The 453912-nt window shown below is 38.1% G+C and overlaps 3 protein-coding genes and 2 long non-coding RNA genes across 27 annotated transcripts; 4 read left to right on the top strand and 1 right to left on the bottom strand.

Moving 5' to 3' along the window:
• The first annotated feature begins 23038 nt into the window (after positions 1-23038).
• LOC104911529 (uncharacterized) lies at positions 23039-58075 on the top strand. 3 transcript variants are annotated; one of them, XR_014883950.1, is made up of 5 exons: positions 23039-23128; positions 23668-23760; positions 26944-27528; positions 55495-55575; positions 57943-58075. It is a non-coding gene; the product is annotated as an uncharacterized LOC104911529 (long non-coding RNA). The 3 variants fall into 3 exon arrangements; XR_014883949.1 differs by lacking the exon at positions 23039-23128 and having other exon boundaries at positions 23541-23760; XR_793972.4 differs by lacking the exons at positions 23039-23128; positions 26944-27528 and having other exon boundaries at positions 23581-23760.
• Positions 58076-67607: 9532 nt separating this feature from the next.
• On the top strand, positions 67608-151139 carry SLC4A7 (solute carrier family 4 member 7). 5 transcript variants are annotated; one of them, XM_085226376.1, is made up of 26 exons: positions 67611-67940; positions 100656-100737; positions 111746-111889; positions 112630-112765; positions 113746-113906; positions 115855-116004; positions 118573-118914; positions 123096-123211; positions 124598-124755; positions 126241-126328; positions 127795-127941; positions 129159-129262; positions 130793-130967; positions 133429-133562; positions 134110-134355; positions 136138-136243; positions 138046-138207; positions 139196-139309; positions 139760-139921; positions 140181-140432; positions 142492-142560; positions 142986-143159; positions 143490-143621; positions 144275-144375; positions 146101-146208; positions 146775-151139. In XM_085226376.1, exons 1-26 carry the CDS (start codon positions 67893-67895, stop codon positions 146854-146856), a joined length of 3693 nt encoding a protein of 1230 aa, XP_085082502.1. In that variant the 5' UTR covers positions 67611-67892; the 3' UTR covers positions 146857-151139. The 5 variants fall into 5 exon arrangements, with proteins under 5 accessions (XP_085082503.1, XP_085082502.1, XP_085082501.1 ...); XM_085226375.1 differs by having other exon boundaries at positions 67612-67940; positions 115855-116043; XM_010712878.4 differs by lacking the exon at positions 67611-67940 and adding an exon at positions 92028-92172 and having other exon boundaries at positions 115855-116043.
• A 133-nt stretch (positions 151140-151272) lies between these two features.
• NEK10 (NIMA related kinase 10) lies at positions 151273-245415 on the top strand. 16 transcript variants are annotated; one of them, XM_085226383.1, is made up of 38 exons: positions 151273-151384; positions 152145-152349; positions 157672-157786; positions 158105-158165; positions 159342-159472; positions 159973-160071; positions 162077-162161; positions 162945-162986; positions 164625-164700; positions 165088-165155; positions 166116-166195; positions 167335-167421; positions 168107-168331; positions 168594-168733; positions 169592-169653; positions 170862-170939; positions 171895-171959; positions 173347-173449; positions 173561-173689; positions 174267-174404; positions 175130-175175; positions 176039-176160; positions 176360-176462; positions 184162-184237; positions 198826-198955; positions 199568-199638; positions 204098-204311; positions 212310-212493; positions 212581-212667; positions 219335-219380; positions 221453-221490; positions 223057-223110; positions 224466-224581; positions 227180-227290; positions 229120-229228; positions 230648-230700; positions 230784-230839; positions 239221-245415. In XM_085226383.1, exons 3-38 carry the CDS (start codon positions 157713-157715, stop codon positions 239270-239272), a joined length of 3411 nt encoding a protein of 1136 aa, XP_085082509.1. In that variant the 5' UTR covers positions 151273-151384; positions 152145-152349; positions 157672-157712; the 3' UTR covers positions 239273-245415. The 16 variants fall into 16 exon arrangements, 10 of the variants coding, with proteins under 10 accessions (XP_085082509.1, XP_085082508.1, XP_085082507.1 ...); XM_085226382.1 differs by lacking the exon at positions 239221-245415 and adding an exon at positions 233062-236667; XR_014883944.1 differs by lacking the exon at positions 230784-230839 and having other exon boundaries at positions 229169-229228; positions 239221-239235.
• Positions 245416-332250: 86835 nt separating this feature from the next.
• LOC104911526 (uncharacterized) lies at positions 332251-360746 on the top strand. The gene is made up of 3 exons (XR_793966.4): positions 332251-332327; positions 332705-332802; positions 358059-360746. It is a non-coding gene; the product is annotated as an uncharacterized LOC104911526 (long non-coding RNA).
• Positions 360747-363058: 2312 nt separating this feature from the next.
• On the bottom strand, positions 363059-407363 carry LRRC3B (leucine rich repeat containing 3B). 2 transcript variants are annotated; one of them, XM_085226374.1, is made up of 3 exons: positions 407048-407363; positions 406533-406736; positions 363059-364310 (listed from the first exon to the last, which is right to left on the bottom strand). In XM_085226374.1, the coding sequence occupies exon 3, from the start codon at positions 364145-364147 to the stop codon at positions 363368-363370; it is 780 nt and encodes a 259-aa protein (XP_085082500.1). In that variant the 5' UTR covers positions 364148-364310; positions 406533-406736; positions 407048-407363; the 3' UTR covers positions 363059-363367. The 2 variants fall into 2 exon arrangements, with proteins under 2 accessions (XP_085082500.1, XP_085082499.1); XM_085226373.1 differs by lacking the exon at positions 406533-406736.
• Positions 407364-453912: the final 46549 nt, after the last annotated feature.

The raw sequence follows: 453912 nt of genomic DNA, 5'->3' as shown, positions 1-453912 counted from the left end.
ACAATGCAAAGACTCGGGCTGGAGGAGTTGGCGCAATCGGGGGGGGGCTTTTGCAGCGGGCTCCTCGCTGGGGGAGCGGAACGTCTCCCCGAAGAGATTTTAGCGGCGGGTTCGGTGCACTTCCAGCGAGGCGTATTGCCGATTCGGGACGGGAAGAGTCTTGTCGAATGTCTTTCGGCGGCGGCGGAAAGAGCTTTTTCTTAAGTTTTTTTTTCTTTTTTTTTTTTTTTTTTTCCCTCTCCTTTCAGTGGGGATAAACCCGTTCCTCACTCCCCACTTTCATTCCCATGCACAACGCACCGCAGTCGAGGAGAGCCGGTCCTTCGCTGTGTGGCTTTGGCTGAGGGCTGTACGTATAAGTTTGCAACTCGCGATTAAAAAAAAAAAAGAGAGAAAAGAAAAAAACTTGTGAAAAGTCCTCACACTATTTAATAGAAACATAAGTGCCTGGCTGGCCCCAATTAACACCTTGTGATTATAATGCATTCCTAAAACGGGGTGTCAGACGCCAAATTGTGAATAAAGGCTGCTAATTAATCTTCATAGGATGACACCGATAAACAACTCAATATTTAAATAAAGATCAAGGAGCCGGACGCCTATTTGTTTATGTTAGCGGAAGATAAAGTTAACTACCTTTGCGCTTTGCTTCGTAACGCCATTTACTGCGGCAAACAGCAGAGAGCCTCGACCCCGGGCTGCGGGCTCCTTATTGCGGGGGGGGAGGAGGCAGGACGGTCCCCTCATACGGGCTGGCAGCGCTGCGGGGACGCCCGGCCATCGGGAGAGGGGCTGGGGGAGATGAGCGCGGCGCCGGGGGTCCCCTCCTCCCTTTCCCCACCCCTGAAGCACACTACTAACGATTTGAGGCCGTTTGTTGCGATTTAACGATTATTTCACATATTTGTCCGTCATTCGAATGGAGATGCTTCAGCTCGGTGTTTATATTTATTTTAACAGCGTAGGCGAGCAGCGGTAGATCAGAGAGGTTCTTCCCAGGGCTGAGCAGGATGGAGACCTCTTCTCGGTGAAGAATTTGGGGATTTTTCGTTAAAACAGCCCCGCTCCTGCTCTTGGCTCGCTTTCCCAACGAAACTTCGCCTCTCGCTGCCCATCCCACACTTCACCACCGACATTTCGCACCCATCGGGGAAAACCAAACGACCCCAAACCCCACCTTTTCCGACGGCTCTTCCCCTCGTTGGGAGAAGGGCCGCCCTACCCGGGAGGAAGGAGCAAGATTTGTGTTGTTGTTTTCTCTTCGAGTACGTGACAGAGGTTTTACTTTCAGTCTGAATTTCTTCCACCCTGCCCCATCCCCAACGCCGGGTTTTCACAGCCCGCTCGCTGCTTTTTGCCTCCTCTTTGCTGCTTTACGAAGCTTCCTCAGCCGCTGCCGCTCTCTTCTCAGAGCCGTCTCAGCGCGGCTTGGCCCTGAGAAGAGAGCGGCGTTGGAGGCCGAGGAGGGGATTCACCCTCTGTAGTATTCCTCGGAAATTCTCCATCCCGGCTCTGGGTGCAGGGAAAGCCGGCAGTGAGCGGTTGGGGCAGCCCCACTCTATGGAGAAAAAGGCGCTGAGGTGATGGAGCGGGGCCTGGCAGCACCTCCCCTGTGCCATCCATCCCACGGAGCTGGGTTTGCCACCGTCGATGCTGTTTTTCTTTCTTTCTTTTCTCCTTTTTTTCGTTCATTTTCTTGTTTTCTCTTCATCCCCCCCCTCTTTTTTCTATTTTTTCTTTTTGGACCTTTTCCCCTCTGCTGAAGTATCCAAAGCTTGTTCCCCACCTTCCAAAACAGCCACAACCCTCCTTGTAATAATAATATCTCTAATATAAATGTTGATTTAATCCTTATAGGAAGGATTTTAGTGCTTGCTGGGTATCGCAAATAAGTAATCCGGGGGCGAATGCCATTAGGCTGAAAGTGTGGAGTGCAAAATATGATTTGAATAAAGTGATAGGGTGGTATCTAATATTTCCTTTAGGGAGTACTATACTCCGAGCTGTCACAACCAATTGTGTGAATAGACGAGACTGAGGGATGTGATCCTAATCATATTGATGAAACATTCATCTGAAAGACTGAGCGCAACCAGAAGGGACTCACTTGGAATACAATTAAATCCTAATCTGGGGAGGAGGAATCCTCTGCAGGCTTCCCTCTAACCTGCCGCCTTCTCCCTCCTTTTCATTTTGGAGTCAAATAAGAGACAGAGAGAGAGAGAGGAAATAAAGACACAGAGTGCTGGGCCGTTTGCCTGCTTGAATGACTGAACTGATGCAGGGAGTGCTGGATGGGAAGGAGGTCGATCTGCAGACCTGACCCTGTGGGGATCAGTAAATAAAGGCCTGATTTTGCTCACATGAGTAGCTACTTACCTGCTGAGGGTTTCCACATGTGAGTGGTGTTATTTGGCTGCAGAAGGCATGCGTGCTAGGAGAAGTCCCTCTCTGACCACCAGTTCAGTCATGGGCTTGCAAGTAAAGTTGTTGTACGCTGTTTAGTTTTCATCCACAGCAAGTAGATGATTTATTGCTGATTGACAGTATTTAGTAGCAAAGGGGTAGTTTTCTTGTCTCGACCATTTTGTTTCTGCAGGGCCCTTCTTATCACAGTCTCAGACTGCCTTCCAGGGTTGTACAGCACGCAGGGTGAAATGACAATAGTCTCCCAGCCCTCTGCATACTTGGTGATATCCCATTGGATCATGATAGAGACTCTTGAAGTTAATGCTATAAGAAGAACAACCTATTTTGATCATTACTTTCTCAGATCTTACTCTGAGAAAGTGGATGGTATCTGTAACAGTTCAAAAGCCAGACTGACTGCTTTTTATCACCTACTGCTCTTGGGGAAGGTGCTGATCAGGTGCACTTTCCTAATGCATACCACCTTTTGGCTTAGACCATTAAAACTATGAATGCCTGAATTCACACAGTGATATTTTAAACTGGAAAAGCAGTCCTTGTTCTTCCTTCTGCTACTTCACGAAGTCAGGCTTCCTTCGAGTTTTTAAAATCTGAATCTGTTCTGATATTTTTAGAACTTTTTCAAAACCAGGTGCTCTTTTATCAGCAAGACCAAGGTGAGTTCTTTCAGCGTGGAGTGTTCTCCATGCAAGGACAATATTCAGCTCTCTTTTAATGGGATGTGATATCTGCAAATGAGGAAAGGATGCATACGTGGAGTAGGAAGACAGCTAACAAATCTGCAGCGGGAGCTCTGAACTGGCCATGTCAGTCCACTCCCTTCTACTGAGGTATGAGTTCTGCAGACTTACGGTTTATGGAAAGATGTTTACTGTTGAAGTAGGCTTTACTACAGTGTTTGTAAAGTACAGAAGTATCATTTTAGCAGGTTTGTGAATGGACTTCATGTTAGAACTCATTTACACTTTGTCTATATATACTGAGCACAGGGGATCCAGTTCTGTTATGATTTGTTCTTGTTTTCTTACATTGGGGTAAGGATTTTATAGTCTACATTGGGCATTAATTGTTAAACTTCATGGAACTGTTATGATCACTTTTGTTTACAGAGCAATACAGTATGTGAAAATTTCTTGACATAACTGCAAAATTCCTTTGGGGATGAAAACAATCCACTTTTATTTTAAACCTGGATTATTTGTTTGTATGCTCAAGAATAGCGAGCAGACTGATTATAGGGACTTATCTTTGTCTTCACAGAAATGTTTGTAATATTCTCCTATTTTTCTGGGGAGAAGTACTCTTCAGAAACTGACCTACTTGTGATGTGCTAGCACTTCCTTCTTCTTGATAAATTCCCTGTGGCTGAAATATTATTACTTTAAGTACTCTCTTTCCCCTATCAAATCCTCTCTTTGCTTCCTATAATGAGTAAGAATATGTGACAATGATATTCTTATTATGACTGAAGTTCAAAATTTAGGCAAGCAGAGCTCTTAAGCTGTTTCTTCAGAGGATGTGTCAACACACAGATGAATTTTCAGCAGCTCTTCACAGTAGCAGGGAAACTTTATCCTCTCTCATACTCCAAATAAGACAGACAAAACCCCACCTGTGTAGTCTCATTTCCACTGATACACAAAAAGTATCTTATTTTTCAGTAGCTTTGTTTTTTTAGGTCTCAAGATTATTGTTCAGCAAAACATTTATATGTTTTATATACACTATTATCCCATTTCTTGTTACTTCTTTCTGTGAAGGAAGGATTTTGTCTTGCTGCTTTTATATTGCAATTCCTTCTTAGGATCATTTGAGGGTAACAACTGGATGATTTTTATTTTCGTCAGTTTTTGTTGTTTTCTGTTTCTTTGGGGGGGGGGGGGGGGAGGGGGGGGAAATATCTTTGATCCAGAAGAATTATGGCTCAGTCTATGCTTTTTGTTTTACTTGCAATGTTCCTAAATTTTGTGCCAGTGGCGATCTGAATAGCAGATAAATCCACCCTGTAAAGGCCAGTTTGAAATCTGCAATTCATTTCTTTATCCAATCTGCTTAAATTATGTGTCTCTAACACATATCTTGGAATGCTTGCTGGCACTGGCCACCCTTACGTATTTGCCTGAATGGGCCAATATGTAAGGATTATGGCTTGGAAACTAAGGATGTGGTTATTTTTCAGAGAAACCAGTTTCCTAATAGAGTTCACTGTGCAGCAGCAGCAGTGTTTGTCTCGGCACTGAGCAGAAAGAAGAAACAGCAGAGTTAGAATGAAAACCAAATATCCTTATTCCTGCAAGGGGATGCTGGTGACATCTTTCATCTGTTTAAACAGCAACGCTTGTGACAATTATTTTTTATTGCTTTCCCCTCACAATAACAGTGCATGACAGGTAATGTTTGAATGGGGAAGTCAGTACCCAAAGTAGTGATCAGTTTAGCTGTCAGTCCGTGAAAGCTTTTGAGGAGCTTTGTATAAGTTCTCTGACTGGAAATCGATGTGAGAGGACTTTCTGGTCCAATAGAGAATCCACAGTGGTACAATCAGAGTAATTCTGTAGCTCTGAGAGTATCATAGAGTCATAGACTGGCCTGGATTGAAAAGGACGTTAAGATCATCTAGTTTCAATCCCCCTGCTGTGGGCAGGGTTGCCAACCATTAGACCAGGGTGCCCAGAGTGCAGTGAAGCACAGATTAACAGCACCTCTTAATACTCCACAGTGCATTTAGTTCCCTTTCATCAGGAGGACAGCTGGCTCCTCAGAGGATGTGCTGTGAGTCCGCTCTTTTCTGTTGCGTTTCTTATGTATTTACATCTTCAAAAACTGTGTGAGGGACAAATGTGCAAGTACTTCAGATGGATATAAAAATAGTCTTCTACCTCTACCAAGGAGTCCTGTTTTCAACTATGGGAAAAGAAAGCCACTCTCATAGGTATGAGAGAACACAGTTTTGTTGTTGTTATTGTTTAGTTGTTATTTTTGTGTTTTGTTTTGTCTGTGCTACAAAATGTATTAATCAACATCTAGAGTAACTCTGTAGTAATCCGAATGTGGTTTTAGTTCTTACGATATATGATGATGATGTGGGTTCAATTCGTTCTTCTGATATTTCTGTGCAGTGAGAGTCATTAGGGAACTATGTCTCTCCCTAGAAATGATCTGAAATTTTGGGGGTTTCAGGGCAATGTCTTTGATTAGCAGCTGCAGGTGGGATGCTCTCTTAAAAAACACTCTTTCACATTTGGAATGAAGAGTTTGTTTGACTCTAATACATTATAATACACAATAAATGAAAAAAAAAAAAAAAAAAAAAAACACTGGGGTATTTCACCAGAGAGTTTAAACAAACCCCCACAATCATTGATGAGATTGCTCTGATTAGCATGATGACTGATTTCTGCTAGACCAGACTGTGGGGCTTTTGTTTGCTTGGTTGTTTGTTTTGTTTTGTTTTTCGTGCTAGGTAGCTGAGGTAATGGGCCTTGTGTCCTGCATTGAGTGTCAGTCAGTCTTTAGAGATGCACGGGGAATTCAACATGAGAGGCAATGACTTTCTGGAATTTATCAATATTCCCAGGAAATGGAGACTAAAAAATAAGAAAACAACTTGGATCTCTTATCTCAGTGGGGGATTCACCAAACCACGTAGCTCAGGGAGAGCCAAAGCAGCAGCAAACATGGCAACTTACATTTCTCCACTCTATTCACTTTCATTAGATTTGATCTGTGTAATTCTCCAACCTGCTATTAATATTGTTATGCTGAGAAGTGCTAATGGTCACCCATAATACTTAAAGGTCATCGAAATATATAATGAAAACACACTATAGAAAGACTTGAAGACTGGCCATAACCACACCTAAAAATAATCCTGATGGAGACTGAGTGGATTAACTCTCTTTTGTCTAACAGCTAAAGCTTTCAGTCTCGTCTATGATAACAGCTACAGGAGTTAATAGCTAGGCCAAAGCATCTCGAGTCTTATGGTGCCTCTTTTCTGAAGGGGAAGAGTGAAGCATTTGGAAGGCATTTGAGCTGACTAAAGTTCCACCAGCTACCAAGAAAAGAGAGAGATTTTTACTGGTCCTCAGTCTTTCTTTTTAGGCTTGGTTTGTGGGTTCACTCCTTATGTTGTACCGAAGTCTTGTCAGTCACTTGTATCAAGAAATCAACAGAGGCCAGAAATTTGGGTTTCTTGTGCTCAGCAATGTTATTCCATCTGCAGATGTCGGAGTGGTTCTAGTTCCTATTGGGTACCAGGGCCAAAGATTATGAAGCTTGTTTCAGCTTTTGAGTGAAGTCTTCTACTTCCCCCTTTTGATCAGGAAGCTTGCAGCAGGCACCTAGCATGACATAACCCATTTCAGACTTCTCTGATTCTTACCCATAAGATCTTGACTGCTTTGTCACTTTTTCCAAGCAAAACTGTGTGCTGCAGACAGCTCTTCACATAGATTGAAGCCCATGTTCACCTATTTCTCAGCCTGGCTTTCCTCAAGAGCCTGCATCCATCCATTGCAGCACTCCAGCCACATGACCCGTCCCACTGTGAAGTTGTAAATCCCTTTGAGATACCATCAAACATTCTCTGTTCTATGGTTGGTTTCAGACCCCAGATACCTGCTTTAGGTTCCAAAGAGTGCAGAGTGAGTGATGCTTGTTGGAGCAGTGCCTTCTCAATATTTCTTTACCTCTCTGAATGCCCACTCTTTTTTCAGAGGTTTGTTCCTTTTTCTTGTCTCCTTCATCATGTAAAAAGTAGCACTAAATACACTTCAGTTTCTCATTACACTAGTTATGTTGTAACATAGGAGTGGGAGATTCTAGCAGCCCCTGGGTATCTTACAGCCTCGAGCCTTACAGAAGACCTGCCTCAGTTGTTCTAAGGCTGGAGTGGTGCTAAGGCTCAGCACCACTTCAAGAGCTCATGCTGAGATGCTAACTTTGTGAATGCAGTGGTAGATGTTGCTGGCCCTTGCATTGCTTGGCAGTAGGGTCTTGCATGAATGCTCTCTAATCTGGGGGTTGATATTCCCAAGGATATTTCTGCAGTCATGACTGAGTCTGATAAGCAAGTATGGTGCAGCTTCTCTGAGCACAAGATTGCACAAGGACATGGACTGAATTGAAAGGTTTTATATCAGTGGAATGTTTCAGGAGCAGAAAACTAAAGTCCTGATTACTATTGATGTGCATGGGAAAGAGAAAACTCAGATGCCTGTAACAGCATTAACATATTCTCTTGGGACATCAGACATTGTGATTATTGAGCACTGGCGAGAGAAAGGGCACCAGAAAGGTACTGAGTAAAGAATTATTGTAGAATAATAGAATGCCCTGAGTTGAAAAGGATCACAAAGATCATGTAGTTTGAACCCCCCTATTATGTGCAGGATTGCCAGCCACTAGACCAGGCTGCCCAGAGCCAAATCCAGCCTGGCCTTGAATGCCTCCAGGTATGGGGCATTCACAACCTGCTTGGGCAACCTGTTCCAATGTGTCACCAACCTCTGAGTGAAGACCAATCCAACTGAGGAAGGTCAGCTGCAGAGCAGTTTGAAGATGATACCCATCAAACAAAACCTGCTGAAGGAATGTTAATTTTCAGGACGTGTACTGAAGAGCTTTGGTCAAGCAAAATAACTTAATGGAAATTTGATGTTTAATGCCAGGTGCTTCCAGCACCTTTTTTTAATCCAATGTCCAGTTCTACAAAACCAGGCTTTTCATTTTATGAAATTATGGCTATGAGCACCATATTTCCATTTTAGAGGAGAGGTATTGGTAATTGTCGGGAAGTCATGCTCAATCCTCATTCTCAGAATTATCAGTGTCACGATGTGTGTTTGATATACGATGAATTCTGAGTGCTATTATTATTTTGAACACGCAAATACACCTTGAATTTATATTTCTCCACTGCACAGATAGCTTGTGGAATGCTGTAAAGTTTATAAATCATTGTACTCACACACTCCATGTATTATGCTATATTATATAGAAAACTAGTACGAAGAAAACTTTATTCAAACCACTACTTTACATTTCTGTGGGGAAAAAAGTTAAAGCTGGAACAAAAGATGCCAGATGCCACTGGGTTTTATTTATTTATTTATTTCACCTGTCATATTATCTTTTCTGAAAAGGCCACTGAAATTCCTACAGAAATGTAGTAGCCTCCTGTAGGATTTGCTACAAAATTATGAGTTGTGGAACTGAAACATCCTGATATCATGTCTGAGAATGACTGTGCTGTTGGGATTAAGTGGGCTGGGTCCCAGGCAATAGGTCTTCACTCTGTGCTTTTTTCAAAAGTACCAAAAATGTTTGAGACCAAATGAATGTTTCGTACAACTTTATTATTATTATTATTATTTTTATGGCTAAGATTTGGATTTTATCACCTCATAATGTTAAAAGTGTATTTAACTTCCTGCTGTACGGTTGTGCTCATGAACAAATAGTATCCAGGGTTCTTTGCTAGTGATTGGAAGGGTCTTTAAGTCAAAAGTTCCACTGTAACAGGTCAATAGGAGCAGACTCTCTGATTCTTATGTCAGTTTTCCACCATGCTTTCCGTGTTATATTAAGACACTTCTGTACGTCCTTATTCCAAATGAGAAATGTTCACTTCATTTCTAGTGCAGTCCTGGAGGTCTGCTGCCTTTTCCTGCCTTTTCATTGACCTGCTCTATTCTGAAGGCCATTCATGACTTTCTCAAAGGTGGTTCTGAGTAGGTCAGGTACCTTCTCTGCCTGTGTTTCTGATAAAAATATTTGACATCAGTCCCTAAGGCAGAGCCTGGGTCTGCAGAGGGTGCTGGGTACAGAGTGTTGAAAAAAAGAACTGACTGCAGCAAAAATCAAGTGGTCAGCAGTTCCTGAGGACAGGCCCTTGAGCTCTACCATTTAAATACCAAATCAGATCTTTTCTCTTGTTGTTTCCACAAAAAGGGGTCCAATTCTGAAGAACAAAGCACAACATAGAATTACACCAGGAGGAAGCATGAAGGCTTTGTATATGGATCCTCTTTGCTAGAGCAGGGTCTTGGTTTCTGTTAAGTACTATTTGTGTATGTCTGTTCTGAACACATTTCTTTCAATGCTTGAGCTTCCAGATCCATCAGGAGTCACTACATCTGTATACAGCATTTCTTACTGCTGAGGATGATCTTGCTTGCATCATAAATTCTGCTCTATAACCTGTTGATACCGATTTCTAAATTGTGTAGCTTTTTTTAACTTGTGGCAAGATCTACAGTGTCACTTAACATGGGACATCCTTATGAACAATTCTAGCTGATCTAGAAGGTTTCAGGTCTTTTATAAGCAGGTAGCCTCAGCTTCCAGCTTCTCTATAGAATCATATCATAGAATCATAGAGTGGCCTGGGCTGAAAAGGATCACAATGATCATTTAGTTTCAACCCCCCTGCTGTGTGCAGAGTTGTCAACCACCAGACCAGGCTGCCCACAGTCACATCAAGCCTGGCCTTGAATGCTTCCAAGGATGGGGCATCCACAACTTTCTTGGGCAACCTGTTGCAGTGTGTCACCACCCTCTGTGTGAAAAACTTCCTCCTAATATCTAACCTAAACCTCCCCTGTCTCAGTTTAAAATCATTCCCCCTTGTCACTATCCACCCTTGTAAACAGTCGTACCCCTCCTGTTTATATGTTTCCTTCAAATATTGGAAGGCCACAATGAGGTCTCCCTGGAGCCTTCTCTTCTCCAAGCTAAACAAGTCCAGTTCCCTCAGCCTTTCCTCATAGGAGAGGTGCTCCAGCCCTCTGATCATCTTAGTGGCCCTCCTCTGGACCCGCTCCAAGAGATCCACGTCGTTCTTGTGCTGGGAGCCCCAGACCTGGACTCAGTATTCAAGATGGGGCCTCACAAGAGCTGAGTAGAGGGAGACAATCACCTCCCTCTCCCTGCTGGCCACCCCTTTTTTAATGCAGCCCAGAACACAGTTGGCCTTCTGGGCTGCAAGCATACACTGATGGCTCATGTCCAGCTTCTTGTTCACCAGGATCCCCAAGTCACTGCAGGGCTGCTCTCAAGGGGTTCTTCTCCCAGTTTGTACAAATATCTGGGATATATATATAGATCTATATTTATATTCCTATATATATGTATATACACATATATATAAATACTACAGCTTCTCTGTTTTCTGGGCTTGCAATTTGAGCACTTCTGATTGCAAATGTAACACTTCAGGTATACCTCAATCAGTGTAGTAATGGTTAGGGACCAGCTAACATTTTCCTAAGCAAGCAAAAGCACACAGCCCACAGTCTTTCCTATCCAATCTGGAAAAGGCAAAAATAAGGAGGTTTGGGTAGAAGAAGGATATAAATACTATGAAGACACAGGTTGGGGAACTTTCCCTATAGAAGTAGGATACTGGTTAGAACTGGAGATTTTCCAAAGCCAGGGTGCCTTCTGGCTAGGCAAAATAGACACTGTCACAAAGGGCCAGGTGTTGCCATCTGCACACTGAATAGCCTTTGCTATTATAAGGAGTCTCACTGAATGCCATTTACTCATGTATCCCTATTGAAATTAGTCACTGAAATTAATCTGAGTAGAATATGTTGAACTAGGCCGTAGGATTAGTCACATAAAATTGTTGCTCTTTAAAATGGATTTAAACACAGACATATAGACCAATGCAATGCTGGTCCTGAGAGCTCATTGTTTTGAGGGGACTTGGGATTTTTGCGTTGACTGGTTTTTGTTGTTTGTTTGTTTGTTTGTTTTTTGTTTCAGGAGGTGTGGGTGAATGAGAGAGGAATTGTCAGGGGAAGAACAAGATGATTATTTTTCTTTCAGTTCTAATGAGAAAAGAAATGGCTTAGAAAAGGAGAAGGTTTTCCCCTCTTAGATGCTGCCTTATTCCAGAGATTTCATGTGTATATGTGTTATAGCCCCCCAAAAAGATGCATATCTTTTGCCTGGGGTGAGCTACTCTTGAGATTTCTGAAGTCAGGTTAGTACATTAACACCTTAGATTTAGGTAGCACACGGCTACAAGCAAATGTCTTTGGATGATAGAAGCAAATCAGACACTGCTTTTGTATGTCACAGGAGATTATTCTATTTTAGTGCTATGCCCTTTGGCTTTGCAAATGCACCTGTAGTGCTCTTGTTGTTATTGCAAAGAATCTTGGTAGAATTAATTTACTGTAGTTGTTTTGTCTTTATGAATAGCAAATATTAGACAAGGTTGTACCCAAACAGCTCTTCATACCTTACATGTACTGTTGCAGCAGCAGTTCATGGATAGGAAAGGCTTCTGTTCTGTAATGCCAGCACTGAATTCATCAAAGTGGTTTTTCATTCACAACAGAAAATTTATGGAAGGAGGAACTGATGTCTGTATCTGGTCATATGGAAGATGAATTGTAGGAAGTCTGAAGATTGTTCACATTTCAGCTGCGTGAATCTGAAAAACAAACAAAACAAAAACCAAACAGCTGATCTGATTTCATGTCTCTGATGTATTATTTCTGTTAGAATAAACATCTCAGAAAGCTCATGGTGCTTCCATGACATTGCTATCACACTGTGGCAAGCTATTAACCATTATCTGCTGTTTCAGGAACAGGGACATTGGTCTATCAAGTACTATGGCAAATAATTGTCACTTGGAGTCTTTTGAAGGGTAAAAAGGAGATACATATATTTGAACTCTAAAAGTTTCAACTTTACAAATAACTCATATCTCCCTTTTATTATCTACAGAATTGATTTCTAAACATTTTTTTCCTTAGTTTTGACAGTTTTTAATTATTATTTTTTATATGGCATTAATGATGGTATCATGCATCCTGATTATAGCTGCAGTATGCTGTAACACTCACTGTGCCTGATGTAGTCCAATTCTGCTTCACAGGAACAACAGGAAACAAGATAACATAACTGCAAATTAAGAAAGAATAGAAAATAGGAAGGCTGAGATCTATGATTAGAGTAGTTGGCCTTCTAATAATCTTACCATTACAGAAAAGCAAGTCAATCATATGAATTTATTAGGTGTTCTGTGATCTGGCAAACTTCAATCAATGCCAGCTGCTTAGGTTGTAGGTTTTTGGCTTTCTTTTTCTTTCTTTTTTTTATTTTTAATCGGAGTGTTCTTGGAGCATTGCATAGAACAGCATTATTTAAGCCAGAATTTTTTAATGGTGTAGTTAGTGGAAAGGGTGAGGTAGAGAAATAAAAAGTGGAAATAAAAGAAAGGTGTTCAGAGCAGGAAAATACTAGGAAGTTTTGTACTATAATGGTGCTAGTATTTGGATACAGTTGGTAAGGAAGCAGCCTGAAGACCTGGTTTGGTTTGTCTCATCATCGCTCAGGATTAGTAATGTTATGGGTTCTGTTGTGTCAAGGTAGATCATAGGAATGTGGCATTAGGCCAAGAATCCATCTTGTCCAGCACGTTATCTCTCAAGCAGCTAATGGCAGAGTATAGGCTAGTTTATAGATTGATATTTCTCCTGAGAGCTTCCAGCAATCAGCATTAAGGATTTCTCCAGCTGTTACTGAACTGTTGTGCTTAACGCTTCCTTGATGTGGTTTAATCCCATAAGTGAAACTCATTTCCCATAGGAGCCCCTTTAAGTTCTGCAGCACAGTGTTGCACTAGTTTGGTTGCAGATGCCCCACCAGGGATGGGCAGGAAGTGTGTTCTTGAGATTCACTGTTTTCAAGCCATTTTTATTAACCATCAGTGACAAATGAAAAATGCAAAAAGGGATTTGCTTATTGTCTTATTACTTGTTTTTTACCAGGAGCGGCCTCATACGTAACAGATAAATATGATTTTTATATACAGATTTTTTTTTTTTCCCCCCACATTCCATACTCTTTGCTAAATAGCCTTCCTGTGCACCATGTACTTGAGTCATCTCAGAGTGTATTTGCAGGTAACAGGCTTCTCTTACTTTATTCCTTGAGCTGCATACCTCAATTACTTTGGTGCACTGGGACAGGACATAGCATCTCACATTTTTATATTTTACATCCATTATTATAAATACAATTGAAAATTTTAGGTGGGGAGCCTAAAGTCAGGTAAATCAGGCAGGTATTTGGTGTTAGTGATGGCCTGTGGTATATGGGTACACTGTGAATACAGTACCATGATTTCTACTCCTGTCTGAATTAATGGGACTTGCAAATGCTGTGATTCTGAAGACAAGGCATTCATGGGGAAAGCAGAAACGCACCTGAAGGCTGACAAGTGGACAGACACATAGATAAAGTTTTAATGCCCTTCAGATTAAGATCAATAGTCTTGTGAATAGTCAGGAGGCTTTTGTTTGCCACTATAATCAAAATATTCACATTCCTACAAGCACTGGCTGTTTTTTGGTTGTTTCTCTCTCATTTTTTTTTTTTTTTCCTTTAATCAGCATGAACTGGATTTATCTATTTGTTTATTTATTAAAAAGGTTGTGATAGCCTCCCTGATTTCAGCTCCCTGGGCATGCACGCAGGTAAACCACAACTGTCAAATTTTATCCAAGTTTCTAACAGGAACGAACTCTGCAATGCATATTTTACCTCGGAGCAATTCAGCTGTGCAAGGTGTACCAGCACTACGCGTCAGCACAGATTGCTGCGCTCGCTGCCAGCCTGGATGAGAAGATGAGGACTCTCAAAGCCCGGCTCTGCAGGAAAACAGCGTTGAGGCGCTTCCCTGATGCGTGTGGCTGCAGTGCCCTCTTGTGCGAGTGAGCGCTGACGAGCAGAGGCTGATTGGAAAGGTTTCCAAAGCTCCGCACCTGGCTGCCAACGAAGGAGGGAAACCGCAGACAAAATCCTCTTCCTGCTGTGGCTATTTGCGGCTGTGTTTTAGTCACCGATCTGTTGGGTTGCGGAGTTGTTTTGTTCGGTTTCTCTGATGTGATATGATATGATATGAGGATAACCCTCGGGCTTTTACAGCTTAAGATGTGCTTTGCATTCTGCAAGTATTTTGGCATTAGCTGGAAAATGTACACTTAGTATTTCTGTTGTGGTGGTGCCCATGAGAACTGCTATGGACAGGTGCTCCCGGCTGTGGTCAGTGCTGTCTCTGAGTTATGGCCCTTGCGGTGCTGTGAAGCTCTAATTGTGCAGCAAAAAAATCAGTAGCCAATTCAGGTTGATATTTTGCAGGAATGAGAAGGCAGATTTCCTCCTCCCTCTACCCCAATTTGTCAGCTGCACTTCATCTGTCTCTGAAATTAAATTAGTTAAATTAGTATGTCTTGATGGGTCAAAAAGAAGAAAACTTCCAGGGAAAAAAAAGGGCACAGTGATCAGAACTAAGTGAGCAGGACAGACCCAGGAGGGTTTTGACACATTATCATTTGAAAATGGCAAAGCGAAAATCTGCTGTGACTGCAGTGTTTCCAGACTGCTATAAGCCCAGAAAAATACCTGCTTGTGCAAATAAGTTCAACCGTGACATACAAAATTCAGGGGGATCTGTGCCAGTCCTTTGATCAAAGGAATGTTGATTATCTAAAATTATAGCCATCCTTTTGCGGATATAATTCATGACAAAACTGTTGGGAGCGTTAGTGGCAGGGAAGCGAATTGTTACTTTATGACCAAAGCAAGTATGAAAGCAAGAATGTCATAACATTAGCAAAAAGAAAAATCCAAACTTAGTTCCTTGATACAGATCATTTAAATGTATAGACCTAAAAAGAGAAAATCAAAATAGATTAGGAGAAGAAAAAGTGTGGTACTCAAAGGACTTGGCATGGGCTTTTTAGCCTTAAGTACTTTGATTTCCATTGAAATCCAGACAAAAAATGCAGCATCTCTGCAGTCAGTGAAAAGGCAAACTGTTTTATTTTTTTTTCTACCATGTTCTTCTATAATCAACATGAAGGTTCAGAAACCTACTTTGCCTTATTTTAAACATTATATTCTAAACATTTTCTTCAGATGTTATAAATTGTGCTGCTCCTCCCTGGCTCTGCTTACCTGCCAGTCTGCAGAGCGGAGGTTGGAGAGAGAGAGATGCAAAAATGAGGAAAGAGTTGCTAAGTTGAAATGCAAACTAGGCTGAGCTGTGCAGAAAGGAAGAGCTAAACAGGGTAAAGGAGGAAAGGGATGGTATTCTGACTAGAAAATAGATGTGGTATGCCAGAAGATGTGCATGAAAGTACCTAGGAGTAGAGCTTGGTCACCCCTATGCTGTCACCCTGCTCCCATTCTTCAGATCTGTTGGCTTGCCCTAACGCATTCTCCAGTCTGCCATTCCTGCTTCTTGTTGGTCCTTACATGGCATAAGGCTTCCACCTGCAAGAGCCATCACCAGCCCATAAGTGAGGGCATTTTGAGATCCAGCTGGATTGGTGTCTTCTCAACTTCCTGAGGCAAATAGTGCTCGTAAGCTAGGGCCCCATAACTGAAAGGAACTGTCAGTTTCATTGCTCAAGAATACGAGAATGTAAAAATGCATTTGTTACACTCTGTACTTACTGGATTCTATTTCTTCCATGCTAAGTACACTGATTATATATACACAAGGTATTGGCAAAGCCTCGGCCTGCCGGGCAAAGGCTCCCATGAGCCCTCAGCACTGCGACCTGAGAGATGGAGGCTGTCCAGCAGAAGTGGCCCTCCCCTTTGGTTCCCTCCTAGTGCTAGCGTTCTGCCAGCAAAGGCAGCCCAGTGGGAGGCAGAAGCCAACACACACTGACTTCCCTCACCGCCTATCCTTGCTCAGCCAGATGTCAGAAGTGGAGCAGGATATAAAATTAGGGACATGAGCTGCAAATGTCCAAGCTGTAACACACCACAACTGCCCTCCTCTGAGCTTCAAGAAGGCTATTAAGATGGGGAAGGTTCTAGAGGGAAAGACGCATGAGGAGCAGCTGAGGTCCCTTGGTTTGTTCAGCTCAGAGCAGAGGAGCTGAGGGGAGGCCTCATGGCCTGAGGAATGGCAGGGAGCTGTGACAGAGGAGAGTCAGGCTGGGTGTTAGGGAAACGTTCTTCACCAGAAGGTGATGGGCATGGAAAAGGCTCCCCAGGGCAGTGGTCGTGGCCCCAAATTGCCGGAATTCAAGAAGCATTTGGACACTGCTCTCAGATGTATGGTCTGGTTTTTGGGTGGTCCTGTGTAAAGCCAGGGGTTGGACTCAGTGATTCTTATAGATCCCTTCTAATTCAGGACATTCTGTGATTCTATGATTCAGGCTCTTCTGTCCTCTGTCTCCATGCGGGGGTGCCCTAGACCTGCCACTCTCTCTCTTGTGGTGGAGAAGATGGGGTGGCTGCCTGGGCCCCCCAGAGCATCTTCCCCCAACAAACAGAAGAGCAAGAGAAGTATGGCACCTGCAGCACTGCAGGGCTTGCTGAAGATGAACGAGGGCCTGGAGGGGAATGCTACTAGGACAGCTGACCCAGATTGACCAGATGGATATTCCATACCAAGTAACATCCTACTCCACAATATAAACTGCAAGGGAAGGGTGGGTGTAAAATTTTGCCAAGGCTGCTGCTGTTTCATGACTAGCTGGACCATGGCCTGCTTATGGTAAGAAAGTGCTTGTTTTATCACTAGTTTTTCTTTGTTTTGTTTTAACTTTTCCCACCTCTTTTATGTATTAAACTGTCTTACTCTCAACACATTGTTTTTCTCACTTTTGCCCTTCCGGTCCTCTCCCTAACCTTGCTGGTGGAGGGTTAGCAAGCATCTGTATTGTGCTCAGCTGCTTACTAGAGTCAAACTACAACACCTTTCAAGAAAGAAGGCTAACAGTATCCTGGGGTCATCAGTGCTTACATGAACATTGATTCTCAGCTGCTATTGAAATCAGAGCACAGCTGAGCACAGCAGCTGGAAGGCTTTGATTTTCACAAAGGCGAAATGATCAGCTAGGTTGTTCATTTTGTTCTTCTGACATCAGCTCCAGTTGGCAAAGGAAGGAGATCAGCAGCATCCAGGGCCCCCTGGCTCACAAAGGAGTAAAATACAGATCTGTTGCTCCCAGCAAGGTGATGGCTCTGTACTTTACTGAGCTGCCAGGGGTGCTGTGGACTGAACTGTCTTGCAGCTCTATGCAGCGTGTAGAGCTCCAGAGGAGGCCAGCCTCTGTCTATGAGGAAGGCTGGTGCCAGAATGTGTAAAAGCATGGCTAAATAATGGCACAACAGCAAGTGCTTCCCGGAGAAGAGAGCTAGCTGTGCTGAGAGAGTTTGCAGAGGCTAAATATTCTGTGAAATTGTGGAGGTGACTAAAGGCTTGCTTGATCTCCTTAGTCCCACCTACCCTATAGGAGTACCATGTTGGGGGAACAAATTTATGAGAAAATATCTATACATTGTTGAAGACATATTTGCAGATTCTGAGAAATGCACAGTGATAACCTTATGTTTTGCTGCTAAATTCTTTCAACTCTACCTTTTGAAGGAACACCTGGAAACAATTATTTACTGGCAGAAAGTCCCAGAAGGATCAGGAGCCACAATAGAAGTTAGCCTAGAGTTCATCTCTTGGCACAAATGTCTCTTTGAGCTCATGCTGTTAATAACTTCTGCTAGCAACATGCCCAGGTTGAAATTTTCATGGGACAAGTTGCACTACCTATAGTTATAAATTTTTATTATTATTTTATTATTAATAATTTTAAGTAAGTGCTATATGTTAGCTCTAAGGTGAAGGCAGATGGCTTCTGAAAGAAGGGTTTTTTTTTTTTTTTCTAGTAAGCAAGCAGTACCTGCAAATAGTACATGTAACATTGCTTAATTTCAAAATGTCACAGGGCAAGGACTGGTCACTCTCTTTTATTTGGACTTTTATTTGAATAAGACTGAGTTTTAGCAAGGTTATTCTATTCAAATGACAAGTGAGAGTTTCGTGGCAGACTTAAGGGTATTTAGTTAATACATGTTGATGTCTGTTTGTGTGGATACATGCATACAGCTAGTGGTGACATTCATGGGGAAAGGAAGGCACAGGTAGTTTTATCAGGCCAGTGCTTCCTGCAGATTCTCAACTGTACCAGCATTTGCATTTTTACATTTTAGGCTTGGGTCTACGCAGGATCAATAATGTTCCTTTGGTAAATATTTGGGCATTATTCACTGAGTTATTCAGAATATGAAAAAGGAGTTCACTGATATCAAAGGAAAGAGAACGTATGAAGTCAAGAAGCAGTGCTTGTGTATAGCAAAGCCAAAAAAATATCAAAGACAAGTTTTTCAAAACGGGATACTTGATTGTATTTACTATTTTCTTGTTTTGCCAGCAGAGGGCAGGTTTGTGTCATGAAATCTCTTTGCTCATTTTGTCACGTATGAACATAATAAAAAAGTCTCTTCTGGTGGTAGAACCCCTTGAAAATTTTATCATATATATACTTATTAGTACAGAATAATAAAAACCAGATGTAATCCTGCAGGTAACCTTGAAGCTTGCTAAAAATCTAGCCCCAAAATATGTTCTTGTTTTCTAAAATCGTGAAATCGTTACTGATTCATTTATCCTAATGCATTTCTTCTCTGCTTCTATCATATTAAAATATCTAAGATGTTTTCAACATCAGATTCTTGTGAAGACAACCAAGTAGTGCACTCACTGTTTCTGTGACCTGAAAGGTGATGTTCTATTAATGCTATTTTATATCTATTAATATTCTACATATTCTAGTAAATTAAGTTTTACCAGTAAAAAGCAAATATAATAAAGACTCTTAGGCTAAAGATGTTTTAAAAATCATACACATATAATCCTGGCATGCAAAACACTAAGGAAAAAAACAAGTTGTTACATCACGGTAACAAGTCCCAGCAGGGTTAACCGCATGCCAATGTTTGTATAATTCTTCTCAATGCCATTTTGGTTTCAAAGTGACATGTTGTGGCATTACCAGAACGGGACGTTCTGAAGCAAAGCAAGGCAATTGCTTTTCTAACTCGTGTGTCAACCCCAGGAGTCATGATCTTTCTGCTGCAACTATTTCATGTTGTGTTGCTTATGCATGCATCAACAGGACAGTTTAAACTCAACAGAGGATGCAGTAGTTTATGCATCTGATTTTTGCATCCCATCTCTTCTGCATTTGTCAAACATGTGGTTTTCAGCCTTGGATTTTATATTTGTTTCAGTTGTGATTTTGCATCTGGTGCCCTCAAATAACATAGTACTGAAAATACACATTTTTGCAGTCATTTATACCTATTGGCTGCTGTTACTGTTCTGTACACTTCACACACTAGCACTCTTGCTGGTTTAGAGTTGCATTGCTTTCTATGCAATATGTTTTAGTTTTCCATAATTTTTGACAAGTAAGGACTAACACAGTAGTACTGTGCTTAAATCAGTGTAATCTAACATTTGAACAAGCACCATGGAACATGACAAGTATAGACCACTGCCAACAAGCCATGCAACACTGTGTAAGGAGTTTTCACCTAGCAGCGTTATCCAGGATAGGACAGTTATCAAACTGACTCTGTAGTTTCACATCATCTCTTCCTAAGGGAATGACAGAACTTGGCTTTGCATTTGGACATTAGCTCTCACTCCCTCCAAGTCAGACTTATTATGAAGTTTACTGTCTGGATGATTCAGTAGTGTCTAAGGAGAAAGCGAACTTCATCAAGTCAGGAAGTATAGCCCCCAGTTAGCTGATGAAATGTTAACGAAGGCTATAAATAGCCTCCAGCATATAACTGGCGTGGCCAATATTGAACCCAGGTCTCTAGAGGTGGAAGACTAGAAAAACCAGCCCTGGGGACAAATACCTTTTCTAACTCCCATCACATTTCTAATAGTTACTAGGGCAGAATAATGTTTTGTGACCTTTGGGTTGTCCCATTACCACAACATAATCTAGCTTTGCAAGCTTTGCAAAGGTCACTGTAAAAATAAAAATATTTCCTGCTGTGATCCATACCCTCAAACTCAAAGAAAAGGAAATATCTTAATAAATGTAGTGACATTTGCACTATAGGGCACAGTGCAAAGATCATGAACCATTATTCTGCACTAGTAATAATGTCACAATTTTATTCTTGCCCAGTGGTTATTGTATGACATTTGTGCTCACAGGGAAACTCCTGTGAATATCAGTAACTTAAAATTTATTGCCTCAGGGTCCCGTTGATCTGCCATTAAAGTCGATGGAAGCTTTGCCATTTGTTTACCAGTAAGCGGGAAAAGGATTGACCTAGCATATCTCATGATATATTATATCATTGATATTATTTTAAACAATTATTTTTCTTTTACTTCACTAAAAAGTGGATATTTGTCAATGGTTTTATGTCCAGATGGAAGCCAGTTATGACTAGTGTCCATTAGGAGTCTGTCTTGGGACCAGTGCCCTTCAACTTTATGAACAACACAGACAGAGGCACTGAAAGTACCCTTAGCAAGTTTGCTGATGACACCAAGCTGAGTGGTGCAGTTGACAAAATAGAAGGAAGGGATGCAATGCAAAGGGGTCTGGACAGGCTTGAAAAGTGGGTGCATGAGAGATTTAACAAGGTCAAGTGCATAGTGTTGTACTTGGGTTGGGACAATCCCAAATATGAGTATAGACTGGGAGGAGAACCCCTGAAAGCAATCCTGTGGAGACAGATTTGGGGGTTCTGGTAGATGAAAGGCTGAGCATGAGCCAGCAGCATGCACTTTGCATCCCAAAAGGCCAACTGTATCTTGGGCCAGCAGGGAGTAGGAGGTGATTGTCCCCCTCTACTCTGCCCTCATGAGGCACAATCTGAAGTATGGCCTCCAGGCCTGGGGCCTGCAGTACAGGAAGGATGTGGAGCTGTTGGTGTGTGACTAGAAGATGATCAGAGTACTGGAGCTCCTCTCCTATGGAGAAAAGTTGAGAAAGTGGGGTTTGTTTAGCTTAAAGAAGAGAAATCTCAGGGGAGACTTCATTGCAGCCTTCCAGTACTTGAAGAGAGCATATAAACAGAAAGAAATTATTTAATCAAAGGGTGATGAGGTGTTGGAACTTGTTGCCCAGAGAAACAGTGGGTGCCCCATCCCTGGAAGTGTCCCCTGGATGGGATCCTGGGAGTCTGATCTAGTGAGTGGCAGCCCTGCCCATGGCAGTGGGGTTGGAACTCAGTCTTCAAGGTCCCTTCCAACCCGTGCCATCCTATGGCTCTGTGACTGACTCTATGAAAAAGCACCTGTTTATTAGATCCTCTATGAAATGCATATTTTAAAAGAACACAACTCATTATGCCCACGAGAGCTGCTGTGGTTATATTTGCTTAGGACAAATTATATGATGAGACTTTCTGAAAAAAAAAAAAAAAAAAAAAGTAAGTCATAAAACTTTTTGGTAGTTATGCAATTATTTGTGGCTTGGGAGACAGATGTTACCTAATATGTCTTCACTATGTTCTTATGTGATGGGTAAATAACTGTTCCCTCTGTTTCCTTAAACAGTGAAATAGACTAGTTCAGAAATTTCTGGTTGAGATGGGGTGATACAACAGAATCTATAGAATTCTTAATGATAGTAGTAACAATAAAGACTTGAGCTTCAGAAGTGTGGAAGTTCTTGGCTTTGTCTTATGACTCTGTTCTTATGCTAGTTATTTGCAAATGTCCTCGAGCAAATACTTTTTAAGCTAAATTATGTCAGCCTCGGTCAATCTCCATGAGATTATCACTGAGTTCTTGGAAGTGAAGGTGGAGGGTTTGTATGCAATTGCAATTCATGTTGGTATTGGCCCCCATCTAGAAACACACCTTAGGTGTACTGTAACTCTGACAATATTTACCAATCTGAGAAGAACCCCACCCCTCCTACTATGTTAAAGAGAAGCCTATCTGAAGTAAAGGAAGTATTTCCAAGCTCAGTTAATAGTAGGATCATTTTATTAATTGTTTTGGATTACACAGTGCTTGCCTCTGCTCTGGCGTCACTGTGTGGGAGATAAATGTTTTTTTCCTTCCATGGCTTCAGTATTTGTCTGCAGCAGAACAAAATGCAATGCCAGTTCTCAGGGAAGTACATGGCTGTTTGTTATTTCTTAAAAGATTCTGGTGGCTAAAATTATCCTCAGCTGCAGGGGATGGTTCACGTTTACAATTTGAGGAAGAAGGCAGCAATTGTATCGTTCTGCATGCCTCCTCCTAATCACTCCCCTGCTACAGCTGGGTTTGTGGTGTGAAAAGTCTTCTGGTGCAGTGGGATGTGGGTAGGAGAGTGTCCTGTGGAGATCAGCTGCACCTAGAATTCGAGCTTTGGTGAACTCAGCAGGTGGGATCTGATGTCAAAATTCTGCAGTCTCTTTGAGACCCACCGAGCCATCCTCAGCTGTCATGTCAGCCTGCTGCTCTCTGTTTGAAAGTGAAGTTCAGCCCCATCTTTGAACAAACAAAAGCTAGGAACCACTCCTATGAGTCAATGCATCCAGTGCATGAGACTGAGCAAGTTCAATAGATCAAGGAAAGACACGCTCTAGTTCTCAAAAGGGCTAGAGCTAAACAGCACAGCCTGACCCTGTATTTGTTTTTCTTCTCCTTGTCCCAGCCAGAAGCACAGACAGGCTTGCAAGTCTGTAAGCAGCTGAGTACAATTTTTCCTGTGGGTGGTAGTATTTAGAAAGTGTCCCGCCTTGCCTGCTTTTTTCAGATTGCTATCACCCTCCCTTGATGGGATTATGAGCTTGGCTTCTCAGAGGCACTGTCTGCTCCAGCTGGCTCAAACAGGGAGCAGTGGTGAGAAAACAGGATGGGGGGTGACTATAGCTGTGCTCACAATCTTCATCTGGGGGAGGGAAGTGAGAGAAAGATATGAGGATAGCACAAAAAAAGTCATAATTCTCATCCCCAGTGAAATTCCTTTAAATACATGAAGGAAATGACCAGGGAGCAGACAACAGTCATGCTTTTGTGACTCATTGTCATGTTTTCAGCCAGTACCCTTTCAGTTTCCTCACTGCCTGCTGTCCCTATCTGCTTCTGCAGATCACAAGAATTGGTCTCTTTAAAAGTGTAATTAAGGAATTAGCATTGCAACAGGTGAAGTTTGAAAACACACTAAAATCATTCAGAGAATTATCTTTCTTTTTGAAAAATAAAACCATCACTGAAGTTAATTAGGACTTGGACGATTGAGGTGCTTTCATGAGTGCTTTGGTCCTTTAAGATTTTGCCCCCGTCCTTCGAATGGTTCTTATCACAGGGTGCCTATAGAGGGGGGTAAAGTACAGTCTGATCCCACAATGCGTGGCTAACTGGCTTACTTCTCTTCCCAGTTCCTAAAGAAGGAAGACCTACAGAGGAGAAATGTTCTGAATGTCAGTGGGATCCTTAGAAGAGCAAGTATATCTGGAGAAGTGGCCCCTGAGGTACTATCCTGTCTTCGTTTTGGTGTGTTTTCTTCAATACCTCCTAGCTAACTTTGTTAGCAGCAAGCTGTTAGGGAGTTCTGAGGATACTGGCTTTGAAATTTATTACAGACAGTAGAGCCTGGAGGTGAAAGGCTGTGTAACTTTGTAGCATCCTCATGAAAAATGCTGTTAAAACTGATTCTGCTATGGGTACTTTTGAAAGCTTGACTTAGCATGTCTTCAGTTACAGCCATGAATGCCTTCAGCTCTGGGGCTGGAGTTTTACAGATCAGCTTAGTCAGCAAGGGAAAGTCAGTCTTCTAATTTGATAGCCTTTAATTATATACATATACATATACAAACACGTAGATTATCTGCTACCTCCTACTGCAGAAGTCTCACTGAAATTAATGGGTTATTCAGAGAGTAAACTATGAGTAATAATGAATAATGTTAATACTCAGCATGACTAATGGTGGTAGGAGGGAGAGTCTTAATGGCTTAGACAGGAGGGTCTGCTGGGAGCCAGCATCTGATCTGCACGAACGATGACTTTTCAGAGTGGTGGTGTTCACTTGTTATTAATCATTAAGTAGCAGCACCCATCTTATCAAAGACTTCTTGATCTCTGTCTTTGTGCCTTTCACAAGGCATCATTTACATATATGGCAGAAAATGAGTCATGTACAGGCAGTTGGTCTCCTAATCCCTTTTCTGTTTAGTTTTAGTGTGATCTACATCTTTTAAAGCAAAGTTTTATTTAGACATAATGTTTCAAAAAGTCTGTGGCAAAGCCCCTCACAAGAGGCTTTTTTCATTCAGTGTAGGAGAAAGCATGAGATGAGGAACTGATTGAGCAATAAGAAAAAAGCAGAATGAGATCATGTTTCAAAAGTGCTAACGGTTCCTTGTACAGTGCTGTAGAGTCAATCTGACTCTAAGCCATATTGTAACATATTGGTGCGCATGGAGGACTTAAAAAGCTGCTATACAATTAGCAACATCCAAGAAGAACAGAAGTTTTAGAAGAAGAATAAGACATGGATTTATTTGTCCTGATATGAGCTGTTGGACAGCCAGCTCTCCATAGATATGACTGAGTTTAAGTCACTGAAACAAACTGGTAGTGGAGTGGGGAGTGCTACTGTTGAGTGATTGACAGTAAAATGAAATCTGCTGACCTTCTGTGTTTCTGTAAGTGCAGTTTTTTTGGAGAGACCTGAAATGTAAGTTCTGTTGAGATGAGGAATGAGGGAATCAATATTCCTTTTACAATACAAAGAAGTCCTAACTCTTTTAAATGAATTCTAAAGAGATGTGTCCCCAGATTCAATTCAGTTCCTTTCTAGACCTTATTTCTAGTTCTTGTCACTACCTCTCCATCTATGGCAGCCTTCAGTTTTCTCCTGATGGATTTTTCAGTAGAGTATTATGCTTCTAATACAAAAATGTGGGAAACATTAAAAATTTAATACTCTGTAGAGGTCCTTTGGTAGATGGACCCTAGGAAAATGAGGTCAGGAGGTCTGGGAAAGAGACAAGGGTGTTTTTCAAGGACTTGGCCTGATGTGCCATTTAGATTCTAATATGCCATCTAATATTGACAGCAATAATAAGTCAAACCGAACAGGTATGTTAGATTGTGGATATTAAAAAACAGGTCATTTCAGGCTATCTAAATTGCATGTATTGTCTCAATGATTTATGATGAGACAGAGCAATGTTTAATAGTCTAATCTATTAAATGTCCCTGCTGGGTAAGAAAAAAATATATGGGCTAAGGTATGAAAAGGACTCTGTTGGATTCTACTACTGTGTAATTAAAGCTCACATCAGAGTAGATTCTCTGTTATGGCCACATCAAAAGCTAAGGTCAACATTTTCTCAGCAGTTCTGCAGTGTGAACAAACAACAGAGACTTTCTTGCAATCACTCAATCCATTCTCATTCTGTTTTTATATTTTATGTGAATTCAAGTTTTCAGATGCTGTAGGCTAATATAAAATAATACTTGTGCTGTCCATTCAAAAGGAGATGGAAGCTAGAAACTGGATCATAACTAGCTTCTCAGGGATGTAATTTTAAAATAATTCTTGCTTGTTCTCTTCTTATTGTGGCATTGGCTTAAAGTGGATCAGGTTAAATTTGGTTGTCAGAGTCCTGTCTGTCTGGTGACCACAATTTTGTCTGTTGTCTGGAGGGTAGCTAGAGGGTAACTGTTAAGGTGGTGTGGATTGCAGTATTGAGTTAGTTACCTCAACATGCTTCTTGCATGAATTTGACAAGCGTGGCGACTCCTTCTCTGTTTGACAGATTAGATGAATAGGCTACCAAGCAAGATACATTCTTCTAAGAAGAAAATGGAGCAGGTTGCCTGTTGTGGCAGCAAATGTCAGGCAGAGTGATGTTACAAAACTGATGCGTAATCTGGATTGATGGAACATTTATTCCTAGGCATGCAAGAATGGAAACCTTTTTTCTTTTTTTCTTCCTTTTTTTTTTTCTAAGAGCTAGCTAACAGCAGGCTTGCTAGAACAACAAGAATGTTCTTGTTGACTTAACTGGAAATTGCATTGTGTCTCTGGTATTAATAATGCATGATATAAATATGTAACATCTCAAAAAGTCAGCGGCTCTATTGAGCATTTGCATGTGTGAGCAAGGCCAATAGTGCATCAAAACTGCATCCAGATCTCTGGAATCCAAACTCTACATAGGCAGTGTCTTTTCTTGTATGGCAGAGATTCACTATGAACATTCACTGATATTACACTGACACAGTGAATGAATACTAAATACACTCTGATGTTCAAAAACAGTTTAGTTTACTTATGGCAAGTTACAGTTTGGTGTTTCTTCTGGAATCTTCTCTGAGCTTTAGAGCAAAGCCTGTGTGTGGTTATTTAGATACCATCTACTTGTCAGTCAGTGACAAATTAAATTATCTTCTAAACAAAGCTGAAACATCAATATGTTGAGGGGAGGGAAGATGTTCGTTTTTTATCTTACTTAATTGTTTACCTTGTTTTATCTTGCTAAACAATTGAAATGGAATCAAGAATCTCCATTGCAAAAGAAAAATGTGCAGTTAACTTTCATATATGTTAACTGCATCCTTCCCCCTTGTGATGGGGATCCCTCTGTATGATACAGATTTGTTGATATTTGCTAACTTGTCTCTTCATTGTATCCTCTAAGCAGAAGAGACCAATACTGCAAGTAAGAAAGACTACTGATACCTTTGGAATTATACATCCACTGCACTGGGAACAATGAAGAAATCTTTCTCACGGTGTATCCTTCTGCATCTTTTGGAAGGAACAAGCTGCTTTCAGCCTGCTTGAATCACCACCGAAGTCTTGAATAAGCAGCCTCTAGGAATTTTGCTCTTCATACAAGGCTTCCCATCTGATCCTGTAGTATTCAGCCTTATTTTTTACTTTCTAATGGAGTTAAATGAACATTTTGCAGATCTAGTGTTCTGTAGTTCTGGTAGTCTGGACAGCTGTTTAGAGTCTACCAACTGAATAAATACATTTGGAGAAATTGATGTGTTTACTCAGAACAGTTTTCTAATCATTCCAGTGCTTGCACAACATTAACTATAGTACAGCTTTCTTGCTCTGCCTGTCATCATGCTCTTCATACAACAGAGAAAAACAAATCATTCTAAAGAACTTGAGCTGCTGGCTGCAAAAAACCTGGAATGTACACCATGACTCAAAAGAAGACTATTAAGTGTTTGCTGACTCCAGTTGTTCATTGACAATGGACAGATTGGTTCAGGCAAGTACATCTTCTAAGGCTATGGCTAGGCAAGAACTGGAAATAAAACTTTTTTCAATTTAGGCTTCAAACATGTTTGTTATTTGTCCATTTTCTTTTTCATTTTTTGTCCACTTGTCTATTCTTGTTGTCAGCTTTTGAGTCTTGTTTGAGAGAGGAGTAGAAGTACCAAAATAATCTGGCAAGATATAGTGTTTCAGATGTGAATCAATCATCCCATCCAGTGAGGAGAATTCTAGTCTGCCTGGTGTGGTTATATGGGGATGGCTGTTTGTGCCTGAGAAAGACAATAACAGGGTGGGATCTTCTTAACCATTGCTGTGCATGAGATAAAAGTTTTCAAAATATGGCTTAAGGAAAAGCTCAGGACTGTGAGTTTTCTGGAAGCAGTGGTGGTTGGAGGAGAGGGTATGAAACACAGAGTGAACTGTGGCAGTCAGATATGTTAGATCTTGTTTTTGAGAATTTTGTTTTTAATGATTTTCTTTGTCAGTGGGGTCAACTGAAGTAGCTCCTGTTTCGTCTCTCCTCATGAGTCTGAATGAGAAACAATGAGACTGAAAATAGCTGTGTAGTGTGGCCCAGCATGGTTTGCTGTGCAGCTGCTACCAAACTTCTGTGCTACTGTGTCCAGAAAGCCATGACCCCAAGGTAGGTGGCTGTATTGCTTAGGGCTTTGCAGCAGTCAGCCCATGTGAAGTGCAGGAGCCTTGTAAAGAGGCAGAGATTCCATGTGTTTTTTTTTCAGCACCTACCTGCAAAATGGCAGTCTCTGTCTCATCAGTTCTGAATTCACCTGACAGGAGGAGGGAAGCACCTCCAACTTGTAGCCACTTGGCAGGGACAAAGGCATGTTGCTGTTGTCCTGTTTTTATCTTTGACCATCTGGATCAGGAATGATTCCATTTGACTCCCAAACTGGGCATGTGCTAGTGTAGATACACGGGCATTAATGGAGCAGCAGCTCTCTGTAGCAGAAGCAGTTCATTCTTAAGATAGTTGCTGTAGTCTTTTTAAGGTAAAATTTTTCTGGACATTGTGACTAAGAGAAATGAAAACAGTCATTACCTGTGGCTTGAGAGAAATACTTTTCTGGGTTCCTCACAATCCCTCAATCCAATCTTCAGTAGAACTTGAAACTTGCAAAACATTTCTTTTGCTAAAAGTAGACTGTTTTCCACCTTTTACTTTTTTTTAATTTTCAGAACTCTAAAAGGAAAAACAACAAACATATTTTTCTCCTTCCCTGCTTCCCCAACTTTTTATTCATTTCTGTTCTTTCAAGAGCGAGGATGGTTTGAAAGGGGAGTTTTAAGAACCTGACTTTTTTTTTTTTTATTCCAGGCATGGAAACTTTCTCTGAGATGTCAGAAAAAAATATCCAAGGGGATTGTAATGAGTACCATTAGATATCTAGTTAAATAATCCCATATATAGTTACAGAATCCCATTTATAGATATATAGTTCCATAGAATAATAATATAGTACATATATCTGAACTTGTTTAGGTTTTTTTTTTTTTTCCCTACCAAATTAGATAATCTATGCACTGAGTATGAATAAATAGCAAACTGTTTCCATAGTGATGAACAACAAACTGGAATCTGACTTGCTGGAGTGGAAGGCAATGTATATTTAATGATTGTCTATACAATTAATTTTGCTTACTGTAAAACTGATATTAAGGACAAAAAATGAAGAAAAAAAAAGCCTCTGACAATACACAATCTCAAGTGAAAATGTGAGGAAAGATAAAAAAGCAGGCTATGCCCGAACCTTTTGGCCTTTAGGCAACAGTGTTGAACTTTCTAGAAGGATCGCTATTTTAGAAGATAGGCATTCAGTGACAGTCATCTGCCTACTTGCTATTTTCCTTTTTGCTTGTGGAAACTTGCTGTTCAGAATCATCTGCATTACAAGTACACTTGCAGTAATTATGCCTCTGTAGGTCAGATGAGCCATTACCATTTTAGTATTCCATAAAAATGTTTTTAAAGTCTCTGTACCAGTATGATTAGTGAAAGTAAAGTGGATAATCACAGAAGGTGGAATTTTTGTTTCCATCAAAGGAACAGCTGGATTTGCTATAGCAAGTCAGATAACGCTTACTTCATTCTGGCTTTGCTGATGCTGTAAGTACAGGAACAACTATGAACACTGTGCAATTGACTAATGGCTTCACTGGAGTGATTAATGCCCATTATCTACTTTACTTCAGAGTTTGATATTTACTAAACTGATTTTAATACCTTGAAATATGCTGAAACCACCTCAATTTCTTGTAAAATTACATATTGTGAGCAGGGTGGTGATTAGTGCAGGCTGGAGCATGCAATAGGTGATAGTTTGCAATAGGGAGTGGGGCTGCAGATTGAAAAATAACATCTTTGGAAGCTAGTGTATGTTTAAGACACAGCATAATTTTGGAGCTAGCATCTCCCACACATAGAGCAATGCTGTCTTTTTTTTTTTTCCCCCAATACTTCACATGCTCTTCTGGACAGAAAAAATATGCAAACAATGGTCTCATTTGTTCCTCAGTAGAGACTCGTGCAAAGAGGTAGAATGTTACTAAATCTTAGATGTGTAAGTGCTATTAAAGCTGATGGGAATGAAGCGCCTGAATGTACTGGATGTTCAGAAGGTCTACATGGCCTGGTTCTACCTTGCTTCAAGATCTGTGCTGCTATAGGTGTTTTTTCAGTTCCAAATGTGTGCTATATTAAAGGTTATGATAGATAGTATGTTTGCCTTTGATGTTGTACTCCTTCTGTGTTACTGTTCTTGTTTCCTTACCTCATCTGACATATTTCTTTCTTCAGTCTGAGCTACTTGCACAACCTTTCCCGCTCCAAGAGCTCCACGTCCTTCCTGTGCTGGGGGCCCCAGGCCTGGATGCAGTACTGCAGATGGAGCCTCACAAGAGCTGAGTACAGGGGGACAATCACCTCCCTCTCCCTGCTGGCCACCCCTTTTTTAATGCAGCCCAGAACACAGTTGGCCTTCTGGGCTGCATGCACACACTGCTGGCTCATGTCCAGCTTCTCATCCACCAGGACCCCCAAGTCCTTTTCCATAGGGCTGCTCTCAAGGAGGTCTTTCTTCAGTTTATTTAAATACCTGGGATTGCCTCAATCCAAGTGTAGCACCCTGCACTTGGCCTTTTACAGAGACAGATGGTTATGGGACAAGAAAAATGGGTTTGAACTAAAAGAGGGGAAATTTAGGCTACATGTTAGGAAGAAATTATTCCGAGAGCGATGAGGCACTGGAACAGGTTGTATGGGGCCCTGGGCAGCCTGATCTAATGGTTGGTAACCCTGCCTATGGGAGGGAAGCAGAAACTATACAGTCTTGAAGGTTCCTTTCAACCCAAGCCATTCTATGATCTCCACCTGGGATCCTGTATGTTGGATCCTGTTTCTCATCAGTCCTCACTGGCACAGGACAACACTTAATGTGGCTATCTTCCACCCTCTGAAGTAGTTTATCTCAAAGCTGGTACAGTTATTTTGAAGCCCTTCTAAATTCTGCTGGTGTGTGCCTAGCTCTGCATACCAGTAGGGATGCTTTTGGTAAAAAGATAGTACTATTTCCATGTCATACATTGGTAGTTGAGGCACAGAATGCACCTTCTTCAGATCACTGAGAAAAATCTGTTGGTGAGCTGTGAATTTGACTGAATCTGAGTCCCAGCATCTGCCAAAGTATCCTTACAGACTGTTGTTTTCAACAGGGTGGTTTTCATAGAAGCGATAGGGATTTTGCTGCAGGTGTTCATCAAGCTCATTCTTCAAGCTTCAGCAGTTGGTATGGATAGCTTAGCCAGCTTCATTTAGAAGAAAAGTGATTGTAAGCATTGGTGGGAAAAGTCAAACTTTGTGGGTAGCCTGTCCTGACAATACTATGCAATCTTTTCATGCCCTTGAGGCTACAGGATTGGATTTTAGCATCTTTTCCTGTGGAAAAAAAAAATTCCTTTTAGAAATCCAATAGATTTTTAATGTGTGCTTTGGTAATGTGGAGAACTAGCATGTGCTTTTTTTCCCCCTTCATATCAGAGGAAGGCAAGCCTGCAGTGAGGCTGTGCTGTTCTGGAGATTCATAGCCAGTGAAATGTGGGATGTATGTGGCAAAATGCTCATGATATCAAGCCCTAAGATGTGGCCTGAATTACCTGTATATGTGCTTATGTGCTTGACAGCTATCTGTATGAATGTGGTGAGCTTGAGTCCTGTGGTCTTTGCTAGGAATCTGAGAGCCAAGTACAGTTTAAACAACATGAAGAATGTGTCTCTGCAAATTCTGGCATGTCTAGGCCTTTCTTCTTGTGCCAAACTGAGACTCCAATCATCTGCATGATGCTTCCAGCACAAATTCACCCTTTTAACCTCTTAACACACCTTGTATATGTGCGTGCATATCCTCACGCTCTAGGGTGAAGGGAGCCAAAAATGGCAAGCACTTTTGGAGAGGATGAGTAGATACAAGTCAAGTGGATCTCCAGGACTCGTAGGTGTCTAGTTCTTAAGCAGGCTAATGGAGAAAATGGAGGAGAGCAATACTTTAATACTCAACGAGTGAGCTATAGAAGTGTGAGGAATCTTCCTGTAACTTGCAGAAGTTAAAATCAGCACACTAAACTTCGTCTTTGTCAGGTTTCTAAGTCTGTAACAAAATAACAGTATTTATATAAGCTTTGATCTTATTTCTGGGGGAAATGGGAAGAAAAAACTTGGTATGGTCAAGAAACTTCTAATTTTGACTCTGATGTTAACCTGCTATGATTATCAACAAGTTTTTTTTTTTTTTTTTTCCTTCTTTCTTTTTTCTCCCCTTTTCTTTCTCTTTACCCTTCTGTTTTTTTTCCATTGAAAACTCAAACCTTCTCTGGGTCTCCTGGAAGGATTTAGGAACCTGCACTGACTTGTGTATTGTTACCAGGGATCGCCTGTTGGGAATCTCATCCATTTGGATGCAGCAATAATGTGAACTCTGCTTCTGGCAGCTTATGCTTGTGGAGTGTGAGGCTGGGCATATTTTGTGAGAGCAGTGCAGAGATACCTTTGGCCATTAGGTGACTGAGGCATCTCCTTATATGATATATAAAAGCAGATTGGTGGATTTATTTAGTGCATACCCACTGCAGACCTGATTCAGTATTAGACCCTAGGTTGTTTTCTCTCACTTCCTGGCTCACAGTTTGTATACTTGTCCCAGGTTCAGCCCATTTTACAATCTGACATTTTGCTTGGTTGCCAGGTGCATCAGAAGAGATCTTATCACAGAGTATAGGAGAGGGGTATTGCACTGGTAGTCATCGCCTCATACTGCATGTTAGGTGGGTGACTTATTTAGTAATTATAGCAGCTTAGAGGCTGCCTGCATGTTTGGAATTGACAAGGTGCTGTTCTATCATGTACTCGTGCAGAACTGAAAGCAGTGAAGTTTGGTTGTAGAAGTCAGTCTAGTGCAGGCTGTGATAACTGCTGTCCTTTGAGTGGCAACGGAGATGTAGTGGGGCTAGGCACAAGTGATTTTAGAAGGTGCTCTATAAAAAATGAATAATTTCCTTTGGAAATGACACATCTTTTGGCTTTAGGAGTTCCACAGAATGGACTACACAATGGAAACCTCGCTAAGGACTTCCGCAAAGGGGGAATTAGCCAAGTACTGCTCAGAGGACCGTATGTCTGTTCAAAAAATGTAGCAAGCGTCTACTATGCAGTGAGCTCTCCCTCAGCAGCCAGCAGTTACTAAGCCTTTGAAAAGCAATAATGCTTTCAGGCTTTGTGCACCTCCCATCTCCATCAAACACCCTATAATTTGCTGGGGTAGTTAGAAGAAAATGTTTGAAATAGCTCTTGATCTACCAGAGTGCTAATGGTTTCTTTGACAACTTGACTATAGCGTGAACTCCTGCATTTTTCTATGCCAATTTCACAAAGAGTGGTAGTTTTAGCTAATTCCCTCTTGGGAATGTAAGAGTTGGATATTATGTTTGTTTCCCTGTGGTGAATTCTGCATGAATGGTTCTCCAGGCACAAAGAATGCAGGGAAGGGAAGCTTAGAAAAAGCTCATGAAACAGAGGAAGGAGGAAAATAAAAGTGGAAGAATTAAAAAGGTTTTCAAATGGAGAATGGTGTAATTCTCTTACTAGGGATAACTTGAAATTTTCAGTTATTTGCCTTGTTTACAAAGGGGTGAATTATAATGGAAAGCCATTTTCAAAGAGTGAAGAACTGAAATGCAGTAAAACCTCAGTGGCTCACCGCTGGGCTCAGATTTTACTGCAGAGGTCACCATTATGTTCTTAGTTTTCAGAATCACATAAGCAACACTGCTAGAGCAGATGTTGCTCTGCAAACAGCTGTCCCCTTTAATCCTGGATTCTCGAGGACTGCTTCAACATCTGCGCTCTTTCCGAAGAATTTCACTGAGGACTTTATCATCAGGGAACAGTTCCAGGTGATTTAATGCCCAGCTCTTCCTAGCTGCTCCATCAAACAAATCTTCTCTGCTTTAATGGAGAGAGATTTACAAATGTGTGGAAGAACAAGAGGATGGACCTAAACTCGGGATTCTTACTTCATAGGAAGCTTTTATGCACGGAAATTAAAGTATTCCAACGGTTTTTTTTGCCAGTAGAGGGAGATGTTACACATGTGTAAGCCCTCTGCATGAGGGAGCAGTGCCTCCCTGAAGGGGGACGCCAAGCCCAGTCCAGCACACATAAACTGGGGGGTTTCTCTTCCCTCCTACGTGCCATACCCCTGGTTGTTTTAGAATGCCTTTCGAAGCTGCTTTCTTCTAGAAGCTGAAAATTCATTGTGGAAAATTCTGTAAAAATTACTACATACTAAACCTACACTGAAAGAAAAAGTAGTAATTCATTTATTCAACCAAATAAGTGGTCAGGCAAATAGGCATTTGAATGTTTTCAGGCACATGTTATACGACTATTAAGAACTGTTCTGATAGCACTGGAATTAGTTTTATGAGCTAATAATCAGTAGTGGTAGCAGTGAACTGCAGGGAGCGTACAGAACAGCTCCTGAGTGTTATAATATCAGTGCCTTGGAATGATGTGAGATTTGGGTCTGTAGCACTCCAGCAGTCTGGATCCCTGCACAGGTATACCAGCTGGGCAAATAGAAAATCAAAGGGTTTATTATGTGATGATTAGCCATTGTAGAAGAGAAAAAGGCTAGTGAGAGGAACAGTGGAAGAATACTGTAGGCCTAATAGTTCTTATCTTTATCAAGCTGAGACAGTGTGGAAAGAGAGCTGGCAAGGATGACAGCTGCTTTCCTCAGACATCTGTATGTAGGGACAGGGTGATACCGAACATACGCTATTTGTGGAAGAGAGAGCTGCTCTCCATCATACCTTTGGGAAATTTTCTTTTATCTGACCTTGTGTTGGGCAACAGGATTCCAGCTAGAGGGATGAGTTGGGTATTTCATCAAAGACTACACCCTTCTTCTTCCTTTATGCTGAATAAGATTTCTTGGGAAGTGGGTGAGCAGGGTTTGCTTCAATGTGCATTGTGTGTTAGTCCACTTTTAGCCACAAAATGAATTTGACAGGTTGGGAAGCCATCAGATCTGAATGGGAATGGCGGTGTTCATTTTAAATATGGCTGATGTAATGTCTGATTGGTTAAACTCCCTTTGGCCCATTTAGAGCAAGATTAGATTATACTATAGATCCAGGGATCTTTTGTCTTTGTTAGTGAAATTCATAGAGCTTCTTTGGGGCTGTATTTTGAAACATAGATACTATTCAGTTGCAGATGTGTTTGAGTTTGGCATGTCCTATAGCTCTGTTCTTGGGCAGCATCTTAACTAAAAGAGGAAGAAAAAAAAAAAGGAAAAAAGGTCAGATGGTGCCTCAGGCTTCACTTTAACAACCCCCTCCTATTGATGTGCCTGAAAAAAAAGCTGCAGGGTATGACCTTGATATCTTCTACTTTAAATGCCTGTATTGAAAGTATGAAGTGTTCTTTGTGTATAATTTTTTTTTCCTTGCTATTTTAAAGGCTTTCTTTTTGTTCTTTAGATTACATTGGTTGCTAACTCAGTACTGTAACATTCTCGTGGCAGGAAATGTCTGTATATGGAAAATTTGCAGCCCGACTTTGGTAATTCCCACAGACTGTCAGTTCTATGCAGTGGCTATGTATATTCTGGCCTCATGTTGGCAAGAGAATTCAATTGTGTTCCTACAATGGGATAGGATTTAAAGCTTTTAGCTGCTTTTGTTTCTTGTGGAAAAGATGGCTTCTGGCCATTCGAGCAGAGAGTGGCATGGCTTTCTACACGGGACTTGGAACGACCAAGCTTGATTTTAAACAAAAATTCCAACTTGATATGAAAGGCTCTAGGACATGATCTCTTCCCCTCCTGTTCCTTTCATCAGCTCCAACTCTAATGTACGCTTACAGAAATTAAGGGCATTAGTGGACACTGAATACAATGCCAGTACAGCCAGACTGATTAAATCGCTCTCTGACAGTCTCCCTGCCCCTCCCTGGCAGACAATGACCAAATATCCATGCAAGCCAATCCCTTAATATCCTGATAGTGCACTTCCAATGAGAAGTGTTACTTCTAGCGATTTATGAAGTTTCAAGTCAGTACTGGGGGGCAAATGAAGTTTAGACTTCCAGGAGTGGAACAGTCACTGCTGTTTCACATTACTCATGATTTGATTTAAAGGAAAGTTATAAAGATAACCAGAAAATGCATAGCCTGGTACGGCCGAAAGATCATTACCCATTACTGATTTTCCATGTGAGGGATGACGAAGCAGCTGCATGTAGTTCAAGGACCACCAAAAGGGACTTCAGAGCTTTAGGACATCTGTTGAAGGAATTGAGGGCATATGTCATCTTTTTCTTCTCTGCTTCCTGTAATGGGTAAAGGCACTAAAGAAATGGACTCTTATCTATTAATACTTGGCTTCACAGTTGGTGCCACTGCCAAAACTTTAGGTGGCCTATGTGGCAGCAGGCCTGCAGTCCAGTTGGGTTTTATCTCTCTCAGAGGGTGAAGAGGATTCTTGGGGTAAAATCTAGCAGAGCTCGTTGGCCAGGCTTTAAATGAGGTTTGAAGGGGGGGCGGGAGGGGAGGGGGCAATAGCAAGCTTGCCCATGATAAGACGTGGGGTGGCATAGCTATGTTACAGGGCGAAGGTGCTGTTGGGGGCCTGAACCTGCTGCCCAACACTGCAGCATACTTGAAATCTTATGACAATGAGCTAGGGACCACTCAGGCAATAGGAGAAGGCAACAGGTTTAGGGATATGCTTCAGAGGGATTAAGGAGTTATCCCCCAAAAAGGCAACAAATCCAGCTACTGAAGTGCCTGTAGACCTACACAGGCAGCATGGAAAACAAACAGGAGGAGTTGGATGCTGCTGTGCTGCTAGAAAACCATTACATAGTTGCCATCACTGAAACCTCGTCCAATGATTCCCAGGACTGGAATTTGGCTGTTGATGGCTGTTCACAGAGACAGGCAAGGAAGGAGGTGAGGAGGCACTGCCCTCTACATCAAGAAAAGAATAAAGTATGGAGAGCTATCCTTGAAAAATGGCCAGGAGCCAATTGAAAGTCTATGAGTGAGAGTTAGAGACTGAGATAAAAAAAAAGAGCCTTGTGGTTGGTGTCTGCTATGGACCACCTGATGAAACAGAGCCTTTTGATGAAGCCTTTTTTCTATAGCTACAGGAGGTGTGACAGTCATGGGTTCATGTGCTGCTGGAGGATTCCAACCACCATGACATTTGCTGGAGAGGTAGTATGGTGAGCTGTAGACTCCTGGAATTCATCAAGGATAGCTTCTTGAGCCAAATGATTCTCTTTAACATAATCTGATGTGATATGACGAGGGGAAATCATTTCAAACTGAAAGAGAGGATCTGAATATAAGGAAAGTTTTTTAATGATTAGGGTAGAGAAGCCCTGGAACAAGAGAGGTGGTGGATGCTGCGTTCCTGAAGACATTCAAGGAGTCTGGACTCTGAGCAACCTGATCTAGCTGTCATGTTCCTGTTAATTGCATGGGAGTTGGATTAAATTTTAAAGCTCTCTTCCAACTCCAACAATTTGGATTCTATGATTCTGGAAAGGGTATGATCACTTTTTTGGCTGTGACATATTCGACCCTCCTGCCATCCATTCACAACTGTACTAGTGAAGTTCAAATCTATCCTGATATCATATTTCCAGGCTAATATCTTCTCACTCTTCATATGCTTCATCCACTGCTTACTCTTTCAGGGCTTTTTTGTTAATGGTTGTGCTTGGTCATATTTGCCCTGGGGATTCAATGGAAAGACTCTTACTAACATCAGTGAAACCAGAAACCAGATTAGACCCTTTCTATTTTCCTACTCATTTCTTTTTTTTTTTTTTTTTTCCCTTCACTCTATATGTCTGTGAGGAACACTGATAATTCTCATGCTGAAGTGAGGCACTTTTGTGTTTCTTCAGATTTAATTTCCCCTTTCTCTTTTTTTTTTTTTTTAATCTCTAGTGAATAAAATCAAGGATTTATTCAGAAAAACTGTCTGTCTATAAGTATCTCATCAGCTACTGATGCCAGCAATGCTTTGAGTTTTTTTTTTCCCCAGCTTTTCATTGTGTTTAATGTTTAAGCGTGTTTGATTACTAGATTATTGAAGCAGTGACCAGTTTGTTCTTATGACCCATGTAGAACTTATGATAATCTATAATTAATGCATCAAAAACCAGCAGAGCTGATATTTCCTTTGTTTACCTCTTAAGTCCAAAGATAACAGCAGTATGTGGGAGGATATCACTGTGCTAAGTTGCTGAGTTGTCTGATTTTAAAAAAAACAGCAAAATAATCTATTGTGTACTTTGACCACCTCGCCTGCATTTTCCCTTTTAATCTTGTTCTGGTTCAGTGTACTGCTTGCACAGATTCAGTTTTAGATACACATGACATTGGCCTTAACAATAGTATCTAGATAAGCTATTGTATATAATCTGAAAGGAGTAGGAATGCATTGGGGGAATAGTAGTTTGGACATCTGGTAACTGAGTCTGGATATGATTTAGTTGCAAAACATAGTATATATTAAAACCAAACAAAACAGCCCTCAGAACCCCCATTCTTTAGATCTCCAACTGCCTTCTTCTGGCCATGTGTGATACCTCTTGTTTTTAGCCATGGTCCATTTCACTGTCCCCCACTGAAAGTCAATAAAACTGGGGTAACTGACCTACTCTATTAATGTTATTAGCAGGACCAGAAGCAGGAGTAGAGTCTGTCTTGTATCACCTTGACACAAGTCCCAGGACTTGATGTATTTTTGGGTTTGTTTCAGCAAGGCAGTTCCTCTTCCATGGCAGCAGTCAGTACAGGATGCTTCAGGGGGAGGCACATGTAGTACACGTGAGGTAATCTTCTCCTCAATGGAGTCTCCTCCTTGTCTATCTACATACTGTGTCCTGGAACATGTAGTTAGCTATCCTTCCTATTTGAAAAAATGCGGCGACTGTAACTCACTCCTCATCCTGGCCTACATTGTCACCTGGGCCTTCTTGATGCAGACCCTCACTGCTCTCCTGCAGTGTAAGCTGTTGCCAGCTGTCTGCTGAGCTGCAGCAACTGACCATGTCATGCGCTTGTCCAAATTTCAAAGAAAACCTGTTGGATTAAATCCACGAAAACAGATTTTAGCAGCATAATGTCCAGTCCTTGCTTTCTTAAAAAAGCGTGTAATTCTCTAGGGTTTAACATTTGTTGGTATTTGATTTAGTTCATTTAAAAACAATGAATCTGTCCCTTCACACACCTTGTGGAGTCGTGAGCACACTGGTAAAGGATGTGGGAGCTGCCAGATAACTACAGTACTGGCTGCTAACAAAAGGAGCTGAACGTTATGGATGAAGATGATTCCTCAGGGAAGAGCTGGGCCTGGTGGTTAAAGCTCTCTATTGATAGTTTCAGGGGTGCTGTTGCACACAAGTGATAATAATGCCTTCCACTGAATTGTGTTGCTACCCTTCTGTTGTAAACAAGAATTATATACCACTTCCCTCCTATTGTTGCAGCTGGAGCTGTTCTTTGGCTATCTTTAACGCTAATGCACTTTTCCATTCCTTAGATCTCTTTGTTTTCCAGTCTCCTTTTCTATATTCTGTATTTATTCTCTCCTCTCCTCTCATTTCAGTTTTTATTTGTTTCCCTGGGCCTGACACTCCAGGAACACCAGATAAACATGTGAGGGGATTGCTACTTGGGCAAGACAAAACTTTTGAGGCCAGGAAAAACATTTCTGCTGTATGAAACTGTTGTGGCTGAAACCTTAGAACAAACACGTGACATGGCAGTGAAGAAACCAAATGAATATTCTGCACAAATACTAGACACTAGGAAATACATGTATGTTATCTTTACTGTCTGTGTTCCTGCTTATGTGGCACCTCTGTTCTGCACTGGTGGACTACAGACTTTCTCTACAGCTCCAGGACTTCAGACTGCTGTGCGTGGTCATTTTGGAGTTTCAGTTTCTTATCCTCAGCTTTCTTGGTAATGCAGTCCCTATCATTTTGAACTGGGAGTCCAGTTCAGAGGTCGTTTCACCAACCAATCCCTGGAGATGCCTCTGCCCAGTGAAGCAGCCACTCCCATTCTGAGGATAACAAGCTACTGCCATTACCAACTCTGTTGCTCTGGGCAGCCTCTGCTCTCTACTGCTTCCTCTACTGGGATCTGTTTATCTCAGCAGCTGAAACAAGCCTGCTTTCTGAGTAGTGCAAGTGTCTTGGCACTGACTGGAAGAAAATCCACAGCCAGAAATACATGCCATGCCAGACACAGTTCATTTTGGTGAGCTTGTGGTCTAAGAACACTCCTACTTGCGGCCAGAAAGTTCAGGCGAGTTCTCCGATTATATTTTTCAGATTGATTTAGCTTGGTGTAGCAATACGAAGAATCAGAAGATAGACCCAACTTTTTTCTTTTTCAATCGTACACGGTTGTGATGACTTCCATTTGCCTTAAACCAACTGGAAGTGATCTGTGGAATGAAAACAAAGAATCTGTTTACATATCCTTATATCTACTCTTACCTCAGTACTATTCCGCAGCTTCTATCCATCCACCTGCTTAAATAGCCTCACTGGTATATTCTCTCTGAAATGCTCCCACCCATCAAATATTTAGAAATTCAAATCACTGAAATGCGTTCTGTTCAAGTGAGACTTGCAACGCAAATAGGACTGTTGTCACATGACAGTCTAAACTTAATGAACTGACAGGATATAACAGGGATATGTAGGTGTCTGTTCATGTAAGATTTCTTACTATTTGTTTACTAAGGAAGAAGGAGATAAAATTAATCCAGTTTTTTGTTCACAATAATTCTGATGAGATTTTTACCATTGGGCCTGTGACCAGGGCTTGTCACCCTTCTGCAGAAATAAAAAATATTAAGTAATCAGACAAGTTTGAGGTAAAATATAAACTGTGAATATTTCCCAGCATTTTTTTCATCAAAGTAAAAATCATGGAGCATTTTACTGCAGGCATAACCAGCGATGAAAAAAAGAATTAACTGGTTCTATAATGACTAACACCTCTGAATTTCTGTAGGTGGAAACAGCAGCAGGAAGTGAGGACCAGGTAGCACAATGATAGCTTGCCTCTTTGTCAGGCTCTGTATATGGAGATGGTACCCATGTCACTGTGTCATTGGGTTTCTTCAGCACAGTGTCCACTATGGCCACTGTTCACAGTAGCAAAGCTGCGCTGTAGCTCATGCAGCTTAGTCCAGCCCTTGTCAGCACCGTGAACTCTAGATGCAAACCTGAACTTCTGCCAGTGACGTCTGAACAGTGTATGGCTATGCCAGGAGGGATTAATGTAAATACATCATACATCATTTCAGGTTGTTCCCCCTTTGTTGTGCCACTGCCTTTGCAGTCAGCTCTGCACTGGTGCGCTGCTGCTCTCAGAGAAGGGAGTGGCAGTTGCATAAAGTGCTGCTGTCATCATCGCAGCCTCACGTGCTGTGTCCTGCTGCCCTGCTGTGCAGAATGGAGGGCAAACCTGGGTAACAGCCTCTCGGCCCATGCCTCCTGCTCTGCTGTGCCTCTTATTTGGAGGAACCGATGTGGTAGACAGCATCATGAGAACAGTGTGTACCACTTCCTTCTATGCAGTGCAGAAGTATCAATCTGAAAGTTGTGGTTGATATTATTTTCCCATGACAAAGTCAATGGTGTTCTGCTACAAAGCAGTTTGCTGGTGGGGCTATTTCAGTTCCAGTAGTTACATAGTACAAAGCCTTTAGGTTAACCCTGAAGGGGGTGGTATGCAGACTTGACTTTTGGAGCAAGGAAGCTCCAGAGAGGAAGGTTTAAGGAATAATGCACCATGTCCAGAACACCTTCCTCAATTTTCATTAAAGAATTCAGCCTTAGGACTTGAATTTCAGGTCCAGTTTTCAACTAGAAGCCTACAATTTCTTCCACTTCCTTTTGAAAATGTTGGTTACTGAGTAGGCAGCTCATGATGTATTCAAAAGGAAATCTGCTAGATTTCCAGAATGCAGAGCAAGCATCTGTAAGTGAAGTCTTTTTGGTTGGATATTGGTATTGTGAATCGCTGATGAAAATTCAGTCAAAGAATTTGAATAACGTGCTGAGAATCGTAGAACGGATTCATAGCAGCCTGAAAAAGGCCACATCTCCTAAATGTCAATCCTGTGTTTTGACCATAGGATCATCCCTTTTCTGTCTCAGTGGTTAAGTAATAAAATGTTACAACACACAGAATTAAGGCCTATTTTAAATCCACTGTTGATAACTCTTCTGTTGTTGTTGTTGCTGGCTTTAGTTACCTTATAGGATCCAGTGAATGGCATTATTCCTTAAAAAATCATTAAAAACCATTAAGCAAACCAAAAGTGAATCTGAATGACTTTTAGCAGAGACAGCAAAGAGGAGAGGCTTTGCAGTACAGGGCTGGTCCTTTCAGGGCTGTGGACGTATGTATTCACTTGGCTGGCAGCTTGGAAAATACCAGTGTGGTGAGGGCGAGGACGGTCTGTAAAAGCCTGTGTGATTTTATTCTTGGCTTGCATGCTTTCACTGTCAATGAAAATGCTGTGTGGGATTCAGTTCCTCTGAACTAAGTGAAAAGGCCACAGGTGCCAAATCTGATTGCTCTCAATGGCCATCTTAGACACAGAAGCACTACAGAGAGATTGTGTAGGTGGTGGGGCAGAAGCAGCAGTGCCTATGACTTGGGGGAGCTCCCCTCATCTGCTTGCCAGGAAGACCTGTGAGCGGTGTCTGTGGAGAGAAGAGCTGCAGGCTTGGGCAACAGGTCTGAGCAGATCTGCTGGACTGAAACTGCTCTGCAGCACAGGAAATGGCTGTCTTCCTCTTTTTGCTTTCACCCAGTGCTAAGCCCCCAAATCTGTGAGTGCTTATGCACGTACTTAACTTTACTACTGTAAATAATTCTGTTCAACTCAATAGGGCTATTCATAGTCAAGCTGAGCATGTGTGTTCAATGTTTGCAGGATCAGACGCGGCAGAAGCTGGCTGCTGTGCCATTTAGGGCTGGTAATTCCATCCCGTAGGCCCTGCTCTCCTTGTATGGAATGATTTCATTTTACACAGACTTTGCTTCATTTTCCACATGTCAGCCCTCAGTACGTGTGCTATTACTGCATACCAGTGCTGAATACTCTTGCCTTAGGTATCTCATGAAAAGGGAGCAACTTAAAAGTGAATGCAAATTTGAACTAAATTCCTGTCCAGTATGCTGCCCTGTTTTAAAATATTCAGAATGCTTTAAAATTGGCAAGAGCAATCTGCTGTTTTATGTTGATTTTTTCCTTTCTTTTAATCCACTTGTAACGTGTAAACTTCTAGAATCCACAGCAAAAGATTGGGAATTATTGTACAGGATAAGATGCAAGTAGAGTAAAAGGCAGCCCTCTGCTACCAAAGAGCTCGTAATCAAGCAACAAGCTGTGAGAGCCCGAGCGGAGGCACATAGTTATCTGGAATTGGCTGAAATGAATTGAATAAAAGCACAGTATGGGTAAGGAGAGGCTCTACAAAATGTCACATTAGGGGATTACAGCTTACAATTTGCATAAGGGTTCAATATGAAGAAAAATACAGTCATAAGGAATACAGCTGGAAGGAACCCAGAGCAGTTACTCACTACTGCCCCAATTGCTTTCAACTGTAATTTTCCAGAGCGCTCAGAGCTCCCTTCAGTTTGTCCATGCTTGCAGCTGTAGTCTCTTCCTGTATCCCACTCACAAATACATATATTGAATAGTTGGGCCCCCTAAAGCAGTGCCCTATGTCTCACAGGTTGACATACTTTCCAGTTTGACAATTTCTCACTGATAACTCGTCATTCTGGATATGATTTTTGCATGTTGCTTTGCATCTGCTTCCTGACGCTGCCCCAGCTTGCCTGTGGGAATGTTCCGTGTTGCAGTGTGAAAGCCTTAGCAAAGCAGCAGTGGAGAACACCTCCGCTGGGCTTTAGGCTTGTTTCTTGCCTTAAAGGAAGCAATCTCAGTCTGAAGGGACTTGTTAATGGCAAATCCCCACTGACGTGTCCTTATTTTTGAGGTGCTTACATAAGGGCTGACTGATTTGTTCTGGTGTCTTTCCAAGAACCAAAGTGTTAGGTTCAGAGCTGTGTCATTTCTAGGATCCTCCTTTCTCTCTAGTTTTGCAGATCGCTGCATTCACCCTTTGCTGTTCATGAAAAGCCTCATCTTTCCTTCACAGGTTCTCACAGATAATTACTAATAACTCTGAAATAGCTTCAGCATGGTCCTAGAATGTTCAAGGGCAAACTTCACCAGGCTGTTCTCTTTTTTTCCTTGCCTCCTGTCCATCTGCTCTGCAGGTTATATTCTGTCTGAGCGCAGGTGATTTAAGAGTGTCTGCTAAACAGGTTAGTGGCCTACTGACGAAGGGCTTATCTTTTTGCTGAGTACAGGCAGAAAAACAGCCATGTGCTGCATTGCTAGAAAGGCTGAGGAACTGTGGGAGAGCTCTGAGCCCAGAACAAGAAGAAACAGTGTCATGAGAAAGAAAGAAGAGACAGTGGAAGAGTTAAAAAGTGGAGGGTGTCACAGAGGAAGCATTTTGTTGAGGAAGTTATTCTGACAGTAGGGCAAAGACCACAGAATGGAAGATGACAGTGTCTGTATCTGTGCATATTAAAATGTTGATGTCTCTGAACACAGCGGTGTTTTAGAGAGTTTATTTGCTTTGAAAACAGAGGTAATGTCTTCAGTGTAGCCCGGTTGTAAGGACCTATGAAAAGGCAGCGCTACTAATGCCTTTGTGGACCTGAGGTTCTAGGGCCTGTTCACAAGAAACAGACTGGCTCCTACCTGTGTTCTGTATAGTGTAAGATAGCTCTGACCAGCTCATGTGTTTTGAGAGCTATTAAGCTCTGGCTATGCTGATATTTCAGTTTATTTTTTGTTTACTGTCTGTCCCAGCCTGAGTGAGAATGACAATGTATAGAACTATTGTTGTATACAGAATTGTTCTGCTTCCATCTTCTATCTGCTATTTTCCTTGGCGGAGGTGTGAAGCTCAGTCCTATAACTTCTTTTTGTGAATATTCAGACCTATATGGGAACCACTGAAAGAAAAGACTTGGATGGATCAGGTCTCTACTTCAAAGATGCTTATTTTTGAACATTTTTGCTTATTTACAGAATCTGCTTAGTTATGTGAAGCCTCATTTATTCTGTTTTTCTCCTTGTCAAGATGAACTTGACAAAAGTAACATCTTTATCTTCCTCTTGTTCTTTGTCTTTCTAAAGAGATCTAGCTACACCTTAATTAAAATATTTGTATCTGACCAACTAAAAAGAATAGTTAGTCTATGTTCTGTAGTCAGTTCTTGTGAAGATGGCTCAGAAAGCCAACACCCTTCAACAAAAATTGTCAGACACAACACTGAAATGCTGGTTTCAGTTATCTTGGATTATTTATGTCATCAGCTTTCTAAGAGTTAATTACAGTGCATGATCTTGTTACTGAGGACAATGAAACTGATTTGTCTATCTGCTAAACGAAGAGTTTTGTGGTCTCTTCTTGTTACTTTTGCAGCATTGCTTTTCATGGTTAGTGTGTGACTTGTTTTAATTTATTCCATTATCGCTTGCTATGCACGCTGCACTGCAGTGGTCATTTCTAACCAGAGGCATCTGAAAGACTCCACACTGCACCTCTGAGTAACCCAAAACATCACAGATACTAAGTAATTTGCAAAGCACATACACTTTTATTTTTATTCTTGAAAAATCAGAAATCGCTAACATGAATAAGTAATGACTGCAGTAATTTTCTTGTCTGTGGTCACTTCCTGCACAGTTGCAGTTTTCCATTCTAACAGTGGCACTTTATCAGTTGTTGGTATGGAGAGCTGTTTAATCAAAACATTGTTAAATGCCAAATACTGGAAAAAAATGAAAAATGTATTTGTGAAAAGGGAGGGGCAATCATTTCTTTTTTCTTCATTTTGCTACTAGACCAGCTATCTTGACTATAGCTGCGGTCAGTGGGTGAAAGGGTACTCGATTAGAGGAATGGCATATCCTTCTCACACGTTATTAAAAAAAAAATCAACAAATCCAAGCACCTCTCAGTGCTATGTGGTTTCCTTAGTCAGGTGAGCTGCAAAATCTGTGCATTTATAAATGATCTGTTTTCATAGAGCGCTGCTCCTGAATACATTTGCCACTGAGAAAATGCCTGTTTGTAAATGTTATAAACATAATTGCTTCTGAAATCACAGAATCATAGAATCTGTAGAGTTGGAAGGGACCCTTACAGGTCATCTAGTCCAGATCCCCTGCAGTGAATAGAGACAGTCACAGCTAGATCAGGTTGTTCAGAGTCTTGTCCAGCATGATCTTGAATATCTCCAGGGATGGGGTATCCACCTCTTTGGACAATCCATTCCTGTGCCTCACCACTCTTACTGTAAAATACTTTTTTCTTATATCCAGCCTAAATCTCTCTTCTTTGAATTTGAAACCATTTCTCCTTGTCCTATCATATCAGACTCTGCTAAAGAGTCTGTCCCTTCTTCGTCACAGCCCCCCTTTAGATACTGAAAGGCCACTCTCAGGTCTCCCCAAAGCCTTCTGGATCATTTTTGTGGCTCTCCTCTGGATGCACTCCAACAGGTCTGTGTCTCTCCTGTACTGAGGACATCTGGATGCAGTACTCCAGGTTAGGCTTCACCACCACAGAGCAGAACGGTAGAATCACTTTCCTTGCCCTGCAGCCCAGAAGCAGCTGGCTTTCTGGGCTGTGAGGGCACATTGCTGGCTCATGTCCAGCTTGCCATCCATCTACTGATAACTGAATACATTTTTCAAAAGATTGGTACAGTTCTTCAGACAGACAAAACAAGGAAAAAATGCTTAATCATTGTGTCAGCCATCAGTTAGGTAGAAATAGTCTTGACTCAAGGCTCAGAGGCTCTCAGATATATGATTTGAATTTTGGATGGTCCTGTGTGGAACCTGTAGTTGGATTCCATGATCTTTGCCTCTTTCAACTCAGCATATTCTGTGATTCAAGATGAGGCTCCTTCTGGAGTTGTGTTCTATGACTGTGCCCAACAAACCAGAGCCCCTGCTGCCAATTAAAACAGCAAGGGCTTGCTGAAATGCAGCTAGACACTGTGTCTCTGAGCAAGGCCTCATCACATCCAGGAGCTCCAATTAGATGGTTAAGCCAGCAGTCTACTTGTCTTGGGTCTCAGGAACACAGATTACAAGCCAGGATCTTGTCTCAGTGAATGAGGAAATATATGTCCTATGAGGATCTTTGTGATCCTAGGAAAAGGAAAAACAAATTAAAATTCCTGATTGCCATTTCTCAGATCAGTGTATATTTAGGATTCCTACTGAAATCTCAATGCATTTTGAAGCCACAATCAGCTAACCTGATACACATGGTTATCACATGGGATACACATGGGTGGTGTGACAGGAGATGCCTATAGTTTTCAATACTCATCATTTTGGTACCTGGTTTCTGCTTCCTTCTCCAGTAGTGAGTCTCTTCCAGGCAGGTATGATTGCCAGCTGAACTGCTTGCTGTCTGAACTTGTGTCCTGAGGCCTGGGCTCATGACTCGACTGCAGCAAATTGTTTCCACTTAGAGAAGCCCCAGACATCTCCCATTAGCTTACCAGCTCCCAGAGAGGAGCCACTTGATTATAAACTGCCACCTTCAAGCTGTTTGGAAGTGCCCATTGTTTGAAAGGCTGACTAATGCACTTTTTGGCTACAGGAAATTTTGGATGTGGATAGCAGATCAAGTATTGTGATTTGGTAAAGATGTATTTCTGGGTACGTTTCTTCCCATCCTCTATGTATATATGTTTAATGACTCAGGATGAATCATTTGACATTCAGTAAAGCTTAGGCTCAAATCCTCAGTTTAGGAATTAGGCACCTTAAAAGATATGGAGTAAAGATAACAATGCATTTCTGTCTGGCTGGCAGGCATGCAGGTGGAAGCTCACCAGGAGACTGGAATAGAAGTGGATACCACGTATACTTGTGTGAGATATTTCTGGCACTGCTGTAAATGGATCATGTTTTCACCTGCTCTCACTTATTTTAAAAGTATCGCTGGACTAGGCTATTTCTTTATTATTATTTGGCTTTGTTTTCCTGTGGGATCATAAATACGTGACATGGTGAAAGCATCCACTCCAAGTGCAGCTGGCTGCAGAGGCATTCTGCTGAAGTTATGCCAACACAAGATAGCTCTGTTTATGCCAACAGTGATACCCTGTACCAGGTTTTTGACAAAGAATTGCATCTTTTTTCTTTCCTAAAGAGTAGAATTGGGACAGAAAAGCATTCTGGCAGTACCTGGGTGTGCATGATGGAGGGAGGAAGAGTTTTTTAATCAAATATATTTAAAGAGAAGGATGAAACCGTTCTTTCTGCAAGTAGTACTAACTGTGAGAAAATTTTGCTAAGTGCAGTTTCCAGTTTTGATTTCATTTATTTGTCTTATGTAAATCTGAAATATGTACACTGAAGTCATTGAAGTTTCACTGACTTAAACAACTGCAGCATTTACATCAAATGGCCTTCCTAACAATTTGTGCTGCTGCAAGCAAATACAATTCATAATGGTACATGAGCTAATATGTGCATGGGGCATTCTTTTGTGGATAGTGTGAGATACACAGACTGCCAATCTAATTCTTAGAATGGAATTTTCTAGAGTAACATTGAAGTTAGCTAATTTCCCTTTAGTGGTACTGAAGAAACTTAGAGATGTCAGAAATTTACTTATTATGAAAAAAACAAACCTTTTTGTTCTTATGTATTTAGGTGATATTCCTATGATCTTTTTACACTTCTCAAGGCATAAAGCTGACAATTCTTTAAGCCATTTCTATCTGCTCAAAAAGGCCAAAGGCTAAGAGGCTCTGTTACTACAAAATTCGCTTTTCTCTTTCTGGTCCAAAGAACAGAAACAATATTTTATTTGGATTGTTCTTTCTCTAGGGAAATAATAACTTCTGCTTCCACCCTTTGAACCAGCTAGGGATTTGTTGTAACTTTCAGTGAAACTAACAGTGTTCGACTCAAAGCATTGGATTTACTGTGTCTAACATTAGATGTGTTTACTGCATCTAACAGTAATGTGATGTGTTCGATCAGAGAGCTTTCCTTAGGCAACAGCTAGACACAAAGCGAAATCAAATCAAAGCAGGAATCGAAGTATTTTATGGAAAGCCCTTAGCCTCTTTTCTCCCTCTCTTTCTGTAATTAATAGATTTTATTATTGTTCTAGTGGGTCTTCACTTGCTGAAAATAGCATTACCACATCGCCAAATATATACTTCCTAGAAAAAAAGCCGAAGTCCAAGCCTTCTATTTATTAATCGTTCTCCTTCATTAAAATATGTTATTTGTATCCAATTCTGATTCTTCAAGAGTGCTAAGTTCATGTATAGTAGTTCCTTGCACTTAAGATTCAAACTGTGTAATGCTTAGCATTTCCAACAGGCCTGTGCAGATGCCAGATAAATAATCTATTGTATAAAAACAATTATACTTTTTTAAATTGACACTTAATTATGATTACATTTAATCGTGAGGTAGGAGGAGGTATATTTTCCCAGTTACAAACGTATTTACCGATTAAGTTGGCAAATAGTTAAACTTGACTGACTACTTGCAGGAAAAGAAATACACTGTAAATGCTTTCATGGGTGTAGAAATAAACAGAAAGAAATCTGTGGTTAGTCAGATTCATATTTCGAAAATAATATCCTTTGCAAGAACAGCAGAAAGATAAAACCTGACCTGAAGCTTTGAATAGGGGTGGTTAAATGACTTCTATTTCTACAAAGCTGTTCCAATAAGATAACGTATGAAGTAAACATACGCACAGTAGTCAGTAACCAGCAAGTTGGCTTCAGTGTGGCACAAGGAGTTTTTATGACACAGGCTCACGTTGGCAACTCCAAGCCAAGAACTTTGGTGTAACACAGAACAGTGAACACAAGTCGACCTCTGCGAATATAACTACGGAGAGATACTATAGCACTTAGAATAATACTGAATAGAGAAACTCAGGCCAACTGTTCAATTTCTTTATGCCTGTCACTAGTCTTGGCCAAAGCTAGGCTGAAGCCAGGTCTGACATAAAAGCTAGAAACGCTAGACATTTGGCTGCTTGACTATTCTGTTTGTGGTTGGAATTTTAATGACATCATAGATATGAGAAACTACATACATAACGTACACAAAGCACTGTAAAGAGAATCCTAGAAGCATCCTTTTTTGGTTTGTAGGACCCTTTTACTGTGCTCCTTGTCCAACAGACACTATACTCAAGGTCAAGTTTCTGTTTTTTTTTTTCACTGCAAGAATATTTTTATATTCCAGAAATGTATTGGTATGTAAAAATAACCCATCGTTGCTTCTCAGTTTTGTCACCTTGTCGCCTTTCCATTTTAGGTGCTGTTGCATTTTTGTTTTAGGACAGCCTTTATTGGAGGAATAGATGCTTTTGGTTCTGTGTGAAAACAACATACTGCTAGGAAGAAGACCAGGTCCCATCTAGTGTAGCATCAAAACACAAGACTTGGAAGAGATAGTTCTTTGATACAATAAAAACTACATTGCAATCAAGCCCTGGAATTCTGGAAAGCTCTTGGTTAGTCACTGACATTCTGTGAATATCTGAGGAAGAAGGGGCTTCACCTAGGTGGAAGGCATATCCTTCCATTGAAAGAGGTTATTCTAGATTTTGTTCCAGAAATAAGAAGGGTTTGAGGGCTTTCAGAACAAATACTTTTCCCAGTGGGCTGGCAGAACTCAGTTATGCCTTCCTTTGCAGCATGTGAATTTGCCCCAGAGCATAGAAAGAGAGAGAACTTCACTGGTGTTGGATAGCTTTCTGGTGCTTTTTTTCTGAGCACTGAAGGAGAAAGCAAAGTATATTCAATTTTTAGAAGTGCAGATGTTTAAAAAACAAACAAAAAAAAAAAACCACCAAAAAAAAAAACCTATTCCTAAGACTGATATGCTTGTAATGCTACCATTACAGTGTCAGTAATAACTGCAAGAGCTTTGTCCTTTCAGCCTTCCTTGGCTCCCAGAGGCATGCGTTGAATAGGAGCAAGGACATATTTAACTGCTATCTGAACAGGCACAGGATGTTAATTTGGCAGCTTGACAGGCCTCCGATAGAAAGGGATTTTTTATTCCTGTTGTACGTGATCTTACTATACTTTGCACATATACAGGGAAATGTAGCAATGGGTGGAAGGGACAGAAGGTCAGGATATTAATTGGTAATGCTTAAACAGCCTTTGTAGTTGCAAGAATGCATTCAGCACTGTAAAACTGGGTGAGGCTGGGAAAGATAATTTAAACTATGTGGAATGGTATTATAATATGCTGATGTCTGTGAACCAGCTCAAATATTTGTTGAAGTCCATGTAGATATGGTGAAAAGATGCTAATTTGGCATGTGACATTTTGATTTCCTTGAACATATATTGATTTAATAACAAAAAAGTTTGATAGTAACAAGTAAAAAAGAGACTACATTAATAATAATACATTTCAAAAGCTATAAATTCTTACATATTAATTTATCTTAAAAATATATGCATAAAAATTAAAGAATATTTTCAGATATTGACTATATCTGTATTAGTAAGTTTGGTTTATGCACAGTACAGACAGATAAGGAGAGCAGTTACATGGTTCCATGAGTGCTGAGTTATCCATGGGCTGAGCAGCCACTGTTTTTGCAAGATGTCTGAATGCTGTCTAGTGAGCGCCTTGTCAAAACTCATTGATTGAGAAATGTGCTTGGGTATGGGCACATGCCAAGCTGCGTTACCAGAGCCTGTTGGCTGGACTGTGGCAACTGGTGATGTGTGTGCTCTCTGCTTATCCCAGCTGGGAATGGAAGGTATTAGCTGAAGCTGCTTGCTGCGGTGCACCCTGCAGATGGGCTGACAGGCTGTTGGGTGCTATGGCACAGGTCACTTTCAGTGATCTCTTAGCCTCCCGATGTGCTTCTCAGTGCAACTACTTGGCCCACTGCTACAGTCTGCTCTGTTGGGACTACCTTTGGATGAGGCTGATCTTTAAACTTCATATTATTTCATAGAATCATAGCATGGCTTAGTGTGGAAAGGATCTTGAAGGTCGTTGAACTCCAACCCCCTGCTATGGGCAAAGTTGTCCCCCACCAGCACAGGCTGCCCAGGGCTCCATCCAACCCACCTTTGAACTCTTCCAGGAATGGGGCATCCACATCTGGACAGTCTATGCCGGGGCCTCACCACTATTTATTCTCTAGCCACCTGTATATACCAGATGACTTTAAAAGAGCAGAAACGTAGATTTCAGACATGAGAAATGCATGTCATATAGTCACTTGAAACCTTTTCCTGCATCCCTTTCAGAGTCTGGGTTTAAGGTAAGAACACTGTTTCTTCTGTTGTACATGAAGTCTATATCCCCTTTGCAGTGTGTGTTTGCAACCCCTTAATCCCCCTCAGTGGGAACTGCTGACATTCCTTCTCCTTGGCCCTATGAAGTATGGGTGTCAACTCTGGAGGAGCATCACCACCTTGTTGAGCCCCTCTCTGCTCCAGACGAGAGCATAGACAGCATGTTAGTCAGGAACTTGCTGTGTTCTTGCTTAGCATGTTTCTCAGCAAAGCCCAGCTTTGCTCTCCCTTCTATGAGACTACGTAGATGTTTTCTATGGTGGGCTGTAAGAGGCAGTACAGGCCAACAGGCCTACGAAATCCAAAAGTCCTTCCCAGGCAGCAGTACAATGTTGAACTGGAGCTTTTGCATGGCAAGGCAGGCAGGAAATGGGTGCTGTAGGACAGAGTCAAGGCTCTGGTGGCTGGGATTTGCTCTTACCAGTTTGAGTCCTGTAGTACGTGTGCAATCTGCTGTCAGAGTATCTCCAGAGAGTACTTGGTTTCTGCTGTCTTATTTTACTGTCTTATTTTAGTAACACAGTCTAGACTTTGTTACCAGGAATCATGCTGGGGCCTGTTAACAAAGGTAATTTGGGTTGGCAGAGATTTAGAGTATGCATCTTGCTTGAGGACTGGAGCAAGGATAGAAGAAACGGCCTTTGACTTGCCCCAGACTTACTGCTTGAAAAAACCATGCTGCTAGTGCTGAGTCACCTTCTTTTCATTCTGAGAGCTTGGAGTTCACGAGGAATTTCTTGGGTTAGTTCTAAATTCATGTAGAAACAGAAATGGCATGGAAGGCACCAAGGCTCATGCCAGTAGCATGTGCAGGGCTGCCATCAAAGCTGGAAAACATGGACTTATTTTGTTAAGACCAGGGTTAAAGTGAGCTCAAGTTCAGAAACTGTCTGGGATAAGGAGAGTGGAAGAGAGGCTTTCTGTGGTGCTCAGGCAGCATGACAGGCAAAGCACAACACATCTCTTGTATAGCAAGGCCTGCTGGCTAGGGGCATGATGCTGCTGCTGAAAGCACTGGCAGCTGCAATGGCTAGAGTGCCTTTTCATCATGCAGCCCTTTTTCTCTTTGCTGAGCATCATGACAATCCATATGTTTCCCTCCTTCAGGCTAGACAATGAAAATCCAGACATAGTGAGCATATATAATGGCTAGTTTATATAGCAGTGTCCAGCCTACAGTAACACAACTGTTCTGTACTTCACAATTTTTTTTTTTTTTGCTATGAATCACTATAAGTATTGGCAATAGCAACAGGTATGGTCACTGAGGATATTGTTATTGATGTGCACAGCTCACTGTCTGAGAATGACTGCTTTTGCCCTTTACTGGGTCTAGGATATGTCATTTTTATTACATCACATCTCCAGCTTTGTTCTGTACTTGTACAAACTCTGAAGCACAGACACAGCTTGTGCTTCAGAGAGAACAGTCACATAAACAAGTCTTGAAAATGGGCAGGATAAGTAAACCCAAGGGATGCTTTTGATCCATGTTTATAGAAAATTGTCATGGCAGGTCAACAGTTTCACCCATGTTAATTGCAGGGAGACTGGAAGAAGAATACGATAGCTAAGGGAATGCTGATGGAAAGCTTCTGCTAAATGTGAGAAGCTGCAAGGGAAGAGCACAAGATTCTTGTTTGAAGATTTAATAGTGGGACAGAAGAGTCTGATGTGACGGTTGAACTAGAGATGAGACTAAAGGTTTATTTCTGCAACAGCTGATATACTGGGGGTGTGAGGTCCTCTCTATGAGGGACCAAGCCTGTGAAAACTTTACTTGGGCTGATTTTCAACTGCCTTAACTCCCTGAGCTAGTTCACTGTGCAACACAGAAGCAGCAGTGCTAGCACAAGAGAGGAAAATGATAGCATGCAGAGGGGAGCAGGATTGCAGCAGCCCAGATTCAGATAAAACTACCCAACGAGGGGACCACACAACAGCCTTCAGAGGCTAGGTGAGAAGTAATAGGTGCAAGGCAAGGAGTCTCACTACTTATGAGCGTATTGCTATGAGCTCTGCAAACAGTTGATATGATCTTGTTTTCTGGGACTAGTTTTGGACAGAGTATTTCAGTGGTGGAAATAAATTGTTGTGCATACTCCCATATACAGCAGAACTCAAAACCTGATTGTAGAAATAAGCAGCAGGATTGCAACTTGTCCCTGGCCTCAACATTTTGAGAGGGCAGTGATATAATAAGCTACTTGAGATATCTTGGGTGTAGCTTTTTAGAAGGAAAAATCTTTTCCCTCTGGTTATGTAGCAGCCAGAAGTGTTTGATCACTGTTGTTCCTGCTCTGAGACACTGATGGAATTTATCATCACTGTCACAAAGCTGTCTTTCCACAGGGTACTCTTCATTCACTCTATGGGACTTCTCCAGAAATACTATTGGCAAAATAATTTTATTTCAGCTGAAAAGAGAAGAAAGCCAGATATGTTCTCCAAAGCTAATCATTCTGGCTCTGGAAGGAATTGTTTTCTAAATAACATAAGTCCTTGCAGTCAGCTCTGAGCAGTGCCAGAGTTCTTCAGGGAGTTATTCTAAACTCTAGTCCTCAGCAAAGTAAGCTTTCCTACAGCCAAGTATTAGAGTTAACCTCCAGGCTTTATTTTTATCTACAGTTTTCTTGGCAAATCATGAAGATTATGTTTGGCATTTTATTTCTAGCTACAACCTTCTATCTTTGGTTTGTGTTACACTTTGCAGAGCTTAGAGTTTATACAGGGTTTTGAGTGTGTGATATAGATTCCAATAAGTTTCTATATGACCTACTTTAGAAGCTTGAACAAAGAAAGCCATATCCTGTGCTGGAAGATTTGAGCAGAGTTCTGCTGAACTGATGTTAGTATTGAATAAATGATGATTTTTAATATTGTTTTGTTTTTCTTTCAAATAGAACTGTAATAGAGAAGAAGGTGGAGAGCAAATTTATTATTGAAATGCAACGCACTAATAACACTGAAATATCTTGGAGAATGTAAGTACTAGGGGCCCTAACATTGTCATTATTGTATATATTTACTCTGAGAAATCAAATCCTAGAAACTTTGTTTATACAGTTTTAGTATGCTAGAGTTCTGGAATGTGTTTCTCTGTAGCTATCATAATAATTTTATATTACAAATAACAGTAAGTTTGCATAATGATAGCAAGACTTTATGTTCTTATTGCACCTTGCAATGAGGGAACATAAAGTATGTTACAGCTACTAGTTGTACTAAGTCAAAACTAAATGTGCAAATCTGATTTCTGCATCTGCTGATGTAAATGGATATTTTACTCACAACTTAAACAGCACTGATTATGAGTGAAATTATCAAAAGCACTCAAATTCACATCATAGAGCTGAAGATAAAAACAGTTGTCTCTGTGTGCTTTTGCTTTGCCAGAATAAAATAAATGAGAGGTTAAGACAAAAGCTAGTGGGGAGATAAAGTGTAATGCCAAACCAGTGATGGTGCCTGCTGCCTTTGAAGTTCAGCAAGGTAGTGGCAGTATTAAACTGGGAAGAGTCTCCTAAAGTTTGCTAAATAATTATATTTTAAATCCAGAAATTGGGAAGGAATGAAATAAGAACTGTTTCTTGGCTGTAAATGGTCATTTCCTTAAAATACAAAGAAGAGAGAGAAAACATTGCTAACTGTCTTAGGGTATGTCTATATGGACTGTTTCTCTGAGAAGTGATCAGAGCTATCAGAGTACCACGCTAGCACACCAACATGGTTCTCAGTTCAGAAAGGCCTCACAGATCAGCTCAGAGAGAAGGCAGAATATACTCTAATCTGTCTGAATTTGTCTATGTGAAGATATCAATTTTTTTGTTTGGTTGTTTTTCCTACTCTGTTCGTGTATGCTTCTGAGAGGATGTACTACTATTGCTTAGGATATAACATAGACATATTGATTCAGATGTAGTGAAGCCAGGATAGCCAAAATGATTTGTAAAGCTGCAAATCTTTAGTAAGGAAGACTTTTGCTCAGAGTATTTCTTGTCCGGGGAAGAATAAGAGAATGGTAGACACATTATCTGCCTTTTTCTATGCCTTCTACTTCCAGACCAAGGTGTTCTTCTCTTAGACATATTAAGTGCATGTCTTTATTTTCAAGTATATTTGAGTATTATAATTATGAATATGAAAATTAACAAAGAATACTTTCCAAGTTCAAATAAAACAGATGAACAGGCTGCACGATAATTAAGTGCTGTAAATAGGATCTTGAAAATGGATATACATTAAATACAAATGTAAATATGCATTCGAATAATGGGTAGAAATCATCAAAATCAACACTGTAAAAGTCACCTTAGTTTAGGATGTTTTAGGTAATAACTGCTGACATTTTATTTTTGTGGCAACATTCTTCTTTAAGTATCATAGAAACTTTCATTGTCCTAAAGATGACAATACCACTTGTTTCAAAAACTCTCTTATATCCATTCATGAAATGCTTAAACAAGGATAGTAGCAAACATTATTACATTCTGATAGAGAAGACAGAATCTGAAAATTTGTATCAAAATCAGAGGGACTGGAAATTCACCTCTACCAGTGAGTCTGCTGATGTAACTCAAGACACTGCTTGCAGTTAGTATCACTGATAGGGAAATAGTGACCATGTCACTTCGGGTAATCCTATGAAAAAATGACTCAGTGCTTAGTGGTGGGCAAAACAACTGGTGGAACATTAGAAATTATTGGGAAAAGAATAGCAAGCAAAAAGAAGATACAGCTGTGTAAGTATTAGAAACCCACAGTTTCAACACTGCACAGCTGTGCCTCAGAGTACAGCACAGCTGGAGGTGTAGGAATTGGTTCAGTGCTACAAATTGAATTCTGTGCAGAGGAGGGTTTCTAGTGGCCAAGTTCCATCAGTCACCCCTGTCCTCAGGAAAAGCTAATCACTTCATTGGAGGAATGAAATGACAGAGGTTTACAAGGTGAGGTGTGATATGTGGAAAGTTAACAAGAAATGAATACTGGCTGTTTCTTACAACTTAACAGGGAGCTCATACTTCTTCAGTCACAAGGCAATGAATTTAAAAACAAAAGGCAGTTGGCTCAGCAAAAATATCAATCAATTCAAATACAAGTCATGGTCAATTTGTATATTGGCAGTTCATGAGCAGGGAGGTCTGGAGACAGCCTTCAGAGTAAGAGATTCCTGCACTGGCTACTGAGAACTGGAAGGATGTGTCGGGGAAAGATTATACCAGAACTGTTTTATTTCCTACGTACATGTACCTTCAGTCTCTGCTTTGGGCTGGTGTACGAAGTGGAATATGGAACATAAAGATCCATGATTTGATCCAGCAGTTGTCACCATGGTACTTTTCTTCTTGCAGGTATCCTGAACAATGAGCCCAAACCAGGCACGTATAGTACATGATTTCATGGGTACCTGATGGAGGAGCACAGGTTTAATACTTCATGTTGGGAATACTTTAGGGAACACAGCTGTCAACAAAGCAAGCATGAGTTCGCTAAGAAAGCTGACTTGAAATGAGATCTTGAGTTAGTTTCAAGAAAGGTTCCTATTTTCATCCAAGTTTGACTATTTGAAGTCTAAATTCTTGCATATGTGCTGAGCAACGAACATAGATTTTCTTAAATTTTTTAGTATGTGCAGTAGCTCATTCAGCATACCTGTCAATCTGTTTACTAACGTAACATAGAGTTATAAAGTATTTCAGGTTTAAAAGGTTTACTTACTTACTTTAAACTTAAAAGGTTTAAAAAATTACTTACGTCAGTTTAAAAGATGTAAGTAATTACTGGTGCCTTGTAAATCTCTTCCTAATAATCCACTTCTCTATTCTGCTTGCTTCTAAGTATTTTTTCTTTCCTTATTTATTTCATAAGTTATCTAATATCTGATTTTAAGAAGTCACATCGGATGAATTCCTGAGTTAATATTTTGTATGAAGGCTTCTGGTATGGAAGGTGAACAGCACCATCACAAATGTTTTTTGTCTTTCAACAAATCTTTTTTACTATCAGACAGGAATTTGTCTAGCTATACCACACCTTTAAAAGAGACCATAGTAAAGAAGCAGTATCATGAAAAGTATAAAACATCATTTCAGCTGCACAAAGATAGTTTGGTATCTCCCATGTACTTGTTGAGCTGTGCAGAACAACTTTTTGCAATAAGAAGCAAACAAAAAATGAAACACAAATAGTACAAATAAAGGAATTTTGACAGCATCTGCTGTCAGCATCTGCTGTCAGTACAGCCAGATTTGATTCCAGAAGGAGACACCGGATAAAATCTTATCTTTTCTAAGTTTTCATATGGTTAGACTCCAACTTGCCTTCTCACTTCTTCTCCCACTAATATCAATCAATCAATTAAAAAAAAAAAAAAAAAAAGCACATCTGAGATAATATAGCCATATTTTACCAATGCTGAAAATCCAGGTGGTCACACTCAATAGTTTTAATTCTTTGCTGGACAAGGGCATGAAAAATAGCGAACTATTGCTGGACTTCTACACATTATTTTTTTCCAGATCCCTCTGTAATTTGACAGGCAAATTGTTTTGCAATAGCTGCTGAATTAAGGTGAAGTCCATAATTCAGATTTGAAAGTCTTAAACGCAACTTCTCCATAATTGGAAATTCAGTGCCTAGATGTCTGTCAGGGACACAGCTATTTGTATCTTGCCAAAAACAACTTGGTTCACAATCACAAGGGAAAACTTAGCTTCCCAGCTGGCTGATGTGATGTAATCTGACTCCTGCTCAGTTACCAGAGTGCTGCAGGAACATGTGTTCCATTTGTTGACAGAACAATTGTCCTGGATAGCATTTACTTACAGTTCAGTACTTCCATGAATATTACAAGAACTTAAGTCACATAGCACAGAAAGTGCAGGTAGCACTTTCCATTTTCAGTGTTCTTCTAAGCACACTGCCAGCTCACTCAGTAAATCTTCTAGATTTACTAGATATTTACTAATTGCACAGAGTACAGGCAGTTTAGGACTTGGACAGATCATGCTGTACCTCGCTTTCCTCAGCTGGCCACTCTCATTTCTTCTCACTCTAGCCCGCATAACTTCTTTGTCCAAAGTTGCCTCATGGTGGGATTTGTGCCATGGTGATTTCCTTAGTGAAAACAGAAGAAGCGTGGAAGAGGCCTTAGTGACAAGAAGGACAGTGAGTTGGATGATGGTTCAGGGAATTGCACACTTGTGATCTAATATTTATAGACTTTTTTGCAGACATCCCACCTTTTTGAACAATCTGATGAATGTTTTTCTCATTAAGAAAAAAATAAAAGAACAGATCACAAGGATCTGGAAAGTAGTAATTTGTTTATGTTACCTGTTGGCGATCTGTGAGGAGTTGTCTTTGCTCAGACAATAATCTCTGGATTTGTGTTGTAATCCCTTCATTTCCTGAATAACACAGTCAAATTTGCCATCAATTCTTTTTCTTTTCACTTGAAAATCTTATTATAAGAAGTTGTTGTGATACTTGCTATGTTCTTTAGAAACCTCAGATAAGAGTCTTGAACTTTATAGAAGTAGCATTTACATGAGGAACTTCAACAGCCATCCCCTCATGAGGAGGTTATAGCGTCTGTAAATCCTAATCTGATTTGCACAAGGGAATACATGCAGCTCATTAGCAACAGTGTCATCTTAAGGTTAATTACAACAAAACGAAATATGAGACATGAGTTTGCCTTGTAAATAAGTGTTCCCTTATATCCACACTGCACTATCAGAGCCGGAAAACCAGAGATAGTGGGGATGATAATAAATGCAGCTAGTCTATCTCTTTAAGTGAAGGAGGAAGCAAAGTAGGCCACCCACTTCCTCCTCCAAAATATCACAGAGCTGTGTCTAGTGGGACATGTAACACATTTGCATCAGTCACGTCCTTCGGCAACAAACACCTTTTTCACGATCCTTCCTATGCTCTGCAAGAAACAACATTCAAATCTGTTCTCTCTTGGGAGGACGGAAGTGAAACAGTTGCCTCCCTGTCTTACTGAAATCTTCTTGCTAACTCTTTGATCTTCTTGCTTAATTCCTCTTCTATAATAAATGTTTCCCAACTCTTAGGGAGAAAATAGAAACAGGTAGTGTTATCCCTGTATATATAACTTATGAGTTGGAAATGGCAAACTATAACAGATGCAATAGTATTCAGCATAACACTTAATTTTCAAGCTATAATTAGATAATATTTTATAATTTTATTTACTATGATAATTTATTTAAATATTAAAGGATTGTGATTCAATGTGTAGCTATTATCTGTCCTTATGTATCCAACTTCTCAAAAGCTGAGATACCTCAAATCTAGAAATATCTGAAGTTAGATATATATTCTGGCTTAGTTGCTGGTCAGAAAGCAAACACCATAACAGTGGTTTGAAAACTCTGTACACAGCAAAGATACTTCAGGAAGTATTCTGGAAACAAAAATTAACATATTGATAGTATGCTGAGTAAAGAATAGATCTACTGATAAAATGTTAAAAAAAATCTTCTTTATTTACGTTGATTATTGAAAGAAAGGAAAATGATGCTAATGGGTTTTTAAAGGTATATTTACCAAATCTTGAGTGAAGTCCTCATAATATGATGTTGTAAGGCAGAAGAGACAACTCTGAAGACATTTAGTATTTAAGTAATTGGCATGTAGTTAATTGGGCATTTTGAAACTGAGTCCAGAGGGTGTCCAAACTCATTTAGAATTTGGCTTTTCATCACAACAGCTATGATTAAACTCCCTGGGGTGATGGAAGAGAAATTGTGTGGGAAGAGCAGGATCATCTAAAGAGCCTTATGGGAAACGAGAGTTAGTGTCCCATATTGCACAATTTATCTTAACAGCTTGCAACCTAGGATACATAAATATCTTCTTTATTTATTTTTTATCATTCTTCTGTGCATGAGGGAAAAAAAGATATACATATATACATATATATAAAAGCTGACGAACCTTTAGTATTCTTCTTTGGCTGATGAAAAGGTTAGAAATTCAGTTTGGAACCTTAGGGTAGCTACTGCTGTAATAAAGGGTGCTAATTTTTTTGATGACTTGAAGGCCTGCATACATGAGGTTAAAATATTACATAGTGAACCTATACAGACAACAAATGCAGATGTGAAATGTGTTATACCACAGGATTTGAAAGAGCTTCTTGGAAGAGTTCTCTCCTACTACAGGCAACTACATGCTAATATTGTTAGGACTGCTTAGAGATCTGGCCTAAAAGGAGTAATTTCTTTCTTTCTCAAGATTGCCCCAGTTCTGTCTCAAAAGGGTTTCCTAGACTTTCATACTACCAGCGTCTAGAAACTTCATCTAGCCTAAGCTGTGCAAATGCTATCTTTTAAGTTAAACATCCATTCTTCTCTGTGTCCTACAGACGGATCAAAGATGATGGCTGCTGCAAGGCAGAACAACGTGAAGGTGGAATGTCATGAAGGCCTCTTCTGCTGGTAAGCTGGACATGGTGATGCTGAGCTGGTCACCTAAAACCAGGAACAACTAAACATATGATTAAGTCTGGGGATGTATTTCACTGCTGTTCTGTATAAGAGACTGAAATATCTTACATTTAGATATTGTACACAAGAAGGATAAGAGAAGAAATATAATTTTTTTTGTTAAAAATCAGTTGCATATTTTTTCCACACGTATAGAAATATAACTGAAAACTTTCTGTAAAACTTTCTGTTGCTATTGTTGATGGACAAAATCCTTATTTGTGATACCATCAGATATTTATGAGAAAAGCTAATACTAAAGAGGAATAAAAAAAAAAAGATGGACACACAGCAAGGATGTTTGGTAGTTTGTTGGAGACCTTTCATATAGTATGTGGCCATGAATTCTAAAATGTTTCTGTTCACCAAAGCAAGTAAAACTCCTATTGTCAGAACTCTGTAATGATTTCAGTGTTGTAACATACCTGAAAATGATTAAGCAGCAGATTTTTTTTTCCTTTTCTCTTCTGTTCTTTTTTTTTTAAAGATATACTGAAACTGAAACAAATTTCCCTACACTTAAAGTAGTTATTGAAAGGTATAACTCCTCAAACATAACAGTTTTAAAATGTGTATTTAACTTTATGTGGGAGAACAAAGAAACATAAGTATAATTGGTCTTTAAAGACAAGAGAAAGGAGGAGAGAAAATGAAGGGGAAGTGATTTTATTTCCTAAGAAACCTGTCTTGACTTGCTGTAAGCCTTTCAAATCTACTTTACTCATCTAAAGCTGTACTGATTGAACTGTAATAATGGTGACATCACTGTTTTGTTTACACTGAAATGTCTTTTGAGGGCATCACAACAGAGATGGTTTAAGGACAGGTATTGATTATGCCTCATCTTTGGAATTTGGTAATTATGATGGTGCACCTCAAACATGCTGCACTTGTCCTCTAGTCTGTTTTTTCCTGAGCTTTAGATTATAATCTCCTCAGGCCTGTGATTATTTCTTCATAAGCATTTAAAAACCACGTAGAACAATAAATCTCCAGCAAAGATACAAGAATAACTCTGCTCCTTGGCCATACTAATATACAATAAATATTTAGTCACCATTTTTGCAGGTTGCTATTGGTTTCTATTTGATCCTGTTGTTCATATGTCTTCTAAGATGGCATGGTATTCATCTTCACAGTTGCCTAAGTTTTTGTTTGTTTTGTTTAGTTACAACACCACTATTGCTGCATTCAACACACGCACAAGAGAGTTTTGATAAGAGCGTTGAGAGCTTCAATTAATTTCCATACCATATACAGTTTTAGACACCTTGAACTCTTAATTTTTTTGAGTGTTTAGTTCTTTATGACACAGATATTCAAAATGCAACATCCACTAGCTTTATTTGCAAGTGTATTTGCCTTTCCACAGTTCGGATCAGATAAACAGGCACCGGGAATGTAAAGAATGCACAACTTAGTTCACTATGTAAGAGAAAGTTTCATTTTTGAAATTGTGATGTAGGAATACGTTGGGAGGTGTCAATCTCAGTTTAAATGATCTTTCTTTTAACTTTCAGTCCTGAGACTCTTCAGTTTTTCTGCTACATTCCTCTCTCCCTAGACCCTTTTCTTTTTCATTCAGAGCATTTGGCCAAAATGTTACTTCCTACTTTTGTGTCTTTCTTGCCTCCTCCTCCTTAACATTCGGCTTTTACACTTCTAGTTCTCCAGAGATCAGCATCTTTATCAGCAGTGATTTGCTTGGTGCCAGGCTTCTCATACTGCCCAGGTATTTCTCCTGCACCTGTGACTCTTTGTACTAGTATTTGTGTCTGTCTTTGCCCTTATCTCTTTTGTCTGACTTTTGTTACTCCTTTTTCAATGTTTTTTTCCTAGTGCAGCTATAGGAACCAGCTATTTGAATACTGCATCCCTCTCCTCCTCTCCGAGTAGTTTCATTTCTTGAAATTGTACTTTTTTCTGCCACCAGCAGATGTTCCAACAAGAAGGGCTGATGTCTTACCTTGTTTTCCTTCCAGCACCTCTCTTCTTAATTCCCATTATCTTCAGTCTAAGGCATTGTTCTAGCCATGGAAATGATTTCTCCTTTCTGGATGGAAAGAGGGGACAGGAACTAGGGAATACTGACTCCTACAGCATTTTCTTTCTTCATCAACCTTAGGGCTTTTCTTAGGGGCACTACTCCTTCCAAAACAATGTATTGCAATTGTCTGCAACAGGCACTTCCCACTACTGTCAATGTTTTCATTAATGATATTTTGTTAGCCTGTGGAAACAGCCCTGACTAACAGACAAAAGCCCTGAGAAGGAACCTGCGTTGGCAGTGGTCACGGCTGTTGTAATGGCCCATCAGACATAGTCTTGTCATCCGGTTCATGAAGTCTGTGGTAAATTCCAGAGGTCATACTTGCCAGAGCAGCTGGTGATGGCAGTGAATGGGATGCTAATGTCAGAATGGGAGGAAGGTGCTTGTACTAGCACCTAACTTCCTTTCAGCCCTGCAGGTGCATGATGGTTGGCAAGAAATGCAAAAGCAGGAGTGTAAGGTGTGAAGCTGATGCTGATGGCTCTGCCCTAAGGAGACAGGTGGTTTCCTAATCAGAGATCCGGCTTATCCAACAACTTCTGCCTCTTCCATGCATGTCCAAGAATGTTTGTGGGGGTGGTGGGAGGGAAAGGAGGAAGAGGAGTGGAGGAAAAGTATCACCGTGACACTTTTTGTGGACAGGGTATGTCATGTCATATTAAAATACTGAGGATTCTCTTCCAGTGGTGTAATAGCCCTGTGCAGCTCCTTTTGGACATCATCCATGTATCAGTAACGGTTGCACTTACGTGCACAAAGCTGCTTTCTTTCTATTTCAATAGTGGGGTTTTTTGTTTTTGTTTTTGTTTTTGAAAAATGCAGGTTTTGGGCATTACCAAGTTCTGGTCAACTTCATGTGAGCAGAGGCATCACTTTCTTCACACTTGGGGCAGCGTGGTGTGGGGATAACAGGTTGGCCTTTTCTGCTATAGTTATACATACTGTGACCTGATGGAATGCAGTGAGCAAACAAGTTTTTCAGCTCAGGAAATGATTGAAGAGGGTGTTCACCTGGAGATGGTGTTCTCAGTACTGAGTGCCAAAGGAAGTATGGTGAATGAATGCTGGGTTTATTTTGTTCTGCAAATTGATCTATTTTTTTGGGTACTCTGATGCCATGGAGAAGAGTGTTAGAGCACCTGTTCTCTGCCAGAGGAAAAAGCCCTCTTAACAGATCAAGAGAAAAGGAGCATCCTCTAATGCCTAAACCTAACTGACATCCATGATAGTAGACTCCTTTTTGATGGACTAAACATTCTTCTGACTCTGGATGAGTTTTTTAGAAACTATTTTCTATGCCCTGAAGAGACTCATCAAACACTGAAGTTTGCTGCACACTACGGAAGTCCTTACTTTATTACTGTCCTCTGGGCTCATCCCTCAGAGAACCAAGTAATTCTGTGCTTGTGAAGATGGCTTGTACCAAAGAAAGACCTGTTTGATCCATCTCTCAAGACACTGATGATAGGGCTGACTTATGGGGTTACAGTTTATCCTCATGGTTTCTAGTGCAGAATCATTTTCAACAGTCTGAGCTGGAACTCTGCCAGCACACCTGTAACTGGAAGAGGAAAGGACAGAATGGGTCACAGAATAGGTCGCATACTGAAGGTGTGTTGTGGCACTTCACAGCATGGTCAGTATTTTTGTGGTGATTAGCAAAGTGCTTTACTTTTCTCTCTTATGCTATCTGTACTCTCTGAGTTCAAATTCAGCTGAGGCATAAACCAGGCTACAATCTTGAGAAGACTGAAGAGTGTGCTAAGGTTGTTGCCTGTTTAATCAGCTCTACACAGCTTGACTTCATTTATCTTGTCTGCACAACTGGACAGGTATAGTTGCTGGTAATTATATGTTTCTCAAACTACAGGTTATGGTGACCTGGTATAGGCCTATGCCAAATCATTCATCTGATAGCTTCCTCCAAGTTGTCTGCGTTGGGAGTTTCATCCTCATGCTAGGAGTCCTCCTTTGCCATCCAGTAGCATATACCTGCTGCTCCTTCCAAGCCATCCACAGGAATCATCAGCTGTTTTAGCTCAGGCTGATCTCTACTGGCACCTTTCTGAGAAGCTCTGAGGAGTGCTGCTGGTGTTCATGCTCAGGGCCATGTGCTCAACTGTGACTGCCCTCCAAAGTGTGTGGCCCTTGAGGTTGTGCAGTGCTTCGTGCTAGTGGCCAGCAGGGGCCTGGTGTGCCTCCGCAGCCAGGAGTACATTTCTATCTGCAGGCCCTGCGGGGCCTCCTTTTATAGTGCTCCCAGCCTGACATGGTGTTTGCTGATGTGGGCATTCCGTCCATTTGCTGTTTCCGAAACTCCTGCTAAGACCAGCAGCGCTCTCAGCTAGATCTGAGAGGGACTGTTTGAGACACAGGCTGCCTTCCCCTTGCTGTGATCTGCCTTGACCATAAGACATCAGTGTCAGCCTGCTGTCTTTCACACTGCATCCCCCCGATGACAGCGTGATCTCCATGCCTCTCAGTGATCCACTCAGACTTCAGAGCTTTCAGAAGACAAGCCTGGGACCAGGCTGGCAGTGAAAGTCACTGTTTTGTTCCTGAGATTTCCACATCATACAGAGTTCACATGCTGTAACAAATTAGTTCTAGGCTTACAGCATCCCTCAGGTGCTGCAGTATATGGGCTGCACTGTGGCTATGTAACACCTCTGCCCTCTTGGTGCATGCCAGCTTCTTGTGTTTATGGCAGTAGAGATCCATTCACACCTCAGTTCCAAAAGTCCTGTACCAACAGAGGCTGCCTCCTGCTAGGCAGGGCTTCAGGGTGGGAAAAGGGGCTCTATCTTACATCTGCTGTAAAAACTGTGGTAGTTGTAGTTACAGGGAGAAGCCCATGGTGATGTGAACACATTAACAAACACAGCAAGCATGAAAGGATGGTTCTTCTCCCGTGTGTGTTCAGTCCCACTAGCACCAGCTGGTTTAGAACTGAGAGCATTTGAGGAGGGTGTAATCTTACTGGGGCAGCAACGTGGAAGCTGTCCCTCTGAGGCAAGTGTAACCAGTCCTTTATGGACTTATACCAGAGTCAGTCTCTACAGAGACAGCCACAAGCACATCATCCCTGGCACCAACACCGTTACCAAGCTTTCAGAATGAAAGACTGCTGGAATATTTAGACAAGGGCAAGCAGTACTGTTTTTGGAAGTGACTAAATGATCTTGGCTACATTAAAAACAAACAAACAACAACAACAACAAACAAACAAATAAACAAAAACAACAAGAAGAAGGAGAAGAAATAAAAGATTCAGCCGGAGGCAAACACGTGGGGTGGAAAACGTCAGCTCTACCGGCAAAACGCCCCGAGGCGCGCCGGACAACCCTGAGGCGGCACTGCTGCGGCCACGCGGCTGCTGGCAGTCCGCCGCTCCGCTCCACTCCGCACCGCCCCCTCGCCCCGCCGCGCCCCGCTCCGCCCGGCCTCGCCCGGGCCGCAGAGCGCAGCCAGCCCCCGGGGGGCCGCGGCGGGCGGGGGCGCCTTCGCGCGAGGCGCTGCTCTCCCTGCCATTGGCTGGCGGCGCCGCCGGCCGCGCGGGGGGAGGGGGCGCGGCGAGGCGGCCTGGGCTCGGCCCCCGGCGCGGCGGAGCAGTCGCGGCCGTCCCGTCCCGAGGGCAGCAACGCCGCGTACCTCCGCCCGGCAGGCAGCGGCGCCCGGCTCCTGCCCGCCTTCCGCTTCTCGTCCCGCTGCCGGCGAGCTCGGCGGGGCCGCGATGGAAGAAGAGCGGGCCGGCGAGCAGATGAGACCGTTGCTCACCACGGTAACGTGGGGGAAGCGGGGGCGCGCACAAAGGGCCGCCGCGGGGCCGCGCGGGGTCGACTGCTGCGGGGAATGGGAGGGGGCGGCGGGGACCCCTCGTCTGCCTCCCGCCCCTCGGCGGACGAAGGCGGAAGCGGCGCCGCCGGTACCGGGCGTTCGGGACGCCCCTGGCCGCGGGGCGGGGGCCGCAGGTGTGCCGCCCGCCGGCCTCGTGCGCGGCGCCCTCCGCATCGCATCCCCTCCCGGGGCGGCGGGAGCCTTTGTTCCGCCGCGAGCGGCCCGGCCCCGGCCTTTGTGAGGCGCCCGCCGGGCTCGTGTCTCGCTCCTGCCGCCGGTGTTCCTGGCGGCGGGGTGCCCCTCTGCGTGCTCCGGGGCCGGGCCGGGCGCCGTCCCGGCGGGGCGCGGGCCTGGGGGGCTCGCGGGGGCGGATGGTGTGCCGCGGCTTGGGCTCCTTCCTTCCAGGACCGGTGGCGAGGCGAAGCAGACATTTGTTGCCTTACTTCCTGTGCTACTGAAAAAATACATGTGGTTCCCCAGTTGTAATTTCCCCTCCCTTCAGATGACTCAAGGTCTGGATTTTGTTAATGAGCCTCTGTGCCCTTGCTTTGATATCTTCCTTCGAGGCCCTTCCCAAAAAGGTGTTGCACAGCAGCGTCTTTTCGGTGCCTGAGGAGGACAGATGTGTGTTTGGTTACACAAAGAAGGCAGTGATGGGCAGAGAAATAGTGCACAGAACTGGCCGGTTTTCATCTGCCCACTGCTCTTCAAGGAGAGACTTGAGTCACGTTTGACAAAACCGGCACTCAAATGAAGTGCTGCCTTCCTGTGACATCAGTGTGCTCGATGCCTTTCCTTTGTTGTAATGGAGCTCTGGCAACTCCATCTCGCTGAGGTCCAGGGTGTGCGTCTTATCTGTGTTCTTATCAGCTTTGTGTGATGGCTTCAGAAATCAAAGTAATTGCACAGCTCTTAACACTTCAGTAAATCTATTCCGGACCGTTGCTCTGTCATCTCGTTGCTGCTGTCAGAATAGCATATTCCAAATTCGTGGCCACTTGTTTAGGGTAAATCCACAGTGAAAGCAAACAGCTGATGCTGTTAACCGTGTTAAAGCTACCTTGCCTCTCTGTAGGAGGTACTTCTCAGTTGGCAGTAGAGCACTCACTCCTGTCCAGTAGGGAGATATGAGGCTGTATGGAGCCAATATGGAGCCTTAGGGCTTCCGGTGCCTGAGATTATTTTAAGAGATGCTAATAGTTACCCTCAGGTGAATCCAAATGAAAAAAGGATTACAGACTTCATGAAAGTCAATGTGCCCCAGCACATCTTTGTCAGGCCCAGCAGGAGTCACTTAGTCTCTGTTGTACGAGAAATTAAGGAGGGGCTTTTGGGTCAGCCACATGAGCTGCTGTACTACTGCAGTTGCTTTTCATATAGACCTTGGGAACTGAGGTTCCCAAGAGGAGTGGTCCAGGATGGTTTCTGTGTATCAGCAGAGGCTAGGCAGGGGCTGGTCTGAGTGCAGAGGGGTGGGTATTTGGGAGGTGACTGCAACTGAGACTGAGTGAGATGGTCAGAAAGGTGGTGAGAGGAGGACAGAATGATTGGTAAGAGGTAGGAAGAAAAAGAATTTCGAGGGATGACTGATGAAGCATGTGGCTTAAGAAAAGGAACAGGACATATGTTGATCTTTTAGCAATTACATAGTGTAGCAGCACAGGATTTGTTATGAGGAGTTTATATAGAATCACTAAAGTTGGAAAAGGCCTCTAAGATCATCTAGTCCAACTGTCAACCCATCATCACCATGCATGCTAAACCATGTCCCTTATATGTATCTGGGAAGCTTTAGTACAACACTACTGAATCCCAAGTATGAGTGCTTTTGACAGTACAGCTTAGTTTTTCTAATCCTGTACCTGTTACTGCTGCTAGCAGAGCTTGCCGAAACTGCTTACACGTGCAAGGCTTTGTAAGGAATAAACATCTCTGGAAGGTGACAGAAACTCTGTAGGAAGTGTGAATCAAGTGCTGGGTCTTAGAAATGCAGAAGCGCAATCAAGCGAGTAGCTCCTTTCTTTTCTTTCCTCTTCCACTTTTTGATAAGTTAGATGGTTAGATAAAAAGCAACTTTGGTGTTTCTTGAGTGGAGAGCATCTCTGTCAATCAACTTCCACCCCTCCCATGGGACTTTTTCATCAGCAGTGTAAAACACCTTTTAACCTTGCTTATTTTATATTACAGGTCCAGTCCTAACGATGAGAATCACCATATCCATAGGATATTTTGAGGAGATGGCATGGTGGCAATGTGTATACAAGAGGTGGAGGCAAAAAAAATTCCTGCTGTAGTTACTATGACAAGAGAGAAACTGCTGGTCAGAATATCTGGTAGGAATAGGGAATCCAATAGGAAAAAGATAAGCAAATTAATAAATCCATGGTTCTTTCGTACCTTACATACTGTAAGCTGCTCTGCTCCCCTCTCCTTATTGTTCCTGGAAAAGATTCACCGAAGGGCAATAAGATATGAAATAGGTCTTAGATGAGAACTGACTGAACAGGCTAGGGCTTGTCAGCCTTGTAGAGATAACTTGGAGATGGGACAATGGTATGTTAAGGCTCTATAAAGTTACTGTGGAGAAAGCAGATGGAGGGGGAAGAGAGGCATGTGGTGTTAAATGAAGCCAACAGGAGCTAGGTTCAGAGCAAACAAAAGGAGGTGGTTCTTCACTCAGTGTAGGAATTTTATAGGTAAACTTGCTATAGGATTTGTATACAAGAAGATTTTGTGGACTGAAGGGCAGGTTAGACAGTAAACTTTTTTGACAGGGAACTTTTTGCTCAGGTGTTTGATTGTGACCCCTTTATGATATGCGTGGTGCACAGAGTGGTAGACCATGCATTATGGCTGAGTAATAGTAATAGATGCTGTGGTTGTGTTCTTTTTCCTTTTTTTTTTTTTTTTTTTTTTTTTTTTGGTGTAGCAAATCTGTTTTGATCACTAGTCTGCTGTATATTATGATAACACTGAAAGTGCCTCCTGTTGGAGAAAAAGCTTTTCTTGCTGGCTTTCCATGACATGATGACATGACAGAATGTAGTCTGCCAGATAGCACTAAAGATAGCTTTCACATTTCTCTGCTTTTCCTGAAGTGACTACATGAGTGACTACATGATTGTACCTTTACTTCTCAACAGCTCTATATGTGTTATTATTAAGTGGGTTTTTTTGACTTTACTGTTCAACAGTGATCATGTTTCAATGGCAGCTTCAGGCTTTTACTTTAGGCTTTGCTTGAGCACTTATGAGATATAGCTCACTTCACCAACATGCATAATCACTGTGGTGGAGTCTGTCCATTCCTTTATCCCAGTGCTTTTTTTTAAATGCAACTAGATAGTGTTTGGAACTCCAACTTTTCTCATCTGTGATAAAACCCTTGAAGGCTTACAGTAATAACAAAAATCAGAGCCTCTTAAAGCATAAACAAACAAAAAAATATACACAAAGTGATGAAAATTAGTCCTGTCAGAATCTGCTGTTAACTACAATTCTGCAGCTTAATAATAAACATACAAATTGCGTTTTCTTTCCAAGAAAAACCTTAGATACATTTATATTAATGTATTTTCGGGAGAACCAGGTGTTTGGTGGCAGCTGGATTGGAGGATGTGGCTTTGGAACCATGCTTTGGTGCAGTTACTGCATTTCAGATAGCCCAGTAACTTTGTCTTACTGGGTAGTAATGGAAACAGTTACTTTTAAAAAGTGTTTTAAGTTTCAATTTACCTAGGTGGTTCTTTATGCATAATAATGTGAATACCATCAGTACAGTAAAACCAACTTTGGTGGGATTGACTGCTTCATATCTTTACATATGTCTTGTACGACTGTTTTACAAATGAGCTGATGCAGAAGTTTCCTCTTGGTGCGATCGCATGTCTTCCCATTTGACATGTGGCTTTTGTGATGGTAAGTCAAATGACAGGTCTCTGGAGAATATTGTGCTGGTAGATTTACATTTTTTTTTCTTTTCATATTAACACAGCTGGATATGGTGCTTTCTCTTTATGGCTAGATGAGGCTAACTGAGGGCATGTCTGTGCTGCATAACTGAGCACAGTGCGGGGAACTCTCCTCCCTCGTGAGTCTGTGGCATCTGGTTGAACACATGCTCTCCACGAGTTAAACCAGTACAGTTACACTGGTGTGGTGATGTCCCTGCTAAAAGAATATTGTTGGCCTGATGACTTGGGTCTGTGACTTTGATAGACAGACTGCTTTTCTGTATTGTGCTGTTTGGGTATTCTGGGTTTGGTTAAGGTGTGTACAGCTTGCACTGTGTGGGCCTGTAGGCGATGCTTGTGATTCCTTCTGGATTAGGAGTGCTGTAAGCTGCTATTACCTATATATGCTGTCAGCCTTTTTGAGTTCTTAGAAAGTTACCTATGGCTGGCCCAGACTTGAGAGCTTTCATTAGGCTTAATTGCTGTAGATTTAATTTGTTGTCCAAGAGGAGCTGCAGAGTAGAGTAAATGTAATATCCATGTGATTGAGACATTGTCATGGGTTTGGTATAGCATATTCTGAAATGATGAAGTTTAGGAACGTTTACATTTCATGGTATTTACTAAAGTTAAGGTGGCTGACTAGCTAATATTTTGAAATAATGATATGAATGAATAGGGAGGTTCAAATAAAGGTTCTATAAATCAGCAGGTTGAGAAGTACACTACAAATTGTGCACCACCCTTTATATCAGTAGATGTCTGAATGCAAAGATGAATATTGATATTTTGACAGATGTTTTGAAATACGTATTTCTCAATTCACAGTTAGCAGGAAGTGAAATGATTAAAATACTATTTTTAAAGAGTGCAGCATTCGCATTTAAAACAAAAGAATTCAATCCTGACATCTTAGAATCACTTTTTTTTTTTTTTTTTTTTTTTGTTAGTGGCAATAAACATCAATTATGCAAGCATCCCAAATCTACCTTGTCAGCATATCTCAGTGGTTATTAGAAGGGATTATCTGTTCAAGAGTCTGTGTTAGTGCTTGGCACCCTCTGAGTTTGTGTTTCACTGGGAATTTGCTGCAGTTTCTGTGGCAAAGGAAATGTGTATTTTTAACCACTAGATGGAGTCATTTTATTTGCATAACAACATGCTTATTTACATAGTATTAAAAAACTTCTTTTTTTGAAGTCTCCTCAGTCATTTTGTATTTAGAGTATGGCCTGTGGTTATTTTATTATTTGGTTACAGGTAAGACCAAATATTTTGTTCTTCCAGTAGCAGTATTAGGATTACACAGCAGGAACACCATTCCGCTTTTATGGGGGTGTAGGAGAGAGGGAATGCTTGTGCTCTGAGAGCATTACATTTATCTTTGTAGATTACCCACTTTAACAAGAGTAGAGCTCTTATAGCTTTTGTATACCTTGTGATACCTGACGTAACATTTCAGAATACTGATGCATATTATTGTATCTCTCAGCCTGGATGCCTTTGTGACTTGAGATTTTGTTTTTCCTACTCGAGTGCTTTAACTATACTGACTCAATACTATGCAGTGGAATGGTTGTCCTATTTGGATATATTGGCACAAGTTGTCTTACTCATTTCGGCACTGATAGAGTGCTCCATAACCTTAAAACAAACAAACAAACAAACAAAAACAACAATAACCTTTGCTTATTAGTTCTAGCAAGTCTCATTTTAGCAGGAGCATTTCAAATGTTGTATTGTTGCCTTGCCTCTTATACTCTTTCAACAACCACTTTTCTAAAATGTATGGTTTTCTTAGGGTTTGATTCTTTGACCCTGTTGGTGAAGTAGCCAGTGTCTAACCTGCATTTATACTTAGCAGTGTTACCTGATAGGCCTTCAGTTTCCCCAGCTCTTTCAAGTCTTCTTTCTATTCTGGATGCTCTTCTTGGTGAATACAATTTTGAAGACTAGGGCCTTATTAACATCTTCATTTCAAATTCTCTTATTAGCTGGTATTTTGCGAGCTATAGGTATGTTTTCTTTTTCCCAGAATTCCTACTGTGAAGGATTTTGAAAGTTCTTCTAACTCAGTGTTGGTGATTTTGTGCTTGCTTTTTGTTCCATCCCTTTGAAAATTTGAATTTTCAACAAATGATGTAGAACAAGTACTAGTGTTTTTCGTAAGCTGTAGTTATGCTGAAAGGCATCTAGACTTGTCTTATTGGCAGTATGGCTAAAACCAATACTAAAATGTTTCTAAATTTCAAAACAGGCTTAAAGGTTTTTATTAGTGAATGAGAGTCTAAAGTAGAAGTTTCCAGACATCAAACCATTGCTCTGCTTTAACAGAATTCCTGGTACTTGCCTCCAAAGAAATTGGAGCTTACTGTGGGTAAGGCATGCAGACAGATAATAAAGAGAGGATGTGGGATTTACCTATGGAACTGCGTCTGATGTAGATTGAAATTCTACTGTTTAACCATGTATTCTACTTGCTCTTGCTACTTTTCTCTGGTATAGCTGTAATACTGGGGATCTATATCTGTATAGTTCTGCTTTAAGGCAGGAAGAACTGGAGGCTTGACTGAATGATTTAATTCATTTAATAATGAATTAAATCATTCAATCTGACAACCTGACTGAATGATTTAATTTTTTTTCCCCATCATCATTTTTCACTATGAGAGCATATGTGCACTAGGAGCATGTGCATGGGCAGTACGTTTTGGAAGGCTATGCTTCCCTAAAGTGAAAGGTACAGATTATTTTTTTTCCTAGTCATTTATATGCTGGGCTGATTCTTTTGTATTTTCCATGACTAATGTCTATTAAACATATGCTTGCTGTGTCTTGATTTGGATCTGTTTTTGGGTAAGGAGTTAGACTGTTAAGTGATTGCAAATACTTCGGTTATGGTAAAGATAATGTTATAAGTTTTGCCCTTCTAGAGAAAGCTGAGGTTTTGTTTCAACAAAAGTACTACTTCTCGATGCTACAACTGTTTCATAAGCAGAGTAGAGTTATCATGTGATGTGAGGATCCGTAATCAGGCTGTCTTGTGGTATATGTCTGTTACCAAAGAACAGAAAGAAGTTAAAGTAAACTTGTATTCAAGAGAAATTTCAGTGGGATCTCATTTGTTGTCTTATTTCTGGAGTGGGACAGCTTCCCAAACCAAAATTTCTGTTGCCTTGTGAAGGCCTTCAGGCTGTTGTGTTCTGGATCTCAAAAGTTATACTAAGCTGAAGCACGTGTGATTTTTTTTCTTGAAAATTTTTTTTTTCTTTCACACAAGGTTATGAGTGAGTGAGTACAGCTAATAAATTGTGTCTATTGCTAACTGATCAGACTCAGTTGACTTTTGAAAGTCCCAAATCTTTAGATATTCTTTTACATTTGTAAGAAAAGAATGTATTGCAGATGCTGATGGCCATAAAACTTTCCTGTATAGACTTATTTTCTGCTTCTGTTCTGTAACTTCAGTTAAAAAAAAAAAAATTCCTCCCTTACTGCCCTCCACATCTGTCGCTAGTTTCAACTTCTAAATAACAACTACTAGTTTCAGCTCTGCTTTGGCTTGTTTAATTCTACCCCTCCACAGCTGTGTGTCTGTGTATTCCTTCTATCTGTTTCCACCTTTCATGCTCTGTTTTCACATTTGAACTCTGTCATAAGTTGCCTTTTCTTGCATGCTGTCCCATTTTCAGGCCTTCACAACTTCCTTCAGGTTGAATTCTGCTCTCCTGTTCATCACCTTCCCAGCCTGGCCTCAAGAGCCTGCATCCATCTGTTGTTGCATTCCAGCTATGCTAGCTCTTCCAGTGTTACTCTGTAATTCCATTGAGGCTCTGACTTATAAGTCAGCCTATTACTTCCCATGCTGTGTGTGTTGGTGTGCAAGCACTTGAGTGGGCCCTCATCCATCACAGTGCATCCATCACAAAGTGAATGAGTGCCTTTTCTGTTAAGGGTTCTCCATGTCTTCACTGAAATCTGACAGCCTTTCTCTACCAAGCTCTAGTCACACGATTGGTGGCAAAGATGCTCTTGCCCCACTTCGACAGGTGGATCCTTGATCCTGAAGGTAAGCTGGCCATAGAAATAAAAGTCATGCTGGAAATCAGATGTTGACTATGTGGATGCATGCTGTCTACCCTGAGCCTTCTGCTTCTCTCTGGAAGGACTGAGAATGCCACATGGGCCTTGTCACCCTTGCCTGTGGAGTGCACTCTTTACTCTAGATTCACTCAACAATAATGATTTGTTTTTTGGAAGTATTGCTGGTGACTACATGGGTAAGTAGCAAAGGGTGGTATTTTGGGAGCTGGATAAGCATTGACAATCTTTCCAAAACATCCTAGATCCCAACATCCAGCAAGCAGCAGACCTGCCAGGACTTGCTGTTGATCTTTAACTATGTGCAGTGTGTCATCCCATCCTGCAGTTATTTCATCTCCTACAGATGAGGCTGCTGCTATACCAGCCCCTGGGGAGGAGCACCTGCTGTTCCTTGCAGTGCAGCATCTGAACAGTGACATTCTCCTGATGGAGTTCTTAGGATTTCTAAGAGAAATGTTTTCTGTGAGGAATGGTTGCTCCAGTTTATGGTAGGGATTTTGCCATGCAGTGAGTTTTAGGCTGCTTGGTGTCTATGCCACATGGACTGCTTTGACATCTGATAGCTACTTCTATTAACTCAACCCTGGGAGATGATCTGTGCTTGTGCTAATGTTTTTAAACTAATAAACTTCACCATCTATTTCTGTTCATGAATGTGTGTGGGTGTATGTGTATATATATATATATATATACACATACATACATACATACATATATATATATATATTTTTTTTTTGATTGGCTCATTGAGGGACAACCCAATAAAACTTCATTTTTTTTTCCAGGTCATGTATTTGTATTGATACGCATTTCTTTGCCTTACCTTGAAATATTTAGTGAGGTATTTGTTAAATGCTGTCATATAGGGGAAAGAGAATTTAGCTTTTTTCTTCTCCTCTGTAGCGTCTGTAGCTCTAATTTGTCATAGGTGGAAACTTTGGTACTGCTTTCGTCTCTAGAAAGAATGCTTAAAGTAATGAAGTCTTTTCTGGATATATTACCTTCTTGCTGTGTTGGTTGCAAGTATAACTTGTTTCATTTAATACCTCAAGCTCACTGGACAACTATCTATGTACGATCTGTTAGATTACTATGTTCCTGTTTGTAGATTCTACAGGGTAAGTGGAATAAAATTGGATCACAGTCATTTCAGTCCTCAAATAAGGAATATTTTGGTTTTTATGTTGCGTCAGACTAGGAAATTTTGAACCTGGGGCATGCTGGTTCAGTTGTTTGTATAGGAGTGTAGCAGTAAACATCTGTTTATGCTCATACAACATTTGGAAGTTTTATTTTTGCACATCTTATAGGTGTAATAATACTTGCTCAGAACTACCTACTTGTAAACTTACTGTTCATCCAGGAGAGCTGTGCTGTACTTGTAAACTTTTGTATTCTGACTTATCACTATTATCAAGTTATAATGCATGAAGTGCTCTGATAAGTGCATTGACTCCACTGTACATAGAATCACAGAATCATAAGGGTTGGAAGGGACCTCTGGAGTTCATCTAGCCCAACTCCCTTGCTAAAGCTGGTTCTTTGTAGCTTACTGTACAGGAAAGCTCCCAGGCAGGTTTTGAGCATCTCCAGAGGAGGAGACTCCACAGCCTCTTTGGGCAGGCTGTTCCACTTTGTCACCTTCACAATAAAGAAGTTTTTCTCTGTTTTCACAGAACTTCCTCAGTTCCAATTTATGCCCATTGTTCTGTCACTGGGCACTGATGCAAAAAGCCTGGCCCCATCCGCTTGACCCCCATCCATTGGGTATTTATAAGCAATGGTGAGATCCCCCCTCAGTCTCCTCTTCTCCTGGCTGAGCAGTGCCAGGTCTGACAGCGGTTCCTCATAACGGAGCTTCTTCAGGCCTCTCATCATCTTTGTGGTCCTGTATGTATGGGTTGAGTACATGTATGGTTTGAGACCTGGATGTTCCTTGGTTGTCATCTGAGAGCTCATTTAATTCTGTTAACAAGCTTCATATTCATTTATTGGTAAAAGGAAGTTAATGTTCTTTTTTCCAGAAGATCTGGGGGCTGCTGTGGTTGCTGATGTCTGTTGCAGGTGTTGTTGGGGCAAGTCACTTCCGTGCTTCAGCCTTCCTCGTTGAAAAGCTAGGAAGCTTAAAGTCTATAGAGTTTACAAACCTTGAAAACAAAGTAATGGAAGCATAATTAAGAATGCAGTAAGAAGTACTGTGAATTTGCAAAATAGAAAGTGGTGTTGTAAAATCAAGTGAAAGCTGTTCTGTATACCTGACTTGTGAAGCAATTGTGTCATTAGCCCTGTGAAGTTAAGGGCAGTTTGACAGGTTGAGGCATTTCAGGAGCTTCAGTTTCTCCATTGTGAGCCTGAATGGGAAAAAAAAACCTCATGGTTTCCTGTAGTAGCCTGATCTACTATGAACACTAATTTTCTGTCTTGATTATCTCTTCCATGCAGATTCCATAGCAGTCATTCTTGCTTCCATTACAGTTGAGAAGATACTGCTACTTTTAATCTTGATGTGTATTTGCTACTTATTGTGGCTACATTGTGGCTACATTGAAACTACTATCTCTATGATTCTTTGTATTTGCTTCACTTGGACACAACTGTAGCTTCTGAGAGCTGTTGACCTCCCCCTAATCTGTCATGCTCTGGTTTTCAGGTGTATTCTCTCAAAGGTTTCTTTTTTGTCTTTTCAGAGAGGTGGTATGCGTTTGCTTTGAGACTCGGATGGGATGTCTTTGTGTAATTTCCAAAGGCTATTAAAATAAGCTTAAGAAGAGCAGGAATGTATTTTGTTAATATGAAGATGATGAATATGTCCTGATGGAAGAAAGCTTTTGGACCACAGGGTTACAAATTACCTTCTCAGTGCTGCACTGGAACAAACCAAGAGTATATTACACATTTGTGTGTTCTTTGACTAAGTTGTGAAGTCAAAGAACTGATTGCATGTCTTTAATTAGCTTGCTAAACAATAAGGTGGGATTATTATTTAGACTATTGCTAGATTTATTACTTCTTTGTTTCTCTTAAAAAAAAAAAAAAGATTGAAAGATTATACTTAAACTGTTTGTTTTAGGGATAGTGTGTTTTGTATGCTTTTTTTCCTCTTTGGCTTGTAGCTCACTATTGTGAGGATATACTACTGTGAAAATGTGTTTATTTTGAGTGTAAGCATACATGTTTCTTTAACATGTCAAACATATTTTGAGACAGACCTAGTGTACGAAAAAGGAAGTGAGAAACTTTGTAGTGAATAGCTGCAGTTGGTGTTGCTGTTGATGGTAAATTTCTTCATTTTCTGTTTGTCAAATAACTACACTCCACCAGCCATGCATTTTAAAACTGTTTATATAAAAACAAACAGATAGCATCAGATGATTGTTATGACTCACTTAAGGAAGTGATAAAACACAAGAGCAGCAGCAGTCCTTTCCTTTTTCAACTTGATTTTATTAACATTGCTGGGCTTGCCTGTCATTGTCAGATACCAGAAAGGAATTTAAGCAGACATATATTTTTGTCATTAATATTTGGTTGATTTGCAAATAGTTACATAATGATAGGGTGGAGAGACATTTTTCAGCTTAAATTAAATGTTCATAAGAGTTACTGGAAAGCTACATTGTAAACACAAGGAAAATTATTAAAACTTCTCTGAATGGTTTTTTTTTTTTTGTGTGTGTGCAAATCCTTGAGCTTTCAAAACTGCTATTGTACACGTCAATAAACAAAGGAAGAATATCAGCAGCTTTTTTTCCTTGACATCAGTCTTGCCATCTAACTGCTGATGCTATGTAAAGAGATTGCAATTTAAATTCTTTAAAAATATAACCAGTTTCAATTTGATGTACTTATTTTGTAATGTACTCTGCTATATTAACTTTGCTTTTACTGTAACATACAACTGTATGTGTGCATATGAGAAGGATAAATGCTCTTGTCTTGCTTTATACTCAGCATGTCCATGTAGTGTTTCAGCTGAAGATCAGTTTATTCAAAAATTGAGAGTGCTTTTCATTAAAGTTACTAGGATGACCATTATTTTAAACTATGTGAAATTACAGATTCAAGCTTCAGAACAATGGACCCAAAAAAGTTTAAATAAACATCTGATCACCAAGAAAGAGCAAATTAAATATTGGTAGAGTGCTGCTTAAACTGTGTTTTTTTTTTTTTTTTTTTTTTTTAAGTGGGATAACACCATGCCCAAGTTATTCTCAACCATTTGTTTAGCATGCTTAAATGTACTTAAAATCAGGGATCCATTCATAGACAAATTTCATGGTTTTGTAACTCAACTTTTGTATCATGCATTCTTGCTTGGTAGGTAGACAGTTGGTTTGCAGAAATTGAGAAATAAGATGGCAATATTCTATTTGGTGTTAACAAATTGTGCTATTCTGAGATTTTTGATTCTTGAGCATGAGTAAGTTACTTCTGCTGTGAAGGAGTCCCAAGTGAAAGCGAAAATACAAATAAGAAGCTGAAGAAACTTCATGTGCCTCACACCAAAGAAAATATATACTACTTGTATGCTGAGTTTTGAATGCATACAATAGACTAAAAATTTGTTAGATATCTCAAATTGACTACTACTAATTCTACTTTTCCCTGTAGTTCTCTGACTGAAAGCAAGCCAAAACAAAATTTTCCCATCTACTCAATGAGAATAATGTGCCAATTTTCAGGATATCTTAATGAAGTGAATCCCATTTCCTAGTTACAAAGGCATAGTGAAGATGAAGAGCTTCAATTTGTAACAGAAAATAATTATCTGTAAATTATAGTCAGTTTGTGCTATTTCTAAATGTATTAATGTATAGTTAGTGATATCTGTGCTATAGTGCGGTTGTTTGTGGTTCTGTCAGTGAGTAGTAGCAAAATGGTTGAGCCACTTCTTGTTTTGCCTTGAGGTACGACTCAGTGCTGAACCCTCAGTCCAGTATTGGTAGCCTTGCTGGAAAGATACAGTTGTTAGTCTGGACGTTCTGAGGTCCCTTAGCTATGTGGATTGTTCTTTCTGTGTTAGCTAGACTGTATGTACCAGGCTATTTGTTACATATTCAGTTGAGCTGGGCCTACATCTGTACATCTTAAAATAAAGGAAAACAAGTTTCAGTGTACTTTTCTTGTTGGTGTCGGTGCAACTCATTATAATTTAGTTTGATTATGGAATGTTAGCTGACCTGAATACAGCAAATAATTTAGAATGTGCTGTCTTGCTAAATAGGGTGACTAATTTGTCTCTGTTACAGTCAGTGTTTCATTATATGACGAGATGTTTGCTTTGTTTGCGCTATGGTACCAGTGGCCCAGGCGTCTGAGTATGATGTACCAGTCCTGGAGACTACATAAGGTGAGAATTTGTACACTAACAGTAACTGTCAAACCAGGTGGACTTCTTCCAGATTATATTATTCTTCAGTGTGTACAAAGCATGGAGATTTGTCTGCTTGTCCATATGAAACAGCTCTGTGAGGGAGTTTCTTGTGGGGGAGAGGGAGGAGAATAGGTCAAGACTTCAAAATTATATAGTGACATTTAATGCATTCACAGGTAATTAATTTCCTGACAAGAAGCTTAATTTTTTTTTTTGCCAGTTACCCTTGGAAAAGGTCTGTAAGAGCTTGATAACCCCTGGTTAGGTGGTTCAGCTCAAGTGATTGGGGCTGCAGTCTGATCTGTTGCCGTAAGAGGCTACTGCAATTAGGGGAAAGTCACAAGTGCCACTTCCAGGTGCTGGGAGACCAGAACCAGAGTGAACTTGGTGGCTGCAGAGGCACCAGGAAACCAGGCAAACATGTACCTGTTTTCAGAAATGGCTGCTAGAGAAAGATGCCACTGTCTCTAGACATAAGTTTGTTTCAGATGCTGTAGAGGTGGCAAGAGATCTAACCAGTAGCAATACAGGTGTCAGAACAAGAGGTGCTGTGGATGCTGCTGGAAGCCTAAGCTGGGTTCTGGCTTGGGAAGGCAGTGGAACTGAGTGCACGGGGAAGTGACAGAAGGGATGTCTGCATTTGTATTCATGCTTGTTTCAAGAAGTGTGATGTATGCGTACAATGTGCATGAGTTTTCACTTAAGAATAAATAACACATACTTCTAAGATGAGATATTGGGTCTTGTGACTTTTGCATTGCTACTATTTGTTTTGAAGCCTTGAGGATCAAGATGATATGTGGTGATATGGCACAAGAATGTGAACATTAAGGCAACATTATGGTATGGAGAACCTGTTTCTTGCTTCAGTCGTTTGGCAGTATAAAAAGGACTTGAGGCAAAGACAGGATAAACTGCCTTTCTTGTCTCAAGTGTCACTACAGAAATATCAATTTTTTTTTTTATTGTGCAAGTCCACTGTTTTGCTTACAGATCATTGATTGCTGTGGGCTCCCCAGTGCAAAAAGGACAGGGAAAAGAGTCCAGCAGGAAGCCACGAAGATGATAAAGGGCCTGGAGTACCTCCCTTACGAGGAAAGGCTGAACAACCTGGGTGTGTTCAGCCTTGAGAAAAGAAGACTCAGAGGGGATCTGATCGGTGTCTATAAGTATCTCAGGTGTGGGAGGCAGATAGACGAGGTCGACTCTTCAGTGGTGTGTAGTGATATGACAAGGGGAGAAGGCCACAAACTGGAGCATAGGAAGTTCTGCAAAGATGTGCGTAAGAAGTTCTTCACAGTAAGGCTGGTGGAGAACTAGAACGGGTTACCCAGAGAGGTTGTGGAGTCTCCTTCCCTGGAGATATTCAAGTCTCTCCTGGATGCCTACCTGTGCAACCTGGTCTAGGGAGCCTGCTTTGGCAGGGGGGTTGGACTCAATGATCTCTAGAGGTGCCTTTCAGTCCCTGTGATAAACATCTTCTGAATCTGGTAGTATTCCTGAAGCAAAGTACAGGAGGGAATAGGAGGGAACAAATTGAGGAACTGTTTTCAATCTCCTGTTGCTTATATGGGAACCATTAAAATAAGATAATGATCAAGGAAGAGACTTGTGAAAAGTGATATCAGGTGATGGGGAGCTTGTGTGTGTGTCCTTCTGTGGCCCTTCATGAGAGTTCCATGGGAAATTCACATGTAACAGCTAGAAACAGAGGTAAGCTTTGGAGTATGCCTTGGCAAGGGATATTTTCTTACTTTCCTATTTGTTTTGGTTTCCAGCTTTGGCGTAAAATATCTAATGCTTTTCTTTCTTAGAAAAAACTTGGGCTTTTATCCATAACCTGATCTGTTAACAGATGGCTTCAAAGGAATTAGATTGTCACCAAGTGTACTGTTCTGTGTGAGCAGTGAGTCTGTACGCAGCGATGTGGGAAGAGTCCCATGGGATGTCTCCCCTAGAAAATGGTTTGGGACTCCAGAGAAGTTGGTGTTTTCTCCACATACCTGCAAGGATCGGCAGTGACTTGTGTTGCAGCAGTGGAGTTTGTGTTGGCGGCTGCAGACAAATGTTCCTGTGTTTAAGTTGGAAGGAGAGTGCTTGCAGCTCTACTTAAGTGTTGCATGCTGCTTTGTATATATCTGAACACTGAGTTCTTTCAAGCTACATAGCATTAATAGGTTACTCTGCTGGTTCACTTTCATGTGGGTTGCTAAGGTACTAGTGAAGTGCCTCCTTTATTTCTTTAGTAACTAGAAAGAGATTCACAGCAGCTTCCCAGTGGCCTGATGTTAAAGAGATGGAAATGAAAACTGAACTGTAAAGTGATCTCCTGGATCAGTAAATTTTTCTTCTTCAAAGTTTTGGTTTTCCCTGGTTTGTGCTGTCTGTATTACTGAAGAAAGTGTTTCTAAACCCCTTAGACTTCAATAAATCAGTTTTGTTAAGAGAAATACCAGAAAATTACGAAAACAGTCCCGTTTTCCCTTTGTCTTCAGTATGCATAGCAGTCACACATTGTGGCAGTTGGCAGTGGTGAAGTTCTAAACTTGCATCACCATCACCAGTGTGGACACGAATTCTGAAAAAGGCTCTGTGCTTTATATTGTACCCGATAGTTTAAATCAATCCAAGACATGGAAAATTTAAACCTGAAAATGGGCAGTTAGTTGGAAGTCCAACAAAAAGGTGCTCTCTAGAAGAGCTCATATCATGCTAAAGCAGCAAAGCTTTTGGTAATGTTAGTTATGGGACTCTACAAAATAGGAAAGCTGTTCTTTGTTAGTGTCTTCCACTGATTATGTAAGCAAACATATTAAACTTGCTAGTAGTGTGTAGTTTGATAGAAGTCTTATTAATGGAGAGAATGTTTCTTCAAAGTTGTTAATAGACTAGATATAATGAAGCAGTGCCAGATTTACTTGCTTTAAACTGAATAATTGGATGTGTTCCTGTAAGTAGGATCCAGCGTATAGCTACTGCAGATCTGAGAAGTCTGGAGCGTAGCACGATTTGTCTTCCCTTCCAGCTGAGGGTTGGTTTTAAATGCTAATTACTTAATTAATACTTTTTTTTTTTTTTTGAGTTTGTTACCGTAGAAGGGAGAGCCTGTACTTTAGGGCCTGCTCACAATGCGTTTGTAAAGTCGTCTCTAATTGACAAGTATAGAATGGGAGAGTTATGTTATGTTCTTCTTAGATTATCTGTTAGTATCATGCAGATACGAATTGTAACTCCTTTGATTGCTGCCCTCCTTCAGTGGCTTTTTCATGACCTTAGCGTTCAGCCTTCACGCTCCTTGATACAGAGATTCTGAATGCTTATGTGTCACAGTTTTATTTGTGACTAACAGAACTACATGTAAGTGGAGACTTCTGGATTTGATCTCTTTAGAAAATTCTGAGAATCAGCTGTGGATTTTGTTGTCTTTAAAAGTATTGATATAATTTTCTTCTGTAGTTTCCTAAAGTTCCAATAAAAAAACACTTCGGGAGAGCATACTTTGTGTTGCATCTTTGTTGCTTTTGGTCCATAAAATCTTGTGGACAAAGATAAGAATTGAGAAAGAGTATCTGAGTCACTGCTTTAGAATGGATATGAAAGGTTAAGAATACTTGATTTTTTGACAGTGTAAGCATAGATGTGTTTCCCGTATTTGTGTTTTCTATTAGATGCATAGTTTGATAGTGTCTTGATAAGTTTCTGAACTGGTGAGGTTAATTTGCAACATCTAGAAAATATTTGAGTGGTTAACTGGATTTTTTTGTTTCTTTGCTTGAGTAAGCTTTTCTGTGGAATATAATACTGCTTTAAAATGCCAATAAGGATGTAGGGCTATAAAAGCAGGCAAATGATTATTTAAAGAAAAAGGAAAGGGGTGAGTTCCAGGAAACTTCTGAACTCTCTTCCACCCTCTTCCTCCACCCTCTTTGTTATAAACAATCTGCGAGTGCTGCTAATGCCATCTTCTAAACCTTGTATCTATCTTTGTCTCCTAATGCTACTTAGTTCTTTCAGAGCTTTTAGCCATGCTGGCTTGCCTTCTGAATTCAAACTAAGACCCAGACTGGAGATGAAGCATGCTGACCTGGTGGTTCTCAGTGTCTGGCATTGTGGTACAGATAGCTCCATTGTCGAATGCATTAGTGAGGATGCTGATTAGGAGACCGTATGTGTGTATGAATGTGTATGAGCTGCTAATAACATTACATGCTATTTAAAAGAAAAAAGTCATACGGGGTCAGTCAGAAATTGAAATAAGCTTCGAATACGCATTATTATTCTTTATATTCCTTTTTTAGAAATACATCTGCTAGTATTGATTTTTTTTTTTTTTTTTTTTGATGCTCAAGGAAGGAAACAATGAAATTTCTAAGATCTTTTAGAAACTTGTTTTTGAGGAAATATAAATGGTTCCTAAAGTCAGAGTATGAAATCTACTGCTTTTATTTAAATGAATTGCAGCCCAGACAAGAGCTCTGAAAAGAACATTCACCAAAAGCTGTGATGTTGTCTTTCTCGAAATGTCTAATTTTCTTCAAGGGTGATTAAAATTTCAGTAAGAAGGTACTGTTTTCTCCTAAAGATGAGTGCCAAGTCGTTGGTACAACCTCATTTAATGATGGCTACTTAACCAACTTACAGCAACTTAGGCAACATAGCATTGTATAAAAAAAATATATATAGAGAGAGAGAGAGTAGGAAGTTGCTTGTAATATGGCTATAATCTATGCAAATAAAAACATTATCATTATAGACATGAGGATTTGCCCAGAGGACAGGAATATTCAATTTTTTTTTCTGTTTAAGTATTCCTTTACATGTTGATTTTGGCTTTAGATGGGAAGGTTTCAGTATTTCTACTTTTAACTATTGTTTCTCACATATCTAAAATTTCATATAACTCATTTAATAGAAGTGAAGATGTCTCTGTAAATACCCTTAATACCCCTCCTGCTCCCCCAACAAAAAAACAAAAAAACCTATCACCACTGTTAAACATTTACATTGATATTTGTGCATCTGTGATTAAGTTATCTGATGGCAGAAATTTGCTTGTTGCAGTGACATCCCCGTGGCTGTAAGCTGTAGTTAACCTTTTCTTTTATGTCATAGTAAAAGCAGGTGTTTGTTTCTGTGCAGATAGATGATTTCTCTATAGATGTGATAGTTCCGGAAATACGTTCTTGTTTTGGAGACTTGGTATCTAAGTTGTTAGAAAATGCCATGCAGTTTTTTTGTTTTATCTGCTCTTCCTTGTCTAACATCTGTAGAAATTTGACTTGGCTACGACATGCAGTTGCCATTGTGAGGTTAAACACTTGCATTTTTCCTGGTAATATTCAAAAATTCCATACTGGCTCTAAAATACTGAATTACAAATGTCTGGGCCAAAGTGCTTGAAGCCATTGAATACAGCATATTTGAGTCATATTGATGGAAGATGTTTTGTTTAGGTCTCCAGTCTGAATTATGTATTTGATTCATTTCTCTAATGTTTGATTTACTATGTATTTAAGTTAGCATTTTAGTTTTCTGACTTTTAATGGGATTGCTCATGTTCATAAGGACATCTTAAAACTTTTGAAATTCATTTCCAGTTTGGGAAGAGAATGCAGGAGGAGAGTATGTACCATGTAGTTTGATATATTGAAGCTTTGGGGTTCATTGGGCTAGATCAGAATTGCCATGGTTGCATCTCAGAAAGCATAGGCCTGGAGCAGGCTTGTTCTGAAAGTTCAAATTTGCTATATGAGAAAATTATGGTGGTAAATCACAAATGCAGAACTAGATAATAGCCTGTCTTCCAGAAGTCAGAATAAAAGCTTGTGTAAATTCTGTTCCATTTTCTGATTGTACTTGAAATCTGTGTTTTTGAAGCTCATATTTTTGCCACTGGGTGGTGGCACAGTGGTTAAGCTGCATGGTACTGTGATCTTACTGCTGTGTTAACAAGACAGATAACTTATATTGCTTATCCAAAATGATGAAAAACATTTCTGCATGGTTTGGGTAACTTTTTCAGAAAGCACCTTTTTTTGGTAGTAGGCTGGTTAGAACTCAGTTTAAATGGTAATGTTGTCTGAAGTAGAGAATTCCAAGTGTTTGTTAAATCAGATAACAAATAATTTGCCTGTTGGATGCATTAGACAGTTTTTATTAAACAGCCACTCACGTCATGAGTTTTTTCGGTAACAGTCCTACAGTGTTAATTTTTGCTCTTCAAAAGAGTGATGTGTGCATCTGTCTTGGAAGCACTACTGTGTGGATTCATCTACATGATTAGTCAAGAAAGAGAAAATAATATTGTAGTTAAGTATTAAAAAGTCTAGTTTTAATGATTACTCTTTAGATTACTCTTAGTGGTGTGGATTCAGAAGAGGTATGGGTTTTCTTTCCTAACTAATTTTTTAGATTTGTCAGATGTTTTCTCTTAAACATTGTCTGTTGAACTGTTGATTTTACCCAAACTAATCAAGAGCTGAGTTGATTTTACCCAATTTTAGGATAGGGCTCCTCTGCTGGGCATGTCATCTCAGCTGGAAATGCTCCCATGGTCCTGCTCTTTGCCACCTGGCCAGACTCCCTCCTGATGCCATCGGTGCCAACTTGGCAGCAGTGGCTTCACAGCTGAAGTGGCAAAATGTTATTAGGGCTGGCTTTCTGCTGAATACTCTGGCCTGGTATGTTGTTGACTCCCATGTTTGCCAGCACTATCACAAGAAAGGGAATTGCAGCGTTCTGTTACTGTCCTCTTTGCTAATAAGATGCACATGGATTTCTGGAACTGTTACCTCTTTCTTTATCAGAATCTCTAATCATTGCCTTACCTTCATGCTACAGCTTGCTGTACATTGATTTGTAGGTAATAATTGTTCTTCAGAGTAAGAGTAAATGTGTTGTCAGTGAATTATCACATAGATATTTGTTTGGGATGCAATTATATGAATAACAGAGAACTCAAGAGACAGGGAAAGCTGAAAGTGAAGAGTTAGGCCTCAGATTCATGGGAGCTGGTGAGACTCATGATCTACTTCTGTGTTAAGAGAAACGTGTAGGTGAATAATTAGTTCAATTTTTACAACATTCCTAGGGTAATGTTTTATGTGTTATCTGCTGATGTTTGATCTTGTACAGGAGCTGTTCTATGTGGGTGCACTTCGATTTGATAAAATTTGGAGAGTGTCATAACTGAATGCATGGATCCTTCCCTTGTTTTTTCTTTTCTTGCCTGAGAATTTACTGTCAGAATAAGAATTTGGTTTGCATGTACTTCAAATAATGTCAGTACAAACCAGTTAATTTTATCTGTCCCATATTATGTTGCTTCATATCTGGACTCATTAGTGTTCATTCTGTGCCATCCATTACTCTAGGGGATGAATGTTTCATGTTTGTACAAGTGACTATGGAACATAAATATGAGCTTGGTTAGATTGTCTTAATGGTGTTGAAACAGCTCTGGTTCATACTTCTTGTAGATTTAAGTGGCGATCTAAGACTACTTTAAGATAAGGAAAACTAGAATATCTGTCAAAAATGTTGCCAAAAGGCCTAGAGACAAACTTATGTAAAAGCAACTGTTGAGAGACGTGTTGTAGATGTATAGGGAGTAGCTTTGAATTTGGAAACCATCCTCCTGCCAGGAAAAAAAGAAATAAGAAAAATGCACTAGCTAGCTCAAAGCTATTTGCATGGTGACCACTTGTTCATACACGTGACAGCAAAATTCTTGACAGAGTTATGTTTGAACAGGAATTTCTTCTATCAATCTCTACAGGAGGATGTTTCTGAGTACAGAAGATACATACTCTTCAAATGTGGCATAATTTTTTTTTTTTTCAACTTCATGTGGTGTATCCGAATCAGAACTTCAGGATGAGTAACAAAGTAATCCATATGATGGAATACATAGTAATCTCACCGTTGATGTTTATTCAAACTACAACCTTCAGTATTGTCCTCTAGGTACTAGAATTGCAGCTCTCTCAACAGCGCGTGATTGTGTTACAAGAGTTCAGCTCACAGCCTGCCTGATGCTCTCAGTCCCAGTGGCTTACAGCAGCCTGAGAAATCCCAGAGTTCACCAGTAGGGCAGCACACCAGAGAGTATCAGCGTGGAACACTGCTGTGGTTTTGTAAACACGCAGATAGTGAGTACGTGCCTATACAAAGAAAAGCAAGCTGATGTGTGCTGTGTAGATGCACCTCCTGTGAACTAGGTTTGTGGAAGTTGTGTTCTAAAAAATTCTTGTATGCAGTCAAGCCCTTATTCTTATGGGTGATTTCATTTTGTTAAATGATGAGCCACTGCCTACCATGGATTCCGTTTTTCCTTGCTAAAAGAATTATGTCTACTAAGAGGAATAACGTATTTAATTGGTATTATAGAAAACTCTGCTTAGTATAGGTTAGTAGGTTCCCATATAATAAAGAAGCTGAACAAAACCATCTTTAGTGGTACTTGGTACAACTGAAAAGGGAGAGGTGATGCTCTTTTATGGATGGGCTGCATTCAAGAAGATTATAGAGTTGGCCTTGTATGACTGACTTCTACAGGGAAGGGCTGAGTTGGATGCAACTCAAAAATCCTATTTCTAAGGAAGGAATTTAAAGTATTGATACAAACCTTATCCTAGATCTACCAGTTCCTCAGTTTAGATGTGTGTATGTCACTGTGGCCTCCAGCAAGCTCTCAATTTCCTCGTGCCCATATCCATCTGCTAAGTGTGACAGTCATGTGTGAGTCTGTGCTGAGAGCACAGCCCTGGAGATGCTGCAGAAGCCCAGGAAAGCAGGTTGCTGGCACTGCATGACAGACTGGGCTGGTAACTGCTTTGACATCTCGAGCAAAATTTGGAGGTTAGAAAAGAAGAGTTTGTGGCTATAGTAATAGATGTGGCCTGCTGGTTGATGTATTAATGATAATATATGATGAGGGATATTTTGATAATTGATCCAGAAACTGATTGTAACGAGTGACATGAAATGCACCTTGAACAGGTCTGAAAGTGAAAATTAGGAGGAAAGACTGATGGACAAAATGTTTATGATAGCTACCAAGCCCTCATACACTTCATCAAGAATCATGTGGAACATCAAATATGTTGTTGAAAGGTTGTTGTAGCGCAAATAGTTTAGCTCTGAGTTCTCATGCTGTTGTCACTGACATGTTCAAGGACAGGATAGTTTTGAGTGTAGTTGGCTTCAGTTTGTTTCGGAACAGTTCTTTCTGTAGTTAAGCATGTTGAGGCAGTTGCAGTTGTGAATTAATGCATAACTTCCCATCTTAAGTAAAACTTTGGTATTTACTTCTAGGTGAGAGCAGACTTTTATCCACAAAGTATTTTGTTATGAGGCTTAAAAGATGAAAACTTGAGTCTGTTTGAAAAAGACTTGTTTAATCTTTACAGCATTGGGTTTTGAGCATGGCTCTACATGTATGTTGTTTTCTATTTCTTTTTTTTTTTTTTTTTTTTTTTCAAGGAAAAAATATTTGGAGTGTTTTTTTTATTTTGTTCCAAGATTGAGTGACTATTAACTGGGAACCATTTGACTGCAGACAAAAAAATAAAACAAAATTAAAAAAAAATCAGTAAACTGATGCAACAGTGTTCTTCTTCTTTTTCTTTTCTTTTCCTTTCTTTTCTTTTCTTTCTTTTTTTTTTTTTTTTAATTCCCAAACCAAATAAGTATTCTTCCTGTTTAACAAAATTCCAACAATAAAGGTGTGGCCCAACCCCTCTTCCGACCCAACCACTCCACCTCAAAAAAAAAAAAAAAAAGTATTCTGCCCCAAAGGAGTAGATGGCTTTTCACTCACCCAGAGGAAATCTACTTTGCATTCTTTGTGGAAATTAAAACAATTTTATTACAGGTTTTTGCTAAGGAAGGCTGCTTTAAAATATTACCCCAAAGTACAGTTCAGCATAGCCACGTCGCTAGCAGAGTAGCTGAAGGTTTATGTATGTCTGCACTGTGTATCCAGGACAGCATAGGTGTGGGTGGGGATGCTCAGCTGAGAAGACTTAACTAGGAGTGAGAATGTCTGCTCCCTGCATTACCTTTGTTCTTCCTATTAAATTGTTCAGTCATTTGTGTAGCAGCAAAGATGGCCTTCAGCAGCTTGGAGAAGAAAAGGCTTGCACACACACATACTTGTTAGTGAACATCTCTTTACTGGAATGGGAACAAACTGTATGAAGATTTTTTAGTAATCCCTAGTTCATTCTGCAGATTGAGAATATAAAGTTTATGTCAGGAAAAAAAAGCAACTGCTTTGGAATGAGTGCTCAGTGAAGGGTCGATGACATGGCTATAAACGCGCTTAGCAGATGTTTTGACTTCTAGGAACCAAGGTACATTTCATTTCATAGAGTTAATGAAGGCTTGGATTGGTGCAAAAGTATAACCTTGTAGCTGTCCTCAGCTGTGGCTGCTGCAGAAAATGCAAAGTCCCGAGCTCCATTTCAGCTCCTTTTTTGGTATTCTGTGAGCAGGAATCAGACACGCACCGCTGTGCTCCTTCTGCTGCCCTGCGACCCTCGGTGTCCTGGGAGATGGAAGGCTTGCGAGGTGTGATTGGCTGCGGGATGGGAGCCGTTTCCCTGGGCCCTCCCATGAATCCCAGACGCGCGGCAGTCCTGTACGTGCAGCTGTCTGTGCGCGGCCGCTGAGCTCCGGGAGCGCTGTGTGAGAGCACTGCGGGTAGCATGGAAGGAGCTCCGCCGGGGAAGAGAGCGCAACATGTATGTACATAGCAGCGCGTGGCTCCCGAAGGGTGTGAGTGGGTTTGGGTGCAGGGCTTTGCTCTCTCAGAGTGCTGTGCGCTATCCTGTTAGTGAAGGAAAGGCCTGATGGGGTAAGGCAGACTGGAAGCAGCGGTGCTTCTATGCTGTTGGAGAGATTTCTGTGTAATTAGAGTTGCTGAAGTGTAGTAACTGGCTTAATACTGAAAGAAGATTTGCCTGTACAAGTACTACCGGATTTTGAGAGTGGATTGTTTTGTGTGTGTTGTTTTGAGTCAACTTTCCTTAATCTGAAGGTTACCAACTGTGGCTCTGAGTAATTCTGTGCAAGGGTAGCAGGGGAGTTTCTATTCCTGAAATAGTGAATTAATTTTTCCTCTTCACGCCACCACTCCCACCCCTCCTCCCCCCCAAAAATGCCACGGCAGCGAATGCAATGAATTCTGTTACAAGTCAAATGTTCCTGGGTGTTTTCTTCTGACTTGAGCAGCGTGCTCATAAAAACGCATTTGTGGGGATTTCTGCAGTGAAGCAGTGAACATTAATGCCAGCGTTATGAACTTTGCTTTGTTCTCATATAGGCAGTCTTTATTGCTAATATTTACCTGCAGTGCAGCAGGTAATGGGGATTGCTGCTTTACAGTTCCCTGGAAAATAACATCTATGGCGTGGAATTTTCCAAAGCCGTAAACCTTTAAAAACCCTTCAATTATTTAGTGTAGGTTTTATGAGAAGACTGCTAAGTTTTCTATTTTCCTTTATGAACATAACAAGCATTTCATTTATGCGTGTCGGCATACATCTAATTGCGGTGCTTTCATGCAGCAATTGGTTTCTCATTTTCATTGTGGTGCTGCTTTGAACTCGACACAGGGCTGTCTCAGGCCTCCACGTGGTAGGGGCAGGCACTGTTTAAAGCTGATGGAAAGCTTGAGGGGTGTGCATACACCAGAATGATTGCGCTTTGGCATATTATTGGTATTTATGGATCCTTTCATTATTTGACTGTTGAGCTTTTTAAACTGTAATTTTAGAAATAATTGAACTGAAAGCCACGTATTTTTGAATGAAACCCACTGCTGTGATAGAATGCACTTTGTAAAACGAAGACTGGGCTGTTAAATATGCAACTTGACACCTTCTGTTGGAGTGGTGACATTATTTGCTAACTTCACACGCAGTAGTAAATTTCCAAGCTCACAGAGCGCCTGGGTTGAGTTCACTTTGTTTTGCCCTGTGATTAGTAAAAGGCCTTTTGGTTATAGTATAAAGACTACTGTGTGATTGGTCAGAGCCAAGGCTTCTCCTGCAGGTTATGGTGCTCAGCCAGACAGTGACCTGATTAATGTTAGCTGGAACCACTGAAATGATACTACTTTTAATGTTTATAAACAACTAGTTTATATGTTCAACTATGCAGGAGGGAAAAGATATTAAAATATTACTGTTTTCTAGAGCTGCTTTTAATTTTTCTTCCAAAAATGGTAGCTGTTTTTAGATTAGTATGTGTACATTTTTTTCCTTACTCTCTTCCATGTACAGTTTTGAAAAAGTGAAATACAGCATCTAGAGAATCAGCTGAATTCTGTTGATGTCTTTTGGTCTTATTTATCCAAACTGAAGACTTGTGTAGCTCCTGTGCTTGTGAGAATTCTAGAAGCGGGTCGGTCAGAGTTCAGTATTTAGTAGGATAATTAGTTAAGCAGTTAATTAGAGGATTAGTAGGCTAGAAAAACTTCTTTAAATATTGCTAACCTCTTTTGCTATAGCTGTGATCTTACTGAAATCTAAGTGTGCAGCTTCCCTGTGCGGCTCTGAATATTGCTTTGGGAGGGATTCCCATCGACTTGTGAGGATAGTTGTGTAACAGCAGTGGGATAACCACAGATAAAATCCGCAGGAAGGAGGAGGTGCGGGGACCCAAAGCCCTGGAGCTGTGTTGTGTCTTTCCTGTAGTGCTTGGGAAATAGCTACTGCTGTGATAGCGGGACAAGAAAATATCAGGAAAACAGCTGTTTCTCCAGCAAATGAGAACGTAACAAATAGGACCAAGGGAACCCATCAATACAGTATGATTTCTGTTTTAAAACTGGCAAGTATTCTGTTCGTGAACTTCTATTAGTTTTGTTCTTACCTATGTCTTCACTTACTACTGTTTAGAAAGAACTTTTGATTTTCACATTCTGCATGTCCTTCAAGGCGCCAACAACTGGAGATGCCTGCCTCCTCCCCACAGTCGTCTCATCTTACCTGTGATTTAAAGGGGAATCATTCTGACAGAAGTAAAACAATCTATTTAGAACTTCTCAAGTGCTGCTGTTACTGGTTCCTGCAGGGGAACCAGGTCAAAAGTCCTTTGCATAAGGCTGGTCAGTGCACTGTAAGGTAGTAGAGGAGAGCTGGGGCACAGACCTGGTGCTGGTGGCTGCCAGTTGATTGGTGTCGATCTCTTACGAGAAGTCACAGGCAGCATTATTTCTAAGGTTCCTAATCTTATGTACTTCCAGACTTGCTGTTGCTACTTGATTTGTTCTATAAAGTTAGGAAGTACTGGTTGTAACTGATTTTTATTTTTTATTTTTTTTTTTTTCCACTTAAGTATTACTGCTTATTAGTTTACAGTTCTGGGAAACAGAATGATTGGCTAAGAGGCTGTACATGTATTCTCTGAATTGGAGATGTATTTGAATGTCTGATTCTGTGGAGTATTATGTGTGCTTAGAATAGAAACATAGTCTTCTGAAATAAGCTGTTAGGAAATGCATTGTGAATTACTCTACCGGTTCTTAATTATTCTGAATGTTTTCAGTAACAGTGTTACAAAACAATGCATGTGTGCCTATCTATTAAAAGTCTTTTTTCTGTATTTTTACATGTATACACATTTGTATATGCATCTGGAAAATAGGTGCAGAATCAGTTTTTGTAGTCTCTTTTTAGTTATTTTTTGTGTGAGATGTATGCTCAAAATAGAGTTTTTCATTTCTTTATTTGGCTTAAGGCAGATCATCATTGGCACCTGTTCTGTATTTCATTTTATTTTTCTGATGCTGGAACCTTGATAGGTAGAATCTATTTTCTGAGTACAAGTCCAGCAAAAGGAGGCCTGACAATGTACTTCTGGGTTTCAGAGAGGGGTTGCCGTCAGTGCAGCATGTGGGTCCAATGTGATGATGTTGACAGCTGTGTAGGACAGCACCAAAATGAGGAGCTTTGTACTTGGGGCCAGGGACAGAGGGAAATGACATAACCATGCCCTCATGTCCCCTTAGCAAATGCATCTAGTTGAAATTCTGCAGTGGGGGTTCCTGGTAGCATGGAATTGTATGCCTGAGTTGACAAAAAGGCAAACAATCTCCAGAACTGCTGGGAATAATTTTTGTTGTCTTTGTGTGTGTGTGTGTGTATGTGTGTGTGTGTGTGTGTACACACATTTGTGTACTGCCTTCTATGCCCTTCTTCCCATAAACACCAGTGCTCTCTTCTGGTGCTGCAATTAATTAGTTGTGCTGTCTTGGAGAGCTTCAGTTGAAGGGATGTAAGTGGAGCAGATGAGCATTGTCTGAGTTCAACCATAACTTTGCTAAGACTATTCTGAGAGACATGGTCAGTGGGTATGGTGATGATGGGTTGGTGGTTGGAATAGGTGATCTCAGTGGTCTTTTCCAACCTTAATGATTCTCAACACAACTGGTTTATTACATTATTAGATTATTTACTTACATTTCAAAAGTTAATTGATCAGTCATCTGCATGATCATTGTTTATCACCAGAATATGAGTGAACTACAATGTAAGTACCTTAGAACCGATGCTTGTAAGCTGCATCTCGTGGATGCAGCTACTCAGCAGTGCTGTGTGCCCTCTGAAGCCTGTCCTATCTGTGTGAGTACAAGAGGGCAGGCGAGCTGTGTGGTGAAAAGAGCATGTGCAGATGGCAGTGGAAAGTTTCCTTTACATTTCATAGCCAGTACGTCATATTTTTGCTAGATAGTAACTGACACATGCTGCTGGAGGCTGACAGCTTAATCCTTGCAAACTGAAGTGTTTTCCTTCATGCTTTACGCAATGTAGGACTATGATATTGTAATGTTGACATTTGGATATGAAAGCGTACTGTACAAAATGAAGACAAGTGTTTGGGAAGGCAGGTGAGGAAGGCATGGGCAATTTTTGGGTACTGCAATAAAAGAGAGTTTAAGGTCGTCTTCTGTACTGAACAAAGATACCTGAAAACCAGAAGTGGCAAGGGGAATTCTAGTAGGGATCACCTAGAATCACCCACAGAAAAGAGAACTTGAAGGCTGTGTTTGATCTGCAGCATTAAAGTGGACTGATATTCATGCTGGGAAAAGCTGGGAGGCTGACTGGGATCTGCTTGTGCTACCCCTTCTCATCTCAGTTGTTCTGTCTCTTCAGTGGGAAGAGTTACACATGTTAGAAGTGAGTCTTCAGTTTTGCTTTTGCTTATCTTCATCAGCTGTCTCTGAGCAACTGTGGGATCACTGTACGTGAATTTTCTCATGGAATCGATGATGAACTGCAGAAGAATGCTTACTAAGATAATGTTGTTCTCTTTAGGTGCCTTAGAAGGGGAAGCTGACAAACTGTAAATGGTCCTACCTTTCTTTGTACTTTTTTACATACTGAGTAAAAGATCAACTGAAATGCATTTTGATTCACCAGCTGAAAGTTTTCTCTTGCTTGTGCCTTAAACTGACGTGGTAGATCTTCTATAATTACTGGAAACCTATGCCCTACAGACTTTATTTTTAGCAAGGAAAAGGCTGAAGCTTGGAATCGGTTTAAATTTTTCTTTTTTTGTTTGACCTGAGGCAAAAGTATCCTAGGACTTGCTACTGGCAACACAGTTCAATTAAAATGATTCTTTGTGCCTTTCTAAACAAAGGCTATAAATAATATACTTTTTCATGTATGATATTTGTGGTTGCTAATGGTTTATTCTTGGAAGAGTCTTTGCATATGTTGAGTACTTTCAGATAGTGATAGAATGGTTTGCAAGGGCATGCATGCCTTTTTGTAATCTAATCTCAAAAGACGTAGCTTTCACATGGTGTGGTTTTGAAGGCTGCATCTGTGTGTATAAAGTTGGCATCTTATTAAAAGAAAAGGATAAATATTAATATCACAGTATAAGAGATTCAACAAGTACAGTTTGAAAACATTGCTAGAAAATAAGTCTTTTCTCGCATGTGAATTTTCCAGTGTGTGTAGTTTTCTTTCAATATGCATTGGTCTGTGTAATGAGGTTGGGAAGAGTCTTGTCTTCCTGTGCTGCTAGAAAACTGCTTGGCAAGCTTCTGAGTGTCCTAAAAGAGAAATGGAGGAGGAAAAAAAGAGTTATGTATATGATATTTTAGTGGGTTCTATGGCTGCAAGCGTCTCAAATTTTAACAGACTGAAGTATTAGAGATCGCCTAAATTATCTTTATTTTCATCTCTAGCTTCAGAGTTTTCTGGTAATATGCTGGCTTTGCTTGTATATCAGGTTCGATGAAGTGATGTGTACTACAGACTTACAATTTTCTATTTCGTGTTACTGAGATAAACTAGAAAGTGGTTACACTTGACGCTTCCTGTGTAGCATTATGAACGTACCAGTGCAGTTAGATGTTTTGTCTGTATTTATTTGGTGCCCCAACAGATCGTTAACTTAAACATTTTAATGTTGCTGCTTGCTTCTAGAGCTCTTTTTGTTACTGGCTTTTTGTATGTTAATTTTTTCACCCCAGTTTTGTACTGGAAAATACATCTTCAGTAAAATCAAGAGCTAAGACCTCCTACTGGCACTGTTTCTCTCCTTCTTCCAGAGCTGTTACCAGAGATGGCAGAGATTGATTGCGTTATGGAGGCATCTCCTGAAGGGCTCTTTAATCCTGTTTTGATATGTAGGAGGCAGGAATGCCTTTCACCCCTGTGATCTTAATACTGTGACACTTTCTAAACTTCTACCGCTTCTTTTTTATTAATGAACTATTCCTGTCTTTGTAATAGTTCCACAGATTTGTGCATCAGACAAAACTTTGGTTTAATCACCTGAAATTTATTGTCTCTAGTGGTCTAGACTGTGAAGGAGTTTGATTTTTCTAACATACTTGCATATCTCTGCCATTTCAATAAAGCTGAAGTGACAAAAAGAAATTACTAATACCCTTCTTGACATCCTCAATCTCAGAATCCTCCTTTATTTAGCTTTCATGAGATTGTTCTTATGCTACTTCTTATTCTACATCTTCCTTATTTACATGGTGCCAGCTGCTTTCCTTTTTCATGTGGTCTAACTGCTTTTGTTACAGCCTTCCCAGAAATGGAAGGACACTTGTTATGGGGTCCATTAGAAATCTCATCTGAAAATTATTTTTACCTTTGTGTGCTGGGTCATTAGTTGTCTTTATATTCTTTATTCATTCTATTTCTTAATGGTTTGGATTTGTTTTTGTGTGGGTGACATGCTGTGATAGTACCTGCTCTAGAGGGACTGAGGAGTTGTGTGTTTGGTTGTTTCTGGGGGTGGTGAGTGGGGTGTTACAGCTTGTTTTGGCATACAGCTGCTTTACAGTGTGGTGATGTTCATTTTCAGTGCTTCCCTGTGAGAAAACAGACTTCTGTTACACCTACAGCACTGTGCTGTTGAGTAATTCAAAAGTTAAAATTTAGGTGAATATCAACACTGGGCTCCCAGTCCCTGTAAGACTCATGATTTGGCTTGCATTATTACAGCGTGAAACCAGAATCGCAGATCTTGCATTGAGCTATGTAAATGTGCCACTGGGCTGCTTCCAGGGATGAGGAGCAGCCCAGTGCCTTGTGGTGGATCAAGGTGTTTCATGTCCCCAACAGAAGTCAGTTTAGTGAGTTGGAAAATAGAGTCAGTTATTTAAAATAAATAAGTAAATAGTTCAACTCTTTATATTCAGTTTCATGACTGATAAATCTGGTTCTGGGGAAGGAAAGAAGTGTTTGCCCAGGGGAGTGGTAAGAGCAAGGGACAGCATTCTCCATTAGGTAGCCTTGTATTAGAGGTAGTGAGGTGCATGGCCAAACCCTGCCCTTAGGGCAGGCAGCTGGTTCTGCCAGCAGGCCTTGGATAGTGAGCTAGTATGAGTGAGTTGCTTTCTGCAAAATACAAACTGCTGGGAAAAAGGTGAATTTCAAATTGTTTAGATGTCAGTTCTGAGATGACGTTGAGATACCTATTGCTGTAACAGTTGTGTTAAGGTTTCTTTGCCAAATTGGGCCAAAAGCAGTGTGCAAAGGGCTGCATTAGGCATGTTCTCTCCAGTGCTGTGTGGGATTAGAGGAAGCATTCAGAGTATAACTTATTCTGGAGCCTGTATGTGTTTTAAATATCACACTTTTGTGTTATGGGTGGTAACATTTCAGTAGTAAAGGAACCTGAACAGAAGATACAACTGCTGTTGTCTAACTTTGTACATAAGCATGAATTGGGTAGAGTTGTAGCATATGAATGACCTGCTGAAAGCTGGGGAAAGGATTCGTTATTTGAATCCTTGGTCTAGAAGAGACGCTTGAGTTGTTTTACCCCCTCATATTACCTTTGGTTCATAAAAGCTCCTTATCTGAGCCAGAAAATCTCACATGAGATTAGTTCCCTAAACAAACAGGTTCAAGATCTCTGAATGTGAACTTCTTTAACTTTTAAAAATTTGCCAGCTGTTTTGATGAAGGAGATTTGCTACTGTTGAATGTAAAACTAAAAAAATATTCCACTCCTGGAATGCATGTCCTGATCCTTGATAAGAGGAAATCAACAGCCTTACAAAGGAAATGCATTGATATTTAGTGTATCTGTGGATTTATTCTCCTGTTTCCCAGCTTTGAATTCTGTTCTCTGGGTGTTGACTTAAATGGCTTTACATTTTTGTAGACAGCATTTGCTCTGAGGGTTCCTTTCTTTTTACTTTTTTTCTTGAGACTGTTCAGCTTTGTGTTGTGTCCCTCACCTCTTCTTTATCTTTACTGTGCTACTGGCTGGAATTTGATGTAAATTTTGTCCCATCTTTTTGCCTTTTGCCAAGGCATTCTAGTCTCTTCTTAAACTTGAAGGAACATTTCTTAAAGTACAGTAGCAATTGTTTTTGTAAAAGTAAATAATAGTCAAGAAGCTTTGAATTGTCCTCCCTTTTGTCTCTACACAAACAGCATGTTTTTCTTCATTATTTTATGACACGTGGTTTTGTAGCTTTAATCATACTGTTATTTTGATATTTTCTACCAACAGTGAAATGTTTTCCTTTAGTACAGAATAATATTTTCTAGAGGAATTGTATGAGTAGCTTTTCAGTTACATTTTCTTCCTCAGTTTCTAAGGGGTGAACTTTTATTATTTTAGATCACTTTGGCTATCAGGTTCAGAATTGAAGAGTGTATTTAGGAATTTAAAAGAAGTTAGTATTATTTGTATATTCTTAACTTAAGCTCATGGTTTTTTCCTTCTTCAGGGTCATGATGAAGAAGCCGTTGTGGATATGGGTAAAATCAGCTCTACTATCAATACAAACTTTGAGAAAGAAGAGCTAGAGAGTAAGTTTATGGGGGTTTTCTGCTTAATATATATATTTTTTGCCTCAAGATAAAATACCTATTTTCCTTCAAGTGCAACCAGTATTGCTAAAAGGAACCTGAATTTTATAGCTGGCACACAGTTCTAGGAGTAAAACCTGGAAACTGCAGATGACCTATGTTTTTTTTTTTAATCTCTGTGCATGCTAGTAAATCCTCAGCGTTCTTTGAATCTGTCACAGGAAAAAAATATTTTAAAAACATTCATGAAGTTTTCCAAGGGAAAGGTTTGCTCATGAGACTATCAATTAGAATGTTGCTTTGGATAAATGATTATTTTTGGGAGGTGGTTTCCCACCATGAATAATGTCAAAACTTAGAGGAGTTTTGAGGAAGATGTTTTGTTTTCTTATCTGGAAGTTTACTGTCTTTGTGACTGTGATCATACGCTTTTAAGCACTGTATCTGTTTAGGTGGTCAGTTTTTTAGTTCCATACTGAATTGTGCATTTGTCAGTCTGCAAACGTTAAAATATTATGGAATCCTATTTAATTTACTTTCCTTTTTTAATGCCAAATCTGCATTTAGGGCAAAAAGGAAGAAAATACATCAAGTCCATTTTATACTGAAAAGTGTAAAATTAAATACTTTTTCTAAGAATTAATTTCTTGATGGCTTGAAAAGGAAGTAGATTGGCATGAAAATTCATGCATGCCAGTTAGTGATGCAAGTAGAAAAAGCTAGAAGACATGCAGTGTTTTAAATCTTATTTAGTTATCTGTGCTCTGAAGCTTAATTAACACTTGTGAAATGCCAGAATGCTATCAGTAGTTACATTAAGTAGTATTTTGTGAGAGTAGTGACTTGCTGCTTCAGAGTACTGGACAGACATTATAGCAGCAGTTTCTAGTGGTTATAAGTTGATTTTAGGTTGCTGTCACATTTTCTTTTATTATGATTAAATGAGACAGTTTATAGTGATTGCGTGTGGCTACAGTCATATTGCTGTGTTTCCTTTCCTCTTTCTGCTTTCTGTCTTGAGCTGATACTTTCTGTCCAACTGTATAGTAAGCTTTGTTAAATATCTTAAGCCAGCAGAAAAAGAAACACACCTTACAAAAGAAAATCATGAGGAAGATCTCATCAGTTGAGTACCCTGAACCAATTTGCCCAGTCTGCCAATACTGAGAGAAGGAAGGAAGTGTGGTGTGAGAGGTACAGAGGTAGAGATGGCAACAATGCCACTTCATATAGAGTTAAGCTAGTGTGAAACCACTGTCATATAGTTAAATCTTCAGTGCAGATTTAAGCTGTCTCCTCCATCTCCTTCTCTTGTTTTTATCTGGGACAAGACCCAAAAAAAGTATGTGTGTGTTTTGCAGAGAGGCAGGGGTTAAGAGGAGGCAGACATTCAGCTGGAGCAGTTTGTCAGTACACCCAACAGCTGGAATGCCTCAGCAGAGAAATGGCATGGGAACAAACGAGCAACCAGATCACTTCCCCAGTCTCCTTGATAGCACAGGCACAGGAATTTTGCAGCCAGCAAAGTGCTGCAAGGGGTACAGGGCAGGGGTGGGGAGATGGGTTAAGGCTGCTCGAGGCAATTTCAGCATTTGCATTGCTGACTGTGAAAATATCCTTTGTTTCCTATGGCCAAAGAACAAATTAAGGTGAAACTAAGCTTGTGTTTCATGAGCACTTCAGTCAATAGCAATTGAAAGGAGAGATGAGGCGTTGCTCATAGCTGTGAAGCCTTGCCCTCTTTTTTTTGGCTATCTCACCCTATCTTTGGAGTGGCCCAGTATAATTTTCTGCACTGGCAGTGCAGAGATGAAGTAAGTAACTAATAAGGAGTGTCTGACAAGAAAAAAGTGTTCCAACAGAATTATCACAAAACTTCAGGTAGGTGCAGTATTCCCACTTCTGTATTAAGATACTTTTGGCAATTATATATATTTTGTGAGAAAATCAGACCCTTTTTTTTTTTTTAATGGTAGAGTGGGGAAGGGCAGAGATTGTGTACTTTTTGACTTCTGTCAGCGGTAACTGTTCAAAAGTAAGAGCAGTAAGTTTTTTCTTTTCATGTAAATACAGTCATTTGAGTAGTGTACTTCTCTGAGATTTAGTAAAAGAAGTTGCTTAGATTTAGAATGTTTTAGATGATAAATGTATGTGAACTTAGAGCTGTTTATTATGGGATCACTAATTGTAAGCTACGATGATGAGACTAGACATGAAGGTTTGGGGCTGCTTTGTTTCTAATTCTGGAATTAAAATCTGACAAGGAGAGAAATAGAATTATTGTCTGCAAGCAGTGGAAAACTCTGTATAGATTTATTTTTCATTACAAACTTGTGAAAATTTTCTTGCAGTCTTGGGAAGATCTATGGTAACATTAAGTAATGTGTTTCAAGACCTGAAGCTGTTTCAATCCAGTTCCCCCACTGACTTGAAAAGGAGTTCTAGGAATTTGGAACCTCTCCAGAAATGTGTGTTGATTCATTTTAAAGGAGGGACAGCAAAGTGTTATTTGTGTTCAGCTATGATGTGAAGCACCAAATCTTGAGATTTGAGAGTCAGCAATGACAGGGGATATTCAACAGCTTTAAAGCCACTGCAAAATGATGCTGATTGGTTTGATGCTACAGAAGGTATAACTTAGTACTAAAGCTGTATTTTTTGGTCCTGTCATTGTGGGATAATTATTTTCTGGTAATTTTGACATGAAATTTTAATGGAAAGAAGTCTAGTTGCTGAAAACAAAAATAAATCTTGGTGACTGGGTTCTGTACTCTATTTATGGTTGCGGGGAAAGTGTGGTACATATCCAGAGTGAAAGTATTTAGGTTAGAAAGGTTAAACATGGCTACTTGTTTCATAACTCTTCATGTAAAAGATAAATGGGTCAAAATGCTGAACTGCAATTATGGTTGGATTAAATCAATACTAAAATAAAGTAATACTTCCTACTCAAGCTGTATTTGTTGCTTTAGAAGAACTAGAAAGGACAAAAGCATTTTAAAACAGCATCTTTAAGGATCCTTAAGTTCTTAGCTTGATGTTAAACTCTTTTAGCTGCAAAGAATGAGTGTAATGAGAATAACAACAAAGTAAGGGCAGAAGGAAGTAAGGCAAGAATACTAGTGGCACAGGTCCTTCATGCTGTCTTTAAAAAAACAAATTAAAAAAAAAAAACAACCCAAAAACCCACAACCAAAACTACTCTATTAAGAGCCATATCTAAGGAAAACTCTCTTAAACCTGAGTTGCTATGTTTGGCTTGATATCATCAGGTCTCATCTTTTCAAATGTGTAGATGGTTTTTCAAGTAGATTTTTGGATGCGTAGACTAGATCTAGCTTAATGGAAAAGAGGTATCTGCTAAGAATAACAGAAGACAGGTTACAGGCATAGCAAAGATAAGGAGTTTACACAGAACAGAGGTTTTATTCCAGTAGAAAATCTGAGTTTGAGTGTCCGTCTCAGCAGAATAGTATTCTATGGCATAAATCCAAGAAGCAGCTTTCAAGAGTTAAGATGATTTACTAGCTACTCTAACACTATCCCGTGGCAGGTGTAAGTAGTGTTTACATTTGAAGTGACCCTGTTAGCTCTGATACCTTGATGACTTAAAGCCGTATTTTTCCTTTAAGAAAACAGCTGTGCTTTTCTGTTAATCTTAGTTGATAAGTAGATAAATAATTCCGCAGCTTTTCCTCCTTTAGAAGTGAACATTGTGTATCTAAGTGGAAAACTTTCTCTGCAAATGTTTTGCAGTTCAGTGTGTTGGGAACAGTTGGAAATTGTTTCAGTACTATAAAAAGGCTTACAGGAACTAAGAGAACTTATTCTGTAACTTGTAGTGGAATGTACTGCTATGTTGATGTGTTTTTTTTTAGTTTTTAATTTAGGTAGTAGGTTTAATATTCTAACTTTTAGATGCATCTTAATTGCAAGTATTCAAAAAGCCATTAGTGTTTCCCGTAAAATGTACCTGGTCTCCTGAAACAGGAGCAGGTGAATGTAAGATGTAATAGGAACATTGTCCTGTTCTGTAATAGCAGGGTGCACTAATTTAGACAGGCAGCACAGAACACATTTCTGCAGTCCTCAAACTACAGAGTAAACGTTTCAGCCTTTAAAAGACTTAAAAATGATTTGAAAAGAGCTCTATTTGATGGGGGGAGAGGGGCAGAGAGTTTTGAAATGCCGTTTTTTGTGAAGTCGTACTTTTTCATGTGATCATGTGTGTACAGTGCAGTGGCGTGAAACTACTTCTGAAAGCAAAAATTTAGGATGATCATTAATGGTTCTTGCAGACCACCTTTCATTCATCTTCTTCTGTGATATACTTGAATTTCAATGTTTAAATTTAACTGAAAGCAAGCAAAAAAAGATCTATTAAGTACAGTACCTGTCAGGAATGTTAGCCGTGTTCTGATTCATATGCAACATCAACCTAAAGTTGACTTGCACAGTAGTGCAACAACATAGAACATTCAGAGATAAATGTTACCTGTCTTTAGCTCTCTGTAAGTCAGAAAAGTCGAGGATATTTTCCTATTATGAGTTCTAATGCAGTCTTGATTAAATAAACGTTGGAGTTAGATTGCATCGCTACACCTTTGTCACAGGTGTATTGAAATCTACACTTACATTTTTTTTTCTGTGGGAATTCTGCATTTTACAGTCCACAGTCAAGTTTCACATAGCTTGTTTTACTGTTCATTTTACAGTACTCAGACTTGTATGCAGAGAGAATAATTTTCCTCAACTTTCTTAAAGCATAGTTACTTACAGTACTAATTACAGAGGTAAGTCCTTAACAAATGTCATCAAAACTATTTTCGGACTGCTTATTAAGAAGGAAATGTGGCAACTTTATTGTATAGATCTAAAACTCAATAGAGCACTCAAATTGACTAGACGCAGCTTTCAGTGTTTATGTTGTTGTTTCAGAAGGCAGAAAATTATTTCTAAATTTTAGAACAGTCTTTTAGGGAATCTGCTTCTGATTCTGCCAAAGTGAAAATTTTGGAATTTACTTGTGTGTCACTGGAGCTCTTGAAGTTGCCTGAGGCAATAAGGTTTATTTATTTATAAAAAACAACAAAAACATTATGAGGACTACTGATATTAGCTTAACAGGAAGTGAATGGAACAAGTATAAACTGCCTGACTCCAAAATTCATATTCCTGGCTAAATAACTGCTGCATAATCTCAAAACTCCCATGCAGATTTTAGCATTTCTTCTTGAAGCAGATTTAAGAAAGACGCCATTAAAAGCAAGCCAATGCCTTTTACATAGTATAAAGATTTAAAATAAATATATAATGTAAAATGCACCAAGATGAAAGCAATGCTATTTAAAAGTTTATGGCATAAGGTGTGTATTTATGTTTCTATTTGCAAACTTACTTTATCTGAGGGAGCATTTTGATACATCCAGTCAGAACACAAGTGTCACAGATTTTGTGAGAAGGTGGCAGCTTGGTAATCTGAAACATTTAAAAATGCTACTCGAGCATTAGAGCCGTGAGAGGGAAGTTTTATCTAACGGTACAATTGAAACTTAAAACTTTAAAATAAACTTGGTGAGTCAAAATTGCTCAAACAGAGATTTTTGAAATGAGGCAGAATATGCAGGAAACTATGCTATTCTGCAGCCTATTGTTTCTTGATGGCTTTTCATAATGTTTATTACTTTTAGTCCTTTTAAAATCGGTTGTTCTGAAAATTGGCTGAGCTTGTAGTTTGATGGATCTCAGAATTCCTGCTGAATGGATTTGGATCCATTCAAATGGATCCATTTGAAATTCCTTTAAAGTTAGTGTTTCTAACTAGTTGAAACATAAAAACATCACGCTTTACTAAGTTTGATTTCTGAATACTTATCTTGTAAAGCAGGTGTGAAAGCTTTTCCTAAGAATGTGTAATCCTTATTAGAGGGAATCCTGTCCCATATGTTTTTCTTACCTTGCAAAGATCAGGAAATAGATGCGCTTGGCGGGCAAGTTAATTCATTTAAAGACATTCTGCAGCATTTGTACAAGAGAGAAGAGTGTGCTCAGATCTGTAGCAAGAATGTATTTGTGACCATTAATGACATACAGAAACCTTTTTTGGCAAATGTTTCTTTTGAAGCCATTTACCAGAGCAGTGTGATGATTGAGTAAGCCAACATCCTTACAGAGCTTGGTATTCTTGGGAACTCCTGCCACTGTTCTTAATGAAACTTTTGCCTGAATTGTCTAGTTTCTGAGTTTTCTACCCTATATCCTTTTTCCTGAGTGTCACTACAGAGCTGGCCTGGAGGAGGTCCTTGAGCTCAGAGCATCACGCTCAGTTATGGCCTGGTTTGGATGTGTGGCGTGAGGGCAGGAAGTTCCCTCGGATACCCAGTGCTGGCTCTTTCCCCAGGCTACTGCAATGGGTGCTGGCTACAGGCCACAAAGCCTTGGGACAGACCTGCGGGCATATGGTGCCAGAATCTCTTTGTAGCTCTGTCAGCTGGCACTAGGCTTTCCCCATTACTGTTACTACCTGCACGTCTGATGTAATTGCTGACAGTGCCTTCTTGAGTACTGTTGATTGAGTCAAACAGAACTAAACATTCAGAGCATTTTTCTCTTCTGACTGCTTCACCAACTCATATTTGACTTTAAATCTGCAGAAGAAACCCACTTCTGTGCGTAATGAGAGTTGTGGAATTTATTGCTTCAGCATAATGTGATGCAGGCTTTCATTGTGTAGTGAGAAAACATTCTTTCTTACTGAGCTGCTTTACCATACGCTGTGCATACGAAAATTTTCAGTTATGCTTTTCAGTCTTATCTGCTCAGATATTTCAGTACAAAGACCATATTCTCAGATATGCTTAATTACTAGGAGCAACAGGAAATTTCAGAATAGGACCCACAAGGCTTAATAGATTCTAAAATATCTTCAACTGTGGCCTCTAGTAAAGCACATAATCCTTTGTGGAATAATTTATTTTATTCCTTTATATAAATCTGTTGAGAAAAAAAATTGATTTCAGATATTTTATTCTCAAGGGAAGTGATAATCTCTGTCAAATAATTCTTGTAACAAAACAAAAAAAAGTCACTTTTGTTATAATGAGACGTTTTTGTAGAAAATTGATGCTTGGAAAACCGAGGTGATCACATACAAACAGGCTTCTGTGTAAAATAAATGACCTTTCCAGTTTCTTATCTGAAGATTTTGAAAAATAGCAATTTCTGTTATGAAGTCTCTGTCATCAGGTGACTATGGGGAGCTTATAGAGAATATGGAGTCAGTCTCTTGCCAGAGGCGCACAGTGAAAGACGAGAGGGAATAGATGCAAACATGGGGGATAAGAAGTGCAGGTTGTGTGTCATGAAATTGTTTTCATAGGGGTTTTGTTTGTATGTTGGAATGGGTGGCCCAGAGAGACTGTAGAGTGTATCATTTCAAATACTCAAAACTTGACTGGTTGTCATCCTGAGCAACTTGATCATAAAGAAGCTTCAGTTTTGAAGTTGGTCCTGCTTTGAGAGTTAATAATAGCTAGCGAATCTTCATATGGCTCATACAACATTAACATCTCTGCAGTTAAGATTTCGAAGGATCAAGATTTGAGAATGTATCACATTCCTTTTCACATAGACAGAAACTTGGTTTTCTTTGGTAACATGGGAAGAATGTTCTCCTTTGTATGAAGCTTGAAAGGCATCTAGTTATCAGTGATGGTTAGAAAAAAGGAATTCCTGTACGGAATCATGTGTATACAGTTGCCACATCAAAGCATTCTGGATGTATGTTTTTGACTTTAGAAGTCTTCTATCACCATTTACGTAGAGTTCTGTGAAGAAATCAGGAAATTAAATACAGTGTTTTTTGTTTATAGGACTTTATATAAACTGACTTGCAGAGTAAGACCATCTAATGAGATGTGCAGCAAACTCCTAATATTTAAATTTGTTTTACAGGAATAAGGGCCTTAATAGTAAATACCCTTGATGGATTTGAACAGCTAAGCTTGGATAAAGTCATGTTAGATTAAAATGAACAATTATCTCTTGAGTTCTGTATCGCTAAATTTAGTATCAGGCAGTGTAATAGTTCTGTTGATGGTAGGTTTAATGTAATTCTTTAACAAGATTTGCTTGGGAGTGGTACTATGGTACAGATGTGTTTGTGTGAGTTAAGCTTTGAAGGTCAAGCAGTTGTACCTTTTAAGCTTTTAAAAATAATATTCAGATAAGAGGCTGTATTTCTTTTAAAGTAACATGGTTGCCAATAATATGGATTCTGGACTTTTAGACTTACCTGTCTTTATCTGATTTTTATTTTTTATTTTTTATTTTTTTTTAGGCCTGGGTGAAGGGAACTGTTAGCCACATTACCCAATTCATTGGGAATAAAGGAAAAAAATCTTGTTTATTACTGGAAATATTGCTAGTAACTGTATATGTTTATTTTCCAGCATTAATTACTGCTGTCTAAATAATGAAACCAAGGGAACATAGGCTGACTCAATACAACTGTCTTTATTTTCAGGGACTTTTTAGTGCTTTTCTTTGTGAAATTAGAATTAAGCTTAAATTTGTCTAATTCGTGGGCACTTTTGCCCTGCCCTTTGGTGTTAATGTACTTGGCAGCATTCAGTACAGCAGTTTTTTATTTCCTAGATAGTAGTAGAGCTTTCTTTGTTCACACATGTCCATGATTAAAAAAAAAACCAACCAAATAAATAAATAAATTGAGAGTCTTTTTTCACTGTTTCTTCTCTTTAAGTAACTGTGATAGAATCACATTGGATTGTGATGCGTTTTACTTAATTGCTGAAAGTCATCTGGCTTGTCTGTGTTTCCTGTTAGTCCTGAAATCCAGTGTGGATCTAGCTATTAGATCACGGTGCAAGTATAAAGCAGGTACAAAGGTAATTGGAGAAAGTATTCTTGTTTCGTGCTTGCCTGCCAAACAGTGTCTGTGTGAGCAAATAGCCATTCACACAAGTTGCTTATGGGCAGTGAGGGCTGAAGGGTAGTATAAACCATTGGAAGGTTCATTCAGAGTCGCTCTGGTACCCTGTAGGTAGAGTAATGAACATCAATGAACTGTTGACTTTTAACAGTATGTTTAATTAGAGCTTAATACATGCTACTTGACTCAATAAAATATAATGTGCCCTGACGGCGTACGGCAGTGGGGATGATTGGTGCAGTTGCTGCAAGTGGTGGTTGCAGTGGGCAGATCTGAGTGGGACCTGGTAAATACTGTTGGTCTCAAGCCTTGTCGGGTGTCCGTTTACTTAGGTACTGCATCGCTGTGGTATTAGTAATCCGACTGTTGTTAATGGTGCCATCTAGCCATATTGAATGCCAGGTTGATTGATTAACATTCAGGAGTCGCGTTGGTGATAATTGCTCTGAAATTACCTCTCACACAGTAGTTATGGAGGGTGAGGTTCAGCTTTTTGTAAGAAACTCATCAAAGATTCTCTGTCTATAAATAGGAGTAATAAATGCATCAACAATTTAATCAATTTTCCACTCTTAATGGAAACAAATTATTTTCAATATGCTTCATTTCACATTTGGTCATAGTCCCAGTCAGTCAGGTTTAATTAAAGCTCAGTGTTCAAATTGCATCAAGAATCAAGTCTCATAATTTGGAAAGCAATCTTCAACAGATGAAACAAACATTCAGTTTGTTCGTGGGTTTTTTTTTTTTTGTGTTAGTCTTCTCTCTTGTGCAGTACCATGAAAGTACTGTTTTAAAATGTATTATGAAAAAAGATTTATATTTTGAGGGGGCTTAAAGATTCTATTCTTGGAAGGCAAATTTGGCATACTAGCACATTATTTTTATTTTTCAAAGCTCTGTAATCTGACAGATTCTTCAATGTCCTCGTAATCTCTCTGTGTGTGTGTGTGTGTGTAGTCACAACTCCTGGGGACTTGCTTGACTTCTGTAAATTTGCTGAATTTACATTTCTCTAAGAGGTGAAAAACCACTTCCTTTTCCTTTTGCTAATGTCAGCCTTCTGTAATGACTCTTTTACAATATGAAATCAAGTATTCAGTGTTAACCTCTAGGCTTATTGTTAATGTGAGTCTTCCTGAGATTGTTGAAGAAGAAATTGAAAAGATTACTGTATATGCCAACTGTATTAGAATAAACATGGCAGTAGCTTGTTCAAAACAATTGGATTGGTTTCTTCTGCCAGGCTGTTGGTGCTAGTATTGCCTTAATGTGAAAGGCCAAAGAGAAATAAGATGTTTAAAGTAAATGTTGTAAAGAGCTGTTTGCACTAATTTGAGGGTGTGCTATTGAAATTTAGTGAAAGATTCTAGAATCAAAAGAGGAGAGGAAAAAAAAATCCACAAAAAACGTTTTATCAGTTGTGTGATATTTTAGGTATAAATTTGCTTGTGTAAGTTTCTGTTACCTTCCTCACTCATACTAAATTAATGGTATATTTGAACATCAGGTTTACATAGGTGTGTCACATGATATTTAGAAATATTGGCAGTTTGTTCAACTGTAGAAAACTACTTCTGACTTACAAGCTATGGGTAATTTCTTAATGAAGCTTGTATGATGATTTTCAGTAAACAAAAGGCATATGTTGTTATTTTTTCTACTGTGCTTCTGGTTCTCTGGTATTTATCAGGCAAGTGATAAACATAACATGTTTCACAGCAGAGTTCTTTAATTGGGCCACAATTTATTCTTACCCAGTTTACTTGGGAAATGAATATAACACCAGTTCCTTGACACTGGGTAAGGATAGAAGGCAAATGGCAGTAATTCAGTAAACATCATTTTGCCAAGTACTCTTGGATTTCTTTTTGACTTTGTCAAATTCCATGTCTTATAGAATCATAGAATCACTCAGGTTGGAAAAGACCTTAAAGATCATCAAGTTCAACTGCAGCCTAACCATGCTGTCTTTTTGACGGTGATGCTAAATTTTGGGCAGGAAGCCTTTTGCGTGTGTGTGTGTGTAATTGCTTTTCCTTTGAACTTTCTTGACAGGCCACAGAGCTGTGTATATTGGCGTTCATGTCCCATTTGGAAAGCAAGGTCGTCGACGGCATAGACATCGTGGGCATAGACATCACAGAAGAAAAAAAGAAAAAGAAACTGATAGAGAGGATGGCAGAGAATCTCCATCATATGGTAAGAAATTTGTCTGGAGTTCTTTGTGTCTCTTGAAAATAAGCTTATAATAATTACTTTGTGCTCAAGTGCTTATGCTGTTTCTTTTATTCTTACTGTAATTGTTTTTCTATCTTCAATCAGGCAAACGTTTTGTTGCGTTTTATATAGTCATGAAGTGTTGGGCTTCAGGTGTGTAAATGAATGTTCAGCAGCCTGCACTGAATTGGGCTGGGTTTATAATACTCTTTTAGCATAAAAATATTGGTTATCTGCATTAAACTCAATTTTGTGATCTTGTATTTTCTGCCACTCAATACTTCAAAAAATATGGATAGAGCTACAAAGCTGCATTTCCATGGTAACTTGATCCATGATCTTAAAATACTTACTTGAGTCTTCCAGTTGTCTGATAGTAAGGAATTGTACTGCCTCTTGAGATTTAGTTTTTTGGATTTCTTTGAATATATTGGATTTGGAACAGGAGCGATCTGCTGTATATCTTCATAGATAATAAATATTGTTTTCAGGAGCTTTTTTCAGAAATGGTTTATTGGATGATGAGAACATTGCAAAAGCAGAATTTAGTTCAGAGTTTATTAGTAATTCAGATCTTTCATCTGAATCTAAAAAATACTCTTGAAGATAATTTTGTGCTGCATGCTTCTTGCTGGGGCTGGAAAATGTAACTGTTACATTTTATTTCTTCTATAATAGAAATATGAGTTATTTTAGTTGTTGAGTTTCTCTTTTTCTTCAAGACACGCCATCCCAACGAGTGCAGTTTATCCTGGGTACTGAAGATGATGATGAGCACATTCCTCATGATCTCTTTACTGAAATGGATGAACTTTGCTTCAGGGATGGAGAAGAGTATGAGTGGAAAGAAACTGCAAGGTAAGCTAAAGGTAGATTGTTTCAAGGTGTATCTTCGAGTGATTTTATTTGAAAGAATTGCAAATTACATCTGAGTTGGAATTTTCTTGAACTGTAGAAGTTTTTCAATTCAGGCTCAGAAGACTGAAACTTCTACTATCATTGTCAAATTATGGAGAAATTTATATGGTTTCTGAAAAGACCCTGAATTTCACTACTGCAAGTTGTAGCTTTGTGAAAGCTACAATGTTTGTTTATTAATACATGTGCTTAACCATGTAGCGCAGAATTTACTGTCTCAGAAAACTTTGCTCTATTATTGTTGATAATAAACAGTGTCTTTTTTTACTCAAACCTAAATAATATTGGGTATTTACATATGTTGTTCTTAGGAGGTCTTTTAATTTTTTGTTTGTCCTGAAAGATTGTGTGTGTTCTTTGTAGGAGGTCACAGTTAATTTTTTTGCTTCTACATGTGTTGTAATATTTGCTCTTCCAGATGCAGTGCTTCCGATTACCTTATTGCATTCTGACTTTTGCAGAAGTTCAGCTTCTATTATACCTGTAAATTAGAATAAAAGCCAATTAATAGTTAAACATTAATGTTACTTAACTCTTGAATGTCTGACTTGGCATCCTAGAATCAACATTATATGCAATGCATTTCAGACAGTTTTTTAATCCTAAAATACAGATGAAACTAAGACATGCAAATCAAGTAACATAGCAGAATCCTACACTGTTCTTATGAATTTATGAATAGATAGGTATTGTTTAAACCTGATGAAACAAAATGGACTAGAACTAAAAGAGCTCAGCCTGGGCAAGGAGCTTAGATAAGGGTTCTAATTGTTAATCTGCTCAGCTTTCTGAGACAGGAAAGTCAGCATGTACTGATGTATCTCCCTCTTCGGTGTTGCTTAGAGCCACAGAGGAAAGGGCTTGCTAAGTTGTCTGTTTTCTAGGAGAAATATAAATATTTGTATGTGTATTCATTTCAGGTGGCTGAAATTCGAAGAGGATGTTGAAGATGGTGGTGATCGGTGGAGCAAGCCTTATGTAGCAACTCTGTCTCTGCACAGTCTCTTTGAACTACGAAGCTGTATTCTTAATGGGACGGTCATGTTGGACATGAGAGCAAACACACTAGATGAGATAGCAGGTTGCAGCAAAACTTTTTCTGAAATACTTTATTTCTAAATCTTAATCTCTATTTGAAATGCTTTTTTAAAATATTCTTGAAAACAAAGTATTGAAGAAATAGTTATGTACATCTGCAGTTTTCTTCATCTGGTTATAAAGAGCTGGTCGTTCACTTAAAAGGAGCTCTGCTGGTTGAGTAGCACCTCATTTATTTACATGTTTTTAGGATGAGGTCTAGGATCTACCTTTGTTCTAATTCCTGAATGTGTTTTTTTTTTTTTCTACAGATGAAATATAAATATCTTCCAGAGCATTTTAAGACTTATTTGTGCTCTTTAGTACCATAATTATTAATCATAACTTGACCTATGTTAACTTGATGCCATTAGTGCGGTTGAGTGTTGCACATCTATTATTTTTTTCACCTTTGTAATCACATGGTCATTTTAGGTTCTGTAAAATCATCTTGGAATGCTTTTTTTTAAATCAGAGTTATACTTGTTTAGCCTGAATGCCTTTGAACTAGCTTCACCTAATTTTCCTGGTATCTCTTGCTACAGGTGCCAGACAGTGGAATGCCTGCTCAGGAATCATGCTAGGCTTAGGGCTGCCCAACATGTTTGAGAAGGACAAGGTGTTTTGGCATTAAAAAGTTGGCATAGCTTGAATTTTTTTTTTAAGTTCTTCAAATTTTTCTTAGGAAAGGATCACAAATTTCCTATTTTCCTGACTTGCTAAGGAAAAGTGTACATGGTTTGTAAAGGCAATCGATCATTAATTGAGTTTTATTAAATGAATTGTAGAAGTAAGCTTAGTTTATAAGGAAGATAGTTTGCTTAATTCTGTGTAAACAGTGCTTTTGTTTTTTAATAGCAAATATTTTCAGTGGGTCTGTAACATATGAAGAGATTGCATACATTTGTTTTAAGTTAATTTTTGGTGCCATTATGAAAGTACACTCTGCCAAGAATTATTATTCTACTCAAGGCTTTAAATGTATTATCTCGGTTCCCTGAATAGGTGTTCATAGTTTTCCCTTAGACATGCCAGGAATTTCTTTTGAGAAGCCATAGCATAACACTGTGTGTTACCAGTGATTCCCAAAGGAGGTTGTACTGTACTGGCAAAGACTTTATGGCATTAATTTTGCTTGTAAAGCATTTTGAGCCATAACTTTTTTCATTATGAAAAGTGCTATGCGATTACGGCTTATCATTGCAGCTCATTGATGCACTTGTTAAGAATAGAAAAATACATTGAAAAGTTACGTGTCACATAGGGTAACGTTGGTTTGTGCAGGTGTGTGTTTCTAAATAAAAATAACTACATAATCACAGCGGACTTTCATCTGTGTCAGCATACTGATGAGATGCACCTTTGAAACTTGATACTGTTTGCCAGTTGATTCATCAGTTTTAGCTGATAAAACTAGCTTTCATTTTACATTTCCTTTTTAAAGTGTGTGGTGTGTGTGTCACAAGCCTCAGGAGCTCGAGTCATCTGAAAGTAACAGAAGTTATGGAATTCATCCCATTATCTTAAAACTTCCCTTCTAGTGTAGTGATATACTTTCAAACTAGGGAACACCAGGTTAAGGCTTTAAGATGTCTGTACTGCATTTTTTCTTTCTTTGTGTATTCACTTTTAGTTGAATACGCAGGTGTTTCTTTTTTGAAAGGAAGTTGCAATTGAAAGTAAACCATAAAATATTAAGTAGCTTATTTCTTAAAATGATACTACTAGTATTTTTGGATCTACATTCTCTGTTTTACTTATTTACTTGTTTAATGACATCTTTGAAAATTTCCTGTGGATTCTTGAAGATGGCATTGATATTGAAAAGGCACTTCTGTTTATCACATAGTTCATTTTTTTTCATATGATTTGTTGCAACTACAGTGTTTGGGTGTGTGGAAGAATAGCTACATGTATAAAAATTTCATTTTTCTGTTTTTACTGTTCTGTAGATATGGTCTTGGACAACATGATTGCTTCTGGCCAACTGGATGAATCCATAAGGGAGAATGTGAGAGTGGCACTTCTAAAAAGGCACCATCATCAGAATGAGAAAAAATTCAGCAATCGGATTCCCTTGGTTCGGTCTTTCGCAGATATAGGCAAGAAACATTCTGACCCTCACTTGCTTGAACGAAATGGTGAGATAAGTTGTAGTGTCCAGTTTGTTCTAACCTGTTACATAATGTTTTCACTGGGAGATGAAGGAAAATTCAGCTGATAATTGAAGATAAGTGTTTTCTTCTTGATAAGCAATGAACTAATAGTAACAATGTATGCCATGCATAGCTATGGATGATGTTTCTGTATATTTTTGAATTCACTCAAATGCTTCACTCCTGCTTGTATATGTAGCATGCATTATTATTTTGAAGTGTAGAAGTAGATGCCGTAATGCTTATTAGGGTACGCTTGAATAAAATATGTAATATCTGAGGAATTTCATCATTGTGGCAAAGTTTCATATGCTTGTCAGGTAGCTAGTGCTTGCTTATTTAGTTTATGCAAGAGAATTTGCTTTGTGATCATGTTGTGAGTTCAAGTGATGCTGCCGATTACTGACTTTTAATTCAGTGTTATTTATACATGGTGAGAGACCTCACTATTCTAATGGTGAAGAAATTACTTTTGTCCAGGACACAGTTCTTGCCATGTTTTCTGTAGAACAGTCTGTCTGGGGGGAGGAAAAAAATGCACGAGAAAGGTATATGCAATATTTTTAGAGACTTTAAACTGCAGAGCAGTTTACTTCTGTTTTTATGGCTTGTTTCCATCTCTGATTTTTTTTTTTTTTTTTTTTTACGCTTTGCATTAACTAAGCCATGTGAAATTTCAAGCTAAATTTATGAGTATAGTGAAAACTTAATACTGATTTCATGAGTCACTCCTTGCAACAGAGTTCCTTTCCAGTCTTTGGAAATGTCTCATACGCCCTGCTTAGTTAAGTGCTTTTTGTGTTGAGTCCAGGTTCTGTACGTCTGTGGAGTGTTCTCTAGCCCAAACTTTCTGATGCATGTTCTTAGCTAGTGAGTAAACGATGCATACTTTTCACTGAATCAGAATCAGTTTTTCCTAGAAAGGAAATGTGACTGATTAAAAGTACAATTTCTTCCATATAACTTCAGGCTCGTTCTTTTTTGTTTAGCGAATGTGAAAGTTTCAAATATAGACTTGGTTTTACCCATCCTTTAACAGCTGTATCCCCAGCGTTGATTTTTTTTTTTCCGCTTGTTAACTTTTCCTTTATCGTCATATAGTCACCCTCCATGAAACTGGTAAAACAAACACACATGTATAATAATTTTTAGGCACCTGGTACACATGTGCGTTTAGTTTTAGGACATCTGATGTTCATAACTCAGACATCCTTATAAGTCCAGTGCAGTTGTTATTCGTAGTGATTAATACAGATAAAATCAACCAATTGCTTTGTTGGCCCTCCTGACTTCACTGTACTGCCATTATAATTGCTCAACACTAAGACATCAGTTCTTATTTTAAATCGTTTGTATCTGTAGGACCCACTTTTCCATGCTGCAGGGGAATGTGTGTGACGTTTATCTAGGTATACTTTCTGTGCCTCTGTCTTGCAAGTTGTTCTGAAGTTGTCAAGTGTATTGGTCTCTGTAATAGTGCCTAGTACAAATGTCAGACTAAATATGTCTAGTTTGGTATTTTGGTTTTGCTTGATGGCATATTATGTGAAAATAGCATGGCTTTGATTTCATAGATTGTAGGAGAAGTAATTGTTTTTCTTCTCAAGGTGACTTTCATCCCAGGTGTTTTTCTCTCCTTTTTTTTTTTTGTTGTTGTTGTTGTGAATAGAACTAAACATTCTAATGGAAATATGAAGATACAGTCTCTGTTCCTGCTTTAGAAAGAACTAGAATCCATGACAAACTGAAACCTTGAAGGACCTATGACAAGAATATTCTCTTTAACATGAAATTAGTGGGGATGAATCCAGTGGAGACTGGATGGGGGAAGAAAAATCACAGTGAATTTTGGAGAGATGTGTTTGATTTTAGGCAGTTTGGAGGTATTTGGTAAGTTGCAGTAAAAAAGATGGAGAAGGAATCATGTAAATTCTTCTTTATGGTCTCTTTAAGACTATGTACTGAGATTACACATGGCTAGAAAACTTACAATTAAGCAAGACCTCTGTAGGAAGACAATAGCATGTAACATGATTCGATAGTTCAATCACGTTGTTTTTAAAAATATTTTCATAAAAAATATTAATTATATATAATGAATGGAATTGTGAACTCTTGTAATGTATTAACTACTAAAGATTTTTATGGTAGTTTTTCTTGATGGCATTAGAGGTAGCTGCTGTGTGATTTGGAAGAAGTTCTAGGAAATGTTGAGTTTGAAGAGATACCATTTTTTAGTTTTGTTCATATATTAAAAAAAAAAATTCTTGCTGATTTTAAAACAATATCTTCTCCCACATATCTTTGATGTTCTGATTAGTACTTTCGAGTAACTTCTGACTTCTCTAATATCTAAAATCAGATCTGCTCTTACCTTGTCTCACTTGCATGAGTATGACACTTTTGGCCCATAAAGCTTGCAATTTACTATGTAAATTGTTAATCCATATTTGTTTCTCTGATTTAGTATGTCCCTGTTGTAAGCCTCATGGTGTTTCATTTGTTTTATCTCAGGGGAAGGCCTTTCAGCCTCCCGCCACTCTTTGCGAAGAGGTCTCTCTGCCTCAAATATTTCCCTGAGAGGAGAAAACCGTTTGTCAGTTCTTCTCAATTACCTTCTTCCCTCTTCAAGAGCTGGAACCCCGGCAACCTCAAGGTGTACAACCCCTGTAACTACCCCTCAAAACACACCACCCTCCAGTCCTACCTGCAGCCACCCACCAACCACAAGTGCCCAGACAAGTCCACTTCAGGGCAAGGATATTCCTTCAGTAATTATCCACCCACCTGAGGAGGACTTAGAAGTGCAGGAAAGCCAGGAAGAGAAGACAGAGGAGAATGTTGGCAAAACACCAGGCAACTATCAAAATTTAAACTATCCACGTGTGATGCTTTGTGCATCAGGATCACTGCATTGTGATGTTTTTGGCACATAACTTGGGCACAAGGGATTGTGATAACGGTTACTTCTGCCTGCATGTTTTATTTCTTCTCACTTGTGACTGTTTTCTTGTTCTGCACTTCTAACTTCTTAGCTTTTTAACAAAAGCTTGCAAGAAAATTATTTATTTAACCTTCATTGGCATAGTTGAAAAGGAATAAGGTTTTAAAACATAATATGTAAGCAAAATGTCAAAAATGTTGGCCTTTTTCTATCACTCACTTACAGTCCATGCCAGGTTTTGTTTTTATTGTATTTTTGTCAGTGGATGAAGTAATGTTTTACACAAGTGATTGATATCCAGAGCTTAAGTCATAGTGAAGTATTAGAGAGGACTATGAAAAGAATTAGGAAGGGTGCAGTAGTCAATCTTATCTATAGATTAGTTTTATTATGAAGTTGTTGAGCACAGTTATTTTTGCTTTTGCGCTTTTAAAAAACAGGACCATTATAAAATGTAGCAGTTTGATGGAACTGGCAGATTCAGTGCATCTATACCTGCTTCCAGGTAGCTTTCAATTTGTGAAGTGTTTCAACATCAGACATTATTTTGTTGTTTGATATGCAGCAGTAAGGTAAGGTAGTTCAGAACATTCCTAGGTCAGAGCTCAGTAATTTATTAGCCGGCTTACTTACTGGATAAATCTTGTTCTTTAAAGGGATAATCTTGCTTTTTAGCCTTCAAGCTCCTGCTGCATTTATTTTTGCTTTCAGCCACAATCTAGCTTTTAGGTTTTTCTGCTTTGTATCTATGTGTATTTAAAACAAGCAACAAGAGAAGCTGATTTCACCCAAGTCTTTCATCAGGGAAGTTTTTCTTGCTTTCCTTCCTTTCTTATTTAGTAATTAGATTGAAAGATTACTGGAGTTTAGTTCCCTCTGAGCTGCTGCTGTGCACAGACTGAAAAATACAATTTGTTTTGTTGTTTGCATGTATTTAGTGTAAGTATCCTTTATTTATTTATTTATTTATTTATTACCCTTCCAACTCTATCTGTTCATCTCTTTACTAGTATTAGTTTCAAGGTAAAACAGAGCACACTGCTACATAGAGCAGTAAAAATAACCACAGCTAACAGAAGAGGCTGTGGTTATCTGTCTTTTCACATTTTGCAGCCAAGCTGCTTGAATGGAAAGAGTAGATTATTTTACAGACTATGATCTTGAGTTGATTAGAGACCTCCAACCTTACTTCAATTCAGAAAAGTGAACTAAAACCCCTCTCTGTCTCCATGTAGGAAAATAAAAAGAGAATTCACACGAAGACCAATCCCTCTTATGAATGACCTTTCTAAGATACTTAACTTCTGGTTTTTAATTAACAGCTGTAATTAGTTTTCAGTTGTCTTATTTTCTACTCGTCTGACAGGAATGCCAGACCCAAGATCTCAAGAACCCAACAGAAGGCAAAAAAATGATTGAATACCCAGTGCTATTACTATCACTATTAAAGCTTTCCATCAGAATCTCCCAAGTCACATTCAGATTACTTTTGTCCCTCAAGAGGTTGTTTCTCATAACTGAAAAATCTGAAAGGGATGATTCCCCAGTTAGTCCATAAGTAAATGTCTTTCCAGAGAAAGATGAACACCAATAATGATGGAATATATTTTTGTTTTCTGTTGGTTTTCTCCCCACCCCCAGTTTTTAATTTGAGGCATTGTCCGATCACAGAGAGACGTCTTCCTTTCAGATGCTTTTGAAGACATTGTCAGACTGTGATTTCTGGCCTGTAACTGAACTAATCTCTGTCTTGTGAGACAGAAAGAAACTCTGAAGCAGAAGTCATCTTTATTGTCAGAAAAACCCACTTGTCTGAGTTCATTCTGTTTAGGGATCGTGGTCTGTAATTCAGAATATTACAGCTTACATACTTTTTCCACATCTTGATGATTGAATTTGCCTTCTCTCAGTGAAGTGTTTTAATTTGCTAATAGATGGCTTTCTTCTTTTCAGCATTCTTCTGTCCTTGTGCTGTTCAGTTTTTGTTTTCTTACTCTTTTGTAAATAGCTGGAAGGATACTGAAACTGATGTGATTTACTGTAAAAGGCAGGAAGATGGGCATGCTCTCAAACTGCCACTTGATTTTTATCAACCAGTTTTCAGTTTATATAAAGTGAAGCAGGCGAAAGATACTCTTTAAATTCGATACTCTTTAAAATTCTTTTCTTTTGTCATCTCTCATGAACAGCTTTATTTTTTTTCAAACTTTGAAATGGTCGCATTATGAATTTCGTAGGATGAGCTAGGAGGGCAAACGTCTCAGAGCTAAAGATGAACACTTAAAAGTTTAATGATGTTAGTGAATTGTAATCCCTGTGAGTAACAGCTAAGGAGCTTGTTACATGAGATCTCTTAATTTACTACTGATTGTGTTATAAAGCTATATAAAATAATGTTCTGAACAACTTTTGTAAAGGTCTTCTAACTGAAAATAAGTCAGAAGACATATTTGATTTCTAGGAGTATGGTTTTTTTTTTTTTTTTTTTTTTTTCACCCACTGCATTTTAATTTAAAAAGAAAAAAACCTGAATATTTCTTCAAGGAGAAATGGGATGTAACTTTGTCTTTAAAACTTTTCTGTTTAATAACTGTTGTTTGTATGGACATAATTATGTTGGAGTAGTCATGCTTAGGTGTTGAGCTCAGAGTGGAAGGGTAGAAAGTGATTATTATTGGTTGAACTAACTGAGTACAGTATTTATGTTAACTCATTATTTGTGCATGGTTAGATTTCACAAAGGAAATTACAGCTTATTAACCTCATTTGCTTTTTTGCTTCAGGAAAAACTGACCGCACCACTTAAACTTATATAAGCTGTAGAATTGAAAATTAGTGCTTAAGGCTTGGACCTGCATGTTTTTGATTGATGATGGCACTTTGAAAGAGTTTTTTGGAAATAAATTTGGGGAACTAATAAAATGAATTCAGTTGTAATTTGAAATGTTAAATAATATCAAGTTGCTAAATAGTAAGCATGGAGGGAAGCAACTGTGCATTTCCAGCAGTAGTTAGAGTAGAACAGTAGCCAGAAGGTAGCCAGTGAGGACTTTGGTTTTATTTTGACTGGAGTGATGATTGATCTAAATACAAACTGTCTGCCTGAGGCTTTAGGCTTTGTTTAGTTGTTGCTTTGGAAGTGTGTTAAAGCAAGCTTAACACCACATCTGAAAGGTCTAGTTTAGACAGTTAATGCAAAATGCTCTTCTAATGCACATTAAACTGAACAAAGGAACAATCTGTAATAAAAATAAAAAAAAATAAATAAGATTTAGGTCTAGTTGTGCATCCTTAGACCAGTTTTAGTGCTACTTACATAGGGCTGACCATGGCGACGTGAAAGTCAGTGTATTAGAACACTTGGGTCACTTTATTTTTTGTACCCTTCACTGAACATGCAATTCTGTGTTAGCTTAGCAAGCCATGCAAAATTATTGTGTTTTGATGTAGATATCAGAGGGATGTTGTACATTTAACTTGAGTATCTTCACTGTACACGACTCTTCCGCTAATATGCTGAAGAGACGAGTTAGTACAGTAATCATCTGGTTGGATTAATAGTAAGAGCTTTGTTGTGCTGATTGAAGTCACGGTTTGTATGTAGTATGCTATTTGCTTGTACGGGTTTACTTTGCAACTAGGGTATTGCTTCTTACAGTTGTAGCCTGAGGCTTGCCAGTCTTTTTACAATACTTGCTACACAGCAAGGTTATAGTTAACAGGTGTTTGTTTGGTATTCAGGGTCTTCTAAATATAGTGAAGATGCTGTCTAACAACTACTGGGGTGGTTGCAGTTAAAATGTCAACATTTGTTAGATTTTTCTAGAATCAGAATCTTTCTTACTTTCTTATGACGGCTCTGCAAATGGCCATCATATTGCCTCAGGCAACATTTACTTTTTATTTATTTTAATCATATTGTTATTTTGAGAGCACAGTGAATTGTTAATGTTGCGTTTATGATACTAATGTAGAGCACTCTGAATAACTTGCACATTTGCTTTAAGTGAGCTGCCACATTAAGTTTTAATGTGTTGCATCCTTGGTTCACTTTCAATGCCATGTTGAACTTATCTCCTTTATTTGAACTTAGGGCTGTTAGCATCTCCTCAGTCAGCACCTGGGAATTTGGACAATGGGAAGAGTGGAGATGTTAAAGGTACTGGGACAGGTGGAAGCAGAGAAAACAGCACTGTTGATTTTAGTAAGGTAAGTCATATTAAATGCCTTTGTTTTTAGCACAAGAGCTATGTAGCAAAAATTACATTAGCTTTTACTGCAGACTTAGTTGCATACAAGTTGTGTGTAGTATCAGAATGTAGCATATGCTGTATATGCCAAATGTTCTGTAACTCCATAGGACTAAACTTTTAGTTTGGTGGTTGGTGAACTTTTTGATATTTTGGTAACTTAATAAGTGTAGCCTCTGTACTATCTCGTGTAGAAGGTGACGTTTTCAGGTCTGCCATAAAGGTGTATAAGATCAATTTTATAGATAATGAGGAAGTGTGTTCTCCTAGGTGCTTTTTATTTACATGGCTTTTAGAGGAATTCATCCTTTGTTTGTGTTTGCTATACAAAAGTTATCTTAAAAAAAAAAGTTCATCTTAAATTACTAGTTCATCTTAATTACTAGGAGTGTATAATATCACATTCTGAATCAAATCTTTTGTACTACTTTAAATTCATTCCATGCCTCTTTGATAATTAAAATTTGCTGGGTAAGTTGCGTTATGGCCATTACTGTAAAAGTCAGTCTGTAGTGTCATCTGCATTGTATAACACTAAGAAAATTGGTTTTCCACATTAAATAATCATGCTTAACAAAGGGAACTTGCACCGTAGTTCTCATATGATGATAGCAGGTGCCATTTATTCCCGCTTCTCTGTCACAGTTTTTGTGTTTTTGCTTGGCCTGTCCTTCTGTACACCTGCCTTGTCTCCTATTGGGCAGGAGTCAGTCTCCTGGCACTGTAGTTGTGGCACACTTGGTGTGGGACTCAAGAGGCCATCTGTAAGTTCTCTAGGTAGCAATGTAATTGGTGCTTGTGCATGTATGTGTGTGGACAAAGAGTTCATGTGCTTTTCTGAAATTATGTGCAGAAGTGAAAGCTTAGATCTCTCAACTGTCATTCTTCATGGATGAGATGTAAATATACAAATTCTTTTTCAAAATTACAACTTCCTAATATATTTGAAATACACAACTGTGAAATAACTAACTGCATTCCAGAAACCATGAGTAATTACATGAACTCTCCTTAGCTATTTATGCTTAATTTAAGTATGTCCTATTGCAGTATGTCTGTCTTGATAAGTAATCTTAGAGAGATGATTATGCAGTCTGGAGTCTTTTAGAATATAGAAGGAAGTAGTAATCATACCTTTCACAAAATAATTTATTGTTAGTGACTGGCAGGATGATATTTTATGCATATGTCTGTCTTTTCCGTGTTTTGGAGTACTTATTTTGCTTTTGTATTTTTCTTTGTAGCTTTTATTAGTATTAGTTATTAGTAAATAACTGATAAGCAAAAATTTTATGTTACAGAGTTTATGTTAACAAATGCACTTGTTTCATTTTCGCATGACTAGGTTGATATGAACTTCATGAGGAAAATTCCTTCAGGAGCAGAAGCATCAAATGTGTTAGTGGGAGAAGTAGATTTTTTAGAAAGACCTATTATTGCTTTTGTGAGGCTCTCTCCTGCTGTGCTTCTCTCAGGCCTCACAGAGGTTCCGGTGCCTACACGGTAAATAAATGCCTGGAAAGTCTGGCTTTACTTTTTATATAAGTGAACTTGTAGTATAAGTTAATAATATTTCAAATCTCAAGTAGAAGACATACAAAATCACCAATTGTCAGCTTTGAAAATCTAGACTTACATTTAACATTGTAACAGGTTGTTTGATCATACCCCAGCCCTAGAGGAGGTAACTTCATTTTCTGTACACATTGATGCATTGTTGCATGCAACAGTATGATGTTTGACTAAAGTCTGTAAATATGTGGATTTTATTTACTTATTTAAAAAATTGCCAAAGTGTATATTTGTCTTCATTGTTTTCAGCATATACTATAGCAGCAGGCAAAAATAATCTTGGCAGTGTTTTCTTCTACGTGTCAGAATTTTTGGATGGTAGTTACCAAAAGAGCTCACATTGTTTCTTGGGAAATTCAAACTAATTGTACTAATGGAGCTAAAATTTTCTTGTTTTAAATTTTTCAGAATGCTACAGACTGACATATATATGGAATAGCATATTTTATTCTGAAGATACAATCTCAGTTTTAGTTATTGTACTCAAGAAAAATAACCTTGAGCTTTTTGTGCTTTGAAATGAAAGTGCTACTTTTTTGACATGGGAACATTGTTTTCATGGAATATAGTAAAAACGTTTATTGAAGTTTACTGTTCATTTTATATCCTTTTGAACTTCTAAGTATTAGCGTTGTTTAAAAAAAAACAAAATCACAAAAAACAACTAGTAATTCTGCTAGTGATGTTCTGATTTTTGTGAATGAAAATGGAACTTATCTGGTAACATGTACTGTGTCTCACCCCCAGATTGAATTTCACTTCTAAAATGTCACTTTCATCTTTTTAAGTAAAAGAAGTCCAAAATGTAGAATCCCTTCCCTTCCACTGACGCAGGATATGACTATAAGTATGTCTGATGTGTTGGTTGAAATACATCTGTGTGTTTTATGATGCACCTTGTCAGAAATTGAAAGGGGTTTTACTCCCATTTAGGGGCGGTCATCACAAAACTATGGACAGGTCCTAAAGCTCTGAGGCCCTGACTGTGGGCTCTTTGCCAGTGAGAATGGCAGAAGAAATACTCATTGCATTGCAGCCTGTGGATTTTTACTTTTTTTTTTTTTTTTTAAGTGTGTATATATATATATATATATATATATATATATATATATATATTCAGCTTCTTACAATAAATATGTATATTCAACCTCATACAACGAATATATACTTATTATATATTTATTTATTTTTTGTAAGAAGTTGAAAAATTATATGTATTTAAGATTTCAAAGTAATTTTTGTTCTAGATTTGAGTTCCATTATTGACTTTGAAGTCTTTTCTTAGTTTTGTGGAAGTGTGTAAGATCTGAAATGGTAAAGAGGACCAGCAGATTTTCTTGAAACATTAGTTTGAAAGAAGCCTCTAAATATATTCACATGAGTAATCCTAAATCTTGTTGGCTGATTTCTCTGCAGGTTTTTGTTTTTATTGCTGGGACCAGCAGGAAAAGCTCCGCAGTATCATGAAATTGGAAGATCAATAGCAACACTTATGACAGATGATGTGGGTGATGTATTTTAAACATTTGTAGTTAAAGACTCAAAAACTGTATTTACTGACTTGTTAATAAATGTTTTAGGGAGTGGCATGCTAAAGAAAGGGAATTACACTGACTAAATGAAGAATAGTAAAAACTTTTCTTGTTAGTGAATTAAATGGTAGTAAAATGCTTTTTTTTCCTCCTGCTTTTCTTGTGGAACTGCCTAATGTATTTCAGAAAAGGTTTGGTTAAGGTATTTTATTTTCGTATTAGGAAATAAAGCTATTAAATAGAGCTGCATCTGGTAAGAGTGCTCTTATCAAAAAAGGTACCAAAATACATGAGTGTTAAAGATGAAATTTAAGAGTTCATTCATTTGAGTCATAACATTTTCTATCAGAGCATGTTTGTAGCCATATTCTTAGAGCCCTGATGGACAGTTTTAAAGTGCACAGTGACTCAACTATGGTCATTTTACTGATCAAAATTAGGAAGTTTTAATTCTCATCTTGTATCGAGCGCCATCTACTGAATTGAGAAATACTAAAGCTAAATATCCTAATAATTCTGCACTCTTGTAAGTTTGGAAATGTAAACCAGACTGGTCATTTTACAATGGGCAACTGATCCGTGGTATAGTGTTTGTTCAGCACGCTTTAGTTGCAGATTCTAATTTTTAGGTGGCCTGATCTTCAGGAGTATTGTAGATCACTGAAAAAATATTCAGTGGCTAAAAAAAGACATATAAAACCTAAACAGGCTTTAATTTATCTGATTTACTGTTGGAAATCTTAATGGTTAGGTCTTTGGAGATTAATAGTTCAGGCTTCAGTATGTGCAGATGCAATTTAAGATCATCTTCTGCAAGCGGTTTTTAATAGCAAAACTAGTTTTTTTTTTTCTTTTTTTTTCTTTTTTACATTTCCTGTAAAATGTAGAGTTTGTGTTGTAGTGGCCTGTGAAACAGTATAGCTTAGGTGGGGTTTGGTTATTATTTATTTATTTTTGAACAGTAAGAAGATTTGACTACTTGTGCCTCTTCAGAGGTTTTTAAGGTTGGATTGAGCAGGAGGAGGGACAAACAAAATTTCTCAAGAAAAAATTTTCTGTTTAAAGCTTGTTTACGGTTTTTCTGTTGTTAGTTTTTCTTGTTTGCGTTGTCCTCATTTAGCACATTATAGCATTGCAGTGACAGTAGGGCAAAATTTTAGAGCAATATGACACTAATTTGATTTACTGGATATTGAAGATTATAATTATAATAAATTTTAGAAGTTTTTGTTTTTGAAGATGAAACAACCCTATTTTATGATCCATAAAGGTTTGCATATGGGTTGTCTTTAATGTAAAAGTATGCAAGTCTTACTACTGAGGACCTTTTAGAAATTTCCCGTGCTATTTTAAAACAATCAAGTGTTCCTTATAATCATTTCCTCATTCAAAAATTTAAAGAAATAAAAAATGATTGTTGGGTGCTTTCTTTTTGTAGGTTTTCCATGATGTTGCCTATAAAGCTAAGGACAGAAATGATTTATTATCAGGAATTGATGAATTTTTAGACCAAGTGACAGTACTACCTCCAGGAGAATGGGATCCATCTATACGAATTGAACCACCAAAAAGTGTTCCTTCCCAGGTAAATAAGTGGAAAAAATCTAGCAGGAAGCCCCCATGTGTTTCCAAATGCAAGTTAATTGTTCACTGAGTATTAATGTCAGTAAAGTATCAAGAAGGCTGTCAACAATTTGTAAGAAAAAGTAGGTCATTTGATTCATTTATGAAAAAAGTATTGGATCAGTTTCCTGCTTTGTTTTTAAGAAAATTGTATTTAATCTATTTCCTTTTGAAATGAGATTCTGAGGTGAAAGAAGAGTTGTGACATTGTACCTGTGTTCATACTATAAATTTTATTATTAACCTAACAATATCAGTAAGAATATTGTAATTCTTATAAAAACTTTATTTGCGTGCACCATTGATTGAAAATAAATTTTAATGTATATTGGCTAACAAATAATGTTTACTGAATGTTTATGGTATAGATAAATGTAGGTCAAGAGTGATCCCTTGTGCCACAAGGCTTAAAATTGAGAGCAACAGAGAGGTGTTACATTATTGAGCTGTGGCTTCTTCCCTTTCTTATTGTCTACAACTGCTGCAGAGATCAAAAGTATAGCAGAAGACTGATGCTCTTAATCCAGAAGGCTGATGCTGGTGTTGAACTGCAATCTGAGGAGTCAGTGAAATGGAGCAGCAGTACAGTTTATTTCATGAGTAGTGCGAGCCTACCACTTGATGTGTTTCCAAAAAAATCCTCCAAAAACAAAACAAAAAATACAAAGGGTGATTTTTTTTTTTTTTTTTAATTGTCTTTTGGGAATGCAAGATTGGCTAAGAAACATGAGGAGCTTGCTGAACAGAAGAACGACTTCTCACTAAACACTGTGTTTGTTATAAACTGAGGTCAGTTTCTGATACTAGCTGGAGGCTACTGCTCTGGAAATGATTGAGGGAAAAACAACAACTTTGATTTCTAGGCCACATTGCTGAGATTTTACTGTGTTCTGGAAAAGGCGGACTTTGTTTCATCATGTCTCAGGGGAGGTAATTGTTGTAGAAAGGGAAGTTTTACACCATTGTGCAAGCCACTAATAAGATCTTTTTGGGAGCGTTGTACATCTTTGTTCATCTGTATTTAATAAATAACGGGTTTGGCAAATGAGAAACTGATGATCAGCAGGGGATATGGAAAAGGTTTGGAAGATGTGGAGTTTCTCAACACTCTACTTAAATTGTTTTTAGTTTAAAAGCAATCTTTTCAAAATGTGTTTGTGTTGGGTTTTGTTGTTGTAGGAAAAAAGGAAGATACCTAAGTTTCCAAATGGATCTACTCCTACAGGAGAAACTCTCAAAGAAGAAGGTCATCATGCTGGACCTGAACTTGAGAGAACTGGAAGGTGTGTTCTCTTCCCTAAATATTAGCTACTACAAAGAAATAGAAGTGATAAATCTTCATCGCTTTTAATGATGAGATTTGAACAGAAAAAAATACAGTATGCATCCATTCTCCTTTTCAAATGTTGGGTTCTTGCCTGTAAGTGGAAATCTGCTTGAAGTATTTTCAAGCCTGTGGCAATGTTTCTCAACACATTTGTGAAGGATTTTGTATAAGATGCTGCCTAATTTAACTGAATTTTAAGCATTGATTTTTAATTTAAAATTATCAAGAGCATGCAATTATTGTAATTATAGTAGGAATGTACAGTTTTCAATTTTGGGCTAGCTACTAAAAATTTCCATTAATGCAAACCTGTTTTATTGAACATATATGAAGCCAAACAACAAGGAATACAAAGTGGTGGGAAAAAAAAAAACCTGTTTTGGTTAGGTTTCTTTTAAATCTGAAGTAAAACAGAGGGAATTTTTTAGTTGAGTTGTATTATTGTCCTCTATTAGTTCTGCAGTACTACCCAAAAAACTCTCAAACACTGGAAATGTATCTTAAACAATAAACAATGGAAATATAAGACTTTGCCTCATGTCATATGAGTAATTATACTAACTGAAAAGACCTGGAAAAGATGTAGAAAGTTTTTATCTTCAAAATGATAAACGTCCAAGTGATTTGCACTTTTCTCATACCTTTGCAAGAGGAACCATTTTGGCTTCATTATACTCATTTCTTTCCTTTTTAATACAGTATATGGAGCTGAATGATTTCTACCCACAACGTTATCTCTAGTTAAAACTATTGTGTATTACAAAAGGCTTTTAAAAAAAAAAAAAAATTCCTACAACAATAAATACTGGTTTTTTTGTAGATACAGTTTTTACTTGATATTTTATTCTTGAAATTTAAAAAAAAAAAAAGAAGCAAAATGCGTTTTTGTTTCTTATTAATAACTTTCTCAGTTCAACTGATGGATATACATTTGTTTTCATATTTGTACCATTCAGAATTATCTCCATACCCCAAATTTTTCACTGTTAAATAAATTCAGGTTTATTATCTTTGTGGACTTAACCATAGTCTTATACAGAATTTGGATCAAAACCAGAGCTACAGCTACCAGTTGGAGTATTGATATTGAAACATAATTATCAATGTGGTGGTCTTGGTTGAGGTTTAGCGTATAACCCCTGTTTCTTGTTCTGAGTATCATAAGCCAGGTTTACCTTTAAACGTTACTTAGGTAAATGTATTTGTAAAAGTATCTTTTCAGTATCTAGCCCATTATATGCATACCTAGCCAGCTTTAATAAATGTGGATGATCTGTTCGATTATATTTTGGAAAAATACTGAAAATACTGAATCGGAATAGATAAGATTATCATGTATATTTAAACTGTGTTATGATTTAATCTGGATAATGAAATAGCTAATTTGTGCTGGCAGTAGGCACTGGCAGTTTTGTGTAGCCCATAGTTTTGAACTAGCTAGAATCCTTTAGTGTACAGTTTGACGAGTTTCATCTCACCTATTTAGGCTTTTTGGTGGTTTGATACTTGACATCCAAAGGAAAGCACCTTTTTTCTTGAGTGACTTCAAGGATGCATTAAGCCTGCAGTGCCTGGCCTCGATTCTTTTCCTATACTGTGCCTGTATGTCTCCTGTAATCACTTTTGGAGGGCTCCTGGGAGAAGCTACACAAGGCAGAATAGTGAGTACAAAAAAAATGGTAGTGGCCAGGCTTTTAGACCTTCAGAGGCAAGTCACTGTGTGCATTTGTCTCGTTTATTTATACTTGTATTTGAAGAATTTACCCACAGCACTTGATTAGCCTGCCCCAAAGCAGATCTTCCCCAAAAGGTAATTGCTGTGGAAAATGTGGGGAACCCATGTGAACAGGAGAAGATGCACAGTGGAGGTAAAAATAAAATAAAATTATAAAATTAAATTTAAAAATGTTCATCCTGCCTTATTGGAGAGTATCTTCATGAATTGAGAAAGGGCATTGCCTTCTTTTTGGCTACTTGGATAAAATGAATGAATTACAGTAAAGGTGCACCATCCCACTAGGCCTACTTTAGGCAAAGTAAGAGGCTCAAGGTGGATAGCCAAGAATATGTACTGGCCTTGAGTAGTAGGCCTATGAGGATGATAATGCCTACAGTGTTACGGGTAGCAGTCAATTCTGTGTATTTAAACAATGGAGAGGATGTGTGTTTACTTTCACCAGTGGTATGTTATCAATAAAAATAAAAAAAGAGATAAGTTTTTTAAAAGCCAAAAATACTCTTCACTGAAAGTAACTCGGATATTAACCATAAACTTCTGGTACTGCTACATTGGCAGTGTGTAACACCAACACTTTTTTAACCAAAAATGTTCGGTTGCACTTTAGGTTTTGGAGTGAGGAAGGAGTACTCCTATCAGCAACGTTAATAACTTATAGTTTGTGTTAAATGGCGTGTGAGTAAACTAGACTGAAGTGTATTTTCTGTTTCTAAATCTATTGCAAAGAAATAAGGCTCTGTCCTTTTGGGGAAAGGAAAGGGTAAATCCAGAAATGTCCCTTTACAAACTTAAAATTCTGGTCAAGTTTACAATACTATAAAATTCTTTGTGATATTTAGACCAAATTTTAAACATGTTCTCAATTAAAATTTAGTTAACCTTTATCAATTTCAAGTAATGTAGCTGACTTGAATATTTGTTTATTGATGTATTTCTTCAAGCTGATAGAGCACAGAAAAAAATGTGATTTACTTCTGCACTTGTTATTTCTGCCACTGTAAATGTAGGGATGGGTTTTCTTGTGATTATCTAAATGTTGATATAATTTATGAATGTACCCCATATAATTATGAAAATATTCTCCTTTTAAAGCTTGATTCTTAAATACCTTCTTTCTTTTAGCTATCTGGAATTGTTTGCGGGTTTGTTCCTGCCTTCAGATTCTTGGTGTGCATCATTGAATATAAAACTTAGTTACTGCACACACATGTTCAAGCACTGTAGCTGACACTGTAAGGTACACAGTTTGTGTTTGAAACTTTTCCTCACATTCCCAGAGGTCATCACCTCCACAGTATTCCTGTCCCTGCCACCTTGATTGACAGCCCCCAGGTTAATGCATTGACTGTGCCAAAAGCAGTAGTTGAAAGGCAATAGCTAAGTAAGAGATTGTATTTATATATATATATGTATTTTTCTAACATAATGAAAAAAGGAGCATGCTTTTTTATTTGTAATAACCCCAGTTCAGCAAACACCTTTGACCTATTTTAGATGTTTTTCTGAACTGGGCTCAAGTTTGCATAATTTTTATTTTCTTAAGCTCATGTTGTTACAAAGTAGCAAATGCATGAAAATTCCACAGCAAACCCCATAATTTGTGATGTATTAATTTTCATGGTTCTAAGTGGTATATTAGATATTTTACAAGAACATCATGTAAGGTTCTAGAAAGTCTCGTCTTTCTCTTGAGGTATATTATAACATTTCCTGCTAAAAATAATATTTATAGTAAAACATGCAAATCAAGAACTAAAATGTGTATCTTTCTTCAATTAAAAGAAATGCATTACCAGGTGGGACATTGGTTTACAGCTCATCTATTTATGGTGTCGTGTATACAAAAACGAGTATTGTTCAGTAACTTCCCCTGCACCACCTTGTCGATTTTTTGTTTTGTTTTGTTTTGTTTTGTTGTTTCATTTTGTAATGCTTGGCTGACTGATGCAAGCTTGATGCAGCACACTGTGCCATGTTTTAGTACAGGTGTGTTGTAATATGTATATATATTTAGATATATATATTTTTTTTTACAGGGAGAGAGAACTTTTTCTGTATACTACGTATTGAGTAATTTTGTTTTTCAATTGGTAGTAGTTGTTGGTATGTTTTTCCTCCTTAGTTAGCAGGACTAGTAACTTGTTCTCATGGTTTTGGATGGCTTTATATTTCTCGAGAGCAAAGCTTTCCAAACCTTTTGTCCTTGGTATTGTTACTGCAAAACAGTGCTAACAGTGTCTCAAACATTAATATTAATTGTAATATTTTTACATCTTGTCTTGTTTCCATGTAAATGCATTTTAAAAATGTATTTATGCAGATGTGATGCTATGTGCTAACCTGAAAGGCAGCATAGTCAAAGCGGTTTCTTTTCCCCTGAACAGAGTGCAATAGAATCCCTCTTTGGAGCCTCGTTAACTGGGATTGCCTATTCTCTCTTTGCTGGGCAACCTCTTACTATTTTGGGGAGTACCGGACCAGTTCTAGTATTTGAAAAAATATTATTTAAGTTTTGCAGGTAAGTAGTGACATTGGCATTACCCTGATGAACTGTGTAACTTAAGAGACTGTTAGATAACTGTAACTGAAAACATGTTTTGAAAGTAGATGACTGTGTAGATATCAAGGCAGCAGCAAGAAACTGAGGTGTGCATGTGGTTTGGCAAAGCTCTGAAGCACTTAGCTGGTGGGAAAGCCAGTGGTGAAGTGGGTGGGACTTAGTCAGAACTTACTTTTCTTCTTTTATGTGGGGATGCTGGCTTTGATTCTGCAGGGGTGGACAGGGATTGATCTGCCCTTGGGGAAGAACTATCCAAATTGTTCTGGACAGAACATCCTCATGATGCTTCCTGGTTAAGGCAGTAGCAGCCTCAGTCCTAGAGATACTTTGCAGTGTTGTTCAGCACCAGAGGAAGATAAAAGTTTCTGCTTTCTTCAAAACTAGAATCAGGGATGAGTAAAGCTGTGAACACCTGCAGAGCTTGGCCTCAGTATCCATTTTTAAATAGAATATGATAATAAATGATTTTAGACTCAATTACTTTATTTTAATTTCTTTTGTACAGGGATTATGGGCTTTCCTACCTCTCCCTACGAACTAGCATTGGTCTGTGGACTGCATTTTTATGCATAGTGCTTGTAGCAACAGATGCCAGCAGCCTTGTCTGTTACATCACTCGATTTACTGAGGAAGCTTTTGCAGCGCTTATATGCATCATATTTATTTATGAGGCATTGGAAAAGCTTTTTCATTTGGGAGAAGTGTATGCCTTCAATATGCACAATAATTTGGATAGACTGACTTTATATTCGTAAGTATCAAGTTAATATCTGTTAGTACAATACATAAGGGAAATGTGTATTGTATAATGGCATATCATTTATGAAACTGCAGTGTGTGCCTCTTAGTGGTAGGGCATGAGGAATGCTGGGGGTGGCAGGAGCATGAGAAATCTCTGAAAAATTCTATTCAGGGTGCTGTGGAATTGAAATTTCTATTAGCTATGTGTGGTTTAAAGAGATGAGGGGTTGTGACAATGCCTGATTTATCTGCAGCTTGATTAAAGGTCAGCTTACGTTCCATTAGCTGGACAGGGGTTTTGCCTTGCCACTTCAGGAAATCATGATGGCTTCCCTCACCTGGGTGGGGATTATTTCCAGGCAGCAGAGGCATAGAACTGTGCTAAAATGAGGAGTTAACGTATATAAACACTGTTGCTTTCTATTGCAATTATAAGGGATATTTGACTTTTTTAGAATTTCCTTTCCTATTTTTCTCTACTCTCTTATTAAAAAAAAAAATAAAAAATACAACCACTTTTAAAAAATATCTTGCCTTAGTAGAGTTACTGTTTCTTTTCATCTTAATAATTAGCAGTAAGACTATCAATTCATTTAAGGAATGCAGTAAGCAAGCTATTTAGATGTACCGTTTTTCATGTTTGATTGATGTGGAAGTTGTGCATCTTATCTACTTTTTAATGTATAGCTGTTCTGTTTCTGACTTAAAGTAGTTTGCTTACACCGTGAAATCAGCATTAAGTAACTGTCATACCATGTTCAGTGCTTTTTTATTTTTTGATGATCTGATGCTTTCTTTTGCACCTCAGTGTACATTTTGCAAGCTTAGGCTATGCTTTTATGAAATGCATTAAATTGAATCGAGAGCTTACACTTAACACAGAAGGAGAGTCTGCTAACCATTAATGGAGAAAAATCTGCACAGTTCACATAGTCCACCAAGCTGTTCTTGATTCATCTTCAATGCATAGTTAACTGTCAGATAATGGTATATTTTAGTCCCTAACTGTTATAAGGTGATATTTGAATTTTTGTCTTATTTCACATACTGCTTCACATGCAATGAATGAAATAAAATAAAAAATCCAAATGATAACAATTTCACAGTACGCGAATAAAGTTCGCTCACTTTGTTTTCAGGTGCTAGTCTGTTTTAACAACTCATCTGCTAGTTTTTAGTCAATATCTTATTTCTTCTAATTCTTTAAAAGATATATGTTTTTTGTCCCATCTGTAAAATCTCGTGTGGTCACATCTTTGTGACTCTCAGCATCTCTTTCCTCTTGTAATCATAGTTCATTTTATGCTAGGAGAAGACTTGTACTTTGCTTCTTTCATACAATACTGGGATAAACCCTGGCTACGAATGTATTTCTAGTTTATGTGCAGCACCAAATCCTCACCCTGCAGTGGGGCATGGGAAGTGTGGTGTACAGAAACCTCCATCCTCAGTGGCACTCTCAAGGGGCCCAAGGTCCTTCTGATTTCTTTCTTTTTCTTTCCCTCTCCTGCGTTGAAAACTTTCCATGTGATGTGATATGATAAGAGATATCCTTTTGGCCGTTTCCTCCCAGCTCCTCAGGTCCTCTGCTGTGAATGGCTTTGGCTCTGTACAACACTGCTTAGCAACAACTGTAAGCATTAGTGTGTCCTCAGTGTTGTTTTTCTCCTAGAACCAAAGCATAGCATCATACCAGGCACTCTGAATAAAAGAACTCTGTCCCAGCTGAAAAGAGACTGCACTTACAAGCGTATCATTTGGTTTGTTTTTTTCTTTCCTTCCATGCCCTCAGATGTGTATGTTCTGAGCCTCAGAACCCCAGCAATGAAACCTTGAAGGCTTGGGGGAGGATGAATAAATCTGTGGAAACTATCGCATGGAGTAACCTTACAGTAACTGTGAGTATCTAAAAGGCAGATATCTGTATCTGTCTCTTCGTTTTTATACATACATACACAAACAAAAACTAAATCTCGCAACACTTAATACTTGTGTTGATTAATATTTCTTATCTGGTTACTTTTTCATAGCATGGATTGTTTTATTTAAAACTGTATTTGCAGTTCTTTTATTGCACCTATAATGCTGAGCAGGCATTGTACTGCTTGGGATAATTGATTTTGTGACAGTAAATACTAGTGTCCTAAATGATTGCTTGAGATAGCCACGTGAATACTGGTGGCAGAGCAGTCTTCTTCCTGAAGTGCAGATGAATATGATGAGCAGAATAAACATTTTTTAATTTAGGAGATAATTTCCTTTTATTTCCTGGAAAGGGTGGATTTTTAAGAAAATGCAAAGGTAGAAATTAAAGTTAAAATGTGCTGGCAGGTACACATCTTCAGATCATGTTAGACATGGGTATAAATGTGTGTGAGAAGCTACTTAAAACTTGATTGGATGAAAATAATATTTTGGAAAATTGAAGGTTAAAAGAAAACATGTTTGCAAGAATAAGTGTGGAAGCAGTACTTTCTGAGGTGGATATTTTACAGCCATATCTGGTTAATCCCTTGGATGTGATCAGTCACCTAAACATAGATATACTAAGTGGCTGTAGTATATCCTAGCATCTGGTCTACACCTACGTTTAGTATAATTTGCATTGGCTGTAGATTTAGTGTTAAATTTGCTACCTGTATGTGCCTCCTTAAGCCTTCTCCAGATATTTAAAATGGCAGTAAATATCTGTGTATGGGCTCTGCTGGTGTCTGAATCTGGGGGCTTACACTGAAATTAGGATGTGTTTTGCACAGCAGGAATACTATTAAAAGCCTTAGTGTTATACTAGAATTTTAGATGTTCTGTTTTCTGCATGTCACCTGTCTATTCCTAGTCTATTGTGATTACCCAGAAAGGCAATGAATGTAGTATTTAAAACTTCTTTTATATTGTTATTTATTTTATGTAACTTTAGTTTCTAGAACAATTTTACTTTTCTCAGGCAAAACTGATCCAAATTTTGTAGTGCTTATAATCAAAATCAGTTCTTAATTGGGAGAATTTTTTATATAGATCTAACTTACTTATTTTCATAAACAAGCCTGTTTAAAAACTAGGCTGTCGAAGTATTACTTCCAGCTTTGTTGACTTCATCTTTCCTTGTGCTCTGTGTCTGCTTCTCTTTGCCTTTCAGTGAGCCTTTTAGATAAGGATGATTTTTCTTTTTTACTCAGTTCTGTTACTTAAAATATTTTTCCGCTACATTAGAATTTTTTTTTGTCATTTGGATTAATCTAATTTTCTAAGAATCCATTTTTCCTTTAATCGTATCAGTATAAAACTCCAGAATAGAGGTGAAACTGAGGACATCTCGTTTTTATGTTCAGCAAGTTGAAAGTTGATGATGAATAGTCTGCTTTTCCTGAACATAGATCTCAGCCTTAATTTACCTGTTCAGTCTTTTGATGCATTGAGAATAGAATAGAAATTAGGTGAATGTGATTTGGGGGAAAAAAAAAAAAAAAAAAAAGTTATTTGGGGCTTTTTGAGATCCTGAAAAAGATAAATAATTGCTACTGTGACTCTTCTGGAACAGACAGGTTTTTTTTGGCGTTTCAGGATGAGATACTGATGGAGGAAAGAATTGCCACAATCTCCAAAAGAAGGTTTTTATATGTATTTGCTATTGGTAGGTTACAAGTTTGAGTATATTAAATGACTAAAAATTTAGAAATTGAAGGAGTTTTCTCTTTTGCAGGAATGTTTAGAATTTCATGGTGTGTTTCGTGGATCTGCTTGTGGCCATCATGGACCATATATTCCAGATGTTCTCTTTTGGTCTGTCATATTATTCTTTACAACGTTTTTCCTCTCCTCTTTCCTTAAGCAGTTCAAGACCAAACGCTATTTCCCAACTAAGGTAATTACAATTAGCGATGACTGTTACTTTGTAGCAAATATATTAGTATAGAATAAATTAATATGGTTTAGTAGGGTTGAATTTGTTTATTTTGCTTCAGAACTTTGTTTTGAGAGTGTAACTTTAACTGTATTTCCTTTAAGATAGAAAAGGAAATGGTAAGCAACACTTCCTTTAAATTCAAAAAAATTAAGATATTAAAGAAATCAACTGCTGCAAATTTAATACTTAGTATTCTTTCTTGCCATTGTAACAAAATGTTTTGAATATGAATCTGAGCATGTCTGTGTTTCATACTAATGGCTGGTGGCATCTGGAGGGATTATTTTCCTGGTTCCCTTGTCTAGTAGTGTAGAATAATTGGCTGCTTTCTCCAATGTGATGATGTTGGAAGTGTGTTGAGTTGTTCCTGAGAGGGATTACTGTTTCTAATAGCAGACAGTATGATGATAGTCCTTGGGCTGATTTATACAATATATTTCTACTATGCAAAATAAAGTGGGTAGATCTTCTCTGGACCTCATCTTGTACCTACAGAGTGTTCCTAATTCTTAACGAAGTCACCTTTGATAACCTGAATTTGTTAGAAAATATCTTTCCCTTACAAATTGAACATCAAATGTATTATTATTGATTTCTGAACAATTTAGTGGTTTTACTAAATTATGCTCCAGGAGACTAGCTGTGATGACCCCTCCTCTCAACCAGGCTAAAAGGACAGAAAAATGAGGAAGAAGTTAATGTGAAGCAATCTGCTTTTTGTACTAAATAACTTTAAATGGGATTATCAGATGTACAGAATACTCAACTTCATGCTATGCTGGCAGGCAGCTTAAATTTAAAAATAAAAATAAAATGCATGTAATGTTCAGTGATGTAGTATAATATAAAGAGACTTCACTATCTGTAGGGAAGTAGATTCTTTTTTTGCTAATGTGAATTATAATGATGAAACAACAAGAGTTAACACAGGCTTTTTTCTTTATAGGTGCGTTCTACTATCAGTGACTTTGCAGTATTTCTGACGATTGTAATCATGGTTTTGATTGACTATCTAGTAGGAGTGCCATCTCCTAAGCTTCACGTTCCAGAGAAATTTGAAGTAAGAAATAAAGCCTTTTTTTAAAAAAAAAAAAGCCTCCTAAGTGCTTCCAGCTTCATAGACAGTACAATAGTAGTACTAAATAAAAACAGGAATTTAACTTTTTGACTTGAATTGGAGATTAAAGTAATCTCCCCTTTTTGTTCTGAATAGTGTCTCTCCTGACAAAACACTGCTTCGTGCAGTAGTATTAAGGAAAAGTATGTAGTCTTTACTGCAAACATGCAGAAATAAAGAAATGGAATGGATGTTCTATTTTTTTCCATATCACATTCATATTTAACAGTGAGTCAATCTTTAGGTCAAAGCCACTGGAGGGGTGAGGGGGAGAAATCAAAGCTCGTATTTAAGAGACTGTTTACATGAGACTGTTTACATGTTCTCTGCAGGTAGTATTTGTAGCAATGAAATCTTACTTTGTTTTAGTGAGTATTTGTTTATTTTTTCCAGCCCACACATAAGGACCGAGGATGGTTCATAGACCCTCTTGGAGGCAATCCTTGGTGGACACTCCTGGTAGCTGCTGTTCCTGCTTTACTCTGTACCATTCTCATTTTCATGGATCAGCAAATAACAGCTGTTATTATAAACAGAAAAGAGCATAAGCTGAAGGTGAAAGTCTATTCATTTTCACAAAACTGTAGTTTTGTATAAGTCATGTTTATTTTAAATCAGATCCAGTCTAGGTCTGCAAAATAAGTAGCTACTAAATAGATGGGTATATTGACTAATACGGAGTGACTATAATTTGGCAGGCACTTTAAAAATCTGTAACTTCCATATAAATGTTATTTACCGAGTAAGTTATAAATCTCGCGTCATATCAATAGAAAATTTTTTGAATGATAGATTTCTTTGCTTGGTTTCACAGAAAGGCTGTGGTTATCATCTTGATCTGTTCATGGTTGGCATTATGTTGGGAGTATGCTCCATAATGGGCTTACCGTGGTTTGTCGCAGCAACTGTCCTGTCTATAAGTCATGTTAACAGCCTGAAAGTTGAATCTGAGTGTTCTGCACCAGGAGAGCAACCAAAGTTTTTGGGAATCCGGGAGCAGCGAGTGACAGGATTGATGATTTTTGTCCTGATGGGGCTATCAGTGTTCATGACTTCTGTGTTAAAGGTAGGAGTTTTACCAAAACACTTGGATTTTCTTTGTTCTTTTGATTTTCTTATTGGGATATAATATTTGTAATGTTAGTGCATCTTATTAAGTAAAGTAATGCATGTTTAGATCCATTATCAAACTATGTTTTTGGTGTTGGTTGAATAGAAAAAGCCAGTGGAGAGAGCTGTTGGAAAACTGAACAGACTAAAAGTATAGTGAGTAGAGAAGAAAGCAACCTTTGTCTGTGTTGCATGATTTTCTTGCTAGTGTTTTTTTTTTTTTTAGATTCCCAAATCTGTTACCCAGAATAGTTATATATTCACATAAGAATTATAGAAATGGAGAGAGAAAAGGAGTGTGTTTATATTACTTCTGCACAAGTAACTTTATGTGGCCAGTGAAGCAGAAATCGAGTTCAAGAAGTGATAATCAGAAATGACATTGTCTTCTTTTCTTTCTTTTTTACCTTTTTAAGCTGCTTTTGAGGTCTAAAATGTAAAGATTATCTTTCAGAGTGTTGTGAAATGGCGGTGAAATAGAGATTTTGCGAGTCAAATTAGGGCCTCTAAATTTCACTTTCTCTAAATTTCTGTTAGTTCAGTGAGCTTCCATTGCATGAGCTCCAGCAGTTAGGAGAGAGAAATAAAAAAAAAAAAAAACCCAACCTAAAACTGACTTTTAAATTACAAAATAGCAGTTATGCCATAAAGTGCATAATTGCTAATATCTTTAAAGAACTTAAAAGTATCTTCAAAGACAGATCACATTTCAGTTCTAAGGTAGCTTCTAAGCTGTGCAAGAAAAAGTGGTGGTAGAAAATAAACCCGTGAACATACAGCCATAGTTTAGTAATTCTAATTACAAATTATTATTTGTAATTATATAAATATATAATATATTTATAAAATAGCTGGCCGTTTGTTAAAGGCGTTAGGGATTTAAAAATAATAAGGTGATGTTTATAAACAAATATTTAGATCAATCAATCTGTGGTAGAAAAGCCACCAGGAGCTTAGCTGTATAATAGACTATCAGAATCAAAATCAGGAATACTAAAATTTATTATTGCTCAAAAGCTGAAGGTGCTGATTGCTGAACCCTGGTGTTTATCCCTCTTTTTAGCAGCTGATTCTTGGAAAGCAAACCTGCGTTTGTTATGGGATCAAGGGTAATACGAATGGGATTACTATCATTCATTCTGTGAAATACTTTTGTTTTTCACTGTGAGTGACTGTTATTCAAAAGAAGAAAGGAGGACAATACCTTGAACTGCACACTCTGTGCTTTTGTTTTATGTGTGAATGTACGCTGACTTAATTCAGTAGAAGTTAATGCTAATGAAGTACTAGCAGAGAGTAATTAATCCCTAAGGCATAGTTTTATTCCACGCTATTTTAAGTTTCAGTGAAGGCTTTTGTTCAGGCTTGATGGCAGCAGTTTGTATTAAGATTTCTTTACTCAGAATTTCAATCAATTTGGTAGCAAAGTGGCTTCATTTGCTTTGTGTAGGCTGCACATGTTTGATGCAGGTGCCACCGGAATCAGTGGACAACTTCATTATCTTAATAAGTTTTAAATTGATTTTACTGGAAATTTAGCCCAGAAAAAATTAAGTTATGGTTTCATATGGTTTCATATGGTTTCATGTGCTCTGGAAATACTGTGTTAGTGAGGAAAAAAAATCAAACTTCATATGACATTTTCCACGAAGTTGCTTGTCCCAGTATAGTTCAAATAGCAACTTAAACCAACATTGTTAGCATTAATAGAAACACTGATTGCAACCTAGAAACTGTAGTCCACGGGCAGTCAAGACTGAACTACTTTTTTAATCCTGATGACAGCCATATTAGCTGTAGGGAGATGACACAGGTCCTTCTGCAGCTCGCAGCTATTTTTGCTTTTCAATGCTGCATTTATTCCTTCTATAAATAGAGCATTAACCTTTGTAGATTTTCACATAAGTAAAGTAGGAATTAAAATAATTTGGTTCAAGTCTTTCGGTAGTATGAACTGCTGAGTTGTATCATGTTGATTCTACAAGTAACTCCGTTGGTGTTGTTTTCCTCTGCAGTTTATTCCAATGCCAGTTTTGTATGGCGTCTTTCTTTACATGGGAGTGTCTTCATTAAAAGGCATTCAGGTAAAATCTGACTTTGTGGAACAACTTGCTTTTGTTTAAATGAAAAGGGAAATGTAAGGTGTTATTTTACATCAGAATCAATAAAGTTAACCTATGTTGTCTGAGTAGGATGTAGGATAATTTCTGCAGTATCACATTCAGTGTTTGTTCTTACCACTGTCTTCAGTTATGTTGCTTTTATTCCTTCAGTAGTGTAGCTGAATAATAAATTTTCTGAAATATTTTAAGAAGTTATACTAGTGTTGTTTGAAAGGAACACAAACAATAGAGATCCCAGCCCCTTGAATTTTCATGGATCTTTGCTAGTATTTTAATTAGGATTAATTTGTTTCTAGAGTTTCATAAAAATGTTGTTTTATTTAAATATTTCCTTCTGGGGAGGAAGAAAATCATTAACTGAAGGATGATTTTATATTTCACTGCAGTTTTTTGACCGTATAAAATTGTTTGGAATGCCTGCCAAGCATCAACCTGACCTGATATATCTGCGTTATGTACCACTCTGGAAGGTCCATATCTTTACAGTTATTCAGCTCACTTGTCTCGTTCTTTTGTGGGTGATTAAAGCCTCTGCAGCTGCTGTTGTTTTCCCTATGATGGTAAGTGATCTGTTCTACAAGTTAATCATTTGCCAAAAGTGTGTGCATCATCCAACATCTCTTCAGAATGTGTTTGCTACCTTATGAGGGAAGGGACTGAGAAAGACACAAACTTCAGAAGCTGTTCACTTCTGAACATGAGAACTCTGAAAGAAAGCAATTCAGCTGTGAAAAGCTACAAAAGGGGAAATGATCTGACTTGGCAGTAAGATAAAACTGGTACTAGGAGAAAAGGCTACAGTTAAAAACACTGAATGTACTGAAAGTGTAGTGTGATGGTATTTATTTCAATGGTTTAATATCAGTGATTCGTTTTATGGTTCTCTTAAGGTTTTAGCGTTAGTGTTCATTCGCAAGCTCATGGATTTATGTTTTACCAAAAGAGAGCTTAGCTGGCTCGACGATCTTATGCCAGAAAGTAAAAAGAAGAAAGAAGATGACAAAAAGAAAAAAGAGAAAGCAGTAAGTATAAAAATACTCTAACTGAACATGTTGTGAGTTAACAGAAAAACACTTAGTGACATTTTGAAATTCTTTTACCCAAACATACCTTTTGAAATCCTTTACTAATGAAACTTATTGATTGAGCAACAGTTACTTGCTGTGAAGGACATCTCACTATTTCAGTGATGTTACAAATTATGACTTCTTTGTGAAGTTAGCAAGCAAAGCAGAATGAAGTGGTTCTTAGTGCAGCATGTTGTTATCTCTGTCATTCATAACGTCCGAAGGTAGATATGAATGGATGGGAAAGAAAAACTGAAGTAGGAATCTTGACTCTGCTTAAAGTAGTAGAAAAACTTTACCATACAAAGGACCTTCTCCTTATGGGTGTATGCAGAATGATGGTTAAAACCAACTGCTAGTTGGTAATGATGTATAACTGAATAATAGTCGCGTAACTTCTCAATAAAAGAATCAACTGGCTGTACACCAACTAGCTGAATTTCTTAAACTTAAAAATGTTATGATCTTAGCTAGATGTTGTGCTTTCAGCTGCAGTACCTACAGAGAAGTGTTTTGCCCCATAACACTATTAAAATACTTTCAATGTGCAAACTTCTTGGTTTCTTCTGTATGAAAAATTTTATAAAATATATACTTAAAATTTACAGGAGGCAGAGAGAATGCTTCAGACAGAGGACAATGAGAGTGTACACCTTCAGTATGGAGAAGGAAATGTTTTGAATTTTCCTGTAAAGACTCTAAAATACAGGTATAATAGTATGTCGGTCTTCTTACTAAGAAATATTTCTATCAAATGCCATAATTTACTTCATATTCAGTTGGTCATGTATGAGCTTAATTTTTTTCCTCAAGCTAGTAACAGCCTTGATTAGCAAGTATTAAGGTATATCCCCTGGTGCTATGACAGTGTGGGGTTTTTTTGTTGTTTTTGGTTTTGGTTTTTCTTTTTTTGGTGGAAACATCTTTAATTATAAATTTACATGACCATCTTGAACAGATCTGATGACTCAATTTCGACCAGCTGTTCTCAAGGTGAAGAAACTTCCTTGGTCAGTTTTTGTGGAATATTTGTGTGCTACTGTGCATGAAAAATTGAGTATTAAGCAACTAATAGCATCAGTTGAGCCATGTGTTTACCAGCCACTTGGATTTTTCTAACTGCACTAAATGTGCAGTTCTTCAGTGGTTTATTTAAGGGAATGCTAATTTCTGTGATATAAAAATAAAATTGTTTTGCAGGCAGTGGTTTTGCTTAAGGAGGGTAATTTCAGAATGTACATTGAAGGGCAGCAGGGTTATCAGCTTTCTTCCAGAAAAGGAAGCGCTTCATTTTCACAGCACTGGAAGGCGTTTTGCCTCTGTGTGTGTTTTTTGTACTAGAGATGTATTCTGGTTAGTTGTCAGGTGTTTTACAACTGTTCAACACACCTGGAAGTTGTGACAAATGAATAGCATGCCAACTTTTTTGTCCAATACTAAAAATTCCTACATTAAAATTCAGGTGTTGGGTCTACCCTGATTCAATCATAGAATCACCAAGGTTGGAAAAGACCTCCAAAATGATCTAGTACAGCTGTCCACCTACCAATATTTTTCCACTAAACCACATCCTTTAGTATAACATCTAAATTGGCTTGGGAACAGGCAGGTTTTCAGTTTAGATGTGTATTCCTGCTCAATCCTATCGTCTACTCTAAGAGCAGGTTCAATCCAACTTCAACTGAAGACTACAAAAACATCTAATTTTTTTTTTTTTAATTGAGCAACTGCTATTCATCAATTGTCTGCATGTGTATTTACTATGTATTTCACTGTATTACAACTTGTGGGGATTCCCAGTGAAAAATAGCCTTTGAAGTGTTTCTGTGATACTTTGATGTAGTCTTATAAATCTAGAGTAGATTCTGAAGGTCAGGCATTGTCTGTAGGGATGTTTAAGTCTGCTTTACCTGTAAATGTGTGAAAGGCAAAGGTCAAAAACAGATTTTGAAAGCTTACTGCCTGTGAGACTGAACTTTAATAGGGGAAAAAAAAAGTCAAGACATACAAATTTCTGCTACTTCTTAATCTGAACTGAGTTACCACTTCCAGACTTTTATTAACATTTGGTTGTTTACTGGAAACAGCTTAAAATAATTCTGATGTATGCATGCCCTAACAGAACGGTATGATTCATTTTATTATTTATAAATATACAAAATAATTTTCTGAAGTTAGAGATAATTTAGAAATGAGATACCACTAACAGATTGTGACTATCTGTGACAAACTGTTGATGATATCATGAGATTAAGGTACCACTAGTGAATTAATACACTTTGAAATTTTCACTGAAGTACCGTGGTAAGTGATGAATTCAACTTGTGGCTGCATAAACGTTGAGAGAAGGCACAACTGATGTGATTTATGAGTGACAAGTATAACGTCTTTAAAGGGCATTGAATACTAACCAGAAAGTATGTTTGTTCTTTAGCATTGATCCCTCAGTTGTAAACATATCAGATGAAATGGCCAAAACTGCACAGTGGAAGGCTCTGTCCATGAGTACTGAGAATGCCAAAGTAACCAGAGCTAACCTGAGGTAGCTATAATTACTCACATGTTTTTCTAACTTTTGTCATGTCTTTGGTAGCTAATTACTGTACTCATATTTATTGAAGTATGTATCAGATGATAAGCATATGTGATTTACATATGGACTTTTCATTTGGGAGGAACTTGATTTTGAGTTAATTTTTGCTCTCTGCTCTGAGATCAAACAATGTCGAAGGATGTTGTTAAGTGCATTATTACTATTTTAATGCTACTTTTAATTTGCTTAATACAGTTGTATGCTACTCTGATGGGTTTAGGGAATCTAAAAGCTATATTAGAGTGTATATGAGCATGTTTGGTCCTGAATATTACAAATGCCAGAGAGAATAAAAGGTAAGTACAGCATTTTCACTGCTGCTTGGATCTTCCACTGGGTTGGTGGGTTTGGATATTTACGCAACCTAGTTTAGAGTTCTAAAAATTAAAATGGCTCAGATAGTATTTTTATTGGATATGAAATATATTTGAATGAAGTACTATCTTGACTCTTGAGTTTGACTAACTTTGAGAAAGAAGAACAATATCTTAAATGATTATCTTTGCTTTCAACAGCCCTGAGAAACCAGAAAGTGTGAAAATAAATGTAGAAGATTCACCTGTTGTGAAATACGTGGATGCTGAAACATCTTTATAGAACTGAACCAGGGGGAATTGTGTGTTTTTGTGTGTGTGTATATATATCATTGTAGGATATTATACCACTGAAGTGTGATTTCCAATTTAAGGAGTAATATGTATTTAATTCTGCCATTGTTTAGGGAACTGTAGATATGCTGACATGAGAAGATTTGCTTACAGATCAGTTGAGTGGTAATCACACTTCAGCTATTTATTTTATTGGGAATTTTATTTTCATTTTAAATAGGAATATTGTAATGAATGCATATTATTTTCAATAATCAGTATGTGCATAAAAGTTCAATCAGCTTTTGCTGATGATGACTGGTCCACATCGCTTAGAATTTCGCATTACCTCTGTTTATAACGTGTGCTACAGAAGTTTGTTTTCCATGCAGGAAGTTACTGCTTGTTTTTGCAGGGTATACTTTTTTTGTGATTTCATAGATCAGATATTAATGTACTGTTAACATGAACTACTGTGTTTTCTGTCTCCACTACATGCTAATGTGTTTCGGATTCTGTCACTCATATTTTACAGAGAAGTACTAGAGGCCAAAGTCAGATGGCTAAATAACCCTTGAAATACATGTAAATATCCTGTTCTGCTACTTTTAAATATACCCCTGATTTTTTTCATTTTCATCTAGTAGCCATATGATTTTAGTAACTGTAGTTACAGTCCCAAGTCAGTATTTGCCATTCTGAAATCTGTGTTTACTCAGTATAAATTGAACTTATAGGCAAGTTGTTCTGTAGGAAGTTATACTTGCTACAGTAGTGCTCTTGATTTCTTTACCTGTTTTTATTTACACTTTCCATTGACTTTGAAAAACTGATTTACTCATTTCTAAGACTGACACTTCAGAGTGTTTCATGTCCTCATCAAAATATCTTTCTTGGTCAATTCATTTTTAAAATTTATTATATATTTGATTAAATTAGCCACAGTTTAATTCTGTAGTAGGTTTATGATCAGTATTATTTTATGGATTACAAATTGCTTGTGGTATTTCTGTGTACAGTTCTGATTCTCTTCATTGTAAAGGGCATATATGATAGCACACCAACTTATTTTAAGCATTTTATTTATTTTAATTAGTATAAATTTTTATCGTGTTAGAAGAATTGAAAAAGTAAATATTCATTTATTGAAGTAAATGGGATTTTGGAGGTTCATTGATTAAAAATGCATTGATTTAAAAAGTGCATTTATTGTACTTACATTTTTGAGGTTTAGTGTTTAGCAGTGTAAAATCTGAGATGGTGAGAATTTTATATGTAAATGAAAAGCTTGATCAATTACCTGCTTCAGTTTCCATTACTAATATTTTTTTTTGCCTTATGCCTTTGTTTTTTGGCTTAAATTTCTGAAATGGTCTGTTTAGATTCTACCAACCCTTTCTGGATGTATTATAAAGGCTTTAATTAGCATCTGTGCACATTTCAAACTAGAACATACTGTTAGCTTAATTCTGTTTTGGTAGATTTGTGAGTTTTACTGTGGACTTCGTGGTAAAATTCTCAGTGAATGCAAAGGAGCAGATTTGGAGGAAGGCAGAGTTCATCTGGAAGTACCACCTGAGTTGGAATTCTGGTATTCTTCAGACAAGTAATAATGAGATGAAAGATAATTATATATTATGAAAATAAATCCATCAGTTGGAATAAGAAGAAATATTTGAAAATAATGCTGAAGTTATATGGGCTGTTAACCATTCCCATTACACACAATTTAATAGTTTATTTTTTTGTTTTCTCCATTTGACTGAATTGATAAGGCAGTTTACTGAAAATACATAATAGCATACAGCAGTATGAAAGATCCTACCCAAATTCTCATGACAAAGGCTCATGGAAAAGAAAGTGAGGTCTGCATTACTCTATAGGGTGGTGCCCATTTATCCTTAGATAATGGTGTAGCTTGTGCCTTAGCTTGAGTATTTGCTCTTTCAGGAAATAGCTATTTTCCCTCTATTGAAACTGAGATGCAATGAAAATATGGCAGATAGTTGCATTATTCAAAAGAAAAAAAAACCCACAACAAACCAACTCATCTGCTCATCAGTTACTGGCTATTAGCTGGCTACTGGTGAATCTAAGAAGGAAAATACTATTTTGAGCAGTTTACATAGTGTTATCCACAATAAGCTACTTTTGTACCACTCTTCTTAGTAGTATTTTATACATCATATTCAGAGCTCCATGATTGTTTCCAAGAGTCAGAAGATGATTATAAGCTTCTTACATTTTTTTTAACTCTTCAGTGCCAGAAATCAGGGTTCCCTGGTGCTATACAACTTTTATCTGGCTTCTGCTTTTGAAGAGTTAAAGAATGGCCAATACTGCAGGAAGCAGGCGTTTTTCTTGTGAAGATTATAAACAGCAAACCAACCACCAAAGCCCACAAGTCTAATTGCAGTATTTCTTTAATTCTAATTCTGTAGATGCTTCCATCAGTGCCAGAAATACCTTGACTTGCAAAGCAGTTTACAGTGACCTTTAGTTCCAGTGTTCTTTGTTAGTAGCGTGTCCTGCTTGCACTTTTTCCCCCATGTGAATAGAAGACAACCTGGTATTGAGTGCATAAAAACCCATGGATAACTTATGATTAAGTAACTTACTGCTCATTGTATACCACTTTTGCTTTAAATTTGTGCATAGTTGAAGTAAAGCTAAGATTATTGTGGACTGTATATAGATAAGTTTTGCCTTAAGGGGTGCAAAGGAGCAGTGATAATAACTGTGCACTGATTCTTTCATAGGGGCTAAGCCCTATAAAAATTAAGCCAATACATTTCCATTCCAGCAGTTAGAGGTAAATGAACAGTCCTGCACTTTTTTTTTTTTTTAGATGCCTTGGTTTCCCGGAATGGAGCTTAGTGCTACTGTGTATCTGGCTGCAGAGCCACCTCAGGAAGTCCCCAGTCTGCTTTTTTTTTTTTTTTTGGTTTGTTTTGTTTTCCCTTTTTTTAATTTATTTATAAATATGAATGTTTACATACAGTGTAGGTCTTAATTTTGACCGCTCCATTTAAATTATCATCTAAAATATTTCACTTAAAATACAGTCTTTTGTTTAAATTAAACTCTACAAAACTCCTTCTCAGTACTTCTCACGTATTACAATGACATGCTTTCATTCTGTTTACATATGCCCAAGTTAATTATACCTTCCTAGATGAATTTTGCAGCTACAACAGAATATGTTGTTGTTTAGAGAAATGTTCCAAATTGCCAAGTTAGTCGTGGTAAGGTTGCTAGGATAGAATTCTAACGCCCTGTTGGGGTTTTCAACCAAATGTACAGGCCATTTTTTTTTCTTCTGTATGTAAAGGAAGCTTTCCCGTAACTTTTCATTTGCTTCACTTGCATCTTTGTCTTTATGTGGTGGTTTCCTGCCTTGTGTCAGGCAGGTTCAGCTTCTGTAAAATACACCTGTGACAAACCTGTGGTGTCCTGTCACAGAGTCTGCACAATTTTAAAGGATTGTCTTGTACATACGTTCTGTAAATCTACGATAAATGACTCATGATTTTCAGTTCACAGTGTAGCCTCTTAGATGAGCATCACGATGATTTTAGGTTTCCTTTTGCTTTCTGTGATTAGTAATGTTTTAATTACTCATTTAGGTGAAATTTATTATAAAGTACAGTACGAATGTGTGAAATACTTTGTTTATACCAACTAATTTATTTTACAGCAAATTTTAAGACTAGAAGCACACAGCTTTGAGTCAGTGTAAGACTAGTGCTATGAATACAAAGCAAATTGCTTAGAATTTTAAGTCCGTTTTATTCTATAACTTTTTTTTTTTTAGGGAGAACTGATAGGAACTTCTTAGTTGGCATTGAACTTAATCTAAAAGACACTTTCATACTGGATTTAGTATAATGAGTTTGAAAACCAGTCCTTTTCTACGCCACCACGTTGGGGCGAGGCACACCCTTTGCAATACAGCCCCTGTGCTGCGGTGCTCCGCGCAGCGCTGTCTTCCGAGGTTCAGCACCCGCAGCTGAGCCGCGCTCTGACCTCAGTGCCGCTGGTCGGAGGCGCCATCACACGCCCTACGGTTCCACTTTTTATGACCGCTTTTCTAACGGCAGCGATGCTTTCGTACTTTGTAACGGAATCCCAAATGTAGAATCGATCTTCAGTTTGTATAGAGAACACCGATCTCAGACTTGTCTTCAATGTGAAAGATCCAGCCTTCGTTGTTTTTAATTACTGGTAGAATAAAATTATCTTTTGTAACGTTTCAGAAAGTTGGCAAAAGCAATAAAAATCTACTGGACAATATGTCGCCTTCTTGTATTTGTGCCGGAGAGCCGGGCTGCCGCTCCGGCCGGGCGTCCTCGTTTCCATGGCAACGGCGAGCGGCGTCGCCGTCGCTAGGGGATTATCGCGCCTCCCAGCACGGCGCCTTGCGATTGGCCGCCGCGTCGTCCGTTCCCGAAGAAGAGGAAGTGCGATTGGCCGCCGGCTGGGGCCGCTCTCCCGAGGACGGTGAAGCGGTGGCGGAGGCTGCGTGCGGGGTCTGCCGCGTGAGTGGGGCAGGGCAGGGGTGTCCCAATGACAGCCGCGTGGGGAGAGGCTGTTAGGCCGTGCCATGAGGGCCGGCTGCAGGCCCCTGTCTGGGAGAGAGCCGGCCCGCGGGGCGGGCGGGGGAACTCGGGGAGTCAGATGGTGCAGCCGTGGCGTGATTAAAGTCGCAGGGAGGTACGATGTAAAGATGTCAAAGGTGTAAAAAAAAAAAAAAAAAAAAAAAAAAAAAAAAACTGAAACGTGATGTTAACATTTGGGAATGCATGCAGATGTGCTACATGGTATAAAACACATTGAAGGTATCAAGTGCTGGGGCGAGTCTGCCTAGTCATAAGTAACGCATGGGAAGTGCGGGGAACCTGTTTGTGCTGTGTGCCATCCACCAGCCTGAGGTCACATCCAGCACTGGGTCTCCTCGGGAGCTAGAAGTAATGCCTCTTGGGTAAGGGCTGCTTTGTCCCCGCCCTAGAGTGATGGAATCACTGGAGTTGGAAGGGACCTTCAAAGGTCATCTAGTCCAACTCTTTGCAATGAACAGTTCAGGTTGTTCAGAGCTCTGTCCAGCCTGACCTTGAATTTCTTCAGGAATGGGACATCCACCACCTCTGTGGGCAACCTGTGCCAGTGCCTCATCATCCCTATTGTAAAGAACTCCTTCCTTATGTCTGATCTAAATCTCCTCTCCTTTAGTTTGAAGTAATTTCCTCTTGTCCAATTGCAACAAATTCTGTTAAACAATCTGTCCCTTCCTTCTTACAGCCCCCTTTAGATACTTGAAGGCTGCTCTCAGGTCTACCTGGAGCCTTCTCTTCTTGAGGCTGAACACCCCCAGCTCTCTCAACCTGTCCTTGTAGAGGAGATGTTCCATGCCTGGGATCATTTTTGTGGTCCTGCTCTGGACACACTCCAACAGTTCCACATCTCTCCTCTGCTGAGTACTCCACATCTGGATGTAGTACTCCAGGTAAGTCTTTACTAGTGCAGATTAGAGGGGCAGGATCACCTCCCTCTATTTGCTGGCCACACTTCTTTTGATGCAGCCCAGGGTATGATTGGCTTTCCGGGCTGTGAGGACACATTCCAGCTTGCCATCCAACAATACCCCTAAATGCTTTTTGACGGGATGCTGTGCTCTATCCTTTCATCTTTCAGCTTGTATTTGTAGTAAAGGTTGCCTTGACCCAGGTGCTAGATCTTGCACTAGGTTTCTCGAGCCTGTCCAGGTCTCTCTGGATGGTCTCTTTTCCATCCCTCAGGTGTGTCAACCACACCGCAAAGCTTGTTGTCATCTGCAAACTTACAGAGGATGCATTTGATCCTACTGTTGATGTTTCTGATGAAGATATTAAAGGGCAGTGGCCCCAGTACTGACCCCTGAGAGACACCGCTTGTCACTAATCTCCATCCAGACATTGAGCTATTGACCATTGGGTACGATCTTGCAGCCAGTTCCTTGTCCATCAGTCTACTTATCAGATCTCTATCTTTCAATTTGTAGAGAAGGGTGTTACTAGGGACTCTCCCACCTTCCTTCTAACAGTGTTGTCCCCAGCCTTGACCTTCACTAATCTGTGTGTTCAGAAGGTACTATAAACCCTTCCTCATAGTTCCTGGTGTCTCTAGTCCCCCAAAGGCTGCCTGATAAGCAGGGCAAACAGCATGAATTTCATACAGCTACATATGGTTCTTGCCTTGGTACAAGGCTGCTATCTACCCCTCAGAAATCTACTTTTCCTTCATCTATGAGCTGCAGATTGGCACTGTGGGCTTAGGCAGAAAATGCAGATACAAGATATGATCTGGAAAAAAGCCCAGAGTCTCACACTGTGTGTGCCCAAGAACGTGAAACAGGCCTGGCCTTTTATGGCTTCCCTGGAACTGGTTTGGTGCAGAGGGAAAAGCAGGGGACTGTGTTTCCATTTTTTGGGAAAATGGGAGCTTCATTTGGAATCCTAGTTTATCTTCAGAGAATCTTCTAAGAAGTGATTGAAAGAAATTCAAGAAGAAAATACATGCATATGGAAGTTTTCATATAAATGAAATGCAGATTTCCATATTGATTCAGCTGATACATCTTGTGAGAAGAACTTTTCAAATGTTGTCTGTACGTTTTCATGGGTTGGGAATTTTCTAGGCTTGTACTGCCCCATGGTGCGTCTTCTGACTACCATGCTGTCCAAGAATGAGAGGGATGCAGTCCAACCCTTTGCTTTCATGTGACTGGAGAAGTAAAAGTACATTTTGGGAACTTTTTAGTCTTCTTTGGTGCATCCTTAGCCAACATTTGACCGCATTTGAAATGCATTTCTAGTGTGCTGATGGTTACTCTTTTAAGGAGTGATTTTTCATCTGACCTCACACCGAGCTTATGTCATTAGATAAATTCCTATCTAACAACGACATCAAAAGTCTTCTACTCCTTCTTTATCCAGCTCAAGCCAGTTAAACTTCTGTATATAGTTATGTAGTGGAACTCAGCCACTAGAGTGATTAAGGAAGGAGTTTATGATCAATCAAGCAGCTAGTTAGATTATAAAGCTGTTTGTATCTGTTATCCACACCCAGTAGTTATTGCTAATATTATGAAGAACATAAGATATCTTTTTGTTCAAGAGTGTTTTTAAACATTACACTGTAGTTTATGGAAATCATTTATTCTCCAATATGTCTTTGTGGTTTTGTTTATTTGGGAATTTCTTTTCACCTTCTGAAGCTTTATGACCTTGTGTCATCTGAGACAGACTGGGCCACAGATCAAATCTGTTGTGGTGATTCCTTTGTCTCCTGTTTCTCATCATGTGCATTTTTTCTGACAGGGTTCTTGGAACGTTCCTTGTCCTATCCTGCGTACCAACACTATTAGAATGCATCTTTCTTCCTATGTAATTGAGTTATCATAGCTAATTAAATGTAATTATCACTATTTATAATAAATTAGTTAATATTTTTTTCATTTCATTGTTCTAAATGAAGTTGAATAAGGCTCTATCTGTGCTGTGAGGACATTTTCCTTAATGCATTTCTATTTTTGAAAGTTGTCCAGTCTCAATCTTTCTCTGGCACTACCTGAGTGAGATGCAAGTGTTGTTTTGTTTTGCATGCATTACTCATGAAGCCAGCTTACTAGCTAGTAAGATAGTTAATAGTCTGGCTCCATGGAAATTTCTTCTGGCACAAGTAAAGACAAAACACAGGGGTGGGAATGTATTCGATGGTTTCAAGAATGGCAGGTAACTGTGTGAATCAATAAAGACATTTTCCACATCTGTTTTCTCTCAGGGTTATGGCTGGTACATGGAAAACAAAGAGTTGTTTCCTGTGGTACCCATCAGTCAGGGTGTGGTGCTTGTGCACCCACATTTTAATGACTGGCTCCTGATGAAAGGATTTGCTGTGCTTCTCTTTTCATAGCTGTGCACTCCTGTCCCCCCCCCCCTTCCTTGCCAGCAGCTCATTGGGCTGCTGTAACAGTGACCTAAATTTGTAGAAAACTGACTGTACAAAGAGAAGCACGTGGCTCTTTGTCTGCTTAGTTGTCTAAACTCTCGGATTTGGACTAGATAAACTGAACAAGTGAAGGGGAGTGGCAGATTTTGGGAGAGGTCAGCAGCTGCCATTTTCACCAGCAGATGGTTGTTCCATCGGTTTAGCCCTGGAGGCAAATTGAAGGGCTCAAACGCTTTAAACCACAATGATAAATTCACTGTTCTGCATATTGTCCCTGCCCTTGTACAGCAACGGTACTTGGGGACAAGCTATAAGGTGATCAGGGTTAACACAGAGAAGATTAGTTGTAATCTGATTCAGCTTTCCCAGTCGAGCAGACGATGCAGCCTTGTGATGCTGTGCTGGCAGATGGAGGTTGTGCAGGGTCATTCAGCAGCGGTGGCACTGCCCACTTTTCATTCTAGTATTTAATGACTTGTGCACGTTCAGTGTCCTCTAGGAAGCAGAGAGACAGCTTCAGGATGAACCTTCTGCACTGGGTGAGGGCTGTGTCCCTGGGATGCTGCATTCCTTCTTTCTCAGACAACAGTGAATGAAATTTGGCTTCATGTTGAACATCTGCACCTATAACAGCAGTGAGCCTCTAAAATATTACTCAGGTGCTATTCTGTTTCTTCTCGACTAAGGCACCACCTTGTGGTGCAGATCAGTGGACTGGCAGCTCTAAAGCAAGGTTGAGTGCAATCTGTGGATGTAAGGTTTCACATTTGTGAGGTATTTCGTAGATAATCACGAAGACCTCACAATTTTGAATGTAACCGTGGCTGTACTGGAATCCTGCTGTTTTACATGTTAAATTTTCTAGAATTTATCTGTATTTACTCATGGTTGGTTTGTGTTGTTTGATGATTTGGTAATTGATTGAAATCTGTTCTTTGTATGTGTATATTCTTGAGCAAGTTGATAATTTGGGAGTGTCACTGTACTGGTGTGTAACTGTGAGGTGATGGTTGCATCATGCTGTGCTTCAGCAATGTGCCAAATGGATTGGGATACTGGGGAGAGGATAAGAAACAAAAATATTACTAAATCAAGTTGTGGAAATCCGTACTCATGAGGTTTCTTATACATGCCTAACAATGTACTTGACTTTTTGTAACTTTCACTGCTTTTGAAGCAAATTAAATGAATTAATTGAGCTGCCTTCATTTAATCTGAGATGAAGGGTTTTGTCTGCTTACTGGTAGAACTGATTCTATTTATATTTATTCCCTAGTAATAGCTGGTGCCACAGGAACGTTCTGAAGGTTTTTAATAATGCTTTTGAGGGGATGCATGGAGGAGAATAGTGGAATTTCTTGGGGATCAAGATCCATTGTTCTCTATGGGATTACCAGTGGTAGGATAAAGGCTTTTTTCATAGAACAGAAACAGATGAACTGGTCTTACAGAACACTTCCCAGAGTGAGTTAATACAATGCATGGATTCATGCTGTCAGCAGTTGCATTTTGATTAGTTTTGTGTCTAACATGAGAATGTATAATTGAGAAAACAACTCTGATTTTTCAGTAGGAAGCAGCATCTTCTGGTTTGCTTGTATTCCTTTTATTTCCATCCTGGTTGTCTTTGTTTCTTTGCCTTTATCAGGAGGAGGAATAACAATCAATAGTAGAACTCTACACTGCAAAAAGAGAAAAAAAACAACAGCAACAAAAAAAAGCTGTCAGATTTCATAGGGAAAGCCCTGGTAAAAGACACACAAAGGGAACACCCAATCTATGCATATTTAGTGAGTAGTAGAATGGACAGGAAGAGTCCTACAGTGGTGCTATATTTCCATTTTTTAAATCACGAGTGCTCTACCAATATGATTCAGCTGTATGTATTTCTCTGAGTAATTCTCCAACCTGCTTCTGACCATCTCCTTTTTTCCACTTGTACTAAATGAATAATAAACCATCATACTGCACCAACATAATTACCCTCATAGCAGGAGAAGGTTCCACTTGATTATTTTCTCTTTCTACAACTTTCTGAACAAATACATGCAGGCAACAAACCATGGTTGTTAGTGGGAAGTCAGACCTACTGAATGTGACACAAATAGACTGAATGTTTGTCTGCAGTGGATCTAATGTATGGTATTGACTCTCCTGAGGCCAGGCCATTACAGCTGTGTTCACCTATTGAAATAAACTTTCTGTCCTATTTTGCAAGAGAAGCTGAGTGCTATGGGTATAAGGCATTCAACTGAAATTCAGAAGACTCGAATTCCAACCTCTACAGAAAATTTATCTGATTGTTTTCTAGACAGGTAATACGTCAGTATGAGGTATTACTTTGCATATGATTGTCAGATGCCTCCTTTTTCTATCCTTGATTCATCTTTTGTAATTACATGGTAAAGGTGTTATCTCCTATGTTGTCTGAATAATACATTGTATGACACAAACTTAATGCCTATTTTAATATAAACAAGCCATTGTGAGAAATAATGGTAAAATTAAGCAAGAAGAGGAAAAATCCTAATAAAAGGGAAGCACAGTAGCAAGACAGCTAGTACTATTTACCCTCACCAAAAATTTGTTGGGAAAGTAAATGTTCTGTATTTTACATTTATAAATTTCTCGTTAATATCTGGAATTCCAAAAGGTATCCTCATTTAATGCCTAAGGTTTCATGTTGAAAAAATGCTAGAGCTGGTTTTTATTTTTTTTGTCTGTTTGTTTTGTTTCTGTTTTGTTTTGTTTTTTTCTTTTTCTTTTCATTTAGTTCTGTAGATAGGCATTTAGTGTTTAATGCTGCAATGATATAACTCTATATTTTTTATTTTTAAAGAAATGAGTGCTTTAGCCATGTGATGATGAGACTGATGCACAATGCCTGATCAGGACAAAAAGCTGAAGAGCACAGAAAAAGCAACAGACGAAAAACCTCATGGGATTTCTATGAGGTATAGTATCTGATGTCTTACTTTGTTTGAACTTCAGCAGAACCCGCGTGGAATTTGTACTAGCTGCCAAAGCAGAATGCTTTAATTTGAAATGCAGTATAAACATGACAACTGTTACTCTGGTCACAAAGTTTATTTACACCTCTGTTGATTTAAGGCATTCTGGTGAGGTTCTAAATTCTTTTCCATGCAAAATGAGGACAGTAGACAATTTTATTTTCTGTCAGTAGCATTGTTTATTGATTTTCTTTACTCTTAAGAAGTACTTTTATGTAACTATTAATATATTATATACTATGCTGTTGTGTTTTGTTCTAGGGACTATTCTGACCTTCAAAGACTTCAGTCTATCTTAAATGCTCCATCAAGTAAACAACAGGTATAATATATATATATTTAAATAATAATAAGTTATATAAACACAATTATATAATTATATACATAATATTTATATAATAATAGCTATTATTAAACATGCTGTATAACTGTATAATCACAAATACAGTTGACTATGGTTTGTAGCACATGCTTGTGATATTGTTGTGTTCCATTATGATTAATTGTGTTAGTAAAATCTTGTGTAGTGTATGTGGTGTCCTTTTTTTTTCCTTCCCCCTTGGCAATATTATAGCTTCTCTGTGAGATAAATCCTACTCAGAAAGTTTGGAAGAATGAAGCTGAGCCAATTCCTGTGCTATTCTGCCATAATCATTATTTAAACAGGAAAATTATTTGTTATAATCTCGAACACGTTGTATTCAGGTACTAACAGACGCAGTCAAGTAGCCTTGTGGATTAATTTTCTTCAATGCCCTTCCAAAATTTCTGTAGAAGGTAGGATTAGAGATTTATTAGTTACAATATATAATAAAGTAACATGTAATAAAGTAAGAGTAATAAGGAACAGAAAATTAAAAACCAGCATTTTAATCATAAGCAATTCGTCTTCAGAGAATAATAATTCAGCTAAAACTCTTCTGGGCATAAATATAAGTGCTTGAAACTTTTAGGATATTGTAAAATCTTCACCTCAAATCATTTGAAGCAATGAAAACCAACATGTGAAGATGAGTATGAGTCCTGGGAGTACCAAAGTACTTTATCTCTTTCTATTCTGTAACAAGAATATGACAAAAGTTAGGGAACTGTCCATGGAATACAGGAGCTATTCATTTCCTTTCCTGGGTAGAAGCATGAATTGCTTCTGAGCCGAAAGCTGAAACATCAATTTCTACGACCTAAAATATGGAGGCTGTGCACATAGATAATGTGTGTGTTGGAGATTCTCTTGAGCTTTGCTGTTATAAATTTTAGAAGGCAGCTTTCTTTACATTTCATGTATCTCCATGTATTTGTTTTCCAACCTTGCTTTGCATCAGTTTTCTACCACTTCAGTATCACGTGATGTATGTGTTTGTATTTTACAATGGCAGTTATAGATCAAAGGTTTAACAGCATCTATAGTTCAAGTGAGAAACTGAGAAAAGATGATTTTGCTTGTTAGCATTTTTGTAAAACTGTTTTGTCTCATCAGTGCCTCCTCTTTCCTCCTTAGCTTTCAGCTATACATTTTGAAAATGGTCAAATCAACATAACAAGATCTCTGCAAAATGTCAGAAGTGATGGACAAAAGCTCCATCGTCAATGGCAAGAGTCAACTGAAGCTGTTGAGCTTGAAAACTTTAGGTAAAAGAAAGAGTCAATATGATGACACTTTTGTGTCAGTATGATGTCATATTTCTGAACATCTTTTTGTGTCTTAGTCTTGTTGTGTAAATCATTTATATTTTGTGTCTCTTTGTGTTTCATGTTAACCTTCTGTGATGTTAATGATGCAATTTTATTTTTTCTAAACCTAACTGAATATTTTTGCATTGTAAGTTTGACGTGTTCTCCTATTCAGTAGAGTGAACTGTTGAAAGTTAATATGTTCAATTTAAATAAAGTAATGGTTTGTTTGGAAAGCTTTTATTATACCATTATAATAGATTCACATTATGAAAGTCAGACTGTTCTTCAAAATTATTACTGTATGGAAATCTGAAATTATGCTATTCTATTGCAAGTGCTTGTATGGCACTTCTTTATTTGTCTTATTAGTGTTAAGTTTTGACTTGTTAATACATAATTACCAGCTCAGCATTTTCCTTTTTTTTTTTCTTCCTTTTTTTTTTTTCTGCCATTAGTGTGACCTACAAGAATGAGAGAAATTTTAGCAAACATCCCAAACATAAGCTGTTTCAAGATATTTTTATTGCTTTAGTTAAGAACAGATTTAACTGCAGGTCAGTATATTAAACACATTCATTTCCAATGAGGAGACATCACTCTTTCTTGCTTTAATCAATGAACAAACGTGCATGGATAAGGCCTGATATGTATGTTTCATCAATAGATGTCTGTGTGGAAATTAGTAGCTTTATATTTTTACATAATCTGAGTTATAATTTTAAAATGATGATTTTGGTATTCGCTTTGAAGTCAAAATGCTTGGGTGGCTGGGAGTGAAGAAGGAAGGATGGAGTATTTTTTTGAAATTTGAACAGCCAAAGTTCTAACAACTGCTGTGTTTCCCTTGATAGTTTGTAATCTGTAGTTTGTTTTTCTAAATAATTTCATTCTTATTTTGATTTTTTAATTTGCATTTTATAGAAAAAGCCCTTTCTTAGACTGCTCTCACTTGGATGAGCAGGAAAATTTTGCAAGATCTTCAAAAACGGAGGAGTAAAGAACGTTTCCTGAAGAGAATCTCAGAATTTCAGAATTTGTATTAATATTTACCACTGCTATATGCTGTATTTTTCCTTTTTGAATATTTTATACTCTCTCTCTATATATAATATATAATATATAATATATTATACATTTTATGAAGAATTCTCAGCGCAAAAACTTGAAGGAGGAATCCTAGCATTTAATTCTGCTAATATGTGACAAAAAGATTTTACAGATGTACTTGAAAAATAGCACAAAATCTGCATAGTTTGCTTGGACCCCTTGGCAGAATTAAGTGAGGAACCATCTTATCTTTGATAATTTAAGTATGATTACAAAGGTGATTTAGTTGCCCTTTGTAAATATTTTATCATGGATGTGATGCCACTGCAGTGGTTCAGAATTGTAGAAGCTGTCACCCTGGCCTGCATTACACACTTTTGCAGGTGTAACTATGTTGATTGGAATGCCAAAAAAAATCCAGCACACTTACTTACCAACATCGCTGTGTTGGAAGAAGTTGGAGATGATTCTGTTGGCAAGAAAACTGTGAAAGTGCAATCAGCTTAGGTTAAGTTGTTTGGATATGAAGTTTAACGAAGCAGACAGAAAAAAATCCTGCTGGCATATGCTGAGTATTACACTAAGTTCTCTAGTAACATGGAATGTAAATGTAGCTATAGTAGAAGAGGTCTGCAGATGTCGACCAGGCTCAGAGAATTACTGTCTCTGCACAGAAATGTGACAAATTATTTGCTCCATTGAAGATATTAACTGTCAAGAGTCAAAATGTTTTGAAAGAATAACTTTGAAGAACCACCATTTAAAGTAAGCTGAAAATACTTTTCAAATCTGACACAATAACTTTTGCCTGCCAGTATATTGTTGCTGCCCATGAAAATTATGCACTTTTTTGAAGTGGCCGAGTATGGAAGCATAATGAAAAATACTATTATTTTGGGCAGAATGTTGGCATAGAAGGGGTGAGATTTTGCTAGTATCTGTTTGCAAAACATTTATTTTTATCAAAATATTTTTATCCATTGGCATCTTTCCCAACTGCAAATGATAAATTGAGAACTGCCATATCATGTAGACTTCTGTTCCTTGGAAACTTGCCCAGATACAGATTCTTTCCTCTCAGTTAAAACAACAAAAAAGTCCCTGAAGATATCTGAATTTAGGTTTATTTTAGATGGGAAAATGGTGATATATACCTTCAACAGACAATGGAAATAGTTATTCTGTTACTGGTATTTATACAGGGCTGCTGTCCCTGGATGCTTTGTACTTTCTTCCAAGTCTTGGTCTTGAACTGTATGCCGAAACAAAAAGGAGGAAATTCTATTAGGAAGTATAATCCTGTATTGAGAATATTTAAATTTATCAATTTGTCACTATGTTGGAATATAAATGGTAAAGAATTGCACAGAAAGGAATAGAATTCTGCGATGTTGTATATTGTTGTTACAGGCCAATAATCTTATAGTCATTTGCTTCCTGTATCAGAATCTTTTGTGTGTGTTTGTACCTCTTTATTGTATTTGCTTTATGTTTAGGATATTTATTTTACAGGGAATGGGTTAATCAAGCTCCATCCATCCATTTTCTTAGAGTATTAATCTGCCTGAGATTATTAATAAGAGATCCATGCTATCAGGTCTGTATGTCGAAGTATTTTTTTTCTTGCATAAGAGGATGCATTTACGCATCATGCTTATGGTTGTGTTGTTAAACACATATAAATCTGTACATTCTTGTGAATGCATACTTATTACGTGTATGTATGGATATACCTTTATTTCTATGTCTGATGATACAAGTGAGTTGCAAACAGGTTGCAAGTATGAACTCTCACTGCTATTGGATAACTTGCTCAATTTCTGGTATATATTTTGTCACTTCTGGTGTTGCTAACCCTAATAAATAATCTTTAAATTTCCATAACAGATGATTTGGCCATTGCCCAGAGCCCTAGACTACGTATTTACTTTACCTCTCTGTATAGATATGTAAAACTTCCATAATGTAGCAACTGAAGAAAACTGAAAGCTGCCTATTTTTTCTAGCAGCCCAGTTCTCTGAATTACAAACATACAGCTTTAAAACGTTTTTCTGACAATTATACTTGTTATTCATAAGACTAAACCTAGACATCTGATATTTGTTTTAATGTATGTCTTTTTAATGTGTACCAAAGATTATACTTAGTATTCTGGTTTTAGAACCTTTCAAATTTCATTCCTATAATTTATTTATTTACTTACTGTAAGTAATTCTAAACTCTGAAATTGCTAAGCATATCCAAAATTCATTGTCTTTGTTGCTAGAATTAACGTTTCTCAGCACTCATGACAATCAGGGTACTTATGTTCAAATATCTCTTACTGCAGTGTTTTCTGTATTTTGATCCTTTTTTGTTCATTTGTTTGTTTCCTTTTAGGAAATTCTCTACAGCTTGGGTGGGATTGAAAATCTAGCTCAGGTAAAATTCCTCATGGAAATGCTGTCTACAAAGTTGTATGCTGCTTTATTATGAGTGGAATGAAATACACTGTAAAAAGCAGTGTACGTATGCTCTTGTTTTTTGGAAAGAAGTGTATTCCTCTGCTTGCATATAAGCAGTTGATGTGCTTTTTCACTAGTTCATAAAGGATCTGCCCTTATAACTTAGCAGTATTTAACCCAAGGCTTTTCAATAGAAGTCTTAACAAAGGCCTCCTGAGCTAAGAATTACAGAAGTCAGCACAATTGATTCATTCAAAAGAAACTGTAGACTTTTGAAGGAAGATGTTTAAAAGCCCCCTCAAATTAAGCAAATGACTTCTCAAAGGTAAAAGCATAGCAATACACTGGTTAAACAGATGGAAATTTGTGAACATTATCACTAATCAACTGCTGATTGTTATTGCCCTAGGTTAGCATTTCTTTACTTCTGAATTTTAATACTTGCTCTTCAATAAGTGGGAGCTGCCCATGTATCAGTCAAATATGGCATATCTTAAATATGCTTGAAATTGAGACTGATTGTTGGGAGTTTGCATTCATGAAAAATCAGAATTTGTACATTTTGTTTAAACAAATGTATCTTTCTGGAATGCAACTATCATTCATTCATATTTACCGTGCCACGTGCTTATTTCAAATAAGTATTGGTGTGCTATAGCTCCTGCTGCAGACAGTCACCTGTCTGAAATGTTCTTAATGTTATGGGAGTCAAAGATTGTTTCTAATATAGTTTTCATTCAAGTAGTTTGATGATTTTTTGGTGATATGGTTTCACATAACTGTTTTCATTTTCAAGTGTTTTGAGGTATATTGGTAGAAAGCACTAATTAAATTATTATTACCGATGATACTTTACATAGTGTACTGCTACTGTAATTCTAGCCTTTCTGTACTATATGCTTGAAACCAATTTATATTACCTATGCAGTGTTTTGGAGACTGCAAAATACCACCACATTAAGGATTTCTCCAATATTGAAGGATTGTAAATATATAAAGACCAGTATGTAAAGACCAACATGTAAGTGATGCTGAGAATCTCATCGTGATTTTGTGTGCTAACAGACTTACATCCTTGTGATAATTTTCATTTCTTGGATGATTATGTTTCAGTAGGTAGCTATTAGGGAAATATAAAAAGGTGGACCATCATTTCCCACCTGTTGGATATGTTCAACCAACCCCACAGCTCCTGCTGGTCACCATTGTATATGTTGTGCAGAGTCTGAAGCTGTGGACTAGCTTTTCCAAACAGTGGCCAATAAGATGCTTATGAAAAGTATGAGAATGGGAACATCAAGTGATAATTCAGTTCTACAGAAAACTCTTTTCAAACTCACGTAGCTTGTAAAAAAGGAATTTTGGCCCTAGAAGTAATGTTTTTGTATTTACTGCTCTTTAACAGATTTTTCACGGGTGGAAATTTTTCATTTGATTTCGAATTCTTGTACTTCTAATACCTCTTCTGTACTTTGACAAGTTTTACAGCTAAATATGAGTCACGTTGAGAATGTGCGTTTTTATGAAACAGATGCACCATCTACCGGCTGTTACCACACATAACGCCCTGGGTCTATGAATTAATTATTTAATTAATTTGTTTCCCCTCTTGTAGTATATGGAAACAGTAGCAAATGGCTATCTAGATTGTGGAGAAGAGAAACATGTAGACAAGTTGGTCAACATGACATGTAAGTGATTCCGCTAACATAAATAGTTAATAAAGTTTTATTAAGATAATAGTTAATAAAAACATAATAAAATGCTCTAATGATATTTCTCTATGAGGTTAAAAAATGTTGAAAATACTTGAAATGCCTGTAATTAATATATTACTAGATTCATCGTAGGCATCATCATGAATGTATGAAGATACTGACATTTTTGTGGAACAGCATGTCTTGTTTTGATGCGCGTGTAATATATCTTAAGAAATTAATAGTTGTAAGAAATAAAATAACAGAGTAAAATGAGCTAGTCATGGCTCAAATAGCTTACGCTTCTTTTATTATGAAATTAATAAAATGAAAAATGCTATGTGTACAACTCCAAAAGATGGGACTGCCTTTGTTCCGTAGACATTCTTCAAAAGATTGCTGCTGTTAAAAATCAAAGAGAATGGGTTATAGCAAGTGGAGCACATAAAGTAAGTGCTTTATAAAATTACTTACCAAAACCAATTAGCTACTTAACTAAATGACTTATCCACTTCAGACTTAGTTAACGCTGAACTCCTAATAATGCTAAGTTGGCAGAGTAAGATAATCTAAATTCTGTTTTCTTGGTATGAGTTAGCATAATATACATTTTTTTCTTGTGTATGACTTAATTGATCTAATGCATGGTTATTAATTGTTCGAAGTAATTGAATCCTAAATGTTTCGAATAAACCAATTCCAGTAGTCGAGTTTACACTGTCCTGAACTGCATATTATTATGGCATAACTTGTTTTTAAATTTCTGCTAGGATTATTCACTTAGACAACACTGTGTGCCAACCTTGCTAGAGATTACAGTTAACATAAGGGTCTACACTTAATGTATTTTAATGCTGATTCCTGGCCAAACTCAGTAATGTTATAGATAAAATCAGTATAATTGGTGATTTGTCATTCTATTATGTTGAAGTTGGAGATTATGAATAAGTAGTATTTTTAGAAGATATAGAAAATATGATTTTTTTCTTTGATATACATCATTAACAAAATATATATGAGGTCTAAAATTATGTACTGCATAATTTAATTACAGGCTTAAAAATAGCTTTTTACATCAGACGGTCTTAATCTAGAGTTTTGAAGTGTTTTGCGTGGGAACAGTTCTTACAAAGTTACATTAAATTGGACAGACACTTGAACAGTCATGAGAGATACATCCTTAAATGTGAAACATCTTTGTTTGTCCTAAGTCTCTTTGTATTTGTATGTACCTGGAGCTTATTTTAAAAGTCCCTGAAACTTTTATTGTATTCTTTTAGACACTTGTATCTTAATTTTCAAAATTTATGACTTTTCAGTACATCTTTTTTTTTTTTTTTTTTTTTGAGTCATAGAAGAAAAATGTGAAATTTATATTCATTTATCTTGTTCCACATTTCATTTTCTAGACCTTAGTAAATTTGTTATCAGCCAGAGACAGCAATGTGCTTCTGGGTGCTCTCCTTGCCCTGATTAGCTTAGCAGAAAGGTAGGCTCAACTTCACATGCTGTTCAAAATAAGCGTCTTATTGTTTTGTCTTGATATAATATTAAAACTGCTGCTTGCGTGGAAGACTTCTTCAAAAAAAAAAAAAAAAGAAATCTTGTTCTAGGAAGTGTGTTTCATTTTACATTAAAACAGTAAGAAAGAGAAGTTAAAAAGACTTTACTAGCTTCTAAGTAATTTACACTTCTCACTTGTGTGGAGAAGTTTGCAAGGCAGGAGTCATGGGAATCCCTCTGTTATCCCTGTTCAGGATTCTGTAATTCTTACTGATTTACACCTGTATAAAAATATTTTATATTAAGCTCAATAGAACAGTAGTCCACAATAACCAAAACTAATACTCTTCAATGTAGTAAATTATCATATAATTGTTTGAGTTGAATGGGACCCATAAAGTTCATATAGTCCACTCCCCCTGCAATGAAGAGGGACACCTTCAGCTACATCAGAGTGCTCAGAACCTATGCATAATGAATACATACATCTATGTACATGTATCTTCTCTTTTCTAGTGACCATTTTAAATAAAGATGTTTTTTTTTTTCTCTTCTGTTGTGAGCAGGAATAGCGGAAGGAAAAAGGGAAGATACAACATCTTTCATTCCCAACAACTTAATGTATTCCAGACTTGTATAACAATTTTGTCATTTAAATGAAAAAAAAATGAGGAAAATTGTGAAATTGAAAAGAGTCAGCAAAAAGTTAACTACTAACATTTCTGTTTTTTTGTTTTGTTTTCCCCAAATGAATTTCATTCTATTTCTGTTTCAATTTATGGATTATTAAAATATACATAGATTTTAATAGTTGAAATAATATTTTAGTCTTGATGAACCCCATTTGCTTGATTTCTAGCAGGAAACAAATTAAATACACTTGCATCTTTACTTTTATGCATTCAGATGTTCACTTTTATGTTTTTTTTTCCTAAGAAAGTCAAAAACCATTGTAGTGACAGACTTGACATAACATATCTGTGGCTCTAAGTATTTGTGATATTATTAGATAAGATTGGAGGAAGAGATACTGGTCAAAACAGTGTTTAAGGAATGAGATTAAAGAGCATTGTGTTTTTGGTATACTTTAATTTGATATAAATGCCAAGAATAATCAATTTGCAGTCCAGAATGTAGGGAGAAGATAAGTGAGCTCACCATTGTTGAGAACTTGCTGGTGATATTACGTGAATACGATTTGCTTTCTAAAAGGTGAGAGTTCACTTATGGATTAATTATGTTGAAGTACTTTTGACTTTCTCATTTAGAGATATATTTATTTAGAGGAATTAGATAATGTGCCATTTTAATATTTTCAGGGTGAAGTTCTAAAACCTACGTATTTTTTTCGGTTACAGTAATGGTAAATAGTTGATATAGTGACGTATTTTCCAGTAATTCTGTTATAGACTCACTTTCTGATGATGTTCTACAGTGCAAATAAATTGTAATGTTACTATGAAGTGATAGAAAAATGATATATATTATTTATATATATCTCCTCTTAACTGCTGAAACCTGAACGGTTAGATGGAAAGCGTCTTGAGCTCAGTTCAGATGTTGAATATAAATTAGTAAAAAACTGCAATTCGGGTAGCTGCTGCAGTTTATGCCTTGTAACATTTTGTAAACATTTTATTCAAACCATACAGGTGAAGAATCCAGGTTCAGGTTATTCAGTTTCCACTGATGGACTTTACACTTGTACACATACTTTACACATGCAGTACTACTTGTTTTACTTGTAATGTCATTGACAAGAAGTTTTCTTTAAACTCTTCTTTTTTTTTTTTTTTTTTTCAATATGTGGTCTATTTTGTTTTTTAAACGTTTGCTGAATTTTCTCCTCTTTGCTGACAATACAAATTAACAATGAATCTCTTACTGAATTTTTTAGGCTTACAGCAGAGTTGTTACGTCTCCTCTGTGCTGAGTCACAAGTCAAAGAACAAGTTAAAATTTATGAAGGAATTCCAGTTTTGCTCAGTTTACTCCATTCTGATCACATCAAGCTTTTGTGGAGTGTAGTTTGGATTCTGGTACAGGTTTGTGAAGACCCTGAGACTAGCGTGGAAATCCGGATTTGGGGTGGAATCAAGCAGCTACTTCATATATTACAGGGGTAGGTTTTCTTTCCTGAGCATTTTGCCAATTATGTGAGAATGTATCATCTTTTGAGATACATTAGATCACTCTCATTTTATCTAATAGCACTGCATCTAATAGTCTTGCTCAGTTGTGTCTGATGTCAATAGAAATTAAAAAGCAATTTTAAATGTAATGAAAAGTCTGGATTTTTTTTTTTTTTCAACTGTACATATTTCATTGTTCTCTTACAGTGTTTTTCATGTTTTTAATTTAATTTTTTTTAATTATTTTTTCAGGGATATAAATCTTGTTTCTGATCGCTCTTCAGTTGGAAGTTTATCTAGTGCAAATGCAGCAGGGAGAATTCAACATCTTCATTTGTCAGACGATTTGAGTCTTGATGAGATACAAGAAAATACTTTCTCCCTTCAAGCAGGTTGGTTTACAAGGCATAGTTCTCTCTTATGTGTTCACTTACACCTTGTGCAAAGGGATTCAAACTATTTCAAAACTGAAATAAAAACATTTATACCTGCTAGTATTTGTACTCCCACCTGGCATAGTAGCACCAAATCAGCTCTGCTTTTTTCTAAATGTGCAATATCAGCACATATTTTTAAACACTGCTTTTTTTATTATTTTTTTTTTTTAAGAAAGAAACAAACGATATAATATTGAGCACACAGAAGTCATTATGTTTCCCCTCCCTGTATAAACATCTCTTATTTTTTTATTTAATTGTTTTTAGCCTGAGATTCATTTTATTTCATCATATTGTTCCCTCTGTTGAAAATTACTCTAGTATGTCAGTAATGAATTGATTATAGCAGAACAAATTCAGAGTGGTATTTGAAAGAGAGAAGTGAGGAACTGTTTACTGACTAAAACCCTCATGTATCATCCACCCTGTGCTTCTAGAGGGATGCAGTGTTAGAAGAGCTGAGCATGAAGATGATTGTGGGAAAAAAAAGGAGGAAGTAGAGTGAAAGTGTTTTTTTTTTTTTTTTTTTTAATCTCTATTACTCCCTATCTAAATATATTCTAACTGGTGATTCATTAAATTAATTTTCTTCAAATAATTGATTGTATTTTGCTTGTGATAATGTGACAATAACTGGTAAGCAATTTCCCAGTATCTTCACCCATGAGCTTTTCTATCCTATTTTCTCCTTCTCGTCTGTTGAGAAGGAGCAGTGAATGAGTGGTAGGGTGAGCATTTGGCCCTTCCCTGCTTTGCCATCAGAATATCTTTATGAATCTGGCCCTAAATATTACATCTGAATTTTTGTTCTAGCATGTTGTGCTGCAATTACTGAACTGGTGCTCAATGATACTAACGCTTACCAAGTAGTACAGGTAGGAAGACTTTATTCAGTTAAGTAAGGCATAATTGTTTAGGATTTGACTTATTTGTTCTTATTGGTCACCATAATTTAATTAACAAGCAGAATATGTTTAAATGTGATTGGACAATATTGCTCTGTATAACTTTCATATACATTTTCTATTATAGTATATTTTTTCATACATTTATTAACACATAGATATACACAAAGATATCAACATATGTATGTTTAGAATAATAATAGATATCTTTTCTTATGGATTATTTTGGTTGACATCTCCTGACATGATTGTGCTGCAATTTTGCTGCAGATTAGTAAGTGTCGTCATGGAATTATCTGAGAAATACAAACTCTTAGTTCCCAACTGTGCAGCAGAGTGTTGTGTTTTTTCACAGAAAAACTTCCGTTTTCCTCAGAGTCCTGTATTTCTGAGAAAACTTCCTGGCACTCCATCCCTAGAGGTGTGCTTCTGAACAGCATTTTAAAATGTAATATTTTAATCAGTTCAGGCTATGGTTCTTTAAATCGTTCTTTAAAATCTCTGGTATGTATTACATGCATTGCCAGACAAAAATATTTAGAACAGTAATTCCAGCTATAATCCATCACTTATATATTAGCTTAAAATCCAGATAGAGGTACTCCTAAAAGGAATTGAGAGAACAGAGAGTCCTGAATATTTTAGGTAAAGAAGTTCATGTATATGTCAAAAATATTGTTCAGGTAGAATGGAATGGAAGTAAGTCTAGAAAAAAATATTATCTATATATTTAAAACATTAAAATTGTTAGTAAACCATAAAATTACATTAACTTTAAAGCTTCACGTGTTTTAGGCTAGTCTGGTTTCATCAAAATAAAAATCTCTCTTATTTGAAGTTGTTACACTTTGAAAACATTGCAATTCTTGGGAATCCTACTGCAGACTCACTCAAGCTATCTTGTCTGGTGTCTCTGCAGCTTATGATACTGCTTCATTGTATGTTTGTAAGCTGTTTTGTAGTGTCTGTTTAAGTGTTAGGACAGTTTCATTCTTATATAAGTAAGAAATGAAGTAAACTTCATTTAAGTTATTTCAGGTTATAAATCCAGTATGGACTAGGAGGCTGAGATTTTGCAAATCAGTATTAGATTCTGATTTATCTAAAGTAACAGTGTTTTTTATTCATGGTTTCTGTGCAAAGGAATGCTATTGATGTTGGCCTTTCTCTGTTTCCAGGCAAATGGAGTATATATAATAGCAAAACTGGTTTTACCAGACAAAGAAAAGAATGCTGAAAAAGCTTATTTATTACAGGTAATTTCTTTTAGTATAACTACATGTTGAAATTCCAAAACAGTCCCTGAGATTTTTTTTTGTTGTTTTGTTGTTTAAAAGTTTATTCTAAAATGCAGAAGACCTCTTGCTTGAAGAGAAATTAGAACAAAATCAGTAATAACAAATAGTTCAAGAAGTAAAAACTCAATTGTAATTCAGTTTACGGTACTTTATTCTGATCTACTTTGTTTCTCACACTTTATATAGTGTGAAGGGAAATGAATTTTTTTCCTTTGATAGTCTCTCCCCTGCTTCTTCAGGCTTCTCAGCATTAGATCCTTTTCTTGTGTGCTTTGGTCTTCACTGACGTTCAGTGAAGTCTTGATATTGTACTAATATCTGCTTCTTTCTGGAGCATCCTACTGCAGCTGTTAAATACAGGAAAATTTCACATGAAATAGAGCAAATTTAAATGTAGAATAAATACATAGCAAGTAAGTGTAGAATGATTCTTATTTTTGAAAGAGATTAATTCTCAGTTAGAGGCATTTCCTTACTTCCACTGTTTCGGATGTCAGCATCTTATTTCCATTTAATCTACTTCACAATCATCTTTCTTTAGTCAGCCATGGTGTATAGCAAGTAAAGTAAATGATTCTTGATGCAGAGAATTCAGGATGCATTATATAAAATTGTATTTATTAACTACCTGTCAGTGGTTGTTTAACAAACAAACTTTCTTCAGTAGACATAATTGAGAAACTTTTCTCCATTCTTTTTTTTTTTTGTTCCCCCTAAATAATCTTGCCTATTTTTAAAGAATAGAATGTACTTAAAAAACTGTTTTTACTCATTTCATTATCATGCTAATGATGTAATCTACCTAGACATTTAAGGAAAGAGGTTATTGAACTGTTGGGAATCCCTTATGTTTATCGTTGTCTTTTTTATTTATGTATAGATTTGTCATTAATTTTAGCTTTTCCTACTGTAGTGCTATGCTTTCAGAGCCCTGAGATTTCTCTTCAGTATGGAAAGAAATAGACATATCTTCAGAAGGTATACTAATAAAATATTTTGTGAAACTCCTTTTCAACAGCTTTCAGAAGGTATCATTGCCATCAGAAAGATAATGTTTTTAAATGACAGTTATTTTCAGCAAAACTAGTAAGTTACAGACAACTTCTGTCCAGTCTGCAGACACAGATAGATTTTGCTGCTTTGTATTAGTGCCAGCCTACAGGATGTACACATTCAGTGTGGGGACTTCTATTTCTGTGCATGTCAGAGAACCTAGCTCTGTAGGTCCTCTTTCTTCTCCTGTGAAGCAAGGTTTAAAATATGTAGAGGACGTTTAAAACTGTTGGAGATAAACCGTAATTTCATCTGAAGATTATCAGATATAATCTACAGTCCTGGATAGTGACAAATAACTGGCAAAATTAATTTTTTTTGCTGCTTAGCCCTCCAGTCTTTCACATGGGAAGGATTTTACATCAAGACAGTTTACTTAAGAGTGTTAAAAAAAGACTTGGATCAATAAGTGGAAAATGTCTTTCATCAATTAGCCATTTTTTCTAATTAGCTTACGGTTTCACCAGGTAGATTACAAAGACTGTGTGAAATCTAACACTTTAGGGTAGTACTTATACTGCTTATGACAACTACGTGGCAGCAGTATTTTTGAATGATTTTATTCTATATTATATATTCCTAGAATTCTAAATAAAACATATATCTCATTTTTACTTAAAAAAAAAAAAAAAGAGTTTTTTTGTACTGAAAAAGGATCTCAGTCTGTAATCAGTATTGATGATGGCTGTCAAGTTTTTAAAGTGATAAAAACTTTATTTGTCTGCTTGTTTTTTTTTTTTCCCCAACCCCAAATGACTTACTTTTCCATATTTTCACTTCTTTTAGAATGTTAAATAGAAACTGACCTCCAGTTAAGCGTATCAGTAATCAAAATACTGTGTTGTATCTACTAGCTTACATGCCTTTCTTTTCATATTTTAGACTAGATTTCCTGGGACAAAAATTCTAAGATGCATATTGTGATTCTTTAAATGCAGAAAAATTTTAAACCTATCAAAGGTAGAAGGAGCTCAGATAAGTTAACTATGAGCATAGTGTAAAATACTACAAGAAAAAATACAAAAGTAACTGGAAGCTTGGGACTTGCATTGACTGTAAAGAGGCTTGTAGTGTTCGGAGAACTGGCATTTATAGCAATATCCAATCCATGGGCTGAAGTCTAGCTTTTAAAGGTTCTTCAGTTCCTATATGTGTGTGCTGAGTTAAAAGAGTTAATATCTGAATACATCATTTAAGAATAAGTGTATTATTTACAAGATTTCAAAGTAGGAAGTAATGATAAACACTTGCTGTAGATTAATTGCTATTGTGAACATTTTCTGAGGCACATAAAAATGTTAAATCTTTGTAGACTTTTTCCTACTGACTTGTTTGAAATCTTCATTGATATTGGACATTATGTGCGTGATATTAGTGCTTATGAAGAGCTGGTGTCAAAGCTGAATTTATTAAAGGTAAGTAAAGAGCTTTGTAGCTTTAAGAAGCTGTATTCTTTGCATATTCTTAGCACAAGAAAGACTTGAAATATTTTATACGTACTTATTTGTCATTTAATGTATAACCAGGAGGATGAATTGAAGCAAATTGCTGAAAGTATTGAGAGCGTCAACCAGAATAAAGCACCTACAAAACATATAGGCAATTATGCAATTTTAGAACACCTTGGCAGTGGAGCTTTTGGAAATGTATATAAGGTAAGCTTTCCTTTTGGTTCTGGTGTAGAGGTTGGAGAGGAACCTTCATGAAGAAGGTTTAATACCTGTTTTAAGCACAAATCTCCTTTGAACTTCAGTAGGAGAGTGTAGTTACCAGAAGGCTGTTATCCCTCCGAGCTTGTTGTTAACAGATGTCCATTTCTTTTAGTGTTTGCTGTGATTATGTTTGTCACCTCTTGTATTTATAGGATTGATCAGTATATTTCTTAGATTTACTAGTTTTACTTTGTATTGATTTCTCACTACAAAGAGTGCATCTGTCTATTGCTGTGTCTGAAACTGAGTTCAAGCATGTTTTATTTCAGAAAAAAACATCTGGTACTGGTAGCATTTCTTTAGACGTGATGACGAGTTCACCAGTTTACTCCTAACTTGCATTGTAAAGTTCTTTTGAGTGCTCCAGTTCTTTTGACTAATTGCATTATATGCAGAAAAGACTATGACTGTAGTATTTGTGAGATGGTTTTGCACTCAGATAACTGATATGATAGCTACAATTATATCCTATCTGCTCCCATCCTGTACCAACTTTACAAAGGTTTTATCTTTTTTGTAGGTTAGAAAACATAATGGGCAAAATCTTCTGGCAATGAAAGAAGTCAATTTACACAATCCAGCGTTTGGAAAAGACAAAAAAGACAGAGATAGCAGAGTACAGAACATTGTCTCTGAGTTAACCATCATCAAAGAGCAGGTAAGTATCATGGGCTCTAGATTCATGTACAGGCATTCTGTTAACATTATTCTTCTCTTGCAGAAGGGCCTCCACATACTGTAACTGTTTTCATCTGTTCAGTACAATGTTGATACTTTTTACCTAAATGTTGTCAAAATTACAAAAATTCTTGCTGCACTATTAGTAGGAGTGCAAGATGTTTGTTACAAATGATTCTTACTTTTTTGTTGGAAGTGCATGAAATTTTTCAGGAATACTGTAAACAAATTCTTGGATTTAAAAGATAGCTGTTTTCTGTAATTGTAAGTAAATATTAAAAGAAAACCACAACAATATAGACAAATCATTAATGTTTTTTAGCTACGAAGGAAAATACTTTGGTGCAGGTGTAATTGCCTTTAAACTTTCTTTACTCTGTTCCAGTTACTGACAGGAGTGTTGGTATGACTCTTTCTTGAGTAATTATACATGCATATATATATATATATATAATATTTATTATATATATTTATGTATAATATAGTATATAAAACTATATATATATTATATAAGTTATTATTGTAATTATTATTTTTTATAAAATCATGTTTGGGGATGGCTGCGAATGTCTACTGCACTGCAGTTTGTAAGCAAGGTTTTGGAATCCTTGTGGGATTCTTTCTTCCATTATGTAGTTAAACATTATAAATATCATTCCATCAGTTTAGCTATTCTAAACAACTGAATTTCTTTCCTCATTGTAGCTTTATCATCCAAATGTTGTACGTTATTATAGAACCTTCTTGGAAAGTAAGTATAAATGTAAATAATTACTATATTGTACATGATGAAGAAGTAGAAGTATACAATAGGAATACTTACCTTTTGGAAGAAGTGTATCAAATTTGAGCAGTAAAGTCCCTTCCAGCCCCTACATCTGTGATTCTGTGATTCTACACTTTGTACAGACTTATATTTCTTTAAAATTGAAAAAGGATGAGAAGTAATAATTGTGTTTATCTATTAGTAAATCTAAAGTGTAAACATGTAGAAAATGTTGTTCTCATCCTATAGAGCTAAAGATCCCCAATTTACAGTTGGAATATTGAGTAGGGTGAAAAGGTTTGGTGACTAGTGGAGTGAGTAGTAGCATGGCTTAGCTGTATTGTCTCCTTTTTCTTTTTAAGGAGTGTTCTACCTACACCTGCCCACTGAGTGATTATTACTGAGTGAGAAAGCATGAAGTTCCTTATATTTACTATGATATAAATGCTTCAGTTCTTGTAGTGCAGGAGGGAGGGACTGCACTCAGAGCTCTACTAGTGCTGAAGCTAGAAAAATGGCTTCTCAGAAGGGATGATGAGGCATTGGAACAGGCTGCCCAGGGAGGTGATGGAGCCACCATCCCTGGAGGTTTCTGAGAAATGTGTAGATGTGGCACATGGTTGGTAGGGATGGGTTGATGGTCAGAATATGATTTCAGAGGCATTTTTCAACCCTTATGATTCTATGATTTTGTGAAGAATTGGAAAAACATGGAATAGAACTGTAGTGTACAAAAAACTTAAAAATCAAAAAAGAACAGCTTTAAAAATGTATTTTAGCCTCAAATACTCCATTATCAAATGCCTTCTGTATAAATGTATTTTTTAATTGAAGTTTCTTTTGTGTAGATGACAGACTGTACATAGTCATGGAACTCATAGATGGGGTGCCATTGGGAGAACACTTTCATTCTTTGAAGGAAAAGCAACAAAAATTTACAGAAGAAAGAATATGGAATATATTTATCCAAGTAAGTAAGAGACACGCATTTTTTTTCCACCAAGACATGTCTACCTGTGGTTACTAATTCCATTTATGTTTGTTAGGCTAATAATAAACAAAATAATACTTATATCAGACAGTATTACCTGATATTAATGTAATTTGATGTGACTTATCTTAGATTGTCATTGAGAATCTTTGTAAGGCTCTTTCTGTTTGTTTGTAAGCTTTGCCTAGCTCTTCGTTATTTACATAAAGAGAAGAGGATTGTTCATCGAGATCTCACTCCAAACAACATCATGCTGGGGGATAAAGACAAAGTTAAAATTAGTAAGTAGAACTCCTTTACTTCAAGAGAACTTCCCATGATGAAAGTGAGTGGAATTTCTTTACTGAAATATTATACTGTAAAATATTTTCTATTGCAGCTTTTGTGCTGATGTGCTCATTGCCTCTAGGTGTTATCAGCTATGTTTTTTTTGCAGCTGTGTATATCAAATATGACCAAGGAGATGATTTAGTTCTAAAAAAAACCCCCAACCTTGTAGTTATATATGTCAAGATAACTAGATTATATAGCCAGTGCTAATGAGCATGCAGAGTAAAATGACCATCTGTCCTATTCCACTCTCACAACACGACTGTTAGTATCCATCAATTGTTCTGTGATCAGCTGCAGTGAGATTCTATTTCTGAGGCTATAGTAATGAATATTCCTGTGTATTTCTATAATCTCTGTGCTGTGGAGAAAGTGACTCAGAGATGTGTCAGGGTAGGATTTGAAAGCTGTAGGTGTGTGAGCAGTGCTCTGCTGTATGTCAAAATTTTACTCTTCGAATGAATTAATTCAACTAGGAATTTACATCAAGAATTACAAATGATTGAGATACTGTAGATTTTAATGGTCTCAAAGAATTCCTGCATGGTTTTTTAATGCTTATGACACAGAACCAAGTAAACAATTTGAACATTGAAGAGTTGTTATGAGAATTCTTGATGGAAATATTAATTTATCTCCTTTAAAATAATGGGGAAAAGTAGATATATGCACACACCAACCACAAAACTATGATTAATGATCTATAATAAGCCAATATATTTAGCAGCTGTCATTTTATAGTATTTATACCAGATGAATTACATATTTAAATTCATTTGTGATTAATTTGTATTGCTTCAAAGCTCTGAATCTTATAACTTTGAAATAAGGTAATTTAATGCAACATTTCTCCCTGAATGATAAAAATAAATAATCAAAATATTATATTAAAGTAAAATACTATGTTGTTGTATCTTATACCAAGACACTGCCACTGAGGGGCACTCTTGTCTTAGTTTAACACCTTTGCCATGAGTCTAGTCTGAACAAAATATATAAAAGCATAAATATATTTTTAAATTTAAGCCCAAAATTAACTTTGAAAAACTTTATATAGCTGTGAAAGATTTATAGATATTGAAGAAATGGGAAAACCTGAAACTTACTTTCTACAGTGATTGGTTCAAAACTATTATGCAATATTTAAATAACCATTTTATTTCATACTTGAATTAGTAACAGTTTTCATTGAATTTTCAGTGGGAGCTGAAGTCCTCTTATCTGTTTCTTCTGGTATTTTCTATTACTTACTGGTACCTCTTGCTTTACTGCCATAATGAAAGTAAGAAAAATTTCCTTTCCACTAATAGCAAATATATACGATATGTTGCTGTATTACATATAACAGATAAAGTTCAAAGACTGGGGCATTTATGTATTGCGTTTGTGTGCATTATCTGCGATTACTGATGATTTCAAGTGGCTCCAGATGAAACTGATATAATTGTCAAACAAAGATGGAAGCATGTGCTCAAATATTGCAGAATCTTAAATCTGCCTCTGCAGTGACTTCAACCTATTAGTTTTTATAAAATAAGAGGATTTTCTCCACAGATCTCCTCAGAACTGTAGTACCATTTTTACAAGCTGCAGAATCATCCTAAAAAATGACTTTGTTTTTCTGGAGCATTTCAAATCCTAAATCTGTCCCAAATTTGCATTGATCTTTCTAGAGTAATACCTGACTTTGTAATTATGGTACTGTTTGTGACAGTCCAAATTATTTTACTTCATAAAATAAGCTTGTGTGTCTCACAATGCTGCTGTTTTTTCATCCTCCTCAGTAAGTCTTTCTGGAAATAACATCACTTGTTAATCTTTTGCTTTGAGTACCACAAGGCTGACAATATAACAAAGGCATCTTATTCATTTCTAACTAAAATTCTTCAGATACATTGTTTTGTTTTTTAACAGTATGGTAGCTTAGCCTTAGTTTTGGACACCCGTGGTAGATTTTGTTTAAAGACAATAAAAGTATAAGAAAAAATAAAGTAAGTATTAAACTAGAGCAAAGTGCTACTGTCCACAGAGATTTTCATTCCATACTGTGGATGGCTATGCAACAACCCCAACCACAAAAGGTTTTAAAAAAGTAGTGGGACACACAGATATGTTTTTTTTTTTTTTTTTTTTTTTTAATATATGTGGGATCTGAGACACTCATGTTCCAAATTCTATGAAGGTGTCTTATACGGATTCTGAGTTTATTTTGGTTGCAAAAGAAAGGAGTGCATAGTTTTGGTGATGTTTCTACCATGCTGCTAGTGCATACAAAGAAAAAATCTGCTGATGAATTATGCTTGTGTGTCTTAAAAATCAAAGAGAAACTGCTGAGTAGGGGAGGTTCTTGTACAACATTCCATCATTACTTGGTAGGCAGGGACCTATAGTGAGAGAAATCTGAATGCTAGATCTTACACAGAGAACACTGCGGCCACTCTCACACTATATAAGATTAAGCTCTTTGAGTATCACTGCAACAGGTTTTTCAGCAATAAAAGACAGATTTTCTTCTATATGTTGGTGCAGCATTTGAATATAATTAACTGACCTACAAATACCACAAAAATATAAATGTTAACATTTAGATATGTCACTCTGAAAGTAGAGCCCCCTATTTATTACCATGGAAACTACAACAGATATGAAGAGCACAATAACACTATTTGATAGAGAAAATTCTCAGCTACAGAGTACTGTTTTTCAACACAGTCACCACCATTAGCCGTGCATTTTTGCCAGTGATGAACAAGTGCCTGTGTGCTGTTCTCATGAAAATCTGCACCAGTGGAGATGACCTGCTGTTTCACAGTTGCTATGATGGCATCATTGCTGAAGTGCACCACTGTGCTCATGTCCACCGTTTGGTCATATTCACATTCAGCAAGCATTGATGACTGTCAGTGAATGCAATTTTTTTTCTGCATGGAGAAATTCAGTGACACGCCTTTGCTTCATTTGTACTTCTATGTCATGTTACATTCTGTCAGACTGCCCCTCGACTGCCATTTGTCACATGGCAACAGCATGTAATGAAATATTGATGGAAAGTTCAACCTCTACTGCCATACCACCAACATCTGCCTCTAACGTTGTGGGCCAACTCAATTTAATAGGAGGAATTACTTGGAGCAGCCCTCATACTAACTTGTAACTTCATAAAACATATCATTCTAAATTGGTAGAAAAGTATTGCTGAAATTGTATTCCTCTCATCAGGTTGAATATCTGATTTATAGTTTGTAATTTAAAAAAATGCAACAAACATATCCAGAAGAATTTCAGGTGCAACCCGAACAAAAGTTATATTGTACATGTTTTGCAATGGATTTTAGATTGAACCCTTATTTACTGTGGCTCTCAGTTCAGTTTGCTCTGCTTTCTCTATTAATTTAGAGTTTTCTGAATTTAAAACGTGTATCTGTTTTTATTGCAGCTATATTAATGCAGCAATATTTTGTTTTTAGCACAGCATATTTCTGTTTAGAGCTCACTAGCTGTGTCTATAGGACAAAACAGAAGACCGCACTTTTCTTCAGTAGCATCTACTTTCAGTTAGATTTGGATCTTGGCGGTCCAAGGAGTCTGTGTGGAATCACTTTCACACCTTTCAGATCTGTTGCCTACCAGATTTGTGAAGGGTTCTGTATGCTCTTTTGAGTGGCATGCTCTTTTTGCTGTTTGCAGAAAGGATCTTTATGAAGCTGTTTGAAACCTATTATTATTATATAGCAGTGGAATACCAGCTTTGAGATAAATCATCTGTCTGATGTACTAGTTCTAGCATGCAGCCAGGATGTGTCAGAACAATTGAAAGTTCAGAAGTTCCACTAATGCCAGTTGTTGGAAGAGAGCTTCCTGTTAATTTTCTACTTCAGAATGCTTGGTTGTTGAATGCAATTTTTAAAAGACCTATAGTTTCCCGATTCTCTGCCATAAAGGTAGTATCCAAGAAATAAATGATACAACTAGAGTCTTTTGTGTTTGTCACTACTTTGTGGAAGTGCTTAAAACAATGCTAAATATTTTTGTAATTACATGACTCATTTAACCTCTCTTCATTAACAGAATTACTACTCTTCATACCATGATTCAAGGAAGTGCTTCTAGTACTTAGTTTTCAAAGCTTCCTTCATAACCTCAGTGAAATTATCAGTTTGTTTACATTTACACTATAAATCAAATGTTCTAAATGTCATTTATTGGTTGCATTAACAGCACAAACACATCGTTCTCCACAAGCCCCATTACTATGTGGGGAGCAATGCCAGTGTTACTAGTGCAGAAGTTACAGAATTCACAAAACTTGACAGTAGGCTGAGATTATGAAGCATTGACATTAACACAGAAAAGTGAATAGCCAGGAAGGTGGTTTTGAGAATGCTGAGAAATGAATTCTCTTCCCAATCTATTGATGGAGAAGAGTAGAATAAGTATGTACTACTGTTGATTAAATTTATCTTGACTGTAGGACATGCTTTTATGGAAAATAAAGTTCTGTCTTTATGTTACAGTGATCTGTAACATGGTAACTTAAACATAAAGCCAATTTATCTGGCTACATATTGGTTTCACTTTTGCCAATAATTCCTGTTAAGCACAAGATGTACCTATGTGATTAGTACTGTTGTAAATAATGACGCTATTTCTGCTAGCAAACACAGTTCTTGATAAGTAAAAATTTGAAGGACAAATAGCCATAATTATGAAGATCACTTCTGATCTTCAGTAAATAAGTACTTCAGTATATATTTTGTGTTATTAAAATTAGCAGCCTAACACCTGCTCAGGCTTTTGAAGAAAGAAGAAAGAGAAGATGAAAAACAAATACTATATTTTTAAGATATGGAGCTTGGATAACTTATTATTGTTTCTAGTAATGTAAGGATAGATCAGTGCACAAATAGAAAAGAAGCTCATTTGTCTTTCTAAGTTTCTAGAAATACTTATTCTATGACTTTTTCCCATGCAAATTAATATTTTCTGGAACAATTTTATTTAGAAGGCTTTAGTGTCAATTATTCTGTCACCCTAAAGACAACATAAATGTGCGAACACTAAAGAAGAGTGTTTCAGAATCAAAGAGATTGTGATTGCATAATTTTGTGTTTATTTTTCTTCCCACTTGAAGATTCTCTTGCATGGTTATTTGTCTATTTCCTATGACTTAAAAAAAAGAAATAAAATCACACTTGGTTTTCTTGATTCCTGATATGCATGCAAATAGAGGGGAAAAAATTGCCACTAGACTTAAGTTTTACAATCAGAATGAAAAGCTAGTCAAGTATAATAATACATTGGAGAGAAATGTCTCTATATGTATTGAATTGCTGGTGAAGTTGTATGTTTAATCATAATTTAAGATTTATCTAACAGTGAAAGTTTGTAAGTTTTCTATTGTCTTTGCAAATACTTAAAAATAATCTCCATTTTCAATGAAGAATGCCAAATTTCCAGGCATAAGAGAAATTAGTGGTAAAGGAATCAAATTATTTCATATTGCCTACTAAACAGAGCACTACAAACTATTACTGAAACAAAATTATTTTATGAAATTTAGCGTCTAGACTGATGTACCTACCAATCTCCATAGCTTACGAACTACGTACGTTGTACGTAGTTCATGTTGTATTAGGATGGCAAAATAAGTTGCAATGAATGTGGTTCACATGAATATGAGATATTTCAGGCGATACTTAAAATCAGAAATAGTGGCATTTTTCTAAAATATCATATGCCAATGAAAAGACATTGTTTTGCAGGAATAGACAGCTCCTCTTCTTGGGGCAGGTAGGTGGATCTTTCTACTGGTGGCATTAAAACTCCAAGGCCATGAAAATAAGTCCTCCAGTAACATTTTGGTTTTCTTATGACTGTTCTATAAGCCACTGTTTGGTTTATCTTTGGTGCAAGAGGGGTAATTTTCCCTTTCAGGAAGTTGGGACAATCTAATGGTCAAAATGAAGACTGTTAATTTTTGGTGACGAGGGAGAGGCCTTTCTAATTCCAAAGATACAGGGGGCAACAAGAATCCTCTGAACTGACAAATTCACTAATTTAATGTTTATGTTTATCATAAAGCAGATTGTTCTGTGCATTCCATTCTGTAGTTGTAGCAGCACCAATTGTATTTTGGAGCACTTAATGGTGTTAAAATAGTTTACTAATGTTTGGAAAAGATTATTACCCATGAAAGAGGTATCTTGCCTTCATTTCTGAGAACTTAAGCCCCTGCCTTTTTTTTTCAGATAAATAACCACTGATGCTGTATTAAGGTGCGGTAAATCTTGCAGAACTGAGAGATGTCCAACTCTCCCATTTTTTTTCCTAAATATTTCAAGCACCAGGACCTGAACTTATTGAATGCTCTAATGTCTTAATACTGTTTCGATGGAAAATTATGTGAAGGGTTCCAAAGATGGGGATTTAAAACAGTTTACTCAAAGTAATTGAGAGAAGTTTCAACATTGCAAACATGTTTGGTTCTATTGGGATTAATATCCCTTGGAGTGAAATATCCAAGATGTATCTAACTAGAGGGAAAAGAGAGATCTGTTGCTGATCCTGTTAATTCAGCATTCTTTCTGTTTACACTTGCTCAGCACCGCAGAGCCAGTCCTTTGAGCACTTTATTCAAATAAGAGTCATCTGTGGCCTGGGTACCTAGATATGGTTTTCTTTCTGAGTGGAAATATTCTGATTTAAAATCATTATTACCTATCTCACTATAAAAACAACTGGAATGGGAATGCAATGGATTCTGTCATAATTGTCTTAACATACTTTGAATCTATGTGGAAAAGGAGCCTTAAAATATTTTAAATGATATTATTTACCGTGCAAATCTTACCCATTCTAAAGTAGAATTGAAATGAAGGATTTATTATAAACTGTTGACAAGTACAATGATTTTCCTTTGCTGTTTGTGCTTGGATTTAGTAAAGTACATTGTATCTTACCTGCATCATTGCACAGAGACAATGGTATAGTACCAAACTGAAAAAAATAATCTACTTGCATGAAACTTAAAAGTATGATCTCTAAAGATAGTGTGGCAATTTTGTGAAAGAATAACTGATAATAGCCAGAAGACACTTATGTTAACATAACTGCATGATCATCTTACCTACAGCTTTTGGCATAAGGTAATGTTAAGATCCACCATTATTTCTTAACAAAAGCAGTCTTTTAATGAGAACTTTTAGATCCTCTATACTCCTTGGAAGTTGAATTTCTGAGAAAGTCTTTCCCAGCTATTTATCATAACTCAAAGGAAGGCCAAATCATTTCCATTGTCTTTATTTTTCCATTAATTTGGGCATTAGATCACTATGTTTTAGATACTACTTCCACTGTCATACAGTTGATTGGAACATGGAGTTGGCCATGTAGGTTGGATTGAAAAGATCAGAGGTGTGTTTATAACATTTTTAAAGGTGGTAGGCCTGAGCCAAGTAAGTGTTTCGTGGAGACAGGAAAACAGTCCAGTGCAATACTGTGAAATGTAAAAGATGAATGGAAGAAAAAAAAAATCAACTAATAATCTCCCGTCCACTGATAATCATTGATGTGTGAATATTTTCTTTTCCTTTCTTTCTTTTTTTTTTTCCTTTCTTTTTTTTTTTTTTTTCTTTCTTTTTTTTTTTTTAGCTGACTTTGGTCTTGCAAAGCAAAAGCAAGAAAACAGCAAACTTGCATCAGTAGTGGGAACCATTCTATACTCTTGGTAAGTACTACTGCATAAAACAACATTGTGGAATGAATTTCATTTTCAGGGTGTTTTGTTTTTGGGTTTTTTTTGTTGTTTTTCAGAGCAAACAGACAAGCTTGTGATAGAGTAAGGTAAAGGTGCAAGTTACCCACCTACAGATATTCTGCAGTAGTTGCTTGCCAGCCATTTTTTCTCTTGCTCCTTCCGGTGCATTGGCAGTAATGAGTTAAGTTGGAAGAAAAACTAAATGTCTCCTGTTCTGAGTAACTTATTCATCTACCTATAGCCTTAAGAATAAAGAAGTGAATTTTCAAGAAAAAAGAAAGGCAAGTAAAAATAAGATTTAATTTTAATGACTCTTAGTGTATTTGAGGCTTCAATATTCAGTTACATTATTCAGTTACATTGTACATGTGGACAACTTTCTGAAAAATATTTGAAGTTTTTTGTAGTGAGTTTGTTTTGGATCAGTAGGCATTTGGTTTTAATAATGAAATTAAAATATTTTTGCTGTTTCAAAATTTCAGAGTTGGGAAAGCAAAACACAGACACTGTTTGCAATTTACATTTAGTAAATGCATAAATGACTGCTCTCATGCTTTGCTTCAGGCAATGTGATGTGTTATTCAGTCTGCAGAATGAGCTGCAGTTCCCTTTGGCATCCCATCTGTGGGCAAGCCAATATGAGGAACCATATCATGTTAAAATGCATTACCAATGTAGCTACCTATGTTCCTACATGACTATTGCCTTGTGTTTTCTTCTCATGGAATAGATAGCATTTCCTGTCTGAAGGATTCACCTCAGTATGTCGTTAGTGTGTGTAACTGAGAGCATTAGATGCATATTGGATTCTCTCAAACACAGATAACAGTGAGCAGCACAGAGTTCTGTGTTATTTATATATGGATATATGCAATTTAACTGAGGATATGGTATTGCCAACAAAAGTGGAATCAAGGTAAAAATCTAACTAGTGGAAAGCACTAATCCCAGTATTCTTCTAATGACATTTGGTCTGTTCTGGGCATGTCATTTATGTTCAGAATTTCTGATGAGTGAAATTCTAACATCTGAAATTAATCAGGGAATTGCTAATTGGTATCATAGTTCAAGATCTCTCTTGTGTAAGATTATTGGTTAATCTTTGCCTCTCCTTACTAGTGTTTTATTTCAGAAATATGTCTATAGTGTGTTCAGCCAGAGCAGATAAAAATATTTCTCATTCCTACACCAGCTTGTTCCAGCTTCTTTGCAACACCTTTTTGCATACAGCTGCTGTTTCTTCAGTGACTTCCTGTTTCTTCTGCTCAGCATTTAGCTTTATCAAGTCAGAAGCTGACTTTCTTCTTCTTCTTCCAGGAAATTCCTGTTGCTCTTATTCCGTTTACTGTATTTTGCCACTTGAAGCTCCCAAAAAGTGGAGTTTATTTGACACAGGAATTTGAAAAAGCAAACTACAATCAATGACAGATAAACAAACCAGGAATACTGCACAGCATTCTATCTATAATCTATCTATCTAGTATATCTATAATATGTTTACTCTTTTTTACCAGAACTTTTCATTCACAAAGTATCTGCCAATTAGGAGAAAAACTTGATGCAACATAATATCTTAAGTAAAACTGGAAGTGGCTTCATTCTAAATCATTTCTGAGACCAGCACTGTGTCTGTGGCATTGACAGAAGTTAACAAGCCTTTTCCAATGTTGATCTTCAATTTTCTTTTCTGATAACCACATGTGATGGTTGTACACCTACCCAAATTCTTGGCTCATGTCCTCATAATAAGTTATTAAAAGTTCTGAGCTATTAGAGGGAATACTAGTGGTTCTTCTGAATTAGGAGGAAAGGTCAAGACCTCAGACTTCTACCATCTGAAAATAATTAATGTTGCCACTTTTGAGACTTTTTACTTGAGGTTTCCTAGAAGTCACTAACTCTTAAATGGCTCCAGAAATGAGCCCTTGCAATGTGTTAAGTATTTGAGTCTATACCTTAAAGACTAATGCATAACCTGAAACTGGGTAAGGCAATTGCAATGATGCATTAATTTGTTCCCCCTGAATTCTCTTGTAGTATAGCACAAATCATGAATGATGGTTTGAGTAGTTAAGAGTTGTAAAATTTTGGTGTGATTATCTCCTTATCATCTTTTTGTAGCTTCTTAATAAAATTGGTTTTTGTTCACTTTTCCCTGGGCAGCTGTTGATGGAAACCTAATGTGCTTTTTCAAACAAGTTATTTGCAAAGTGTTTGCAAGCTACAGCAATCTTTGGAAGTTTCAGGTTACAAATTTTCTTGTCCTGTCTACGTTCACTTCTTTTTTCTCCTATTCACTTCTGTGCAAAATGTAACTGATGTCTTTGGGTCTTTCTATGTTTTGTAGGAAATTACTCTTTGAGAGTAGCTCTGCAAATATCCTACAGATTTAAATATACACACATACAAATATCACGGAGGCAGTGATCTCTGCCTGCACACAACCAGAAGACAGAACAAGGACAGGCTGTGTATGTCTTTGTATTTAAAATGTATACTGGCGTGAAATTTAAAGTGATGGGTAAAGCACTAAAGTCTTTCTAATATCATGGCCATTTTAAAGATGTTAAAAAGGTTTTGCAAACAACTGAATGCATGGATTGCCACCTTTGATGTATTTGGCTGGTTCTGTGCATGACAGTTTTTTTTTTTTTTTTTTGAGATAGAAACCTGTTCACAAATAAGTGACAGTTTTTTTAACAGAAGCAATGAGACTGAAGGGCAAAAGTCAGAGTATAGACTTAATCAGTGCTTGAACTAGTTTTTTTTTTTTTTTTTTCTTTTCATTTGGATGATTTAAATTGAGGTGAATAGCTTTAAAGTAATCAAAATATTGGGATTACTTACCTTGCAAGAGCAGCAATATTAGTTCCTGCAGATAAAAAGGGAAGGATGAAGAGATGGAGCTATGTGACAAGATAGCATTGTCATTTTAGAGTAGCAGAAATTGGTTTCTTCTGAATTGACAGGAAAATGGTTCTGGGGAGTTTGAATTGCAACTTACCCTTCTTGGAAGAGTACAGAAACAAAATAATAAATGTCGAAATAAATAGTGGCTGATACTTATTTTTTAGACTTGGCTATATGTCATTATGCACGCTTAGATAAAAACATATCTCTCTGTGTACCAAACATGACCTGTAAAAAAAACTACTGAATCTATTTGTTAATCTATTTTATTGAAAACTAAGTCATCACAAATAACAGCAGACACGGTTTTATATTTAGAGATGAGCTTACAAATTATTTTTTGCAATTGTGATATTTTCAAATTCTACTTCATACTATCCTTATTCTAATATCACAGTAATTCAATTCTTTTTAATTGATTGTGTCCTTGAATTAAAAAATCCAACATGTCCATTTAGAATACAAAATACATCAGATGGATTTGTTTACACTTAATACATAAAAAATAGAGGAGATGACTGCTTTGGGGAATTGGTAATGAGTCCTGGAGTGATTTTTCGGCTCATAAATCATCGGAAACAATCTGTTCCAAGTTGATGGTGACAGAGTCTTTATTATCCAGCTGTCTTCAAGACCTACCCAAAAGAGGTTGCAAATTGTGCATTGTAAAAAAAAAAAAAAAAAAAAAAAAAAAGAGAGAGAGAGAACAATGGAACAATGTTTACTTTCATGTATACCCACCTCCCACCACTTATTTGTTTCACAAAGTGGATTGTAACTTGTGAAGAAGGTGTATCAAAAATGAGAGCTTATCTACCCTTATCAACTCTTTGAAAGGGTAGATAACTGCAGGACAAGGGGAAATGGTTTTAAGTTGAGGGAGGGAAGATTTAGGTTGGATGTCAGGGGGAAGTTCTTTACAGAGAGAGTGGTGAGGTGCTGGAACAGGCTGCCCAGAGAGGTTGTGGATGCCCCGTCCCTGTAAGTGTTCAAGGCCAGATTGGATGGGGCCGTGGGCAGCCTGGTGTAGTATTAAATGGGGAGGTTGGTGGCCCTGCCGGTGGCAGGGATGTTGGAGATTCATGATCCTTGAGGTCTCTTCCAACCCTGGCTATTCCGTGATGTGAAGAGATGTAAGTAAAGATTTGTTGAGTCATGTTTATGGTAACTGCTTTTATAATTATATAGGCATACAGAATTTTTTTAGAAAAAAATGTGGGAAAGATTGTAAATTTTGAGTTTGGTTGGCATGCAATTCCTTAAGAACTTGAATGATCTTGGAAAGCTGTTGAAAAACTGTAAAGAAGAGCAGACCTCTTAGATGTCATTAAGAAGCATTAAGAAGACAACATTCCCCACTAGTTGTGGTTTTTATATGATCTTTCTGAAACATCATTATTCTAAAAGAGAGCAGGTACTCAAAACAATACAAAAAGTTTTTTCCTCCTGGTGATTTGAGGAAAATTGTATTTCCTTTTAATTGGAGGTAATGTTGTATTTTTGTATTTTCCATTATTGTTGTGGCTGTGAAAAAGGATTCCTGGATCTTAATTTCTTTTTGTGGAGTACACAAGTCTGTAGGTAATATAACAGTCTGTATACTGTGTTATATTACCTAAGCTTCATTGAACAGCTGGCTCCTGGATAGGACATTTGGTTTGATTAAAAGAGTGACGGAAGTTGAATAATCCTTTCAGTATATGAATACTTCATTTTTATAAGAGGATCTTCGAAAAGGCAGTTAATAGAAGTATTTACTGTGATAATGAAACATAGCAGTGAAATGTAATTGTGATAGAGCAGCTTTAGTTTAGGCATTGGTTTATAATAAGATATGTCAACAAAAAGCTCTGTGCAATTTGAGGTGGGACATACCATTCCAAAAAAGGTAAACTAGATGAAACTTCAGGGAAGAACATTGAAAGTAATTGATAGTGACTGAGTTATGAAAAGAAACCTAAAATGTCTGAAGTTTATACAATTTTTATAAAGTAACTAAGTTTGACTAGATAACAACAGAAAGTTCACATTTGAAATGTAGACAACACCACATCCAGTCTTAAACAAACTTATACATGGGAGATGATGTAAAATATAGTAAGAAATCTTGAAAACCTCTGTTCTGACATCTGGAAAAATGTTTCAATAGAAATGATAGAAGTCCCTACCTAAAACATAATACTATACATGAGAGAATGGTACATTCTTGGACTGAAAGAAAGCCACTTTGGAAGTGACGTGAACTAGTTCATACAGATTTTTATTTATTTATTTATTTATTTTTTCTGTCTATAGATCCTAAGAGGGGAAGGGTTTTGCTCAGAAATGCTTTGAAGTATCTTACAAAGTGAAAGCATAGGTTTTCTTGATGAAAGTTCATGTGAAAACATATAGGTTAGTTTATACTTTTTTCTGACAAGTGAGTGCTGCTGATATGCTTCTAAAGAGTTACTTTAATACTTGAAAAAATATAAAAGAGTAGAGTAGACAGTGGTCTTATAAACTCAGTGATAGATTTAAACTGCTATCTGAAGGAATAAGTACTATTCTACCAAGATAATATATTGTAAACTAGCAATGTATTTCTTGGAAATAATTTGTTCTATGGGACTTGTATCACAGTTCTTTTAATATGTATATATTTGCCTCTTTTGACTAAATGATTTAAGATTCTGGGTTTATAATCACTTTGGAACAGGTAACTATGATTAATTCTTTATTATAATAATATTGGACTTTTCATCAAACTCATTTATGAGCTTATAAACATCTTCTAGTCCAATGCTACTGGTCTTTGTTTGCAAGAGTTATTTCTCTTTTATTTGTCTTTTAAGTAATGTCAAATAAGCTACATTGAGATGAGCAATATTACTCTGACATCTGAACTGCAGGACTTGAATAGCTTTGGAGGCTTTAATCATCTTAGGTTAAGCTGCCTTTAATTATAATTTTCATGGAGGCAGCTCAAATTTTCCATACGTAGAGTCCTCAAACACCTTGTTTGTAGGCAGCCATTCTTTACAGGAGCATCATAAAGAGGATGAATATTAATAATACCACATGATTTTAGACAGATGTATGTTTGTGTTTGAAAAATGTATCTGTTCTTAAGAAAGTTTCTTTTTCTTAGACTACAGATCAAATTCTAGGTTCTCCACTTATTCAGCTACATGAACAGAGGTCAATGATTCTATAACTAAAGAGGTAAATACAGTGTTATCCAGAGATGTAACAGTGAGTTTGCCATATGCCCTTGCTTGCAAACAAGCAATTGGTATAATTTTATAGAGGTCAAGATGCTCAGTTATTAAACTGAGAGATGTAACTTGAAAATGAGTTGCTAAAGGCTTAAGTTTATTCCTGGAAGGAATTTTAGTGAGAACGTAGAGAAGAAAAATGTGGAATTAAATACTTTTAACATCATAGGATCATGTGACAGTTCAGTTTACATCAGTTGTCCTGTTTTGTTTCTGGATACTTTCTCATGAACTTTAGGTTCCAGGAAATCCAAATACTTAAAGTTATCTAATTGATATGTTGCTGTCAGAAAGTAATCTTTATGTGACTGGATTTCATTTTGCTTCGATGTAGCCATCCAAAAACTAGACATCTAATTCAAGTCAAGCAGTTAGATGACTATGGAGAAAAAATTGTCATTTCCATAATGAATTTCATCCCATCTATCTTGAGCAGCTATTTTAGGGTGAGATGAATCAAACTCTCGATGTGCTTGTCTCTCTCCATTTGCGACAGAGGGAGCTGGAACACTAACTTATCATAAATCTAATTTTCAGGAATTTAATTTTAGGTGAAATTAACACCTTATGTGAAATTGGTTATTTGATATTTAAGTTTATTTTTGAGTTGTTATAAAATAGGACTTGCTACTGCTTGTAGTCATGTTCTTGCAGATAATTATTTTTTCATATCTCCCTTTCAGTTTTAAATATTCATGTGATTTCTTGTTAAGCTTGGCTGTCTTGTACAAAGTACACTGAATAGAATTTATTCTAGAAGGCATATAGCTCAATAAGCAAAATCATTTACCATTTTCAAGTGTTCAGGTTTGTCAAATTGAGAGAAGACAAAAGGCTTTTCCTTTTGTTGATCTGTTTGTAAAGTTACAGATTTGAGGCCATTCCCTAAAGCATTTTGTAGGAAATTGCTGTTGTAATTCGCTGGAAAATTTGTGTCTAGTTAGAAAGAATCAGTTCTGAAAACTATCTGTCATAGAATCATAGGATTGTAGAATCTTTTGAGCTGGAAGACACCTTTAAATGTCATCTAGTCCAACTCCCTTGCAGTCAACAGGGACACCTATAGCTGGAGCAGGGTGCTCAGAGCCCCATCTAGTCTGATCTTGAATTCTCCAGGGCGGGGGCATTCACCGCATCTCTGGGCAGGCTGTTCCAGTGCTTCACAATCCTTACTGCAATAACCTTTTTCTTATATTCTCTTTTTATCCTTTATATCCTCTCTTTTAGTTTGAAACCATTTCCCCTTGTCCTGTTACAGAAGACCCATGATGCACATTACCAACACCTTTTAGAATATGAATGTTTCAGTTTCTGTGTATATGGGTAGCACTTTCCCACAGCTTACAAATATAATTTATCTACAGCATTTCTCTTAAAACTGACAGCCTGACATTCTGCTAGTTATTTTTATATGCTTAAGAATACTAGATGTGTTGTCCATGAAACGATGCTCGCCTTCAGTAATATAAATAAAAAAGTACATTGAAAAGAGATTTTTATTTTTCAGGTTTCAGAATCTGACTTTTACCTCCTCTTGCTGTTTTAGGCTTTGTACCATGATGCATCTGAAGGAAAAGTCAGTATAAATTAGCACTTCAATGTGTTTTTCTGCTTTATGTCTCCCAGAAGCACTGTATGTAATACTGAAACACTAAACTATGTATGGATGGTACTGTGATTTTTTCTTGTATTTACTCATATGACGATCTTGAAAATTCAGAAGCATAAAACCACTTGAAACAATTATACAATTTTGAGCTTAATTAGATACTTTTTTTTTTTTTACTGTTAATGTGAAATTTGCTTCTTTATAACATATGTTAGTAATAGAAACATCACCTTTTCTGATAGAGCCTTTAAGGCTTTTAAAATTGTCTTGAAATAAGTTAAAAAAAAAAAAAACCAAAACACCTAGAAACATGTAGTAGTTTTACACATTGGCAGCAAACTTTTTTTCCAGATCAACAGATATAGTATATAAACAAGAAGGTCAAATTCAGACTTAATTGGATCATTAAAAAATATTTTGCCAATATATCCACACATTGTACTTGTGTCTGTATCCTGATGAGAGGAAATAAGATTGCAAATACATTTTAACATTTAAAAAGCTAATAGAAACCCCTCAGCTGGGTGCTGTTTCATGGGCTTTTATGTGCAGCTCCAATACTTCTGGTCAGTTTGTAAAAGGTTCTTAAATATTGATAACCTGGCCTTTGCACTGTGTTGAGAGTCTTTCTTTTTTTTTCCCAAGGTAGGTAAGTAGTACTGCAATCATTTCCCTACTAGATTTCTGAAATACAGTATGCACAGAATACTGTTCTGGCTGGAAAACTCTAGAAGCCCAGGATTTGTTTTTATGTAGAAGTATATATATATATGTACATAGATGCAAATATACATAGATCACTCAGAAAGTAATGCCTCCTACTTCTTTCCATGGAAACTACAATGGATACAAAAGCAATAACACTGCTTGATAGAGCAAATTCTCAGCTACAGAACACTATTTTTCAACATAGTCACCACTATTAACCAATTTGCACAGATGAGTAGACCAAGATGCTCTTTGTTTCGTGGAGTGACAGCTGTGCATGGCCAACCAGAACATGTCTTATCTTTCACATCACTGTCGCCACTGCTGAAATGCATCACCCATTACCTCATTGTGCTCACATCCTCTGTTTGGTTTCCAGAAACATTCAGCAAGAATTGAAAAATGTCAATGGGTGCAATTTTTTCAATGCGGAGGAATTCAGTTACGCCTCTTTGCTTCCTCTGCACTTCCATGTCAGACACCATTCTGTCAGACTGCCCCTCTGTTGCCATCTGGCAACAATATGTAACAGAATATTGGTGGGAAGGCTCAACCTTTACTGCTCTACCATCACCACCTGCCTCTGATGTTGTGGGCCAATATAATAAAATGGGAGGCAATACTTTCAGAGCTGTCCTTGTATAGATATGTACAAATATATACACACACACACATCTCGATGTATATAACAAGAAGTGTTTGTACGTGTAGAGATTTAATTCAGTTTAGACAGCATGAGGCAACAGAAACAGTGAACATCAGTGAGATTTATGCTTTCATTTTAAAGATACTTTAAAAATAAGTGCTTAAGCAATTAAGTGTTTATTTGCTACTGCTCTGTGAGATTCAGAAAGAACTCGCTTTCACTGGCAATGAAGGTTTATATGTGTAAAAGCAGTGAAAATATAAAGTTGCTAGAAAAAGATAAAAGATTCTATCAGGTAAATACATGAATCTTTCACTGTCAGGTATGTATACTCTTGTAGGACAAGTACAACTATGGTAGAACACATGGATGTACCTCCCTAGTCTACTTTTGAAGAAGAACGCAGAAGCCCTCAATGTAAAAGTCTTCTGCTCTGTTCAGCAGGTTTTTATATAGATTTTGTGCTCAGAAGAAATATTCTGAAGTTTTATACATATTTTATTAGTTTAGTTATATCTTGATTAACTATTCTTTTCTTACTTAGAAAAGTATTAAAAAAAAAAAAAAAGTTCCAACTGAACATTATGAACTAAGGCTAAACCTGACAGTTGTTTCAGTAGAAGCTATTTTTATTTCTATTACGGTAATGTCTTGGCAGTTGTGTTTATTATGTCCCCACCCTACAAAAAAAACAAAATAAAACAAAAAAAAAACCTGGGGCCTGTCAGCTTCAGTTGTTTTTTAAGACTGTGATACAAATTGCTGCAATGAAATTATTCAAGTCAAAAAATAACTGGAAAAATAAAATCAGCTATGCCACTCCTAGGTCAACACAAATGTGTAAATATGCATTGACGGACCAAATTAGAGAGCTTACTTGACTGGAAATAATTAATAATTATTAAACTAGCTTTCTTAATAAAGCAAAGTAATTCTTGCTCTAAAAAATTAAACTATTGAGATTATACTGAGGGGAGCAACAATACATGTGAAAGTTACCTCTCCTAGATGACTTCACCCATTTTGAAATTACATTCACATCTGGTGGCAGGAGGATTTAGTACACTGTAAAATGGCAAACCAAAGATAACAAGTTTCATCCCTGCCCCTATACATTTCAAAAATTGGTGGAAATGATTAATTTTCTGTAGTCAAAGAGGCTTAGAATGTTTGAAGGAGTGTGTTTTGTGAGGAAAAAGCACACATGTAGTAGCTGTGTGTAATAGTTTACAAATATAATTACTTAAGAATTTCTAATGAGAAAAATAAATACAAGTTGGTAGATAATGTAAGAAATTACTATAGAATTCTTTAGCAATAAATTTCAAAATAGAGAACTGTGAAGGCAAAAAAACTAGAGACTGAAAATGCTGTTCCAGCTTTGTCACTCCTGGGACAGACAGAATATACTGCCTCCAAAAGGCTGCTTCTTGTAGGTGAGAAAAGCAAATAGCTTTTAACAGTTTTCACAGAACCTCTTTTTTGAATTGTCAGTTGTATGGCTCCTGTTCCTTCTTTTGTTGCTATTCTAGTAATTATGAACCTACCATACATACTAAGCATGACCTATAGCTTACAGCAAAATATCCAGAGAAAAGATTATTATGAACAACTTTTTCATTTTTCACCTTTGGGAAGCTAGGATGAGTAGCTTTTCTCCCTCACCACCTACTCTTCTGTGATTCAGAGGAATGATTATAGAGAAGCTATGTTCTTTTCATACTGCTCTCCAAATACTCACAAAGCATTCTGCAGTAGTTTAGTGAAAAGCAGAATCTTTCATGTGAACTTACATTTAACATCCTTCTTCTATTTTGCTGTAATGAGTTCTACCAGCAACTAACAACTAAATAGGCAATCCACTACAAGCAAGTATTATTTTATAGATCTTATCTTAATAAAGATATCTGAATATCTGAAGCTAATAGAAGCTATAAATATTTTTTCATTATATGGGACAAAAAAAAAAAAAAAAAAAGTAAAGCAATCTTGTCTGTCATCTCTCTTCTTGTCCCATTTCCATCAGTGCCAGTTTGTATATCTCCATAGGGAAGGAAGAATGGGATAACCATATTTTGTACTCTTCTAGCCTCCAACTGTATATGGCTTGGGTAGCTTCCTGAACCACATATGGTGCCTATGAATATTTGTAGTACCACCAATATCTGCAGAAATGTCTATCAAAGTGTACAGAATGAATTGAAAGAATTATTATGATAAAAGCAATAATTATCATTCATTGTTAAAATCTTCTGCAGTTGTATTTGCTTCTATTTCTTTGAACTTTTTTTTTATATCATAATCACCTTTCTGGGAGGTTAGTCTTGAGGATTCACTCTTTAATTAATCCACAACTATCTAGTAGAAATTATGTCTTCTTTGAAGGTGTGCCTTGTATTATAGAGTCAAATACATGGACCTGTATTTACATCTGTCAGAAACACTGTTGGACTGAGCAGTGAACACTGTACCAAAACAACTCAAAATTGGCTTATTGAAGTTCTCTGCAGCATGGGAAATCTTTACCAGTTGTGTCTCATGTAAAGTCAGCCTGATAGTACTGAAAACATTTCTTACAAGCTTTAGAAGCTCTAGAAAGTTAATGCTGTTTTGAAAAAGTCATTCTTTCAGTTCCTTCCTCCCTTATTCTCCAAATTCAGGACTTCTTCCTTCATACTGGAATATCTATCCAACAAAAACTAATGTGACCATGAGCTTATCCTATGAGAACAGTCATATTTCATGTAGGTATGTGATAATATTAGTAGAGAATCCAGAATCTGCTTGTGAAGTTCAAAGTATTCTTCAGTAAATATCATGACAAAATAGCATCAGTGGCTAAAGTTATAAATGAAAGTTTGATTATAAAAATGTCTCCGAGGCTATATAGAGATGATTTCCTGAATTGGTACTGTTTTATAAATAGAACCAATATTGATAAGATTTAATTTTTATTTGCTTTTTACTCTAATCAAAAAAATGTGGGACAATATTAAATTAGCTTCTAAATTAGGTCTTTAATTTTGCAAAAATAATTCAGAAGATTAAACAGATAACTCTTTGGATTAATTGATGACATAATCAAGTTTGAGACTCATTTTAAGGCTGTTTGTGTAGACTGTCATTAAGTGTGGATATGATGAGCAAGCGTGAGCTTTCTGAGAAGCAATTATAAATCAGTCTATTCAAGGATACTGAGAATTTAGAGAATTATTCTGTGGATGTATTTCTGTGTCTCTGATTGAAAAGAATTTAGCCTTGCTTTTGCTGTGGACGTTCATTCAGTGAAGGACTCTCCTTGATACAATGCAGCAGAAGTAAGCTTCTTGGCATGAATATACAGTTTGGAAATGAGCGGTGACATGTAGACTTAGAAGAAAACTGCAGTGAATATTATGAATAAGTTAATTGCAGGCACAAAGTGACTAATTTTTAAAGTATCTGCTGCCTCTCTTGATATCTGATACTGTGGGTATCATAGAGTGTAGCATTTGCACTGCTACTTTGCAGCAGTATGATCAGCCCTTGAAGCAATGGTAATTCTTTATCAGCTCTCAGAGTTTCTCCCTTTAAGTATTTTATTTTTACACTGAATGCATTTTATGATGTGGACATCTGTTTGCTAAAAATTTAATTAGTGCCACTGTTCTATTTCATCCAATCCAGATCTCTTAATCTAAGAATTAAAGGCCTGCTTTTACAAGTAAACCAGAGACCATACCAATGTCACTCCCTTAAATCATTATTCTGTACTTTTTACTAAGACAGATTTTTTGGGGATTTTTATGGAATAAATGTCAGTCTGGTTTCACTCATTCTTTCTGGTCTTGACCAGGCTGTAAGAATTTATACACGGTTGTTACCTGAATTAGATAAATAGTATGTATTCCCACCATCCTCCTGTTTGTGGGCAGCAGAGCACAGGAACAGAACTGGGATTTTTCTGTTTGACATCCCTCAGTAGTGCAGATCCAAACGGTGCAGCTTGACTGCAAAACTGTTTTACTAGTCAACAAGTACTGTACCTCACCCACGTTTCTAACTAGCAGATGGTGAGGTTTGCCTTTAGAACATGGTGAGGAATTTCACTACTTCATCTCTTAAAAGTAAATAAATAATATTCAAAATTTTTATTTAGAATTCTAAAGTATTGAATTCATTAGTTATGAAAGCATAGTATCATATGCATTTAGGATTGTAGATCCTCTGTATCACTTTTGTGGTCACATTATGTAACTTTTACTTCAGTCATTTGCAGTATTTCTTAAGCATAAGACTGTATATACATTAAGGTGCTGGCCATCCTCATGTGCTAAATATCAGACTTTTGTTCTGGAAGAAATTATCAGGTAGTATTCCTCTGGAAGTCCTCCTTTTGATTAAAAAAAAAAAGAAGTATTAGATAGGTATTTAGAATGGGAAATTTTTCAGCATGAACAAACAGGCCAAATATTTTCAATAATTTCAATCAATTATTTGTTCTTGTGGAACCATCTTAAAACTACAACCTTCATAAACCTATCGGCACTGTATTTTTTTCTGTAATTTCCAAATCATGGTAGCAACAAATATGTTTTTGCTAGCCACCAACCCAATGGGCTGATGTTTACTCTGATAGTCAAACTAGGCTCTGCCTCGTACATTAATACAAGATTCTGCTGAGCAGGTCATGGTTGCTTCTGTATGTCTCGATTGCCTTTTGTCTTCAACATATTCTTTTGGTGACTGCTATGCAAAACCATGCTATCACCCTCTGTATGTTAAATTGCCGCACCGATCCTTACTCTAATAGATATATTTAATGTATCAAAATGAAAGTTCTTCAAGGCCCTCTGAAGAACTGGTATCACAGTGAGGAGTAATGACAGTCCAACTCTAGAGAACGTGTTATGTTTTAACATTACATTCAATACCCTTTATTCATCTCCATGGTTTTACAATAGCAGTAGCAAAATTAAAGGGAAGTACCTAATGACTTTCACACAGGAATCTTTATCTTGCTTGATGAATTTCATCAAAAATGCCTGACATGTAGACTACATCACTTCCCCACAATGACCTCCATTCTGAATTTATGTTCTATTAAGATCACTTAATATCTTTTCCACATAATAATTTATCTAAGAAACGGCGTCTAATTTGTTTTATAATTTATTTTTTGCATTTGTTTTGTACAAACTGGCAGCACACCTTCTAGCACCATATCCAGACTGCATCAGTAACTGAATTTGCACCTCTTAACTCCAATTATAATTTTGTACTTCCACTTAAAGAATTCTACTAGTAAAGGAAATGCAACCTTTTGAAAGTAACTGTATATGCTCTGGAGATATATTGCGGTGACTAGTGATTTTTTATTTTTATTTTTTAACTGGCTAAGTGAAAACTATTAATTAAATAATTGTGGTTTGCACTGCTTTTCACTTAGCCCTGAAGTTGTAAAGAATGAGCCATACGGAGAGAAAGCTGATGTCTGGGCTGCAGGATGTATCCTTTATCAGATGGCAACTCTGAACCCACCATTTTACAGCACCAATATGCTCTCCTTGGCAACTAAGGTATTCAGATTTGCCAGATCAACCCACCCATTATTTCTACATGTGATCACAAGGTCCACGAAAATTTGTGTTTAAGGCTGTAGAAGCACAAAATGCTCTCTGTTCTGATGTGTGAATGAGCAGGAGCATTCTTCACAGTATGAGTTACTGTTTTTCCATTCTACTTGCAAAAATTGCTTGCAAATATAAATATATTGTTACTTCTCAGACTGATATATTTTTATTGTTGCATTATGTGATAGGGTCTTTAGACATAAACATTCTTATTACTATAACATTGCGTTTTCTATAGGGTTGTGTATTACCCTGTAGAGTTGTGTGGACGTTTGGATATGATTAAAAGGAAAAATAAATCACTGTTTTTCGTAACTGTTTCCCTTATTCAGATATTGCAGATCCCTGATCTACAATGGTTGTGTACATTAATGTGGATACCTGATTAGAAGTGATATTTTGCATTACAAGATGTGTTCTAAGTTATTTTGCAAGTTAAAGCTGATGATATAATGCCTGCCCATCAGATTGTTTCAAGAAGTATTTATTGTATGAAATTTCTAAATAAAACATTGAATTTTTTTTTTTCAATTAACTATTAGATATTTTATTTTACAGATAGTAGGGGCTGTGTATGAACCTGTGCCGGACGGACTGTACTCTGAAAAAGTGTCATTTACCATTAAGAGGTAAATCTTGTTTTGTTCTTGCTGAAAATGTTTTATATATTTCCAATGGTGACTATGTGACACTGACTTTTGCTGACTTCAGCAACTGCTAGTATTTATCTCCGAATATGAAATGTCTACTGATTTAAAGGACTGTGCTAGTAACATATTCAGTATAGGTGAATCTAACAACTGCATGACAAGTGTAAGTCAGTGCATTTCAGAGAATCATAGAATGGCTTGGGTTGGAACAGACCTTAAAATCATTCACTTCCAACCCCTGCCATGGACAGGGCTGAGATCTACTGAAACAGGCTGCCCAGGGCCCTATCCATCCTGGCCTTGAACACCTCTAGGGATGGGGCATCCACAGCTGCTTGGGCAGCCTGTCCCAGGGCTTCACTAACCTATGAGTGAAGGCTTTCTTCCTACCATCTAACCTAAATCTCCCCTATTTTATTTTAAAGTTTAGTCCCCCTTGTCTTGTCATGGTCTGCCTACGTAAAAAGTAGATTTCCCTCCTGTTTATAAACTCCCTTCAAGTACTGGAAGCAATGTCTCTCCAGAGCCTTCTCTTCTCCAGGCTGAACAAGCTCAACTCCCTCAACCTTTCTTCATAAGAGAGATGCTCCAGTCTTCTGATCACCTTCATAGCCTTCCTCTGGACCAGCTCCAGTACCTCCACATCTTTCTTGTCTTGGGTCCCCAGACCGACCTGGATGCAGTACTCCAGATGGGCTTTACAAGGACAGAGTAGAGGGGGACAATCAGCTCCCTTGCCCTCCTAGCCACCCTTCTATTGAGCCATCTCAGGATACTGCTGGCCTTCTGGGCTGCAGGTACACACTGTTGGCTCAAGTCCAACTCTTTGCTCATCAGGACCTTCAAGTCCATCTCCACAGCACTGCTCTCAAGGTGTTCTTCTCTCAGTCTATACCCATATCTGGGATTGCCCTGACCCAAGTGGAACATCTTCCATTCGACTTGTGTAATTTCATTCGGTTCACAAGGGCCCACTTTTCAAGCCCTTTGGATGGTGTTCTTTCCTTTTTTTTTTGTATCAAGTGCATCATTCACCTTAGCATTGTCAGCAAACTTGCTAAGACTACACTCAATCCCACTGTCCAGGTCATTGACAGAGATATTGAAGAGCACTGGTCCCAGTAAGGGCCTCTGGGGGACACCACATTTAGCAAACTAGACTCAGTACTGAGGTTTAATACTGCCAGTGCTCTAGTTAATCCACTATACATCAGATTATTTTTTTCATAGAATTAGAGCATTTTAAGTAATGTTCAAGTACAGTTGTAGATCACTGTATGATGATTCATAGTTTTGTGACTGATAGTAATACATTTCCTGCTACCTTCTAATCCTGTTAATGAAGAGAGAACATAGTAGTGGAGGAAAAGAAGAACCTGTATTTGTTCCACTCACTCATCACATATTTTATTTAGTTACAATTACATGTTCCTGGTGTTAATGTAATATGTGAGGCAAATTGTGTGAGTACAGAAAGTGAATTGGTGAACTAAGAGATTCAGCTCCCTTGATTGCCCATTTTAGAAAAACTCCAAAAATAGCTTTAATAGCTTTCTATTTCAGTCAGATGTTGAATTCTACCTCCCAAAAGCACTTTACGGTGCAAAGAATGTAACATTTTTGTATTATATTTTCTGCACGAAAGGGTTTCTATTATTTAAGCACCCTGAGGATGAAGAACAACAAAGAGAGGATAGGAACTAGTAGAATGGAACTAAGATTTAAAAGGTCATGAAACATTTTGAATATTTACAAGTATTTGTAGTTGAAATAACTGGATTTACTGATTAATTGCTCACCATTTAAGAATAAAGTAGTAGCATTTAATGTTTCCAGAAAATACCTTCAAGTCAAGATACATATCAGTATTGATATGTATTACATTTTCATAAATTTTTATCACATCTTTATCAATGACTTAGATGTATGTGAGAATCTGGTCCCTCTATCTTCTCCTTTTCATTCTTGGTGATGACAAGAAACTCTATAGTGGAAATTTTTAAAGGTTTTTTTGAAGGTCAGCTATTGATTTACTCTTTATAATTATAGATACAGTACCTGTATTAAATAGGTCTACTCTAAGTCCATATAATTATGAGATTGGCTGATATGTTAATTATTTACTAAGATTAGCTGGTTTAAATAGATGATTAAATAGCTATCTGCATGTAAAATTAACATTATTTTTTTCTCCTGTAATGTAAGCATTTTCCAGCTTTTTTTAAAAGCAGTGGGAAGCATGAAAATTTTTTTTTTTTAAATTGTTTATTCTCTTACTATGGATCAATCCTTAAATGAGATGTTATGTTTAGCTTTTAATTTATTTTTGTGAGACAATTAGATAGAATAGAGAACATGAGAGAAATTCAGTAATAGGGAGTTCTTACTGATAGTACAGATGAGAAAACATTATCAGAAACAAAGAAGTTAATTTCTGAGTAACTCTAACACAGTACCTGTGAAAGATAAAAGGAATAAATCTTTTAAAAAAAAGTTATTTATAAGGATTTGAAAACACTGAAAACTTCATTTTATAACTGAAAAATTGCATTCAGTATTGTCATTATTCAGTATTATGGTCATTATTAAGATCCAATTTTATTGGATTAAGCTACTTTAAGAGTTTTTCTTTTTTTTTTTTTAGAAAGTAATATTTTAGAAATAATACTGTGACATCTGAAATCATTCTGTGACACTTTCTTTAAGAAGGAGTGTTGAGTCAATGTATGCTAACTGGTAAATATTACTCTGCATGCAAATAATAGAAAATTATCAGATCACTGGATTTATTAGATTTAAGACAGTTTATAGTACATGAAGACGTGTGTCTATCAGCTTACATGCCTTCTCTAAGTACAAAATATTCTGGGGATTTAAAAATTGACCTACTATGGTTACTAAACAGCTATCTGGAGTTCCTGACACATAAAGCATAGAACTGAAAATTAATTTAGATTGAAATGGACCCCAAGAGGTAATTTATTTAATTTTCTGAAAGTGGAGACTTTAGATACAGTAAGTCAATGTTTTGAATGTCTTGAAAGATGAAGATCCTCCAGCTTTCCTAGATCCTCTTCCAGTTCTTGTTCACCTTTTAGATTAGAAATAGTAATATATTCTCATATCTAGTTGGACTTTCCTGTTTTGCAGCTTGTGTATATTATCTCTTTCCCTATCACCTTTGAGAATTCATTTATTTAGTTTCTATACTATCCCATTAAATAAGTAGCAGTCAGCTCTCTGTATCTTGCCCAGGTCCCACTGATCAAGGTTTATTATTTCTCCCTGTATCAACTGCTCCCAGCAATTAAGTTTTCATAAGCTTTTTGAGAATTCATTCAGTTGTCTAGGTTATTAATAAAGATGTTAAACAGTACTGGCTCAAACCCAGTCCCTGAAGAATGCTACTTTCAGCCACTGTCTGGACTTTGCACTTCTGATAACACATCTTTGAGCCAATAATTTCAGGCAGTTATTTGCCTAACCTATAATCCTGTGGATACTGTGGAATATTATGTCAAAGGCCTTGCTGCAGTAAAGGTATCCACAGCATATACTGCTTTCCCATTGTCTACAGAGCAGCTCTCTCATCATAGAGAGCAGTCACACTAGTCAGATATGACTGGAACACAGTAAATCCATTCCAGCTGTTCCCGGTCACATACTTGTCTTTTGTGTTGGAGATATAACAAGTATTTAAATTAATGTTTGTCTATTCCTCTAATTCTTACCCATAAGCTCTAGACTATACCAAGCCAGCTGTTGACCGGCAGGCTGCTTCCTCCCTGATTCAACATTTTCCCCCTCATTGAAAGAATTGAGGAGATCACCACTTCAGCTCCCTGTCCTTCTCTCTTCCATCCCAGTGCTCTGAAGTCACATTTGATATTTTCAGAATTAGCTCTAGGGATAAATTGGTGTCTGTATGGATGAGCAGAAAGGGTAATGACCCAAGGGTCAGGTGAGTCTTGGTAGACTTTCCACAATAGCCTTTGGTTTGTCAACACCAAAGCTGCTCAGTGTCAGACTGTTCCCCATGGGCTTGAGCAGAGCTTCTGGGCCCCTATGTGCACCTGCTGGGCTATCTGTTGTGACAACTTCTACATCTCTGTTATCTTGCTGTATTTGTTGCAATCTCAAATGGGAAAATACTGCTTGATAAATTTCTCACTATGAAGACTTTTGAAATAACATTTTCATAAGCTAGCAGATGTTCTCTCTTCAGTCTTTTTGTGTAAAATTATTTATGCCTTTCTGAAGTGCATCCATTTTTAATTTTTGAGAATGTAAGAAATGAAAACTGTTCCCTTGCTAAATTTCTGTTTTGTCCCAAGTGCTGGCTGCCATGATTTGATAATTACCAATGGAGGAATGCAGTGGTAGCAGAGTTTTTAGAAGGAAGTAATTAGCTTTCATGAGAGAATGTTTCTTTTTATAGGTGCTTGACCCCTGATGCAGAGACACGTCCAGACATAGTGGAGGTCAGCTCGCTGCTGTCTGATGTGATGATGAAATATTTGGATGTTTTATCTACCTCCCATCTCATGTTGGAGAAGAAACTGGATCGGGAGAGAAGACGAACCCAGAGGTACTTTACAGAAGCTAACCGAAATGCAGCAGCCTGTCAACATCAGCTTTCTATTTCACCACAAGTAAGTACATGCATTAAGCTTTATTTTTGCTTATCACTGTTTGCCATATCTGAGAAAATAAGATAAAAAGAAAAAAGAAAAAAAAAATGAGGCAGAAAAAATAAATCAAACTGGAAAGACCAATTCTCTTAAAACATTTTCCATGCAGGATTTTTAATTTATTTTCAACTAGATATTCATTCACTGTTTTTTTGTGGGCATCCTCATACAGCAAAAATAACAGTACCTTAAAAAGTGCTTTCATTTCAATTGGAAAATGAAAATTGAATGGGAAATGATTATGGAGGTACTTCCAGTTTTGATAGAATCTGACAGTATTTAATTACTAAAAAATATTTAATTGCACTTGTGAATAAGATTCCACTGCAGTGGAACATTGATAATTTTGGGTATGATTCTCAAACAATGGAATCTAGAAAATGGAAAATACACACATAATTTCAAATTGCAGATTTAAAGTGCATTGATGCTGGTATTTGTTGATAATTTCTTACTGTCTGATACACTTCTGTGAATATACCTCTTAAAGTTCTTTTATTTGCTACAGGCTGTTTTAAGCACTCTTCATGAAGGAAATTAGTATTTTACACGATGAACCAAACTTCTATGTGATCCTGGAGAATTTACTTTAAAAATACAAGCACAATTTATTTGTGTAGTAAAACCTCACTGTGGTAATTATTGTTAAGGGCAGTTATAAAGTAAAATTATGATTTACACCACTGCTCTTGTCTGTCCAACTGTTGTATCACTGTTAGAAACACTGACTTCTTTAATCATGGGCCAGTAGTTTGCACTGAAGAATCTCTGTGTAATAAAAAGTTTTTCAGGAACATCTTGTCCCAGACTCATGGATTTTTTTGAATATTTTTTCTTCATATGTCTGATTGAGACTGTAGAAATTGTTATTAAAAGTACAAAATTTTTATTTGTATCATACCTTGTTTTCAATAAAATGTTGCCAGTAGCTTTTAGAGAAGAGTGCTCTATCCAGATACTTGTATGATATGACATGACTAATAACTTTACATTGAACTTAGCTTTGTATAAATACATAACAAAATAAATGAAAAAAAGATACACCTATGTACAAAAAGAGAAGGAAAGTCCCTCTGTATTCTAGGGTAAAATGGCTAGTCTTCTTAAGGAGGGAATGCATTAATTTTATTTCTACTCCAGTGGATACTTTATTTTGTATAATAAATGAAACAGACACAGCAGGAGAATCTGAGAAAGATCCAGAACTCCATGGAAACTGGGAGAATATGGCTCACTAATGATAAGTGGAAGACCTGGCTGTAAGTTCTTGTTTTAAATAAGACAGAATATATCAGGATGCGATTTTTCCAAAGATCTTAGGAGTGTTACAGGACTTAGAATTAGAAGGAGCAAAGTTGTTTCTTTGGTTTCAGCAATGAAGGGAAACTTTATGAAGTTGGAGGATTTCTAATAAAAAGAATAATTATTCCTGAAAATTTTTACTTACGAAAAGGGATAATATCCTGACTTCATTTATTAGGAAGAATTTCAAGCAGCTGATCCTTAAATAAAAACTGTGAGGTATGGACAGCCTAATTAATCTTAGTCAAGGCTCCAGCAAGTCCATAGCTAGGTAATTTGTCATTTTTCCGCGGTGTCAGAGAATTCAGTGTTTCTGCCATGTAGTTCAATGCTTTGTTGAAGCCAGCTACCTTATACTTTGTTCTCTCTCTACTGAAATGTACTTTTTGCCTCCTTTTTCATCCCAGTTGTGTCATGTTGCGAATGTTTCTGAAATAAAGAGCATGCTCTGTGTCCTTGCTTATGGAACTATACACCATATATCTTTTAAAGCCAGTGTAGAATCTCTTTCATACACAGCTTAAGTTCAGCATAGAAACTGATCAATAGGCAGTGTGATAGACTGATCAGCAGATGATGCTGAAGAAGCACAGAGACCTCACCTGACAAGTATGGCATAAAATCCATCCTTGAAAATAATCCTAAAAATAAACAATAATTATCAGCTTTCACTTATATATTTTTATTTTTCATTGTCTTCCATAGGCATTGTTGTTTATGTGATAATAGGTGCAGTTGAAGGATAAAGAGTGCTTAATATAATTAGTGTTTTCTGTTCTGAAAGGTGAAAATTTGCTGACATAACACAGGGTACAGAGGACCTAATACAGTAGTTGTAATAGTAGTAATTGTCTCTTGGATAGTACCTTTCATTTCAAGGTAGTCAATATTATATTTTTGCATCCTGGGTAGGAACAGGTGGAGAGGAAAAAGGTAGTTTGTGCAAGGTGATCAAATAGACTAGTGGTAAAGTTGAGTTTCCTGACATCCAAGTCAAATCTACACCCCAATAACTAATAATAGAAGTATATTTTTTATATTTTCTTTTAAAGATATAGAAGAGTAACAAAATATGATTTTGATAGCTTTTTTTGAGAATAAAAACCCTGTAAATTTTGTGATAGGAACTTGTAAACTATAATATATATAAGAAAATAAAAACAACACTTATTCCTCCTGCTACTCTCAGCAGCCAGGACTATCAAGTCTGATGATTTTTAACATATTTTTGGGGAGTAGCTTCCTTTTCTTCATTTCTGTAGTTCTGGTTTGTGCATCTGGCACACAAGGTCTATCACATTTTTTCTCTATAACAGGATTTTGTATTACATTGTTTGGGAAGCAAAGCTGACTTTTACTTGTATTAGCAATGTCACTTGAATACAGTTTTTATTTTAAAATCCATAGATACAAATTCATATACTCAGATAAGTTCTCAATTATGCACCAGTGGGATACCAACAATGAATAAGTATGTACAACTTTGGAGTTTTGAACATAGTGCAATCTATTGGGGTACATCCATATCCATTACATATTTACATATGTAAAAAATATGCAGAGGATCATTCATTAACTGTGTTTGGTCTAAGCTGGTCCATTTAGATTACTATTAGTTTAGTGCTTTGTCCTAAGGTTCAAATGCACAAGAATACTCATTAGCAACAGAAGTTTGCTTTTTGTTAATTTATTATTAATTTTCCTGGTTTCACACTTTAACTGATATGTCTTCGATAATCCAGTGTGCTAGACAGCATGGCATAGAGGCCCAAGATGAGTAATCTTATCTCTAGATAGAATTTTTGTCTTCAGGTAAGCACCAGTCCTTTCAGACCTAGATTTGCAGATATCACGGTTTTATATTTCTGGTAGACAAAGATGTCACTGCCTGGAAACATACTTTGATTATTCTACTAGCAGCAGCTTGATTCCAGGCTATACTAAGAATCCTGACTTATTCTCTTGCAGAAATTGTCTGTTTATTGTCTGGAAATAATGGAAGAAGCAATACAGCAGGACAGCTTTTAAATCAAAGAACCGATAATAGCTGAGGCAGTTTTCTGTCTTCCATGGCATGAGTAATCTACCTTCATTATCCAAATGTAGATAATTAGAATATTGTATTATGTTTTATTTTATAATATGTATTATTGTATTTTCAAGGCTGGTTTAGAAACACAAAGAGCATATCTAAAGTCTACAATTAAGTTGAGACTTTTCTGTATTTCACTTATATCAGAAAGACCACAGTGAAAATAACTGTGATGTATTTTGTAGGAATACCTCTAAATGCAGAACATGTTACTGCTCCCGTTTTTGTATAGCCACAGGAATCAATTCTCTTTATCCCAGTCTGTTTCTTCACTCATTGTAAAGTGATGTATGGCCAAAGGGGAAGAGTTAAGACTCATAGTTTACAAATCCATACAGTTGTAACCACTCTGCAGCCCACTAGCAACTCTTCAATCTATCCAACTTTTAAAACAGGAGGACTGGCTCACAGCTATTTGAAAGGCAAAGAAGATCAAAGTGATTCAGCCATTTTCATCTACTCATTTTCCTCCACACCCAAGTTCAGTTCTGCACTGTTGGCAGTTTGACCCTGCTAATAATAACGTTGGTAGTTTCTAAGCATCACCACATGCATTACAAAGTAGTACTTAATTAGCAGTTTAGTTTGAATTCCTCTATTTTTCTTGTCAGTGTAGATACAGAAACAAAAAATGGACCAATGTTCATTTTAGCCTCCTTTTTCTCTGGATGTATATTTTATTTGTTCAGTTCAGTCAGTCAGTGCTTATAGCTCTCCACAACTCCCTGAAAGGAGGTTGTGGCGAGGTGGAGATTGGCCTTTTATCCTGCAAAACTGGAGATAGGATGAGAGGGAATGGCCTCAAGATGCACCAAGGAAGATTTAGGTTGGATTTGAGGAAAAATTTCTACTCCAAAAGACTGATCAGGTGCTGGAACAGGCTGCCCAGGGAGGTGATTGAGTCACTGTCCCTGGGGGTGTTCAAGAAACTTTTAGATGTTATACTAAGGGACATAGTTTAGTGGAGAAGCTTTGGTAGTAGGTGGATGGTTGGACTGGATGATCTTGGAAGTCTTTTCCAACTTTGGTGATCCTATGAAAATGCATACTTTTAATTTTAATTTTTCTTAAAACAACTGTGCAAGAATATAGTGACTGTTTTTGTATTGGTTGAAGCAAAGAGAGGGATTGACTTTAGATCACCCAGAAAGTTACAGGTTATTGATGTTTCAGCAGTATGGCCTGATCATGGGTGAGGTCACAGGGATGTCATGGAAGCTTAGCAATCTACAAGTCTTTTCTTCATCCACCTTTCACTCCATTGATTTTGTTCTGCAGCTTTTTTGTTTGGAAATGTATGTAGCAGGCATCGGAAATAGGAATAGTTATTACTTTTAAGGACAATCCTGTTAAGGATGAACATGTTATATGTTTAATTCAGCTTCAATGTATATGTTAAAGTACTTCAATAGAATCCTGGAATTTGAGACAAGTCTGCAAGCCTTAGAGCTACCTGTCACTCTTGACAGGTGTTTCACCCTTCAGTCATAAAAATGTTTAGTGACAGAAAGTCTCTATCATGCCAAGGAGACTATTCTGGGTTAGGGAATAGTTTGGAACCAGAATTGAATGAATAGTAACTGCCTTTACTGTCAGTGATTGTATATCCCTCTCAATCTTTTATGCCATCCAAAGATAATGTGTGGAAAACTATGAACTGTCCTGAAGTAATTGGAAATCTTGGGCATGTCCATAGCACATCTACACATATGTTGAATCTGCAGTTTGTGTCTTTTTTTTTTTTCCTCAAGAAAATGTTAGGCTCACATTGTATGCTTGACACTTGCTATCTTTGTCTTGTTTCCAGGAGATATTAGATGGACATAAGCATGTGCATATATGGATGTATGATCCTGAAATTTCCAGATCCAATCTTAACTGTCATACAGTTGTTCTGAGAGCAGTAAGTTCAGCAAGTCCACAGAACATTAGATTTACAGAGCACATTCAAATCTATTACATAGTGTGTGCCCCCACTTTTCTTTGCAAGATTTGAGGTGGTTAAGTCCTTCCTTTGTGTTGGGTGATCGTAAAGTCTGACTTAAATTGCACTTGTTACAGCTTAAGCTACATACTTTCTCTCAACAGTGGAAATATGTCTCCTCTGTCATTTCTTTTCTTTGGACTAAATAATCAAAATCCATCAGTCTGACTTTTTAATTCATGTCTTCTAAGACCTCTGATTATCCTCGTATCTTTCCATTGATATCTCTCAATTTTTTTTTTTTTTTAAAGTTTAGTCAAAACTGAACTCAGTTACTCCTACTGAGAACCTTATTGATACTGAGTAGAAAGATTATATAGTTCTTAGAGATTATTCTCCTCTTCAAATATCACAGTGTGATCATATTTCATAACAGCATGCTATTGCTGATTTATGCTTTATATCTTACCCATCAAAATCCCCATATCTTTTCATGTAGAGATGCTATCTGGCCAGTCCTTTTCCAAGCCTGTGCACAGCTGTTTCTCCCTCTATAAATCTTTGCATTTTTCATCTTTAAAATTAGTTGTTTTTTTTTTTTCCCCATCTTCTCCCTTGTGCCAAATTGTGTCTTCAAAATCTGTCACTTGCCCTGATGCACCTTTGTATATGGTATGTATGCTATAATATGACATGATATGCTTGTATGCACATTTAATCAACATTCCATCTAGACTGTCATTGGAATTCAGTGATTGTGCTCAACAGTTTTGGACCTCGGTCAAAAGAGGTCCTGAAAAATTTTGCTGACTACCTATTTTCAGTTTAATAAACACTTGAAGTACTTAACAAGCTCAGAACAACTTTTCTGTTATATATGTTTATGAGTGCTGGCTTGGGTGCACATAAGAAACAGTGGTTTTCAGGATGTGCTTTCTGCTGTGTCCCAGTAAGGTAGAAATGCTTCATTGGACTGACAGGGGAAGAAAATTGTCTTACAGTCCAAATTGCTATTGACACACCTAGTAAGAACAGACTTGAAAATGTATTATATGCTTCTGCTAGTATTTTCAGCACAAAGTGTGATAAAGAACAAGTGATAAATTATGCAAATCTATCAGGTTAAACAAATGACTATCTTTAATATTAAGATAATTTCAGGATATAGATTAATAGAATCACAGAATGGCCTGGGTTGGAAAGAACCTCAAAGATCATCTAGTTTCAACACCCCTGCCATGGGCAGAGTAACCTGATAGATTTGCATAATTTATCTCTTGTTCTTTATCACACATTGTGCTGGCAATACTAAAAGAAACATGCATTTATTGATACACAGCAGCAATAATATGAGAAGACTTGAAATTATATACAGAGAGATCATAAAAGCAGTCTGCTTTCAAATTTGTTGCATTCAAATAGGAGAAATAACAAGGATCAAGTATCTCTATTCTTTCCAGAAAAACTATAAACAAAGAGAGCAGCAGAAATAGAATTTTATATTCATTAAAGTACCCTTTGCTATAGATGAGACTTAGTACTTAAATGTGACAGGCAGAGCAGCTCTGAAAGTAATGCCGCCTGTTTTGTTATGTTGGCCATGATATCAGAGGCACATGTCAGTGTACAGCAGTAGAGGTTGAGCCTTCCCACCAATATTCTGTAACATTTTGTTGCCGTGTGACAGATGGCAGCAGAGGGGCAGTTTGACAAACTGGTGTTTGACATGGAAGTGTAGATGAAGCAGAAGGGTAGAATTGAATTTCTCCACGCAGAAACAATTGCATCCACTGATGCTTGCTGAATGTTTCTGGAGACCAAACCATGGATGTGAGAGCAGTGAGGTGGTGGGTGATGCATTTCAACAATGACAGTGACATTGACATTCACCTCCACTGGTGCAGGTTTTCATGAGCACAGCATGCAGACTCTTGCTCAGTGCTGGTCAAAATGCACAGCTAATGGTGGTGACTGTGTTAAAAATAGTGTTTTGTAGCTGAGAATTTGCTCTATCAAATAATGTTGTACATTTTCTTGTGGTTTCCATGGAAATAAATAGTAGACATTATTTTGGAGTGACCTACATGTAGGTAGGTCACTCCAAAATAATGCCATATTTTGATTTTCTTAGATGTGCTTTGGTAATACCAATCAGCATTTGGTCATTTCAGGCTTGTAGAATCTCTCTGTCATGATGTCACATCCCATCACATCAAGTTCACTTCACATTTTATTACCAGCTTGACTGCTGTGCAGGTTTTGCGTTGTCCAGAACTCAGTTGCTTATTATTATTTAAGAAGGTTGTGTATGAGATCCTACTATCTTTATCTTGTATTTTTTGCAATGTTCAGAATTTCTTTGTGTCCTGGCATTTGTTTCAATTTTTAATTTTTCTTCATTAGAACAGAGCTGCCTTTTGTGTGAAGGCTCAAAATAATTTGTTTAGATTAAGAGTTGAAAGGTTTGCTCCAAAATTAAGCTTAGTGACTGAACATGACATCATCTAGTCCTAGCTAAGTAGGAACTAAAAGTGCATTCCTATGTGTGTAGATACACTCATGACTCTTTCATTTGCAGGTTTTCTGATGAGTGTTGTATAAGAACAGTGTCTAACATTTCCTTTTTGCTCTTTGTTGTCAGAACCATTATGACAAGTTGAGACTTCAAGGAAGCACCACTGGAACAGCAAGTTGCCGAAGTGAATTTTCAGAAAACCTTGGCATCCTGGCAGAGAATTGCCATTCTACATGTAGAAAAGATGAAAAGAGAACATATGAAGAAATCCTGACAGAGGATAACAGCAGTTTAGAGAACTCTGAGAAAGGTAGTTGTTAGCAAAAAAAACCCATCAGAAATATCATTATACTGCTCAGAAGTGGATTAAAAACACTTTAATTTTTTTTTTTTGCAGATTTGTTCTCAGAATTAGATGATGAACTCGATGTATTGGACAATTCAAGTAGTTCCAGTTCAAGGCATTTGAAAGAGTCTGCTTCTGGTAAGGAACTTTAAGAATGAGAGGATCCAATGCTTTCTAATAGCAAAATAGTCGCTTATTCTAAAATGCTAGGTTATTTTATGATTCATTGCAAGGTCACCAGCTGTTATAGGTCCTAAGTAAAAGAAAACTAAAACAATTATACCTCTATAGCATGTATTTTCAGTATAATTCATTTTACATCACATTTTCTTTATATAGCTCATACCTGTATTTTCAAATAATGGCTATGAAAAACCTGGAATATTATTGAGAAACTTGGCAATGAATTTGTTTTTAGATTTGAAGCATAAAATAATTGGAGCGGATAAGAAACAAGACAGACGATGTGAAAACTTTTGTCTCAGTAATGATAATTCTATGCATATGAAGAAATGGGGTGCCTAGTTAGTGGATGTAAAAAAAGTCGATAGAGGCAAGATTTAGCTAGTAAGTTCATTGAATGCTATTGTAGGAATGCTTAATGTTTAGATTTGAATTAAGAAGGAGTTATGTGACAAAACACGGCATTCATTCTGCCTTTAATTTATTTAGGATAAAAAGTTAGGAGTCACTTATGTCAAGTGTTAAGTAGTAGATTTTGGATTATACTCAAAATATGAAAAAAAACAAAAAGTGACATCAGTAGTCACTGTTGGCTGCCTGCTAAAATATGACCTAATTATTAAATCTATGAGCTAATTATTAAATGAGGTAGGATTCTGATTATGTTAGTGGAAATTAAAGAACATTTTATATTAGAAAAAAAGTGATATTAGAACTAAAAATAATCAAAGAATTCCATTAATACCATGAAGTTCTGACAGGAAATCTGTGGATCCGTTAAAATGTCCTTTTAAGTGTGAAGGGATTAACAAATTTAATTGGTACAAGGTTCCAGGCTTCAAAACCATAAAATAACTTAATCTGTTTGTAGTGCCATTTACTAGCTGGATCTCCTTCAGATTTTGACCCAGGTACTTCAAAAATGTGACTGCTATGAATCCAACTGTCTAGCTATTATTGCAGGGCACATGAGTGAATTCTACTTAAAATCAATTAACATCATTTTATTTTGAACCAGATAGCTTAACATTCTATAGACTGCATGGCTATGCATGGCTACTTAGCCCAGAGTTAATTACCAAATTTTTCTTGGTGAATTTTTTTGTTGCTCTACTGTGCTGAGAGTGTAACAGCATAACGTTACCAGATAGAGAGAGGCATAGTGTGGCACTGAGAGAGGGTTGCACAGAAGGAATCTGGAGGAGCAGCAGCCTACAGCTGAATTGTTCTGGTTTTGTGTTTATTTGGAAGAATAACACATTGTGTGATACCTACTGAATTCTTTGTGGGCTACCTCATAATTGTACGGAGATACTGGAAACTTCTATGTAGTTTATAACTTGCCACACCCCAAGTGTTAGCGATAATGATTTCCTTGTTCATTTTTCTTTGTTAAGATCTGAACACTAAAAGATTCTCAGATGCTTGTTGTATTTTCTTGCCAGATTTCCACTGATTTAATGAAAGATTTTGAATGAAAAGATTTAACCAGCTCCATTTATTCCTATTAACTCAAGTCAGCATTTCTAGAAGTTGTTGCATGTTTTCTTCCAAGCATATACAATTTAACTGGTGTATAGATAGTTCAGGATTGCTTTTTCAAAAAAAAGAATAGTTATGCAGTCGTACTATCTTAGATCATCTGTAGTTCTGTTTAATCTAATGAATTTAGCAGTACGGATCAATTGCAATACATGCTGGCAAATTTTTCTTCTTTTCCTGGAAAGAGAAAAGATAACATTAACAAAGTTATTATAGATTCCAGTACAGCTTGGGTTATACTCCACTGATTGCTAGTAGTTGGCTAACAATGTATTATTTATCAGACATAGTTTTGTCTGTCGTATCAACATTACAGGGGAGAATGTGACCAATTTTATCTAACTAACTCAGAAAGCGCTAACAGGAAAATATGAGTTTAAATTACAGGTGTATTGATTGTGATCATAATCAATAAATATTGAAATATATCCCTCTAGTTCAGAAGTAGGTACTATTTTAAAAAGGATGTGCTATGCTGTTTTGTTCAGCGGTACAGAAGCTGATATGCAGATGGTTTGCTTTTTTTATAGTCCAAAAATTGTAACTGTTTTTTAATAACTTAATACCTCTGCTTTTTAATTATGTTTTTAGAAAAAGACTTTTTTTCTTAGTTTGAAAAACATAGTTCCACAAGATCACTTTCTTTAGCAATTCCTAAAATTGCAGTCTGTATAGAATCTGAATAACATATTCATGCTCCTTGACATGCTTAATGACAGGAGCAGATTACGCACATTTCAGGTGTATAGAGGCAGTAGTGGAAGAGGTATTTCTTCCCTCTCCCTGAAATCCTTATAATTTGAAAAGATAAAGGAACAGAGGATACAGACATTGAGTCAAAAAGCAATAAAAAGTGATGATAGCAGCTTATTGTTTGTGTAATTTTTTCTTATTTTAAAATTAACAAGTTTCCCAACTGCATCTTAACTTAGTCATAATTCTTTTTCATTATTTGCTTTTATTTACGGTGTAACTGTACTTATTTCTACTGGTAAAAGCAAACTGCAAGAAAATATGTGATATATTTTAATGAATAGTAGTTCACTAAAGCTAGAATGTCAGTTGAGTTAGAGAGAATTTAAGTGTTTATTTCTGGGAAGACCTTTTGGAATTTTTTTTTTTTTCCTTGAATCATGTTCAGTTGCACTGCAGAGAGGACAATGTACTATTGTAAATAATGCTTCTGAAAGGCACAGGAAGACTAGTTGTCTGCAAAATATGCTATTAAAAAATCCTACTTCCTAAGTTTGTATATATGCCTGTCGTCTGACCTTCCTCACAATAAAAAGATAAGCATACAACAGATCAATTTCAGAATTGCTCAGTTCCTAGCTTTTCAAGAGGCTCAGAAGACTTAATGCACAGTCCTGTCATTGTTCTGCATCTAGCTCAAGAGTGTTTCTGTTACCTCTTACTGTTTGTGTGTCTAGCATTCAGAGGAATACTTGCTCTTAACTGGCTTGTGACCAGTAATCAAAGAAGTTGAGATTCACGACTCCTTTTTCCTGACAAAGTTTCTGAAATTGAATAGTATTCAGAATTCTTATGCAAGAGACCACAGATCTGACAGAATATTCTAGTGGAATAGCTTTCTAAGACTCTCCTTTGGATTTCTTTGAGTGTTCTGAAAAACTATTTATACAGTACTAGAAATTGAGTCTTGTGCAGATAATGCTCAAAGCAGTCAAAAGAATGCAGTTCAGTGATTGGAGACTTCCAAGACCAGGATACTGTCAATATTAGAATTCTACATGTACATAGCAAATGATGGGGCACTGAAGTAGTCATCCTTTAGATCTGACTTTGTTTTTGGGAGCAACAGCAAACTTGTTAGGAAATAAATACCTATTCAGTGATGTCTGGACTGTAGTTTCATTTATAATCTGCACTTAAAAGGCAGCTACCTTGTGTCTTGTAAGTTCTCTGATCACAGAGCTTTTTTTATTTATCAGAACGGTTATACTTTGTGGTGGATTTCATGATTTGAGAAGTTACTGCTACTTTAATTAAGACTGTTCATTCAGGAAAATGGTCTGTAAATATGAAATCTTGATTTAATTTTCCTATCAATGATTGCAATTGAAAGTATTTTCAGAGGGTTTTTTTTTTCTTCACAGCAAAGTGAAAGCCAAAGCAAAAGTTTCTATCTTTCCAAGTTTTTTCAACTCATATCATGTTGTAAGCTCTTTTCTTGAAATTATACGATAAGATGCCTGCAAAAGAAAATACTGAACAATTTGGAACATGTCTTGATTTTTTGCTCTGATGTCAGTGAATGCTGTGAAGTTACTTTTATTATATAATCTATTAAACACTGAAGTACCACTCAGAAAAATTCTTGGTGACTCATCTGATTTTTTTTAAATGTCCTTAAGGGATCTTCATAGAGCTATTCAGAACAGGAAGGCTTATGTTAATCAAAATCTTTGGTTCTCGTGTGTCTTCTGCATCCTAGCAACGATGGGCACAAAACAGGAAAGACGCAGAAGGTCTATGTTTCATTTTCCAGGAGATAATCAACTGAGAAATTCCCTCTTGTTAAGCATTTGAACAAAACATAAGTTGCCTTACTCTTCTCATCCATAACAAAGGAGTAACCATGCTAAAAAGAAATATGATCCAGTTAATACGCTAGGCTGAACATCAGAATTTACTATGTGCTCCATGACTTATGCTAGTTAACTTTCGTACACATCTTTTCTTTCTTTCTGTCTGGCTTAGTCTGATTAGTATAACTCACACAAAAGACTAAGGATTATAACCAAAGTCAATAGTGTTTGATGGGTGCATATATACACACATGAATATGTGTTGTAATGGCTTTTAGATGTCTCAGTCTCCTTGTCCTTAATTAATGAAGAAATTATTCCAATGGGTTTTTATAGTGTCTAATATGAAGAGACTTCTCTCCCTGCTCTCCCGTTGTAGCTGCTCAATGGGGTTCTAGCATAAGTGGTATTAAGGGAGCTGAAGAGTGTTGACTGGTATTTAGTGATGTTCTGCAGCATGATTTCTAGTTTTTTTTGGTAAATTTTAATATGTATTTTCTTAACTTCAGCATATGAATCAGAAAATACTACATCTCTGCCATGTACAGTGAATGGTGAGACAGTCTCTTTGGTGTGAAATACCATGTGCTCGTAAATATAAGCTGGCAGATTTGCAAGTCAAATGTTTTGAGTCAAGTAACTGATCAAGAAAATTTAGATATAAGCTTTTTACTGGTAGAGACCATTTATTTGAAACAAAGAGTATAGTATTTCAGATCCCATTTAGTATATGAATGCTGGAAAAAGGGAGTTGTTTTAAAAATTTCGGGAAAAAGCTGTGTTCAAACTTAGCATTCCAGCCACGTGCTTTCCGTTACAGTTTTTCTCCTATATATATTTCCTAAATATATTATATTCTTTGTTATAGCAAAATTCCTTTTGAGTGTAATTCAAAATGCTTATCTCAAGCAATGTTATTCAGGTGCAGTAGGAGATTTTAGTTTTGTATTTGTATTATGGTTTCTGCATCCAACACAGGTAAATTATGTATTCCATGAATAGGAACTGTCGTACCTTTTTCTTTTGAAAGTCCTTGCTTGCTTTCTAGATAGTAGATGCTGCATTTTCCTATCTATTGTGTTGAAGTTAATTGAAATATCATTACATCTAGAAGGAACTACATTGTTTGCTATTGTGTATAGCAAGTACTCTCACAAAACCTACTTTTGGTCTAACTGCTACAGAGTTTCAATAGCTGTTTTGCAAACATGAGCAAGGAATAAAATAATGTTTCTTCTTTTCTTTCTTTCTTTCAATCTATCTGTGTGTCTTGTTTTAAGCAGACAAGTTTGACTTAAATAAAAGGTAAATAATTTAGGGATGGGTTCAAGTGAATTCTGTGTGACAGAAGCCAGCCTTCTGCAAGATTTTTTTTTTTCATTCAAGGGAGAGCATCTTAGATAAGTAGGAAAAATAGAGAAACTATATTTCAGTTCACAGCTGAAAATGTGGTTGAAAACAAGAAGATTTAAGATTCTTAGAAATATTTGCTCTCTGAAAGCTACTATTATCCTAGAACTAATGACTGTAGTAGTAATACCAACAGTAAGTAAAATAGTATAAGAAGTTTGTTATCTTTTTTCTTTTAAGCTACTATTTGAATGACTAGGTGGCACTATTCTTGTTTTATAGGAATGCTTGTGATATTACTAGTGTGGAAGAACATCTTATGTAGTCAAGAAGGTGTGGATTTGTATTGAAAATTATTGATTGTATGGGAAAAATAAATTTCCTCATTTTCTAATTAGTCCTTTGGCCAGATGAAATATCTTTTGATTTAAGCATATATTTATTCCTCCTCTTTCAAAGTGATATACCGTGTAGGATAGAGTGGTCTCATGTCAAAATTAGTGTCAAATAAATGCTTTTGTGGCAATGTTTTAAGTCTCAAGCTTAAGATGGTAGCTTAAGACAAATGCTTGCTTTAAGACAATACTTTCCAAGTGCATAAATAATCAATTTCACCAAATATTACTCACCTTTTTCACATTTTTAGGCAGTATGCAATACATGACATATATGTGCAGGTTCAGTTTTATTGCTAATTGGATATTTGACCAATACCTCATCATACTCTTGTCTTAAAATCAGTATAATTATTAAAGCAGTAAGTTTACATAGTTAACTAATAGACTGGTGGCAATAAAACTCTGGTAAAACAAGCTTTAGACAACCCATCCAAGGTCCTCCTAAAAAGTGGGTAAATATTTTATCTTCTTACACAGACTAGAGATGCTGTTGCGACTATAGTGATAGCAGTAACTGAGTTAAGTACTTAATGCTAACCCAGATGCATCTGTGGTCCTGCAGTCTGCATGTGTTCTTCTTTGTTTCGGTGAAAATCTGTGAATTCTGCAGGGTTGGAAGTAAAAAGCAAGCACATTTTTGACATTTAGCAAATGTAAATTTAGTTTGTCTACTTCTGATTTTTAAAAGTTATTTTCAAACAATATCTGAAAAATAGAAAGAATTAACTTAGACATCTATAATTATTTTTTAATGCTGAGACAATATTTATGCATTCATTTCAGGTACAAATGCAAGCCTTGGTACTTCTGAAAGACAACCTCAGATTAGGTATGTACTATTTATAATTTTAATATAGATTATATAAATTGTCATTGTTATGATCAGTTTGTCAGTTCACAACAGAAAAGCACAATTATCTCCATTAAACAATTCCTTATTCATTGTTACAACTTCATTTTGTATCAGCCTACGATAATTAAAGTGCTTTAAGACCCTGAAGATGTTTGCACACAGAAACTTTACGTGAATAATTTCAGGACTGGCATTAAACTGATGAAGTTCTATAAGTGGACATTGCTACACCATCATTAAAATGATAAAAGTTGATTAGAATATTCTGGTTTTGAATTTTTTCGCAGCTGTTTTTTCCATGCAAAATTGTATTTACATGTTTGATATTGTTAAATAATATCACATCCCTTTGATTTCACGTAGACCTTCTATACAAACTTAACTTTTTGGAATTCTATAGTCCTGCTCATTGCTTCCAAAACATAAATGAAACCAAACAAAATATTGTATGGCCACTCCCATTTTCCCTGCAAAGATCTTTCCTTTCCTGATGTAATTAATTCAGAAATGCCTCAAATGCATTCTTTACCAATCATTATTTTTTTCTGATGTCTTTTTCCTAATCCATAGATTCTGTTCTTTATAGCTTAATTACTGTTTTTCTTTCACATGCGAAAAAAACTCCTGATTGTTTTCTTTTTAACTTTAACTTCCTTATGATAACTGCATTGATCCCTTTCTCCTGTTTCCAGAGGCCCAGTTATACTTAAAAAAATATTACTAAAACATCTCTTACTAAGCTATTTAATAACCTCTTCCAAATCAGGGTCTGTTTTCTTGTTCTGCTATTTACCACTGGCACTAACTTAATCTTCTTAAAACAGTGTTTTTCTGACTCTGTTCTCCTATCTTTTGAAGCTATTCTTAAGGATCTTTCCAAGGATTGTACATGGCTTTATCACCTAATCTGCTGTCTTTTTAATTCTGCCTCTTTTCTTTGCATGTAATTATTCGTACCTGCAAAATCATGCTACAAATAATGAAATTAGCTTTATATCACAGCTCATCTCTGTGAGCTCATCTCTGTAAGATGTTTTTTTTTGATCGTGAAGCTTACAGTTGAGTTCTGTACAACTACAAGGAAATTTGTTTGTGTTTCTAGTTCTACCCATCCTGACCAATAATACCTTGAGATCTGAGCCTCTGCTTTAACCTGCATGTCTCTCAGACTTCTTGCCTTCAAGAATATATTTATATAAGAATATACAAGAATAATATATATAAGAATATATATTAATATATTTATCTATTTGTTCTGCCTTTACATCTCTAAGATATAATCTTTCCTACTGAGTAGTTTGCTTAAATTGATGCTTGAGTTCATAGGATTGTCATGCAATCAATATCACTGTTGCAATGCATACATTCTAGTCACTCAATTGCCCATTAAGAACACGTTCACAAGGAACGTTTCTATAGCTTTACCTCCAACCCTATCATCATCTGTGCACCCTTTTTCTAACTGTGCTTTTCCTATCACTTCAAAAACGGCCCTTTATTTTTCCTTTCAAAGATGTTCTTGCTAAGAACATAACCATCCAGTTTGTTACTTATCACTCACTAGCTTTCCAGCTTTTGTCCTGTTACAATCAGTAATGGTAACCTTCTAGTGGTTGAGTGCTGAAGCAACCACCTTTATTTTTTCTCCATTTCTGCCCCTTTTTAAACATTAGCAACTCTATCTCTTTATCTTTCTTCATAGCTTCTTTAAACTTTTATTGTTGTATATTCTATAGGAAAATAAATATGTCTAATAGGAAAATAATATGTGTATTTTCTATCTTTTATATTCTTTATAAGTCAAGCTACTTTGGACAAGTAGTGTAAGCTTTATATGAGTTCTGAATGAACAGTCAAAAACTAGTCAAATGGGGTACACTTTGTTTAGAGGAAACATGAGAAAGATCTAGTGAATACTAGTATTTCCTCTACAGCCTCTAATGCCCAGCATAACTACAACAGTTTGTTCTGAGTTCTTCTTTGTTTTGTGTTGGTTTTTTGTTTGTTTGTTCGTTTTTTTGTTCCTCTTTTTTCTATTTTAATAATAGAGCCTGTGTTGAGGGCCTGGGATCAAGACTGCGACCAGGTAATTTTACACTTACAACAAAATAAAATTGTAACTGAAATTAAACTTAATAATTCCCAAGTTTTTAAAATTTGTTTTTCTATTGCCTATATAATATCTACTCTTTTATTCCTTCAAATTCACTTCCACTTGATCTCATCCTGAAAGTGCCTCTACTCCCAAAACTGTCTTTACTCATGCGCAAGGCATGCACTAAGATTAGAGACAAGGTGACTGTCCTGTAGTCTTCCATTCTTAGCTCTTTGCAATAAGAAAAATTATGATATTATCTAATATGAGGGTTTTAAAAGGATAGAAAAGCAGAGACATTCCAGATGAAAATATATTGTCTGAAAAATTGTTATGGAATTAAAAAAAGTAAATTTCAATACTACATTGGTGTGACTTCATTTTAATGTTTGTTAACCTAGCTCTGCTTCTTCTAAATGCAACTGGAATTTTTTCTATGAAAGGAATATTTATTAGAACCCTTGTAAATTATCATGTATTTATCCATCAACATTGATGAAACAAATTTTGCAATTATGATACTTTTCTTTCATAATGAGAAGCTTCAGATATTGTAAGTTGGTAAGCTCTGACTTTGTAGTACTTGGTATTCTCTGAATTAAATAATAGTTGAAATAAAATTATTTTGAGTAGCTGGAATATTGATCTTTATAAAAACAGTACTGCATGCGCATGCTAACTTCTATTTCAGAGCTTTTTGATGTAGAAGTTGCATTAGGAATTTCATTGCAGAGTACAAATCAAAATTTGTCCTCTACTTTTAGCATTTTTCTGTACTATTTACTGATGAGTGCTGTTATAATAACAACATGCACTTCAAACCAACTATCCAACCGTAATCCATCAGAGCTATAATGATCTAGAGACAAACACATTAGCCTTTGCTAATGATTTTAGTTCTGTGGGTAATTTAAGCAGTTTAGGTATCTTTGGTCAGTAATGTTTTCTTCTTGAGTAAAACAACACAATTTACATAAGATCTAACCTGTTGCCTTTGGTTCTGGATCTAGATATATTTTAAATAAAATCTACTTTCTTGTTAAATGAAAGTTCAAATAAATATACTGTTTTATTGGAATTCTCCAATGTACTTTAAGTTTTGTTATTGTTATGCTCTTAAAAGTGTTGATTATGTTGTGATCAGCCTATTCACAGGCAAATTTTTTAATTGCCCAAATAATGCTGTTCTTTAATTAAAAATAACAAGACAACTACTGTAGAGTGGCCCAAAATAAATGACTCTATGGAAATTCCTGAATTTCGTAGCTAAACTGGGGACTCTAGCTGATTTGAAACACATAGACATTATAGGTGTTTTAAGTATAGAAACTGGTCCACTTAGACCGCTAATCCAATTGTTGCTGGCATACTAGAAAAGGAACAAAACTCTATCCACTGAAGATCAGAGAAATACATGTTATGTTCTGCTCAGCCATTTCTATTCTCATATTAAGCAGATTTTTCTTAGGGGAAAAAAAAAAAAAAAAGCATCTTAGAGATGTAAAAGAAAGGGAACTGATTTATTTGCTTTTTTTTTTTTTTTTTTTTAAACACAAGCCAATAGCAACAAAGAAGTCAAATACTACTACAAGATAGGAACCAGTGAAAAAGGTAATGTGTTGAGGAAATAAGTTTTTATCAGTGTCCTAACAAGAACAGAAGATTCCAAGACTGTAATGGCAAGACCATGCTATTGCTGGAGAACTTAATCTATTACTGGTAAAACAGTTGGCAGATAGCTGAAAATGAGATGAATAGAGCTAAAGAAAAAATTGTTCTATTTGTGGCATGTCATGTATTAGATTGTTATAACATAGCTCTCACCATTACCTAGCTGAAAAATGAAGCTAAATTCTTCTTTAAGTAGCTCAAGGGAAATGCCCTCTCTCTTATTGGTGGTTAAGAGGAGACCAGAAAAAATGTAGAACTGTAATGCCTTCTCTCAACCTATCTGCCAAAAGGCATTGCAACAAAAAATCTGACAATAGAAATGATGTTCTTGTCTTCTTGATCACATCAGAAGTGCCTCCATGTCATGGAGAATTATATTTTCTATACTTCTTTAGTTTCTGGCAAGCTTCAACTCAGATCTGATTAGTCCCTAAGACCTTCAACCTGTGAATATCTCCCTTCTGACTCTTTTGAGAGGAGTCAGTGGAGAAAGAAATTCAACAGGAAGAAATGGTAGTAGTTCAGTGGTGGACTAATTAATTTTAGTATTTCTCCTTGTCAGTGGAATTTTCATTCTTGTTACCATATCATTTTAAAAAAGCCAGCAATCTAGCAGTATATTCTTATTCCTTCTGTTAGGTAGGGTTCTCTCTGAGGAATTTCTGACAAAGAAAAGAAAGTGCTAATTTTCTGATGCAATACAGAGAAGACACAGAAAATTCATAGCTTCTTGCAAATTTTCTACATCTTTCTGTCAAAACAAGCTACTGCTAGGCATTGGAAACAAGAAGTAGCTGTGATAAAACAAAACATAACACCACAAGGCAATTTGAAAATAAATTTTAATATTCTTCAAGTTGTCCATATAAGATATAATCTTGGAATTCTTAGTGGTAAAAGGAGAATTAATTTCATGACATCAAAGTACTTAAAAAAAAAAAAAAAAGGAGAAAGATCATTTTGTTAAAATAAATTCTGTTTATAGTCTCTTTAGATTTCCTTATGAATAAATATAGAAAAACTTTTATCACTAGAGAGATATGTTAATATATATATATTTTTTCTCTTAGATAAATTTTAGTGTAATGAATCAGAGGTAGGGATTTCCTTTTGAAACCCATTATTAATTCCATTATCTAAACTTCTAAGTTTTCAGATTACTCTTTTTTGTTCTTGTTCCTAACGCTACTGGCAAAGCAGGTCATGCATAAAAACTCAATATTTAAATTTACAGGTTTTAAACAGTGCTCACTATTAATATGTAAAGGCAGTAAAATGAGCTGTCCTGATTTTAGTGTTGTCATCTACAGCATCGGCAGGAATTGCTGTATCACAAAGGAAAGTGCGTCAGATCAGTGACCCTGTTCAGCAGATTCTTATTCAGCTGCACAAAATTATCTTCATCACTCAAGTATGCATTACTGTTGCTTCTGACATTCTATCCCTTTCAGTTATTTGCTGTTGTCAAAGTGCTGCTAATTTAGTTGCTGTTCGTTAAAAACAACAGAACTTGACATTTTTGCAGATGGCAGGATGTTTTAAAAATACATCATTTAAATAAAGACTAACCTCAAATATTAGTGTGTGGAGGATGGCAATAATTGAGTCATGAAAAAAATTCATTGGTTCCCCTCAGGAAAATGGATTGTACAGTGATTTATTTTTATAACATTCTGTCATGTCAGCAATATGAACATTTCAGGTGACAATACTGCATCCTCAGATGAAGAGTACATAAAATTCTTTCCTCTATAGTAATATTTTCTAAGTAATAATTTCTATTATCACTATGTGGTAATAATTTCTTAAGAAATATTACACTAGAAATACTATCCTAAATATAGAATTTTAAATATTTGAATATGTCAGTATATATTTTTTCAAGTTTCAGACTTATTTTAAAATTGTTTGAATGTTTAATAACGAAAGAATGTTAAAGTTATTTCCTGCTGATTCTGAAACAAAAATGGAGTTGGTATAAATCTGCATTGAACTCTCAGCTAAAAATGTGATAGAAGACTTTTGTTCGCCAGAAAGATGATTGTCATTCAGTTACTTGCAAAATATGCTGTTCATAAATAAACATCTTCTTACTTTGTAAAATGAATGGTTTGTATTTGGAAGTGATGTTTATCACCTCAGGGCATTTCAGATTGCTGAGCCAAACTTGTTTAAAACATAATAGCATAACTGAAATTAGATGCATTGGACATGTCTTGAGTGTTTTCTTCAGACTGTCAGATCTACTGAAAGAGATAACAGGAAATAAATTATCATAACAAAGAAAAAATGGTAATTTAAAATAACTGGATTTGGCATAACTTATTGCAATAGTAAGCCCATTTCCTGCTAACTGAAATGAGGCAGTTCAGACTTTATGTGCTGTATTATTGTATTACTATATTACTCGTTTGTGCCAGATGCATATTAATGAACTTACCCTCTATAGTGAAGAAGATTTTCTCTAGTGTCCTACTAGTCAATGCCAGTTCTCATAACTGAGAACTAACAGTAACTCAAAGGCTCTCTATCTAGATTGGCCACTGAGGCAGTAGTAACACCTTTCAGTGTCAGCTGGTCTCAGAATTAGAAGGTAGGGGTACCAGGATCCAAATCTGTACGTGTTCCTGTGTGCAATAGGCTTTTCGAGTGCTCAGATTCTTGCAGATATAAGGTGGAATATTTTTTATAATACATAGTTGTTTCTACAACTCCCAATTACATGTTTCACCTGACAATTTGAAACTGAACTTTACAAGCCAGATTTCTTTGCTGATAGTTCTTGGTAATCAAAGCAGCCTTTCCAATCCAGTTTCCATGGGAACAAGAGCCAGACTGATCTGTTGGAAAATAATTTAAGAGAAAGCTTTTAAAAAAGCACAGTGTAAATCATCAGCCTTTTAATTTTTTTTTAACTGATCTGACATTTGATTTCTTTAAAACAAAAGCTAAAGTTGAACAGTACTGCCTAGAGCATTACTGATTTTCTCATGCAGTGAACCAGTCCTTTACCATTGTTGCTTCAGAATGTCTCAGCATTGCCATGGTACATTAACTGCACATGTTTTATTGCAGTGGTACGTAGACTATAGAGTATCTTGCAGCCATTTCTTTTGCATCATGTTCTTCCCCTCATGTATAGGCCTGAAAAGACAGTAATATTTATCTGCAACAGAAAACTGTATGCAGCTCCAACTCCAGCTGTCTGTTGGAGTTTTAGAATTTAAACTCAGTCTGTGGTTTTCCAGAGGAAATTAGGAATGGCTCCTGTGAGGCCAATGTATCGGTTCCAAATTTATAACTATTTAAGAACAGTAGTTTGTTTCAGAACGAAAACAGTCTTTGTAATTTACACTGTGACAACGCTTTGAATGTGAATCATCAAGGGCCAAAGCTTTCTTATGTAATTAAATAACTTGCTGAATTTGATGGATTTGAATGGATGTGAATTTACATCAGTGATAGTGATTATAAAGTGTATATTAAATAACAGAAAATTATTGTTTTACAAACACTGTTTGAAGATAAACTATAGAGAAACAATATAGGAGATTTTCTTCAAAGAGTAGTGCATAGCACGGAATGGTGATCAAATGGATTGGTGACAGATGTGACTATCAACATGACTGCAGTGACCAACAGCTGAAGCTATTGAAGCTCCAGCATTACTGTTGGAGCATAATCATCCAACATACAATGATTTTGAAATCTCGAAGATCAAGGAAGCAAATCTAGCATTAATTATACTACACTTAATATAATGGCTCTTACTTTTGAGTCCAGAAGGACTAAGTTATATAATCTGCCAAGCCTAACAGAATCAACGAACTAAGGAGAATTATTTTAATATATATTTAAATCAGGTTTTGTACTGTTGCCTAACCAGGCTATTAAGCATTAATGTTTCTTCTTGCACTGTAGCTACTTTCTCAGTAATGGTACTGCTGATTAGCAGTTTATGGGAAGTGTAATTGGGTGGTGAAAACATCTGTTTCTCTGTGTTGTGTAGCTTCCTCCAGCTTTGCAGTGCAGCTTGAAAAGGAGAGTCATTGAGAGATTCAAGAAGTCCCTCTTCAGTCAGCAGAGCAATCCTTGTAATCTGAAATCAGAAATGAAAAAGGTGCAGTATACTAGTTACTATCTGTCGTCTGTTCTTCTATTTGAATTAAGCTATCAATATTAATATCATAAGAATATGAGTGTAATACTACATTTTTTTCAAAGGAAATTTAGCATATCCTTTACTGGGAAAACATGGAGCTCTCTTAAGTAAGCAATCGCTGCATATTGATTTCAAGTTTGTCTCTGATCAGTAGAACACATATTGTAAATGAGAGGCCCTGCAAAACAAAATTCATCTCATCAGAATTCAGAAAGGGAAAAGGAAGAAAAAATAAATTTTTTAATGGCAAAAGCTGAAACATATTTTGTAAGCTTTTAATTTTTGTAAGCTCTTCTTCATTTATAATTAGATTGCTACTATTATTGATATTTTGGCATGATTTCCCTCTCAAACTATGAATTTTGAGAAAGCATATAAATCATCCATTCTGTCCAAAATACAGAATGTCCTACTGTGGTATAGCGTGTCGGCATGAGCGTATCATCAGTTTAAAAATGCTACAGATTTGCAAGAATTGTGTGACTGAAGAACCATGCTTTCATGTTTTCCAGTAGCATAGTAAATACTTTCCAACTGGGAAAGAGCTAATGACTAACATCAGAATTTCTAAATGTTCTTTTAAAATCTCTGGAGAAGACAGTAGTCTGTAGAGGTTTCAAAAGCCACATTCTCAGCTTCTGTGTTTTGTGGGAGATGGAAGATATTTCATTTTTGAATTGATGACAAATCAGTTGTTAATTAGCGTATAGAGAATTTGATGACAAGGACAATTGCTTAACATCCTTTTCAGATATGAGACATAATACAACCCATCTAACCTAGTCTGGTTGTCACCTATCCACAATAGATTGTGCTATCTTCTGAGTCATTGTTTGCTATGGATGGACTGACTCTCATCCCAATTACTAAATCTGCTCACTACTTTTAAAATAGTTAATAACTTCCATGGGAAGTAGATATGTAATGTTTATAATGGTTTATATTGTGCATCTGAAAGATAATTGAAGATGCTTCTTTGAGCTATCAGTTTCAGGGATATTTGCTGTTCTGTAAATCAACCTGCATTTACGTTAACCAATTCTTGTGTTTTAACCTTAACATTGAATCTAACAAAATGTTTTCTATTAATTTGTTACTGACTGGGTGTTGCCAGGAAAGGGTGCCCAAAAAGATGTTATGTAAAGGAAATGTTTATTATAAATTTAATCTAATTTTCAATTTTACAAATTCTCTCAACTGTCAAGCTTTTAACTTCAAAACTACTATATTTATGACTGAGGAAAATGGAAGAAATGCAGTATTTATAAAGTAAATGGTAGTAATTTGATGGTATTAGAAATACTGAATGTAATTCTGGGCATTTCTATCTCAAAGAAAATAGAAAACAGCAAAAAGAGAATGATAGGGAATTGATAAGCGTGAGTGAAGTGGCACGTATTTTGAGTCAGTAAGAGCAAATAAGTATTTATACATAAGCATATTTTGAGAATTTTACCATAATCACCACTACAGCTATGTTGGATAACAGTAATATAGTTTGGAGGTGACTCAGTGCTTTATTGCAATTATGCAGTTTGGGAGCTTGCAGTGTTCACTGGATGATTCTGGAGGGAAGAAGGTAGAACATTTGTACTTGTGTTCACTACTGTTTCATTAAGATAAAATGTGTTGAAATCTACTCTGACTTCTGATTGTGTAGGAAACAGAAAAAGGCAGACTGCTAATCAGAGATTTATGTAGGAAAGGCTGGACTGTTTTACAGAAATCTCAGGAAGATTTTAGGTATCCTTTGCTTTTATCTTTTGTTTCTTTTTCCCTTCCCTCAGCTGCTCCAAGGTTCTCCTGAATTGATTGATACCAACTTTTTTACAGCAGATTGGCATATGGTACTTCTCTCATCTTCTGGCAATGTGTTAGTTCCAGAAGATAGAAAAGGTAAAGAAACAAAACTTCTGTAATGGCATGTATTTTTCTAATAAAAGATATGGTACAGAAGTCTGAGGGATGGAATGCCTCCCCTGAGAGGACAGGCTGAGAGCTGGGGCTGTTCAATCTGGAGAAGAGAAGGCTTCGGAGGGACCTGATAGTGGCCTCTCAGTATCTAAAGGGGAGCTCTGAGAAAGAAGGGGACAGACTCTTTAGCGGGATCTGTTGTGACAGGACAAGGGGAAATGGTTTCAAACTTAAAGAGGGGAGATTTAGGTTGGACATAAGGAAGAAGTTTTTCACAGTAAGGATAGTAAGATACTGCAACAGGCTGCCCAGAGAGGTGGTGGACGCCCCATTACTTGGAGACATTCAAAGTCAGGCTGGATGGGGCTGTGAGCAGCCTGATGTAGTTGTAGGTGTCCCTGTTCATTGCAGGGGAGTTGTATTAGATGACGTTTAAGGGTGCCTTCCATCTCAAACAATTCTATGATTCTATATTATACTATACCTATACAGTGTAAAGAGTATACATGTATTTTAGAAAAAAGAGTCAAATATAATTTGGACTAGAAATATTCAGTGACAAATTATGAACTCCATTTTTAGTCAACACTACTATAACTGGCAGCAACTATGTTGAGGAACCACAATCTCTAGTTCAGAGACATGTTCTGTCATATACCTCAACAGAGCAAAGAATGTATTGAAGGAATCTAAGAGAAATGCGCAGCCGCGTTTCATCATTTGTGCTATTTCCATTCTTCTAAATGCAGAAAAAGATATAGCTATGAATGGACTAGAGGACACAGTAAAGTTAAAAACTATAATTCAAGAAAGAATGGTGAGAAACCTTGGTTTTGCTGGCCTTTGTCTTGAAACTGGTAATTTCTAGGCTTAATGCAAAAACTAAGAATAATACTAGGTGTTGAGGGTGACATTTGGATAAGAAATGAAACCCTAACGTTAACTTAAAATGTAAGGTTTGGGTTTTTTTCCCAGAGACAACAATACAAATTGATGAGACATTCAATATTGGTAATTTTTTAATCTCCTAATCTGTAAATAATACTTTCGTGAGAATTTGCTGCTGGCTATGTGCCCTTCTCACTTTAAACTGTAAGTGGAAAAGAATAAGAATGTTATGTTGCTGTGTTCTTTTGTATTAAATAGTTAAAAGAAATCACTATTTTTCATCAGTTGAGACTCTTTCATAATGTGGACTTCTTGCGACTCAAATGTCCACATCATGCCATAAGATCCCTCCTGCTTTTGCAAGGAGTCACTATAGTCAGTGAAATAAACTGCTGATAACCAAAATTAACAAACATCCTGTGTCATTCTAAATTATCAAGAATTGCTAAGAAACTGATAAAATAAGTAAACCCCAGTTTCAGGAGTATAACATTACTTGCCTCTTACTTCAAGGTACTGTTGGCACTTCTGACATAGCAGAAGGGATGACATATGAGCAGTTACAGGTAAGCTTTATATGTATGTACTAATGTATTTTATGGCTTATAATTAAGGTAATTTATTGAAATGAATTTCTTTTAACTTGTAGACCTTAATTGAGGAGGTTCTAGAGGAAAGTGGTTATTACAATTTCTCTTCAAACAGGTGAGTTTGAATATTCAAATTAAAAAATATTTAATTATGATGTGTTATACATAAATGTATAATCTGCCTGTTTAAATGATCGTCTTTTCAATTGAAGCTTAGTGTGATACCTCACTATAATAATACTTGGATGCACAGACAGGAAGAATTGGTATGGGTATAATTAATCTAAGCTGTTTTAGCTGCATCGGTTTTCTTCACTCAGGCAATAGAGTTCTACAAGCTTGACAGCAATCTCATCAAATTTTTCCTATATAAAGCTATAGATGAAGAAAAGTTTCATTTTAGTAGATGTTTATTTAGTAGGGGTATACTCTAACATTATGGGATTGAAAGGATTAAGTTGGCCTGCTTAGTAAACATGGAAAGCAGAAAAAGTGATTGCTAGCACAAGAAGTGTAGAGGATGGAAAAAAACTGAGGTCTTTGAAACAAGGCATAGTAAGACTTTGCTGCAAGAACCCTTTGGGGAACACAAGTACAGAGAGTATTTGAAAAATGTCCATACTGTCCATAAGCTAAGCATTTCTTATTCTCTTACCCGCTAGCCTGTATTCTTTTGAAGAAAAGAAGTTCACTGCTTCCACCAAATCTGTTCCTTGTGTTTTCAGTAATGAACATTTTAATGCCCGCAATACTGCACTTAGTCTTTTTGTTAGTTTGTTTTAAATAATAATAATTTAAAATTTACCCCAAATCCAAAGATGTTTTAAGAATCTGTAGGTCCTGATGCTTCAGTGATATTTTTCAGTTCTTTGTTACCTCTGCTAATTTTTTTCAATGTGAAACTATTTATAGACTCCAACTTAAGAAGTTTCAGATGTTACTCTGAGTATTTCTATAGCCTACTCACTATATTGGAATTCCAGCTTACAAATGTCTTGCAGCTGCCAGCTGTAAGTACTGAAAAGTCGTGATTCAGAACTCCCTAAATAAAATAATAATTTGGTCTTTAAGCTCTCAGAGTACACTTGCATCATGTTTACAAATCACTTTTGCAGCCATGAGGTGTAACAAATTTGTTTCTAAGTGTTCTCAGATATTGAACATTTTTGTGCCAATCAGATGCTCCCAATATTTGGGGCAGTAGAAAAAATATTGAATATTATATGATTAATGAAAAACCTATGGAAAAGCAGGTCACTTTTAACACTGAGATCCAGCAGGACTTACTGTAAATGTAGAAATGTGTTGAATAGGCATTTAAGTTACAGGCTGGCAGAAAGCATATTATTGCAATTTACTGTAATGGAAGCAGGTGTGTACTGAATATGGGCATGACTATTTACACAAACCTTCTATAAAAATAAGATACCTATTAATGGAAATGTAAGGGACATTTAAAGTTTACAGGAAAACATTCTAGTACGTTACATGTGGAGTACCACATGAGACTAACAGCAAAGCAGTAATTAACATTGTTTTTTTTTTTTTTCTGGTGACAGCATTTATTCAGGACTGCTTATTTTTTTGCTATGTTGCAATTCCCCACAGACTAGCTGTTCTTTAGAATCTTAAGACATATTTGTGCATTCTTTGAAGTTTTGCTTTAGAGGAAACATATGAGAACATTCTTCATTGCCACCCAGGTTCAGTGTAGTGTAGGCTCTTTTTCTTACGTCATGTTTATCCTATGAGGGAAAAGGAGCAGGAAATATATTTCCACATATACACACAGGTTGGGGAAGAAGTTTGGTGTATGCTTAGCATCCTTCTTCACATTGTCTTTCCCCAAGTCATGCAACTTGTTCAGCAGTACTGATAATGTGATATCCACAGACAGTGTTGATTTGTACTTCGTTCATGAAACCTGTAGCAAAGCCCAAACTGATTTTGGATTAACAGAAAGCAATGAAATGAAATTTATTTAGAAATTTAGGAGTATGTTGTCTAATTTGATCTTTTGTTTTGTTTTTTTTTTCTTGCTTACAGTTGTTAATATCTGTGTTTAGATGGAGTTGCATAAGCTTTGACCTCCTCCACTGCACATGGGTCACTCTAGTGTGTTCTGGCTTTGGCTGGCAGATACACAATAGCTACACTGCAACTCAATTGTTGATCTGTCACCAACAACAATACACTGTAGATTTTTCTCTATACTGTGAAATTCTATTATCTGCTGTGATGCATAATAACATTTAGTTCCCCTGTCACTGTTATTTCAATCTTCTTTCATTTAATGTCCTGCTCCCAAATAAATTAGTATTTTTCCCTCTCTTTCAGAAATTTGACACACCATGCTTTGGCTTTGGCTGTCAAGAACATCTATCTCTTTTTCCAGAAGATTTATCATGTTTTCTAAAATATGCTTCACTCCATGCCATTAAGAGCTTTCAGCACTTTTTTTTCATCTCATACACTGTCCAAGTAACCAAGCAATCCCGTCTCAATAGCTGTTGAGTGCTGAAAGATTTATTTGGCAAGCTGTTGTGCATCATTAGGATTTGCCTCAGATTCCCCAAAGAATTTAAACCATCCAGGAAGACAAAATTTATACTATAACTTCTCTGGGGAGAGCTTGTGACTTTCCAGTACTTAAAGGGGACCTACAAGAAAGCTGGACACTGACATTTTACAAAGGCATGTAGTTAGAAGACAAGTGGTAATGGTGGTAATGATTTTAAACTGAAAGAGAGTAGATATAGATTAGAAATAATGAAGAAATTTTTCACTTTGAGAGTGGAAGGCACTGGAGCAGGTTGCCCAGAGACGCCATAGGTGCCCAATCCCTGGTTCAAGGCCAGGTTGGATGGGGCTTTTGGCCTGTTGGTCTGGTGGCAAGAAGATGCACTAGATGATCTTCAAGGCCTTTGCAACCCAAATCATCCTGTGATTCTATGATAAGGCTCAAGATCCCTCAGAAGACACTTCAGAACACTGCAGACTTCATTTGTAAATTTTTTAAGGCTTGTTTCCTCTTTTTAGGGCCAATTTCTGTCATGATTTCTGAGCAATTTAATTTGACAGTGTTAGTGTTTCAGACCTACAATAATTCTGCTTTGGAACAAAATCTTCTACAGCTGCTATGTATCAACATGCTTTTATATTTTGCTATAAAATTTAGAATAAATAGCTTTATGACATACTATTACTAATGCATTCTTCTAGGGGGAGATGTATAATATTTTTTTCCCATCATTGTTGCCCCTTGCTCTGATCTCAGAATTCATGGAATATGTGATGGAACACAAAATTTCACTTGGGGTCAGTGATATGAAGACTGTAGTAAGATTAATAAACTCTATAAAGAGTTAAAAATGATTCAGGCAACTTGATTGAGTGATGAAAAAAACATGAATTCTTTAGAAAATGAGGCAGGTTCATAAGAAAAATGTCATGCTTTTTTTTTTTTCTCCCCAGTTTCATTATAATAGTAATTACTATCTCAATACCAGTCATTTCATGGGAATTAATGACCAGCTGAGGATAATGACCATCAGCTTTATCTCGAATAATCAACTTGTGCCCATTTATCAGTAATGTCCTGAAATTACTCAGCACTCCAACAATGTTACTTACTTGTACAGAAATTCCGTAAACATGCATAAAAAAGGTAGCATTTCAAAATTATTCTATTCACACCCTTTGTGCTATTCTTTCTTATTTTCTATCTTGATTTAATATTATACTGCACCTGAAGTAGGCTACTTGTTGTTTGCGAGTTCTTTTGTGACTATAAAAAGGAATACTAGTTTCAAACTTTCAGCACGTTTCTTTATGTTGGACTAGACATGTAATACCCAAATTGATGGAGAAATCTATTTTTAATCAATTGCAATAAAAAACTTAATCCAAGCAGTAACTCAATTATATGAAAAAAGATTTGTTGTAAATAAATAAAAATAGCAATGGTCTGAGACAGTGCTTGGGTTCAACTGAGTGATATAGCTCATATGATATAGGAATCTACTTACGAGAAAAATGTTCCAGGATTAATTTTGTAAGAAAAACAGCTGCAAAACAAGTAAGAATATAAGAAAAATGTTTCCATAATTAAGTGCATGCATTAATATGTTGTCAGTTATAATTTTATGCCTTTGTTCAGTGCAATCTTTGGTATTGTTATTGAGGTTTTAGAATTAGAAAAATAACCATTCATGTTTTTAGAGCTATTTCATGAAGAACACTGTCAAATCTGCTTCTAATGATTGCTATACATTTTTAACTACTCAAAGAATAGCTCAAGGTATTTCTCACAGAAGGATAATATAACTCAGGAATTCTGAATTTTGCCTGTTTGAAGCATCTTCATTTGTACTGTAGCTATGGTTCATAGGTGTGTCATCTGAAAATAAAAATGCATTACTGGCTCTTTTACTAGCTGCAAATTCTCACTGTCTTCTGTTTATTCTTCAACACTAATATATCTGTTTAATTGTGGCTCATCAATACTACAGAATTCAAATTTGCATTTAGCTTAGTTCATATTTTTTAATGTTCTAGAACAGATCAAACTAGCTAGTAGATGAAAGAACATAGGTCCAGCACTCCTGAAATCTAAAATGAATTTTTGTATTTTGTGATGTCTGGGAGATTTAACACCTTCTGCTACATTTTATTCTACTTTCAGCTAATGTTGCCTTACATTTTCTGTTGTTTTCTTCTTCTGAATGATTGTCCATGTTGATTTTTACTTATTATGTCTCATAAACCAAACATAAGATTGTTTTCATCAGTAATGTTTCTTAGAGTTGTACCAGCAATCTGTCAGCTTGCACTTCTCCCCAGTGTGGTAAAAAAGCAAAAGCTCAGTGGTCATTTTTATTTTATTTTATTTTATTTTATTTTATTTTATTTTATTTTATTTTATTTTATTTTATTCATTTGTATCTGTAAAAGTCCTTGATGTAACCCCTTGTAGGTCTGCCTGGCACTGTAAGTATGCAGCCATTCCAAAAGACTACATCCTTTAAGCGTGCTATCCTTCCACTAAGAGGCAGTATTGGCCTACCTTTACCAAATCACAGATTCTACAAAAATTAGGAAAGGTTGCAGCATGAAAACATGGAATCATAATTCCATCCAACTCTTAGGATAAAGCGGTAATTAATTCTTGTCACACTGGTGAATAGAGAGTGTTCCAATGACAACAAAATATGTGGGCAAGAGATGAATTAAAGACACTTACTGGATAGAGTTCATCATTGCACATGGCAGCAGGCAGACTGCACTTGCTAGACGTAAACTTCTTACTTGCTAGAAAAATAAATTTTATTGACTAATTACAGCTGAATCAGTATTGACTATAGTCAAAAGAGAAGATACAAGAGAAATGCCAGTGATACTGGTACAGTGAAGTTTTAAGGACATACTGATTCATAAAGTGAAAAAAATGTATACCTTAAATGCTAGGATATTAGCAGTTGCACATGCCAAAATCAGATGGCCAAATCTGAAAAAGTTACTGCTAACTGGATCTTTGAAGAATTTCGCAAATGTTTCTATTACTTCAAGAGTGGGCAATTCCTAATGACACGGGAAGATTTTCATTTTTCTGATAATATCAAAATAAAAGCCATTTACCCATCTGATAGTAAGTTAGTCTAAGATCTTTATTTCAGGCCATTTTTTGTTGAACCAGCACTATAGGAGCTGTAACAGAAACTGTTTATGGTTCTAATAGTTAGTCAGCATCAAGAGTACTGGGGTTGGATAGTACCAGGTCTTCTGTGTATAAATAACTTACATTTAGAACCTGGTTGTAATTTATGAGATTGTGCTGGGTGGAACAGAGAAGTGAGCCAGGTATCCATCTGTGTAAGTACTAAAATAGTAGATCCTATGGTACCAAAATAGATCCTATGGTAGGACTGTCATTGATACAGAACATCTCACATTTGAAGATTCTCTTTAGTAATAAGACAGGTAAGAAGGGGCATTTTAGTCCTTTCATTGAAAAAACAAAGAAGTTGAGTCTCAACTACTATAGAATTTTGGATTGCTGTTACGTATTGGCTCATTGATACAGTTCAGTGATGAATTCACGAATCAAGTGGTCTCCTAACAGTGAAAATGTCTGAAGTCCATACTGTGTAGAAAAAGTTTATGAAGCTATCTGTCTGCCTTTGGACTGTGGGAATGACTAGGCAGATGGCTCTGATTTCTTGTAGAGATCATATGCTCTGAGCTCTCAGACATACATATATGAGCTTATTGTTAGAAGCATCTGTCATCATAGACTTGTTTGTCTGACTTAACAAGGGTTTACTCTTGCTTCTGCAGTGGGTCTTCCTATAGCTTAAGGAAAAAGATTTACCTTGGGACTTATTTTTGTCTGCGAGATATCTGCTTGGCAGAATTCTCGTATAGAGCATAGATAAATCCTGCTCAATGACATCAAATAAGAAGGCAGTTACCCACTCACAGAGACTCAGAAAACTCATTGTAGTCTGGAGTCATTCTTGTGCTAGAACTCTTATAAACTACACACTTTGAGTAGAACTGAAGGGGAATTATCCTTTATTTTGTTTGAATATTTTTTGTTAAAAATATCTCACTGCAGTAGTGGAGAAACTTTGTTATTGTTGTCTACAGTTAAGTAAAGAATGCTAAAAAGTAGAAATGCTTTTCTCTGCAGTGGCAATCATAACTGTTGAGAACAACCAGAAGACACTTGGTGACTTAGTTCTGCTAACTCTGTGGAAAATGATTGACATTATATTCATCATATAACAATCAGTGAGTAGTTAAATACAGAGGATGTTCTGCACTCCTACAGGCTACAAAGTCGTACCCTGTTTGTTTTTTGTCCATTTGTTTGATGGTTTGGTCCAGCTTGGGGCAGTTTAGCTGAGAAAAATGGAATGCTTTTCCATGTTTCAGCAAGATGCAAATGGAAGGAGTTTTAGCGACTGGCTTGTATTCTTAAGTTAAGTGTGGGATGATCTGAAAGCCTTCTGACAAACAGAAGGCTTGATTGGTCTCACTGTTAAAAATCACATTCATACAAAGATAAAACCTTTTTAACAGCATCAAGATATCTTTGGTAGGGTAAGACTGTTACACAAATTGTTGTTTTGATATAGCAGTGTAGTATACAACCAAAGCTGTTCTGGAATGTCAGTAGGGTTAGTAACTGTTACAGTGTTCCATTAAACACTGTAGTTGTGTCACTTGCCCTTAAAGACTGCCTTTTTGCTAGTAGAATTTCCACTTACAGATAAGTGGGAGTCAGATCTTCATGATAATACTTAAGATAATTCTGAGACCTCAGCAAAGCGTCAGCTCCAGTTTTAAAATTCAATTTCAAACCTTTTACTTAGGACTAATTATCTGAAAATTATGGAAAAAAAACTGTTTGTTTTTCTGGAATTTTCTACCTGTAAAAACACTGTGATCTCCTGAGTTTTCCATGTTTCCATGGAGTTTTATAGCTATAGATATCTGTGCTACTGAAGGAACTCAAAGACTTTAGCTTTAATGCAGTGGATGAAGGCATTAAAAATATGAAGCTTTGCCCCACACTTATTACTTATGATAAAAATAATAAAAATAATCCAGTGTCATTTTCTTTACTAAGCTGTGAATTAGAACAAAGATTTCAAGTTTGGCCACAAATGTATCTCTTTTGTCAGGATTTCACCATACTCTTAGACTTTTGTGCCAATGTAACCAAGTGTAAAAAAATCACAGTATGTACATGCTGAACAGAAATGCTATAAGATTGAGCCTAGACATCAGAACAGAAAGTCAATCTGATCATTATGTAATATCTGAGCAAAGAAATGAGAAGTAGAAACTGATGAGGTAAAGACTGGAAAATGAGCAGCAGAGAAATCCAGTACAGAGTCAAGAAAAACAGGAGACAAAATGTAGGAATCCTGGAAGAGATACTGCGATGTGGAAGGAAAAATCTGTGACTGGTACTGACCAGGTGAAGAGAATGGTTTGCAGCAAGGAAAGGTGGTAGAAATCATAGGCCTAAAAAAAAAACATGTAGGAAGGGAGGCAAGCTCAAATGGAGACGTTACATCAGCAGCATAACATAAGTTATAGTTGGCCCACAAATGCAGTATGTTGCACTCAGGCCTCACTGATTAGCTGTGGGAGACTTTTGCACCATACTACTTTAATTCTATTTGTGTGCAGTACAGACAAATCCATAAATTTTGAGTCAGAAGATCATTAGGCAAACCAATTCCCTGTGTATAGTATAAGTGATATAATTTTGTCCAGAGATTTCTGCAATGAACTCTGTTTTGGAACAGAGTTCCAAACATTGGAACATTGATTTGGAAGACTTCTGAGGTTTCTTGGCTTGTGCATTATTGTCACAGCATGATAGCTTTCTGCTGACAGGGCAAAGGTTGATCCCAGACCAGGTGACTGAATAGCAGGGAATTTTTCCCACACATACTAACTACCAATATTTTTTTCCCCCAGGTATATTTACTATCCAACAAAGAATTATCCAGCAAAAGAAGAGAACTCATAATTCTGATCAAAAGATTCAGAACTGTTTCCAGTGAAGACAAACTGCCTGTATTTCAGCCGATGCTTCTAATTAGCGAAGAGGAAACTTTTGCTCATCAAACATCAACCTGAAGGAATTTCAATGTTGAAAGTCTTCAAGAAACCTCATGATTTTTCAGGATTATATTTATATCTTTAGCTTTGTTTACAGCATAAGCACTTTACTGGGAAAAATGCTTCCAGGTTTATACATTAGGAGAAAAGCACAACTCCCAGAAGTACATATCTCCTATTTTTATATACCTTTTAAAAATAGTTGTTGCATAGTTTCTGGAATAATAATTCAAAGCCTGTAGCCTTATGTCCATTTATGTCTTCTATGGAAAGAAAAAAAGCTTTCTAATATCACCACACAGAAAATATATGTAGACTCCCTGCATGAGAACTAAGAACAGATTAAACATCATCGGTGTGATTTTAATATTTAGAATTCTTTTCTGCTTACAATTGGATAGAGGCAAAATCTAATGCCAGTACGACATTAATAGTTAATAGTCTTTTTCAGCTGGTGTAGCACCTGAATGTACTGTTATTTTTAAAAATGTTGTTTTCAATGCTGTTTGAAACTGTGTTTATTATATGTCAGTCTTTAGGCATATTTTGTATATACATTCAATTATTAACAGACTAAATTAAATACATGCTTTGCTGCTAATCAAAACTGTAGTACTCAAAAGCACTTTGAGAATTTCAACATTTATTCGCTATACATTAAATGAGAAAAACGCACTTTGAGAATTTCAACATTTATTCGCTATACATTAAATGAGAAAAATATCTCACTGCAGTAGTGGAGAAACTTTGTTATTGTTGTTGTTGTCTACAGTTAAGTAAAGAGTGCTATAAAGTAGAAATGCTTTTCTCTGCAGTGGCAATCATAACTGTTGAAAACAACCAGAAGACACTTGGTGACTTAGTTCTGCTAACTCTGTGGAAAATGATTGACATTATATTCATTATATAACAATCAGTGAATAGTTAAATACAGAGGGATGTTCTGCACTCCTACAGGGTGCAAAGTCGTCCCCTGTCCTCCCTGTTCCAGTGTTTGTTTGTAACTATAAATTGCTAACTAGCATTAATTTCCTATCAATTCAAGAGCATTATTTCAACTATAATGAGTGACTTTAACATTCCAAATTGTGAAGCTGAGAAAAATGACCCTCTTTTCATATATATGATGTGTAGAAAGTCATCAGGTGCTGTCTTTCCACTTACCTAATAGTATAGTTGCAATAGCAGAGGTATATTAAATGCTGCTTTAGAAATCAAATTAAAAAGGCAAAGTTGGTCATGACATATTCTATGGTGAAGATATAGATAAAAGTGTTCTGGAGAAGGAAAATAGCATATGCAGTCCTTGTGGAATGGTTAATGTAAAGGAGAAAAAAAGAGTTTTGTCTTCAGTCAAATATTCTCATTTTAGTAATTACCACCACTGCACATCCTTTAATTATCTCCTACTTTCTTTTCTCCCTGTAGCTACTGCCTCAGGTTATTCTAATCTTTTTTTATGAGTGTATCTCCTTATGCCTATCTGAAGGAGAGTGCCACCTAACAATAGGCAGTGATTGACGGTGACAGTGTGCCATGCCTACTACTTTATCACCACATCTTACTGAATACAGACATCAACTTTAAATTATTTTCTTTTAAGTGTACTTTTAACCAGTAACTTCTATATGTCATCTGTTTTAATGACAAAAATTAGACATTGTATATTCTGTATCTAGGCCAAAATGAAAATGAATGTTTTTAGTCTGGCTATCTTCAAAAACAGTCATTTTCTACCTGGCAAACCTGAAGGTAGCCATGGTATAATTTCCCCTGTTTTTTTAATGTATCTTTAGAAAGCTAAGGCAAACTCCTTCATATTTTGATGTAAGAAAGTTCTTGGATGTTTTGCCTGACCAAGACATAAAAGATACCACCAGTTAGTGTTTTCAAAATAATTTTATTTGCTGTAGATGGTGCACTTCTAGCAATGTTACCATTAAAATGTCTGAAAATTTTGAACAGTCTTTTGAGACAAGAATGCTTTCTCCCAGCTTCTCACAAACCTACAGCTATTAACCACTCTTTGACCTTGTGCTGATACTGATTTTAAAACCAACAGTTTGGACAAATTGGTGTAACGATAAGGAAAATGGCTGCATTAAAATGGTAGACTGTTGGTATAATGCATCTCAGTTGACCCTGTGTATCACTGTGCATACCACCAATACTATCAAGGGTCAATGTTGCTAAATGAACACATTTGGATATTATATTGCTCTGAATAATGCTGAAATGAGTCATTTGATTGCTTCCAAACTGGAAATGTAGATTTCTTAAAAATGAATATTCACAAAGAACTATAGAAGTAATTTAGTGATGGTAAATACAAAGAATACTGCCTATTTTGGCTAGTCGGTGAATTCCTACTCTCTTATGACATTTTCTTATAAATAAGAATTTACATATATTGTTTGGGCATAATTTTGTGAAAATGAAATATCTGTGTGCATCATTAGATTTAAACCATATATACATTGCAAATGAGATTTTCTTAGTACATTGCGTTTGTGATGCAATGCTACCTGTGAAGAACAGCAAGCAGTTCAGAGAATTTTTATTCATCTTGATCTCTCTTTAAGACCCTTAGACTGGCTGCAGTGAAGTACCTGATATTATGTAGTGTTCTGCTTTCTATTGTTCATGCTTTTGCTTACTTTTTATAGTCATCTAATTGCAAATTCATTCTCAGGAGAATGCACTCTCAGAATGTCATGCAGACTGATTTATGTATCTTTTGCTCTATCTGACTCATTTCTCAGTCCTCTGTCATATTCCTGAATAATCAAATGTTGACAGTAGATAAAATAATGAGTTTTATTCCATGTGAGGATTCCCGGTAACAGACACAAAATAACATGTGTAAAAGATTGTATTTCTTACAGTCACTGTAACTTACAGAAGTACTGCCTCATTATTGGTATTTCATACCAAGAAATTTGGCAACTAGCTCATGGACTTATGGAATTATGCAAATTAAAGAAGAAAGGCCAACCACACTCATTGTTAAAACCAAGAAAGCTCTTTGTGTTGACTTTCTCAAACTCCATAATATACACACTTCTAGCATGTCTGTAACTTGTGGGAAATTCTAGCCTGCTTTTGGGAAAAACTGGCAATTAGGAATCTCAGGTGAGGTGAAAGGAGAAAACCACTTGAGAATTTTTGTTTTGAAGTATGACGTAGCCATGAGTCTGCATTTAAAATCTTCAGATCTGAAAGTTAGATTGTTCAATTTGACTACAAAGACAACAGCAATTGGAAAAGTCTTCTGAGTCATTTCGTTTCTTAACTCTGAAGGAAGCTTTATTACACAAATCCTTTTTATTCAGCTGTTCTCAACAGTAGATGGTGAGGTCCACAACAAGAAACTACTCATTTAAAAATATTTGACATCTGAGTCCTCAAATTCCCTATGAAACTGAAAACTTGCATCTATTAGAATTTTGAACCCTTGATTAAACAAAACTGCCATGTTTTGCCCTAATCTTTTCCTACTTTCAAAACAGCTCCAGTGTGTTTTTAATTTCACCAACTACAACACGTTCCTTGACTTATTCTGTAACTGCACTTACTCAGTTTTGCTCAGAACTTCGATGTATTATAGCTACTTTACTATCTTTTGTCTGCCTCCATCTCCATTGGTACGCCACACAAATATAGATGGTGTTGGGAGTTTGTCTCAGCAATGAAATTGGTAATCTGCTACGCTCAAGATCTTGTTTATGGAAAGAGGCAGTAGAACATTTTTATATGTTTGTGTAGAGATATGTATATATGTAGAGAGAGAGCACTATGATTTTTTTTTATTTGTATATTTGGAATCTTAGCAATCTAACTCAAGAATCATTGTTAATCTAAAGCTGGTACAGAAAAGAAAAAATGAAAGAATAAGAATTCAGTTAAAATGGCTTTGCAAAAATTTCTTTTCTTCTCATTTTGAGGGGGTTCTGCCACCCTTTCACAGCTCCTATGTTTCCTAGGGTCAGTGGTTTAATTCTGTTGGGGATGTTACTAAGAGTTGTCAACATCTGAGTCCCATGCCAGGAGGAACGTGATATTCATATTGATGGCTTCTTCCTCCTCATCCTAGGACTCACCACTAAATGGCTTTTATACCTTTGCTGTTTCTTCATTATCAATGAATTATTGATCAAATGAGTGAAACACACCTGGTCAGTCAAAGAAGTCATGGGTACACCAAGTGAAATAAAGCTGTAAGCAGATCAAGATTTGTTCAGACAAAGCAAGCCTGACAAGCCTTGCAAATTCAACGTGAAACTTATGGCCTGTAATTAGCAACGGTACTACTGTATTTCGGAATTATAGGATTACAGCTTTAAGAACTTTTTGAAATGCACTGATGCCTATGTAGCCTGTATACTGCTCTTAATGCACTCAGAAGGTTTTTAACATGCTAGCAATATTCCTGTGCATCTGAAAGGAAGGCCATGCTACAAAAGCGTGGTCAGTAGGGCCTGGCTGATGCATCATCATCAATATTTGTTTGAAAAGAGGCAGCGCTTTAGAGCTTGCCAAAATGTGCATTGCTGTTTCTTAGTGTGACTGTGTGGCTGAACAAGTGGGGAGCTAGTTTTCTTTCAGAGCAGCAAACTGACATGGTAGAATAAAAAAGAAAAAGCTAAAAACAGATCTGTTGTGCAGGAGAGAAAATGATCCTCTTTGCCAAATAAGTGATCTGAATACTGAGGACTTGATGCCTGTGTATCTGGTGCAGCCTGTGCTGCAGTGTTAACAGATGGGAAGAGAGCACTGTCTTTGTGAACTGAACAGAACACAGCCTTCCACTGCTGTCTTGCAGCCATCCACTGGGCATCTGGGCTCTTTCACAGTGGGGCTTCCTAATAAACGATTCAACTTCTAGCTCCTGAAAAGTGCATGGTGATTATGAAGAAATATTATTGGAGGGCAGTAAGCCAGACTATCTACTCTTTAAGCCTAATTACACTTATCTTTTCTACCTGGTCCTCAGGCAACACAGGGATGGAGATGGCCTACAGGATACCTTTCTAACTGAATTTCTTCAACAGTGTAACACATATTTGTTCTACATATGTGTTCTATCTTTATAAATTCATTGAAATGATGCATTCAATTTGCCTCATTTAAAAATATTTTTTAAAATAATATTTTAATAAACAGTATCTGGAATCGGAGATTTACATTTCTTTAAATTGATCATAATGGTTCATTCTTTACTTCTCAGACAGGTCATGATACAATGGAATTATACAGATGATGAATGTTGGCACGCCATGTCAGCTTGATACGGTGGGTCTGAGTGCTCTGGCCCAGAGCGGATGACACAGCATCTGCCTGGAGCGTTATGTATCTAGTATCTCTTGTGATTCATTTGTGGTCCAAATCCAGTAAGTAAAAATAAACTAGAGGGAAGGAAGTGCCAAGCAGAATAAGGAATGACCAACTTTTCACTTCTCAGAAGCGGTGGTGGTATGAGCGGCCCTCTTGTGAAGTCCTCTAGAAGCCAGCAGCACAATAAACCAGAGATTTTTGTAAAGCCCTACAATGGAAATTTTTTAGTCTTAAATTATGCTGTGCTGAAAGAATAATTTCAATTATGTTTGTATTGCAGACAGTAGGCATAAAATAAATGAGGGAGGTGTAGCACTCTGTAACTACAGACAGCTATTTTTAAAGATATTTTCAGTCAGTCTGAAATTAATGTTGACCTTTCTGTCGTCTTTCTTTGTCTGAGACAGACATTCCCCATGCTCCTTTACATACAGTTTGAATATCCTTTCAGTTTGAATGAGGAACCCTGGCTGTCAGTTAGAACTTTGCCTTCAGCGACCTGCCCATTTTCTTCAGAAAGAGCTTTTCCTGAGAGTTCATCATTAATTGATGATACACTGAGTGTAATTTTGTATTGAATAATACCTATACAATGGATGGAAATAGATGTTACTGATACGAAATAACAATGGACAATGGTACTGTGTTCCTGTACAGGAAAATCAACAATGAATATATTTTCCTTGTCTTGCTCTTAGTTAAAATTGACTGATGAGAGATTTGCTGGTAGAAATCAGTGGGTATAAAATGCGTTACTTGCACACACACTTCTGCTTTCTCATCTGGCTGTATTTTTCCCTCTCAAGATCTTCCTACCATTACTTTCAGATTGGTTATTTCTCAGCTTTTCAGTAAAAATCTTTGCACAATTCTTCTTTCTAAATGTTTGGAATATTGTTTATTTGATTGAATTAGATATATAGTACTTATGTTACAGAGTCAAAGATAGTTCTGTTCTCTGCTAGTCAGAAGGACATATCAGGTGGACTCAAAACCCTGCTGACATACATATTAAAATTCAGAGTCCCTCTGAATAAGAAAGTGGGCAGAGGAGGTAGGAAGCCGGCATGGCTCGGTAAGGACCTGCTGGGCATGCTGAGGGCAAAGAAAGGTGCATACAAGCTCTGGAAACAAGCGCATGTCACTAGGGAAGAATACAGGGATGCTGTCTGGACTTGCAGACGTGGGATCAGGAAAGCCAAGGCGCAGCAGAACTGAACTTGGCGAAGGACATGAAAAACAACAGGAAGACTTTCTACAGGTACATTGGCCAGAAGAGACAGGCCAAAGCGAGTGTACCTCCTTTAGTAAATATAAAAGGAGAACTTGCTTCACTGGACGAAGAGAAGGCTGAGGTACTGAATGAGTTCTTTGCCTCAGTTTTCACTGGCAGCCAGGGTTCATGTCCCTGAACCGTGCATCCCTAAACCTCTAGTTGGAGACTGGGGTGGTAAATCCTCCCCCCGTGAGGACAGAGCAGGTCCGAGACCACCTCATGAGACTGAATGTGTACAAGTCTATGGGGCCGGATGACATGCATCCCAGGGTTCTGAAGGAGCTGGCTGAGGTGGTTGCTGAGCCGCTCTCCATCATATTTGAAAAGTCGCGGCTGTCAGGTGAGGTCCCGGATGACTGGAGAAAGGGTCACGTCACTCTCATTTACAAGAAAGGGAGCAAGGAGAACCCCGAGAACTACAGGCCGGTGAGTGTCACCTCTGTGCCTGGGAAAATCATGGAACAGATCCTCCTGGACGACATGCTTGATCACATGAGGAATGAGCGTGTGATCCAAGACAGCCAGCATGGCTTCACCAGGCGAAGGTCATGCTTGAACAATCTGGTGGCCTTCTATGATGGAGTGACAGCATCGGTGGACAAGGGAAAGGCGACCGATGTCATTTACCTGGACTTGAGCAAGGCCTTTGACATGGTTCCCCACCACATCCTCATCTCCAAATTGGAGGGATGTGGATTTGATGGGTGGACCACTCGATGGATAAGAAACTGGTTGAAAGGCCACAGACAGAGAGTGGTTATCAATGGCTCTATGTCCAGGTGGAGGCTGGTAATGAGCAGCGTCCCCTAGGAGTCTGTCTTGGGACCGGCGCTCTTTAACATCTTTATCAATTACATCAATGATGGAATCGAGTGCACTCTCAGCAAGTTTGCTGACGACACCAAGCTGAGTGGAGTGGTCGACATGGCAGAAGGAAGGAATGCCATTCAGAGGGACCTCGACAGGCTAGAAAGGTGGGTCTGGGTGAACCTGATGAGGTTCAACACGGCAAAGTGCAGAGTTTTGCACTTGGGCCAGAGGAATCCGAGGCATCCATACAGACTGGAAGGAGCGGTCCTTGAGAGCAGCCCTGTGGAGAGGGACCTGGGAGTCTTGATAGATGAAAAACTTAACATGAGCCAGCAGTGTGCCCTTGCGGCTCAGAAGGCAAATGGTATCCTAGGCTCCATCAAAAGAGGGGTGGCCAGCAGGGACAGGGAGGTGACTGTCTCCCTCTACTCTGCTCTTGTGAGGCCCCATCTGGAATACTGCATCCAAGTGTGAAGCCCCCAGTACAAAAAAGACAGAGAGCTGTTGGAGAGGGTCCAGAGGAGGGCCATGAAGATGATCAGGGGACTGGAGCACCTCCCCTATGAAGACAGTCTGAGGGAGCTGGGCTTGTTCAGCCTGGAGAAAAAGAAGGCTGCGGGGTGACTTCATTGCAGCATTTCAATACCTAAAGGGAGCCTATAAACAGGAAGGGAATCAACTCTTTGAAAGGGTTGATAACTGCAGGACAAGGGGAAATGGTTTTAAGTTGAGGGAGGGGAGATTTAGGTTGGATGTCAGGGGAAAATTCTTTACAGAGAGAGTGGTGAGGTACTGGAACAGGCTGCCCAGAGGGGTTGTGGATGCCCCCTCCCTGGAGGTGTTGAAGGCCAGATGGGACCCTGGGCAGCCTGGTCTAGAATTGAATGGGGAGGTTGGTGGCCTTGTGTGTGGCAGGGGGTTGGAGCTGGATGATCCTTGAGGTCCCTTCCAACCCTGGCCATTCTGTGATTATTCACAGAATTTAGGGATGTAACTAAGCTTTATCGGCGCTTGGTGCAGCATGAGCTTTTATTTATGCCTTCTAAAAATGTAAGGTAGAGATATAAATGCTAACCTTCCAGCTGCTTTGGATTTTGTTTACTTGCTCATACTAGCTGCTTATACTAACAGCAATGTCCTTTTAAATGCTGACTTTCTACAAATATCTTCTAGCATGTTAGCCTGTTCCTCAGATGCAAACGTAAACACATTTAGATTTTTATTTTTCCTTTTTTTTGATTCCAGACAGTATAATTTGCTTCCTGCTTATTAGCTCCTTTATTTAATATTCTTTAGCCTGAAACATTCCATGATAAATGTGTTGAAAGTGAGTTTTAATATATTTCAGAGACTTAATAGGTATTAATAGAGCAACAATACTCCCACTAACAAGCAAAAACTGGATCTGTAGCTTTACGTCTTATAAATTACAGCCAGTGTAGTGAGAGCAAACAGCACTGAGAGATCATGTGAACATTAAAGAAATTGTGATTGCAATCAGGACATCTGCCAAAACCATATTCAAAGACATAAAAGGTCTTCTAACACGCTTCTTTTGCTGCATGCATTTACACAACCCCTGATATCTTCATCCGTCAATACTTAATTGAATTAAGTATTTTAAAGTGTAGCCAGAAGGATAATTACAACAGGAATACCAGATAAAAATACAACAGAATATACTCACTCACTACAAGAAAGACATTCAAGCCCTGCATTGTGTTCAGAGAAGGCCAACAAAGCTGTGAGGGGTCTGAAGCACAAATCTTATGGGGAGTGGCTGTGAGAGCTGGGGTTGTTTTGTCTGGAGAAGAAGCAGCTCAGGGGAAACCTCATTGGTCTCTACAACTGCCTGAAAGGAGACTGTGCCAAGGTGGGGGTCAACCTCTTTCCCCGTATAACTAGTGATAGGATGAGAGGGAGTGGCCTCAAGTTACACTAGGGGAGATTCTGGTTGGCTATTGGGAGAAACTTTTTCTAAGTAGTGTTGCTTGCAACAGGCTGCTCATGGAGGTGGTGGTGTCACTGCACCTGGAGGTGTTTGAGGAATGTGTAGGTGTGGCACTAAGGACATGGTTACTGGGCATGGTGGGGTGGGTTGACTTGATGATCTTAGTGGTCTTTTCCAACCTTAATAATTCCATGATTCTGTTATTTTTTGAATTCTCACAGATGATTGTGTTTAACCTTTTTTTTTTTTTTTTTAATTTATTCTTTTTCTGCCAGTTTCATTGGTGAGCTTTTACTGAGCACCTATAAAGAGCTAAATACAGGCTTTGCCATGTGACAGATGGCAGCGGAGGGGGCAGTCTGGCAGAATGATGTCTGACATGAAAGTGCATAAGAAGCAAAGGTAAGAATACCACCACACAGAAAAAATAACACCTGTTGACTTTCATCGACTCTTGCTGAATATTTATGGAGATCAAACAGTGGATGTGAGCACAGTGAAGTAGTGGGTGGTGAAACACTATGAAACAATGGGTTACCTTTGCTGGTGCAGGCTCTTATTCATCAGTGAAAAAAATGCATAACTTATGGTGGTGACTATGTTGAAAATCAGTGTTGAGAATTTGCTCTATCAAGTAGTGTTTCTGTGCTCTTTGTATCTGTTGTATTTTCCATGGAAATAAATAGAAGGTATTACTTTCAGAGCAACTTATGTAGTAGTTACAGCAACGATGTTTAGCTTTGCACCTGTTCTGGCACAGTAGGATTGCTCATAAAACATAAGTGACTCTGGGAACTTGTAAACAATTTACAGTCTTTCATTAAATTAAAAATTGCTTAACAATTTAGTAGATTAACAGAGTGGTTAATGTAAGAATATTTTTAATGCATTTTCTGTATTTGTTTTGTAGGAAATTGTCACACAGTTCTCAGTTCATATAAGTATAGAGCCTATTTTACTGGTTGAGAGTTAGCTACAGATCATTGTAAAATTTATTAGGTCGTGGTCATTTCAAAGAAAAAGAGCTTAAAATATGATCATGCTCTTAAGAAGCCAGGAATTTGTACGAATACTGAAGCTCAGGAAGCTAAAGGCATATGAAAAGCAACATGTCGTATTAAATGCTTCAGAACTCTTATGCCAAATGATTATTGATAAAATACTAAGATTGGAGCTCAAATTCATCAGACAGAATCACATTTGAGCAGTTATGGAGAAATAACCTGCTGTGGCAAGTTGAAACTAAAACAACGGTCATTAAGGGGAGTGCTCTATGGGTCTAAACACCAGTGATACAAGAAGTTGTGCAATGGTAGATGAAAGGTGTATCAAGAGGTATATGAAGATACTTGTATTTATTTAGTTGAGGAAACATACTGAAAACTAGCTGGGCAGCAAGAGTGGGAAAACAGTTAGATATTAAAGAGAATGGCATTGACCAGAGAACAGGTTGTCAGCACAGTATCTTGAGATAAATGGTATGTGAGAAATGGAAAAATCAATCAGAAGAAGGAAAAGAAGAAGCTAAGGCAGAGTAAATGGAAATGTAGCCATAAGTGATGACATGAAACATGGCATAGAATTACAAGCTGTGAAAAGTGATTATAAGTAAACTCTGAAGCAGAGACACTACCCAGCCAAGCAAGCATATCACCATATTTGATATTCTGGATTTGCAGTATAACATGAAGTAATAGACTGAACCATTTTTCTCTTCTCTGAATTCTGCAGTTTTTAAGGTGTGTAAGCAGAAGCCCTAGGAAAATTAAGAAGCCACATTCAGAGGAGCACAATTCATCAAATGCTATTTTTGTACTTTTTAAATTTGTACATGTGTTCTGGAACAGTAAATAAATATTTCCTAGTTAGAAAATGCTAAAAATGAAAGGGTAGATATTTTCAGAGTCAAGTTTTTCAGTTTAATTATGAGAAGTGGAAAGAAAAGAGAAGTAAGACATTAAAAGCCTTCAAACCAAATAAGTTGATAGCAGCTGTGAAGAAAAACTGCACAGAAGATAAAATAGCATCACATGCTAACATAAGGGCAGAGAAACTAAATATCTTTCTGGAGAGCTTTAAACAAAACAGAAGCATCAGATTTGAGACCTCCAGGCATTATTCTTACTAATGGTAATTATTGCTCCTATCGCTGTTTAATATTTTTGAAGTTGTATGTTCATGCTACTGAGGTGAGTTCAGCAAAATTACTACAATTCAGAAATATTTTAACATACAAATTTTTATCTCACTGTGAAATATTCACAATCCCTTTAATTCCTCTGTCACGTACCAAGAGGGAAGAAACACCCTTCTCTATCATCCCATTAAGATTTGTGCAACTCTGTCCCCTCTTACTCTCTAGTTCAATAGTCTCCTAATCCTCTTCCTTTACAGTTTGTTTCCAGTATTCCACCACTGTGTCATTCTTCCTTTACTTCATTTAATTACAGTCTTCATTTTTTTTTCACCAGCATTGACATTACTCCTCAATCAAGAGGATCAGAATGTGGTCTTGCAGACATTGAGCTGGTAGCTCTCTTTTTTGGTTATTTTGGTTTTGTTTCTCAATAAAGTAAAAGTAATACATGTAACCTAAATATATCAGCTCCTAAATATATGTTGCTTGGCACTTCATAATCAATTTAAGTGCATAGGTAGTCATTTGTTTATACAACTTGCTGCAATTGATTTATCAAGTCTTCAAGAACTTTTTTTTTTTCAGTTTTATGTGTGATATAGATCACACTGAGTAAGAAACTAAATTTTGGTGTTATTTTGATTCATAAATTTTTTCACTTATGTTAGAATATACCGTATGCTTTCTAGATCCTTATAGATCCTCAAAGGTTTCTTGACCTGACTCAGAGGAGTGAAATATATGGGATTTGAAGGGAGTTCTATTTTCTATTATAGATTTATTGGTCTTTAATCCTGGGAATCTTTCAAGAAATTGTCATCAGATTTCCTGTCCTCTCTTCCTTGAATAAGAAGACTGACTTAAGTGAGTGGTTAACAACTCAGCAACTAGATATTGGAATTCCTTTAGTATTGTTTAGGGATATTTGCTTTCTGAATATCTTTTACTATTTATTTTGATCTATTCCAAGACGTCTGCTACTGGCTTATCAGTTTTAGACAACTTCTCCAAATTATTCCCCCCAAAGCAGTGTGGGTGAAGAAACCTAAGTTCCTCCATAGCAAACACCAGTACAAAATGTTCATTCAGTTATACCTCTACGAGTGTGCACTTTCATGCCCTCATCATCCATCAGAACAACAGTGTCCATGAGCCAGAAGACTCCTGCTTAATGCAATTGATGACAGAGTTCTCATTTGCACTAGCAGGTTGCTGCTATTCTATTGTTCTGTACTTCTCATGTGTCAAGATTAAATGCTGTTTTTGACATGAATGTGACTTGCTCTTTTTTGAGATTGTTCTTCCTGCTTCTAACCTTTGTAAATTATTGTTTAATGGTTCCAGTTTTTCTTTGTCATTCTAAAAAATTGATGATTTATATTTCCTTTGAACTTCTGCTGTTTCTATTCTCTGAAAATTTGGTCATATCAGGTATATGGGGCTGCTGAATCATGGCCTGAACCTCTGATTAATCACCTGAGGCAAGTAATGAGTCAGCCACAGGAGCACAGGTGAAGGCAATTCACCTGTGCTGCAGGAAGGGGTGGAGCCTCGCTCTACCTCTCCTAGACCCATTTAAGAGCTGACTGCCAGAAGGGAAAGATCTCTCTGGAGATCTGCTCCACTGGAGTCTATTTCGTGAGCCCAGGATAGGGTGAGTATCTTTCTTCACTTATTCCAGTATAACAATTACATCAGCCAAGCTCCTGAATATACTGTACCATCTGTGTATCCATTGGTTATACATCAGGATTAGTTCTTTTAATTTTCTAATGAGATTCCTTATTGTTACGTTGCTGTTCCTTTTTTGATTGTGTTCCTTCAGTGACTGTTTCTGACTTGTCTCTTAAGAACATATTGAGTTTAAATGAGGAAGATCATTATGTCGGTATCATTTTGATCCAAATATAATAGTGTACTCAGGAAACAATCAAGTATTGTCTCTCCTCTTCTGGGTACTATTTGTTGTAAGCAAGTGTAGCTAAATATGTGTAAAGTTGTTTATTATATTCCATTGTGATATTTACCAAATGTGTGTGGAGATAAATTTTCTCCATTATTAATCTTCTGTGCTCTCTCATTTTCTTTAGCATATCACAACATCAGCCACTCCTCTGGATGATAAAGAATGTAAGAATAATATCCCTTTTCAATTTAGGCATGGAATCTTTAGTCTGCGTAGGTTCAGTACATGTTATTGACAATCTTAATATTTTTGTTCTATTTGACTCACAGCTTTCTTTGACAAGTAAATACTCATTTACAGATGTGACTATTGTGTTGTTCCTATATAACTAGATCATGTTCAGTGCTGTTATGCACCCCATTTTTGATATATTATCACACAAAGCTAAATATTCCTGTTTAACACTTGACCTTTTGCTTATTGCAAAGTATTTGAAAGTGATTTCAAGCTGGTCACCTATTTTAATAGAACCACAGTAAAAGAAATTGTATATTTTGAGACTGTAATTCATTAATTCCTGTTGGAATTTTATTAGATTGAATGTTAAAGTTTATTTGAAAATATAATCTTTAATTTAATCCTTCTAAGACCTGTTACATCAGGTTGTTTGCTTTCACACCTTTTGGCTTTTCAAAAGCTTTAAATAAATCCTTATTTATCTTTAAATAAATAAGATAAATAAAATGTGTTCAAATGTGAACAGATGATTCCTCTTATTTTGGACAGAGACGTTTCCTTCCCTACGGACTTGCTCTGTCCCAGACTTTTTTCAAGTCACAAAAAATCCAATCTGTTTGTTTGAACAATGTCTTAAGCTAAATCAACAAGATCTCTCCTCTTTGTCTGGCCCATGTTAAGGGATAGGAAGCACTTCAAAAAAATGCTATCACAGAGATCTGAGTCTTGGCTTGCTTCTTATTATCATCCCTGGATCTTTTCAAGAAAAGAGTAGATGCCTCCATAAAACCATGTCCCTCAATGTGACATGGCTGTGATGGGTTGATGTTTGGATTAGGTGATCTCTTCCAACCTTAATGATTCTTGATTCTGTGATTTGTGGACTCTGCTTTCACCCTGAGTAATTCTTTCTCATCCTCTTCCTTCTCACTCCACTATGATTCCTTCCCACTACTCCAATACAATAGAATACAATACAATAGAATACAATAGAATTGTATTGTTTTCTCTCCTGACCTGAAGCTATATAGCAACCAAATTTCCCACACTGCCTTACTTACTTTAAGCTTGGACCCATATACACTCAGCATAATACATAAAGGTGTGTTCCACCTAAGAGTTTCACATAGCACATATGTTGCTGGCTGTCCCACTGCAGATGGGAGTTCCAAAAACTAATTCCTTGAATACATGTTTATTTTCTTTTAGGGTAGTTGTGAGTTTATATCACCATTTCCACTACTGCTGGAAACAAATACAAACTGAATACATCCAAAGTATGGATAAATTTCTGGAGTGTGGGAGAACGCTGGAAGACAGGAAAAACTGAGGTTTGATACTCGAGTCAGTAACCAGTGTAGAGAGTCAAGCCAGCTAGGAAAGTGGGGGGTTCAGTTTTCAGTCAGTGTTCAGAGTGCAGCCTACTACAAATCTGATGCCTTTTTTTGGTGGCTACTTTAGGTAGGCTTCCATTAAGACCTTGGCTACAGTCCAAAGTAAGTCTGTGTTGATCACATTTAAGCTCCAGTGGTATAAATAATCATTATGCAACAACTGATTCAATGCTTGAGTGAGAAGTTCATCCTTATGACATGTGTGTACAAGGAGAAAGAGGGAAGTCTTCTGCATGCTCAGCAGAAAAAAAATCAGCATACCAGTAACTTGTTGCCTATATCGAATTTCACCTGTAGTGCTGCCTCAAAAGGTCTCTGTTCAGTAAAAATACTCCTCATCAGTCTAGGACTGTTTCCATGAAAACAACCTCTGAACCTGCAAGTTCTGTTTACCAGGAGGCAATCAATGCATAGTCTGTTTCAAACTCTGACACAGAATTTGTTTTTTTCCAGTGTGCTTCCTATGAGTTTTCTTGCACTGTAAAGCCTGTGCAGTAGAGATAAGGCCAGACCCAAGCTGCTGAACAAATCAGAAAAGGCATTTTTTTTTTCAGCAGGAAGAAAGGTATAGTTCTGAATTGTAATCCAAATCTGCATCTCAATCACAATATCTGAAAAGATTAATGTTTCTTCAGGACAAATGAGTGTTGGTGGTTTCTTTGCTTGGCTTTCCTTTGGAGAACCCCTGGCTGTAGTAGACTTCTGTAGCTTGCTTACAGGAAAGCTTTGCTTGGGTGTGTGACCCTGTGGCCAACTGTCAAGAGCATTGCTGCCATTTGTCAATGCCTCTGATGCTTCATTTCTGAATGTTTTGTTGTGGACTAGTTATTGAACTTCTGCTGCTGCCAAGAGATCAGTGCTCTTGAAGCTGGTGACACAGACAGGTGCCTGTCATCTGTGCACTGGGGAGTGTAGAGCCTAGCAGGCCATGAATGATCTGAATGCTTAAATGAGCGGTGACAATTATAAAGAGCTGGCTGTGGCAGGCAGGATTGGGAGCTCTGGAGCATGTAAGGGCCTCTTCCTCTGGCAAAAACAAAACTCTGAAAGTGAGAAGCACTCTTTGTGCTGCAGTGGTACCCAAGAGACCGATTCTTCCTCTACACTTTTATTATTACAATTAACATAAAATCATGTCTGTAACAAGATTAGCATGGGAAGTACTTGCATGATCTGTAGGTTAACCTGGGTTTTTAGACATGCTGCCTCCAAATTAGCTGCCTTAAGAGCAGCCTCAAGAGGACTAGAATGATTGAGATGAAGTCAACTTGAATCCTAAAGGAGGCCCACCTAGATCAGAGTTAGAACCCTGGGGGAAGGGAATTTCTCAGTAATTTTTGCACTTGTTCAGTGGGTAAAAGGAGATTCCCTTGGCATCCATTTAACACATTCTATAAGCTTTCCATCAGTTTGAGAAATAACTAAGAATAGTATGTGCCAAGATAGCAACAGAGAGAAAAATCAGGTTCTTTCTGCAAATTTATTAATTTTACTACAAGTATTGTTACTTCAGCTGTCACCATGGTATCTAAATAATTTCCAGCAGTATGTTAACATATGTAAATAATCTGGCATGAAAGATTGTTTCCTTCTTTTCATCCTGAGAAAGAATGGAAAGAATAAATGGAAATGCAGTTTTTGGTTTTTTTTTTTAAAATATATATACATAAAATATCATGTAACAATATAGAAATACAGATTATGTATTAGCATGTATCTATATATACACATGTATAGATTTTCATCATTGCCTTTCTGAGGATTTCTCAGGCTTTGAGAAGGAGTTATTTAAGGAAATCATTAAACACAATGAAAAACTTATATATGAAACAAAGATGGCTTGATAGCAAATATCTAGTCATCTACATGACCAATATCCAGACGGAGGCTATGGGCTAGATAATTTTTAAAGGAAAGTAGAAATAAAAATGGGCTCTGCTTCTGCAATGCAAACCAATTTAAGACTTTTGAATAGTATGATATGAATACAGCTTTGCATTAATCTTGTGCCTAAGTTAGCGAAGAAGAGGTGTTTGTTAAATATGGCAGTAAAACTACCGACAGGAAAGAACACTAAGCAGTACCAGTGGTCGAACACTTAAAGCTAAGTGTTTTTATCAAATGACTTTCTTTTTAATGATAACTCATTTTTACTTCCCAAGAGAATGGAAAATGTTAAGTACGTAGATACAGAACTTCATGGTTGTCTGTTTAGGATATGAATCGAAAAACAGAGATTAACTAGTTGTATGAGTTTTTAGTGTGTATATGTTTGTGACTTTGTGCACAACAGAAGCAAAACTAGAAGAGAAAAAGAATCTACATGTGTTGGAAAATCACCAAGATGAACAGGAGAAAATGCCAACTGCTTGTCTTGTTGCTGTGGGAATATCTGATAGCCTGCAGTTCCCTAGAAAATTACCTGGCTTTGATTTTTTTTTTTCTTTTATTAAATTTTATACAGCAAAACAGAAACTCAAGGGCTACTGAGTGTAATAGGTATTCAAACCTAGTCATCTCCAACTCTCCTGCTACCAAATCCAGTTTTAGAAAACTGCCAGACATCAGAAAGACACAAACTATTTTCTATTTTTGTTTTTTCTTTCCTAGAATATCCCTTCAAAGAAAACAGAATTTTATTTAAGGCATGAAGTATTTCTTCCCTTTTCTAATGCCCTCCTCTGCCAGCAAAAAAGCACTGAAGGTGCAGATGTGTGAGTTTTCACATTTCAAGAGACGTTGGGTAGTTTCCCAGTGTCCATTCTCTTCTACACTAAAACTGAAATTTCCTGAAATAGGTATTTATCTAAAATCTCTCTTGGGCTCTTTATAAAATATGAGAGAACGGATTTTCACGTGATCTGATTCCCAGAAATCTGGTAGGCTTAGCTACCAAGGACGGAGCTTAGTCATTGCCTTGAATAAGTCACCCACTGACAGATGATGAATAGAATTGCCCAATTTCAGAGTTTGATTGAGGACTTATTCTTGTGGAATAAAGCCTGAAAATGTGAAGCAAACATACCAGGAAATAGAAAGATGAATTAGAAAATCTAATATTTGTTTTTAATTAAAAATAGATTTAACCAAAAAACGACAATGTTTCTGATAGGCCTAATTCATTGGCATTATATACTTCAAGCATACAAAATTGAGCGTAGGTTCAGATGTATGACATGAAAAACATATGTGAAAGAATTAACTGTAGTACAGTGATGGCTGAACTTGTGCTTTAGCTGCATGTGTTCTCTTGTGATAGACACACATCATGCAAATAGAAAAGGGCTAGGCTGGCCTGGAGTCCATGGAACAGACTTGGGGTTGTGGAAACAGAATAGGCAGCAGAGCAGATAATATTTCCAAGATGGCTGGGAAAATTACTTTTTGTGTCTGAAATACCCACGTGTCTTGTGGCTTTTTGAAAGAAAATGGGAATCAACCCATCAGAAAATTTGTTTTTCCATGTTGCTTAATTTCTCATTTAGATAATGCATATTCTTTGTGCTTTAGTTTGCATTTTACTAATTTTTCTCTTCCTGTGCTTATCCACTTTTCAGAGTAAGCTGGAAGATGCTTCTGTCAATAGTCTGCAAGATTAGTGTTTTATTTTGGAAGAGACCTAAAGTAATAATGATAAATATAAGTGCAAGTTTTCAGGTAGCTGAGAAACTTCACCAGCCATTAATTATCAGCTTAATCTATTGTTCAACTTTTTGCTCCTCTTGTCCACCTCCCACAGAAGAGTTACACTAACTCCTCCCTCTGTCTCTTTTTGGCACCTGTATTTCTAGCTGTGGGGCACTGACAAACAGACCACCAAAAGCATGGTGGTGCTGAACCCAGAAACTGCTTTCCCCTTCTTTTTGTCTAGAAGCCAAGAGAGACATATGTCAACATCTGTCTGGTCCCACATGCTCCAAACTGTTGGACAGAAAAAAGGTAGGAAGTCAAAGCTATTACATGACTGCTGAACAGCTTTCCTGAAAAATGGGACTGAATGGGCTAGTGCTTGCTAGCTTGAAAAAGTGGTGGTGGGAAGGGGAATGAAAAGTTTGATTGAACAATTTCTGATGTGGAGATGATGGACTGGCTGCAATTACTTTATGGCTGGCCATAAAGGAAAGTACTGAGGATGATGAATTTCCTCCTCCTCACATTCCCCTTCCTATCCTCTTCTCCCCTGGAAGAGAGAAAGAAAGAGGAAAGTATGTATGTTTTCAAGAAGTTGTAGCAGCTATTGCTTGAGGAATGTAGCAGTAATGGAAAGGAAAGCAAGGTATAGAAGAGCTGGCATGGGGCACAATTAACAGATGGATCTCTTTCTTGATGAGCTGGATGTTGCCTCTGGTAGAGAAAGACATAGCACAGATGTTAAATACATGCTCCATGAAAAGTTCTGTAGGCACCCAGTCGAGTCTATTTTTTGCGGGAGGAGACTAGGCTGGACAATTTTTTGGCTTACCCTAGTTAGGTCATCCTTGTATTGTTAGGCAAGATAGTGTGGTAGACCACAGGACTTGTCCTCTTATGAAAAGCATTTCCCAGAAGATAGTTAAATCTTATTTTTAGTTATTAGTTTTGGCACAGTGAGCATATTTTCTATTGAATTCAACTCAGAACAGCATTTGTCTGTGAGAGGATATTTTCAAATCTTATAATGCAATTAGAATTGTATTAAGGTTGTATAATTCATTGCCAGAACACGGAATCTGTAGGAAGTGCCAGCAGCAGGAAAAGGTTGTGATAGTGGTGACATGTCATCCTTTCTCCCTGCTGTCATTCCTTCTGTCTTTAAGTACTGGCATCTCAATTATTTAGCATCACAAGACAAATATTAATTATTATTATAATTATAGTAAGAAACTGAATGTAACGTCTGGAGTCTGCCATATAATCAATATTGCCCAGCATGTTCTCTGTATTTTTACTTGCAGCATTTTTTTTTAATAGTGTCTCTCATCTTTACTTGTGGTGATGATGTCATTGACTGGTTAAGCATCAAAACCCACTCATTATAGGAAATAGCGTGGAAAAACTCCCAGATAAATGTCAGTCTCCATTTCACTATAAATAATGAGTAACCAGAAACTCAAAATATGTTTGATTCATTGTTTTTTTTTCTGCCTCTTTTAGAGTGTGTTTAATTGGTTCCTGATAAATGCTTCAAACTTGGGAGACATGAATCAGTCAAATAGAAAGATCATGACTGGAGGGATGCCAGTTTGTCTGAAGATAGTTGTCTAGTCTGCGAACAAAATATATTTATGGGGTCATGAGTAGTAGTGGCACTCTAGTGATCTTTTCCACTTCAATGGACAAGTTAGAGAATTCATGCAAGTTAGGGGTATAAGAAAACCCACAGTTAGTGTTTTCTGAAGCACTGAAGCACAGCACAGAATAACTGCGTTCTGACGCTGTGTCCAAATTAGAGAATCATGTGCCTGATCAGAGCTACTCTACCTATCAAGTATCTCTCTTAAACTTTAGTTGTAAACAGATCAATGTACTTAGAGCCTCTACCTGATTTGATTCACCAGATAAATGATTTTGCCTCCCTACAGGCATCCAAAGATCATATCTTAGAATCATAGAACTGTTCAAATTGGAAGTGACCATAAAGGTCATGTAGTCCAACTCCCCTGCAATGAACAGGGATACCTACAGCTATATCAGGGTACTCAGAGCTCCTCTGGACTGACCTTGAATGTCTGTAGGGACGTGGCATCTTCCATGTCTGGGCTACCTGTTCCACTTCCTCACCACCTTTATTGTAGAAAACTTCTTCCTTATTTCCAATCTAAATCTCCCCTATTCCAGCTTCAGTATATGTCAACATCTGCACTGGTCTACTGGTACTAAAATAGGGGAGATTTCCCCTTGTCCTATCACAATAGACACTGTTAAAGAGTCTGTTCTCTCTTTTCCTATAGCCCCTCTTTAGATACTGAAAGGTTGCTATCAGGTCTCCCTGGAGACTTCTCTTTTCCAAACTGAGCAGCCCTAGATCTTTCAAAAACTTGTAGTGAAACTGGGAAAGAGCCTGCAGGCTATGACAGGCAGAGATTAAAAGGAGTTTCTATGAGTAAGCTGAATTTCCAATGATCACACAGACTAAGGTTTATCTCTAAATAATTCCACCTTAGTTTCTGTTGTTCTTCAGCTAGTTGTTGAAGGATTTTCCTTACTGGAAATTAAACAAAGTGGCAGTTTTACTCCTTTTGTTTGTAAAATAGCTACATTTTTAACATTATTTTCCCGAAACTTCCTGGGATATTAGAGTATTGGCCTGTTGTCCATCTCAGAGACAGCTTCTTTGCTATTCTGTCTCAGCCAGTCAGTGTTGAGTTCATGCAGGACTAGGGACATCCATTAACAGAGTAGAGACAACTCTGATATAGACACGAAGACCATCTCTGCCTTCCTTCAATGGAGAGGCTCACCCTCAGCTTACCTCTTGTGATTTAAAAAAAAAAACAAAAACAAAACTTTCCTAAAGACTGAAGACAGAAGTATTCTATACCACAAATGCTCTAATTACTGAGACTGTAACAGAGAAGTGTGTTACCTCTCAGACAGTTAAGAAGTTGCTAATAGGCTAGTCACGTACAGTAAATAGTGACTAGACCCTTAAAGTAACATTTCCTTTTCTTCTCCAGTTTTTTTCCTTCTCTTGTTATCTGTTGAGTAAAACAAACATGACACTCCATGGACAGGCACCCGGTAGCAGCTAGGGCAGATCAGCACAGTATCTGTGGCAATGGGAAGTTCAGATCTGGCAGTGTTGCCCAAGGAGGGCACGTAACCAGGAGAGCTCCCCAGCACTCAACAGAAAACATCCAAGTCCCTCAGATCAAGTTCTCTTCCATTGTAAAGCTCTGTGCTGTGTCACCACATAACAGGCACCCTTGCTGCTGCTCCAGAAGTGGTGTGCCAGTGCAGGGCAACATTAGGAGACCTCTTTTTCTCTACGTAACGTGGGTGAAAGTGCTGTGTAATAAAGCAGAGTCGTCTGCGATGAATCAGAGCAATGTCAATTTTAGTCTCCCAGGACAGGCAAAAGTGCTTAGTTCTACATTCCCTAATGCCTTTTCTTACTGACTTAATGTCTTCAGTAGCTGATAAAGTATGAAGAGAATTAGATTATTCCTCACTCTTGTGCAATGGGCCATTTTAAAAGGAAGCCATTATTGCTGGCAGGTAATAGCAGTTCACAGTTTTGCTGTCCCCAATGTCTTGAAGGTGGGAGTAGATGTGTTCTTCACCTATCTGTAATATCCTTACTAAGCAAGCAAGAAGAAAGAGTACTTGCTGAGAGGAAGCTCAGATAAAATAATAAAACAAGCAAAATAACCAAGGATGTCTTCAAGTGGTTGAAGACAACTTCACAAAGTACTACACACTATCCTGGTCCATGGCTTTTGGATGCCTCTGTGGCAGCTTGAAGAATCCTTCTGTAGCTAAGTTCCAGCAAGTTGCCTCAGGATTTGATCTAAAAATAGAAAATGCTCCCATAATGGTCATTGAAGAAACCTGATTTCCAACTGCCCTGGCACATCTATAAATTAGGCCATTAGCCTGTTACTCACAATTTCCTTCTGCCATTTATAAGCAGCGGAAAACAGCAGGGTCTAATGTAATATGATATGGAAAGTTTTGAAGTAGATTTAAATTTAAAATGGAAAATGAAATGATGGTCCTGTGTATAAGGGCTGATGTAATAGAAAAAAAAATGCGTTCCCCTTGCTTAATGAATTTACTGGGAAATATATTGCAAATTATGCTCAGCTCTCTCTGCTAAAAGTCACCAAATAACGGCTGTGGTTATTTAAAGAGCTGGCAGTGTAGGGCAGATGGGAAGAATGGAGTGGAAATGCAAAGGAACCTGTGAGGCAGGCAGATGCAATATAAAGAGGAGATAAAGAGAAAAGGCCATGCCACTGACAAAGACAGACTGACTAATGGAGGTTTTTGGCACAAGAGCTAAGTTTGCTGATTTAGGTGGGTTTGATGACTCCTGGCTAAGGCATTAATTAACATGGAATGAGAACCCAAGAAAAACAACCTCAAGGATGGAAATGAACTTGTGTATGCCACTCAACTAGTAAAAGTAGATTACACAAGAGAAAGAACATTATGTTTAAAAGGTTTGAATTTGCTGTAGTTTGAAAATGAAGCAGCCTTTAATGTGACTGTAGGCACTATGGCATTCAGTATTCGGAAATCTTCTGCCTTTAACCTCACACCTGAAATCAGCATCCTTTGATTACTTTATGGGTACATGTTTTGTATATAAACAAAAAAGAGATTTGACCCAGCTTTCTGAAAGCTACAAGGTTATTATTTCTCTAGAGAAATCTGTGATTGTTTGATGACTGTGTTACTTCTCTAAAAATGATACACTGAGCTTTTTCTAAAGATCTCCCACATGCTTTTCCTAGATAGATTCCCTGCGTTTGAGAATTTTGTTCACCTCATTCCATTTCAGTTGTTGGGACCCAAATGCCTTAACAATTGTCTGCTACTGTAGCAGGTAGGCCTTTACCTTGATGGGTTTGGAATTCTTTTATGTAATACTTAGGAAATAAAAAGTTCATTCTATTACAGTGTATTGGCATGCAAAGAAAATAGTTCATCTGCTCCAGTTTACAAGCAGGTCTCAGGTCTCTAATTCACCTCAAAAACAGCACTCTCATTTGTTTCCAAAAGCCCATAATATTTAATGACTATGTGAGCTATTTATTTCTGCTTTGAGCTCTGAGTGGCAGCCTGGTCTGGGTGAAACACACCAGTGTTTGACCATGAGTGGGAGGCTGGTTTCTAACTCAGGAATATCTTGCCAGCATTACCAATTTAGCTTTTATCTCCTGTCTCTACGTGTCTGAAGAACTGTTTTCCAGGGGAAGTGTCTGACAAAACAAACACATGCTGACATATGTGCGTGTGAGATCCTAGAAATACCACATCCACACAGAGAAGCACTTTGCAGAAAATCCAGGAAACTTATTACAGTCATGTCAGTACTGCACAGAACTTGGGCTCTGAACAGGGCTCTGTGGTATATGAACAGCACAACTTTGATTTTTCTTTCCCTTTCCTAATCTTGGACATGGATCTGTCTCAAGAACCTCCAGCCAGCACTTTTTTCAGATGGGTGAAACTGCCCCATGTGTCACACGTGAGGCTGCTCTTCTAGAGATGTGGTCTAAGTGGGAATGTACATGCGGCTATAAACCCTTATATCACAGTATGCACTGTTTATATCTCCAAGCTGATTCTGCTTCTAAGGTTTTGCTCTCAGAAAGAAAGATTTGCAGAATGATTTTCAGAAATATTAAGAAAAAAATTGTTCCCATTAACCTCAATAGGAACAGTCCTGAAAAGAAACTGATATTGACCAGCATCTTCAAGAAGAAAGCGGTCCATATACTTTTCTTATTGCAGAGAGAAGCTGAATTTTATTAACTGTAGGATAGTCTGGAATACGATAGACTAGGATGCAGTAAAAGTAGCATGTGTACATATATCAAATTGCTAATGACACCCCTGCCTACACTTCATATTGAAAGAGTTCCAAGATGCGTCAAAAAGAGGAGGTATATAGTAACTGACAGTGAAGAAATCAGTGTGAAATTTAATCAATTGTCATTATATCTTGCATCTACAAAGTAAAATGTGGTTATTGTGAGGCTAACTAATGAGTCTAGATTCATGAATTTGAAGTAATATCTGGCTTGAATGGATCCTCACAGTGTTCTACCAATCTGGAAATTAAAGAAGTCAGTATGACAGTGCAAACACATACAACATTTGATTAGAGACTCTTCTGTTTAAACAAACAAAACAACAACAAAAAAGGAAATCTGATGGACTCAATGCAATGCGTATAACATCTGCATGTTGTCTCAATACAGCAGAGGTATTGCAAGATTCAGTACTTGAAGTATTGTATTTGCCTATTCTAGTTCTTTTAATCTTGGTGTTTTGAGTTTTCTTATTTGATTTCAACTCAGAAATTATTTTTGAAAATCACTTGGTCAATTGTTCTACGTAAAGATACACTAATCCACAAGATTAATCTTTCTATGAAATGATCTTTCTTTAAAGATTTGCAACATTAATAAATTTATATTCTGCAGAGTTCCACTGCAGCTATGGCCATTCCAATGTCAGGAATATGTAACTTCAGTCAGCCGAATGATTCTTGGCCTTGAAGGACTAAAATCTCCTCAACTCATAGAAAACACGATCTAAGCAGAAATGCCAGGCAATAGGCAATAAAAAAGTGATTGAAGTATCTTATATATGCATATTCCAATGTCTGTGGGGAAGTATTTGCCGTCCTTTAGAGACAGTTTGATCACCTCCATATGGACTGCTGAAAATGTCACAGCCTGCAATTTAGCTCACTGAGAAATACAAGATGTTTTCTTCCTTCTCTCCTGTAGAACTTTCTATCACCTGCCATCTTCCTCAGCCACTTCTAGAAACTGCAAAATTAGGAATGACAAAACATGCAAAAATGAATCATAGGTAGAAGTGACAGCTCAGAAATATCAGAATGTGCTGTAGGTGGGACTTGATTTAAAATGGAACATGAAAAAGAGCAGGAATTCTTTCAAAAAGATAAGTGATATGCAGAAAGTAGAAATTGGAAGGCTCCAAAAAATTCTTGTGAAAAAAGAAATAGCAAAAAAATCAGCATAGCCAAAGGAACACTGCAGAGACCTCTGTAATTAAACCAGCAGATGTAAAAGGATTTGCCAGTTCATGTTGCACCCAACCATCTGAGTCAGACTTGTCTGGGTGTCCATTATTTCTATCTCAAATCTAGGAAAAATTACATTGGCTCACATTTATTTCCACTTCACAAGTTTTTGAGCTTTTGTTGATTTAGAACTCAGTAACTGACAGTGTGATGCTTTGTTGATATTGGTACAGTAGTTAAATCTGAGTCAGCTGCTTTAAAAATAATTTTACAGGGTTAATTTCTTGTTCTTTATGACTAAGATTTTTTTTCCCTTTAACCATGCTCACAAACATTTATAGTGAAGTCTTTGAGACGAAGTGATCTGAGTAACTATGAAAAATTAATCTACTATAACTATGGAATCTGTCATAGTTCCAAGGCCCAAATGCTTCTTTAAATGTCAACGTGGAAGTACAGCAAGTGTATGTCCTCAGTGCAGCTGGCAGTCAAAGTAATGTTTTGTGGCATGCTGTACAAAATTGCATTTATTTCTTTTTTATAGGACACTCAGACCTCATTCTGCTGAAACAACAACTTTGAATTCTTTCCCATAAAAGAGCAAGGCCTCATTTGTGCCTTTCTTGGTTTCATAGAGATTCAACTCAAAGCTACAAAGCTGGAGAGTCAGTTGTAGAATCACTTGCCTGACTGCTGCGTCTGGGAGGAAAGAAGAGAGAGAGGAAAGCAGAAAGGTACCATGATTCTGAATGCTTCCTTATGAGCTCAGATTAGGAAATCTCTTGAATGGAGAAGCCGAAGAGAGTTATCCTGTAAGGGAGAGGATGAAATGTTGAAAAGAACAAAGAGCAGTTCTCCATATGATGAAAAAACTTGCCTGAATTTCCAGGCGCCAATCCAGAGTGCTGATAAACCTGTGGCAATCTGGGAAGTCACTGACAATTGCTAGACCAAGAACAAGAGTAGAAGAAAAGATCTATTTTGCAAGAACACAGTCAGTGCCAGGAGGGGGGGAGTTATTTATTTTCCATTCATTTTATTTTCATCTATCTCTTCCAATATTCCTGCCTTTTTGTTAGAAGAGTAACTTTGTTCCACCAGAACAGAGTTGAAAATGAAACTTATTTTTGTTCTGGATGTATATTTGCTTTGGGGAAAGTACTGGCAGATCCATGCCAAAGTCCTGCCCAGCTTAGGTCGTGTCTCAAAAGGAAAGACTACATGCAACTTCAAGAAACAGTTCCATATGTTAGATATTGTAGCTTGGCTTCTGAAGGAACAGAGGCTCAGGATATGTGAGAAGATAAGAAACATATAATGTAAAGCATCTGAAATCAAAACAAGTGATACCAAATTAAAATATAGACCTGAGACTTGGAAGAGTCTGATTAAGTTTCTGCTCTTCAGCTTCAGTGATCTCGTGGTCTGTTTGTGCCCCTGCAAAACAGAAATGAATGTATGTCTCTTCTTGGTGGGAATTCTGAGATGCTGAAGTGCCATCTGAAAGAAGGATCAGAGTGCCTGTGGCACATGGCTCTTTGGTGCTCAGGCCTACTAAGAACTGGGGAAACCACAGACTTTATGTGTAGGAAGGTGTGAAGAGAACAGCATTAGTGACTAGCTGTATAATGCATGCAGAGATGCATAAGTTAGGATTTTCTCCTAAGTGAAATCCTTAAGATCCTTCTTATCTCTCTCTAAAATACCTTAACACACACGTTTTCTGAGAACTGTTTGCAAAGAAGACAGTGTTAGTATTAGTTCTGTTTGAACATCAAGCTTTTTTACTCAAGGAAAACTTCCCTCTCCTTCGAGCTTGTCTGCAGTTTGAAGAGAAGGACTTTAATGGTGAAAAGTGACAGAATCAGTCCTGTTGAGGGTAATTAAGGTATCTGTAAACAGGATATACTGAGCACTTCATACGCCCTGCTAATGTAAAACAGAAATACTAGTGATTAACATATTAAGAAGACTATTGTATAAAGAACACTAGGCACTGAAATTTAGAGGTTAATAAAAATAACTGCATCAAATTCACCTGAGATTCATGGATGCAACATAGTTTTTGAAGTTGCTATTAAGCTCTGCCCTTCCTATCCGGGATATTCAACTGTCCCATATTCACAAAGCCTTCTGTCGACCTTCTTATCAGTTTATCAGTTGACTCATGACTATCTTGATGTCTACTTTTCTCTCAGGATGCTTTCCATATTGCGGCTCCCACCTTGCACTGGTGCCTAGTATTGTTCCTCTCCTGGATCAGGACTTAGCATTTTCCTGTGTTGATCTTTATGAGATTCCTATCAACCATTCTCTCCAGCATATCGAGATCCCTCTCAATGGCAGCACAACTCTCTGAAGTATCAGCCAATTCTTCAGGAGGTAGCCTGTTTCAGCAGAAAACTGTGCTTTGTCTCACATTCTGTTTAGGTCACATCATGGATTAGCACCACTTCTGAAAACTTAGAAGAGCAAACAGTAAAGCCAAAGGCAAACAGGAGTAGCCGTATTGAAGCCTCTCACTATGAGGTAAGGATAAACCCAGAGATCAGTGAGAGGTATTGTTTCCTTTGGCATTTTCTGCACTCACTCATACACCTAAACTTATTTTCAAAAGCTACAGCTAACTCTCAGTCTTAAGGCTGCATTTCCACCTACAAGTATTTCTCTGACAGAATTCAAGATGGTGTAATATTAGAGCTTGAAAGTACTGTATTCAGAAGTCAGATTTCCTGCAGTGCAGAATGGGTGTAAATTTGCAAGAAGTGATTAACAGAGAATCTCTTCCATGCCAAAGAAACAAATAGTTAAGAAAAAGAAGAAAGACTGTCAAACAAGGCAAGATAGAATATGAAATTAGTTCAATTTTATCATAGCTGGGATGAAAGCTGTAGTGGTTCAGGAGTTGTCTCATGACAGACAGAGAACTGAAACAGGAACTGTTTTAGACAGTGAATATCCAGAACATAGGAGAAAAGGATCAAAGTTCAAGAGTTCAGAGCTCTATGCTCAGGAATGTCAGGACACCAATGCTGTAATGCTAGAAACACTGCTGTGTAGGGTGGAGATGACTGTAGACTTACAGCAAGATTCCTTCAACAAAATTTATCTTGTCATTCAAGCCTCAGAAGTTCTGTAGGTCTTGTCAGCTTCACTTTTTTTGATCCCCGATCACCTTTAACTCAAATTACTCTTTAGGAAAATAAAGATCTTTATGCTGAATTTGGTAGACTGTAAGTTCCTTCAAGAAATAAAACTTGGTGTTTAAACAAAAAATAAAATGCTTGAAATGCCAATTTTATTTCACAAGAATTTCAGTTCTATTAGAGTCTGGCTTCAGCACAGAGATAATTTCTGGCCTGTGTTAATTTGTTGAGAGCCATATCTCTTACTCATGCTAATAGCATCTTAGCTCAGGTGCCTTAGTGATTTCTGGGAGATGTGTTCCAAACTGCATCCTGACAAAACAGATGCTATTAAATGTGAGTAAGAGTGTTGGAATCTACGTCTTTATCAAGGTAAGAGTATTGACTGAAAGCCCTCAAGAATGGATTAAGCTTTCACGGTCCTTTCCTGTGTTATCACTGATTGTTTCTGATAGCTACCATGCTGCTTATCTGTTATTCTCTGTGTTTCTCCTGCCACACTGTTCTGCAGATATAGCATTCTGTCTCCTTGCCCCTACTCCTTTTCATCTCCAAGGCAATGCTGAGATGTTGAGACTCTCTTTATCTAGACCTAATATATTCAGTGAAAGCTGAATCATTCTGGAATATTTCAAAAAATTTCCTCTCATCCTGAATCATTTACTATAATTCTGTATTTGAGGTTTCCAGATCTGCACTGTGGCTACCAGAAATAAATTTTATAGAAGCAGAAGTGAATAAGACACCTTTAGCCTGAAACCACTTGCAAAGTATTATAGATGATTTTCACAAGAAAACCTTGTTCTCCAACACTGAAAACTCATCTTCAAAGAAATTTAGAATCTCTCTCAACTGTACTTAGAGTAAAGGAAGGCTGTTGGTGTGATGGATAGCTTATTCCCTGGAGTGCTAGACTGAACAGCAAGTGCCTGTTTGGAATTGTGTATTTCAAAGGGGCTTCATTCACTTAAATCTGCTAATTCTGTAGGTCAAAAGGGAGTATGTAAGGCCAGTTGAGCTGTGCTGGATCAGAACAACTATACATCTAACCCAATTATCCTGATACCAAAATATCTGTGAAAGGATGACTAAAGAAATGGCATTTGACACTTCCCCCTAAATCTGTCAGGCTCCTCCTGACTTGGATATGTGTTTTTAGTATATTTACCTATTCCTATTATATTTTTCTTCTATGCACATGTGTAATTTTCCTTTGAGCATATGTAAATTTTAGCACTCTCAAATAATTTAGCAGTAAGTTGCACAGCCTACTGTGAATAATCAATACTTGAATCAATAATTGAATTATTTTGTTTGTATTGGACCTGGCTCATGTTATCTTTATTTGCTGCTCCCTGGTTCTGAATAATCAATCCTTACCCATTTATAGCACACTTATTTTTTAAATATATGCCACATCTCTCTCGATTTTCCAAATGGCAGTCTCGGGCTGCTAGTTTTTTCCTTAATATGATGAGCCTTTTCCTACCCATGATCATCCTTGTTGCCTTTTTCTATACCTTCTCAAATTCTCTAGTTTTTTTTCTGAAATGGGTCAGAAATAGATACTGCATTCAAATTGTGGACAAACGTGGATTTGTGTAGTCACAGAACAGTGTTCCATTTTGCTCTTCATTCCTCTTCTTATAATGCCAAACATTTGAGTTGCTGTGTTGATCACTACTGGGTACTGAACTGTTGTTTCTGTGGAGCCACCTGTAAGAGCCGCAAGACCTCCTGAGTAGTAAAAATCAGTTTAGAGTCCATCACTTTGTGTGTGAAGTTATTACTTTTTCCCGTGCACTTTTCATTGAAATTCATCAAACACGATCTATGATTTTATTATACATTTTATTTTGTTTCTAAGTCTTGCTCCAAGACTTCATATTGTCAGCCAGCACTTTTGCTAGGCTGATAAATGTGGTGCGACCAATGAGATTTCTCATTCCATTTTTCAACCTTTTTCCAAGTTTTCTTATGAATACGTTGACAGTAAAGGTCCCAGCATAGAATCCTGAAAAACTCCTCTTGATTCCTTACTCCACTGAAAGAATGGATGGTTCTGTTTCCTGCCTTGTATTCATGTACAACCTTACCTCTAATAGCTGCTTTTGGTCAGGCTCATTGTTAAAGCCTGAAATTAGAAATAGGCTGTACTGGCTGGATGGCCATGCGCCACAAGGCAGTTCACACTTCCACACACAAAAAAATCAAGATTATGGCCTTTTGTATAAATTTGTTCCCAGCCACTCTGTCTGGATGGATTGTTCAAAGCTTATGCAGTACCCTGATAATTTCATATACTTTCTATTAGTTTGCCCAGTACTAACGTCACTCTAATTTTCCTGTTAGTCTCCAGTGGGCCCTCCATAACGTAACATATCACATATGTTATCCTCCAGTCCTAAGTGCCCACACAGTATTAAATGAAAGGTTACACAAGTCTATCAGGAATTCAGCTATTTCATCCTTGAATTGCTTCAAAACTCCTGAATGATTACCATCTGGTCTTGCCTATGTGTTACCATTCTTTATATCATTTGTTCCCCAGATCTTGTTGTAGTCAAACTTAAGTATCCTTCATGACGTAAACTAACCCAAGAGCCTCTTTTTACTCCTGAGGAGGATAGGCAGTAAATCAACAGGGTGACTGAAGTTCTGAAAGCACAGATCTTGCTGTTGACACTTGTTTTGGTCCAGGTTATTGTGGTTTGGTTATATTGCCTCGGTAATTGAATGAGTACAATTACTATAGAAAGGAAAGTGACAGTGTAGCACAGAGATAGTCATTTGTCATCGTTAGTCATCAGGGCTAGCTGTGCTTGGAATACTGCCTGTACTGTTTGGGAATAAAATTCCGTGGTGTCGAGATACTAGAATTGAGGTAGTCTGCTCAGTTACCTCCACCAGTAACTGATGTCTTGCCACAAAATCAGTTCTCTGAATGTAGACTTAAGCTAGAAACTAAAGAGCGAGAACAGAACATTGCAGGGACAGGATTATGAAGCAGACACAATGTTCTGTGTGGTGCTGGTACAACCTAACTAAAGCCTCCATGAAGCTCAAAGCAAAGAGCAGAGGACAGAAATAGGGCTGCCTGGAGCTGCATGACATACCATGCAGTTTTTCAAAAAAGAAATTCTAAGACTATTCTTACACTTAGAAGTGCCTAAACGTCCCCTGCCTATTTTTTGAGGCAGGGGTGACTTCACCAACACAGCTCTACCTCTCAGCAATAAGAACAAACAGGCCTAGTGATGCTTGCCAGGATAAATGCGATCACAAAAGGTATAATGGTTGAGGCCCAACATGAGGTTCCTTGCAGCTTTTTCTCAGAACTTTTCCATTCTGGCAGAAGAGTAGGAGAAAGAGCTTGCAGAGCCCATTGATGCACCCAGGGCCTTGGAGTAGATCTCACATTTGCAAGGTTTTCAAAACTCTTCCCCTGAAAATTTTGGCATGTATCTGGAGGTTGGCGCAGCCTAAGACAATATCTGTAAAGCATTCCACCTGGCAGCTGATTTATTCCTGGATCAGCAGAGACCATCTTCATGACCTCCAGGCCTTATGAAGAATTTTCTTCCTTGTTGCTTTCTAGTCAGTGAGAATACTTCTTTATTTCTCCATCTCTGCAGTGAAAAAATTATAGATCTTTTCCTGTCAGCTCTGTGTAGCTTCTGGCTCTGTAAGTTAAATGTGTGGAAAGCACTAAAAGGAGCAAAACAAATCCCTGAAATGTACATGTGGATATTTCTTAGGCTTTTGCATGAGACTAATTCTATAATTTATGAAGTTGAGCCTTGAGAGAGCACCTTGTCTTTCTGACCAAGTACAGTGTTGTATCAGATAAGACTTTCTTAGCCTAGTGATAATACTGGCTACAGGTAAAGAACTTGCTTGAGTATTCATCATTAAACTGAAAAATAAACATGTAAGATAGGGCTAAGGACAAGTGTTTTTTTCCTTATAAGACATTACACTGAATTGATCTCATTTCACTGGCCCCTGAAGAGGTGCATTTAGCCTCTGGTAACTTCATATAAGTCAAATTAAAGATCTGTTCTGGATGTAGTATTATTTCCTGAAAAATAAATCACTGCTACTATAAATATTTGATAGGAAAAGGAGAAGAGAAAAATAGAAAATAAATAAATAGAAAAGCAGGAAGATTTTTACTAGATCTTGGTTTTGGCAGAGAGATATAGATGAAGATATTTTAGAGAACTGTGAGTATCATGATGAGAAATTACACTGTCTAAGGTTCGGGCCCCTCTTGCTATTTTCAGCCACCTGAGATTTAGATAAACAGTCTAAATTGCTCTGGTACACTGGTCCATGAAAAAACTGTGCTCTTTTGAAGATGTTTGTGTTTCAAGTGGATCAAGCCACTGTCTTGAGTGATTAAAATCAGCAGAGATGAATTCCAGGTCCTGTATAATCTTGCGCAAGGCTTTCAGGATTCAGTTTATAAAGAAGTTTCCATCCTGTTCCATGTGTCAATATGTGTATGACATGTCACTGATGTGACAGTACATTTTTCATCTTGCTATTAATGAAAGTCCTTAAGTAATCTTTCATGAGAGTTTTGCAAAGCTCTGCTATTGATTTTGAATCCTTCCCTTATTCCACCTTTGATGTCTTAGGGTATTTGAGGGACATTTGCTAAGAAGTCAACAATTGTGCATGCAGATTCCTGAATTCTACCTGGTGAGTTGGATGCTTTTGTGACTCCATAAATGATCTCTTCTGCTTTAATTTCGAAATCTCACTTATTACTATTTTGTAAAGCACAATGACATCTGAGCAGCATCTGTGTAGTAAAGATTAATGAATTTTTGTATTTTTGGTAAACGCTGTCTATATGAAATGTTTGCAGAAATACTTTAGAAATGTTCTTTCATTTTTTATATTGTTTTCATGTTTAAAGTTCTGATTATCGTATTAATTGAACTAAGTAATTAAAGAAATTTTGTAGTGTAGTTTGCAATTCTCTAATAGATCTCCTTTGATTTGGTTTTTAAATATGTCTTTATTTTGCTCTTTTCTTTGTCTTGATCTGTTGCCAAACTATAATACAACAACATTTTAGAACCATCCTTTCCTCCTGAGGCTCTGTGCTGGGAGCTGACTTAATGGTCAAGACCCAATATGGTACTCTGCGTGCTCTGAGTTCAGCCCGGTTATTTCAAACTAAGCCTCGCTAATACTCAAGGGCTAAGTGGAGAGTCTGTAGCGGGCCTGCAGTGAAAAGGGGTGGAAATACAGGTCTCCTATCCTTTTCTTATCCTTTCCCCATCTTCAGCACCTAAGAGTTCTGAGATCCCTTCCCATAGTCTCTTAGCTAAAATACCTCCTAAGGTTTTACAGAAGAAAAAAACTGAATGGAGCTAAAGAAAGAGGTGTATGAAGAGAATTGTGTAGGAAAACTGCAAATTAAAAATTCCTATTTCTTTTTTTTTGGAGATTTGATAGCAAGAGGTATTTTTATTTTTGTTGTTTACAGATATATTTTTACCTCATTTACTCATATTTCCTATTAATTTTCACAAAAACAATTTTGGGGCAAGGAAATTTCATTAGCATAGTGATCTTCCCGCAGTTATTTTAGTACAGAGGAATTCTGGTTGAATTCACATACAAATGTGGCTAATAACTCAATGGTTTTCAGATTTTGTAGTTCCCATCCCGCCTTCTCATGTAACTAAATAGAGGTGACTTGATGAATAGCATACAATTTAGAAGATGATCTGTGAATGTTTCATTCAAATCTGATTTCACCTTGAGTCTTTGTCATATTTCAACACAAGACTAAAAGCTGTCTTGTACAGTTTTCATATTGGATCATGTTTAGGATTGCTGTTGAGAGCACTTCCGATTCTTAAGAGATATCTTATTTCAACTCAGTGCTCTAAACTCTTAACTACTGAGCATTAATCTAAATTTCTGAAGTGACTCAGTATTGAAAAAATTGCTCACTAGGCAGGTCAGAGTATGGTTGTTACTATTCAGGCTACAGATATATGCAAGCAGTCACCTAAAATTGCATAGCTAATGTTGTATATATGAGTGTCTGGAAATTCCTATTTGTATTCCAGATCTATTCATCTCTTTTACTAAGTCAGTCTATAACAACATAGAGTTGTTTATAAATTTTAGCAAAATAATCCTTCACTTCTGCTTGAAAAACAAGAAGGTAAATCTGAGTTTTCAGTGTTGTAGTTTATTGAATTGCTTGATCTTTACCCTGATTGTCTTTGTCATGAGCAGCAGTGTTTAAGAGAAGGTGTACTAAGCAAGCCATGGTTTGAACATGGCTATAATTGAAAAATAGTTGGCCAGTTTTGAAAGAATGTGCTTTTTTACTCCCAATATTTTACATTTTTAGAAAAACTTTTATTCTCCATGTCAAAACACAAGCCCTTCTCAAGGGTGTCAAAAACTTGTGATTTATTCCAGGGTTAGGATTATAGGGGAGAAGTAATTTGCAAGCATACAGGCAGTCTTTTATAAGGATGGGTGTTTGGTTGTGAGACCTACCAGCACAGATCTCCTTTTCAGACTATTTCCAAGAGGCCAGTGGGAGCCCAGACCTCTGCATAACACTGATGGTAGTGAGTGTCTTCCCATTGTCTTGGCCACTGTCCTGGCAGTATGTGCCACACGAGATAATGTTAATGGTAATGGCTCCCTTATACCTTCTCCCATATCACTTCCAAAGGAGACTGTTTTTCCTTCCTGAATCAAGAAATAACTGGTTGTGTCAGTGTCTATACAAAAACAGACTGAACAGCACAAACTAGCCTATAGGAAATAAATAGCCAGAGTTTAAGCTTCTCTTTGGTAATGAAGGAAACTAAGATGGTATTCTGGAAAGTAGTGCTTTTTCTACTTGATAAATAAAATACTTTGTTTTCTTCACTTGCTGCTTTCCAGTAAGCAGTTATGAATTATAGAAAGACTTCTGTGGCTCTCTGCACATTCCTAAGAATGTAACAGTCTTTTTTTTTTCCTTTTGTCTCTTAGGAAGAAGTACAGCATCATCAGATACATTCATATAAGGATTACTGATTAATGCTCCTTGTTGTAACAAATAGAAATGGCTAATGCCATTTTGTCTCCTAATGCACTTCCAAATATTCCCAAAGCGTGGCTATTGAGACAGTCCCAAAATTTGCATTTGAAAGGTAATGGCATGATAGTAAAGGAAAGATAAATTGGACTGATGGAATATCGCCACTGTGTTGTAAATCTAAATCATCTGTTATGTTTCTTTGTTGCTTCTGATGTTTGCTAGGATATGAAGGATTGACTTCTAGCATTAATTATAACATGGCATTGTAGTTATGGCTGAGAAAATTCTCTCAGGATAAAACCATTCATTCATCTGGCAATATTACTGTTTGTGCTCAAATTACTTATGCTTGTCCTTCTCCCAAAAGAATCTTTGTTTTCTTGAAAACAGTGCGATACTCTTCAGTGGTGGTAAGATAAACACAGCTAAAGAGGAAAAAAAAAAGAAAAAAAAAAAGGAGAAAAGAAATTTGTTACAAAATGTGATTATTCCATCATTCAGAAATGACTCACCCTTACAATTTCAGACTTGCTGGCAGTTATACCTAAGGAAGGTAACCTCTCATTCTGCGCTTGGAAAAGTTTCACTGAGTAAGAATATCAGAGTAATGTTGACAATGCCATTTACCTTTCTGAGGCAAACTTGAGTCATTTTTCCAAGATATTTTCAGGGCATTTGATTGTGATTGTGTTTGTGCAGGTCAGGAGACATTCCATGTTCACAGAGGGATGTGTAGATAACAATCAATTTTGTTCATGTAAATACATGCCTACTGTCAGGTAATACATACACTGCACATGCAAGATGTCATGTTTGGAGATTTATTGGAAAATGGCTCTTGATATTTATTCTTTTGCTTCCCCGTTTCTTCTAATAGCTTATCATGAGAAGGAATACCAGCACTGAATAGCAAGAATCTAAAGCTCATTGTGACAGATGTCACTTTCTAATACAAATTGTCTTGCCTGTACAAATCTTCAGAAGAGAAAACAACATGCCAGTGAATTTTCATGTGCACAGTTAAACATGCAAGCAGTGGAACTGGATAAGAAAATCTGTTAAGAAATGAGGGTTTTTTTTCATTATTTTCAAATTGTGGCAAAAATTGAAAGAATGTTCACATTTACCATATGAGAAGAAGCTTATATTCAGTTATTCATCTCGATGGAGGCGTGATGAAATTTGTTCGTTGTACCATGTTGGTTTAGAAAGCCCCAGGAATCAATGTAGGAACAGTGCCCAGGAATAGCAGCAATGTCAGTGAAGTGATTCCTGTAAAAATTGGGAAGATTTCTTTACTTCTTTTAATTGGCATGTTTTAAACTACGATGGTGATGCAGTTGAAAATCAGAAGAACTTGCTGTAATGTTAAAAATTATTGATTAGTTGGTCAAAGTAACAGGGAAAGTTGATTTTGAAGAAGTTCTGTGTTTTTCTGGAGCAAAACATAATGAAGGATGATCTAAGGACAAACCACTCCTCACTAGTGAGAGCTGTCACCCAGGAAAAAAGTAATAAAGTCATAGGAAAGAAGAAGAGATGTAGCTAGAAGAGACAGAAGAGAATCAGAATTAGCAGCAGGGTGTAAGGTACACACAGCAAAACCCTCCGAAGAGAGTGCAAAACACAATTCTGTGAAGTTTCCTTTGTCTGTGTCTCCTGGTGGAGAATGGGACCGATGCCTAATCTTTTTGATCTTCATTTAATTACTTGTAAGATGTTTTTGGCAAGGTCTGCACCTCAGCAGGACAGAGCACTGGGAGGCAGAATGGCAAATAAAGGGACAGTCACACAAATATATTAAAGTATTTAATTGCACCACTGATCTTTAGTGCTTCAAGAGATCTGCCTTTGTATGTCCTGAATGCTTTGAGGTTTACAGTTTTACAACAGAACTGTAAAGCAGAGCCAAACGTGGGCATCCAGGACCCAGTATTATAGGACTGTTTTTCCTCCAAAGACTGATCCTTTCAGATGCCCAATACTTTGAGGACTTAACTGTAATCCATCAAAGCTTGATTTATCTCAGAAATGGCATTGTCCTAGGGTTTTCCAATCACCAGAAATAACTTCTGGTACATCAAAAAAGAGAGCATTAGGGTGGGGCAGAGCACTCTTCTATATTTTCTTTGAGATTGTAATTTAACAGGAAAATAAGCCTTTGTCATTTTAATTATCAATGTTTGTAATACAGAGAAGCATACAAAAAAGTGCACCTTAGCACCCTCACCTCCCCGCTCAATGCGGTTCCTTGTTATCGGCAACACAGACAGCTTAAAAAAGCAGTGAAATTTAACAAAAGCTGCAAAATCTACTTTTAAAGTTATCACTCTGTCCAGAGCTTACATTTTTTGTGTCCTACTTTAATGAGAGTTCTGCTCAACAATGGGTGATCTTAAAGGAGACTTACAAAGAAATATTAGCTGCTTACTATATCCTAACTCTACAAAACTGGCATTTTTCTCCTCTCTGCTTCCAACAGTATGAAGTGTTCCGTTGACCTTTTCTTTTTCTAGTGGTGGCATACCTGGGCTCATTGAGAGTCACTGGTTTCCACTGAATCCTGAAACTTTGAGAGGAGATTTCCTTTTTCAGCCAATGCACCAGTAAAGCTATTGGTAGCGGCCCAGTCTGAAAATGCAGGCATAGTCAAGCAAATTACCTGTACTGACCTTGCAAGGATAAGCTTATCCTATCTTCCCCCCACATGCCTAGCTTTACACATTTCTCCATGTTACAGGATAAAGGAAAATATTCCAATGTGTATTCATCATCTTCTCAAATGGTTTCTGAACTCAGCATCAGAAACAACAGCAACAAGATGTGTCTAAGTGGTCCTTCTTTCCAGACCCAACCTCTAATTTGAGCAGTGAAGCAAGGTTTATGCTAGTAAGAATGGAGAAGGGTACTACTCTCATTTTGGAGTGTGCTAAGAAGGACTGAATAGCCTGGGAATACTTATCTGGGGACAGGGTCAAGGAAAACAGGAATGCACCGAGGAATAATATGGGTGTGATCTCCTGCCAGGTTTTCCAGACAGACTCAGAATAACAGAAATGTCACTTCTAGGCAGGATAAGTTTTATTTTGTTAGACTTCTCCATCTGAAGAGCTTCTATTGGAATAATTATCTACCTCATCCAGGAACTGTGTGTTCCATAAAAATTATTCTTATGTGACCATAGAATCATGCAATCGCCAAGGTTGGAAAAAACCTCCAAGATCATCCAGTCCAACCATCCACCTGTCACTAATATTTCTCACTAAACCATGTCCCTCAGAACAACACTTAAACATTTCTTGAACACCTCCAGGGATGATAACTCCACCACCTGCCTGGACAGCCCATTCCAGCACCTGACCACTCTTTTGGAGAAGAAAATTTTCCTAATATCCAATCTGAATCTCCTGTTTATCTTTCCACCAGGAGATTTTTAAAACAGGTGTGTGATATTACCCAAATTTGACACAAAAAGGGAGGGGGGGGGGAGAGGTCTGGAAGACAATAAGGCAGGAAACCCGTGAAGCTTATTGCTAAGACTGACAGAGGGAACTTCACATGTCAAAGATGGACTTACACCTTTCTTAACTCCAGAAAGAATGTCAGCCAAAATGTCCATCTTTTTTTTTGTAAAGCAAAGTTAAGAAACCTCAAGGTGACAACCCATAGCAATCTGAGCTCCTTCAGTCCCAGGACTTGGTGAATTCCATCTTTTCTGCAGGCCTTCAAGCACGGACTAAATGAAGGGAGGTAAAAGCTTTCTCTTTTTGCCTTCTGTGCAGTGGCATCTTCCAGCAATGTGTATTGCACCAGTTCTTACATGAGGATGGGAGTGAGGTAGTGCATGCTGCAGTCCTCATGATGACTCCTTATGATTTATCCTCCTCAACTCAGATTTTAGGGGCAAAGATGTATGGGGGTGTATCTCTCCCTGGGATCAGAGTTTCACTGAAGGTACTTTCTCTAGAACTCTCACGGTATGTAGGAATGATGCCCACAAGCATTTCCTCACAGTATCCATCACAAGATAGAACCAGTCAGCTAGACACTCAAGGGGGATGAGGAATACAAGGAGTTACTTTTTTCCTTCTTGTCTCCCTCAGGTGAAATGCTGCTGACATAATCCAGGCTACGCTGAAAGCACTGCTATGAAATGTGCAGTAGGTTATTTTTGCCTTGGCAGTGCACTCTGGACTTAGTATTTGAAGACAAAGGACATGAAGCAGTAAAATATACCAGATTAGAGTATTTGACAAAGATACTAATAAAGCTGGAAGAGATACATGCCAGTGAACTCATAGCAAATATATGCAGAAGCCTTCTTTTTCATATTGAAATTTTTTAACTTCCCTGAAACAAGAGGAGAAGTTTTCAGCCTTTTCAAACCCCTAACATTTGGATTTATGAGCATGCCACCCATATTTCTGGGTGGAGAGGACTGCTATCAGTAGCCTTGCCATTGCTAAAATTAACTGACATCTTAGGCTACGTAAGCTGCTTATTCCCAAATGTCAAGTCACTGGGGGCACTTACAGCAAAGAGAATGTTAATGGGATGTTTCTGAGAATAGGCACTAAGTATGGAAAGCACTGCAGCAAAGAAATGTATGTTTGAAAGTCATCTAAATATCTTAGGCACCAAGCAGCATTCTGTAACATGGAAAGCTGGTGAGATGCACATTGCAAATGGAGTTGTGAAACTCAGTCACTCATCCTGAAAACTTAGCATTAGCTAAGCACGAGGAATATTTATTCTATTTATTCCTTAGCTTAATTGACAAACATGTTTTTGACCCATCGGCCTATCTGTATATCGAGACAACCTTAGGACTGTGGCCGTCTCATTTAGATCCCAGGCTTTCTTCAGCCCTAGTACCTTAAAGGTTAATATAAAAAAGGAAATACTAGACAACGAAAACTGGTTTGTGTTTTGTAAGTGAAGGTGAGGACTAAAAAGCCACTACCTTAATTTACTAAGATCAGAGTCAGAGCAGAAAGAAAGGAGATGCAAGCTGTGTTTAGGATTAAACTAGTATTTTCTTAGAGCCATAGAATCATAAAATATCCTGCATTGGAAAGGACCCATAGGAATCATTGAGTCCAACTCCACACAGGACCAAATTACTATAAAAATAAATCAGCTAGGACACATACCTGCCTGTGAAAGTATGTAATTTGCCTGTGAAGCCTCTGCCCAAAGAAGCTATGGATACCTCATACCTGGAGGTGTTTAAGGCTACACTGGATGAGGCCCTGGGCAGCCTGATCTCGAGTGGCAATCAGCCTACAGCAGGGAGTTGAAACTAGATGATCTTTGAGGTCCCTTCCAACCCAAGCCATTCTATTATGATATGATTCTATGAGACTCTCTGCTGTCTGTGAGCCATTTCAAAAGGTTGTATGAAATGAACTATGGGAATCTGGGACCAGTGCCTTATATGCACACAAACAGACCACTGATGTAGATTTGCATGACAGCTCCTGTACTATGAAAAAGGCATATTGGATTTCAGATCTCTTCCTTGTGTCTTCTGAACTTTGAAATTCACTTGGAACAGTTCACTTGCGTCTTGCCACACTCACCCTTCCTTGAAAGGGAAAATAACCTTTACTGATCTGCCAAGGCCTTTGCATATCTGTCCTTGTAAAACCGCATTTTATAGCTGAGAAGGACTGCAGTGTCGCCCATCCAGCCATAAACTCCATAATGAACAATATTACACCTGTGATTTCATACTGTTTCACACCATGAACAACGGTATGTTGCTAAAAGATACCAATGGAGGCAGGAGCTGTAGGCATTGCTCCAGAAGTAAACAAACTGTGAAACATCTCCAACTCTGTCAGAAAATCTCCCTTTTGCTGCGTTCCCCAAAATAGTTGGCAAAAACAGACATCTTCCCCTCTGCCGGCTAAGCAGAAAGCTCTGAAGTGTTTGGTCTGTTGCCTAAGTTAAATAGCATGGGCTGAGAAGCATAAGTGTAAAAATAAGTCAGTTCATTGTTGATGGATCAACAAGTTCATGAGCTTGTATGGCCCATGAAATCCAAAGCTTGTTTTTGGAAGGGATGCTGTAGTTTCTGGAAGTCAGTGTTTTCAGGTGGCAGTGATTACAGTGAGAAAGATGATATCTGTTTAGGCTTCTCTTATCCTGACTTTTCCTGCAGAATAATGGTTGAATGTCATCAATTGGGTGCCAAAAATGTCACATATTGGCAGTTATTTACCGTTTTATTTGTGCCATCTGAAGGGGACTGAGTTTTTCCATCTCATTCTAACATAGCTTTGTGGTTATTATTCATCTAGATTTCTTTAGCCCCTATTTTATTTGATTTTTTTCCATTCTGCCTTTTCTTTCTGATATATATTTACTGTCTAGATATCTTAACTAAGATTCAGTCTCCTCATTACTGATCTCAGCATTGTATATGACATTATAACAATTTTATGCATACATAATTTCACATGGCTTGCTTCTCCTTTTTGTCAGCAATTATGAGATGTCATTGAAGGCATAAGAAATGGTTACCATGCTGTTACAATTTTACATTGACAGGTAATCTAAAAGGAATAAGGAGAAGAGGAAAGAATATAAAGACATAGAAAACGAATGCAGTAGAGGAGAACTGGGGAAAGGATGAATTTATGAAATAATATAAAGAAGAGGAAAACAGTTCTAAGGCTCATAATTACAGGGTATTCTCTGGTACAGTGAGTCTTTGACAGTTTTCTAGTCACAGGCTAGAAAAGCAGGAAAAGAGGAAGAATGAAGGATGTGTCCCTTTGAGGCATGCAGAGCTATCTCTGTGTTATCATCTATATTACAGCATAGGCAAAAATCAGCTATAGATAGACATTTACGCATATTTGTGCTATCTATCCATTTATATTGGTTTTAAATTGCTTGATTCTGGTTGCATCCAGAATTGATTAGTTGGTCATAGAAAGCAAATCATACATCATCAGAGGCAAAAACAGATAAAAAGGGACTCCACTTCAGAAAGCTAGGGATAATATGGTTAAGAGCAAAAATGTATGTCAACTTGTCACATTGCTATGCCTCCTGAAGCCTTTTTTTCTGCAAATGAGTTGGTTATTCTTTGCATGGGGCCTTGTTTATTGAGACCATTCTCTGTTCCATGGTAGGTTCTCTCAAGATTTTATGGGAAATAGCAGGAATCACACAGTTCTGTGTCTGTGGAGTGTAACAAAATGTAATGAAAATGTCTGATGTGAGTTCAGTCTAGATTCTAACACAGTGGTGAATTTTACTTCTTGTAGTGGCCAGCCCAACTCCATGCTGTCAGTTAGGGTACTTACAATAATCTCAAAAAATAGATATTAAGATCCCATCATTTAAGTGTTTTTCCTTAAATATGTATTAGTCTTTACATGTTAGTTGAGTCTAGGTATGATTTTTTTTCATTGCGGAATATATACTGAACATCCTGACATCCAGTACTAGGAAAACATTCAACACCAGTTCTTTAAAGAGATGTGCAAAAATATGAGGTTAATGATATGGAGAATAAAAATGAAATAAGGAAAGAAAATGCACCGATGTATCTTGAGAATATCCAAGAGAGTTGGAAGCACTTGCATCTCAAGCCAAATTCTTTTGCTTTTTTTTTCCCAAGGAATAAATTTTAAAAGCAGACATTCTTGACGTTTAAGCCTCTTATCTCTAGAAGCAAAGGTTGAAAAAGCTGCAGAGTGGAAAATACGTAATGTAGTTAGACAAAACACTATCCTACAACAGGAAGAAAACAAGGTGTTATCTGATCCCAAGATGCTTACCTTCACATAGGCAGATTGTTACCAGAGGTAAGTTGTAAATACTCTTGCTAAGGAAGTGTGAAATGTATTCACAGGATGTTCCTAATTTATGACATTCTTGGATAAAAATATGGGGAAATCAAACAGAAAAATGAGAAGGATGCCAAAGAAAGTCTTATTTATTCTGTCTCATATAGGTAGAATCAAAATATTTTCTAATTCTGATCAGAAGGAAACTCTGTAAGCTAACGGCTCGCTTCATCTTTCATACGTGATAATCAAGGCACTGCCTATTGCAAGGAGGCTGGAAGAAATTTTAATAACATCAGGCTATCTAACCAGTGAAATAAAAGAACATGCCAGACCTCTGCTTGCAGGATATTCAATTACTTTTACTTTATTGCTAATTCAAGAGAAGAGGTTCCTGGGCTTATCTGTCAAATGCTTTCATAAGCAAAAACACAGAACTAGATCCTGACAGACTCTGAGCACCCATGGTATGTCTCCAGATGGGCTCCTTCTTTTAATCTTTATTTTGTGTACAATTTCTTAGACCTCTTACTCAGATTTTTACTTTTTCTAGAGAACTCTGAATTGTAGCCTCCATGCCTCTGTTTCGATTTGTCAGTTTACCATCACAAGCTTGAAGAAGTAATAACTGGACCAGGCGATCAGAAGAGAGATCTCACTCAATGGATGAAGATGGATCTCAAGTGCCAATGTTTAGTACAGGCTTGGGCTAAGAAGTGTTTTCTTTAATAAGAATGAGGAAGGGTGGAGAAAGTTCTTGTCTCTGCCAGTGCCCTGCAGAGGAAGTAGATGAAAATATTCAGGTACTACATCTGGATTCATGCTAAATGAGCAAAAACTGAAGGATGAAATAATTATTTACAATGAAATGATTAGGATCCATGTAGTCTCTGATTATAGTGTATCAAGAAGTAATCAATTTTTCATGATAGCTATTTTTTGAATCAAAACAGTCTGGACTGTGTAAACAAGTGTTTTCCTTTAAACATATGCTGCTCATGTGCTTTGAACAGAATACATTTTTAATTTTCCAGCTAAGGAATAAACGTGACAGTAAGAGACATTTTGAAACTTCTGGCCTTTTCTGCCAGATGTACTGGTTCTTACTAATTAGTTCAGTGTTCTTTAGTGTATAATCAAATTTGCAAATCCACTCTGCACCCCTAAGTGAATGAATAGACATCACCATATCAATGAGAAGAGCAGTTTGTATTTTGGCTTTCAAAGAATTGTTTTGTAAATCACTGAAGTGTAATACAGCCAAGATATTGGCTAGAAGGTGTGAAAAAGTCAACTGCTGGTTTCATTTCTCAACACTGACCAAGTCTGCTGGTGAACTGAAGTTATGTAGTGTTTTACAGGAAGATTTGGAATTGAGAAAGTTATAGTTTCTGCCATGACAGTGTTCTGTTTGATGACAGCCATGTTTTGTCCATGGTTTTTTTTTTTTTTTTTTGTTAGCTTAATATATTAATTTCCAAGCTTAAGCAGTACTTTTTTCTGTTTGCTTTTCTCTGTGGGCTTTCATATCTCTGCTTATGTCATACTTAAGCCAGTACTTACGAACAAGAAGCAAACAGTGAGTGTCTGCAGAAGTGAGGTAAACACAAAAAAATCTGGGCCAAATGCTTCTTGGCTTCATCCCCAACTCTTCCACTCTAGCTCCAGATTCCTTTTCACAATGAAAAGCAAAAATGAAATTGTATGTCTGAACGATATATACCCCAAGAACTTTCTACTAGGGAGAAATATGTTGTAATCAAGAGCCAACTATGAAGGCTATGTGAAAATTTAAGTCTATCGGAATAAAGGAAGGCTCAGATCTGTGCTAAATACGACAAACACTTCACATAGGAAAAACTAAAACCTTTAAGATAAGTTTTCAAACAATGATAACTTAGGAGCTCAAAATTGGATCACTACGAAGGGGCAAGTCACACACAAGGTCCATATTTTAAATGGTTTCCTGTATGCCTGCTCACAGTGTCAGCAGCTTAATTAAGTTTGGCTTTAAATTCTTTCAGTGGAAAAAAATATGTGATGCAATTGAACTGGCATGCCAGTGATTTACAATTGTCTTGTATGCAGTCAAAGGCAAGCTCCTAATTAAATTCAGATGTTTTAAATTGTTTTTAAGACCAAGGAAGAGAATAAAGATACCCCAGGGTTTTTGAAACTATTCTTCAAATTTGTATAACTATCTTCTTTTATGACCTCAGAATACATCAAAATTCGTTCAGTGAGTTCCAATCACTTACAAAAGCTGCCTTAGATTTGCTATATAAAGTATTTCTGCTGCCTTTCAGTAAAGACAGTGGACTCCTATAGAGAGAATAAGATTTACTCCTTATGACACCTTAGGTTAAATAGTGCCTCTAATGAATTCAACAAGAAAAGAGAATTCAGAGAAGCTAAGTATTTGTCCATATGTATCTGCTAATATCGACGAAACCCTCCAGGGAATAAAAGAAAATTACATTTCTACATTATTTATTTTAATGTTAGAGAACTCTCTTGTGCAGATTAAACCTAAGGCTACTTCTGACTTTTGATCAGAAGCACAGATTAGGGTGTGGTCAGATGTGTAGGATGAACTTGCTTTGATCTTTTGTCTTCAAAATATTGAGAAACACAGTGATATTTATCATTTTTTCAGTATGGTGTATCTCTAAATGGATACATTTGGCCACTTCCTAGATGCAGCTGCTATGGTTTATCTGAAAGATAATCACTGTTATGACATTGCTCTTTTTACCTTTCTAATTTTTACCCATTAAGAACAAAATATAAGAAGAAAGAGTACATGGCAAACTAAAATCTGCGTATGCTGGTTAATAATATTAGACTTTTGAGTATAAATTTACCGTCGTCTCATCAGTGGTGCTTATCACAACAAGTTCCAAGTTGTGCTTAAAATGAAAAAAAAAAAAAAAAAAAAATCCAATTATTTTCTTCACCTAAGTATGCTTTAAAATCCTAATTGATTACCAAAGGCAAGATTCTGAAAGAGGATATACAGGAACATCTGAAAAACATACTTGAAGATGGAGGGCTTAAAGAGTTTATAATTTGGTTTCAAAATATAGTCATCATCAAAATTCAGTGAGTCTCCATTTGTACAGAAGGCAACATGACAAAATGTTCTTTGCACAAGTAATAGTGAGCACATATCTATTCCCCAGAGTCTGTCAGAACATTCTGTGGGTGCTCTCTGTTTTGGTAAAACTGCAAATTAAGAGATGCATTCAGTTCTCTCTAAGTTCAGATGCATTATAGAGATATCTTTTACCAAGTGCTTCTTCCTCCAAGCTCTAAATTCCCAGAGGCAGTCTGATCATACACTGATTTATGCTTCTGTTCCCTTTTATCTTAAATGCAAGCTATTTTTTTTGCAACTTCTTCATTGAGCCTGAATATACATAAGCTTCTGTTTTTAATATAGCTGTGTAAAGTTCTTTTTGTTAATCATTAATTAACCTGGCTGATTAGCTGCCTAATCTAAATGTTAAATTTTCAGGTTTACTGCTAGCAGAACATATGTTCAATCTTTGTACTTTCATTGTGTTTCTTTAGATAGTTCTACAGATGAAGATTCTCCCAGATTTGAGCTTTCAGTTTAAACTGATGGAGACTTGATTAAATCTTTTCATTTTGATTTTCATTTTTCATTTTTATGTTTTTAATTTTGATCTTTTCCTAAGACAATTAACAATATTTTCTTTGCTGCATTCAGTGAAACGGATGAGCATGCCTATACTCTAACACAACTGAAAATATGCAGAAGACTTTTGGTGTCTAATCATATTGAGTAAGAAAGAGCACTGAAGTCAGAACTGATTTATGTGCAACATGTACTCCACCTACTATAAGTCAATAATATTCTAGATAGTAGCCTATGGAGGTTAAAAATCTACAGTGCTTTTCAATATTTTCTTTCCATTCCAACAAAACACTCAGGTTAGGAGGTAGGAGGTAGAAGGTTATTTTGCATTAATAAGCCTTTTCTCATTTTAGAGAAAAAGAGAACATTGTGAGAGCTGTATAAGGATAATCCTCATTAAAACATTATTAGCAAGTCACACTATTAGAACTGTTAAAGCCACTGACCTTGATTATAAATGAGTAAATTGGTTAATGAGAATTATAGTTAATTGGGGGTATTATTGCCAAACTGGGAAATTATATGAAAGTTAAATACATCACAGTGGTAATTCTACACAATTAAAGATCTAGGAGGAAAGAGATTAAGGAGGAGAGTATGAGAAAGTAACAGTCATCAAACAGAAGTACGTTTTTAAAAGCATATTGCAGGAGTCTATTAAGTAAAGCCAAATAAAAGTCAATGGTGCATATTTATTTTGTTGAAATTCATCTGAAGCTACTTCTTGTAAGACTATAGAAAATCTTATACTTAAGCACCCTGCTGAAGTGTTATTCTGTAATCATAGAGTACCTGGCTGGGATAAAACTGGCACCTCTGCACTTATCTAAAAAAGCCATTCTCACATCTGTCCTTCCTCAAGCTTCTCTTTGCACATGTCGGTGAGTTTTATCTGCTGTGTTGATTTTTTTGAGCATTCTTTGCTTGTTTGATTAGATTTTGCTCAGAGTTTTCAGGCTTTGTGGTACTTCCTTTCCCATTTAGCTATGCTGGAAATTACATGCCTTCCTGCCAAGAACATCTTGTGAGAGAAAACAGTGCAGGCACATAAATGCTTGCATCTAAATCTGGTCACTCAGATTGGATAAAACCTAGGAAGACATCGCTGAATTTGTTTTATGTTTGACATGGTATTTCTCCTATTAGAGCTTATTTCCAAAACATCTCACTTTATTTAAGGAGATTTTATCCAAGTTAAAGTCTAATGTGTGTGAAGCATATATTTATATTTCTAAAACATGCTTCAAGGAGAATCAGCAAAGCTGTTGATCATGCTGTACCTCTCAACATGGTTCTATGTAATCTATACTGCCTCTTGTTTCTGATTTTGACAACCCAACGATTGGATCACCTGTACATTCCAGGTACTGGAATTGAATCTAGTAAAGGATGTCAAAGACAGCAGGAAGAGCATCTGTAAATACACAGCTGGCAAAAAGAAGACTAGGGAAAATGTGGCTTTGATGTTGAATGTGTTAGGAGACCTTGAGACAAAGAACATGGAAAAGGAGAAGAGATGGTTCGGAGGGGGATCTTATCCACGTGCATAAATACGTGGTAGAGGTATGGGTAAGTAAAGGAGTGGTGACAGGCTCTTTCCAGTGGCTGCCAGTGACAGGACAAGAGGCAAAGGGCATAAACCAAACAGGAGTTTCTGTCTGAACATCAGGAAATATTTTTACACTGACATTGGCCAAGCACTGTCACAGGTTGCCCAGAGATCTTGTGGAGTCATCCCTCTTGGAGATCTTCCAAAGCCATCTGGATACAGCTCTGGGCAACCAACTCTGGATATCCCTGATTGAGCAGGGGGGTTGGACTCCAAAGGTTCTTTTTAGCTTCAGCCATTTTGTGATTTATTTTGGGCAGATGAACTTTAGTCTGAGTTATTTGTGTTTGGTAACCTCACAATCACACATGCCCTTGCAGCAGAAAAAGGTCTCATGGAAATGAAGTCGCATTACCAACTCTTTCTTGAAATTGCAGACAGGGAGGTAGATTTCCACAGTACCACAGAGCTCAGAGCAGAAGAGAGGACCAAGTTCTCTCCCGAGAAATATCACCAAAACTCCTTCAAATAGGAGCCCTTTGGCAGGTAAACGATGTGGATAAGATTGCTTGTTTGGCTTGGATTGTGTCTAGAGCCACTCTCTGAAGTTGTACATATACAGTCCAGCAAATGTTACAAGAAAGCATATGCTATCAGTATCAGTGCTTAAATCTGTGGTCATGCTGTATATTTATATGCTTGAACCACACGGAAATCAGTCCAGCCTCAGGTCTTTAAGAGTGGCATGAGACCCCTAGCTCTGTGGGTCTCCTTGCAGCTCCTAGGTACAAAGGAACTACATGCTCAGTGTCCTTGATTTTAGTGGGATCCAGGCTATGCCCTGGATCAGATGGTCATCAGATGGTCCTTGCATGCTGACAAGGTTAACCCTGGGGATGAAAGGACAGGAGGATACAACACTGGAAAAACATAGTCAACTTCTAATAGTTAAAACAATAAAGGTGCACAATTCAAGGCTTTTCACAACTACTTTTGCAAATTTGTTGTTAATAGCCTGTGGAATGTTTCAGTGTATTATAGTGCATGACTAGAGTTATGCTGAAAGCATTAGTTATGACATTGGTCAGTTGAGAACACTATTAACTGCAATTCTCTAATTTCTATGGGGTGAACTGCTTGGGGCATAGGCTCATTTAGAGCACTGTGTGCAATGGAGTACTTAGTTTTTATATAAAATTGTAATGAAAACAGAGATGGAGTGATCACATCCCACTCATCCTTATTCTTCTTGAAATTCCTTATGAAGTACTTCCTCATTCATCTTTTCCCTCTATAAAAAATAAAATATTCAGTGGAGTGTTGTCTGGGAGGGGACTGAAGGTTGTGTGGCTCCCAGGTGACACTTTAGAGAAGGCTAGTTTTTATAGTACACTCACAAACTACACTGAACTTATAAAGGTCTAAGACTTTCTTCAGCTTGAGAGCTGAAGGTATGGCAGGAGTGGATGGAGAGGTAAGAAAGGGCAGGAGGTCTGTATGGAACAGTATTTTCCATTCAGTTTCAGAAAGCAAATCCACAACCTGCTGCCAATTTTCTGTCATTTGTTTGGTGGTGATGGCATGCTGTAGAGTGCCAAGCTGAGCATAGATCTTATGCATAAAAAAAAAGTGTAGGAAGCTGAAGATATATGTCTTATAACAAAACAACACATAAGGGCTGTACATCACTGTAATCTCCTTTTTTCTCTCAATTTTTCATTATCATTCTGCAGCAGTTTGAGTTTGTCATCCTAAAGCTACAAAACAATTTTGTACTTATACTAGATATTTTAAAAAATCATACTAAATACACAAAGTGTTGGAAAAATTAAGTATTAGATCATAGCTCTGTGGAAAAAGAGTAATATGGATTATCCACAGAGAGTTAACTCCTATGAATACTGCATAGCTGGGATACCTCTTCTTTCCTCTGATTTCATCTGCAAGAAATTGCTGTGGTGATATGTGTCTTATCATACATCCTACTTTAAATAAAATAATCAATATCTGTTCTTCCTTTTGTCTCACATTTTCATGAGTTAATTTAATATTCTTTATCTTGCTGGATGTAAGATTGAAAATCCTAGATCTGTCACTGTCCTTCTAAACTCTCTATTTCAGGGTCAACAAAAGGGTTGGTCATGGTTTGCTCTGCTAAACTGAAGGTATAGGAGTGCTACAAGGTTTTCATTTAATCTTTCATAACCTTTTCCCTTTTAGCTTAAACTGTGCTCAGTTTCCTTGCAGTCTTGAGCCTTTTGTTCCTCACTTGCTTCAACTACATCTTGAGTATTCTGAGGGGAGAGAAGGAATTTGTTTGAAATGCCCTTTAGGTCTCTACCCTGCTGGAGGAAGGTTAATATATTGGCATAAAGCAAAGAACTGACAGTTCTGGCCAGTTATTTCTATGGCTTCTTTCACTATAGTGTCTAAATGCCTCACAAAAATGTGTTTATTCTTATTGTACCACTCCCCAAATGAAAACACAGAGAAAAAACAGACCTGTGCAGCTCAGGCTGGCAAAGTTGACAGTAGAACAGAAGACAATTCAAGTCTAAGTAACAACCCTGTGCTTCAACTTGAAACCTTTCTCCCAGCTTTGCAGTGTTTGCCTGGTGTGGTCCTGCTTTTTCCCAAACTGAATGGCTGCGGTCGGACCATTCTATGCTGTGCATCTTGTAACACTGTGAGACCTCGTCAGGAAATTTTTGATACCTGCAAGCAACACTCATCTGTGCACACAAGAGAACTGTCAAGTATTTCCTGAGATGTGAAGGAGGGTCTTGACTCCAAGCCTGTTAAAAGTAGTCAATGTATCAAACAGATAAGGAATATTCTGTGTGAAACTCACTCTGAATCAAGCTACAACTGGCACAAGACAGACAAGATCACACTTCTTTTTCCTGAGATAAATTACAGAGAAACTACCTAGAGGTTAGATACAGGCTCACGTAATTGATGCTAATATGCTAACTGTAGCAAAGCCTGGACTCTAGCCAGAATAAAGTTGTGTTACATCATTGGTAGATGATCTCCTGGCATTAATGGGTACAGAATGATCTCTTTTCCTTCAGTATCCATTTATATTTTATCTTTGTCACTGTAAGATGCTGCTCTCATCCAAGGATGCTAGAATGCACTTAAGTCATGACAGATGTTATGGGTGGGAGTTACCTAATGAGTTGGAACAGAAAAATACCCTTCCATCCTTACACCTCATTTAACGGGTCCAGATATTTGTTATATTCTCTTCAAAGTTATTCTGTCAAAAAGTACTATCATAGAACAAAAAAGAACAATCACAGTCTCTGATGAGAGGCATCTGTACTACTTTGGCCACCATGGCAATCAGGCCAAGTATACTTGCGCTCCTTGTTGTGTTAAGAGTATTTGTGGCCTCATTCGTGAATAATGTTTTCTAAAATCTCCATTTGCCCCAAAGTCTCCATCCTATCCTGATGAATGAAGACCTATCTGTATTTAATTATTTCTCCAATGGTAAGCAAAATCCTTGAGCACTGACCCTTTGGCAAGTAAATGTTAACAGTATAGACCCCCTTGGCATATATCCTTGGTGACCAGGCTCCCACAGTCCATCCAACTAGTGATCCATTCTCAATGGTGAACTCCAAATAAAATTTTGGATATGGGTTCATGGCTATCTAAAACTCAAATATATTTAACTTGTCATCTTGTAACTTTGATTAATTGGGTACTTTTCTTCTACCAGATCTCTGGCTGCTGATTTTACTCCTTTCAACTGAACTAGAAGTGCTGAAGACATGTACAGCATATCCAGGCTCCACAAGCTGTCGTACATTATTTTGTGCACATACCAAAAATAGTTCCAGGCACCTCCACAAGCAGGTTAGGTTTGGCAGCACTGCACATGACATAGTCATTTCTGGACAATATAACTTCTGTTGCTGTAGACACAGGTGAAGAATAAATGGCAAGATCTGTAAGGAGCAGAGGGGAGATTTGGAGCACGTATGTCTTTTGGTGAGAAAAGTCAATCCATTCTCTGTATACCCTTATCCCCTGGGATCATGGCATACTAGTCTAAATTATTAGTGGTGCTTTTCCACAAGAATTTCTTTGGCAAGGATTTAGTTAGAATAGACATCAGGACTTAGAGATGGCTTAAAAAGTCCTTTTGAGTGTTTTGCCATTTAGTAACCAAAGTTAAAATGTTCCCTGGAAGCATGACTATATGACATATATATGACAGCAATAAAATAGTGATGAAATTCTGGAAGGGCTGAACTCTTGCCTGATTTCCCACCAGCTTGCCTGCACAGGAAGAGGAGCCTATGCAGAAAGACTATTGGAATCTGTCACGTTCAGATTTCTTCTCATGGGGCTGTCCTGCCTAAGCAACTGGGGAAATCCTTCCCTCTGTCAAGGGAAGTGCTGGAATTTCTACAGCAGATGAAACTATAACTTCAGAGGTCTGGTCTTAATCTTGTTAGCACCTTTGGCTATAAAGAGACCATTTTATTCTTATTGCAATTCTAGACTATCCATGAGACAGGACAACTTTGACCTTCTGAGCCAAGGTCAAATCTGACTGCATCTCTTACACTAAAATTGCAAATCTTTTCCATTAAAAAGAATGTGTTGTGAATACTGTTCTGCTGAAAAAGGCTAATTATAAGATTGTGGCAGGCAGTATTTCTCAATAAAATATCACTGGCAGGAATGAAACTATATTCTTTTGAAAAGTCACCATGTTAAAGAAAGCAATAAACAGGAGAAAAATCTATAAAACTGTCCCTAATCTGAAGCATTGTATGGGAACTGCTGAGTCACAGCCTGAACCACAGATTGATCACCTGAGGCAAGCACTGAGTCAGCTGTGAAGCACAGGTGAAGGCGATTCAGCTGTGTGACCAGAAGGGGTGGAGCCTGGCTGCACCTCTCCTACTGCCCTTTTCAGGGCTGACTGCACTGGGGCTGGGTCTGTTTCTGGAGATTCCTTCTCTGTGGAGTTTTTCCTGCAAACCTAGGTCTTTGGATACAGGTGAGTATCCTTTCCCTGTTTGTTTCTTTTTCCCATTATCGCCATGTTAATCTTTCCAGCTGTAAAACCAACTGTAAGAAGTATGTAGGAGGAATGCCTAACCTTAAAATATTCTGCTCAGTAAGAAAAAGCTAGTGGAAAAGATGAAAGATTTTTTTGAGGTACCAACAATTACCTATTAATATGTAAGGTTTACATGTGTAAATTAAATATAGGATGCTTGTTTTCTAGATTAATTCATGTAATTTAGTAGTCTTGTATTTCATTTGTCTTATTAATATAGTAGATGCTATATGTCTTGGGGGTAAACTAAAAGGTGATTCTGGTGCCTTGTTAGAACTGTTAGATTAGATCAAACTCTCAGGGTAAAACTATGATGTAGCTGTTTGTATGAGATGCACATCAATTCCTAAAGCTTGCTTTAAAACGAATGGCTGGAGCACATGTAGCAAGGTAATTCCTTGGTGGCATCACCTTGTGCTAAAAACACACACTTCTGTAGAGGCAGTTTTTTAGATACGAGAAACTTTTCTGAATGTACTCCTACAGTAAGTAGCAATAGTGCTTAGCGTGAGATTTGGCCATTTCTATTCTCAAGAGCTCTGTAACATTTCCCACTAGCAGCAATCTGCTCACACCAACAGAGCAGCTATTTGCTGCTGAGGCTGCTATGACAGGTACTTGAACATATAAATAGAATTATGCTTCATAAGTGTGACAGCATCGCATGGCTGAATGCATGGAAATGCTGAAGTGAGAAAAATTCTTCATACCCCATAATGATCAGTGTGCTGATATTACATTCAGTGCAGTGATGACCTCTGGAAGTGATAGGCCTGGTTAAACCCATGAGTGAAGCACTAGTGGCGAGCTTTAATTTAAACTACGTGATTAAAAATGATGAAATTATATTTTTGATGTGGATGTGAAAATTTACATTGCTGTATATGCACATACCCATGATGTTTTGTCTTCAGCTTTCTGGGTCCGGTGACACTCCCAGAAGTTCCTTTGGGAGGTACGGGAGATGAACATACAGTACATAAATAGTTTTAAATAGTGAGAAGAAACAGTTTCTGCAGATGCAAAATGTCCTTGGATGCATTAAACATTCAACTAGGCAAGTATTTAGGCAACCTGAACCATTTAGCAGAAGGTCAGATTTGAAGACGTTCCTACAAGTTAATATCTAGTTCTACTCTTATCTGGATTATTGGAAATTTTGTTGACCCTTGGAATTTATGTGGGCTTTTCACTGCCTCCTGCGTTGTGCTTCTGGTTCTATTTTGCATAGGAATATGGGAGTGGAAGGGATCTTGTGAGTACTGTATGTTGTCCTTCTAATAACAAGAAATCCATTTGAGTTTCTCACTATGTGATAAGGACTTGGGCAAGAGCTGATGAATTACAAATGGTTTTCTTATAGATTGTCTTCTTTCCTCACAGAATGGTTTTTACTGTAATCTTTGTGAAGAAGAATATTGGTAGATTTTAACAGAGAAAAAAATTTGTGAATTAAAAAAATAAAAGAGAAAACCACGAACACCAACAAAAGAACCAAAATTGAGTTTGTTGTCTGACATTTGAAGAAAATTTATGACATAACTAACAATTTTATTGTATATTTGTAGTCACAACTTGTGATAACAGAAACTCGTAGCAGAGCTGTGGCACGATGGTGAGTCTACCTGTGATTGGCTGGAGATGTATATCACCATCTGTGCGAGGCTGTGGATGAATTTGTCTGCCCTGCAGAGTAATGTAGGACATGTTCTGCTTTGGTGCTGATTTCTTTCTGACAGCATGTCTCTTAGTGCTGCCCTGATGAACTTTGACTCTCCACTCCTTCCATAGAGCCCCACCATTCTTCAGGCTGTGCGCCTCCATCAGCTCTTCCTCATGCTTAAAAATATCCTGAGCTGCTGCCCCACTCTCTGCACCCTCACTTGTTGATTTCCTCTCACCTCTTCCTGAATCAAGCTAACCTTAGTTTCTCAGTTTATGCCTCTTCAAATGAAGGATGCTTTACCTGTTATGGTAACAGCTGTGTCACGAGTATTGTGTCATTTCTCATAGATGAATCTGGTCAAGAGGAATATTTTACGAGAAGCTAAGAAGAACTTGGCATAATTTATTGGAAAGTACTGTGAGTTGGAGACTTGCTCTGTGGCAATGGAAAAAATGTGAGTGGAAATCTGTCAGCAGGTTGTAGTTTCTTCTGTTCAAGGAATTACTGAAGTGTCAGAAATATTTAGATAACTTTTTTTTTGCTTTCTATTTTACTTTTCCTTGTCTTCCTCACTGACCACAGTAGAGTATGACTCTATGCTATGATGAAGATTGCAATTAGTAATTTTTATATGCAAGAAGAAACATCTCAAAAGAACAATGGGGTAACTTATTTTCCATCATATACATGGGCATGTATATGACAATGACATACTTCAAGATGAATCACACATTTCCTGGTAAAAATGATCAATTCCACCTTCCTGCAACTCAGTATCATATTCTGTAGGTGTTCCAAACAGATTATGCCAATGAAACTCTGGAGGTAAGAGTATTTTTGTCTGTCTTGCACAGTCTATCTCATTTCAGAGATATAACAACAAGAATACTTTCTCTTGAAATCCTAATAAATGCACCATTTTTAGATATAGTTTGATTTCATGCTGACTTGAAAGAGTGATTGACTTCGATTTCTGAAACTCTGCACACAGAATAAATAGTGCAAAGCTACCTTTCCCATTTGTACAGTATTATTATTGGAAACTTGCAAAGTTTTATTTCTTCTTAATCTACTGCTTCATGCCTCCACTGATACTGAAATCATTATCAAGTGTCATTTTGATGTGTTACCTCATGCAGTGAATTACCGAAGTCAACTGAAGAGCAACAAACAGAATGAAGACCAGTCTGCTTGCAGACTGGTATAGCTTCACTGATGTCAATACTATTAGTCTTATCTATGTTCAATTTCAGTTCAACGTAGAATAGACCTTTACTTAGTTTGTTAGCAGACTACAGATTTAAATTCTCAGCCTGTTCCAATGTCAGCTATAGTCGGTGGAAGTCTGCACTAACTTCAAGAGGTTTTAGATCAGGTCCCATTCTTGAATATGAAATAGAAATGGATTTATTATTTTTTACTTTTATAGATAATGGATATGAGATAAATACAAGATGGTAAAATGGGTAACTATCTAGATGACAACTGCATCACTGGATTGGAACATTCTGGCTGAAGCTGGAGCAGGCATATGTTTATTATGGAGAGACAGAGGGATAACTGTCTCTTCTGTCTCTTATCCTTATTTTGTGTTTGTTTTTCCTTTTATATTTTGATTTCTTTTAATTTGATTTTGAAACTTTAAATATCTAAGATAAGTTGATTTGAATTTATATCCACTAAGAATCTGACCCATTTATGCTAAAAAGTAAAATAGAGTTTATTCCCTGATTCACAGTGCAAAGTGTGGCCGTGGGTTGTGTCAATTCCCCATTAGACTGCAAGCTTCTTGCTTTACCACTTACAAACACCTTGAACATTACGTCAGTGGCTTACTGGTTTCCAGCCAGTGAATTTTCACCCTTGGTGATCATCTTGGCACCTGTGAAAGCTGAGTGTGACTCTTGCCTACTCAAACACTCACAGCATTAAGTGAAAAGACAATAATGACTGTAAAGGACTTATCTGCAGTATTATTTCCTATTATACATCTTGCTATTTCTTTGAATTTTCTTTTTCCAGGTCCTTCCGAACCTTCCGAATCCATAATCAATGAAAAACAGGACTGGACATGCAGATTCATACAACTGTCCTGACCAAAAATCACATAGTCACTCATGCTTGCTAAATGAAAGATCATACAAATGCTCAATAATCTCATTATACCCCTTCACAAATTGTTCAGCAAGTTGATTACCTGATGTTATTATTGGGAGGATAATTTCGTCTGCTATTTTGTTATGTATCTGGCTCTCACAAGCTTCATCTGAAGACCCACAGTTCTTGTAGCAAGAAACACAGCTCACAGTTATTTCCTCTTCACCATCTCAATGCCAATCATGATTTTTTTTAATGATCATTATCACATCAAAAATATTATTTTTTTCAAGCTGAGAAATCACAGCCTGCTTAATTGCTCTTTGTACAGATGTTTTCCATTTCAGTTTATCCTCTATGCTTTTCTTGGAATATTTTTTTATTTCTAATTTATTGCAGATACAGGATTAAAACTGCATTGCTTTTGAGATGTGGGCAAACTGTGGATTCACGTAGTAGTATAATTATCTTGTATATTCTGCTGTACATCTCCCTACTAATTCCTAACATTTTATTTGTTTTTTGTTCTTTTTGACTGCTACTGAACAATAAGCTGATGAGCTCATTGAATGATTTCACTTCTAATATTAATGCCGAGCTTAGAGCCAATCATTAAAGATGTGGCATTAGGACTACTTTAGTGCTTATCATTTCACGTTTATCTGTACTGAAAGCTATCTGCCACTGCGATCTACCTAGGCATTCAATTTGTAAACTGCAGTTCTTCACAGTCAGCTCACTTACAAACATGCAACAAGAACTATTTCCTGCACACATGGCTGTGGATGTCCACTGCTTACTGGCCTCCATTGTATGAACTGGCTGCTCATTGCCAAGAATTATGATAAGCTGATGGGGTTTATGTCCCTGAGAAATGGAAGATAACAGAAAAAAATCTGTGGGGTTTTGCCAAATCTTTCTTTCCTTAAAGCCGGGGCTACTCATGACTGAAGACTACCAATCTTAGTGTCTTCTGCTCATTTTGTGAGTTTTAATTCCTCTTGTTCAACTGTATATTAATGAAATGTTTTCTATGTAGTTGTCTTCCTGGTGAACACTGCATGATTGTCCATGACAATTTTCCTTATCAAATGTGGTGTTTGTAGAGTACAGAGATGCATTATCTGTTCCTACAGAGGAGGAAGTCCTCAACATAGATCCAGAACAGCCTGAAGAATTTAAATATTTTGGCATATGTTGCTAAGACCTAAGTCACGCTAGAGTGCATGGGACAGCCATGGGACAGTGTCCATGGGACAGCCTAGACATGCAGTGTGATACAAGCACTCTTGTAAAGATCATGGAAATTTTTACTGTTTTCTTCTGGGATATTTGTAGGATGATTTCTGTAGTAATCAAATGTTCCTTCAGCAATTCAAAGTAACTTAATGTTCCTTTAAAAGTACATGAAATGCTAGAAAAGTTCTGGAAGAAGCTCAGCCTGTTCCAGTTTCACTAAGATTCAGTTTAAGTGGATTACCATAAAGCGGTATTGACAATTGCTGAGGCAATTGCACAGGGTACAACTCTCTCCATCAGCTGGTCAGAGATAATTAGGTTGTAAACCTGGCTGCATTAGTTTAATCCAATACCGTGCCCAAGATGTACAAGCAGTGAAACATCATATCATCTCAGCACTATGTCAAATCAATACCTGTTTTTGGCAAAAAAAGAAGTGCAAGTTATGCTGGAGATATGACTAATGGGAATACTTTTTGGAGCGTGTGTTTGCACTGCAAGGAGTGATGACAGTTGGTTTCATCTGGAGTAATTACAGCTCAGTGACCGCTAGTTGAGTAATTACTCAGAGGAAATTCTCTGAGGGTAGGGAAGCAGATCTCAGTCTTGTGCTGAAAACGTATCTAATATAATTTCTTTACATATGGAAGGAAAAATATTCTCTCCCAACAGGAAGGCAATGAAAACAGAGTAACAGAAAGATGTATTTATTCAGGACCCAAAGGAAGTTGTGTTTCCTAGGTGATGTGTATTTTTTTTTTTCCTGAATGTTACAGTGTCAGTTTTGGTCAACACAATACCATGAACTTCTTGAACAGATTAAAGAGAGCAGGAAGGTGGTTTTGACAAAGTACTCTGTCATACGCATTACTAATGCACCATGTCTCAGAAGGAGCAAAGTATTATGTACTTCAAAAACTATGCGTACAGTGAAAGCAATTTATGAGACGTACTTCATGAAATATTGTGAAAATGTTGTATCTTGAAATTATCTTAGAATGGTTCTGACCTCCGGGAAGGCCTTTCTAAGCAGAATGAATGTGTTAATTCAGGAATGTGCCTAGACTATGAATTCAGGACATGCTCTGGAAGGGCAAGGAGGTATTTTTACATTTGATACTTAAGAGTACAGTTCCAGAAAGCAATTGAGTAGGGACAGGATGTTATGTACTGGAGCTGTATTTGATAAAGTGTTCCCTGTTCTCAAAGCATTCCTTCTATTGGAGTAAGGAGCCAAGGAAAGGGAAATCTTGACAGAAGAAGAGAAAGTCAGTCGAGATGTTGCCAAGGCTCTTCTATTAGATTAGAAGACTATCTTCTGTTTCATCCTTCTGTTATAAGGATATAACCTGAAGCCTTGAAGTCAGTCTATCAAACCTTTGCAGAACTACTTGTCACTAAAGCCTTGTTGGGACTATAGAATTCTATCTGTAAAAAAAAAAAAAAAAAACTGGTCTTTAAATGAATACTATCCACAAATCTTATAAAACATGTATTCCTTTTCTGTATTCCCAAACCTGCCTTTAAATAAATTCATAACTGTGGCACAGCATGAGAAATGTTGCTGTTTTGTCTCCTTATAACCTAGATGAGAACAGCTTGCAAGGAAAAAAAGCCATCTTTCAGTGAGATCCATCAGTAGCTATGTAAAAATGGAACACTTGACACGAAGAGACATTAGCGTGTTTTATTGTGAAATTTTAGTACCTCCTGTGTGCGTAGTGGGACTGTGAAACACCAGCTTTTCAGACAGAACTTGGAAGTTTCCAGTAGGAAATCATAGCATGGGCTCACTGCAAATTCTGCTTCAGGCTTGGTGGGGGACTCAAGGCCTTCTGAATTAAACTTGTTTTTGATGTAAAATGTTATGAAATAAAGTTTCATCTCTGTATTGCCATTTTCAGAACAGTTAAGTCTACCTTGAGGAATTACTGTTTGAATTAGTCTATGTATTCAAGCTTCCAGTAAATAAAGAACATTTTATCACAGATCTTTATAACTAAATAATATCTGTATAGAATACAGTATCTAATGTCTAGATCAGCACAGAGTGAGCAGATTAGGTCTGAGCCTAAATACCATAGCATATTGCATTGGCTGAGCTACCTCTTTACAGTGATTATAATTTTAGCAGTGATGGCAATAGTAATTCCTTTAGTAAATCACAGTATACTCCCTAAACAGAAAGAGCTTTGCGATTTCCTGAGTGAATGGAAAAATAATTTTGTAGAGTTAGTAAAGATAGCAATAATTGTTATAGGATTTATTGTAATTTATGTGAAGAACATCAGTTGCTCCCGGTAGACTGTCAGAAGTACAATGCCATGCAAGTGGAGGCTACAATAACCATAAGCGTAGCATAGATTAAAAGGCTAACTTTTTGTTGCTGAGAAAAATAATAGCTCATAAAGAGGTGAAGTGACTTCTTCAGAAGCAATGAAGATCCCAGTGCTGCAGTGCCATGTCACTTCAAGACAACAGTGTGAACGTTTTCCCAAGAGTCACTCAGAACTAAGTTGTTACTGGTAAGTGAAAAAAGCTTCCTTCTCCCTCCCAGATTAAAAAGGCCACTGATATCCCAACACTGAAAGGCAGTAAAATACTTCAGTTGGTGTTTCCAGCTCTACAGATAAATAGGCAATTCTTTAGTCCATTCCCTGCTTGCTTACTTTGAAGACAGCATGAAATTGTATTCGGAGTATTGGAAGCAGCCAGCCTTCCAGGAACCCTTTACCTTTTAGGGTACCATTTAGGATTGAATCCCAAGGGGCACTCTGTACCAGTGTCCTGAACAGTTCGAAGTCTGCCCTCTAGAAGTCGAGGCAGTTTTGCTGCCCCCCGCCACCCCCCTTCCTGACTTCACTGAAAGTCAAGAGCTCTACCATTTTGTGGTCACTCTGTTCAAGACAGCTCCCAACCTCCACATCTCCCACTAGTCAATATCCACATGTTATTTTAATATGAAAAATCCAATTAATCTTCTTGTCCACACACTGCGTAATATAGAAAGGGCAGAAACTTTTGACTCGTGATAGTGTTGAATGTGTGTGAAGAAAATTTAAATTTCAATTCTTTTTCTACTTTTTCTGAATGCTTTTTTGAATTACAATGTAGCTTTCATTTTGTCGGCCTTAAAAGCATGAAAATGTTGAGGAACATCTTGGCAAGGTGGTTATCTCTAAACCCTGCAATGAATGAGTCCAAAAATGTTTATCTTATATTTGAAGCTTTTCAGTACTTTATGTTGTGGTTACTTATTTGCTTAAGATAGGGATAATGAAAAAGACATCTTCAACAAATGAATATTTTATTCTCTTACTCTCCTTTTACGATAACTTCTACAATGTATTAAAATTAGAATAATGAAAGCTTGCAGTGCTTATGTTGATGAAATTCAGCAACTTTTTCCTGAAAATAGTGTTCAGAAAGTACAAAGAATTTCTGAAGGACCAGAGCTTAACAAAAATCTGGATGCCTACTGCATACAGAACAATATGTGTGCATTCTTTGTATGCACATCTGTATTTTGGAATAGACTAAGATTTTGTGTTCTAGTCATAGTTCTCTCATATTAGTTAATTTTATTTATCTATCTATTCATTTATTTTTGCAATCAAATCATCAAATATAGCATTTCAGGGAAAAAAAACATTTTCCTTCTGTGAACGAACTTGGGCACTTTAGAGAGAGGTACTGAATGTTGATTCTCTTAAAGCGATGCTTCAAAATGAAAGATATTGTCAGTTGCATATGTAAATATTTCAATGAACTGATTTAAAAAGAAGAAGGTTGAAATTGGAAGTACAATTTCAAATTACAATTTTAATTTTAAGACAATGAAATTGTTGAGGTTAGGATTGATAGAAGTATGCAGTTGAAGAAAACTCCATGACATGCAATTAAAAAAAAAACACTTTTTTTGTAAAATTTCTTTTTTGCCTTTTATTTTTCAGATGATTATCTTTAAGACTAAAGCTAACTTTATATGTCTCTAAACTAGCATTTAAATCTAAGAACTCACAATTCAGGAAATCAGTGTAGTATCATTGACAGAGCCCGAGTAGCAGGTAAGAAGGGCTCCAATGCTAATGCTACACAGGATGACTTTGTGCTGCCTTTGTTTATACACTTTTGCTTTCAACATTATAATCAGGAATGAAACCTTCTGTCTTTTTAGAAAAACACTTGTATTGTTTTTGCATTTAAGTGAAACATCCTTTTCTGATGTTAAAAAGGAATCATGGTAGAGATGATAAATTCAAGCACTTTGTGTAGACAATTGTGTGTGTTTTAAAATTACAGATTTATGATTTTCTTTAAAGGCACTCCCTCTGATTCCCACATTCTTGCTCTCAGTTCTCTGCCCTCTCTGTCTTCCTGACACCACTGTGGGTAGTGATTTGCTTCACAAAAAGGATTGATGAAATGAAGGTGGCTAAAATAAATCTCCAAAATAATTCCCTGGAGGAAGGACAGTCTTTGGAGCCAGACCTGGCTGCAATTCAGGCTGAGGGCTGATTTTAGAGAGAAGTTTCAGTAGACATAGATTGGTGTCCCTAGATCTCTAGTGATGGGAGTAAGCAACCAGCATTCCCAGGATTGGCCTGGCCTTGCAGACTGCTTCGCCACTGGGCTTTGACAAGTAGAAGAGTATTGTTCGGAAGCTGTATCTATCTGATGGCCTTAAAGGGAAATCTAAAACGATCATGAATGTGGCTCCAGGGAAAGCCTGATTATTCTCATTAGTCACTGCCAAAATACTTTATATGATTAATGTGAAATATTACAATTTATAGAACATGATTTTCGAGTAAACCATCGCAGTGAACATATCACTCAATGTAAACACTTTAGGATGCAACTGTCTATTTAAGATTTTATAAAAAAGGTCATGCACCGGCATGGTTAGCAGTGGTTTGGACATGTTTGATAGTGTCTGGAATTAAGAATACATTTACATTATCAAGTATAGATATGTTTCAATTTAAACTCAGAGAAATGCAGTACCAACACATTGTTCCAAGTAGCAGCACGCAGTGAAAGGTCAGTGAAGTTCCAATAAACAGTCAGAGAAAGGGATGGTTATCTAGGGAACAACCTACTGATTTTTTTTGCTACAAACATGCTCAGTTGTACACATGAGAATGGTTAGGAATGGTCTAACTTGTTTCACTCCAAGAAGCAGCATCCCTTGTAGCATTGTATAAAGTTTGAGCATACACTTGTTGCTAGATAAGGAATCCTTGATAAAGAAGCTCCTTAGTTATAGTATACTCACACCCAGGGCAGAAAACATTGGGAGTGAGTCATCTATCTAATCAAGCAAGCAAGGGCAAGGAGAGAACCATGAAGCTTAAGAGCAGGGAATTCAAACTAAAATGAAGGCACACATTGTTCTGTATGAGTGATTGAAATAAGCTATCAGGAGAAGTGATAGATTCTCCATCTTTCAATGTCTTCCAGAGTGGGCATGTTCTCTGAAGATTTTGTTTTGTCAGTTGCAAGTTACTCAAAGGACAGTTTGAAGGGCAGTAACTGATGAGCTGAAGATCCTGCTTCACTTCTTACGAGTAAGACACAAAATAGAGATATGCAGTAGCTTTATTGTGCAAAATAAGAGGGAAGAGGAACAATAAGGACAACAGCATAAACTGAAGCCTGAGAGGAATAAAGATCCTGTACAGCTATATATGAAACAAATTGGCTATGGAATGTAAATAAATATCTAATGGACCAATAGACAATAATTAGAGGGTGCTAGAAGGATGTATGAGTTTCTCTATGATGCTTTACACACAAGATCCTCTACTAGGCTAAGTGTGTAATTATTCTGATGCAACATGCATAAAACAGAATAAATCCACAGAGCTGCTGCATGAAGGCAGCTGAAGTACTATCTAATGACAAGGGACACCTTCTAAATGGGAGACAAAGATTATAAACTGTGATGTAAAATGTCTCAGTGTCATTTGTACAACTAGAGCACAAGGCATATGTAACACGTGCCTACTTGCGTACACTTGTTTTCCCAGACAATTCACAAGGTTTTTAGGTATAATTCTCTGACAGACATGCTATATTTTCACCTGCTGTATAGGGAAGAGCTTGCTACTTTACCACAGGGAAAGACAAACCTCAACATAGGGGTTCAACTCATGAAATAACCATACCCTGCAGAGGTGGTAATAACATTTTCATCTAGGGGGAAATTACTGATGTGCAGCCCTGCCCACATCCACAGCTCCCCCGTCTGGTTTGGGAAGGGATTTTGGCAGAGCTTCTAACATGGGGAGGCTTTCAGCCCTCACAGGTAGGCAGCAAGAGTGGAACGCAATGTCTGGTTGTCTCCTTGAAAATGGAAAACACGACCACCACTTAGATGCAGCTCTAGGACTTTTCCTTTTTTTTTTTTTTTTTTTTTTGGCCAAGGAAAATATAGAATCATAGAATTGTTTGAATTGGAAAGGACACTTTAAGGTTATCTAGCAGTGAACAGGAACACCTACAGCTAGACCAGGTTGCTCAGAGCTCCGTCCAGACTCACTTTGAATGTCTCCAGGCACAGGGCATCCACCACATCTCTGAGCAACCAATGCCAGTGCTTCATGTTGTAAAGAACTCCTTCCTTATGTCCAACCTAAATCTTCCCTCTTTTAGTTTGAAACCATTTCCTTTTGTCCTTCCACAACAGATCCTGCTAAAGAGTCTGTCTCCTTACTTATACCCTCCTTTGGAGCCTTCTCTTCTCCAGACTGAACAGCTGCAGCTCTCAGCCTGTCCCCATAGGGGAAGCTTTCTATCCCTTGGATCATTTCTGTGGCCCTCCAACAGGTCCATGTCTCTCTTGTAGTGCCGTTCTGTAGTACTAGGTCTAGATGTGGAATTCTTGATACAAGATAAATAGAAGAGAGGGAGCAAGACTTCAGTGACTCAATCACAAAGCTCCAAAGTCTGCGCAAGGGTGCTAATCCAAAAGTAATGTTTGTTTCTAATCTTAGTCTTTTTAATAGAATCTTTCTAATTTGCTATTTTGCTTGTACTGGTAAAATCTTGTGGTATTATTTTTTTTTTTTTCTAAACAGGAGTCATCATTATTATTATCTTGTAAGGGCTCAGATCTTTGTCATTTCCTTGGCATTACCATTACAGTGAAGCAATCAGTGGAATAGCATAGGCTACTTCAAACTGTTACAGATTTGTAGCTATACAAAATCCTATTGATTCTCCATGCCTTTTTTTTTCCAACACCTGAGCTGTATAGTCAGCATAGTCAGCCTAGAATATAATTGTTTAGCACTGAGTTTAAACTGAAAGTACTGTAGCTTGTTTTCAATACAGTTTGCCCCAAAGGAAAGTGAGTAGCAGGAAATATTCACTCAAATATTCCAGAATTTGAATTCTGTGTCTGAAAATTCATCATGTTTCAGTCTTGAAAATTTGTGTCCCTTAGTAGATGGGCACTTTCTGCGAGATACTTTTAAAAGAGAAGTTAGAGATTTTTTTTTCCTTCTAGATTTTCAGTAAGCAGGACTTCCTTCTAAAGTATTTTATCGTATTGTTTCTCCAAGCATGTCCTGTGAGCTATCTGTGCAACCAGGCTGTCATACAAAGGGAAAATAGAGTGATAGTTTCATGAAATGTTCATAATAAAAGCAAGAGCCCTTAATTTCCTAAGATTGGAGTCAGTAACTCTTTGCCTCTGTGAAATGTTAAAAGTTCGAATCTTTGACTAGCTCATTTTCTTGAAACTTATTCTCTTTCTGGTAAGTCTAGGCAGGCAGAGGCCTCAAAATTCTATTTTATCAGTTTGAGTTGTGTTCAAAATATGACTGAGTTTTGAGTAAACTCCTAAAGAAAGCCTCACAGTCAATCTCCTTAAGACTTGGTTAGCTGGGGCCATCTCAGGAAGAAGAAATTAGCATTTGTCAAGCATTTTCCCCCAGTTTACAGCTCTCTAGCTTTAAGGTGGTTGTTGAAGGCCTGCTCAGAAGTGAGTCTGCCTCTCTGTTTTTAGCATTGTTACTTATGGGATGTGGTTCACTGGCAATGTATGTTCTATTGCATCTTGAATTAGGCAAGTTCTTAGTGGACTGCTCTTTGAATGCTCTCTGTGGATTCATGAGTACATCTTTCCCTGGGGATGTACATAATCTTCTCCATTCCCATCAAGGAGAATGTGATTGCAGCAGAGTTCTATGTGACAGATATGGGTATTACAGACTGTCAGTGCTTTCTGAATGACTCAGGCATTAGTTTTCCCTCCTACCAAATACCAACAGAATGTTCTGTGCGTCTCTGCTGTAAATTATCATCTTGTACTAGTTCCCATTCATTCCTACACTGTATTTTATCCAGGCACCAATAATTGTGTGTTACGATTGTGCCTTCATTTCTTTGTCTGCTCATTTACTTCAGTCTTCCTTTCCCTGCTATCGTTGCAACTGTGTGCTTCTATTGGTTTTCAAATGGAAGTCTAGATGTGCATTTATCAAGTATGCCATCCAATCTTTCATTTACTGCCTTTTAATGCATTTCTGCATTCTGCATTTTTTCCTATTAACTGCCTTGAACCTCTGTGCCTTTTTATTGTATGTTAATGTAACAGTTCAAATCACAAAGCTCATGGCTCACTTCTCCTTGGAGTCCATTCTTTTATTATTACAAATATGTAGCAAAATTGGAGAAGCACTCTGGCTTGCAGTACATTTTACACTTACATGAACATACAGTCAGAAGGCTTTTTATTCCTAGAGGTTCCACTTTCTTGTAATTCATTTTGTGCTAAGTAAAATGAAAGGCTATCCATTTTACCTCTGACTTGGAAACCAACAAACAGAAGAGAGCTGAAAAATGAAAGCAAATATCCGTAGAAGTTTAAATGGCTTTTTAGTGGAAGAGAAGAACAGTAAAAAAAAATAGCTTTTTACATCCAAATGCAAGTGGAACTAGAGGAACCTAACGTGCATGTATCTTTTATATATTTAAAGTTATTCTGTTAAATATAAGTCCTGCTTTTTCCTGTCTCGTTAAGCAAGGTTGTGCCAATATAGCAGAGAAATGATTCATGAATATTCTTGTGTATAAAGGCAACTCTCCTATTGCTTTCAAAATCCTGTTTTGTGGGCTTACTCAGAGATGTAGGCAGAGGAGCAAGATGTACAGTCTGGGAAGTGACACCTTCTTCTGTAGCCCACCTGCCTGAGCCCCATTCAGCATGTAACACAGCCTTGTGAATACCAAGTACAGCCCAACCTCTAACTTCTTAAATATTGCAGCATCCAGGTTTTAATTTCAGTCAACCAAATCTGACAGCAGTAGCTGAACACTGGATTCTGTTTTTCTTGTGCTGCAGAAGGGCTGCGGAACTACTTTGCAAGTCCTGCCTAGTCCAAAGTACAGACTGAATCTTAGTGGGTTTGTATCCAAGTTTTTTGCAATATGTGTGTACGCTGGCAGCAAATGCAAATCTATCAAGTGAATTCCCTAGTCCAGTTTAGCCCCACTCCTTACAGGGTAATGGTCCATTCCGGTCATTCTTTAGGAACAGCATTATCACAAGAAGAAACAGGCCACTTGTCACAGCCCCTGGCGTCCTAACCAGAGCACAGTTCATCCCTCAGGACATTCTGTATCCATCCAGCCATGGCCCTAAAGGAAATGTGGGGCAAGCCTCTTTCTAATTTCTAGTTTTTATTGTGGATATGTTCATAGGCAAGGTAAAATGTATGGACTCCATCTCAAATTAAGACAAACTCCAAAATCTCAGTATTGATCTTAGTCTAATACCATGCAGTTTCCCATATCTGAAGATGTCCTGAAACAAGCAAAAGGACTCTTTTTTCACTGTGGGGCAGAGGACAGGGAACTTGCTGTTTCTTTGGGAAGAGAAAAAAGGGGATGTGGCTCCTGACTCCAGTCGGGTACTACAGGAACTGAGCATAAGGGTTAGGTTACTTCTACATGTGTTGAGAACAAAGCAGTGGGTAAGATTTATTTGCAGATACAAGAGCTGCTCTGAAAGTAATGCCTCCTATTTTATTATGTTGGCCAACAATGTCAGAGGCAGATGTTGGTGGTATGGCAGTAGAGTTTGGAACTTCCCACTGATATTCAATTACATTTCATTGCTGTGCAACAATGGCAGCAGTGGTGCAGTCAGACAAAATGACATCTTATATGGAAGTGTGGATGAAGCAAAGATGTTTCACTGAATTACTCCATGCAGAAGAAATGACATCCATTAACATTCATTGATGTTTGCTGAATGTTTATGGAGACCAAACAGTGGATGTGAGCACAGTGAGGCTTTGAGTGGTGCAACAGTAGTGACAGTGACATGAAAGATAACCCACATTCTGGATGGCAATGCAGACTTTTATGAGTGTGGCATGCAGGCTCTTGCTCATTAATGGCAAAAATGCATAGCTATTAGTGGCAACTATGTTTAAAAACAGTATTTTGTAGCTGAGAATTTTCTCTATCAAATAGTGTTGTGCTCTTTGTAGCTGCTATATTCTCTATGGAAATAAATAGGAAGCATTACTTTCAGATCAACCTGTGTATATTGAAAAATTGTGAACAGTCTTGAGTGGAAAAGAAAGTAAACTATTTGTGACAAATCACACTTTGGTGGAAAACTCAGTGCAACTGCCTATGTGAGGTGCTAACCAAACCAAGAAATAGGCAGGAAGGACAACCTGAAAAGAATGAGATGAACAATTTTATTTCCAGTGGTTGCTGTTTCTGTTTCTGCTGCATAAGTGACTGCTTAACTCAGCAATCTGATAGAATGAAATTCATTTCAGATGAGAACATTTTTACACATTTTGAGTTTGTATTTACACTTGTTAAGGTTAATAGACCTGACAACTTTTTCGTGTTCTCACTACGGAGAAGTCACTGACAAACTGGAGGAGAGTCAATAAAGTAAGCCAAGCCAAGCAGAAGGGTGACAACAGCTCCTTAGCAGTCTCCCATGACATGAAGCAGAAGGGTAGCCACCCCAAGGAAGTGTATTGCTATGCAGGATCCTCTTGCATCCCTCCAGGGAAACTACATCTTCTGCTCCCTTTTCTTCTATGAATTACCTGTATACCAGTGCACACAGAAAGGGGAATAAATAGGAACAACTAGAGCTCTGTGTGTGGTCTTAGGGCCATGATCTCATTGCAATCACAGAAGCATATGAGGGACAGCTCATATGACTAAAGTGAATGGCTGTGTACTTTTCAGGAAAGACAAGTTAGCAAGGCAAGGTGGTGGAGTTGCTCTATATGCGAGAAAACAACTGGGACATACTAACCTCTGCATAGGGATGAATAATGAATGATTGAATTCAATGAATGAGTGGATGAATGAGGCATTTAATACTGTCTCTCATTATATCTTTGTAGGTAAGCCTGGGAAGTATGAGCTAGATGAGTGGACAGTGAGGTAGATTGAGAATTAGCTGACTGACAGAATACAGAATGTTGTGATCAGTGACACAGTGCCCAGTTGTAAGCCTGTTGCTAGGGAGACAGTACTGAATCTAGTTTTGTTCAACATCTTCATCAGTGACTTGGATGAGGTGGTAGAATGCACCATCAGCAAATTTGTTGATGGTACAAAGCTGGGAGTGCAGCTGCCACAGCAGTGCCCAGTGACAGAACAAGGGGCAGTGAACACAAACTGGAATATATAAAGTTCCATATGTGCATGAAAAAAAAAAAACTTATTTACTTGTGAGGGTGACAGAGCGCTGGAACAGGCCCCAGAGATGTTGTGAAGTCTCTTTGGAGACACTGAAATCCCTACTAAGCATTTTTCTTGTAACCTATTATAGGGAAACTTCTTTAGCATGGGGTTGGACTTGCTGATATCCAGAGGTTCTTTCCAATCTCTATGAGTTTGTAATGGAAACATCATTCTACAGAGAAAGAAAAATCACAGAGCTGTTACACATTCCTTCCTAGTTGCAGTCCTTAGTCCCTGTTGGTGTAAATCAGCACAGTGCTCCTGACCTCACCACAGCAAAGCTAATTTGTACCGTCTACAGTTCTCACTGTTTATTCTTGCTGTCTATCGTTCCCATGTTATACAGTAGTGATGTTGGAGCCTCAGTCACCCCTGAATCCACTTTGTTATTTTGGAGTCTCTGTCAGCACTTTTCTTTTAAAATGTTGCTGGTTTTATACCTTCTATGCTTGTGCTGCAGATTCCCATCTTAAAGTACTCTACCTTCAAAACTCCGTCTGCAAAAATCTATTTTGTTAGTGTTGCTGAGGAGAGGTCAAGCAAGAAGTATCTTTGGCTACTTACAAGGTTGCCTTTAGAAAATAAAACAATATATTAAGCCAGTGAATGTATCCGGAAGAGGATTAAATTGAATTTTAAGGGTAATATAGAATCTGGGATAGCATGTGTTCTTCTCATTGGCATCAGGGCTCTTAGGATATCTGAGTCTGATACACTTTGCTTTCTTGCCCTTTCTAGACTCCATAGAGGACCATAGAGACAGACTTTAAAGACAGAAGCAGGCAAATATGTCCTAGGAAGTGAGCACACCTGAGCTGAACTGCAATGGGCCAAATGGCTGCTTCTTACCAAAAATAGGTGTAAACAAAAATCCAGTAGCTAAATTGAGGAATTTAGGGTAAAATATTTCATTTCCATCTTGAGTAATATAAATAAGTTGGGCAGGTACTGTACCTAAGCTGCCCCTGCGTGAGCAAAATCTAATGATAGTTATCTCTCCCAGACTTCAGTACAAGCAGGCAGGAACGGGCAGAAGGCTGGTGAAAGTTTAGTCTGTTGTGCAGACTAAATTTTCAGAGATTCATCCCCAAAGTTTGCAAGCTGTTTTACTAGATAATTTCATTCTTTAGTGCTCCCGCCTTCAGTGATGTCTGTTTCTGTCATCACAGCACTCACCTGTGGCGAGATCTTTCATCACAATGCCGTTGCAGAGGCCTCCATAAGGAATGTCTCCCAAAAATAGATGGTAGTTAAAGCATTGTGAAGCAGTGAAGAGGTGAAGAGGAAGTCAGCCTTCATTAGCAATTGTATTAGCTTGTGTGACAGATGATTCTATTCTTTCCATGGCAGTCCCAGCAACAAAAGCTCCACGTGACCAAGTGTTAATCACAGTGGTTTATTTGCAGACCAGCCTTCCACTCATCATGCCTACATCATTTCTCCACTTACAATTGCACCCAAGATACCTATCCCCTATATCCCCTGATGCTTTAGAAGCCTAAGAGCAGAAATACCATTGCTCACAGTCATACACCTTTGCAATCTATCGTTATAATCTTGTTTGCCAAGTAAGTTTTGTTCATCAGGAAGTTCTAGTGCACATCCTTTGCTTGAAGTTTTAATTTAGTTCTTAGTGAGACAAATCTCATATGGTGACTAATGTAGGAAGTGAGATTGAATAAAAGTCAAATAAGGTCTCAAAGGTTTGGCCCTGAGTGATGATGCTAAATATAAGTGCAGATAGGAAAGGTAGACACGGGGGGGAAAAGTTCTGGCTTGCAGAGAGATTTTCTTCAGGGATAAATAAATTCAGAACATTTCTAGATATAGCTGAATAGAGTATAATGCTGTATTTGTCCTCAGTTTTTATCACAACTGAGAAGTGAAAAATTGCCTCATCTGTAAGGGCTCTGAATATAATGAGCAAGAATGAGCTTCTCTTTGTCAGTCCTAATAGCTTTGCCTCTGAATGGACAACAGGACTGGGGGAAATGTCACTTGTTCCAGCAGTTACAGAGTAGCACTAGATAACCACAAGTTTATCCCCACAACTCAGCTAGTGAGTCAGAAATAGACAACTTGGTATAGACAATGGTATGCTGTGGAGCATCAGTTGCAGAAATATGTGTAGCTATAGATGTATATAAAGAGCTGCAATGTACATAAATTCATCTGAGAGACAAGAAGGCAAAAAAAACAAAAACAAAAACAAAACAAACACACAGCAGGTAGCCTACAAATATAGCTGTTTGTTTGGCTGTTGTATTCCATCATTTTAAATATATGAATTAAGACTTCAATTGAACTAAATTTTGCTTAAAGTAACACTAAATTTTCTTGATATATCTGTACTAATATATTAATGCATACATATAAAATGAAGAAAATATTATTATATATTCTAATATTATATACCATATTCACTGAGAAGTGAGATTTAAGTTTACAAACTCATCCTGAGCAGAACCGAAGACACTGAGTCCCAAAGTTTAACCTCTAAACTTGCATAGCAGCAGTACATGTTCTTACATACCACTAGATGGTGACTTCTGTAATGAGTTGTTGACTTTTATCCTACAATGTATTTATCTTGTTATCAGAATGGAGCAGAAGCATGATTTTACTACCTGCATTTTTTATAATTTCCATCTAAATATATTGCTATAATCATTCTGACAGTTGGAAGAGTCTAGTGGATAGCTATGGAAAAAAGGTGAATCATCCCTGTCAGATTGTCTTTATCATCTCTGTGCAATTCAAAAATATATATGTTTGTTAACACAGGCTGTATGATGGCACATACAAATGATCAGACCACAATTCATTTGCCTGAGGCAAAAAAAAATAATCTAATAACTTCATTCATTTATGAATGCCACATGCATAATCTTTAATTAGAAAAGGGTAAGCCTTCCTGCATTAGGCAAAATGTCTTCCTCAGTGTGTGCTGTTTCCACTCAGAGCAACCTCTCATATTAGCTATCTGCTATTAAAAGGCTACTTCAAAATCCTGCTTGGCACCTTTCCCTACATGGCTGCAGTAGCAAGATCAAACAAAAGCAATCTGTTTGTCAGCTGAGGCTCACTCTTCAGTTGGACAGGAATCACTCTTATCAACAGGCTGTACCAAAGACCCATTTGCCACTTCCCTCCAGAGACACTTGTTGCTATTAATACCCTTCACCTGACGTAAAGGGTTAGAAAGCCTTTACTCTCAGATATGTGGTGAAAATTCATTGATGACTATACTCTGAATAACAAAAAAAATATTTCTTTCTGTCCTATTAATGCATTATTTAGATTGGAAGCCATTTATACTGAGTTTGACTCTTCTGTACATCACACTTTGCTTTCCTGCAAAACTTTCTAGAGCTCTGGGGATCTCTCTGATTGTTTAACATAGGCTGCCAATCTTTATCTTAACAACACCACAACTAATAATAATGAATTTATTTAAGTTGCTCCTCATTTAGCAGACTGTAGCATATGATATGGTTTTCAAGAGCATCTGAAGAATGAGATGCTCTTAAACACTCTTAAATTCCTGATAATCAGACCGATTTAAGGAGGTTTAGAGCTTGTAATCACAAACCACTTTTGGTCTATACAACTGATTCCCTTTCTGTAAGCATTCAGTGAATAGTTTGCAATGGATGCTTCTGTAATAGCTTGAGAATTTGTAGCCCAGGATTGTGAAGAGATATCCTATTGCTTTACTTGTACTGTCCTACTGGATGATGACACCATTACAGAATGCCTGCTCTCTCCACCAAATCAAATTTTCTTTTCTCATCAAGTAAACTTCAGCCTACAAACTGGAATTTGTTTTCTAGGAGCATTAACACAAGCTAATTTGTCTTGTACAGGTGTTTATGGAAAACCAAATCAGAGCTTTACTGGATCAAAATGTGTCTGAAGAGCCACCAACACATCTGAGAATTTGTCTTCTGGTCTTTACCTACCTCTGCGGTTGATCCATCTATTAAAAAACAGATTTGTACATGGCTGGACTCCAGGCATTTTCTGGTACAATGTTTATTAATGTCTTGCCAAGATGAAACATTTCTGAAACAAGATTAGCATCAGTATTTACAAGCAAAGGGCTAGCTCTAGAAATAGCTCAATCAAAAGATGTCAGAGAAGGCAACTATTCATGGGAAATTATTTGAAAAAGATACATTCTTCCTTCCTTAGTTATGCATAGACTTTCTTCCCAGCATCAGGTTGACTCTCTAGTTGTAAGCTTAAATGAGGAAAATACATATTTACCCTATAGAACACAGCTCTTTATCTTCTGCTTTCTTTCTGCCTGCAAAGCTGCCTATTGATTTCTTAACTTGTGTATTTCTCATCTACTGACTAATGACAAAGCCTTAGCTGTGTCAATGCTGTCAAAGCACTGTGTGTTTATGCCACACTGAAGAAGAGATAAGAGGAATTATACTTTTTTTTTTTTTTAATTGAAATAATCTCCATCTATATCTTGTTAGGAAGAGGTTGCTCTTGAAATCAGCTATTTGGGGCCAAGGGGGATGGGAAGAGTTGTCCTGGAAGATCAAGATGTTTGGAGATGCACAGGAGCTATGCTAAAACCATACATACTACATTAACCAAGGACTAGTGATGTCCTAAATATGAGCAGAATTTTTATTCTAGCCCTCCATTGTTGCAAAGTGTGTTTTGGGGGAGATTCACCTGTCCTTTATTTTCTATTCTGAATTATATGTACTCTGTATATATGTTAATGTACAATTAACATATTGGGCTTTTGGATGAGTTTTGTAAATACAATACAGTTGATTTGCAGTGCCATGCTGTGAGACCAGTGCCATTGTAACCTGAGCCCATTATATGACCAAAACAGGCTTCAGGCAGAGTGTGTGTCCTCTGAAGCAAGCTAACAAGAAAAAAAACACCAAGCAAATAACTAAAACAAAACAAAAACAACAAATCTCAAGCACAAGCTGAAAACAAGAAAACAACTGCATAGAGAAAAAGTGAAAAGAAAATGGTGTTTATTCATTGTGTGTTTTTTAACAAGAGGTATGACTAGACCCTAATCAACTCATTTCATCAAAACTTATCAAACAAATGTTGAACCTTATGACCAAAAAAAAAAAAAATCAATATTTTATAGGACTTTAATCCAATCAAGAAAATGTTCTAAATCTGACTTGCTTTTACCAGCTGGTAGTTTTTAAAGAAAGATATGCTAGGGTAAACTATACATGTGAATGCCTTGTAAATAAGTTGCAGCTGAATAGTTAATTCTTGTAGAAAATGTGCACAGCCTAACTAGAGGTCATGTGATTTTCTGTTTTCCTGTTGTATAAAATATCTGGAAAAAATAATGTGATACATTGCTCCTACTAATGCTGTACCCTGTCCCTTCATTTAATTACTGCAATTAATCTTAATCTGTCTTTGTTTGGCAACAGCTAGGTTAGGAATGCTTATCTGAATGCTTGTAATAGAGATGGCTGTTTTGATCGCTAAGCTCACCATCTTTTCTCTGTCAGATAAAAATATCCAGCATTTTATTGCAATCTAAATGGGTGCTTTATGGTTCTGCAGAATACAATTGTGTATTACTAAGGGAGAGGCAAAAATATTTGCTACAAAGGAATATTTTCGTAAACAGCGTAAAAATGAAATTCAGTGTCCAGAACATTTAGCACTGTTTTGTTTGTAAAAATGTCACAGCTGTGTTTCACATTGTATGAAGCACTCACATAAGCATTTAATTCACTTATGTATCAAGCTACATAAAAAAGGATACAATAATTAGGTCTGAAACAGATAGAAAGCCTACTTTAGATAATACACTGTCACTAAAATAGCATATGCTGGCTTCCTTCAATTCTGTATGTTTTAGTTTGTAAAGCTGTAGTTTTGATGAGATGACAGTTACTGAAAATAATAGAATAGACAAGATTTACACAAACTTTTCTGAAACAGAAGCTCTTCAGTTTTGCCTTACTGCATTTTTATAGGCATTTATAGGCAGCATGTCCCCTGTCCATAGAGCTCCACAGAGAATTTATTGATTGTAATTCTAGGAAAATACAATGTAGGAGTAACATTTTCCCTGAAACAAGTTTCAATTTTTTCATGGACAGTCAGTGAGTAGAACTGTACCTCCCATAGGCTGATGGACTCTCCACTTTTCTGGTCTCTTCTAGGCAAAGATCAATCAAGTGGATAATCCAGTCAGTGTGCCCCTACTGTTGATCATGTGAAGAGCAAGACTGTGCATGCATGCAGAGGACTGGGTGTTTTGGATAGTCACACCTCCGAAATTAAGACTTTTTGAGTAGGCATTCAGCATCTTTGTAAGCAAAGAAGGTTCTTTGGCTTCCACTCAAATGCTTTTTGTTCTTAGAGCCCAAGTAAGCCAAATTCTCTGATGTTTCTGTTAGGTAAGTTCACAATGCAAAGAACAGCTGGTCTCACAACTGGTATAGCAGGCCAAAACCAAGTCTGAGCTTCACCTGGAAGAAAACTGGGACATAATAAAGCACTCTGCAGCACAAGTATCGCCTGATATTTCATGGCCAGATCTCCCACTTGAACAGATAAACACAGCTTCTGCAGATTTCATTGACAACCTTAAGAAAATACCAGGTGGTGGTGACAAAGGTACCAGTTATTGCAAGTACTGCAGAGTAAAGTGGGTCACGGTACGTTTACCATTTCTATGTGTTAAACTTATTCTAGGTTTATTGGAGCACAGGGAGTTCTCAGACCCTGGGGTATGGACAATTTTCCTTGCAGAGTAACTGCATGCCTGACCTCTATTCCAAAATTAAATTAATTAGTAAATAACCTTCTGGATCTTTTGACCTTCTACATGTCTATTGTACTGATGACCAGTAGTGCCTCACACAGTTCTACGTGCTGTTAGATGACTTTTTAATATTCACAAGTTGGGCTAATTATGCCCAAACAAAGCAACTAAAATCATGACTAGTATTGGGGAAAACTGAAATGGATGCAGGGATTTGCTTGGAAAACACATTAATGCCTGTAAAATCTATGTGCTGAGGTCTTCTAGTGAGGGATTTTGCCTTGAATAGGTCAGCCAGATAGGGGTGAAAAAATCCCTCTTCATATTTATTATCCTAGCTCTTTTAGCAGCAATCTATCTGCTTCAGGGGAGTGCAGTCACCTAGCACAGACCATTGCTCAGTCTCAGTATGAATGAGAGCAGATTAGAAAAGTGGCTGTAGTTGTAATACCCCTCAATTTCATCAGCACAGAGTCACCCCGCTGTTACTGGGCCGCCATTGCTTGCTCTCTGAAGGCTTAGTTCAGCACCAGGCATACGTATTTATGTTTCATCAAATAAACCTCAGTCTGTGCTTGCAAGATATCCTCCATGGGGAAGCAAGCTGAAATCATTCATATGTGCATAAAATGACTCTGTGAGTGATTAGTTCAAATCAAAGCATTTTGAAAGTGAGGCATGGTGGTTTTGTTCACTTGAGGAAACATTCAGCATCTACTTATTATTACGAACAAACCTCAGCAGATTGTAATTACTATTTTCTTCTCTTACTGCTGTGGCAATCAGGAACACTGCAGACAGAGAAATTGTCTGTGGCCCAGAGAGCTTACAAGCCCAGCATAAGACAAGAAATAGCAGATGAATGTGATGGATGTGTCGAAGTTGTCTCAGCACCAAAACTAATGACTAAATGCTTCTTTGTTTGTCTTTGTTTGTTTTAGTAACACAAAAGAAACTCTCAGTTTGAGTTGAACACGATACTGTATCTGGCCTCAAACTGGTGACTTGTTATGGATACTTAGAAGAGATACAAAGGAAATGAAGAGCAGAGTTTTTCACAAAGCCTCAACAGATCCCCCCATGTTGACTTCTTTGACCATTGCTCTGACCATCTGCTCACAAATAAGCATCTCCCTGGCTGGTATCTGAATTCCTTCTTTTCCACAACTTTTAATTTGGAGGCTCTCAGTTTCTTGGTGTGATATTGAAGTAGGAACCAGCTGCAGGATCCAAAGACCCAACAAGGGCTTTTGTTGAAGCTATTGCTTCCTGGGAGCAGAACAGCAAAACCAAGCTGTGAAACCGTGCAAGGCATAGGGATTTGTGCTGTTGTAGGTTAGGGCCAATAGTGTTGTTAATAAGAATTATGAAATGAGCAGAAATTAGACATCCATCTATGTTTATAGAATCATCTGAGTTGAAAGAGACCCTTAAAGGTTACTTAGTACTGCTCCTCTGCAATGAACAGGGCTCACCTACAGGTAGATCAGGTTGCTCAGAGACCCGTCCAGCCTGGCCTTGAGCATCTCTGGAGATGAGGTCTTCCACCAGCAACACTGCCCTTATCGTAAAAAGCTTCTTTTTTATGTCCAATCTAAATTTCATCTCTTTTAATTTGAAACAATTTCTCTCTTGTCCTATCACAATAGACCTTGCTAGAGAGTCCCCTTCTTTCTTACAGCACCCCTCTAGGTACTAGAAGATTGCTAATCTTCTTTATTTCTGCTCTTTTTCTTTATCTCTCAGTTGTGCTGCTAACTACAGACAGTATGTTCATTTAGCACACCATGGAGATGTGTCTCTTTGTTCAGTTTACAAATTCTTCACCAAGAATGTGTTTGTTTTTTGATTTATTAAACAGCTGATTTTTTCAGGAGCACATTTGAGTTCTGGATTATTTGCCAGCAGTTTGTAATAAGCCAAGAAAGAGCAACAACATATAATCAAATCCATTATGTCTACATTAAGATTACAGTAGAGAAAGGAAATTAAACAAAATGTTGCACAAGTACAGCTAAGAACAATGAAGATATCTGAACAATGTCATAAACACTTATTACTACTTACATAAGGACTACTTGTCTGCTTACTCTCAAGCCTGAGACTGACTTCCATTTTAAGGCTGCCCTCAGATAAGGTCATCTTCTGTTAATATGAAATCATATCAAATATAAACTTGTTTGTTTCTCGGCAGCTCTCAGCAGAACTGAAACCATTTCTAATGTGGCTAAGCTCTTCCTTCAGTCCTGACAATGGACAAACATCAGAAAGAAAAATGCAAGTGAGATGATAAAACTGTAAAAGAATCTATCAACCTTGGGAAAAGCAGGTATTCTTAAAATAAAGAGTTAATATGGGTAAATTTATAATTTAAAGTCATTACTGTAAACATACATAATGGAGAACTAGCATTTAAAAAACACAAAGAGACACTCTAGAAGGAGAAAACAGCTTTCTTCTTGATGTAGGAAGGGAACAGGGCAGAAAAAGCATATGTATTGCATGTGAATGGTCTTGTGCAGGGAATGCTTTAAAATTTTGTCTTTCTCTGCCAGTGTCTTTTGGTGAAATTTTTTTTAGTGCACTTCAGATTATTGGGCCATAAAGCTAATTGGACTTTGTTCAACTAGCTACAGTGCCATTAGGACCAGCCATTTTCCTCAGGTTTAATTTATCAATTTATCCAGAAAAGAATTATTCAATTCTTTCTTAGAAGAAAGGATTATATTTCAGTACTTCTCTGGAGAAGACAGCTGAGGCAGAAAGAGCAGAGAGACAAGAGAATATATGGCATGCTGTGCAAATGATATGGTTATCCTTTCTTCCCTGTGTAATTCAGTCCTTGCCAGATTTCAGCAGGCAGGCAGGCAAGCTGCACTGTTTGCCTTTCAGAGCTGATGGTTTAGAAATGCCATCTATCACTCTGCCACAGCTCCAAACATGGCAAATGACTCCCCCAGAGCAAGCAGCTCTGAATAACTGGAAATCATTACTTTTCACCCAGAATCTCCCTCTGCTCATTTGGCCTTTTTAGGTTAAAGAAAACTTGCTAGCACCATAGCACTAAAACAGTACCTAACTGCTGGAGATACGGGTAAATTAAGCTTATTGAGGCTTATTGGAGCAAAGCTGGTGCAAGTATTTCTGAATCTCTCCCACAACCATACCAGGGGCATTTCTGCCCCAGATTGTATGCTCTCATGCATCCATTCAATAAAAATTGATCTGAGGGTAATTCTTACTCTTCCAAGACACAGTCCTCTTGATCACAGCCAGCATTGCCACTGCCTTCTGGTAATAATCTCAGTGCCTTTGAAAATTAAATCACATGGAGGGCTGTTGGGTTTGAAACAGTTTCCAAGATTTGAAACGTGCTTCAGTCATTACAGAAACAAGTCCATGGAGCCTTTCTTCATAAACAGCGTAACTGTGTGATCATTTCATCTTTTTTTCTGGGCAAAGCCTGAGAAGAGGCATTGCCTGGGAGGGGGTTTGGGTGGCAAGCTCTGTTAGGGGGGGGAAGGCAACCAGGAGTCCCACTGGTCAGTTGGCCCCTAGCAGAAGTATAGAGCTTCAGCTCTGCCATTCAGAGTTCTGCCTGGCCACATGGAAATTGCCGTCTGCACAAGCTCAGTGTGCTGAGGGCATGGGCAGCAGCCAGAGCTGTCATTATATATTCCACACTTGTGGGAGCACTGGGTGGCTGGTGCCTGGCAGAGAGTCTGATAGGGTGCCCCCAGAAAGACCCAACATTGCAGGCTGTAGAAGAACATAGATGAGGTAAAAAGATCTTATGACTAATGGAGAGTGGAGGCTTCTATTCATGCACCAACACATACTCCTTCACGTTCAGATATATTTTGTGTTCCTGCGAATGTATAAATTTGATTAAAAGTATTGAGATAAAGCCTGCCACGTGGAATCAGGCTGCTGAGGCATCTGTACCAGTATCCAGCTGGCCTGGAAAAAAGGCTTACAAAGCCCAGTAAGAGGCATGAAAGGAAAAAATAATCCTTCCTAGCTGCTCTCTCATAGAGATTGTGCTATAGTGGAAGCTTGGCTGCTATTAGAGACTATTCACAATTTTTTCTTTTGCGGGGGGTGGAGTTATTTGTAGCATTAAAAAAGTAGCTAGTTAATGAATAATATTTATGGTGAGAATTAATTTGTGCATGTGTATGTTTGTATGTTTTTATGGATATGATTGTAAGCATCCTCCTCCACAAATTTGGCCCAACACAGACGTACACATCCTATATATAGTGCAACACAGATTCTCCTATAATTTACTCTGGAGATCTCTATCTGCCTCTGTCTTGATACATCCTCTTTCTTCCCTTCTCTCATAAGGCTTCAATAAAAGCTCCAAATCCAGAGGAAGATGGTAAAGCTGTACAAACATTTGAAATGTGGAAAGAAGTGAAAGAAAAATAGTTTCTCTTACCCAGAGCTGTGAGGGATAAAATGAAGGCTGATCAGTTCTGTGTAAAGAAGCAGAGATTCAGGTCAGGTATAAACTTTTCTCAGTGCTAAAGCAGATCAGGCTGTGGAATAAACCACCTGAAAAGATCACTGAGCCACATCAAAGGAGGTATTGTGAAACTGGAGGCTTTGGAAATTAGGATTTCCTAATTTAGAATTAGGAAGCAGGTGAAGAACTCCAGTGAGGCTGGATCAGCTGCCTGACCCTGACACCTGCACCTTGGGTCAGTTTTTATTTCATATGCCATTGAATGTAACTTGTGGCTGATCTGCATGTAATCAAAGAATGCTGTGCATATCCTATAGCAAAGTCTCATATTTTGGCTAAGCTTATGCAACAGCAAAAACCATGCTCCTAACTCCTTCCCTGGGCTGCACAGATTCAGGCCCTGCCTGCTACACCTCTGTCAAGCTGGAAACTGGTGCTCCATCACAGCTGCTCTAATGACACAGACTCATTCCCCATGTCCCATCCAAATGCTTGCCCCGGAAAGCCTTTGAAAGCATGTACAACAAAGGAAGGGGTGTCTGCAGCACCCCAAAATCAGAGCTTACTCCTGTCCATGAAAAATTGAAGAAGTCTTTACTGCTATCAGCTGGTCACCTGCCAAATGTTGCTGAATATGTGGTGAATGGTACAGCAGTAATAAATAACAACAAAGGTACTTAAGAAAGAACTGCTTAAAACTTGTGAAAGGTGGAATTGATTGTGTTAGGACAGGTGGACGTGAAGTTTTCCCAAAGTATTGTCCCAACTACTGTAAACACTTCAAGCAGAAAGTCTTAGAAGCCTTTCTGTTTTCAGATCGATTAAGCATTTTACTGCAGGCAAACAGATAAACATGTCTCGCAAACACTGTATCTGGCATAGAGTTTTGTAATGAAGACAGTGGGTTCCTAATCTTTGTGCCAGGTTGCTTCAGGCACTTTTGGGAGAGATAACACCGATGTATAAATAGTAGATACAGAGGGCACACAGGGTGGTAGTTTGCAGTTTGTAGTTATCACGCTATGTGCATTGCTGGCTGCTGCTCTTTTCAGGGATGTGCTGGTATTAATGCAGTTGATCTCCTAGGCTGGGCATTCAGCACTCTAAAGTTGGAGAGATTTCCCTTTTTGGCTTGTATTGTGTTTGTACTGAAATTCATCATTATATCAAAAGAAAAGGAATTACTGGCAAGAAAGTAACTTGAAAGGTTCCAAATGGTTTTCTGAGAAAGAGGCTGTGCTAAAAACAAATAGCTATTTGCGTACATACATAGTGTGAGGATTATCACCCCAGGAACATATTATATGAAGCAGTCAAATGTAGAGCACACAGCTCCACACCTCTATGTGCCACGGTGGGAATTAGATTCCTTTCCCCCCTAAACTCCTCACTGTGCCGGAGAGAGGGGATCTGGAAGGCAGCTCCAGGCACTAAATGAGTTGCACAACAGCCATCACCTCATTCTGCTGGGCTGCAGAGACTTTCTATTTTCAGCTTTTCACTCCTGTAAAGAAACACATTTAAGCCCGAAGAAAATTGACTTGCCATAGACGATCAGTGCCTCACTTGGGGATAGCTGTGGGCCTTTCCTATTTATTCTACCCTGTCCTAGGGAGAATAACTCTTGCTAGAGAAGAGCAGGGCTGAGTCCATCACATCATTAATTTTGCTTACTAAAATAACGTGCTGTTCTCCTACAATAGAAAACCCAAAGTCACACAATCATCTAGAAAGCAAAAAGAAAATGTAATTTATGTATCTCTTGTCAAGTTGTACTAACTACAGACTGTTGTGTTCTGCTTAGGATCAGAAAAAATAGTGTGAATAAATATTCAAGAGAAACAGCCATGCAGCACCTTGCAGTTAAAAGGTTGCTTTTAAAAACTGAAGGAAGAATACATTCTGTGTGTATGAATATGGAGCAGAGCAATATAGCATAATTCTAGCTGAATCTAACCAGGAAGCCCCAGTCAAGACATTATCTGAATGAAACACCTCATGCAATATGCCTGAGAACACTTTCAGCACCTGTAGCTACAGATCTGTGCATATCAAGTTTGCCTTTATTTGAAGAATAATTAAATTGCTCACATTTTCCTGAAGACAGATTTCAGGGGCAATAAATTACAGGGGCCAGCAGGTAATTAGAAAGCTAAATGCTGTCCTTTCCAATTGCATTTATTTAACTAACAATCTTTTGCTTACAGGGCATTGGAAAGAAGGAAAGTGAAATCACAGCCTTTTTAAAAACATTGGGCCCATGGTGCCTGACTAGATCTGAATAGATGTAACTGTGTCCAGGCCTGGAGCCCTCAGTATAAAAAAGATGCAGAGCTCTTGGAACGAGTCCAGAGGAGGGCCACTAAGATGATCAGAGGGCTGGAGCACCTCTCCTATGAGGAAAGGCTGAGGGAACTGGGCTTGTTTAGCCTGAAGATGAGAAGGCTCAGAAGGCTCCGGGATGACCTCATTGTGGCCTTCCAGTATTTGAAGGGAGCATATAAACAGGAGGGGTAACAGCTGTTTACGAGAGTAGGTGGTGACAGGACAAGGGGGAATGGATTTAAACTGAGACAGGGGAGGTTTAGGTTAGATATTAGGAGGAAGTTTTTCACTCAGAGGGTGGTGACGCACTGGAAGAGATTGCCCAAGGAGGTTGAAGGCTATAGGGTAACCTAATTGCAGCCTTTCAGTACCCAAAGGGAGACTATGAACAGGAAGGGAGTCAACTCTTTGAAAGGGTAGATAACTGCAGGACAAGGGGAAATGGTTTTAAGTTGAGGGAGGGAAGATTTAGGTTGGATATCAGGAGGGAGTTTTTTAAAGAGAGAGTGGTGAGGTGCTGGAACAGGCTGCCCAGAGAGGTTGTAGATGCCCTGTTCATCCCCAGAAGTTGTTCAAGGCCAGATTGGATGGGGCCCTGGGCAACCTGGTCTAGTATTAAATGGGGAGGTTGGTGACCCTGCCTGTGGCAGAGGGTTTGGAACTTGATGATCCTTGAGGATTCCTTCCAACCCTGGCCATTCTGTGATTCTGTGATTCTGTTGTGGATGCCCCATCCCAGGAGGCATTCAAGGTCAGGGTGGATGTGGCTCTGGGCAGCCTGGTCTGGTGGTTGGCAATTCTGTCCATTACAGGGGGGTTGAAACTAGACGATCTTTATGGTCCTTTTCAACCCAGGCCATTCTATGATAGTATGAACACATTTTCCTTTTATTTTTTCCCATCATGCTTTGTAGCAGACCCCATTCTCAATTGGCTGTGTCTGAATCACTCTCCCCCTGACCACCACTACTACTACATGGCTGGTCTGTCTCTCCCATTCTTCAGCCAAAACATGCAATTTTTCTCTCTGTGATTTGTAAAATGTCTCAGCTCGTAATATTCTACACTAGAAGGTGAGCTTGGTTAGGAAGCCACAGGCACTGAATCTTGGATACTTCATGTACAAATACATTTGCACTAAAAGTTAGATGCTTGCATCATCCACTTTTCTAGCCTGGGGTGCTGGGTAGCCAATACGTGCAGTAGCTAAATAGCAGCCTTATTTTTTAAAGGTTACATTGCTTTTAGCTTATCTATATTATGCTGGGCATAATGTTACTGGCATTTCATGACATCAGGGTTACCTTTATTCTGACAACAGCATAGAAATACCCATGAGCTACAGCATGATTTAAGCTCTTTGTGATGGATGTACTTAAGGCAGACCAGCAGAAAACAAAGATTAAATTTCAGTCAAAGGAGAAAACTTTTTCCAGGTCTATGGCCTAAAATTCTATTCTACTTATTCTCAGTCACTTTGCTCAGCCTGATAAATGGCTTTACATATGAGGTACTCATAAGCTTTTAATGTCCTATTCATGAAGCCCTTTCTGATGAACAGAAAGAAAGCAACATAGCAGGTAGAGCATCCCTTCAGTTATGAACTAGAGGATGAAAAAATAAGTTTTTCCCTGTGTGAAACTTGGTGTTTCTTAGAGGCGCCCTAAATGATAAAGAAGTAAAAAAAGAATCATAGAATCATAGAATTGCTCAGGTAGGTGAGTTTCTGTCTTTTATCTGTGTCTCTGGGGAAAATATAATTTTAAAATATATATATGCTTTTACTTAAAATAATATTTGAACAAAATTGTGACATTGGGTCAGTTATTAGCATACTTTGGTTCAAACCAGCTCTTTCAACAACATCCAGAAAACAGCAGAAGGCCTGTAAAATTTGATGAGTGAACATTTCTGTACTCTAACTTCTAAACCGAACAACTTTTATCTGTATCTATATCTTTTATCTATACACCAGTGACAGCTTCAGATTATTCAAGCAAAAAAGAACAAACAAAACAAACAAACAAACAAAAACCTGCAGAAGAAAAGGGTGCTGTACATGACTTTCAACCTCTGTCTTCCTGCTTCAGAGATTACAGATCATCTGAGAGCCAAGGAGATCTGTGGAGATGAAGCAGGGAAATCTGGTAATAGTGTGTCACCACAGATGAAAGAATTGCTATTTGTTTTGGGATCGTACGAAATATCAACACAGACTACAAAAGCATGTCTTTCTCTGGAATTCATCAAAGCTTTTGGAAGAAACAAATAAGTCAGAGGACACTACTGAACAAGGTGAAATATGTAGTAGTCAAACCAACCACAGCTCAAACTGAGATGGAAGAAGTGAGATACTGACATGCTTTTACTAGTATGGAATGGATTTAAAATAAGCGTTTACCTACTATCAAGCTTTGAAGTGAAGCCGAAGAAGAAATTAGCTGAAGATGAGACTACAAGGAGATGTTCACTCTATTGAAATCAGTTCTGGTGGTTGAAATTGAAATGAAATTCAAGGAAATACTGACTGAAGCAACAACAGATACTCAAGGATCTTGTAAGTATCTTAAGTATCTTAAGTATCTTAGGAGGCTTTATCCAAAGGGAACACAAAGAGAATTGGGAAACACAATCTGGATTTCTGGAATGATATGATGGATAGAGAGTAATTGTAGAGAGAAAAGGTCGCACCACATTAGACAACATAAATAAACAGCAACAAAAATTATAAATAAAAGGAAATGCATGTGCCTCTTGCTCTGGCTGAGGGCATGTCACTCTGAGTGCTGTACCCTAAAATGTAAGTAAGTACTCCAAATTTATTGATGTTAGGTTAGTTCAAATGCTCAGTCATCCCTTTTTAAAAAGAGACCGTTTAGAATAGGGAAACTTAATGCTGTGTAAGGGCAGTTATGTTAAGGAGACCATTTCACTGTGTAAGAAAGGCTTTTTTTTTTTTTTGGTTCTTTGGTTTTTTTGTTTTTGTTTTTGTTTTTGTTAAGTGGGCAGGCAGTGTTAACAGGTAGCTGATTTAGCTGATTTGACATCACATGTATTGGTGACCTGCAAAGCTTGATGTAGAGAAAAAAGTGGACAGAGGAGAGAAAGCATGAAAGTTGGTTTAGCAGTTGAATGTAGACCTAAAAGCAAAGAAATTCTTAGTTCTAATTGTACTGCTCCTACCTGCTTATTGGATGCTGTTAAAGCTTAGCAAGTCTTGGGAGGTGGAGAACTATGTTTTACCATTAAGTTGATGCAATGAGGCTTTAATGAGACTGAAATTGAGTACTTCTCTGCAGAGATGGTTTAACTGTTTTAAAAGCAAATATATATAAATACACTACTGAATTTGAAAAGGAAGCTTTTAATGCCTTTCGCATGAAATCTTAAGAATGGGTCATGAAACAACTTCAATAATTATTACATTAGAGACACTTATATTTTCATATGTGCTAATGTTGCTATCAAGGGTAAATCTACATCTAATTCATAATTCCTTCTGACTGAAAAGATTAGTTTCATCTCTCTGCAGCTGATACAAACCAATGATTTCTCACCCCACAGGGGTGGGAACTTGGCAATATTTTCCTTCCTGCTTGAGTGTTAAGCCAACTCTGACATTTTATACAGTTTTAATTAAATCACTGTGATCTTTGCAGGTCACTGTTTGGTCTGACAGTGTTTTAAAGCTTAACATTCAGAAGTAAATTATTTTAACAAATGCACACAAAGATTCCGAAATGAATCCCTTCAGTGTTGAGACTGCACTGTCTGTTATCTCTGTTTTGAAATAAAACAGATGGTTCATATTGCAAATGATGCATGAATAGGACTTCCCAATGTGATGCAAATGGATCGTTGAAACTGGAATTGTGCAGATGAAAAGAGGCTGCTGTTGGTAGAAGCTTCCCAGACAAACATTGGTATTAAATATGTTCTTTAGTTATGTTTCGCCACCTTTTAAAAAATAAAGCACGTTCAGAAAAACATAGCAACACAGAAAAATGGCTGTAAGTGACTATTTCAAGGAGAATAAAACAGCTCAGTAAGTCAGCTCTTGATCCATCCTACTGGTGATTCCTGTTGTTACCTTTGGCAAGCATACTCACATAGCCTCTCTGGGCTGCAAGGTATAACTTTGGGGTCACAACCTCCTGCTGTTTATTGTCTGTCTCCCACATTCAATCCATGCATTTTTGGAGCAGACATTTATTTGCATCAGCTGGAACAACCGCTGTATTCTGCTGTAATCCAGAGATGAACAACATCTGTGGAACAATAGCGTGATGGGAACAATATCTTTCTGTGCTAGAATGACTTTCCACATGCACAGAACTGTATGGAATGGATCTGTGATCCCTTATAACAAAAACCAGCCATTTCATTTTAGCTGATCTCACTGTATTCACTGCAATGTAATTACTTGAAATAGTTTATTACTAATATTAATGAGTGAGAAATAGATCTAAATTCCCTTTCATGTTTCTCATTTAGAAAAAGGCTTGAGCTTTCAGTCTATTCCTACAGTAGTTAATACTTCTGTCCCAGTGATTAAAATGAAATATATTCTTAGGTTGAGAGTACTCTGACCAGATTTGTATACACTTTTCAGTAACTTATTCTTCCCAATGTTTCCTCTTTCAGAGGAAGAAAATTCAGATTTATCTCAAGAAAACAATATTTGAACTAATAAGCTTTTGTCCTACTAATTTTGGCATTAAAAGTGCTCAACAGCCGTCTTTCAAAATGGAGTATCCAACTGAAGGCGTTGCTAGTTTTTTTTTGTTTTGTTTTGTTTTTTTTTTAAGTTTCATTGTGTGTGATATTAGTTTTACAAAATAATTTAATGAATTATTTATTTTGGTTCTTGAGCCTGGTTGCCTACAGGTTTTGCTGATTTATGAAACATCTGGATGAGCCAGCTGCAACAGGTTCATCTGCTTTCCTTTTTTTCTGTTAAAAATCATGTTGCCTAAGAACTACACATGCTTTTGCCCAATTTACCATAGATTTGCTGAATTTCAACCTCTTTGGAGCACTCAGCTCTGAAGGAGGCCCAGCACGTGCCTTGCTAGCAAGAACCTAAGAGGACTGGGAGAAGCAAGTGTTCGCTGTCTGGGAAGGGAAGGCTCGTGCAAGGTTGAGAAAGAAGCATTTACAGAGCATGTGAAAGAAAGAAGCTATACAAATTAGAAATGATAAGGAGAACCAAATTTTTCAAGAGCTGTTAGAATTGTGTCTTTTTCTGGCCTTTGGACTTTATATGTATGTACTACATCTCTCCACAAGCTTGCTGGGGTATCCAATGCTTTTTTCAGTGTTTTTCTGACACCACTGGTACATCTGCTTGTCCCTACATGCTACGGAGTTCACCAAACTGGTGGACCCACTAGGGGTTTGCTCCTTGTCTAATAAGTCTGATCATGAAGAGGGCAATTTGGCTGTCATAGGAAGTGATGCAGGCAAAGCCTATAAAATGAAATGATCAACTATCTGTGCATGGTATCATGCCCATTCTCACAACATCTAGAATTATTCCCCTGACTTTTCAGGGCTCTTTATCTTAAACACTCCATGAAATCATTCAGCAACTAAAAGTCACTGCTTTTACTGGAGTGGGAAGAGAATGTACATTTTTGCATCCATTTGCTTGGCTCCTGGGACTTTTTCTGCTTTTAACATTCCCTGGCAATGTGTTGTGCTGAATCTGTGCCTTTGGCGGCAGCCGCTGCACAGAGGGACCATGCAGGCAGAATAAATAACAAGAGTGCTGAGAGACTTTTCTTGATACAAATGGCTGTAAGTTGGGAAGAGAGGGCATATTTCCTTAGTACACAAAAGGGCCCTACGGCTGATGCTGTAGGAAACTAATTCACTGTTGTCACTCTCTGTTCTGGGAAGAGACAGAGGAGCTTTTTCATATTCCTTTGGTTCTGCTGTGTAGTCTGCCACAGCAGTCAACATTAGTAAAACCAGCCCTGTTCTCATCTGTTCAAAATATCACTGTTATTTCAGAATGCTGATTACTCAGACAAACTACAAGGCAGAGCTGTGTGAGTTTCAAAAGCCGGGCAACAAATTGTTATGCTGAAGTGGCAATGGAATGGAAAATGGAGGCAGGGTACAAGCAACCCACTTAAGGGACCTGGAGAAGCTGTGGGGAAAAAGGGTTGTGTCTGAAAGAGAGCATTTAGGTAAACAGAACATTCAGCCAGCACTCCAGCTGCTAGACTCCGTCTAGAACACTGCATCCAGCTTTGTCCCTTCCTCAGCACAGGAAAGGCATCTACAACCAAGAGCAGAGGCCCCTGCAGTCAGGTTAGGAGCACTTGCCCTCTAAGAAGAGGCTGAGGGAGAGGGGCTTCTACAGGCAGGAGATGTGACGGCCTGCAAGGAGATAAATGAAAAGTTGGAGCCAAGCTGTTGGTAGTGGAGCAAGTCAGGCAAACAAGAGACAGTGGATTTCCAAGTTTTCACTGCACGGGAAGTCAGGCAGCAGAATAAGCTGCCCAAGGGATTTGTGCAGTCACTTTCCATCCTGGGAGGTTTCTCAAGGTCTAGCTGCATAAATCCCTGAGGAAACTGGTCTGAGATCAGAGCCAGCCTTGCTTTGAACTAGAGACCTCTTGACATTCCTTCCCACCTGAGTTACACTGTGATTCTGATTACCAGCTGCTCTGGTCACACTAGATGTTATGGCAGCCCTGCATATCTGATGGCCAACAAACACCTCAGTCATCACCTAAAACAAGCAGCCACCAGACTAACTCCAAATCACAACAGGCTAATGCTCAGGCCTCCAGGCTCTGCGTTCCTTTGTATGTATACATACATACACAAATATAAGGACACCTTGAGAAGTGACTTCTGTCACTTGATCTTTGTGTATTCAATGGAGTGACAGCAGTCTGTGGCTGCAAAGAGCCTAAAAAATGGTTCCAACCCAGAAATGTTTCCTCCTTGTAGGAAATTAGGACCATAACCTCCTGCCTGGAAGGTCACTGTCCTCTTAGGGGTAGGCTACTGTCAGGCATTCTGCAGTTTACGAACAGGAAATCTGACTATCTTGCATCAAGAGAAATAGCCAATTTCAATCATCTGGTGATGGTAAGCTAAAAAGGAAAAATGGGTTAATATAGGCAATCGCCCTTCTAGCCTGACATATGTCCCTTACAAAATAATGACAAAACTGGGACAACATTTAATTACTAAAAGTATAAGTGGAGGTAAACTGTGTGAATATTGTTTCACGACAGTCAGTATGATGTTGTTAAAAAAATAATCTTGTCAGGAAAGTCCAATTTTATTGGGAATTATGTGTCTGTTTGATAAAGACTGTTGTGCAGACATAAAAAAACGTCCATGGTTTAATGTGTTCTGTTCACTACCATTGAACAATCCAAGCTAAAAAAAAAAAAAAAAAAAAAAGCAACTGCATGGCAAGGCTGCAAAATGAGCAATTAGTGTCAATAAAGCTCAGATATGATAAATTTAGGACTTACTGAATGGCAGATTGCAAAGCTGCTGCTAATGTGAATTTTCCTCTGAATGAGTCTGTTTCTAGTGCATCCCGTGGTGGCATGTACCAGAAACAGTACTGACCAACAAATTTTATCAGTGTTCTGGAAAAAAATGTAACATTACTATTGATGTAAAATAAATCTGTGAATATCATATGCTGGTAGAATAGAAATAAAGATAAGAACAAGTAAACTTTGTGGAGTAGTAACTGGGTGCACGGAGTCTCATCAAACAAAGCTTTGGCCAGGGTACATGAGCATAAGTTGCAGGCAGTATTTATTGAGTTGGATAAGTAGTAACACCAAGAAGAGTCTGGGAGTTGCTACAGTGCAGTATAGGCTCCCACTGTCTGATGTTCTGGCAATGTAAGCAAAGATAATGCCTAGCTTCATGATCATGAGATAAATAGCAGAAGCAGGCAAGTGATTTCATTGGAACCAAAATACTAAAGGAAGTTCTGATACTTGCACCTTGAAAAATATAATGTAAAATGAAGAAGGTGCATAGATGATATAAGACCTAATGGCTGGATAAAAGTGCTATATTCTGAGAGGTCTCGATCTATGTGTTGTAAGTTCAAATGTTGGAAGCCAGACATGACTGTATTAAAGAAAATGTATTTTTTTAACCATGGGATTTGAACGTTTGAAAGAAATTACAAAAAGGGAATTATGAATCTGTCTCTGGATCTTCATCTTTGGCAAGAAGAAAATACTTTGAAAAATATGTTTTATTTAGCCAGATGTCTCTTGGTGCGGTATAGAGAAAAAATCTTTAACTAGCTGAACTTGTCTGGAAGAGAAACTTTTGCTATGTATACATAACTGTATGGGAACTGTTGAGTCAGGGCCTGAACCACTGATTGATCACCTGAGGCAAGCACTGAGTCAGCCATGGAGCACAGGTGAAGGTAATTCAGCTGTGTGACCGGAAGGGGTGGAGCCTGCCTGCACCTCTCCTAGATGCCATTTAAGGGCTGACTGCCACTGGGGATGGGTCTGTTTTTGGAGATCCTTTCTTTTGGAGTTTTCTATTGTGAGCCTAGGATATGGGTGAGTATTTAATTTTTGATTGTATCTTTCCACCACAATAATCTTTCTAACTATAAATCTGCAAAATGCTATCCTAACCATGCTCTGCTTCAAACTGTGCATTTGTTAATTGTACAATACCTATCCCAAAAGTTAGGAGCAGCAAAGCTAGTATCAGAATTGAAAAGAAGAGACACTATGACACTCTCCCTCCTATCATCCCTGAAGTCTCTTGGAAATGATCAGTGGATGGGCTTGTAAAGGTGATCCTATGATTATGTTTTTGGCTCACCTGCCTATACTACTAACCTAGCTAATGTGGGGCTGGCTTTAGCGACATTGGTTATAAGTTTTGTCTTATACTGTATAGTTATCATAGTCACAATTCTTTTTTGTAGAAGAAGAGGGCTGTATGTGTCTATTCCCTTCCTCTGATGAAAGGAGAACCATCGGAAAAATATCTTGCAGACAGAAATCAATTTCCTGAAATTTGGAGGTAGGAAACAATTTGTGAAAAAGATACGAGGCATTGTGTTTTCTCTCTGGAAGTATCCCTCTCCATATAACTGAGACTGGCCTTATTACAGCAGCTATCTCCAGCTGGTAGGAAAGTTATATATGTACTCAATAACAGCAAACATCAATGAAATGAGCCTTTAGAGGTATCCTTATACTGCTTGACTCACCTTTATTGATGTTGTGAGATGCAAACTGCATTTCTAATAGCAGCAGCTGATGGGCCTCTGTGACAGCCAGGGGAGGCTGAAACAGTACAGGAAAGGCAAATTTAAATTGTTTTTGGGTGCCCCAAAATAACCTTTCAAGGGACCAATTACAAGTAGGCAGGCAGAGCCAGTATCACTTATGATGCTACTCAGTTTTGGTTTGGAACTTCTTAACTACAACTGCTTGAGTAAAATGGGGATGGAGGTCACTTGCCTAAATGGGGGTCACCTGGGCTGCCAGGTGACCAAGGAAGGTTTCTGCTCATCACTAGAGCCCAAAGTGTGATTCTGCTCAGCCTTAAAAAGGCATCCAAAATAAGACAGAAGTATACGAATCTAAATGTGCCCTTGTCTCTCTCTGTTGTCTGTGTACGGAGCTTGCTAACAGCTCCTTAAAAGACAACTGTGCTGCAGATGTCTGCCTGTAATCAGCTAAACCAGCTCCTGGAGTTTTGTTGGGCTCTTATGCCCCAGTAAATTGCTCCCGTTCGTAGGTGCTGGGAAAAGGCTATGATGTGCTACAGTCATGCTTGTTGTATACAATGAAAAGGGGCAGATGTGGTTTTGTTGTCTTCCATGCACACAGAGGACATTTATGAAGGCTGATGAGTACTTACTACAAGATGCACATGGAATCAGTCCAGGCTCTGGCCTTTGTTAGCGATCTTTGGACATCACTTATAAGAGAGAGTAGAGGTAATTTCTGATTTTTTTTATTTTATTTTCCTGGTCACTATGAACAAGGATTTATCTGGTACTGTTAGCAAAAGATGACAGACCCATTCCTCTGGGGAGACCTCACTGTAGCCTTCCAATATTTCAGGGAGCTTATAAGCAGGAAGGAGACCAACTTTTTACATGGACAGATAGTGTGATGACAAATAGGAATGGCTTTAAACTAGAAGAAGGGAAATTTGGTTTAGATATTAGGAAGAAACTCTTTACTCAGAGGGTGATGAGATTCTAAGATTCTGTTATTCTTTGATTCCTCTTAATTAATGGAGACAAACAGAGAAAGCTGGTTTGAACTTTGTACCAGAGACACACAGATAATGTGATGGTATGGTTTTGCTATGCTTTCTGTTATAATCTGCATCACAAGTTAAGGTAGGACTGCCATATTAACAAATGAAAAATGTAATCATTGGCATTATCTGATGGCTGAAAGAGGAGCAATGAGTTATTTCCTGTAGCTGTTCAGTGGCAGTAACAGCGTCACTGGAAAGTTTGCACAGAGCTCTGTGTGCATCTGTGCTCTGTGAGAAGCAGTGCTATTTTTGAAAGCCATAAAACTAGTCAAGTGTCTTGAAAGTATTTCTTTATTTCTTTTATTGGGAAAAATATCCTCTCCTTCGGGGATGGATTGTGAAGCAGTATGACAGGAGCCAAGATTAATTCAAGATTCCTGGTGTTTGCAGTAGTCAGATAAAACTGTATTTGTAGGAGGCTATTCCCTCTTAAATTGAAGACTGCAGTTACAATGTGATAGAAAAGAAGGGAATTTGCACGTGACTAACAGCATAATCGGATACCAAACCAAGGTCCGGGACTTTCATATTTACGCATTTAAAATAAATGATTAACTACCTGGTAAGCCTTTCAGAATAACAGCAGCAATAAAAAAATTCACAGAGCATATTTTTTTATCATGTTACCTGCAGACTTTGGTGGTCAGTTATGCTGTTCAGGGCTTGAAGTGGCCTAAAAAATGTAATGTAGGAAATCAGAAGCAGGTTCCTGAGAAATTTCAAATAAAACCGGGACACCAATAATTTTTTTACATAAAATAGGGCCTTGACTTCATAATACAGAAATAATGGAGGGCCTAAGGTAAATGTTTTCTCTTTCCAAGTTTATTTTCTGCCTTACACTGAAATTCTTGCTTTCTCTAAGAACTGGTTTTATTGGCTGAGACCAAATGAAGACTTAGTTGCAAATATCCTTTTTCTGTTGTCATGTGCCACACAGAGAAGGAGATGCTGAGTGCCTAAAACTTTCTTCATTTTCTGAGACTAGGTACAGTAGATGAGAGGCAGAAGGAACCTAAGTAAATGTATTATTCCTTAGTGAGATAAGGGAATAACCTGCTATGGTCAGTAGAAAGCATCTTTTTGATAGCCCCAAACAAAAGAGGACAACTGTATCTGGCAAATACAGTGCATCTAATAAAAATGTGAATGACCCTATATTCTCTAAAGTGAGACCCAGCCAGCAGGCAATGGAGGCTACATACATGCAAATCAGCAGTGACATAAGGGATCTGTTTCTGTGAGAGTAGATGCCGGACTTGGCCATCTGACACACAAGCATGAGTGATTCTTCAATACTTTACCTTTGTGAACTGTGGGAGATGCAATGCAGCACTTGTGTATTTTAGTATTTGAGTTGATTCCCAAGTACATTTGGAGTCAATATATCACTACACATCCACAGGTAAAAAGGTAAAGCCTCTTTTCATGGGCTATTTTACTGGAGTTCCTGTTCCCAAAGCCTTACTCAGTATGATTTCCACCCCTGCCGTTTCCCCTCAGCAGATACTTCTTTCCCCCAGTATTTTCAATATCACTGCAGTGAGTTCACCAGTATGATGATATCTGAGACTACCCTGCTTTTTCATTATCTTCCTGACTGCTAGTCAGAGGAAGTTCTCACATGAAGGAGGACTTGTGAAAAGACCGTCATCTCTGTGTGCTGCTTCTGACTTGTTTCTTTTCTCACCACTGATCTTTGCTGCTCAATCTCAGTTATCTGATGAATGTAATCTGCATCTTCCCCCTGATCCTTGACTGAAGAAAGATACCTTCAAAACTGCGACTCAGCACATAGCAAGGAAGAGAGTTCCATATTACCAACCTCTTTTAAAAGCAGTACCTCTGCATGCAATACTTTCGTCCCTTTGAAATCACTCCTTCCTTTGTGATTTCAGTGACTTTTCTTTTCATCTGTCAGCCTAAACTTTGGAATCTGAGGCCTGAAAAGAACTGATACTGCTGTCACTTTTCCCCCCGCCACCGAAATTGTATGTAATTTGACCTGAAAGACTTAAGTTCATTGCTTTGGTGAAGTTTAAGTGCCTCTGGCTTGACTGCAAGTATGTGTCCATCCCCAGTGAGGTAAGAGCTTGGAGGCAGAGACCAGTGGATTCACCTCTCAGGCCCCATCTCTCTCTTTCCATTGTGAAACTCCAGAAGATCCCATGCTTGACTGAAGATGCACTCCTATGTTATGGTTCCTCACAGGTCAGTTGGGCCAAATGTCCAGCTGTCTATGTTGTATTCAAGTGTTCATTAGCACGAGTCAAATGTAAGTGCTCAGCACACTTCTCAGTTTATTTATTCTTTCCCTTCTAAAAGGGAGCTGCCACTGATATCCTTTCATGTCCTAAAAGTGCAGTCATTGTCTGCAGTTTCAAACAGTGATATTTCATTCAATACATTCCATTGGTATTTCATCCTGGGGATGGCTGTGCTTTTTGGGGTCATGTGGCTTGCAGCCAAGGTGAGCAAATTTGCTTTCCAGCTCCGCTGGCATGGTGAATCATCCATCACACTTCCATAGAGCTGGAAGTTGAATAACAAAGAACCTCCTTAGTGGGGTGCTTTGGGAACAAATTTTTCCTTGCAGAAAAGGGAGGAAAGATGCTGAAATGTGAAATGATCCTTACCGTTCCTACTAGGGTTCACAGTAGTTCGACTTTATTTTTAGATCTCTACATCTTTTGACCATTTATTATTTATCTCACAGCTTGGGAAAGGTCCCTTTTGCTCATTGCTTTCTGAACTTTCAGATAGTCAAAGACTTCAGTTCGTGCCTTTTCCTGCTTTGATTAGGTATGGTCCAATAATCCTGACAAATGCTGGCAGACTCCCAAAGCTTGACTTGCTATAAAATAAGCTTAATGCCCATTATTTTATTCCCAAGGTACTTCATGTTTCCAGACAGCTCTCAATTTCAAGTTTAAGAGGCATGAATAAGCCAACTGATTTAATTACAAAAGATATTTTGTACATAAGATTCCATTTTTCAGCTTCAGGAAGAGGGGGAAACCACCATGCCAGAAGTATGCCTGTTTGTTCATGTGGCTACCTAGCATGGGAGCAGTCTGCTCTCTCTTTAAAAATCCAGTAACAAAAATGAAAGCTTTTCAAGTGTTTTTTTTTTTTTTAAATTTGTTTCCATTTATATGATAGTTCTACCTTAAAATCTCAAGCATCTCATTTCCTCACGTGCATTTCTGGGAGCAAATACACTTCATTTTCTCTAGCAGGAGCCAAGTTCTTTTCCTCTAGCCTAGAAAAATAGCTTTGAATTTTGCTGTCAGATAGTAAGTGTGCCACATCTGCCAAAGTATGGAGGACATAACCCAGGATGAATTCAGAAGATGTTATATTTTCTGATTCATATGATCTGTATGAAAGAAAGATGGTTTGTAGTTTGTGCTAAGCCACTAGAAAGCCCTCTGAAGGAGATTTACTTCACTTTTCCTCCTTGGTCTTCTACTAGACAGTACAAATTTAGTTTAGTATCTGCCTATCTTGAAAGAGTAGCACTTTGAAGCCACACACAGAAAGCCAGGAGAATTCAAACACTCTTTTTTTTTTTTTTTTTTTTTTTCTTCCTCACAGCAGACTCTTCTCTGATTACATGCACTGAGTGTCTACTGAGTTGAGTGGATGAAGTGCTTGGACATACAGTCTGATTTTTGGGTGGTCTTATGTGAAGCTGGGAGTTGGACTAGATCCTTATGGGTCCCTTCCAACTTGGGATATTCTGTGATTCCATGAAAACCAGAAGAAATATATAATTTGAGGGAACAGTGAAGAAGGAGCAATGTTAGGCTAAGGAACACCCCCACTCCCTTTGTCCTTGCCAGTAGTTCTTCATCTTCGTAGCCTGGAATAGCACACAATGAACCAATGTGCTTTTTACATGTTGCTTTCACTTCCCTCTCTTTAATTTGTTGGAGTCTAAAAAAAAAAAAACCAAACACCCACCTGTGTCAAATGAGCATAGACAGAGTTCATCTTCGCCAGAGGGAGGATGGGAAAGCCCGTTTCCTACTTTGTGCAAAGAGATGCAACCCTGTAGCAGCTGTGCTGCTCCCATACACACCTCTGTAATGATATCTTTCTTCAGACCCCTCAGCCTGTCTGTGCTGGTGGCCACCATAGCCCACCCATGGCGTTAACAATGGAAGGATGGCCATTCAGCTCCTGCCATGTCACCTTCAGAGCTGCTGATATTCCAAGCTCTCTTCCTACCTCCTGCTGGTACTGACCTCTGGGGCATCCCTCTTCTTGCAGAGATGCTTTCCCTGCAGGTGCACCACCTGCCTTTCCTCCATCTCACCCAGAATACCCCCCTCTCTCAGCAACCCCCAGTCCCAGGCTGAGGAATGTAGGACAAAAAGGGAGGACTGTAACTACAAAGGGTTTATCTGTGACGCTTCTCTAACAGAATCCTAATCCTTTGGGCAACTTCTTGATGCATTTTCCCCATGGACAGAAGTTTTCAGTTAGGTTGAAAGAACATCATTTTTTCATTAAGTGAATTGGTTTTACTACCAAAGCTAAAGAGGTGACAAATGAATGACATCTGTTATTTTCCTCCCCTGCATAATTCCCAAATGTTTAGATGCTCTGAGTGCAGAAGCCAGCAGGAAAGGGGGCAGGGAAACTAAGCAGTGCTATGAAAAATGAAAATGATCTAGATATAGAACATTGGAGTATAATTGAAAGCAGCTGCACTTTTTAATTTAATACCCACCCTAGATACAAAATGAAAACAGTAGCTTTTGTAATGTAATAAAGCCTTTAAAAACCCTCCAATCTTAGAGTGAGAAGTTAGATACAGCTCAAATCTGACAATGGTCTCTGAAGGACGGTAGCAGAGTCGCCTGACAAATGCCAAGTGATACTATATCCTAATGTTTCTTAAAAAATCCAGTATTAAAAAGCTAAACACTGAAAAAGTTAAATAAAAGTGTCCAAAATGATCTGAACAAGCAAATATTAAAATTTTGTGATGTCAGGACAGTAGATTAACTGTGTATAAAACTGAAACGTATGTTTAAAAAGATAAAACACCTTAAAGACGAAATGAAATTAAATAAAAACAACAACAACAAAAACAGAAAAGATGACAATGAAACTCACCTCTCTACTGTCCATCCCCAGTGGTGGACATAAATGTCCAAAGCACATGCCCTGGAAATGCAACAGTCTGTCCTGTAAAACAAAGTAATGAACTAGACCTGGAAGATAGTACCAACAAAGACACTATATCCATATTTCAAATGATTTTATGACTGATCATGATAGATCCTTTTCTGGCTATAAGGACTGGTATAAAAAAGGAATAATTTTATTTCATTTTCCCTGAGTATGCAGAAAACAAGTCAATCAAGCATAGATAATATTGTTGGAAAGTGTCTTTTCTGAATATTCAATAGGTCATATCTTTAGCCTGTGTGTATCAGCATGGCATCACTGTTTTTAAATTAATTGAGAATCTGGCTCAATATACTAATGGCTCTGTTTTTTAATTATTGATATTTCCTTTTCTCTTTTCATAGATGTTCATACATATTCTAACAAACAAATCCCCCAAAGAGCTGTTATAAACCTGTGGGCAAAAACAATATTCCCTCTCATGGAAAAAATATCAGAATGGTATTAGAGAGTTCCAGAAGCAATTCAGCCTATTTTTGATGTTTCTTTTTTTATATTACTTTTTTTTTTTTTTTTAATGAAGGTTTAAGGCATGATTTATTTTAGCATCTTGGCCAGGTTGTTTGTGACTCATTTTGAATCCCAAATTCTATGCATGCATGCCTCTGCATACTAAACAAAATCCAGTTAATACTATTTAAAATCTTTTCCAAATACCAGAGGAAAATAGGAGTGCTAACTTGTATTAGTTATCTCAGAGTAAGTTTCTGTCTAATTCTTTACTTGGTTTCTTCCATTAATCATAACTGTTTTTTTTGTTTGTTTGTTTCTCCAAACATAATCTAAATATAAACTGCTGTGCTTGGTTACCTCAGGCGAGAAATCAGGGATGGAATGTATGTGTTGCCATATTTCTTAACCAGAAACCAATCACTTGATATGTTCCTGTCCATCTCATTACATCTTCTGAGACCTGAGGCCATGCCCCCCAGTATGCCCAGAAACCTGCATGTTTGGAGGCCTTAGCAGCTATACCTAGGAAGAAATTCTTTTTATTATTTCATTGGGTATTGAAGCTTACCTCAAAGATCCACAAAATTCATCTTTCTTTCCAATTTATTACCTACTTACCTACTGGCTGCATCCTGATTCTCTTGTCCTTCAATCCACTGGAAATTCTTCTGCTCTTAATGAGGTGTCAAAAGTGATTGATAGTGCCTCTGTAATTATCTCAGCCTGCTCTTTAAGAACATTCAGGTAAGACTATCTGTCCTTGCTCATATATGAACATTTAGTTTGTGATCATCGTTTTTTCCATTCCTTTTCACAGGTCTAAACAACTGCTTCCTTAATTATTATCTCACTTTCTCACCAACTGGATTGAAAGCATAGCTCCAAATGCAAAGCAATAAATTTATGCTTGCACATACCTTGCTTGTGAAGCCTCAGTAAGGTCAGTGACAAGTGCAGGATATAAATCAGAGCATGCATTAGCCTTAGAGAGATGTATTCTTGTATGCTTCAATCTATTACTCTCATTTAACATGTCTGGGTCCCAAATTAGCTTTGAATCCTGTACTTTCATCTGATGTGCCAGTCTGCAGGCCAGGTTTCTGTATCAGCAGCCAGTCTAACCTCTGATGGATGTAGTTTTTCTCCTGAAGGGTTTTGTTTGAAGTCCATGCACAAACCAGATGGTAAGACAGACTTACAAACTATGACTTTAATTTTGTGTGGATGGAATGCTTTAGAGAACTGAATTTGCAATGAAAAGATAACATTATTTGCTTTTGAGGTAGGTAGAGAAATTATATCCATTTATTCAGATTACAGCACCTGGGAAAACATGATTACAAATTAAGTTGGTGGCAGGAGTGGGGCTGATAACACTCATTTTCAGTGAAAAAGAAATTTAAGGAAATGTTGTTACATAGGATATCAGAAAATTTGTTGTGGGTTTCATCTTCATAAGAGAGTGGTAGAAATTCAAACAGACAAATCCATTTACTTCAGTTTCCCTTGGCTAGGTAAGAAACTTAGGACTACATTACTTTTTTTCACTAAATATTTGAAAGCGCTAATTGCCACTTATCTCAAGTGACTGAAAAATTAAGATGTTAAGCTGAGCAGGGAAAATAACATGAAGTAATTTTACTAAGCATCAAGTTTATTTCTTAGGAACACACTAGGATTCTTTCAATAGATTTTAGAGCACAGAACTGTCCGTACAAACTCTGTCCACGCATAGACATACCAACATCTGCAGAGAATTTTTCATTCTGCCATTAGAGAGAAGGCTTCACTGACTATGTCTATCCCAAGATGCACACTCTCATGTATTTGAAAGAAGGCTCATCACACCCAGTTTTAAACTTTTACAACATAGACGTCTATAATAAAGAGCTCACTGTAGACAGTCACTGAGGCATCATTTCCAGAAGAGGAGGAATCATGCCCTAAAGCAACTCTTTCTCTCCTACTTGGTAGATAACTCCTTTTGGTCAAAGAATCCCTTCAGAGCTTTCCTTTTCTGCATTTATGTGGGCTGGATCTAAAATTCAGGCTGATATAAAGACGGGATTTTCTTGGGTTGTTTCAGAAACCTAGTCAGGGTCAGAGGAGACATTTGGATAGAAGGCTAATGGTCTTTTTTTATTATCTTACCTGGAGGGAGAAAGGAGTGGTAACACAGCTGTTGGCATCTTGCAGCTACTCTAAAATACTACTACAGTACATCCCGTTGTTTCTTGTGATTCAAGCATAATGAAATGTGCAAAAGAGTTTACTACACTACATCCTTTTTAAGACCTATTTTTTGCAGTTCAGATGCAGTGTATCAGGGCTACAGTTTCACTGCCGTCATTATTTTTTTCATAAATTCAACCACATCATTCAGCAATTATGTTTCCTGATTTGGATTCCTGAGAGTTTTCGAGGTTCTTGCAGTCTACCAGCTAATGTCCATACCTAAATATGTTCTTCTAGCCACTGGAACTGATCATTGTGTGCCCCATATTTCTCCTTGAGGCACACCCAATCTAGTTATTCTAATCAGAACAGATGATCTCTGCAGCTATTTTAACTACCTAGTCAGTAGGAAGAGAAGGCTTTCACATTGGCACCAATGTGGATTTTGTACATACCAGTTTTTTTTTTTGCTCCAGGAACTGGAAAAAGCACATCAAACTACTGTTGTTGCTTGGATGTATGCCATGCTCAAGAAAATTTTGCTGTTATGCATTAGCAGGGTGACATGGTCAAAATGATCAGCTTCCAGTTTGGCAGTTTTTGTTATGATGTCGATGAGCTTTATAATAGTTATCATTGCCTAAAACATAAATGCACGTACTAGACACAGAATAGGAGTGGTTAGATGATATTGAGCACATTCAGTGATATCATTATGTATAAAAAAAAAAAGCAAAAGTATTCTGTTCACTTCAAGCCAAGCCTAAGAAAATGCACAAGCGAGATTTGACCTTGTGGTTTTTGAAATGATCATGGAAACTGAGTGCTCATTCCATCTGAGAACAAGCATGGAGAGCCAGTACAGATTAAATAGGTGCTTGCTATATCTTCAACAGAGGTGAGAGTTTTCTGGAGTATTTTAGCCAACAAGGCCAAATTGTTAAAAACTGAAGAAATCACAACTAGGAAGAAAAGATACAGTCTCATAAGTGCACAATAAATTCTCCAGTGGTTTTATACTCAATTTGAAAGAACTACAAACTACCACCTACTTGCCACTGGCCATAACATCCATTCAGTGGGGACCTGCAGTATGATAGCTAATGAGGTGCTGATGATATATTCAGCAAGCACCAACTCACTGAATGTGAGCTTCCAGATCTTCCTGCACTGAGACCATCTGCCCAGGGCACAGCTCTGCCACCTGCCTTTGAGAATCCCTTTGGCCTCTGCAGCTCAGTGGAGAAGTTTCCTGGCACTTCCTGTGCTGAAGTCCTCTGTGAGTAATTAGTCTATATAGATATATTTTGAGGTGAAAACACTGAGCTTCCTCTCTGTTAATTGCAGAATGTTTAGCTTTTGGCAGACTGTTGTTGCAAAACAGGCTTTGGAAGCATTAGCATTAGAGTAAATAGCACTAAAAAGGCAAGAATGTTACCCTGAAAAAACAGCATGTTATTCAGCTGTCCGTGTGACTGAAATGTTTGACTTCAACGCTTTCTTGTTTTAATTAAACATGCCCCATTCTTTCTTTCAGAAAGAGAATTTCAGTTCAGAAGCATAATGATAAAGAAAAATTAATTATTCAGATTTACTGAGGACAAAGAAAGATTTCTTTCTCAGTCAATTTACAGTCAGTCTGTCAGGGCCTCTTGGAAAAGAAACCTGAGTGGGTAATTAACAGGAATTACAGCAACACCAGTGATGAGAGCTCAAAATGCCAGAAGCATAAATGTTCTTCAGGTGCTTTCATTGTCCAGAACGCTAGAAAATGAGAGCAGTGCCCTTTTTTCTCCAGGAACTCAAAGTGAAACATTTATCTTTACAACATAACTCATGCCAATCTTACTCTCAAGTCCTAATCTTAGGCACATTAAAATGAATAAGGTCTTTTTGTCCATATCAGTGAGTGCTTCATCAGACCCTCTGCTCTGAGGAATGGATTTTTAGGAGAGAGCCGCTCTTCCTTGTTGAGATACGTGGCTTTACTTTTGGACGTAGAGATTTCTAGTGCTAGTGGGAGGTGACTACTTGAACTACATATCTTTCTTCAAGACCACGTTTCCAGTGTGTTTCCTCATTAAGTATGGAGAGGGCCTCTGTTTTTAACAGGACAGTGGTTTTTAGTGTAATTGGGTATCTGCTGTGTTGGAAGTTGCACGTAGAAAGGATATAAAATTATAAAAAATATTAATAAAAAATTCACAATCAAAATCATAATTCTGTGACAATGTTGAGAAACAGATATTTCAATTCAACATTCCTAACGTGCCAAAATCAGTGTCAAGTCATGGAATAAGGCTTTATACCCATTACTACTCTTCTATTCTTATTTGCCTTGAAGTCCGTTACCATGGTATTAGATGCTCATTTCATTGTGGTATCTTAAGGATTCACACACGCAAAATTCATGGGAACAATACTTTATTGTTAAAGTGAGGTAGAATCAAAGACAAAGGAAATTGATATCCTTATTTTGATCATGGTAAAATATAGACTAAGTGCTCATATGGAGAACTCTGAATCTTGAATAGCCTGCTATTATGCAAATTATGCATACTTCTGGGGGAGAGTTTCTGTTTCTTGAACTGTAAATGTCTTTGTGCATACGGAATCACCACTACTAAATCTGATTATTGGAAATATATTTAAAACCAAATCACTTGAGTGATTCTGGTTTTATTCTTGTATAGATGCATCAGCAGATGTTTATTTTTAAGATGAATTATAGTAATTTAAGAAAGGAAAAAAAGACACTGCACAAATAAAGCCATATATGACAGACAATGAATTATATTAGAAAATGTCAAATGATCAATTCTGCATATGTGCCCAAGACTCCAAATACCTATTCAGATATTAATCAACTACTCCGTACAGGAGACTTTTGGCTCTTGGCTGTTATGTTTGGTTATACAAACTTGGTAACTCAAAAAGAATGTTTTTGAGGGTCAGATGCTGACTGCTTTCACAGTCCTGTCACAAGCAGACAGCCTTAATGAAGACAGAGACCAGAGCCACCTCTAGGGCTGTTCCTCACTCTGCTGGCATCTGGTCATGTGTAGTTGGCAGCCACCTTGTGAATCAAGTGGCTTCTGTCATCCCTTTCAAGAAACGCTTAAACCAAAGATTAGAATGGAAAGTCAGCCCTTTGTATTCACTCCTGGTGCTAAGGATACCTCTTGGAGTTAGGCAATACTTGGCTTTCCAGTAAACACTCTTTTAAACATCATCATTTTTCACCCAGCAAAGGTTACTGAAGTAATATGCATGCAGAGGAAGATAGGATCTTACAATTAATCGCCTCATATAAAATGAAAAGTCTCCTCCTTACGCACAAGAGGATTTTAGCCTTGTCAGGGTCAATCCATAGGTCTCTCATTAGCATTTTTTTGTTCAATTCTTTCAAGGAATTACTGAACCTACATAGGGTAATCTAGTTAAATAAAGAAATAGTGTAATAAGAAGTCATTACACAGGGAAGGAAAGACAAAAAAAGCAGTGACAGGAACTCAGTAAATATGAGGATATAAATAAAAGGACAGGTGCTATCTTCAGTCGTATAATGTGACAGGGACTCAGTAATTGACCTAAAAATAGAGGTGACTAGAAGAAAACACTCTGAAAAGCTCAGTAGAGGCCGTAACCTCAGCTGGTGTAATTCAACATACTTCCACAGAAATCAGCACAGAAGTGAATCACTACAGCATAATAATAAGGACTTATACACTTATGGAAGTGGCAAAAATAGCACTTGTCAGAAAAAATTACTCAAAGCTACAGAAAAATGCTTATTGATATAGACCACGTTCTGTGAACAGAGCTGTGATTACTATGTTATGCTTACAGTAAAGGCAAGCAATGCATAGACCAGGTTAATTTTAAATACACGTTAAGCAAGAAACATTTGGTAACTATGATACAGATGGTAACAATCCTAAAAAAGAAGGGATCATGTTTATATTTTCCTCTATGACAGTATTTTTGGAATGACAATGGGTAAATCAGAACAAATACTTAAGTGGATGATTCTCAGTTGGATATATATCTGATCAGATTTCAAACTTCGTCAATTTTTGCCTTGGATATAATTATCCCAGGCTGTGGAGAATTGCTGAAGTAAAATTGCTTATCAGAGGCAACTGCTGATTTTAAAAGAGAGACATTTCACATCAATCTATAGACAAAAGGATGCTGAAAGTCCATTTCAGATGATCTAAATCTGAATTTCATTTCTTTTGCTTTGAAATGAGATATTAGATCTCGGTTTTATTCCGTTTCAAAACTGAACTGCTCAGCTGCTTTTGGATCCCATCCTGGACAATCTCACTGTTGTGAAACCTCGAGAGAGAATAGATGAAGCAATACTAGTTTTCTCTTTTGGTAGATTTTTTTTTTTCCCATTTGAATAAAAATGTTTCATAAAGTATGAGAAATTCAGCTCCTAAAGGAGTAAACAGGAGGAGAAGCATGCTTTCTGCCTCTCATGCTAGCCAAGAATACTGCTAAATCTGTGGTTTAATCGCTGACATTTTATGCAACAGTCTATAATTAAAAGCAGAGTTTTCACCCTAAATGCATCTTATGCAAGCAACATATGTTTTGTGCAATTCAACTTAACTGCTCTGAGTGACTGAAGAAGTAACTTCATTCCTGAGACCTGAGACTGGGCTGTTTCCTTACGATGCTGCTATGTTTCAGGAAGCCAAGCTCAGCATTACCCTTGCCACCATTATAGAGAGGGAGATGCCCTTGTTGTTGCAAATCACTGTAGCGCTGTGAACTTTCACAGTGCTGCACAGATTCCACACCCTGTGACTGTGAGTCCCACTTAAGCAGTCTCATTTGACTGCTAAGACTCCATGCCTCATGAGGATAAATGTATCTAGAAGTGGTTTTATCCCAGAGTAGCTAAATGCAAAATGCTGTAGCAGACTCAGCTCCTCAGATGCCTTTCTGGGTCATTGCATCCATTTTGCACATTCAAAGGTGATCATCCTTCTATGAACCATTTCAGAATGGCATACTTTAACACAATGGAGGAATGATAAATGATAGAAAATGCTCTATTTTCTGTTACAATAATTCTGCCCGAGCTAACTTGATAGCACAAAAAATCACACAGTTCAATACAAACTTTTAATAGTTTTGAAAATGTACTCACAAAATAGAATTTCAGCTTTCCTGAAGACGAATGAAAGCTGTACGGGTGTATTATTTCTAAAAGATTAGCTTAGCCAGAAAGGGTTATGGAAGCATTATGGTTACTGGCTTTAAATAGAAGCCAACAAATTTTTAAACCAATTAAACCAACAGATTTTCATTATTTGCAGTTGAATAGGCTAAAGTGAAATAAAACTAACATGCATGCCTTTAGGTTACAAGATAATTTCTCAGAAGAGCAGTGGAGTAACATACAGTACAGTTTTCTTCAAGCAGCAGAACCAAAAAAAAAAAAATAATAATAATAAAATAAAGCAAGCAAATTTCAGAAACAGTCAGAACTATCTGGAACATCAGCTTCTTCAGAAAAAGAAAATGCTGATATATATTTTTTTCCACATAATTTTGAATGAGCTCTCCTCAAGTGCCTAGAAATCTCTTTTAAGAAACTTGACACCATATTGATTTTTTTTGCTGCATCATCATGAAACACCACATAATAGGATAATACAATAATAACATTTCTTGTAATATTTCTTCTTTGGTTGGTCTTGTCCAGAAATGTCCTAAGGATTTTTAAAATGTTTTCTATTTTACCTGAAATACTTCACTGAGCCTACCTGTGACCCAACTAGTCACCCATCAAATGTGTCATCAGCTGTCATCACTGCAAAGCTCACAGGATAGTGCCAAGTGAAAAGTCTGATGTGGAGCAAAAATATATTGATGCTTTGATTATTTGTATTTAAGCATTTTATGCATTTCTGAAACCACAAAGATAGACACATGTTTTGTCACCACAGTTTCTTGTACTAGATCCTATTAATATAGCACTTTGTTCAAGTCTTGTCTAAAGTGAGCAAGTACATACATGTATGAGTATAGTCTGCCTTCTTTTCACAAGAGTCTTCTTGCTACCTGATGGAAATCATAAAATAATAAAGTTTGGAAAAGACCTCTAAGATCATCTCATTCATCACCACCATATCCCTAAATTATGTCCCTCAGTTCCACACCTAGACATTTCTTGGAGACCTCCAGGGACAGTGACTCTACCACCTCCCTGGGCAGCCTGCTCCAATGGCTCACAACTTTTCTGAGAAGAAATGTTTCATAACAGCCAATCTGAACCTCCCGTGATGCAACTTGAGGCCATTCCCTCCCAGCCTATCACTGTTCCCTGGAAGAAGTGGCCGATCCCCACCTCACCACAACCTCCTATCAGGCAGTTGTAGAGAGCGATCAGGTCTCCCCTGAGCCTCCACCAGACTGAACAATCCCAGTTCACTTAGTTGCTCCCTTTAAGACTTGTGCTCCAGATCTTCACAGCTTTGTTGTAGTTAGGGGCCCAAAACACAGCACTTGAGATGTGGCCTCACCAGTGCCAAGTACAGACTATGAATACAGAGTACAAACGCTGCTTTTAACTTTGTAAGCATATGGGGGATGTGCTGAGGATCAAATAGAGGCATAGAAATGCTAGGGAAGCCTCACAGTAGTATGTTTCTCTCCTGGTAGAGGCAGGTACATCCAAGACTCTGCAGTACCAAGATTGCAGAGCAAATCTGCAGCAGTGCATTATCTATCAGCAAATCTGTGCAAACATGCTTGGTTAATAAAGGGAAAATTCTTTCCGACCATTTTGTGAAAAAAAAACATCACAGCCAGATTGTTTGAAGTCCCACTTATTTCATATTTACCAATCTGTGCGTTCTCCATTTTGACAGAAAATACTGTCTTCAATATTGACACTGGCAAAGTGGCCAGTAGAGTTGGTGTTGTTTTGAGACACGTTTTTTAAAACAAGTACTTGATTAGTTAACAGTGCTCCATACTGCCAGTATCAGTGCTGAGATCATGATGAATACTATTTGCTCTCAAAAGCTGAAAACACTGCATTTTTTTAAACAACTACAGCATTGTTTCAGATGTGATGATATAAGGCCTCTGGCAAGGTACGTGGGAGGAGCTGACATGTTTTTGTAGGCCAGTTGACATAACTGGGAGACAAACAAACAACAATTTCTGCTGCTTTTGCAGTTTGCAGAAGTTTGTCTGTCTGTTGGTTTTCTTCCCCTATTTTTTTTCTTCTCAGTTATATCCCTAAGTTGAATAAATGACAGTACCTTCCCACTTTGAGAACAGGCACACTAGCAAGGGAGAGAAAGTGTGAATATGCTTGAAGACTTAGAAAAGTGAAAGATTTTGACAACTTAATTCAAAACCAATGAACTAAGCGGAAATCTTTGCATTAACTTAAGTACATGGGAGATGATCAAGGACATATTGCATTCCCTTTTATGTAAAGTTTTGCACTTGCTTTGCTGAGATGAACACCTGTTGCCAGCAATGGAGTACCTTCACAGATGTTCCCAATATTCATAGATTTTAGCTGAGGGAAAAGAGTTTAGATAGGTGGTTACATTAGGGGACTATGTAAACATAGTTTGTCTTAAACCTAAGATTCTGTTGTGGAGTGTAGGCTTTCTTCTGTTTTCCCAACCTTTTTTCCCATGATAACTGCAAACACAAGAGGAAGGTGAAATAGGAGAATCATATACTGTACACCAACAAGCCTCAGAAGTTTGTCTCGGAACAAACAAGCCATTCTGTCATCAGCTGCTTTTGAAGAGCTTGCAGATAGGCAAATTTATCTTCATGATGAATGTGATATGCAAAATGGAAGCATTTCAGTATGTGACATACTTCTAAAGCTAAATATTCCTGGCCGACTGGTTAATTCAGACTCCATTAAGTTATGATCTGACACCAAGACCTGTGGTTGCAATGAGTGACCAAGTATCCAAATACTCTGAACCCTTAACCCTTGTTGAGACATTCAAGTAAATGTAGAGACAGTCTGGAGACAGTCCTTGAAAATACAATCAAAAAGCAGTGTCCTCTCCTTAAAAGTGGACATTAACAAGCTGCCTACCTTTTAGAAGGTACGTCTTGCTAGGTCTTGTTCTCACAATGTTGCAGCTTCTCTTAATCACATGCATAGAAGATACATTTATTACATCTCATTTAGAAAACAACATCCTCATTGTGGATTTGAATTAATAGATGAAGAAGAGCTTGGATTTGCACGTATCTTCAGAGCACTCCCAGTACCTCAGCCCCTGCTGGGTCTTGTCATTGCTCTGTACTCTATCTACAAGATCCAATCTCACATTCAGCAACACAGGAAAAAACAAACCAAAGTGAAAAGGGAAGAAGTGTTTGACACAAACACCCTGGCACTGGTGATCCAAGAGAATAAATACATGAGCACTGTATCAGCCCCATGCATGATGGGGGTCCAGGCAGTAAGGCAGAAGCAACATGAGCTCTTGCTGATAACCAGGTTGATGAACTGGCTGGCGGACTGCCTTTGTGTGGCCCTGCATATTGTCTGTGCCCCACTTGTAGCTAGAAAAAGCGGCTCTTAGCTGACAATTCCTGTCCACTGACAGGAATATCACCATAAATTTCACTCAGTAACTGTGACTGCTGTAGCTCCTGGGTGCAGCGCACATAGAAAGTACCCTGGGATTCGCTTCACTCTTCCAGGCTACTCTGCACTTTTGAAATGAAGACTTGCTTTTATTATTTAAAAGAATGCTGCTTTGGATTCTGTCTTTTACTTTCTTCATTAACAGACATTTCTAAACTTAGGATCATTATTATGAAGATCCTAAAGGAACATTTCTCAAGGCAAGTTGTTAATCCCACTGACTTCCAGAACAATCTGAATAATCCAGCTCTGAGTCTCCTTATTAAGGCCAGATTTATAAAGTCTTAATCAAATTCTTGTTTGAGACTTTGTAAATCTGGTCTTAATTCAGATACTTAGAGCTGGAACACAGATCCACTCAAACTTTGGGAAATTAAAAAAAATTAAAGCAGCAGATGAAGCCTGTCCACCAAATATTTCTTCCACTGTAGCTGATATGAGAGAACATACGTATTATGTATGGATGGAGCTTGTCTCCCTCATGTATTTGGTGGATAAATTACAGCTGTTGTATAGAGAATGGATGAATTGTATAAAGCTAAAATCCTCCTTCTTTTATCTTACTTTTACCTTAGACCTATCTGAAATATCTTGAGTGTAGTCTTTCAGTCTTTCCCATCCCTCATAAAGGATATTTATTTTGAGTTCTTCCACCTCCTTGAAGAAGCACGATTGTTATTAAAAACTTCAAGATCTCTTTTATCTGAGGTTAAATAGTCACTGAGAAGAATTACGCGCTATCACAGCTTGAATTAAAAACCTTTTCCAGTCTCTTATTTAATATAATCTCAGTTGGCTGTGGCAATTTACCACTTCACTATTTCTCCAGACACTGTAAACTTTTGCAGTTCTTCAATTTCAAAAGTGAAAAACAGGCAAGGGAGAAGGAAAATAAAACTGAGCCATCTGTTTCCTGAACACCTCTCCAGGCGTCTTTCATACATCTTTTCCTTTACGGGTGACCTTTACAAAGGTACATTTGTCTAAAAGTTGAGCAACAGTCCTGTACTTCATCTAGATGTTCACAGTCCTTGTTAACATCACGCACCCCAGCAGACAGCTATCACATCCACAACATTCCCGTTTAAGATGATAAGGTCCAGGGAGAGGCAGGCAGCAGGTGACAATGGCCTATATTTACAGTCCTTGATTATATTTCATGGAATTATAGTGATAACAGCCCTGGAGAAATTCTCATTTCCTTGACAATGATAAGGATCACAGGTAGAGTTGGCAACTGTATCTTAAAGAAGTTATGTATGCCTGCAAAACAAGGTCAGTTTTAAAGGCAAAATGATTGTTTGTAAACTATTCCTCTTAAATTCCTCATAGGAGCAAAAGACATAATATTGGAGTTGTAATCACTGGTGATAATTCACCTCTGGTTCAGAAGTACAGTTTTTAATCTAAGCCAAAGCCTGATACTTATATTTTAAAGTTGTGTAATTCTTCTAAATCATGTTAGATTAGTAAGGTACTTTCAGAAGGCTAGGGAAGTATGTCCTCAGTCAACTGAAAAACATTTGCCTTTTAGCATGAAAGACACAGCACCAATTTTAGAAACTTGCTAATCAGACCCTGTTTACTAACAATTAACATGAATTGTAAAACATTTTCAGGGAAGATTTAGCTGTAACAACATGCTAGGAGGGGATGAGAGAGTAAGAAACTGAGAGAAAAATATCAGAAAATACAGTTAGTACAAGTCATTTTGCATTAACAAGATACCACTCACCCTGCCAAGTACAAAACTATTCACACACATGCAAATATATATGTATGTATATTCAGGTAGATTAATTATTCCACTGCCAGATTTCCAAAGGAGAAATAAATAGCAAAACTAGTATGGTCATAATAGACCTACTAATAGGCATAATACTATATACATAATATAATAATACATAATAATAATAGACTTCTCACTGTGCCTCTGTCTTTGCAGTATGCTGTCATGCTTTTACAAGAAGTAGAGACTTGGGACTTTTATTTGTCCCTAGTACTTTCTAGTTAGATTATAACTAACTTGTACTAGCCTTGCTTAATTGGCCTTGCAGTGCAAATGACATTTTTAATATTGTAATGATTCCTCTAAGGAAAAAAAAAAACACCAACCCACAAAATTCCTGTTGGCCTCCACAGCCTTTGGACTACAAGCCAGGAGTACTGCTGCCTTTAAGTCAGGAAAAGAGTTCACATAGGTGCTCCTTATCCTTCTAATGACTGATGAAATTCTAAGACTTTTCAGTATTCACTGGAGATTATAATTATAATGAGATTCTCTTTGTTATCAATCAAGCCTTGAAGCTCTCAACATTTGAGGGGAAGCACAAGTCTCTATTCTTTTTCTATTTAGCTGATCGTTAAAGTTTATGCTGAAAGAAGCTTGTGCGAACTCAAGCTCTAGTAACGGTATATTTTCCCCTAACGAGAATTCATAAGCACAACTGAAGTAGGAACAACAGCTTCAAACCAGCTGAGCCAAATATTCCCCCCAGATTACCTCAGCTATCTTTCCTTCATGCTTGGTGAAGATGCTAGCAGTTAGAAATGTGTCCTTTATGAGGACTTTCCCCATGATAAATGAGAATAGCACCTTTGATTTTAGTGGAAATACATTAAAATTCTATACATAAGAATCTGACCCTCTACTCTTTTTCCTTACATCTAGGAAAACAGCACAGTAAGAGCAGGTAGTCTCCCTTTTTAAAAGAACAGCTAAAGAAGGGAGAAGCATGAAAGGGATGATTTGATTTGTATAGCCTGTTCCCTCCTTCACTACATCTTCTCTGCATTTGCAAAGACAGATATAGCTGGTTTAAATGCCCTTATGTGGGAGAGCAGAGCAGGGACATTATTTACAATTCACTGCCTGGAAAGAGAAATATATCTCTTCTTCAGAGTAGATGGGGGTCAGGCAGGAAAGAGCCAAGCCTTAGCCAAGAGGCTGTGGTGGCAATGTGGCTGGTCTGACTGACTCAGCAGCCACCACGGAGGCTAGCACATCATCCCCACCAGTCTGCTGATTGGGATCCAGCCTTGCAGTGGGTATAAGCATGTCTGGCAGAGGGATATATCCTTCTGACCCAGGTTTGCATTCCAAGGAGGCCTCAGAGCCTGCCGCTGAAGAGAAACTCCTTAGCTGGGATAGGTGAGACTGGGCAACTAATCTCTTCCATGGGAAGCATGGGCATCCTGGTATCCCTCCCTACCCAGCACAAACAGAAACAATGGCAGTGGTGTTATGGAAGGTAGAAAACAAGTCACAGCATCACCAATGAATGCTCCCTGAATGAAAAATCCTCACACAGAGCATCCTTATCAGGTATTCCTTCCCTCTCTGCAGATAGTTGGACTTCTCCCATTTGCACACTACTGGGTTACAGAGCTGTCCTGACTTTTCCAGTAACTCTCCTAACCTCCTCCATCTATTCAGATCCTTCTTCATCCATACCAGTTGCTCCTCTCTCCCTGCAAGCAAAGGGATCAGATTCCCACCACTCCGACCCTGCCCACTGCTTGATCACTCCATTCTCATAGAAGATGAAGTCTATGCACGGAAACACAATGTCTGACAAACAAGCAGATATGTTGCCATGCCATTTTGCCATTAAAATAGCAAAGTGCAACTGTCAGACATACTAGGTTGCTCAGAGGCAGGTGCCCCACGGTTTGGGCATGGAGGACATGGCTGACTCCTTGCCCTGGGGAAGTGGCCCCAAGCAAAAGCAGCTTGGCAGACTCAGACATGACACAGAACATGCAGCAATTAAGTGTGTCTTTGGTATGGAAGTGATAAGTAATCATTTAATTACTGTGCTTTCCTTTTTACAGAAAAAGTTCCAGTGTTAGGCCACTAAGAAAAGAGAAGACTTTTAAAATGATCAGGAACCTTTTGTATCAATACTGGAGTAACACAATCATGGTGAACATACTGTCCTTCTCCCCATCCAAACCTACACGCTTGTGGATAGCTTCCCTGGGATGGTTCCCTTGCTACCATCCAGCCTTGTTATCTGCATACGACTAATTCAAATGCAAGGCATTTTGATTCTCACTCTCCTACCAGCAGCACCCAGCTGAGTCAGATGAAGCTGTGCCCATGCTAGTACATACGTGTCAGACAGGACGCTGGAAGAGCTGAAGTATGTGGTCTTGATCCAAAGCAGTTCTGCACAAGGGCTAACAGCTGGTGTTTCAAACCAACTCCATCACAAACAACTTCATCAGGCGTGCAGTGACAGGTGCCACTGGACCACTCTCCAATTTGTCAGCCAGATCATGCCACACCTTTCATGGGCACATTTTCAGTTCATACTTAAAAGCTTCTTCTTTATTATGCTCCATTCATACAACATCTGCATCAGAAAATGCATGCTGCTGGACACAGTGCTCACAGAACATGTGCTCAGTCACTACCCATACACCTCTACAGCTACAGCTGACTGCCACACAATGCTGTTATAACAAATCTACTGGCATCAGAAGGGAAAGCATTAAGCACTGTTTAAAGACTTGCCTGCAGGATTTTCCAAATGTAAAGTGTATTTAATCAATGCATCTCTGTGTGCTTTCAGCAATAGCAGCTCAGCTATGAAAGACTCAGTTTTCTCAGCCTAAATGATCTGTTCTCTCTGTTAAGCATGGCCTCTATTTACTGAGGCTGTCAGGGGTCAGAAATGAAATGCGTGTCAGGTGTCCTCAGGTCCACAATTATGTACTATCATGTTTCTAATTGAGGTAATTTCCATGAAGGACCTTTCTTCCATGCCCTAAGGAGAGCCAGAAAATTTGGAGCTTGTTTTTTCCAAGATAACTTTTTGCTCACCTCCATAATGCTGTTCATGGAGGACACAATGGTGCAGAACAGCAGTAATTGAGGAAAAATACTGGAATACAAGCATTTAACCAATAATGATAGTTGTTTTCCAGAAGCCTGCTGACTCTAGCGATTTTGCTAAAAAGTAACTTTGTGACTGATGCTGAGCAAACGCATTACTGGAAGCCAATAACCTGCAGCCAACCTGCTTTAATACCATCATTTTTTTATAGGCTGAAAAAGACCACTATCGTATTCATTCACTTCCTGATTCCAGAGAGGCCTATGTACAGCCAGATACAAAATGGTACAGTCTGTATTTTGTCACACAAGCAATACAAAGTAAAGACAACTGACATTGCTATTAACCACCAGCTTAAGGTGATCCCTCATTGTCACTACAAAGTCTGAAGGTGCATCACTGCAAAATGGCGTGATACCATTATTTAGAGGTAAATCCACATTAATTCCTGAAGTATAATCACTCCTTGCGCTCTCTATCAATAAAACATTTATTGGAAAAATACTGATCCCACTAAAGGCAATGTCAAAACTGCCAACTTACATGCAGCCCAGAGTGTGTTCCTGGATTTGTGAAAGAAGTCTGCTCATAAAGAAAACTCCATATCAAGTTAGGCTGGGAATTTTGGTACATCACAATGTTAGAACACAAGACATACATTTCTTTTATTATATAGAAATAATTGTCAGCGTTACAATTTGCATCTGGTGTGATGCTTCCAAATATACTTACGGAGCTGTCACAGTTTTTGAAGAGAAGTAAATGTTTCATGGTGCCGCAGAGCTTGTCTTTTCAAAGAGTACCTTTACACTTCACCCAGCTCTTCTAAAAAGTTGATCTTCTTTTTACTGCAGAACTTAAGAAATAATAAATTACATTTTGTTCATTTATTGATCAGCTGTTTTATATTAAAAAAAAATCATAATGTAGATACATATCTCATTTTTTTTGCAAAAATTCTACTATAGTCATCAGTTCAAGAATCTTGTAGAAACCATGAGAAAAGAGCAGAACTATGCCCAGTGAAGTCACCACTCATAGCAACAGGAAAAAGTTTTTGATAAGTGAAAAAAACAAAAAACTTGTTGAAGCTTAATTAAAGATTTATGAAAGGTACTTTAAAACATTATACGGTAACAATAGTTGTACTAAACAACAGTGACTGCACCCAGATAAGGGTAGGAGGTTTTGTATTCTGTAACAGCAACCAAATTTGCCTGTAGCTCCTGAAATAAGGTAGCAAAAAGATGTGTGGGTTGCCCCTCACACAGCCACATTAAGAATACAAACATTAGTATTTACCTGACAATCTGAAATCTCTCCAGCAGAATCTTAATTCAGCAGTTCTTCTCTTTGGCCACTAAATTTAATTAACAGGGCACAGAAGTATTGTCTAGAGCTTGCTACGCTCACAGTTCTTCCTTCAGCCAATGTGATATGCTTCCACCTTCTCTGTTGCAGACAGCTCCATTTATAAGAATCTTTGCAGAAAGCGAATATTAATCTGGCTTAGGTAGAGAAATGAAAAATTGGTAAACCATGAAATGCAGTGTTTAGCACAAAGCTAATCCCCATAGGAAGAAACAAGAATGGGTGTTTGTTAGTTTGTTTGTTTTTCTTTTTAACTTTGTAGAGCTTTGATTTATGAAGAGGATTTGAAAATTCTGGAGGTTTTTGGTTTTTTTTTTTTTTTTCATTCCTAGATTTCTCTATGCTTCTTTATATTAAAAACTTTCAGAGTCTTCTGAAAAAGAGCAAAGTTTCCTGGTCATACCTATGTAAGGAAAATTATAATTTTACATATTATAATATTTCATAAATTTCTATGAACAGAGACATACAAGTAGACCATAGTGAAGACAGAATTTAACTAATATGCTAAAATTCATTTGCCTTTTTAATACTGATAGGTTTGCCTTTGAAGATCTATTTTTTTGCAAATTAAGAGGGAGCCTTAAAAAGGCTAGTGATTATGATTATGAGACAAAAACTAATAATTACAAGGGATATAGATATCTAAACAGAATGTTCAACATATGGATTTTTTTTTCCACCTCAATGGCCAGTTTAATCTGCCACTAACAGGCATTGGAAATTGCTCTCTCTTTATGAATTCTGCATGCAAACTGCCCCACAGAACCAGCAAGATAATTAAAACGAGTGTTTGAAACCTCAAAGCAGCATTAAGAATAATACAGATGTTTGAATTCCCAAATAATTCTCTGTTTCTAAAGTTTGCCTCCAGAAGTGAAAGCTTAAACGATCCATTTTTCATTCCTGAGCTTATGCTGGTTTTAGCAGCTGTATTCACAGCCATCTAAAGAAAACTCCTTCAAGGGGCATAGATATCTCCTAGGAGAAAAACATGGCCAAACACACTGCAGTGCCAAAAACCTACTCATTAATAAGTGCAGAAGGGAGAACAGATCCAGGGATATTAGTCATGTTTCCACTCTCCAGCCTTTACAAACAGGACTGAGCTAAAAGTCATTACATCATTCACCTATCCATTTTTATTTCTAGAAAATTGTATCACTTTCTGTGAGCCAAAAAGAAAAAAAGATTGTTCACAAAGCTCTATATGGTAACCGATGGGTTCAACTAAGGATATAGAAAGAGATGAGGATGAGCTATGTCACTCACCCTGTTTTCTTTCTTGTTCTGTGCAGCTGGTGTTGGGACTACAGGAAGCTCAGAAGCAGCACCAATCGCATCTCCAATCAACAAAGCAACCTGCTTCATGGAAATAGGGCAATGAAAACATCCAAAAGACTTCATATTTTATCCACATTTGTAAATGAGGAAACATGAAAGAATTTGAGAGGCATATGGATGATCTGCATGCATGCATACTCATGTATTTCACATGCACAGAACATATACTTCATATGTTGACATGGAATGGCATCTGCAATCTGAATTTGATGCTTATTGGTTGTTTTCACTCTTCAAATTAACTGACTTGTGCATTAATCAATACCAAAGATGCCCAGGTATTTCTCTACCACTTTGAAGAAATCATGCTTTCCACAATCCCATCTTTGAATATTTGTTTCTTTTCACTGCAATGTCCTGTGTTTTATCACTTAAATGCATGTGCTGTAACAAAATACGTATTTTCTAAAAAACACCTTCATCCTTAATCAGAACTGCTATAATTTCTGTTGCAAGAAACAGAGATAAATCCTTCTGAAGTTATTTTATAGTGTTCTATTGATGGTTGGACTAGATAGTCTTATTGGTCTTTCCAACCTTAATGATTCTATGATTCTACCATTCCGTCCTCTCTCATCTGACTCCATGCTGAAGAGACTCTGACTGATTTATCTCTTCTCCCGTGGAAACCACCTCATATTCTTGATGATCTTACTGCCTTTCTCTTCTATAGTTCTAGATGACAGATTTATGGAAATGAGAAGAACTTGAAATGAAAGCAGTGCTCCAAATGTGGATTTCTCACAGATTTTATGCAGTAGTTTGTAGCGCTGTTTGACTATGCTGTTGGGTGGTCTATTTCTCTTGTTGTAATTTCTCATGTTTATCATTGCAAATCTTCTTCGATAACATTTGTCCAAACTACCCAAACTGTTCCTTCAGTAACCAGATCAGTTCTTAGCCCTTACTAAGACATGATTCCTATTTCTGGTGTGCTTGGAAAAAAAGTACTTTATTGTTTTGTTTGTTACCTTGCCTTTATATCTAACCATACCACAATTTACACTTCACTTCCACCTTCCTTCTACAGATTTCACTCCTACAATTTAATGACTATGTTTTTAATTCCCGAGAGTCTCATTTACTCCTGTTCAGCAATGCTAGCTTCTTTTTCCAAGTGTAGAAGTAGAATGACACTCTTTTTAATTGATTTAGATTTACATTGTTACTAAGCATCACACAGAAACGTGCTGCAAGACTCCATGATACCATTAAGCATTTTAGTCTACAACTAATCCTTTTACTTAACCTTTCAAACTGAGAAACACTGTGGTGGATATTCTGCATGGCATCTCTTTATTAGAACAGAACTCTTGCATATCCTCACTGGTCTTCCCATCACTGTATGCTGTGTGTGTACTTGCAGTGCCTCAGTAGCATTGTAATACTACGTAATTAGTTTGTCCCTTCAGAGAGGATCAGAAGGACAAACACTGAATGTATAAATAAAACTGTATAAGCATCAGAGCTGCATACTCACAACAATGTACTTAGAAAAGAGATGCTGCAACTGAAAATCATTCTTTCCTCAGCAATGCATATTAAAAGATCTGCCTGCCAGAAATCTGTTTCTCCTCAAAAGGACTGGTCAACATGTTCACCCTCTCCTAATGCTGTCTGTTTCCTCCTTTCTGCTTTGCTTCCAAGACTTACTGTTCCTTTATGAGAATTCCATGGCAGCACTGAACTCAGTGGAAACTGCCACAGGGATGGCAGCCCCTGAAAGTTATGGGCATGCTGATGCAAAATGTTGCTACTGAAGAATCATAAAGATTGGAAAAGACCTCTAAGATCATCTAGTCCAACCATCAACTTGGTACTGAACATAAAAAATAACTTCAGAAGTTATAACTACCATGCCACTAAACCATGTCCTTCAGTGCCACATCTACACATTTCTTGAACAATTACAGGAACTCTGCCATTTCCCTGGGCAGACTGCTTCAAGACTCCATCACTCTTTCTGATAATAAATTTTTCCTAATATCCAACCTGAACCTCCCCTTATGTAACTAAAGGCCATAATCTCTCGTCCTTTTGCTGTTACCTCAAAGAAGCCACTTAAAACATAATATATTTTAATGGTGAAGGTATTTTTATCTAATTTCACATAAAACTGAGAACAGAATAAAAACAAAGATTGAGTAAATATATACAACATATAGAATAAAATATGAGTCTAAATAATGCAGCTGAAATGCACCATTGCTCCTCACCCACAGAACATAGTAACAGTACAAAGTTAGCAGAGAAAAATCAGAATTCATTTTAAGGAGAAGAATCAAGCTGAGAGAGGTATCTTTAACCATTTAGAAACAAAAAATAGGACTTTTTTTTTTAATTTTAAGTCAAGTGAAATCAGTCACATTTAAGCTGTTGAGCTCTAGCCCTGCTTTTTCTATCAGTCACTATGTTTTGCATTTCCCTCTTTATTTTCTGTCATACAATCTCCTGTGACTATGGAAACATCCAGTTCCTATCATCTGTATTTATGTGCTAAGATATTACAGCTAGAAACATACTGACTTACTCAATTTTGAGTGGAAGTATTTTGGAAAATAACCCCTTAAAATGTCACACCAAAAAAGCTTTAAAAGTTTTTGCCATTGACTTCAAAGGGTACACAGAATTTATGGGCAGAAAGTGTGTCATAAGCATGATAAAAATAAATGTCTTCTTAGTCTAAAAAATTCTACTTTTTTTCTGCTTCTTTTCATTGAAATAAACAAATGTAACTCGAATACTTGAGTTGTCATGAATACTAGCACTACCAAGTCCACATACCTGAGACACAGTGATTTAATTATTTTCCCTCATCAGCTAAATTCAGCTTGAGGAGTTTGCATCTACAGGCTGTCAAAGCACTACGTCGATTCTTAGATTTTTAACAGAGATTTCACTACTGGCTTTAAAGAAAAAGAGAAAAATATGTGAAGAGATGCTTGATGGGGAATCTACTTCAGAAAATCAATACACCCAGAGAACTGATATGAAACCAGCCTTTGTGAGCCATTCTTCAGAGTACAGCTGAACTGGGTTTAAATTGGTTTCGGTCAGGATTTATAACCCCTGGAATCATTAGCTCAGCTAGTGTAAAACAGTACTGTCCAGAACTGTCATTATGGAACATGTAAAAGGGTGGAAAAAATTGGAAAAACTAAAATATTTTGCTGTCTCAGGCAGTTTGGGGGAAGAGAGCTGTACGTTTACATTTTAAATAAACCCTGCTTGAAAACAAATTTCAAAACCTACAAGTGGCAGACTCTCAAGAATTTTGTAAATATTGCTATTTAAGTCACTTTGTCCAAATTTTATGGAGGAATTCCAGTACTTAGTTGTGAACAAAGAGCACAGAGTTTCAGAGTAAGTTAGCACCTCCTGTGTACTCTCTTCCTTTAGCTAGTTCCCCTGCTCCCCTCCCACTTGAGCAGCACAAACATAGAAACAATACAAATTTTACTCTGAAGGCGATTTTATAGAAAATAAGAGAATTATATCAAGGAATGAACTTGGCTCCACCTATACAGAGGTCCCACAGATGTGTGTGTGTGTCCTCACATAGAGATGTCCTGTTGGGCAAGGTTTGGTATGCTGCCTGTACAATACAACATCTAATCCGATCCTTTCAGATTCACATTTGTATTTACCCCAACTGCTTTTGGCTCCTGCAAGAGGTCACGCAGAGCTGGATTCACTTCTGCAGCAGTGGAAAATTTGCTAAGATAGAGCCTGAAAATTGGATCACATAAAATGCAAACTTAACAAGATGCATAATCACCAGCCTGCATTCCTCAGTAAAAAAAAAAAAAAAAAAAAAAAGAAGGAAAAAAAAAAAAGTCCCAATTGTCTCAATGCTTTGTAACAAATTTTAAAAGAGCTATTTTTTTAATATTCTCCTGAAAGAAAAAAGATAAACAAGAATGTGCCCTCTAAAATGTAAAAGATTATGCTTTTAACAGAAACAATCTATATATAGATAATTTAATGGGAGATACTATGTTGGATTTTTTTTAAAGAAATTAAGTCTATCCTTTAAAACTTGTTTCTGCAAAGCAATATTTTTTTACATTTTTTAATCCGCTCTTCTACAATCCATATTTCAATGTAACTTAGGTTGGATCTAAAGGGACTGAGAAATAAACATCATTTCATTATGTTGAAAAAGAGCAAGAGAAACGTCGTGAATTTGTTCCCTTCACCTCTGAAAAAAGAAAATGATCATATTCCTAAAGACAACAGGGCTACAAAATAACCATTTTATACTCAAGGCTGAGTTAACATCATTAGTTTCCTACTTTGCTAAGCATTAATCCATAAGATAATATAAAAATATTTTGTGTAACACACAACAGAACATGCTTAACCTACATCTTCATTTCCTTTGTTCCACCCCTCAAAGAGATGACGCCACTTGTAGTTATGAGGCCATATACAGATTTTAAAAACTAATTATATTTATTTTTTTTCCCATCACTCTTGGTCCTTCAGTTTGAACAGTATGACTAAGTTCGCTTTTGCCATCCTGCTGTCTTCTCTAGTCCTCAGAACACCCACTTGAAGCTCGTGGGTGTATGATGAAAACTGTCCACATTTCCCCACTTACCTCTCATTGATATCTTCAAATGTTGCTCCTTCATCTTGGTTTCTCCCCAGCACTGCCAAAACACCCCCCAGGCTCCTACACAATTTTCCATGCCTTTCTCCTGAACTCAGAGCACTCTGCTATCCCCATACTGTATCCCTCTCCTATCACGAGGAGCAATCCCAAAAATCAGCTGCCATTCACCAGCTCTTCACTTTGTGCCCTGGGGACAGATGCAACTTTTGGGAACTCTCTACTCTCGTACCTCTCATAGCCCATTTCATCATGGCTCTCATCCTCCACCTCACAAGCACTGATCATTTCCCAAAGTGCCCTGGCACCAGACAGGTTTCTGATCAATAAATAACTCTGTTTTACATGGTTCAAATTTACGCTTTTATTTGTTTTTTTAAATTAAAAAAATAAATTTCATTATTAAATAGTGGAATGGATCTAAACTAAGGTTTACATATTAATTCACTTGCTTTAGAATACCAGAGAAACAATTAGAGTATACCGCCCAGACAAAACTCTCTGTTAGAAAGCTCAACAGTGGCATAATTCAGTTAAACGGGAAAAAAAAAGTCTTAACGTTTACAATGAATGTTAGAAGTAAACCTCTGGTGTTGGTGTCATCCAAATCTAGTTTCCATCGCAAAGGCAGTCATTGTATTCGGAATACTATACCACAGTGCTAATGTCATCGGCTTCATCTGGTTTCTTTTGCCTGCTTGGCAGGGATTTCAAGTATTCAAGGTGCCTCCGTGCATCCTCCTGATTTTGCCGGACGTAATAAACCACGTATGAGATCACCATGGTGAACCAGCCAAACATAGTGACCAGCATGGCGTAATCGGTAGTCTTTTTGGGAAGGTTACAGAGGTCAGCATCATTGGCAGCATTGAGGAATGGTCTCCCAGCGTGTTCATCCAGCACAGAGGTCTTGCAGATGACATTGTTGGCCGTCTCATGGTTGACGGCCATACTCCTCAATACCTGCTGCAGTGTGCAGTCACAGTGCCATGGGTTGTTTGCAATCCTGGCTCTGGCCTTTAAGTTGTTGAAAGCGTTTTTGTGCACACTTTGAATCCTGTTGTCAGACAAATCCAGAGTCTGCAAAGTTTCTGCCACCCCTTTAAAGGCGTGTTCATCTATAAATTCAATCCCGTTTTTTGATAAATTGAGGACTCTCAGTTGGTGCAAATCCTTAAAAATTTCATTGGGGATAGATGTTATCTGATTGGAGTCCAAATAAAGTAAGACTGTTTCTGGTGGAAGATCTCTGGGTATCTCCTTGAGGTTTGCATTGCTACAGCTGACATTTAAACCTCCAGAGTGAGAACAGAGGCAGCCTTTCGGGCACATACTGGCAGAATGAAAGCACAGTATCATGAGGACAAAACTTTGTAAGAGTAGACACATGGAGAGGGAACGAGTTAACCACAGGTCTACCAAATGCATGCTGGGGTGTCAGCATAATCACACGACCATTTCTCATTCAGCCAACAGTGGTGGGAAAAGGATCGGCAAAGCTGAAGTGCGGCTTCATTTTCTTCGGTGGGATTAGTAAAAATTGACTAACATGTGGACTTCCTCATGGTCAATAGTCTTCTTAAAAACACACCTGCAAAGAGGAAGAAAAGTTCCTTATACCATAAACTCCAATCCCAACTTTTTTTTTTTTTAAGAAATAAAATGCAGTGAAAGTGAAAGGCAACACCACAACACAAAATAAATGATCTATTGTCCTATCACTGCAACAGAGTATTTATTCAAGTACCTCCTATTAGCATTAAAGTGAGTTTAGTACATAAATCCCTGGAATGTTTTTAGGAGGATAGACTACCTTCAGTCCAAATTGCACTGGCTTAGGCTTTAATACTTATTAGAGGAGGCACTGTTCTTGATTTTTGTTGTTTTTTTTTTTTCTTTCTAAAATATCCATAAAAATAAATCACATTTTCCCTTGCTAATGCAGGGTAGGAGATGCATTAGCAGGAGTTAGGATTTGGATCTCCAGAAACAGTGACAGGTAAGTGAGGCAACAGTGCTGGTTAATGTGAACTTATCTCAAAACAATTTATGTTATTTTTGGTCCAAATCAAAGTATCACAGCAGGGAAATATTTAAACTATATCCGTAACAATATCATCAACAAATCAGTAAACCAAATAATATTGGAAGACACCACAGACATTCATCATCTCCCTGCTGTCTGCCCATTTCTTTCTTTCTGCATTCTCATTTCCTGTACCTCTCAGTATTTTGTGAGCTAGTGTTGAGACCCACAGAAATCACTTACACCACTAGTTTCTTGAAAATTTTCTTTACATTTCAGATAGAGAGAAAGAAATGAATGTAGCAGTTGCCAAAAACTCTCAGCTTCCCCACATTAAATAAACCACACACAAAACTATGTGCAAGCCAAACAAAAAAAGTTATTCATGGCATGTAATTTGCTAATAGAACACATGAAAAATATTGTTTCTTCTCCCCTTGCAAGTTGGCTTAAAAATAGTAAATATCCAGAAGCTTTTCCATTTTCTTCTTTAATTGGAACACAAATACGGAAGTCTGAAATGCTGACCTATAAGGTTTCAAAGACAACCTCATTTATTTTTTCCCCTATTATGGCAAACTACAAATTTCTAACCACAACAGGTCCATTTGTTTCCATGCACATGCCCACTCTGTCTTTGTAGCAGCTTGGATATTTGCAGCCTTCAGGTTGTATTTACATATAAATGAATTTTTTTTTTCCAGCACACAGTGTAGTCCGCTGAACAACAAAATCCCTGCAGGGAGGATGTATGCAATTCTATGGGAAAAAGAAGAAATTGTATTGCAATCATATTTGCTTGCAGAATTCACATACTAACTGCAGTTCTGGCACATCACAGTAATACGGATTAAATGTGTCACAGAGTACTTCAAACCTACAGTTCAATTTTTATTTATCCCTTCTTGATGACTGTCAGAATGTCAGTAACCCTACAGGAAAAAACATCTTATGAGTATGTATATTGTGTGGCTACTTATGGCTACTTCATCTCTACGGCTTGGGAATGGAAAAAGAACACGTTTCATTGCAACTTCCTGTATCACTACTTGTCAGCTTATTTACTGATCAAGAGACAGATTGCCCAGCTTATTTACTGATCAAGAGACAGATTGCCCAAGAAGATAAACAGAGAGCTTATGCTTGGGCTCTGTAGCATGAAGGTCCCCTAGACTGAAATTTCTTTCTTTTCTTAAATAGAAAGGAAGTTAGCAATTTCTCTTGTGGAGTTAACCGTATCAATGTAAAAGCATTACAAAAGGAAGTAAGCTGAACATGAAGCGGAAAGGGAGGTGATGCAGCATCTCCACAGTCAGCAGAGAGCCCTGCACAGCCCTTACGAAACAAGTGTCACAAGAAAGAAGACCATGCACTGGGTGCCATTTCTCTCTGTGGCTCTTTGGTCACAAATTCAGGTCAGACGGAAATCTGCTACTGAAGGAGACAAGCTACAGAAGTTGTTTCTTCCCAGCCTGCCCAAAAGTGCTAAGTAATTGCTAAAATGTGCAGCCCATTTGGAGGCCAAGCTGGAGGCGGCAGCAGTTCGCTCTGGCAACCCAATGCTAGCAATCTGCTTCACCCTCCCACAGCCCGGGCTGCTGCAGCAAAAAGGGCTGTCCCCAGGGCAAACAGCCACCTATTTTCTTTTCCTTCTGTGTTTACGGGTCTCACTACCATGCTGCACCAAGAGAGTAGAACAGTGGTCCAACTCACCATCACAGAAGTCATAGGCATCATCTCATCACCTACTACTTGCACCAGTGACTTTCCACCAGTGATATTGGAATCCTACTACCAGCATAGACTGAGGTAAAAGAGCAAAGAGACGCAGTTATCCTAGACGTTTAATTCTGCAGAGGCATAAAAATCCTGCTGTTTTCACCAAACTGTGAGGATTACTACTTTTCTGAAAGAGTGGTCAGGCACTGGAATGAGCTGCCTAGGGAGATGTTGGAGTCAATGACCCTGGAGGAGTTCAAGGAATGTTTGGATTTTGTGATGAGGGATATGGTTTAGTGAGAACTACTAGTGATAGGTGGATGGTTGGACTAGATGATCTTGTAGGTCTTTTCCAACCTTGGTGATTCTGTGATTATGCATCATATTTGCTTTCTTTAAAGGCTAAAAATGAAGACTACCAGAACCCCGATGAAAAAAAAAAATCACTCAAAAGATGGTGTTTTAACACTCTACATCTCTCTATACCAGCATCTCTGTTAGCATAAGATAGTATCAGTGACATAGTTATAAATGTATCAGAATTAGCTTTATGAACTTTGAAGACTTTGATTGCTATTAGTCCCTGGAAGCCACAGATGAGAAATGTGACACTAACATCTCTGCAAATGCTATCAGATTTCAGCTTTTCTCCATAACATTAATATTAGATATTATATATTATATACTATATATTAATATTAATATTATACAAGTGTAGGAAAACATTCATGCACCAACCTAAATTACGCCACAGATCCTGAAACCTCCACAGCAAGTATAATGTGTCAAAGATCCCTTGTTCACCAAAGAAAATGTGTGATGCTTTCAGCCCAATGAAGACAAGTGAAGATCTTTTTCTTTAACATATTAATGTGTTTAGAGTGGAAGGAGTAGGATCATTACAGACTGAGCAGGAAAATGTTTAATGAAGCAGTGCCTCTTCATAAGAGAATACTGACTAAATGGGTAAAGAGGGAGAAAAACTCCCACTGTTTTAAGTTGTTAAAAAGAGCAAATACAAGTTTAAACCCGTAATTAACAATCCAGTCAACAAAAACTTTGCTGAGCAAGAATAAAGCTCAGCAAATTCTCAGTAAATTAGCTGGAAACAATCCAATGAGACTGAGCATCAGACAAGGAAAGCAGAGCTTTCAAAGCTTCCATAATCAGAATATCTTATCCCATATCTGTGGTTTGAGATCCGCTAACAAATCCATACCAAACACATCCTTTACTTTCAGGCATCCTACCAACTGCAACAAGAGAAAAGAGAACTAGGATCTGACCTTAGCAATGCCGAAAGGATTTTGGACTTCTGGAGCATCTATCAGATATTCTCAGCCTAGAATGCATTAAATAAAGAAGAAGGTAATGGAGATTGGAATAAAGACAGGAGAGACGCAGCAGACAGGAAAATTAAAGACCACAGAAAAAGAGATGGAAGACATAGAATTACAACAAACATATGAGTTAGTTGGAAATCTGTAAATAAAAAAAAAAAAAACACTGAAAAATAAATTATCAAGTAAATAAAGGCACAGGAAAAATTACAGCAATGCTCAAGGACAGATAACACCATGGCATAGAAGGATATTTTGTGTACACTTCTACAATACAAGTAGACACATAGAAAACCTAACATATAAGTCAAATACTGCAGGGCAATAAAACTTCAGAGTGCAGATGACGCAAAAGAACTTTTTACAGCCTTGCCATTTTAACTGTTTTTTTTTTTTTTTTTGTGCTCCCCCATGACCATTCTGTACAAACACCCAGTAATGTGAGAAAATGTGCTTTCCTTGAGGATTTCAAGATGTGTACATTTGATTTTAATACACAGAGAGTGTTCAACCAAAGCTCCAGGTGTCAGGTTCTTGCAGATGTCAGCCTTTCAGACAAGCAAAGTGTATAAACATTTCTTGGCATCTGAGTGCTTAGCATCTACAGTATTACTAATTCAAGTATTTAATTAATAACTTCTCCTTACATAAAATTCAGCGAGGTAAAGAAGCATCAGTGCTGCTAGCTATCCATCTGGAAATAAGGGCCTGAAAACTTAGCCAAGTCATTCAGAAAGACTATGACAAGATTACTTTAAATATAATTTATGCCACTGTGTCTTCAGAGCAAGATTTAGGAAATCCTATAAACATCATAGAGAACAGCATAAAAGTGACACTGAAACAGACTAAGAGTTTTTGTTTATGACAGTAATAAGACAACAAAAGGCACAATAAGACATCATTTATATTGCTTAAAGGTGGCTCATCACATCTATTTGACTGATAACTGATTGGGACAGTTAGCTGTACCTGCCCCTTGGGGTCATAACCCCAGAACAAGACAGTGCAGCCCTGCCAGTGGGCAAATACCATCCCAGTTATACAATAAGTTTTTATCCTCTTGGTGCAATCTCTCTGCACATGACTACAAAGGTATGATAGGACAAGGATACGACGCAAAATCAATTACAAAAGAAGAACAAAAGGCAGAAGCATGCAAAGTCCTCGTGTGAGAAAAGGGACTGCAGTGCTGTCCCAAGAAAATGAGTGATGCTAAGGTCAGCTACCGCAGTAGTGGGTTCTGTGGGAAGATGGGGAGGACAAAGGAGCAAGGCAAACTTGTGGAGTCAACTCTGGGAGCATAGTATGAAAGGTAGAGCATAGTTTTTTACGCTCGCAGTTTTTTACGTGGCTTCTGGGGTCAAAAAGTCTGGCTACAAAAGGTTTTCACTGCTGATCTCTTACGCCAAGAGAGAGCTCCATCTCAGGCATGATTATCTGTGTGTATTCCATAAGCTAAATTATGCCTTCTTTGGCATTTGAGCAATTTACACCATCTTAGTTGTGTGCCAAGAAGGTTAAATGGCACACGTCTGACTGTGAAGGAAATTCAGTGAAAGCATTTTCTTTATTAGTAATATGCTAGACTAATTTCTCCTCTTGTCTTCAAAACTGGATTCCCTGACGAAATATATTGCATCTCTCATCTCAGTAATGTCACTCAGGTCAGTGCTAACGAGATATGCTCAGCATCTGGGGCTAGCCTGTAGTTGTTACTACTGAAGGTGACAAGATTATAGAGGAATTTCTTGCTGCTTGTTTATATGCTTAAACCAGCAAGTAAGAATGGGAAGAGGAAAAAGACAGAAGCCAGCTGACCAACCCCAGGGGGTGGCCCATCAGCTGCGTAATGATTGCACTCAATCTGTTTGATCTGTCACTTCTGAGCTCCAGAAAGAACAGCGTGGAAGAATTATGAACTAGACAAGCCTTTTCAACAGACCTCTTTTCTTAGTTATCCGTCAAAGTAAACTAGAACTTTGAATAAATATTAAAATTTTATAACTAAAAATCCATTAAAAGGGAACACTGTAACAAGATCACTGTTTTATCTGACTTCCAGTCCATTACTGAGATATTTTATAGGTTTGAAATATCTGACGCTATTATGACAATTTTCTTGAAGGCATCGTCTTGATATTCAGAAAAGACATGCTCATTGATAAATCTAGTCTCTTACTTCTCAATTAAAATGAGACTTAACTTCGCCATATCAAATACCTTTGCTTTAAATCAGGTTTATCAAACTACCCTCTGACAAAACAAATACTCTTTTTAATGAGCTGTTTTCCTTCAACTCATCTTCCTATGACACCAGTGTGTTTGTTACAGCACATGCACAAACCAGCCTTACTGTCCACAGCTAAAGATAGCTGTATTTTATGTCTTTTTATTCCATTTTCACTATTAATATAGACATTCACTAGCTTATATCTAAAAATATTATCTCACAATTAGTATTAACAAGACAGCCATAAGCTGGAGGCTGCACGTTAAGATTCAGAGGTAATTCCCCCATCCAAGCAGTCTAGTTTGCAGAAGAACTTAGGACCCAATTTACCCAATTTTACTGAAACCAAAGATATTTACCACCAGGGTTTGTGCACACTGAGGGACATCCTACTTGGCTCCTCTAAGTACAGAGCTGGAAAGCGAGGATAACTGTGAGCTGGAGCTGAGCAGAAGCCTCAGGACAGCAGCAAACCAGAGAGATGCCAGGAGCTGCCTGCAAGGTGCCAGGTGATCTAAATTCCCCAAAGAATGTCTCTGGCGGGGGAAGACTTTCAGAGCATGCCACAATGAAATCCTAAAGTGGTAATAGAAAAATGAATAGAAGCCAACAGCAGATGAGGTGGGGAAAGGGGGTGCAAAAGATCACTGATTCAGTGAATAATTGAAATGTCATGATTAATCACTGTGAGCCTGAACTTCAATTACATAATGGATTCATTATCTAATGAAACACCAAATGTACTCAAACTATAATATTCTCCCTCAAGACAGTGCTTGGAATGCACATCAATATTTTGTTCCCCAAAATCTTCCTTAATAGACATCTTTCTAACAGCTGCTTGTGGCAAGATGTTTCTAGTGGCAGGAGCAAATAGCATAGGTACAAGTTTATAGATATTACAGCTCTGAATACTGTCTCTTAACAATTATAGAATGATAAAATGGTTAAGGTAAGCCAAAAGAACATTTTAAGCTATAATTACTTTCTGATTGTGAGATCACCAAATCTATTACTCTTTATTATAGATTAACAGCTTACTTAATTATACTGTGTGGGCAAATGAATCAGCACTTTAAGATTGATGGGTTGTGTTCATGGTAAAACTGTATTTGACTTTTCTCCCTTTTCATCTCAAGTCAAAAATTATTTTATAACTCTCTGACGATAAATAACGATGTGAAGCTTAGCAGATATAAGAACAGATCAGTGACAGAAGAAAAATATTAGCAATTATCTCCTATCTTCCCTATGATGCTTTTCTTCTGAAAGTTTTCTGTGGCAACATATTCCTGGAATTGAATTTGATATGCTTGATGGAAATTAAAGGAACAGCTGTCAGGGATGTTCTTAGCCCTAACAAAGACTGAATACAGTTTTACTCTTCCACTGTCATCATCTCTTGCTTTAACTCTTAATGCTGCCCACTTTTCTCATTTTTCCCTTGCATCGTCTTCAGATGATTTAGACTACAAAAACTCTCATCCCTTCCCTGAGCAATACACTGCTGGGAAGTATGAACAACATTCTGACCGCATATCTATGCCATTTGAAAAAGGAACAAAACTTTGCATACGCTCCTAGTGTATATGAGTGGCAACATGAAGTGAGTGAAAAATAAAAAGTATAAAATATAAACTGAATATCATCAACTGTTGAACATCATTCATCTTTGTATTTGCAAGAAATCAACTTGATAATCTACAAAAGAATGAACAAAGGCTCAAGATAGGCCACTAACTCTTCAGCAAGCACTTTTGCAGAACGGATTTGTTTTACCACTGCATCAGTACATGATAATTAACAGAGATGCTCCAACACAGACAAATGATTATCTGATGTGTTCTCCAAAGTTATATAAATTGTTTCTAGATTAATTCTTCTTGTGCATTAGATTCAAATCCATTGTTTAGCATTTAAGATGATATTCTATCCACTCTTAGTCACATTTTCTGTGACATCATTAAACCATTCTGTTCTAGCAAGAAAAGATGTTCCAGAAGTAGGTAAGCCAAAACTCCAGATGATTTAAACTAGGAAAAAAATATTTGGAAGAGTTAAAATAACATGAAATATAAATATTTCATCTTCTTCAGGTAAGAAGACTCAGAATAAAGACTGTTCTAAAGCATGGGTATGAACTAAATGGACAGGTGCTTTTCATGGACAGGCAGTGAAGGAGGCTTTCAACAAAACTGATAGAATCCAATGGAAAATGTTTTCAAAACAGACGGTCAGTTTCATAGTAATTGCTGATCTATTTTATTCTATCTCATAAAAGAACATTATCCAAGAGGAAAAGAAAAGTGCCATGTTCTGACCTTACCCAATAGCTCATGATGGATGTTCCTTCAACTCAATTCCACAGTACCATATCAGAGAAAATGTCTTGATCTCATGATAATTACACTGATCACCTCAATGATTACCAGCATAATCAGTGACAACTCTTGCAATTTAATCTTGATAACTGCATCTGGTGACTGCAGATGGTGTCCTTGTCCAAATGAAAATCTCGTTCTTATTTTGCACAGTGTAACAAAGAAGTGTAATCAGAACCTTACAGGCCTTCAAGGTACCATCTTGCAAAGATAAGCAAGATTCAGACTGTCTAGAGACTCTTCTTTTACTTTTAAGGATACTTATTTGTTTTCTGTAAACTGTTATCTTCAGGTTCATTTAGAGGTTCATCCAAACATTCATGCAGCTTACCAGACAGTGGGAAGAGAGAAGCTGTAATTAGGCTGGGGAAACTGGGCTGATAATAAAGTCAGCAAGGCAGAAATAAGCCTGCAAACCTGAAGGGACCATTCAGCAAGGAATACGCTAGCAGCTCTGTAAAGTTGACAACGGTTGCACGAAGCAGCCAGCAAGACAGCTGCTGGCTGCTGATACCCGAGCACTGGGGAGCTCTGGAAGAAATAAGATGTGTTACAGACTTCAAAATAAGACAGTGAAGGGAGGAGGAGAATGAAGCAGAGCATGACTAAAAGTTGCTTCTCTTTGCCAAAGAACAGGTCCCTGGGAATTGCTACGGGTCACTGCAGATGAAACCACATCTAGGGTAAGGCACCTCAAAAAGAAATAGAGATGTGAGCAGAGACAGTGTCACAGAGACAGTTTAGCATCCACTTTCACGTATTTTTTTTGCTAACTGAGATCTATGTTACCTTAATGTGTTAAACCACAGGAAACAAAGGATGTTTCTTTCCATGCACAACTGCCCAGTGTCAAAAATACAGAGCAGTAATCCATAGCACTACTAGGAATTTGGAAAGAAAGAAGCCAGGACAGTAGAAGCTACAACTAAAATGAAGCAATATGATTAACATCCCCAAGATGAGGCTACAAATAAAAGAAACATACTTCCAGAGCAATTATTCTGGAAGAAAATAATTGGAAGCAGGGGTAAGAAACCACAAGCTAAAATTACTGTAGGGGACAGTGCTTTAGAATAACACCACAGCAGCTATTTATTCAGCTCCTTGTGCTTTGAAATACGCTGGGTGTATAATAACAGGACCTCTATGAGGCATTCAAAAGTAGATAATCTCATTAAAAAAATAAAAGTGCAGCATTTTTATATTGAAAAATCCTATGGTATTTGAAATTCCCAATTACAAATTCTTCAAGTGAAGCTTAAATACTGCAATACCACAACGTCTTACCACCAAAAGTAAAGTAGTTAAGTTCAACGAATTTCAGAAAATTGTGAAAGAGAGTGTAAGTATGGAATAATTATTATCAATAAACAATTAGACAGCTTTGAGATGGCATTGAAATGACCCTCTGGAATCAAGTGACATACTGAGTTAACTACAAGCCATTTGGGCTTGCTGAAGAAACAGTTTGATCAGTGACGCTGGTTTTGCTAGGTCAGTGGTTATTCAGCTGGTACACTACCGACTTGCAAAGCCGGGAGAGTAAAGAGCACATCTGCAGCAATTCTCAAATATATACTTCATGTTTCTGCACTAAAGATATCAAGCAAAGTATCATAAACCTCTGCCATATCAAACCACCCACCACCAAAACCACTTTTAATAGTTTAATCCACTAACAGCTTCAAATAACTATCATTTATTTTTCATCAGCTTGCCAGAGAAGCATATCTATTTTCTTTCAACATATGCAGTAGTACTGGGCTAATAATAGATTCCTATATTTAGCTATCATTACAGTTGTACAAGCTGAACATGCAACAGTCTGAAAGAGTTAGAAATGGAGCTTTTGCATTTCTGTGAAAGCAAGGTTAGCAGCTTCTCATCAGGACCCAGAGCTTTTACCTCTGCTGTCAGCATTAGAGGCCAAGGAAAAGGCCAGCTCACGCACAACCTCCACAGCTGCATTTCAGCTAAGGATCTCCCAGGCAAGAAAAATCTAACAGTGGAAAACTTCAACGCCATTTGTGCTGGCAGCATTTCCCTAATTAAGAGTTTAAGGCCAGATGGAGCCATTAGATCATCTAATCTGACCCCCTGCCTATCCTATGACGTGCTGTTTTACCAGTAAACTCCATATTGAGCCCAGTAATTTAGGTCAGACCTGAGCATAATCAAACTGAGGAGACTGCCATGTGCACAAGGCAGTACCTCTTGCACCAGGTGTACTTGTACCATCCCACATTAGGTGGTAACAGCATACCTTCAGCAGAGACCTCACCCAGAAAACTCACTTCCACCAGCACTCACCATAATAGCTAAACACACTTTTCCATCAAGAAATTCATCTAGCTGATATGTCTGCTCCACTAAGACCTAGGCAATAAGCAAGAATTAGAAAGATTAAAAAAAAAAAGCTATGATTCTGTTATGCTGCTCATCAGAAATACGTGATTGCTAACACTTGTCTCCAGGTAAGAATAAGAACATTGGTTATTTTTGTAATGTGCTGGTGAGTTACCTTAGAGCCTCAGCTGCCATTAAAGGACTCTATGGATTACATGTGTTCCACCTAAGCAACAGTCAGAATGTCTTCCATCCAAAATGACTGCCCCAAGGCTTCCCAGGAAGTCAGGTAGAATTCTTTTATTTTTTAAAACTATGAAGTATTTTTTTTAAGTCATAAAAAACTTGCAGTCTACATCTCTCTTCTGAGGATGATCATATAGGAAGTTGATATTACAGCTTGACACGGGGGGCTGAAGTCCTCTAAGGGTTCTCTGACCCTTACTCAGCAAAGTATTGAGCCTGGCTGCAACCCAACAGCTTGGTGAGAGGCGAACCTTCAGTGTTCAGGGGGCTGAAATAAAAGTTGTTTATCAACAATTGTTAAATAGTAGGAACAGCTCTAAAGAGAAAATGGATTGGCATTTCTCAGTGGAAATAAACACCAGCCTTTATCAGACTTGAAATCTAACTGTGCTAAGAAACAAAACCAAGACACAGCTGCTCAATACTGAGTGAGCAGAGATTTGCCACTCAGTCACCCATTCTTCCCAAGGAAAAAAGAAAAGAAAGGAAGAGTCAGAAGAAAGCACTGCAATGGCTGCCTTCAAGATGAGAACAAAGCACAGAAGTCACTTATTTTCTAAGGGAGGAAAGGTCTTTATTAGCAGTTACTAGAGCATGACAGGAAGAGAATCAAACTCAGTTCAATAAAACTCTTATTTTAAAGACAAGAATATATCAGCTTTCTGTGTGTCCCCACAGAGTTTATACAGCCAAATTGACTTTGGCAAAGCTAGCTGATACAAAAAGCAAGGGTTGTGAAGAAAAAAAATCGTGATTAGCTGGGCAATGATCCAATGAGCAAGACACTGGGGGCTGCAAGTTCACAGGTGAAGAAACTCAGGGAGAAATAATTTATAGTAAATTAAGTTAGGTCGTGATAATGAAATTTAAAGACATGCAGGGCACGATTTATTTTCCTAAGGCTTTTTAAAAAGCAAGAACCAAGCAGAGGCAATGGTAGGGAAAATTTAACTCTAGTTACAGTTGGTACTGGCACTGAGATAAACTTAACTTGACATATTTAGAGTAGGAAAAAGGAATTGGGTGTCTTAAAAACAAACATGGCCCCTCTCCAGCAAGCTCGAAGCCCTACCACAACACAAATGAGGAAGAACTACCTCAGCACAGGTACTGGATATCTACATCTTAACTGCCAAGCCCTTTCCTACCAGCACAGACCAAGGATGGAAAATCCAAGTGGGAAAAGCCCATGTAACAGCAGCAGTCCTCTCACAGGTCACCAGAAAGCACTAGTCATGGAGTGGCTCGGTGCCTCATCCCTGAGGGCTTTGCATGGTTCCCCAGCAGGTGATAGCTGGCAGCAGCACAGCAGCATGGGATTCCAGGTGGGAAGGGCTGCAATGCTGTTGTCTTTGACTGTTCCTCCTGCCACCAACTTGCCTTTCCCTCCTCACGCTGTGAGAAATGGCAGAAGAGGAGAAAAAAGTGTCAGCCACTTTATAATGGATGAATGCAGCAGTTTCCAGGAGGGAGAAAGAGGGAGTAATGAAAAAGTGTTAATATTAAAGTAATAAAGCTTATGGCCATTTTTCAGCCTGAAATGTGTAACACCATAAAACAATGCTTAAAGGCACTCACTTCTGTTCCAAACCACCTACACGGTAAGGCTCCCTGCTATTAGCACAGAAGTTGTTTATTACCATTCTCATTTCAGTCTGATTCCAGGAGAGTCATAAAACTGCATTTTTTCACTCACTACAAGAATCCAGGTGGCCCTGGGTTTTCTTTGCTATGCCAAGACTTGCCGTGTCACCTGCAATCCCTGCCCAGTTGCTAATCCATTCATTTCTAACAAGACGTATAAAAATCACATTGGATGAAATGAAGCTGTCCCCAGCGCTTGGCGCATGTATTCCATTCTTCTCTCGTTCCTGAAACAGCAGCAACTCTTGGTGAGATGTGTTTAGCATAATTAGAAGAGCGGCTTTGTCTGCCAGTACACGTCCCATGCATCCACACACTCCCTCAAAACATTCTGGCTGGTGATAAGTAAAACAAGATCACTAGTTCCTCTCCCAGAACAACTTCTAAAATATATATATATAGGAGAAACAATGAAATGTAATGGCTGAGCAGATAAATAATGGACATTCTTTTGAAATTAAGAATTATTTTTACCTTTTTTTCCCCAGATGAAATAATTCAAAGACACTCTCCAGCTTTTCTGCCAGAAACACGTATCAGGACTTAGGAGCTCTTTATAGGCATGACTGAGCAACAAAGAGGACTTCGTTTTGCTGATAGGACTACAAGGACAAAAAGATGGGGGACAGAAGAGCAGAGATATGCAGAGGAGTGTTCAAGGCTGATGGAAACACCTGTGCAATTGCAGGAATAGCAAAAAAGGAAGAAACTGCTGTCATAGCTGTGCTCACGTTGTGGAGTGAGGAAGTCCCACACTTCGCAGGTACTCTCCAAGAGGCCATCACAGCTCATGAGACTGCAGGAGACTCTCTTACAACCTGAAGTCCAAGAAAATTTGCAACCACTAATGTGTACTACAGAAAACACCAAATTTCTGGGAGCTACCAAACAAGACATGAATCAATTCATCATTAGCAGCAGCATCTTCCCTTTGACTAATTTGGCAGAAATTGTCTGTATAGCCTTATTTACTTATTTTCAGCAAGAGAGGGTATTGCTAACTGATCTGCTTTCCTTTTGTTTAATAATCAGTGAACTGCAAAAGGCACCTTTTATGCATTCAACCAAACATCTGAACACAAGTCAACAGCTCAGGACCTTCAAACAAGTACAAATTGGCAATGCAACCACGACATAAAATTCACATCTATATACTATGAAGAGTGGTAAAACAAACTGAAGAATGGCACATCTAAATCTATCTTTCTTTATGCTTTCCATCGCAGGAAGCACTACACTGCTCATTCCCCTACTTCGAGTTGTCATAGATGTAGTACCACAGTGTTTCACCAATGTTGGTCTTTTCTCCAGAGTCTGGTTCCTGTCTGAGCACCTCCTGCACTTCTGACTCTTTCCCTTCTTGCTTTCAGTCAGCTAAAGGCACTTCCAGTTCCACCCTGCCCCTCCTTACTGCTGGTGAGGATAATGAACCAGTTCATATACAATAAAACAATTTCACAATGCAGTGGTGTCACGCACACTTCCAGTGCTAGTCAGGACGTGGTTCAGGAAGAGTTTGTCTGTGTTCCACAAGAATGCTTACAGAAGATGTTAGATTTTACATCTCTTGCAGCTGCACAGAGAAGCCTGTCTTTGCAAACCATAATTCCAAACCTTGCAACCTTTGCTAGCCTGAGGAACAATCCACTATTAAGCTTCAGCTAACATAGAGTTGACAACCAATTTTCAAGCTGATTCATGAGAGATGAGCTGAATTTGAAGGCAGCCAGTGTCTAGCAGACAACAGCAATGTTACAGCACCCCTGGGGCTCTCGTGGTGCTCTGCACTCCAAAGTACCCTCCTGGAGCACAGAAGGGAGACACATGTAGCCACTGTACATGTAATTCACTGCACAGTGTAAATGTTTGGATGCACACCCTCATCAACAGCACTCCTTCAGACCTTGGTCCATTCGTGTGCTGTACTCTTCAATCTTTGGCTTCTTGGTATCAGCTACCCTGCTCCCTCCAAAACAGTCAAAACTGTCTCCCAAATGTATTGTCTCTAGATAAAGGAAAAATAAACTACGTTTGCAAAAAATAAAACAGCAGTTGTAGTTCTTGAAAAGAACAAGCAAAAGGATGTCTCTTCAGCATGAAGACTGCACAGACCCAGCTCAGAGTGGGAGTATTCCTCAGTAAGGAAATCTCTGGAGTTAAAACAATTTATCCCCATGATCAACACAGCACTTGAAAAAAAGAAAGCTAGGATGAGTGACACATGGTACACTGAATAGGAAGAAACAAATCAAGGTGGTTTCCTGATGTTCACAGCCATCAGGAGGTGAAGGATGAAGAGGCCATGCTAGCAGCCATGGCACGACTGTCAGGAAATCACATGCTGGCAAGCAAGTGGTTCCTTAGGGCACGAGCCTTGACAAGTCCTACAAGCAATTATGTTGGCTCACTTCATCTTCTTCCCTTCTCATTGAGACATACAAATTCCCTCTCCTCCAAAAAAAAAAGTCCTCATGCAAGCAACCCTTCTAAAATTCTTCAAAGTTGCAACACTGAAATGGTCTTTTGCAGATGTAAACATCTCACATGAAACTGGGAAAAGTAGGTAAGTCAACAATCAGCCCCAAAAGTGTTTTGCACCTTCAACTAAAACATTAACCCGCAAGATCACTACTTCATATTACCGAGTTACTGTTATGGTAGCACAAACAATTTAATGAGTGATTAGTTCTCCATCAATTATTTTAATAGCTGTCTTAATAGTGCAATCATTTATTTATATATAAAAAAAAGAAATACTAATCTTCTCTTAGAACCAATGTTAGTAGTAAAATGAGAGAAAAAATGTTCTATTTAAAACCTGCTGGTAATTATTTTCTTTAAGGTTAGTAAAATACTCCTCAGGCAAAATTATACATTCCACATTTACTCATTAACATGTGCAACTGGCTCAAAATTTGAGCTGGATGAAGAGAAAAAAAGAATTTCACAGCCTTCCCTTTACTGTGACACATTTTTACTTAAGTCATTTTTTAGTTCTGCTGCATTTTTCATAATGTTTGTATCCAAGGTGTTATGATATCGCAATGGATTTTTCAGTGTTACTGGAATATGTTTTCTCATAAAACTGAATTATATGTAAGTTACATTCTTATTGAGACAACTTAAAAAAAAAAAAGGCTTTAAAAAAGTTCAGAACATCTGAGAGATAAACCAATTTCTCTAAAATGGCATAAAAATGCAAAATTTCAACCAAAATGCAAAAATTTCAATCTCATCCATATTTTTCTCACTCACTAAAAAGACTACTTTTTCAAAAGTCTTTCAATTTGCAGCTTTCAGTCAGCCCTCTCCAAAACGAAAGGAAATTGCTTCTTCAGTGCACTGGAGGTCACAACCCCTCATATAGGGGGGGAACAAAGTGGCCCTGTTGACTGCTGTTTGCCTGGATTTGGGCTCAGGATCTTAGCAGTGATCAGAAGCTGAACTTTGGATGGGAGGAGACAGGATACGTCTGTAAGATGAGATGCTCAATACAGGTTATATTCTGAATATCCTAACATGAAACAAACACACACTGCAACCTTGACTGAACAAGTTGCCTTAACAACAAGATATGCTGAGGAAAGTAGATGAACTTCTCCACATAACACTGCCACCAGAAAGCAGCCCAGAAGTTAGCACAGCTTCTCTTGGTACTGATTACCACAACACCCATGATCTCTCGCTAGTTTTGAGGCAGAGCCATGGCTCCCACTCAGAGCCATCCCTCTGCATGCAGGAACAGGAGCAAATCTGGTAGGCCATGCCAGGCTGAGCTCCCATTCTTGTTCAACCCACTGAGAGCTGTCAGCTTTTTAAGGAACACTGAGAAACTGAAGGGATTTTAAAAGTTATTATTAATCTAAAGCTGATGGAGCCATGCTGGAAGAGTAGAGGAAATTTGCCAAAGATGGGCAGCCTATCAGCTCTGACTCCACTCCGTGAGGATATTCAGTTCCTCCTGGAGGACAGGGCTGACTAACCAAACCTAACCTAATGCTTCCTGCTGGCACACGCTCAGCAGGAGAGGGATGATCTGTGCCATCCGCCCCCGTAAACAGCAGGACTGACAAGTTGCTACTGGGCCTGGAACTTGTCAGAAGTGGGGAGCCCAAAATCTGCATCTGTAGCCTGCAAGGCAACAGCTCAGGGTCCTGCTGAGCTCAGGAGCTGTCAGGGTCCTGCTGAGCTGGAAACAGCATCTTCAAGTGGTTCTTTTTTTTTTTTTTTTCCTTTCTCCTTTTTTGCTTTTTTTTTTTCCCCCGTTTGATACTGAAATACAGGTAGACTGGGACTCTAATAGCCATGCTAGCTTAAATAACCCTGCTCAGGTACAGATGACAGCTCTCGGCTGCAACAAGAACATGACTACAGACTAATCCACCTCGCTGTTCTGACACATTCAAACTAGCTCTGAAATCCCTATGCTGCCTGTACTTGCTCTGTTACGTGCCTGTATGCAGCCTAGCTTGCACACAGCCAGGCTAAGTGCAGGAGAGGGGAGAAGTACACACAAAAAATTCATGCAGTGAAGACTCCCTGTCATTAGAGGAGGATAAAGCTCAGGAATATTTAATCACACTGGACATGCACAAACCCAAGGGCCCTGATGGGATGCCTGACCCATCTCATGGAGTCAAGAGAGAAATGAATATTATTTATCTTAACTTGATGGAACTGAGGGATTGCAAAGGAGTCCAGCCACAAGTGGAGTATGCCAGGGGTCAGTAACAGGGATAGCACCATTTAGTGCTCTTGTGAATGATCTAGACAATGGGACAGAGTTCTTCTGCAAGTTTGCTGGTGATACAGAACTGGAAGAAGCAGTTGATAGACCAGGTGGATCCTAAAAGGCAACAAGCATAAACTGGAATACAGGGAATACTACTTGAACATAAGAAAATAATGTTTTTCTTTTACCATGAATGATTAAACTTGGAACAGGTTTTACAGAGATGATGTAGAATCTCCGTCTCTTGACTTATTCAAAACTCTGCTTGTCCTGAGCAACCTGCTGCAGATGCCCCTTCTTTGATCAGATAGGTTGAGCAGAGCAATAACCAGAGATGCCTTCCAATCTGAGACACACTGTGATTACTTTCCCTTACATCTGTAAGAACAAAATTTCAAGGAAAAATATCTGAAAGCAGTATAACTTAACACAGAGATAATTCTAGGTTAAGCAGCACAATATTTAAATCCTAATTAAATGTTTTTATTTCCTGTTTATGTTATACATAGTTGTACAGTCTGCATCTTTACAGAAAAGCTGCACTTCACAGGGTGCCTTTGCTTGAAAGAGGGAATTATAAGTGCAAACCCTAAAGCAGAAATTGGATGTATGTGTTTTACATTACTTGCTGGGTTTACAAAATATCTAACCATTGAGCACAGTTTTCACTTTGACTTGTGTGGGTAAAAAAGACCAATTAAAGCTGTTCTGTTTTTAAAATATTAATTGTAAGGCACATGGTAGAAAACATTAATTAAAATTGTGCCGGTTTCCACAGCAGTGCTCCTTAAGAAATGGATATATTACCAAACAAATGTTGAAGGTACAGAATTATTGCTTGGTGACATTATACTGTAGAGCAAATTAGGGTCCTCTTTTTAACTTACACCAACATCTAAAAGCTAAGGACCAAATCTGTAAATATTTATTCATTTATGTCACAAAAATTTTAATCAGCAAATTGAGTAAAAGTTAATGAGTTGACAATATGGTAATAGCCCCTAATAAGTGAGAATATACACATAAAAAAAGAAAAAACTGATCTGCGAAGTCTTGAAAGGAGATTTTAGAAATGACAGCAAGTCACACATGGCCAATCTTTTGGTAAACAAATTCTTAAGAACCTAATGAACCAATTAACTTACTTCCATGCATTAAAACACTAATTTGAGTCCCTATTTTCATACAATCTGCTTGAAGAATGTTGCCAAAGGAAGGAAAAGAGGAGGAGAGAGAAAGAAGAGAAAAAGAGGAGAAAAAGAAGAGAGAAAGAAAAAGAGAGGGGAAGAGAAAAAGAGAGAGAGAGGAGGAAGGAAAGGAATGGAATGGAAAAGAAAGTATAAGCCTTTTTTACAAAGCTTTTTGGCAACAAAATGACAATTAAACTGACCAGAAAACAAACAGATTTTAATTCCATTTTCTGCACCCAATTTACAGAACAAAATTCCATCCAGTTTAATTAATTGTTATTAGTTTTAAAAAGTCAGCCAAATGGATTGTAACAGGAAATACATTTTTCCATCCTTCATTTATAATCCTGTCTTGGAAAATTTAAGGCCAACTCGTGTCCTTCTACAGAAATAGATGCAATATGTGTCAAGGGAAAAGAAGAACTCCACAGGAACAAGCCATTGAGGTTTTCCCTGAAGTCTCCTGGTGGGTTTTGTAGCCTTAAAAGGAAAAAAAAAAAAAGCTTTTTATTCTGCTGGTCTCCAGCTTGCCAAACTGAAAATCACTGGGTCTGACTTGTTATCTTGTGACTGTGTTCACTGAAGGATTCTCTGGTTTTCTCTTGCTATCTTCCAGTGAAGCCAATGTAATTAATCTCATCTCCTGGTATCAATTACATTTTCTATCAGGACTCTTGCTTAAACTAGCAATCCCAGTGGCTCCCAGAACACCAGACTCTGAAGGTGTTCAGGTTCTCCAAGCCATCGGAGAATAAGAGTGCTCCATACCTATGCTCCGTATTCTGCAGGTCTAGATGATCTGCAGTTGGGAAGGGGAGTGCCACTACAGACAAACCAGGGAGAAATTCATGCCAGGGAATAACCTCTGCATGAAGGCAAAGGAGCTACATGACGGTACCATGTAGTTAATGCCTTGGAAGAAAAGCATCATCTTAATTTTCAAGTTTGCACTAACAAAAATACGTTTAAAATTAACCAAGGACTGACAGCAGAGAAATTCCTTTTAAATACTTTAAACAACTTTGGTTTACGTTCCAAGGCAACAGGTTTAATTTCTACTTTTTGTGGATGCTGAGTAGGCGTTCCCTTAGGCACAAAGCCTAAAAAAGGCATCTTTGCCCACAGTCATTACCTTGGATTGCTAGCAACCGCTACCTGCTGCTGCTCATGGTGGGAAAAAGGTGATAGCAAGGAAGAAATTAAATACACAATTCTAGGCAATCGTCATGCGGCAAGGTGAGGCTGCTCCTTACCTACCACACAGTGGTTTGAAAGCAGTTCAACAGAGCTGATGCAGATTGGTACAAGAGCACCAGTGAGGTTTTATTTCTGTTTTATTTGAGAGAGTTCTTTCTAATCGTAAGGCTAGAATGTTTAAAAGTGGTTATTTGTAAATTTTCCCCTAGGACTTCATATTTTTTTCTTAATATTTCTTTCACCACAAAAATGTTAATTCTCTTCTGTTTAGCCTCATTACTTTGACCAACTGGATTAAGCCCACTTCAAAGCCTATTTCCTGGACAAATGTTCTACGTTTCTGTATGTTAACCTGTTCATCTATTTATTTCACTTTATAGTATCTTCATTTCATTTGATAGACGAAAAAAAGTAATTGCACATGGAATAAATAATGCAGAAAAGAACCCCGTAGGAAATAATTCTAAAAAGGTACAAAAGCAGAGGGAATATATGTATTTATATAAAAGAAAAAAATCAATTGAATTATCTATGAGAAGAAGCAAATTATGAGTTGCTCTGATCTTTTAATTTAATTTCATCTGAATTTATTTTTTCAAGCAATCTTCTTTAATTCATAGGTCAGTTCATAAGAAATTCAGATAACTCATAAAAATACTACTTACTATAGCATATTCATGCATGACTACAAAAAGTAAGCAAGATTCAATACTACAGTACAGAGAGAAAATGAAGTGTAAAAATATTTTCCCTTACAACATCAAATGGGTCACATTCATTTAAGTAAATATTTTGCTGTCTTCAAAGAAGTGCAATTCACGCTTTTTCAAAGGCATGCTTTAGGTTCTGCTTGCAAGCTACCCTGCTTTTTTTATTATTTGTCTTTATAAAAAATTACAGAAAAAGTTTGTGTTCATAGAACACCACCAGTGAAATGTCGTTTGCTTTTTATGGGTTGTTTGCAACTGACATTTTTTCTCTCTCAAAAAAGTGAAAAAATACCATCAGCCAACATCTTTGTCCATGCCCTGTTGGGATACTTGTTCTTGGGAGAAACAAATTTCACTAACTGTAGTAAGCAAGCTGTAGTGCCATGTGGTAAAGCTACGATACACACCAAAATCTTACAGACGTCTTCTAGTGACCTTACAGTCACTCGTAAGATACAACAGAATTTGCTCCCTGAAAACTACTGATTTCCCAAGAAGTATGTGGATGGCTTCTCTTTTTGAACTTGATGCTTCACATTCAATCCATGCACACCATTTTCTCTAATTTTTCCTAAATTCTAAACATTTTTCCTACAGTCATTTCTTCTGCAATTCAGTAGTGACAGTTTCTTCCTTACACTCCTACATAAATTTTGCACAAGCTGTTAAACAGAATTCGTCCATGCTCTTCTTTCACACCAGTCTCACTTGGCCAAAAATTTCTCAGCAGAATATCACCCAACTGACTTAACTGCTGGAAAAGCTCAATGTCAGTCAGACTATTAAATACAACGGAGAAGAAAAGTGATTTTAAGTGATACTCCAGCAGACAGTTGGAGGGAAGGCTGTTTTCCCCATGCCCTGAAGGAAACTAGTAACTATACTTCGAGAAACTCCAGCTCTGAATCTTGTCACTCAACTGCTAACTTCTGCAAATACAGCTCGGCAGCCAGGATGAAGAAAGATTTTGCAGACTGTGGTGATGCATGCTCTCCAAATGGCCACAAGAAGTGTTTACGAGGTGAAGACTGATCGCATGTGGTTATCAGAAAAGTGGTATGAACGCACCATTTGGAAAACAGGCTGAGAGCCCTCAGTGTTAACTCTATGTTACTTTTAAAGGCACCATAAAGGCACCACTTACAAGCAGGTAAGAACAAATATATTGCCTCTTATGGCTTGCTAGCAGTCTGCAAAATACAGTGATCCAGATCAGCTCAAAATGACCCTGTCAGCTAGATCACTGGCTGAAACCTTTACATAAATAAAAAAAAAGATTCCTTATTTACCCTGAGCATAAAGGCACTCTTCAAATTCCATGATAGCTCCTCTCTGCAAATTCCTCCTTACCATTCAAAGTAGTAGATATAGTAGATATCTAGTAGATAAATATCTGAAAAATGAACAAGCTAGGATTGCCTAGATAAATCAAAGCTTGTCTAAACAGATCTACACAGACCTAGCAAAGTAAAAAACATTAACATAGGCAAATAATTCCATTAAAAAAAAATCTACAAAAAGGCAAAATTATCATAGAATCATAGAATCGTAGAATGGCCTGGGTTGAAAAGGACCACAATGATCATCTAGTTTCAATCCCCCTGCTATGTGCAGGGTCACCAACCATCAGACCAGGCTGCCCTGAGGCCTTGAATGCCTCCAGGGATGGGGCATCCACAGCCTCCCTGGGCAACCTGTTCCAGTGTGTCACCACTCTCTGTGTGAAAAACTTCCTCCTAATATGTAACCTAAACCTTCCCTGTCTCAGTTTAAAACCATTCCCCCTTGCCCTATCCTAACAGTCCTTTCATCTGTAGTCCACTATGATATTTTTAATAGTGAACAGTATCAATCAGTTTTAAGAAAACAATCTGAACCCTAAATGCTGTTTTTAAAAATTAAATAATAATACTAGAAGCAATATCAAGAAGAAAAAAGTGACATTAGAAAGCTGACAGATTCTGGGAGATAAAATAATTCAGGTCTGAATGTCCTTCCTCCACCATGTGTTAGGACCACATGGAAAGTGAAGAAAATCAACATGTGCAGACTCTGAAAACCAAATCAAAGGACAGAAAAAACTGCTGGATAATAAAAAAATAGTCCATTATGCGAGTCATGATTTATGTTTAATTCTGGAGACACAATATTCCTTACTGTAGAGTTCTCTCTTACAGGACTCATGGGAAGAATATTTTAATTTCCAGTAAAGATGGAGTGAGAGGAGCCTATCTGGAACACACATAATGCTGACCTCCACACTGAGGGTGCTATTCCAGGAACAGAGTTGGTCACCGTGTCTCCCTCCACCACCGATTTATTTATTCATCTCTCACTTCTCTTTATCTTACTTTCTGGAGACGTGTTCACACCAGCAGGATTCTGCTAAGTCACCTGGGGACATTCCATGTAGAAAACTGTTCTTCTACAAGAAACTCTGCAAATACAGCAGACATTCCACTAGGATTACTTTCTTTACATGGATTTCCATAGACTATGAGATGAATATCTCCTGTGGTTTCACTATACCCCGCTCTTGAATATAACCACTTTTGTTCTGTACAAGCTGACTTTTCTCATGCATACTAGAAACGAACAAAGAACATCTTCTTACCTCCACTGTATGAAGCCCAATAGAGGCATAATTAAATAATCTATAAACAATTTTTTAGTGACCACCCTTTTTGTCTTTTTTGGTAAAAAAAAAAATATATATATATATATATCAGTCGAATTAGAATCCACCATGAATTGCTAGCTTTCCACAAAAACTAATCTAAGAATGGGATAAGATCAAGTGCAACTACTCAGTGAAGGAAGGGAATGAGTCATCATTCTGCAACCTGAACAACAGACCAAACTGTAGATTCAGACCAAGGCAAGCATAATAATGAATGAAGTACCAGCTTCTAAATTACACCTCTGGAGAAAGCAGTCTAGGACAGCAACTCATAAACACACCTACCTGGCCTCGCATTAAAAAACATAGAGGGAAGCCAGTGGACTACTCAGAGCAAAACTCCATGGCATTCAAGGGAGAAAACATCTCCCTGAAAAACATTCTAATCAGCTGAAGAAATCCGATCACAGCAATATACCTCTGTAACTAAATTGGCAAAGTACTGTGTCATGTGTTTTTACAGGTGTCAAAAGCATTAAAGATTAGGAAAATAGCGTTCTCTAATAAACAAAGTACTTTTAATTAATGTATAGAGAACTCTATTAGTTTTCCTTCTACAAGGATTAGTACATTAGTTCTTTCTCCATGGAACTAAAAAAGACAACAGTGCAAACTGTCTCATTTTATATTCAAGTAGTATCTTCTTTGATTAAACAAAGACAGCAGGCTCTCACAAAATGAGAGTACTTCTCTCCACACTGATAAAATTGTTCACATTCTCTTTGCAGTATTGCTGTCTATATGCAAATAATCTACTTAATAATTGTAGTTTTCCAACAAAACAACTGAAAGCAAAACATCCCAAGAGATCTATATGCTGATTACCAATGATAAACTGAGGTAGCACAGCCTCAGCTGCTCAAAATCTCACAAAGAAGGAGGTGGGCAGGTTCACAGAAAGTTGCATTTGTTGGTTTCTCTTCTATTCACAATTTATCCCTGTTGTTTCACTCAGCAACTCTCTCCTCACCAAAGTAAGAAATGCCAGTTGTTTAGATTTAAGCTGTTCAATATTCAGCTACAGCCATCACAAATTACTAAGTAAATTAACAAAATGCCGCCATTCCACACAATAACTTCCAAACATCACCATGGCCGAAAGTACATTCAGATGCTTCACTGTTCCCTCCAACTCCTCTGCTCTGCAGCCACTGAACCAGCTGCAGCACCCGCACCAAGCAGCAACCACAGCTCTTGCTCCTTCCCCAAGGCAGCACGCTCCTCCCTGAGGATCCTGTACTTGTACTTTGAGCACTGCATCAAAATTCATTGCATGAATTACCCCTTCAGTTACTGCATGCTACGTAGGCCATGCTTATCACTCTCTGTGAACCCTGTTTGTAGCCAGCAGAAGGTTGCCTGATTAGCTTAGCCCTCAGAGACACATGGAAAGAGAATGGGAAGAAGGAAAGTATGTGAATAGGGTCCTTAGCTCTGTTTTTTGGGAAATTTCCCCATCCAGTGAGTGCTGCCCCAGATACAAGATTGATAAGTTTGGTGGCTCTCTCCCTGCTAAAACTCTTTGAGCGGCAACACACTGAGCACTGACTACATAAGCTGGGAAAGGTGAGGACCTCACAAAGTAAAAAATATATAGATGGTGATCAAAATGGAGAAGTAGAGGACAATATGCCATTTAGGGACTTCCAACATACACCAGCAGGTCCCAAAAAGGATATCGTACTACACTGAACTAGTTAACCTTTAAAAATTTCTTCCAACTTTAACAATTCTGTGATTTTTGTATCAATTCCTCCAAAACTATACTTCAATAACATAATAGGAAGATAATTTTGAAGGACATAAAGATTATTTCTATCCAATCTGAATCTGCTTCTTCACCTCCTGTTTTCTAAGGTAGCTCAGCTTCCATTCTTGTTTCACGGCTTCTGATTAACTTGTTCCTCATTCTATGTATTTGCAGCCTGGAAGTGGAAAAAAAAACAACAAAGGGAAGGTGATGAACTGAAGGAACAAAAAGTGTCTGTGCAGGAGGCCCGCTCCAGGACCACCTCACCAGAGGGCAGGATGGAAGACAGCTGCGTAACTTTTCCTTCCTGTTCACAAAAAGAAAAGGGGCTGTGAAAGGTCATTTTCCCACCAGATTGCAGCTTCATCACACCCACACACAGTGAGCCAGAGCACCCCTGCCACACACACAATTAAATTCTGTCAAGCCACTACTGACCACCCCTTGTGCACAGCACATGGCACGCTTTAATTTAGCATTTGCAAAGTACCAGTGGCCCCTGGAGTGACTTGGGTTTAATTCCATTCCAAAAAATATGTTCACTACACTAGAAACAAAGCAGCAGTAGTGAATGATAATTCTTAATTGTCAACTCTTTGAACATTTTCATAACTATACTGATTGCCTTGGAACAGATAGTACCTCCTCCCCAGTAGGATTACAGAAACAATGTTCTGAAAAGCAAGACCATTTCAGAATGCCAGTGGTAGCTCTATGTTTCCTTTCTAAACTATTCAGATTTTGAAAGCAGAAGAAATAAAATGTTGCTATGTAAAAATGCAGCTCAAATATTTTCCACAGCACAGCAAAATCCCCTTGCACACATTCTTGTGAGTTAAAAAACAGATCTGCTGTGAGGCACAGTGTGTACCTCATGGCAACAGAGCAGATTTATGCTTATGTTCTCTGGGAAGTCACCGCTATGTAAAAGGATATGACTGTCTGCACAGGTCAAGGTAAAATCTATTGTCGAAAATGGAAAACAGATCTAGCAGTCTGAACACACAGAGATACCGGAAGGGTCTGAGAGATAGGGCACATCACCGTTGATTTATACAATTTAAATGGCACAGTCAATTCCTTTCTCTGCATGCTCCTCCAATTGACAACTTCTCTTTAAGCTTTATATTTTCCTTGCTTTTCATCCTTTTGGAAACTCACACACAATGGGAAAAGATGTCATATTTTCCCTGGAACAAAATCGGCTTCTGACACACTGTATAATTCCAAAAATACAAAATGTATTAATTTGACATGCTCCTGTCATCAAGACTAATTTCTAGTATGTTCTTTTCCAGATACAATTAATCTAATTCTCTACCTTAGCCATCTAATTTGAATCACTTGCAGAGCAAGAATTTCTTCCCTCTTGCCCCCCAAATCCTTCACTTGTCCTCCACCCAAAGGGGAAAGTTACCTAAAATTTTACAAAGAATGACAGCAGTGATTCTGTGCAACGTTCTCTTCCAGGAGTCCTGTCTGGCAACAGCTCAGGATGCTTAAAACCTAAACAGGGTACTTTCTTTAAAACAGATGCTCTTCTGCTACATAAACGTTATGCTCTCATACCTTCTCTAGATTTACAGCAGTTACTCTGTTGATGTAAAAAGACAAGGAAAGAGGGAGATGGGCTATCTAGATATACTGAAATGCTGTAAAGTCTTCTGAGGAAAAACGAACTATAGCCTGTGAATCAGTGAGCCGTAAGAGATCCACCTGCTAACAGGTTCATGAGTTGTACACTGTCTCAGACAAGCTGCCATTTCATCCTTACAACAGACCTCAATTGCTTAAGTATTACATGTATTTAGCAGAAAGCAGAATTACTACCAGAAGCACCATTAAAATGCAACAGACCTTTTTTTTTTTTTTTTTTTTTTTTTTTTTTTTTGCTTCCCATGACACTGAGCTACCTCTGCGGTGACCCAAGATGAGGTGACAGCTGAGTAGGAGGGGTCAGACTCTGCACTCTCAACTGTACCACAGGCAGCATTGTCACAACGTGACAGCCCCTCTATCTTTGCCTTGATGAGATTCCCTCATCTCACATCTTTTGCTCACTCTGCATGCCCTAATTATATGTACATACACAAATCAAATAACCTGTTGCTTTTTATTTTTTTCTTCAATGGAACATCCAGAAGTCAAATTCCCCAGTTTCAGATCATGTTGATGCAAAGAATAATGCAAGATCCTCAAAAAAACAGAAACCCACTCCAAAATATATCCTGATGTTGCTGGCATCAATCTCACCTCTCTAAACCAGCTCTAATTTAAAATATCAAAAGGGAAGGATGCTTCCCGGAGATACAAATACTAGTCATTGTTTTTCATAGCCTTCTACACAGCCACTTGCCCTTGTGAAAGATGACTGTAAATCATTATTCTGTATGTATGCATCATCAAATCGAAATAGTGAATATAATGTCCAAGCTTACTCCCTTTGCACTGCTTTCTGTAATTATTTGGAGATACTGGGAAAACCACAAATCAATATTAATAATTTTAAAAATTCTCTTTCCATGTCCTCTTCCATAGGTTTTTGTTTAATCCCATCACAATCTGAAAATCAAAGCACTGTTCACTGTCATGAAGCTGCATACTGTACATAGAAAAGAAAGCCTTTTGGGACCAAAGCCTTTAGATGGAGAAAGAGACGTGGTTGCGCCATGTAAGAAAATCATAGGATCACAGAATGGCTTGGGTAGGACCAGATCTTAAAGACCAGTGAGCTCCTACCCCCTCCTGCTTTGAGCAGGGCTGCCACCCATTAGATCAGGCTGCCCAGAATCCAATCCAATCTGGCTGTGAACATCTCCAGGGATGAGGCATCCACAGCTTCTCTGGGCACCAATGTCAGTGCCTCACCACTCTCTGAGTAAAAACTTTTTTCCGAACAAGTAGCCTAAATTTCTCCTCTTCTAGTCTAAAGCCACTGCCCCTCATCCTATCACTATCATACTATCAAAAAGTCAGTTCCCCGCCTGCTTATAATCACTCCTCAAGTACTGAAAGGCTGCAATTACATTTTCCCTGAGCCTTCTCCAGCTAAATAAGCCCAGCTCCCTCCGTCTTTCTTCATAGGAGAGGTGCTCCAGCCCTCTGCTCATGTTTTGGCCCTGCTCCAACAGCTCCACATCATTCTTGCATGGGAGGCTCCAGGCCTAGCCACAGTACTTCAGACTGGGACTTACAAGGGCAAAGTAGAGGAGGAGGCTGGGAGGCAGAGCATCATAGAATCATATAATGAATCATTGAATGGCCTAGGTTGAAAAGGACCATAATCATCATCTAGTTTTGACCCCCCTCCTATGTGCAGGGTTGCCAACCACTAGACAAGGCTGTCCAGAGCCACATCCAGCCTGGCCTTGAATGCCTCCAGGGATGGGGCATCTACAACCTCCTTGGGCAACCTGTTCCAGTGCGTCACCACCCTCTGTGTGAAAAAATAACATAGCAATCTCATGATTTTGGGGTGCAAGAAGATGGAAGGAAAGGCAGCAGCTGGTAGCTGCTGAGGACACCTGTGGAGTTACTATGGCATTGCACATACAAGCTGAGGTTGATCCTATATTTCCTTCCCACGTGCCTGGGCAAGCAGCCCAATTAAATACACACAGTACTGGCATAGAGCCTTGGTGTTCAACACACTCTTCATATGGGCTGCCCAGCAAGGTGGTGGAGTCACCATCCTTGAAGGTGCTCAAGAAACGTTTAGATGCTCTTCTAAGGGACATGGTTTAGTGGGGAAATATTAGTGGTAGGTGGACAGCTGGACTGGATGATCTTGGAGGTCTTTTCCAGCCTTCGTGATTCTATGATTCATTCCAAACATATCAAACAGTTCTACCAAAAATACTGTTTGCTCTGCCCAGTGCTGAAAGAATTCATGAAAGACAGCTGCTTGGGCAAGCAGGTCTGAAAGGAACAGGAAAGGCTGGAAGATGTGTCTTGATAGAGTCAAACAGACTCTTGGTTATGTCTTTGCTAACATTTTTCTGCTATCTTTGCATAATCCATTGTACAGCAAATTATGTTTGACATATGATTTTTTTTCAAAAAAGATTAAAAACAAAAACATTTTGTGGCTTCGACTAGTAAAGCTGTAAAGGCTAAAAGCTTCAGATTATAGATTATACTTTGGTCTACTTCATTACATACCTCATGTGGAAATTCATTATGATAAAATGTTATGTAATTTAATTTATTATGCTTTGATTTTTTAAAAAAATTATTTAATTAAAAACTTCCCAAATTATGTAATTTATTATGGCATGACCATTGTTAATGAAGCTCACAAAAGGTTCTGTTGGATAAATTCATGCAAAGGAGATGAAGCAGAGCAGAATGAGGGATTATGTTTTCAGAATTCTGAGGCAAAAAAAGCCTGAAATAAATGCAAGTTGTGAGCGTTTAGAGCAGAGGGTGTTTTCATTGTAATTATTTCAGACTGCACGCTGATTGCAGAAGATTAACATAAATAGGAATTTTTATTGCAGAGGTTTCTATTCTTGCTAGGAAATCCCTTGAATACAGGAAACCCATGAATATGCTGTACCATACCATCATAAATTTTTGTTCTCTTATTTTTTCTATTCTAGATATACAAAAAAAAAAAAAAAAAACACCATAAATAAAACAGCTTTAGGCCTTGAAGGAGAAACACCACTTGTTCTCCAGTAACATGACAAAACAAAGATGCAACCTCGCTGCTCAAGAGTGAGTGTTTTGGCAGTTACTTGCTCCTTCCTCCCAGAATTGCCTTTGTAGTACAAGACATGAGGTTATCCTCCAGAGCCTATGGTTCTAGCCCCAGACCATGTAGTCAGTGCAATAAAAATCAGTGCAACTAACAGCTTTTAATATCCTTCCCCCTCCGTTCACAACAGCTAACTGGATACATAAACAATTCTCATCTAATTTCGATTCTATCTTACTCCACTTCCACATTGAGCAACGTGAAGATTCATGTACTACAATCCATTCAGTGTAGGAGAAAAAAAAATTTCTTTCTGAAAATTCTTCAAAAAAAAAAAAAAAAAAAAAAAGAAGTAGATAAAAACATCCGGTGATGGTACTTGAGGTGTGCATAATATATCTCATTACATCTTCTGCTTCACTCCTTCACTTGCATAATTTGTTTTGTTGTGTCAGTAGGATCACAACATACAAACAAACAGGAAGAAAAGTAAATGGCTCAAGGCAGCATTCTCTGAATGTATCTTTAATTTGATTAAGCCAATTGTCATAATAACTTTCTTGTTGTTTTGTTCAGTTTTAAGGAGAATGAGAAACAGCTTTTCAAGGTATTTGGCTATTTGTGCACCAGCTGTGTGAAGAACAGTATCACAGAGCCACAGAATTGTAGGGGTTCGAAGGCACCTCTGGAGATCATCCAGTCCAACTCCACTAAATCAGATTCCTTACAGTAGGTTTCACAGGAAAGCATGCAGATGGGTCTGTCTTTACTATTCAGAGAAGGAGACTCCACACAGAAGGAGATGAATACATTTTGTGAGTGTAAAAGGCAAAGATGCTACATGTTCAAAGGAGTGTGACTACAGTTGTCAGTTTCATATCCCTCTATAGGATAAACATTGTTTCCTATTGTTCTGCACTGGCCATGATACAAAAAGGTCACATGGACCTTTCCATACATCTACAGGTATGCCACGCACTATAGTTCAGCATAGTGGTCAGCCATACTACCACTGGCCAGGCCCCAGCCCTTCACCCAGCTGCCTAGAGATCTAAGGGGCTATGAGTATCTTTCCTTTACATTCTTCAGCCCTGTGTTTGCCTTGTACTGGATGGTGCCAGGAGCATGGGTCATAGAATCACAGATTCATTAAGGTTGGAAAGACCACTAAGATCATCTAATCCAACTATCAGCCCATCACCACCATGCCCACTAACCATGTCCCTCAGGGCCACATCTACAAGTTTCTCAGACACCTCCAGGGATGGTGACTCCACCACCTCCCTTGGCAGCCTGTGCTACTGCCTCACCAGGGTGAGACCTAAGCCCTATGTTCTCGGCCCCGGAAGGACCTGTGCTGCCTCAGACCTGCTATGCCACAGGGTCACCACAGATTGGATGATGGGGGGGGAACCACAGGTACCGCCACTGCCGCCTGTAGCCAGTAGAAGGGTCTGGCCCCTTCCCAAAAGCAATAGAGGAGGAATCTCACATTGTGACCAGTGGTTTGGACATGGCTGGAAGCCAGAAGCCCAAGGAAGATGCACACTGCTGTTGTGTCTCGCTAAGGCAGTTTTAGTAGCAAGATCCACTGTCAGCATAGCACATATCATACTCCGAATTTGTCTATTTCAATGTTGTGATAAAGTACCTTTGACTACAGTTCAGGTATGGCTTTCAAATAAAATGTACTAGTGAAAAAAACAGCAGCCTTGTCTAACATTTACAGAACAACTCTCCATGAGATTTTTTTAAGTCTTTCCAAGCCAATTGTATAATGCCACAGGTTATCACAAGCATAGCTAAGGGCAGGGTTCAGGTCCCTGTACATACATTTCTTCTATTCACTGTCATCTGCAAGGGGTCAAATGCTGACAACACAGAAGCAATTCCAAATAAAAACATTACAGAAAAGGGGAAGATCTGCTGAAGCGGCAGAGGGATTCACCACAAGCAGGATGAAATCAATGGGGTTTCAAAAAGAGGCAATAAGCAAAAAATGAGAGAATTGTTTCTTCCCCAGTTCAGAACAGAAGGGCCGCAACAGAAATTGTACCATACTTGCAGGGGGGAGGGAGAATTTATGGGCACAATTACAAATTCTGCAAATCCTATCCAAAGGACTGTCCTTGAACAAGTGAAGCAAGATCCCAATCTCCCCAAACTAACTACATAACAAGGCTCGGCAGGAATAAAATACATTGTACAACTGTCACTTTTATCATTTTGAGCAGAATCTTGTTTTAGCAGGCTGTCAGATGACAAGGGTAGATATGAATTCAGTAGATTATACTGAAGTACCAAAAATAGCTGTTTCAAGTATTTTTGTATTGCAAATTAGAAGCAATGCTTCACTTTCCATTTGGGTATATAGTATGTCCAAATCAGTAAGATTAATATTCATTCTTAAGGTGTATTCATTACGATTTTTCATACAAGTAATACAAACTGAGACTGCATGCACATTACGGTCTTAAATCTGCTATGGTTTACACCCACTGTAATCAAAGCAACCTCAGTGAGCTCAGATTTATGCAGGAATACTTCAAATCTCTAAATGCAATTGATTCTCAAGCAAGAAAAGCAATACTGAGGTTTCCGAAACAAATAGCTATCGAATCACAAATGAGAACACCTCTGAACAACTCCTAATCTTGTATTTGAACCTAAGACTTTCCCATGACTCCTCTGCCTATAAGAAATTTCAGAAGCAGACACCTTTAGTATGGCTTTCGAAAAACAGCAGCAATAAAAAGAAAGTAAGATAAAAATAAAATAGTAAAAAGGTTATGGACTGTAAACATTCTCATTAGTATCCAAATATTTGCCAGGAAAATTACACAAAGTTTACTTTTGATTAACCACGTACATTGATATGCTATAATAGAACATTTCTGCAGCACCGATTGGGAAATGCAAAGGTGCTGCACTTGCTTAAGCCTTCCGAAGACTATTCTAAACTATCACTTTAGAATTTATTTTCTTGTTCAGAATGACCATTTTCCCAAGAGAAATGGAAGACATATATTTTAAATCTCCTAAGGTGACTTGCATCTTCTAGAACTATTTTTCTTGGTTGTGTCAATATCTCTAATGGACTTTGTTCTTTAAACATGACTGAGGTTCAGAGACAAATTAGAGTAAAGATTCACAAGTTGGGGGGAGGGGGAGAACTACCAAAAAAAAAAAAAAAAAAAAAATACCAGGAAAGCTAGAGATTATAGACCCACACTGCACAACAGTCATGTGGGACTCCCCCGCTCCCAGAAACATTGAAAGCTCACCAACCCACCCTCCCACAGCCACACTACTAAGAGAAAAGAATTGAGCACTTCTTTTCAGTGAGGTTTTGGAGGAGCACTGAATCAGAACCTTGAAGGCCTTGTGTAAACCACACAATTTAAAACATCTTTGACTCACACTGCTGATTCTTGTTAATAACTCAAATGCAGGTATGTTAGAGTGCAGTACACATAGCTAAGCTTCACACCAGCACGTACTGAAAAGTGGTCATACTTCCTTTTATACTCAGGACCAGTTCCATAAAGAAACTCCTTGTTCATAGAAAAGACCAGGCTTGAACTTGAACAGACTTTTAAGATGCCAGCTTCTCAGGGAAGCCCACTGCTGTTCGTTGCCCTCAGCCCTTTGTGCAGACACCGAGCTCTTCATCAAGAAGCTTTCCTGGGATTACAGACTCCACAAGTTGTTTCTTGTAGCAGTGTCCTTGTCTCAGCCCTGACAAATACCCACACCCCATGCACATCCATAATGCCAGTTTTCCCTGGGCAAGGAATACACCTCCAACAAGCCCCCAAGAAAGCAAATGTGAGCTTAGCAAGGAAATGCATTAGCAGGATGCTTTATCATTTATGTCTTGCCAAAGAATTGCAAACTTAATAGAAAATGCTTCAGCATGCCTTGATATTTCTGCCCTCCTTTTCTTCAGCTAGGTCTTCTTAGACAGATGTTTGGCCTGATACATCCCTCTCACCTCTTTGTAGACAGCACTGTCCTCTCATGTCACACTAAGCCTGAAAAATTCAAGACCAAACTGAAGAACAACAACCCCTTCACATGTGGTCAGTTATAGCTGTCAGAGGCTGGCTTTTATGTTTTGTTGGCTGGGAGTTGTGGGTGATTGTGTTGTAGTTTTTATTCTGGACAGGCAAAGAAATCAAGTTCCCTATTAAAATGAATCCATATTTCCTTAGAGATCAAACACTCAACTAACAGCAAAAGCTTTCACCAGCAAGAGGAACTACAGCACAGCCTAAGGACCCAAGGTGAGCTTTCCAAAAACAAGAAGAGCCCCTGAAGCAAAGAGGTGTGCCTCCAAGTGGCGCTCTGGCATATTCATAGGTGCATCATTACTCTTGTGACAACAGGGCTCATTCCCCTTTGCAACACTGAGATCAAGGCTCCAGAACCACTCCTGCCGCAGAGCAGCAGGTTACTTGACTTTCAGTCCCATGTTTCACTGGTTATCACAGCTGTTGAATAGTAATTTTCTCCTGATCACATTTGAGGAACACGTGTTCCTCTCTAATCGGAAAAAGCAAAGGCTATGGCACAAGGAAACAGATTTCAAAAGGCTTACGCATAGGAGTTTTTCTTTTCTTTCCATTCAGGTGTGAAAATGGTTTAAAAAGAATATAATTAGCACATTTTCCCATTAATTTTGTTTTGGAAGTAAAGACAAAGAGCACTTACTTTTAATTTCCTTTTTTTTTTTTTCAGATTCATTCTTTATTTACTAAGAACCATAAAAATCCTTTGAGAAAGTAATACATTCAAGTCTAATAAAATCTAAGCAAAATATTTTCAAAGGCAGCTTAGGTACAATTATTAAACTGTCAAATAAAAGCAGCTAGCCTAAGTTATATTAGAGAAGGGATAAAGTTTAGAGCCTATTTCTGAGCATGAAACAGAACTATTTCCAGGAGCAAGCCTTCTACCCAAAAGTGCCAGGAGGGAACTCCGTGAAATGTAAAGGGTGTGGGTGACAACACTACAGATAACTGCTGGCAGCAAGAAGTCCCCCCCTTCCCCAGTCTCTGATTTCCACTACTACAAACCTTTCACCTCAGTTGTCAGCCAACACTGACTCATACCAACAGACCACATCATGCTCATTATCTGCAATTAAAACCAAACATGCTTTTTTTTTTTTTTCTCCTAGGCTGAAATATTGAATTGTGCTTCGCTAATAGCTGATCCTTACTAATTAAATCTCTGTCAGCTGTGGTATTTAAGTCACTGAGAAGCTGTCAGTGTCCACCTGCAACTGAGTGCTCCAAAATGAAGAAAGGTACTACTAATACATATACATAAGCGAGGAAACAGCAGATACATAGGAAATTGAGAGGGCCTTGGTAAGGGAGCCAAGTGAATGGAAGGGCAAACGGTCACAGAATCAGCCTCTTGTTCCCCCCTCACTAGTATACAGAAGTGAGTGACTGATGTTGCATGGAGCAAGTGGAAAGCACTGTTCAACAAGCCTGAGTATTTGTATTCATTTGCGTGAGCTCAAGTGATCAGGTAGGATTCAAAGCTGCAATGCACAGCTTTTAGAAGCAGAATTAAAAACTAGTAACTTTAGTAAACATGATTAAAACTGCTCTATTAAAACATCAAACATCCAAGACACAATAACCGCAGTCTGCAAGACTGTTTTTGGGAACCTATGCAAACCACTGATTACCTGCTCTGCATCTCTATGGCAGGAGGAAAATAAAGGAGCTGAGCAACCTTCAGCCTCCTCATTCACCTCATGGTTTTCTAATGATTACTCAAGCTAACTCAAACAGCCATAAACTTTTTAAAGCAATTTACTTATCACCAAAGCAATGCTTGGCAAGTCATGCATGTCACAGTAAAAATACAGAGAAGAAAATGCACAGAGATGATACTGCATGGAGAGAATTTCTCTACATTCTTTGGAGAAAGTGCAGAGTCTGCAGAAGTACGTTTGTGTGCAGTGACACAGCTACACAAACATTCTAAATGTGAACAGTGTTTTCACACAAACTCACACTGAAATTTATGCCAAAAAAAAAATTTGATTGTATCCAATGTGCAGTCTGATTCCATAACGAGAAAGGCACCAAGTAGAGCAGCTTTTTGTCTGGAAAAAAATAAATACGCATCCGTGAACTGAAGTCAGCAGCAAAGGTGTAACAGCAAATATCCCTATTACTTATGAGAAAGAACCATTCTTGGGGAGCACAGGCAGAAGGCAAAGGAGCATACCAGTTACTGCTATGCAAACCAGATCAAAAGAGCAGTGCACAGCTGATACACCAAAACAGCTCTTCATGCAGCATGACAATGAGGGGCTGAGATGATAGTAAATGATACAACAGCATGGATTCAATCTTTAATAGATTCATGTAAGTGTTTTGGTTTTTTTTGCTCTCCACTGAAGGAAGCTGCAATGATTCTGACACTGCACAGTTGACGGTTGTTGTTCAATGTGTTAAAAAAAAAAAGAAAAAAAAAACAAACCACACAACTGCTATAATTGAGGGAATTGCTTGGCCTCTGTCCATTTTGTTCCACACTGCTGCCTCACACTTGTTTAAAGAACTGAGAAAATTTGTTGAGAATGTGGCAGATAGTGGGAAAAAAAAAATGTTAAGCTTGACTGGTTCAAATTAGGCAGTATTTGTACAGATGGAGCACCTGCCGTGACTGGCAAGAACAGTCACGTCGCTTTGCAAGAGAAGTTCTTGGATCGAAAGTTATTGAAATATCATTTGTATCCATCACAAATTTTTTTTCTGAGCCGAAGACTGAGGTTTCTTACACACTTAAATCCTGTCGTCTCCTACTCTAGCAAAATAAGTATTTATGCATGAGAGCTGCCAATAAACATATCATGTAATTGATGAAAATGGTGAGCATAATACATATACAGTGACGTCTGTCAAAGGGCAAAAACTGCAAAAGATTCTGGAAACAGTGAGTGATCGATAGAATCTCTTAACAGAAATCATTAACTCTTCAATGACAACGCTTAAAACAAGAATGGGAGAAGGAATCTGGTCTGCACGGACAAAGCATCTCCACTCAAATGCCTCAACCTGCACCCACAGGGGAAAGATTGCCCACTGAGTGCATGCTTTCATTCCTGCACTGCTTTTAAATCAAAGGTGAGATGTTCTTACTCAATTTGAACTGGTGTGCTTTAGTTATCTGTGGTGTTTGAGAGGTGACAAGTGAAGTTCTAAGGTACACTGTATTCTAAGGTACTCCCCTGTGTTTGGGGAGTTGTTCCATTCTTAATTTGAAGATTCTAGGGAAGAACAATTTTCCTCTCATATCCCTCTTTACAAAGTCACATAGACCATTTTCTTTGACACAGATTGGAATTTCTCAGCTTTAACAAGGAAGAGACATTCTTGCAGAACAGACTGAAGATCTATATACCATTATCTTCAGAACAACACCAGACATATCCAGGGTACAGAAAAATCCATAAATGAATACTTGAAAGCAGATATCCTCTAATACACGCCTTCCCTTTTAGTGCTTCTGCAGCTTGGCAATGACGAATATTCAAGAAGAGTAATATTCTATTACAAACTTTGTTAAAAAGAGACTGTTTAAAAGCAACCCATTTTCATCACAAGGACTCGGTGTCAACAACACTGGAAACAAGGGCAAAACGGATGGTTAGAAACTCTGTCAGACTACATGAAGGTTGCAGTGGCAATTGCACTCTTCACTTCAGGAAAAAGGAACTAAGGGTCATTCTCTCTTTTGACAGTAATAAGGATAAATTATGTTTAATAATCATGATAAATTTTAAAGACCATTTGCAGCATCTCTAGGAAAAAAAAATAAATAAATAAAAGCAGCTAACCCTGGCCACTTCATGCTGATAAGACAGAGAGACCCTGGATTTACTGATCCTTGGCCCTCTGAGTAGCCTTTGCCTGTGAGTTTTTTTTCTTTCTTCTGGACCTCTTAAATTTGCACGTATTTCTTCAATTTTTTTCTTCTTGGGAAACATCATTTTTGCCTGGACAGAGGGAAATAGAAGATATTTATAAAAAAACAAAAACAAAACAAAACAAAAAAACAACAACACCACAACCCACAACTTCAGATTAAAAAAAAAAAACAGAACAACTTCAGACTCTGTTTTCAAGAGCACATGAAAAGTCTGGGCTTTCATAAAGCTAACACAGCACTTAAATACTGCTGTATGAAGAATTTTTGAAAAACAATGCAAATGGAAGTCTAAATGGGTCCACTGTCATTATGCAACACGAACTAAAAATGGGCTATAAGTTCAGTAATTTGAACATCTGTAGCTTAAACTTTTGTGTGTTCTTTTTAATATCAGTAACTGGAGTATCATCAACCAGATAAACAACCACCACTGCCCACTAAATAGCATGCAATGTAGTGAGAACCTTCATGGAAGATTTTATTGCAGTTATTTTTCTCAGTATTGTTACAAATTCTGTTCTCTAGGGAGGAAGAACACTGGTAAGAACCAAAGGTTGCACACCCAGCACTTTTGTTTATTTTTAATTAAGATGTCTTCTGCAACAGTAAACAGCATCGATTCATCTGAATGTCCAGAAATTTCACCCTTTTGCTGCCTATTTTTCACATGCACATAGAAGTTAATACTTTTTAACTATTACAAAAGTATTTCTCACAAAGTATATATGAAGCAAATCCAACCCAAGGAATACACATTTTCAATCTAGATGAAAGAAAATAAGAAACACTTGCTTTCCATGTGTCCTATTAACTCCCAGTACACACCCCAGAAGTAGTCCTCCAAGTACCCTAAGGAAACAGTGAATATCCCCAGTATTTACATACAAAACAACTTTAGCAAGTATAGTTGCAGAAGTATGCAACCTAATTTTGGTAAGCTGCAAAAGAAAGAAAGAAACAAACAAAAACTTGTCTTTAAAATCAATGTTGTTATTTGCTGGAGAAAGGAGGAGAGGTAACATCCAGAGCAACACTGACAGAAGAAAACATGATAACACCATTAAAAGAGCATCTACATAGTATACCTCTTAGGATAGTCTGACACCAAGACGTGCACCTTAAAACGTGTGCCCTATTAGTTGCAGTTGAACATCCAAAAGAAAAACAGTAACATGAGGTGACCCCCAAGAGAAGAACATGCTGCATCAGACTCCCGCCATTTGAAGAGAAGTCAAGCTGCTACAGAGGCACTGCAATACACTAATCGATACAGATTACATTTTCCCAATGAAAGCCCGCCCCTGCCCCCTTAATCCCTGCTCATCCACCTTCTACTTTTCTTATGCCTTATTTTCTTCTCTCAAATTTCTATTTATTGTTTGTCTCCCTTTTTACTGCATAACCAGACTTTTTGTTTATTGTTCCTTAAATAATTAAATAGTCTCCATTTGCTTTCCTACTTCCAAGGTAGAGCAGCAACCCATCTCTGTGCTATCACTCACTCCTGTCACCTCTCCCTTTCTCTTGTTACTGTACTTTTACAGCACTATTCAGCAGGCAGAGTTCAACTTCCTGTTTCTTTTCAAAGGACAAGTTAGCAGCTTTACAAAATTGCTATTAGCGTAGGATGAAACGTATTTTAAACATACACAAAGTAGCTGGAGTGATCCTGAAAAGCAAAGGTAAATCACAGTCAAGCGCATCAAGATCTGTAGTGCTAATTTTCATCTCCGTTTAAGTAAAAATTCCAATTACTCAGTTGAATGTCTCTCTGAAAAGGCCCTTTTCCAACACCATTTACTCAAGAGGCACTTTTATCTCCTCTCAGTCTGTGGAGCTGCAGCACAGAAAGCTCAGCCCATTCCCTCAGCAAGGTTCCTACACAGTGAAAACAAGTAAATCTGCCCAACCACAGTGTCTTCCCCAAAGTCCCTGGGCGAGCCCCAGGACAGCAGCAAGCCAAACCAAAGAGCTGTGCTACAGCCACACCAAATGCTTCATCCTTCAGAAAGGCTCAACTCCTCCATTCACCCGGAGCTTTCTTCCTTGCTGTCTTTTGCTTTTCTCCTATTTCTAAGGCACCTGGCCTATTTTGTCTGTTCCCATTTCTCTCTTTCTCTTTCTTTTCATCCTTAAGAAGTTCACCAGAGAGAAAAAACAAACAAACAAAGAAAACAAGCATCCTCAAACACATTAATTCAGCTACCATCGCCGCTTCCTTGCTGTTGAGAAGTAGGACTCAGGTGCTGTGGCAATCCACACGGCAAAAGGCTTTCCCCACACCCAGTCAGCACAGAAAGAAACTAACTTAAAAAAAACCTGCTTGCTGAAGGAACTTGATAGAGCATTTAAATATCTAGGGGACAGGAATAAAAGTTATTTCTTGGTTGGCAGCAGTAAGCAATGTGTTGTTCCAAGTTCAGCCTAGGTCCCTGTGTAACACATGGCAGCACAGGCTACACACGCAGCCTCATCAACAGGGTTCATACCAGCACTGAAGTATCCAGCCCAGTCTGCACTTTCAGGAGATGACTTTTAGTAAATAAGTTAATATTTAAAAAGAGTTGGTCAAACAGGCCAAGGTAAATGCTATACATTCCATGAACTCCAATAATTTATTCTTGGCTCAACCACTATTTTTTTAAATAAGGTTCTCTTTGCATTATAAGTTTCTGGATTTCAGAGCTATGTAAGAGTTTTCCTCAGATGTACTAAAAAAATTCACTGGATGAAGCAAAACCACAAAGATGATTTTGCTGGACACAGAACACTGATTTAATTCACATTCTCAAATCAGGACTGATCCAAAGAACTTGCATGCAAATGACAAGGATGGGAGTTACATGTAAATCCTGCAAGTGATCAAAAATGCAATATTCTGCACCGAGAAAAGCTCCTTCCTTCATCCACCTCACCAACTGAAACAATAACAACAAATATTTCTACACATTTTTCTGCTTCTTAAATTTTTCATTTCATCAAAAGTTTTGAATCCTTCCTCACAGAGATAATCCCGTGTACGAGGCATATAAATATTCGGAATGACATAACACGAAACCCCTTAAAAGCGAAATTTAGCAGTGCCTTATTATTGAAAGTGAACATCTACAGGTGAGTTTGTAATAGAGCAATGCATTTTCTCTGGAGTTTGACACCTAAGTCTGCATGGTAAGGAACAGGTCCATAAACTCCAGTTCTACTGCTGGGAGATTATTTCCCGAGCTGTCCTATGATGTGGTTGTTCTGAAGGTAGCCAGGTTCTAACGTAGGTTCAGCATGAGAAGGAAAAGATTCCTCTCTTCCAAAAGACTTTAAATAAAACCCTGCGAAGCACATGGCAGAGACCACAACAGCTTGCTATACTTTTCATGTTATAGCAAAGCTCCCATGGACTTTACCAGGACAGGAATGGATCCAGAGCACAAATATCTCTAGCTATTAAAAAGATATTTATTTTTGACTAATTAATTTGATTAATTTGAGCCAAAACATGCTGATTCTTGACAGCTGCGGATCTGATCCTCTTCCTCAATCACTCTGGTCCTGTTCTCTGAGATGCTGAGCAGCTTCAGCTCGCCCCAATTCAATGGAAAGCCACAATGAAGTACAGGAGCTCACCCTGCTCACACCAAAAGCAGTGCTCCTTTACAGCAGACCTCAAGGTGGTAACCCCAGCAGCAACAGCTGAATAAATGCAAGAGACTTGGACTCAGACTCAAGCTGTTCCCCTACCACAGCCACTGACCTCCCATCAGGGCCAAGAGGCACATCCCCTCAGCACACTGTGTGCGGGACTGTATGACAATGGGGCCAATTCTGCTGCCTAGAGTCATCAGAGTACTACCTGTAGGAGTGATCCCATAGAAACCCATAGCAACTCACACAAGTGAGGGCTGCAGAATCAGCTCAGCAATCACACCGCTAGTGTTAATTCCAAGCAAGATACAGAAACTCAACTAGAAAACTAGACTCTGAACATAGCAAAGGTTTTGCAAATTAGTTTACTTTACAGCTTAATCACTTTCTTCTTTCCTTCTAAATCAAACGGGAAGCCCATTGTGTGCCTGTCATTTCTAATTAAATTGCTAAAAAAAATACCAACACATAAGCCAATGGAATACAGTAGTTCCCTGTATCAAAGCCTTCCAGTTACTGCTTTGTATGATACACACACCTTGCAATTTAAATGCACAAATTGTTAGATAGATTACCACGAGAAGAAATTATTCCCTGCTACTGTTCGGCATTCAGAAGAGGCCGTCCTAGGAAGAGTTTGAGGCTCTAAAAACACCCATTTTTCTTTCCTTGCCAAATTTATATAATTTTGACAGGATTATTATTTTTAAACAATTACAATCTTCTCAAGTTGCTTATTTTGTCATTTCCATATGTATGGAAATACCTCTGGGCTCACTTCTTTAAGACAAACACTATACATTGGTTGCTCCATTTTCATTCCGACTCTGTGAGGAGTTGGCTCCTCTGTGCTTCTCAAGTTATCCGACTGTTTTCACTCCATAATCACACCATTTCTGCTCTCTAGGGACGCTCAGAAAGACCGGTGATAACCATCAGCCTGAAGGGCTTCGCGATTTTCTGACCAATTCTCTAAAATCTTCTCATTTTTTAAGGGAAAGAAACAAGAAGGAAAAGAAAAATTCCCGCTGGCATATCCGAGACTATGTCCTAAATTTTTAGGGAGGGAAAATTCCGGACGCACAGATTCCCAGAAAGGCGAGGGCACAGCTTGCTGCTACCCGCACAGCACCAGGCACACACGCTCTGCCGGCCGCCTGACATTTCCGTGCCGCCCTAAGGTCGCGGCCGTGCCCCGCCGGGGTTCCCCACCGCCCGCAGCTCCACGCCGCGCACACGGAGCACCCGGGGGGCTGCGGTTGCGCCCGGGGACCGCAGCGCCCCTCACGCCGCTGCCCTACGGGGCTGCGGGCGGTGCAGCTCACCTGGCCGCGGCCAGCTCCGCCGCCGACCCCGCTGCCATTTGTTGCTCGCGTTCGGAGGGAGCAGCTCTCCTCCCCATCGCCGCCGCCTGCTCCGTAGCAACTGGTCCGGGTAGGTCTCAAAGTGGAAAAATCCCACGGCGACACCAACGGCGTCTTCCCCCCGCTCCGCGCCCCGGCCGCCGCCCGCATGCGGATCGGCGCGACCTCGGCGGTGAACGGGAGCCTTGGAAACCCGGGCACGGCGGCGGGCGCTTTTCCCTTTGCTTTTCGGGATCGGGATGGGAGCCTCCCCTCCTCGTTTCCCCCGGGCTGCGGGTGGCAGACCCCCTCCCGGCAGCCTCCGCCCCTTAAATCCCCCTTCCCCCGCTGCCTTGGCTGATCTCCAGCCCCGGCACAGTACGGCAGCCCCCGGGCAGCGGCAGCAGCAGCCGCGCCGTTCGCCTCCCTCCCTCCCCGTCGACTTTTCTCGTGGTGCCGCCTCCCCCAAACCGTGCCCGCAGGACCCCGCAACTCACATCGCAGAGCGGCGGCGCCTCCCGCAAAACTTCGCGGCGCGACTCAGCTCGGCGCGGTTCGGCTCGGCACGGCGCAACAGGCAGCGCAGCCTCACCTGGCGCGAAGCCGCCGCGCCATGGGAGCGCCGGGCGGAGCCTGCCAGCGGCGCGGCCGGGCCGGGGCCGGGGCGGCGGGGCCGGGAAGCAGCCACCGCCCGCCCGCCCTCCTGCCTCCGCCGGGCCGGGCGGCTCTGTCTGCCGCCGCCGCTCCCTCCTGCCCTGCGCTGCGGCTGCAGGCAGCGGGAGGGAGGAGAGAGCAGAGGGGGAGGCAGGGAGGGAAGGAGGAGACTCCCCTCGCGCTCCCGCAGGCACGGCGGGAGATGCTCCCCGGAGCGGTGATGCCGGCGGGATGCCGCTCCCCTCCAGGCCGGGATGCTCGGGGCTCTCCTCGCAGGTTGTGGGGCAGGTGTGCGGGGGGTTCCCGGGGGTGCCCCAGCTCTCGCCCTGGTGCCCTCCTGGCTCCTCCGCAAATCCTGAATAAGGGTTGTTGCGTATCCAATGTGAATGAAAGAATAAAAAATTCAACTCTTACTGCCAGCTGATAATACTCGATTTGGCCAACTTGCTGCCGCACCGTTTCGGCTGCAATAGATGAGCCTGCTGTGCACCAAACCCAACCAACCCTTTGCAATGGTCATGTGTAGAACCCCTGCTTTGATTTTACCAGGGTGGGCTTCTTCTTTAACCCACAGGGGTGCTTCTGTGAAATGGACCTTCAGATTAGGCTTGAAGGAACATCGCCAGTGGTTTTCTCTCACTCAAACAGTCTTCATTTGGCACCTCTCTACACGAGCTATGCAAAGTTAACTTCCTATTTACCTTGGGCAGGAAGGGTCCCTGTGGTCTGTCTCCCACTGACAGTGCCTGCAGAAAGAGGATTTGGGAAAGATTCGCCCTCTGTTTGTATCTTGTTTATTTCCTTTCAGTGAAAGTCTTCTTCAATGCTATACAGAGCAGAAAAGGAATCAGCTTGAATTTCCTCAGTAGTGTTTTTTGCCTCTAATTTAACAAACCCATGCTATCTTCGTGTAGGCCATTTTAAAGAGAAACTGCTGGGTCAGAAGGACAATACTTATGGCCATGGATAGATGGCCTATTTCAGGAGTAAAAAGGAAAAATACACTATAAATAAGCTGCTAAATGACATTCTCCATCATTAAGACTCAATCCTGAGAACCTCTAACCAAGTAAACACCCCCCTGAATAATTTGTCTGAATCATATTGACAAGATAATGTAGGACCAGACCTTTGCATTGTATCAAACTCTGCCTTCTTTACTCTTCGGAATATTTACAAATTGGCTCATAAACATTTTTATACATGGCTGTCATTTTACATTCTTACTGGTATAAGAGAAAATAGCAAATATGACAGAAGTTGATAAAAATAACTTTTGTCAGTTTTTTATGTGTCCCTCTCATTCTCTGACTGACTTAACTCAGCTTTGAGGACATAATCACACAAAAACCAAAAACTCAGTACATGAGCCCACATTCCTGCTGACAGTGGTTTGGGTGGTGCCCCAAAGGCAGCACCAGGAGGAGCCATGACCAGGCTGCCAGCCCTGTATTATTTACAAAGGGACATGCAATAGGATTCTCAGTGGGACACAATGAAATTCTCAGGCTCTGAGATTTTTATTCCTTTGACTGAAGCTGACTTAGATTCATTTTAAGACATTCATCTGGATAGTTGCCGAGAACCCCAAATCTATAATATCTATAATGCAGGAGCTCTTTTTTTTTTTTTTTTTTTCTTTCAAATTCAACTTGTGTTTATATTATTACTGTTCAGAATATAGGTGTCAGACAGATGGTGGATGCACTTGATAGTCCATATCCACTGTACATACAGTATTCATATCAGAGGCACTGAAAATCTCCTTGGAGTGACTTGCTGTAAAAGTATTTTTTAAATGAAAAAGATTGGCTGATCTTTTCATTTGGGTAAACAGCAAAAAGTAATTCTTTGATTAGATAAAAATCCCATCTCTCCGTTGTGGTAAAGTCCCTTTAAAATTGAATCTCAAGAAGCATTTTGTGGACTGAATAATTTATATAATTATTGTAACAGTATAAGGGAAGACAGATCCCAGCTTGCATGACTTTACTTGCCACATTACCCATGGTGTTATTCATCCTGTTGACTTGTGCGTGATTCCTTGTACTAAGAAAAAAGAACATCCCGAAGGACAGAAATATTTATTCTTGTTGAGGAAATCTCAGTTCTGCAGTTCTTAAAACAAGTTTTCTGACCAGCTGCATGCGAGTAGCTGCTCTGCAGGTATGTATTCACAGACTTGCTCCTGAGAGCAGGTAAGCATCTGTAACTTCAGCTGGAATTAATGGGTGTTTAGTATGTCTTTGTAAAGGAAAAAAAAGTAATTTTTTTTTCTGGGAAAGATTACTATAAAGTGATGCACTAGCTGTTAAAAATGCCAGAGATTTGTAAGAACTGAAATACAGCTGACATCATGCTACCCTACAGTTGGCTGTGTGTGTAGTAGGAAGAATCTGCTATTACTCTTTGTGGAAGAAACTTCACTCTTGAGAATATACCCAATGAGCAGCCCCACTAGTGGATTTCTCATAGACTTATTGTCTCACACATTCATTTCATATGATAAATAAAAGTCAAAGGAGTAATCCTCTCTTAGGAAAGAATATAAGTCTAATGGAGAAGGTCATTTGGTTGCCCTCAGATAAGAAAGAAATTGCTAATACTTGCTAACTTCTATGCATAGCTATTGAAATTAAGCAGCATGAAATGATAGGTTATGCCAGATGGTTCTTAAGTTTACCTCATAAAAGAATTTTGATCAGAGTTTATAAATATTAGAGGACCCAGTACTACCATCCTGATTATTTTTTTTCTGATGCAAATGAACCAACATAATTCACTGACACTATTTGTGAATAAGGCTTATTCATGTAAATATGACTTCACAGGATCAGATCCTTAAAAAATTATGAACATTAACAAAATATTTAAATGGATAAATCAGAGGATGATCTGGTATTATCAGTCCTTATAGCTTTCCAGATATTCACTACCTTGTGCAAAACCAACTCTTCTTCCAGTTTTAAATAAACTGAGTGACCTTCTTATCCATTAACTAATATTCCTTTTACTAGAGGGTTCATTCTTTTCATAGCCAACAGCATATGAAATCCATATGCTAAAAGTAGATACATCCAAGAACTAAATCATTTAATTGCCTTAAGCAGTATGTGTAAAAGAGTTTAAAGGGAATATTTTTTCCGTTCATGGGCCATTGTAAATTTTTGTAGAGGACAAGGCAAATACATATGTCAGTGAGACGTTCTCCTTGACATGACTCTGTGCTCAATAGGAAGACACAGACAGGGCCAAGAGCAATAATCTGCACCGAGCCATAACAGCAAAAAGCGTGAAATGATGCATCATGGGAATTCTAAAAGCAACACAAACTCCAGTGTTCACACTATAGTCATGTTCCTAAATTGGGTATCTGCTTCTGCTGTCTCTGTAGGGCAGTGATGTCAACAAACTTCATGCTCCTCTCAGCCCATGAGCACCACCACTGCATTTTTAGACACCGAGGTTTTGTCCCAAGAAGAATAATGTAGAGAAGTGATCTTTGCAGAGAGCCACCACAAATCCTTTGCATCTTGTAATTTCCATTGGTACCTCTGGTTACAATACGCATTGTTCTGGAGTCCATCTTACTTCTTGATGCTGCGCTTACAAGGATTGGAGGACTGGACCTGAAATAATCTCTTCAAGATGTACCAGTAGTTCCTGATTTCTTGTCATATTGAATGATCTTGCCAGCTTTGCACATACTCCCATTTCTACATAGTGAGGAGCTGCTCTGTATTAAAGAATAGAGCTTCTGGTTTATATAACAGAAAATCCTTACATTGTCAATAATTCATTAGCTCTGAAAGAGAAACAGCAGCTGTAAATAAGCTCAACTTGTACAGCTCATACTCCACCTAGCTCTGATTTAGAGAAAAATATAAGTGGTTTGAAGAACAGTATTCTGCCATGCACCATCCACTGCCTGAAATTGGTGCTTGAGCTGCTCACAAGATAGTATGCATTTCTGGGATGCTTAAATATTAAAGAAAGAACTGGAAAATAGATATATTTCATGCTAATCAAAATGAGTTAGTAGGGGGTTAGATCTTGTCAGACATTCTAGTGGAGTTTTTGGTTATTTAGGAGATTTATATAAAATAAAAGTAGTTGTATGATTAGGACAGACTTGGATTTCTGCAAGGCACTTGGCTTAATACCACATGACATTTTGATTTCCAGTCTTGCATTACACAGAATTAACAACTCACACATTATGGGGATTAAGAAGTGTCTCACTGACAAATTTAAAAATGTAGCCTTTTAATGGGGAGGTTTCATTCAATGTGGGGAGCTTTCCCAGCAGAGCCAGAAACAGTCTTTATCTAATACAATTTTATATTGTTTTCAGCAGCACAGACCAAGATAAAATCTGTGCTTTTAAGACTTGTATATGACACAGTGTATTTTAGCACAGTAAATAAAGAAGATATATTACTTCTGCAGTGATTTGATTTGGCTAAATGATCACTGTCCAGCAGGCTGCACACTAAATTCATTTTAATGCATTCAAATGCAAATTAATACCTCTGGGGACGAAAAGCTTGTAGGAATGGGTACAGTCTCAAAAAGCAGAGACTTGAGGAATGACAAAAAGTGATTACCTTGGATAATCACTCCTAACATAAAATCTCAGTGCAAAGTTATGGCAAGGACCCAGCACAGTCCTTGCATGTTCCTAAAATAACAAGCACAGTTCTGGTGCTTGCACTTTAAAGAAGATGAGAAAATATTGGAGAAAATCCAAATAGTTTGCACGTCAAGCACATGTCTTGTGACGGAAGACTTAAAGAGCCGGGCATATTCCACTTACCCAAGGAAAGGTTGAGAGGATACGTGGAAAAGACAACAGGCAGTGGTGAGCTTTTTCACTCTTGCTGACAAAAGCACAACTAAATCCACTGACTGGAAGTTAAAGGTTAGATGTAATCAACCTTGAAATCAAATGCAATTTCCTAGCAGTAAAGGTAATTAAACTCTGTAAGAGCTTATAAAGGGAGGTGGTGCACTCACCATTGCTTGATACTGTCCTAAAAACTTTCTTTCTTAAATATTGGCTTTACTTCAGCTTCTGTGAGAACTAATGGCCAAGGAGCCTCAAACAAGGAGGAAAGGAGGGTCATGTCAGGCAAGATTCCCTGGTGATCCCTTGAGCCCTGCATCCATTAGAATGTTGCATCTGTGCAGCTTCTTCCATTATGGCTGAAACAAGATGGCTTGAATTGCACCCTTCCCACTCAGACATTTGCAGGTTGGCATTAAGGTAATGAGTATAATCAAATTCTGTACTCAAGGGCTCCAGTTGGCTGTCTACAGAGGTGAGGAAGAATCCCTTCCCATTCCTCCCAGAGGATATTTGGCCTGATATATTCTGCAGTATAAGTTTTTCCGTTCCCCTGAAGCATGGATTATTCATTTTGCTGTAGCCAGGAAGAGAGTAAACTAATGCAGAAAATGATCTTAGACATCTGATGCCTGGGTCTGAATTCAGTCACGTCCAAGAGGAGTAGAGAATTTTCTAGCTCAAATTGGCAAGGATGGTGATTTTTTGCAGAGATTGTCTCTGTGATTATCTGGGCATATAAGGACTAATAAGTTCTCAGGAATTGCAGGAGTCTCAGATACTGCTTCAGGCACACAGCAGTTTGGCTTCTCAAGGAATAAAACACCATGGGCTAATGAAAGCAACTGTCTCAGCCTTGAGGTACATCTACAACATTTAATAGCCACTGGCACACACAGGGCATCAGACTAGGCAATATAATAATCTGTCTTGGCCCTAAACTGTGGGGAAATATAGAGCTTGTACATAACAGCTCCAATTTTCCCAGAGCCCCTGGGAATGTGAGGAAGCAGGTGTTCACACTGTGAGTCACAAATGCCAAACAGTCTCCAGAACCACTGGTCAGGAACAAACAGACCCACAGAGAATTTAAAAACAAAGCAATACCTGCCAAAATTTAAATTTAAGAAAAAAAAAAAGAAAAAAAACCATAAAATATGGCTTTTTGCTTGAAGGTCTTTGCCTTGGCAAACTTGGAAAGAATGCTTCAGATGCGTCTGCCTTTAGCAGCAGAGAGCTGGCCTACGACTTCCACCATCTGTATTACCTCCCTGCCTACACCAACAGGACAGCTAGACAACATGGTTGTGAAGAAGCCCTGTACAAAGCAGTTTTTTTTAAGATTTCCAGCCCTAAGCTAAGAAGTGGTTCATTTTCATAGCATGTGAGTGTGCTCAGCATCCTGGAGTGAGAAATCAGATATCTAACACCTTGTCTGGCAAAGCATTCATAGAGGCACTGCGGTGTTCTACAATAGCTTCATATGGAAAACTGAATACACAGAAAGTAGCTGTTCCTGTATGTAGACTAACATAGTTGGTAGTAACTTGTTTCAAAACTCTTACCTAAGTAGTCACAGAAAGGACTGAGAGAAAGTCAATTGATATTGGTGAAACAGGACAGAAAGCACGTAAGTATTTATCATGCCAGTAGAAATACGCATCTCCTCAACTTACTGCCTCTCAATTGCATACTTATAAAATGAGAATGTTGTATTAATCACTAATAAGTGTAATTAATAGTGTGGCACAGCAAATTATCCATTATCAAAATGAGTGACAGTTTGTAGTGTTCCAAAATGTTTACACCTGGCAACATGCAGCAGCACAGTAAGTATAGCTTCATGTAATGCTCACTGTCACAAGAATGTGGATACCTTTTTCTGCTGGAGCACAAGAGACAAGAATGCTTTATTAGCCTCAGCTCATCAAAATATTCTTCTTGATTATCACAGGTTCCTCCAAAACTACAGATGTATTTAAGAAATGGGCTCGTCTACTTGAGTATATGTGCAGACTATGAATGAGGTTTCCCAAACAAATCCTCTGTTGCATAATTCTGCCTGTCATTTTTAATAGGTAGATGGAAAAAAAATAGCATTAAGAATCATTGGTTATGATGGGACATACAAGGAGCAACCAGCAGTATCTCGTAAGCTATTTGTATGACATCTGGGCAGCAAATGGGAAACTTTGTTGGATTTATGATGTTACAGAAACAGAAGAAAAAGAAATATAAGGAAGAGGTAATCCAGAAACAACTAACAGCAGCATGTAAGGTTTTCATTCTAGGCTTGGACATCTGAGACACTGTTCAGAGGATAGTGAAGATATTTCTTAATTTATGTACAACAATATGATTTAGAAAAATGTCACTGCTCTGGAAAACAGTCATGGTATCCAGGATACATTATCCTGAGTCTTAAAATAGTCGACTTGATGTTTTGGGCTGAGTGTTTAAATTATGTCCATTATTTTTAATTATGTTTATTATTTTTATGTAGAAAACTGTTAGCTGAACTCCTTGAGATATTGTATGTATTTTCAAAATGTGCATATTTCATCTGACATTTATGAAATATTTTACATTACTAAAATAAGAAGTATGGTGTTCCCCAGAGAAACTGCCAACATAAGATCCTGATCTTGCAGATATTTCTACATCTGCTCTATATTATGCACTAAGAGTAATGCTACTGACTTCAAGGAAGCTTTTTAAAGGATTTAAGTTAACAGTGTGTCTTTCATTGACTAACATCTTTAACAACATAAGTGCGCACATAGGTTGAACAAAATATGTAAATTAAACAATCCCTCATGCTTAATCACTCCATCATCTAGATAAAATGGGAAGGTATATGCAATTTCAAAGTAATTCTTGCTCACAAGATGAAAACTGCTATAGAAAAGTTGCTGTTGGTATCAGATCACTTTCTTTTTTTCCAATCAGTTTGTTAAAAATGCTTTCCTCTTCCATGAAATTATTTTACATTTATTCAAAATTAAGTAATAATAGAATGGGCACTGACTTCAGGCTAATTGCCAATGCTGATGTTACTGGTTCTCAATAATATACATAGCGATCCACAAGACAACTGTAAAAGAAAACAAAAGAAGGAGGATCAAGTAAGCTGAAACATTTTAAACATAATTGCCTCCTTTTTTTTTGTCAATAAAATCAGACTTTTTGCTCTTGTTTCACTAGTTGAGTGCACAAATTATGGCTAGATGTCTCAGATGTTGAATGGAACTAACAACTGTCATCCAAAGACTGTTTAATCTGAACCAATGTTAGACCCACTTAAAATTGGTGATCTGCCAAGAACTCTTTCAGGCTCAGTGGAGTATCCAAACCTGTTAGTTAGAACTGGCCACTGATCACAGGAGAGTAATTGCCTCAGATGCCCAACAGGCTGGAGCAAATACATCACGGATGCATGATTTTTCTGGTTGAAGAGTTTGTTACTAGAGGTACCAATGATCTGTCCTCTCCCTCCCTGAAAAAACAGCTGGAGCTTAGAACTTCTCTGTTTTTATATATATTACAAAAATCAATTATCTTGTGACATATTCATTTAAATTCATTTAAACTATAAATAAGTAAACAGGATTTGGCCTGACTATTGTTAGCTTGGAGGAAGCAATGAGACAAGGTCTCAAAATAAAACTGCCTCCAGTACTGGTTCACCAAGAGGATAGTCTTGTAATGATAGTCATCTCAGAAATGCCTAAAATCTTCTGAATTAATTTTAAAATGGTCTCTGGGAAGCAGCTGAGCAGGGACTTAGAGGAAGAGAATGAGATAGAGAAAAGTGAGGACATTAAAATGGACTGATTAATAAAATACGAATACAGACAAAGCTGTGCAGCTGGGGTTTTACACCAGCATTTAAAAATAGCAACACATATTATTCTGCTTCTGGACCTATATCACTTTAAATCTTTTAGAAACATATTAAAATTACTCAAAGAGAATTTTGTTGAAAAGCTCCCTAGAGTTACACATGATAATTAAAAAGAGGCTCATTGTAAATCCTTCTGTCTAGTTCAACAGTATTATCTGCTTACAGACAGCCCTCAGAGGGCAAAGTCGCAGCCTTGGTCTGGCAAAATTATTGCCCAGTGATGATGCATTCTTTGTGCTTACAGCTCAGCCTGAGCACAGTAACAACAGATCTTATATATGGCTGCTACAGCGTCAGGAGAAAAAACATCAACAACGTTATTGTTTATATTAATGAGACATTTCTGAAATAGCATTATTTGTCTAAAACAGAGGACAGATTAGTTTCAGAAGTCAAGGAGAGCTGGCAAGGGAGCTTGGAGGATCACTTGTAGTTCAATCTTCCATCTCAGGAAAAATACTACCATTCTCTAGATCACATAGAGACATTATGAAATTAATCTTAAAACTGAATTTGAGGGAGCTGAGTGATTGAAATCCAGTTATCTGAATGGTAAGATCATAGTGTACATGTGTTGAGCAGATCATTGTCTTAGGAATAATATGATTCAGTAAAAAACAGCAGAAAGAAATATTGTAATTAATCTGGAACTTTGTACTGAAGGAAAAAGGAGAACTGAATTTTAAGCTCTTGTTAGTCATCACTGAGGCAAGAAATGTATCTAAATCGTATCTACAAAGAAGCAGATTTTTGAAGCAGTGTACCACCATTCCCCATTGGGCATGCAATATTGCACTGCATTTTGGAATAGCATCCACTTTAAAGCAGAAGACTGGCATAGATCTGTGCAATTCTCTTTCATTTAAGTCCTCAAGACAGAATAGAAGTGATGTCTTGACCTTTTCTTCACCCTAATGTCAAGGAGTGATTTTCATCCTATTCCTGTTTTCCTGGTCCTTTATATTCACAAGTAAGAAGGGCTTGAGCAGCACTTCTTAAATGTGCTGAGAATTCTCATAGTGGGTCTTTGCGTGCAAATCTTGCGCATGCTTTCAGGGGTGAGTAAAGATGTGGCCTTTTACGATGGAACTATAATGAAACAACTTATCTGCTTCCACGAGAGCTACACAGGCACTTCCTTGTTTCTTACAGTTTAGTTTGAATTGTTGCTTTCATTATGAACCTATTAGTTCAGGGCTTTAACAGAGCCAAACAGCTCTGCTTCAGGCTACTATTTGGCTCACACCACCACCAGTACAAGAGTAATGGTTTGTTTGGACAATTTAATAAAATTCAATATCTCAACAGTTGCCAAGCTCAAAGACAAGCAAAAATGCACGTGCATGATTTCAGATCTTGCGAACTGTATTCAGATTTCACAAGACAGCTTTGCCTTTGAAGAGGAAAAAAAAAAAAAAAAAGAGTTCCTTAATTGGAGGTAATTGCCTTGTCAAATTAAGCAAAAACTCTGCTAAAATATTGGCTGGCATCCTAATGGGTAAAAATAATGTTCAATGATAGCACAGTAACTAATAGAAATGCCACGGAATTTGTCTTTAAAAATCTAGTGATGATTACATTACCACAATGTGAGTCATCTGACGTGGTGAGGTGTGACAATGAACTGCATGCTTCCATCCTTCGTAAAGTTCTGAGGTGCGCTAAAGAGCACTTCACACCTGAGCGTTTGTGTAATTGTCATTGATTGAGAAAGATGTAGTTCGGGAACAAACTGAGCAATTTTTGTCATTAGGGATCAACAAAGAACTCATCTTCTGAAGCGTTTGTTAAGGCTAAAATCATTACAAAAGAGAGGAGTTTGAAAGCTGCTGCAATATATGCACAAGAAGCATCATATATGGTATACGTTTTATTAGAAATACAGTTGTTTTTTTTTTTTTTTTTTCCTGTGCCAGTTATTCCCTACATTTTCACATTTTCAAAACTGAGAATGAAGCATAGTGGGAGACATAGTGATAAAAGCCTTCAAGTGACAATTTTAATTTAGAGCCTTTGAGTCAAATGAGTGGATGACTCAGGAAACTGGTCTAGACTATACAGTCCTAAACAGGGCCACTTGTTAAGAGCCAGTCTGAAGCGTGGGTGATCACCCAACTCTTGCTGAGGGCTGATGAGCAACCCTAAGGAACAAGTTTTCTGGGCCATGTGGCCCCTTTTTCACATTGCAAATGAGCAGGCAGGCTGTTGGACAGAAAACACTAAGACAGGGGAGGTATTTGTGTTCTCTTTTGCTGGAAAGTGGTGTTGAATTGCCTAGAACAGCATAGTGTTGGAACAAAAGGTGGCACATCTTTGTGATTTTTTTTTTCCTCTTCTTTGTAATAAAGAATGAACATAACCTTTAGAGGATGAAAGTTGTCTTAGTTCCTGACTTCAGTCAAGCTCTGAGAGTCTATGCCAGTATCTGCAACTGGAAGCTTTGGAATCATAGAATCGTACAATCACCAAGGTTGGAAAAGATCTCCAAGAACTGGTCCAACTGACTACCCACCACCAATACTTCTCCCCTAACCATGTCCCTTAGTACCACATCTACATGTTTCTTGAACACCTGAAGAGTCAGTGACCTAACCACCTCCCTATGCAGCCCGTTCCAGTGCCAAATCCCTCAGAGAATAAATTTTTCCTAATAACCTGAATCTCCCCTGCAGCAACTTGAGGCCATTCCCTCTAGTTCTATCACTAGTTAAATGGGAGAAGAGGCTGATCCCCACCTCATCAAAGCTTCATTTCAGGCAGTTGTACAGAGCTATAATGTCTCCCTTGAACATCCTCTTCTCCAGACTAAATAATACCAGTTTCCTCAGCTACTTCTCAAAAGACTTGCTCTCCAGACCCCTCACAGCTTCACTGTCCTCTCCAGACACACTCCAGGTCCTTAATGTCTTTCTTGTTGTGAGGGGCCTAATACTGAAGGCAGTACTTTCATAATAATTGAAATACATTCATACAGACACCACATTTGTGTTTTAGAGGAATATTCTGTATTGAAAAAGGCTGCAAACATTTCATAAAACACCAGAATTTTTGTTGACTGTGTATTCTGCAGTCATCTTTGCTGCAGATTGCTGGCATGGCTGTATTGCAGCATGCGTGGACAAATGCTCTGCCCTCACATCCCCCTAGACCACATGTGGGATGAAGGAAAAGAAATTCCTCCAGCTCAACTTTCTCAAAATATTGAGCTTCATATCTCTTTGGTATACAGGCTCCTTTACAAACGCCTGGAAGTTGCACTCGTACCTATTTTTGGAGTTACCTAACACACTTCAAGAAGCTGCAAGGAATGCACAAAAAAGCCTGCAGGAATAACATGTGTAACTCTTCAAAATACAACACTGTAGTTGCCATATCTTACTGCTTTACTGCTTGTAAGATGGATGATGGTATTCATGAGATTTTTTTTTTCCCAGGCATCAATTCTAGTGATGTTTAGTCCCTCAAATATATTCATTTCAGTTTCTTGGAAAGAGAAACCAGGAGTTGATGGTGTGAGAAACATGTTCAAAAATTTCTAATCAGGCAAAGATCTCTGTGAAGAGCAATTTATTCATTATTGCAATAATGAGAACACACCTCCTACTGACAAGGGAGAAATTGTGCAACTAGTCAGTGAAATCCATTCCGTTATATACCCTGGGTCTGACACAGGTAATGCCTCTGTTGACACTCACTGGTTGAGCATCTCTGGCTCATAGTCTTCCCAACACTGTTGCTACAATACATTTCCATACAATGTCTGTTACCAACCCATTGTTTTTAGGTATGTTCTGTACTTTTTTCAAAAATTTCAACTGTTTCTCCTAAAAGGATGGAGACTCCCTATCTCTCCTATCTGTATACATTTTGTTGATTAAAACATGGTTTCATAGATATCTCCAAAAGTGCTTGTAGTCTCATTATTAATATTTTTCTGTATATACCGTATTTTCAAAACCTATATTTCAGTATAATCAGCACAAGTGAATTAACGCTTGTAATTACCTGTAGAAGCCTCTGTCTTTTTTGACCCCATTAGAATGTGTGTTGAAATAATCCAAATAGAATCATGCCCTGTAAGCAAGTATAGTATGGGGAATAGGTGCCCTTACCTGTGGAGATTTGTGGAGTTTCAGTCACACGAAGGAAAAGGACTAAGTAGAAGCTGAAAGTCTATAATGCAGGGGAAGTACTTGGAAGAGATCCTTAATTTTCATGCTATCCAGGATAATAACTGAGCTCAGCCATCATTTGCAGCTGTTCTGGGATATATCACAATGAACAGAGATTAGCCATTATTATTCAGCATCTGCTTCAGTGTCCTCAATATCCTATAAAATTCTATGCTTTACCTGATTGGGCTAGAAGGAGAAACAAACCAATAAATCTGGTTTTATTATGATTATGTGACCAGTTTGGGACTAAATGAACTTCAAATATAATGCCTGGGAATACTAGATAATCATCTTCCAATCATAAGAGTAGCTATTAAGAAGTGGACTGGGGTATAGAAATATTGTTCAAAAAGATTCTTTTTTTTTTTTTTTTTTTAATCTTCTAGCAATTAGAATAGCCATTTATTATTAATCATTAGTGCCATCCATCACTATCAGGGCCAGTGGATGTCAGTGCGCTTGGAGGAATGCTTATCCCCTCCTGCACAAGGAACAGTGATTGGAAATGAATTACGCCTACTCTGCAAGTCAGCTCTAGCTTAGTATACCCTCAATGGTTTGGGATCTTAGAAATGCCCCTCATCTCCATGTCCCAGAGCCCCTGTGGAGACCAGCAGAGTGTCAGCAAACTAAGTTTGCATTTCTAACAACCAAAAAAGTGTGGGGTGTACAATCAACAGGTGTACAAAGGCTAGGCTTAGTAAGATTATCATGATGGAAAGATAATAAAAATGAATGCAAATGCTCACCAATGTCATAGGCTCACAGTAAACTCCACAAGGAGTGATCTCCAGAAAGAGATCCTTCCTCAGTGGCAGTCAACCCTTAAATGGGGTCTAGGAGAGGCGCAGCCAGGCTCCACCCCTTCTGGTAGCACACCTGTGCTCACGTGGCTGACTCATTGCAATGTATTTTATAATACATACTCAAACTTCATAATTAAAATTATATGTTCTATCTTAACAGTGTATGACTGACTTGCGAGGATTACTTTCAGGACCACCCTAATTGTCATGTGTTCTATTTTTCCACACAGCTATGACAGAAATCACGACTGATGAGTAAAAGCCCCTAACACCAACCCTTTGAGGACTGTCAGATTTTATGAGCTAATGCTAAGTCTGTACTCATTTTGTAAAACATTGAGTAAATTTTCAGACACTGTAAAAAAAACCCCACAGAGATGAAGTAAAATATGCTAATAACCTGAAACAGTGAGTATATAAAATGGACTTTATATAACATATGTAAAATGTAAAAATTCAGTAGCAGATCAAGCAGATCACCTTTTTTTTTTTTTGTCAGCTGCAAGAATAAAGAGATAAAATACAGTCTGAACCCCCCCTCAAAAACCTCTCCTTTGTAATATAAATGAGTTCTCTAAGTGAGAATCCTTGTGGAAAATGAACATTAGAAACGATCAGTCATCAAAATGGGGTCATGAAACACAAACCTTCGCAGAAGGAATCAGTATGCTTCACTCTTACAACAGCCTCCCAGGCAACCAGGCTGCTCCAAGTATTTATATCTGAAATGATCTCTGTTTGCAGGCTTCAGATCAGCGAGGAAGAACTACAGTGCCTTCTCTCTTTTTTCAGCCCTATCTGGCTGCCACCGTGCCGGAACTGTCAAGGAACAAATGCTGTGATTTCAGGCGGTGTGCTCACTTCAGTTTCTGACAATGCCTCTCAGGTTCGTAGGCTTGTCAACTCGATTGTAATGATTGTCACTAAAACTGATGCACTGAGGAACTAAAGGTTGAAATGTATGTTAAAATTGCCTTCCCTATTCATGAGAGGTGCCAGGCCTTGGAAAGAAATTTCAAAGGAATGAGAGCACCTGTAAGGGGGTATTTTTGGCAACTACAGATAATATTTGGTATAAAGCAAGCACTTTCCATTCTGATTTTCTTATCAGAGGAGAGCAGGAAACAACCTGAACTTGAAAACTGGCAGAATCTTATCATTAAGACTGTCACAATCAAACTCTAATAGCTTTGCAAAGGAGCAATGAGATTGCATAAAACAAGATCACTCCATTTTTAGTTCAGCATCCTATCCAAATATACTCTTGAATTATTTTCAAGGTGTTTCACCAACTACATTAATAAAGATGATGATGCAATAGTCAGCACGCAGAAAAACCTATGCCTTCAGGAAAAATGGTTTCTTCTGAATGGAAAATGTTTTATACATAAACATCCCAGGGGTCCATCACCTTCTCTCAGGAAGAGCTCGTAATTGGTTTCATTTAGGAAGGCCTTTGGGATCTCTATTAAATGAGTTTTAGTAGGTAGCTTCTATCTATTTGAGTTTCACTGAAGTACTGTTTTTGATACCTCTGATGCTTTCAAAGTGTTCCAGTTATTAAAAAATATATAAAATAGGAGGAAAGTGAGAGGGAAGGAATAGAAATTAATGCAAATTGAACAAATGTCAGCTCCAGCAGACTTGATCTACATCAAGGGATGATTCTTTTCAGAAAGATATTTTTGCTATATGCAAATTTTAGAGCCTAATTTTGTGAGATCAAATTTGGAAATATTTTCTGAAAACTTTGTAATCGATATCTCCGCATCCATACCTCAGCCATAGTCAGATCCCTCCTTAGTAGCTCCTGCCTCAGTGTCCATTTGATCTCCAGTTCATCCAGCAGTGTAAATACTGCTGTGAAATGTCATGACATAGGACTGAGCTCTTGAGTCATTACTGCTTTTGGAGGACAGCTTATCTGAGCTATGTTCTAAGCTCAGGACTTTGTTTTTCCTACAGTTCAGTAGTTGTCTGTCATGGTCTCCAAAGCCTGGCTCAGGTCCACAGCAGTCTGTGTCTGAGCTGAAGGCTGCCCTCGTGCAGCATTCACAGCTTAAATTTCTTCTGAGATAGCTCAGCCCGGCCCCCAGTGCTCTAGAGAAGAGCCTCTGTGTGTCATACTGCCTGGCCAACACTGACCTAAGCTGGCAAGAGCATGCTGCAGCCCAGTCTGCCAGCAAATAGCCTGAGTTCAGCCCTGAAGCAGAGCACAGCTGCTCTGAGCCAAGGCTGAACTACAGCCAGCAGCAAGGAAGGGAAGAGAGGAGCTAACAGGGCTCAGTGGGTTTATGCCTACTCTCAGATCCTGACCTCTATGGGGATTACGTAGCTATCTTTGTTGGAACGACAATTTTCTGTTAACACTGAAAAAGTTCAAGTGGTTTTTACACAGTAACAGTACTGCATTGGTCTTGGTTCACTGCCATACTTAGGAGTCTCCCATCAACTGGAGTCCAAAACAACACTGATCTCTATTGTACCCAGCCACAGCAGACAACTTCAGGTAAATCTATTAAAATTTTAAAATACATGCAGTACTTCACATTCTTGCATTTAGTCCAACCACCTGAAGTTAATGGAAGTTAAATTAACTCCTGTAATTTAAAACATCCATTACTCATGCTTTTACTTCATTAAGTGTGTCTTCTGCCAGTTTGTTCCATGAAGGCCCACAGCAACAAGGGTAGAACTCAGAAAAGAAGGCAGATGTCCAAACTTTCCTTTTATCACCACAAAATATATGAGGATCTGCCCCATACAAGTTACAGCAATGCCATTAATTTCAGCTCATCTGTGTTTAGTTACCCAAGGCTAATATATATGGGACATCAGAATAAATGAGCAATTGTCTACATGAAATTTTTAATCTCCTGTGTAATCTCCTGTGCAGCAGACAACATTTAAATCAGATTTTCTTCAAATCTGCTTGATGGAAACATTTCCAAAAAAAACCCCAAGCCAACCAACCAACCAACCACCAACAACAACAACAACAAAAGCCAAAAAAGATTTTGAATTTTAACTCAGATGGGAAAATTCACAGATAGATCTCTTTAATTAATTTAAACATCAGTAATCTAAACCTCTAAGCTCTCCTGAGTAATTCTGGTAACAACACTTAAAAATAATGCTCCTGTGAAGAGCTCTACTAATTAGGAAAATGATCTGAATTAATGTTATTCATTTCACAAAGAAAAAGAAGATTGTCTCCATTGTGGCACATGCAGGAAGTTCCAGTCAACTAGCAAAAGAAAGATAAAATATGAAGCCATTAATACTGGCCAAAACAAACTAGATTTTTATATTTAAATATGGAATAATGAAAGGGAAAGCCTGAAGGGAAAGAAAAAAAAAAATGTACCCACAATGAATACACAATTGAAAGCACATCTTTCGAGAGAAGTCCTTACTCTTTTGCTTTTACAGGAGTTCAGCATATGCAGTGCAACTGAGGTAATGATGCTTTGGATTCTCTTATCAAAGGTTTGTTGTTCTTCCCAGAATTTAATTCAGTTTCACTGGTGCATCAGGGAGAACCATTCATGCAAGGAGCCAGCCTGTAGGCATGTGTGATTAAGTGTTCTTGGCTGACTGTCAAGGCTATTTGTTTGTGAAATAAAATATATAGATTTACATCTGTAAGACAGATCATCTTTGAGTGGACTTAATAAATGCAACCAGCTAGTTACATGACATTTCAGTTGCATGCACTCAAAAAACAAAGTATTTAAATATTCATAGTAAAAAAGAGGTAAATCAATTGTTTCACAGGTTAGTTTGATAGGAAACAAGACGTATAAATATAACTCGTGCAGCACTGTAACTGTTCCCTACTACAACCATGCAAACTCAGCCAACGCACATCCTGCCTTCTTGGATGATGCTCATTTTTTTTGTCTCTAGTTGTTTAGGGATGGTAACATAGGTATATTTATTGGTTTTACTTACAAGTCATCACTACCATGGCCATGGTCAGACCTCTGATCTTCCTCATTTAGATGACGGAGATTACATTTCTATCAGTTTGCATTTGAAATGTTCTGACTTTCAAGTGCTTTTTAGAGCAAAGAAATAGTCAAACAAAAAAACGAATACTTTCCAAAGTACTTGCAAATTGGATGACAGTACTTAGATTCTTAGACAGAACTTAGATTCAAAATCTCACAGAGAGATTTCTCTTTTAATTATGTTTATATTTAGATCTTGCAAAGAGGTTGGGCCCAACTAAACAAATTCTGACATTAAATTCTCAGTTGACTTAGATAGACATGGGTCTACTGTCCTTTATTTAACACAAAACCAGCTGAGATTCTGGAAAGGAGAATAATATATGTTGGTCTTGTTGTACTATGAAAGCATTTGAGACTAAGCACTCACAGAGCATATTTAGATATTCATTTTTGAAAGGACTGTATAGAACCCATCTTTTCCTGATTTGAGCCTCCTTAATTCCAAGGCTAACACTGCAATACTTTCTTAGGCAAAATTTTCTCATAAATTTTTCCAGAAAATTCTGAGAAAGAATTTCATAGCTTGAATCCATGTTTGCAAAGGCATGCGTGTAGGTAGCTCTGAAGGAGATGCCTCCTATTTATTTCCATGGAAACCACAACAGATACAAAGAGCACAAAAGCACTATTGATAGAGTATTCTCAACTATTCTACATACAATATTTTTCTCTATAATAACAATATTTTTCAACAGTCACCACTGTGCTGTCACCACTACAACACTATTCATTTTTGCCAACGATGAACAAGAACCTGCATGCCACACTCATTAAAATTTACACCAGCAGTAGAGGTGAACCACTCCTGCTCTCACCACTGCTGAAACACACTGCCCACCACCTCACTGTGCTCCCATCTGCTGTTTGGTCATCATAAACATTTACAAGTGTCAGCGACTGTCAGTAAGTGCTATTTTTTCCACATGGAAGAATTTGATTCCACACCTTTGCTTCACTGGCACTTCCATGTCAGACACTATTCTATTCAGACTGCACCTCTTCTGCCATGTGTCCAATGGCAACAAAATGTATCCAAATATTAGTGGGAAGGTTCAACCCGTACTCCCCTACCACCAACACCTCCCTCTGACATTATGGGCCAACGTAAGGAAATGGAAGGCATTACTTTCAGAGCTGCCCCCACAGGTTATTAAAAATGCAAGCAAGCATCAAGTATGATTTCTAGAAATGTCTACATGCGGTGTGGGGCTAATTCCCATTACAAAGAAATGGAATTTTAGCATCAAACAGACCTAGTGCTTTGAGAATTCCATTGGGAACTTCCATGCAACATTAGATGCCTAACAGCTTTCAGATTTTTTTCGGTTGTCCTTCCATTTGGAATTACTTTAAAATCTGGCTCTTGGGCTAACAGAGAAGAAAGAAAGAGCGAGTTGCAATTTTATATTAACAGAATAAAAAACTGAAAATGTTAAATAAATAAATAGATTAGATGTGCCAAGTTTTAAATATTTGCTATGTCACTTCTGGGTATTCACATTTTAAACTATTATCCTAAGCTTAACTTCATGAGTTGTGAGGCCAGGAGTGTGTAATATACAGCTAACAGAATACATTACTTACCTTTACAAGATTGTTTATAAGAACACATCTACTTTGTCTTGGCATTTGAAATATATTTATAGCACAAGAGCTCCTTTTTCATGGCAAGTTGAGTATAACTATGTGAACTACATTTTTCTTCTACTGAAATTCAGAGAAAATGAAATTGCTGCCTTGAGCCGTACTTTGAACTACAAACCACTGTCACTTGTACCAAGCAAAGCTTTAAGACTCATACCTTAAGTCTTTGTCAGAAGTCACAGTATTCACCTCCAAACCCCTACCAAGACTCTGAGTCATCTGCTGATGGGAATAGACTTTTTCAGACTGCCTCACAAGGTATTTGCCTTTCAAGTCAGAACATCACTGAGTTCATAGTGCCTTGAACTTACATAAAGTAAATACCTATTAAGTACTTACAATAAGCACTAACGTGCCTAAAGTGCTCATGTACCACAACTTTTTTATATATATGTGAAATATCTTTGAGTGTAAAGATCTGCTGTGTCCCTATGCAATGTGATAAACAAGTCTTATCCTTTCACCTTTTTTAATCAAAGAAGTAAAACCAAGAGAGATATCTTTTCTTCTGTAATCGTATGTGTGTCAGTGCCGTGGCTTCCCCAGTTCATTTGTTATGATTTATGTTTTCAGAAAGCGTATGGTTTTACTGCATGGGAAATGTCTCTGTTGAACTGAGTTCCCTGAATGCAGTAATTCTGTATGAGTTCAGCCTTAATCTGCTGATGATTTCTTGTTTTTGTAAAACCAGTTTACAGTCACTGCATTATTTATAGTAATTAATTTTGGTCTCATTCTGCAAGTTCTTCACTGTGTGACATTTGCCAGTAAACACTTTTTTGTGCATGTAATAAGACAGAACAATATACCAAAGTCAAGTTTCTATTTAAAGATACTGCCACAGTTCAAACTCTGCTTTAGTTGTGTAAGTTCAGATAAAATATCAAGAAGCCCAGAGGGAACAGAAAGAATTTCTAAAACTTCAGCAAGTCTTCTGTACCCACTGTCATTAATATACCAAAATGACCGAACATTCAAGGTGACTAGAAGTTCACTGTTTTTATCTCTGATATCTCTGGTGCAGGTGAGGGAAGGACATCAAAGGAGGAGGTAGAAAAGCAGAGTACAAGGACTGCAGGAGCAGAGGTGGCCTGAGTTAATTGGATGGGAAACTATCAAAGCTGGTCTCTTGGAAATTATACTGCAATTGCAGTGTTAATACTGTGTGCTGGCAGCAAATGGCCCACAGCCAGTACTTGTGTAGCAGACCAGTGAAAAACAACTGAACTCATGTGTGGCCAGATTGTAGCTGGAAACGTGTCAGCAGCACAGTACATATCGTACTAGGGCACCCATCACCACTTCAAATCAATAGCTTTCTCCAAAGTAACTAAACTGGGATTAAGGCCATCAGGATTATGGCAAGTACAGGCAATGTTTTAGAAGAAAAATCTATCCTAAAACCACAGCATATGTTATATATGAATTTTCCTTGTGGACTTCAAGAATCAGGAGATGCAGGACAGTAAGGAGATCAGACAGTGTGCTTCCATCTGAAGTGCTGTTCCTCACCCCTCCTTCCCAGTGTTAGGTACTGAGCAGTCGGCCTTATTTTAAGCACATCAAGCAATGACAGGTAGCTTTTCCATCACAGGACTCCATTCTTTGCTTTACAGCCCTCAGCAAAAGGAAACTTTTTAATATTCACACCAACCTAATGCTGCATGTGATTTTGGGAGTGTGCCACTTTCTTTCTCAAATTGTAAGAATTATTTAAAAAAAAAAAAAAAAAAAAAAAAGGAAAACCCTTGCATAAAATACAGTTTGAAGGCAAGACATTTACTTATGGGAAAGATCAGCTTACAAGTCAGTACGGCAAGAATATCTGCCTGCACCAAGTGTTGGGCTGGAATTGGAATCACTGTCTTGCCCTGCCTTTGAATTTTCAAAGGTGACAGCAGCAAAATGACCCTATTTATATGTTCAGTTTTGGCATCCTCATGTTGCTAAAAGTAAAGAAATGACAACTTTGCAAGCAGGAGGCATAACCCACTCTGTTAGGTGAACGTTGTCCATAGATTTTTGTTTGATCTGTTGAGAACTTACATTCATTTTAATGGTCTTCTTCAGGATGTGTGAGGTAGTGGTTCTGGATTTCCTGATTGTGAGGAAGAGGAAACAGGTGCCCCAGGGAGACCACTGTCCTGAAATACTGAAAGAGAGGAAGACTTTGCATGTTTATGATGAAAGGGACTGACTGATACTGACACAGGGAAGGCAGGGATACCTGCAGGCTTGGCATCATGAGGATCTGCTGTTGTAAAATGTCCTGAGAATGGGGTCAGAGAAACATGTCTTATCAGCCTGAGGGGCTAGGAAGAAGTCTGATGGCTGCAAGGGGAACAAGATTCTCTGAGATCTGTTTGTGTAAGGTGCTTGCTTGTTTCCTAGCAGTTCAGCTCTCTGTGCACAATTCTGCACAGTCACCACTGGCTGTATTAGCCAGGGACCACGTGTTGTGTACACAAGCACAGGCATGCAGCAGTGCAAGCCAGGCAGTCTTGCCATTTTTCCATACAGCTACTGTTACAGGCTCCCAAAACACATTAGTTATTTGCTCATTATTGGCTGCCCAGTCCCAGGCATGGTGCTTTCCAAAAAACAAATCCAAACATAAATCCCTCCTTGTAGAACATACAATCCAAAACAGGAAAGATCTAGTTGGAACAGTGCTAAAGGATACCAAATATAAGCAAAAGCATCAAGGCAGTTAGCAATGATCACTCCCTTAAAACATTTTTGCTACTCTTGTCATGACACATCAAGTTTCCATTCTCCCCTTGTTTTCATATCACACAGCCATTTAGTTCATTTATTCCAACCTCCATCTACTGGAAATCCTAACTACAGTTTTCCAAACAGCTCAGACAGTGCTTTTATTTCCTATTCATTTAAACTGAAAAATCTTGCTCTAATGACAAGGTTTTTTTGTTTGTTTGTTTGGTTTTTTTTCCATCTCATGCGTAATATCAGCTGGATGAGAATTCAGGACTTTTGTACAAGGCAGTCATCTTAATTGTTTATGTGGCAAGGGACTATTTAAAAGAACAGAAAATACTTTATGTTTGGTTGAACCTCTTTTTTATGAATTAGCCTCTTCTTTCTACCCATCAGGAGTTGCTACGTAGCTATAGCACTAGCAGGTGCCATCTCGCTCTGGGCAATGAGTGAGCTGACTGGCCATGGTTAATGTGTCCGGCAGAGAATTGCCTCTGTTTGAAAAAAGTTAATTGGTCTCCCTGTCTGAAATATGACCATTTTCTCAGCTGTGGTGGAAAAATGTGCTGAAAAAAATATCTCAGTAAGCAGAATGACCTATTCTCCTGGGCAAGATGCTGAGAAAGTGGGTTAAACTGTGGCTTGTCAGGTATGTTAATAGATGAGCTGTGCTCTCAGTGCTGATCCTAAGCTGAATATGCAGAGCAGATGTCACTTTTACAGCCTCTAATTGAACATGACTATAGCTGATAGCATTTTCCTACCTCCTCTGCCTACCCTCAATGACTCTGTCCTGATTGCTTATTGGAAATTGTGCTTCCCCAAAGATTCAGCAGGGACTGCATCTCTCTGTCAACAGGACCTTTTATGTGGAGCTATTACTCTGCATTTGTCTCTCATACTTGCCTGATCCAGCCAAAGTGAATCATCATGTCCATGCAGAATCTCTCTTAGCAGAGAATGGAGTGCAAATCATACCTAACTCTGCATTTGGTTATGCATCTCCCCAGGGTCATCAAAGCAACAAGAGGAGGTCTACATTTAACTCAGAATATCTGACCCTATGTAACTTTTACTGTGTATATAGGTCACTCCAAAAGTAATGCCTCCTATTCATTTCCATGGAAATTATGACATATACAAAGAGCACAATAACACTATTTGATAGAGAAAATAATCACCTACAAAATATTATTTTTCAACATAGTCACCATCATTGGCTATACATTTTTGCAAGCAATGAACAAGAGCCTGCATGCTGTGCTCATCAGAATTTACACCAGTGCAGGTGACCTACTGTTTCACAGGGTTTCACCACCCACCTCTTCACTGTGCTTACATCCACTCTTTGATGTCCATAAACATACCCCAGCATCCAACTCTGATGTCACAGGCCTATGTAATAAAATAGGAGGCATTACTTTCAGTGCAACCTTTACATTTGCTTTCAGAGTAACTAACAACCCTGGGAAAACTGCTGAGCAATTAGTGTTCATAAGAAGATGGACAGTGAGAAAAAGACATCAAGAAAAGTAGCATGGGTTGAAGTGAGACATGCTGGGAAAACATCCCTTCACAAGGCATCATGCCCTGCCCTGAGATGATAACCTGTGACAACCACATGGGTTATGACTTCTCCATATTTTTATACATAGACCTGCCTAGACCTAGTTCATGTTCCAAAACACCACTGGGCTCCCACTCATCAGTGACAGCCACCAGCACAACACAAGAAGTCCATCCTAACAGAAGTCTTGCTGAAATTTAACAATCCAGTTTGTCTCTGACTCCAGAAGCAAAAGATAAAAGTTTGCTTCTAGCTGTAGACAGCACTTTTCTACTCTGCTGGAAAATGGCTGACAATTCTTCCCATGAGATTTCCATTCTGCAGGTAGTCCCAGAAATACCACATTTTAGCAAGATGGCTACCATCAGCAATATGTCTGTAATGTCAACAGCAATTAAAACCTTGAAAAATAGCATGCAGTATCTCGCCTTTTATGAATAATAATCAGTACCTTGTTTCTCATAGACTCCTGAGTTGAACACAAACCTCAGGTAGTTTTTCATCTCCTTCCTATCCTCTGCATCCTCAAATCAATCACATTTCTGTTATGGACTTCTAAAAAGGCAAAGCAAGATATCTCAGAACATTGAAAGGCTCTCATGCTTTGCATACACAACAAGGAAAGCACAGCTCACACTAAGTGTATGAATCCTTCTTTGCTTTCTGGCTCAAAGCTTGCTTTCTGAGGTATTTCTTGTGATAAGACTCTAGGAGATGAGAGATGGGTGTTGCTGTGTGGTAATCAACATCACTGTGTGGACAATTTTACATTTGAAAGCATTTCTTTGGAGCTGTTTACCTTTGGAAGATAGTGCTCAGGACTGCTTACTGGCAGAAGATCTAACCTGTGACCAAATAACTCCAACTTGCTATGGGAGACTGGGGGATGATGCCATTGTATCCTGTGAAGGCAAGATACAAGTTGCCACCTCCCTGCTTCCTCTTATCTGCTGGCAAGGCCAGGAAGATTGCAACAAAGGAGATTCCTGCTGAGATCCCAGAGCCAGAATCTATCACTCCAAAGAGAGCTGACTCGAACACTTTGGAACCATTGAAAAGGGGCCATCATCGCTATGGTCACTGTCATCATCAACAGAACAACGCCTGATGACGCAGCGCTACTGAAGATCAATGACTATGAACCATGCTGGATCCATAGTGGTGACTATCTCCCTCTTGCTTCCTATAAAGACTCCTTGCTTCTTCTTTCCTATCTTTTCTATCACCTTCCTTCCCTTTCCGATTACCCTAATCCATAATAGTGTCCGTTCTCCCCTTCCCCATCTCCATAATTAAGATTTGTAATATACTGGTCGGACCAACATTTGAACCGTTGTTTCTTAATCTCACACCAGGTATGCAGATATTAAAAGAACCTCCTCTCCCTCCTATAAATTGGGGTGAGACACTAGTATAAAGCAACATAACCTATTTCAGCCCAGCTAAAATGCACCCATCGTGGCATGATTTATAACAAAGTATTCTCAGCGGTACTGCTGAAAGACATTAATTCTGGAAAGTAAGACAAGTTAAAGAAGCAGTTTTCTTGTTAAAAAATAACTGAAAACTATACTTTTTTCCCCTTTCTTTAAAAAAAATAAAAGAAGATGAACTCAGCTGGGAAGGACTGCTTTCCTTGCAATCAAACTTTCCTTTACACACAATCAAAGTCAACCATGGCCTTGCACAAATTCGGAAGCTACGAAGTGGCCAGGAAGAAATGGACATTGCACATTATCATGGTTTTGGTTGGGGTAAAGTTCATTTTCATCAAAGAGGCTCACTTGATGCTGTGTCTTGGATTTTTGATGAAAACAGTGGTGGAAAGAGAGGGATGTTTTAGTCGTTGCAGAGCAGTGCTCACAGAGCCAGGGACTTTCAGCTCCTCCTGCTGTGCTGCCAGCAAAGGGCTGGGGGTGCACAAGCAGCTGGGAGGGGACACAGCCAGGACTAAAGAAACAGGAAAAAGGGATATTCAGAGTGGTGCTGTTTGTCTTCCCAAGTAACCATTATGTGTGAGGAGGCCTGCTTTCCTGAAAGCAGCTGAACTCCTGTCTGCCAATGGGCTGTAGCAAATCTATTTCCTTGTTTTGTTTTGCTTGTGTGTATGGCCTTTTCTTTACCTAGTAAACTGTCCTTATCTCAACCCATGATCTCTCGTACTTTCCAGTTTTCTTCCACTTGCCACCTGGGGAGAGTAAGCAAGTGGTTGCATGGTGCTGAGCTGCTGCTGGGGCTAAACCACAACACACATGTCCAGATCCTTTTCCCAGCTGGTAGCTGAGACACTTGTGGCTTCTATACGGAACAATACAAGGCTTCAAGTCCAGTGTTCCTGGCATCCGACTTGGATCCATACAAATGAACAATTAATTGCTTCTCAAGAACAAACAAATGTGAACTATACAAAATGTTTTAGCTCTATTTCTTGTTTAAAAAAAAAAAAAAAAAAAAGGAGTGGAAGGGAGAAAGGAGGTTTTAATACTTGCATCCGTATCACCAACATCTGCCTCCAATGTTGTGGACCAACAACATAATACAGGAGATATTTCTTTTGGAGCAGCCCTCGTATACATCAGGTAGAACAAGCAGGTCTTCAGGTCTCCTCTTTCTGAGACCACCACTGGGCCCAGTAACAGTTACAGTGAGTAGAACTGAAATGCAGAATATATTTGTGTACTAAAAAGCCATTAGATTAATGGCTTTTGAGGTACAGTTTAACAGAAATCCCAATTTAAAGGACAGTTTTGAGGTTTATAAATGGAACAAAGGTCTGGGATCAGTTCTTTAAAGAAATAACATCCCATCTGAAGCAGGGCAGCTCCTGCTTCAGAAACCCATCACAGGATGAACAACAGGTATAACTTCTGCTTTGAGTCTCTGGCTAGAGGAAGATGATGTACCTGCATATTCTTTAGGAAAAGCCAAAGAAAAATGGAAGAGCAGACAGGAGTCATTGTTTTTTCTGCAGCTGAATTACCAGGGTTTTGAGATATTGTCAAATAATGAGGGTTGCCTTTAAGGATGAGGAGGGTGACTGTGCCCTCAACATCACTCTAGTCTATTACAGGCTGAACTGAAGCCACTGATTCATTTCACATGGCCAATACAACACAGATATCAGTTTGGTTACACCAATAACATGATGGCCAACAGGGACTTAGAGATAAAATGTTTAGTGACATTTTATTTTCTCTTGGAGTTCCTGGAAAAATAAAATGGAACTAGAAATCAAACATCTGAATGAAAGAAATCCAAGTGGCATTTATGGATTATATATTTTTTTGCTAGACAAGTGCCACTAGTACAAGATACTCTCAAATACGTGATGTGCTTTACTTCCCCAAGAATACTGATGTATTCCTGCATGCGCTTACCTTGTTAAAACCACCCCAGCAGTGTGTCATATTAGGGAAAATTTATGTCTATGGGAACCATTCAGCTCTGACTCATTATCTGTACCTAACTGCAGGATCATGAGCTTAGAAGCAAAGAACAACTTTCACATCAAGTCAAGCATATGGCATTCTTTCCCTTATTTTATCATGGGACATATTATTTTATTTAATTTTTCATCACGAACATGGTTACGGTAAACATTCTAAAGTAACACAGTTATTCTACTACACACTTCTATACAGAATTCATGAATGACTGAGAGTGCATGGATGACAGAGGAAGGCTTTCTGGCAACAGCCCAGTTAAACAGCTGCCAAGCTGCTTTGCTTAGGGTGAGGAACAGCAGCACAAAACCACCTAATGCTGTCTCCACCACGATGCATCAGGAGGCATCTGCAGCACTGTTGCTAGGAGCCCTGCTTGCAAAGTGCAAAATGGATGAATAAAGTAGGTCAAGAAAATTACCATTACAAGCCTTTTTGCTTTTTCCTAGCTTACCCCTCACCTGACCCTGTGTTGCCATGGGATCTTCCTCACAGCTTGGTCTTGCTGTGACTCCCAGGCACCTCGTGTACCTTCCTGCACATTGGCCCACCTGCACAGAATAGGGAAAAATCTTTGTTTCAACACAACTAGGGGTGTTTGGTCTTTCTTTCTTTAAAAAAAAAAAAAAAAAAAAAAAAAAGACCTGGTGGGTAGAAGCCTATAGGACAAGGAGCACCCAGACTTCCCAAGGGACCCCTGCAGTCACTGCTGTCCCTCCCCCTTCTATCAGATGATCAGATGTGCTCTCTAGTAAAGATTCAAAAGTAAAAGGATGGATTTATTTCACGTGAAACCCTGATGTAGAAGCCTGTTCAGACATACATTTGTTATACTGTTTTTCTTTGGCTGACCAAAAGTCTTCACTTCTTGGGAGCATTCAGTATTTTCTGTGAAAGTGTCAGATCTCATTACACGAGACAGGCAGACCCATATTTCTGTGAGAAAATATACTTTTAATGAGTTAACACCCAGTATCTAACCTAGGAGGCCCCAAGTGCCCCCTTCTGCCCTAAACATCCCTTTGCTGCAAAATTTATAACATCAGTCAATTCACTTAGGGATAGCCTCGTGAATCAGGCAGAGTTCAGGACCATGACAACATATCCAAACAACACTAACATAGAAAAGCCTCTGGAAGGCCTTGTTAAGTAGGAATATGGCAGTTTCTCCTCCACTCACTCCTAAGAGTAGAATTACATAAATCATCACTGGCTGTTGCTTCATTAATCCAGAGCAAAACAGTACTTGGAGAACAAAGGATAGAAAATGGCACTAAGGTTTAACTCGTTTCTGCTCTTCTCACTTTGAGAACAAAGATGCGGGTTTTTTTCTACTCCTGTCTCACTATTTAAGAAGACTGAGATGGAGTGGTTCTGCCCGTTTCATAACCTAGCCCTTGACAAGCCAAACCATGACAGTAAGATAGAAATTGTTCCCGTTTCCATTCAGTCACTAAAATGAAAACACTAATTGCTATTTATTTAATTATTATGATTTAGATTATATTTGTACAGCACCTACTTAAGAAGAAGAGCTAAAGGTTTGAAAAATGTTAAATTGGAAAATAGTATGTAAATTAACTCCTATGAAAACAATAAGCCTTTTATGATTATACAAGGATGTTTTATTCTTTAGCAGTGTTGCTGTTGTTGAGCTTTTCCATTCCTGTCATAAATGCCAAGTATCTGATGAGAAGGCTATTTAATATGGGTGTTTTGGTACACAGCCTTTATCTTCATCTCTGAAAGGTCTTGGCAGGAGGGAAAAGTAATCATATGCTCTCTGGTAATAACAAAGCACAAAGTGAAGAATATAATTACACATGTATTTTGCCATCATTTGCCCTATCAAGGCATAGACAGTATTTTGATCTAGCTCTCCTGTTCTTATGACAAAGAGAAACAGACAATGCTTGTCAAGTACTTTCTTTAGTGTCCTCCTCGCTGTTTATAAAGTCTGCACAGGGAGTCTTATTGCCACGAAAGCAGCAGAAGCAAAGTAGCATCAGTCTCTGGCTCAGAGATCCCTAAGTCTGCTTTCCCAAAGGAGTTTGTGCTAAATATTGCTACTTCCATTTCCTCTGACAGATTCTTGCTGTTTTGTTTGCTGTCAGGAGGGCAGAGGAGCAGTCATTTCCTGACAACTCCTAACATGACATAGAAGTCTACTTAATTGTTCCATCTGATTAGCTCAAAACCCCATGTGTACGGGGGTAGCGGTTCCCTATAAGCAGGTATGCAAGTGTAAACAAAGGCTTGGAGAATGCACTATGAGATTTCAGTGTAAAACTGAGAACTCCAGGAAACAAGAAAAAGGCTGAGAGTTCCAAAGTACAGAAGTACCTAGAACAAGACTCAGCCTATGTCTGTTGTGCTCTGTGACTTTGTCATCTTGTTTTATTTTATCTCACTGTGGTAGTTATGGTGCTTTGATTCTGACAAGCTACTGCACTTTTTTTCCTCAGGAATTCTACTTGAATTCACTGGACCAGATTTATTTATGTAAAAGTGTTCCTTCGGTCCTGCTGTTATGTCTTTCTTGCCTAGATTTTTAAGTACCTGGCAAGAGAACTCCAGGTGCTGCTAACAGCCCTTTAGATTTCTCTTTGACAGAAATGCCAGTTCCAATCAGACCAAACAACCCAACAGAAATCAATCTCATACACAGTTCCCATTTCAACCCTGTCCTGTGCTTCACTCCTTGTGAAGTATGCCTTGTGGCCATCTCCCGAGGATGATTCTAATTTCTTTAAGACCTGCAGGAAAGCAGCACCAGACTCGCACTTTTCTGTTTCAAAACACCTCCACCACAGGCAATGCTGCTGGTTGTGATGGTAGGACAGCAGGAGAATATAAAGGGTGCAGTTGTAATGTATAATTTATTTTGGCACCCCACGCTTCCCTGCTATTCTTTTCAAAGCTGGGGCATTTAACAGAACTCCTTGATTTTGTGCAATGCTGGTAAGAAATGTCTGTTTTCAGTAGTCATTTTTAGTCATCATTTCTGATCCACCTGCTGGCAGAAGCTTTTGGGAGCAGAAGAGTGAAGTCCTGTTTTAATAAGGGATTTCAGGAAAGAAATCAAACTACAAAAACTGCACACTGTACTAATGATAGGAAGTAGCACTTCCTACTGCTCCATCACAACTTCCACTGCAAATAATCTTTAGAAATGTTAGAAGATGTGGGGATTTAAGGAGACACAATACAGTACTTAAAGCCCCATGGGTGACAAATCTGGACACAGGCAGGACATGGGGTAGCCCTTTGGTGTTTTCCAGAGAAAAAGGATGAAAATAATGAATGAAGATCAAACCAGCCTTGAATGGTGTTTACATAAACACCTTCTTAGCATTAGCTAGGGCATGAATAAGACCAATATTCATAAAAGGGTAGAACCTCTGCTGGGTCCAAGCCTTACTGATTGCTTCTGGTGTTTCTTCTGACAAACACATCTAACCCGCTAACTCTAAATTCACGACATTTAAGGGTCACCATAGGGATATGCTGAGGTTGTACCATTCTAGTGTTTTTCTTCCAGATTCCTCAATAAAGTGACAACGTAGGCTTCTAGGCAATAAATATGCATGTAAAAGTATTAACTTACAAACCAACCCATCGAGCAACTTCAAAGCTGTGATATACTCCATCCTGGCAAACTTGAATATTGGGCGTTATCTGTACAGTAGTTGTGGGAGCATTCACTGTCCCTAAATCCTCTCTGCTATAAATGCAAAAAGAAAAAAATATATACTTTAGCTTAGAAAGTTAGGTCCCTTTCATAGTGGGTTAGGACAGGGAAGGAGGGAGCTGTGAAATGTTTAGGAAAAGGTTCTGAACATCTGTAAATCTCTACCTATTCTTTACTTGTAATTTTGTCTGTAATGAGATGACAGAATTGATACAAAGAACCATAACCTAAGCACTCTGTTGGGCAGGGTGGGAAGAAAGGGAGGCAGAATCACCTAGAACTGCTGCAGTTTCTCAGCATTCAGCCTTTTTTTCTCACCAAGACTTAACAGGAAGTGAACCTACTGGGAAAAACAACAAACCAACAGGAGAGCAATGTGTGGAAAGAGAAGGGGAAGGGGAGAAAGGTGGCAAGGAGGCAGAGAAAAGAGAGAAGTATGCTGCAGCTAACAGTAGCTGATGCAGCCTGGGATCCATGTCCAGTGACAGAGATGTGAATGTGTGGCAGCCTTCCCCAGGCACCCATCCTGCTGCTCAATCTGACTGCCAGAACGTGAGCTGTAAAGAATGGAGGAATCTTTTGGGAAAAGCTAGTAGCATTGCTGAGTTAGTGACATTTCTCTAGGGATACTCTAAGGGAAAATTGTGCCTAACGAGGATGTTACAGCTCGGTGAAAAAGGGCCTGTGTTGATCCTAGAGCCCAGAAATTGAGGGTATGTCTGCACAGCATGACATAGAGTTACTATAAGCTCAAATCCTCACTATTGCTTTCAGTGTCCTGCAAGTGCCCTTCAGCACAAAATCTTGTATTCTCTGTGCTATCTTTGCCATGAAGTATGGATGGCAGCACCTTGAGAACATCTCTGAATTGAAACCTCCTCCCACTGTGGTCCAGTGCCCTCTGACCTACAGAGACTCTGGAGATGCACACTGAGGCACTTCTACTGGTAGCAGAAGTGGTGGTTGGATGGTATTAGAATACAAAGTGTTCTTGTTAAATTGAAGGAGGTTCCTGGGAAAAATATGATGGTTGTCCACAGGGATGTATTCCCTGTGTTCAGATATTCCAGTATTCAGATAGACACAGTCAGTTAGGGAAAAAATTATACACCAAGATGGACAGCAAGCTCTGAGTCAGTGCTATTGGGAAAGGAAAACATCACCCTGTGCTACCAAAAAAGAAAAAGGGAGTAAATACTGAAAGACATTTTATTGGTAAAACCTCTCAGCTGGAGTAGTATGTCCACTTTAGGACAGAACACTTCAAGAATGATCTAGAACAGCTGGAGAGTATGGAAATGCACACCAGAATATCAGAAACTAGGGAAGATCACCAGTGGACAGTGACTGAGCTGTAGTTAGTCCAAAGGAAGCCTTAAAATATATACAAGGCAATTGCAAAGGAGAAAGGAGGAACTTGTTATTGTCTGCGTAGATAAGACATATAAGCACTAACTTGTGACAGAGATTCAGAGGCAAAATTAGGAAATATTTTATGTCACTAGGATAATGAGGCACAGCAATAGATATGACAGATCTCCATTACTGGAGCCTTTCACTGGGAATAATGTAGTCTTTCAGAAGGTGAGAAGGGAGAACACATAAATAGATCTGATATGCTTCTTAAGCCTAGATAACACTCACCAATGTATTTTATTGAGCCACAACTCTCTCTGAAAGGTTGTTTATTTTATTTTTATGTAGGAACATGACAAATAAAAATGAAGAAATCAGGAAATCAAGAAGTTCTCAGATCAAGTGTAGGTCTGTGCCTATAGGTGTTATATGGTGACAAAAAGGAGCAATTACTGCAAGCTGAGACTTGGCGCTCTCTAGGGAAACAGTGTAAGAGTGCAATTACAGCAAGGAATGAAATACCAGCATGATCTGAACAGGCTCATTATCAATGAAATCTCAAAATGGCAACATTCATTAATAAAATGCACTGTGCATTCTGAAATTCTAGCATGAATTTGCACTAAGTAGTGGGCGAAAGAGTAAGTGACTAGGCTTCTTTGTTTCAATTTATCCAAGAAGCCAGCATAATCTTTTGACATATGATAAAGGCAGAGCATTATTTTTTGATGTCTTCCATGTGTGGCGTGTTTCTTAAGAGACTGGGTGGTTCAGGTAATAAGTAATTAAACAGGTGAAGTTATTTTAAAGCAAATCCCATATCAATCTGAATTAAACACCTATGTCTGACATCCGTGATTAAGTTGGATGAGAAGGGAGCATGGTAAGACCCTGAAAATATACAATGGCATTGGCTGGATCTGAAACTACCATAACCTACCCTTGGAAGCCAGCTCTCAGATAAACCAAGCTGCTGTAAATCAATTCTTATTCCTTCTTTTTGACACAATATGCTATTTAATACTCAGAGGAAGAGATTTATTTAAAAAAAAATGAATCAAAAATCAACTCCGGTCACAGAAAGCAAAATTTCAATTTGCAGTTCTAAGCTACCTATTAATGAGTGGTGCTCAGAGGAGGAAAAGCATGTAGCTTTCTGCAATGACTCCAGAATTCAAACTTCAGGTAAGCTAGCCAAATTTATCCTAATTACTCTTGGGTGAGCAGATCAAAGCCAGTAATTTGGGAACAGCATCTTACAGATATTATATGTGCAATCAGATAAACACTGTAGGCAGAGAACAAGAGATTTGCTTTTCAGTTTGTGCCATATAGAAACACAAATAAATAAATAAAACAGAACATTGTGGCTTTTTTTAAAAATAGAAAATATATATATTTTTTCCATCAGAGAGATGATTTCACTGAAATTGCCATGCAGAAGTTCTGTAATCCACAGCAGCAATGTTGCCTTATACAAGTCCTTTAAGAAAAAAAGCTTGTGTGTCCTAGATGTATAGAATATATTTCCTGAAGCCATTTATACCCTTGGGAACTGGCAGTCTAAAAGCCTGTAAGGATTTGGGGTTTAAGACCAAATTTTCAAAGCTGCAGAGCTTAAGTCACATTTTTAAAGGAAAAACTCCAACACTGTTCATCGAAATAATGTTTAAATTCTGCACTTGATTTTCTAAATCATTCCTTCCCCCTTCTGCAGAGTACCGATGCTCACGTTATGAGTAGGGACATTACTTCCAGGGAATCATTAAAGGAGCAGTTTTGCCCTGCAGACAGCGTGTCTGGCCCCAGGACCTGGCACCATGGGCATTTGGCCATCGCCTCTTGTCCCAGTAGCTAGCAGGGAGAGCAGAGGGCCGCAGAGCCACGCCAGAGCCCTTGGAAGCTGTGTTGTGGTTCTCCTGAATTGCAATTCAGCTCCACCCACTGACGATGAGTGCATTTTTTTCAGCTCTGCAGGCACATTGTTAATACACAAAGCCCCTTTTGCTTCTCTCCTAAACCAGTTATTAGGGTTGTGCAGACATGAAATCTCAAGGACGAGTGAGAAGACACAGCTGCAGCAGGCGGGAGCATCTCCTTAAGGACACTTATTGAACCACACTGACAGCAATGGACTAGAGTAGCCATAGCCAACCTGTGACCTGCAGGCCACATGTGGCCTCATCCAGCCTGCCCTGCAGCCACCCCCTGGCCATGCCATCATGGCGACGCTCTGCCCTGCCAAGGGGCCCAGCCCTGGGTGTGCACCAGTCACTCACGACAATCAAACATCGGTGTGCAAGCGGTACTGCCTGGGCTGAAACCAGGACACGGGGAGGAAGCAGGACTGTGCTGACTCAGTTATGGTGAATTCTTTTAGGAGACACTGGTGAAACACAGACCTATGCACAGCAAAACACATGCAGCCGTACTTTCCACTGTGAGAAAAGAATTTGAAAATAGGTTTCAAGTGCTGAAAAAATCATCATCTTTTTTTGTACATTTGTGACTCCATTTTCAGTTGACAGAAGTACATTACCTGCCATTTTTCAAGTGGGATATACAGAGTTGCAATCAGATACTTAACTCAAAAACTTGATCATGTCTCTCTACCAGTCTTTGATAAGCCCTGTCTAACCAGAGAGAAATATCCTTTGCTTCACAATCATGTCTTAATCGCATCATAACTTTCTGGCAGTACATACGTTTGTGAACAAGTGTTTTCAAGGATAAAGCAAAGGAAGAGTAACATTTCTTCAAAAATCTCTTACAAACACCTTGAGAGCTCACCGAGAATTGCAGCCACTGCCATCGAATCAGACTGATGTATTAGTTTCACAGAAACAAGGTCAAATATTCCATTAGTTTTATGCTTTTGTTCTCTCTTTTTTATGTTTTAATTAAAAATGTATCAGACAACAAGATAGGTTTTGTTGCTTATATACATGAACTATACTATATATTTTACATGTGGCTCAAGACAATTCTTATTCATTCAATGCAGCATAGGCAAACAAAAAGTGGACACCTATGGACTAGAAGGAACTGTTAGATGACAGAACCAAGAGCCTGTTCTTACAGCAAGCCCCTCTGGCACAAAGAACAATCTTGAAATGTGTCATTTTGTGCTTAGTGAAAAGAAAAAACAACAACAAACAAATCAAAGCAGTCAATTTGTCATCAAAGTGTTGAAAATGAAATTACATCTGAAAAAGTAATAGAAGTGTAGACTGTCTTGTTGGACATGGGTATTTGCTTTATCTGGATTGTCCATTTTTGCAAGGAAGCACTGTTTTGTCATCTAGTTTCACAGAATTTGTCCTTTTCAATTTTGTTATGAATATTAAGAGAACCAGCACCCAAAGTCCTGAGGCTGAGGCTGGTGGAGATTCATTTGTTCTTCAGCTTTTAATGACACTGAGCAGCCCTGTTTTCATACTGCAGTGATAGCACTACAGCCAGCACTCTCACCAGGAGAGCAGATTGGCAGGCATTTGAAATGAAGGATTATCTTGTGGTTGAGCAGAGGAGTAGGGCTCTAGAGACCTGATTTCTGTTCTTTGATTAGTCACACAAACCCTGCAGGACATCAGGCAAGCCAATTAATAGCTGTGTCACAGTTCTTTAGCAAAAATTGTAGGGACGGTTGTTTCCTTCCTTTTACTTCTACTTTCTTTTCTTCTCACAGATAGCCAGTTCTGCAAATTGTTTCTTATTGATTGGAACTGTAAGGACTTGGTTTGCACTGTGCCTCAGAATATTGTCATACTTTCAGGATCTGTTTTTACATGAACAGTGACCAAGTACCATTTTATTTAAATTTTACTTAGGGATTTCATCATTATTTTTTCGCTACTATAATTTGCTTATGCATACCTAACAATGACTGTAAGCCCTAGGGAAAAAGAGGGAGGGAAAAATGATTTTACAAACATGATCTGTACAAACTACACATATGGATGAGAGAGGTTTTTTTTTGCAGATTAAAAAATAACATTATCTTTACTGCACCCAGAGGGGTCCAAGGCTATACACAAAGCAAGTGTTCTAGAGAGGCATATCATTCCTAGACCATCCATGTGAACTAGACAGCACAGGGAGGGTACCAAATACACAAACCCTCGTTCAAGTATCTTTAGGCACACACAGTTCTCAGGATGGGAATCTGGAAGTATCTATTAAAAATTGAGAGGTCAAGCCATCTGCCCTCCTGCTCTCATGTTCCACCACAAAAAGCACCAGTACCTGTGCTGAAGTACCAGCAAGCAGGCAGATACCAACCTCCTTCAAACACTGCATCTGTGCACATGACATTAATATATGAGTAGCTATTATAGCAGTAGGGGGGAAGAGTTCATTCTCATTTTCTCATCCCCACACCGCAGCTGACAGCTCCTCTCTTGAGCTGCAGTGATGGAATATGATTGTGCCATGCTTTCCTTTCAACTTTGCTTACACAAGATGCTGATTATTTGGACAGTTCAGCATCAGAGAGGACTAATGTACTGCTCTGCTCCTCAATCCTACTGTATCAACCCTCATTTCACTGCAGCTTACACTACTGAAAAGAAAACATATTGTAATTTTCTACATGCTTAGAGGAGAGAATCATTGTTGCAGTTATGATTTAATAAACACTGCCTTGGGCCCGGGCCAGGATAATAGATGGGTGCCAGGCTTAGCCACAGGAGAAGCATACCAACATCTATTTTTCAGGTTTAGAAAAAGCTTAATGCAGCAGGACATCAAACAACGTGTTCCCTTGTTCCTCATTTGCTTCTAACGAGATAACCTCAGAACAGATTTTCATCTGGAATCATACAGGTGCTCATCTTATCCTACCTGCCATTGTTCTCCTGGCCACTGTTAGAAGGAGACATCACAGCCTGTTTGCTGTTCTTTCCAACAGTATTTCAGAGAACAAAGCCATCTGCAGAGAGCTGTACTAATGGAAAAGAAACCAAGGCATTTCTAATTTCATTCAGCAAAGAGCGTATCTGTCCAAACCATGGGCTGCAAGTTTTTCCAGGAAAACATCAAACTTTGTTTCACTATTTTGTTATTTCAGGATTCTCGTTGCCTGTAGCAATGGAGCTGCTACCTCAGATACTCTTCTGTGGGTGAAGTAGGCTAACCTAAGTGTACCTGTGAGAAACAAGTAAATAGAATAGGAACTGTAACCTTAAGCTGTCCTCTTGTGACATAATAAAGTTTCCATTGGGAAGGAATTTGTCAATCTCTAATATCTGTAAGCTAATTCTATTAAATAATTACAAAATACTAAAATGTTTTCAGGAAAAAAAAAACAGATCTATGGATAATTGACACTTCCAGTTTTTTCAATAACCTGGATATTGCCCTGAAATTTATTAAAAATACAGTAGGTTAGAAGTGGCTGAAGATGTGCAAATTGGGCCCAAAGGACAGCTCTGTCCTTCAGGAATCATTTTAAATGACAAAGGTGAGTTAGCATTCAGGCATGCAGCATAAAACCATTCAGGGTGCAGAGTGCAGAAACATTTTGCATGATCTAACTATTCCCATTGCAACTAGCAATAAAACTGGCAAACTTAGAGCAAAGTTTCAGCAGTTGCTAATCTTGATCTTGCCTACAACCTTCCTATGGCCTACTATTGATTTTGTGTTTCGTTGGTTGCTTTTTTTTCCCTGTATGAAGGACTTAAGATTTTGGTATGATGTTGTGGAGTGGTTTGTAGCTTCTGTGGTCTTCAATGTCACCTTAAGGTATGTCTGTTCCTTGATTTTCAGTGAAGTAAGAGAGAAGACCCTATGACACAGTACGTATTTTCAGCTCAGTGTTCCTAGATACTCAGGGCAATGCCAATAAAATTCTCTCCCCAGATGTTATGAACAGAAAGCGTTAAGCAACACTGTTGGATGTCTGTGAATTCTTAAATATCATATATCGTCAAAAGGCTGGACTAACCTTCCTGATGTTCACACCCTACTTAGGCAATGCTATTGCTAAAACCCATGGCAGCTTTGACTGAATAAGAGCAGCAGGATTTGGTCCCATGACAATAAAAATCTAAATTTAAAATGAGGTGTATGCTAACAAAGCTCACAAAAATCACTTGTAGGAGAAGTTTGTCATCTTTTTTATAAAGAAAGAACAACATGGCAGAGAAACAGCCTGTCAGACACTTTCAGAGCCAGTATTTCTAGTACAACAAATATTTGTTTTATACAGTCGAGTACAAAGCTATGAATCATCTTGCATATGAAGTGCAAAATCAAGAAAAAGTCATGAATATAGATAGTTACATGCTTTAATCTCAAGTCATTCCAGTCTTACTGGTAATAATTCCTGGGTTAGTTTCATATTCAATGGGATAATAATTTTTAAAGGGATTTTTAGATGAATAATATTGTTGGTTTATTAGCTATGATTTCATTATTTCTATCTGTCTTCAAGTATTACAGAAGTTACTAGCCACACAAAGGAAGAATGAAGACATTGCTATAACGGATCATCGTGCAGTGCTTTATCTGCACCTTATTACCAGCAAAGAGCAATTTCTGTAATGGAGGAAGGCACATGAAACCTTGATTATGGAACAACTATAGAAAGATCATTTCAGTTTTTACAAAGCAACAAAGCTATTCTGTAGGCTGCACTGGCTATAAGGTGGAAGAAAGTGGCAGAGGCCACAATCAAGACAGTTCAAGATGAGGAACTAAAAGGTCACAAAGACATCAATCCAAAGGGTAAAATTGTTGGGAACTTGGTCAAGTCTTAAAAATAGGCATCAGAACAACAGGGCTGAATCCAGGAAAGGAGTGGGCAGAGCAAATGTGGGACTGTTAAATAAATTAGGAGAAGATGCCATTAGCACACTAGTGAGGCAGAAGAAATCTTCAGGAATAACTACTGGCAGCTAAGGAATTAGGTTTGATAAAACAACACCAGCAACGATGGATAGTAACCAATACAAAGCACAGAGCTTCCAGCTCTTCTGCAAACTGCCAGAAAGACTTTGCATACACTGCCAGTTACTGGTATCTAACTTCAAGGTCCGGACCTGTGCAGAGTAACACCCAAGTAGCTGCCTCTGGGCAGTTCAATTCCTTCATGTCTTAGAATTTTCCCTGGTATTTTCTATAGCACCATGCTGAGAGGCTTTTTTAAGAATAAATTATCTTGCAGACATTCCCTCAACTTTAAAGTGAGCCATTAGACCAAAATGAGAAACCCATGGTGGGAGAACCCCATGGTGCTGCCCCTAAGGCAGCCACATCAAAAACAGTAATGCTCATAAGGGCAGCATGTGCACATCCAGAGATGTAAGAAGACAGACTCTGAGGGTTCCTAGACAGCTAATACATCAAGATCTCTAGCCTGTGACTGAGGCAGCTGTTTTTAAAATTAAGATTACAATCCAAATGTAATTTTTAGGATGATCTTGTTTTTCTGTTGATTGCAGTATTTAACAATCAGCTGAGGATTAGATGTGCCCAGTATGTGTTCCTGAGACTGGTAAAATCTTTACAGGAGATGGGCTGGATAGACAGGTGCCAAAGCAGGATCAGAATTTTAATCTTTAATTAGTAGGGAAATACAAATAAAATAACAATTTTCTCTTCTCTCAGAACGGGTGTGCACACATATGCGTTCCCCTTCTGGTGAGTAAATATCACACCCTGACTTTGGGCCATCATTTGCCATATGATGTGTGAGAACATTTTGTTGCTCTCTTTTAGGATTTATTCCTATTTGGAAGAAAATAGAGGTGCAGCGCTGCAGACAAATCTGTTAAGCCAAGTGTGTTGTTTCTCATGAGCAAGTAAGTTGAAGTAAAATGTGCAGAGTGGGAGTGGCAGGCTGAGGCCCTGAATAGACCACTATTAGAAAAATTACTTGAGTTTTTGGAGGCATTTTGAACGGGCACTGCCCCATGATTCATTATTTCTCTTTTAATCTCTCTCACCTGTAAGTCACCAATCTGGCTGGCTGACAGCAAACTGAACTGTAAATCTCATAAGTAGCACAGCTCTTGCATTTCCTGTTTTGCCTTGAAGCTGCTTTAAAACATACATTTAGAGTTTTTTGGAAAGCATTAAAGACAACTTACTAAATCATGAGTGGAAAAATTAAAAAAAAAAGGGGGAGTGAGGGGGGAAGGAGGGTTTCTTGTTTGTGAGAAAATCTGTTCAGTCACAGGTAATGCCGAGCATCAGCCAAAGCGAAATGAACAGTTTGGGAAGAGTAGTTACAGAGTGTCCCAACTCAAGAAAGGCAGTGTGAAGAAATACAGCCTATAACTATTAATGAAAATGCCTCATAAACATACACTTTTAGTTTTTGGTATGCTGATTCCCCCCCCCCCCAAAAAAATGTTACAAGAAGACCACTCAATTTTGATAAATTTGACAGTTATATGCAGGTTTTCTTACTTTCTGTTATATTATACCGGTGGTGCTCAAAGCCTAGTGAAGGAACCACTGTGGTGATGGATTTCAAGGATTTCTCCAGGCTCTGTGAGGACTCTGCATTGCCCTGAAAGCCTGACTGGAAGCAATGATTTTGCTTTAGGAGAGCTTCGCAGTTCTCTTGTGCTTCTGCTGAGGGTGAGCGCTACATACCTCCTGCTGATACTCATCTCATTCCACTCAGATTCCTCCAGGGGAAAATACCTCATTGGGTAGTTGATGTTTGAGCATTTCCACAGCATATCTGCATTTCCCACAGCCAGGTCAAACAGTGTACTCTGCCTTCTCTGCTGTTCAGGTAAATCTATCACATCTAATAGGGAGCCTATTTCTGGTCATTCAGAAACAAGAGTTAATAAAGCATCTTTTTTATTCCTGCAGCCAGAATATGCTACTTCACTACAGATCAGAGCCAGCAACTGAAGAGAACAAATATTTCTGGTGAAGAATAGCATCATTTCAGTTTGTGAAATGTTATGCAACAAAGTAATAATCACGGCCTTCCTTGAAGGACAGTTAGGTAACACATTCATTAGAGCTTAGTTGAAGAAGCCTCTCAAAGATCAAAGACTTCATCTGCAGCATTCAGTAATTCCTGCAAAAGTGACATTCAGAACTTCTAGATATTTTTATATATTGTACTTAGTAATTTTCCTTGCAGAAAAAGAAGACATACACAGCAAAACCCAGTCATGTTTCACTATGTTTCATCTTCAAATGATCTCAAATTAAGCATGCAAATATTCATATAAAAATACATAAAGCTACATACACAAACTGAACAAGTAAAAAAAAAAATGATAACAATATTGAAGCAAAAGTCTGACACCTGACACCACGGAAATTATTTCCTGTACAATTCAAAGACCTGTGAGACTGCACACCTAAGCTCTTTTCAAAGGAACCTGATGTCAGTAGATGCCGGAATTCACTGATCCTCTTTTTAAGGCTTTCATCTATTCCTGCCTGAATAAGAAGCAAAAAAAAATCAATTTTTTTCTTCCAGAACAGCCATTTTCTGTTATAACTTAAAAGACAGAAAATGGTATGGGGAATATGTCTTCCACTCCTGACAATGGTATGGGAATTCTTCAGATATAGGACAAATGTGGTTTATCACTAAGTACATCTGCTTGTCATAGGACAAGGGTATAAGTACACATATGATGGAGACCACTGTCACATCAGCTCTTCCACTGTCTCACTATACTCTTTGTTTCACACAGCCAGAACAGCAGGAAGGAATGTGTAAAGAAAGGCTCCTACACCGCTGCTCCTTCACACCATCACCAGGCAGTGGTGAGAACACACAGCTCTCATTAACATACAATCATTAAGGTTGGAAAGACGACTAAGATTGTCTAGTCCAACTATCAACCCATCACCATCATGTCCACGAACCCATGTCACTCGGTGCTACATTTGCACATTTCGTGTAAACATCTTCTCACATTCTCATATCCAGGGTGACAAAGGAGATCAAAAGTTGTAAAGATGGCCTCTTTCCAGCTTGCCAAAGATCATGGATGCATGAACTATCCCAGATTATCATTCATCTGCTTTTTCTGCCTGCTAAGAGTAGGATTTATGAATGAAACTTCAGGATTAACTCCTAAGAACTGTGCCTGTTATTCAACTATATTTTTCTGAGAAAAAAAAAAAATTACTATTTAAGCTAAACCAATCTGTATATGCCACAGCACCAAACACAGATGGCACAAGGGGACTTTTGACAGATAGTCACTTAATGAGCTCCCTGATGGATATCATGCTAGTTAGGTTATCGGGGACTGGAGTGTCTTGGTAGTTCTGTCAGCATCACTCACACAGGGAAAGGAACAAAAATGGGAGAAAAGCTGAATGGGAGTAAGAGAACGAGAACATAGCCAGGTGCTTAGAATTGAACATTTAATAATACGGTCATTGCATTAGATGTTGCTTCAGGAAGCACTTCAACAAAAGGGAAAGGGAAAAAGAAAAGAAAAAGGAAAAAGGAAAAAGGAAAAAGGAAAAAGGAAAAAGGAAAAAGGAAAAAGGAAAAAGGAAAAAGGAAAAAGGAAAAAGGAAAAAGGAAAAAGGAGGGGAGAGAAGAAGAGAATTAATGCAAAAGAATGACAGAGCCTTTTGATCAACAAAAATCTTTCTTTTTCCATTACTTGGATGAGCAAAATAATGTCTATCTGGCAGCTTTACTGCTATCTGGCAACACATCCTTTTTTTGCAACACACAATACAGTACTACTGTAGTTCAGTTTTTCCCAGAAACTATAAGACAGATCAGTATTTCATTATTCTTGTGCAGTAAAAACACAAAGCAAAGAAATATTGTTGCAACACGGTGTTAATGGTCTGAGGAAGATAAAGGGTGAAAGAAAAGAATTATGACTTATGAGAGAGAAATGAGGGAGGGATATACTGTAATCGTGATTGCAAGTGTACGTACTGTTCTGTCTGCTACTTGGGGAGAAAAATAGCACTAAACCCATAACTTTGATTAGCCAAGCCTAATGGAGAGACAAAAATTCTGAATGAAAATAAAATCTTCCTGAAATCACTCACACAATTCTAAAGTTTATCTTTCAAAGAAATACTAAAGGTAAAATGAAATGTCTCAGAGAACACTGCATCAGTGTGGCAAAAAGAAACAAAAAATCACACACACATAAAATCTGAGAGTTAATGTAGAAATGATTTTTCAGTGCAGAATTGTTTTCCAATGGAAGACACATCAGCAGTTTTTAAAAATCTGCTTTACCTGCACAAAGAACATTCAAAAGACCAGAAGAGAAGTATTTAATCTCCTGACCTGGGGGCACTTACCTCAAAAACCAACTCTTGCAACCAGTTTCTCTTCACAGCTGCTTGAAAACATAACATGCCTCAGCACTTCAGTACCTGCTGGGCATTCCAGGGATGAATGCTATATGCCAGAAATAATGCCCTGAGGATGATGGTTGCGGCTCTGTTAGTTAAATTTCTCTAAGGTAATGCTAGCACTTCCTCTCTGGTACAATCATTCACGGAATAGCTTGAGAAGCCTACATTGCAGGAAACGTATTACCTTCTGACAATACGAGAAAGCTATAATCACTTTGTTTCTCTTGTCATATTTCAAAATGTTATACAGTAGTAATCAGCCCGAAATGTCATAGGAACTGCCATCAATGTATTGTAATACTGAGGAGTTGTCTCTCTAAAGCCATCCCTTCAGGACATTTCAGTATCAGTGCTGTTTTATAGTGGCTGAAAGAAAAACATCTGGCATATGTTCTTCAGGGCCTTCAGGTTTTTTGATTTTTTTTTTTTTTTTAGCATAAAATAAACTGTTAGAAGGATCTCTTCCATAGAATAGAATCATAGAATTGTTTGAGTTGGAAGGGACCCTTAAGGGTCATCTAGTCCAACTCCCCTGAAATGAACAGGGACACTTACCGCTACATCAGGTTGCTCGGAGCCCCATTCAGCCTGACCTTGAATGTCTCCAGGAATGAGGCATCCATCACCTGTGTGGGCAACCTCTTCCACTGCCTCACCATCCTCACTGTAAAAAACTTTTTTTTTAATATCCAGTCTAAATCTCCCCTGTTTTAGTTTGAAATCATTTCCCTTTATCCTGCTAAAGAGTCTGTCTCCTTTCTTGTAACTTCCCTTTCAATTCTGAAAGATCATTCTCAGGTCTCACTGGAGCCTTCTCTTCTCCTCTCTGAACAGCTCCAGGTCTCTCAGCCTGTCCTTGTAGGGGAGGTGTTCCACCCCTGGGATCATTTCTGTGGCCTTCCTCTGGAAGTGCTCCAACAGGTCCATGTCTCTCCTGTACTGAGCACTCCACATCTGGACGCAGTACTACAGCTAAGGCCTCACCAGCACAGAGTAGAGGGGCAGGATCACCTCCCTCGACCTGCTGGACATGATTCTTATGATGCAGCCCAGGATACAGTTGGCTTTCTGGGCTGAGGACACATTGCTGGCTCATGTCCAGCTTGCCATCCACCAGCATCCCCAAGTTCTGGGGATTGGGCTGCACTCAATCCTTTCATCCTCCAGCTTGCATTGATAGTGGGGGTTGCTGCAACTCAGTTGGAAAACCTTGCACTTGTCTTTGTTGAACCTCATGAGGTTCTCCTGGGCTTACTGCATGCAAATACTCTTATTAGGATAAACCAGTATTTCCCAGTGCAGCACACACAGAACATGCATATATGCCTGTATATCTAGTGAAAAAATGTAGGAAGGGTCTAAAATTAGATAATAGTACAGAGCAATAAAAGGTTTTGATGAAGGTGGGAAAGGAAATCCTCACTGAGAAGATACAGAATGTGTCAATAAACTAAAGAAACATAGTTCTGTTTGATGTCACTTATACAGTAAAAACAGGACCAAGAAATATCCCAGCATATTTGAGATGTCTCTGAGTGCATCTTTCTTATGATAAGCACTCATTCGATGTTAATGGAATTCAGTTGCAGGCTGCACATTAGGAATTAAGCTCTAGGAGAGGTATGAGGTGTGAATCATTCTCCATGCACATATTCTCTTTCAAAAGACAGAGCTTTTCAATAGTTTTTTTTTTTTTTTTTTTCCCCCACCTAACATTACACGTTTGCTTGAACTGTCTACTTCAGTACTATATATATAGTTCATGCTTCTTTAATAGTCCAGAGAAAGGTGTAGGTATCCCAAACACGTAGCTAAATTCTGCAGACACCTAGGAGGATTAACAACAAAACCTATAGCAAGTATGGTTGCACCTCAAAGGCAAACACTGGGCATGGCACGACATGCCTGGTCATCCTGACTACCTAGATGAAAAGACCTGTTTGGTAACTTCGACTGCTTTCCCGCCTAGGTATCGCTGTACCATAACATAGGAGAAGAGGGTGGTGAATGTGCAGGTGTTACCTGAGTAAAAAGGGATGCAGCCTGACTTCTTCAGACTTGCTGTGCAGAGACATCCTATGCACCTTACCTGACTCTAGGGTAAAAACCAAAATTTAGCCAGCCAAAAATGAGTCTTTATGTATAATCTGTATCTAGAGCAGCTCTGGCACTGCACTACTCCCACCAACATCCATTTTGCCCGCCTTACGTAAAGATGTCTACCTACATGTGCATACAGAGACAGAAACTGAAGTGATTAGATGCATACACAGTGGAAAAGCAAAAACAAAATACATAAATAAAGTACATTGCCTTTCAAAACCTATTTTAAAATCCTTGTGGGTTTCCTCTGATCTTCTCTCTGCCTCACCTTTTTCCCCCGTTAGTACAATTGAATGAAGAATGAAAAACAACACCAAATTTCAAACATGTCATTTTAACTGCCTGAAGCACTTTTAACTTTGTGTGTAGATGGTACAGCTAAAACAGAATCTGATAATGCCAAGCAGTCTATCATCATAGGTTGCACCAAAGGATTAACTGAAGATTTATTCTGCAGAGTGCTATGCTATTCTTATAAACAAAACCTGTTACCTCAGTTACTGAGGCTGTAAGTTTTGAGTTCAGGGATTTGCATTTTTCATACAGTCTTAATGAGTAAGGAGTGTAGAACGAGCTTTAGGGCACTGCTGTGCTGGAAACACTTACTTTACATTTCATTACAGATTGTTTTTCCTTCTTAAAAAAAAAAAAAGACTGAAGAAAAAAACCCAAATCAGTATCAGTACCGTGTTCATTTTGTTCTCTGTCTCTTCTTCCCACAGACCTCTTGGCAACCATTTTTATCTTGATTCAAAAAATATATTCCCTCTAATCACTTCTAAATTTTTCTAGAAGTCTTGTTTCACTTTTCTTCATGCAGATTTTTCTCCTCATGTCAAGAAGCCTGAAGACTCTCAGGGACAGGGTTCTCTTAGTTTCAGGCTTGTATGCTCCCAAAACATCACCATCAGTGAACACAGTCTGATTATGCAGGTTAATACTGAGTATAATGCAGAAAATTGCTGAAATCATGTTGAAATGTAATTCTATATTTACACTTATCTGGCAACAACTTTGGAGAAGTCTGAACCATTTTGTTGTTTTCGCTGTGGTTGCTTGCTTCCTTTTTTGATTGCAGACATGACTCAAAGAAGGGAAAACATGGCTCGAA

This window comes from Meleagris gallopavo, chromosome 6 (genome assembly GCF_905368555.1).
Source record: "Meleagris gallopavo chromosome 6, MGAL_WU_HG_1.1, whole genome shotgun sequence".
Classification (NCBI taxonomy): domain Eukaryota; kingdom Metazoa; phylum Chordata; class Aves; order Galliformes; family Phasianidae; genus Meleagris; species Meleagris gallopavo.
This window is presented reverse-complemented; position numbering and strand designations above follow the sequence as displayed.

Excerpts from the sequence above, each read along its gene's own strand:
- LRRC3B (XM_085226374.1), bottom strand. The coding sequence starts at position 364,147 with ATGCATTTGGTAGACCTGTGGTTAACTCGTTCCCTCTCCATGTGTCTA.
- SLC4A7 (XM_085226375.1), top strand. The coding sequence starts at position 67,893 with ATGGAAGAAGAGCGGGCCGGCGAGCAGATGAGACCGTTGCTCACCACG. Across the intron at positions 112,766-113,745 it reads GAGTGGAAAGAAACTGCAAG|GTGGCTGAAATTCGAAGAGG; the intron begins GTAAGCTAAAGG and ends TATTCATTTCAG. Across the intron at positions 143,622-144,274 it reads AAAAGAAAAAAGAGAAAGCA|GAGGCAGAGAGAATGCTTCA; the intron begins GTAAGTATAAAA and ends TAAAATTTACAG.
- NEK10 (XM_085226379.1), top strand. The coding sequence starts at position 157,713 with ATGCCTGATCAGGACAAAAAGCTGAAGAGCACAGAAAAAGCAACAGAC. Across the intron at positions 175,176-176,038 it reads TTATAGAACCTTCTTGGAAA|ATGACAGACTGTACATAGTC; the intron begins GTAAGTATAAAT and ends TCTTTTGTGTAG. Across the intron at positions 212,668-219,334 it reads TTTGAAAGAGTCTGCTTCTG|GTACAAATGCAAGCCTTGGT; the intron begins GTAAGGAACTTT and ends CATTCATTTCAG.